This window comes from Cebidichthys violaceus, unplaced genomic scaffold (genome assembly GCF_023349555.1).
Source record: "Cebidichthys violaceus isolate CVI_PGR_0920_01 unplaced genomic scaffold, fCebVio1.0.p SCAF_11, whole genome shotgun sequence".
NCBI classification, from domain to species: Eukaryota; Metazoa; Chordata; class Actinopteri; order Perciformes; family Stichaeidae; genus Cebidichthys; species Cebidichthys violaceus.
The window spans coordinates 9,908,315-10,477,279 of record NW_027176274.1 but is presented as its reverse complement, the minus strand read 5'-3'; the positions used below and the strand labels follow the sequence as shown (position 1 = coordinate 10,477,279).

General features: G+C 40.1%; 37 protein-coding genes across 57 annotated transcripts; 12 read left to right on the top strand and 25 right to left on the bottom strand.

Annotated features, from left to right (window-relative positions):
• Positions 1–22,385: 22,385 nt before the first annotated feature.
• Positions 22,386–34,784, bottom strand: hat1 (histone acetyltransferase 1). The gene is made up of 11 exons (XM_068704451.1): positions 34,705–34,784; positions 34,061–34,132; positions 33,876–33,951; positions 32,477–32,597; positions 28,307–28,483; positions 28,042–28,163; positions 27,316–27,420; positions 26,714–26,820; positions 26,051–26,202; positions 24,977–25,093; positions 22,386–23,090 (listed from the first exon to the last, which is right to left on the bottom strand). The coding sequence occupies exons 1-11, from the start codon at positions 34,709–34,711 to the stop codon at positions 22,920–22,922; spliced, it is 1,227 nt and encodes a 408-aa protein (XP_068560552.1). The 5' UTR covers positions 34,712–34,784; the 3' UTR covers positions 22,386–22,919.
• Positions 34,785–37,828: 3,044 nt separating this feature from the next.
• On the top strand, positions 37,829–56,573 carry LOC137867925 (electrogenic aspartate/glutamate antiporter SLC25A12, mitochondrial-like). 2 transcript variants are annotated; one of them, XM_068704414.1, is made up of 18 exons: positions 37,829–38,044; positions 38,494–38,547; positions 40,563–40,705; positions 42,048–42,163; positions 42,921–43,060; positions 44,568–44,714; positions 45,468–45,606; positions 46,650–46,743; positions 47,471–47,555; positions 48,797–48,878; positions 50,018–50,176; positions 51,152–51,204; positions 51,419–51,499; positions 53,335–53,475; positions 55,077–55,215; positions 55,488–55,646; positions 55,799–55,889; positions 55,977–56,573. In XM_068704414.1, the coding sequence occupies exons 1-18, from the start codon at positions 38,033–38,035 to the stop codon at positions 56,182–56,184; spliced, it is 2,043 nt and encodes a 680-aa protein (XP_068560515.1). In that variant the 5' UTR covers positions 37,829–38,032; the 3' UTR covers positions 56,185–56,573. The 2 variants fall into 2 exon arrangements, with proteins under 2 accessions (XP_068560515.1, XP_068560524.1); XM_068704423.1 differs by lacking the exon at positions 37,829–38,044 and adding an exon at positions 38,171–38,295.
• On the bottom strand, positions 56,523–73,206 carry dync1i2a (dynein, cytoplasmic 1, intermediate chain 2a). Of its 2 annotated transcripts, XM_068704432.1 has the most exons (17): positions 73,137–73,206; positions 72,339–72,456; positions 71,105–71,219; positions 70,407–70,494; positions 69,210–69,269; positions 68,736–68,851; positions 64,223–64,309; positions 63,864–64,026; positions 63,683–63,782; positions 62,699–62,824; positions 61,345–61,491; positions 61,147–61,260; positions 60,500–60,633; positions 59,306–59,450; positions 58,036–58,176; positions 57,744–57,869; positions 56,523–57,475 (listed from the first exon to the last, which is right to left on the bottom strand). In XM_068704432.1, exons 2-17 carry the CDS (start codon positions 72,444–72,446, stop codon positions 57,362–57,364), a joined length of 1,884 nt encoding a protein of 627 aa, XP_068560533.1. In that variant the 5' UTR covers positions 72,447–72,456; positions 73,137–73,206; the 3' UTR covers positions 56,523–57,361. The 2 variants fall into 2 exon arrangements, with proteins under 2 accessions (XP_068560533.1, XP_068560541.1); XM_068704440.1 differs by lacking the exon at positions 69,210–69,269.
• A 328-nt stretch (positions 73,207–73,534) lies between these two features.
• cybrd1 (cytochrome b reductase 1) lies at positions 73,535–75,944 on the bottom strand. Its single transcript, XM_068735129.1, has 4 exons — positions 75,598–75,944; positions 74,849–75,057; positions 74,287–74,441; positions 73,535–74,177 (listed from the first exon to the last, which is right to left on the bottom strand). The coding sequence occupies exons 1-4, from the start codon at positions 75,788–75,790 to the stop codon at positions 73,898–73,900; spliced, it is 837 nt and encodes a 278-aa protein (XP_068591230.1). The 5' UTR covers positions 75,791–75,944; the 3' UTR covers positions 73,535–73,897.
• Positions 75,945–76,400: 456 nt separating this feature from the next.
• On the bottom strand, positions 76,401–82,792 carry dcaf17 (ddb1 and cul4 associated factor 17). The gene is given in 15 exon segments (XM_068704379.1): positions 76,401–77,000; positions 77,086–77,241; positions 77,515–77,598; positions 77,771–77,858; positions 78,034–78,143; positions 79,058–79,200; positions 79,311–79,413; positions 79,564–79,671; positions 79,756–79,845; positions 81,141–81,219; positions 81,329–81,465; positions 81,559–81,649; positions 82,050–82,153; positions 82,242–82,388; positions 82,391–82,792. Coding segments are annotated over 15 exon segments (1,575 nt in total). The 5' UTR covers positions 82,418–82,792; the 3' UTR covers positions 76,401–76,892.
• mettl8 (methyltransferase 8, methylcytidine) lies at positions 82,387–87,569 on the top strand. 2 transcript variants are annotated; one of them, XM_068704393.1, is made up of 10 exons: positions 82,387–82,467; positions 83,333–83,489; positions 83,743–83,834; positions 83,918–84,276; positions 84,452–84,501; positions 85,472–85,532; positions 86,051–86,190; positions 86,424–86,530; positions 86,669–86,734; positions 87,296–87,569. In XM_068704393.1, exons 2-10 carry the CDS (start codon positions 83,338–83,340, stop codon positions 87,448–87,450), a joined length of 1,182 nt encoding a protein of 393 aa, XP_068560494.1. In that variant the 5' UTR covers positions 82,387–82,467; positions 83,333–83,337; the 3' UTR covers positions 87,451–87,569. The 2 variants fall into 2 exon arrangements, with proteins under 2 accessions (XP_068560494.1, XP_068560501.1); XM_068704400.1 differs by lacking the exon at positions 82,387–82,467 and adding an exon at positions 82,495–82,576.
• A 711-nt stretch (positions 87,570–88,280) lies between these two features.
• Positions 88,281–99,859, top strand: tlk1a (tousled-like kinase 1a). Its single transcript, XM_068704355.1, is given in 24 exon segments — positions 88,281–88,504; positions 88,506–88,544; positions 88,546–88,582; positions 92,243–92,364; positions 92,448–92,519; positions 92,942–92,980; positions 93,294–93,369; positions 93,448–93,491; positions 93,666–93,761; positions 93,855–93,941; positions 94,043–94,135; positions 94,316–94,426; positions 94,562–94,698; positions 94,869–95,057; positions 95,191–95,257; positions 95,778–95,875; positions 96,107–96,188; positions 96,293–96,384; positions 96,595–96,684; positions 96,780–96,949; positions 97,082–97,217; positions 97,794–97,905; positions 97,996–98,103; positions 98,220–99,859. Coding segments are annotated over 24 exon segments (2,310 nt in total). The 5' UTR covers positions 88,281–88,462; the 3' UTR covers positions 98,391–99,859.
• LOC137867900 (Golgi reassembly-stacking protein 2-like) lies at positions 99,487–105,439 on the bottom strand. The gene is made up of 9 exons (XM_068704367.1): positions 105,276–105,439; positions 103,997–104,077; positions 103,695–103,898; positions 102,740–102,826; positions 102,524–102,654; positions 101,593–101,725; positions 101,373–101,508; positions 101,084–101,200; positions 99,487–100,488 (listed from the first exon to the last, which is right to left on the bottom strand). Exons 1-9 carry the CDS (start codon positions 105,336–105,338, stop codon positions 100,259–100,261), a joined length of 1,182 nt encoding a protein of 393 aa, XP_068560468.1. The 5' UTR covers positions 105,339–105,439; the 3' UTR covers positions 99,487–100,258.
• Positions 105,440–111,121: 5,682 nt separating this feature from the next.
• Positions 111,122–124,521, bottom strand: LOC137867845 (glutamate decarboxylase 1). Of its 5 annotated transcripts, none has more exons than XM_068704335.1 (18): positions 123,697–124,521; positions 122,966–122,991; positions 122,644–122,850; positions 120,956–121,018; positions 119,780–119,935; positions 119,154–119,396; positions 118,888–118,978; positions 116,257–116,369; positions 115,492–115,607; positions 115,006–115,085; positions 114,870–114,924; positions 114,378–114,494; positions 114,200–114,264; positions 113,955–114,033; positions 113,677–113,826; positions 113,458–113,565; positions 113,029–113,118; positions 111,122–112,847 (listed from the first exon to the last, which is right to left on the bottom strand). In XM_068704335.1, the coding sequence occupies exons 3-18, from the start codon at positions 122,717–122,719 to the stop codon at positions 112,674–112,676; spliced, it is 1,776 nt and encodes a 591-aa protein (XP_068560436.1). In that variant the 5' UTR covers positions 122,720–122,850; positions 122,966–122,991; positions 123,697–124,521; the 3' UTR covers positions 111,122–112,673. The 5 variants fall into 5 exon arrangements, with proteins under 5 accessions (XP_068560436.1, XP_068560435.1, XP_068560438.1 ...); XM_068704334.1 differs by having other exon boundaries at positions 122,966–122,987; XM_068704337.1 differs by lacking the exon at positions 122,966–122,991.
• An 11,049-nt stretch (positions 124,522–135,570) lies between these two features.
• On the bottom strand, positions 135,571–138,142 carry sp5a (Sp5 transcription factor a). The gene is made up of 2 exons (XM_068735117.1): positions 137,800–138,142; positions 135,571–137,471 (listed from the first exon to the last, which is right to left on the bottom strand). Exons 1-2 carry the CDS (start codon positions 137,848–137,850, stop codon positions 136,392–136,394), a joined length of 1,131 nt encoding a protein of 376 aa, XP_068591218.1. The 5' UTR covers positions 137,851–138,142; the 3' UTR covers positions 135,571–136,391.
• Positions 138,143–141,179: 3,037 nt separating this feature from the next.
• On the bottom strand, positions 141,180–202,836 carry myo3b (myosin IIIB). 4 transcript variants are annotated; one of them, XM_068735076.1, is made up of 37 exons: positions 202,770–202,836; positions 202,406–202,442; positions 196,670–196,853; positions 194,477–194,611; positions 193,829–193,933; positions 193,455–193,554; positions 192,771–192,847; positions 191,995–192,140; positions 186,357–186,422; positions 183,584–183,739; positions 180,829–180,913; positions 180,620–180,736; positions 180,115–180,219; positions 179,743–179,826; positions 179,414–179,616; positions 179,239–179,337; positions 179,019–179,133; positions 178,800–178,926; positions 178,151–178,361; positions 177,209–177,356; positions 175,845–175,998; positions 175,552–175,640; positions 175,226–175,355; positions 168,351–168,430; positions 167,520–167,540; positions 166,377–166,454; positions 165,123–165,328; positions 162,702–162,813; positions 162,374–162,536; positions 161,826–161,906; positions 160,316–160,412; positions 158,889–158,934; positions 157,871–157,994; positions 148,383–148,483; positions 147,959–148,005; positions 147,464–147,621; positions 141,180–141,249 (listed from the first exon to the last, which is right to left on the bottom strand). In XM_068735076.1, the coding sequence occupies exons 1-36, from the start codon at positions 202,834–202,836 to the stop codon at positions 147,510–147,512; spliced, it is 4,008 nt and encodes a 1,335-aa protein (XP_068591177.1). In that variant the 3' UTR covers positions 141,180–141,249; positions 147,464–147,509. The 4 variants fall into 4 exon arrangements, with proteins under 4 accessions (XP_068591177.1, XP_068591194.1, XP_068591185.1 ...); XM_068735093.1 differs by lacking the exon at positions 202,770–202,836 and adding an exon at positions 202,601–202,675; XM_068735084.1 differs by lacking the exon at positions 167,520–167,540.
• Positions 202,837–203,667: 831 nt separating this feature from the next.
• On the bottom strand, positions 203,668–237,748 carry ubr3 (ubiquitin protein ligase E3 component n-recognin 3). Of its 3 annotated transcripts, none has more exons than XM_068704326.1 (39): positions 237,100–237,748; positions 235,991–236,130; positions 235,552–235,704; positions 235,189–235,344; positions 234,596–234,636; positions 234,279–234,345; positions 234,069–234,199; positions 233,661–233,889; positions 233,242–233,421; positions 232,713–232,846; positions 232,493–232,579; positions 232,344–232,409; positions 232,168–232,257; positions 231,933–232,061; positions 231,775–231,827; positions 231,566–231,699; positions 231,205–231,290; positions 230,978–231,119; positions 230,232–230,328; positions 229,186–229,327; positions 228,771–228,875; positions 228,516–228,686; positions 226,119–226,564; positions 225,102–225,190; positions 222,270–222,419; positions 221,178–221,311; positions 220,375–220,485; positions 219,691–219,891; positions 218,927–219,063; positions 215,834–215,919; positions 212,571–212,676; positions 210,840–210,940; positions 209,818–209,942; positions 208,004–208,111; positions 207,637–207,762; positions 207,215–207,394; positions 206,175–206,384; positions 205,938–206,077; positions 203,668–205,630 (listed from the first exon to the last, which is right to left on the bottom strand). In XM_068704326.1, exons 1-39 carry the CDS (start codon positions 237,534–237,536, stop codon positions 205,513–205,515), a joined length of 5,538 nt encoding a protein of 1,845 aa, XP_068560427.1. In that variant the 5' UTR covers positions 237,537–237,748; the 3' UTR covers positions 203,668–205,512. The 3 variants fall into 3 exon arrangements, with proteins under 3 accessions (XP_068560427.1, XP_068560428.1, XP_068560429.1); XM_068704327.1 differs by having other exon boundaries at positions 235,189–235,293; XM_068704328.1 differs by lacking the exons at positions 203,668–205,630; positions 205,938–206,077; positions 206,175–206,384; ... (1 more) ...; positions 207,637–207,762; positions 208,004–208,111 and having other exon boundaries at positions 209,850–209,965.
• A 91-nt stretch (positions 237,749–237,839) lies between these two features.
• Positions 237,840–240,633, top strand: mettl5 (methyltransferase 5, N6-adenosine). 3 transcript variants are annotated; one of them, XM_068704332.1, is made up of 7 exons: positions 237,840–237,915; positions 238,715–238,829; positions 238,941–239,125; positions 239,435–239,517; positions 240,011–240,062; positions 240,132–240,181; positions 240,547–240,633. In XM_068704332.1, the coding sequence occupies exons 2-7, from the start codon at positions 238,720–238,722 to the stop codon at positions 240,586–240,588; spliced, it is 522 nt and encodes a 173-aa protein (XP_068560433.1). In that variant the 5' UTR covers positions 237,840–237,915; positions 238,715–238,719; the 3' UTR covers positions 240,589–240,633. The 3 variants fall into 3 exon arrangements, with proteins under 3 accessions (XP_068560433.1, XP_068560434.1, XP_068560432.1); XM_068704333.1 differs by having other exon boundaries at positions 237,860–237,911; XM_068704331.1 differs by lacking the exon at positions 237,840–237,915 and adding an exon at positions 238,294–238,634.
• ssb (small RNA binding exonuclease protection factor La) lies at positions 240,232–246,442 on the bottom strand. Its single transcript, XM_068704330.1, has 12 exons — positions 246,334–246,442; positions 245,132–245,198; positions 244,948–245,051; positions 243,325–243,499; positions 242,686–242,793; positions 242,490–242,593; positions 241,691–241,762; positions 241,560–241,602; positions 241,336–241,476; positions 241,064–241,250; positions 240,849–240,974; positions 240,232–240,760 (listed from the first exon to the last, which is right to left on the bottom strand). The coding sequence occupies exons 2-12, from the start codon at positions 245,189–245,191 to the stop codon at positions 240,678–240,680; spliced, it is 1,203 nt and encodes a 400-aa protein (XP_068560431.1). The 5' UTR covers positions 245,192–245,198; positions 246,334–246,442; the 3' UTR covers positions 240,232–240,677.
• Positions 246,443–247,261: 819 nt separating this feature from the next.
• Positions 247,262–251,205, bottom strand: klhl23 (kelch-like family member 23). Of its 2 annotated transcripts, XM_068735061.1 has the most exons (4): positions 251,025–251,205; positions 249,685–250,914; positions 248,055–248,207; positions 247,262–247,977 (listed from the first exon to the last, which is right to left on the bottom strand). In XM_068735061.1, the coding sequence occupies exons 1-4, from the start codon at positions 251,029–251,031 to the stop codon at positions 247,667–247,669; spliced, it is 1,701 nt and encodes a 566-aa protein (XP_068591162.1). In that variant the 5' UTR covers positions 251,032–251,205; the 3' UTR covers positions 247,262–247,666. The 2 variants fall into 2 exon arrangements, with proteins under 2 accessions (XP_068591162.1, XP_068591157.1); XM_068735056.1 differs by lacking the exon at positions 251,025–251,205 and having other exon boundaries at positions 249,685–250,997.
• Positions 251,206–253,474: 2,269 nt separating this feature from the next.
• Positions 253,475–261,494, bottom strand: phgdh (phosphoglycerate dehydrogenase). Its single transcript, XM_068704325.1, has 12 exons — positions 261,178–261,494; positions 259,460–259,611; positions 259,308–259,373; positions 259,173–259,227; positions 258,907–259,005; positions 258,666–258,798; positions 258,431–258,579; positions 258,171–258,323; positions 255,770–255,908; positions 255,429–255,556; positions 255,114–255,336; positions 253,475–253,864 (listed from the first exon to the last, which is right to left on the bottom strand). Exons 1-12 carry the CDS (start codon positions 261,313–261,315, stop codon positions 253,710–253,712), a joined length of 1,590 nt encoding a protein of 529 aa, XP_068560426.1. The 5' UTR covers positions 261,316–261,494; the 3' UTR covers positions 253,475–253,709.
• Positions 261,495–263,875: 2,381 nt separating this feature from the next.
• cfap210 (cilia and flagella associated protein 210) lies at positions 263,876–267,693 on the top strand. The gene is made up of 9 exons (XM_068704324.1): positions 263,876–264,015; positions 264,795–265,003; positions 265,146–265,319; positions 265,445–265,650; positions 265,903–266,059; positions 266,134–266,273; positions 266,385–266,577; positions 266,692–266,856; positions 266,943–267,693. The coding sequence occupies exons 1-9, from the start codon at positions 263,967–263,969 to the stop codon at positions 267,261–267,263; spliced, it is 1,614 nt and encodes a 537-aa protein (XP_068560425.1). The 5' UTR covers positions 263,876–263,966; the 3' UTR covers positions 267,264–267,693.
• A 339-nt stretch (positions 267,694–268,032) lies between these two features.
• ppig (peptidylprolyl isomerase G (cyclophilin G)) lies at positions 268,033–273,466 on the bottom strand. The gene is made up of 13 exons (XM_068704323.1): positions 273,358–273,466; positions 272,843–272,926; positions 272,474–272,548; positions 272,267–272,374; positions 272,006–272,050; positions 271,830–271,917; positions 271,694–271,723; positions 271,440–271,579; positions 271,168–271,348; positions 270,898–271,083; positions 270,132–270,222; positions 269,774–269,913; positions 268,033–269,637 (listed from the first exon to the last, which is right to left on the bottom strand). Exons 2-13 carry the CDS (start codon positions 272,901–272,903, stop codon positions 268,653–268,655), a joined length of 2,130 nt encoding a protein of 709 aa, XP_068560424.1. The 5' UTR covers positions 272,904–272,926; positions 273,358–273,466; the 3' UTR covers positions 268,033–268,652.
• Positions 273,467–273,801: 335 nt separating this feature from the next.
• fastkd1 (FAST kinase domains 1) lies at positions 273,802–279,341 on the top strand. The gene is made up of 15 exons (XM_068704321.1): positions 273,802–274,114; positions 274,254–274,768; positions 274,864–274,932; positions 275,281–275,406; positions 275,496–275,894; positions 275,997–276,107; positions 276,668–276,799; positions 276,886–277,372; positions 277,532–277,646; positions 277,728–277,856; positions 277,989–278,120; positions 278,210–278,323; positions 278,555–278,699; positions 278,800–278,914; positions 278,999–279,341. The coding sequence occupies exons 2-15, from the start codon at positions 274,422–274,424 to the stop codon at positions 279,092–279,094; spliced, it is 2,517 nt and encodes an 838-aa protein (XP_068560422.1). The 5' UTR covers positions 273,802–274,114; positions 274,254–274,421; the 3' UTR covers positions 279,095–279,341.
• A 364-nt stretch (positions 279,342–279,705) lies between these two features.
• On the bottom strand, positions 279,706–283,098 carry klhl41a (kelch-like family member 41a). The gene is made up of 6 exons (XM_068704322.1): positions 281,960–283,098; positions 281,706–281,863; positions 281,493–281,600; positions 281,209–281,394; positions 280,192–280,338; positions 279,706–280,060 (listed from the first exon to the last, which is right to left on the bottom strand). The coding sequence occupies exons 1-6, from the start codon at positions 283,043–283,045 to the stop codon at positions 279,949–279,951; spliced, it is 1,797 nt and encodes a 598-aa protein (XP_068560423.1). The 5' UTR covers positions 283,046–283,098; the 3' UTR covers positions 279,706–279,948.
• A 659-nt stretch (positions 283,099–283,757) lies between these two features.
• On the bottom strand, positions 283,758–287,455 carry bbs5 (Bardet-Biedl syndrome 5). The gene is made up of 12 exons (XM_068735044.1): positions 287,295–287,455; positions 287,087–287,169; positions 286,932–286,997; positions 286,695–286,744; positions 286,233–286,360; positions 286,007–286,142; positions 285,610–285,705; positions 284,966–285,028; positions 284,714–284,848; positions 284,394–284,477; positions 284,140–284,163; positions 283,758–284,034 (listed from the first exon to the last, which is right to left on the bottom strand). The coding sequence occupies exons 1-12, from the start codon at positions 287,354–287,356 to the stop codon at positions 283,933–283,935; spliced, it is 1,029 nt and encodes a 342-aa protein (XP_068591145.1). The 5' UTR covers positions 287,357–287,455; the 3' UTR covers positions 283,758–283,932.
• A 1,396-nt stretch (positions 287,456–288,851) lies between these two features.
• col28a2a (collagen, type XXVIII, alpha 2a) lies at positions 288,852–304,326 on the bottom strand. The gene is made up of 36 exons (XM_068704276.1): positions 304,301–304,326; positions 303,998–304,144; positions 303,183–303,757; positions 302,780–302,800; positions 302,611–302,670; positions 301,143–301,196; positions 299,537–299,581; positions 299,417–299,443; positions 299,285–299,329; positions 299,105–299,149; positions 298,739–298,792; positions 297,481–297,549; positions 297,294–297,362; positions 297,065–297,133; positions 295,458–295,526; positions 294,828–294,896; positions 294,644–294,712; positions 294,285–294,353; positions 294,110–294,181; positions 293,890–293,958; positions 293,730–293,801; positions 293,413–293,481; positions 293,181–293,249; positions 292,655–292,723; positions 292,493–292,561; positions 292,326–292,394; positions 292,057–292,125; positions 291,746–291,814; positions 291,590–291,670; positions 291,442–291,477; positions 291,320–291,356; positions 290,262–290,819; positions 289,832–290,133; positions 289,461–289,716; positions 288,954–289,145; positions 288,852–288,870 (listed from the first exon to the last, which is right to left on the bottom strand). The coding sequence occupies exons 2-36, from the start codon at positions 304,131–304,133 to the stop codon at positions 288,863–288,865; spliced, it is 3,711 nt and encodes a 1,236-aa protein (XP_068560377.1). The 5' UTR covers positions 304,134–304,144; positions 304,301–304,326; the 3' UTR covers positions 288,852–288,862.
• Positions 304,327–306,811: 2,485 nt separating this feature from the next.
• LOC137867644 (ATP synthase subunit beta, mitochondrial-like) lies at positions 306,812–308,613 on the top strand. The gene is made up of 4 exons (XM_068704319.1): positions 306,812–307,045; positions 307,771–307,937; positions 308,151–308,307; positions 308,438–308,613. Exons 2-4 carry the CDS (start codon positions 307,899–307,901, stop codon positions 308,533–308,535), a joined length of 294 nt encoding a protein of 97 aa, XP_068560420.1. The 5' UTR covers positions 306,812–307,045; positions 307,771–307,898; the 3' UTR covers positions 308,536–308,613.
• Positions 308,614–308,653: 40 nt separating this feature from the next.
• On the bottom strand, positions 308,654–311,549 carry zgc:172182 (coiled-coil domain-containing protein 89). 2 transcript variants are annotated; one of them, XM_068704294.1, is made up of 8 exons: positions 311,476–311,549; positions 310,617–310,898; positions 309,906–310,378; positions 309,557–309,687; positions 309,337–309,473; positions 309,164–309,240; positions 308,966–309,065; positions 308,655–308,872 (listed from the first exon to the last, which is right to left on the bottom strand). In XM_068704294.1, exons 2-8 carry the CDS (start codon positions 310,674–310,676, stop codon positions 308,786–308,788), a joined length of 1,065 nt encoding a protein of 354 aa, XP_068560395.1. In that variant the 5' UTR covers positions 310,677–310,898; positions 311,476–311,549; the 3' UTR covers positions 308,655–308,785. The 2 variants fall into 2 exon arrangements, with proteins under 2 accessions (XP_068560386.1, XP_068560395.1); XM_068704285.1 differs by having other exon boundaries at positions 308,654–308,872; positions 309,164–309,473.
• lrp2a (low density lipoprotein receptor-related protein 2a) lies at positions 311,480–361,493 on the top strand. The gene is given in 83 exon segments (XM_068704320.1): positions 311,480–311,535; positions 311,537–311,616; positions 311,619–311,771; positions 316,675–316,782; positions 317,231–317,353; positions 317,605–317,721; positions 318,132–318,242; positions 318,396–318,509; positions 318,628–318,744; positions 319,276–319,419; positions 319,525–319,644; positions 320,347–320,475; positions 320,969–321,138; positions 322,456–322,679; positions 323,126–323,332; positions 323,495–323,697; positions 323,904–324,044; positions 324,289–324,492; positions 325,115–325,307; positions 325,847–325,972; positions 326,151–326,281; positions 326,508–326,645; positions 326,740–327,021; positions 327,148–327,387; positions 327,721–327,840; positions 328,347–328,463; positions 328,617–328,997; positions 329,334–329,348; positions 329,725–329,973; positions 330,591–330,802; positions 330,938–331,122; positions 331,229–331,457; positions 331,604–331,781; positions 332,030–332,158; positions 333,043–333,209; positions 333,401–333,544; positions 333,740–333,849; positions 334,438–334,615; positions 334,760–334,973; positions 335,060–335,299; positions 335,389–335,577; positions 336,454–337,386; positions 337,518–337,683; positions 337,771–337,929; positions 338,027–338,316; positions 338,431–338,631; positions 338,876–338,902; positions 339,017–339,052; positions 339,134–339,376; positions 339,461–339,586; positions 340,536–340,655; positions 341,223–341,354; positions 342,209–342,410; positions 342,511–342,806; positions 343,229–343,895; positions 344,487–344,657; positions 344,750–344,973; positions 345,157–345,334; positions 345,661–345,857; positions 346,017–346,262; positions 346,691–346,819; positions 347,967–348,086; positions 348,774–348,890; positions 349,325–349,441; positions 349,531–349,668; positions 349,830–349,952; positions 350,064–350,192; positions 350,993–351,124; positions 351,250–351,381; positions 351,460–351,603; positions 351,698–351,863; positions 357,212–357,340; positions 357,435–357,658; positions 357,776–357,955; positions 358,254–358,373; positions 358,567–358,657; positions 358,819–358,886; positions 359,371–359,488; positions 359,616–359,736; positions 359,968–360,078; positions 360,870–360,986; positions 361,090–361,161; positions 361,267–361,493. Coding segments are annotated over 83 exon segments (14,268 nt in total). The 3' UTR covers positions 361,435–361,493.
• Positions 361,472–366,671, bottom strand: rdh1 (retinol dehydrogenase 1). Its single transcript, XM_068704305.1, has 7 exons — positions 366,344–366,671; positions 366,157–366,248; positions 364,853–364,888; positions 364,400–364,730; positions 363,170–363,428; positions 362,826–362,989; positions 361,472–362,737 (listed from the first exon to the last, which is right to left on the bottom strand). The coding sequence occupies exons 2-7, from the start codon at positions 366,157–366,159 to the stop codon at positions 362,511–362,513; spliced, it is 1,020 nt and encodes a 339-aa protein (XP_068560406.1). The 5' UTR covers positions 366,160–366,248; positions 366,344–366,671; the 3' UTR covers positions 361,472–362,510.
• Positions 366,672–366,753: 82 nt separating this feature from the next.
• Positions 366,754–371,323, bottom strand: dhrs9 (dehydrogenase/reductase (SDR family) member 9). Of its 2 annotated transcripts, none has more exons than XM_068704318.1 (5): positions 371,186–371,323; positions 369,486–369,803; positions 368,133–368,391; positions 367,873–368,036; positions 366,754–367,036 (listed from the first exon to the last, which is right to left on the bottom strand). In XM_068704318.1, the coding sequence occupies exons 2-5, from the start codon at positions 369,796–369,798 to the stop codon at positions 366,807–366,809; spliced, it is 966 nt and encodes a 321-aa protein (XP_068560419.1). In that variant the 5' UTR covers positions 369,799–369,803; positions 371,186–371,323; the 3' UTR covers positions 366,754–366,806. The 2 variants fall into 2 exon arrangements, with proteins under 2 accessions (XP_068560419.1, XP_068560417.1); XM_068704316.1 differs by having other exon boundaries at positions 369,486–369,815; positions 371,186–371,322.
• A 3,556-nt stretch (positions 371,324–374,879) lies between these two features.
• Positions 374,880–384,682, top strand: abcb11a (ATP-binding cassette, sub-family B (MDR/TAP), member 11a). The gene is given in 27 exon segments (XM_068735032.1): positions 374,880–374,919; positions 375,064–375,076; positions 375,183–375,231; positions 375,984–376,225; positions 376,303–376,387; positions 376,512–376,645; positions 376,734–376,905; positions 377,307–377,431; positions 377,538–377,712; positions 377,825–377,938; positions 378,059–378,169; positions 378,253–378,378; positions 378,472–378,675; positions 378,782–378,952; positions 379,062–379,251; positions 380,504–380,570; positions 380,673–380,767; positions 380,858–381,027; positions 381,136–381,240; positions 381,342–381,503; positions 381,627–381,830; positions 381,924–382,165; positions 382,289–382,445; positions 382,545–382,742; positions 382,836–383,042; positions 384,221–384,367; positions 384,482–384,682. Coding segments are annotated over 27 exon segments (3,906 nt in total).
• Positions 384,683–388,659: 3,977 nt separating this feature from the next.
• Positions 388,660–392,352, top strand: spc25 (SPC25 component of NDC80 kinetochore complex). 2 transcript variants are annotated; one of them, XM_068704252.1, is made up of 7 exons: positions 388,660–388,748; positions 389,066–389,243; positions 389,406–389,471; positions 389,711–389,857; positions 389,957–390,082; positions 390,254–390,352; positions 391,077–392,351. In XM_068704252.1, exons 2-7 carry the CDS (start codon positions 389,093–389,095, stop codon positions 391,199–391,201), a joined length of 714 nt encoding a protein of 237 aa, XP_068560353.1. In that variant the 5' UTR covers positions 388,660–388,748; positions 389,066–389,092; the 3' UTR covers positions 391,202–392,351. The 2 variants fall into 2 exon arrangements, with proteins under 2 accessions (XP_068560353.1, XP_068560364.1); XM_068704263.1 differs by having other exon boundaries at positions 388,679–388,748; positions 389,048–389,243; positions 391,077–392,352.
• Positions 392,003–397,499, bottom strand: nostrin (nitric oxide synthase trafficking). Its single transcript, XM_068704241.1, has 16 exons — positions 397,437–397,499; positions 397,177–397,262; positions 396,990–397,073; positions 396,717–396,779; positions 396,541–396,622; positions 396,384–396,446; positions 395,500–395,598; positions 395,287–395,412; positions 394,940–395,038; positions 394,734–394,859; positions 394,209–394,317; positions 393,955–394,043; positions 393,704–393,829; positions 392,419–392,671; positions 392,225–392,317; positions 392,003–392,139 (listed from the first exon to the last, which is right to left on the bottom strand). Exons 1-16 carry the CDS (start codon positions 397,461–397,463, stop codon positions 392,003–392,005), a joined length of 1,662 nt encoding a protein of 553 aa, XP_068560342.1. The 5' UTR covers positions 397,464–397,499.
• A 934-nt stretch (positions 397,500–398,433) lies between these two features.
• cers6 (ceramide synthase 6) lies at positions 398,434–413,573 on the bottom strand. The gene is made up of 11 exons (XM_068704227.1): positions 413,404–413,573; positions 412,168–412,273; positions 411,923–412,053; positions 406,765–406,822; positions 405,322–405,372; positions 405,110–405,202; positions 402,212–402,340; positions 401,804–401,910; positions 400,415–400,571; positions 400,260–400,283; positions 398,434–399,438 (listed from the first exon to the last, which is right to left on the bottom strand). Exons 1-11 carry the CDS (start codon positions 413,571–413,573, stop codon positions 399,274–399,276), a joined length of 1,191 nt encoding a protein of 396 aa, XP_068560328.1. The 3' UTR covers positions 398,434–399,273.
• Positions 413,574–413,673: 100 nt separating this feature from the next.
• On the top strand, positions 413,674–438,728 carry stk39 (serine threonine kinase 39). Of its 2 annotated transcripts, XM_068704208.1 has the most exons (19): positions 413,674–413,771; positions 415,514–415,641; positions 417,470–417,582; positions 417,918–418,026; positions 418,646–418,781; positions 419,207–419,262; positions 419,563–419,672; positions 419,916–420,017; positions 420,401–420,534; positions 420,679–420,727; positions 421,621–421,686; positions 424,645–424,767; positions 425,451–425,480; positions 425,896–425,952; positions 427,042–427,103; positions 433,088–433,140; positions 433,326–433,394; positions 435,063–435,127; positions 437,270–438,728. In XM_068704208.1, the coding sequence occupies exons 1-19, from the start codon at positions 413,674–413,676 to the stop codon at positions 437,342–437,344; spliced, it is 1,635 nt and encodes a 544-aa protein (XP_068560309.1). In that variant the 3' UTR covers positions 437,345–438,728. The 2 variants fall into 2 exon arrangements, with proteins under 2 accessions (XP_068560309.1, XP_068560317.1); XM_068704216.1 differs by lacking the exon at positions 413,674–413,771 and having other exon boundaries at positions 415,287–415,641.
• A 939-nt stretch (positions 438,729–439,667) lies between these two features.
• Positions 439,668–485,182, bottom strand: b3galt1b (UDP-Gal:betaGlcNAc beta 1,3-galactosyltransferase, polypeptide 1b). Its single transcript, XM_068735017.1, has 2 exons — positions 485,129–485,182; positions 439,668–442,131 (listed from the first exon to the last, which is right to left on the bottom strand). The coding sequence occupies exon 2, from the start codon at positions 441,908–441,910 to the stop codon at positions 440,924–440,926; it is 987 nt and encodes a 328-aa protein (XP_068591118.1). The 5' UTR covers positions 441,911–442,131; positions 485,129–485,182; the 3' UTR covers positions 439,668–440,923.
• Positions 485,183–486,425: 1,243 nt separating this feature from the next.
• xirp2b (xin actin binding repeat containing 2b) lies at positions 486,426–500,832 on the bottom strand. The gene is made up of 7 exons (XM_068704195.1): positions 500,704–500,832; positions 499,953–500,048; positions 499,623–499,680; positions 499,432–499,520; positions 489,374–498,839; positions 488,044–488,174; positions 486,426–487,885 (listed from the first exon to the last, which is right to left on the bottom strand). Exons 1-6 carry the CDS (start codon positions 500,827–500,829, stop codon positions 488,083–488,085), a joined length of 9,927 nt encoding a protein of 3,308 aa, XP_068560296.1. The 5' UTR covers positions 500,830–500,832; the 3' UTR covers positions 486,426–487,885; positions 488,044–488,082.
• Positions 500,833–523,553: 22,721 nt separating this feature from the next.
• On the top strand, positions 523,554–545,904 carry csrnp3 (cysteine-serine-rich nuclear protein 3). Of its 2 annotated transcripts, XM_068704173.1 has the most exons (6): positions 523,554–523,767; positions 524,598–524,638; positions 539,397–539,565; positions 541,953–542,212; positions 542,394–542,690; positions 542,867–545,904. In XM_068704173.1, the coding sequence occupies exons 3-6, from the start codon at positions 539,403–539,405 to the stop codon at positions 543,998–544,000; spliced, it is 1,854 nt and encodes a 617-aa protein (XP_068560274.1). In that variant the 5' UTR covers positions 523,554–523,767; positions 524,598–524,638; positions 539,397–539,402; the 3' UTR covers positions 544,001–545,904. The 2 variants fall into 2 exon arrangements, with proteins under 2 accessions (XP_068560274.1, XP_068560283.1); XM_068704182.1 differs by lacking the exons at positions 523,554–523,767; positions 524,598–524,638 and adding an exon at positions 535,938–536,284.
• Positions 545,905–546,017: 113 nt separating this feature from the next.
• On the bottom strand, positions 546,018–553,219 carry galnt3 (UDP-N-acetyl-alpha-D-galactosamine:polypeptide N-acetylgalactosaminyltransferase 3 (GalNAc-T3)). Its single transcript, XM_068704161.1, has 11 exons — positions 552,904–553,219; positions 552,103–552,642; positions 551,141–551,313; positions 550,402–550,551; positions 549,954–550,188; positions 549,754–549,871; positions 549,435–549,635; positions 548,167–548,298; positions 547,837–547,938; positions 547,596–547,748; positions 546,018–547,509 (listed from the first exon to the last, which is right to left on the bottom strand). The coding sequence occupies exons 2-11, from the start codon at positions 552,597–552,599 to the stop codon at positions 547,396–547,398; spliced, it is 1,875 nt and encodes a 624-aa protein (XP_068560262.1). The 5' UTR covers positions 552,600–552,642; positions 552,904–553,219; the 3' UTR covers positions 546,018–547,395.
• Positions 553,220–554,606: 1,387 nt separating this feature from the next.
• Positions 554,607–565,611, bottom strand: ttc21b (tetratricopeptide repeat domain 21B). Its single transcript, XM_068704138.1, has 29 exons — positions 565,448–565,611; positions 565,116–565,245; positions 564,902–565,012; positions 564,639–564,805; positions 564,377–564,499; positions 563,933–564,090; positions 563,310–563,394; positions 563,077–563,175; positions 562,773–562,965; positions 562,565–562,662; positions 562,065–562,265; positions 561,678–561,807; positions 561,438–561,595; positions 560,904–561,128; positions 560,508–560,746; positions 559,992–560,064; positions 558,054–558,164; positions 557,827–557,965; positions 557,446–557,552; positions 557,164–557,352; positions 556,852–556,962; positions 556,669–556,750; positions 556,414–556,564; positions 556,172–556,333; positions 555,876–556,071; positions 555,350–555,574; positions 555,062–555,182; positions 554,908–554,975; positions 554,607–554,827 (listed from the first exon to the last, which is right to left on the bottom strand). Exons 1-29 carry the CDS (start codon positions 565,505–565,507, stop codon positions 554,750–554,752), a joined length of 3,990 nt encoding a protein of 1,329 aa, XP_068560239.1. The 5' UTR covers positions 565,508–565,611; the 3' UTR covers positions 554,607–554,749.
• Positions 565,612–568,965: the final 3,354 nt, after the last annotated feature.

Here is a 568,965-nt window from a genome sequence, read left to right as displayed (position 1 = left end):
CGGTACAATCAGGTTTGTCAATCAAATAAAAGTGATCAGCATTTATTAATGTTAAATAATAATTCCCAGTCTCGTTAAAGCTACTCTGGACAGTTTGATTAAATCTTTTTAGATTAAAGCTCTATCTGGAGGAAGGTGTATTAGCATAACACTAGTGTTCAATTTTCATAAGTAGGCTTGTAATTGGTCATGTATTTAACACCTAGGTCTCAGTTACATCTGGCTGCACGGGACGATAAAACAGTTCTGCATTAATGTCAAATGAGGTTTGTTGGCTCACGTTTTATAACGCCTGAAAACATACAACGACATCAAAGCCTACAAAATAGCCCATAACAATTTCTGAATAACAGAGCACTGTCTAAGTCCATTTTAAACAGATTTGAAAAGGCAACTGCTTTAATTATGGATTTCTTTCATAACAATATATATATATATATATATATATATATATATATATATATATATATATATATATATATATATATATATATATATATAGCCTAACCGTGTTTGTTGTATTGTGTTTGTTCTCACCGAGCTATCCCTTGCGTTGTAATGAATGCACGCAGGCCTATTTTGTTATCACATTTAAATGCTTTCCAAACGACTTTACGCACCTTCTATCGCAATCAATTAATGGTCACAGTTTTGTTAAATCCTGACACGTTTGATTAGCATGAATCTAAGCGAGGATGGGGGTGCGGCCAGCCTCCCACAACCTAACAAAGAATAATTATCCATGGTCATTTGATTTAATTGAACTGACGACTGACAGAAGACATTTCTTCTTGAGCTGCAGGTTTAGACCTCCACAACTCAATAGCTCACATGGAACAGGGTCACTACTGCAGCTGTAGAGTTTAACCAGGCTATATTAAAAAAAATAAGATATTCATTTCAATCAGCAGCTGAAAGCAACTTACTTTGAAAATCACGTGATGGAAAAGAAGCAGATAAATCCACGCCATTCTGAGTCAAAGAGCCTCCGCGGGTCGCACTTGGTGAAAGAAGAAGAAGAAGAATAAAGTATCCAGCAGTTCTTCATTTCATTAGGATTCATTTGCAGCATGCAGCTCTTGTTCTGGTGTCTGTGCAGAGCAGAAACACAGCCTGGCTGCTCCATCCGCAGTCCCTCCATCTCCACCTGAATAACAAATTAAAGGCAGTTAAATTCCGTCACAGTGATTATCAGTGTAATTGCATAATTGAACTCAGAACATAACTAGCAAGTTGAAAAACGTGGTATCAAAATGCAGGCACTGGCACCAGGACACGTGCGCCACAGTGTACCAGGCGGCTGCGGATGCCTGAATTTAAAGATATCTGTGCAATATTATAAGCTGGCCTTGTCCCCTAAAATAGGCCAATTTGAAGTGATTTCTCTGGAATTACTTTCGAAAAATGCTTCAAGATTTCCTCCATCAACAACGACAATGATAATGGTAGTACAACCAATAATTATCATCTTCCAGAACAGAGGACTGATTTTTATGGGTACTTGGTGGGTGCGACTGATAACTGTCATTATTTTCCCACGATTATAGTATCTGCAAATTGACACGCGGCTGTGAGCAAACCATTAACAGAATAGAGGTAGAATTTGCAGAACATGGTAAAATAACTCAACAAGTATACTAATAATAGCAATAATAATTACAGGCTTTTTGTTGAAGTCAATGCAATTCAGGGCTGAGCAGGCTCACTGAATGTATGCTGCATAAATCATAGTTTTGCAAAAAAAATTACATTCATTAACCAAGTGTTTATTCGCAGGCAACCTAAATGATCAACTATGTATGTGAGCGACTTTCTCAAGCCATCCTCATTGTCATTAGGATGAGCAGACGGGTGATAATATTACCACTTTAATTTATAATTTGACTCCTCTGCTCGCGGCAGGAGGGCAGCGAAGGCCACAGCGGTCCGTCCTGCAGCGTAGCAGCATGGGCTTGTAACTAGCCGCACTAAAAATAAAGTCCTCCATGCATGGATGGAGCACAGAGGCAGGACTCATTAGGAGTGAGTAGCTCTGTGGCTGAGGGTGTTTTAACACCTGCTGCTCTTCACCTGAGGGTTAGTGCAGAGGTGGAGAGATAGAGAGAGGAGGGGTGCGGAGGGGTAAACGGGCCAAGATGTCACAGACTTCATTTCAGTCCGGTGATCGAAAGCCCTCCTCAACTGCCATGCCAACCCACATTTTCACAGCCACCAAATATTATCCCGACCGCGGTGCATTGGTAAACTGTGTATCCATGCTGTGTGAAAGCACAGCTCCGCGGGCACCCTGCAGACTCTGCATGTGAGCAGTGATTAATTATTGTCAATGGAGGTGCAGGGAGTTTTTTGTTGTTGTTGTTTCCCTTCATATAGAGGAGACGGAATGCAGGTGTATATGTTTTTATTTGAAGAATTTATGTGAGTTATTTTCCAGCTTTAGGTTTCTGGTGACATTTGATAATTTCTGGTGATTTTCCGTCTGCAAATAAAAAAAAGAAAAGACTTACATTTAAATTTAAATAATTTCCCCCAACTTGTAGCCTATATGTTATCTGTAAGATGCATGTACTCAACATGTAACTATCTCAAATATACAAAATCGTAAAAAAATGAACTGCTCTCTCATGCTTTTTTTTTTTTTTTTAATTAATAGCTTCTCATGTCTGAAACTGCCCATTATGGACATTATTACCACATGACCTCAGCTACAAATGCAAATGTAATTCGTTGAGTGACTTCCAGCAAAAACGTCTCATTTTATGAAGGTTTATTTCACATTTTTAAGGCAGTGGATCAAACAAGTGATTTGCCTTTTGTTCTGCTTCCTCTTTGGCTTTTTAATTCGCAGCAGCGTCATTGAAAGCAAACTAGATGCACTACAATTAACTCGATTCAATGTCTATTTTCATGTTCAATGTGGCATCAAAATGTGAATTGATTTTGTTTACTGAGTACCACGTAAACAAAAAATAGAATCATAATATCGGAGAAACAAGATTGTTATAACGGTTAATTGATTCATTATCATAAGGGCCAGGGGGGAAATGACATTTAGATTTTAGTTTTTTTAATTGTTTTCAGAAAAACGAGGAATAAAATTTATTTTTGGACTGTCAAAACCAAATGTACTGCCTCACAATATCTTATAATGATAATAATTTTGTATTATTATGTGCAAGCAAGGTAACAAAGAATTACCTTTTGTTGTTGTTTTTTAAAGGAATGTTTGTCCATTTATTCTGATATTTTGACTTCTAAATTAAAATGAGTGTGTTTCTCATTTGATAATAATTGAGTGTTGGTAAACATCAGGAAATATCCATGATGTATTATCTGAGTCAGGTTCAACTCTGGTTTCAAATGTTGGTGTTTTGATTATCTGGATCACATATTATGTCTTTAATAACCACTAAAAAGTATAATCATTTCCTTTATTGACTGCCCAAATCTCTGATGTTTTCTACAACTAAATATTGAAACAAAGAAAATGTATTGTTTATTTTTAATTGTGTGAAGTATACTAATAGTTTTGTTTGTTTTTAGGCATTGATGACTGCAAAGAATCAGCATCATGGTGGGAATGTATCTTGACCAAAGGCCGCTGGGACTCCAAACTGGACTTGTTGCTGTAGATGACTTAGACTGTCATTGAGTGTTGAAACCTGGTGACAACAGAAATAAGGAGCCATCGAATGTGACAATAAATTAAATACAAATGTGAATGGTTTTTTATCCAGCTTTTTTTTTTTCTCCTTCATCATTTTTTTCCTTATCAGATGCAAATCATAAATGGCTTATTCTGGACCTAAGTGACTCTTTTATTCCTAGCAAATTAAATCTCAAACAGCAAAAACTTCTCCTGCGGATGAAAAGAAATACTCTATAATCAACATGTGTGTAATAGGACTTAAAGGTCATTGCAGAGCCCCCCCCCCCCCCCTCCCCTTTAGTGTTCAGAGCAGCTCTCTCCTCAGAAAGCTGGGGGTCACAGTGTGGAAGAGCCCCCAGTGAACTAGTAGAAATGCTGTCCCCATTACAGCAGCAGCAGGGGTCAGGCCATTGCAGCAAGCATCCAACCTGCCCAAAATTGGCTGCAAAATGACCAATTACCTGAGTGAAGGCTGGGGAGAAAGGACTTGGAAAAATATGGCTTTTACTTAATTCAGCTAAACTGTAAAAGAAACTAGTGTCACATTGACGCTTCATGCTCGCTACTCGTTACAGTATCCCAACCTGTCAAGTGTGGATCAGGGCATAAAATTGTCAACTGATCAGAAAATCCATTTTAAGGATAATCGAAATTGAATAAACTTTGAGTCACGTAGTGATGTGAGAGCTGGATTGCAGGAATATAATCCATATAACATAGCTATAAACTGGGGAATTATTTCACCAACACTACAACAACAATTGATTAAACATCTTTACATGTAGGTCTTATTGAATTAATTTCCCTGCAAATGGAAAACATGCAAATTCGCCAATTAAGTCATTTGCCCATGGAGAGCCGGACTGCTTGACGTTCAGCTGCCACTGCGCCTTTAGTCTGAAACCCCTTTTTAGTTTTTGTTAAGAGTTAAGTCTCCAACAAAGACGGGAAGGAGGTCAGCACTCAGCCAACACCTGAATGCGCCTCTCTTTTTTGTGCTCCCCTTGATCCCCACAGTCTGTGCCTGTCATTAGTCTTAATGATGGAAAATTGTCATGTTGATACAAGTCTTGCTCTCCCCCTCTCTTCTTTGTATAAGTAGAAGGTGGAAGCTCCATTCGTAACAAAACCGTGGACACTGCATTTGTGCCGGGGGAGAAAAAAAAAGGCTGTAGATGCTCTTTCCATAGCTGGGATAATTATTCCTACTGTGACCTTAATGATTCTCTCTGTTCATCCTGCATCTCATCCACGCGCCAGGCCCTCAGCAGAGCCCTGTGTCAGGGAATATGAAAAACCCATATAATGAAACCATTTTGGCTGATGGAAAAAAAGGGTTACTGAAGCTGCACTTGCTACAAAGACGGCTCAATTATATGAGTAATTGTGATAATTTTCTCTCCATTCACTGCTTTCTCTGAAAGGTAAAAAACACAGATGCTGAAAGGGAAATTACTTGGACAATATATAATCTGTGAAATGGTCACAACAGAAAAAAAAGATGACTGTAAGAAAGTGTAGGACTATAAATAGGTATGTTAATGCAGGGCACATAAACACACCCTCAGAAGCTCAAAGCCCTACCTTGCAAGAATAGAAGAAAAAAACATGTAACAAATGACCATTGAAAAAAGCATGATAAAAGTAGATATGCAGCTGCCAGAAAATTAAACCTCCTTCTCCTTCCAATTGACAAATTTCAGCTCCTGAAAATGCAACCCCATAGTTGGCTATCATTTGTTGTTCTCTGACAGGAAAAGGATAATTACCTCTCTCAGAGGCAGGAGGACTGACATGCCCTTTAGACTTTGCCATGAATGCAAAAGCTTGATAGAAAGCTTGAAGAATAATTTTCTTCTTTGCCTTTCCTTTATGTTCAAGAGCATGTTTTGTTCAGGAGAACTTTGAGATGGCAGTATTGTAGAGAGCATTAAACCATGGGTGTTCATACGGTAAATATGACATCTCTCTGTGTGCCGTGTCTATCAGCTTCTCCATTCAGAGAAAAAAAACCTCTGAAATGCATTAAAATTTCAATTTCATCTCGCCGGGAGACAGGCGAAATAGTGAGATATGCATTACTTTTTCCTTTCACAGTGGGTATTGGATTAAACATCTCCTCTTCCTCCTTGAAAAAAAAGCTTCCCTCTGTCAGAGAGGAGCGGGGCCATAAACTCAAGTTTTGTGGAGAAAGAAAGTCATTGTATTCTAGGAAGTGTACAACACATGTACATCTGCATGAAAGCAAATGCTAAATGAACTCATCACCATGTCTTGTAAGATATCTCTATGCTTTGTTTCTGTGTTTTGGGGAAACTGTTCAGCACTAGATATGATAGTTAGATACATAGACAAATCATTTTGTCTTCTCTCTTGCATGTTGTTGCATTATGTCCACAACCTCTTCCCCCACAAGTGCATTTTTTCCCCCCAAGAAACCTCCCACATGTACGGCCACTGACCCCTCAGGCCCTGCAATCTGGAATAAATCTTTCCAGACAAGCCAAGCAACATTACAGCCTTGCAGGTCAAATACTTGTATCACACTCAAATGATGAGTCTCTGTCACACACCATGTCATCTGTTTCACCCCAACCCTCCAATAACTTCCGTCCCATTGAGCAGCCTTGTGTGTTACGGGGGCCAAGACTGCCAGAGACCCCCTGGTCCTACCTGATTGTGCCTCCTGTAACATGGAGAAGCGGCTCGGTCCCAACACCAGCCTATACTAACCATTGCTTTTTGTGTAGCACACAAATACACACACATGCACACAAACCACCAATCTCAATTCAGTGCACCCCACTGTGCACTTCCTGACAGCCTCCAGAAATGTTTTCAAGTTGTCAAGTCTCTACAGTAATAGTAGTGGCGAATACAACAAAACAATAATCATATGATCAGAAATTTGGGTTATGTAAAGACTGCGAGAATAAAACTGTTTGGGTTGCTTCTTAAAGGCTCTTTCATTTTGTTTCACATTGAAATCTGCCATAATGTTTTCTATTTTGGTCACTTGACACTGAACCAAATCAGCTACTGAAATCAAATTATTTGAGTTGCAGCAGCTGTTCTGATATTTAAGCACAAATTAAATTGTACAAACAGGTTTATTTAGCTTGACAGGGACAAGGGACTGTATGAAAATGATTAGGGAGAGGGGGAGTGCTATGTGTTTTGCCTTTTTGAGGGAAGGAAACCTGACTTTTTGGGGGACTGTAGGGGAGTGTCTTTCAACGTTTTTTCATCTCGGATTAATATTTGATTCTATTTATTATCACACATATCAAAATACAACATCGTCTGATGTAACATTCAACAACAGTAATAATAACGGTTCATTTAAAAGCCTTCGGTTTTGCTCTATTAACATACTGTGGTTTGAATAGCAATGCACCATCTTAAATTATGTTTTCTCTTTCAGTTTCTGTCAAACAAACAAATACTTACAACTCAATAAAGTTATATTATTTTAGGATATTGGCTACGGTGTGTTGAAGGTGGTCCAAAGAAATAGGAACATTTCAGAGAGTGTTTTACTTTAATCTGACACAAATGTTTCAGCTCCCCTCACCACCCCAATAATTTGTGTACAGTCCTTATCTTAAGCATGTGTTGCTGTGCATGAAACAGCATTGCACTAGAAAGCCATGTTGCTGTGAACTATAGTCATTTTCACATACTCTACTGTTATTTCATCTTTACATGCTCCTCGGCTGAGGGTCTAAAGATAGCGTGAGTTGTATCTTGCACAAATTTTAAAGCCCTCTCCGGAAAAGATGCATTTTGTGATTTGATACAAATAAAATTGACTCAACTCTGTGGGTTGAGACAATTCTGCCAAGCTCTATTCTGACGAAACCCTGTAGAACCCTTCAGTTAAACCTTACTCAAGCCAAAAGTGAAAGGTGGCAGCTTTGCTTAGGGACTGTACCAAAATGATTAAGTCGGGGCTGGAGGACTGAACCTCGCATTCAGTCACTGATAACAGAGATCCACATCTATTCAGTCTCTGACATATTCATCCTGTTGGCTTCTATTTGAGTTTAATGAGGACAATAAACCTCTAATGCAGGGACATGATTGTTGTCCTCATATGGCAAATTTACCTTTACATGGTGCAAACTAAATCAATCTTGTTTCTGCACTGTACTTTGGCTCTGAGTTATGCTCTGCTTCATGCTCTTAGATGTTTGTTTGGAAAAGGAGATGTACTCATGACTTCTGGTGACTAGTAGTTCTTTTGATTACCAATGTTGATGCACTTATTGTAAGTCGCTTTGGATAAAAGCGTCTGCTAAATGACTGTAATGTAATGTAATGTAATCTTTCTAATGCAAATATTTGATCTTTTAACATTTTTTTCTTTTAACAAAACAAATGTATCTCTTGAATAAAAAACAAAAACAAAGGGTCTCCCCTGCTCCCCCCAAAAGTACCCACTTTTCAACAAAAAGGAAAAAAATGTCTCATTATTTTCAGGCTGTCCCTTACCTGACGGAACAGAGACAGCATGAACACTCCTGATCATACACACGTGATTCACAGATATAGGCATAAATGTAGGGTCTATACTGCTGCTCAGACTCCGACCCTCAGACAGAAAATGCTTGATTTTGTTCTTCATCGCCAGCAGTCTGATATAAACCAGTCTGACCTACAGCTGTACCTCACCGATATTACTAGCCAGGAACAGAGAGCCTCGTCTTCCAATTACATCGCTGCACCGCTGCCTGAAGCTCAGCCATCTATGGAGAAAGCTAAGACAAGGCTGTCAGAGATTTTAATAAATGTAGGGAACCCTGCATGGGAAAAGTGTTGCTGTCTCAATAGAGTGACACAGACAGGCCAAGGCTGTCAATGGAGCCCCTAATGACAGAGTAAGATAATGACAGACCCCAGTTAGAATCAGCAGGAAGAGGAAGATCAATCTGCAGCCAAAGAGGGAGGGATGTGAGGAGGGGGACAAAACTGTGGGCTCTTTCTTTTCTATTTTCTCGGTTTTAGCTCATCTCATACATATATCTTTCTGCTGCAGCTGGCTCGCGTCGTGGCGGGGCAGCTCTGCATTAAGCGCACAGTGGATCAATAGCCATTACAACTCCCTCACAGCCTGACACATCGCAGGGTCGCAGTTGACATTTCACTCAGGGCCGCATTGATCCCCAGTGCACAATATTCCAGCCCCCAGTTAGTGGCCGAGCCTAGGGTCTGGCTGGAATTGAAAAGCGAGGGAGGGGGGTGTAAACGGCAGAGGGGTGGCTAACCAGCTGCCCGCGCTACAAGTAAACAGCACACCCCTTGATGCATTCCTCATTTTCAATCTACTGGTTTTCCTGCCACTACTGGCAATCCCAGAGGCTGTATCAGAGGATCAAAGCGTGATCTTATGTGAATTATTTATACATGCAGATCAGTGTATATATATGTGTGTGTGTGTGTGTGTGTGTGTGTGTGTGTGTGTGTGTGTGTGTGTGTGTGTGTGTGTGTGTGTGTGTGTGTGTGTGTGTGTGTGGATAAGGCAGAAATAGCCACACTGGCATCATTGTTGATAGCATCTAGCATTTTGCAGACCAGTGGAAACTGGATTAAAACAGAAATCTAAAACAAGCATTTGCTGTAACTAAAAAGTGGGTGTTTTCCAAGAAACGTCAAAATAAACAAGGAAAAATCGCAGACAACACAAAATTAGAGTTAATTTATTTTTAATTACCTTCTGAGACCTGAGATGCAATCTCTGTGGTGAGTTTTACTTTGCAACAAAGTGTAGAATTTATTCATAAAGTAGCTGCAAAACATGTAAATCATTTTCCAAAATTATAAATAAAAGTTTAACAATATCTAGTGTACGTCCACAGTCACATTAAAGATGCCAAGACTCCCTTTTAACAGTAGATATAGAAAACATAACAAATTCATACAATACTATTTGTGTATTACACACCCATGTGTAACCTGCCTCTCTGTCATTTGTATTCTCATCACGACGCAATCACCTTTTTGATAAGAAAACAAAAAAGGTTGTGTTTTTGCTGTGTTATTGAAGCGCTTCACTTGGGAGGGGGGAAAGGGATCTTCACATAACTCCTCTGCCAGCGAACACTGCTCCTGGGTTTGATTTCTAAATTGCACTTCATAATTGTAAGAGAGGGGAATTCCCAGATAAAATGGCTACAAGAGATTAAATACCTGCCAGTTGTAGTGTGACTGCATTGTTCACTGTTCAGTCTGACGGAGGGAAATTTCTGCAGAGAAGAAACATAAAAGTGTGATTTTCTTTTTCCTAAACAGTTTATCTGAACTTCGGTCTTAATAAAAAATGCAGGTTGTTTTCTACTTGTTGTCTCTACAGTGTATTTAATGTATGTGTGTGTCATGTGTGTGAGCACCTGTTCAGAAAATATGCATCTATATGCAAACCATGCACCCTGAACACATCTGATGTTGAAAATCACTTACATGTGAAACCACTGCACCTCCTCCTAACATGTCTAAAATGACATAATTAAGTTAAAGTATAGGGATTCATACTATAAATACATCATAACGGCAATTTACACAGTCTACATGTGAAGGCACGAATGCATCAGATTACAGGTCTAATGCCATAATTGAATTCTTCCCCTGGGCAGAAATTTGATTTAATCAATTGTTACCACCTGGCTCGATGTTTGCAACAACACGGGAGACCACACACAGAATCAGAATATAAAAAGTAATTTGATTAAACCAAACAACAGACGCACATACGTATACCCACACACCTTAAATATCGTTGGACACAGTATGTCCAATGGTATATGGCAGAAAAAGACCTGCAGCTGCCTCTGAATCAGATCCTCATCTTTAATTTCTATGCGGTCGGCCCAGTCGGATACAATGCCTGTCGTCACATAGTCTGGGGTCATTATGTACTGGGAGAAGGAGAAAAAAAGAAAGTGTACATGAAGATGAGAGCAGGTCTGCAGTCACAATGCTCCCATTTAACATGGCGAGTTGGTGGGGGGGACTGGAGCAGCGTCTTGCCCACTCAGCCCAATCGTGCGACCCAGGACAGCCCAACAGAGAGACACCGGAGCCCCGGAGGCTGACAGAGGACTCTCCCCATCAACACTCACATAATGCTGCTTTGGCACACACTCACAAGTAAGACAAGGCTTTACTCCAGAGCTGCTGGCAAAGGTCCAAGTGGCTTATGGATATTTGCTAGGGCAGAGGATACACCTGATGTTTATAGTCTGCATATTGTTGGAATTAAATACAAATCTTAACCATAATATTTGGTAAAAATTTAGAGGGTGAACATCTTTGACAAGCCAGTTTCAATATGAGAGAACATTTTCAGCCAGCTACATTTCAAATTCAAATGTCTTGTTCAGAAAGCCCACACTTGATTCTGATTCCAGTCTTCTCTGAGATTTGTCCTGCTCCAAAGTCTTTTGTTTGACTGGTCAATTATTGTGTTTTTCTCCCTCACAGCCCCGCTACAAATAGATGTTTTTGCAGCTCCTTCTTATGACGACATTTGTGTGAATTATTCAGCTTTTGCTTTTTTTCAAATAATAACTTGAAATACCCTAATACAGAAATAACAATTCATGCATCATTCAACTTCTGTTATTGTGATGGAAGCACACAATGCTTTGATAAACAGTAGCTAGAAAGATGTATGTGTGTTTTATATTAAGAGCTTAAGGGTTGAGTTTCAAATTGAAGATGACTGTTGAGAGTCACCTTTTGGACAGTGAAGGCAGCACTCTGCTCTGACTTTGCTCAGAGGAAACACCTGCAGAGAGCAACACATGTTGGTCTACAGGGAACCCTTCATGGTCTACTTTTGCACTGATGAAATATCCCTGAGTAAAGAGGACTGGAACCTTGTTCTGATCATTTGTAGCTCTGGATATTGTTTAAACGCACCACCAGGGAAAGCCTGACGGAGAGGCATGTAGCGTTAGCGGAGCAGCTCTTTTTGTAGTGAGCAGCAGCGGCTTGATGGAGGGCAGCAAGCTAAAGCCTGGGAGGAGCTTTATACTGTGCAGCACATCCGCTTCTTCAGGCTGTGTGAGAAAGTTTTCTCCCTCCATGCAGCCTGGTTAAATTAGCCCCAGAGCCAGAGTGTGGACAGCAGCTGGAGTGCAAGAGTCAGCTCTGGCAGTGGTGATAATCAGCAGGGAGGATGTGGAGAGAGAAACCCTCAGGGAGGAGGGGGTTGGCAGAGAGGTGGGGGGGTAGGGGGGTGGTGGCTGTGATCTTACAGGCCCAATCAGAACCCAAGTGGAGCCGAGGCCTCATGCAGTGTAACAGCACACCATCGCTCTGCAGCACTCAACATCCTGGACACAGAGCAGGTCTCCTCCCTAACCGGCTGCTTAACCCTTTCAGAGTGTGTGTGCGCGCGGCTCCCCTGGCCCTCATTCGCTCATCACTGCACTAATCAGCCTCAGAGACAGCAGCTGCAGGGAGCCCCACTCCTAACCTGGGCTGGAGAGGCTGTTATCCTCAACAAGAGGAGTGCAAATACAGAGCTTAGTGTTCTCAACAGGGACGACAGAGCATCCACATGTCTGACTCTGAAGCTTCCCCTATTGTGTCACATTCAACTCAATCGTCAGATGGACTAAATAATGTCAGCAGATAATGTGCTTCTTTATCAGACAGCAGGGGTGGAAGACATACTCCGATCCTTTACTTAAGTAAAAGTAGAAGTGTAAAAATAGAAATGAAAGTTTTAGATTTTTAATTTTACTAATGTTATATTAGTAAAGTTATTTTCTGTGTAATTACATAACATAACGCATGACACAGTGAAATAAAACTAAACTAATAGTTGGTCCATCCGTGCATGTGATCACAAGACACCGCAGTAGGCCTTTATCAAACATCAGAGGTAAAAGACACTTTTAGATAACACGTATTAAAAAACAAAAAGTTTAACCCTAAATTTAAATATTATATGTGTGCAAAATTTCTAATAAAAATACTGATGTTATTCACCAAAAAGAAGAAGAAAGAAAAGCCACAAGCACAATTTTATTCTGATAAATGGCTTTTGCTAGATCTTTCAGACGTTGGGTAACTTATATATTTTGTGTGTGAATGGGCTTGTCATTCTTTGTGCAACAGATACAGCAGTATACTGCATGAGAAAGCCAAAACGTAGTTAGGCCTACGTGTAAAAAGTCAAGAAGTTAAGAAGCGATATTGCCCTGTGAGAAGTAAAAGGGTGAAAGTAGAAATACTCAAGTAAACTCCAAGTATCTCAAAATTCTAGTGAAGTGTGTTTTTATGAAGTTCTGTCCATTTGCTCAAGGGGCCACGGATCAACAGCAAATCATTGGGAGTTTAAATAAAGCCCTGATTAATGTACTGTAGTATTAGTTCCTATACAGTACTGGCACATCCTTACTAAATGAGACTGCAGGTCAAGTTAGCTCAGAGTTTACATGCGACCAGCAGAACATGACGGAGGAACATGATGGAGGGTGTGGGGGAATGTCCGGGCAGGACGGAGGAACGTCCGGACAGGTAGGGTCAGAGCCAGGTCTGATTACACAGCTGCTGAGCTTCCACAAGAACCCAGAGACAAACCAGCACCCCATTCCTGCTCCAGTCCTTGAATCCATCCATCCACTCACTCCACACTGCCTCGTAGTGTGGGACACAGAGTTTAGTCAGAAAACACTAACTTAGGTTGACTTTCTGAAGAAGAGTTTGTTTTTGTGTCACTGTGTAAAGGCAACAAACGTTTCAGAGTTCACACAAATGAATTACTCACAGTCAATGTCTCTCCACAACGTCTAGTCCAAGAAACACTTGGACCAAAGAATTGATTGATACTAGCAGAGCCGATGCGATATCCAAGGCCCAGCTTGACATGACGTGAAGCAACGATTTCATGTTGCCTGTCAAATATACGGGAACAAAAATCAATGCAACTTGACAGCATTACATAAAGAGCTTTTGTGCCTTGATATTTCTTTTCTGCCTGCGTACTTTTGTCTGGGGTGTACAGAGTCGTTCTCGAGGCCCAGGGGGAGCAGAGCTGGCGAGAACAATATGGGAACCCAAGGAGGAAACTGCACATGTTGTCTTTTCTCGACAATTTCTGCTGTGACTCCAAAAGAGGCTGCATCTTTACAGACCATTTCATACGGCAACATCATCCATCACTGCAGACAGCTTTGACTGCACCTTCTGCACAAGTCCCCAACTTGACCCCTGAATTCTTCTGATGTGAAGACGTTCAAAATCAACAGTGCCGTGGATGTGAAACCCTTCAAAAAATGGGATTAATGTGCAGAATTATAATCAAATCAATTACACACGACATTGCTTTTGGAAATGTTACACTCAACATTTATTTGTCTAATTTGACACTCTTATTTTCGGTGCTGCCAAGTACATTTTGTGGCTTTGTAATGAGCATTTTTGTAAATGAACAGTGATACATTGTATAAATTGCTAAATTGACATTTAAGTGCACAATTGCATCAAACACCCGTCCAACATAACCAACCTAAGTGCATCCATCTGCACGTCATTAACTTCAGGAAAAGTCCAGTTTCATGGGAATATGGGAAAAAGGTTTGTGGGTTAACTGACCAACCACTTACTGCTGCAGTCTCCATATAACCTGATTACGGCTCAAACCCGAGTTTAGTGCTGGTGACGAGGGTACAAGCGTTACTGACTGCCCAGGTTCAACCAGGGAGAGCTGGGTGTGTCTGTGTTGCCCTGTACCACTCAGGCTTCATCCTGCAGAACCTCAGCCACGGCTGAATGCAACAGTCTGCCCACTCTCCCTCTCGTCTGGTAGAGGATCAGCGGCAGCTTTATAGCTGCCCGGGCTGGGAGGTGAACAAGTGGGGCTTTGAGGAGCCCTCTGCCAGTCAGACGTAGAGCTCCAGGCCTCCAGCCCTCAGGGGTTAACCTCTCAGACTGCCAAGCAAAATACTGCAAGAGTCTCGCAATTATAGAGACAGTCAAAGGCCACACGCAATTTCCAGAGCTATTTACACAGTTAGAATGCCCCCCTCCAGAACGGCCAAGAATAGGCAGAATTAAGACGGTAGAGAGGTAAGGTAGGCTTTTAAATAAAATGTGCCCTCCTATAGCTGCAATTCATTCACAAAGAAACAGATGGCTTATAGAACAAAATAATATGAGTGCAACACGTGAGTTATGCAGCAGAATACAGATATACATTGTCAACATTTAGAAATGCAGTGTTCTGACAGGAGCACCTGTTACAATATAACAGAGCTAAAATAAAGGCTTTAATGCACCTCTGGGAAGCTTACAATATTGCATCAGGTTAGTTGTAGGGATTGGATGATATGAATAAAAAACACAATATCAATATATAAAGTGATACAATAAATTATCCTGAAAATCCATGTAGAAATTGACAAAGGATTAAAAAAAAGCCAGAAATGTTTGTTTTTGGCTAATTAAGTAAATCAAATAAAAGCACTTCATCACACTGATACAGAAATCATATTATAAAAAATCCAATATTGCCTTAAAACCATCATGCTAATTGATTTTCAACATTGCTCACAATGGCATAATACAGTAGTTCTCAACGTTGGTGTCAAATAAGTCTCAAAATACATCTGAGTGGTAACTAACCAGATGAAAAAAAGGTCTGAAAGGTCTAAAAAAAAAAGTAATTCAAACAAAACAGAGAGTAACATGTGGCTAGTACACTTTGCTCCATTTGAAGTGGTCACAGGCAAATGTTGTGACCCAATGGTCTAAAACACCCGAAGATCATCAAGCGATGATAACATGGTAAGATAACATATTTAATGATTGACAAAACTGTTTTCCTCACAGTATATTTGTCTATAGCGTCACTTATTGCATGTATTGTGGTATATTGTAAGCTTCCAGTCATCACGCCTGCTGTATATTCGACAGTGTTTCTATTAACCTGACTTGGTCCTGCTGTGCAGCAGTGTGGGATGAGTTGTGCAGTGAGTGAGTCTGTATAAGAAACAGTGTACCTCCTGGAGGGCCGGTGCAGCGGTGCTCTCAGTGGACTGTGGGGCCCCCAGCAGCCTCTAACCCGCGCAGCTGTTCTCCAGGTCTAGAGCCTCTCCAGAGCCCGACAGTTCCTCCTGCTTTGGGGACCGCGCGCCCGGGGGGCACGGAGCACTAATAATAACAACATCCAACATGCAGGCCCGGGGTCAGACGCAAAGCGTGACCCTCCCCATCACAGCACCAGAACCTGGACAGGAGCCAGGATACAGAGCCACGCTGCAGCATGGGAGGGCAGGGTGAGGAGGGGTGAGGTGAGGTGGTGGTGGGGGGGGGGGGGGGTCGTCTGTGGGTGGCTGGAGCTTTCAGGTCTCCTTTCACTTCCTGCTTAATGCCCCACCACCACCACCATTTTGGGGGTGGAGAATGGTTTGCAGAGTGGGTCATTATGCAGGAGGGAGGGACAGGTCTTTGGATATGGGTAGATTATATTGGGAAGCTTGTAGGCGGTTTGGTGGCTTAGATTTGAAAACGTGGAGGCTAGATGATAAATGATGAATGTTATACCTGAAAAGGATAATGTGCCGATGGCAAACTGCTGAAAATAACACCCAGGCGAAAGCATTTCGCTTCTCAGCACCTGCGTGTTGCTGTGGCTAACCCACACAGAGCAGCAGGAACATAAGTATCTTAAATGAGTCGAGAGGCAGAGCAATATCTGCTCATGCATCTAACTGGAGCTTCTGAGAGAAACCGTGTTTTGCTGGATTTAGCAGCAAAACAGTTTAGCAGTTTAAGTTAACAGAGATCTTAGTCGAATATTGTACCTTATGTCAAAGAAGGAACTCAGGTGCTTCTCTGTGTATGGAAACTGAAACAACAAATTCCTGCTCGGAAAAAGTACCCTGAGTTTGTTATGTTCAAGTGTTCAGAGTACAAACACAGAGCTCCACCCCTGTCAGGTCCTACAGGTCGGCCAGCGGTGCACTTGTGGTTTCTCACACACTCCATATGAGGGGCAATGCTTGGCCCTAATTAGCACCGAGCATCTGGCAAATGTCAGTGTGTGTCTGTGTGCAGCATTCCTATTTACTTAGTAAGCTTGCTGGAAAAAAAAACTGTGAGAGCGTCGCAGCATTTCAGTACGGGGTCCTGGGAGTGTTTTGTTATCATATTGTGAGTGACATATGTGTGATTTAATAGCAGTCTTCTCACTATCCCCTGATTCTTGTGTACAGTTAAAGCTTACTGAGCATTTCTCATTCTACTGTAGGTCAGATACGCCACCCACCAGCATGTTGTGTTAGCTTAGTAAAAATACTCTGTGTGGAGTTGTTCAAATCTTCTGAGTGGCCTTCGCTACTGAATTAGATTTAGTCATCAGTGGAATTAAGATCAAAACACCCCTCATTAGTAGATCCATATCTATTACTTCAACCTTCAGTATGATCCCTGTCTGTTTACCCTGCAGCTAAATAACATTTTAAATCACTTGTGATTTCGAGGTAACAGCTGAAACTAAGAACATTTAAAAATGCACATAATCTGACTGGATTTCCCATAAATGCAGCAGAGAAACAACCTGTCTTCTCACACTTCTACTGGTGTTATTTTGACATAAACTAACCACATATCCCTTCAGATACTCATGTAAAAACCCAGGTGAAACCCAGGCTCAAGATAAGAGTTCACATCAGTTCGGTGCACTCGTTCTGAAGCTACAGTACAGCAGCAAAATAAAGTTCAGTCCAGTCGGCTTGATCGCAGCCTCAATCTCCAACCTGACAAGATTACACAGAGGCTTCCTGTCTCCTCGGCCCCGATACCATCTCAGTCTGACTTCTCGCTCCCTTCCCATGTGGCTCCGTCCCAACCTCAGATAGCACCAATTACGGCCTAATGGCACAATTTGAATTAGAAAACTACATCTAGGAAAGCACATGTTCATCCAACTCCGCAGCATGGCTCATTTAAGAGATTAATACGCAGGCAGGTCATGCAGTACAGGAAAAGTCAGCGTTGAGAAATAACAGCTAGTCAAGGCGGCCATTCATGTGATCAAAACAAATAGCCCACTCTAAATATATTCTGTTGATTCTTTACAGAAATAATGTCACAATTAAATCCTCCGTGCTGTGCAGCACATTGACACGTGAATGTTTCCCGTTCTTTCAACTAATAATAACTATCAGCTCATTTTACTTTAAAGCACACACTGAAAATTAGTCCTCAGTGGATTTCTAAAAAATTTCCTGGTAGATGTTGTTATGTCATATTCTAGCACTGCACATGGAGTAAATGAAAACCAAATGCCACAGCAGGTTCAGTCATTGATGATTATATGTAGTACGATGACTCAAACCTCGTAGGGCCATTTGCATTTGTTTAAGCCAATTAAAAAAGCACAACAGAAAGAAAGAGGGGAGCGTAATAATGTTTTCAATGAGCTACATCATCTTCATCTGTAATGAAGGACAGGATTATTTCTACAAACATGCAGCAAAAATAACAAATCTTGTCACTCGGCTGTTTCGCTGACTGTCAATCACCATAACAAAATCCTGTTCTTTATGTGCACAAACTGATCTATTTTCATGTCATCTAAAAAGAAATCTGGCTGAATACACGCTCGATGGCACCATGATCCCAAATCATTTAATCAACAGATGCAATTAAAACCACAAGCTCTGGTCGTACACAGATGGAAATCAATTACCCTGAATATTGAAAAGAAGAAGAAGAAAAAAAAAAGACTCTGGCACGTTCAGGGCTAATTCATTTCATGCACAACTGCTATTTATTCTAAATCATGGTGAACATTTGTGTCTGTTTATTGCAGGAGGTTAAATATCCCCTATGTAAAAATATTCTGTTAAAAAATATTTGCTATTTTTTTATATTTGCTGACACTAAAGGTGATTTACTTAAATAAATACTGTTGAAATACACACTGACAGAGGAATGGTGTCATATATGGACAGGGAAACCAGCAGACAGGACGAGGGACTTCTACTACTAAACTATCAACAGCACCACTTTCATCACATCCTTCACTTGAGCAAATTACCATATCAGCAGCATGATCTGAAAGCAGTCCAAAAAACCACAATCTCTGCTTTCTAACGCACAATTAAAAGATGTCAAACTTGGTTTCTTTTACACTGTTTTGGTTCTGGCTGTCAGCGCATCAAACATTATCTTAAAGAGATAATTTATCAGAGAAAAGGGACTGGCCAGGTTCACTGACGGTGAAGAGGGGGCTCAGTAGCCTTGGGGTATGCGGGTACCCAAGGAGCACAAAAGAAATGTGAACACGATAAGAAAAGCAGCGATGGTGGGAGGGGTGGAGGGAGGGAGGGGTGGGTGGGACTCAAACTTTCCTGCCTGACTCTCTCCTGGGAACCTGGGGGCTAAGAAGCTGGAGCTCCTCCACACAGGTATCATATTCAACAGGTCCCCCAGTACAGCTGGGCTGTGGTCCAAAACTCCCTCCCATGTCTGTCTCAGTGCAGAGTTGTGGAGGCGCCATAAAGGTAACAGTAGCACAAACGCCAACAGGTGAAACCAAATATTCAGGACAAGCTTGATACTGTTGTTGTCGTTTCACGGAAAAATGGCATTAAGCCTTTCTGCCTGCTTTAATGTAAGTTACATGGAATTATTTGCATGACTTAACTCGCTCAAACATGGTAGGAAATGGCGAGGAAATAGAAGCATTAATGGATGTTCCTCCCCTTTTTTCTTGTGAAATTATAAAAAATGAGAGAGGGTAGATTGAAACCCTTGACAGTTTCAGACATAAATCAACCTCCCACATCTCCACTCTGACACAACATAATAGACAGACTGTGTCCCCCTTACAAAAGCACAACGACTGAGGGCCCACTGCTGGATGCACTGTAATAGCCTTGACTGCAGAAGAAAGCACACTGCCTTCTTTGGATTTCAATCCACTGCTCCGTAATGGCTGATCCACTGCAGCGGGGGAATATTCTGAAAAAGACGTGTTGAATATTGCACTTTTTGGCCTGGATGTAGCTTTGTTTTTTTTTTTAGCAAAACCTGCCAAATATACTTATATGACATATCAAACATTAGAAGAGGCCAATCTTAACACAGAAATGTATTTCATGATAATAAATAAGAGAATAAATTGTTGCTGATTGTTTACCAAATTCATATTTCCAACAACAACAAGACAACATGATGTGCATCATATCAGAAGTAGTGCTGCAACAATCCATTTAATCAACAGTTAATCCGCCAAACTGTACGGACCAACACTTAAAAACCCAAAGATATTCAGTAAAGTGTAATGTAATGACAAAAAAAACAGCAAATATTCACATTTGAGAAGGTAAAATCCTAATCTTGCAATTACAGTTTATTCTGAAGGTTGTAAAAATGTACTAAAAATGATGTGCAGTGTGGTTGCACCTGTAAAATTGCTTCTTTAGAAAGGGTCATGTGACTTTTTCTTTGTTGGGAGTCTGCTGCTGGGCCACTTGTCTCTGTGTTAGAAAGTGTGTGGGCCTATTTCCCATCATTTCAAGCTTTTCATTTAAATAAAACAATTTATTTCAGACTTTTGAGTATATGCAGACAGGTGCAATGGGAAATAAGGGCCCAAGATAGACTTAGTGTTTGAATAATTAACTTTTGGAAACTCAACTGTGTGGTCTGACGGAGCAAAAAGGGGTTTCACAACCTTCTGACAACTGCACAGAGTCCTGCAGATCGTCCAAACTATCCACTTCCACACCAGTTTGTTCTCCTACTGCACCTGATATGTGAGGCGCATCAACATCCTGCAACCTGACGATGACTCTGTTAAACGGCCGTGTACTGCTGGTGGAATTAATGTGCCTACTAAACAAAAATGTAATTCCCCACAAGCAGGTCAGTCGGCTGAGCTTGTGCGGTGCAATGTGAAATGTGCACTCACAGCAGAAAAAAACAGAGAAAACTACAGTGAGATGAGGCCCCTTGTGGCCACGAGTGGATTCAATCAATCTGAATTAGAGAAGTGAAGGGTTCCAAGGTTTTGTCTTGTTTCATGTGAAGAGGGGGGATAAATTGAAAATTGACCCGGCAGCCTTCATTTAGTGACAATGTGCTAAAGTATCATAAAGTATGATGGGTGTTCATGACAGTGATCTGCACAAGCGCGGGCAATACAGTGGCACAAAGGTTTTCAATTGAAAACCATAATACTCATTAGTGTAACACTCAACATCAGCAGCAATCAGAAGTTGCATTAGCCATGAGAGGGGTGCCTGGACAAAATTACATCCCTAAAAAGGCTCAAATATATAAAACACATACTGGAAAATGCATTAATCAGGACAGCTTTATAGCAAGGGATTATGCACTAATATTTTGAATCCTATATCTCCTTAATATATTAGGCCTTCGAGTGTGAACTGTTCAGTTTTTACAGCCCTGACTAGAATGACCATTCAAAATTCGATGACATTTTATCTGCAATTTCACGTTATTTATCAGTTGAAGATGAGAGGAAAAATGAATACTCTCAAATGATAAAAAATACAGCCTACTGTTCTGCCCCAATACAGAATATGGGAAATAAGTAAAATAATACAAATATTAATACATCATGGTTTTCAAGCAATAATAGAGCAATATATAAAATATACTGAAGCACTTCAGGAGCTGAGGAACAATATATTTAACTGATAACTAAAAACCAGTTTCAGTCAGAAAGAAGTGAGCTAACCAGACCTTCGCAGCAGGCTCATCTCTGCTCAGGGCTACATTAGCTGCTTCTAGCATAACCATAATGGCCATGTTGGCGGTGAAGTAGCATTGTGGGTAATGTAAGCTTCAGGTTTTGACAAGAAGAATGCATGGAATAAAATAGAAAAAACATCTCTCTGGTTCTGCTGCATTTATTTGCTTATTAGCCATGTTAGCTACCATCCCATTGGTCTAAACTGAAATATCTCAACAACAGTTTGATGGATTGTCCTGAAATCGTGTACAAACATTCATGGTCCCAAGAGGATCAATCCTAATGACTTTTCCTGATCCCTGATTTTTCACAACTTTGGTGTTCCCCAGAGTTTTCCCTAGCGCCGCCACCAGGTTGTCGCTATGGTTGACACTTTTGGGTCAGAGTGAATTGTCCAGACAGATTAATGTGAAATTTGTTAGAAATTCGTTTTCTCCTCAGGATGAATCCTAATGATTTTTGTGATCCACTTACATTTCCTCTCATTAGGTTGTCACTATTGTTTTTTTTATTGAAATATCTGAACTAATGGATAAATGTAATTTGGTAAACATTCTTGGTTCCCAAGATCTAGAGCCATCAGGTCAAACTTTCCAATATTGTCCAATACATGGTTTCATAGCAAAACATCTGAAAAACCAATGACATTTCCACCATCATCTTTGTATTTCAAGCTAATTAGCATGCTAATACTCTATACCATTATACCTGTTAAACATCAAAATGCTAGCATGGTCATTGTGAGCAACCAGCACTTATCTGAGCATTAAGCTGTGCCTGTATGCACAGCCTCAAAAAGACGCTAGCGTGGCGGTAGAAGCTTAAATCTTGTTTTTAACCGTTCATTGTGAACCTGAAAAATTATAGTGGTGGAGTTTTGAATACTTAACTGCGTTTTAGGTTTCCATAGCTGTCTTTTATCTGTTTGTTTTCCTTTTGTTTACATGAAATGTTGAGTGTCAAAATGTTCAAATAAAAATCAAAATGAAAAAAAGATACTGAGTTGCTATTTTTTATTTTCTTATCTGCAATAAGAATCACACCATTTGAGCAATATACAAAACGTTATTTTTTTTATTTTCAGTATGAAGTGCTTCAAAACACACATTTGGAATTGTTTTGACAAAAGATCTTAAAAAATTGTCTAGAATGGAGAAGAAGCAGGAATTCTCTGCAGGGTAGTGGACCTCCAATAACCTGTGAAATATTACGTATCAGTTAATCCCACACAATGTGATTACACTCATGGGACAAACAGTAAGTCAAAACCCTCCAGCTGCACCACTCTCCTCTACTGTATCAACATCAGCTGGGGAAACAGACAGGTCTTCTCCACTGCAATCTATCCACCGACTCAGCCACAATAAATCTGCAACACTCTTTAATTAAAACAGCGATTTTGTTACATCAGGAGAGTTTCTTCTCGGTTGCAGCCAACGTCTGTGGTGATGTGGGCTTTGTACAGACAGGGCAGACCACCTGTACGTTTGAGAGGGGTGAGCTCCAGGCCAGCAGCGTTTCAGAGTCTGATCAGGCCTGCGTCGCAATCCTCTCAATGATTCTCCTGTAGTCTTCCACAACAACCTGATAACTCTTCTCCAGCTCCTCGTGCTGCGTCTGAGTGTCCATCTGATCCATGTGGGACACCAGCTCCTCGGGCCGCAGGCACTTCCTCATCTTCGTCAACTCCCTCTGATTCTTCTGCACAAGCATAACGGCACAGATACACACAGGCGAGGCGTTAAATCAGTCCCATCGCTTACAAAAAAAAGGTGCTTAGTAATTCAGTTATTAATCAGCAGTTAGGAACAACTATGTCATAAAGGATGTATAAGCTACTTGGAGAAACAAATACAATGTCAGAACTGAGATTGATGAATATTGTACAATGTTAATAGAAGTTATGGTGAGAATAATCATCATTAACAGCAGATTTTGTATCCGATCCCAAACTTCAACTTCTAGCTATTTCACTAGTTACAAAAGGACAATATGGATTCTACACTGAAAAACATACTTCATCCCAGGTATGAACACCATCTTCATGTTGTTGTGAGAGATCCTTTTGTCTGGTGTTTATACACTACACAATAGGTTTGGATGCCTTTAACAGCAAGATCTAGGTTCAATTTACTGCCGGCTTTGGTGTTTTCATGGGATTTGTTGACAATAAACGAAGAATAGATTATCACCAGTGTTCTCCTTTAATAAAATTGTTTTTTCCCCCACGCTGTAATATCGCTGTCCAAGTGGTTGAGAGCTAATTAAACAAGACAAAGTATGTTATGCAAGATGTGAATATAACAATATAATATTAGCAACTTATGCATGATCAAATAATGGATCCATCAGTTTCAGTTTATATGCGTTTATACAGTAGGCCTTATTAAGACAGTGGTAAACGTCTGCAGTGAAGTCAGAAAGGCTGAAATGTTTTGGATATTGATGAACAAAGTACATAGTCACTGAGCTGAGTGCAATCTGCTGCTTAAATAAAATCCTGCACGCATATGCATGCAGACGTGGTCACTGGGGAATTGGGGATACGAGCAGAAATATATAATCCTCACATTCACAGAGCAGCGGCTTCTGCCATTCGACTAACTACATGCTAAATCTCCTCAGGGAAGGAAAAAGGCTCTGCATCTGGCCACCAGATCTTTCCGTGCCGTTCTCCCAAGGAATTCCTACTTCCCGCTTCACCACATAGGTCATTTCCACGTCAAACGCTGCCTTTTTTTTGGAGACATGTGGTTACCCTGCTGACAGAAAATTCTCTAATGGCTGGTATGCAAAGTCTCAGTGAGCAGCTCAAACATAAAATGGTCACAAGCAAACAGGATGTAGGTGTTATATGTTGGTGCACACAGATCTACTCACTGTCAAGTCTGGTGAAACAAAATGAGAGAAGCTTATGATATTCTGTTCACTAGGCTGAAGCCTGTTACTCTAAATATCTTGAAACTCAAATAAAACCTGCAAGGAGAACATGAGAAAAATAACAAAGCAATTTTTACGAAATTGCACTGTTTTCCAATGAAGTTTGAAAAGTGCTGCAAAAGTAAAGCTACAGAACTCTGAATAGAGACGGCTTTTTTGACAAAGTGCTTCAAACACACTTTCACGGAAAAAATATTTCTCCCAAAGAAATGCAAATCCTAACTAATGACATGTGCCTGAATAGAAAAAAGCTCCAGCAGCAGCAAAACCACAGACGCCTGGTGCGCCCTATTGTGGCTGTAACAATGCAGCACTAGCAATCTATCAATTCTAACAGGAATGAAGATCAATTTTTCCGCTGTTCTAAAAAGGTAACACAATAAACAGTGACAATGTAGAGCTGTAAGCTCTGTACGCCACACATGGGGCCCTTTGCTTCCTACATTGAACGGCTGTAATGTTATGCTAACAAAAAGCTAGAAGACTGCACACCGGATTCCTGCTCGATAGCGACAGAGCTGACAATCAGAATTATTTAATATAATAAATCAGCAAATCACTGAATCGGAAAAAATGCTTTTGTGTGCACAGTTTGACTCCGCACTGGCATGTAAAGCCAGCTGAAGAGGTGATGAGTAAAACCTCACCCTGTATGGTCCAAATAGCCTCTTCTTCACCTCCAAACGATACGCTCGGGCTTTGTCTTCATCACTCATGTCTGTTGCTCTCAGGCGCAGGATTTCATACACTCGCCTTGCATGTTTCTGTAGAAAGGGGAAAACGCGTTATTAAAATATTAATTTTATTTTGAAATGTACAAAACACAAGTGTGCCTCACTGGGAGTCTAACACACTTCCCAACACAATGGCTACAGGAAGTCGTAAGCTTCTCAGGGCTTATAATAAATCAGACCTCTAGTTATCTGTTCCAACAAGAGCACAGTTTTCTCAAGAAAAGCCACCCAGCAGTCATTTTACCTCAAAGAGTCCACACTATGACAACCAGTGACAATAACAGAACACAATCGAGTAGTATTTAAGGCAAAGCAGCAAACTGGGATGGTCAACATATCAATACTGAAAGTTTTGCATGTCTGGAGTATTAAACATAACAATTGAAACGATGGAGAAAAGGGATCATACAAACTGGAATCTGACTTTGTGTTAAAACTGAATTACACAAAAGGTATTTTGAATGAAAGAAGAACTTTAATACATTTGTATTTCACCAAATGACAAGAAAAGGGGTGAATTCATCTTAGTGTTACAGTACACACGTACACAAAAGGGTTATGACCCTGCTCCTCTAGTCGAAAAAGGCTGCATTTTAGTTCAGAGATTTAATATTTCATTAATATAGGCGAGTGAAAGGATCAGTAAAGGCCTCCATCAGCTACAGACCACATAGCCCTCGTGTCCAGCTAGCTCTACACACAAACACACGGTGAAGCTCAAAGCTAAAGACTTGATGTTGGAGCCATTGCATGTACAGCGCAATTTGGATTAATTGTGCATCAATTAATTACATAAAACAACAATTTTGATAATCATGGTTAATCTAGTTCCAACATCTTAATGTGACAATTTGCTGCTTTTCTTTGTTTTATAAATGACTGTACAATAAATATTTTGAATTATAAAACTGCAAAGGGATTTCCCCACTACTTTATAGACAAAACTGTACATATAAAAAATAAATGAGTTGCAGCCTCATACATCACCTTGTTAATTTTCAACTTGTCTTGTGCCTCTTTGGCCATGTCAGCTGAGAAGCCGAGGTGCAGCTTGTCCACAGCGAAGGACTGCAGGCCTTGACAGAACTTGACCAGTACGTAGTCCCTCAGCTTCACGTAGCTCTCAGACGGGTCTTCAGCTGATCGCAAACACCGTCACACAATTCAAATGAGTCAATGGAGGTTTTCCAACCATTTGCAATAAACTTGAGACATATAACTTGTTAATATAGTTGTCAGTGTATATACACGTTTGTGTTGGAGGAGTGGGGGAAATAATGGGCATTTACAAAAGAAAGGCAACAACTTCAAGAAAGTAATTATATTTAAGAATTAAGAAATTACTCAAGTCCAGAAAAACTGTTAGCCGGAACGTTCTGCCTATTCACTTGCTAAATGTTAAGTTCTTCCGTAAAAAAGGATTCCTATCTCAAAGGATGCCTCTTTAGTATTTATCCTCTGTCTCCATGCAGAGAAACTATTTCGATCCAACTAGTTTCAATAGAGCCTCAGCACATTTTAGTATCCACGCCAGCACCCCAAACTAACTCAACCCCTGGATCCACCAGGGACAAATCATTCAAACTGTTTGTGGGAGACGTGAGCATTTCGGAGTAAATGTTTATCTATGCTAAAAACCACGAGGCTCACCTGTGATGTCTTGCACTTTGGGCAGGCTGCAGTAAAACCTGTGCACTGCCTCCAGAAGCTGAGCTCCGTGACCTTCTCCTTGGAACGGAGGCAGGATCAACATTTGGCTGTTTAGTTAAAAGGGCACACACACGCGTGCGTGTGCGTGTGCGTGTGCGCGCACACACACACACACACACACACACACACACACACACACACACACACACACACACACACACACACACACACACACACACACACACACACACACACACACACACACACACACACACACACGGCCAATGAGCAAAACGGGTTTGTTCAAAAATAAGTCCCAAAACTGGTTTATGTGGCGATTCTGAACAGAAGCTGAAATTCTTTGATTCAAAAGCAGGCATTAATAGATTGTTATCCTGATCCATCACATCATAAGCTTATCTATAAAGTTGTTTTCAGATACAAATCACCCTGGATTGGTAATGAAACAAAATCTGCTTGAATGGTTGGCTATATAAGCCAGTAATTTGGGCTCTTTTTGGGAAGAGGATAAAGAAATGTATAATTTTCCACTCCTTTTTCTCACAAAAGAATGGGAAGGCACGTGCTGCCCCAGCAATTACCTTACACGTGGTCGGGTTTTGTCTGGGTACACGTAGTAATTATAAACTGTCATGTAGCCAACAGTTGCGTAGAGAGTCTCCCCATCTTTATTGTACTTTTCAAATCTGCAGATAAAACACAAAAGGCAAACAGGTCAATTACAGGCACACTCCCATGCAATGTCCATTTTAGCCCCCCCCACCACCGACATCAGCATGTTAGAGCAGCCAGGCCCCGATTGGTACACCTGCTACAACCTGAATACATTATGCACTTAATTGGAGTACTGCAACTTAGAGGAAGAGAAGGGGTTGGAGGAGGGACTGAGCTCCTCAAAATCACTTCAGTCCATTTTGCCCATTGTCAGTATTAATAGTTGCCAGGGTAAAGAAAACACTGGCAGAGGCTCTTTTTACTGTTAAGACATTGTTCAGTGTTTCAAAAGACAACAGTATTCAATTCAGCTCTTGCCCCTGAAAAATTTGAAAAGGGCCTTCGGGCACAAAGGAAGCTCTTGCCTGATCAACAATTCTCCTACAGGGGAAATATAATCAAACTGGCCTGGTAATTGGTCACAAGCGCCACAAAGGGGATCTTTGTTTTTCAATGACACAATAAAGGCTTTAGAGGTAGGGGTGGGCATAGAGCAGGGTGTGTGTGTGTGTGTGTGTGTGTGTGTGTGTGTGTGTGTGTGTGTGTGTGTGTGTGTGTGTGTGTGTGTGTGTGTGTGGGGGGGGGGCACTCACACAAGAAAGAAGTCCCAACGATCGTCATCTGCGTCGATGAAACTGGCCGTCTCTATGAACCACATGAGGAAGGTCTGCAGGCGCTCGTGGTACTCTAGGAATCCGGGGCCGGTGACATCAGCCTGGGGGCAAATACGGCAAAAACTAAATGTCTGCTGTGGTTTAGAGTTAAATCCCGTCCCCGACATTAAACCTTAGAAGCAACGGCAATTATTTAAAAAAAAAGTTACAAACTGATCTTGAAATGCATAAGGGATGTTTGTACCTTGTGGATCTGGTACGTGAGTTCTCCGGCCTCCTCGCTGTGGACGGTGTACGTGTGGAGCAGAGTGCCGAAGGGCTTGAAATTGGCCTCTTTCTCCAGCAGTGAAATGAAGTCGTCGGAGTTGCAGGTGAACCCAGCGGGAACGATTTCCCGGATCTTTCCCTCGATATCATCTGGCTAGATAACACAATGTGCATAAATTTAATCATTCAACCAACAAATCAGGATGTAAAAAAAGAAAAAAAAAAGAATCATAATTTCTTCCTTGTTCACATTTGAAAGACTTGTTTCCATAAATGTGACCAGCGAGGTATTTTCTGACAAATTCAAATATTAAAACATACTTTGTTTTGTACACAGATTATATGTTCATATAAGTTGTTCTTATATTAGGCATGAAGGGAAAAGGACAGTTAATCATATATAATAAAACTGGGAGCATACATGTTTTGTGCCAATGAAAAGAAAACCATTAGGCAATTAAAACTGTCAGCTGAGCAGAGATCACCCTCCCCCACCTCCCCGGTGAAAAGACCACTTAAATAGGTACATTTAGTACTTACGTTAAACCATGAATATGTGATGAAGTTGCCACAATAAACACATTTCTGCTTCTCACTGGGAAATTAAATCTTATGAATTGATCTCAACTTAACAAACCTTTGGGGCATCCATAATAGAGGCCTCTCCTCTAATCCTGCCAAGTGAACCCAATCAAATGAATTGGCCCCTGCGTTTTTTTTCAAAGAGCCTCGGAGACAAAGGGGCCCTACCCTTGGACTTTTTTCTCAGTGCAACCTGTGGTTAGTTCAGCTGTAATGTTTGCATTGTATCCATTTCCACAAGGATTGACATGAGAACACTTTGCTGAGCAGCCCTTTCACACCATTTACATGTGTGATGGGCATTATTGCAGCACAGAGGCCCTCGCTGCTCAGCATTGAAAACGGGGAAATGAAGAAGGTCTGAGCAAAATGCACTACAAAAGGCTAATACAACATACTGCTAATTCCCCCCCCTTTCAGACATCAGCTAATATCTAACTGGAAGTAATGCACCTGCAGCTGAATGCCTCTTAACCATTGTGATTGTTCAGCCACATTTCTAAGGAACAAGGACAATACTTAAAAGGCCATGGACAAACAAGTCCCTTTGTCCCAAGCACTCTCCTGCATACTAGACACTAAATTGCACAGCCTTCCAGAATAGATGCCTTAGTTTGGCATGAATATAACTTAACAAAGTACCTTTAGAACATTTTGTTAATGTCTTTGATTTCTAACAATAACCACAAAGGGAGCACAAACTATCTAATTTGTCGTGTTGGTGTTATGCCATCTCTTTAATCTACTCCAAAGACCACACTACAACCAAAATCTGCAGTCATTTTTTAATGTTTAGAGTAAATCTGTAAAACAGGGGCTTCATTTTTTTTTGTTAAAGGATATTTACACATCCACGTTGATTATGAATGGAAAGGAAATAATGACATTACGAGTACTTGGTAGTTTCCAGCCCATGTGCACAAAAGGTCTGGTGCTATAAATCAGCGTTTTTTTCCGTGAGAGGTCCAGCGCTGCGTGTTTTTGGCGGATTTAAAAGGGGAGAAGGTGATGTGGTGATGAGAGTCTTGTATCAACGCGGCAGCTGCATAAACTCCAATCTCTGCATCCCCTCGTCTCTCGCTCTCTCTCTCTCTCTCTCTCTCTTCTCTCACCAGCTGCACCGCACCCCGACCGTCCACACGCACTCAGAGACAAACACTCTTCAGATGCAGCCTGAACTCTGGTGCTCCCCTCACTCTCTACCTCTACACCAGCTGCACTCAAACCCTTAACAAGGTGAACACTCAGGGGGTCAACACCGAAACACTAAAGTAGTGGCGCACATTGACAGTGAGCCAGCCATTTCAGTTTGAATATCAGCTCTAAACTATGTTCCCCCCCAAAAAAAGTCTAATGGCTCTCTTCAGGTTTAAAAATTGCTTGCCATGGCAGTTTTTTTACCAGAGATGAAAGTAATGTTGAATGTCTATCGGAAGGAACCGTGGACGTCACAGGGTCACGTTGGAATTTGAGTGCGTCCACAAGAAACAAGGAAACCTGGTGAGTTTACAAGTTGCTCCCGCTACCACCAGTGGAAGGCTACATTGTCCAGTGAGGGAGCCCCTGCTGTTTCCAGACAGGACAGATGTCCCCACAGTTGAATCATCTGACCTCAATAGGGCCCCCTGGCCAACTCTTGGATTCGTTTTTGCATGTTTGCTGCATTGACAGCTTCAGGGGAATATTCAAAGCGGCCTTTTGTGAAGTCTCAGAAAAGGAGCTAGCAGTACGTTAAAGCATTTCACTTTACTGATTGTTTTTTTTTGTCCAAATACTGGCTATTGATAATATGTAAATTCTTATGTCTGGCCATTTAAAAAAAAAAAAAGAAAAAGAAAAAAAAAGGCAAAACGTTTTCAAACTAAGCAGTGCAACTAACGTTTAAGTCATTAGCGGAGAAATAAAGTCAACGAATGCATTCATCGTTACATAAAAAGGGTCGTCTCACATTAAAGAATAATAAACCTACTGAAGATTAGTTTGAGGATATTCAGCCTCAACAATTTTGATTGTTGATGACTTGAGCAAACAATTCGCTCCTGGAAATATATGTACAAGATATCCAACCGTGTCACATTACTCCTCCTGCTGATTCAATCACACACACAAAAAAAATCAATTCCTCATGTTAGACCCCACGTACAAAACCATTTTAAAAGCCTTCTCTTCCGTCAGGGAGGAGTAGGATTAGTGTACTGGCACAGGGGGCCGCGGTGGGCTGAGATTTAGTCTAACAAACCAGGAGATCTCTTACAGGAATAATGCCACCACCCAGAGAGGCTTTGAGTTACTTCAGTACATGAAGAAACAGCACACCGGTATATCACAAAAGAGCACCAAAGGTCTATCAGCTCGCCGTAAAGAATGAGTGATTGCGCAATCCTTCTGTCATCCAATTATGGAGGCAGCCACTCAGTAACGCTGCACAGTATTACCAACAGGTCGATTCAGATTATTAAGGATGTCTGTTGCTGTACTTTGATGTGATGTTGAGTTTTTCAAAACATTTTGACAAAAATGAAAATCCTGTTTCATTTTTACTTTTATGGTCGCCTGCTGTTAGTTTTCCAAAATCACTAATTATATGTGACATCGGGTAACAAAACTAACATTTTCACAACTACACTCAAAATACGGCAAATGCCTTTTTTCCCCTTCAGTTTACCAACATGCTGCAATACTTTTGAACAGCCTCCGCTTGGGTTATTTATGTTTTACCATTTCACAATACTGAATCATAGTGGTCATCAGAAAAGTCTCTTTGATGGCAATACATGTAAATATTACAAATCATTAATTATAATGCAATACAATTCAACAGCACCACAAACTGCAGCCTCCAAACTGATCATAAAGTTGAGTCACCACCTCTCTAAGACAACACCAGGCTTCATGGTGGGGTCGATGTGTTCCTGCTGATGTGTTTGGTTTCTATGTTAAAGATATGATTTAGTATACTGGCCAAAAAGTCTCTCATCCATGGATGGAGCTCCTTCAGGGTACGCAGACCTTTAGGTGGCCTCCATCACCAGTGACTTCCTCAAGCAGACAGCATGTTTGAGTCAGACTGCAGCTTTGCCAAAATGTTTTACATTTCTTTAATTATTTATCTCTCTCTTGTTACTTAACCTAATCACAGATGTGTTTACTCTCTGCAATGTCACACAAGAGCGCTTTTAGCATCCAGCAGACACAGAGCTATAAATGATCATCCCATTGAATCCCTGGTATTAGCCACCTCATGATCGGAAGTTCACATTTAACTGCTGGATGCTTGACTTTTTTTTAACTCAATACAATATTTGTTTTAATCAATACTTTGTCTCAAATTAGCCATCTAATAAACAGGATAATGTACAAGGAGTGGCTTATTATTGCAAAATGAACTGCTACAGGGTGATGCAGGAAGCTGACGCGCTGTACATGATTATTGCTCCAATAATCATTATAATAACAGAACAGAATGGCTGACAAGTATAATAAGCAGTGATCCTGCCACAGCTCTCACAGACACATTTAAGGGTGCTTCTAAATTAAAAAAGGAACAATGAAATGCATGTCCTACCTCCACACAATCAAACATCTCAGTGACTTTTGAGGAATATTTCACTTTGAAGAGGGTGCTCAAGTTCCCAGCAGTGTAGAAGAGCTGTATCTGAAGACCTTTGTATCCAAAAGCGACCTCACTGCAGACAAAGTGATTGGAATCATTAAAAATCTGAGCAAGGCTACTGTATTTATTAACGAGGACAGTGACCTGCATTCAGAAAAATAATAAAACAGCAGCCGTGTTATGTAGTGTGCAGTCTAGGATTATTCATACCACAGGGACAATAACAACAATCTGATTATGCCTTTTTAATGACATTCATTAGTGAGTGACAAATGCTTGCTGTAGGTCTGGCCACTTATTTCACATAGTTGCATTGTTTCTCTCACCACTACATCACTGGCAGTTTATGGCAAAATAGATTTCACCATTATGCAACTGTGTGTGATTGAGCTTTACTAGCAATTACGCTGGCTGAAATGATTAATGCCCCAATTACTGAGTTCCCTTTGAGCTGATTGCAGCAAGTGCAAAAATAACCAATCCTAGTTTTGACTAATTTGGAAATGTAATTTAGAGCATAACGACACAGACACAGGTGTCACGGCGATAATGTAGTAAGTAGCAATGACTCTTTGTGCATCACATCAGGCTTATAATGTGACACTTTACAGCTTTTTGTGAGACTAAAACAACACGAAAGACAGACCTTTGTTCCTGTTTTTATCGTTGCATACCTGAGACTAAACTTCCCTGCATTCTCTACAAGACTTAGTATGAAACAGACTTGGTATTGGCAAGTACTCTATTTTATTGTATCATGTTCTGTTGTACCAAGTAGAGAGCATCGATTGCCATTTTATTTTATTCCCCGATTCCGATTTTTGACCTGCTGATTTTGATTCTGATCAGCGTATTTTGGACAGTTGTGATAAATTGGGAGCTTTATGTCTTTGCCACGCAAGCTGAAGAACCTCCACACCAACGGCATGTTGACTGCGCGTGTGTGCGTTTAAGTCTGTGCCACTAGCTTCTTCTGTCTCAGGTCAGATGAAACTGCATTTGTTGCTTTTCGGAGCAACATGATGACAGAGACGTGCCGATAACAGCATTTTTTTTTATTCATAGTGGAGAGTCTCCCCCCACGGATGCAGCAGTGTGTTTGACAGCTCTGGTGAACGTTATGCTGGAGTTGTCGCTTCCATGGTTTATTAGAGGAGCATAGACCCTTTCAGGATAGCTCAGGGCGTAAAGCTTCAGTTTCCCTCCTCTATTGCATATTCACTTTTGAAAATGTAACACAGCGTCCTTCTACATTAACTATCTTGAACAAGCTTTTCATTACATTGCATTAGCCTACACAACAGTTTTATAACAAGCAGGGAAAAGCAATGACGAGGAAATAAATACTCACTCATCCCCATAGATTTGGTGGCTGTACTCAGGGTGGAATGTGGTGCCATCATCCTCAACATCCTCCGGAAAGCGAACTGAGAGGAGAAGACAGGGTTCAACCAGCTAATGTGAGAAAATAGAAGCTATGCATTGTCACTGCACACATATTATCATATTAATTTACAAAACATATCATACACATACCCAGTTTCAAGCATATAGCTTCATTGGTGTCACACTTGTATTCAGCCAGTTTCTTCTCCATGGTATTTACTCCTGAAAACACATAACAACATAAACCACAAACCAACTGGAAATTGTTAAGTTTTGTCAATTTTTAAACATTAGTTGTTTCTAAAGGACTATTTTCTACTTCTCCATTTCAACTTAATGGAGAGTTTAATTAATGAATCTGTTTCTTGCTGCATAATAAGAGTGGTGCAGGTTTAGCTGCTTTACAAAAACTGCCCTAACGCTACCAGTTGTCTCTTAAGGTTAAGGAGGTATGGGTAGGTTACGGTGTGTTGTGAGGGGAAAGGGCATCAAAGCGAAGTTAAGGATGCCAGCATCCATCAACACACTCGACGCACAACGTGACAACCCAGGCGTTACATAAACACACCAACACACGGTATGCTATGACAGCCTGTTAGCATGCTACTAGCAGGCAGGCCCCTACTGCTGCTTTGCAATGCGACGTTAGCTTAGCTCAATTAGCTATGTTTTCAACAGATAACCCGGGGCAGTATACTACTCAACTGGCCTTAAAGGCCGTCGTCCGTATTTCAGTGGATATCCATTACAACGAAGAGAGCAGTAGTATAGCATGATAGCATTTAGCCACTCACCCGCCATTTCTGCACACTGATGTGCGGAGCTGTGTTGTCCCAAAAGACCCGCGGAATCAGGACAACTTCCGGGTCCTTGTGCTTCCGTTAAAAACAGGATGTAGTTTTTTTTGTTGACGGTTCCTGTAGTATTACGCAAAACGACTGTGGAACTTGTGATTTTACCACATATTAACTCCGTAAAGTAAATAAAATGGCAATTTTGAACAAAACTAACTGGTTGGATACAGAGGAAGGTGAAAAAAACACCCTGTTTACAAACACAATTTAGTTATATTAGGGCTGCAAATACAGATTATTTTCGTAATTGATTGGTTTCAATTGAGCCAACACCAGCATAACATTAACGCTCGTGTTTTTTATTGAGTAACATTGGCTTAATCAACTAGCTTAGCTAGCTAGCTGTTTAGTCAATAAATACCAGAAAAGAAGAGACAAATGTCCATCACAATGTCCTAGAGTGATGTATTCTAAGGAACCTATAAAAGAAGGAAAGTTACACATACATGCATCACCTAACACCAACAAGTCCAAAGACCCGAAAACTCATTCATTAAAACAAAATATTGATATTGAATAATTACAAATACTACGGTAGTTGTGTTATACATCCGTACAAATGTTAGCATCGTTTAATTTCATTACTCTACCCAATTATTTTATTGGTAGAACAAGTTAAAGGTAAATACATTACTCTATGCAAGAGACCAAAATACATGGCAAATACAGAATCTGCCAATTATTCACTTGCAACGAATGCATCATTAAAGGATACAGTTGATTTTGATGCCTAAAATACAGAATTATAAATGTAAATGATATTTTATCTGTCATTTTATTGTATTGTGTTTGCTTAATGCATCAAGTGCAATATATATATATATATATATATATATATATATATATATATATATATATATATATATATATATATATATATATATATATATATATATATAAAATCAATTTTTGCAGAGTCAGGGCAATTATTTGTTATGTTTTCTTCCTGATACCATTAAAAACATCAAGTGAAATAAAAAAAAAATTGTTTTGTTTTACAAATGTAGTAAGAAACAATATATTTTGGATAAAATCCCACCTCAATTGGACAAGTTATTTAGAGTAAAGACATTCTTTTTTTCAGAAAGTATAGTGGTTAGGTTAGACTACAGCAATATCTCAATAAAAAACAGAAATTTACTCTCCGGGTGAAAGTGGAATTGTAAACATCCCTCTGAGCCTGGGTAATGCTGTGCTATCATCCCGGCCTCAGCTATTCTGTCCTCCAGGTGCACCAATGAATGACCTACCCAGTCATGTTTAAGCCACTGTAATTTAACCTCTACTACAGCACTAGATTATCCCTTTCCTGAACAATACCATAGCAAGACAACAAATTGTGTCTGCATGGAGGCAATACATGCTGCTTGATCTCTGAACTTCAACCTACAGTTGTTCTGACTTTTTTCTCTGCAAATGCAGGGAATGAAAAAATCCCACAATAGAGAAAGAAATACAATATTGTAGTGTTAAACAGTTTTGGTGCAGTCAATCCTCTAGTAGACATTTTCTTTCTTTCAAATTTTTTTTATTGATTTTGCAAATACTAAAGGGAAAGACAGGACTACCCCCAACAAGTTAGAATATACAGGACAATACATTCAGTTGTGTGTCACTTGGAGGTAGTGTAACTGTGACAAACTACCACTGAATACAAAAATTACAAATACAACAAACAGACACATCGCTCTGAGGAGATATGGTTTACAGATAGGTTCAACCAGAGGTAAACGATCTAGTACACATTTTCTACAAAATTCAAGAGTGCTTGTCTGAATTGGTTCGATTTGTGGCATGGATGTGTTATGCAGGTAAGCAGCAGTAGCTGTCAGGTGGTAGACCACTTGGGCCATTTATCATATGGTTGGTGGTTTTGAATGTTATATTGTGTAATAAGAAGTAACTCAGAAAACCCCAGAAAAAACACAATGTGATGAGATATACAGTGTTAATTGTAACAGCCAAAATTTCTAGGCAGAGGTGGAAAGTAACGAACATTCACTCAACACCTGTTGCACAATTAGTATTTTACATTGTGAGACTGTATATCTAAAACAGAAATAGGGTGCATTGAATTTTTCAAATAGTTGTAATAAACAGATTATGGCTTTACCAACAATAATTAGCTCATTATGATACGGTCCTGGTGGTTTTGCTGCATCTTGTTGGACTATAGCTAGATCACAAATATAAAAGTGGGCACACTTTCATCAATAATTTAGCTAAACTGCTTTACACTTACATTTTTGCTTTACATTTGCTTACTTGAGTTAACTTTATTGTTTAAAACATGTTTTACTTGTAGTTATACTCCTTAAGATTTCAGTCCTGGTTAATTTGGCAACGCCCCAGAAGTCAACACTAACTTCTGTGATGGAGAATGAACTGTGAGGCTGATATCAGTGAGATAAAATTAAAAACTGTAATGCCGGATAGCATGCTGGCAATTTTAATCATGCAACGAACAATGGACCTCAGCACTAATAATAAAACATACGATGCAGAGAGTTAGGCTGTTTTCTAAAAGACAATTTAAACCATGAATAGTATAAAAAACAGGGTTTGAATTCATGAACATCTTAATAACTTTAATTAAGTGCTATTAAAAATTTAGAATTTTAAAATATTGCTGGCCTGACTCAACATAACTGATTTCCAACATAATGACAAGGAACAATGTGATTTAATCAATACTTAAATATTAAATAAAGTGTACCACTTTAAGGGATGACGTACATTTTGGTTATTTTGGATTAAAGGCAATTTCTTTTGCGACATTTTATGGACAACCAATACATTAAAATGCATATGCATATAATTAAGGAAAATATGAGTGGCAGCCCTATTACACAATTTGTTTTCTGAAGCTTAATATTCGTAGTTTCAAAGATAAACCCTTTTATTTATTTTTTTTTACCATTACGTCATTCCTTGCACATTTAGTGAACGCATCCAGTGATTGTTGGGGCTGTCCTGTTGATTGTCTGCGGGCACAGTGAACCGTGTCCTCGTGTGACCCGAACAGACCGGAAATGCTGTAACGCACGTCTCCTGACCAGCCTGTCTCTCTGTCCCGAGCCTGTCTCTCTGTCCCGAGCCTGTCTCTCGGCGGCTCCTCGGAGGACACACACCGCCCTTAAGTCTGAAGGGGACAATACTTGGCTAAATATATAAATAGTGTCTCAGACCTCGGCTGGTCCTGTCATGCCCGCTGCATCCTCCTGCCCGGCGCCTGCGCTAGTCCACTGCAGCTGACGTCACACCCAGCATGGCGGTCAAGGTGACTTCGTCAATATTTCTTATCAGATATTAATTTTAAAAGCAGAGAAACCGAGCGTCGGATACGGAGGACAGCATGTCTGTGCGGACGCGTGGGTTTTAAAGCTCTGTTCTCAAATGCAGCGGACTCCCCCGCCCTTGTATTTCTGCAGCTTTACATAGAGGCGCATCTCTGCCGGCCTGCAGAGACAACTGTCATTTATTTCCTCTGTTGCATGAGAGAGATTTTGGCTCGAAGAGGTTTTATTTACGGTGATTTTCGTATGCATGGTGTTGTAGTGATTTTGCATTCGTCTATGATAAATTGCTAAGAAAATCAAAGCTAAACAGTGACAGCATGAACTTCAGTTAATCGAGTAACAGACTGAACACTGGCTTATATCATTAATTGATTGATGAAATAATCTGACTGAATTTCCTTTATAACAAATCCCAATTTGTGTGTTGTAGGTGCAAGCAACAAAAAGAGCCGAGCCCCATGGCTTGAAGACTATTTTTTTGAAGGTAAGAGTGTTACTTACAGTAACCCAAAACATTTCAAGCTTTAACCAACATGGCAACAACACATACAGAAACTGTGTGTTACAAGTGTACTAACGTGTTGTAGTCGTGTCTGTGTGGTGTCCATCGGGATAAATAGTTCAGTAAAGGTCACACAAATGCTTCGACTAATTTTGGATCTGCTTCAACAGAGAATCTCCCCCTCGCTTTTTACTTCATGTGTTTTCTGATCTTCAGCATGTCGTTGTGTTTCTCACCCAACGCTTTCTGCTACCCTTTAAAGAAACAAGTCCCTGCCATTAGTGTGTCGGCTTGTTTACCCTAAAAAGTCTTGTTGGGAGTGTTAAGTTGTTCTTTAAAGTAGGGACTCTGTTTGAGGTACAAGTTGCCTTATGATCCTTGTGACTCCCCAATAAGAGGGCTGCTTAATTTGTAATGCATATTCAGGTGGAAGAGTTAATTGCTGGAAGCTTATTCTGACTGCCTGTATAATTTGATTAAGAACTACTCAAGGCCTACTGTGAGGGTAAATGGATACACAATCATGTGATGGAGTAATGTGGCAATAAATTGCTTGGAATTAATATTTTCACTTAATTCAGCAGAGTGCATTGAATTGTAGCCCTGAAAACACTTGGCGTGAAGGTCTCCTCCCACACTCTTTCTCTGTTTATCTCTCGCTCCCTCTATCTGAGCTTGCCTCAGACCCATGAGCGTGGCCTTTCTGTTGCCAGTTCATGTGGCACTTCTGTTTCCAGAGCTATCTCTGTTCCAACTTGAAACCCAACCCATGCTCTATAAATGACCCTTCATCTTAAAGCACGAATGAGGTCTCATGTTAGGCACAGCTCTGTGTTGGCCGAGCATGTTGTTGCTTCACTCAAGTGCAACAGAGTCGCAACACAACGCTTGCAAGGCGATCGAGTCATTGTCTCTACGTGTTTTCATTTTATCATTTAGAATTTGGTTTTGGGCGTTATGACGATTTTTACAGTAAGACAACGGAAATTAGTTTACTGTTAAAAATATTTCTGCACCGTTTAAGGTATCCCTTTAAGACAGGAGCTACAGTCTCTGGTTGTTTCAGGTCATTGCAAATCAATGATTTATGTTAATATTAGACTTACAGGAGTTTTACATTCATGTGATGAAGCACCTTATTTGTTCATGCATTTAAATCACTAGATCAGCCAAAAAAAGACTCATTCACATCATGCTTACTGTAACCATCAATGATTAATGAGTTAATTTCCAGAAAATCTAGACTATTACATTATATCTCTCTCTCTGGACCCTGAGTCTGAAATAAAGTCTATCTATCTATATAATATATGGCATGATAGAAGATTTTATCGATAGTTGTTACTCAATTTTTGGTAGTTCTGGCCTAAAGGTCAGAGAAGTGGGCTTGTGATTCGAAGGTCCCAGTTCAACCCCCAGACTGTTAGGATAAAATTTGGGTGGAGAAACCTAAAGAGCAACACTTGCTCATCCCAGACCCCGGGAGACCCTGAACCCCCAAATGCTCCTCTGGAGGCAGCAAATTGCACTAAGCAGCCTCCAGGTTTTATTTACATTACTGTTCCCCTATCACCTAATCATGTCATATATTACAAGACAGTGTACGGCGCAACATACGCTATCTATATTTTATGTTATGTTGTGTATCAGTGATTTTAAAGAGACTAATGCTTTTCAATGCATTTTTCATGATGAGAGGCAGTAGAGCATTGTATAAATTTAAAATACTGTGTAGCGGCTGTAAACTGAGACCCATATGTGGTATAAAAAACTGTCCACAAACACCTTATTGTCACAAAGAAAAGAGAAACCGATCGAGAGACCTGCAGTAAAAACAGACTTGTTGATTTATCACATATTGGATGTTTTTTCTCGCTCTCAGTGCTCCACATCATTTTCTTTCTATGCACACTATGGAAATTCTACCCTATGGATTTCTAATCTCAACCCACATATGAGACATCCACGTTGTTTACAGTTCTGTCTCTTGTCTGCAGTATGCCAGCGTGGTGGAGGATGGAGAGCATTACATGACCCCAAGGGATTTTGTGCAGAGTTACCTGGGTCTACATGCACAGCCTCAGCATAATCCCAAAACTGTGGAGCTGATAGCTGGAGTGGCTGACACTACTAAAGATGGGTGAGTGCCTACAGAGATGTAAGGAACGTTGCTGTGGAAGTCCTCTGTTGATGCAGAGATATGTTCATACATTATGTATGTACTGTATTTCCTCAACACATGTTTTGTAGACCTTGTTTTAAATTTTCAGGGTGCAGGTTTCCTCACACTCAGCTGTAATAAATTGTTTTGGTCTAAAGTAGCCTCTTGGTATTTCTTTGTACAGTGACCGTCATAGTTCTTTTAATCCCCTTTGGTAAACAACATGATTTTTCCATTATCTTGACATTTCTCCAGCAGTCGCAACGGTTTTGTCGTTGGAGGCAGACACTGCTACTGAAATGTATATAAAAGTAAATGGTCATGATTTGTTGTCCTGAGAGCAGTTGCTTAAGGGAGCATTTGCAGATGACATGCTGTCAGCACATAACTACTGTACATGAATGGGCATTATTTCACAAGACCAAAGCACAGCAGTGCCGATTTAGCTGTCATGTGAGGATTATGTTGTGTTTAATGTACTTACATTATGCCATTATAGGTTCTGTTGATTCCTGAACTTGCGTAACAAATTACTTAACATGTATTGCACCAATAAACTGGTGTATTGGTCATGACATCAGTTTTCTTCCCAGTGCCCCGCCTGTTGCACTTTGTTGATTAAATGTTCTTCAGATTCACTGAAGCACTGCGCCACCAACATGTGCCAAAGAGACTGTAAATGATTTAACTCAATGATGTTTACAAAGTAAATAAGTATTAGAATATTTATCAGTCAGTTTTACACCTACAGCTGATCGATTTAAAATACAGTGATAAGATAAGCAAAAATGTATCTGAAGTCCCTGATTCTAGCTGCACGTGTATTCACCTCTAATTAGAGTGCTGATAGACCTCCACTTTGTCTCACGAACAGCTGAAAAAATAAAAAAGGAGAAAAAGTCAAAGGTTAAGTTCCATTGTAGTTTATTGTTAATAATAGTACTTGTAGTTTAGAATGAACGTCGACGCTCAACATGGACAGGAAAGTCCTCTGAATAAAAATGGAAACTTGAACAGCTACAACTTCCTTGACAACTAGGCAAACTCCTTTTGCTGATTAAGATCTTGTGATATGATTGAAAGCTTCAGAACAGCTGATGAATGCTCTTTGTTATTGGTGAAAGTGTTTTCTCAAATGCTATTTCCAAGGTCAAGAATGAATTTTGAAGCTTCGCTGAAAAATAGGTTTTGGATCACATTACTGCATTTGCTTTCTGTCCTTTTTATCTGTGTAAATGTTGTTTTTTTTAGTATGTTTTGGGGGGTAATTATGTCAAAGACACTGTGTTCAAATAGCACTCTTTCTTTCTTATCCAAACAGACTGATCTCTTTCCAGGAGTTTCAGGCCTTTGAATCAGTTCTATGCGCCCCAGATGCCCTGTTCATAGTTGCCTTTCAGTTGTTTGACAAGACTGGCACAGGAAACATCTCATTTGGTATGTACATAGTGGTACACACTGGTGTGGGGGTGTCATGCTTCACTACAGGGGACTAAGCATCTTGTTATGTACATACAGTGTAGTTTGAACTCCATAACATTAGAATGATTTGACTTAAGATGTTATCAGGTTATGAAAAATATTTAAGGTGTTTTTTGTTGTTGTTTAAATGAATAAGTAATAGACAACAATGATGATGGAAAAGTTCTAAAATGTACTGCCAGAGGAGGGTTCAAGGCACGTGTGCCATTGAATGTTCTGCGTTGCAAGTGCTATCCTTAGGTGTATGTGCATGTGTTGACAATGTCTTTTTTTATATATTACGTACATATGCTAGCAGCAAGTCTCATCTCAGTGCACGATAGCAGGCGAGCTTTGTGAACATCACATTATAACCAGCTCCATCTGACAAGCAGAGAAATGAATCCAGCATGTCATAAACCAAGAGATACAGAGTGTTACAAAGAAGCTGCTGCTATACTCCGTCTGTGCAATGGGCCTCCATAAAGGCGACTGAAATTGAGGGCAGTGCTTATACAGACAATTTCCTGGATGGACTCAAAACCCTCAAAATGTAAAAGGAGTGAGACTGTCAAGCAGCCTATTCAGCTTTGCAGTCCAAATGGACTCTTTCCTCTACTTTAACGAGGTTCTCTGCAAATGGAATGAGGATGTGAGATGGATGTTACAATTGCATCTTGCATGTTTTTCCCTCTGTCTCTTGTTATTGCTCACTCATGTCTCACTCTTGCAGAGAATGTACGTGACATCTTCAGCCAGACCACAGTGCATCACCACATTCCCTTCAACTGGGACTGTGAGTTCATCAGGCTACACTTCGGCCATGAAAGAACCAAGAATCTCAGTTACACAGAGTTCACCCAGTTTCTCCAGGTATATATTTGATTTTGGATGCATCCGACCAAGTGAGATAAAGTAGAACTTAGTGGCTTAACCACTTACTGGATGAAAGTGAGGATATGAGGATTCTGTTTTGTTTTCATTGCTTACAAATCGAGCTCTTCGTACGTTGTGAATTCATTGACCTCAGCAGCTCATTAGAGAAGCTACAGATAATACATTTTGTATGTAAATGCAACATGACGAAACATATCGACAGCACACTGAATGTATTTTTCAGTTATTTTTCCAACATCTTGGAAAGTGCGCGTCAATAAATGTGAAACCACTCATAATGACCACCTTCATCCTTTGGTGAGGCATTTTTATCCTGCCGAGGTACAAATGGAAATGATGTAATGTAAACTACATGCCATATAGGATCTCTCAAGATAATGGGGTTGTGGTGTGAAGTTGCATCTTAAGTGTTTCATCTCTTTAGCTGCTTTGGTGGTTTGTGGTAGCCCAGTTGGCCATTAAGACACTTAACATTGTTGTTTTGCATTATTGTTTGTTGCCTGTATCTCCCCGAGAGCCCTGTGCTGTTAACCAGCAGCAGCATCAGTACGGTCAGGGAGGAACCTGATTTGGAGTTGAGGGCTGTGGTCTCAGGCAGAAGCTGGGTGGTCTGAGAGTTAGACAGACTGCGCTGCAGTGTGGGATCCCTCAGAGCACTTTGTGGTTTATCAAACTTGACTAGGGCTTCCCTCCACTACACCAAAGACTCTTGTGTGCGCAGGATTTAAATTACATCAGTAATTATTATTGTCTTGTTTTTCTGTCATGTCTAAGCACATTTAATTTCTTGTAACTGGGCATTACTGAAAATACAAAACAGTACAGATCTATGTGTGGATTTGATTGTTTTTCAAACAGTCTTGGCTTCCACCTTGTGGTTGTTGCAGACTTTGGCAGACAAGGTAGAGCGTTTGTAGGCTTGAAAAGTATACTGTTTGTGAGGCGACAACGTTTTCAACAATATAATCAGCAAACATTGTGAGAAATAATCTTCAGCAACAATCCACTGATGAAGTTATCAGAGCCAGAGTGTATAGATGAAGTTACAGCTGAATATTGCAGTGACGTTGCTCTGTGATCCTCTGGTTATGTGCGATGAGCTCTGACAGCAGACGTTGACTCGGGATCGGCCTCCCCCTGCATCCCCATCTGATTGCATGGTTGTCATATTGAATCATCTTCCTGCGGACACACCTGCCGGCCGCCTCACCAACCACAAGGCTTGACTCCGACATCAGACTTCTCGGGACATGGTTTCCATTAGTCTCCAGAGAGACGGTGGTGATTACAAAAGCCAATGTCTGACAATGTCACATCTGATGACTTTCACATCTGTCCGACACTGACATTATTACACTTTCATCCTCGAAAGGTTTATTTCTCTGTTCCCTTGTAATGTGATGCTCCTCATCACAGGAACACATTCTTCGCCTCTTTTGTCAGCTAACAGCTTGACCTCCTCTCTGTGTGTGTGTTGCTGCAGGAGCTGCAGTTGGAGCATGCCCGCCAGGCATTTGCACAAAAAGACATGAACAAAAGTGGCACCATCACTGCCTTGGACTTCAGCGACATCATGGCCACCATCAGACACCACATGCTGACTCCATTTGTAGAGGAGAACCTAGTTTCCGTAAGTTTAAGACCAACACCAGTTGGTAAACATTTAAAGCGGCTGTAATCTATATTTTTATAGTACAGAACTTTATAGCAAGATTCAGCCCATTGTTTAGCTGTCTTGTGCACAACTTTACTGTTTTGGTCCAATCGCTCTCATGACATCGTTATGCCACAGCAGGCAGTTTTCTGCTAAAAAGGTAAAACCACTGTGCAGTATCTGCTCAGCAGCAGACAGACGCAGTTAGCGACTGGCTGAAGAACATAGTGGAGCATTTCACGGCTAAAGAGCCAGATATTTTCCCCGAGGAGTTGGTGGAGACCAAAAACAGAGCTAAAAGGAGGCTCAATATTAGGCTTGTATTCATCAGGTGTCCAGAAACAATTTCAAATGAATGAAAGATAATGCTGCCTCTGTAAATATATTTGCTAACAGGTTTGCCACATGAATTAAAAAAGTTATAAGTCAGTGTTGTGTTCACAGCTTGTTTTCACTGCCCCCAAGTGGCCACACAGTATGTAAAACATATTTACACGAAAGTAGTAAATTAGTCGTCAATTTGATTGATAAAGCCCAACATCACAAATTTGCCTCCATGGCTTTTATTAGGATCCAGGGAGTCAGCTAGCTTAAACATCCATATTAGTAATGTATATATTCAAGTACTGCAGTCATTTAGCAGGACAAGGAGGTTTAAGATAATATGATAAGATCCCCAACGAAGCCTTCCCATGCTGGAGCAATGGCACACTTTGTATCTTTCTCTAGGCTGCAGGAGGCAGCACCTCCCACATGGTGAGCTTCTCCTACTTCAATGCCTTCAACGCCCTCCTCAACAACATGGAGCTGATCCGCAAGATTTACAGCACCCTCGCTGGCACTCACAAAGACACACTTGTTACCAAAGGTACAGCTGAGACACTTCCTACATCACTGAAATGTGTCATTTGTCATTTGTGATATGAAATGTCGCTGTGCGATGATGTCTTAACTTTCTTGACAGAGTGGTGTGAGAGAACACACAGGGAACATTTACTGTAGCACTAATTTACAAAGGTAAATGAACATTTTTAACCTGGTAATCAGATCACCTCCTACATGTAGACCTGTGTAACTTATAGTGGTACTGTCAGTGACATCTACTCCTAATTCTGTTTCCCATTGAGATGCAAACTGTAGACTGGTGTTCCTCTACCTTCTCCCCATGGTTTTCATCTTCATGAAAAGATTTTTGGCAAATAGTATTTGCAAATAGTTCTTTTTTGTACAACCAAACATATCTGATTGAGTATAAAGCAACATTCACATGTCATCTGTCAGTCACAGAAAAGTATATCATTGCAGTACTTGACATCAGAGAAGCAGGCTTGTAACCAAAGGTTGTAATCCTTGGACCTGACAGGAAGGTCTTTGTGGGGGAAGTGAATAACTAACTTGTTTCCCTCCTTTAACAGCTACCATTAGAAAGACCACCTGATGGTAATGGAGCTTCTCAGCAGGCAACGGCAAAGAACTGAATACAAAGCACATATAAAAGAGTGACGCAAGGTGCTGCTGAGAGAATGCATGCTCAGTTAGTGTACTCCTGGCACAGACAGAACTAAGATAATGGTTTTAAATATGTCTCGGTAATGTCCTTAATTATCCTGTATAGCAGCAAGCATCTACAATAACCAAAGCGTCCTCACCCAAAAAATGTCCGTACAGGTCGTCTGACCGTTTCACGCAACGTGCGCCTGTTGCAGTCCAAAATGACATATGACTGCAAATAACATATTCTGCCGTATAGGTATGAGGACATGTTGACAGTAACACTAAAACAAGGAACAGTATATGCAAATACTATTTGATACCATCCTGCTGTATAAAATACATGACGTGGCTAACCCCCTATCTTTCTAAAGTCCTGTTTGCATCCATTCATTTCTTCTTCTCTTTATTGCGTTGTAGAGGAGTTTGTTCATTCTGCAAATAAGTTTGGTCAAATCACTCCAATGGAGATTGACATCCTGTACCAGCTTGTTGGGCTCCACTCTCACTCTGGGTAAGGGTGCTGTATTTGTGTGTATAAATAGTGAAATCGTATTTTTAACAACTAGAACTGTTGTGTTGAAGTGATTATGACTAAAGATTTGTAAATCATTTCAGACATGTGTTATTTTTTCATCATTTGTGGTTCCAAGTAGGTAGCTTAGTAAACGTGGGGTAAGGACAGTTTTAAAGTCGTTAAACAAAGACAAAAATGTATGCATTGAAAGTTGGTAAAACAATTAAGCAAAATCAACACGGAAATTGTCCATGAAAGCACCCTGATAGGTACTGCTCTTCCTCATATTCAAAACATTTATACAAAACCTTGTTTTGGTTTTTTATTCCCCCACCATTAATGGATTAAATATGTTGCAGGTCTGTTTATTGGCTGTAAAGATAAAGTTATTGCTCATTCAGTTCAACAGCAGTGTCTCCAGTGGCTGATTTACAAGACAAACATAAAACATGCATACAGACTTTATGATGCGTCAGGCCAGTGGGGAATGTTTGCGTCTCGAACATTTAGTTACACCTTCATTTACTTGTTGGGCCACGGGCACTCTTCCAGCTTTGTTTGTCTGTTGTTTAAATAAGCTTAAATTAAACTTGCAGTAACTTCAAGTTATATGCCAGTAAAAGGTCTGTGGAAAATCTTACATCACTGACTGCTCGCAGGAGATGCAGGGCTCTCTGCTTTTTTCCGGCCTAACTCCATCCCTCCCCTGCTGATATGTGTTAAGGCGGCTGAACCATGCAGACATTGAGAGGATAGCCCCGTTGGAGGAAGGAGCCATGCCATACCACCTAGCAGAGGCCCAGAGACAGGTAGCCTGATTGACTCCTCTAATACCCCTCACATCCTCCAGCCTTTTATCAAAGCCTTTTCCCTTTCTCACTCTGCTTCCTTCTCAGAAAGGAGCTAAAAAGGGAGAATGTTCACTCGCTGAATTAGCAGAGTGCCCATGTTTTTCTTCCCTTGTGAAGTGCATTACTTTAACTCCTAGATAAAAGTACACCAATTATAGTTATAGAAGAGGAATGGATTGTTGCATTGCACCTCTCCATGAAAGGCTCTTCCCACCTTTTATTCAGTATAGCTGCACATGAACATGAGCTGCAATCACACATCTGAGAAGCTAATAAGAGGCTTTTATCAGTGTGGGGCTTGAGGAGTTTTAGGGGCCTTTAGAAAAGTCTGCTAATGGCAGGAGGGGAGTGGGAGTCAAGGTGGCTTTGGGGGGACAAAATAGTTCCTGCCTGCGCCGGATAACACGGCTCTATATCAGGCTGTGGTCAGAGCTTTCAGGCCACTCATGCTCTTGGGACTCACTCAGAGGTCTGGAATTTGATTCCTTTGGGGGGGATGCAGCAATTCTCAGGCCTGCCCTTTAGTGGAAGTAGGCTAATTGTTTAAACCCTTTGATCAAGACCTCGATCTTGTTAGCATGCAACCCTTGGTGGAAGCATCTGGGAAGAGGAAAAGCCTGATCTGCTCTACTCCCTTCACATCTGGTCTGGGAAAAGTTACTCACCGCCTCAACCTGCAGTGCTGCGCACACACATACTTTAACAGAGTCTCACTCAAACTGTGTAATATTCATGTAGATACTTATCTGTACATGGAAAAGGCTTGTGAGGCTAATCTGTTCCCCTGCACAACAAAGAAAACAAAGGGGCTCCACTTCCAACATCAAACACCAATCCAGAGATCAAGTAGATAAGAGAGAAATTATACTTTGTTGTAAAAATAAAAGAAGACCTTTAGCTTTCAGCCTCCCACATGTACCATGTGTGGAAACTTAGCTAGAGGTTCAAACAGTCATTTACTGTATCAGAGCTGGTCAGTCTGTGACATTTAATACTGGCCGATGATGAATTAGACGTTATATGACATGTCCGCATTCCATCGCCTTCCTCCGTTGTTGAGTACTCCACAGCAATTTCTTTCCACAATGTATCTGGTTCGCTATAGTTTAATAGCCAGCCGATTCATGGTCAGTGTTCTGATCCCCCCCTTGTCTTTCTCCAGATTCATTTGACCACTGGTGTCTTTTTCTCCTATATAGCACACTCACGAAACGTCTCGGCCCGCCTGGCTCCAGGTTGCAGAGTCAGCCTACAGGTTTGCTCTGGGCTCAATCGCTGGAGGTGAGTGACATGTCTGCGGCGGAGCACCCGGCCCGCCCGAGGGGTAACCTTAGCTGGCCAGACTGGCGCGCTGAGGCCCCGGGCCGGCCATTGTGCTGCATGGGAGAGGTTGTGATGTGAGGCTCCGGCATTGTGCTGCCGTGCCTCCAGTGGCTCCAGGCTGTCGTTGGAGTCGGAGCTTTGGAATGACACAAATCTTCCGTAACTGCACTCTCTGGAATTCTCCATCTAATTACACTGGAAGGAACTGATACAAGGAAGTCTGACATAACTGCACCTCAGATAGGAACACACTCTGATCCTGTGTGTGTGTGTGTGCTGTCCCCAAACACGCAATCCTTATTCACCAGTGGTCAATTCAGGCAGGGTCAAGAAGAGATATATATCATAAGGCTCATGGGGAAGCTGTCGATAATGAGCTGTTTCTCACGATGCCTCTGTGCTGACCGAGCTGTTTGCATGTTTGAGAGAAGAGTCATTACAGCAGCCTTTGATGTCAGACAAGACAAGGCAAGTAAAGCTGAGAGCAGGAGTTTAGTACAACTTGCTGCCAGCCTTTCCCAGTTCCCAGACTTCCTACTCTGAGCTTTATAACAGTTTGTTTATAGTTTATACATAAACACACTTCTGTTTATTTCTCAGTGACCATTAAACGTCCCCTTCCCAAACATATCTGAAGAATTATTATTGTACAACTCTATTGTGTCAGACAATAACAAATGAATTGGGGTGACAGGATGGCTTGTGTGCAACAAGAGAACTGTCCAGGAGCTGAACAGATAATCTATTAATCGATCAACAGAAAATGTATTTATTTATTAATAATACATAAATTATATTGTTAATTTTGTCGGTCGGACAAAGCAAGGAATTTAAAGAAGCTACCTTGGACTCTGTGAAAATATAATGAGCATTTTTAACTCTTTTCTGACATTTAATCAGTAAGGAAAATAATGATTAGATGTAGCCCTAATCTTTACAGTTATAAGTATGTTTCTAAGAAAGCCATACGAGCTGATACATTTGTATTAACATAGTTTGTGACATGTTTTTGAGATACTCAAAAATTCTGCCGAAACATTGTTTTTTGAAAAACAAAACAAAGATTTCAACCAGTGACAAATATGTGTGTTTTATAGCGACCGGTGCCACGGCTGTGTACCCCATCGATCTGGTGAAGACGCGCATGCAGAACCAACGCTCCACAGGCTCCTTTGTAGGGGAACTGATGTACAAGAACAGCTTCGACTGTGCAAAGAAAGTGTTCCGTTATGAGGGCTTCTTCGGATTTTACAGAGGTAATCCTTTACAGATTTTATCGTGCTTAAAAAAGGAAACCTGTGTGCAGGCCAACACATGGCTCTCGTGCAAAACAAACCATCTGATGGGAAAGCATTAGGGTTTGTCAGTGTGCTAATATCAGCAGCATGCTTTGCTAATTGATACCAGAAACCTTTGCCCTCCCTGCTCAGCAGTGAATAAAGCAACACCCAGGGGTCGCGTTTTCATTATCTCAATACCTGGGAGAGCTCCCTGAGGAAAATGACCAGCAGAATTCATGTAGTAGCAGTGTCTGATCTGCCTCTTCCCGGGTGTGTGATAATGGTGCTGATGGCTTGTGATATACAACACTTCTACCCTCGGGCTGCTCATATGAAGGAAGTCAAGACTGCCATCTACTGCTACCTCCACCACTGCAGCCCTTTGTTGCTCTGATCCGCTTCTCTCTGCCTTCCTTCCTCCTCTCTTGCACATGATAAGAGGGTGATTGACTCAGAGACAGACACGCTCGGCTGTTTTTTGGCTGCATACCAGCAGCAGTCACTCAGCAGCTCCTTCAGAAGTTTATCTGGCTTGATGAAGGACAGACGGTGAAACAGTACGGCGGTTATCGCCACCGTAGCACCCAGCCTCCCCCCGATCTTGTCCGTGACCACACAGCTCTCTCTGTTCCCCACCAACAGTGGGATCAGGCCTCAACAATGCTGATCCCATGCGCACCAGCAGTGTCATATTTTTGGACTTTTGTTCACTTTCAATGGGACCTTTGTGTTGTAGCGCATCAGATGTATCAGCCACATCTGTAAATATTTATGGGTTTGTTTTATGCACAAGAGAACCCTGCAGCTTACATTGTTCTAGCTGTCAGTAGATGTATCCATTTGACAAAGAAAAAAAAAGGCCAAAAAACCCCCCGTGCATTCATTTGGAGCCAGGCTTTGTCTGTCTCTCAGTCAGGTATTCTAATGGTATCTATGAATAATATTTTGCAGGTCTGCTCCCGCAGCTCATCGGCGTTGCCCCGGAGAAAGCTATCAAACTCACGGCAAGTCATTCCCCGTGTAGCTCAGAGTGTTCAAAAAGTTGCTTCAAATGACTCACTGAGAATGAAAAACATGCATAGTGCAGAAGAAGCGCACTCGTCGCAATCAAGATGTGACTGCAACCACAAGTTAACATTAATGCCCTGCTATCAAGATTGGGATTGTGTTTCATCTGCCTTTTATTCTTGATGTCTTCTTCTCTCTCTTTTTTTCCAGATGAATGATTTTATCAGGGACAAGTTCACCACAAAAGATAATACCATCCCTCTGCCTGCAGAGATTCTTGCTGGAGGATGTGTAAGCATTACTTTAGTGATCTTTTTTAAATTCAGTCTGTAGATCAACTCAAAAACAAGTAAAGGAACACCTAAAATATATTCAAAGTATACAGGATTTTAAGTAATTAATGTGAGTAAATAGTGAACATTTCATCTGTCTTATATTGTTTAATTGAAATACATTTTTTATAGTGTGTATCCAACTTGCCTGTTCCCTTATAAGATGGATAAATAGTGTAGTTCATCAGTAAGTACAGGATCAATCAAACTACATGGAAGCACTTTAGATACTGCATATCTGCATGTTTAACATTATGACATGTTGAAGTACCTTCAGGGCTACATAGCTCTTTGTTATAAGTCAAAATCTAATGACTATATACAGTGCAGTGGTGGATGAAGTGTTTAGATTACACTCAACCACTGACTATATACACAAAAGACTTGTGTGTTCATGTTGATGATGGACCTTAAAATCATACCCGTCAGGTGAACTCTGATTTTTTTTTTGCTTTATAGCCAAGGACACATTTTACTAGATTAGTTTGGGAAATTGATTAAAAAATGTTGTATTTTGAGTTTATGATTATTCAGCTTCATATGTCAGATAATCTGTTTGGCATCCTACGTGAATACAGAAGTTAACCTGAATTCTCTGAATAGGGACTTTTTTTTAACATCTTGGCCATATTGCAATGTAATAGCATCTTACATAGATTACTAGATTAAAGATGTAATTCCTTCACTGAGTGAAACAGGCCGGCCTTGCAGCAGAGCCCGCAGGTTGCTCACAGAGGAGCGGGGTCTGCGGGGTTGTGACCCCTGTCAGGGTGTAATTGTAGGAAGAGGCCCTGGAGGTTCCTGGATGAAGCTGGCTTTAGCTCAGTGTGATTGAGTTTGACAACGCAGTACATACCTGAAGTATGGTCACAGTGCAGGTCCCCACACAGGACAACGAGAATACACAATGTTAGCTGCTCAGGATACATCCCATCCATGGACTGCATGTCCATTATATTTATATATATTTGTTTATATGAATTGGACAACACCCCCATGTTATTTTATAAAAGTTAAAAGTCTAGTTACTCTGACGGCTTGTTAGATTATCGCTTCCAGCAGAGAAGAGTAGTGGAGAAGATAAAAGAGATGGGACGAATGCATCAATCTTCAGAGCAGCGGATATTCCCCCTCCACTTTGAAAATGACTAAATGTGCCAGAGCTTTTTTTAGACCTTAGCTCGGATGTTTACAGATAAGACCCCTGCCCTGAATGTCACCAGCAGCCATCCTGGGGCCTGATTAGATTTGGGGAGTGTGATAAATGTGCCCGAGTCAGAGGGTGTCATGCCTTTAGGGCATTGCTTGCCCGGACCCAGAGCCGTCCGGGTGATTCAGCGTTCTCTCCCCTGGGAATGGGGCTGAATTGGGGAAGTGTGCGGGGCGAGGCCAGCCTGGGCCGCTCACCCTGCCACAGGAGGTGCCTCAGGGGAGGCGAGGGGGCAGAGGGCTGGTGCCAGGGTCAGAGCCTCCCAACCATGAGCCGGGGCTTCTCCTCACCCTATGCCTGCTCTCCTCTGACCCCAGTTGTTCCTCTATCAATGCCTGCTTTTTCCTCCTCCTGTCAAGGCCACTCTCTTACGATATGAAATCAGATCAGGGGAAAAAGTGCCTTTTGTGCTGAAGTTTACTGAGATAATTAGAAAACTCCTACTAGGGAGAAGTGCTTACACAGCATTACATTTTCACCCAAAGTTCACCCCTCGTATTTGAAAGCTCAGTTAATCTTAGAAACCTACATGTTTGCATATAAACCACTCATCTAGTGTTTCTTTGTCCTGTTGCATCCTGCAGGCTGGAGCTTCCCAAGTGATTTTCACCAATCCTCTGGAGATAGTTAAGATCCGTCTGCAGGTGGCTGGAGAGATCACCACAGGCCCCAGGGTCAAAGCCCTGAGTGTTGTGAGAGAACTGGGCTTCTTTGGCCTCTACAAGGTAGGTCAGCACCTCTGCAGCACCGTGACGTCTGCAGCATCAACCTCTGTTAACTGTCGTACAAGGGCAACGAAAGGTCTTATGTTCCTCAGAGACAAAACAGAAAACGTGGGGAGTTTAGTTATTGTTCACTTCAGTGTATGTAGTAACAATGGAAGACATTTTCAGACATTATTCTACCAATAATTAAAAGTGAAAATGCCCATCAAAGTTTCAGTAAAGCCAAAGGTGACATCTTCAGATGTTTTATTTTGTCCTCAATTATAAAGAAAGAGATTCAATTTTCTTTCATATAAAACAAAGAACAACTGCAAATCCTCACAATAAAGGTGGAATTAAGGCATTTTGTTTTTCTGGTGAAAAAATACACAAACAATTAATGGAATTAAAATAACTTGAGATTAATTTGATTGTGATTAACCAACTAAACATGTCAGCTCTACTTTTAAGCAATAGTTGCAATATTAAAATGTGACGGCACTTAGTCACAATTAAAGTTCCTCCTCGCAAAATACTAACCTAAATAAATACAGGAGTATCAACAGGATAATGTACGTAAGTATCACAAGTAAAAGTACTTGTGTAAGTGATATATGTGTAAAATATTTTTTTATTGGATTATTATAATGATGCTTTAACTTTTAAAAAGCATTTTAATATGGAGGTAGGTTAAAGAGGAGTTACTTTTAGCTGTATTGTTGGATGCTTAAATCTGTAACAATGCGTCTTTTTTTAAGAGAAGAACCACATTTTTTGTGTGAAAATCTTAATCTGCGAAAGAACAAATAACTGAAGCTGTCAAATACAGTACATAAAGTGGAGTAAAAAATATAACATTAACATTACATTAGAATATAGTCATGTAAAATACAGTACTTGAGTAAATGTACTTTACTTTCCACAATTGTGTATTAAGATAATGTTTTTTTCTGTAATGATACACAATACTACTGTATTTGAACAAACATTTGTGTGTATATACAGACATAATGGAGGTCAGGATCACAAATTTGAAGATCAAACAGCCCTTTTGCTGACTGTTTGCAATTTTCTAAAACAGCGATTGAACATGCAAACTGTGACCAACAACCAACAGAAAATTAGTGAGGGATTATGCTTTGCTACTGCTGCTTTTCCAGATCCTTGTGGGTTTACTAGTCATGTGCTCATGCTCCATATTTTAATCAGTAGCAGACAGTGTGTGGCTTGTTAGAAAAAAAGAAAAGCTGACTTCCTTTTGGCAGAAGGACCTAGCACACTGGGTCCATGGCGAGGGTCTGTCTGTCTGTGTGTGTGTGTGTGTGTGTGTGTGTGTGTGTGTGCGTGCGTGCGTGCGTGCGTGCGTGCGTGCGTGCGTGCGTGCGTGCGTGTGTGTGTGTGATGGATCTCTCTCTGGAGGCCCTTTGCTGCAGCTCTGCCTGGGGGCTCTTTGGCGCCATCATCACACTAAAGCCCCCTGTAGGTTGAATAAGACGGCCCCCAGACCACTTAATCCCCAAGACAAACCTCCTCAACCACTGCCTCTGCCCATGACTGACTGTGATGTATATATATTCTGTGTATATATATATATATATATATATTTTCTTTTTTGCTGTTAGGGTGCCAAAGCGTGCTTCCTGCGTGACATCCCCTTCTCCGCCATCTACTTTCCTGTTTATGCCCACACCAAGGCAAAAATGGCAGATGAGGACGGAAGGCTGGGGGCATTACAGCTGCTCACTGCTGGAGCCATTGCAGGTAACAAACATCTGGAAAGCTCAGCGTCTGTGGACATCCGAGATTAATTCAGAGATGTGCCACAAGAAATGCATTTTGGTTTTCTCCCAGCCGTTGAATCTCACAATGCCCTGTCTGCATATATACGGTGCTTATACATGCTTTTGTCATATCACACTATACGCTACCCATTTCAAGCCCTGCATGATGCTGCGCCAGGGATGTCAGGATGTGACACCCATCTGTGCATAGTGAAAGCGCCTCATTATGTCTGTTGTGAAACCTCTCCTAAGGTGTGCCAGCGGCATCGCTGGTGACCCCTGCCGATGTCATCAAGACCAGGCTCCAGGTGGCGGCCCGAGCGGGCCAGACGTCATACAGCGGAGTCATCGACTGCTTCAGGAAGATCCTCCGGGAGGAAGGTTTCCAGGCATTTTGGAAGGGCGCAGGAGGTAAATGCACACATACACACACATACACACACACTCCAATAAGCGGCTCCATGACTTGGAAATGAGGCTTGCTGTGGTGGCTGTAATTGTCTAGAAGGCACAGCAAGAATATTAAATCCCACATTGTAATTTTCAATTCTGTCTTCCATTAGCTCGCGTCCTCAGATCTTCACCGCAGTTTGGTGTAACCCTGGTGACCTATGAACTGTTACAGAGATGGTTATACTTGGACTTCGGAGGAAAGTAAGTACTTTAACCCTGTTTGCATCAGTACATGCCGCACGTCATTGTCAAGAATTGCGTCTTAGGCTAACCTGACTCTCTCCTCAGTCGTCCTGCCGGCTCGGAGCCCACTCTCAAAACTACAATCAAGGACCTTCCCTCTGTGACTGCCGACCATGTGGGTGGCTACCATCTGGCTGCCGCAACCTTTGCTGGCGTGGAGAGAAAGTTTGGTCTGCACCTGCCCAAGTTTAAGCCTTCTGGAGAGTCGACGATCAAACCAGTGGAGTCCAAAACGGAGCCACAGGCTTCATAAAGCGTCACTCGTGACTGCATGCTCCTCCGGTCATTATAGTTCCTCCAAAATGGTTTTATTGAGACACGTTTAACTTAAATGAATTGGAGCAGTTCTCTTACTTTGAATGCTGCATGAGTATGGCTTTGTTGCATTTTGTTTGCATAGCTTGCACCACTTTATTGTACACATTGTACTCCTCTACAGAGGGACATTATGGCATGACGAACGATTGTAACTGCGTTTTCTGGTGTGCAATAGCTTTGGTGTGCATGTGTCAGTTCAACTTAAGAGACACAAGGATGTACAGATGTTTTCAAAAGTGTTTATTTTGAAATCATGACCAGAAACTCGTTAAATAATTTAAATGTATTTATTGTATTTTATTGAAATAAATCAATCAAACTGTTTGTTTCTATTGAGTGAAAAGTACATTCTCAGTTTAGACACCAAGCTTTGAGATTCTTCAGCAAACAATCTCTGTTCAGATCCTGTCAACAAACATCACTGAGCAGTTACAGCATACATGATCATCTTCTTAGGCATTGAGGATATTTCAACTCCAGTTTAACCAGCCGCACTGATAAAGTGAAAACCGGTGCAGTGTGGACCAATATAGAAAGTAGAAAGACATCTGGATTTTGGACTTTTTCAGTATTTTACAAACAAGTGAATATTCAGGTTCTCGAGATTAAAAGGAACAGAGACGACAACATGGTTCTACAGTTATAAGACGTTTTTAAAGATGTGATTGCTTTACTTCAACTTTGGTGGAAGTGGAACTCAGCTATGAGTGTTACCTATTTGGATTGAGGAACTCAAAATTAAGGCTCATGTTAACATGCCCTAAATGAAGACAGGTAAGATTTTACAATCAAAATTAAAGTTTAAGGCATCAGGTTGAAAAAAGGACAACTGGCTTGTGTTTTGTGATATGGCTTCATGTTAGTGTCTGAGGTCGATAGCATGTCGCTTGTGTTAACCCGAGGAAGACTGGTGACCTTCCAGCTAAGTGAGAAGGCAGATCTGTCCAAATAAGAAGGTCTAAGAAATCAAAAGATGTCCATACTCCTTTATGATCAAAACTTCATCTTTTCCCCCCGGTCATGTTCTCACATCTTTTCCTTCCATCAAAAACAGTGCTGATATTAACAAGCGCGCCACTGGTCCCTTGAACGTCGCCTCCGTTGCGAGTAGATCAGGCAGCCAGGCGCTGAGCTGCCAGCTCCTCGGCATCATCTCTGTTCTCGTTGATCTCTGCCAGCGTGCGGACAAAACGGGTCCACTCATCATTTCGTGGAACCGCAGTTTGCTATGGGGGAGGTGCACAACAGAGGCATGACTAAAATCTGAAACACAGGCTTCTGCAGTGGCACAAGATCACAGTTAATGCTCTTTTTTATGGACAATGGCTCAATTAAATTCTCAAACCATAAAGAATCGGTTGAGTTAAGTCCACGAGCAATGTGCAATTAATCAGTAATGCTGAATCATGTCTGCAACAACATGCTTCGATGATTATGACTAAAAAACCCTCAAGAGAAACTTGGTGGTAAAAAGCAAGAGTCACGCCTGCTCACCTCTCCAACGTCATACACAAGAACTCGTCCGTCAGAGTCTCCCACAGCGATTTCTCTGCCAGAATGAGCCCATCGGACCCTGTTGAGAGCCGGGTTACCCTCCACTGTGACGCTGGCGGTAGGAACCTAGAACAGCAACACCATAAAATACCAATTAGAAGGGTTGGAAACAGGCTCTGCAACCTCTATGCTGCTTCCACTCGAGGAATTTTATTCAGTAATAAAAAGTAGATAAATGTCTGAGATTTGAGTGTGGCTTAATATAAGTGTGCTGTTAGTAGGACTGTAATACCTCGGTGTCGTTGTTGAGGTTCCACAGGTCCAGATGACCCACTCCGTCCACACAAGCAAACAGAGCAGGGTGAGTCGGAGACCACATGACATCATACACGTAATCAGAGTTATCTTCAAACGAGTAGAGCGGCTTGTTGTTCTGCAGACACATTTGAGGGGAAAGAAAAGATACAAACAAACAAACATGATTTTAAGAGTTTAGATGTATGGGTGTTTATCTATGTATATGAAGATATCCCCATGTGATATACAGATATGATCAAACACACTAATGAATTCAAAATTTGATGATGTTTTTAGGTTATAACATTTTTATCAGACGGCCTAATTTTTTTAGCTACGCTAGCGCGAAGGATGGCTGCACCACTTTGGTCCAGAGTCAAAGTATTTTGACAAATATTTTACAGATTGGCACCAGGGTTGTAACGTTAACCCGATATACAGTATATATTAGTTGTTAATGATAATAGGATATTATTGTAAAGCTCAAAGCTGGTGTTATTGTTCATTTAGTAGTTATTTAACATGATACATTGCTGCCAACATGCAAACTAACATGCTTCAGTTATATATCATGCTACAGTTACATGGAATTTCTTTATCAGAATTTTGACTCTTTTTATGATTGTAATTCTATTCTCATTCCTTTAAGGGCCATTGAAACCAATATTAATAACAATAACAAAAATATGAATTGTATTATTAAAGCATGATATGTGTATCTGTATATTTGTATAACTGAGACTGTTATTGTACCGTGATCTCACACCCTTACAACTCTAATGGGCATAACATTTGACACAGACATTTATGTTCCGCACTGGATGAATTGTAAACTTTAATCTAGTGCCACCATGAGGTCAAAACATCCGTATCAGCTGTAGTTTGTGTTGAATTCTATTTGCATTGCTAACTAAGACTGTAAACATTATCTGCTGAACATTAGCATGTTAGCATTGGCTGTGCTCCAGAGCACAACTGCAGGCATCAACCTCACAGAGCTTGTAGTCGCTGTTAAGACTTTTATGCTTGTTAAATTAGAGGGAGCAAATTAGTTATGTGTGCTAAACAGTCTAAATGGTCTAAAATCAACAAAACAAGAAACATTATTACCCTGAACTATACTGCCGTTAAAAATCAACAAATGCAGGATTATATGGAACCTTGCAGAGGCACACAACACACTGAGGGAGGAAACTTTTTCCGACACACAGACAGGTCTCTGCAGCCAAATAAATAATCCTGAGGTTTTCTAGATGGGCTCTAACCTTGGTGCTCCACAGCTTGACAGTCCAGTCGAAAGAGGAGGTGACAAACAGGTGGGAGAAGTCCAGAGGCCCTGCAGCTGTGTGGCAGTTGATCCCTGTGATGGGCCCATGGTGGCCCTCAAACATCTCACTGATGCCCGCTTTGCTGTGGAGAACACAGAAGATGAAGTGGAGACTAAGTGCAAACGTACTGACAGATTAAATTGAGCATAACAAATTTAATTTCCAAAAGCAGCAGATGTTGAGTAGCGACCTTCGGCTGTGATAATGTTTGAAGATACATTTCGGTACATTGCAAGAAGGGAACAAACAAAGAAAATCCAAACAGTTAACACTCCCATGCTTAAATCATTTGGTGGGGTGACATTAAGCATGAAAGAACGCGACGGGCACAAATGAACGTCTGATGGACGTATTTACATGAATCATTTACTTATATCATGTGATTACCAGCAGGATGGCAAAAGTGCCTGCAACCCCTCAACCACATGTTGCAGAGCTGTTTCCCAACTGAGGCTCTGATAATTAACGTAGAGAGGTAAATACTCAGCATGAGTGATGCTTATGCATTATTAACTGTGATGAGAGTATCATACCATTGTAAATGAGGTGGAAAATTATTCCCCCAATTACAGAGGTGATGCTGCCGTGCAAAACCTAGCAGCTATCCCCTCTCTGCGGTCTCTGGGCATACTGCAGGACATTTACCGTGGGGCTCACACGCTTCTCAGTGGCAGCTCTGATTTAAGCCACATTTAACCAGGGACCAACCACCATGAGAGAAGCCCCGGTGTCTTAAATGAGAACATTGTGGGATGAACTGCAGCTTTAATTCTCCCCGGGAAGACCGAGAGTAAACAAACTCTCTCACCCAGAGAAACATACAGAGGAGAGAGAAAAAACAAGAAAAAAAAGGACAGAGAAAAAATGATTTGTTTCCCCTGCATGTGTGCCCTGTTTATGTTGAGCGACCTTTACAAACACAACTGACAAGCGGAAAAGAAAAACAGGATAACTGGGCAGGAGTGAAACCTCAAACAGCAGGAGATCAAGTGCTGGATTTGCGTTGCACTGGGAAGTGAGTGGGCTATATTTATTTGACACTCGGTCCGAGATGGGCCGAACAAGCCGCCTCAGTTTCCTGGCGGTGTTCGTGAGGGACGTCGGGGAACCGCGGTTTGCTTGTGAACACACCTTCCATGACGACACGACATGTAGACGGAGCCGTCCTCGCTGCCCACCACGAAATTGTTGACATCTCCGTGAGGGAACGACATGGAGGTGACAGCTACAGCTTTGGACTGCTTGAACACCAGCTCCATGCTGTCCTGTGGAGGAGAGGCGAACATGGAAAAACATCTTTAACAAGCTCCCTGCTCAGGCTTTATGTTAACACGCACTCTGCCAAGCACAACCTATAAAAATCACTTGACAGTTTATTAATGCATAATCTAAATTCAACTAGCACTTTATAAAAAAAATGGAAGTTTGACATTGAGGTCTTGGCAGCACAGATGAAATGACACAGCCAGCAAAGTTAATTTCCTTTGAAAGTGAAAAATGAGCCACGGGCAATACCAAACTGGAATGCTAAAGCGAAGGAGTCCGGCCAAAATGTTTGACATCTAGCTTGAATGGGGTGGAATGTGAGACTGAAGAGACAGAAAGTACACAATATGTAAAAACTGAGCTCAAAGCTTTACAATGTGAATAACACATAATATTAACACGCTAATTACATTTTATGGTTAAATCCTTAACCCCGAGTCATTTATGTTGTTCAGAAATATTTCCCTGACCACCCACAGAAGAAACACACACACGTATACAGTATATGTTACCTGTGGCTGGGAGAGCATGTCCAGACTCCAGGAGCAAATCTTGCCATCAGTGGAGATGCTAATCAGGTTGTGGGCGTTCTGGGTGCCAACCACATTGACACAGTACACAGGGTGCTGCAAAGAGAATGAGGGAGACGTTTTCCTCCTCTGCTGTATTGGTATAAAGTATAAGCCCACTGTGCTGGTTGTTCAGTGTACCGTGTGTGCTGCTGCTGAAAGGGGAGTCCTCTGCACCGGGGTCCTCTTGTTGCTCCTGTTGTCCCACAGTACAATCTGCCCCGAGTATGTGCCCCCCACCACAACGTTGGGGTGGAACTTGGCAAACGCAGCCGACAAAACAGCAGACTGTCAGAGAGAGAGGGACAAACAGAGAAAGTGATAGGCGATGTTTAGCTTCTCTAGTGGTGAATGAGTACACGTTTATAGTGAGACAACCCGGCGACAGGTCTCTAGAGAAACCATCATGTCCACTTTAAAAAAGCAAGAATGCATCCGGGCCCAAGAGAGGTTCCAATTCAACTTTATGATCATTATGGAGGATGTTGTTTGTGGTGCTGTTGAACTGTAATGCGTTATACTGACAGGTGTTTCTATTATTTTGTCCAAGCCATTTATAATAACGAGGGTATCCTCACCTCTCTAAAACATCGTTACATTATAACCTTCATGCAGGTTTTAGCTCGGTGTACCTAATAAACTGCTAGCCGAGTGTAATAATGCAGATGCAAATAATGCAGAACTTAATTAATTTACTCAGTCCAGCACAAATACTAAACAACACAAGCATTTCAAATTATTTTATGACGACGATGAATGGGAACATGAATAAAAAATTAAAAAACTTGAACCTGTTTTTTCTTCTTCATCTCAAAGTTATAAAACTGTTCTGTGTAAAACAAACCTCCAGGCTGCATCATATTACTTGAGTTTGTTGTTAAGGTGGCCTACACACACTCATAGCTTCACCTGACACAATCCAACCTCAACATTTGTTATAATAGGGAATTTTCTTGACAAAAATTGTGACGCATGGTTCAGGAATACGTCCTAATGAGTCGACTTTGAGGCACAGAAAGAAAAAAACTCACTCACACTCCTGTTCAGTTTTATTCATCTGAGCAATACGCCTCCATCTACATCCGCTCTGGCGGCAACAACATGTGGTTCTACTCAACTTGTCTTGGTGAAGGAGCCTGAGGGCAGGCATTATAATAAGGCCGGGCAGAGCGGAGGAGCGGCGCTGCTCACCCTGCTAGCTCGTCTGAACACAGGGCCCTTGTTTGGATGCACATGATAACCAGCCCCGCCCCACACACTTAATCCTGCTGCAGCGCTCGGATTTCATCCAACTCCTGCACCACAGGTCTTCTCCTGCGCCTCACGAACATGTGTTTACGGATAGATGTGGTGGAGGTGGATAAAGGTACGGTGAATTTAGGGAGAAGGAGAGACGAGGGGGAACAGAAAAGGGGGGCTGGTTGGCAGTGTTCCACCATCGGACGCGAGGGGGGGGGGGGGGGAAAGAAACAGAGAGACTTTTTAATTTGGGTACCTGACAGTGGAAGACGTACTCCGGTGTGGCCTTCTTGTACTTCATGTTCCACACTAAGGCCACGCCGTCTGGCTCGTGAGGAGCGTCCTCATTGTTGTTGTATGAGGCAACTAGGAGTTCAGGATACTGGTGACAGAAAGAAAAAAAAAAAGAAAAATCAGCCCAAATGAATGTCGGGGGGAGGCAGACATGCCCCCCAGGCTTGGCTCCATGTGGAAAGGACTCGCCTGCCCTGTGTGGTGCTTCTGAATGCCTTAAAGAATGAGTAATCTTTTTCTCAAGATTCATGGCTCCTTTAATCATCCCTACTCCACCTTAAGAACTGTGGCAAATTGCATTTTTATTTCCTTTTATACTTTTAACCAAAAGCTACAGTTCTGAAGGCGCTCAGAGGAACAGTGGTCAACAAAAACAAAGCAGCTCATTGAGAACCTAAAACCCACTGAGGCACATATTAAAAACACTACCCAGATGTAAACACACCATTAACCTCTGCTGCTTCCAATACCTGATCTGAGATTTACAGTTAATTCAGGATTTCAAATGACATGGGTCTGGGTATCGCTCTGAGCTGGTAAATACTGTGAACAAAGAGTTGGTGTTCAATCACTGTCAAAAGTCATTGCAGAATCATGCATTAAATGACCTTAGACACCAGAGGAAACAAATCATTATGGCCCCCTGACTGAGTGACAATGTGTGGGACATAACTTACTTTTCCTGAGGGACTTGTGGCGAAAAGTAAATGCTGTCAAACTCAAGCTATGCAATCATAAAGCATTATGGCTGCGCAAAGTTAAGTTGTTTCAACAGCCAATTAGCAACACTTATCCACATAATGACTTATATTTTAACACAATGAAGTCAGGTTTAGGATTGACATTTTGATAATTGCAAACAACTTCCAAACGCTGCTCTGAGAAATGTGTTCAACTGTTGGTTCAATTACAGGAAGTTGTTTAAAAAAAAAAAAAAAAAAAAGACCTGTAGGGACCAGTCCAGACAGGTGACAACACGATGCTTGGACCAGCGCTCATCCAAGAACTGCCTGTTGAGAAAGACCTTTGTTCCGGCCTGGATTTCACTGGGGAAAACAAAGCACCACAAATCAATAAAACCACTTCTTCAAAAACCAATTACGATGTTTTCGTTGTTTTATTATTACCCCTCCTTCTCCTCCAGGTCACGGCCGCTGTAGTCAAAGAAGAGGTCCACGTGCTCCGATAGAGCCCGCTCAATAATGCGAGTGCTATGGTCGAAGAAATTCACAAACTCTTCGGAGTGCAGGATCTGGAGTTTTTCCTCCTCGGTCAGCTCGTGGGGGGGTGCTACACAGAGAAACACAAACTGAAATCTAGTACGGATCCCTGCTGCTCGTTGCCTTTATGACAGCGCACGTGATGCACTGCTTTACAGGAATAGAAACCTCTTTGACCGCTGCTACAACTATTATAAAACTGCCTAGAAGAACTGAAGTGGCTCCATTTGTATTGCAAGTATGCATCATCAGTGGTGGAGAAGTACCTTCCTCCTCCACTTTCTGGTCCAGTTTCTCGGTCTGAGTCTCCACTACTGGTTGAGGTGGAGCACTTTCTTCCTCTTCTTCTTCCTCTGTTGATCAAAAAGTAAACATTGTTAAATAAACAGTTAGGTTGCATACGCCACGTCTCTGAGTCAACATAATCCTACGCAGCAAATTCTAACACAATTTTGTTTTATTTTTTATCAATTTTGTCAAAACTTCAAATGTAAACGGGGAATCAAAATTAATTCAAAGCAACCGCTTTCATACAAAGAGCAACAATGCCTCTGTATAAACGTTTCATACCTTTTGGTCACTACGTCTTTCACCTCCATTATTTCCGTTTTTCAATAAAAGCTCCACCCAGTGATTATGGGGACAGCAAGAGACTGATTTTGTATCTCTGCCTTACATTTGTTTGGTTTGTCAGCACAATGTCGCCTTTCAAAAAAGGAACCTGCTCCTCTAAAGCAGGGAAGTTTGTCATTTGTGTTAAAGGGACACAGCGCAGCGGGTGTCTTGTTGTCATAGGGACCCCTGTCTTTTCCAACTGTTAATGAGACTCGAGCCATTCAATGGAAAGTCTTGCTGTCAGTGTAGCCGTTTCCTCTGTGTCCCGGTGGCAGGTTGCCCCCTTCCAGGCCACGGGGCAGCGGGGCAGAGGGTGTGGAGCAGCTGCCCCGGGCCCCGTCCCCATTGGTCTGGCCAGATGACGGCATGGTGCAAAAAGCAGATGGTGATGCAGGGATTGTCTTGTGCTCTTCAGAGGTGGCATGGGGATGGCACAGAGGTTTTCCGCCTGGCTGCCCCAAGACAAGCTTCTCCCTGAACAGCAAGCCTGTGCAATTACCATCCTAGCAGGAGGTCCTGCAACTCCTATTCAACCTCAGAGAATGTACAAGAAAATACAGGGCGGACCAGCTGGCAAACTGCACACCGGCTCTACCTCAAAGAAGATGAACGCGCTTTTTCAAAACACATCTCCTAGAGACGGTATATAACCTATGCTTTCAATGTAAAAAAATAATAATAATAGCAAAAGCAAGACAAAACAGATTCATGAGGAGACGGGAAATACTCGCCTGGTTCCTACAAGCATTTATCTTGGTATGAGCCTTATAGTTAATCCAAGACGACGGCACTGCATGCCAGAATTTCCTTCCTACGGAGATAATCTAAATGATAATGTCATCTGTCACTTTGTCCATAAAGTGATTTCCCCTTTTCTCAGACGGAGGTTTGGGGGAAGAAGGTTATTGGGTACACTGATGAGTTTACAGAACCGGGTTGATGACACAAGCCATTTCAATGTGCGGCCATACTCTGCAACCAACAGGAGAAGGTTAAAATCATTCCTTTCAAGGGCCTCAATCAGGCTTAAAGGAAAACAGTAATCACTGTCTTTCAGCTGGTCCCGGCCGTGCTCGTCAGCCCTTTCCCTGGTGAGGCAGCCAGAGCAATCAACCTGCCCGGCATTAGGAGCGGATAGACAATCTGAAAATAAAGGGTATAATGCACCTGCCAGCCAAAATGGCCATTTGGAGAAAAGCTAGTGATCCTGGTGACCCCGCTGGGGATGTGCAGGGGGGTAGTAGTGCTGATGGGTTGTGGAGGAAAGGGGGGGAGGGGTGGGGGGTTGCATTTAACAGAATTCACCCGGATCACCGATGTCCCATACACTGACACCTTCTCTCAAAGCAGACTCAATTATGGCTTTTGTACCACTTAAGAAATAAAAGCTTTTTTTGGGGGGGAGAGGTTGTGGCTCACAGGTCTTAGTCAATGGACAACATATTAATGCAAACACGGTATGCGCCCAGCAATGTACAAAGTGTATTGCTCCCTCTGCAGGTGTTTTTCACTTTCTATGTGTCCCAGGACAATAGGGGTCAGACTTCAGCACGTGCAGAGTTTCTTCTCTGCCTGCTTGTACAAAGGCCAATAACCACAGCAAACAAAATGACCAATACACACACACACACACACACACACACACACACACACACACACACACACACAAATATGTGCACTATAATTTCTTGTTTCCTAAAATAGAGTAACTCTAGCCACAGTTTACAAAATGTACGTCAAAAATCGGGATCAAACCATCTTCTCAAGGGGCACGCCGTCAACATGTGTGGTTGTGTGTAGCAGTGTAGCACATTTAAAATGGCTGCAAGGCAAAGAAAAACAGACTTCTGTCAATCTGATAACACTCTTCAAGACATCTGTGAAACAGAAGTGTAATGTTTTCAACTTCTACAACGTGGTTACACGTCTCTAATGACGCAGAGGTCTAAAGATCACAACCAGGCCGACAGCAAGCAGAAATCCAAAACCAGCCCTCTCCTCCTGAAGAAAAAAATGTCGATCACAGATAAAATACAAACTCATAATACTGTCAAATGAGATTTACAACAAAAAGCAGGTTGTAAAAGATGCAAATACTCAAACTACACACCGATAAAAAGGAGAATACACTAAAATGACTAGCTACCGACTGACAGAGGGATACAATAGATATCTCACAGTTCTAATCATCAAGAGCATGAAAGCTGACCACGATTACAAGTGACACTTCAAACAAGAAGCCCATCAAGGGCTTTTGTGATAAAAAAAGTTTTGACCTGCCTCTTAATTCAGAGTGATTAAAACAATCACATTCAATTAAATATTAGATTTACTAAACTGCTCTGCATACTTCATATTCCTGAACAGCTTTTTATACACGCTGCACCCCCCCCCCCCCCCACCCCACCCCGCCCCCGCACAATATCTTATTCCATAATTACAGCCTATTGTTGAAGAGTGCATACTGATGCTGCACATTACCTACTAGTGCAGTCTGAGTAGACTCCAGATATTCACCAATCTGATGAATCTAAATCAATAAATTTCCTGAATCCACCTACAGATGGAAGCGACGAATATGCTTCTATTCTTTCCCATGGTCACAAACTATGAACATAAAGATGACTTAATATCAGTCATAGAGATGTGAGAGGAGATTTCAGAGCACACTGGGCTAACAAAGATTCATGACGCAACACTGTCCGCATTAATAGCAAACATCATGTAACCCAGTGATGCGTTCTCCTTGAGGGTTTTCTTTGGGTCAACAGGGCAGGGGACATTAAATCTTTCACTCCTTTCTCCGAGATGTCTTGCGCTCACTGTGGGGGACCCTCGGTCTGCAGCCGCTCCCCGCTAATGCCGCCGCCTGCTGACCTTGAGAGTGCGCCGCCATCGCCTCCTTTTGACAACACGATAAATCGCTCAATCAGAGAACAGGCCCGACGCCACCCCGCACATCAGAAAATGCACCAAGGGGAGCAAGCTGTGAAGGGGATGCCGTCTCACAGAGTGCCAGAAGTGATGGTGTGAAAATGCACAATGTCACTGAGTGTGTTTTGTTATGTGCCTGTTCGGTGAAGGGAGAAGACAGGGAAGCGAGGGAGTTGATGAAATGATTACATAGTGGCGGAGAGGGGAAGGGGGCCTCGTGTTGAACAGCTGGCAGAAACCGCCGTTGTTTAACACAGTTTTACAATGCCCAGTAGAGTCCAGAGCAAAGAGCAACGAGGAACAGGGGGATGCTCTTCATCCTTCACTAGGTCCGCTCATAGTTTTCCACAAAATCACACAATTTCATTCCTGCTCGTGCTGCACATCACCTGAAGGGACAACAATCAACAATCTGCACGCTGTTTAAAGTCCTAACCAGGCTTTCAAAGATGCTTAAAGAGACGTGTTAGCTGAGGCAAACAAATTTAACAAATGGCTAAAAAGACACATTCCAAGTTGGGAGGTTTTGTAGAATAGTTCTGATGTTTCTTAAAAAGAAAAAAAACAAACTAATTAGGATTTCAGTCGGGCACATTATTCGCCATCTGTCATTCCAGAAATCAACCAAGAACAAGCAGCACAGCCACAAGTCGTGCATATTTTATGGAGCATGTGTTCAACATGTGGTGTTAGTAGCAGCCAAAATATTCTCTTTTACCGACCGCATGAAAGCTTCAGCGCAGCAATTACATACATATCGACATGCTTCAGAGGCAGCAAGCAGTCGAATGTGCAGCGCTTCATATCTTTCCCCTGAATCGTGTTTCTCCTTCCTGTCACTGGTCGTCTCATCCTGCTCATTAATTATGCCGAAGCGGAGTTGCTTGTGAGGTTCAGGGCTCGTCTGAATTTAATCTCTCCTTTGACTTCTTATGTTTCCTGGGCATCAGTTTTCCTTTACTTTCATCTCAAATCAAATCTCCTCCACTTGTTATTCACTTGCGGTACCCACTTGTTCCCTCGTACAGCCCACGACACCCGTAATGAATAATTCTCTACAAGCGGTGCACACTTCTTGCAGCAAAACAAAACTTTTGTTTGCAAATAAGCTAGACATCTTAACTGAGCACGACATTCTTAATGCATCCACATATCAGTTAGGTTCATGTGAAGACAGGTTTTGTCCATTTTTTTTCAAGGTTAACCTTTGTAATAAAATCTGAGCATCACCTTCTTTTTGCTGAGTCATGACAGGTGTCTGGGTCTCTTTTGTGTAGGACACAGTCTCACGTGGAGGGAAGTCCACTTGTGTGACTTTGGCCATTCCCAGTTTCGGAGTTCCACGCCTAAAAGCACAGAACAACTCAAACTTTGCAACAAACGTTTCGTAATGATTATAAGAAGAAACAAAACATACAAAACAGTCATTCTGCCGTCACCCTCTTCTGCCTATGTAACAAATTTCACCTCCTTACAAGTCAAAGTAAGTAAATGAGTGTTTCGTGGGATGGCAAAGACTTCAGATTAGTGTAGCAACCAGTGTGAATCAATTAAAAGGTTTTGTCTGACCATTCTTGCATGCACGACTTGAAGGTTTTCCTGGACTTCATTAACCGAATAAGGACTTTGGAAGACAGAGTAGTCATGCCATAGATTGAGAGAAGGGAAAATGACCAGGAAAGGAGAGAAGAGAGTGTCCAGTACCCCAGCTCAGAATCAGAGTGAAGTTGAAGAGTGGACGGGTCAGAGTCCCAGTGCAGAGTCCTGGTTAGTGTCACAGCAACAAGGCAGCATTAGTGTGAGAGAGAGAGAGAGAGAGAGAGAGAGAGAGAGAGAGAGAGAGAGAGAGAGAGAGAGAGAGAGAGAGAGAGAGAGAGAAGCGAGCAGGAAATAAAGTTAGCATTATGGCACACAACATGCTGATTGGATCCTAGCTCACAAATCTATTACATTTCAATGTTATCAAAACAAACTTAAAACTGGATCTGTGTTTTTTTGTGTTTTTTCAGCTCAGAGATGGAAGAACGTATCTGCTTAAAATGCACGGACACACAGCCTCTCAGAGGAAGATGACACAGGGTGTAATGTGCTGCCTGGGGGGCTGATACAGCCTGAACTGTGTCACACCAAAGGCTCAGAGTGCTGTGCAGACAGAGAGGCAGCGAAGGAGAGAGAGAACCCTCAGGGAGAAAACATGACCTCCATGTGTGTAGGAAATGGCAATGCAGGCGAGGGAAATGAGTCAACACGTAGGGGGAACAGCTCCCTGGGCCTGATGGGACACTGGGGGAGCTTGAATTTCAGCCCAGGGAAGGGGGTCTAATTAGGGGTTAAGAAGTCCCTCAGGCATCACAACAGCCTGCTGTTTTATTGTTAATTTAGGATCGTCCTAATTCAATGGCACACAAATTAAATAAACATGCACTCAGTTGGCATAAACTTGACATTATTCACAGCAATGGTACGAGACTTTCCAAAGGATTTTGGTTCAGTTGTGCTTCATGCAATCATGCTTTATATATATAGCCTTTGTCTGGAGTTGAAACTGATGCAAAGCGTAAAACACACCCACATTTTACTAAGCAAATTTCAAAAATACTTTAGAACTAATTTGCTCTACACAGTGGCAGTTTAAGTGGCTCGAGGGGCTGTGACAAGGATGCTGGAAATCTTGCTGGCATAACTGAGCACACAAAACAGCACAAAAGTAACTTTCTGAGAAGACATAAAGCACCAAGCATTTAAACATGTTGCTTCAGGTGGAGAAATAGCCATTAGTTCTTCATTAATAGGAATATTGTTCCACACTTGTAATGTACTAGAAGATGGGAAGTTTTGTTATTCAATCTGTTGCTGAGTGTGTGTGTGTGTGTGTGTGTGTGTGTGTGTGTGTGTGTGTACCTGGGTCCCACGGCACCATCAGAGTCTTGGCTCCCTGCCTCACTTGGCGTGCCCGCTGATTTGGTAGTTGGAGAGATAGGAGGAGGGGCTACATTGCGAGACAGACAGTAATCATCTGTTACAGTGTGAAGTACAAAATGCATCCATGCTGAATGATATCAATCCTAATGTAGATTTCATGACGGCTACGTTTTAGTGAGCATGCTATAATGTGTGCAATGCCTCAACATTAGCAGCAAAACAAGTTAAATCAGGAACAAACTTCAGCTGTGGCAAGATCCGCACATATTGGGAAAGAAGCTTTATTAACACACTCGCACTGACTTTGTCTTTATCGATGTATTTTGTTCATTTCTGTTTCTAGTTTGTCTGCATCCTGTGAGAATTGTAATGATTTTCTTATGGATCTCTTCTGCCACCTGCTGACAGCAACGTGTCAGTACCCCGACAATCCCACTAAACTCTATAAACCAATATTAATACAGTCTATACTGGTATAACAAATATTTATATTTATGAAGATTTGTTTATTTTCAGTGCTTCCCCTTGTACCAGTGTTAATGGACATTTAAAACCGTTTAACCTCAAGAGGAGGATTATGGGGTTAAAATGCTTGTTTTCAGCTGAGGGTGTTTGTAATAAGTAAAGAAAGTAAATAAAATGAGTTAACACAAATTATTTTGTAATGTAAAACATACCAAGAGGGGCATCGGGGGTTATGCCCATGCTCTGTAGAATAGCCTCCGCCTCACGTCTTTTTTTCTCCAGGTCAGAATCATCCTGGTGATGTGCAGCTTCTTTCAATTGGTCCGCCTGAAAACAGTGCAACACATCACTCATTCATTTATTAAATATCTACAATACATTGCTTTGATCTCAGACAACAAACTGTACACAACTTAAAACTTAAGAAAAGAGATTTTTGGAAAAAGAAGATGTCCAAAAGCTGGACTTAATCTAATGCCTTTGAGTGAAGGACAACTTAGTGTTTCCATTTTTCACTAAAGACATTATTTGTCCATGGCCCTGTGTTGGAGTTGTATATTTCCAGACTAGAAGGTGAACAAGTTTAACAAAGCTTTTCCCTTTCAAAGGGATTTTTCCTGCTGGTAGCTGCGCAAACAAAAAGAGAATCAAGACAGGCTATAAGGACTCATTACCTTATCTTGAGTAGAAATACTATTAATCATTGTGGTACGGTACAAAAAACAACTTACAGTCAAATATTACATGACAGTGAACAGGGACTCATTTTGCTTAGATTGTTTTATTATTGGATTACACCCAAAACAATTTATATACATTACTTACTGTTAATCAACAATCATTGATAAAGATTGTCTCATGCTAACACATGTTTGTATTGGCTACATAAATCCCTGACATTTATAAAGGGCGCAAATCTGAAACCCTGGATGATATAATTAAGCATAAATTCAAAAATTTAAATCAATAATTTTAACATTACTTTGCATCTCAACATGCACGTATTTTACATTTCATATGTACATCTCAGCTAATTCTGTAATAAAAAAATCAACTTCATTAACTGATGGGCGTGTCATTCACAAGTTTGTGTAAGAAAACCAAACCATTGTTATAAATGACTTATTATTTATAAACAATGCTACTTATTGAACTATCAACATGCTAACTTTCTCAGAAGGAGCCTGTCTTTGTAAGAGGCCTTGGTACCTGTTTCCTGGTTCTCTTAAGCTCTAAACTGCACTTGATTCAGATGTAAATAGTGGCCATCAATCATTTATTGCACCATCTGGACGAACGGAACTCAAAAACATGTTCCGTTAGGAACAGAATTTTGCATTTGAATTGCTAATTACTTTTTGCAATGCTCACTCTGAGCCATGGTTTTGATGCTGTTTATTCTCCATATTAATTTTTCTTTCAACATCAGAGATCCTTAAAACATACCGCTTGCTTCTTGCGCTCCTCCTCCTTCCTTTTCTTCTCCTCTCTGATTAGTGCCAGTTTTTGTTTCTTCCTTTCAAGCTCTGCTTTCAGCTCACTTTTGTCCGACATGATGCCACAGCTGTATACAAACAACATATTTGTATTTGTCTTCGTGTTCCATTAAGAATACATTGGAAAATATTGCATTTAAAGTTAAGTATATCAGACAAAAAACAAGCATCAAGGGAAGAAAGTCAAGTGTCTCCCGACAGTTGATGCTCTCAGCTTCAGCACCACCTTGCATTACCATCCACCAGTGTTTCCTGTCTTCTCTGCAGCTGAACGAGATAAACATCTCAGCTGTTTGGACACAAATACTCTCAGCTGTAATAAACTTGACTAAAACCACAGCCCGGCTTACCAGTCATTGTCAAACAGAGAGCCCCACCCTACCGTTAGCTTAGCATGGGGCTATCCTGTCAGTTTCAGTCACTTGTTTCTGGTCCTTATTACCTTGATGTATACGCGTTCAAATAACAAACCTGCTCAATCTTTCATATAGTGTTTTATTTTACTAATCGCACCATAGTTTAAAAGGAAGCACACAACGTTAGCATCCAATCGGCCTCTGCCGATGCTAGCCTTCCTTGTCATCACGGGCTACAGAGCTAGCTTAGCGATGCTTGTAGTACAACATGTACTTACTGATTGAACCACGCGCAGTTAAATGTAAATCAATAAATAAAAAATGTATTTCAACACAATGTTACAAGTGTGTGACAATACAGCTAATGCAAAATTGATGTGTAGATTACGAACCTTGAAGCAGGTTTTCGACCCGACACCAAACGCCTATAAAACAGCCAAAACAAACGGGCTGCCGACACAAATACGGGTGCTGGGAAGAGCCAAAATGAAAGAACTTCGCTTTGACGTATAGCTGCGCTGCTGTCATCTCAGGTCAAATATGGAAAGTAAAATGGAAAGTCTTGATGGATAAGACTTATGTTAGTGGTTCATGTGACTGAATGGTAAAATATTAACTTTGACGGGCATTAAGAAGAAGCAAGCGGAACCCAGAGCACTAATGATTAATGTAGTCATTAGAACTACAAACCGGTGCTCATAGTATTTCTTTACTGTGTTCTGTTGTATGGATAGTTTCCCTCTTCTCTCTGCATATATATTTCTAAATATTCAATGACTATAAGATGCTATTTAGAAGTTGCAAATATTTATTGTAAAGGTTAGGTTCTGTAGAAATTTTGAAAACCCAGATAAGACAATACAAAAGAATTAAGAGTATAGAAACACTCTAAATATGTGCACAGCGTATGTCAATAAAGAGTATTCCCACATCACGTGAATTGTATTATAAAGTAACTCAGCATTACTTGCATGCACTTACAATAAATGTTAGAGAAAACTAATACAAACAAAACAAAATACATACTTCAAGGAGCACAAGAGAAAGTTATATATAGAATGGTCAGCATAAATAGATTTCTTAATTTTGACCTCCTCTAACCAATACATTCAACACTGGAGACAGTATCGACTCCAAGTCAGTTGTGTTGTAATCAGTTTTCCTGATCATCTAATTTGTAACTCCTCCTCCTGACATCCCCACAGGGCTCAGTGTCAGCTCCATCAGATAGCTCAGACAAGGCTGGACCGACTTTGCCGCTTTCGTCATGTTCACCATTGGTATGCAGAGTATGCAAGAGCTGCTCACTGGGGCGTTTCCAATGTGTTCGAGTGGCAATCCAAAGGATAAGAGCTCCAAAAACCACTAGGAGGATTCCCAGAACATTCACGAAAATTGCCTCTGGGGGAGAGTCCTTGTACTTCGGGTTGCTCCTTGGTGAGGAGGACACAAAAAATACAAGTTATGCCTGCTCTGAAGTAGCATATTAACATTATTTTAAAACTATTATCAGCCTTTTTAAAAAATAAAAAAAATACTTACAGGCCAAAAATGAGTTTCTCTGTGATGCCCATGAGTGCTACAGCTATTACACTGCCAAAGAGTAAAAGACCAGAGTAGACATGGAGGGGCATAAACGCTGCTCTCCAGGATGCAGGTGTAAATGGTATCAAGTACATGCCAACTCCAAGAACAAGCTGCCCATTGAAGGAGAAAAAAAAAAACCCAGCCACTTATCAGATATTGTCCTAAACCAGACTGTTGTTCACTATGACTTGGCGTTTTAAAGAAGAGTTAGCTGTTTTTCGGGGTTGTAGTGTATGTGAATGACATTAGCAGACAAGAAGTAAACATGGACCCAAACTGTTGCCAAGCTATGCAGGTCTGTTGAAATTGTCAATGTATTGTTTTGAACCAGTCCATAGTTCCATAAATTATGATTAAAGATGGTAGGTTAAAAGTACAGTGCTTTGAAACATGCAACAATAAAAGGTGCAAAAAGGTTCAACTCTGTACTTTTTATTACCACCACTGCAAAACACAATCAGGGGCCTTTGTTTACTATCACATTACTTCAAATATTTTTGAAATAGAGTTTATTTACCTGCAGACAGAACAGTATCAAAGCTGTCAGGCCCAGCCAGCTGTGCAAACTGTACATGTTGGGGATTTTGGCAGCATTGTGGAAGTCAAAAACGGCCACCATAGCTATGACAGCAAAGATGAAGGCGAGTAAGTGCAAGCCTGCATGGATGAACTTCATCATCAGTTTGCTGTACTGCCAGGTCCATGGAAGTCTGTAGACAACGATGGCTGCAAGAGAAGTCCCATTCAGACAACAGTTAATGCAACTATGAAAGATATTTTGTTCATTTAGAGAATATTAAACACATATTCACTTAAGAAGTAGCCATCTGCCATTACATTGCTTAAGTGAGGTTTTCATGTATGACAGGCACACATTAAAGTATTATGAAAGGTGTAGTTGGTGATAAACACTACAAGAAGCCCTATATTGTCATTATATAAATTACTTTTTAGGTGCATGCTTACTGTAGCTTCAAGGTATTCTTGCTTCCTTGAGAGCATTTTTGCTCATGCAGGCTAGATGCTCAGCCGTGTTATTAGACTAAACTTGTACTTCACTCAAACGTCCCTATTTGTGGTTGCTGCACTTTACGACTCAAGGTGGTGGACTTCGCTTTCATAAATACGCAGTTCGTAATCAGTAGTAGCCTCTCTCCTTGTGCAACATGCCCTTGAGCGATTCTTTCTTCCAGTTGTTTACGTCTTAAAAACAACACCCACGTCGTTTTTAACTCAACACTTAATAAAGAGAAAGACTCCTCTCACCTAATCCCTGCAGGAAAATGAATCCGCTGACTATCAAGACCGGATGCCAGTTGAACTCCGCCTGTCCTCCATCCCAGGCTAAACCTTCTCTGTAGTGATCGACCCATATTCCCACAAATACTATGGAGACGATCCCGAAGGCGACGGCGGCGGACAGAGCGACCGCGAACTGTCTGAAGTTCTCCATCGCCATCAGTGTTGAGCTCCAGCAGCAGCAGCAGCACAGCGCGACTTGACAACAACTTCAAGTGGTGATCGTTGAGGAGGGACCTCGGCCACGTGACCCAGGGAGTTGAGCAAATATTTGGAGGAAACACGTTTTGTAGCGTTGACGGTTATAGAAGTTAGAGAGTCTGTGACCTATTAAATGCAAAACAAAACCCTTTTTGCACTGTCATTATCTGATGATTCATCTGAGCTGTACAAGTTATTGCAACAGTGCTCTCGACTTCCACCGTGATGCGTTTGAGTACTCCTTAAGTCATGTTTTTACTAGTGACAGCTCTGTTCTTGACTGATTTCTTTCAAGACTTCTATCTTTGTTACTTTCTGTATGTTGGTTTTAGTTATCTTGCAATAATGTAAACTCAGCACACTTGTAAAAGGGGGTTCTAGTTCCTCAATGTGTGTTTTTTTCAGTGTAAATGAAGGTTGTAAAATATCTAAGTTTGAGTTTTCTTTTTTGGGGGGGGCGATCTATCAGTATTACTTATTAGTAGTTAAGTAAAAAACAAACCTTTGCTAATAACTTCAAACTATAACATATACCATTTGGGCAAACCTGTAGCTTGATACAAAACCGGCAATTTCAAATTGATTTATTTGCATATTTGACAATGAACATCTGTATAAAAACACAAAATGTAAACATGCCTGAGTTTGCAAGAATGCAACAAATGGCCGGGTTTCACCACGTAAACAGTGCTGCGGGTTGTGAAAGCAAGTTGCCAATAATGGACAATTGTGATCACATTGCATCGAAGCCAATTTTGAATGTGTTAATATTTGGATGAACATGGTGGAAAGAAGAATGATGCAGGATGCAGAAATGCAGAGTAACTTGGAAAAAACATAAGAATGTAATTTAAAAGAAAGTTTAAAAATGTTCATAGGTTTGATACAGCACATGTTTATCAGTAATGCCGTGCAGACACCACAATGATTTAAATCATCAATGATGATTATCTAATGTAATTCACACAATAGACATAACATCCAGATGTGAAAAACTGCAATATGAGTTTTACAGAAAAAGTTGGAAACAAATATTTACATCATCTTGAAAAATAAAAGCCTTATTTTCTGGCAACCTTGAGCTTGTACACATGGCAGCGGAAGCTGGTGCTCTTCTGTTCAATATGAACAACTGTGTCTTTGTCAAAAAACAACTCATGGCGATAAGTCTGAAACAAATGAAAAGAGCACACATGAACCCATATACACAGACACTTCAGCTTAAGGTTGGTACAGTCATGTCAGGTCCCTCACCTCGTCCCAAGGTTCAACCAGATCCACAGTCCGCAGTAACTGTCCACTCTGGTTGTCATGCAGTCGGATTTGGGCTCTTCCTTCTCCCTCCTCACCATTAGTAACCACCACTGCCAAAAGGTCCAGCTCGTCCTCATATTCCACTATACGGAAAGTCTGTAAAATTCATTGTTGCTTTTGGTCTTTTCATGACATTTGTTAACAATAAGTAAAATATAGAATATGAAGAAACCTTAAAAAATATGTGAGACTGGATTGTATTCCTGGCGGCCAAAGAGAGTATTTGTATGTTCCACAACTACTATGTTTGACTTTAGAATTTACTTGGACCCCACTGTGTGCTTTTACATCCATCTTTTAAAAAACCCAGTAGAGTAAGTATTTTCTTTACAGAGATACTGGATCAATAATAAAAGCGTAATCACATACCTCTTGATCTGGGTCATCATCCAGCTGGTGAAATCTTTTCTTCACTGTTCGGCCCGATGAGGTGACTGTGACTTGTGAGGTAGGCTGCAGTAGACGAAACGCCGGAACGTTAAATTTTACCCACACAAAAACTGTCTGACCAAAGTCATCATACTGCACATGTGATACACACTTGAGTCTGCGTCACAATCAAGGTAAACCAAGTATGTTGTGAGTACAGCTTACAGTTCGCTAGTAGGTAAATAATGACGCTTACATTGTTGTTTCGATGGGTTTTCATGGAGAAATCCTCAACTACCTTTGATGGTAAATCAATGTTCAGTTCACCAAGGATTTTCAGGACACTTGGAGAGAAAAAAACGTATGTTAAGCATAATAATATACAAAAAACATACTATATGTACATAGAGCACAGAATATAATATTGTTGCTTTTAGTGACGGGGGCTAAAAGAACACACCAAAACACATTTCACCACTGTTTTCCTTTTGATATGTAAATGTTGACTGCAGCACTCACTTTATGGTGGCAGGCCCAACATGAAGGATTCTTCCTGAGTCGTCAGGGTGGAAGAAAATCCCATCACTCTCTAGAGAGCAGCAGTTCATGTTTTGTATTCCATTTGATGCCTAGTGTCATAAAATCAAAAAGATCATGATCATATAACTACAACTAGGTTTCCTCTTACAGTTCTTGAAAAGAAAACAACAGAAAATCTACTGACACGTTTTTTCTGTGATATGTAACTGGATTTGTGCACTTCAGTCTGCTAAGCATCAACAACCTGTGAACGCACCACGGTGTAACAGATAACACTGGACTTATCTCAGTAACACTCCATTTAAACTCTGTTGTTTGAGTACAGCTTAACCACTGTACACTTAAGAAGGTTTAAGGAGTGTTATAGAGCTGTTTGATACTTGGGAGAATTTTAGGTGGATTATTAGTTTGAAAATTAGGTTTCTTGTAATGATGTGTGTGTATTGTATCATTTCAAAATGATACCACAAATGTATTTCTGTTTTACACCAAAAGCTGCAGTATTTTTTACCAATATTTCAGGCGCACCACATTGATCAGAGCAATCAAAACTATGGTGTCTTTTTTTTTTTTTGGAAACTGTGGCTGCTTAAATGTTTTTTTGTGTTTTTCCACACAATATATTATGCAGCCCAAGTTGCTCATAATTGTCTCTGGTAAGAAATAAACACAAACAATGTCATGAAAGACACTGAATCTGGAATAATCTAGAGAAGACAATCTTGTATAAAACATACAAAAAAGATCTTCACAATGGGCTTCTGAATAGTGATTACAGGTTTGGTTCTGTCCTGCGCTGTCCAGCAGCTGAATACAAAGACTGTCACAAACATCTGTGGCCGTTCTTACCCTGGCAGTTTCAATAGCTCCGGCCAATTTGGTGGTCCATCACACAACAAGAATGGGGATATTTGTCCATCATAGCCAAACATATGCTGCATTTTCAAAATGATTTGAAACATCATGTTAAAGTGTATGGTTAAAGAGGATTCTTTAAACTTACCATGGTGTTGTCCTTGAGTGAACAGATGTGGTGAGTGCCCTTGTGATTTTTATGCGGTGGTGTGTAGATGTAATGCCACGGGTAGCCTCCAATCTGGACACTGTTATTAGCACATGATACCTCGAAAAGCACTGGAGGCCAATCTAAAAAAAACAATTGTAATGAAATACATTTCTGTTTACAGCAGCCAAGTAGATCCACTAAAATCTTTAACACAAAGACACCACTGGTCCAGACTTCAAAATGGACTCACCTGTGATTTGTATATTTACTGGGATGCCAAATGGAAGATCGCCCACAGTTTTACCACCAAGAAGTGAACTCTGCTTTCCAAGTGTTAGCTTCTCTGTCAAGTACTGAAAACAAAATACATGTTCACCAGATATAAAGAGATGTAAGCAGCAGAGATGAGCCAGAAGAATAGAAAACATTAAATATTCAAAAATGCATTTATGATGCAAAAATCTGATTAAATTAAATATTTAGAAACTCTTAAAAATGCCCACCCTTTGAACAATGTGCTCAAAGCTGTACAGCTTCACCGACTTGTTGCTGTAAGACACCACAAGGACACCTTGGGACAGAACAACATCGGTAACGCCATTTCCAAATACCTGAAAGAATAAGATTTACATTTTTATAATAACGCATCACTCCCTCAGGCAAAAGAATAATAAACCACAAACAAATCTGCATACCTTTTTGTTGATCTCCAAAATGCCAACAATTTGCAAGGGAAAGACATGAAAGATGGCCAAGTGCATCACCGTATTCTGAGTGATACCCGCCTGCGAATTAAAAACAAATCTTAAAAAGATGCATTTCTGTCATCTCTTTTCCACATCAGAGATCTCTTCCTGGATCTCTGATGTACGTAACAGATCATTTAAGATAAGATAAGTAGTAAAAATGAACAGTTGAGCAATCGATTTGTCGAAAAAAAAAAAAAAAGAGAAACATATTTGTATTTTATTAAGAATGAAATGCAAAACTTTCACTGGTTCCAGCTTCACAAATGTGAGAATGTACTGCTTTTTATGACTTCTTGATTATTGTAATATGAATATTACAATAAAAGACATCACCTTAAGCTCTGAGAAATTCTAATGGGTATCCCTTGATTAGTGATAGCTAAATTACCTCACTGATCATTACAAGATCTTTTACATTACATTACATTACAGTCATTTAGCAGACGCTTTTATCCAAAGCGACTTACAATAAGTGCATTCAACATTGGTAATCAAAAGAACTACTAGTCACCAGAAGTCATGAGTACATCTCCTTTTCCAAACAAGCATCTAAGAGCATGAAGCAGAGCATAACTCAGAGCCAAAGTACAGTGCAGAAACAAGAAAAACAGTTAGTGCTATAAGTAATACGAATACAATAAGTGCAACAAGCTAGTATGAAAACAATAAGCGCTAAGTGGAAGGCTCAGGGTAGCACTTCCTGAAGAGGTGGGTTTTCAGCCTGCGCCGAAAGATGGGCAGCGACTCTGCTGTCCTGACGTCAGTGGGAAGTTCATTCCACCACTGTGGGGCCAGGACAGAAAACAGCCGTGACCGGGTCGATCGGCCGCCAGGACCTCTGAGCGACGGGGCAACCAATCGCCCCGAGGCTGCAGAGCGAAGTGGTCGGGCGGGGGTGTAGGGCTTGACCATGGCCTGGAGATAGGAAGGAGCTGTTCCTTTCACTGCCCTGTAGGCTAGCACCAGAGTCTTAAACTGGATGCGAGCTCTTACAGGTAGCCAGTGTAGAGAACGGAGAAAGGAAGTTGTGTGGGAGAACTTGGGGCGATTGAACACCAGACGAGCTGCGGCTTTCTGGACAAGCTCCAGAGGTCTGATGGCCGACGCCGGGGCTCTGGCGAGTAGAGAGTTGCAGTAGTCCAGGCGGGAGATGACATATATTTTATGAGATTTTATATATTTTCTTAGATGTATGCAATGCGCCTATCAAAATTCATGAACTGTCAAAAATCCATGTAAAGAGAGTTCTATAGGCTTTATTACCCTTAGTGAAGTGCCCTTACACTCTTCAATAAGGCACAAAACTTGACACATAACACACCATAACGTACCTGTCGTGCTAAAGAGGTTTCTTTGTTTTGAACAGATTTAACATAAAACATCTCTTGAGAAACATCCCAGCTGAGATACCTGCCAAAAAAACAACATATAATAAGGTAAAAAGGTATTAAAATGAACTAAAACTGAAAAAGGCTACATATGCACTGTAGGAAGAGAGAACTCAGGGCCTTGACGATACCTGAACTTATGGTTTGAAGACAGGTAAACTCTCTGCAGCTCCTCTCCTGTTTCAGCTGAAAGGCGATACAGCCAGTTATCGGCGGTCAAAGCCAAGAGGCTGGGTTTATGATCAGAGGGGGAGGCTAGTGTGCTGTCCTGTCAACGAGACAAATGAAACAACAATCTGAACCCGGGATGTTTATATAAAAAATAAAAAATAAAATAAATCAGCTTTGGTTTGTCACTTACAAGTGGGCTCTGGCACAGCAAGGCATCTTCAAACTTCTCCAGTTTAGATCTCTTAGGCAGTTTGTATAGAAGTTGAGGCTCTGCATGAACACTGAAACCAGAAATCACTCATTGTGTGTCAGAGTATAAACATTATTCTGTTGTTGGTGTCCCTTATATTTTTACACCTGAATGCCATGTACATAAATATCATGACAATATACACTACATTTCCCATTGCTCTAACAACAGTGCTTTTAATTTGGTAGATGACCTTAATAGACTAGGTAAAATGGTATTTATACAAGCTATGTATAAAGAGTGGACAGCCCTGCCACCATATTAATAAAGGAAGGCAATATTTCATTTCTTCAAAGATACATTACTTAACTTATGTATTATGTGACTTTTTTATGCCAGTTTTAAAGATGCTGAAACTCATCTGTAGCTCTAAGGTCTTATTTTGTGTGCTGAAGACTAAAAATGAACTCACGTTAAACATTCATACTCACCAGCTGTAGCAGTTCTGGTAATTTTCAAAGTAGATTTTACCATTCTCATACATTATTGTAGATTTTGAGCTCTTGTTCCATACGTTAATGAAATCCCTGTTGTCCTACAATGATAAACAATACAGCATATTAAGGCATCCATTGAAACCAGGTAGCTACAGTTAATAGTTTTACGTATTTATTTTCCATTACCTGGAGGAGGATACCTCGAAGGACCTTCATATTGTGTCTGATCAGAGTCCCAGCATCCCTGATACCTCTGCTCCTCCGGCTCAACAGCTCAGCGGCGTTTACGGCTCTCTTACTGCGGTACGGCGCCATCAGCAGGCGGCTCTTATTATTTCTACAAGAGGACTGTGTGGTAGCATGACGGGAGACAACAAACCGAGCTCACCCCCAAGAGCACAGGCAGAGCAAGGTGAGGGCGATACCGTTCAAACCCCTCACTGAGTGTCATCTGTCCGAGAACCTCCACTATGGAACCTCCTCCTTAGCTTTACTGTTAGCTAACTAGCTAACATGAAAAGGTAACAGCTGTTGAGCTCGAGCACCTCGATGTCTTGTTTACTTCCCGGTTCGAAAGTTGTACCTGGTTTGTTATGTATGACCGAGCGTTAGTTGAACAGTTGAGTTGCCCATGAGGTGAAACAAAGAAGTGATATCAGCAGTTAAAAGTTGGTGGAATAATCTCGCATCAGTTAACTGCCCACGCCCGCTATCTCTCCACTCGCTCCATAGTTGTAGTCTTCCTCAAGCGTCTTCTTCTAGTGAAGGAATTAAGGCACACGGCATCCATCTTGGAACATTAGCGCCCTCCTCTCGACCGTTGTTTCGTTGACCATGGAGCATCTATGTATAACCACCATAGACTATATGATTACCACCCATCAACATTTAGTTTTGTTTCCCCTTAGAGGGGAAAAAAAAGTATATTATTTCATACTTTTTGACTGTATTATATTTTGCTGTATTGGCTTGTTATTTACTGAAGCTCTATTATGTTTTCATTGAATGAAATATTCAAACCAAAGACCCCGTTGTTCCACTGTTCCATGAAATATTCCAGATGTATAGTGCATCATTATTCAAACATTTTATCAAATCTTTGCCTGCCATTTGTTGCATGTGTAAACTTTGGGATCCCCACTTGCCGCAAAATATTGCCTGAAGAGTAAAACAATAATTTAGTTTGCATTTAACACCAGCTCCAATGAGTGTGTATTTGCTGTAGGTGCACTGTCAAAGCATTGTAAAAATATGTTACTCATCTTGCATTTTTACAGAATAAATGCATAAACTGCGGAGTTTCTCTGTCGCCAAATTGGCTGAAGTTTTCAGCAGATTGTCGTCAAGACTACATAGGACAGGAGGAAGACCTTCAGCTCCACTTGGTTCACGGATTCTGACCAATACTGATGACATCTTTAAGCACAACATGTGGTCAGTGATGTACTGCAGTAATTATCTGTATATGCCTTTTATGGAGGTAGTATTAAAGAATAGGTGTGCCTACTTTGAACAGCACTGGACTGAGATTTAGGGTTACAGTTAAGAGCTTTCTGATCAACCTGCAAAACGCAACAGTGGATTTATATGTTACATTTGTATATTTTCTGTTCTTTGATGCTGTTCATGAGTTACTATAGTTGAGCAGATGTATCAACAATAGCATTTGTACTGCTTTATTTATTAGGGATCATGTGCAATGGACGGAAGAGGATAAAGAAAACGCACGGCAGAAGGCAAAAGAAAATTCCTGCATACACATTCCTTTAGAGGAACAAGGCAAGAATGTTTCCCTTCAAAAATAGGTTTCCAAGTTACATTTGAATGGGGTTAACTTTTGGGAAAATATCTTCTCCTCACAGGTAAATTTGACACAGAGGCTTGCCAATACTGGGACAAGTTTTACAAGATGCACCAGGAAAAGTTCTTTAAAGATCGGAAGTGGCTGTTTTTAGAGTTCCCAGAACTGCTTCCTTCAGGTGCAAAAAGTCAAACCACAAACGGGTGTCTGGGTGATCAGCAGGCGTCACACCCGCAACCGACTGGATCCAACACAGAGACCCGACACCGGCAACACAACGGACCCACACACCATCACAGAAATGCAGACGCCCCCAATCATCAGACAAAGTCCTGTCAGGGAGCAGCACCGGAAAAAGATGAAGCTGCCATACAAGCTGCTACTTTCCCTGGCCAGCATGCGTCCTTCAGGATCTTGGAGGTTTTCAAAACTGTTCACATGTATTGATTTGAATTCTGATTGTTTTAATATAGATTGTTGCATGTGGACTATTACACAATTGTGGCAATAACAGGCTGTAAGTTGCTATTCCAATAAGTGTTAGATATCAGCACTTAAAAATATATAACAAATCCAATCAAATATTTTTCTACAGGTTGGATGTGGGGTTGGTAACAGCGTATTTCCCATCGTTAATTCCATAAAGTGAGTAAATATTTGATATTTCCATATATTCCATTGAAGTTGACCTTTTCAACACCATCATTGTGGATCATGTCGATTTTTTTAGTGCAACACCTGTTTACAGAAGCAAAACATTGAAATGCACACAATAATGGGCAGTGAAATATAGTTATCTTTACCATTTTATTGTTAGAGTGCATGCACCATAACACTATCCAGCTACACATCCTCAATCAGCACAAAACTGTGGCTCATCATAAATGATATATCATAGTATTACAGAACTATGCACAGGAAATGCAACAAATGTGGGAACTTAAATAAAAAATAAATGGGGCAATAATCTGTATATCATTACAAAATACTTTTTTCTGGCTTTTTCCACAACAGACATTTGACTTAATAACATTCACAATGGCTCTGTTCTAATCAAGTGTCCCAGTAAGCCATGACAGTGTGAAAGTGAGCCAGCATGCACAACAGCAGGACCCTGACCTGTTTGACACACTTTCTTCTCCTACTGTGACATGTCAAAATGTCTTCTAAAAAGAAAGGCCCTCTTGTGCTTCTTTACACAAGGACTCCTGGAGGGTGGCTCTGAAATGGCTTAATCTGCACTAAAATCAGTTTCTGGGTAAAGAAATTGGTGAGAAAGGAAAAGAGAAAGCATTTCGTTGGTATTGGGAAGGACTTCAAGTTTTAGTTGAAGCCAGAGGTGCTGAATCAATCATCATCAGTAGTGGGGAGAGTGAGAGTTTCTATGCCAGTTTATAATTTGATAGTTTTCAATTTGAAATTGGCCATGTGGCCCTTTAACACTTTTCACTTACTGTTTCTGTAATGTTCTGTCCATTTGTTTTTCCAGGAAGGCATTTATACAATTTTTGGCAATAAGTAGAGGTGAAATCTTGGCTTCAGTGAAAGGAAAAGTGCAGTTGCACTTTATTTGTAATCAGTCAAAGGTTGTTAAATTGGCTGTTTTGTTCCACAGAGAAACAGACGCATATTTATACTGTTGTGACTTCTCCCCATGTGCCATTCAGCTGGTCAAGGTAAGCTTTGCTAATATTGCTCGGTATGAACATGCACAGTATGAACTGTATTGAGGTCCATACATTTTTTCAAAGCAGACTCATTTCACACACACACACACACACACACATACACATACACACACATATATATATATATATATATGTGTGTGTGTGTGTCTATATGAAAATATTTAGACAGATTACATGAACTTTTGTAATACATTTAATTCATTCATTGTAAAGCTATTGTTGATGTCAATCTTTAAGCTTTCAAAAATGTCCATTCAGATTAGTTTTATAGTTCAGACCATTGTTCCCTCACACAATGGGACACTTACAAGTACTGCAGAATAACTCAAAGCTCTGCCCGGTAGCTACAGCTGAATTAATCAATTAATATGTTACGGAGAAAATTAAAAGAGAATCAAAGTGGTTTACATATAAAAGATATTTTTATTTTAGGCTTGGCAAATAACTAATCTAATTTTAACTCATTTTCATCTATGAAAAAAGACTACTTTATTTTCCTCATATAGGATCATCCAGACTACCATGACTCTGTGTGTCACGCCTTTGTCCATGACATTTGCGAGGAGATGGCCTCCTTTCCATTCCCTCCTCAGAGCCTGGATGTTATTCTGGCAGTCTTTGTGCTCTCCTCCATTCATCCGGAGCGGTAGGTGAAAATTAAAAGACACAGGAGAGCCTATATAATTTCTTAGCTGTCAAGCCCCTCCACAACCTCTGCTACACCCCCTTATCCACCATCACATTTAGATTTGTCTAAATCATTACAGTCCTTACATAACCTAAATATAAATCTAACTGTATTGTGTCACTGTGTACAACACATTAACTGTACGTTGGTTAGGTTGACAGAGGGTTTGTTAATTGACATTTCACTCACAGAACGCAAGGAATTGTGAACCGACTATCTACATACCTGAAACATGGAGGGATATTTCTCTTCCGTGATTATGGGAGATATGACTTCTCACAGCTCAGGTTTAAGAAAGGTGAGCCTCCAACTCACTTAACTTAATTTGTTTAATGTTCTGTATACACTTCTGTGTATGTGGAGTGTTTTTGACAATTACATTTTTGACAATTTAATTTACATTTACTTGTTTAACCTTTTAATCTCTTACAATCAGGACGGTGCTTATCAGAAAATTTCTACACACGAGGAGATGGAACCTGCGTGTACTTTTTTACTAAAGGTATTTCTGAACCATGAGATCTTCTTCTCCTCACTGATAGTTGCTGACATGACCGAAGCTACTTTTGAGGACACTGGGGTGATGTCCTTGGTATTTTTTCAAGGGATTTTGAGGTTTTAGGAATCTTGGAGGAGTTAACATGCATGGGTGGGTATTTGGGCGTATTGGAATATGTTGACACAGTATATTTAAAGGTTTTCCATATGGGATTCAGGGCATTAGTATAGCAGATATAGAAAGATATAGAAAGATATTGTGGAATAATGTCTACCTGAGCAGAGAATGAAGTCACTCTGCACCTGTGTGTGTTGTAATGCCAGCTTATCTGTGCTTTGTTTACATTTTAGTGCATGTTTGTCCATTTGAGCGGTTTGCTCTGTCAGCACCACTACAGTTATGTTTGCACTGTTAGGGCCATTAGCACCCTTAGCTGCCAGCCTGCCAGCTTGCGGCTAAGCAGAGGCAATAAAAGTATATTTATTTAGGTATTTAGCACCTTTAAGCATGGCCGTTTTAAAATGAAAATGTCAATTTGTTCTCTTTTTTTTTTTTTTTTTACAGAAGAGGTTCATGATTTATTTTCCAGTGCTGGACTGGAAGCAATTCAGAATCTGGAGGACAGACGACTCCAAGTGAACAGAGGAAAGAAAGTTGCAATGCACCGAGTTTGGATGCAGAGCAAGTACAGGAAATTATATCCACCTCCACCATCTTAACATCCCACTATGCACTGGCCTTTTGTTTCATTCTTTGCTCTATTCATTCAATCCTGAAAAACTGTTATAACCAAATGAGTATGTGTACTACAACAAAACTGTATGCAATAAACATGTCGAATGAAGCTATCTGGTTTTGTATACTGTAGATCACTGTATTAATATCTAGAGATGAGTGTATTGACTATATCAAGATCATTTTGTAGGGTCCAAGGGGGGAATACAGTGAACTGGCATTCAAATTTAAAAATGGAAAACTATGATTTACAATTATGAATTAAATAAAATGTATTTTTTATTATCATCCTTAAATTGTGCTAAATATTATGGATGGGAAAAACTAAATTATAGTTTTTGCATGATAAAAAATACTTGTGACATGTTAAAATTCTGACACAAATCAACATTATGAGATATGGCAAACTTTTGACTTAATTGGTCAAACTTGTAAGGTACTTATTTATGACATATAGCATATATTATTACATATATTTTACTTATCTCAGAATTTTGATACAGCACGTCATAATGTTGACTTGGGCTTCCACGAACTGTTGATATCGTCCAACAGTAATTTAATATCTTTAAAGGAAAAACATATTTTTATTTGTTGTTTGCAATGACCATCATAATTTCCTGTGAGTTTTCCACGGACTTGTACCTGAAATGTAGTTATGCATGGCTCAGGTGTGCAGTGTATATCATTTGAAAGTAGTCTTTATGTGCGTGCTTCATGCATCACCCTCGCGATAAGAAATTTGCACACGATTTATGACGTTTCATAGGCAACCACTTGAAGACGGAGAGAGGTGGCCCCAGAGCCAGGACGCTCTGCTGTGGTGTGTGAAGAGGTTTGTGCCCCCAGAAGCAGCTCATAATTAGACACTTTCACTCAGTGGTAGTCACCGTGTCCATGTAGAACGAACCGTGGTATGTCCGGCGGTCAATTTCACAGCCTTTGTGGACGATTAACCGTGTGCGCTGTGGTACCAAACACACGAAAAGTAGCTTGATGAGTGTCCAAAGTAGTGGAAGTTTGGAGGGGACGCCATCTTTGGTCCCAGCTCTCCACGTCCCCAACACGGACTGTGTTTTCAGCAACATACCACGGCGGTGGTGAAGGCCCAGGAAGGTATTGTTGAATGTATTAAGACCTATATGTATTTTCTACTTGCTCCCCTTTAGTCATTTTGTGCAAAGCGAAAGGGAATTGTAATAAAACGACCGAGCAAATCGTGGTGGCGAAACCAGCTCGCTAGCTCCAAAGTCAATGGAGGCTGTTTGGCTATAGCTAGTAACTTAGCACTGAAGACACAGGACCGTCTCTGCGACCAGGCTAGTGCAGTAACCTATTGACAAATACGTGCATAATGGCGATAAACCTCTACGTGAGCAGTGAGGTTAACGGCTGCAATCAGCGCATCCTTTCATTAAACACGCTGCCGCTATAAGAGCAGACACTAGTTAACGCACAGATGGATGTAAAACGGATTAGTAACGTTAAATGCACGTAGAGAAATCCAGCATTTTTTGAGATAAGTTAGGTGTGCATCGCACTGTTAGCTCTCCTTTGTGTCTAACGTTAGACTGTGGTGTCTCTCTACCAACAGTGGCCACAAAATATGTAACGTTAACTCACATGTGTAAGTAACACTAACGTTTAATATCACCCTAACTGGATAGAAGGGTCTTGGATCGGTCGATGATCTATGACAATATGTAACCAACATTAAGTGTATGCTAACGCTACCTTATTGGAGGGTAGGTAGCCTTGTTTGACCTTTTAGTATTGCTAACTTAACTTGATAGAGTAAAGACCATTATGTTACACTAGCTGCCCCATGGGATACAGACAGTATGCTAACCCACACACACACACACACACACACACACACACACACACACACACACACACACACACACACACACACACACACACACACACACACACACACACACAATCAAATAAGCTTATTTGGTCTTTCTGGTGACCCACTGTAGTTGTCACTTATCACACCTACTTGTTCCTTCAGTAGTTTCCACTGGATATTGTAATGATTGAGGACTTTTACTTAGCTTTGGTCATTGAGGTGGCTTCTAATTTTCTCAGTATTAATGTTATATGCATTGATTTACATGAATTAATAAACTGCCTGCCTAAATTAGTGTGACACCTGGTAAATATTGAGAAGTGGTAGACTGTTGTTGTCTGTGCTGTTGCTTAAATTGTCAATGAGTTAACCTAGTAATCCAACCCAATGTATGCCAGAGATTTTTATGACTTTCTGAGTGTCTGCCCTTAAACAGGTGGTCAGTCTGCTCAGCAGCACAGAGTTAAAATGACATCCACAGCAAGAGTTGTAAGGGTTCAACCACATGTTCCTGCAGGGGCTGGAATATAGATAATAGTTATGCATGAGGCCTTGGTTTTTTGAGACAAAGGGAAATCCTTGTGGGAAAACCACACAGCTGATATGTAGTTGTGATGTGAAACTGGCATGAACAATCTGGGTGAAAAGTGAGATGTTTTTATGGAGCCATCTCACACCAGCTAGAGTGAGATTGTTCTGAAAACCAGCAGCTACAACCTCCTCCTAAAGATTATATTTTTCATAGGAACAATCGTATCATTTAACAGAACAGATTGAACACATAAAAGAAATTGCTTCTTACCAATATTGCAGCGCTATCTCCCCACATGGTATCTTATCTAGATATTGAGGAGACAAGTGAAAAATGTGCTATTCGTTTGAATAGTTGCAAATTAAGTGAGAAAAACTTGTCTTTGTATGTCTTGGTGATTACAGGGCTGAATATTTAGCACTGCTGTATACTCATTGCAATGTAGTCTTGCTCGTTCATCTAGTCATGAAAGACTGATGTCTGCACCGGAGGACTTCTTCAGCAAAATAGACTGCAAATTTGATTAGAAGCCACAGACACAACATGGGAAATGTGACGAGCATACTTTGTCTCTGAGATGCTTTAGGAAGAGGAAATGGACTCTTTGCCTGATTGTATCTAAGATTTGTCCCATTCACATTTTTTAAAATCATGCACACGCAAGCATGGGAGGGTTTGTGACTGTTAAAAGTTATCTTTAGGTGTTATCAGGGCAAAGTGTGTTGGCAGAAGCTAGTATACATTTTCAAACTCTTTAGACAATTATATGCATCTGATAATTGTATTTCAACTGCTGGATTTGGCCTACATATTCTTTGCTTTTGTGCTGCTAGACTTGCCACTTCATTGCATTTCAGCGCACTACTTCCTGTGATGTACAGAGTATCATAGTAGTCATAATCGTGTCAATAAATCTGGTTTTAGAACATGAATCACAAGCTCATCACATGTTTTTATTTTGGCAACAATTTTCATCCCATGTAACACAGTTTAAGTTAGCACTGACTACAGACCAGGGACCAGCGGGTTAGTTATGCACCTACGTGATCATCTGCTGATCTGGAAAATGGCTGCAAGTCGGTATTATTTAGTGAGTCAACTGTGTATCTTACTGTTACGACACACTTCTCAGTGACTTCATGTTGCACACTGAAACGGGCCTTTGTGCTGGCTGCTGCATTATAATGTATAACTTAACAGCAGACATCCGTGCATTCTCTGACACTTATCTTATGGTCACATGGGCAGCAGGCTAAGCCGGGTATTCCAGACTTCCTTCTCTCAAGCAACCTTCCCCACCTTCCTTGAAACCTTCTTCATCCTTTAACCCAGATGAGATGTGTATATATACTCTCACCAGCATGTTTTGGGGCTTCCCCGGGACTCATTGTCAGTTTTAGCAGACAGTATTTTGGTTTTAGAGGATAAAATCAATGGCTTTTCTGTTTATCTATTCTTGTTGAGGCTTGTTTTGTTTCATGCACTGTCGGGACACTGCAACTTGTATATGTGTGTGCAGTTTTTATCGTTTGCATATGTCAACAAAGTAGTTGATTGTATACACAAGTAGTATTGATTTTCCACAACGTCTCCTTATTGCGTAGTACATTTGTTAAGTCTGTGGTTTTATAATAAATAGAATCTTCTCTGGATGATGTCATGTCAGTATGGTGCATTTAGTCATATAGTGAAGACTTTACATATTCTGCTGTCATAGTTGATTGTCGTGTGGCTTTAAATGGATGTTAAGAGTTAGTATGTTTTTCTATATTTGGTGCACATTCATTATTTAACTAATCTGTGTTTGCTCTATTCCCAGCTGCTGTGATTTTGTAGTTGTTTAGATGCATTATCCAATGTGTTTGGTTCTCCTCCATTTAAATTGATGCTGTCGTAGATTCAAAATGGTTGTCTCATTAAAGCACAGGTTTAGTGGGCAGACCCCTCTGAGTCAGCAACAACACTGAAGCTCAAGTAACAGTCCCACAGGAGCACAGTGTTCATCAGAGCCTAGCATCCGACACATTGCTCCTGGACTCTCAGGATAATGGCAGAGATGCCTGTTACTTCTTCTCTGCATTTTGAGTTATCATAAACTATTTAAGTGTCTATTCTTTGTAGTATTAAGCTGAAACCGGTCTTTGTTATATCTCTATGGAACAGCCATGAAGTTGGTCTGGCTTATATTCTGGTCTAGACTAGAATATAATCACCTGTGAGGGTTTGAGGCTGTATATGTGACTAAACAAGTCACCTGTATATTTTTTACTCTGCTCCCAATGCCTTTGCGACTGTGTCATCTGCTCTTGATTTGGTGCATTTGGAGGCTTCAATTAAGCCGATCCTGGAATAACTGAGACATGCTGTGAATTGTTGCTAATCCTGCCAGGCACCATGGAGGAGCTGCACAGCCTGGACCCCCGGAGACAGGAGCTGCTGGAGGCCCGCTTTATGGGCGGGGTTGGCGGCAGCACAGGAGGCAGCACTGGCAGCACAAGTGCAGGAACCAAAGTGAGTCTGCATTTGTACATCATAACTGATCAAAATACAATTTTTAAGTGTCCACGTCTCATCTCAATTCTTTTCTTTTCCAGGGATTGACCAATAATGAATGTTCAAATCAAAGTTTTGGAAGCCTTGGATCCTCAAGCGACAAGGAGTCAGAGGTACACTAAACTATTGAAGATCATTATTATAAAGAAGTTAATTGATTATTTAAGTAAATGTTATTCGTGAGACTAGAGGCCCTGTTCAGACCAGCCATTAACACGAGTCTCTGGTGATCCGGTCACAGGTCGACAGCTCTCAGGTACAGGTGTGAATGCACCCAATAAATTGAATAAAAAAACGGCTGATAAATGCATTTTACAGGACAGGTGACAGACATTAATGTCATTAATAATTTAAACGTATACATCAGGAGGTCAGTAGCAGTAGGTTAGTTTGTAGAAATGAGTCAATGAGTCCATTTGAAAAGAAGCACTAATGTAGTCGAAGGTCTTCTACTATCTTGTAAACAATCTTCAGGTTTTTTGCCGCTCTTTTTGGTGATGTTTCTCAAAAAATCTGGTCTTTCTCATCTTGATAGGGGTCAGATGTGAAAAGAGGCAGTTCTCCTGCTTATTCGGTACGTATATTATGACATTTTAAACTAAAGTTATTCTGATGAGGGTTGTTTGTATTTTTTAACCACTGTGCTCAACATAAAGACCGGACAAAACTGACATGAAACTGCAATGAGAGCAGTGACACAAAGCAAAGTGCAACCCGTTATTGTTATAGCTGAAATCTGTCACGGTAATTTTCAATAAATGCTTAATGCAGACTCAGTTCATTGCTAACTTGATACGATTTAAACAAGCGAGTGTAAAGGTCAAAATAGCCTTTTTTTTATACTATTTAAAAAATATAAAACATGAGGAATGCAATTTGTCTTTCAGACCCCGGAGAAGAAACAGTCAGAAACGGTCAGAGGCAGAAAAAGGAAACCTGAGATCCAATCAGAGAGCAGCCAAGGTCAGTGTCTTTGTGTTAAACTGCTTACATTAAAACGTATGTATCTTATATATTCAACATTCTCTTTTCCTTTCATAGGGAAATCAATTGTGCGAGGACCCAAAATAAGTGATTATTTTGATGTAAGTTTCCAGTTTTAATACATTTTAATGAAGTGGTGAGCAAGTAATATGTGCAAACTCAATTTCCTGTCTCTAAAATGACAGTACTGTGCTTTTAAAAAGAGCCACAGTGGGTCTGCTGTTATCAAATGTTTGGCTGTGATGTGACCTTTTTGATCTCTTAACCTTTTTTAGTTCCAGGGAGGAAACGGGTCCAGTCCTGTGCGAGGTCTCCCACCAGTGATCCGATCGCCCCAGAACTCACATTCCCACTCCGCTCAGGGTATCGCTGTACGTAACGCCTAAACTTGCACTCAAAATCTCTTTGCTGCTCCTTTTTGGCGTTGCCCTGTCTTAAAAGAAGGACTCGCTCTTCTGTTGCAGGTTATACAAAATTGCTCATCTCCTACTAGTCTGTCTTTTGGGGACCACATGACACATCCAAAGCAACTAGCAGTCAAATTTGTTCAGGTGAGAATAGTCGGGACACCGCCAGCTCTTTGTAATCGCTCTTCAATGTTTCTTTTCTGGGCAGCTTTTTAAATGACTTCTCTCATCGTGTTCCACTCTAGACTGACCTCACGGTGTTGAAGTTGGCTGCCCTCGAAAGCACTAAGAATCTGGACCTGGAGAAGAAAGAGGGGAGGATAGATGATTTGCTGCGGGTAAGGAGGAAGTCTTACTCTGTTACTACTGGGCTGTGATGTTCCTTAAATGCAAAACAAATTGGACCGTGTTTGCCAAAGTAATGTTTGGTAATAGAACAGACCGTAATGCTTTTTAATTCTCATAAACGGCATGTTTATTTAATATTTTAAATAAAACATTTTTTTCTTGCATCATAGGCAAACTGCGATCTCAGGAGACAGATAGACGAACAACAAAAATTACTTGAAAAGTACAAGGAACGCTTGAATAAATGCATCACTATGAGCAAGAAGTTGCTCATAGAAAAGGTAAATGTCTTGTTTTTCTTAACCCTTTTATGAACACTCAACATACCTTATATATATATATATATATATATATATATATATATATATATATATATATATATATATATATATATATACCGTGTTATTGTTCTTCAGAGCACCCAGGAGAAGCAGGCCTGTCGGGAGAAAAGCATGCAAGATAGACTTCGTTTAGGCCATTTCACTACAGTGAGACATGGAGCGTCATTCACAGAACAGTGGACTGACGGCTATGCCTTCCAAAACCTTGTGAAGTAAGAAGCTTTTCTAGTGACACAGTCTGTCTTATTGATCATGTTATTATCTATCTGCTGTTAGACTTATTTTCTTGTTGGTCATTTTTTTCAAAAATGTATTTATCCTTGGAGAAACCAGCTCTTTTTCATAATATACTCTAATAAAAAGCACTGCTTTCCATCTGCAGACAGCAAGAGTGTACAAACCAACAGAGAGAGGACATCGAGAGGCAGAGAAAACTTTTAGCCAAGAGGAAACCTCCGTCCTCTAGCAACTCCCAAGCACCAACCACAAACTCTGAGCCAAAGCAACGCAAAACCAAGGCGGTGAATGGAGCAGAAAGCGACCCCTTTCTAAAACCCAGCCTACCTCAGCTGTAAGTTCTCGATATCAGACCAGCCAATCCTCCGGCAAATGCAGTGTATAAAATTCAGTGTGATTTTTGGCTTGATTTTCTCTCTCTCTCTCGCTCTCTCTCTTGTTCTCTCTCTCTCATATATTCTGTAAAGGCTGACACTAGCAGAGTACCATGAACAGGAAGAGATCTTCAAACTGCGACTTGGACATCTTAAGAAGGTTTGCCCAATGCCGAAACTGCAACGACATTAAAAACACATTAAAACATTTATTTTTTTATTTTTTTTCCTGTTCCTGTGCTGTACAGTCACATGAACAGATGCATTTACTAATTTCATAAGATTTACAATTTATTCAGGACCAGGAACATAATTAGGATAAAGGGCACTTTTATACACTTTACAAGTTAAAACCTAATTGGATGTAAAAAAATCTGTCTTCAATGTGAAGATAATTGAACATATTCAGCCTGATTGTACCTGAACCACCGTTCCTTTTGTGTGAATCTCTCTAAGGACGGAGCGAGCCTGTAGTTTGTCAATCTATTCGTTGTTTTTCACGATGAATACGCGTCACAGGCAGCTCCTGACAGACTCCGTATTAAGTCAGCCGTTAAATATTTAATACAGAACTAGTCGGCTGTGTACAAGAGGGGTTTTGATGAGCTCCTCTCCTTGTTGTCAGAGTTTTGAAGTTCCTTCTGTGAGTTTGTGTGTTTGTGTGCTTGAATCATTTATAGGAAGAAGCTGAGATCCAGGCGGAGCTGGAGCGTCTGGAGAGAGTGCGCAACCTTCACATTCGGGAGCTGAAGAGAATAAATAATGAAGACAGTTCACAGTGAGTCTGACTCAATTTCTCTCACATTTGCTGCATTGACATTGGAACATGATGTTCACACAAGGCCAGTGTCCTCATCCATAGTGGGGATATTGAGCAACTGCCCAGTGGATGAAGCTTTCTTGTCCTTTTTTCCTCATAAGTCATATATTGGCACAGCAAAGCTTTGTCATTGACACATGCATCTTTAATTTTGATTGTTTTCTGTGTTTTTTGTTTTTCCATCCATAGATTTAAAGATCATCCAACGTTGAATGAACGATATCTGCTCCTCCACCTTCTAGGAAGAGGGGGCTTTAGTGAAGTTTACAAGGTAAGTCATTAAATGTTTATATCACAAGTGTCAAAACAAATAATACTCTTAGCAGGTGTTTCTTTTCAAGTATACGCCAACTTTTGTCTGCATGTGTTGTGCAGGCTTTTGACTTGATTGAGCAACGATATGCTGCTGTGAAAATCCATCAACTTAACAAGAACTGGAGAGAGGAGAAGAAGGAGAACTATCACAAGTATGTTGGCCCTTGTGGAAACCTGCAGTATACAATAATTAGTGTTTTGAATGTTGTGACATACTTAGACAAGCTGTTGGATGTCCTTTGCTTGCGGTGTATTGTTATTTCTTTCTATAAGCCCCAACACCAGGCTGTCAGTGCCGAATACAGCACCAACACTTCATGCTTTGGATGCTAATAGAAGCATAATTATCTTTCTCTCCACAGACATGCATGCCGAGAGTACAGAATACACAAGGAGCTGGACCACCCCAGGATCGTGAAGCTTTATGACTACTTCTCACTGGACACGGACACGTTAGTGCACTTGATCCATTGTTCTCAATGCATCTCCAGCATTTTTTTGTTGGTTTCTGTCTTCACAATTCTTTTTTTCCCTCCCCATTCATTAGGTTTTGCACTGTCATGGAGTACTGCGAAGGCAACGACTTGGATTTCTACTTGAAACAGCATAAGCTAATGTCTGAGAAGGAGGCGCGGTCTATAGTCATGCAGATTGTAAACGCATTAAGATACCTGAATGACATCAAACCCCCCATCATCCACTACGACCTCAAGCCAGGTAAACACAACTCATTACATCAAGAACATATGTTGGTCTACATCTAATCAGATTGTGCCATTTGAGCGACAGTTGAGTGGGTTAAAGCAGTCATCAAATGAATGGTATGCCATTTCTTCTTTTACTTTCAAGGCAATATCTTGTTGGTGGATGGCACAGCCTGCGGTGAAATCAAAATCACTGACTTTGGGCTGTCAAAAATCATGGATGATGACAACTATGGCGTGGATGGGATGGATCTGACATCACAGGGCGCAGGGACCTACTGGTGAGACTAAATGTCCCACATATACACACATCACATGCAGTATAAGAACATTTAATACTCTATTATAAGTAAAGGTTCTGCATTCAATTATTCACTTAAAGTTACTGTGAGCAACTTTTATGAAACAGTCTGAGTTTAATACTGATGCATAAGTCTGATAAACAAGACCATCAACGAAGAAGAAGCCCACCACCACTTTCGTCCACAGGGACCACCAAAATCAACACAAAATACGAGTTACTTATTCTACTACTAACAAGTATCAGAAGTAAAAGTACTGGTTTTGCAAATTGATCCTTTTCAAAGTGAAGCAGTACTTTAGTGGTGTTGTTGGTCATGATTGGGCCAAGTTTGACTGTTGGATGAACTGTGGGGTAGTTTAATCAACATATTTTTATATGTGAAATTTGTATATAAAAAATAACTAATAACATTTGTTCAAAAGATGTTATGGAGTACAAAGTACAATATATGTACAAAGTAAAGGATAAGTATCTCAATATTGTACTTAACAGTTCTTTCAGGGTAAATGTGCTCAGTAACTTTCCTCTAAACTCTTTTTCTTGTTCTGTCCAGGTACTTGCCTCCTGAATGTTTTGTGGTTGGCAAAGAACCTCCAAAGATCTCCAACAAGGTGGACGTGTGGTCTGTGGGTGTTATCTTTTTTCAATGTCTATATGGAAGGAAGGTAAGGAGGGCAATACAGATTCTACCCTTGAATGTTTTTGTAATCTCTTGCGTAATTATTAAGAACTGCTCGTCTTTTTTTTTTTCTCAGCCTTTTGGCCACAATCAGTCCCAACAGGACATCCTGCAGGAGAACACCATACTGAAAGCTACAGATGTTCAGTTCCCTGTCAAGCCCGTTTCCAGTAATGAAGCAAAGGTAGGTGAACTTGCATACAAAAAGGACACTGCCATTTTAAAATAAGTCAATGGAAAAAATATCTTAAAACGCGTGATTGACGTACACATTTTGGACACTGTTCCTCCTTCCTCCAGGCCTTCATAAGGCGGTGCCTGGCATACAGGAAGGAGGACCGCATCGACGTTCACCAGATGGGAAGCGACCTGTACCTGCTCCCTCACATGCGGAGGTCGAGCTCTTCTGGAAACCTGCAGATAAATGCTGCTGGCTCAGGACCCGCCTCCTCCAGCATCATCTCGTACTGACAGCATCGCACTGTGACGAAAAAGGCAAACTGGCTCGAAGTTGCTCCCACAGCCGCAGAGCTTCTCAGAGGCTCTGGCTTGTGGGAGAAGGAAACAGCCGGCAATAGGAGGAGCAGGACACCGGTGGGGAGATCTCACCCGGCCTCCTCGGACCTGCGCCAGGCCTCTACTTGTTTACCAGGGCTTGATCAGGGGAGGGACGGTGAGGGGACGTTTTTAAAAGGACATGGGTAAAGGGATCTTTTGAGGGTCCGATTAAAGCACTGATACTGACGACGTACCTTGAAGAAAATGTGACTGGACGCTCTGTTCAGATGTTGCAGATGGGGAAAAAGCCTTAAAGGGCCGAATGGACACTTTTGCAGCCCACCGTTTAGATTAAATATCGCGGTCCTGCTGGGGTGCAAATGATTCAGCTGCTAGAAGTTAATTTACTGGTGAGGAGGGGACAGTTGTCGTTATGTAGAACTACAAAGGTTTCATGAATGATTTGGCTAAATGTTTTGTTTATCCACAAATCTTAGGCTTTAATTTGAGTTACTTAGCCATGAGAATGTAATGTGTAGCATACAAGTGGCATCTAGGGACACGTAGGTTGGGACAGAGTACTTCCGTTTTAATGCACAAAGTAACCAAATGTAGAAATGTGACGATGTATAAAATCCTATGCAGGAATATTAATTAATAAATTGGAAGCTGTATATGCTGTACAGGTGAATTTCAAATTTTTAACTGTAAAAGCAACATGTACAGTTAAAATGTCCCCATGCAAACTAGTATTTAATTTTGCTGCTTAGTTGCTCTTACTTTTATAAGGGCTGTATGTTCCACTTTGGGTACAAATTGTACAGTTCTGCTAAGAGTGAATAATAAATGCCAGGAAATGTTTTTCCCTCCCAGTGAATGGTACTGTAGGATGAGTCTGGTCATTCCTAAATTAACATACGTACTCGGCTGGTAATCTCTCCATTGTCTGAGATCACACTGCCACTCTGTGGCTTTGTTTGGTACCGCATTGTTACAGGGTGTACCAAGGATGCTCAACAGGAACCATTTAAGAGAGGAGCGAACACAAAGCAGGGACCAGAGGCTGAGATAGAAAAAATAAATCGGTTTAATCAAGGTAACAATATCAATCTACAAATGATTCTTTTGTACGAAACCAAAATTGTTTTACGTTTAATGGATACAGAAGGAAAAAACTGCTTTTTCTAAAGTAAAATCCCCAGGAGAATAACTTGCCACCCCGCCTTCCCCTGAAGACTTTAAGCAGTTCACAGAACCAGTGAAAGGTCACTGAGGGCTTGTCATTCTTTTTGCATATCCTCTGATCCATCAACTACTGTAGTTCTGACTGTAAGAACCGGACTGCACCAACAAACTGTTCTTGTGGATTAGATGGGCTGCAAAAAATATGAGGGAACACATAAGCAGTTCAGGAAATAAAAATTCCCATTGTGACCCTTCAAGTGCTCTGTGGTAATTTGTCCACTAAAAAACGTACACACATTAATAGTAACCCGTTTCCCCACATATTATACATATTGTCTTTGAACCAAGTTCAAAAAGCCCACATAGTTGTATTACATGTATTACTATTAAGTAACAGAAGTTGTTCGGCGACAGTTAATACTTGATTTTTTGTTATTTTTTCCTTCTACTGCCATCAACAAACTGCTGCTGCTGGACACACATTCACGCTTCATGTGGAGAAGACCAGCACATGGTTCCAGTGTCCTCGAGAAACTTGAGCTTGTACAACTGGAACTGTGTAGGAACAATTTGTCAACTGAGTTGTGCAGCTCATGGACGGGCTAGATTGTGTTAAGACTTAAGAGCAAGCTGACGACCTCGATCGGTGCTCTCTGCTAAGATGAGTCTGCAGTCATTGTGATATTTATTGACTCAGAGGGGGCCACTGCTGTCGGGATGGAGATTCTGGTCAGTGAACTGTTCATTTGTATGGTGGAGGAGGGATATGTGGTACTGGTATGCAGTGTAACAGGAGATGCATGAGCAGTGATTGATGGAAGAACAAAGTCAGACGGAGGCAGAGTTACACCAGGGACAACAGCTGGCATGGAGAGAGGTGGAAGACCTGTGGAGCACAACACAAAGTCATTACTTAGTAAAAAAAAAAACATTTAAATGTGCAACATTGAAGTGTATTTTTTTTTTCTTGCATTTTAATTATTATTCTCGTCTGTTTGGATGTAGTGGCCACCTACCTGTAGGTTATTTCAAACATAAATCGCTATATTTCCAAAAAAAATGGCATTAAAAGTCATTTAAAAAGTCATAATATAGTATGTCAAAGAATGTCGTAAAAAGTCATATTACGTCATAAAGAATGTCATAGTAAAGTATGTAATACACAATGTCATAGTGTAATAGGTCATAAAAACGTATTAAAAAGTCACAATATAGTATGTTGAGGCTGTAGCGAGTGCAGGCGCCAACAAATTTAGAATACACCAGAATCCTTTACCAGTTATTCCGTTCTGTGTGTTCCGTGTGTTATCCGTGTTCTCTTTGTGTTCCGTGTGCTGTGTGTGTTTGTTCTGTCTGTGTCCTGTGTTCTATGTGTGTTCCGTGTGTGTGTTCTGTGTCCTGTGTGTGTTCCGTGTTCTGTTTATAACAATCCTTTCAGATTATTTACAACTAACCCAAGCACATCTCAAAGAACATAATACCTGCACGTTGTAATCCACCAACTCCAGGTGGCAATACGTGGCCCACGTCTGGATATGTGATATTTAGATTTGGTAAATGAGGAAAGGGTGGAAGACCTCCAGGTAATGGAATTAAACCTGTGCAATAAATACATATATATTAGACAATGCTAGGTCAGCAGGCAAAAGTCATGGGGAAGTGGCTGAACAGTGGGGCGGTAAGAACTCCTGAAACAATTTTTAATCTGCAATAGTCAACCTTACATCAATTCAAACAGGATATTTTGAGCAGTCAGATATTATAGTATACCTGTCTGTAGTTTGCTAACAAATGTGGTCGGGTTAGAGCTGACTGACACGCCGGAGAGAGACTGCTCTAATCCAGTCGAAGCAGAAGAAGGAGACACAGCAACAGGAACAGTTGGAATGACAGCGGAGAGGTGGACCTGGTAACCAAAAGGACGTTATCTCAGTCAATGTTGACAACATCTGGAAGCAATTATTTGTTTGTGTAAGATGCTGAGCTATACCTCTGTGAAGCCATCTTTAGGTGAAGTAGCTGGTTCACTGGGAGTCTGTGCAGGGAAACTGATATTCTTGCCCTCTAGAAATGGCAGTGTGGGTATCCTGTGCAGGTAGCCATAGCCAATCCCACACCCTAGACTGGAGAGACAGAAATACGATGAGGAGGAATGTCCAAACATGTCACAGTAGCCTTAAAGATGATGAGAAATGACCTTCATCCAGTCAGTGTCTGCTTCCCACAGAAATGCTATTGTCATTGAGTCCAGCTGTCATTAAACAGGGAAGTCTTTCTCTTTACATTTCATTTTAAGATTCCATTCAAAGGGGATCTAAAACTAAAATAAGTCATAATACAATAAGTGAAGTTTGTATAAATATATATTATATAAAATGCAGAAAATAAAACTAAGTAACTGTTTAGTTCCTTTGTTTGTTTTCAGGGTGTTTTTTTTTTTTTACCAAATGTTAATTTATAAATAACTGCTAAATGTAGAATACAACTATTCGCTTTTAAAACTCCAGAATCAACAACTGAAAATAATCTTTACAAAACAATTAAACCAAACTAAAGACCTATTATGGACTGAAGCAGAAAAAAATGTGCGTATTAACATAAAAACACAATCATTGTAATTCTAGTTGTGAGAATTGTCCTGACCAACACCTAAAGATTTCATCAGGTGAAATCGAGACACATTTATAGTTAATATCCTGCATTTTTGCCTTATCGGTTTGATGTCTATGAGATGTTAGTCATGAAGCAAAGGTTGAGGATTTGTAGCTGCAACATTGTTATACATAATCAAGTTGTTCAGTATTTGATAAATAACGCAGTACAAAGGACTGCTTTGTTAAAGGGTCTCGTAGGTACCACCATTTTCCTAAATGGAAGTAGACACTAAACCAAAATGCAACAGAAGTAAAAATCAGACATGCCTGCCGTCTCCACCCCAATCACAGTTTGGAGTGATGACCACCTCGCGGCAGTTATCCGTATCCGTGTTGTAAACGTACAGCTTCAGCTCCTTCCCCTCACTGGTTTCCACCACAGAGAACAGATCTTCACTCTGTTGAAAGGAGCAGAGATTCACGGCAGGTCAACCTGTTGCCAACATTAGGGTCAACGTTACTGCCGATCTGCAAAGCCAGTACCTCGTTCATGACGGTGTCGGCTCCTATGATGTAGTCAGCGTGGGCCCTCAAACCAGCCAGGGCTGCAGGGGAGTTTGGTTCCACTTCCTGGACTCATACAAAACATATACCGTATTTTTCGGACTATAAGGCGCACTTAAAAATCCTTAAATTTTCTCAAAAATTGACAGTGCGCCTTATAATCCAGCGCGCCTTATGTATGGTTACTTGTTGTGCTTATTGATCGATTTTATGTGGTACAATGCGCTCAAAAATCTGTCGAAATGTGTAAGTACGACTTTGGTAAGCAACGAAGCCGCTCCGCTCAATGGATATTCGGAGCATTACGGTACGCTGTGTCACTACCTGATCGGCCCCGTAACAGGAATGTAATGTCTAAACTAAAAGTCAAAATCGATCAATAAGCACAACAAGTAACTATCGGTCGCAACTGTCGTCCGACCTTTCACGAAAGCTGGAATCATCACTGAACAGCCAAGTACCGATAACAGCAACAAGACTGACTCGGAAAATGACGAGAGGGATTCGGGCATTCTTGATGCCGAAATCGCACAGCTGTTTCACTCAGACACTGAAGATGAAGAATTCGATGGATTTGTGGAAGAGGAATGAATCGATAAGTGAGTGTATTTTTCTGTACCGGTATTTGTTGTTACAACTGAGTTGAATAAAGTTTGATTTACCGGACTGTGTTGTTTTGCTTAATGCGCCTTATAATCCGGTGCGGTTTATGTGTGAACATAGACACGTTAATTCACAGTGCGCCTTATAATCCGGTGCGCCTTATAGTCCGAAAAATACGGTAGTATAAAAACATCAGGTGATAGATAGCAATACTTTCTAAAAAAAAAAAAAAAAAAAAAAGCTCATTCATGTTTATCTTTGAATGTTATTTTACACTTCTTTGCGATTACTTTTAATTAAAATGTTGCAGTTATGCATGTTGCACACTCACCAAAACATGCCAAACATTTTCATTTGCTCCTTCAAAGCTGCAGAAGCGAATGCTGACTCCCAGAAGCCCCTGGCCGCCCCACAAGTTGCTGGGTGTGACTGTTGTCTCCCTCACTGCCAGAGTCTTGCTACTGTACAACAGCATCTTGATGGGCCTCTCCACGTTCATCTTCAGCAACTCTTTGAGGGTGTCATTGTCCTTGTTCTATCCAGATCAAAACATGCAATCATCTGTCAGAACACTTGTTGAAGTTGGTCCAATAGCTGCAGTAAGTTTCATCATTGCAATTATAGTACACTTACCAGTCTAGTGTCACAAATGGAAATGATGAAATCAAAGAATGGCTCCAGTCCTGCACAGCGACCGGGGGAATTCTCTTGCACCTGTAAAGAAAGCATCATCGAGATAAGACAACAAAACTGTGTAAATTGTCATTCTGAGACCCTGCAGTAGAGAGTATTCACAGAAAGATGGGGCTTATGGTGTAACTGTATATTACTGCTTTTAAAATATTTAAACTGACAAAAACACGAGTATATGACAAACGCATTGAATAGGAAAATATACTCCCTTTAGAGTAATACATGCCTGATTTCAAAAAATCATAGAGGGATGGAAAATTTCAGGAAATTTACAAGTTTCTCAAAAATCAATTGGTTGAGGGGAGTGGTTCAGTGAACATTGTAAACCCAACTGTTAAATCATTTTTGAAGTTTACTTTGTCAAATATTGCATAAACATTTGATTAAAATAAATATATATATACTTGTTTTAGGTGCATGTGTAGACAGGTTAAATCATTGGTACATTTGTTATTATTGTAGAAAGCTTCATTCTGGTTCCATCATGATTTTTGGCCTATAGATGTTTGTATCATGTGGACAAAATGTTCAAAACAGAGAGAATCTTGTAGTTTTTAGGATCAAGCTAATCTGAAAACAAGAACATTCTGTGGATTTCTCAGTATGTTGACTGTTGGTCACAGTCACAACAAGCAACCAGTATCTGGAATATTTCAACTCTGGTTTTAGGGAGATGTTATGGCCATTTTTCGCTATTTAATATATACATTTTATTTTTAAATGAGTTATATCAAAACGGTAAAGGGGTGAGTTCGTCGCCTTTTAGTTCTAAAAATCACTAGTGTTTTCTTAATGAAGGCACACACCCTCCTTCGCTGGGTATTTACAACGTTAGTCGCCACACCGGTTATTCTGGCGACATGTAACGTTACAAAGAGGAGATCATCTGATGTTGTTTACTGCGCATGTCTGAATACTAACTTACCATGGCAAGACATATGAATTCAAGCAGTCTCAACAACCTGACAAATTAACCGTAGCTCATATAAAATGCTCAGTATATACACCTAAACAACACATTACAGACATTTGAAAAAAATAGTCCGTTATATTGACAGTTGGCGATGAGCTGTTAGCGAAACCCCTCAAAAGACTGCCACTGAATGAATATATAAATGTCAATATTTGGCTGTAGAACGAGCTACAACGCTAGCAGGCAGAGCCCTCATCCTCTGTCCCTCTCTGCCTTTAAAGTAAATAAGCTGCATTTCGCTCTTACTCTGAGGACGTGGTAGCCTTCAGTTCCTCCTCCCGGTATCTCGACGCTCTGAGACCCTCCCATGTTTCCCCTGGACTCGCGTGGATCAGGGTGGGCCAGCTGTGTTCGTTAACAGACGGCTCTCCACCGGACCACGTCCGTGGTAACAGCGCACTGTGCTGCGCTTCCTGGTTCCCAACACTTCCGCTTTGGTGCAACCAACCCTTAGCTGTGTGATGACATCATACATGTCTGCTGCAAAAGCTTGAAATCAAATTAATAATCATCCAGATGTAGCCTATAAATGAGCAAAAAGGGGTGGAAGACAGAGCTATTTTTAACTCTACTGCAAGGCTGGATAACCTACTGCCTCGAGGCCCCTCATCCTCAGGGGCCCAAAGGTTCACTGCATGTTTCCATACAACTGCATTTGCAAATTTGCAATGGAATTCCCATAAACACATATTTAACTATAAGTAATGCTTGTGGGGTTGTGTGAAAATCTATTGTAGGGTGTTAATGATTTTAGGATATATTGTGATCAAATGGCGCATATTCCTAAAAAAAATTTGTTAAATCAACTTACCACAAACTGACTCACAGAAGACTTGATGGCAGTAGTGTTGAATCCAGCATAGGAGATCTGGTTAGTCTCTGGGTGTGCAGCGTAACGAAGCTGCCATGTGTGATCTGCTCAGTACTTAATGAAACCTTGGAGGTGACACACACAGTGCACCGAGGGCAGTTTGTGGAGGGCGAGAGGGTCAATAGAGGGGCACCATAAGACTTTTTGCTACGGGCAAATTGTAGGTCATATGCAAGTCTTTCAGGTCTCTGAATGCTGGAGTGTGGCAAGGCACGGCCTTTCTGAGACTGTTATTTCTGTATGTTTGTTTGCTGTGTTATATTTTGACTTCCTGGTCTGGGATGTCACCTGCTCAAAATTTGCTTTATCATGTCGGGCCAAAACTTGATAAAGCCAATAGTTTTGTTCATTTTTGTGAAGTAAGACTGACTCCAGTTTAGGTCTAACGTTCAAAGCTCTGCTGAAAGGTAAAGTACATTTACTTGTGGACAATTCTACTGTACAATTTTGAGGTACTGGTACTTTAGTTGAGATTCTACACTGACCACTTCTAATATTCCCACAATATTTCAGAGAAAAAACAACAACGTTTAGCTCCTATCTGATCTCTGTTGCTCGGTAACATTACTTTGCAGATAAACTTCAATTAAAAATAGAATAAGCTGATGAAATATGATGATGTACATCACCAGCACCAGCTTAAACATTCAAACGTTAAAGTCGATCAATAATTACTTAAGCAACAATAGAATGACTCTAGTTCTGCCTCCTTCCTGTAGTTTTATTGTCTGATATGTTATAGGTATAGATTAGTTGCTTAAATTAGGTGTGCTGATCAGAGAAGTAATATAGACTACTTACCTTAAATTCTCTGGAAGATGAGTAATGAGCCTCTTGGGTAGTAACTTCCTGTCACCATCTATAACCATTAACACAGCTGAGCGTTATTAGTAAAAACCTCAGCTTTATTTTTAAAAGTAGTTTTATTTTATTCAGATGCCAGCTGCTTTTGATTTGATCGAACAATCGTGTCAGAGCAGAGACGAGAGCCGGGGAACGTGAGAGAATAAAATTGTCTCCTTGATCAAACAGTGATAGTAAAGGATATCATCAATGCTATAAAGAACATGGGCTCAAGGAGTCAATTAATGTATATGTAGTTGAATATCTCTGTAGTGCAGCAGCTCTTATCAAATAATTTGAAATAAACTTGCACAGCATTGTGATTCTCCTCATCAATCATCAGTTATCCTGTCAGTCTACGCATCCTCTGCAGCTCACCTTGATTTGGTCTCTCTGCAGGCTGCTCTGGATGATACTTTAAGCTTAAAATGCATCCTCATTCAAAACAGGAGATCAAGCATCAGTGTGATACAATCTGACAAGAAGATGTTATTCTTGACATTGTGAACTGAACCAATATTGTGATTCATATAATCACTTTAGAATAATGATTATTTTACACTTTTTTTTTTACCCTGCAGGAAGATGTGCAAAAGCATTTGTTATTAATTTGACAGTTAGAAAATCCTCAAATATATTAGACTTTTCGAAACGACACATTAAAAAGAAATAATACCGTACAAATCTCAAACATACAGTACATGTCATCTTTCATTGTTCCCAAAACAGATCTTCACATCTATTATCTGCTACCGGTGAGAAATAAACTTCACATGGTGACACTTGCTCTTTCAAGAAGCAGACAAATAAACTCTGTATTTCAGCAGAAGCTTGCTGACGCATTAAAACCCTGCGATCACTATACTGGATAGCTCTTTCAGATTTATACCTCTTCAGTCCTCCTAGGAATTTACAACTAAAGCTGCAAAGCTAGACTACTTTTGTTCAGGCGTTTATACCACAAGTCTGAGGAGGCAAATAATACATTAACAAAGAAGTGGCCAGAAATTAAAACGTCCATAATTTGATGAATATTTATATGTCCCTCCTGCTTGCTTTGCCCCCACTCACGCACTGCATTTCTACAGAGTCAGCAAAGTCACAGCTACAAACATCATGAGCTGTTGTTGTCAGGGTTAGTTGCTTAATGTCTGCGAGGGGTCCTTTTGTGGAGGATGAAAGGCCATTTATACAAGCTCCGTGCTGACATAATGTACTCTGTTGTGCTGGGAAGCAGAGATAAAATGCTAAGTGAATTAGAAAAGCCTGCGTTAAGATGACAAAGCAGCAGAGCCAAACGCCAGTACAAGCAGTTATCACGTCATTATTGTTGTTGTTTATCATTTTAATTTCAGCAACATCAGACACATGTTTCCTGTCCCGCTCTTCCCCATAGTTCTTTCAGAATAGAAAAAAATGGCAACAGAACACACTTGAAAGCTTTAGAGCTCTAAATTACTGTCATGTGCTTAGAGGTTGTTTTGTTCATTTAGCATGCATGATAGCAATCACCACACAGACACTTGGTTAGGTGCAGTGTAATTGCTCCTGGGCTCATGCTTATTCCTCTAGAAAAATGTCCAACAGAGACATTTAGTAGCAGCCTTTCAACTTTAACAAGCGCCACATTAGGTTTACACTCATCAGCCACAGAGACAGGCAAGTTACAGTCTCTAGACTATTAATCTCCTGCTTAAAATGTACTTTCTGCCAAGATTAATCAAGCTGTGGACACTCAGTCAATAAGAGGAGGCTATTTAGATAAGTGTAAACCATTATAATTACTTTAGAAGTCAGAGGCTTTAAGGTGTTACAATTGATTCAGTTTTTTAATGTCAAGCTGCACTTGCTATTTGAATTTAAGAACAAAATGAGCAGATTGCAGTGGCACACAAACATCTTATACACCAGAACACCATTGACCTTTAAATTGAAGTATTAGAGCAAAAATGCTGCCCATGTTGAGCTGTGGATTGCTAATAAATAATGTTGAAAAGATTTTAAAAAAACATTGTATTCCTGCTTAATTGCGGATTTGTGCATGTGTGTTTTAATGGTGTGTGGAGATGAGGAGGGGGAAGGGCTGGCAAGCAGCCCGCAGTCAATATCATCATCATCATTTCATTAGACTTGCCTTACACAATGGGAACGTCAGTATCTATCAGGAAGCTAATGTGGCAGTGATTCCCATGGGCGGGAGATATATTTGGCACTTCAGGAAACCACTGACAAGATTCATGGATATATAAGAGAGAGGAGTAACACAGCTGAGAAAGGATAGATGGCTATTGAGTGTGTGAGAGGGAACTAAACTAAACTCTTAACAAAAAATATTCCCAAAATGTGTTCGTAATGGAAATACAATTAACACACTAGAAAAAAAGGAAATGCAACAAGCCCAATGAATGTGATGGTCTTTGTTTAATTTGCAGTATTTTTTTTGGAATCCTTTAAATGTGTGTGTGTGTGTGTGTGTGTGTGTGTGTGTGTGTGTGTGTGTGCGTGTGTGCGTGCGTGTGTGTGTGCGTGTGTGTGTGTGTGTGTGTAGGTGTATGTGCCAAGTGTGAAATGGAGGGTGAACAGACTAGTGCAGAGACAGACATTAAGTGTTTCACAGTCTGGTGTTCAGAGCCTTCCCCACCCAGCATTCAGAGACAGAGGCTTCTAGCTGATCCAGCTCTTTATTATTTTACTGGCCTGATCTCCTTTTGATAAAATTTTGATTATGCTTATAATTACAATTGATGGAGATACTGATTGTTGATTAAAGTGATGAACCCCTTAAAACACTACTCTATCAATTTTATAGTCTATTAAACCTCTTCTTTTCAAACTTCATTTACCATTATAATCCAAATATAGCAAATTTTCTGAAACATTTAGCATTTTACCGAATAGACTGACTAATATTTGTGTGTTTACATACTTTGAGTGCCCATTCATTCATGTCTAACATCTAGCGAGTTACTAAATTGTGACAAACTATAGGACCTGAAGTCCAATTTTCATTTGCATTCAATTATTATAAGATTCTCCAACACCTGCTTCCAAATTAGCCGTGATATTACCCTTTGGCACGTATAACCGTCAATGACAAAACAAAAAACACTCTCCCTTTAGATGTGGGAAGAAGTCAGGGGTTATTATTTCTATTACCCCATTATATTATCCCTTTAATCCTCTGTTCCCCGTAACTTTACACAGCAGCCAGTGACACCGGCTCTGTAATGATCGCTGCACTGAAGCATGAAACAAAGAAGCAGCGTCTGCTGTGGTGGAGGATGGGAGGGGAGCCAGTGAAACAGCCAGTCCCTCTACAGCTGTGGCGAAATAAAAGGCAGCCAGGCAGAGCCTTGAAATAGGCGCCTTGGAAAAAAATGTTAGGAGAGCACAGTCTAATGTGTTTTATGATAAATATCTTAAAAGTGTGAGTAATGAGAGTAGTAAGGGAATTGGCAGGGGGTGCTCATGAAATCTCAGCTGTGAGATGATCGGCCAATAAAAAATCCCTCCAGGGTGATTAATCTGACCAATGGCTGGTGACAGCCAGGTGGATTGAGAAGATGTATGAGGAAAAAAAAAGGAAAATATGCACATTTACCCAAACTTGTCTCCCACTTGTATACAAATAATATCAGGCAAAGATTGATTCACTACATTGTGAATTTTTCTCCATATATTTAACTTTATTTGCATATATTTGTTTAGAGATTGGATACCAGTACACTTTTCTTGCACTCAAACTGTCTTTTGCGGCGACTGATGAGCCGGGACTTTTAACTCCAATGTTGTTATTGCTGTCCAGGAGACCCCGGGCCCTCTTTACCAGCTCATGAAGTAAAAAAAAAAAAGCATTGTTTTATTGCCTTTAATCATGATTTTAAACTGATGGCATGAAATTTGATATGCTCTGGGACTGTTTAGTTTTGGCAGCACTTTCTAAGCCAGCAGTATCCCTCCCAAATCCCAGATAATGCATCTGGGACTTCAGTTTGTTCATAAGGGGTCTAACTTATCATCTAATGACCCCAAAATAACAACATGTAGGATATCATACATTTCTTTGTCTGTGAATGACATTTTGCAATGTATATTTGCTCGTGCATAGTCTACATAATATGTAAAACAATACATATTCAACAGTTATAACAATGCTTCATGCTTATTTCTAACAAGCCCAGTTGGTGGCAACGTGGAGGCTAATCAGCTCAATAATTGTCTATATTGTGTTTGTTTTAAAGGTCAGAAGAGTAGAAAAACATGAATTTATCATTATACCTATAGCTGTGTAAGTAAAGCTAATGTCAACTTAACACATGAGTTAAGGTTGTTCACCATACATATATTTGTCCTTATACAAACTGCAAAAAAACAGATGTTCTACAGCTCAGGTCTTTATTAGTGCTGTGGATACAACAATAATACTCTGCAAATGATGGCATAAAGTTAAAGTGCCTACATTGAATTTAACAAGGGATATTTCATCCCACTAATTCAGGAATGTAAAATTGATCAATAAATCATATTACAGCAGCAAACACTGTGCATTTCATTGTTCAAGCTAAATTCTTTATAATAAATAATCCCAGTTTCTCACATTGTTATTTTTAACATAAAAATGTTACTATAGTGAGCATGTTAAGACAAACAAAATGTGGCATATTATAGTTTTACTCCACTTAACACATTATCATACAGACAATCATTATGACTGTAGAATGAAAGCTGCCCAATGATCATGGTTCAGCGTTGTGCTTTCTATCATGAACAAAGCACCGGCAGAAGCAGCCGCAAATCCATTCATGCTTCCTCCCACATATAGCCAAGTGTCTGGACGATATTCAGTCAGTGAATCACAATGACATTGCACAGTTACACAACATAGATTGCACTAAAGTTAAGGGCGGTAAGTTAAGTTTTCTTATACAAACATCTGAACCCATCCATAAGGGAGAATAAGGGCCATGTTCATAAATGTACCTCAACCCTTCTTTGGTTCACAAATACACTAAAATATTTCAATGTTATTCAAAACATTGTGATATTGTACAGCAGGGTTTCCCAATAGGAAGCATACATTACAACTGGAAACGAACAGCAGGTAACCTATTCACAATTAGAACCTCTGAATATAAATAAAGTGATCTATTACATACTATACTGTATGGTCAATTTAGATATAGGACTTTTTTTTTTCACTGTAAAACTAGGACACATTTGGCACAAAGGCAATGTAACAATACTATACACAATCTACACAAAAATCTCTAAAAATACAGCGATCAAGTACAATGACTGTGTTATATATTTCCACCTATGTAATATCAAAAGGAAATAACAGATAGGGTACAATGTGGCGGTGCATCTGGCTTGATAATTACACAGACGACATGGAGCACCAACAGTCAGTACATACATAATGCTATAGGGTTCCCTACATTGTGCTCTGATACTTGTGAAAAAATATTTTGATGTCATTCTGTTTTTACTGACCGTCATATAGTACAACAGTTTTGTTTTTTTATAGCTGCTATAGAAAGAATCATTCAAGTGCTCAGATATTCTTGCTATTCTATATTTACATAAGAAAGTAACCAGTGTAAATCTCATGTAATACACATTATTAGATATGGGTTCATATCCAGTTAACATGGTTTAGCAAGAATACCAGTGTGCTTTTGTGATTCTCTCACAGATATGTCCTTATTATTCAGATAACCTTGTGTGCAGATGTTTTGAATATAAGTCATCGCTGATAAAGACAGAGGAGACAGAGAAGAGACACACACGGCGTATTATTTCTTGTGCATTGCCAGAGAACATCTGTAAGCAAAATTCAACGTCTTTATGAGGCAAAAGGGAGATGAAGCCAAGCTCAAGGCTCTACAGAGTCGGACATGTTTTGGGGGAAAATGGTTTAGGTGTGGCTCTTACAAGTCGTTCCCCAGTCGCTCAATCTCTTCGATCAGGAAGTCGATGTCTGACCTGGTAGCAGCGGGGTTTGAGATGACCATGCGGAAGAAGTTGACCTTGTCTCCTTGCGGCTGGTAACCCACCATCGTAGTCCCAGACTCCATCATCATTGCCTTGATCTTTGGGGCCACCTGTTGTGAGAAAACATACAGTGTTAACATCCCAATTCCACAAACACCAGCATATGCACACACTATTTACCCATTATTTTACTGTATGAATCCCTAAATCTAAGTAGATACTATATGACTCAATCTAAAAGTGCAGGGGAACTAGAAATGTATCCTAAAAAACAGATTGATGAGTCCTCACCTTGTGCAACCTCTCCCGCCTCTCGTCACCATCAGGCAAGCAGCGCAGACTCGGTGGAATATACCAGAAACACACATTAGTGTGCTGCGGCTGATAAGAGAAAATGGGAACATTTGTAAAGAGCGTCGATAAAAAACGCCTTCTGTAATTTCAACTTCTCGTGTCAACTTGTCAGTAATGCAAAATGGTCCAATCAATCCTGGAAGCAAGTTAAGATATGAAATATATTGTTGCAGTTGTTTATCCCAAAAGAAAAGCAGGTGCTCTGTAAAGCAGAAAGTAAGCATAATATAGACCGTTTTTCTTTGTTGCTGCAGCTGATCAGTATCTAATATATTAAGATTTAGATTAATCTGACAAATCAGTACAGTGAATACTTCAGCGTTCAATTAAAAAAAGATTTGCTGTCTGTGTAAATAATGATCTCACCTCTCCGTCGAACACCATCTCGAAGCCCTCTCTGTTTTTTATTTTATTGTAGAGGTGCGCTGACAGATCCAGGCACCTGTCAATATGCTGTTCAAATCCTTCTGTTCCCTTTTAGGTAGATCAAAAAAAGAAAGAATAAAGATTTGTTTCCATCACATTCTAGATATGGCAGCAAGGTTGGTAGAGGCTCAACAAGAAAACAACTGATGAAATGCACACCTTTGCCTTCCACATGAGCCAGAACTTGAAGATATCGACATGCCGTCCACACTGAATGGCCTTGTCACCTGTGTCGTATGTAATATCATACTGTTTATCTGGCTGGAAGAGGTAACCGGCACACATGGAGTTGCAGCCTTGTAATAATCCCTGCAATGGGCACAGATGTGGGGTAAGAAACAGTGAGGTTACCGACCACCGGCAGAAAACTGTTATCTTATCCTGCTGGTGCAGAAGTGTTATCGTGAGCAGCAAGCAAGTAAAAAACACAATCTCACCCACTCTCTGACCAGAACGGCAGAGCACTGCAGCGGCACTCCCATCATTTTATGAGGGTTCCATGTGACTGAGTTGGCCCTGCACAGACATTGAAACAGTAAACATAGTTCTGTGGGTGGGTGTGTATGGGTGTGTATGCGTGTGTATGCGTGTGCATCTAAATAGGTGGAGACTCCACTTAAAAAGCATGTTTTCCCGACTGCATTATTCGTCTTTGAAATGCTCATATTTGCCGCTCTTTTACCTCTCCACTCCATTCAGCTTGTGTCTGTGCTTCCTGGACATCAGCAAGCCTCCTCCCCATGCACCCTGCACAGGACACAACACATTTATAACAGCAAGGACGCTATTATCTATTAAAGTTGTCGATGTGTACAGCTGGTGTCATTTTTCTGTATTGAAGATCATCCACATTGCCTTACGTCCACATGAAGCCACAAGTTGTACTTTTCACAGATGTCTGCGATTTCATTGATGGGATCAAAGGCTCCATAGACGGTGGTGCCAGCGGTGGCATTCACAAACATCGGAACATACCCCTGCAAACCAAAAAGACATTGGTTATAATTCTGGGCTGAATTCAAGTTGTTATGTTCATTCTGTCCTGTGATTGCTGACATCAAAGAGATGGACTAAAACACATTTTTCGATTAATGCACCTGCACCTCCTGCTTTCCCATTTCCACTAGTCTGGACATCACTTTGCCTTTAAAAAATGAGCTCCAGGAGTGTTACTTTAGACCGGGGGCAGCATCACATGTGAGCACCTAACTGAAATAACCTTGCTGCTCTGGCACAAATAACAGGTAAACCCTCCTGCTCTGAGAAGTTTCTCTCATTGTACCAAGTCTCTGATAGAAGCAAATAAATAAGTAAGAGGGGACGCTGTCTGAGTCACTGTTGCTGACATTCACCTTTTGCTTGGCCTCTATTACTTTGGCTTCCAAATCAGCAGGAATGACTCTCCCTCTAGAAAAGAAGAAAAAGACATATAATATCCAGATATTTGACCTTTTTGATCAGCATGCGGGTTCAGTATATGAAACAAACCTCTTATCTGTGCTCAAAAGGATCAGGTTCTCAGTCCCGAAGCCCAGAGCTGCACTGGCTTTCTTGATGGAATAGTGGCTCTGCAAGAACAGAAGTTAGATCAGTCACAATTCAGGCTGGAATTACACTGAAGATACTAAAAAAATCATTCCCTGTGAGAAATAAACATGATGAGAAATCTCTCAAATGTCCTTAAGTATTTTATTGAACAGACACTTTCAATAACACAATAATTTAGCTGAATGGACAGAGCTCCTTCCCCACGGATGGTTCGGAGGTCTAACAACAAGTCAAAGGTTTAACAGAGTATATATGCTTCACACAAACTGAACAGCTCGTAAACTGAACAGCCATGAGCCTCCTGCATGCACACAATGTTCAGCGTTAAGCGATACAAGTTACATCTAAAAAGAACAACATGGTAAATTGCCACAACATCAAACATTGTGATAAAAGTGAAGTAATACAAAGACGGAGTAAACTAACATGCTCTGAGGTGAAGAGGACCAGTCTGGGTGCAGCTGCCATGCCTTTGGTCTTAACTTCAGGGAAGAACTTGTATCTGGCAACCATCACACTGTACATGTTGGAGATTGCTCCTCCTATAGCGACCAACAGTGATACGGTCATTAAATACACATTTGAGATATTTGACCTGCGTATTGTATTTCCACAACATAGATTTTGGAGGCAAAAAATACTTTTTACTCCACTACTACTACTACATCGATTTTTTTACTTGTTACTGCAGATTCAGATTAGTAAAATAAATTATAATCAACAGATCATTGTATGCATCATTATAGTAACTCAGCAATAGCCTACAGTATATAAGGTGGTTAAAAGTATCTCCACTTTTACAGTCTACAACATGTAAGTAATGCTTGCACAATAATGCATCAATAGTTAAAATAATTAGATTTGGAGATTTTCTATACAATTCTGAAATGCACCGTTCTGCATAATGAGTACTTCATTATATTTTGATATCAACACTATCAACATTTTGAATACTTGCAAATGACAAGTTTTACACTGTGGTATTGCCACTTTAAGTAAAACATCTCTTTATTTCTTCCACCACTAGAAAACAGAAGAGTTCTTCTAGAAGTTAAAACTACAAATTAAAAACCAAAGTTAAATAAAACCCCAGAGCATCTGGTGGTATCTGCTAACATACATAAGTAAGTCTAGAGTCTAGCATGTTTGCATGAGGTCTCAGAGTTATTGAGGTACTGGTTTGGCTCTGACCTGGAGAAAATATCCCATCACCCTCTCCCTCAGGCCAGCCGATCATCTCTCTCATCTTTTTCAGTGTCAGCTGCTCCATGAGCACAAAGACAGGGGCGATCTCATAGGTAAACCTTGAACCAACCAAAAAAAACAACAAATATTTTAATATGCGATGAAAGCCTGATTGAACATACAGTATAATATTAGCTTTAAAATGTGTTTTGTTGTGTGCTCATTAAACAGTGGTGAATAAATACAAAAATGTTCTCTCTGCTGTTTTATTCAAGTAACATTCTATAGCACCTCCAGGCTGCAGGAGAGATTGATGGGATCAATATGAAATACATATTTAACAACATGCATTTGTATACTCTAATTGTACAGCATGCTTACTGAGCACGCTGCTCTCTCAATAGAAATGGAACAGATACAGTATGGTGTACACAGTCACACTTCAATGACAACTCCATCTTGTTGTTTTAGTAATGCCTTTTGCAGCAGGAAAATGACACAGCAAACAATCTCAGGTTCATTGATACAGCATCAGAAGCAAGTTTCTTTTCCCCAGACAATTAGCGAGAAATGTGATGTTAGAACAATGCACCTTTAATGAGTTAATATTTTAAAAAACATTGGAAAAATAATAGGAATGGTCTGCTGTTAAAACCACAAAACAAAGCCGTTTCAGGTGCCTTTACATTTGTCATTCCAGAAATGTTTTTCCATGTTTTATCCCCCCATGTGTATCATTTGTTCCCGTTTTATCAAAGTACATTGAAACCCCTCTGCTTCAGTCGATTTGGAATTACCGCACAGGAAGCCTCATCCATCTTCTCCTGACGAATATTCTTATAATTACATAAGTATCTGTCTATTCATGCAAAGAAAGTAAATGAATCAGTGGAACATTGTAGAATGTCACATTGTGCCCCACAGCATCTCCAGTATGCACACACAGTAATATGGAGAGGAAAAAAATAAACAAGTCAGATGCCACTTCGCAGATGTCGCACATTAATTTCACCGCATTCATTCATGCAGACTTCGCTCACTCATTCTGATTATGTAAGACTTGGATGTGATTGTCAGTCTATTAGTGTCAGTCAATATCTGCCAGAGGTAATTAGGGTTGATGTAGTAATTAATAAAGGTAAATTACAAGTATGTAAGCAACCTCCACCCTCTGGTTCGAGTCATCCTCGGTGATGTCGCCAATTACACACGAGCTGCCGACAGACTAGTGGCTGAACAAGCTAAAGGGAACAATAAAGGTTTTTCAGAATCTTCACCATTGTGTGCTGATAAAAATGGCAAACTATAGTACCACTCTCTAATAAGGCTCCCTTTTATAAAAGAGAGCTCTATAGATAAATTATAAGCACGAAAATGAACAAATCCCTCTTTCTGGTGCTTAACATTTCTATCTGGTAATAATTTGGTTATAAATGTTAGTAAACCATTAATACATGCTTAATAAGTTGTTGATAAATGTCTTTTCTAGATGGTAAGTTGTCATAAAGCTCAATCAGTGAAAAGGACTTTTCACAATCAGACAACCCATATTTTTTATGAATGACTTATAACTGATCTATAAACCATTAATAAATGATGTATTAACCATGACTAAAGTAATTTGTTAGAACTTAAGCCTTTATAAAGAGCACATTTTTAAAAAGAGGTACTGAAATAGTTTTACAAAGTCTTCTATCCATTTACACTTATCTATTTGTTTATTTATTTAAGTTATATTTTCAGCTGTGTTGTCAAGGGATTTCAAAAGTGTACAGGAAGTAATAATCAAAACGTTCCCTGAATGGGAAACATGACCCTGACTGGAACCCAACCTGGAACGTATAGTTTGCATCTGGGACCACCAGGACGTCCCAGAGTCTGGATCAAGTCTTCTTCCCTAAGTTAATCATCATATACTGAGCGATCAGTTTATAAGGTACACTAGTACAATTAAATGCAAAACAATACAGAAAATGAGAACAGAGATGCATCAACACCCATCTAACACAGAGTCATGAAAAACTAGACAGTTTCTTGTTGCAATAGCAAAACTCATCGCTGAGTCCCACTGATGGATGTCCGTACTGTACAATGGTCTGAGCAGGAGAGGCTCTTTACCCCTCCTGGCATTGTTAAGTCACAAGAACTAGACGAAACAAAGACGCCATGTAAACTGTGAATGCTAATCAATACGCAATTTAGTTTGCCCGCAGGGCTGAATTATGTGAACGCGGCCTTAGCACAGGCCAACATTCACAAAAAAAGTGTGTGTGTGTGTGTGTGTGTGTGTGTGTGTGTGTGTGTGTGTGTGTGTGGGGGGGGGGGGGGTAGCTGTACAAATGTCTTTTTATTTTCCTGCTTGAAGGACAGCCTATTAGAGCAAGCGTGGCACTCTTCAGCCGGCGACAGTAATTACTGTATGTCACTTCACATATTCCTCGAACTGAAAGATTCTCTTCTACATGGGCTGTTTAAATACAATGAGTACAAAAAAGCTCTAGAATAAAAGGAATCTAATGACTTCCAAACTGGATCTAATTGTTATTGCTTGAATCTCAGACATTATCTGCATGACTGTGTTTATGGAGGGCAAACATTATATTTTAAAATTCAACTGATAAATGACACAGTACTCACATATTAGTGTTGGCTGTAGAGGTAAGCCACTCTCCTGCCAACCCAACAATGTCTAATCCAGTGGACAGCTGGTTAAAGAACCTGGGGTGACCTGTAAATTGAAAAAGAGACAACAAAGCAACATAAATCCCCTGAAAACAAGTAATCATTTGAGAATGAGAGAGAGAAAATGGCTTATCTGTAATCATTACACTGGCATGTAAGCTAATGAGAGTTATTGATTGCTGTAGGCCTCGCTGCACGCCTGCAGGCCTCTTTGTTCTCACCTGTTCTCACTCCATACTTCAAGGTGTCCCTGCAGTCCACCAGGATCTGCTCCAGAGACTCGGGCTGATCGGAGAGCTCCAGGTTGAAGCCCTCCATGCCCTCCAGCAGCTGGTGGGGGTGGTGGAAGTCCAGGACCTTGGTGGATCTGTCAAAGGTCTTCCGCACGTAGTTGGTGAGGATTTCCACAACCTCCAGCAAGAACTGCATGGTGGGCTCCTCTCCATTTTTGGCAGGCAACAGATCTAGAAAATAACCAGTCTCTTCTGGTTAACCTGAATCTAAAGATAGCGGTTCACTGTTCCTGTGATCTCTGGGTTTGTCAGAAAGTTGAACTACTTTCAATTCAATTCAATTTATTTTGTGCAAATCCTTCAACAGCTGGGTTAAAAGCAGCATTGAGGAATAAATGCAACCAATGCAGTTCCATTATGACTTCATCAGCATATTATTTACGTTATTTACATATTATTTACTATTTGGTCATTAGAAATCAAATTAAAAAATCCAACTTTGTGTGGACATTTTAAAGTTGTATGCGTTATATTTCAGGTTAAGTGTTTAACTTTTTAATACCAAAGGATAAATACACTGCGGTTTTTTTTTCTTCTTCTTCTTCTCAACCTACCTCTGGCGAACAGATTGGAGAAGTCGGTCTCTGTGCGTCTGAAATGCGCATCTCCTCCGGCGTTATCGCAGGACAGCAGGTTCTTGGCTGCGCGCTCCTTGAAGGAACTCACAATCCGGCTCCTCTCCTCCAAACTGTTGTTCTTCTGCAAAAACCCTAAAGGATTACAAGAAGGTGAGGAGTCCGCAGGGTGATTACACTCCTCATGCATTTTGAGAACTGAAGCGTTTTGACTCTAACAGGCCCACTAATAATCCTCCACTCCCATTTCTGACTTTTATCTCTCTCGCTCTCTCTTCTCTCTCTCTCTCATGGGCGAATGACTCTGTGGGAGGTTGAGCGCGTGACATCAACATCAAACTCCAGTCAAGCACAAACAAATGAGTGTCATGTAGCGGCTGTAAATTCTTAGAAAAGCTCCTCCGACAGTGAGGAGCAAACAGCACAAGTATAGCCGATAACAACACGGTCCAAAAGCACATTTGATAACGTGTGTGAATGTATCTTTACACGCTGCTGAGGAGAATATAGTCCACACGTATCACGGATAGAAATATGAAAAGTGTGCAACACTTTTCCCTGATGCTAATTCAAGCAGACAACACGTTTGTTTTCCTGCCCATTGTATTTGGAAGCTTTATACGGTCCTGGGTAATTACATGGCCTTAATGAAACCAGCAGAACGTGTCGGTCAAAAATGCCAGAAAATTGTACTGCGCACTGGTGCATGACATTCACCATCATGGAAGATGTCAGTCCGCCCTTGGTTCGTGTGGTATGAGACTAAAATAGACGCTCAAAGTTGATATCGGAAAATCCATTCTGCATAATTTTCTTCTCAGCTTCAACTCAATTAATAGTTTTTTTGCAGTTGATACAATTTGCATTTTTTATTTTAGTTAAATTGCTAAGGTCAGGTGTGGTGGTTATTTATAATTCAAATAATATTGGCTAATCGTATATAATCTAAATGATTAATCATTATTTGGATGCTTTTTCCAATTCCTGTTCGTCCCTGAATCCGTTTCCATTGAGTTGCAAGTAAATCAGGGCCATGAATAGCCTACAGTCATGCTCGTGGACACTAAAAAAGCATGGATTTTATTCTTATTTCTTCCTGACAATTCATATATTTTGCGTAATTGTCTCAACAAAAAAATAAATAGAGCAACTTACCACATATCTTCATTCCCAATTTCCTAGTACATCCATGGGCAACTCCACACCAGGCATCATAGCCTAAAATGATTTTTTTTTTTAAATGAGAGGGCCTCACAGTCATTTTTTTATCTTGAACACGTTCATGTTAAAAATATGTGGAGAGACATATGAGGTCGAGTGATGTCGCATGATGAAACAAAAATAGCCAGCATGGGTGTTTTGGCATTTTTTCAACATTTAAACGGGACTCCCCGGGCCCCTGGATCTGGATCAGTATATTTCCACAGTATGTCACCGTTCACAACCTATGGCGAGGACTTCAAATGAATTAGCCGTTTGGAACCACGCCAGGCTAAAGATCTAATTGATGCTGGTTAAAATGCGAGCATCGGTAGACATGAGCCGGCTGGTCAGTGACAGATAGAGAATTACTGCGTTATCAAGGGCTTCCAGCCAGAGAGGGGATGGGGCACCTTGGATGGGAAGCATAGACCAAATCCTCAAAAGCAGCAATTTAGGGGAGGAGGGGTGGGAGTGGGAGGAGGAGGAGGAGGAGGGGGGCAGTCCCATGCACATCCTAATTTAACCCCTTGCTTTGGATCATTAGATAAATCATTGCCCTGCTCAGATCAGTGGAAGCACTTCAATTCAGTCCCCACAATGATTTTCTCCAAGTCAGAGGGAATGAGATGGACAACAAAAGGGACAACAACAAAAAAAGGAAAAGGGAAGAAAATAAACAAGAATAGATGTGCTGATAAAACCATTCAGACCAGACTATACATTTGCAGAGGTGCAACTTGAAGACTAGCTACAGGCAATTTGTGCATGGGCCTAACATGATGCAATCCCTGTTTTTCATCACACACTCATCAATTGAAGATGCAAAGCCATTCCGATAATAAAAGCAGAAACTGGTAAGAAGACATAGCTCATGTGTGCACTGTACAGACATGTAATTGTTTATTGCATATTCAACAATGTAAAAACCTCTACATCTGTATATTCCCTGTGTCAAGAGCACATCTAGACCTGTAAGATGATTTTAGATCTCTATTCACTGGAAGGATCAGGCTCTTTTTTTCCTTCTTCTTTCAATCAGCTGACAAAGAAAGGACTGTGGTGGATGAAGGTTTCTATAGTGCCCCTTCTAGAAGGCTATGCTTAAGTGTTCCATTAGGGGCAATTTAATATGGCTGAATAAATAGCCACTTCAGGGGCAATTTTAATTTTTCCATGCAAGCACTTTATTCAGCCAGAGCCCATTTAGCCAAACCAATTGGGAAAAAACACGAATGTATTAATACACCACCCCTAATAATAGGCCAATAATAATTATAATAACAACGATAATAATAATTATTACTTTGTAATTTTTTCAAATATTTTTATTTTTTTTTAGCTTTTCTGATAGGATGTTCCGGTGGTGCAGCCTCGGGCGTGTGTCCACGGCTAATTGCCTTCAGTGTACCGTTAGTGGAGGACATCAGGTTTTGACAGCAGCATTCGTCTGTCACGCAGATGCCGGGAGGTCGGTATGGTGAATGAAATGCAGCGATGATTTGTGGCGAAGGAAGCCTTCTCAAATGGCAGCGGATTCTTTTTTTTCTGTCCCCCGCTCTCCCTCGATGAAAATGATTAATGGCATTACCCACAAAGTAAATAGCACACGTGGAATAGCATTTTATCTGTGATGGACCTACTTGAGCCCGGTGGTCGTAAATTTGTCGAGTTGGGATCCGGTTCGCCGCCAGAGGAGGAGGGTGCAGACGCCGCCATCACTCCCGACCCTGTGCCAAAGTCCTCACCTCAAAAAGCCTGGTCACTTTTTTTCTCTTCTTTTTTTTGTTAATGCCCCCAAAATCTCTCTTTATAGCCTATCAACCGAGATGAAAAGTAGCCCGACCTCACTAGCAGGGAAAGAGGAAAAACCGCACAAAATATACAGTATTTTAAATATTTGCCTCTTGCTCTTTTTTTTTTTTTTTTTTACAATTAAGAGATGCTCAAGTTAGAGACACAGACCTGTAGACGACAAGGGCACAGTCTGTCTTACAAGTTGAGATGGTCGGTAAAAGATAGAAAAAGAAAAAATCGTAAATCTAAGAGGAGTTCACTGAGCAAAGACAAATCCTCACTTGAGCCAATAACAGGAGCACGTTATTTCAGCATCATATCTTGATCCTGCTTAGGATGGATGATGGTTAACAGCCGCCTCACAGCTTCACGTTTGTCATCCTCATAATAAATAGCACAGCACTATTTGTTATAAGCTAAGGCTATACGTTGAAATGCACATACTGAATATCTGGAGGTAAGGCTATATGCAAACAAAATGCAAATAGAAGTCTACAAAAGAGCAGAATATTTTCTACATTATTCAACTTGATAATATGGCCTATATGGTCATCAGTAGCTTTAGATCCACAAACTTGCATGACAAATATCAGCTCAAGGTGATTATTTACATTGCTGATCGTGATGCAGATTTAAGTCCCCCACAGGGGAAAAACCCGACGCGCATCCCTCTTTCCAAACCACCAACCGGTTATTAAAGGCTTTAAACGAATTAACAATGAAACCTGTGCATCATAATGCAACTAATTCACAAACTACAGGCCGATTCTGTCACCTAAATAGATTCGTTTTGTGGGGAGTAAACCGTATTAAACACCTGTTAGAGCATCTCCAATGACAATTAAGAAGTTCGTTGAGTTTGGGCTTGTTAGACCAGACAAACGAATAAAGCCACTTACCGTGATTATGTGGGTCCAGGTGAACAGGTGCAGTCCCCCCAAAAAAGTGAATTTCCTCTGTCCTGGAGGCGAGACTACTGCTGTTACTCTTTGAAACACTCCGAGGAGAAGAAGAAGGAGAAGAAGAAAAAACAGACCTGAGCTTCAGTTCCCCGTTGGACCCCACACAAGGTGACCTTGCTTTTGTTTTGCGAGTAGGTTTGATTTGCTGACATTTAAAGCAAGCCGTGTCTGTTTATTGTCGTTGCGCACGACTGAGTCACTGCAAGTATAGCCTAGACTACCTCCACCGGTGCTGCATATTTGTGGAGCGGACTCGTCTGCAGGCAAGTCTGCAGGTTTGACACTGAATGGCGCCGCTTTCGCCCCCTTAAGTGTGACTTTTTGTTTTTTTTGGGAAGTGTTGATTGTCTTCGGATCTAGTTCTGGTTTGAATCCTGGTCACGGACGCGGACTCCAAGTTTGATGATATGAGCAACACATTACGTGAGGAGGGATCGGGATCGAAGAGGGGAGGGGGAGAGGGTCGCTGGTTTTGTTCTTTGTGGAAAAAGACAAGAGGACAATCGTAAAGACACAATCACGTGCCTTAATACGCATTTAACTGCTTCTATATATTTATTCCCCGCACCCCCAATAATATGAACGAGTTCAATCTCGACATAATGAACTGAGATCGAAAAAAAACCCAACCTTTTTGGAGATGACCTTAACGCTAGTTGTCATTACATCTAGAATAATGCACCTGCCATAAACAATCTTCTTTCCCCACTTTTTGTGCAGACAGGATGGTTCTTGAATGGTGAAGATGTAACCTATACGACATGACACACTGAAAGGACGAAAAAAAACCCAAATCCACAAGGTGGCAGTGAGAAACCAAGAATGACTGCTGCAGGAGCAGAGACACAAATGGGCCACTCCAGATATACTTCATGGAGCTAATTATACACCGACCCATTAATCTGGAACACGTCACCATCATACATGGACGCTGGGACACGAGTGGACACACAAGAGACAAGACAATCACAAGCAATCATCCGTCTGTTGTGAGATTGGTTATCTCTTGTGACATGAATCTGATTAAAAGGTAATTTTGTCACTGTGACAGTGTTGATATAAAATGCATATACAGCTGTACGTTGCATATAAGGACAGTATTAAGTGTTTTCAGCACTGGACAGCGTCTCAGGCTGCTCCTGCTTCTACTGGCTGATGTCCAGTCCAGACTTCTCTATGGGGGCAAAATTCAGTTTGGGCCCTGCTTCACTTAATTGCTTTCTCACTCAGAATTGCTGTGTGTCAGTTAGGATTTGGTCATTTGACTAATGAATTTAGGAATATGCACCATATTAAATGCTAAACTAGATTTTGAGCATACTGGAATGAGTAGAAATGCAGGACCTGCCTTAAAGATTAGGTTCACATCTCTTCTATCATCTATCATAAAGCAATACTCACATGCTCCTATGTACTTTGAAACAGTTATCAGCTGCTGCAACTGTTCCTCCCATCTAAAAAGATCCTTCCATCCCTTTTTGCTATAGGCTACTATCTCTACACTGCAGCTTAGTACAGAGATATTGTCTCTGGAAACACAAAATGAGGGAAATTCATAATAAACATACTGTAATTTTAAAAGATACCCACTTGATTTGGCTAAGACAGACTGCTGAGGAGTACTATTAGCGTAAACTGAAATTCTAAATGCATTTCTGCACAGAATAAAGACTCTGGATTTCGACTTTTCACAAGAGACAGGATAAATAACTACAATGCATGTGAGTATCGTATTAAAATAGACTTCAACATAACCTTTAAGGCCCTTATCACTACAGTTTCAGCAACATTTGCATTTCATGAAATTACCACAAACTAACTGACACACAGTGAACCTGGGATTTTGGGGCCTGAAGCTCTGGGATCCTTCACCTGTTTCATAGTCCAGCTTGATGTACAATCAATGCTCTTCACAACAAATTCATTTTTCCTTGTCACAGATCTATTGTGTACCTGTCCCCAGCCAATATCAAATCATGAAGTCTTTGTAAAGAGGCCACCCTGCAGAAGTAAAGACTCACAAGGTTTGTTTCTGTCTTTATGTTTTTTCAGCTGCAAGGGAGTGGTGTAAAAAACAACAACAAAAGATGTAAAAACCAAAGGGGAAATGGGTGGGGCTGTTTTTCACTCGCTGTATGAAACTGTCCACAAGATGGGGCATAATCCAAATGTAGAGAGTGAGAAAGAGAGAGTGGGGAGGAGGGGTGTCAGGGAGAAAGGACTATTCCTGTATTTGTGTTTGTCATTAATTTGACTGCTATCTGTGAGTAGAATCTGACGTACTATAGATGTCTGAATTGTGGCTGAACATAAGCCAGTGAAAATATGTAAATAAGAAATCTCCTTGAAAAGACAAACATTGCCTGGTCCTGTTCTTGTTTCTTTGCTGAGCATGCAGCTGTCTGTGAATTTCCCTCGACTGTCACACGGTGTCTCACTGGTGTCACTGGTCTTTCCCTCATCTTGTAAACTTAACATCTTTTCAGTCATATCGTCTATTCAAGAAGCACCCATGCACACATCTGACTGTATGTGATTGCCTTGAATAAATAGTCAGAATAAATAGATAACTAAAACACTAAAATGAAGTTCCACTGTAAAATAGCCACTTGTTCCATGAGATATCTTTGACGAAGACTTGATGACAGAACGTGTCAGAGTGCCTTGGAGTTTTCTTTGGTCTTTTTTGTCTCCATTTATCCTTATCCAAAGAGCAACTTGGACAAACTCTATAAAACTACAAGTTTGATAAAAGTTATATTTCATAAATCAGTCTAAAGACAACTATTCTAAAACTCAGCCTCAAGCAAACAGACCCCTGTTGAGAGAAGACGCATGCTGGTGACGTCCAGCTCTTAACCCAGAGCTCAGCACTGCGGATCAAGGATCAAATTGGCTAACGCTGCACTGTGTGAAAAGCCATGTTTGATCTTGTTAAAGCAGGTGAAGCTGTGATAACATCAGCAGTCATCATGTGGGACAGTTTCAGGGCTGTAGCCAGAATTTTAGAAGAGCTGGGGCCATGAGGGCGAGCCATTATATTAAAAAGTAAATACATTTACTCAAGTACTTGTACTCACGTGAGCATTGTCATTTTATGTAACTTAATACTTTTACTCCACTACTGTTCAGAGACAAATATTACACTTTTTTACTCTACAAAACTTATTTGACAGCTATAGTTCCTGCCCAGATTTAAATTTAGCATAAAACACATATGATATATGATAATCTTTTTAAAATACAGCCCATTGTTAAAGATTGTTGGTTTCACTAATATGTTTCTGTGTGGAAGTCTGATTTAAACAATGTGCAGTGAGTGGCTTCTATGAAATCATCCCATACATGCTTAAACATTATGACAAATTAATTCAAAGTTAGTACAGTTTGCTAGGATTGTTTACTGCCACCGACTCTTCTCAGTTTATCACACCATACTTTAGCCCCTTTACTGGTAATATGAAGTGGAGTCTTCAGAAGGCCAATCAAACCCACTGTGTGGTACTGCTACAAAGTCAAAAGTCAACTGTTTTTCTGTGTGGTAGCCCTGAACATCTAGTTGAGGCTTCTTATGTTTCAGATGTCTCTGAGTTCTCAGTTCCCCTTGTTGTATTTTGAGGATTACAGAAATAAACTCTCTATTTTACCAAAAGGTTTGAAAAGGTTGAAAACTTAATCAGAATTTATGTACCAGAACTTTGTATTTTCTTTGTTCCAGCATCATTAATTATCTCATGACCTCCCAGATTTATCTTATGATACTTGGAGACAACCCGACCCCTAGGTAGAGAGCCAATGGACTAAACCATCCAACTGTATATACAGTAGTTAAACTAGCTCCACATGGACTAGCTGCAACAATAACATGCTGCTTACACACTGATGCATCTGTATTAATAATATCATTTATCATATAAGTCACAGCAGCCGATTTTCTGCAAAACAAGTACTTTAGTGGTAGGGTTCTTAATGCAACGTTTACTTGTTAGAGTATTATCACAGTGTGGTATTAGTACTTTTACATAGGTTAAGGGGCTGAGTCTCATTCACTCGTTAATTTCTACTGACCGGTACTTAAACATTAGTACTTGCCCCCTCGTGCAAAGTGTTATTGCCCTCAGAATATTCTTTGTTCTAAGAATAAATAACTGTTTTTTTATTTCATTGTTTTTCAGGGTAAGCAGTTTTATTTTCACGTCGAGTCAACTAAGGGACTATATACTCAGTATACTGATTAAAGGGCAACATTATTTCTTGAACAATTAAATGCTTTGACAACGTCACTGTAAATTGATATTTTTCATAACCACTTTATTTGAATGTATTTTAAAAATGCATTGTCTAAGTGTACTTGTAATACAAAAAACAAGTAAACTTAACATTAAATTAACTAATAGTAAACTACATGATTTACTTACTGTACTTAAAACACATTTGAAATATCAATTATATTCTGCAAGTGTATTTGTAACATATTTCAAAGTACAGCAGACTACATTAAAATGCACTACCAATTTCCCTTAGAGTGTACTATTCTGGTACGAGTTTGGTATTAATTGAATATTAACATATTAGTTGTCTATTACTAGTACATTTTGAGTATGCTCAAAGTGCAATAACACATATATATATATAAAATGTATTTTACTGCAAGTACATTTGCATAGTGCAGCAGTGTTAATCTCATTTAATGTAATTTGGAGTCATGTTTTCCCTTGGATAGTAACCCCTCACCTCTTCACATCAATCCCAGTACTGTCCTCTACACAAACATGTGCTTTGACCATCTTTCACTAACTTTACAGACAGGTGGTCTTTTATAAACCCATGTAATAGTGAGGAAAGGGTGAAACTAAAACAGAAACACAAAGTGTTTCCCAATGAGGTAACATTTACAAAAAGAGGTAAGAAAACATCAAACAATCAATACAAACTCAGGAAATTAACACATTATACTAAAATCACTTCAGAAAAATAGGTATGATGAAAATAAACCAATACATACAGACAATGCGACCACAGGACTGAGGATGCAGGCAGGAACAGACAGATTGTTGTGGCTGAAAAGCAGTTTGATTCTGAACACTTACTTCCTGAACAAGTCACATGACATGGTCACATGACAATGGTGAGAGAAAGCTGCAACCTGACTGATCTGAAAGGAAGTTTTGTAGAATGTCTTATTTATTTCTTTAGGGGACACAGAAATCAGAAAGTAATGTGAATGTGATGACAGTAGTGGAATATAACTTAGTAGAATTACTAAAGTGTGGTACTTACGTATAATTTTGCTGTTCTTGCACTTTGCTTATTTACATTTCCGTCACTATATACATCAAATATTATGCTTTTGACCTGACAATATTTACACAGAACTCAAAATATTGAAATAACGTGTTTATTAGAGAGCTTTATACGTGCTCGTGGGTTCTCTTACCTGAGCCAGAGCCAGTGAGGCGATACTGCGTTGTATTGCTGGTCATTTACATAGCTTCCCAATATGCCCATCTGCATCTACACATATTTATGTATTCAATAAAGAGATGGAAACCAGTTATGAAAAAAATCATAAGTTTTAATTACATTTTAATCACTGTGCACTGATGTATAAAACATGCAGCCTCCATTCAAGAGTCACCATTTTAAATCAGAACTGGCATGAAATTTGCTCTTTATCCCAACAATGTCTAGATATAACAAGTCAAAGTTAGAATCTAATTTAACAATTCTTCATGGTTTAAATACCCAATACCCCCTTTCTCCTTAAAAGCCAATTAAAATATGCGAAAGTACAATCCTTTAATTTTCTCATAAAAATGTAAATGACTCAAAATTGCTACTTACAATCAGAGGAATTATTTAACAATGGAAAATAAACCTTCATGTCTCCGTGAAATTATAAAGCAATGACATCTCTAAAGTAAAGTAACACATGTAGAAGAACTAAGGAACAACTGTTTTTTTTTTACTGGTTCTTTCTCCTGCTGCTGTGCTTTGCAGATGGGATTCAATATGAGGTCATCTTGCTACAAAACAAGGTTTATTGTCTTTAACAGAACGAGTCTGTTGTGTTGTCCTAACCACTGGGTGCACTTTAAACTGGTCTCCTGTGAGACATGAAAGCCTCCTATCACCTTCTCACAGCTAGAGACTCTTAAAGCTCCTGTGTGAACTCACAGAAGAGCTGAGCTTGACTCTTTTACACAAAGTCCACTTTAAAGAGAAGGTTGTCTGTGAAAGAAGCTACACTGATAATTCCTTAGTTCACTTTTATCAAAGCCCAAAAATCGTGTAATTATTCAAACACACTTCAGTCCATATAACAAGGAAGACATTTCATATCGCTGATGTGTTGTTGTTTGTCCATGACACTCAAGTGTTTTCTGATCTCGCGCCTCTATGATAGGATGACATCATTTGATGGTAACTATACTAAACATGGTTAAAAGTCATCCATCCTCCCCCCGACCTCCTCCCTAAAGACTTTATAACCTGACTTTGACTTCAAGGTAAACATATGTTGTTTTGGGGCACTTGCTGCTGAAACAATGTTTATTAATGACATCACATCATTACCAGCCGTGACAATGTGTGGCTGCTGTTGTTTTCACCTTGTTAGTCTCTGTGAGTCATCATGGCAAATTGTTGTCCTGGAGACATCTACTGAAGCGATTACTTTACCAGGTGTCTGTCCGTCTGTCTGTCTGTCTGTCTGTCTGTCTGTCTGTCTGTCTATCTGTCTATCTGTCTGTCTGTCTGTCTGTCTGTCTGTCTGTCTGTCTGTCTGTCTGTCTATCTATCTATCTGTCTGTCTGTCTGTCTGTGGAGAGATTTTGTCAACGCGGTGGTGTCACAGCCGTGAAAGATGCAGTAACAAAACTTTACAGGTGTGTAGTTGAGATCAAAATGAAGGCCGAGTTTGAAGTGTGCATTGGTCCGAGCAAGAAGCGCCGGAAGTAAGTGGGGTACGAAGTGAGGAAGGGGCCATTGCCCCGGCTTCCATGTTTATGTGTTGTTGTTTTTTTTGCAGAATTTCACAAAGCTTTCATGGAGGAGGTAACGTACTGTTTGTCACAGCTCTCAGTCACCAGAGAGTGGAGCTCCACTGCTAAAAGCTACCGATTCAGTCACAGCGGTGATTCGTTGTAGTCAATTCAGCTTTAGGATTCTGTGATAAAGATTTGTTCAACATGTACTGAACATCTCTTGTCCCTCACCTGTTAGAGAGCGCTACGATTAAAAAGGTCCCTTTTTGGGTCAAAAGGACAACAAATATGTCTACCAAGCAGGCAGCTTTAAGGAACTGCATCAGGTTTGTAATATAAAGTAATACAAAATCAATCAAGTGGTATGCCGGAAACTGAGCTATGTACTATTGACATAGTTTAGAAGCAAAATTAGCTGAATATTATATTAACTCCATAACTGAACTGTAACCGTCATGAAATTGGTTGTGCTCGATTGTGTTTCTGCTTATGATTTTAGACTCTCATTAGCCAAAACTAACAGATACCCTTTTCTCAACTAATTCCTGTATGAAAAAGCTAAGTTATTCTACATATTTGATTATTTTAATTCACAGTTAAGAGATATTAACTTAATGAAAAGTTTGAACCTGTATATCTATTTTGTATTATATGTGTTTTCGTGCTGTATTTCTGTTTCACTGCCCTTAAGAGTCAGTTGGTTGATCGGTTGACTCACCTTTAAGTCACATATCACACTTCCAGACATGAAGTTGCCATTTTATCACTGCCTGTGTTTATAACATTTTTCCTCCCTTGTGTCCGTCTCCTTCTTAAAGTCATCTATATGACACCTGAAAAGTCCAAATATTGTCTTGTAAGTGAATCTTTAACGTTTCATGACTCAAAACTTTGTGGCTGATCTTAGTACGATGATCCACCAGTAGTGTCACATTTTACTTAAAGGCCCAGGAAACCACTTTTCTTAATCAGCTTATTGTAAACTACAGGATCCTATATAAACACAAACGTTTTCAGATTTGTTTGTTTTTGTGACGGGCGAGGCTCGGTTTGGAGAAAGATGATTATTTTCATCCTATTTCTGTGCTCCAAGAGGAGCTTTTGCACTGTTAACATCTTAACACACATACATAAGGTTTGTTTTTCATGTTCTTTTCTGAACTTTAACATTAATTGTTGCACATTTAGTGATAAATATTCAAATACTTAAGATGTATTACTGAAATACTCCAGTGGCTTTCAGTGGCTTTAAACTGACACAGAGGCATTTACAGGGATACAAAGACGCTTCTCAGATAGTCCAGCTTCACTCACAGATTTGATCATTATTTATCTAAACGTCCAGACAAACCTTTTCCACGTGCCATACTTAAAGTAACATCAGCACAACATAACCCTCTTCCACAGAGAGAAGCACAGCTGTTGACATCAGGGATTCAATTCATGCCACTGCTTGTCAGTCATTTTATTTTGAAAAGCCTCTGCAGTGCCATTGACACAGTGAAGCAGGATCATGTCTGATGAAAGAGTTTGTCCCTCTGCTGACTGAACCTGATCCCCAAAGCTCACCTGACTGCAACGAATCGTTCAAATTTCCCATTTTGAGGTTCTAAGTTAACCATGTGATTCTTGAAAATGTCAGTTAACATTTGAAAATTAAAGTGAAATATTAAACTACAGTCGCCTTTCAGCGATCCTGAAAGTTCAAATACTTTGACAAAAAAATTCTTTACACACAGTTCACTTATTTTATTCCAGCTTTACGTTGCATCCCGTGGCCTTCATCAGCAGATGGTGTTTGTGAAGTGGAGAGAGAAAAAGCATTTATAAATAAATAAATAAATACTTAATCAATATAACGAGTAAACATAATTTAAATGATAAACATGATCAATAATTCATATTATATATATGAAGACATATCTTTCATGACTATGAATGTTAGATAATATTCTCTATAAGGACTATTGAATATCTGTTTACATACTAGAAATAGTTGCTTTAGAGATTGACCCAGTTTGGGTCAATATAGCACAGATTCTATACTTGGCTAATTTTAGTTTACATTACCTAACTGGATATGACCCGGTGTTAGACACAACACGCTCAAGTTTCACCCTAAAACCATCATAAATTAACTGTACAAAATGATATGCATGTGACATTTAAAAATGCAAAGGATACCTATATGATAAAGAGTCACAGATTAAGTTTAAAACGAGCTAGAGTAGACCATAGTTTGACATTTAATTGTTTATATATGCATGTATGTATGTATATGTGTATATTATTTCTTTATTTGCTTCTCCACTTTGAGCAGGGATGGGGGTGGGGGGTACTGCTGTGTATTTGTCTGTCTATGTTGTTTTTATACTTTTGATTGAAAGAAAAAGTTTACAATCCTGCCATGTTTTAATTTTGGTATAAATAACCCAACGTAAATATAGAGAATAATACTATTACTATTACCATTGTCCACCCATGGTACTGGCCATTGTGTTGGCACTATCTATACTTTTAGTGTGTAAACACAAGTTAAATAGATCCCTCACAGCAGTTATAGTTATAGTAAATGTTGAAAATGTCAACATTTAACACTTTGAAATGTATCTGCTTACAACTACAATGCAGTTTTTTTTAAACAATTGATTATGATTAGGAATGATCATTTATTCTACAATAATTATATAATACTAATGATTATTTCTATTTGACAGTAAAAGTGAAATAATTTCAAATCATACATGGACAGACATTTGTAATGTGATTATTTGAAGTTATCAAATCTTTTTCATTTTAAAAAAATAAACCCATAAGCCTCAACATACGATATCCTTTCTATTACTAATTAAGCATTATAGCCTCCGACGGTGTTAAAGCAGAGTGACTGCATCTTGGACAATGAAGACAAATCAGAGACGAACAATGCTTTTGTGTGGAGCCAGTCTGCTGCATTCAACATATCCATCCACAGGCATCATTTTATAATAGGATCATAAAATTTGCAGATGAAGACTTTACAGTTCAAATGGTCACATCTCATCATATTACTGTAGGTCTTTCCTTCATATCCTCCTCTTTTTGCCATGAACGTATGTTAATATTCGTGCAGATTGTCCGTTCTTGAGATTTGGTAAAACTGGATACAACTCTCACTTTTACATCTACTGTAGCAGCACTTGTACAACAAGGCTGCATATACAAAATAGTATAGTATACAGCATCAGTATGATATAAAAAATCTGGTCCATGAACTATAGTTGATAAATAACTGCAGTGCATTCATCATATTTTATATAACTGACTTATAGATGAAAACTCTGTATTGTCTTTCTTATTTAATGATCATTAAAAAGAATAGATCTGATGTTAACAAACATTAAGAACACCTGCAAACCTAACTTGCATTGAATTGTCGTCTAGCGCTACTCCTTGTATTTATTATGTATGAATTAGTTACATATTAGTTGTATTTTTCTGAACAACAAATGGACCTGCGTGGTAGTCGGTTATATTTGTCACAATAATATTTGTCTGCTCTGATGAACCACTGAAGCTACTTACAAAAGGGGGCGCTGTTGAGGCAGATAACTGACAGTTCAAAATGTCAAAGAATGGCAGTGGTTGTTCTCTTCATTCTGACATTTTCACTGATCCCTCATGAGGCAGACAGGAAAACCTGCTGACAGGCAGCTCTCTAAGAATTGACTTACTGAATTGGACGTTTGTATCATCGGTCAGATCTATTAGTTACTGAAAAGTTCCACACTTTCCTGGGTTGATTAGTTACATGGAAGAAGTTGCTTTAAGTTTAGAAAATCAAGTTATTTTGTCCCCCGCGGGTTACGTTAAACCCCTAGTCGCCATGAAAACATCTGGGTGGAGGAAGTCACAGTAAAATAATGATCTTCAAGTTTAGTTAGTGACTTTAGTTTAAGTCAATGTTACATGACACTTCATGTAGGTGTTAGGGTGTAGTCAGTGTGCAACCTGCCCTATAACTGCAATTATTTCTCCACTCTGTTGGACAAAAAAAAAGAAAAAAGACTGCGTTCTTTGCCAATGAGTTTGGTCAGAAAACTGGCCTGTCGTTAACTGTCCTTAAGGCTCTGAGTGACTCAGTCAGACAGGAGAGACATTAAACACGCTGCACGTTCTGTGAGTAACAGTGGTTTTCCAGCTAAAAGTGTTTCTCGGCTAATGGGTCTCATCTCAGCCCACGGTGTCACTGCAAAGTCCTCAGAGGTAAAAGTAGAATGCAAAAACAGAGGCACAGAACAAATAGACCGCATCTATTAGAGTGCATTAACAAATTACAGCTGTCCCACAGTTGAGTTTAATGGTAAAACAATTAACATCAACTGTGAAGAAAACATGTGATATTCTCTAAAGAACTTGATGCAACATTTTATTTATTTTGAAGGATTGTTCGCTTTTTTTTTTTATCTCTGGAAAGTACATTTTTAGTAAAACTTCTCACCTCAGAATTGACAGAAGTTACTGAAAAGGTAGAGTTTGGGGTTTAATTCAATTTAGTTTGAAGATATTAGCATCTGTATGCACCTTTGAAGCGCTCAGGTCTACGGTTGATGGATCTCTTCCACGCTTAATGTCAGTTTTTACTCAGTTGGCGGACAAATTTCAAGGCTTGCATGGCTATATTTAACTGTTTAACATTGTTCTGTACATGTTTAAACAGTGTATGTACATTTCTAATGATTTCTGTGAAGATTTTCAAATACAGTCAAGACCTACTCAACTTCTGTCACGATATCGCGTTTCTTATGTTAAAGGTTGAACAACAACAAAGGCAGTAGTAGCAGAAGGTCAAAAGTTTGAATTTTAAAAAAATGTCTTTTATTTTCAGACTAGACAAAGTATTAATAAGAATTGTTTTATTTTGGTTGAAATACTCCCTTTTTTTTTTTTGCAATTACCAACAGCTGAAAACTAATTATTAGCACACTTTTCCTCAAAGTCCTCAAATCACATATATTTTACATTTTACCAAACAAATTAGTTGGAAATGAACGGCTGGGTTTTACAATTCACAAGGCACACTAATCCAGGTAACACTGAATCAATTTCTTTACATAAAACCTGATTGTCTCATCACCCATGTAAGGGATAATGACTTAATATCAAATGACTTATTCGAGTTTAGAGTTGAGGAAAATGTTATAATCTTTATTCTCACACAGTATTTGGGTCATATCAACATTAGCAGATCTTTTCAAGAGCATGCTTAAAAACACCCCAAATGGAGCAAAAAACGGACACTTTCATTCAACAAAAGCTATTAAATATAATTTACAGCGGAGTGAGATCTTCCACCGAAGACAATGATCAAAACACAAGTTGAACACTTGTCTTCCTTGACATGATATATAGACAGTGAATTCAGACTCATGAGCCAGAACTTCTCCATGGTCCCAAATTAACTCATGAAACTTTATATATATGTATATATACAAAAAAATGTGCTACACAGACCAGCAATGTTAGAGACTATTCTCAGGATGTAAGAAACCAACAAAATAAACAAAAAAATACCCTAAAAATGCAGCTCACTGAGTACTTGAACTAACGCGGGACTGACTGTATTGCACTAGTGACTTCTACTGTTTAACGTGACTACAAGGTGTGTTACAACATATTCCTCGTGTCCTCCCTTTTGACATGGTCAAGTGTCTTGTCGTGGCACTTGGTTTTTTTGTTCTGGTGAGTTTTCACATGTTTCGCCAAGTGGTCACTCCTCATGAACCTCTTGCAGCAGTCCGGGCAAACAAAGCGCTTCTCCCCCGTGTGAGTCCTCAGGTGTCTCTGCAGCTCGTCCGACCTGGTGAAACTCTTGCCACAGAACAGCCAGTTGCACACAAACGGCCGCTCCCCAGAGTGCCACCGCAGGTGCGCTTTGAGGTGAGAAGTTTTCCCGTAAACTTTCCCGCAACCCGGTATGTGACAAATGTGTTGCTTCTTCTTCCCGGGCTCGTCGCTGGACGTGGACGACTGGCAGTTCGGGCACCGGCACCTCCTGCACCGCCGCGCGGTCGCGAGCGGAGACTTGGTGTGCAGCAGAGCCGCGATTTGCGTCTGGTACTGCGCAAAGTCCGTATGTCCCAGAACCAGGCCCCTCTGCAGCTGGAAGCGATGGGGGCCGAGGGAGGAAGAGTGAGTGACGTGGTTCCCCTGCTGGAGGCTCCACCACGGAATATCCTCTCCAGGGTTTGGGGACAACTGTCTCTGCTGCTGGTGCACAAGGCCGGAGGGTCCCGTCACAAAACTTGGCATGGCGGGCGGGATGGGAGTCGGGGCCGCGTAGCTGACGGCGGGGACGTAGGTGGGAGGACAGGATGACTGCAGAGACTGCATGGAGCATGGTAGCATCTTCACGGGGGAGAAGTCATAGGGGTACGAGGGGTCCGCCGGAGGGGTGAGGGGCAGTTCGTGGTGGTGCGAGCTGAAGGAGCTCTGGATGTGCGCAGACAGCTGGGGCTTGGAGGATAGTCCGAAAGTTGAGTTGCTGGCCAGGCTGCTCTGAGGCGTTCCCTCGTTAGTCCACGGGTGAAATAAACGCGATGGGGAGCCCAGAGTTGGGTCGTACGGAACCTGGAGGAAATCTGTGTGGTTCGATCCGTGGTGATGCCCGATCCGGTTACAAGTGGCAGCCAGGAGAGCCAGCGGAGAGTGCTTACAGTTCTCTGGAGAAGAGTTTGGAGTGCGATCCTGGATAACCGAGACACACATTTTCTATATTACAATCATTATTCAACACACTTTACGAAGGGGAAAAACACATCTGGTGTGTCTAAATAACGTTAAGTTTTAAATGTGTACGACATCGATCCATGTCGCCTGAATCGCGATGCTTTGACATTAAAGTTGTCTTTATGTAGCAGCAGAAGTCATTCAGACGCAAACAATAAGCGTCAGGAATAAAATTATATGACACCAGACGATTAAAAGACTCGTTTAACCGGACGTAAATCAACTCGGACGAGTAAGTTTACGAGTTACTAAAGTCGTCAAAGTAAACAGAAACTTGCGCACAAACCTGGAGAAAAGCCTGGAGTGTTTCATTCCGCAGTACAGCCACTGCTGCCATGGTAAACGTCCTCCTCCGTCTCGATGAAAACAAATACAAAATAAAAGCACTAATTTAGATAAATATGTGCATTCGCAGTAAAAATATCGCGTCGAGCAGGTCTCCACTCCTCAGTGCTTCCTCTCTCCGAGATATCCTTGGTCTATCTGAAGAGTGAGGGATCACTTCTTAGAATTTGATAAGGACTTTGGTGGGCCGCCAGCCAGTCAGAAATAAGATTTATTACTTTGAAGTTTGCCGCTGCCCAATCATCAAAGAATAGCGGCTCTTTGAGAGGGGAAAGCAAATCCTTTGAATCCACAAAGCTCCTATGGTGTGTTTGTTGGTCTGGATAAAGGAGCTGATTATTAGGGGGGATGGGAAGGGAGGAGATAAAGGCGGGACAATTAATGAAGTAATCACTATGTGGGAAATGTATATACACAAATAATTGGATTTTCTTGATCAAAGACCCCCATGCCGCCTGGAGACCCCGGTATTGGATGCTGTAGTCATCTGATCCTCTTTTTGTAATTAAGGATTTGTAGCAGAACCCTATGTGACAATGTGACATTGTTATCTCTGGAGATCTCTAAGAGCGTTGCCTGACTGTTTGATGGAGGAAAGAGACCAAATCAAGTGACTCAACACAAAGTTCTCATCTCTCAACAATCTGCGTCTCTTTTACATTTCTAATTTGAATTAAATTTTCTTTGTTGTTCCTTTGAACTACAACACAGCATTAAACACTTAATTATACCCTCTCTGAATTATTTAAAAACTTAATTCTCCTTCACTCATTTAATCATTTGTTCTATCAGAACCGTATTCCTAATTTAGCTTTTTTTCCCCTCTCTCTCTTTGTTGTGCATTAAAATGTAAGCTTAGAGCCTTAGGGCAAATTCCCATCAGCTAATTCAAATTATAACATGTTACTTAACATGATACAAAAGGGAAACCTCTGTTTTAAATCAGGTGACAAAAGCAGCACTTGAAATGGTGATGTCTCAATTATGTTTCCTTATAAACTTGTCATTTCGTTGGGTCTTGGGAGGAAGTTCAACACAGGATCTCGTGCACTGAAGCATCCAACCTAAACAGACGTAACTATAATGTAAGGGAACTTTACCACACCGACTAAACTGGAATACAATACCATCTTTTACCTTATTTTTGTTATGGAACATTTAATGTGGGCAAAAGTATGCAGTTTTCTTAAGATAATATTCAAACTTTTGTGGCAGAGCAGTCGAAATGGAAGTTGTAGTTTTCTATATCAACTCTCTGATCTTTATCTGGCTTCCCTGAAGAAACAATCACTGTCCTCTCAACTAGTTTGGAGCGGCAGATTTTGAATTAGATCTGTTCCTTTGAAGGGATTAATGTTCCCAGTCCTCTCCCACGGCTTTACACACAGTCATGAGGGAAAGGGGGAGTCCTGCTGGGCTGCACTGGAGCCATGTTAAACTACAAAACTGGCTACAGGAGTGGTGTACTCACACTGTTGACTGATTAAAAATAAGAAGTAGGGGAGATTAACCTTGTTTACATCAAGTTATGGCAGTAGTAGGTGATGAAGTTTATTGTGCAGAACATATAAAAATATGCAAAAAAACAGAAAGGTCACTACTTTAAATCCTGAGCCACGTTGTATTAAATCTGCCTTTTACAAGAGCGTGTGAATACGTTTACAAGTTATGCCTGCAAAACCATCTTACAGAGGTCACATTCTAAACGTTGAAAGGAAGTTTTTTCATGATCAAGAAATATTTGTACCACCTGTCAATAAGGTAGTTTATAACTTATTGCTTAACTAATGGTTAATAAATGCTTTATAAATCAGTTCTAAGCAACTAAAAAGAACAGCTTTTGGGTAGCCAAGTTGTGAAAAATCCCTTATGCTGATGTTTATCCTCCACCAGCACAAAAAAGAGATGAAAAACCTATGAGCATTTATTAATGTTATAAGAAAATGATTACAGCCATCGTCAAAACAGGTTAAAATAGAATTATAAATTGGCCGAATGGTTTTTCAGAACATTAACAACAAGTTTTAGGTTGCCAGGTTGTGAAAATTCCTTCGACTGGTGTTTATCTGATAAGTTACTAATAAATACTCCTGGGATTTTGACACAGTGGAGCTCAAAACAGGTGAAAAGAGGATTATAAAATTACCGAATGCTGTATACTCAGTTAACCAGCTGTTACCAATTAAATTACTGGTGTCACTGCTGTAAATATTTTTACAGTCTACGTTAAAAGTTCGTGTTTTTGCAGAAAAGTGCAGTCAGTTAGTTTTTACTTCCAGGTTTAAATGTCAGATAAATGTCAAACGTTGTAATCTGCTCTCTAATGTCAAACCAGACAACTGTTAAAGTAAAGAGGAAATCCACCCTAAAACAGAAGTAAGATTTACTATGATCCTGAACAGCTGCACTGATCTGAGGATATTCAAATAGCAGATATTAATTCTGATTCAGGGTAGATTTTCACTTAAATCAGCTTTACATGTGAGCTGTCATGCTCTGCAAAGGCACATTTCAGACATATGTGACAACTGCATGAATTTTGTAAACCATCAGAATTACCAAATTATTGATATCTTCCTTTGAGATACTCGGTTCAGTCCTAAATGCAAGTTGTTACATTTTAATGCATCTCAATGGGACTTCAGCGGAGGGATGGATTTGGCTGAGCAGGACTTTGATATAATTTGTAAGAAATTCATGACTGTGTGCTTGACACAATGTCCAGTCCCTGAGGTAATTTACTTGCTCCAAACCGTTACCGTCTTATGGCCATGCCTCACGTTTTACAGGGTCACCTCAGCAGTGGTTTGGCTAAAAGAAATTTTTCCTCCAGTATTTGATGGGAAAATTAACTTGGAGGAACCCCCACTGAAATAGTTTTTGCCTCAAAGGTTTGAACATGGAATCAGTCTGTACCATCCGTGTATTTCATACAGTACTCTAAAGCATAAAGCGGAGAGTCGATCAACAGAAATACTGTTTAACGGTGGAGATGTGTCTGAAGCTACATTTAGGGATTAGCAGAATATCTAAAAAATAAGATACTAGCCTCGCAGTGGTTACAGGAAACAAAGCTGTCTTTAGTACAGCAAAGTGAAGCAGGAATGTTTCTACATACATGAAAGTCAGAGAAAGTCATATGTCAGTTTCTGGTGTTCATATTCCTATTTGGATCAGAAATCTCAATTTCCTGCAAAACTAAATTAAACATTTACTAAAAGGTCAACAGGTGAAGAAGAAAAACACACAATGCTCAAAAGTCAGCAGTTTAAACACATTTATTTGACTCATATAAAATGTCAGTTTACTAGAAATAAATACACATTTACAATAGATATCAAATGTGTTGCTGAGTTTTGTTTAGATCCAGTTCAAAGTTGACAAAGGCAATCTGCAGAAGAGAGAGAAAAACTGCATTGACAATCCTGAACATGCAGCACACTCTAAATATTTTTTCACTATCGTTCAGTTTTCAATTAAAATCATTTTATTTCAGTGATACTTGATATAACTGTTTTGAACCCAAACGCATCTGAGAAAATGGAACTGCTTGTGATCTTGACATTTTGACCGAACTGACAGTGAGAACGGTGGATTTGACAGAGTCAGGGGGCAATGGCACAATACGAACCCTTTTTTAACTTTCCATATTCTCTGGACAGCTGGAGAGAAAACAGGTTCCACATCTGTCTCATACGAGAGATATCAGAGAGGATGGGGATGGGGGTGGCGGTGGTTGGTGTGGGGAGGGGGGTTGAGGGTGCATGTGTGAGAGTGAGAGTGAGTTTGAATTTGAGTGTGTGGGAGAGAGAGGGAGAAATGCTCGAGGCTACTGGGTACTTGAGCCGCTATAATGGTGTCTCGTATGAGAAAACATCTGTGAATTTCCTCAGTGATCTACAACAATGTATAACTCAGAGCAGTCACTCAGCAGACCTTTGAAGTTGCTGTCAGACAGAAAGCTGCCATTGTTCGCAGCCCCCAACACACAGAAACTCCAACTTTGGTCTCACTAATTTTCCCTGCAACGCGATACAACTCTCCCCCCCCCCCTTCTCTATCTCTCTTCCGAGCCTATGAAGCTGGGGATCTCTGCATATTCAAGCGCAAAGAGCAAAGCCTTGGCAATGTGCAGGATTGGCCTGGGGTCACGAAAAGGCGGGACAGGTCATTTTACCTTCTCTCAGCCCACCCTGGATGCGTTAATCCAGCCCTAAAGAGGGAAACTCTCCCCCTCTATGATGATGTTCAAGGTTACAGCCTGCAGGGCTCACCCAGGAATCATTACAATAATAAGATCACCGTATATACAGTGATGGCGTGAACCAAACGGTCCTCAGATATGCAGAGGTTGTCAGCATTTAAAACAGGTGGTTTGTAGGTTTTTTATTTATTTTCACTTTAGCAGTAAATAGTATTTAATCAGGTTTGTAACTTTCTTTTAACATTACATGCAGTGGGCTAAATAATCAATATTAATGTGTTAATTTAAGTAATTAAAGATTTTACTTTTGGGAAATAACGTGAATGGAGAAATTTACCTTTATCTTAACACTATAATATGTGAAATGATGAAAGGAATCCAGATATATGTACTGTCTATTCACTCACTCACTCACTCACTCACACACACACACACACACACACACACACACACACACACACATTATAGACAATTGCCTATAAGATCACCCTTTTACATCTGTCAGTGAAGGACCCTGTTCCTCTATGAGTACTGTGTTGCTCATGTCAACCCACTCATTTACTCTAAAAATATCAATAAAAAAAAGTTGAAAAAAACGAAAGAGCATGGAGCAGGTGAACCTAAGAGGCATGAAATGAAATTACTGTTCTATGACAGTATGGTGGTCTCCATGGACAACTACACAAAAAAATAGATTTTTTTTTAATTTTTTGCAGTTGTACTGGACATTACTTTATTCTGACCTCAATGAAAAGGTTGTTTGGTTGAACACCAGGTGACATGTCTTGGCTCCTCCTGGCAGTGGTAAAAAGACAAGCTTTTTGTAATGCATCCCAAACTGAAACAAGGCCGTGGTAATTCTCACACTGTTACCCGTCCAGCGTTTATTCAATGGCAGCTGGTCCCACCATCTGGGAAAGCAGCACCGGGGCAAAACAAAACAGGTTACACCTTTGGCCATGCCAAGTCTGCGAGTGCCCCACTCCGTCTACAAACTGAGAAAGGCTAATCACAATTTCACGCTCTGATTTGTCAAATCCCATTCCAGCACCGGAGGCACAGAGAAAACTTTAATGTCAGTATCTTTCATGGCGTAGAGGATAACAGCTTTTCCGTTTTCTGTTTTATATTGTTCTATGTAAACCTTTTATCTAGTTTTATAGTTAAAGGAAGCAAATGAATGGTTAAATATATTTTATGCAAATGTGAAGGAAGTTCTTTCTGACCAAAACATTTGGTCACCACCAAGATTAGCAGCCGGGAACAAACTCTTATCTCCTCATGCATGCCATTTATACTCATGCAAATGTTAACAACAAAACAGTGCATAAAGTGCCCTCAACAAACTGCAGGTGTGAGGAAGCTGAAACAAAAGCCACTGTAACCCTAATGGCATCCCTTGTCATTAAGAGACCTTTGATGTATGCAGCCTACTCAACAGACTCTTTTATCTCCTTCTTCCTCTATGCCTCTCTCTCTGTCTCTACCCGGCTCAACCAGTTTCTTTATTAATGCCGTCTTTAGGGAATGTTCTTTTGCTCAGAGCCCTCAACACACATCTGACATCTGGTTGACGCTCATGTATGTCGCTTTCTTTTGGCACCAATCATTAACCAGCAAAGAGCTTCACAATGCTAGGTTTGTAGCTATTCTAGGTGTCTGTATGTTCCCTGTGGTTGAAGTTGGTGGGAACAAAAACTATGACAAAACAAGACTTGGCATTCAATCTTTACTTAAAAAACGTTGGTATGCAATCATAATATAGTGTGATGTATTCTACGGTGGTGAAAATCTGACACATCTGGATATCAAAAGCACGTAAACTGCATTAAAACAGTATTTGAAAAGGCTGCACATGAAATACTGGTATTCAAACTCTCCCTTTGAACTGAAAGGATATAGAAACAGGACAATGTTGGCCTAATCGTGCTCTCTCTTTGAAGTGAGACATCACTATTAGGTGAAGAGGTAAGTATGCTTCTTTAGAAAATAAAAGCTTTTCATCATTTGTTAAGGCTGCGGCTCGAGCGATTTTCATAAAGGTGGTTTAAAACTTTGGATAACAGTGTTTGGGGCTACCATGGACGTTGCTTTAATGAAAGTGCGGCGCATGAAGCAAATAGCTAAAATGGCAAGAATAACACCAGCAGTAACGTTAGCCACATTAAAGGAGTCCTCTCTCTCGCACACCAGATGTTGTCAGATTTAATGAGGAAAAACAAGAGGGAGCTGGATTTACGCAGACATATTAAAGAAAACACAGGTGTCAGGCCTCCAACACTGACTTGACACTGTGTCTGTCCCTCAGTGTCCTGCCTGCAGACAAACAAGACGACCAGGAGTCCAAGCAAACATTCATTAGGTCAGGACATCTTTCATGAGAGTGACGACAGTATTTCATAACATTTGCCTTTTGCAACACATAATCAGCTAACCAAGGTAATTACGTACACACCTCCGCTCACCTCCTCTCATATGCTAAAGCAGGCAATCAGCCAGGGAGTTAATTTGGCAGAGAAAAACAGGGGAAGAAACACCCACTCTGGAACCATTTGTCACCACAGTCCAACCTTGTTATTCAAACTAGTGAGCCTATTTGAAATTCCTCTCCGTGGCAAAACAGGGCCAAAATAATCAAGGGAGCATGATCACACTTAATTGATTCAGTGTACTTTTAAGATGCTCTACAGGGTGCTGGGGTGACCTATTTCAGACTGCTCTTCAGAGGAACCAACTATCCCAGCAAGGGAGTAATGCACAACGAGGATTTTAATTATTGCAGGATTCGTGGCTACAACCGGAGGTGAAATGCTTCAGAAAGAACTGTGACACCACATTATATCACTGCCAGTGGTCTGGGCTATTACTCTTACATTCTTTTTTGAGTTAAATATGACAATGATTTGAAAAGACTATGACTTTTTTTTTTGCTGTAGCTTAATTATGTGATAGTGAAAACAGCTGATTTCGTCTTTTTTGAGACACAGTTGTCCACAGATCTCACAAACACAATTTTTAGATGATGCAATGATGGATTGTAACTAAGTATATTTACTCAAGTACTGTATTTAAGTAACATTTTTGGAAACTACTTGATTAGTTACATTTTTTACCACTTAATACTGTCAAAAATACTGTAACTTTTTACTCAACTACATGTATTAAACTGCTGTAGTTAATATTTTGTTTGCAGATGAAGTTGTATGTACAACATCTATATGAGCTTAGAAATTAAAATGCATTGCTACAGATTAAACTACCCAACAGCATAAAGGGTCAAATTAGCTCTACCTCAATTAACTGCGACATAAAGTGCTGCTTACACATGAATTCATCAATAGTAATACCCCAAAAATGACATTTCTGCATAAAAATGTGTATATTTTTCTGCAGGTGTTCTTGTACATGTTATAACATCATTGTAACATGAATGCAAGACTTGTAGTTGTAATGGAATATTTTACATTGTTGAATCGCTACTTTTAAATAAAGTATCCACCACTGTCTAGAGGTTGTGTGACATTTAAAACATTTTGGATTAACCATACTTCCACTACAAGCAGAGTCAGTCCTCAGTGTCTCAATCCGAGTGTGACCCTCACAGTACTGAGCAGTGGGAATTGATGAACAATTTGGGTCTCTTTAAACCCACCAGGATTCGCGTGAACCTGGACCTAAGTGAAGCTGCTGTCTGTGTCTCGCTATCTAGGCAGAGCTCTAATGTTTTCCCCGCTGAGTGTAAGGAGGATGAGATCCTCAGTCATACCACCCTACTCTTCCTATTAAGATCAAAATCTCCTCTCAGGCCCTCGGGTGTCAACAAAGGGAGATGCAGTAAATGATATGCAAATTGAAAAGAAAAAAAAAAAGCTCTACAAATCAACTCGCCAGCCCTGTACTTCCGACACTTCACATCTTTAAAGAAAATTCCTGTATTTAGGGTGAAATTCAAAGTGAGGTCTCTGCCTCTGTGAGGCTATATGTGGTGATTCCAGCACTCAGACAGCACAAAGCCCCTCTGACTACAGGCGGCTCGCTGTGGGAGAACTCGTAGGGAGAGTTCGGGGTTTCAGAAGGATTTGTCTCTGGATCCGTTTTAGACAATAGACATAATGCTCAGAAATAGGTAGATTTTACCAAGACAGGTTAACACCACTGAATTTGAAAAGAAGCACGTTGCCTCCAAGATGAGGTGCTCCTTAGAGTAAATGTGGAGCAATGCTGAAACGATAATAGATGGTGAACTGAAATAATTGATGATTCTTTTAATTCTAAGTTATTGTCGTCATTTATTGAGATAAAACAACATCAAAAAACAATTCATCTTTAGAACTCTCAATCTACTTCAGACTTGGCAGGTTTATTGACGGGGACTTAAGGACATGTAGTGTCGAAGTCGGCGCAATTTGGAAAACGCACCACATTCTGAAATCTTCACTTCCAACGAGCAACTGAAAGCTGCACTTACGAACAGGCACATGCTTCTACAACGCTGCAAGAAGCAATTCCGGAAGCAATATTTTGTTTTCCTAGGATAGCGAAGGCATGACTCGAGCCTCTGATTGGCTTACCCTGATATTCTTCTTCATGCCTAAACCTAACCAACCCAATCAACGAAGTCAACGACTCTTAGCCAATCAGAGGCAGAGTACGGCAGGTCATGACTTCGCCATCCTAGGGAAACATTTTACATAACGGCAGCCGGCCCGTTCCAAACAGCCACGCCCCGAACGGGCACTTTACTAGTATTATAGATTTTTGACTGATGGTCATACACGGTCAAAAGAAACAATTTGAAGACATTTCTTTTGTCTCAGGTATTTGTCATTATTTTCAACATTTAATAGAAAAGAATCAATCAATAAATCAGCAGATACATGGATAATAGGAGTCAGCTAATTGTTTCTTGCAGCCCTGGCATAGAGCTTAAACATTTGACATTAAAACTGCAAGTGGAAGCGCAGCATTTAAGTGTTTCATTGTGACTTTGCAAAATGCTTTTCATTACAAACCTCCCCTCCCCAGTGCACCACATGATGATGTATTCTTTGTGTTACGTGTATTGTCATTCCTTCATTTATTGATGCAACATCTGTACCATTTCACAGCAGTTTGTAAGCTGAATGATCATTTCTTATTAAGGGCATGAAATTCAGGCATAATGGCTATAACAATATCGTGGCTTAAACAGAAAATAGCACAATGCTGTTTTAATAATTCACTTAATGAGTAAGTCGTTCCTGTAAACACTTTCCGACCATTTTGAATTAACAGCTGAGGGCATCGCCTGTACAGGTCGCTTATTCTGCCCTGCTGCTACTTGCTCCACATACCACAGAACATCTAACACTACGGATGTTCTTTGGAGTGTCTGTCTACATGTCTGGTGTGTCTGTCTTACCGGTTGACATGGTTGTAAGCCTCAGCTCTGACTGACGAGAGGCCCACTAGAAAGGGTGGGAGGGGGGGCGGTCGGTCGCGTACTCTTCCTCAGGGATTGACTCCACAGTTGACAGTAATTTGTAGTACTCATCTTCTCCATCCAGCAGTTTGATTTGACTGTGGTAGGAAAGAAGACGAGAAAGTGTGATACGAAACTGTATTTGCAGATAAAGCATTGAGGCGCATGCGTCATCTTAAGTATACTGAGCTGAACCAGGATGTAATTTATTTAGTACAAATACAAGTCAGACCTTCAACAATTAAAATTAGCATGCTGACAAAGCCTTAATATGTAACCCCCCCTCTAATGACGCGGAGCAACTGCTCATAAAAAGCCTGTTATTTTTGGCTCTCCATTTACATTATAAGAAAACAACTCCATTTCTGGATTCTCCTATTCCACAAAGGGCCTGCTCTGTTTAGAGTTGCTGTAAGTAGGAAAGCAGTTATTTACCCAAGTTTTCTCGGCTTCCTCTTGCTCCCCTGGTAATCCAGAGTTCTCTGAGGAAAGGGCCAAGAGCACACAGTCAAAAGATGAGCAGAGAGTCATTAATTTTTAATTCAAAGTGATTTTGTGTTGAATGCGAGCAGATGCTGATAATATCAGAAGTCACAGCATAATTTTTTCTGATCAAAGGGCTCAAGTGAGTCTGATGAAGCATGCATCTTGCTCAGCTTTGATAAACCACATCAATTATTCACCGTGAAGGCAGACATCCTGACATGAAAGCAACAGATAAAGAGCATAAGCACATGTTCAAGACAAGAGGCAGAGAAGCGTGGGGGTGGGGCTCCAGGGTCTGGCACAGGTAGGTTTAATTGTATTATCATGTGGAACCAAAGTCAGACAAAGGCCTTTATCGGCACTTTGAACTCACATTTAGCTGGTTGTAGTACAGGCTGTCTTCAGGGCTGTTGAGCAGCTTGGGCTGCTGGCCCCGCCGGCGAGGAGTTCTCTGCTGCAGCTTCATCACTGGACCTGCAACAGAGGAAAAATGAGGGCAGTGATCCAACCAAGCAAAACAACAACAAGCACCGACATGATACCGATGGTGATGACAGCAGCAGTAAACAGTTTCTGCCCTCCACTTTTTAAATCTGAACCCGCGTGTGACAAAGTAGCATAAACATATTTTTAATTTACGTTGGTTTAGGTTTAAAATTATGTAATTTCATCGATGGGCTGACTCAATAAGAGCTTAACATTACATAAATCCACAACATCTAATTATATGTATCCTCACAGGTGCACAGCAGACTAGAGTTCAATTAGCTAAATAGCTACAATGGAGGAGGCAGAGGGGAGACTGGGGTGTGTGGTATTCAAGAATGTTCTCTTTCCTGTGACTTAAACCCACAAAAAGAGAGAAACGTCATTCTTGAACGTGTTTACACTGAGCTCAGATCAGATATTAGCATTCCGTCACACTAAAAACCAGGAGGCGACCTACAGGTCTGAAAAGTGAAGCCAATGTGGAAGTGCCTTAAACTTGCATTTGTTCTAATGGCCAATGGGCGACTCCTTTGGTTGCAAAAAAAAGTCTGACTGTAGAGAAGTCTGTGAGAAAACTCTTCAATACGGAATGATGTTCATTTCGAAAATCATGGTCCCATTTAGAGTAAAATAGTCCATAATGCAGGGTATGCTTCAGAGCGTGACTACCTTGTGATTGACAGGTCGTTACCACGACTACTAATGTAGTGCTAGTTATAATATAAACACGACAGCCCCTGAAAAATGAACACTGTGACTACAGAGTGATTGACTGAAAAAGTGCGGCAACGTTAAAAAGTGCTGATAATCTTATTTATTTACAGTATTTCCGTCAAGATGTACCAGTTATAATAATATTGCGTAGATGTGTAAAATGCATTGCGTATTTTTGTCAGAGAGAATGAAGTGTTTTAATCACACTTAATAATAGGTGGGACAATTTAAGAGAAGCGAACAATCCATTATTAGTCCCCCAGTGGGGAAATGTATTCTCTGCATTTAACCCATCCCTAGTATACAGGAAGCAGTTAGGGGTTCAGTGTCTTGTTTAGGAACACTTTGCCACAGGATGCGTCATAGCCAAGGATCGAACCATGAACCTTGCGGTTACGGGGCGACCCTCTCTACCCCATGAGCCACGGTCATCTCAACACATTCAGATTAAGTAGAGGAATTATTTTCAGTGCATCGAACATCTGTCTCAGTGAGGAGTTAAACACTGATTTGTCCTGTAATTGAAGAAGGACTTAGTTAGTGTTGTATCAGCCGGGAGGCTTTAATGAGGAAGGTTGTAGGGAGTCGTTTAGAGTGTCTGTTTAGTCTTTTATAAGGCGCAGTTTTTCTGCTGAAGACAGTTTTCTACATGACCAAAGAAGTTATAGAAGTAGAAGTTATTTTGTAACTAATGAGAGAAATAGAACCAGTGAAAACACAGCACGGTCTGGTAAAACACAGACATGTAAAATAACCCAATGTGCTGGTATGTGGCTTTTGTTGTTTTTGGACAGAGCCAGGCTAGCTATTTCCTCCTGTTTCACGTTTTTATGCTAAGCTTACCAATATGTCGAACTACTCCGACTGAGTTCACCTGAATCAAAATGATGTTATTTCACATGGGCCTTGTGGTGTATAGCATCAAAGATAGTTTTGGTTTTAATTTGTGAGGTCAAAGGAGGTCTAAGGAGTTTGCTGCTGCACGTGATTTGGATGAAAGTTAAAGTGCAGAGTCAATCATTAGCAGGTCAAATAATCCTACACTGACTCAGCAGATCTACAAGAATCTAGATGTATGTTCACCTTCCTACTTCCTCCTGAAACCAATGACACAATTGTGAGCTAAGGCTTATCTGTGGACAGTCAGAGAAAGAAGTCATTTATGATTCCCATTCAGTAAATGGCGTCTTCTTTACTCTCTGCTGCTTCCATTCCAGCAGATGACCAAATCTTTGGCAGCGTAGCGTTGTTTTCCCTGATTGTTCAAAACAGTGTAGTGAATAATTAATTATTCATTGCACCACAGAAAGGATATTGACATACTAACGATAACGAGCTACGTGATAACCTGATTATTCAAACATAACACAATTATGAGGGCTTATTACATTCTCCTACTACAGCACTCCCAGGGTTCTCAACATTTATAGGATACAAAAGTGTGTTTTAAAGCCGAGACACCTTTACAAGGAAGCATCTATATTTAATGTCAGATAACGTTTCATCTTCTTTGCCTACGTTTCGGGTGAGACAGGACATTTCTTCATCATCTCTTGCTACCTCGGCTTCTCTACCTTGACTAAAGCTGCATTTGCTTTTTCCATCTTAACACTACTTTGTACTCACTTTGAACAGACCTCATCACATCTCAATCCTATACATCAAAGAGCAAGCTCCCCCTCCACCCCCCATTTTTCCTCAGCTTTCTTGATGTTATTCAAACCGGTGCAGGTTTACTAAAGTCACACTTTGTAAATGCCCAGAAAGTTCCTGTCAGTTGTGAGATATTAGCTAACTTTCACCGTGAATCTTATCTCTTCGTGCCTCAGAGGCGCTAACCGTCCACCGTGTGAATCCTTGTCACCCCTGAGTATTAGAGGATATTTGGATAAATCTCATGTACTGAAGAAAATAGCTGTGAAAAAAACCCAGCTGTGTGTATTTCTTCCAAACAAGAAGTTTCATTTAGCTGGATCCAAAGCACTTAAGTTCAAATATTACATTGAGGTAAATTGTACAATGTTGCTACTTAGCTTTGTGAGACCTAAAAGAGCTACTGTATCCACATGACATGTTGGGATGAAACATAAATAAACTAACACACATAACATGTTTGCACCTTACATTTAATGTAAGCAATGTCTGCATGTAGGACATTGTTCTGCTAATGATGCAGTAATGGATTTGATAAGCAAATGTTTTATTCCCCTGAAATTGCATCAAAGCACTCAATCACAAATAATGAACCTTAATGTCCTTGAACGAAGTTTCAAAATTCAATCGGATTGTAAAATAGTCTGCATATTCCGTGTTGTCAACACAACAAAGATCTGATTCGTTTATCTTAAAAAATAGCAATTCCACAAAATAAAAAAGGGATGTACAGACTCTGCATTCAGTGTAAGCAAGCCAGTATCTAAGTCCCTGTTTGCTGAAGACCCTCCGCTGTAGCTAAAAGACAAAGTCTGGATTCAGTTCTTCATATATCAAAATTGCAATCTTCAATCCACAAATGCCATAATCTAAATCCGAAATAGCATCCAAACTAACTGTGTATAAGATTTCACCAGCTTTAATGACGACTGTCGCCAGTAAAATTACAAAGCTAACGTTAATATTAACATTAATTATGTGAGCTGGCCAAAAATATTTATTTTCCGCAAATCTAGGATTTCAGTAGGGACTTGCGCAGGCGCGCATTTATCGCTCATGTTGCTGAACATCCACAGGAAAACCATACGAAAAATAACTAAATAACTTTCGTAAGATATCATGCAATTATATGAGGATACGTTGTCCCTGCAAGATGAATCATACTGACTTTTCCTCTAGCGCCACCATGAGATTGATAGTTGTGGTTTTGGATGGTCTCAACAACTATTAGATGGATTGTCATGAAATATTCATGGTCCCCTTAGGACAAATAATATTATCTTTGATGATCCCTTGATATTTCATTGAGCGTCAATCATCAGGTAAAACATTTCATTTGGTCAATTTGGTGCTTTGGTTTATGACCCAACACTTGCAAAGCTAATAACATTTCCATCAGCTGTGCTTTGTTTTTAGTGCTTAATTAGTAATGTTAGCATGCTAACGAGATAAACTAAGAAGGTGAACATTGTGCGAAGTTTAGCAATGACATGCTCATTGTCAGTGTGAGCACGCTTAGCATTTAGCTCCACACCATTCATTAGCATTAATTTATTTCTATTATTGTAAACACAAGACTAATTTGTGATTGAGGTTAGTTCAACCATATTTTGTTTAATAATACAAATACTGTATTATTAAAAAAATGGTTGTAATTTTGTTATTTTTAAATAAATGAATTTGAAATTACTACTGTAATATTGGTTGAGAAAATCCCAATAAGATGTTTTCCTAAAATGGCTCAGCTGCTGGACCTGCCCTTGCAGATCTGGAGCATGAAACACGACACACGGGGGTTGAGCATCACCCATTTATCCATTCTGACCTGCAGCGATTAGAGTGCGTAGCAGATCAGAGGATGGGTCACAACTCCCATCTCTGTGCCTCTGTTTGGGAAATCACTGCCATTTGATCCAGGCCAGCCCCAGAGGAATGCTGCTCCTGCAGATATATTACAGGCAAGAAGGCTGCCAAACTAGCCTCCAGCAGCGGAGCGTGGCTTGGACATGGGCAGGCAGAGCTGGGAAGGGGTCAGTCAGTGAGTCACACCAGGGGTTTGCTAAATGATCGTGGGTAATGTCTGCTGTTTGGGGTGGGGAGGAATAATGGTCGGCTGGGAATACAGAGGCAGTTCATACAATATTGATTCCTTCATATCAAAAGAAAGCCGAGCAGAGTTTGCTCTTCTCGATGAGAAACTTACATATTGTACATGTTTGCGTTTTGAGATAAAGGGGCTGGAATTCTTTTTGAGATAGGTATTTCTTTCATATTCAAAGAGCAGCAGATGACTCCTTTTACATCTCTAAATACCACTTTGAAATCCCTTGAAAATCAGAATGCTCCTCAGAAACAACATAAAAGAGCTGCTAAAAGGGATTTTTAGTGGAATAAATTAGAGATGTATCGATTTACTTCCCAAATCACGTGCTGCAATCACCTGACTTCTCCCAGACCACGGAGAACCACTTGGGCTTTGTTTATTCAGATGGAGGGAGCAGAGGCACCAAAAGGCATGGATTATAAGGAAAAATCATCAGCAGGGGCCTTTGATGTCTAAATGAGGCATGTGCAACCCAGACCCAGACCCCCCTTCTCCCACACACACACACACACACACACACACACACACACACACACACACACACACACACACACACTAACACAGACATAATTCCTCAGTTGCATACAAAGACTCCAAACAGATATCTGAAGTTAAAAAGGATTTCTAGAACTTTTCAGGACTCCTGAGATTTATTGCCGCTCTCGTCATTTTGGACATCTAGCAACTCATGTGCTTTAAATTATAAGACAAACTGGTCAAGCACTACAGATAATGTTGGAAAGGAGTAGTTCCTGCATCTGTTTTCACTAATGGAACAGAGGATGTTGTTACTTATAACCAATTTTTCACACTGAAATCAATCATTTCCCCTGACAGCAGATTTGGAACTTTGACTCCGAAAGAAATTTTTGCGTGAAGGAAAAATCTCTGAACTTTGTGGAGGTCAATCATTTGTCACAGACATAATACATGTTCTTTATAACCATGAACTAGCAGGAAGAGTAAAAAGTAAGTAGCAAGGAGGGAGACATGAATGACAAGAAAACCAGGCCAAAAATAGATTAAATATGCAAACCAGTGGCATTAAGTTTATTCTCTCCTGACCCTTGCGATCCCTTGTAATTTTATTTTGATAAAAATGTACGACATAAAACTGTATTTTGTCTAAAAAAATACTTATAAGGTTTTGTGTTTGGAAAAAGTTTGTTTTAAACTACATCAAATGAGTCAATCCTTGTGCGAAATTACAGAGAACTTGGAGTATCATTTTCCACCTCAATTTTACGTCTGAGGAGATTATTCTGTTGGAATTGTGATGATGAGTAGTTTGGAAGTACATCCTGTTAACTACTCCCACTGACATTAAGAGGATTACGTAGGTAGCGTCAGACAGAGGCAACTCCTTCCGTTAAGTTGAGTCTTTCCTATCCCTTCCAAATCTCTGCTGCCGCTATGTCGAGCCTGTAATTTTCCTAAAACTGAAGGCATCCGGTTGAGACGCTGTGATATGTGGAGACAGAGAGATCAATCAAAAGACCGAGAGACAGCGAGAGGGTGGGAGCGTATTTGTCTCGAGAACATGGAGAGGGTGGATCATTTGTCTAGCAGATGCATGTTGATATGGGGAGGCTGATGCTCCTTTGAAAGTGGTGGTGGTGGTGGTGGTGGTGATTTGTGGAGCAGCACCTGGTGGCTGCAAACCTTGTGGGAGGAAATGTGGGAAGACGTTTAAGGGCTGAGGGAGGGAGCGAGAAAAGAGGAAAGTGAGATGTATTGGTGAGTGTGGGTTTGACCTCAGTGTGGGTAAAACAGCGTCCACATTTCCAATGAGCTCTCCCAACTGCAGCTATAAAGCCCAGAGAGAGCTCAGGGCTACAAACAAAATCAATTCTTATTGACTGTACCATGTTATGCACTGAGGGGAGATAACTATAGCCAATAAGTCAACATGAACTTCAACTATTCCCCGCACCCTTTTCATTTTTCTCTTTTCTCATCCCTTCAAACGACCAGGTTAACTATCTTCCAAGGCTCAGAGGTAATTGGTCTCTGTGTTGTGGCTCCACTTTATCACTGCCTCTCTCTTGACATGTATGTTTACCACAACTATAATCTTCAAAAAGCCTGTTAACATAAGTAGCTCAGCTTTCATAAACCATAAAGTCAGCTCTGACTGATCCTCAGCACCATCCTGTTTACCACGCTGACGAGCATAAGCAGCACTCTGATCATATCTGCTGTTTGCTAGCAAAGGCTTTCTTTTTGCACACGCCTCTGTGACTCATTTCCAAACATGTTGTATTAATATTCAGGTTCAGGAGACAGGTGACAGGAGGTGACATCGTCTTGAGTGTGCAGCTTACATGACTTCACTGTGTATGTTTAACTTTTTCTCTGACAAAACATGGGAAATCAAAGGTTGGTGCTGCAGACATCGGAGTGCGCCTGGGGTACAAAGTTCTTTAATGCTCTCTTTCCACCATAAAATGCAACACTGCGGGGATTTTGCTTAAGAGTGAGAATAGTCGCCTTGCCTGATGTCAGCTAGAGAAACAAACACATATCCAAATCATCTCACTCCCTAATCTGCTTTGTTTCACACATGAAAGAACTGGGCTGAGCGCAACACTAGGCTTTGTCAAATCCCTTAGAAAAGACCCAACGTCCGTCAAACACATTGAGAGGTTCCAGGTCATGCCCCATTGTTTTGGCATTAATGGGAGCAGAGTGTGTACGGCTGTGCGTGTGTCTGGAGGGGTGGGGTAATTCGATTTCCATGGTTAATTTTCTGTTTTTCTCCACTGGTGTCCTGAAACACTCCAGGTCGGGCTCCAGCCCGAGAGAAACGATGCGATCACCAGAGGCGACAGCAGGAGGAGACACAGGAAGGAGCCTGGTCTCCAAACATCTGGCAGGGCAAGGCTTCCACGACTCGCTCAACCTCGGGAGGAAAAAAAGCCTCTCAGATCTGCAGGGATCAAAGTGTGCCCTGGGTGCCTGAGCCACCGTGGCCTCCCTCAACATATTCAAATGGGGTTTCCTGAAAGAAGTCGGAGCCACAAGCAACATAAACGAGGCAGGAAAAGGGGCTACTATGAATACCTGAAAATCTCTGTGCTCTCCATATAAAATAAACTCATGGCGGAAGAGGAAGAGGATTTTCTTTTTGTAAGGGCATTTAAATAGAATATAACTCAACTGTCAGATATGAAATGTTATTCATGTGCCCAAGGCTAATTTACTCAGTACAGAGACCCTTCAATTAACCTAATAACAAAAAGAGTCTGTGAGTGTTTGACTTACTGCAAGAAATGATGCCAATGAAACTCAAACGTTTTTGGTTGCAGGTGGTTCCCAACCTGGAGGTCAGGATCCCCCAGTGGGTCCCCAAGATAACTCACTGCAACAACCATCCACTTACCAATTTAAGTCATTAAATTCTTCTAATTCTAACAAGTGAAACTATTTTATGGTGCATGTAAATTCAGTAGTAAATTAAAGTACTTAATTTTTCTTCATTCAAAAGCAGCAACCTGAATTATTCTGTCTTCAATATAAAGAAAAAAAACTGTAAAAACAAGTTGATTTCTCTTAGAAAAGGTTTAAATGATCTTTGATTCTACACTGAAATTACTTCAGGTTGGATAGCTTACTAGTTATAAATCAAAGGAAAAATTACATTTAAAATTCCTGTGTGTCTAAAAATTCTTCAAATTAAACAATCTGAGCGGCTCAAAAGCCATTCCCACACTGAAACCACAGCCCATAAAGAGAGGTTGCAAGTACACATTGCTTCATCTTAAAACGTTGGAGATCAGTGTGCTACATTTCATGGTTCAAAAGCTCCACCTTAAATATTATAAAGCAAAGAAGTCATCTAAACACTGCACATTTGAGCTGCTTTTCAGATGAGAGGGATCTAAGCGCAAAGGAATGTGACTTTTACACATCAAATGAATCCTCCTCCTCTTAGGTAGCAGGGTGTCAAACTACAAAGACATCATAAAAACAAGAAAGTAATTTGTCTGTTAGTTCAAAACTCTGTTTTAGAAAATGACTGGAAGCTCCGGTGACACAGGACAAAACATACTTTTGAGCAAAGTGCCCTCACACTGGCATTTACTGTAACATTTCCCTCCATAATTACTCTGACATTATAAATTCATCAAACACTGCCTCCCTTCAGCAGCAGTGATGCCTGGGAGCGGGGGTCACCTGTATGCAGTATTACCGAATTAGCCGCTATCTAACCCAGACCTGCTGTGGCGTGCTGACACTAATCCCGGGCCTGCTGGAGAGCCCTGTCTGTGTTACATTATCATGTCTAATCCCCGTAATCTCTCAGCCGCGCTGCTAAACGCTATTTCACCTCCGTCTCTTACTTCATACCCCTCTAATAACATTAATGAAGGGCCGGGCTCCTATTACTCAGGCTGCCCCAGTGGTGGGCTGGGTGACGGCCGTAATCGGAGGCCCCCTGCGCAGCCACCCACTCAGCCTTCCAGGCAGCGGGAATTAATGTAATTCATCGCCCGGGGCAAAAAGCAGACCAAACATATGTTCAACAAATCAGGGTTTGTGTATTTTCTTGTCACCGTTACTGTGCAGGTCTATTAGAGTCATTGATGAGATCCTTAGTGAAGGGCTCGCTGTGTGGGAGAATGAAAGCTTTGAAGTGTTCTTGCCACTTCGAAAGCACCCCCCCACTTGCCATGAGGCATTTATGATGAGCTGACCTGCGTTATTAAAATACCGGAGAAATGATCACCCATAATGCTTCTCTCTTTTTGCTGTCAACAAAGAATGGCAGCAGAGGATTGGCTGGGATGAAAGGTTGAAAGGGGCCCCGTATTAAAAATGGCACTTTATCCATTAAGGCGGGATTTCTGCTGTCTCTTTGTGTAATTACCTGCACCCGCCCGCTCTGTGCTCGGGCTTACCTTGTTTACTCTGCATGTCTCGCAGTCTAGCTGTCTCCCTGCAAGGCTTCGTTACACTGTCTTCGGCTCTGCCTTTGTCTCTCTTGATGTCTTTCACTTGTCTGTCTCGGCTGTCGAGGCCAACCTTGAGAGGAGGAGGCGTAAACACACCCAGAAGAGCAATGTCAATGAAAGCAGCAGATAAATAGACACAACTTAAAGCTCCGTAATATGTCTTTTTTTTTTTTTTTCAATTTAGGCATGTAGACACTGCATTCATTTATTTACAATTTGGCACTCATATAACTCAAACCCATTAATGTGCTTTGCAATGTTAATCAAATGCTAATGCAATTGCATATCCCCCTTTACTAGCCCTGCCTCCTAGCAAACAGCACCACACTGACTTAATTGTGAGGGTAAAAAACAGCTCATACAGGCTTCCTCTCATATTTAATTTTATCTTTGAATAAAAGAGCTATAGGAAAGTATTAATCTGCTTAACATTTCTAAGTACATCCTCCAAAGGATTTTGCTTTTTTAATCTTACATATGCTCAGCAGAGTTACTGGCAAAAACTGTACATTTTCCTCATTTCATCCTTTCAACATCAAATGGTGAGCAGCAAAAATTGGATCAGACTTCAAAGACTGTGATGTGCTCCAAGTCACGGAGTGGCTCTTCTATTTCACATATTGAATCCGAGCAGGATATCAAAGTGCTACCAAAGAACCTCAGGTCTTTACTAAAAAAGGGGTCTAACATCTGTAGAAAGAGGAGCGCAAAGACAAATCACCTCAGGGAAGAGCGAGCATTTATTCTCAGCCGTGAATTTCCAGCCTTTTGATTCTCTCGTTCCCGTACCACCCTGTCTTCTCCGCTGAGATGAAGGTTGGAGCAAGAGAACTCTTTTGTCTCAAGGACTCAAAAAATTCCCAAAGAATAATCTGGGTTAAAGCTGCTTTGTAGAGGAGCAGCATTTTACAGACACAGCTAAAGCCAGACATAAGAAAATGCTCATTGATATTCTGTTACTTACATTTCCTCTATGTATGCCATCCGTATGTTCCTTGTTGCACTTAGACCTGTGAAAGTAAGAAGCATTTTTAACTGACATGAACATAGACTGTCGTAGAAAAACACATCTTAGTATCTGTTTTCTACATACATGGAGGAAGAGCTGCGGATGAATTGTATTCGTCTCCTTGTTTAATAGCAAAAACAACTCTGGTTTATGATTATGCAATTTGCAGAGAGCGAAACAGAGACATGTTTCTGTGTGTGATCACTCACTGTTGCATTATTTAAAAAAACAAACACCAAATAAGACAACATCTGCAAACACAATGCTGCATGCCAGCCGCATTCATGCTTCAAGTGTAGAAAAACAAAATCTCATCCAGTTTGGACTTGGTGATGCAACTGGAGGCTCTGTTATTTGGATGCAAACGCAGAATTCATGCGTGGCAGAGAGTATATCAAACGGGAAAAGAACAGCATGTAGGTGAGAACATAGATCTTACAGGAGAAAAATGGGCCAGATCATGTCAAAATAAATCTATATGGAGAGATTCCAACACTGATTAAACAGAATTGTTAAGTGGAGGTTTGAAGTTTTTCTCACCAAGGAATATGATTGTAAACACGGAGAGAAAAATCCCAGATGAGGCTCGGCTTGGTTTGAGTATACAACAAGCATAACATTTTCAGATGTGTAAATCTAGTATTTTGAGTTTGAGTCTGGAGAGAGTTGCATAGCGTTGACCAAAAGTCACCCAAGATTTGAACGAGGTTTGTTACACGCACCACTTGGTTTAAGATGAGTGCTGATAGGCAATGAAATCCATATTTGTCATTATTGTAATTTTCTTGCTTTGTTTTTTGGAGCTCCTGCACATAAAGAAAAATCTCATAATTTTCCTCGTAGATACATTTTTAGCACGTGATCTCAAACCTAACATTAAGGAATTTGTAATAACTGATTTGTGTGAGTTGTGGAGCAGAGAAAAGCTAAGCACAGAGCTAAAAGCCGCTATCAACAGCACGTGTGCTGCTGTTCAGTCGGTTGCGGCCCTCCTGCTTAGCACATATTTTCTTAATGACTGGCCTGCCCATATGCTGAATAAACACAAAGTCAGTACATCTGGAGACCAGTGCAGCGCCCAACCCCATTTGTGGTCAGACAAGTGTGCTATCTTGGTGGAAAGATATTTATTACGTTTATAAAACTGAAAGAGGTGGTGCTTAAGGGAGGAGTTTTCTCTTCTGCTTGAAACAACAGTACACTACAGTGCATGAGGAGCCCGTCGAGCAGACATAAGAGTATGAGTGACAGGTATGTGAGAGCCCTTTCTCAATAAGGCGTCTCTAATGGCCGTCATATTTGAATAAAAGACACAACAAAACATCTAACCACAGGAAGTATATTTTTCAAAGAGAACAGACCCTGAAGGTCAAGAAGCTCACCCCGTATGCTCCTCCTTGGTGGTCTTTCCTCCAGCCTCAGGGGGACTTTGGTGCCCTTGGGGTCCGTGGTAGCGACGCACCCGATGGCCCCTGTAAACTGCACAGCATATGATATTTCAGACATGCTCCTACATGGTCAGAAAAACATTTTCCTCCATCTGTCATTCAGCTAAACAACATGCATATAGTCCACTGAGGCAGTTATCAAATGTATTTGTTGCAATTAACACAATTCCCCACAAATTATCAAAAGACTACTGAGAAATGTTTTCATCATCCATATAAGGAGTGTAGTGTAGCAATGGGAAAAATATTGTGTGATTATTGAGACACACTGGGTTCAGATGGTTGGTAAACGGAGCCTGCTGACTTACTCCGTCGACGGGCTTTGTGTTTTTCTTGTAAAATTATATGCGCAGGAAAATAAAGCTCAAGTACATTGTTGAGCCATGGTTCTATTTTGCATGGTCTAATCTGATCGATGGTGAGCACGTCCCCCAGGCCCCGCTGAGATCTGAGAAGCCACCAGCCTCATACATTTGAAAGGCATCTGTTTATTTTCAGAATGCAAATGCAGCCCACCTCAAAGGCTATAAGCTGCAGAGAACATACAATGTGAATGTGCTGGAGTGCTCCGCCGGGGGGCTGAGGCCCCACTTATGTCAGGTTCAGGTCCCCCCCCCCCTTCCTGAACCCCAGCGGCCACACACAAACACACTTCTCTAAGGAGAAAGACAGCAGCGACGAAGAGGCTTTTCTAACACCAAAACCTTGTTTACCCATTCTGCATCGTTATATACAAGCGCTTTAATGGAAGACATTTACACAAGGTGTGCAGGCGACTGAGATGCTCCATGTGCCAGATGAGGGCAGCCCTTAGGAGAGCCGGGGGAAACAATGCCAAATCTCCTCCCCCTTGCCCTCCTCTCTCCTGCCCCTTTTGGCACCCTTCTTGTCCTTCAGCGAGAGGCTCCAAGGAGGGGGGTTGGGTGGGGGGGGACCCGGGAAGGTTAATGTGCCCACTTTGATCTTCGTCAAGGCACACTGAGTAAGAATTAATTTACATTTCAGATGAAAAGGTTGACAGTATAAAAAGGCATCTTGTTTCTGGTATGCGAGAGCTGTGTAATAGGCCAGGAATTTGAGAGAGGAAGTCGTGAGGAAACAGAAGGGATAAGCCCCTCTCTTGCCTTTACTGGGAAAGAGATGAAAGGAAAAAGGATCTCAGTATGCACTGTTCTTCTGAAACATGGGGACCAAATGCTGCACAAACTTTCAAAAGCTTTTCTGTATGCATTATTAATTAATTATTACTGTTTCGCAGGCCACTCATCAAGATCAAAAAGGTGTTTCACAAAGAAGTAAGGTTTTCAGGCCTTTATCCCTTTTCCTTTTGAAAATGCATTAAAAAAAAATAGGCGTGTATTTCCACTGGACACATGAGGAATTCCAGAGGTCTGCACTTGAATATATGAAGAACTTCAGAAGAAAAATATAAACATTTCTTTACCTGACTGAATGCGGATTGCAGCCTGTTGCCGCTCCTTTTTTATCTGCTTGAGGTTCTGCCGAGCAACATGGCCCCTCCAGGCTAGGGGAAGAGAAAGAGGCAGTGTTTGTGTGTTGTGTGTGTGTGTGTGTGTGTGTGTGTGTGTGTGTGTGTGTGTGCGCACGGGATTGCTGACCTGCTTCTGTGAAACAAAATAGACTGCACATACTACACAAGATCCCACTTCAAAACACTGCTAAACCAGGTGGCAGAGGGATGGATCCCTTTGAACTCTCTGAGGTCTTATTGTCTGCTCTGAAGCATTGCTCTTAACCTTTGTAGGTCAAGCTGTGGTTATCAAACTCATCTTTTTTTTATGGAGACTCACCGGCACATAATAGACCAGAGGTCATTAAGAAACCAGCGGTAAGATTCACATTAAATTTGCACCTGTTTCATCATAACACAATAAAAGAATACATCAGGATTTTCACACACATTTGCATTTTTTTTACTTAAGTTTGAACAATTCTTTTCATCTGTTTACTGATTAATTAATACCAGTGTACCTGACTGGATGATGATGGCCCCGCGGTTTCTCTTCTGCTTCTCTTTTCGGTAACGTCTGGCGCCCAGCCAGCCTTTAGTGTATGCTTGCATCACCACCACCCGAGCTATCACCTCCCTCAGCAGCAGGTTCAGCTGCTCCACATGGTAGTACCTCAGAAAAACCTGAGCAGACGTGTAGGTTAGAAACATCCCTGCATCTCAGTCTAGATCTCTGTACTGACATTTCTATACATGTTTTTTGTTACATGTTCTGATTATAGGTAAAAATGTATAATACGAACACAGATTTCTTTATTGTTTAAATTTTTGGTGTAATAATCACATTACCTTTGTCTTCCCGAGCACCCAGGCTTCCAGTTTGGCCCGCTCTAGTACTGCAACAACGTTCTCTTTGTTGGTCTTAGGCATCTGGTGAGCCCGAAACGCCAGGTAGTAATATCTGCGAGAGCAGGCAGAGGGGAAAACAATTAAATATTTGATCTAATGTATTTATAGCACTTCAAGAGCAGAGTCCAGTTGGAGCCAATATGATGTAAAGAAGATTTTGAGGTCAGAAAATGAAAGCACAGCAAAAAAAAAAAATCACCAAAGATAATAATACTATTCGAGGGTTAATTGGGTTGTTCTCAATCAAAGAAATTCTTGGTCTAACACTAATGCAATTTTATCAACGAATTGATTAAATAAAGTTTCTCCACAAAGAACCACAAAGAATCACAGAAAATCACAGAAAATCTTGTGTTTTACCAGAGATGTGTTCATAAGTTTCTGATAAATAATAATGAATAATAAACCTTCAGCAGGGAGCAGCCTTAGTGGTAATGTTGTTGTTTTTTGTCATTGTCAATTTTTTCAGACACCTTTTTAGTGGAAATTGATCCGTAAAACACAAAGACGCTGTGTTGAGAAAAATGGACCACATTGTGAAAAAGAAGAGCTAGACATCAGTATCAATACTGTTTGTTGTCAATAAAATACCCTTTTTTCTCATCTAACTGTAAGCAAGAAAGTAATTTTAACTTCTACTTTTGTATACCTTAAGATAACTCCAAAAGTTAATCTACAGATATTTTGGTCACACAGTCGATCACATATCTGACTCCAAACATGGAGCTCCTCTCAATAAATGCCAACATTTTAAAGTAATTTAATCCAACATTGTTCAAGAAGAGAGACTAGAAATCTTTTTTTCACACAGCTACTATAAGCATCATCGTAGCAGGAAAACTGTCTGCTCAGTCAGAGCAGAAAAATGAGTCTGACTGAAACACGAGTCTTCAACAGAGGCCCTTTGTTGGAGCTTTTTTGAATGGATCATCGTATCTCATTTCGGTGGCCACAGAAGATGCCCATCAGCCCGGGCCTATCAGTGTTCATCAGCTCAACTGCATGTTTATCGCTCGTATTGTCCGGATCCATCCGCTGATCCTCTTGTTGTAGTTTACAAAATACCAGTATGGGACAAAGTGACGCTAACTGTTTGCTCAGGGACATTGAGGCTCCAAAACGACTGGTTCATCTCGTGTTCTGGCGTTGGTCAAAAAGAAGAAGAACAACAAGAAGAAAAACTTCTTTGAACTCCCCCTCCCCGGCTCAGTCTACAGCCTTTCATTCTAATTCCTGTTGATACCTGTTATTTCTTTGATGGTAAATACAAAGCACTGCTTGGCAACATCAGACGAGCCTTTGATATGAGAGCACAAATTTAAATCAGTTTTCAGTAAAGGTGCAGTTTAGCAGTTCAGGTCTGTCTGTATGATTTCAGCCTGGCTCAGGTAGGATCATATGGATTCAATAGCAAGGTTAAAATGTAGTCTGAAGTGGTAATACAGCCTCTCATTCACACACACTTAGTGCACAGGTGTTGAAGGTTAGGTTTTTGATGATTTTCCAATAGTCAAACACTATTTAATAATGGGACCAAAACTAGGACATGCAAGAAAAAAAACATGCGGTCATTCAAAGTTTTAGGTCACCAAAATGAAGCATAATTTTGAAAGCTTCCCTAAAGCAGTGAGACTAACCAGCCATCTCACACTTGTTTTCCCTACAGGCCACAAGCCCAAGTTAATTAAATTTATATCATCAAGTCTTCACATTAGGAATATTTTTCAAAGGAAAATTGATCAAACATAAGTTCCCTTGCATTTTGTAACAGTGTATTCTTTCCTTAACAGGGCTGAGGTTTAAGTATTCACTTTTTTAAATGTGGGGTTGGACATTTGAACAGGAGTGCGTATCTCTTTTTAACAGTTATTTCATCCTGTCCCACATTTTTAAAAACAAAAACAACACCCTTACGTAAAGTCCCCCTAATGATGAAATCCTGTTTTAATTGTGTTCTAATGTAATACCAATGGGACACTAGACACAGACTACAGCTGAGCTTTTCCAGTACACCGAGTTTAAGAACAAACTCTTTATGAATATTAAAAGGAGATCCATTAAAATGCATCACCCCTTATAAACACAGTTCCTCCCTGTTTGAATTTCATCCATATTTCCCAGACTGGAGTATCCACCCAGTTAAAAGAGCTGTAGGATTTTGTCTTGCACTATCACTAATGACTGCCAATTAGTCAGCCTCTTGCTCTGCTTAACTTGTACCCCTACCTAATTAACGAACCCGTGTTTCTGTGTGATGCGGAGCACGGCTCACTTGTTCTGCACTATCTCTGGGGTTGTGTCGGCGCTCCACGTGTGCATGCTGCAGAGTGTAGGTGCTGCCTGTCTTGACGCCGCTCGTACCTGTTGACAAACTCCTCAAACAGGATGCGGTGGGAGTAGCCTTGTCGACGGATGTTCACCGTCTCCAGGATCCCGGTGTAGCGCAGCTGCACCATCACCCGCTCCTTGCAGAAGCGCAGCGCCTGCCTGTCATCGTTGGGTTTGATGCAGCGCACAAAGTGTGGCTGACCCACCACCATCTTAGACAGCAAGTCCATCAGGGAGTACTGCAGACATACAATGAGAAAGGCTAAACAAGGCAGGAAAAAAAGAACAGTTATCTTAAGAATTACTATTATTCAGTTCAATTCTAAAGATTTGCTCTTCAACTTCAATAATCAACATTTTTCAGATATAGATGTGTTTGATAACAGAATACAAGCTGAATCGTCATTTGCAGTAATAATCAGTCCCCAACAGGATCTGTCAGACATTTTCTGTCGATATTAATAAATAAATATTAGGTTAAAGTAAGTCTAATTTAAATGAACCGCTAACAAGATAGGTTACAACTTGGAAATGTTTTACAAAGTTTGTTGCAGGCTCTGCCAAACTTCAAAAAGTCACAACCTGTTTGTGAATTATTTCTTAAGTTCAGGTTTTGAACCCAGAGTGGTACATATACATGATAAGATATCACCAGGTTCAAATTTAAAACTCATCAAACAGAAATAGAGACAAATGATTTAACCACCCTCAATGGATTTGGGCTAGTATATTCTAACAATGTAATTTTGTCGTCATTAAAAGAGTTCTGTGCTCTTTTCTATTGATGTCATGATAACGAAGAAATTTAGTAGTTGATACCAATACCAGTGAAATTCCACAATTCTCTGTACCAAAATCAATATCACGGTAAAAAATAAATAGCTTCAAATAGCTTTAAGCTAGTGTTAGGAAGTTAAACAAGTCATAACTGTCTCTCTAATATATATTTTTAAATTGCTGTGAACACATCTCCTTCAAACAAATGTATTTATTCAGGTTTCTTGGCCAAAAACACATACAGTACATTATAATTTACTATTGCCTCTCACTGAACCTTTACTCAACAGAGTAAAACGTATCAGAATGAAACTCAAGGCAACCTCAGTTCTTGTGACATCACTACTCTTTTTTCCTTTATTTCAAAAGTTCTAAAGTTATTTCAGAAAAATTGTGAAACTGAATGTTTGTGTCAGCAAAGTTATGATTTTAAAGTTGAACAAAAGAGTTCATAACGTTAACAAACTGTTGGTGGTTGTTAATAAGCAGCATAAAAGAGAAAACACCTACACGGAAATAGGAGGCTACAGTCTGTCTCCTCATGTTGGTGGTTTCTTCTGGGTGACGCATCATCTCCATGGTGTCCACCTGAACACAAACATCCACAATGAGCACACCGCATCTATACACAGGCCAGACTCAGGCCAACAGCGTCACTGCAAAAGCAGCAGATTCAAATGAGATTCCGTTTGTTTGCCCTGTAGAGATAAAGGTATTATTACAGCAGGTCTCCTTCCTCTCAATGGGCCAGTTGGGAATACACAGCTGTACTAACTGTGCCGTCTGTATAAGATAGCCCCATAAACACTTAAAGCTAACAATCTAGAGAATAATTCTGCACTGCTGTGGGGCATGGGAAAATTGCGGAGCATTCTGAGTAATGAGACCAGCCGTCACCAAGCAGACAGTCATCCCGACGACGGATTAACGAGGACACAATATAAGCTTTTTAATGGCCTTCGCAGTTCATGGCTTCATCAAAGTTAATGATGCAGTAGATATTTTATGGTAAGTCTACGTAGCAAAGTGCATATCTTAATTCTTTATTCCACCGTAGTGGCGAGAAAGAAAGGTACGTCAAACGTAAACTGAGTTACATGGAGAGAGGAGTCGGATGGCTGACACTTTGCTTTTTTGAAAGCAGATCACACAGAAGTACAAACGGTTATCGTACTTCCACTAGGCTAACAACCGTCACACTGCTTTAATCTGGTCGCACTGGTAACTTCTTGTAAGTATCAGCTTCTGTCAACTTTCCCCCAACTCTGATTGAGAGCATGACGGCGGCATACATATTACATCAATCCCAGTGATTTGTTAAAAGAAGTCCCTTCTTGTTCAAGAATAACCAAGAAGGTACTTAGGCAAAGTTCAACAAAGTTTCTCCACAGTTATGTTGGCCTGTGTTTGTGTCCCACATTAAGTAGTTCTATAATCTAAAAAGACACATAACAGAGCATTTGTTTACATCGATAATGCAGAATTGTGGCTGCGTGACAAAAAATAAATGATTTACATTTTCCAAAGCTCCACATAATTCAAAGATAGTGAAAACATAGTTAAAAGTGTGAATTTGGATTACAATGATGATCAGTGGATATTTAAAAACACATTTTGATTTGGACTAATTTCCTGTTTCAACATAAGTCTTACCTTCAATAGGTATTTGGGAGACTTTGAGTACGGCACATGTTGGAAATAAAGGAAGAGAGAAGTGCAAAGACAAGAAGCTGAAATTCACCTTTAAAGGGGTTTCCACTAAACAGAGAACAACCACAAATAATTCCACAATGGACAAAGATATTTTCATATCTTTCAGACAATATGATTTACCAAATGCCTCCTCTTAATCAAACAATGAATTAAATTGACACAATGAAACGAAACGGATGATGCGTGAGTCCAAGAGTGAGAAAGGTTGAAAGTCCCTGCTATCAGGAAACCTTTTGACTTTAACTTTCTGGTGCTAAAACTCATTGTAGTGTGTGTGCCGCCATAAAAAGGCCCTCGAAGAAACTCTGCATGTAGAGCATCAATATAAACGCGATTAATAAACAATATTGGGAGCAAACATTTTCAGTGTGCTTCTTAGTAAGCCTTAGTGTTGCTACATGAAGTTACTGTGGAATATTAGACTCATGAAACTGTCCGGGCCTCTTATCGAAGTATGTTGATGCAGTTATTCCGGTTGATTTTAGAAGACCGATAGTTTTCCCCCCCAAAATACTTTTAGTGCCCATTAACACCGAAACAACAATAGTTGATGAGTTTGAAAACTACTTTCATGCCGTAGACACCGAATGCCAGATGGCAATGCAGCATCACCACAAGCAAGACAGCAAACATAACAGGGTATTCAATTAATGTGGCTATGCTTCACGGCGCAAGTTTTACTGGGTTTCTTATGGCGCAGTGCCTGTGAGCAACACATAAAAAAACATTATGTTCTTCTCAGATGGGATGATTTGTGCAACGGGAGCTCACCTTGGTGCGTCCTGAACCGAGCTGCGGTGGCAGAGATCTGGAGGCAGCAGTGACCCTGGCTCTGGACGTCGCCAGATTTCCTGTTCAAAACCAAACCATGAAAACAGTCAGAAGCAGTCGCGTCCGGTCTCATGTAAAGCTGAGAAACAGTTTGGACAGCTGTGTGAAATACAGGGAATCAATGATTATTTAGAGTGAACTTTGGGATGATATTATTTTTTTTTTAAAAAGATTTAAGAAAAACAAAGTGAACAGCTGCACTACTATGTTAACAGTTGTGTTCATACTGCAGCACAATATAAAGGAGAGTTCAGAGGGAGCCTAAATCTCGGCTGAATCCCATGGACTCAGGAGTGCAGCTGCGTGCACAGCAGTCCAACAGCCCCACACACAGCGGAATGGATATGAACATAGCATATGCAAGACAGTCTGAACATTTCAAAGTTTCTGCACAAGATGTCCAAATGTTTTCTCTGGCTATATCTTCAGAGGCTAAACTGTGATTAATAGCAGTGAAAGAAGCCTTTGAAGCAGGATTGGTGACATCAAAGTCCTAATCCATGGGTGGCAGGATTTTTATAATGAGTGGGAAGTATCTTAACACATTTCAAAGGGTTTACTCCATGAATAAACAATAGCTGCACAGATGTGCCACACACACCTTTAGAAAAATACGTCTGCAGACACAGGAGGCAGCATTACCCAAGCAGCCGTGTATGGCAAGGAGGAAAACCTTTGTAAGTTTTTTAAGATAAAGCTGAAGTGACAGGCCAACAATTGTTCTAGATTTTCTACTGCACACAGACGAACTCCTAAAATGCAAATACGTAGTCAGCTTCTGCAATATGATTTCAAGACTCGTCGGTTGCTGAGGACAGGGTCTGACAAGGAGCCAAAAACTTAAACACTGGATCAGCGCCTGCCTTTCTCAGATGACTGCAATATCAAGTGTATTAGAAACATCAATCAAACACTGAGGAGATCAAAATCAATTTATGAAGGATTAATTAACAGCCAGAGCACTTCTAACTTTAGACAAAGAATGTCTTACGTGCGCCAAAGGTTTTAAAGTGATCCAAAGCATTGTGGTGTCTCATGGGCCCAACACACACACGCGCGCACGCACACACATGCACGAGCATGCACGCACACACACACACATGCACGAGCACGCACACACACATACACACACACACATATACATACACGCACGCACACACATATATATACACACACACACACGCACGCACGCACACGCACGCATGCACACACACACACACACACACACACACACACACACACACACACACACATGCACGCACACACACACAACTGTAGTCAAAACAAGCCAAAACATATGATGTGAGAGAACTTCAAAAGGACTCTAACAGTCTTTTAAGCTAGTGATGATACTGCTTTTAGCATTTGACAGTTATCTGCCAATTTTTATTTATTTATCTACTCATTTATTCTGCCATTAATACATTTTGCATTTGGTAAACAAACTAAATACAAGATATTCTGTCACATTAAAATATGCACTTTTATGTTTGTTAATAATGTGCTTGAAAGAGTATCCACAGGTTCTGAATCTCAACCTAAAAATAGAAGAAAGGAAAGTGTAAAATATGATAACATGGAAATATGAGCAGTTAATTGCTCATTATGAACACATGTTTGTGAGAGGGCCTTGTGTTTAGGATCACAGGGACAGATTTTACATCCTCAAACGCCCCTTCGGCACAATCAACAACAAAAAAAAAAACACAAAAAAGTATGATCTTTGAGAACAGGAGCTGTTAAACTGTGTCGGGTATATTACCAGCACACAGGCAGGCAGGGCCCCGCTCCAATTAGCCCAGAGTAAAGCTAGATGGATTAATTGGAGTGGGTCTTGTGCAAATGAAGTGCGCTCTCTCCTCTCCCCATTAGTGCTGCTGGGCCAGATCATCTGAGCACATTTGTCATGATGAATTAGCGGCTGCGAGTGGAACGAGCTCATGGAGTGTCACTGTGCTTTCACGCCTCTCACTTCCATGACACCATCAAGGGGAGATGAAGGGGCTGCGCCGCGATGAGAGAAACTATGACAGTTGTACCTAAGCCTTGCAAATGGACACTCGCTGCTTTCTTCATGTATTCCTTGGCGGGTTGTATTAATTCATTCTTCTGGCGGGATTTCATACCCCCTCCTGACTAGATGATTAGAGCATGGGTTAATAGTCAGCATCCTCAAAGATTTCCGTCTCCTGAGACATGAAACCAAGGGAACACCTGTGATGTCCGGCCTGAAAGAAGACCTTCTAATTTAGATACAGTGGGGAACTTGTCTAATGATGTGAATTATAATTATTCAAACACAGAGACGAGCAAGAAAAGGAAAGACTTGTTCTTTGACAGTGGTTTCAGTTAAAAAAAGAAGGCCACATATGTTTTTAGTTTCAGCTTGAGGCAGTTTTAAATTTTGTCAGCGCTCTTAAATAGATATGATATGATGAAAATAAAATCATAGAGAAGAAGAGTTTTAGATACAAGCTTAATAATTACAAGAGGAGCAGGTGAGGGGAATATTTCCCATCAGGTCATTCAGTCTTGAGAAACAGGCGGTGGAGGAGCGTCCCACTGATCGTTTCTGCTTCACGCATGTTGCTCTTGGCATGGACTTCCAGGACAAACAGAGTGAGGCAGAGCAGTGTGTGGGTGTGTGTGTGAGTGTGTGTGTGTGTGTGTGTGGTGGGGGCAGAAAGAGAAAAAGCCTTCCTTGGCATCTGTGCGTTCACTTTGAAAATTAAGCCCAGCAAGAATCCTGTAGAAAAAAAAAAAAAAGCTCAAGCTGGCAGTTGTATTGGGGTTCTATTGACAAGAATAGTCAATGTGCTTGGGATTAAAAAGCAATCCCGCGTTCAATATGACACCTCCCTACACGCTTTTATGAGTGCCAGTGTGCGTCTTGTACTTCAGAAGCTGTGGATCGAGCTGTCGACACGGGGGACAATCAAAGTTGTAAGAGAGAGCAGCCTTCCTGAGCTGAGTGAGCAGAGGCTTGCTAGATATCTCCGCCGCTCTCCCGCTCTCTTTTTGAAAACATGTGATCTAGAAACTCAACTCAGCAACCAAGCAAATGAGATTAAAGCACCCATAACCCCCGCCGCCCTCCCCACCCTCCATAACCACCACCGTTTATGCCTAGAGATGGCTCCGGGGGCTGTTGATTTAAATGCCATCCACTACTGTCAGAGCAGATCAATCATAAAAAGCATGGTGTAATTGGCTTTTAGTGACACAACACAGTGTTGCATTTATCAAAGGATGTTGTACCATGTGACTTAGGAAAACTGGCTTCTCGCTATTGATGTGCAGGGCTGTCAAAAACCCCACTGCTGACTCAAAACATTCCCCAATTCCACGATTAGGGGAAAAATTGAACAAAAGTACTACTTGGTGAGTGTCTCTTTTGGTAGCGGGAGTGTGTGGAAGTCTAGTGAAAGACTGTGGTGTCTGCCCACTGGGATGAAAAAGGCTTCCACTGGGAGAGAACAAAGAGCCAAATCTGTCATATCGCTGGGAGAGGCCTGTCATTGCTACACAGGAGGATCTCCTAACATGAAGGGAGACAGACGGAGATGCAGAGGACGGCAGAACTGCAACTGTGGCTTCATGTGAAGACGAAAAAGCAATTGTTCAATATAGATGATGGACATGAACTTATAACCCCTGATATCTCACAGGAGAATATTGCGGAGCTTGTTTTGCTAACTCACCCAGTGTTCCCACTGTAAAATATGAACAAAAAATCTTGTCACTCCTGACCTGAGATTGTGGACAATCATTATTGTAAAATTCTGCCTAGGACAAAAGAATTTAAAGGATCCTTTACTTAAGTAAAAGTAGAAATACCACCATATAAAAATACACATTTGCAAGTAAAAGTACTGCATCTAAAATATTTAGTATTAGCAGAAAAATGGCAGTGTTATGTCATCTTAATTTATTATTATTACCGATGCAAATTTATGGTAGCAGATCATTGCAAATCTGATTTCACCACTTACATCATTTAACTAACAAAAATACAAACACCTCAAAAACTACAGTATTTGAGTAAATGTACCCCTGTATGCAAATAGTAAAGCCACATACGTTCACAATATTCAGCTTTCCCCTTAATGAGACAGATTTAAGTCATGGTTGTCCGCACACAGATTAACTATTAAAAAAAACATAAATTCATAACATCTCAAGGAGCATAATTCTGCAAGATAAAAAAAAAAATTCTAAAGCAGCTGGAAATATGTCAAATTAAGTCACCACAGAAATTCATCTTAAATTAGGAGAACTACTATTCTAGGTGTAAAATCTTTGATGCTCCATGCAAATCAGACAGCAAAATACATCAGCAGCTACAGCTAGTAAGTTTAATCACATACATTTTTCAAATGCTCAGCTGGCCTGCATACAATTCAACATGACAACGAATTGCACTAGTGAAGTGCAGGTCTTGCTCAAACAGTGATTTTTCTTTCTACGTATAGCATACATTATAAAGTGTTAAAACCCTGGCAAAGATAAAATATTACTCTCCACTGTCTAAACTTTTCACAGGACACACATCACTCTGCACATCCTCCATTTGCACCGTGCTCTGACAAAGGACTGGCAGTCTTGAGGTGCTGTGTGTGTGTGTGTGTGTGTGTGTGTGTGTGTGTGTGTGTGTGTGTGTGTGTATCCGTGTGTGTGGGTGTGTGTCCATGTGTGTGTGTGTGTGTGTGTCCATGTGTGTGTGTGTGTGTGTCCATGTGTGTGTGTGTGCAGATGTGGCAGGCCGCCCTGTGGCTACACACACACCCACCAAAAGAGACCCATACTGTGACCGCAGGCTGCCCAGGCACCGGTAGGCCCTACTGAGCTCAGCCAATTCAAACACTGTGATCCCCCTGATCTGGGAAAGGCCCTGGCTCTGATGAATTTGTCCATGCAAATACATCCCATTTCCTCTGACAAAACACCACCACATGTCCAAGCCTCAAGGACCCACATTCTGCAGGGCTCAAGTGGCCTGGGAGCTTTTCACTTTCTGGGGCCCTCTTAGTTTCCTACTGTTCTCCAAACATGAATCGATACTCAGACCATCACATTCTCAATCCGCTGTGTGGATTTAATGAGAAGTGTACTGAAATATTGCATAAATGTGGAATGTTTAAACTTGTTTAACATAGAGAAATATTATGTGGTTTAGAGGAATTGTTCCTGTATTACTGCAAGGTTTGATATGCGTGCAAGCAGAAACATTCTCTGCATGTTAGTGTGTAGTTTGACATCCCAGATCTATTATTTTACTTACATCCCAGTGTCAGGCTGCAGGTCTACGAGGGTGTCCCCTAGTGGTGACACTGTGAGGATGTGACCCAGAGTGTGAAACCACCCTGGTGTAAAACAGATTTCCATCAGATCCCCCAGATAATGGTAATTTCACAGATTAACAGTGAATCTATAATGTGAAGTAAAATGCAAATTAAATCCCCCCGCAAATTCTACCCTGAAGAATAGATTTATAATTTTCTCATGCTATACTGTATCTCACTTTAAACAGAGCTCCATCTTTTCCAGAATGATAAGCCGGAGTAGAGCGTTTCATAGCTTTTATCTAATGAGATGATCTGCAGTTTCACAAACTGCAATAAGAAAATTGGACCTCCAACTCCAAAGAAATAACTGCGAGCATATTGCAGTCATACTGCCTTTACACGAACATGCAAAAGAATAGAGTTACTGTGTGCTATGGAGCCTTTTGGGATAAAAAGGCTCAAACTGCCCAACACAGTTTATTTCTGCAACAAATCATCACATTAACTTGATTCAGACTGAATGACAGGACAGAGAAAGTGCAGAGGAACAAAAAGGAAATAAAGAAGCTTTTAGATCTAACTGACACTACGTTAGCAGCAGTAAACATTATGGCACATCTTAGTATCTATTCACTGCCTTTGTGCACTGAAATGAAGTGTGCACTAAATTAGTTTTTATAGGGTGTACTCCTCTGAAGCCGTTAATTGCAGAAAGGAAGTGGCTGAAGGCTCCCTTGTGCACAACCTGCAATTGAAGTTTACAGACACATCACACAGATTTCTACTGAAGTCTCAGCTAAGGTGCCTTTTGTAAATTGAAGCTTCTTTTAATGCCACTGGGACTGAAAGCAGGCATTTACAGGTCCCTAAAAAGGAAGTGAATCACGTAATGTGGCTTAGCTGAAATAAAGTAGGAAGTGGGAATCTGATAATTTAACACATCTATTAGCATTTCAGCTAAGTCAAGTGACCAGGAGGCCTCAGCCACGGCTAATGACGAGCACATTACTCTACCTTCATTTTACCAACAGAAAAGAGGTGGGAAGAGTGGCTTTTGTATTCTCTAAATACTGTTTCTTCATCCCCTGGGTATTTAGAAACCTTATCATAAAAATATCCCACTGCACCCACAATCTGTAGATAGCATTCAGACGTGGGAAACCAAGAGGGACAGCTTAGTGAAAATAAAAACAGAGCGCCGTGCAGAGAGCTGAGCCTCTCAAGAGATAATGGAGACTGCAGATTTATTCGAGCACGGCACACAGAGGCTTGAAATGAAGGGGGACCAGGAGATGCCTGGGAGCCGCATCTTTAAGAAACCCACTTACCTGAACATTTATGGAAGCAGTAGACACCAGCACAATTCACAGAGTAATACAGTCAGAACCCCACATTGTTAACAATAGTTTGTGTCAAAGAAAAGTTTCCATTACCATTTCCATTGTGGTTAGTGGTTGAATAATGCCCCTGTTAGTGGCTGAGATGTTCCACATTGTTAGATTTTTCACTGAGGCCTGTATTATAGCATACCTGTTTTAGTTAAGGGGCTCGAGAACAGCTGCTGCAGAAGTTTGTTCTCCGATGTTCTCAGAACTACAACGATGTCTGCAGGAAGAGTGTCTCTGTTCTTCTCCAAAAAACCATTCACGTTGTACATTACCTGTCGAGCAGGACACAAGACACAAGCTTTAACTCTAAATGTCACTCACATTTTAAGGAGCCAATCTGATTTGTCATTACCTCTTGTTTAAGCCATGGTAATATCCATGAAATAATATTGTTTTTGTTAATACTAATTTCATACTACATTTCTTATTATACCAATGAACTATTTATTGCACAGACTCATTTGATACCTTTCCTGCATAATGCTGAATCCCAAAACAAAGCTCCACACGTTTCGGTATCCAGAAGTACTTGCAGCGCAAATTGTCTTCAAATTTATCTGTTAGCAACAAATGAGAAAGGTGCAAAACGTTAAAGGTAAAACAAGATGCTTTAAGCAGGACAGGTAGGAACTTTTTAAAGAACATAAGCTGTGTGGCGAGAGCTGGAGCTACATTCAAAGAAGCAGTGAGCTCTGTCCTCTTATATTCATGCTCTATGATTTTTGTTTGTTTGTTGTCTGAGCATGTTGAAGGAGTCTTACCCACTAAGGTCTGGTCAGTGGCCTGAGGGAAGCGGCTCTCCTCGTCCATTAAGGACAGCAGACCCATGGGCTTCTGCAGGAACATGTCCAGGATGGGCCTGTTGTCCTCGTACTCCACCAGGCTGGCATCCACCCCCTCGCTCTGGTATTCCATCTAATTAGAACCAGTGAATGTAGAACAATCTAGTTGATGATTTCTCTAAATGACCCAATTAAACAATCTGGGCTAAATATGATTTGTGCCTGTGTGGGGGAAAAAGAGTTTCTAGTCAACAAAACCAAACAGCTGCAGCCGGCTGTGTGTCTATTGCTGAAGTTCACAGCATAATAGAGTGTTTTACTGAATGCATAAAACCGAGCAGCTCTGAACTAACAAATAGAGCCACTTACTTATTCATAATTTATTTCACTTTGCAAATAACCCAGAGTCATATCATATTATTGCATCTATTTAACTTCGGATCAAAAAGTTGTTTTAAATATATATTTTACTAATAAAGTGGAACCAATGGATCTAAACCGTCTTCATGTTTAAGTCATTAACTCAGAATAATCAGTTTCCGCGTACAGCGAGACTGAAGACACCAAATAAAAATCCCTTTTCCACAGAGCACCAGCCCTTCATCAGGGGCAGCTCGCTCTTGTATTTAGAAGAGGAACTTTTCCACAAACTCAAAGACCTTATTTTCAATGATCACTGTCGTAATTAATGTGCAAATGTCAATTGTCGCTTCCAGTTCTGGTCCCGGAGAGTGCTTAAAATCGAAATGAATGAGCAGGGAGTATTATCGGATTTCATGAGCAAAATCCTGCCTCAATAAATTACCTTATTTATATTGTATCTTGTGTTTTCTTCGATACATGTATGAATTTAAATATAAAGCAGTTAGTATGTGCTGTATGAATAAAATTGCCCTTCCATATCTTTCCATTTAGAAGGACTATTGTGAAGTTACCACGGTCTGAAAGGCATTGTAGCAAAATGGTTCTTGATTAATGTCTATTCACTTCCATCAAGGAAAATAAAGACTTATCGCACTTCAGGGTAAACAACTTCATTAAATCAATTAAGAGTGTAATTTGGTGGTGCGTAACGGTATAAACAATCCTTTACACATCACAGCCTGGCTAAAAGCAAAATGTTCATGTTGAGAGCATCTCTGCACTGATGGATGTGATAAACACAAATAATATTAAAATGACTGATTTCCATAAGTCTTTTAAAGGTAAACATTTATATACAGTGTTATTGTTGTGAGTGTTGTGTGGATGCATTCATTTCAATCACATTACATGACATTCATAAGCATGTTGAATTTGCACAGACATACTATATCAATAAACTCCCTGTATGTAAATCTCACCTGTTCGAGGGCAAATATGTGCTGGTTGAAGTAAAACTGAATCTGCTCGTTTGCGATGTTGATGCACAATTGCTCAAACGAATTCTTCTTGAAGTTTTCAAATCCAAAGATGTCCAGGATTCCCACATTCATGCCGCTCTCTGCGGCACTTCAAAGGAGGAAAAGAGGACAAACAAACTTATTCTTCTATGTTACGGAACAAGCAAATCCCCAGCAAGCATATTAATTGATACAACTTTAATGATAATCCGATTTCAACCCAAAAACAGAGTCTGGTCTGAACGGCCTAGTAGTCTGATGAGAAATCATAAACGTCAGCTTTCAAAAAGTCAGAGCTTCTTATATGGTTGTATTTCAGTCTCTATTGATTTAACCTCCTGTCATTTTCAATATTGGCACAAACAATACTTACTTTTACGCCACAGCATGAAGACTAAACACCCTGCATTTCATATTCAGTGCTTCAAGCTGCTACTTTTCATGATCAGTCATTACCCGCCGTATGTAGAGGTCACCTTTAGTCTGTGCTAGAGGGTTGTTAATGGCAATAAGGAAACGGCAAAGATGACTGGAATACTCTGGCATTTGTACATCTCTGAGAGACGACTCCTTGACAGTAGACGCTCATATTTATGAAGGAATTCTTTTGGATCAATGAACAGCCTCTTTGCAGTCTCTCTGAAGTCTTTTTAATCATCTGAACATTATTTTCTCTGCACGCAACTCTGTTTTAAAAATTTATTAAAACTGTTTTTGCTCTCCTTTTGCTTGTCTTGTGCCTGCCTATTGATATTCTCCTCTGCATGTTTGCATCTACCTCTATAGACTTCCATAAAGGTCATCGGAGCTTCGCAGAAACTCTGCGCGATCGCTCAAGATAATCGAAGAGGAGAGAGTTACAGAGAACGTCTACACGGATCTTTATCACCAGCAGACACTCACCAGATATTCATGTCAGGCTGCAGCAGGGTGTTGATGCGGTTGACTATCCAGCTGAAGAGGCGTCCGTACAAGGCCTTGGACATGGCGTCTCGGACGTCGGCGGCCTTGTCTACGGTGTTGGTGCGGATGATGGTCTCGCCCCTGGTGACCACACACTGAGAGGTCAGCGCCTCCTGGAGTTCCTCAGGGCCGATGCAGAGGAGAGAAGCAGCTGAGAGAAAAGACAAGAGAGTAAATCAGTTTGATAATCAAGAGCTCATCAGCCTTTACCATTAGCATACAAATAGGTCCCAGCCACCTCTTACTGTGGATGTCTGAGCTACTGAGTTTTTTTACGTAAATTGAAAGGGGTTCTATGCTTTTGGATATATCACGGTTACAACTGCTTACAGAGAACTGACCGCTGTTTTCTGGGTAACAAGATGATGATGGATTTATTGTTTTTTGTGTGTAATGCACATAAAAATGTCCACAAAGGTTAATATGACATCCAATGTACTGTAAACATATATCACAACACAACATATAAACCATAACATTTCCTTATTCTTTTTTAAAACACAACTGAAGTCTTCTCTGCAGAGAAGGAGGTTTCTTTGGTTAAAAGAGGAGTATCGCTTCACACGTTGCATAATGTATTGTAGCTCACCGTTCTCTAAGGACTCTGAATTAGGCACTTCGCTCTTATCAGTCTGGTGTTGGGATGTGATGGAAGCAAATTCAATATTGCCGGTGTTCAAAATGGCTGAGAGAATTCTGTAAACAGAGTTGACCTCCTAAACAAAAAAGAGAAGAAAAAACACAAATATTATAGCATTTAATTGATTTGCGACCAAGTACTGTATGTTTCGATCCAGTATTAAAGTACCTCTTCAGTAAAGCCAATATTTCGGAAGCACTCCTGAATTGCGTCAAACTGCTCCGTGTACAGTTTGCTGGAGACGATGTCTTGCATCACTTTGCAGTGCTGGCTGTCAATATACCTGCAGATGCACAAGTAACTATCAATATTGATGCTTCGACATGATAGGAAGGGAAAAATGGCAGGATTATAATGAACATGTCAAAGTCAAACCTGCTGTGCTAACCTGGGAGGTGTTCTGTCTGGCAGCCTGTAAGTCTTCAGCTTGTCTTGGTGGTAAAGCCCAGCATATATGTAATAAAATATGTGGAAGTTTTTCTCCCCCCTGAAAGGAAACAAACAGAGCGGTTAGAAGTGTGACAAAGGGATCTCCAGTCAGACCAAGCCTGAGCAGCACATACATAGCCTGTTTGATGACCCTCGACTTCTCCAGCAGGTACTCGGATATCTTGGCCCCGATAACCGCTCCAGTGGGTGTGAACTTCATCTCCAGGTATTTGCCGAAGCGGCTGGAGTTGTCATTTATAGCTGTGCAGGCGTTTCCGAAGGCCTCTACGAGGGGGTTCACCTGCAAGATCTTCTCACGCAGCGTCCGGTTGTTTGCCTGAGAGCAGCAACATCTTTCTTTGAACTATAGTTGTCATATAACTATTATTTTGAGATTCTTGCAGTATGCAGCACAAGTATTCATACATTTAACAAAGAAAGGATGGCCACGCTGCTAGTATACCTTTCCCAAGAAGGTAAGATGTTGGACAATCAAATGAGCGCTCTCTGTTTTCCCGGCACCGCTCTCCCCACTGATTATGATACACTAAAACAAAAGGAAACTAACATTTAGTGACAAAAAAATAAAGAAAGGAATATTTATATTATACTGCATACAATCCCCTTTTATTTAAACAGGCAAACGTCTTGAAGAGAATTAAATCTCTTCTTCAAGAAAGACTTCACCACTTGACAGACAATCCAAAAGTGGCTACATCCCTCCCAAACATTAAAAAACATTGTTTAATATAATTTTCTTTACAGATTTGAATCTTTATTTTATCAATTTTACAATCCGAGTCTTCACTGATCAAATTATTTTTCTGTAGAGTACCTGGTCTTTGCAAAACGACACCATGCCTCGGTAGGCAGCATCTGCAGTAGCAAAGATGTGTGGAGGGTTGTCAGCCCGCTTCACACCATGGTACAGCTTAGAGAACTAAGAGAAGGCACATAAATACACAAGGCACATTATTTTTAAATGTTTCTAAATAGTTTATTAAAAGATCCCAGAATTTTGTATTGTTATAATGATTCAAATAAAATGTTCACCTTATTTTTAATATTTGCATTAAACAGCCATAGTCTACAGCCATGCTCACAGCTCTGTGGCTGTTATGTGGGCACGGCGGTGTTTTTAGCTGAATGCTAACGTCAGCATGCTAGCATGCTCACAGTGACGATGACAAAGATACTGGATATACAAAGATGCCACATTTCAAGCAACACCAATGGTTTGAAATGGTATGCACTTCCTGTCTCATGAGAAATCATTCATTGCTTCCATTGAGATTATAGGAAACCTTTGGGAACATTTGTGCAACTGGTCCATAACCAACCTGAGGAGAGTAGATGCTAAGATTCTGGAAAGGATTGAGAGCAATGAGGATGTCACCAACATAAGTGTACACCTGCAGCTCATCATATCTCTTCTGGAGATGGCTGATTATTGTCTCCTGTAGAAAAGAAAAGAAAAACACACGTATCATCAAAAACATTGTGCCTTGGACCGATCAATACAAGATGAGATAAACATATTCAATCTTACCTCATCTAAGAACTCCAAGTTCACCAGATCATCATCGGGACAGCTCTCTATTATGAGGGTTTTACGAGTATTGATCCGCTCGTGCCTGTATGAAGCCAAGGACATGATAATGCCTCAGAAAGCTGTAAAGTGACCACCAAAGGAGAAACAGTAGGTTGACTGGCTGAATGTAAGACTCAGTCATTTCCACGGTTTGTTTGAAGCCCTTAAAGCTCTCCCGGGGGACACATCTCCCATTATCACAAGCTGTGATTGCACTTCATCTGTGTTTTGACCTATCACTCTCAAATGAGCCCCAGTGGGCAGAGGTCAGCACAGAGCCAGCTGCCTCCAAGAGGCTGTGGAAAACCTCAGGGGACACCAGAGAGTGTGTGAAAGAGAGCAAAAGAGAGCTGCGTCTGTGAGTGCCTCCTGCTTTATGTGTCGATATGTGTGTGTACATGTGCATAATAAACTGCAGTGTGTAGCGGATCAGTCCTCTCTATGAAACTTAAAGGATATGGACGATGATATCCGAGGAAAACATCCAAACCAACACTGATTTGATCCTATTAACATGTGCTGTCTGTGTAGCCGATGCCTGATGTGTCTTATTCCTTCATAGAACTCTATTGTTGTCAAAACCACACCAATGAGCCTCACAGCTGCACTTAGTGTCAATCCCATATACATCTGCTGTCAAAACACAACAGGGTTGAGTTGCACCAGCTATTTGTAAATCCATCGGTAAGTTTGTTTTTAAAGAAAGTAATTGTTAGCTAGTTTCAAACAAGTGATTTACTAAATCTCATTGCACCAATAAAGGTTTTGGTAATTTGTGCAATTGTTGCTAGAAGACATTTGTGTCGCCAATCAAATCTATCAATTAGCTTATGTAAACAGGAAGTCACTGAAGCATCACCAACTGAAGCATACCTGACAAATATAACTGTTTAAGAGGGTCTTGTGACATATGAATTGAAAACCTTTTATAAATGTGAGTCTGACATTTTTTCGATACAAACATGCATAGATGCAGACTTTTGTTTCAAAGTTACTAGTATTTATGCAGTTTAGAATGGAACATCTACTCATGCTAACCAAACTAAAGTTCTTTATTTAGTCTAACATCATTAGCACATTTTGTAGTTTGATTAACATTGTAGTATTTAATAAAACGGATTCTGCGTCAAGTGTCAAGTGTCACATATGCAAGCTAACGTTAGTATTGACTCAATAACTACAGATATGCAGCAGTTACACCTGGCAGTTACTGGGTGTGAATATTTAGTGACAACTAACCTCTACATAGGAAGTAGTTTATGTGGTGCAATTTGGCGACATTCCTCGACTGGAAATCGTCCATATAAAATGCACTATTTACTCATTTTTGAGTAACGTTTGTTAAAACATTACACAGATGTTTTGTTACTTTGTCGAAAGAAATCCAACAATAATTACATACAGTATTTGACCAAAAGAAATGTCTTCACTATCACCAGCCTCGCCCTTGAATATCAGGCTAAAGAAAAAACATTTAAAACACTTCTACTTCTCAATCCTTAAAACTGCAAAACAATAAAATATCTCTTTAAAACAAGATGCATCCATATTCTATTATAATAAATAATCAATCATAGCATGAATAAAAATATTCAGGCTTCAGGTTAGGAATTGTTTCCTCCTCTGCCTTTGAATTCATTTTGTATTCTGAATAAATTCAACAGCGCAGAAATAAAGTCTCATGCTCAATATGTGGTCGCTCTGAAGTGAAGACTCGTCATCGTGTCCCTTTGGAGAGGGACTTGAGACTTCTAGCCTCTACCTCTCTCCTGCTTTGAAGTAAATCACACTATTCCACCTACGGCAGCTACTTTTAAGTTCTCTATGTCTTTATTCTTATCTGGAGTCATTGTGTGCTGATCTGTGGCATGAGAGACTAAACTAGGCGAGCCCAGTTCTCGCCCTACAAGCTCCTAATCCCATTATCCACTTTCACTGTGGACAGGAATTCGGGATCAGGCTCAGGCACCGACTCTGCACACTCTCGGGAGTAAACAGAGCTGGCACAACATCAAGACTCTCAGTCAAGGGTAGGTTCAGCGAACTCCTTTATAATGAAGATTAAGCAGCGCCAAAGTCAGTATTTCTCCAGGACACTTCTGCTCTGTCATTTGCTGGCATGACTGTGTCTGCGTGAACTATTCATCATCGCACATTTTAGGATAAAAGCTCATGAAATCACGCTCTGACTCTTCATATCTATATATCTATTTATCTTGTATAGTAGCTGCCATATGAATTTGTCAAGAAAATATCTCTAGTTGTTTCTTTCAAAACCAAGCAAAAAGAAGGCAGTAGAGTTGAAATGTCACCTATTTTCCAGAGTAAATCAATCTTGAAATGAATATTTACTCCATGATTGGTTTAATCACACGGAAGTGCTTTGTATTAAGGACTTCCCATCAGACTGGCCTAAATGGCGTTTATTAATCTAAGGTTAGTCAGCACAATCACTCCCTTTGAATTAGTCACACTCCCCTAACTTCTCTTTAATCACACACTGTAATGTCCATTACTGGGGCTCATCCTCATTTCTGAGTGTAAGAAGATGAGACCCTGCCCCCTACTGGACAGATAGCATATCTCCACTCAGCCAGTGCCCATCTGCTGCAACAAAATCTCTAAGGACAGCACACAAATGAAGCGACCAGCTTTGTCACAGCAACAACATTATTTATTCTGCAATTTTAGAGTGTAAAATCAAGGGACTTACTTGGTCTTGGTTTTGCAGCCAAGGTCTTGCTGCTCCTGGATGAGAGCAGCTAACTGCTGCCGTAGTGCCACATCCTTGCCGTGGGCCTGCTTGATGAAGGGATGCTCCAGGAGGTGGGTCACAGATGGACGAGCTTCAAAATCCTTTATCAGACACCTTACAATCACAAGAATAGAGGAGGCTTTGAGCATGTTCAGACAGACAAAGCCCATCTTTATATTTTCAATCTTAAAATCAGAGTGAATTAAAGTGCTGAGGATAAACTGTGCGATCACCTGAACATTGTAGAAAGCTGGTTTGTTGAGACAAGTTCAGACAGACACTCACAGCCAGCAGAGAGCTCCTTGTGTTCTTATGTGTGGGGTCACTAATCTGTCATTCTCTGTCTGAGTACCACATGGTCACTATCACCATGGCCCCTGAGTCCAAACAAGCCTTGCTATGGCACGGCAGTAAGTCCTATCTTTGATGTGCAGTGTTTGCCAATAGGTGATGTCACTTTGTGATACTGTCCCATGGCCACAATTCTGCTTCAGTTAGCTGCTGATACAAATGGTTGCAAAATATTGACCACACACACAGGGGAACGCTGGCTTTCATTTTTGACAGTTTGATATATTGTGAGACTAAAACTATGAAATTAAAATACAAAAAAATCCCCACCTGAACGCAACGATGCATCCATCAACAATCCACATTTGTGCTGTTCAATTACTTGTTCAGCTAAAGACTCTGGGTGTATGTGTATGTGTGTGTGTGTGTGTGTGTGTGTGTGTGTGTGTGTGTGTGTGTGTGTGTGTGTGTGTGTGTGTGTGTGTGTAAGCACTACAGCACCAACTATTGCAGGCAGAGGCGAGATAGGAGAAAAACACCAATCTAATTCCTACTACCTAATCTACACTGGAATTCTGTTTCTTTTATCAGTTTGTTCAGCTCTGAAAGTTAATTCCATGAATTCATTAGCGTCAGGACATTAAGCAGAGGTTGCTGCTATTAGCAGGGCTGTGCTGCCGGGATGCTGAACGGCAGGCCACTTTGTCACAGAAGTCAGCTCTCTGGCTGCACAAGCCAGAGACAGACCGCCGGTGATGGATTTATTATCCCCGAATCCCCCCCCCCACCACCACCACCACCTCAGTTTCCCCTACACACACACACATACTCACGTGCACACACACACGCATACACACAGGGGTGACTGGGCTGAAAAGGCTTCACAAACAGCCTGCAATGGTTGATAACATTGTCCAGCCCCCACACATTGAACTCTGCTGGGCTTTGTGCGGGGAGATTATTTCTGATATGACATCACACAATCTATTACCACAGATTACAGAGTTGCAATCCAAAAATTAAAACCATTGCAATTATATTCTTGTAAAAACTACTACGAGACTACAAAGAACTAACATCACTACAATGTGCGCTGACTGGCTTAAGGGGTAATATGTCTCGATTGTGTCCTGACCAGTCAATACTCAAGTGACACATAAAGAAGACAACAGGCCTTCAAGGCAGATGGTCTGTTTGTTTTTTTCAATTACTTCTTTACAGTTAATGCATTTCATTGAAAACCTCTAACATAAATGTTAGCTGGAAACCGTGCCCACACAAATTGAATTTTATTTTCTCATTATGGGTCAGCCTCACACACCTCTGCTCTGCGCGGTGGATATTAAGGTTGTATATTCTGAGCAACCATTTACCAGCCACCCCTGACATTATTAGCTTTGCACTGAGGAGGAAATGATAAGTCATCTGGGCCTCAGATAGAATTGATAACTCAGGTGAATTAGTTTGTTCCTCTGCGGCAGATTTACACAAATGAAAGTCAATGAACAGAAGGACAAGAGGGTTGATATAATCTGGCTATAAAATATAAATTTCAACTCCCTCCATGTTAACATGCACATTCCTACCTGCTGACAATGTACTAAAGCTAATGTCCAGTTGTTCCTGATAAAAAAGTATTTCTCCATATACGTTTTATCATTCCATTTTGGACAATTGCTACATAAACATTTCTTTTTTCTTATGATATTTTCAAGAGTAGCAGCTCAGTAAAATTAATGTGTATCATCTTAGTATTGTATGTAGAAACAACAGCAGGTGTTCAACATTACTTTCAGTCACAGATTTGAATGTCTTGCAAACAGATTTAACAAAAAATTGATGTTGTAAATGATTTACAGGCTGCATTTTCATGTACATTTGAAGTTAACTTTTCTTATTTTTATATTTAATATACTTTTACATGTGATTCACGGTTAATATTTACAATAATTCATTTCCCAGTGACAGTTACAGTTCAAAATGTCACTTTTGTATAAGGTAGACTATCCTTTTAGCTAATTTACATTCACAGGTGTGCAACAATCATCTTAAATGTACTGCTTGAACATAGAGTATGTAGAAAGGTCGTACATATGCTCTAAATACAAATGAAGAACTCTCCTCCTAACCAAGTCCTAAACCATCCCACGCAACTCCGCCTCTGCACCAAACTCATCCATATCATTATTTATTAACCAAACCAAACAAAGTCCTAGTTAACTAAATTTGAGGGAATCTTACCAAAAAAGTATGTTTATGTTGAATGGATAAATAAATAAATAGTATAAGTATCTACCGATATATCATTAAGAATAATGATATCTTATACAGCCTCATATTCTTCAGAATAGAGTTGAGCTCTTTCTGAATATAAGTGCTGCAGTGTGCTTTCACTACTTTCAGTACAAAGGTTGACAGGTTAAAGTAAGAGGACACTTACTGGCCGATGAAATGGCAAAAACTTCTGCACCACTGCTCTGGATTTCGTAACGTAGGGGAGGGATTTCTGAAACAAAATCACACATGCAAAAGTTAACTTAACATTTGAAAAACTGAGCTAAACATTTAAACGTCATCATGATCATCTCTAAAAATTAAAGACTTTGAGCTAGTCTCCTGAGTTAGCTGACAAATGATCGCTGGCAGGCGGAGTGTGACCGCCAGACTCCTGTGAGAGTTTTTGGTCCGAGGACGAGCTGGTCGGGCTCCAGGTCTGTGGCAGCCACAGGAAAAGTGACAAATGATAACAGCTCCTCTACTGTCTGGCAGCAAGCATCTGCCATTGGGAGCCAAAAGTTATGGGAGCTAGTTATACCTCTGTCAGCAGCATTTACGGAGGCCATCTATAATGAGGCTAACACTTTTCAAGTGTGCAAGATGACAGGAGGCAAATCTGTATGAGGAGCCAAGGCTGGACCGGCCTGAGTACAGTCATCTTCACAGGGAGCTGCAAGTCTGACAGCTGGAGGCTGAGCCTTTTGTCACTGTCAGGCAAGCGGTGACAGACCCGGTCGAGACATTTATTAACTGGACTAATTAGTTCACATGTGTTGTTTCACAAAGCTGACAGACAGGTAGAATATGAAAAAAGGAAAAGGAAGCGTGAAAAGTGAAAAAAAAACAAGCATGAATTTTGTTTATCACATACAAACCAGAGGTAGATGCAGCTACACCTTAAATGACAACACACTTAACATCTTTTTTTCTCTTTTTTTTTTGGAAGAGAGGAGAGGATGTTGGGGTACAAAATCTGTCATTTTCCGCAGCACTAAGTTAGTCGAGTCTTTGATAAGGATTCAGACAGGCAATCCTTTCCAAAGTGCAGATCAAAGCCAGTAACTGACTGCTTCAATGCAACCTCTAATATCAGCCTGAAGACACATTCTCGCCTTGATGTTGTACCATACTGCTTATACATTAGAAAGTCAATATAGCAGCGCACTGCTGATAACACTGTCAAGTGTGCTCATTGTGCTTAGCAAATTCAGGCATTTATTTCTTTCTGTATTTGTGAGAGTGCTGGCTCATATTGTAAACACAAATGGCTTATTCAAATCTAGGTCCAGGCAGAGCTTGTACTGTCAGACGTTCCTCAGAGTGGATTGAGGCAAAATCACAGAGGTGTCAACAGCACTTGACGGCTAAGCCATGAAGGAAGACAAAAATCAGGCCAATGTAATATTTGAATATTTCATATGCAGAATTTATAATTCCCCCATTTCCCATATGTACTGTGACGCTTTATTCAATATTGTCAGTGCTCACTTACTTAAAATCTGTCTATGCAGCTCATATTAAAACACACATGAAACAAACCCAGTAAAGGTTTTGAATCATTATGGAGATACAAAAAAAAAAATATCTTTACTTTTTCCAGATCTCCACAGTCTCTTAAGTCCACTATACCAAACAACATGAAGGTGATTCAATTACCAAAACAAGGCAGCAATGTTGATGTCTACACTGCAATCTTGCATAACCTTCTTAGTGGTTGACAGTGATGCACTTCAAATCTTACAAATAATCAAAACAGCACTCAAGATTCATAATAACTGATGAAAGATTTATGTATTTCCTTGGTTGTTGGCCTGTTTTCAGCAAAAAGAGGGAATTTGTGTTACAGCAGAAACACAGTGGCATTCATAAGGACTAAACAGAGAGCCACTACTAGGGTCTAAAATAAAGACTTATTCAGCGAATGGACCACCTGCTTAAAATTTCATCTCATCCATCACTGCAGCCAGAGCACCAGCACTTCTTTGCGCATATATGCATGAACACGCAGGGCTACCGCTACATTTATCAAGTCTTTGGTGGCCACATCGACAAATGCTGCAGTCCTGGACACCACACAGAGCAGTGAAATAACATCATCAAAAACAGAGATGTTAAAGCCTTAAGTCATGGAGGAAAATCATCCAACCAGCCAATGATCTCTCTTAGGGGGTCAAGACTGCATCGGGGTCTGATGATGGGAACACTGTGACATTAAGGTTATGTTCCTCTATTCAAACCGTATACTAACTTTTGAACATAAAAAAGAAATGGAAAGCCATGTGAGTTCTTTAAAAAAAAAAAAAAGGCTGGTTTTCACAATCACAGCGAGCAATGTGTTGAGAGAAACCCTGGCAGGCTTCACTCGGTTTCCACATCAGCATTATTTCTGACATTCTTGTGTGACAGACTGAAAAGCCGACAAGTTATTAATCGTAATCATCTAGAAGTGTTTCACTGTTGTTGGTGGAATGTTCTTCTGCCAAGGGGTCTCAGAGAAAGCACCCAAAAATACATGCAAAGCAAATGCACACTAATCTGCAATTATTAGCTTCGCTAGTGGCATGGCTCTAGGTTTAGCATTGTCAGTTGGTCGGTCCACCACCTATAATATATTCAGTCTATGGTCCTGACTGAAATATCTAAAAAAATATGACATGTTGCATTCATGAGAATGGACAACCCGAAAACATAATAAAATCACATAACAATAATTCAAATTTGTTCAATACTTTAGTTTATGACTAAATACCTGCAAAACTGATGATGACATCAGCCTCAGCTGGAGTTTGAGTTTAGTGCCGATTAGCAAGAGTAAGCACGCCAACACTCTAAACTAAAATGGTGAACAAAGTAAACAATATACATCCCAAACATCAGCCTGTTAGAATTGTCATTGTGAGCATGTTAGCATGCTAACGTATTTACCTTAACCTACAAGCTGCTGGCATGGCTGTTGACTCCTAGTCTTGTCCGATATTGTTGATGAATAATAGTTTTGCCAGGAGAGGATTTAAAAATACAAGTCAAGTAAAATGCAAACAAATCTGCAATGATCACATATCTACTTAGTTCAGTAATGCATGGATTTAACACATCATTCAACACACAGGCAAGACATATCTTTAGTTCACCCCACACTTGATTTTTCACCTCTTTGAAAAGATTTCATTGTGTCAGAAACCCAAGAAACTGCACTGATATTCATCACCCTTGGCTGTTCAGCTGCACAGATTTTAACTCAGGCTTTTTCCACGAAGAGCTGTCTCCCGCCAGCGCGCTGGTGTAGATTTCTCTCCCTGAGCCTCATCATTTGATTACCCTTTGTTGCCTCCGACAGGCCATCATTTACTACTGTCTTCTATCTCGTTCGTTCTGGTCTCCACTCAGACATATATATGTACTGTTAAATATGTGGCTAATATCTACAGAGATCTGGCCGAATAAACACAACCTTGGACGGCGTTGCCAATTGCCTTTAACCTTTACAACGCATTTTACACACACTTTGATTTGACTTTACATGGACACTAGGCATCCACAGCAAAGAGAGAGCCTGCTCAAGCAATTAACCTTCCTGTGTATTAAATATCACAGACCACCTTTGTCTTGAGTAACTGTGTGTAATTAATTTAGCAGTTGATGATTTTACAACTTTACCCTCTGACATGCTCCGTTACCTTCATTCATGGTCACCATGGACATCGCATATCTGTCATATGCACTGTAACACACTCAATTAGTTTTAATCATGACAAAGGGCAAATTCACAAAAGCCTCGGATTCAACTTAAATTAAAACAACTGAAACTACAAAAAATAGAAGTATGATCTACCTGAGATTTAAACATATGCACAGGATGTATGTCACAGCTCATCAGGTATCAGATATTTCTGAAGCACAAACAGACGACGCACCAAGGTGACCCCAATTCATGGAGCTCATCAGCGTCCCATCTGACAGATATCATAGCTCCTCTTATCATTTATAGCCGGCTGGGACATAAGTATTTCCACCTGTGCAGGTTTCCCCAAGCAAAGCCAAAACTGTGACATAATGGCTATCTGCTGCTGGCCCCTGTAGTCAAAGTGGTGATTGTTGTTTTTTTTCAGAAAAAAAAACTAAACGCAAGATTAACAAACAGCATCATAATGAAGTAGCACCATGACTTTAACATATAAGAAAATGTATAACATGAATCACAACTAGGGTGAATTTGTCTTGTACATGGAATATCCTCTTAATATTATATCTTATATATTTCTTTGACTCTCGTTTACTATCTAGATGTGTTTCAGAGAGGAGAAATGATAAGGTGGATGATACAAGATTAACTACATGACAGTGAACCCTTTAAACACATTACTATGTGCAACTGTAAAATATGAGAAAGATGAAAATGCTTATTGCATGTTTAAGTGCTTGTACGGTTTCATAAAACATGTACTATCCAAGGACAATACTTTGGTACGGGTTTATGAAGTATTAAATAGAGAAAAAAAATCGGAACTTTGCAATGATCAAAACCTGTGAAGATGAATCTCTCTGATTTCATCATGAATCACTCTCACCGCCGCTAAAAGCCCAAAGGTGAAACACATTTCCCTATTTAGAAAGTAATTCACACAGGAGTCATAATTTACACCACGTTTCCTTGTGATTTTTGTCTGCCGAGCAGCAATGATGGGAAAATATATTTGAGATAAATGACATGTGAACAGAATCATTTCATGGTTCAACACATTCGCTGTGATTTACACCACAACCACCAAGCCTTTAAGGTCCCAATACCAAAAGGGCAAAATATCTATTTTGATTGGAACAGAGGCGGAGGAATGTCAGTTAAAGATATACGTCCAATTCAATCAACATCCTAGTTATCCCCAGAGCCACACAGTCTAAGAGATCTGCAGTAATGAAATAGGATTGGACATTGAGATGTGAAATGCATATGCCCCCTCTTATTATGGCTGCTATTTGATAAGGAAACGTGTTTGCTACTTGACAGAAACCACTTATCCTGTTCCAGGTAGCTCTTTTAAAATGTTCCTTAACATACAACCCCTAAGCTACATCTACTCCACCGAAAAGGTGACGTGTTATAAGGTGAATATGTGAGAAAAGCCTAACTCTGAATTAGCAGCATTCATTTTTACCGCCCTTACTCTTGCAATTATCTTAAATTCTGGATGAATTTGGTGCTGATGAAATGCTGCGTTAGCTCCATAATTCCTACCATACAAACCATGTTCCTCTTCTGGCTTGGCAGGGAGGAGATAACATTGTGACGGGGAGGAGGTGACAGCCTCATCTCAATGTGAATGGAGCTAATCACCAATGCAAATTGCAATCAGAAGGGCATATCTCTACCTAACTGAGAGATAATTGCGCGATTGTGCTGATAACAAAAGGTCAACCGCGTGTAGCCACTAAGCTCTCAAATGATCATCAGACACACAGCGTCTCCAGCAGTGAATATTTTTACAGATTGAATCACTGCATTCATTTTAAGGCCAAACACTACTACATTGTGTTGATGATGAAGATTTTGAACACTGATTATTCAGCAGATGCTTCCTTTCAGATAAGACAATGGCAACAAGAAACATGGATCAAACCACAAATACGAAGTTCAACTCTTCATTTTAAATAGTCAATAAAGTCGTGTTTTTTTTTCTTTTCATCACCTCTACTGTCAAATTCAGTTTGCCATTGTTCTCCTGTCATAATGGAAAGCCGTCTTTGAGTGTCCTTGTGTGGGCAGCCCCCAGTTGTGTGGTGGGAGCGCCCTCTAGTGGACTCACCGTGGGATCTTGAAGAGGGCTTTAACTGGGTGCATCTCAGACAGCGGGGGATCTCCATCTGCCAGCTCGATGGCTGTAATGCCGAGCGACCACACATCACAGCGGGCATCGTAGGAGTAGTCATACTGCTGTTCACAGGCTATGACCTGGCAAGACAACACGACTGTGACCATCTGAACAACTCATTTAAACTGTTAAGAAGTCCTAAAAAGCTGTTTTCCCTCAAATGCTTGAAATAAAGCACTATCAATATCACCTTAGAGATATTGAGTAATAACTTAAAGAAAATAATGTTCAAATGGACCATAAAGCTGAATATAACTTCTTTATTATGGCACTCTTTTACTGCCTAAAACCTGGCAGAAGTACAAATATCTATATTTATGGACTATTTAAATACTAAAAGGTAGGTCAGCTCAGTTGCCCGTGGTATGAGCCTCTCTTTTCCACAGTCAATAATTATAACTGACACTACATTTTACAGCTGAGTTTATTCTAATTGCCCCTGAGGTCCCTCCCTAGCAGCCCAATCACTGCACCTCATTTCTGCCAAAGAGTAAGCCGAGGGGCCACAGACTCCCAGCTATTAACCTTGAGGCAACCTCAAGCGCTGCACCCGTGGAGGGGAATACACAATGACACAGGGGAGAGTCACACAGAAATAACTGAGCCTCTCTCCCTCGCTCTTTGTGGCACATATAAGAGATGTTGCACATTTAAAAATGTTCAATTAGGCATTAAAACATGTGTGTGTTAACTAAAGCGTGGACTCTGACCTCAGGAGCCATCCAAAACGGAGTCCCGACTGATGTGTTCCTTCGCAATCGTGCACTGGTCAGTTGAGCTGAAACACCTAAAAAAAAATTAAATAACATCACTTCTTATAATAATCAAGATTAGCATGTTTATTTGTGTGAATTTGCTAAGAATAAAATACAATTAATGGCTAAATGTTTGAATTAATCAATAAATCCTGGCATATCATTTAGTGTGGCAGCCTGCCAAGCAGTAATAATAATGGGCTATAATCATTTCAAATTATGTAGGACAGATTTTTATCAGCATGAGTCCACTTCATCTCCATGACACAGAGGACATAAACATGCCTAGGGGTGACTCAAAGTCATTTACCATAACAGCTTCCTTTTAATATGCAAAGGATCAAATAATGCAATTTAAATGAGCAATAATAGCCTTAGGTTAAGGCTACGGTCCATGAAATAAGTGTGGAGCACATAAAAGGATTTATCCTGTGCTTGTGTTTGACTTCACAAACAACGTTGCAGGGATGTGCTGCTGACCATACCCATGGATCAGTCAAACAGAAAAAATACTTAATTTATCTGATAATGCACTTTAGCGCACAGATAAAGCTGAGAGACATTTTTCAGACCATGATGCATTTGTCTCTTTCCAGCAGACCCTGAATTGGCTAAATTGCCTCTTTCAAAGACCATTACCAAAGTCAACCAGTTTGACTCCTCCCTCAGCTGTCAGGAGAATGTTGTTGCCTTTGACGTCACGATGGATAATTCGGTTGTTGTGCAAATGTTGGAGACCCTTTTAAGTTAGAGGACAGAAAACACAAGGTGCTCAGCATGAATCACCATCCCATTATTCGTCATTTGTCATTAGTATAAATTAGAATATGATGCATCTGAAGGTTATGCAGTAGAAAGTATGTAAAAGAAGTTCCACAGCTGTTCAGAGGGAGAGACATTCATTAACCAACTGCCACACTTCCCCTGCTGAAAATAAATCCTCAGCACGCTCTCTGCATGTTTGCATGCCACCTCCTCAGTAACATTAGCAGTTTTGCAGCGAGCCATCTTACCAAGAGGGCACTGTATAAGATGTACGAGATAACAGGCTCCTGCAGACGCTGGTCTCGCATGAGCAGGCCTTTGATGAGTTCTGTGACAGAGCCGCCGTTGCACAGCTGGGAGGGAGACAGAGAAACTCCGGTTACTCGTCCATCACTCAACTCTGTAGATTAGGATTCATGGGGAGAGCTAACCCGCACACACAAGTCAGAGGACGCAATGCAGCATCACACAGCAGCATGATAGCATCAACTTTCATGTAAGTGGGTTGCTGTGACAAACTGTGGCCCTTCTTATAACAACTAAAGTATTAAAGTGTTTCAATTAGGCAGCTGAGTTTTAAATATTTTTGGGATCACAGTCACAAAAATGCAGTAAAGAGTACCCCGTCAAGCCATGTAAACAAATAGTGTCTACATTCGGTGGTGAAGCAGTTTCTTCCTCATTTGCAAAGCTGATTTTTAAAATATTTGTATCATTTACATCCACGTAGATTGGCTAGCAGTCTCCTTCCTGGCCATTTAGCACACTGCTTGATTTCTGGCTTTTGATATAAAAATAAAAATAAATCGATTTTTTTGTAATTATTTTGCAAATATTGTTAAATAGGTAGACAATATGGCCGGGGATATGATCTTAAATGGTTAAGAAGAGCTCACCTCAAGGACCAGCCAAAGTTGTCCACCTGATAAGTTGTCTGACTTGTAGAACATGCCGAAAAACTTCACCACATTAGGATGGTTGGACAGGGACCTCAAGATGTTGTATTCTGCCTCAATTTCCTCGTCCACATCCTTTAAACAGCAAAAGAAAACGGGCAGAGTTGGAACATAGAATTTCCAGAGCTGTAGCAATGCAAATATGAAGCAAAGGTTGAAATGTCATGAAAATAGCATTTATTTTCTACATATTTCAGGTTGGGTAACAGCATAAAAAAAGTAATAGGTGGACTATAATTAGACTACTACAGATGGGGTTAGAAAGTCACTAACAAGGAAAGGAATGGGCCGTGTGTTAAACTATTTCTGGCAGTGCTTTTCTATCAAAGTAAATCTCAGAGGAAGGGAAGAAGTCAGAGAGGCAGAATTTCTCCTCCTGGATGTCTGAGTGATAGTGTCAGCAGTCTAATCAGGGAGAGGGATGAGAGAGGAGGCAGCTTCATCTTCATGGCCATCAGGGGAGCCTCATTGTGGATAGCACTGGCAGGATGGGGATTGTTCCATTGACACAATCACAGGCACGCCTAAGACCAAGTCTCACTACTACAATACGGTTCCAATGCAGAGGCTACAGCGGTCTTATCACACAGACAAATGAGCGGATACACAGAGAGGATACAGACAATGCAGCAGCTACACTTCCTGGTGAGGGTGTGTTAAACTTAACATGACAGGAAATAAATGAAAAGAGGAGACGTTGATATATATCACTGGAGCAAGTACAACTGCATCAAGATGGAGAGGAGGAGAAAGTACTGGCAACTTACTCTGTTTGTATGGCTCGCATGCTGAGACAAGTCACATAGTTATAGAGAAAGACACAATGGTTTTAGTCTTTGCTTTTTTTTCCCTCTGTCACAATATTATGAGTTCTTGCAGTAAAAAAAAACTGTCAAAATGATGGTTTTGGGGTACTCAAACTAACACTTAGGATGGGGAGGCAGAGTCAGATTAGTGTGCGAATGATCTAGTTTAACCAGCAAAACAATACACACTCAGTCTTACAACAGTCCATCACGTTTTCTGTTAACATGAATAGAAGACTTATTTATTCAGGACAGGTCAACTGAGTATAAATGCTGCAGTCATAAAGACAATATAATATTAGGCAATATACAAGGTACATGCTCAATTGTATCAGTTACAGGTAAGTAAATAAGAATAGTCACAGATGTAACAGAGAGTTATTAAGTGTTTTTTGATTTTCTGATTACTTTGCACTAAAAATAGTTTTTCCCAAAATCTTGTGTCCTCATTGCCTTAAAGCTGAGAGATAACCAGTGGCAGATGTTGCTAACTTTACACGTGCAGTGATGTCACATGCAGCTAGAAACTTATTATGCAGCTAAAAGAGGTGGATACAACATGTAGGCACAAGTATGACAATAATGCACCTTAAATGTAATCAGTGGTTCCCAACCCTTGGGTCAGGACCCTATACAAGATATATACAATTGTTCACAAGACAATTAACAAGATAGTAAAGCAGAAAACAAGACTAAGAGTCTGCCGCCATACAAGCCACTCTGTAAAGATGTGGATGATGAGCATGGATGACTATACCAAAATCCATGACAAAAAAAGAAAATCCAATTTGTTGATATAATTTGGTCTGGACCAAAGTAGTGGACGGGCTGATCTAAAGATGTATGGATAAAAAACTATTGCTACGAAAAATTGCATTCATTTTTTTCATTCATTCCAGTTCCAAATCCAGTTTGGTTGGTCTTAAAAAATGTGTCAAATAAAACGAGGGAAAAAAATAATTTTCAATTGTTTTGGTCTTAACCCATAACCCTTGATGATGGGCTGCAACTAGTCAATTCAAAGGGCTACACGTCAAAAAGGTTGGAAACCACTGCATTAAATGATTGAGTAAATGAGTTTCTGGATACTCTGGTGGATTTTACAAGTATTACTTTAAATGAATGCACTATATAATGAAGCCCTAGCTGGTTCTGCAGCATCCAGAGTCCACTTTAGGGTTAACTGAAACAACTTTTGATGTCTGCAAGGTGACGGTTATTATGTTGTCAAAGTGTAACTCAACTGCAGGAAATGGAAAATAGACAACATTCAGTAGCCACAGTGGTTTTGAATTCTGCAAAAGGTTCCACAGTAATAGGGACTTACATTGATCGGGTCCAGGACTTTCACTGCTGCCTGACTCCCATCCTTCTTGTTGGTCACTCTGTAGACTTTCCCATATGTTCCTTTACCAATGGTCTCCACTATATCCCAGTTACTTGATGGATCGCCCAGGTTCTCCATGCCAATCATGCTGTACTTATAAGGATACAGTCCATACAGTGACCTCCTAGAGGATAAACACACCCCCAGACAAAAAACTAAACTTTACAAAACATAGAATATTTAACATGTTCAGCCTAAATGGAAAAAAAATTAAATTCTTTGTTGAAATTACTCTATAGTGACATGGAAACTTATAGCAATAGAAACTAAGATACATGTAAATACATTTCTGCCTAATACTTTGTCCTACGAAAAGAAAGATGAATGTGAATAGCTTTACAGTTGAGCCTCAACAGACCGGACTTTAAAACTGTTTCAGTAGGACAGAAAAACACTTCCAGTTAACATCACAGAGGAGCAGGTAATTCAAATAAATAAATAAAACTGAACTGTGTAGAGCTGTGTATGTATAGAACAGAGCAGTACATTTATTCCCAAGGGCCTACTCATTCAGCTCAGTGAAACGATTATTTGCCAAGGGAGCCACTTAACAGGTTTAAAGCAGGAGAAAACCAAGCAAAAACAAAGCAGACAGCTGTAGGTGGAGAGGACTGTACTCTACTTACATGGCAAGTGTTATTTTCTTCTGACTCATCGGGGCTGAGAAAAATTACAACTAAAGAGTCTCTTGTGATCATACTATAACAGCAACAATAGCAACAGCTTCCTCAAGAGGACGGGCGACAAGTGTCATTGCACAGACACACTGAATTAGCCCTCTCCACGGGACCTCGTCACTGCCCACTAAGAAGTGCAATCTCCTCAAGATCAATTGGATTGGACAGAGATTAACTTGACAAGTGTCGTCCTGAACGAGCGGTGAACAGGCACGGCACTGTTTTGTGAAATGATCATTATGTAAAGCGTTTTATAAAGTGATTTGCATTATATAAAGGTTATAAGGGATAATGATCAACAGCGATGCAAAAGTGCAATGTAAATCATCCTTTAAGTCTACTCGTGATGTTTCTGTGACCAATGCAACACGAAAAGACCAACGCTGAAAAGCATTAAGTGTCAAAACAGCTTAACCGGAATGACATGATGGATTGGGAACTGATGTTGCCATGTTGGAGTACATGCATCCTATTTTTTTCAAAATGACACATATTCCACATTAGCATGATGGAGAGGAACGTTCGTGGACAATCCCACAACGGCGCCACTTGTCGTAAACGTGTTATGCATCACAGTGCGACCCTGAGGGAGGGAAGTCCAGATCAGCAGATTGATGTGAAAAAACAAACAAACTGTGAATGATGTTTAACCCTCAGGAGCTGTAGCAACTCACACGTGAGGACTGATTTATGAATTGTTGTGCATGCAGGTTGAGCAACGGCATCCGGGTAGATATGAGATGGATATGCGGCTATTCTGTGGGGACGTTCAAATACGCAGCACTGATATCCTTCACCGTGTCCTTCAGGGAGACACATGCGATAGCAGCACTGGCCAAAGTATCTTTTGTAATTGTGCGTTTTTATGACACATAGATAAATAATAATTACACACACAGAGCAAATACTGAATCACTTGCAACAAGTTTGATTTCATCTTCAGTCTAATAATCCATCATTGATGTATTGAAGTTAATCGGCCATTTTAAACCGTCTGTGAATAATGCATCACGCCTGTCTTATTAATCAACACGAGCCAAAACTGTTTACTTGCCGTTTATAACTGTCGTCCTGTAGTGTAACATGTGTCCAACCTGTTCTGCATCTACACAATGCCTTGAACACATCACCAGTCACCTGTTGCCAAGAGACCGTCACCAACTTTTGAAACAGACGCTCATATTCCTCTACAGCAGCTTTTTGTCATAAACACTTATAAACGTATAAACTGCAGATCATATGAGAATGATTATCGTTTTAGTCAATTAGAGGCTAATGTCTAATAATACACATGTTGTTCTGCAAGAGCTTTCAAACAAGCAAGAAGTACAAGCTGTTAATACCAAACACAACAACAACAGATAAACTTTAACAACAGATCGTGCATCAGTCAAGCATAACTTTAAGTTACACAGCACAAATAATCTCACCTACTGCTTGAACAACAATCAAAAACACATTCATAGAGACGGCAACCCAAAAAAAAATTCAATTAAATTGTCAAAGATCAATAAAGCTCAGATCACAGAGCCAAGAGTCACACATACCTGCTTCTGTGAAAGTGTTTGTCTCTCCCTCACACCAAAACGCTCCCGTGTAATTCATGCTAATCTATGGGGATTAATAATTCACCAGTAATCTGCAAACTGATCTGCAGCACTGTTAAATATTCAGGTGGCAGATGTATCCACTCATAATGGTGGCTGATATGAAGCCTCTCAGGTTGCACACAGGTTACCAGGAAGTTCATGATAGTTGCTAGGTCACATGACATGTCCGTCTCCCCCTTCTGTACATAATGTTATTTACACATCAAGCTTGTTTCCACTTCATATGAAAGCTTTGTCTTCGTTTCTTGTAAGCCAGTGACAACAATGTAATAAGGAAATGTGCAAAGTGCAAAGGATTCCACTAGACAATCTGTCCATAAAGTCAAATATAAATCCAGAACTCCAATATTAACCCATTGTAGGAGTTTACAATATCATATATATATATATATCTATATCGACAAAACAGAGCCTCACTCACACACAGTGACAACAATCGAGACATTATTCTACACGATAAACCACAACACTGGATGTTGCTGTTGCCATGAGTTTAAAGCCCCAAGGATCTCATTAGGTGGAAGACAGTCACAGCAGCTGGAAACAGCTTTAATATTGTCAAAACTTGATGCATAAAAAGCTCCAATTTTCATACATACATTTTCTATCATAAGGAGGCCAAAATGATCTCAAGCCTTCTCACCGTAAGCCCCTCCTTGTCACATAAATAATCAATAAATAACAATCAACTATAGTCACAAAAGGAGTCAATTTGAATTTCATTGAAATGATTAAGAACATGGACAGGATGATTCTCCCTATGCATTAGCATCGGTAGTGCAAAAAAAGCCATTTATATATATTTTTTTACACACAAAAGGCTCTCCTGCTATATATTGACAATGAAGTAGAGCAGTTGTGTTACAGGACTGATCTAAGGAGGGAAGACGTATTTCTGCTACAGAAAGTTAGGATTATTTCTTCAATCTTTTGATACTCCTCTAGACCTGGTTATCATCTGTATACATTGTGCAGCCTGTGAAGAAGGGTAGCAAGGAGAAAAAAATTGAGAGCAAGAGTGGCTTCTTCATTTTTTCTTGACTTCTGTTTGACTCTTGACAGATTTGCTAGCATCAGAGCACTCTTTTTTATGTATTGTTCCCAAATGAATCAGATTTACTCAACTTTAGTTCTCATCCACAAAGACATTTTCTGTCTTATTGTCAGAAAACAAAGAGAAAACCTAAATGCTGTTCTCTTAAATGGACAGGAGACACATCATTGCTGCTGCAGAACAGGACACCACAGGTCGTCAATGGCAGCGCTCAGGTTACCCTTTGTTTACCGTACTGTCAGCATACCTGAAAAAGGGATATCGTGTCTGCTGTTCAAGAGCTTCTCTGTGACACAGTGAAAGGATGAAAAAAAAAAAAATCATCATCATCAAACTACTACTGGGATATGTGTTTGGTTGAGTGTTGCTTTGTGATGATAGTAAATGCAGATGCTTCTTGTGCAAAATGATATGCCCCCCAACATTTGCATTTATGGCACATCTGCATAATTCCGAGTTTCCGTGATTGTTGGAGGTGGTAATAGCTTTAGATGATGTGAACAGCTGCAGCACAGGGGCCGTCTTTGTCACCAGAAACAGTGCAAAGTAAAAGTGACTAATCTAATTTTCTGCTTCCATCAAACTCGTACAATCCTACCCTCTCTGGTGAAGCCTTGCGGGAACTCCACTTGGTAAACCCTTTGGTAAGTCTGCGGAGAGAAAATATATAATCCCTTTTAAGGGGATATGAGGAGGCTTTGCAGTAAACCTCCTCTAGCCACGAGCCAGCCTGAAAGCACTGTGCCCTTTTTCTCACCCAGGACCACCAAAGCCTCACACGACCACAAACAAAGACTTTTTTTTTTTGTGGTTTAAATCCCCAAAACTCAGCAGTCCACCTGCATAATTAATAATCTCCAAATGACAACTTTGAATACACAAACCATCAATCTAATTAACAATAAGCCAACATCACGGTTAAAGTAAACAATCTAAAAACCTGAACCACTGTCAGAAATGAATCTCTGTCATCTAATCACAAATATCATAGCTGTTGTAGCAGCGACTGTGACATGATGCTCTGCAATATACTATACAGGGAAATACTGTTGTAAATGCAACAAAACGATTCCATTATTTCAAGGAAGTATGTGTATTTCTTTCACCAAACTGTGGCATCATTCCAACAAAACAGAGAGTTATAACTCAATGTGTCAGTATGTTAAGATTGCTTTGGCTCGGTTTTTATAACAGGGTTTCAAAATGCAAAACTCTCAATTCAAAAAACGTCTTATTCTTTCTTCGAAATACAACGTTCTAAAGTAAACACTACATCAGATTCTCAGTCTTTGGAATACAGCCCCCTCATATATTACTAAGTGTACAGATTCAATAGACTGCTATGTTTTAACAACATAGCTTCAACTGATATACATTATACATGCAATTTCTTTCCCTTACTACTAGTCCTGTCAAAAGTTTGCATTGTATTGAGTGTGTGTTACAGTCATGTAAATGTATTGTTTAACATTATATGTTTTCCAGCATTAATCATCTCTGTAGCTTTCTGGATTTTAGATGATTAAACCTACAAGTGATTCAAATATTTAATGCTTGATGTCTTGAAAGAAAAGTAACTCTGTGTTGATATCGAACAGAAAAACAATACAGTGAAATACAATAACAATCATCATTTTGCCTGAACAAATGCAAAGCTTTCTGTAAAGTTTGACTGTAGACTTCATTATCAATATTTAGACCAATGCAGGATACTCGATAATTTGAAATAGCATCTAAAAACGTATTTTCTAACATCATTTGAGATATGGACTTCTGGATGAATGGTAGTCCTTTTCTAATTGATTTTGTCATAACAAATTGACTATTGCTAAATGTTTTGATAAGAATTAGGAATTAAGGAACATTTTACATTAACATGCGACGATTATCAAAATTGACTCAACGTTTTGATGTGTTGTAGACTTAATAGGTAATGTATTATCATATTTGATACAGATGTTTTCATTTTGTGTGCTCCCTGAGATTTTGAGGTCAATAGTACTTTAGAAGAATGACATTTTGTCTTCAGTTTTGCAAATCAAATGATATTCTGTAGGGAAAACTGAGCCAAAGCATTAGTAAAAATACTGTCATAAGTTTGTGACCCTTCAGACCAATTTGTATTTTCTTCCTCATTATTTCTCTTTTCTAGTTTTCTCAACTATTTGAGGTTTTTAAAAGTTGGATTTGCTAAACAAAGCGGTTTATACTGTCCCCTGAACCCCACTGTATGCATAGTACCTAGCAAAGCAAAGCCTATAACGCCATCATTAAAGTAATCCAGTTGACAGTGTAGGCCTGTGCATGTTCTGCATGATGAGAAAACGACTCCTACCTTGAGTACGCAGCCTCCGTATTTCCATCTCTAAAATCTGCAAGACAGGGGAAAGTGTTTCACACATCAGCGGATTACTGCTCAGTCTTGTATCCATCTTTGTGTATCGGGGTCAACACAGCCAACACTGTAGTCAGTGGTACACAAACCTGACTGTTACTGGCTTTAACTAACAAGTCTATACGTGCAGCTTACCGTCCATAGCAACATGTCCGAACTGATTTCCCTGTTTACTCCGCGAGGGGATTTTAATTATTAACAGTATAGACATCTGAGCATGTTGTTCTGCAGACCGGAAGCTCTTAGCTGACCAATATCAACTTCAATAGTCTGTTCATGCTGTGTGGGGCGGCAGTGTACCTACCTGGACCGGAGGTGCATGAGGAAATGTCCAGTGATGCTCGCAGCAGCACTACCTCCAGCACCAGCATCTCTCTGCAGGAACGTTGTCACACATTCTCGGTGGTTCAACCCGGACAAAATTCCTCAGCTGCTCAATACTAGATTTTTTTTTCTTTTAGCCTAATTGGCAGAAAAGAGAGGCTTTGTGTGGCCATTGTTCAGGGCCTCCCATGTTTATGAAACATCGACCCAATTTTCCTCAAAGTGCTCAGTCACATGGCATTGAAAGGTCTTTCTGGTGCTCTGAAACGGGCAGTTGGATAAATAGTTTATTCAGAAATCCGCAGTACAGAAACCTGTGAATAATTTTAAGATTTCTTCCGAGTTTTTTCTGCCGTCTACTCTGAAAAAGACCAACCCACTTACAACGAGCATACACTGAAAATAATTCAGTGATCTCAGTAGTGTGTACCGATGCATATGCTCAGCTGCTAGAAAATATCTAGCAGCTTTTGAAACGCGCTGTATTCTTGTATAAAGTCACATTATACATTCACAAAGGTCACAGGATTCGTCTGTGGCTGTTATAATCTGATGAGCTCCAGTGAACTGAGACCCCTGGTGGACACAGTTTGGAGGTGGATGTCTGTATCCAGAGCAGCCTCACATCAGCTCACATCAGTGGATTGAGACCAGAGAAAGGTCATTACGGAACGTGATATTTCAGCTTTATGCAGCGAAGATGATAGCAGTGGCATGAAATCCTGTTTTACCCTCAGGTCCGTCTAGTACTCATGTCAGTCAGATTTCATGGAAATTACTTAAATTACACCTGTTACAAAATTATTCTTAATGGTCATGTGTAGATAAAGAATGATTAAAAAGAAAAATTGGCAAAAGAAAACAAAAAGAGACATGAATCAGTGTGTTTATATTTTATTCACATATGTTACATTTTGCATTAAATGTCCAATTCATACTTTCTGGTCAAACTCAGAAAGTTTGAGTCAGCACCTACAGTAATGTACTGTATTCTCTCTTCATTCATACAGGAGAACACACAAGAGCTTTCAGTTACAATTTACACCCATTACTCATTGGCTATTTGGTTGCGGTCATTTACAAAGTGGGTACTGCAAAATAAAGAAGAGAGGAGAAACTCAGTAAACACAAAAGCAGAATGCATGAATTCAAGAGGAAGGTTTTTCAAGTGTTAACTTGTTCCTTAAAGATCCCTCGATGCCACACAATGTGGCCCAGCATTTCAAAATCAGACGCCATTGATATCAGCAGAGTGCTGTTTATCACTCGAAAAAAACACTGTTGCAGGCACAGCTGGATAAATTTCCTCTCTTCAAGAAAAAAAAAAGATGATAATAAAAAAAAAATCAAGTAGCTAACTTGACAAATGGTGGTTTTAAAGGATGTCATGCACAGTGTACTCAAATCTGATAATCTTGTTATGTTGGAATGCAACTATAAATCACAGCTAGATGACGCATGAGTAAGGGATAGTCATCACAAAAAACGCTCTGTACTGCAGTTAGGACTCGACAATCAAAAGCATAAAAAGGGAAAAACGTATTTTGTCATCACAGACGGGTGAAGTGTATTGACATTTCTCCTCAAAAAGCAACTTGAATGTCACTGAATTTCATAGTTTCTGGAGAAAACTTTTGACAGAAGCAATAAAACATTTCTGCTGTCATGGTGTTCAGTTTTGCCAGCGCAGCAGGACACCAAATCAGTGCAAGGACTTTTTTTTCTTAAAAATGTATGCTACTTAAATTCTTTTGACTTGTGGCTTTTTGTGGAGCAATGACAACGAATCGATCATTCATTGACAGGCTGTAGCTTCAGCTGTGTTAGAGTTTCTTCTTCAGAACCAACCAGAAACAGAAAGCGCTGTGCGATGGGGCGGGACACCAAGATCTGTAGTGAGTGCAAGGAGGTGGCCGCATACTTCCTTAAACATTAAAGTGAGTTTGAGTCAACATTCCGAGCCATCTTCCATAAACTCAAAGCAAAAAAAGAAAAAAATAAATCTTCACAAAAGTTAAAATTACTTACTTGCACAATGAGCAGCAGCATTTATTTAAATATCTAAAAACGTATTTTAAACAGCAAACAAAAGAAATTCCTGAGGATGGATTGCAACTAGACCCATAAAAAGAGCCTTTGCCTGTTTGCAAAAAAACTCTGGTGTGTTGATGGGTGGACTTGTCCAGCCTACCCTCACATGTCAGCAGATAATGAGTGCACATTGCAATAACATCGCTACACTCGTCAGGAGCCCGAAACTCATGCCAGCACAGCAGAGCACATTTCGATAAATAAAAGGGATATGCATTAATAACATCATCGTAAATGGTGCAAAAAGTAATCAAACTTTGCAGGGACATTCAGCACTTGTTTTTTTTTTTATTTTTAACCCTAATAAATATGTTCCACACCAATTGAATTTCTGGGCAAAGTTGTGCTTTTCACTTTGATCTTACCGAATTCTGTTTTTCCCTGTTGAAAACCACACAAAAAAAAAATATCACTTAAACACACACACACGTGTTAATCTTTAGGTATGATTGTACACCAAACTTCACATAAACCAAGGCTGTGGCAGCAATACCCTCACTGGGATGTTTGTGTTTATCACGTTAAGAGTTCCCAAATATTTTTGATCGAGGCAGACACATAAGCCAGGAAAAAAAACAAAAAAAAAAACTTCTCCGTCACGGGTTGCTGTTTTCAGTGGACTTTGGAAGATCTTAGAGTCCATTATAGTGAGGCCCCCAACGCTTATTGATGTGATCGAAGGTGTGTGAACCCCACTGCTGCTCCAACACTCGATACCTCTCTTCACATAAGAAGAGAGGTTTGCCACGGCTGGAGAAAAGCCAGAGGGGGAAAACAAGTGTGAGAACTGGGTTTTATTTGCAGCAACAAGTATTTAAAAAAGAAATGTGCCCCAATTTCATACTAGATCCTAATTCTAAGAAGATTTTGAAAAAACTGTGTGTTTGTACTTCACTGTACTGTTTGTAATCACGATGTTATAATAACTGCTCTTTATATACACTATTGTCCCACAATGCAATGCACAAAGAACGGTACAGAATTATGTAAACGCTTTACCTGTATCAAGTGAACTGCATAACACTGTGTGGCGTGTGCGTGTGTGATGAGAGCGTACCGTAAATCGCGGTCCTCCTCTCCGTGGGCATCAAGGTAAACAGAACCCCACAGGCAGAAACGATGTCCACGGATGATGATGATGACTGAGGCATTAATCAGTAGAAAGATGCCTGTAGCTGCGCCACAATGTTGGGAGTGCTGTCAAAATATAATAATTTCTTAAACCTGTAAATTAGGTTGTGTTGGCAAAAAAGATATCAACATGGCCCTGATTTCGAAGCGCTGAGGAACTTACCAAAACGCATTCACAGATGCCCTGCTGTTTGCAGCACACGCCTTTGAGACAGACGAAGGCGCCACAAACGAGGCAGAGGGCGGGGTCTTTTGGCACCTTTTTGCAGGCGGTGCAGGCCTTCCTGTGATAGTACTGGAAGATGATATTGTAGTTGTCGGGCAGCTGAAGAAGGCGGGGGGCTGTCCACTGAGGTTCCTGGACAAGCAATGTCTTCAGAGGAGAAGAAATACAGAAGTATGTCAAATATACTGAAATCAGGCCAGAAATATATTGTGCACTGCAGTCAGTAGATTTCATCTTCGAACTCTTCCCCAAACTCTCAATAAAGATACTGGCTGCTCACAAAAGACACATTTTATAAAAAAATAAAATAAAAAAAAAAAAAAATCCAACTTGCTGTCAGCCTGAATAAAAATTAATTTTTTATTAATGACGTCCTTCGGCTCTAAGATGTAATAACACAATAACAAATAACATTCTTTGTAAAGTATTGGCAACCTTAATTGACATGCAAGACACTCTACATTTTCACAAAATGATGAACAACGTTCAAGGATACTGAAATACTGGCGGACGAGGGGAATCAGACACATGGCTAGTTATGCCAGTCCTTCTCCTCAGAGACTCTTAACAGCTATGGACCTTGTCAACCAAGGTTGAAACTAATTTCAAAGTGTCAATAGCACTTGAGGCGCATGAATCGTTCACAGGACATCAAGTTCAAAATACATGGTTTGAATATTGAATTGCATAGAGAGTATTTACACTTTCTTTAAAACTCTCAAAAGCTCAAATTCGACTACATGCTGAGATTTTCTGAATTCAAACCCATACTGCACAATGAAAGTCACTGGGAATTGGCGTTAGTTTGTTAAAAGGGCAAAACTACAGTATTATTGTCGTACTGGATTGGAAGCTATGTTCACATTCAGCTTTGAGTTCTGACTGGCCCTCAGATTTATAATTTTTATTTTTATATATATATATATATATATATATATATATATATATATATTCTCTGGTCTGAAATTCACACATACCAATGACTGCTCTGCCTGCATCTGGGAGAGCCCTGTGACCTCAGCGCACCACTGTGTCACCAAGCCAAAGGCGCTGACCGCCCAACTCAGACATGAGGCACTGTGCACGATGTTGGCAGGCTGAGGGGCCGAGGGTAAGAGCCCCAAACACACGGCCAAGGACGCAAACTCCTCCTCCTCCTGAGGACACAAACACAAAAAGAAAGCAGCTGGCGAGGTCACTCTCTTTGCTTTCACCAACACCTTTGATTCACGAGTCGAGTCTACCAATGAGACGTCAACCATGCTGGTTTCATGTCGAAATCATGAGAAATTTAAAAGCATTGGAGACAAGATGAGTAGAAATATTGACCGTTCTTACTGCAAGGATACAAAGGTATGGTAGCTTCAGCAGGTTGGATGATTTGTATTGTAAAACATACCTGGCAGCCAGTTAGGTTGTCTCCGTAGAGGTGATGCTGCAGGAGGCATGAGAGTCGCAAGAAGGGCAGACAGAACTGCTGAAGGCTGAACTCGATAGACTGTGGAGACCACACACTGGAGCTCAGCTGGGGAGGGAAATAACAGCAGCACTTGATCAATAACCAGCCAACAGCTTGCTGATAACACCGTGATATATATCTCCCCTGGAGATTAGTGGAGACATAAGACCCCTGTTTTTCATGGTAATGGCCATTTCATTGTTTGAAAGAAAATGAAAACGAGCAAAGACAAGAATGAGAGGATAGGGAGCATCATATTGAAGGCAGTTGCGTCTTGAAGCACGTAACAGTCATTTTAGTGCCTCACCATTGACGTCTCTTCAGTTTTCACCTTGTAGACACTCTTGTCCTCCGAGAGCTCACTGATAACGTGACTGAGCAGCGCTTCAAACGACGTCTCGGCATTTGCAACGTTCTGTGGCAGAAAATCAAAACGCTGACAATATGAAATCAAACATTGAAAAAGATTTACACTTTAATATATACATTTCACATTTGATCTTAATCGAGGGGAGAACATTGAACCAAAGCATTTTGTAGCTGTCAATAAAAAAACCCTCTTTCCATGTTGTTGCAGTCCCTCCCAACACTTATGTCAGAAAAAAAGCCTTTCATCTATAGTAGGAGGAGGAGGAGGAGGAGGGGGGAACAACTCTAGTTCACCTGCAGAATTAGGTATTAACATGAGCTCAAACTGATGAAGCCATGATAAATATCAGCAGTCTAAATTAGCCCTTCATAAAGCATACGCCACTCATTTATTGAGTCCGTTCGTCGCCCCTTTGAATGATTTCACAGATGGATACCTGCCGTTTCTTGCAGACAACATTTATCATAGCCTACAGGGATTCCAAAAATAAAAATACAAGCGCATGACCGTTAACCAAGGACAAAAACACAAGAAATAAAATGGTCATGGCCTTATCAATCTACTACTAGTTTTTAAGTAGAAGAATGTCACATATCACAATATATATTGGAAATCAGAACGCGTCACTTGTGCATCTACCTTCCCGGTATAAAATATGCACTGTAAAATATAATGACTTATGCAGAATAAGCAGAAGACAATAATTCTTTCCATACAATATAATATCTGATAAGTGGTGGAGACATTACTGAATGTGTGTTCTGATAAAAATTCAACCGGTTTGGCTAGTATTTTATGTAGAGGAAAAGCTGCATGCATTTATCAGGCTGGAGGTGGTAGAATATAAAACAGCAGTCTTATCTCGTCTGCTGTACTTTGTCATAGATTTATAGGCGAGGAATTTCAAGTCCATGGATTTCCTCCCTCTAGGCTCTGACCTTTGTTCAGACTGCATCTTCTTTAACTACTTCAATTTAATTACAATGGTGCTCCACCAAATATGGATGCCATCCTCATTGTGGATTTGAAATCCATCTTAATGGCAGCTTGTGAATGCCTGGACTACTGTTGATGACAATGTAGTCGGAAGATACTAATCCAAACCTCCATTATGGATGGAAACACCCTAAAGAGGAGGGTTCCAGCTATTTGTCTTTTGACATTCAAGTCGGCTACTCACTAATACAGATTTAATAGACTGAAGACAGATAGCCAATTAATGCAACACTGTCCAGCAATCACACTTTTCAAGATAATGAAGATCGACAGTGGAACTCACATAAATGAAACCGAAAGGGGCTCAATCCATCTCAATAATAAGTCAAATGCAAGGATTTACTGTTATAGACTAGTTCTACAAGCAGGGGATACAAGTAGACTTTTAACACCCTTTGAAAATGTTGCCCAGCAGGGTTGGAACTGCAACTGCACAAAAAATTGTTTTCATTACACAACTATTACAGCGGTTCTGAAAGGTTTTATTCTGTTTTAAGTGCTGTGCCATTATCTTTACAGTATGACCTTCTTTTTAGAACATTTTTAGTTAAGATTAACAAACTGATTAGAGACATACAGAGATGTACCGACTACGGAAGCCCATGTAGGCAATCTACACAAGAAGCAAAGGAAAATCAGCTACAACAAGAAATAATTACAAGCCCAGTAAAAGAGAGTAAATATTAACACAAGTTAAGTAATGGTCAGCATACAGCATCACTATCAGCAAGGTCTTAACCCCAGCTGACTTTTACCTTCTTGAGTGCTCCAGATGTGCTCCAGGCCTGCCGTTCTTCTGGGCTGAACTTGGTTGAGAGTGCAGCTACAGCCTGAGTGAACTGCAGGTTGTACAGCATCTTCACCACACAGGTAAAGTGCTCTACACGGGGAGAGAAGGTGGCACTGATTATACAAACCAAGCCACGTGGAACCATAAACAGAAGAGGAGAAGCACAATTTACACAGATGAATTAATGTATTATGAATTAACGCATACCATTGCTTCAATATGTGATCAATGTGGGAATTTTAAAAGATCTTCCAGCATAATAAAAAAAAAAAAAGCAGGCCGGCAGCTATTCACAGAGCCATTGTATTTCACAGTCTTGCATAGAGAGCCTCACTGAACAGTGGATAAGTGCAGGATAATTAGCAGAGCGTTTCAGGAGGAAAATGTAGGCTGAAGGATATTTAAGTTTGGCTTAAAAGTACACAAAGAGAGCCATTTGTTTTCTTCTACAGCAAAGGGCTACTGACAGCTCCACTGTCCTGCTCACGACAACTGTAAGTACACACAGTTAGAAGGTGGAACTAATAAAGGAGGCCATCCCTTTATAGCAATTAAGTGGACCTCAACCTCTCCATTTCTCACAGGAACTACACTTTTACCAATTATTCCAAATCCAAACTATTTCAGTCATCAATGAAATGATCTTCCTGCTGTGACCCTCGTTTAAAAAGACCGCAGTGCGTTGGAGCAGGTCTTCGGGGTGGCCCCTCCGCCTTTTCTAGTGAAGTACCAACATGGAGGAGATGAGGCGACAAGCCATAGATGAAGGGCACACGAAGGGGGTGCAGCCCTCCCATCACCAGGGTCACGTCTCTCTGATCCTCACGGCCAAATAACAGCAACAGGAGCACAGATAAGAGACGTGAAATGCTTCTTTCCAGCACTCAGCGCTGATTACTACAGATAATGGGGGCTGCCCTTGTGGAGCAGCCACCGAGACACTCCCTGCTCTCTCGTAGCGTCGTGATGCAGACATAGGAACCGTACCTTTCCGCAGAGGCTGTGGCATTGTTAGCACAAAGATAATCAGGAGGGACGGGACGTCTCGAAACAGCATGGGTACCTCAGGCCTCTCGTCATCGAAGCCACTGCAAAACATACAAAGAGCTTTCAATCAGTCAAATAGCTATTGTGATGGGGGAAAAAGAAAGAATACATGCATTTATTCATTAAATAAAACCAATAAGGCCACGCAAATTGTGAAATACAAGTTCTCTCTTTATTACTTTATTGTAAATATGGTTAATATCGGCTGTGCTACTTTTTACATAAGCCCCTTTAAGACATGCACCTCATTCCGTTAATGTGACGATAAATTTAACATGTCGGTCTACTCCGTCTCTCTCTCAAACATCGTGTGAGACTTGTCTCTTTCTGTGAATGAGCTATTGTGTGAATAAAGCCCTAAGAAGCATTCATGTCTGAATCCTAAAAAGCCATCACTTTAAATTCCCGATGAAGGCGGCGATGTATTGCATGTCTGAAAAGGACTTTTAAAAAACAAAAGGTCTTGGTGTGTAGACCGTTTTAAATTTGCTTAAATACATGGCATGAAAAGGCCATTCCTTGCATTCGCCAACCAACTTCCTTAATGCAGCCCTGGTTACATTTTCACATTGTGTGCCCTCTCCATTTAAATGACTTCTTGTTCTGTTGACAATTTAGTGAGGCTCCAATCTCCACTCTACTCTTGAAAGGCCTCGGGGGCTTTGAATGAGAGGAACTGCAGTAAAAGAATAATACCTTCCATTACCAAAGCACTCACCAGTTAATTCCACTGTGCATTGGAGGAAAGCCTTAGAGGACAGCGTGTTCAACCCTGCTAAGACCACTGCACACAAACTATATTTGCACACTGTAAAAACCTTGACACATACCTCGTTGGTTTATCCAACAGAAATAAGGCAAGAGCAAAGTTTGGATCTATATAGAAACATTTTTCTTTGTCCTATTTAACTAGGCTGGATCGGGTCGACTGCCTCAGGGTGTCAATGACAGCGCTCCCTCCTGAAACCCTATCAGAGTATTTTTAAACAGCAAATAGCTCCTCTGAGCATACTGTATGGCTATGAGCACTTCAATAGTAACAGGTGTAGAAGCTGTCTCACAACACTAACAGGGAGGAAAGGTTGTTCAAGCTCATCTTGTATTGTCAAGTGCTGCCTGTAGATTCTTTTTTTTTTTTACTCACACCATCAATCCTGACAACCCAAAACAGGTGTCCATGAAACGCGTACTGACATACAGTAGTGATTCAAGACAGAAAAAGAAAAAGTGTGCGAGGTAGAAACCTTTTGTGTTGCTAAATACAGGTTTCTGTTGACGCTAAGGTGGACAGCTGGGAGCCGCGATGCCGTGCTGGTATGGCGGTGTTGTTGTGGTGCAGTTGTTCTCAGTACAGTGAATTTGACAGGGCCGTTTGGCTCTCTGTGGAGTGCCCGGTAATTTGCCAGATGCAGCAATTATTGGTATCTATGGAAACCACAAATGGTCCCTTTGCTGTTTTTAGCTCCTCTTTGTGTGGAGGAAAAGGCTGTTGGGGGTGGGCAGGACGAAATGGTGGCGTTTAGAGAGTGGACAAAGTGGCTCTTTGATTGCATGTTTATGTGAGGAAGGAAAGTGTGAGGGGGAATTAGAGACTGGGCGGGTATGACAAACGTATGAACAGATTTATAGATTTTCTGTTAGCAGAGGTTCTTTATAGAGTAAGCCACTCACTCTGCCTCTCGGACTTGTAAAACCTGAGTCAGCTTAGTCCAAGGGTTGTAGGCTGAATCGATGCTGTACAGACGCATGTGCATGGCCAGCACATGGAACAGCTGATCTGAAATAAAAACACCAAAACATATCATTGTCATGTTCCTGACAAGGTCTGACAGGAACAAAACCAGCAAGTGTCCGTTTATCTCAGTGTCCATTGTCACGCTCCACCAGCAACCAGTGCTGATCAAATGATGGAAGCAGCTGACTTGAACCGACTGCAGGCTAATGGTTTGGCTCAGATAAAAACCAGGTCAGGCCAGATGGATACATGGTAGCGCTCGATAGCCTTGAGCAACTCTTTGGTCAGGTCACACCTGCTCATTGTGAAACTAATGGAACATGAGGAGAGACCCCCTGCGCTCTCTCTCTCTCTCTCTCTCTCTCTCTCTCTCTCTCTCTCGTGTAAACACTAGCTTTTAATAGCAGGATATTTCACAGCCTCGATTGTCTTCGTCCAGAGCAAACCTGTTACAAGTGCCAAGATTTATGACATTACAGCAAACCGCAACATCGGCAAAAGGCAGGAAGTCGTTTTAGATGTTAAGTAATAAAAACAATCCAAAGTGAAGACATATTCTTGTCTTTCTTATTAAAAAATAAACCAATGCATTCTTATTATGAACTCAATCCAAGCCAGAAATGAACAGAGCAAACGAGCATTAGATATAAATCCCATATGAACCGTGCTTGAAACCAGCACCACTAAACTAACTCCTTTTCAATAAGCAACACTAATCCTATTTGATTTTGTTTTACAGGGAATTATGATGCTGTAATGCAGCGAAGCGCTTCAAATAATGAGCGCTGCAATTTGACTTTAGTGAAATGTCGATACCTGGAGCAACACTGCCCTCCACAGGTAAACAAAGACACGACATAAAGCGTCCTTTGTTGCATCCCATTTGTCCTCACTACGGCTCGTTTCCTCTCTTCCCTCACTACCACTCACCCGGATGAGGGAAGGAAGATATAGGAAATGAGAAATAAAGGAGAGGTCAAATATATAATATAAAATTGTAATATGTATACAGATGTCAACAGGCTTATTTCAAGCTTCAGGTCCAATATGTGATCACAGTTGTTTGCCAAGCCAAGCAACGTTTTCACTGGAAACACCGCAATAGATAGATTCCTATTGCCAGTATAGATGAGTATGCCTTTCTGCTTTGTCCCCCCCCCCCCGGTGTGTCACGTTCAACGTCACAAACCTGTAAATAAGGATTAGTATACCGTTAAAATGTTATATGTTGTTGGAATGGTCTGGTGGCTTTAAGGAGCGCATAGAACAGATGTTTCTTCTCACATCTAACTCTGGTTCGGTTGAAATAACCCCTTTAATTAACAGAGGTGGCTATTGTTGGAACAGTGGAAGATTAACAAAGATGGGTTTTGATCAGTGTTATCTTGTCTGTCCAGTTTGAATGTAGTGTGTTATATGACGACCAGCGAGGTAAAATTACTGCTGTCTGGCCCGAGTCAGGTGGTCTTTGAGGAGAGCATATTGCTGTTAAATGTTGTGTGTGTTAATGAATTATAATCGTTGTCCAGATCCCTGTTGACTTTAGTTAATATAGTCACTGAAACATGCATCACATAGTGTTGTGCGTCCACCAGGGTGTCATGTTTTCATTACTGCTGATCGGAGCTCCACGTGAAAACATTTTAGAAAACGTTACAACAAGTCTGCTTTGACAAAGTTGCTAGTTGACAAAGTTGCAAACAATAAAGAGTGTTTCCTCCTCTAGTGAGGCAACTGTAAGACACTTGGACACAAAGGAAAGATAAGATAGTAAAGCAAAGCAGGGGGCATTTGTAGAGTAGTTAGAGGCGTCCTCTGTGCCAGAGCGAATTAAAAGTCCTTCACTATGAGTTCAACAGTCTGTCATTTCATTATTTAAACCTGTGCTTTCTAACTGATTAATCAAATGGTCCTCCACGAGAAAGGCCTATCCTCTAGATAATGTTTAAGAACTTATGTCACCATCATACACTTTTTCAACGAAAACAATGATAAAATGGCATTCAGGTGTTTGTTCGCTTTCTGTGGCAGGTATTTGACGACTGCATGAGTCCTCTAAGGGCATATGATCATACAGTTGTCTACGTGTAAAATCCTATCAACCACACAAAGAATAAGGGGATTAAATAATACAAATACAGCTGTCAACACTCACCAAGTACTGCAAGTCTGCACAACTGAGACCAACGTGTTCAACATGCCCTTTAACTCCCCACACAGTCGCAGCCACAGAGTCCCCAAGATTAATTCAAATGTTTGCAGTTAAGTAAACCAAGGACGTGCTATTTGGAGGCTGACTCTCCAGAGTGGATTTAGCCCATTTCAAGGGAATTGCAGGCAGCTTGCCCCGTGGTCCATCGTATCCTCATCAGTGGAACTGAAACAGTGCCTTCTGGGAAACAGGCTTAGGAGCCCCATGAGCTCTCAGTTAGCGCACGTCTGCCGTTTTCCCTTCAAACCCATTTGCCTAAGAAGAACGAACACTAATGTACTGCAACTGAGTAAATTTGGCCGTCAGCATGGCTACGTGGTTAATGTAGCTCAAAAATGGCAAACCTCCAATGTGAAATCTCTTTTCAGCCACTCAAGGATGACAGGCCATTTCAGTGCAGCAGCCCCAACTCAGGCAGAATAATTAAAACAGAAAATGGGGCTTAGTTTGTACAACGAACCGATTTCTGACGCCGTCATATCCACAAATATTTAATACGTCATCAATATAATACATTTTGGTAGTGGCTTTGTCATTGAGTAACTAAGATCAGTTTCCATCTTCCCTTAGACACATGCCCTTGTCAACTAAAACAGCACTTGACCCATTTGTCTGCTTCATTTACACCGACTGCTGCCAACAGCTCATCTGGGACAGCATCTATCCTTGCCTGCCGTTGCTAATCGACCATTTGTATGTTTCTTTTTCTTTTAATGGTTCAGCTGTTACACGGAATAAAAGGGTTTGGTCTCCAGTCAGACACGTTATTACACAGAGGCTCATGGGAAATGATGCAGCCACCTGCAAGAACACGTCACTTTAACAGTCAAAAATCTGCATAAATTAAAAAAGGGACCAAAAAAGGTATTCCCCCTTGAACTAACACATCAGACTTAACACATTGCATATTAGCAAACGTATAAGACTCAGAGGAGATAATGGATTGTGAGATACGAAAGATGAAGAAATTTATGAGTAGCTACTCACTGAGACACGAGCGTTTGGCGGATGCACTGGCCCCTCCAGAACACAAATTTCCTCCCCGGTGGACAAGTTCCAACTCCAGGTTGGTCCTGAGGAGACAGAGCCATGACTTGTGTTAGGTAGCAGGTAATACAATACGACAACAGTCCAACAAGTGCGTGCGCATGCATGCATGCATGTATGTATATAGCTTAATACACACACACACACACACACCTAGCATAATTGTCAAGCTACCTCTTTAAGGTATACTATAGCTTAAAGTGATAATTTGTCGATCACTAACCCTCTCTAACAGGTTATGTCAAAAAGATTTCCACGTTTGCAAGAAAATTCTATTTATGTCGTACATTTCCTTATTAGTAAAGGTGGGGTGCAAACACTACCCCACCCAGGGACAGTTCAGAACCACCCGTTCACCCCGGACAGCCATTAAAAGCAGCGTGTGTGCAAGCGTGAGAGTGGATGGAGGTATTGCGATAAATGGCTGAGTGTCATCACATTCAGCATTTGGTTACGTAGCCTGCCATTTTTACCAGTTTGATTAGGAAGATGAAAGATGCTGCCTAGTCGAGCCATTTGCTGCGCCTGTTTTGAAGCAGCAATTCCGTATCAAGTAAATGACAGCTTTCCCAGACTGATTTTACACAAGCTGAACCATTAGCATAAAAGCTGTTCCAACCACAGTTCATGCATAATCCCCAATGTGCATTTCCCATGCATATCCAAACACATTTCACTCCTGAATTTTAATTCCCCAACACCAAAACAGTGAAAAAATAAACTAAAAGCTCTCACAAAGTACATAGATGGAGGAAACTGATAGGTATTATTAAAATAAGACTGATCTGGGCCTGTTTTCATCTCGCCACTGGCCATTTGTTTCTATGGGCCAGGAAGGTGGGGGCAAATCCTCGGGTTTCCTGGGAGAAAAAAGCAATTTCACATAGATAATGCAGCCACGGTGAAGCTCCATCTGGCTTTTGCTGATAAGAGTGCCCCTGTGACAAAGGAATGTTCCACTCCTCAGGCAATTTGCGCTGTTCATTGAACTTCAGAGCGCCAACAGGCACCCAGACACACTTAGGGGATCTTTCTGTTCAGGGTGGAGGGCTGAGGGAACCACAGCGTTGGGTGGGCAAAAGGTCTTGATGGTTGTGCTCCTGGAAGGGCAGAGTTTTTGGAATGGGAGTGGAGAGAAGTAAGAGACCCCGAGGTGAACTGAAGGCCAGTCAATTCTGTGACTAGCTTGTTGAGAAGATACATATAGGAACCTGAGAAAGGACTGTAATTGGTTTTCAAGATCGTGTTTCTGGCCTGGGGGGGAGGGTGACATGACAAAATCAAAGTGGGACATCGTAGTTGCATCATACAGTAGGTGTCTTAGACCAATAGCTCACCCCAAGATGCTCCACAAAAATGCAATATAAAATAGCTGTGTGAAGGACCACTTAAAACATCAGTTGTCCATAATAAATAAATCCATACTCAAGTCAGACCTAATGAGTGAAGATAGAGCAAGAGTCAATACCATTTTACTGCGGCCTATAACGACACAGCTGCTAATGCTACTTTAGACGGGTGCTGTTCTTGCAACACCTCCAGGACCGATGCAGCAGTATAATGACAAGTATGAAGAAAAGACTACACCTTCACAAACCACTGAGCGGGGTTGAAATGCAAAGCGATCAATATATTTAGTGCGAGTGCTATGCAACAACTGCCTATTGAATTTCAGTTCAATGTCAAGACACCTCTCTGGATTAATATGCTAACAAAGCAAGAATGTGACAATGAGAGAGGACCCTACTGTCTTTTTACTCGGCCAATCATTGTTATTCAAGCTGAGGAAGAGGCATTAAGAGAGAAGCGAAAGAGCAGGCAGACATTCAGCCGGCTGGACTCCACAGTCAGATGTGTGTGAAACTGTGTGAGGTGGTGCAGAAAGAGGACTACAGACACAGAGGTCAGTAGACACAAAGACTCGCTAGGAGAACTCCCAATATGACCAAGTCAGTATGTTCTTTGATAAACTTCAGGTGCGTGGAATTAATCAGTCTCTATGGAACTGGATTTTAGGTTTTCTGTCAGATAGGATAAGTCTCTCTGCTTTTAACCCTCACCCTCTGGGTTGTGTTCTCTCACCTCTGCTGTACGTACTACACACCAATGATTGTCTATCTCATTCTGAATCTGACTTATAAATACACAGATGACACAACAGCGGCAGGCATGATTAGGAACAGAGATGAATCAGGCATCAGGGCTGAGGTGGGGGCCCTAGTGGAGTGGTGTAGGGAGAACAACCGGATTTTAATCATTCTTAAGACCAAAGAAATAATCGACTTCCGGAGAGGGGAGGGGGTTCTACCCTAATTTGTCATCAGACCAGATAGTGGAGAGGGTCGAGTTGATCGCTGACTCTCCTCACCCTGCTTGTTCCCTCTTCAAATCCCTCCCCTCTGGAAGGAGATTCCAGAGTTTCAGTTGGAAGACAGCCTGAGGCTGTACGATACTTTAACTTAACTTTATTTACTTGTGCATGTGTTTTTTTAAAGATGCACTGAGGCAAATTCCTATCAACTGGGTTGACATGGCAATACTGAAGTACTGAATTGAATTGAAGTCATTGCTCATACATACAAATGCACAGCAACTTCTGAGGTAGTATTTTGTCAGTATCCTAGAAAAGGAAAGGGATAGAGTAAAGGAGTCTACCGATTATGAAACTACGTTTTAAAAGGGCAATATTCAGCCCATCCACACTGCACTGTGGGGCTGGCTCGTAGAAATACAAATTTGAATTCATAACCCCACTTGAGTGACTACATGCCCATCATCACCTCCAAGAATAAGAAGTTGTGAATTACATTTAGTGTAAAATTTACATAATCCTTGTTAAGAAGGGTACTGAGATATATTATTGCATACTTTCCCTTTCCCTATCATATCTTGACTTTTTCCACTGTGTTTATTGTTATGCACCAAAAAGCAAAGACACATTCTGAGTATGTGCAAACCTACTTGGCAATAAAACCGTTTCTGATTCTTCCATGAGCGGAGTCCCATCTACACTCAGTGAAACTCTGTCCTCACCTTGCCACAGAGTACATGAAGAGGAAATCATTGTCAGGAGAGCCGGGGTTCTTTCCATAGTCCATGTACTTCTTCTGGGTGGTATTCTTGATGTCTTTGATGACAAGCTCCATCTCTTTACTCAAGTTGGATTCTGTCTAAAATACAGAAAAAATTAAATGAAGTCAAAATCATTTCTTGAATACATCGAAACATTTGTACTTACTGGCACAAGAAAACAAACACTGAATTAGAGCTTTGTCCACAACCTTCTTGTCAAACAGAGTGTTATCAAACATATCCACTAGCAGGGAACTAGTCCCCAATTTACCTTTCCTTGTTCTTTATCCCCTCCATAGGCAGTTTAGGATATTCGATAAAATGAGCTTATAGCATCAAAATTGAATAACTATCTGCCTCACAAAGACACTGCACACAGTGTAATACAGTAGCATACAATCATAGGAATTGTCCATTTATAACTTTCACTAAAGCAGTTTTCAGCTCTTCTGGGGAAAAACAATGACATCTAATCACATAGATTATGGGTTCAGTTACAGAATTGTGCCGCTGGTAGTTATTGACACGTCAGCGATGTCAGGTGCTTGATGAAATCCAATAGAAGAAAAGACTCTTAAAAAGAACAGCCCCGTTTCCATCTGCATCAAAAGGTCAACACAGTAGGCTGATTGTTTCTAATAATTACAATCACAGTCTATGTTGCCACCATATAGTAATGAGTTGACAGTACAGTTTAAATACGGGGTGCTTATTGTAAAACTTACCGAGAAAGGGCCAAGTTTCTCCTGAAGATCTTCCACCTCCTTGACGAGCACAAACGTCTTCTTGTTTGTGGGTGTGTGCCAGGCCCCGGCCTCTGTGCCCCGCCCAGGGCGACAGGGAAGAACACTATTGGCAAACTGTCGGCACAGCGGGCACGTAAACTCACCCTTGTCAACAGAGAAACCCTGCAGGACCTGGTCATTCTGTAAAGACACATGAAAGTTAAATGTGACTGTCGCAATCTAAACTAAAATGTTTGAAAGAGGCAACTGGCACTGGACTTTTTATAAATATAACAGGAAACGCAGGACTGAACAATTTCTGAAAATGTGACACCAAATCTTTAGTCCACATATTATCATTCATACATACATACATACATAAAAAACTAAACCATCAATGAATCAATTAGTCTAAGTAATTTTATCTTTGTACTCAAAAGAGCAAAAATGAAGTTTTTGTCTACCCAAAGGTACTAAAAAAAAGCAACGGTATTCAATTGGTTATCCTAGGCAGATGAGTAAGAAACTTCCCATATGCAAGTAGCTCTAATCAGTTTGGTATATTCACTTGACTCATGACTTCAATAATTAATCAATTGTCAACATTTTCATTGATCAATTTTCTGTCAAATAACTACTGCAATGAGATGACTAATCATTTGATAAGGTCAGGTTTTCTCTTACCCTCAGAGACTCCATGTATGACTTGTGGCAATCTATATGCAAAGTGTGTCCACAGGTCTGAACGTAGACGCCCCCGTCCCAACCTATCGACACAGACTGCAGACAAGAGCTCTGCAGAAAAATCACATCAACTAGAGCATGAGAATATGTCTTCAAACATTCAGCCTCATGGACCTTTTGTTTACATTGTGGTGCTGATAAATACATATTTAAAAGTTTGAATTAACTAACTACAATGAACAATTGATGAGGTATATTCAAGCAAGCATCCTTTAACGGCCAATTAGACTTTTTATTACATCATGTCCAATTCAACTCGTGTCATCATTTTTGCTTTGGACTTGTATTGCAAGCTAATCAATACACAACGTTGGCATGAGAAAGAAATGAAAGCAGCTCGGTCAAAGCAATTTCCAATGAAACTTTTTAGTGATGACTTGTGAATTTTTATTGCTGTCTACTGGTATATGCATTTGTATTGTATCTACTGTTTGTCACACACAATAATGTCTTTAAAGGGATGTTACATGTTAGCTGCCCTATAATGTAAGAAATGTATTCTATAAAAAAGGACCATCTGACATCCTTCAGTCTCTTAAAGGGATGTCAGCAAATGCACACATTGCTGACTTGCAGTTTAAACTTATTGTAAAGAAATCCCAACAGACAGGATGCAAGACTGTTATAAGAGCTGCTTAAGCTGTTATTTAACACGCACAAATGTACATCTCCACTCGTGCTCTAAGTGCGTTCAGCCTATTCCTCTCCTGCATAAAGCAGCCAATATTTTCTGAGACACCTACATCTTTGAAGAAGCGTTGCATGAGCGTGAGCCGGACATCGTGAGCCACTCCACACGTGTCTGCAGCGTAGATGTGCTCTTCGTCACTAGTCGGTAGCTTCTTTGCCTCTTTGCTTTGGCAGCGGTGTCCGAGCACTGAAAGCCAATCACAGATGTCAGTTATGAATTATGATGCGATGATGATGAATCTGTCTAATTTATTCAGTATTCATTTTAAAAAAAGGTCAAGGGTTGGGATTGTCATTACACAATGGATTATTTATTTATTGATCATTTAGATTTCAAAATATCAGTTTGGATAGGTTCTGATATGCAGGGTTTTATTTTTTAACTAAAATTGTTTTCATACAGGGTTAGCGATGATACCAGGGAGATCGTCTTCAGTCTCTAGTTGAACGAAGCGTTTAGAGACCGACAGTCTAACCAAAACCCAAAGATATTCAATTAACAATGCTACAAAACAACAAATCCTCACAAAGCAGCAGCTGTGGAAACTGAAGAGCTGGATCCAGTGAATGTCTGGGATTTTTATATGTTGATAAATAACTTCAAACAATGAATTGATCGTCAATAAAGAAGGGCGATTCATTTACCTTCCATCAGTCGACTAATTGTTTCTGCCCTGCAGTATGCTTTACTGTTACCTTTCAGTAGCCTGCCTTTCAGCGTGAACAATGACTGATAAATCAGACACAATCTGGCATTCAACAACCATGAAATCAAAATAAACAATGATGGTGTCTGGTCACCAAAAAGGACAATGTAATTGTATGCTACTATGCACCCACTGTTGGTCACTGGTGGCAGATTTTATGAGTTTTTTGACGTTCAGATCTTCTGAACCGTTCTACATGGTGACTAATTACTAATCAGACATACCATTTATTTGGATGCCAGTGAGTGATCCTCCTCTGTCCACATAAATGGAAAAGAGTGAACCTTCTATAATGATAGGCTCCATGTACAGGTGAGCAGGGATCAACGTGAATGATAAATGAGCCAATCAAAACAACAGTTAACCCACCTATTAAAAAAAAAAATCAGATTTCCTTATATGGGGGATCAAAGGTGCCGTCATTAAGAGTTGCTGTACCTGAGGATGCTTGGAGGAGAACTACCAGGCCGGTGGGTCTATCCTCGGTGGACGGTCCGCTTTGGCCACAGATCACGCAGTCATACAGAACCTCAGACTCCATCACGTCAGACCCTCCTAGGTCCATGGCTGCCTCAGTGTCAGGGGATTCTAGCACAAACACAAGGACAAATCTTAAGTTCGCAAAAGCTTCTCCTCACAAATGTCCAAAGGTTATGACATGAAAATGGGATCTACTGCAACAGCTAAATTAAATTATTACTAAATCATGGGAAAATAATTTTGAGGAAATACTGAGACGTTGTTCAATGATCTGTACGCATTAAAGCATCCAACTGTGTGAAAAACACTCGAGAGGTAATGTGGTCTGAAAGGCCACATACCAGGCCAACACCACATTCAGTTACACAACACTGCTCCTTTCTAATTTACACTGAAAATAACCAACTCTAAGAAAACACTTCTGACTTTGATATTGTGGTGTGTATAATAATTCCTGTGGGTGGTTTCCTTACTACAGGCAGTCATGGGAAGAAGAATTAAGTACGTTACATCTATCAATACTGGGGACAGATGTAAATTCACTCTTGGCCACCCCTATCTGCATGATTGACACAGCATTAGAAATTAAACACTCATGTGAAATTACTTTTAAATGTTAAGAACCGTGTTCAATTTGAGGAGTAAATAGTGGGGACAAATGTCAAGCTGTGTCGGAAATTGATTTATTGCTTTCTGGAAGAATATGTTGTCAAGAGAGGTCACTGTGTTCCTGGGGAAATGAAAGATGCATTAGATGTCAACAACACCACAGCTTTAGCCCCGGGACATCCCAGTAAACAGAGTCACCCCCACCCGCACAAAAGGTAAGGCCACAAGGACACACTAACTGTTGGCGTGCTGCTGTTTTATACTTCCTACAGTATACATTTGTGAACGCTCTTAAAAAGGTTTTGTATGCTAATAGAGTAATTTGTCTTCCGTCGGCCTGTTCTCGAAGAACGTTGCTTAGGTTAAGGATGACACTGACCGTCTCCTTGCAGATCGGTTTGGGATAACTTGTTCAGGTTCAGACATATCCATCGTTGAGATTTCTGCCTCCACCCCAATACAATACAGGTGAATAGAATTTGGTGTGTGGCACTGGCACACTGAAATATGATATTTAAAAATTCAACTTCAACAGCTCTTTCTAGTTGGAGCATCCACGTTACTCTGGAGACTACTTCAGTAGAAAGCAGGCAATTAAAATTAAAACTCTTCTCAGTGAGCTCTGTTGATTATTCTGAGTAACGGACACTAATTTGACAGAGACACATTCATTTATAAGTACAACATAAGAAGATCCATTCATCTCCATAAATATTCAATTTCAGAAATATCTAAAAGAAATGGGTAAATAAAACTAATTAATGACTGGGCAATGTTTTTAGGGAATTTGATTGATTGATTGCCTTTATAGTTTTATAATAAATATAAACTAATAATAATAATAATAATAATAATACATATCCAATATTATATTTTATAATCTTTATTATATTGAATATAATTGATTTAGAATTTGAGTTGGCTGATATCTTTTACAATTGAAAGGTGCTAATGGAATAGTTATGGCAATAGCTGGCTGGAATGTTTCTGATAACATGGATCTATATTAATGTCTGATATTCATTTTAATTAAATGTGTGAGAGACATCATTATGCATTCGGGCTTCAATTCACCAGCTCACTATCTGTGTCAACAATTTGCACAGTCCCCAGACTGCTGTACGCATGGATCAGAGGTTCCACACAGGTGCGCACATTCTCCCATCAGGTTTGTTTTCATAGATCACAACTTTTTGTGTGGGAAGTGGCGTATGCCTCTTTCAAGCCCCGTTTTGTACCTATGCAACGTATAGAAATGAGACCCAGAGAAGTTATGCTAAGATTAACATTAGAACAGAAGTTCCTAATATCCTAAATGTAATTTAAAGTTGTTGTTTTTTTGTTTTGTTTAAAATCGGCAAACATCTTACATTCACTTGATTTAACTCGTTATCTTCCCATTTAAATCTTACTTCGGTACATGACGCAAAGCCAGCAGTGAGTTTGAAGTAAAGCAAGGAAAGTTACTGCTCAGCAGGAAGTGAGCAGAGGAGGTCATAATACAGTCCGGCCGGAATGGTTCGTGTGATCGCAGCGGCCATTATTCATTCACTAACAATGATGTGTCATGGTGGGCCCTCGGAGTCCAGCCCACTATTAGCGCTTTGATCCTATGTGCCCTCAGTCAACGGCCACCCAACACTCCCACAGGAGCGCTCTGCTTTCATTTTCTCCTAACAGGCCTGCAGAGACTCGGCCCACTGTCACCTTGCCCCAATGAAAACGTATAGCAGTGAAAGGTTTATTTCACTGCACTGTTCTTCGAAAGCTACAGTAGCAAGATGTCCTTCAAACTAAAAAGTGTCACCGTGTGTTTTATGCGCTATAAAAGGTCAGAACCAACCCAGTCTGATAAGCACATTCTATCATAGAAGTTGTTGGAGCTGTACTCGGTCCTCGCTGAAGGCACATTCTATACTTACGTCAGTTTCCGTAATTATACAAAAGGAGGAGGCCTGCAGCTATAAAACACCGCGCAGAGAAATGTGTTAATTTCACTACAACTAAACTCATAAAAAGTATGCCATGTAAACATTTGCCCCTTTGTTGCTGCTTTCCTGTTCTGCAGAGCATCCTGCCATGATAGGGTCCTCTTTACAAACTGAACATTTTCAGTGACTGATGTGTTAGTAGTTTAAAGCTCTAAGACCACAAAACTGAGGCAACAAGTCTCTTTCTTACCAACATCCATGGCTGTTTCCATGAAACTCTTCTGTCTGGAGGCAAATTCAGCAAGCAGCTTCTGTTGTCTCTCTCTTGCTCTCTGACGTCTGAAAGAAGAATATGCAGTATTTAACTCAAGTCTAAAACCAACTGAATACTAATTTACATACATACAAGGCGCAAAAACAAGGTCATACAAAAACAATCCCTCTAAATCAACACTTATGACACACTAGAGGTGTCTCTGTATCTGCAGAGAACTTTTACATACTTTAAATTCTCCTAGTGATATTCTTTTAAAAGGAATGTAATAATTTCCCCACAGCATGTGCAACAGACGCTTCCATGTAGCAGGGGATACTGTTGTACACACACAGCAGGTGTCCGATTTTTAACAAGGCCGTGTTGTAAAAAGTTGGAAAGGTTGATTATTGAACTAATACGGCGGGTTGAGCCCCGCTCTGCAGGCTTCCAGGACGAGAGCGGACTGTAAATTAAGTCCCTAATAAGAGGACATAAACAAATGCCGACAGGAACGTCACAGCTCAATAATTTTCACTGATGGCTTCAGGGGCGCCAACAGCCTGAGGAATGGGCGGCGGCGGCGGCGGCTTCTCACTTCTCGCTGCCACTGACCGCACTGCTGCCTGATGGTTGCCTTGGAAACAGCACTTTACCTTGTGTCTGTGGGGTGAAGCCGACCCCAAAAAGCAGACAATTATTAAACGGTTATAGGCCATTCCATCATCATTAGAGGAAAATGGGAGACACGGACTAGTGGGTGAATGTGAAAAAAAAAAAAAGATCTTTTGATATCTTCCCAAATACATTTAAATTCAGTAAATTTGGCTTAAAAATAAGAATAATCTGTGCTGCTGCTTCAGCCACTGGGTGGTAATAAAAATAATATTTGTTTCTCAACCACAGCAAAGAAATAATGAGCGATATTAATATGCAGCATGGAGCTGTGTAAGTGTAAATCCATAGTGGTGAATATGTTATTTAACAAAGAAACACTGTACGTGATTATGTTACCTCTCTTCCTTATCCATGGTTTTCTTGTCAGTGGGACTGTTCTTCTTCGGTGGCACAGGAGGACACACCTTTCCACAAATGTCCTGGATGCTACGCTTGATCTGGCAGCTGCGCGTGGCCGCCTTGGTGAGGATGCGCTCGATGGCTGTGATGCCGTCTCCGTGAGTGTGGCGGCTCATGTCCATGTCCTCCAGCCATGATGCGGACAGGGAGTTTTGCTTGGACGACAACTTCTGGTGGAGCTTGATGAGGAGGGACAGCATGCTCTCCCGGATCTCCAGGATCTCCGTCACCAGCTGCGGGGGTGTGCCTGGTGGGACCCAGCGCGTCGAGGAGCTCTTGGGCCTCACAACCTGGGTGGCTTCGGTGTTGCTGCGGTTGATTATCTCCTGGAACTTCCTCCTCCGCTCCGCTACGAGGCTGAACACCTGAGCTTCACGCAGGTTCTAGGAAAAGCACAGATCAGCAGAGGTTTTTGTGTGAAACACCTGACCACATCATGAGAATGGCAGTGTTAATGCCATGCCCTATGATTAACGCTATATGGACACACTGTAAACACATGTGGCACATAGATAAATTATGTCCCACGCAAACGGCACATAACATTGCAAGTATCAAGCCGATATCGTATCAGCAAAACATGCAAACAGATAAAACTCTTGTGACCAGCATCCCTGTATTCCACCTGCATCTGGGTGCTGTGTCTTTGAGCACAATCTCCTAAAATGACATCATGGACTTTGATGGATTGGAGGGGTGATTCATTACCATAGTCAGAAGAGCACAATACACATGAAATGAAATGCTCATTATAGAATTTTAGCTGACCACAAATAACTTTGCTGATAGCAACCAGAACAACCGTATTCCTGCAGAAAACTCAAAATCATTGTGATGGGCACACACAAGCCTTCTGAAGGACAGCCATGACCTGACCTGACAGAAAGGACCTGAGAGAAAGGACCTGAGCCGCACTGCTAAATAAAAATATATAATACAGCCCAGTCAAGGAAACATCAATCATACTGCCATGCGGTTAAAAAGCGGTTACCCAAACCTGCATCTCACATGTAATTAGTTTCAGCAGTCAAGAGGGAGGGAAACTGCTGAAGTGCAGCATTTTACACACACGCACACTCGCACACACGCACACACACACACACACACACACACACACACACACACACACACACACACACACACACACACACACACACCAAGGCAGACTTCCTTTGGAAAGTACAAAACAAAGTGCAAAGAAATTCTTTCATAATTCCGATAAAAAAAAGTAGACAAACACAGCTGCAGGTGGCATGGAAGCCGTCAGCCCATTTATAGAAATGGATAGCTACCTCTCTCCAATTCCCTGAAAGACGTCTGGAGTTCTGTAGAGCAAGTGCAGCAAAACGAACAACAACAATAGCAATGATATGAAAGAGGAACATGAAGGGACCAAACAACTAAAGATGATACATAAACCATATGCATGTCGGAGCGAGCTCAAAGAAAATGTTTTTGTTGATGTACAGTAATGTGCAAACATTATCATATTAGAATGCTGACTGCTACATTGAGCATGAAAAACTAAGGGGAGCACCAAAGTAACTAGGATGTATCCCAAAGGGACCAAATGTCATGGTTATCCATCTTAAAAGTTGGTGAAAAATGGATGTTGGACCAGAAATTAGTCCTTAAGGGATGCGATCCCAAACTTTCCAGTGAAGACAGGTATGTGAACCTCTCTTAAATCTGAAGGGGAAATAAATAGTTTACCCGTCTACATCTAATTTCTTGGCTGGGAGCAACCCCTTTCTGTACTGTCCAATGGTCGCTTGACAACCTCACACTGATGACATGTCTTTGGCTACACTCCCTTTGGCTGTGCAGGAGGGCTTCTTGTGACGCAGTAGCAATGGCGGTGAAACTCCTTTGAATGTAATGAAAGTGCCAGAGGCAGATGACGCAGCAGGCATGTTTAGTCCCCGTCAGCTGATAATCAAACAGCAACAGCTGGAGCAAATTATATATTTTCACAGCCTCTAAACGTTGTAAGAGACATTACAGCACATTTTCTAATTAGATTCAGCCACTACATGCTATGTGAAATAAGCAATAATGAATCTATATTGTGCTCCAATAATCATTGGCCTTTTAGCTTGGATCTCCTTAGAGAAATGTCTGCATCTTGCACATATAGAAGTTCAGCTTTCTTGCCCACCTGCTGGTTTAATTCACTGCCATCTGTGCTGGGAGGAGCCATAAAGTAAATAACAAACTGGCAGTCAGTATAGTCACCAGAGGTTTAACTGCCATTTGTTTTTAATTACAGTGACATCACACTGTAACCAATGGCAGTGTAATCAAGCTCAGCAGACAGACAGAGCTACCTATTACCTGGCCATAAGAAGACGCTTCAGTGCTGGTGCTAGGAGGGGCCTCTCTCTTCACTTCAGGGGCCGTTTCAGGAACCCGAACCCGAACAAAGTTGATGACATGATGCAGATTGGAGAGCAGGTTTGTGCCAGGGAACCAGCTGTCATGGCAGTGCTCCTCAATGCAAGGCTCCTGGAAGCATAAGATCCCGTAAGACACTGATGGACAGTCTGGATAATGAGAGGCGTGGTTGTAACTCAGACACCCATAACTCACCTCGTCCTCCTTGTTGTCTTGAACCTGGTTGTCCAAGCCCAGCTCGATCAGGTACAGCACCATGCACAGCACATGCTCCGACATGTTCTGATGATCCATCCATATCTAGAAACATGAAGTTTATACTTCGTATAAGAGCAGACAAATATCATCCCCTCACTACTGATACAAACTAAGCCACTGTTGTTACGATCAAACAATTGTTTGCCTGTCAATACTTGTCTCTATACTTGGACTGTCTACTATTGTACCAATATCTTCAAATGTCAACATCAATCATTGCCATGTGATATTACAGGCTCACCGATTAAATATGGCAAACAGAAGCACTTCTAATTTAGCTTGAGGAGTTAATTGAGATGCTAAATCAGCCCTGCATTATACCACATGAATAGTCGTGAAAAAAAAGGTTCACCTTGTAAAGGAGAGTGAATATCACGATGTGCAGCGTCTTGCAGTGCAACAGCTTGATTAGGCCTTTGTAACACGGATGCAGAGCGGTCCTCTCCTTGTAGGGTGGCCATGGGTTGCCGGTGTGAATGCCAGACTGTTTTAAGCTAGGTGACATAATAATCAACAAGAAGAAGAAAGAAATGATCAGAGGAATGACCGAGTAACACACAGAACCTAGTAATTCATTCTCAAGCCCATAAGGGCGTGAGCTAGCTTACATTCAACAGAATGGTTGTAAGACGATGAAAGAAATTGAATGAAGTGACACCTTAAATTATTCAGAGTAATTCACTGTACAAAAGATTTTCGTCTATGCAACACAGTCGCTCACTATATCAGCGATGATGGGATCATTGTTATATAGAACTACGGCCAGCCTGACAGGCAATCCATCATATTCAAACAGTGTGAATGAGCAACATGAGGCTGGTATCAGACTCTGAAGGTGGCAATGGCAGCTTCAATATGCTTCAAGGAGAAATATGCCTTTGTTTCATCTGGTTCAGAAGGCCTAGAAATACCAAATATAGTGCATGTTAAAGAAACACAATTAACTACTTTCAAGCTCTACCAAAAAAAGGCCTAAAATCCCATTATAAAAAGGTTATCTTCCCAACTTCTATTTCAAACACAGGCGCTCTCGGTGAGAGACCCGTCGTTATAATTAGCGTCTTCACACGTTCCGGCAACCATGAAGAAAATTAACCCCAAGGTATCTCCTTCACCTGCGTGAACACGTTTGTCTTGGGAGATGTCTGTACCACAATCAAAACAAGAAAGATTTCCTCAATTCTATTACAATTTAGACTGAAATATTGATTTTTCTTGACAGCCATCTAATTGGAACCAACTTGAAAACCCAGTAGATCTGACCTTTCCTATCATGTCCCCTCATGGACAGAGAGAGAAGAGAGAGAAAGAGAAAGAGAGAGAGAAAGAGACACTACGACACTGAACAGAGCATGATGCAGGTTGCTTTCGTCAGGGATGACAACAGTGGTAACTTACAATGCAGAGTATCTGTCCATTGCTGACTGGACGTCACGCCGATAGACCGTTCTGAGAACGACCATGATGGGGTCAAACTCCTTCTCCCACACCTCCGCTAGTTTTGTAAAAGGGAGAGAAATGTTTTGTAACCTCCGGTACGAAGTGACATTGATTCACTTTCTTCCTATTTTCACTTTCCCCATGTGAGCGGTGTAAGCCTGCCCCCAAGTGGTTTGCTGAGGACTGATGACATAATGCTCAAAGCTTTCAAGCTTTTCAGGACTCATTTTCATCATTTTGACTAATTTCTATTCATAAATTAGAATCCTTAGTGTGTGGTCAGCAATAAAATACATCATATGTATTCCCTCTCGGGTTGGTTTTGTAAGATATGTGCATATCTACCTATAACAGTGTTCCTATGGCAAGTGCAGATTTTCGCCATTATCCCTACCTATCCAAGTTAGGTATCTATTGTGAAAAACGACCACAGTTGTTACTGATGTTCACTGTCTCTGGGGCGTAGCTGCAAAATGTGACTCTCACTGTGACGGGACAGTGATGTACTTGGTATGAGGAAGAACTACAGCATGCTACTTCAGCCTTGGAATCTGTGGGGCACAACGCCGCTCAAAAATGATGTGTCCAGAGGATGTTATGGATAGAGCATAACCACACGAGACACTTCTGGGACATCAAACGGGTTACTTGCTACAATGAACTGTTAATAAATCATGCCTTCCACTTCACCAAAAGCATCCTACCTTTTGGTGTGTACATGCCCTGCTGCATGGAGCCTCCAGGCTCGAACACTGGTGCTTTGAAGTCAGCCACAGCAGAGAGCATCTCCTCAAAACTACAACTCCCTGGAACAATACCACTCTTTGGGTTGGGATTCTCAGGAATCTAAGAAAACACACTTAAGGAAAAAACAAATTGCCGTGGATGACCAAGTATAATTTCTCTTTAACATATTTGTATGAAAGGATACAAGGTCTAACAGCGCGCTGTGTGTACGGTCATTCATACACAACTGCGAGACCATTTCACCCCGAAGGATCTCATCATCCGTCATCCCTGTTAGTGAGAAGCAGAACGTAAAGACAAACCGATAAAGATCATAGCCGTACATTAAATACCAATTAGCAGAACTCCGAGAGTGGAGGAGTTCAAGCAAATAGCTTGTTATGTCTTTTAGTCTGTCGCCGTCATAGTCTGCCTGTGATCACAGTTCCTTCAAAATAATGCAGTTTTATTTCACCAGAGGCTTATTTTATTATATTGTAAGCGGTTTGGTAATTTCCTACTCTTACTCTCTGTAGACTGTGTGCATCCTCTGTCGTACCACTTACCCAAATGAACACGAAGGCTCGTCAATATGACCAAGAAGGTCAGCGCTCCTTCAAGCATCGGCCTCTCCTGCTCAGAGTCCAACACAGCGTTCTGATGCTGGGACGCCATGGTCAACAGGTCAACCACTTTGAACCTGTGCGACAGAAGCCAGCATTGCATTAAAATTGTAAAATACTTTATGAATGCATGTGTAAGAGTGAAAGCTTACCTCTCAAAAACACTTGAGATAAAGTAGTCAGGATCTAGTCTTGATGCACAAACCTGTAAAAGAAAAAGAAATAAAGAAAAAGAAAATAAACATAATGATTATTGTTAAAACGGTATACGAGTGACACTGATAGTTTTCTGTGATACAGCATTACACACCTGGAGCAGATAGATGTCTGGGTCAATCATGGAGTTGCAGAAGTGGGATTGCACGTAGGTCATAGCCTGTCCCTTGATCTGCAGGCCATTCCTGACCCACATGTTGCTGTGGATCTCTGACAGGCATGCCTACAGCCATACATGGCGACATTTTATTTAACATGTGGCTACAGACTTGGAGAGAATATAGATATGAATAAAAACCACATATCTGTTTATAGGCATAGTGTTATACCTGGATTTGGAGTGGATGCACCATAATCTTCATAAGCATCTCTTGGTCAGGCAGGAGGCTATCCAGGTCCAGGCCTTGGCACTTTACAGCCTGCACATTTTTAAACAATTATCTTGAAAAACACAGAAGAAAATACTGTAGAATTATGTCTTAAGAAATAAGAGCTTCTGACATACCTTGCTGAGGAACATGGCATAGTACCGGTGCAGCGGCAGGTGAAATGTCACTTGATTTGGAGCGGGCTGTAAGAGATTTAAGAGCCATGAGAAACAGGTGGGGAGAACGCCTTGCTTGTAAACACAGTGGTTTGGCTTATTAAATATACCTCGTCAATAAAGCCAATGGCATCGAACCAGATCTGCAGGGTCTCCAAGCAGTAGCGTACCACAGTTTTACTATATTCCTGCGTCTCCTGTTAACAGACAATTTATGTTAAACACAGATACAGAGGTCAGACACTAAGTGCATGTGTTCCATTAATCATTCCTCAGGAATGCACACAGGAGATGTGTGTGAGAGGAGTCCGAGTGTAAAGACAGACTTACTTTGACTTTACAGTGTGTCAAGAGGCCCCACATTGGTTGTGCACAGGCCTCAAGCTCTGCTGCAAATGCTGCATAGTACGTCTGAGACTCAAATTCCACATGTTCATTCAACTCCCGCTTATTCAGGTTCATACCTATCACAGCAGGAAACGGTTTAGAATGTTAGACGGTCACCACATGTTACATAGAGCCCTTAATATACTTATTTGATCATGCACATAAAATGTCTGTGTATGACTGAGGCATTAACAGTAGAGGGCGGGTGAGGTCTGTCTGCCTGACTAAGCACACTGCTGATACATAAAGTTTAAATCAGGATGCTTTGGGATCCAAAAGCAACACCTGCTTCATGACCATTAGTCTCAGCTGCTAAACTTCTAATCTGAATGATCAAAAGGTAGATATACACCGCAGGGCAACCAGAGTATCAGTACTAGATGCTTGGTTCTGCATTCAAAGTTTCAATTTATTGTGGAAATGTTTTCCAAAGTTGATGCATGGGCAACAAATTGATGTGACTGTGACTTACCTTGGAAAAATGACACGAAGCTCATCCACAGCATCAACAATGAATGGTCCTCGAGGAACTTTTTTGCTACACTTTGGTGAGAGAGGATGTTAATAAAATCACTAACTAGCGGCCAGTAGGTGTTGTTCTTCAACAGAGCTTCACTGCAGTTTACTACAACATGGCGACTGTTCTCCTCATCTAAAAGAAGAAACAAGAAAACGCAGACAGGAAGTTAATTTGGCTCACTTTGTATTAAGTCATTTAAAATCAAAAAGAAAAAAGGACAACTATGTGGAGAAAGACAAGACACTTGCATGTTACATGACTCAACATCTGGCTCTACTACAGGACAACAATTGTGTCTGCAGTATAAACAGTGTGACGAGGTGTGTTACATCAAAAAACGATAAGACGTCGGACACATTTGGACAACTTACCCTGAAGTTCACTTTTAATAAGGCAACTCTCCATCATGTAGAGGAGGACTGTGACCATGATGTCCAGCAAATGACACTCCTCCGTCACATGTCGAGCCAGCTCCTCGTTGCTGAACAGCTGCACACTAATATGCACAATGCGGTTGGACATGGTATCTGACTCGTGGCTTTTCATCAGTGTTTTCATGATGAACGCATAATGCTGAACAAATGTTTTTGTAAATGTGATCTAGCAGAGAGGAATAGAAAAGCCCATAACACAATTAAGGCTTACTGTAATGATGCTGTCGCTTTTTAAGAAAAAAGATTTAGAGACATTTTTGTTACAACAGAAGGCCAGACGTGCATCTAAAAGTGATACAAGATTTGCATTTCTGCAAATGAAGGTAAGTAAGAGAGAGAAAATACCTTGTAATCTTGATCTGGCAACATGTTTAGTAGGAAAGTGACCATCTTCTGAGGAAACTCGTATTTTATTGTCCAAAACAGCAACTCCTCTAGAAAGCACTTATGCTTCAGAGATTCAATAATACACGGGTCTGAGGGCAGAAAAGGCACATGAGAAGATGGCCGTTTCGTGGAACATGTACTCGTGTATTATATTGTCTTTACATTTACCTTTGGTACTGCTGCTCAGCTTCACCCTCTTCCTCTGTCCAACAGACTGTCCTGCATCTTGGTCCTCCTGAGAGGGAGAAGAAATGTTTCACAGTTACTTTAGATAATGTCAGATCAAAGTGATAATTGATTCATCATTTAGCTATGCAAGTTGAAGTAAAATGCCCAAAGATAAACTGATTTAAGAAATATGTTGTCAATATAAGACAAAATTATTAATCTATTAATAAAAAAATGCAGGAATGCTCTTTAGTAACTAGATTTAAATACAAACTGGTTAAAATGAGTAAGTGATTCTACGCTATGCTGCCACAAACCTCTTTACTCGACTCATCTGGGCTCCCTGGTGCTGTGGTTCCTAAGAAAACCAAAGAAAACCATTTAGCCAATTAGCTATTAGCAGCATCTTGAGCCACTGGACAAACACTTACAGTTGCCCGAGATATCACAACACGCAAAACTGAATTTGTTCAAACAGCAATGTTCAACATGGGTTAAAATAAGCTATGACACACCGTCTGATTCCTTAAAAGTCAAAGTTTGATTTCTCTAGAAATAAGTACTGAGATCTGAGCTGTTTGCCAATAAACTTTATATGTTTCTTTATTTTGTCTTAAAATCATGACACATGAATATTTTCTGGAATAGCTATGATGTCGGCAGTTTAATAATGTGCGTCAGTGTTAGAGAAAGTGGTTACTGCAAGTTCACTGGCCTGTAGTTCTATCGAATAATGCGTGAAAGATAAGTCCTCACATTAACGGAACATTTCTGGCACCTGCAGGGCTTGGATTTATAAAAAAAGAAAGCAAATTATCAAGAATTTCAAAACAGTTTTGAAGCCATTTCCAATGGCTGACAGATGGTTATTGAGAATACGTTTCACATCAAAAGGTAACGGTTATCTTACCCAATAGGACCATTGCTCCTGCACCCCCTTCAGCACCAACTGTGACATCAGCAGCAGCAGCTTGGGCTTTTTCCTCCACAGACACCAGACCTGAATTCTGCAAGGCTGACAGATACTTGTCATAGTTCTTTTTAGCATACAAATTCTCCTCTTGGCCTGCAACAGTGAAGCAAAGCAGACAGTTGCAACAATTGTTTTAAGTGAAAATCTCAAGGGGAAGAAAACTTGATTGCAAGCAAATGTGCAGAATCTAAGCAAAGGACATCTGGATTTGATATTCTGCTACAGAATGCATGGCTTAGATGAAAATGCAGACAAGGCAATGCTAATTGGTCCAACACAAACTCCAGTATGGATATTTACCCATGCTCAACTCCTTGAATGTTTGCTGATTGGTCAAGATCTTTGTCAGTACAGTCCTCATTGCGCCTCCCATCTTGGTGAGCTCCTCCAGGAAGGAGATCTGAGGTTCCAGCTGCTGCAGGACCTTCTGCAGATCTCGCTCAGTCGAGGTGTCTGGTAAAGCAAGATAAGAGATATGATCAGACTCAGTACTCTGTGAACATCATTTTGGACGTAAACAGTTGTATAACACTCATATTCCGCTTGCACAACTATATCTGTTTTGCACTCGATATGCAACAGGAGATCCACATCATATAGAAAAAATATCAAAAGATGAAATACTTTTAATACTAGGATTCTGAAAGTCATTTTTCATGGTTACAGCATTTGTTCAAGATGGTCAGAGGGCCAAAGTACATTATCGCCCCAAAGAGACGATTGTCATGAGTGTCTTCACCTGGTTCAACGTATCCGTCTCTCAGATACTGTATAATACACAGGATAAAGTGAGGAAGAACCATCTCTGACATCAAGAGAAGGTCTCGAGGTATTGAGGGGACATTCTCCCCGGTTCTCAACCGATGCCGTCTGCAAAACCTGGAAGGAAAAAAAACAAGTTGATGAAGATCATAGCAGCCTTTTCCCGTCTCTCTCTCTCTCTCTCTCTCTCTCTCTCTCTCTCTCTCTCTCTGTAATCAAGTTTTGTGTGAATTATTTGATCATTCCAGTAGAGGCTCCATAATGGTCCTGCCAAACAAGAAGGTTGCATTATAATAAAATTTGATTTTTGCCTTTTGTTTGTTTTTATAGATGCAATACTTGTGATTCACAGTACTGCACTGTATTTAGTTGAATGCTGGATTGGGTTGAGGTTTAAAAATGGTTGTGATTGGGTGAGACTGAGACAAATCAGCCAGCAGAGAAGTCAGCTGCTTGTTGCTGACAAAAATCTGATGTCACAATATTTTGTAACTTCTGGATAAAGATATCAAAACTACACAAAGAATATGTTTTGCTCAGTCTTTCAATATTGTATCTAAGCTATGATTACACATTATGGTTTCTAAGAAGGAAAAATATAATTAAGAACAACAATAACATCAATAATAACACAAAGTATAGCCATCACTTTAATGCATCTGTGTCAGCAATAGGATTGGGCAATATGGAGAAAATGAAATATCACAACATGTAATACCAAATACCTCCATATTGATAATGCAACAATACTGGTTGAATATTGGTGCTTTTCACAAAATACTCACACAATGAGATATTTGATAAATAATTATCAGTGATATTGACTAAAATGGATTCAAGCAAATAATAGAACAGCTAATACAGAAAATGGCTGAACATTCAGAATATTACATCACTTTGCTGTAAAGCCGCCTTTAAAACGAGGACAAGACATTCATGCCACACTACAATTTTGTAATGAAGCTAAACAGACTACGCAGATCAGGAAATAGCATTAGCTAAGTGAGCTAAGACCTGTCACAACAAAACTGGCCGCTGAGTTAGCCTAACCAGCTAAGCTAGCAGCTAGCGTTAGCTCGGACTTACCCACTCTCTCGCATGACATTACTGTCTCCACAGTCACAGGCCCCGCCAGCCTGGCTCCTGAACATGTTGAAATCATGGCCCGTGTGGTCCCCGTTGTTGAAACACTCGGCACACAGGGACATGCACGGGGAGATGCCGCAGGTCCGGCATCGATACGCCACGAAGTTCGCAGTCCAGACCAAGCCGCACAGAGTCGCGTTGTCGTAGGACCGGACGGTTTTGCAGAACTCCTCGAAACCTTCGCCTCCTGCAATGAGACATTTGCACCAGTCCAGAGCCTCGGTGTCCGCCGCTGGTGTTTCGGGATTTAGCACGGTGTCTAGCAGCTCCTGGAGCTGTCGGACCCCGGAGCTATTGTCAGCCCGATTCAAGTCTGCCTTCAAGTGGGCGGCTGTGGCTTTCTTGTCCCGTCGCAGCAGCAGCGACGCCGCCATCATGCACTCTGGCTTGTTGTCCACAAATTTATTTTTGTTGTCTTGTTTCCATGTTCTCGGACTTTCTCGCGGTACGATTCGTTAACGTGGTCGCTGGCTGACGAGTTTACCCCTCCGCTCAGTGTGCAACAATGACTCACAGGGATCTAATTTAAGTATTTGATCGAGCAGAATCGAGGCGTCTGTCTTGCTTAACCAGCTCGGTTCATGCACAGTCATGCGTGTTGTTTAGTTTTCCTGTTTCTAGGTAACTAATAGCCTCGTTATTGACGGCCCGCCTCTAACATCAGACTGATAAATATAAAACATCATCTCAGTGCACCCATGCGACACAGGGCTGTGCGGACGGGGCCAAAGCATGACTGTGTATAGCATCTAGTAGGTACATTATCAATTCAATTATCTAATTAAATAATCCCGCTATGTTACACTTTTAGAAGAAACTTCCCCTTTTCATGCTGTATTTCGCTTGTATTATATATAATTGTTACATATCATTTTTGATTGTGTAAATAGTATTGTTTTATTTTATTTTAGATTACGATAATTTTGTTCTTCTTCTGGTAATTTAGTTATCAGTTGTATTGTAATGAACTATCTCATACTCAATAATCCCCCTACGTTATATTTTTATAAGACACTTTATTGATGTTGTACATAAATTGTATTTAATTGTTTTTATCATTATTTATTACTTCTTTCTTTTTTAGCAATCTTGTTTTCAGTTGTATTTTAATTAACTAACTCATATTCTAAAATACCTATTTGAAAAGGTGCATACAATAAATGTAACATCATAGAGGAACTACCATCACGCTTTCAAGGGTCAAAGTCGGATTGTTTTGGTTGATGCACATTGCACACATTCTTCCGGAAGTCGTCTTCAAATAAACATTAAATATACACTTACAGCGGCAACAGCCGAAGAATAACCGTTTGAACTACTTACCAGTGTTATCGCGCCGGCTGCACGTAGCTTTGGGACATTACAGTCGCTAGTAATGAAACTAAAAGAGTTAGAGAGTTGTTTACAGCAAGTGGACACGTTTGAAGAGCCAAAAATCCTTCTTGAGCAGTATCCGACCAGTCCCCATATAGCTGGTGAGGTGACAACGTGTGCTTGTTGTTGGAGTTTGTTGATAGCGCACATTGTTCTCATTAACTTTCTGTTCCCCCCACAGCATGCATGCTTTATACGATCCAGAGCACGTTTGATGACATTGAGGGTAAACTAGTAGCAGATCTGGGATGTGGCTGTGGAGTCCTCAGCATTGGGGCTGCGATGCTTAACGCAGGGTGAGAGTACCCGACCATCCAACATTGTTTTCATCATATCAACAACATTTTAGCTTAATTCCTCATTTGATTCCTTCTCTCTCTCTCTCTCTCTCTCTCTCTCTCTCTCAGTTTGTGCGTCGGCTTCGACATTGACAACGACGCACTGGACATATTCAGGAGGAATGCAGAGGAATTTGAGATTTCTAACGTGGATCTGGTCCAGTGTGACCTGTGTTCTCTGGAGGCAGATGCTTATGCCAAAAAGTTTGACACTGTAATAATGAATCCACCATTTGGGACAAAACACAACCAGGGTGAGTACACAGTTTAATGGGCTACTCGGGTGATTTATTACTGTGCTTCAATACAATAAGGGGACTTCCAAATCGGTGCAGCAGAGGCCAGGGACTGTAATCAGGGTAACTCCATGAACATTGCATTAGACAGCTCTCTTCAAAGCCACAAGAGACATTTAACAAGTTTTCACAGGCTGAGTAGTTCAGTCTAGTAACATGTATACTGATCTTTGTGTAAAAAAAAAAAAAAAATCAGTGGAGTACCCCTTTAAATAAGTGTATCCCTAGCGAATTACATGTATGTTATGTGTTTTTATTTTGCTCAAGGCATAGACATGAAGTTCTTATGGGCCGCTTTAACGATGGCAAAGACAGCAGTGTATTCACTCCATAAGACATCAACACGAGCAGTGAGTATTCAGCATCCATACGGGTCACATATACAGCACTGTCATATTAGATGGAGCCGTCAGGGAGAGTCCAAGCCAGCTTTGATTGCAATGTGCGCTTGTTTTCATTATCTATTAACCTGCAGATTATTTCTGGATTCATTTTTGAGTCTATAAAATGTTTGAAAATGGTGAAATATTCCTCAGTCCAAGGTGATGTCCTTAAATATCTTGTTTGGTCAATCCAAAACAGTTTAATCTGATAACAGGAAATCCCCAATTTGAGAGGCATAAAGTAACTTTCCCACCATTTTTGCATGCAAAAGATACTAAAACAGAATCAAAATAGTTGTTTATTTTTCTGTCAATCGATTAATCAAATTAGACTAATTGTTGCAGCTCTACTTTCAAGCCTGAAGTTAAGCAGTCAAGTCAAATTTGAGGTCCTCATTTTTAAAACTTAATCTGGAGTATGAAGACTGAAATGCTTGAGTAATTCCTCATGTGATTACAGCACATTCAAAAGAAGGCCAATGACTGGGGAATGAAGATGGAAGTAATAGCGGGTAAGAATACTACAGTACACAGTACTCTAGAACTAAAATATTCAAACTGACTACATACTCTGTTCACAGAACTAAGATACGACTTGCCAGCATCTTACAAGTTCCACAAAAAGAAATCGGTAAGCTATCTTTGTCTCAAGGCGTTTAATAACACATTACCACACATTGATTAATTTTTGTGTTTTATTTGCTATTCACATATGCAAACTTAAAAAAAAAATAGCAACGCAGATTCTCATTCGCTGTAGGTAACCTACAAAGAAAAATAACATAATGGCACACAAATCCTAGATGTCACACAGCTCTTACGAAACCCACTACGTGTTCAGGTGTAATTACATTGCTGTCAAAGTGCAGATTTATGTTGAATAATAAAATCAAAAACATCTTAAGAGAAATATAGGTACACAAATAATGTGAGAGGCACAATATAAAGGGACTTAAAAAGCTGAAAACTGACAAAGCTTTGCAAATTGTTCTCTAGGTCGACATCCAGGTGGACTTCATACGATTCTCCAAAGCCTGAAACTCTCACTGGAATGGATTTTTGTTGCCTCTGCATTTTCACTGTTAATAATAAATCTTTTCACAAAAATTCTGAGTGTGACCGTGTGACTAAGATCCGTTTTCAGTTTTGGGAACCTTTGCTGCGGGACCAACAGCTTCTTCTTCTCGTTCTCTCTTTGGGACTACAGGTTCTGGAGGAAAAGCACAAAGTAGAGCCAACATAAGTACCAATGCACGAGTCAAACCCAGTTTTGAAGCTCCGAAAGATGCTCAACTTACTTTCGTCCTCATCATCGCTCTCGAATTTCATCTTCTTGCCCTTGTACTGACTTCTGCCTTGATCTCTGCCACCTCTTCCTCCTCTCCGGCCTCCTCTTCCTCTGCCTCCTGATCGTCCTCTGCTAGCTTTTAACAGACCAGACACATTAATACAAAATCATGGATTCAACTATGGAGGATTTACAAATAGTTTTAGATCAGCTGTTAAGTTTTACCTCTGTTTTTGGACCTGTTGTATGATTCTTGTTGAGCGTCGATGATGTTCTTCATTTCCTCTTTCTCGTCATCTCCCTCGAGCACCTGCCAGTTAACACTGTTGTCCTTGATTTTCAATTCCCCTCCGTTTGCCTCTTTGGCTTTATCGAACGCTGCCGTTGCATTCCCATCGAAAAGGAGAGTGCCCTTGTTGAAAGTAAAAACATTTCATTTAAATGACATTTCATCTTTGTACCCGGAGTGCCAGACTTGAGTTATAGAGTTTCCTTACCTCTTTGGCCCCTCTTGTAAAATTAACCCACTTAATCTTTCCATGGCCCGAGAACAGTTCATGGAAGTCCTCTCTGGAAACGTCTTCAAGCTCTCCTGAAAACTTCAACAAGCATCCCATCTGTTCATCCAACAGCAGACCCTGCAACACAAACGACAGATTAATATTACTGTGACCAGAGCCCATCAGAGTGCAAAGCTGATTAGCACCTAGGAGGAGCTCACCATTTCTTTCTCTTCTGCATTTTTCTGCTGTTGGTCCTTGTCCCTGAATAGTTTTTGGGGGAGGATGGTCAGTGATTTTCAAAGAACGTACTGGATGTTTCAGGACAGTGAGGTAGTGCTTGTGTACTCACTGTTTAGCTTTTGCTTTCGACTCTGCTTTGAACTGTTTTCTCTCTTCTGCTTTCTTTGCATGGTAGTCTTCTCTGCAAGTAGAACAGCAATGACAATATTATAGAAAGTAATATTCAAAAGATATTTTTCTAGATCAAAAGTTAAACTGCAGGAAAAACAAACTTTTTAGTGCAGTTTATTTGCTTAATTTTGGGGAAAAAATACAAAAATAAATGAAGCATGTGTTGAAAAAACATGTAACCCTGTCAGAGCATATTGACGACACCTTTGGCAGACACTAGACTTTAGATGTTTCATGAACACAGCCAATAGTCTATTATATTCTAGTTTTTAGATATCATCTTGTATGCACATATGCGTCATTTTAAAATGATAGTACATCCATTTTTGCTGTATCAAAGAAATAACCCTGTAGTTTTTAAAAAGGGTCAGTTAAACTTCGCTTTGATCATAGTCCATTTGTATGGCCACTCTGTAAGAAAACCCCAAAAGTGACGAAAAACACTACTTCCATTATCTAGATTCAGAGTAGTGGTTGACAGTAAGCACCCCGAGAAGTTATAACAGTCAAAAGAATTTCAATTCTAGAAATGTGCCGATCTGGCTTCAGGTGTGACGGACCTTTGCACAGACTGCATTTACTCTCTCCATGGAGCCGAGTCATTCTGCATTCACATCTTTCAGAGTATGTCACTACCACGTTTCATCATCTATCAGATCTTGTAGCAACTAATTCTCAATCAAAACAGTATTTGTCCACTTAAGATACATTTTAAACCCAGAAACAGCACAACGTACCTTGATAACACAATCATGTCATTGTCTTTGAACGACTTGATGTCTGAACGTTCTAGGAACTGCTTCGATGACTCTTCTGTGTCGAAACAGACAAACACTGACCCCTACAAAAGAATAAATTCAAGTAATTAGAAAAATCTCCAATTCCCTTGGAATAGCATACAATTAGAATTGTTACATAATACTTTTAATTTACCTTGAACTGCCTTTGCAGGGTTCTCCTCATTTGTATGTTCTCTATGTTGCCTTTCCCACTCAGCCACTCCTGAACCTCATCGAGGGAAGTTTCCAGAGGAAAACCTTTCTAGATGAGAAAAGATATTAACATGCAAGTAAAACATTAGTATACCCAAGGTAAAGATAAATGTACAAGTGAATGCAATGTACATTTATATTGACAAATACGGCGCGCCATGATATGCCGATGTTCGCTAAGAAAACACTCCATCTATAGTTTTATATAATGTAAACAGACCCGGTTGTCAGTTTATTAGGTACTCCTAACCAAAGCCAATGCAGCCGAGTACAACAGTCCAGCAATATATTCTCCCTTCATGAAGGCTATAATGTTCAAACTGTTCCCATCATTAGGTCCATCCTATTTATATCATCTCTGTTCAACAGGGCTACAAACTAGAGCCTCCAAAATAATCAGTTGAATCAAATCTCTAAAACAGTTTCAACACAAACTGAACATTATAACCTTCATGAAGGTAGACTATCACAGAACTTTTGTATTATACTGGATTCATTTAGATAAATGTACCTCATGTACTGAGGTTAAGCGACAACCAAACTACAAAGATAAATGTGTGCGTGCAATTTAAAAACGTACCATGTACACAGATTTGTGTTTAAGGGCGTCTTTGTAGTCATCATTCACTTCAGGTAGAGGTTTGTTTGGAGACCTCCTGACTTTGGTCTTGTCTTCGCTCATTTCCAGGATTCCAGTCTTTGATTTCTGGAGAGCTTCAACGATAACGCTGGTTTCTGTAGTTAGAGACTTCAGTCTGCAACGAGAACACAAACACTCTGATCTCAAAGGGGGAATAAAAGGCAACTGAATTACTACTACATTGCTCTTTCAAGTAATTAGGCTTGATTAAAAGTAAAAAAGTGCTGACACACCAACTTCCGTCTACATAAAACTCCAACTATATAGACTTTAGTCAGTTGGATTTTGCTACGTTGTCAGTAAGATGGTCTCTAATTCTAATGGCTCTGCATGAATACCTCGAAAATTCAACAAAATGTCACTTTGTTCATGTGTGTGCTTTTCTTTGTGTGTGCATGATGTGTCTAGGGACAGGGTGAGGTCACACGCTAATCTTGCCCCGCTTGTCATAGGTCATACAATGGCTCCACAAACTGTTAAGTCATCACTGGCTTTCTCTCACGTTTTTAGTTGTTGTTGCCCTATTTTGTTATGGAAGCGCAGATGAGACCCCATTCAGGGATGTCAAACCAAATAATTCCTCTTCCGCTGTTATAAGCAAAATCACACGGGTACATTGCAAACATATTTGCCACAGCCTTTGAGAAGTTTACCATTATTTGGCTCGTGTTTTTAGGGATATATGTCACTTTTTGGTCGGTGACAATTGTTTTCCACAATAATAAATACACTGGCTCTACATTAGTCTTGAGTGGATTACTTTTAGGACTCAGTATCTCCCACACTTCCTTGTGGCTGAAGGTGTGGTCAGAAGAGCAGAGCGTTACCATAACAAGGACATAACAGCAGCGCTATTGCAGGTAAACACTCAAATTACCAACAGTACAGGCACAGACAGAGTTCTGCTATCGGCTCTTTAGAAGTTAAGGAGTGAGCTCTCCGTGTAGAAAGGCAGCGTTACAAACCTCCTCTCTGTGTCTGTCTTTACACAAGGGGCGGATCGTGCTTTACTCTGACACACATCATGGCAGAGATAAATAGATTGAAAGTGTGGCTACATTTTACTCCAGTAGATGCTGATAACTCTCGCCACAAATGCAATAAAACCCTCACAAGTACGGGAGGTAATACTAGCAATTTACAAAACATTTGGCGAACAAGGATAAGATAAATCTGCAGAAAGTAGTTTACGACTGTTTGACCTGCAGCCGTCCTCGTCCACTGCAGGTAATGTATAGAGTTTGCTAATAAGAGTAGTCTAATGAATGAAAGCTAATCACTTAGCTCATTGTCTAGCTATGAATGTTTTTTTTAAGATTATTTGTATTGCTGCTCAAAAAGAATAATAAAGCAATGTTGATTTTTTTCTTAATTGTCTTTCCCCCCACACAATATAATCCAAAGAACCAATAAGAGTATCGATAAGGAACCAAACCGATAAATAGTATCGATAACATCCTAACAATACCCATCCCTACAAAGGATAGCTTTTAGTGAATGAATCAGATAAACACGAGTAGTTGTTTTACAGCAGAGAATGCGATAAAGACGGAGACAACAAACCTGTTGAATTTGAGCATCGTCTCCAAAGTCACCCAGCCATCATCGAGTTGCAGTTGTTCTTTGAGAAACTTGTCTCTTGGAAGATTGTGATCCCCGAAGTAGTACTAGAGGTGGGAATGAGAGACGTTCTTAGAGCTGAATTTAAAAAGGGACTTTTACAAAATATATGATAAAATCAGAATACCTCTATTTGTCGTGCCACTTTTTCCTCAATTGGAGACATCTCTTCTTTCTTTTCTGCCATGATTGTTCTGTGTAGAAAACAGTAATCCAAACAATTAGGAAAATATGAAGATTATATGATGATAAAACAAGTAGTGCGTATATGTATATGTATGTATGTATATATATATATATATATATATATATATATATATAAGGAAAACAAATCTACAATTTCTATCCACATTAGTCTATTCTATCAGTTGTTGATCTTCTGTATTTTTTGTATAGTGTCCAGTTTTTGAGCACTGCCTCAATCCTGGCAGACGTCCACATGCATTCGTTTAAAATTGAAACTAGCCAGTCTGGGGTTTCTGGACAATTCAGTGTAACCTAAACATTTTTAATTTAAGAAGCCTTTAATGCAGATGTGTTCAAGATGTTGAACACCGCCATTTCAATTTAATTCTCCATTGTATTGGAGAACACTCAGCTGTGTAGAAATTTTCAAAATGTTGCACATTGTTTGCAACACCACGAGGTTTTTTCTTCTTCTTTTTGATTTAAATGAATCAAACTTATATTGCTCTCTAAACAGTTCTGAACCATGAACCTTGCATTAACCAGCAACAGCAGCTATTCTCCGGTGTATCATGTAGCGTTAATGAATCCATTTATAATTGGTTACACCTGAATAGCAGGAAAAACAAGCTGGTTTCATATCTTAAACAGCTTGACCCAGTAACTGAAATCAAAGAAGCCAGTTCCAAACTAACTATATATGGAAATTAGCATATACTTGGCATGAACAGAAAGTTTTCGTTTGTCCTGATGCAATGTTGCAGCTAACTTGATAGCTAAAATGCTAGCTTAGCTTAATTCATCTGCTGCAGCTGTACACCGGCCACGCTGTGTTCGCACCGTAGACTGTACGTAGTTAGCACACGGAAAGCTAATTCACCCAGCTCATTAAGTCTAGCAACGGTGAAAGTACATGATTTATTCAGTGGGACATTTAGTTAGCCGCAAAATACTTTAGTACGTAATGGTATATTAGTCACTACATTCGGCGTAACTCCATACTAGCAAAAGCATGTTGCTCAAACATGCAGGACGAGAATGGCTAACGTTCCGGTTATTGTATAAACCTACAGAACATTTAAAAGGATATATAAAAATACACCATAAACGCCCTCTCACTCTTCCTCGAAAAGTTATACTTACGATACGTTGAGTCTCCGCTAGCACTACTTTTAGCCGTTCAAAACCAAAAGTCTTCACTTCTCTTCTCGCACGTTGTGGGACTGCGTGCTACGGAACACACCGAGGACCAAAAAGAGGTCGTCCCCGCGCTACTCTGAGCAGCTGTAGACAGTTACACTTATCATGATATCTGTGTGATGGCGGTCACAGCATTGGTGTGTCGATGTAGTCTACACAGTGATGATGTCAAAACATGTGCTGCCATTTAATATTAAGCTATTGTTTAATTTGTATGTCATTGTACATTTTTGTTCTTAAAATGTAGCTCTATTTTTATTTTTATAGTATATTTTAATGGACTTTTTTCAAATGTTGAATGCATGGCTTTTACTTTTTTAAACAGATATGGTATGGTATTGCTACTTTTACAAAAATATTTAAGTACCTTTTCCACCACTGGTCACAGACGTAAAGGTTTAAATTGTTAATATTGTATGCTCTTATCAAAGCTTCAAGACGAAATGTGTGAGCAGTTTTGTCACTCCATTAGTTGAAAATAAATTAAAGAAAAAAAAGATCAAACTTGAGGAGAATTTTTTTGTGAATTTGTTTTCGGGAAACAAAGACGTTGCAGTTCTCTTTTTGAAGCAAGCAAACAAGCCCACCTGTGTTCTCTTATGATCCCAAATTACAATTTTGTAATATTATATTTGTTTACTATTGTAAAGAACCTTTAATTCCCTTTTTACTGAAAATTGCTCTACAAATACATTTGCCTTGCCTTTACGCTATAACTTATATCACATTTTATATAAAAGCTGACAGTCTATATAGGATGAAGCCAAATATAAATCTCACAGTGACTGTTTAGAAACAATGTGATAAAACGTATAAAGTCCAATGTACCTTATATGTAGATCACCTATAAATTCAGGCAGAAATCACATCATACTGGTAGTGATTTATTTAATCAAGTAATAGTAATTTCTATTAATAAAGGGAAATGATTATTTGGAGTATCCTAGTACAACAGTGAGGTCGATTTTGCATATATATAAAGTGGATTTGAATAATACTCATAGTCATCTTCTTTCTATTTTCAGTCTTTTCTTTCATCTAAAAAAACCCCAGAAATACCCAAAAGTAAAGTGCTAATTATGAAGCCCCTGAGTTAAAGTGAAATGCTTGTTATTATATTCACACTTTGGCAAATGGGTAGCTCTCTATAACAGCCGTTATACTGGGCTAACTCAACATCATATGTGATAGTGTATCTGACATTTGCAGACTTTGACAGAGTACAGTTCACAATCTGATCCATTTTGGCACAAAATGATGTGACAAGGGTTTGACACTAAACACTGTAAACACAAACACTTCCATGTGATCTGGCTGGGCTTGGAAGAGTCCCCACAATCTCCCAGGAGTCCAGCTCAGGGTCGTATTTCTCAATGGTCTGCAGATAAGTCCCTTTAGAGTAGGAGTATCCCCCTGTTACATAAATACAACCATTAATGACCACCGCCCCACACTCCATCCTCCTCTCCTTCATCACTGATATTGGTCTCCATTCGTCTCTCTCTATGTCGTAGCAGTCTGCGACAGTCGTCTGTCCACCCACCAAATACAGCTTGTTGTTGAGAGACACAGAACACAGCCCGTACTCTGAAAACAGAGGATTTCAAATCAGAATACAGTATTCAGCATATTTTCATTCCTATCCCTTTCTCTTTTTCTCTTACCTGGATGAGGACTTATTGTAATGATACTCCACTCATTGACATCTGGCTTGTAGACTTGGATTTTTTCATAAGTGCAGTTTCCTCTGTACCCATAGTGACCTCCGGTCACATAGATTTGATCTCCCATCACGCAGGCAGTGGCATTTCCTACACCTTCAAAGGAAACAGAGGTTATAAGTATTTGATCAATCATTCACGTCTATAAATTTAAATGACTTAAACCTGCATTGATTTATTTTTTGACCATTTGGAGGAAGCGCCCTATCATGTTACATCAATGGAGCTGAACTGGAGCAAGTTAACAGCTTTAAGTTTCTAAGAATCAGCATCACAAACAACCTGACACGGTTCTCATACATCTCCATCCTGGTGAAGAAAGCTAATTTCTGTATTTCTTAAGGAAACTTAAGAAGGCAAAATTCCTGTGCCAAGTTCTTGTCAACTTTTACAGAGGTGTAACAGAAAGCATCCTGACTGCAAACATTACAAACTGGCCCAGGACAGGAGGGCTCTACAGCGGGTGATTAAAACCGCCCAGAACAGCATTGGCACCCGTCTACTGAGCATCAGTGATATTGGTGAGAAGAGGAGCCTGAGAAGAGCTACAGGGATAGTAAAAGACAAGACCCACCCCAGCCACAACCTGTTCACCCTGCTGCAGTCTGGAAAGAGATACAGAAGTATCAGCTGCAGAACCACCAGACTTCAAAACAGCGTTTCTTCTCTAGCTGCGAGACTCCTTAATTCATCCTACACTCTCCAAATAAAATATAGTTTGTATTGTTATTGTTGCTATTGTCTGTTTCCTATGTAGCAAATTGGGACTACAATCTAATTTTTGTTGTGCAACCCTGTCATACAATGACAAATAAAAACCCTTGTAATGTTGTAGCTATCTAACTAAATGTGTTTGTCTGCCTCAGCCAGTAGTGTACAGTGGGTTTATCAGAGCTTTTCCCACTAAAACAAGGTGCCTGTGTGTCTGAAAACAGGGTTGATGACAGCAGTGGGATTGAACTAATGCAATCAAATTGTGGGCCATCAAACCAAAACAATGAGCTAAAAACGATCCGTATAGATCTGAGGTAAACAGCAGAGTTGGGTGACAATGCTTTGTGGGTTTGTCAATATAGGAGCGACCAATTTCATACACAAGTAGTCATCTGATCCAGAGTAAATGTGAAAATATTGATTAGTGAAGCTTTAAGTTGTAAAAAATGTGAAAACATGCATTATTTTTCATTCAATTTCCTCTTCTCAATTTATTTTGTGGCTTTCAGCTATATCTAGGTTCAGGAGATGATTCAGGATGTGGCTGAAAGCTCAGAAAGAAGTGGAACTTGTGTTAAGAATTCATTTATTGAGGTCCAATAGTCATTCTTGACCTAAAACAGCAGGTGAGAAGAAAAAACAATCTTCCAAAAAACTTCATCCAAGCTGTTCAGGAGCTTTCAGTCACATCACATGATTTCTGTCAGCAGATAGAACAATGAACAGGGAAGATCATGTGATGTGATTGAACAGCTCCTAAACTCATCCCGTAGAGAGATTGCCTAACAGTGATGTATTCTTTCTTCTTTACCTGAAGTTCATTGATTCATATAAGATATCACTTAATATTTTTACATACCTTGGATCATTTTGGCCAAAGGGGACCATTTCTTTTTCAAGGGATCATAATATTCTGTCTCCTGCTCTGGAGCTCCTCCTCTGTATCCTCCGATGGCATAAACACAGCCATGCAACGCCACAGAACAATGGTAGTATCTAGCTGTGATCATGGGGCAGCCCTCGGTCCATTCATCATAGTCACAGTTATAAACCGAAACCGTGTCCAGAGCCTCGACAGTGTTTGTCCTGTAACCACCGGTCACATAGATATTTGCTCCAAGTAAACTGACGCTGTAGCTCTCTCTCGAGTGGTCAGGCATGTCTTTTCCTTGCACCCAGGTGTTGCTGATAGGATCCCAGATGTGAACTTCACAAAGAGGGTGCCAGTAATATCCACCGATGACATACATGCTGGAAGACATTTTCCTGCTTGCAGACGCGTCTTTGCCACTGGACCTTAAAGCCTGAACGATCACAGATTTAAAAATGTCCTCACTGTTCGGCAAGCGTTGTCTGTGCACCTCTAAAGTGGCCTTGAAGTACATCTCATCAAGGTCCAGGTGGATGGAGTGCAGCAACTCTGCAGAACAGTGAACGCGATTATCCAAGTCATGGGTCACCCACTTGGCCACGGCATCTATCAACACTTCGTCCCTCTGCACGGTGATGTTCTGAGCCTCCAACACCGATCTCACCTTCCCGTGATCCAGCTCCAGGAACTCCTCCTGCTGGATGAGCTCCGTGAATCTGCTCAGCATCACCCTGCGGGCCTCCCTCTCCAGGCCGGCGCACAGGTGCAGCTCGGCAAACGCGTGCATCCCCAAGCAGTTGTCCACATCCAGGAGGCGCACGAGAAACTCTTCGCATGCTTGCTTCACAGAGACAAACTGCAGCAGGTCGGCGGCCTCCAGCAAGCTCTGTACGTTCCCCTGAGTGATGCTCAGCTGAGCCGTGTACACGTAGTCCACCAGCGCGCCCAGGACCCCGCAGTCCACGCCGGTGAGCTTGACGACGCCGTTTGACCTCTCCCTCATGTCGGCCGTGAACATGACTTTGAAATAGGAGCTGCGGGCTGACAGCAGCGCCTTGTGGCAGTGGAACACCTGTCCGGAGTCGCCACATTGCAGAGCGACGTCGGTGAACAGGCCACCGATGTAGAAATGTCTCAGGGCGTCCAGGAGCTCCGCGGGGTGGTCGCCGTCGCAGAAGTCGTATGCGTAAATTTCAGCTTGCCTGTGTGACATAGTATCTATGGTTGAACACATGCAAACGTGTCAGTGGTCCAGTGACACAACCTACGAACACCGCGGTGTCAATAACTCTGTGTTTACCATTTCATTCATAAATAGAAGGCATTACCTCTCATCCTATTCCCACGATTGTCCCGGTGTTGTTCAACGCTCGACAGTGCGTCCTCTCTTTGAACGGTGCTCTTCAATAAAAAAACAAAAAAAACACACGGACCTCAATTTAGCTCGTGCAGGACTGTCGCGGGCAGCTCTATCCTATTTTGGTATTGATGTGCAAGCGGCCATCCCCCCTCACCCTCCTCCTCCTCACTTCTGCAGCACTTCTCTACCAGCAGGTTCTTGACAAAAACCAAGCAACAATTCAGAGGAATCACCCAACCGAGCCTAAATATTACCTCAAGCCAGTCTCGTGAGGAACAGTATTGGCGAAGACGCGGCAATAACAGAATACAAATCGTATACAAATGAGCGTCGCCTTCAGCAGCGCACTAAAAAGAAGCCGTTGCACTGTTCACAATCCGTGTTTTGCCTCATTCTTGTCGTTGCCATGGTTTTGAACCCACTTTCAGTGTGGTCAAGGCTTTAACTAATCCTAACAAGGATTAACAGCACAGTGCACGAGATGCACTCCTGCAGGAGATCTCACACAACGAAAGTACAACTCGTCTTATTTTCAGGTGATTATACACTAAAGAAAAATAAATACTTAATGGTTTACATTTCTGCCAATAGATCCCCCTAAATGCTTCACACTGTTCCTTTAAGTAAACGTATGTAAGTATAAAGTATTAAAAGTAGGCCTACTTTGCAGAAAATGTCCCCCGTGACTGTTATATTATATATAATAATATATATATTATTATTCATTCATTAATGTACAAGCAGGATTTAGTGTAGTTGGTTGAGGTGGTGCTCAATTGTAACTAATGATTATTTTCATTAATCTGCTGATTATTTTCTCCATTAATTGATCGATTGCTTGTTTGGTAAAAGAAAATCTGAAGAAAGAGAGAAATGCTGTCATTTTTAAAAGCAGCAAATGTATATTGCATTCAAAACAATTATCTAAATAGTTTCAGTTACTTTTATTCTTCTTTTATTAGCTCAAACAATGCAGAGTGGTCTCACATCCAGGAACTGTTGAAGGCAGGTGCTGCACCAATAGTGGACCGCAATGAAAACATTTAAAGCAAATGTTGCACACTGTGGCTACCTCAAGAGCTATTTATTTGACTATATTTATGTTTTCTTTCATAAGCTTTTCATATGTTTGAATATGTTGCTCATTAATGTAGTGGAGTAGAAAGTGGCATGAAAAGAAAAAACTCAAATAAAGTACAAGCACCTCAAATGTGTACTTTAGTACAGCACTTGAGTTAATGTAGGCAACTTATTCCACCCCTGAAAGACTAAGATTTAAATATCAGTTACCTGTATCTAAATGTCTACAACAGTCATATTAAAGAATCTGTCCATTTTAGAGGACATTTGTATACAGTATTTTACAAATTGTTGATGTTGGTGGCCCATGTTGTACTAGGTCTTAGTACTTTATACTGTTTGGCAATGATGGAAGAAGTACTCAGAGCAGCCCAATAGCAATACAGCAGTGTAGGAATACTCTTTTAAAAGGAAAAGTTAACATTTTAAAAGTACTAGCATAGAATATACTTTGCATAATCAGTACATTTTGTATGCAGACTGGCCCATTTCAGAATAACATACATTACATTATTGAATCATAATTATTGATGTATTAATATGTATACATTACACTTAAGTGTTGCAGATGGTAAACGTGGGCTTATTTTTCAATATATATATACATATATATATATATATATATATATATATATACACATACATACATACATACATACATACATACATACATACATATATATATATATATATATATATATATATATATATATATATATATATATATATATACACACACACACATACATACATACATATACACACACACACATACATACATACATATACACACACACACTATATATTGTGAATTCCACCAAGGGATCAATAAAGTTATCTTCATCCATAATAATACATCATGTATTTGTTGATTATATTCTGTATTATTAAGCTGAACCTGGAAAGTAACTAGCAACATATGTTAAAAAATGAAATGTAGTTGTCTGAAAAGTACAATATTTCCCTCTGAACTGTAGAGGAATGAGACTAAATGTACTTAGATACCACCATCCACTGCTGTTGGGTAGTTTTACTGGAGATGCATCATATTTGATGAGCTTTTACAAGATGTCATGTAACCCTGTACAATGCAATGTGATCCAATACTATAAACTTCTGCCATAACCATAGATTACAAGAAAAGATTTGAATAATACAACTTGTATTTCAAACTTTATAAAATACAAGTTTTATTAGAGGTTACATTATAGGCTGTTGTATTGGATTTAATTAAACTGTACATGAGTGCTTACTACACTGGAAACTTGGTGGAATACCTCCCCTTTAAAAAAGAAAAAAGTATAAAGTTCACTAAATAAAAACACTTGGCGCAATACAGTCGTTGTAACAGTGATTTAGTAAGTGTACTTTATTCTACACCTCTGCTTTATAAAGGTCAAACAGCACATGACAGTGAATTTGAAATTCATCTTAACACTGGAATGTTATCAAAATACAAGTTTTGAACCGCAAATGATCAACTTATAAGTTGTTAGTTGTAAACGCTAAGACCAAGAGGGGTCAATTGTGTTAGCCACTCTTGAAGATTTATAGATAGCATTGCTGCTGTCATCTAAATGGTGAGCTGAGCGGCCTCCTTCACCAAAGGCTTTAAGGCACTGAGGTCTCGCAGGAGAGAGGACACCCCCACACAATACCACAGATCCCCAGAGCGGTCTGCGGGAGCACTGAAGGACTGGATCTCCACTCCCTCTGAGGCCAGAAGTCCTAAACAAAGAACAATAGACAAGAGAAAATAGGTGTGATTTGAAAGCAAGAAAAACAGCTATTATGTCCTCAGACATCAATGCATGCGTTGTTTCAACTAAAGGACTCCAAAAGTTACTGCAAAATGTCACCATATACCACTTGAAACCCTAAATCTCCCCTCACATAATATACTGCATCTGCTTCTTCCACTGAGGCTGTATTACATCTTTGAGGAGGGTAACTGGCTGTATATCTACAGGAATGTGTGTTGCGATATTTACTGTGATAAATGTGTTTTATAAAGTATCTTTATCAAATCCCAAAGTTAATATGTGCATATCAAACAAAAGTATGGGTCTATATCGCATAGAACAGATAGAAGCTTAAGAGGTTGGCAGACTCAGACAACTGAATGTTTTAACCCATTTGTACTGTGATGATTTTACAGTATCAATTTTCCATGAAATTATTTGATAAATTCTCAGAAACGGTTGAATTTGATGCATTTAACCTCACTTTAAAAAAACCAAAAACAATATTGCTCTGATGTGCTTAGAGGACAAATATGTCTGTGTTAAAAAACTGCCATTAAATTGTATATGAATATTATTTTCCACCTTCAGCATTAAATCTTACAAATATGAACTAGAATGTTATTCTTTAAATGGCTGCTTGTTTACATAATGCCACTGATACGTCAATGATTAGCAACAACATTGATGTTGTGCAGTCTTAGATATTTAACAAAAAATCCCTCGTTACCTCAGGACAGAAATGCCCCATTATAAAACTGCTACAAAATGAATATATATTAATATTATTTTCCACTTTTATTAAGTTACACTTTTCAACCAATATCAGTGGCAAACATGAGAAAACGTCTCAATCTGGAAGAAAACAGTAAAGACTACAGATTGATTAATATAAGGACATTATTTAAGGGTGCGAGTGTCTGTATTTTGGCTACTTTAACGCAGTTTATTATAGACTTATAGTCTGGGTTAAATTCATTACGCAATCATGAAAGCTCAAAGAATGTTGAAGTGTTTGTTTTGTATTTTATGCTTTATGTAGCTGAAACTTCCTATGATCACTTGACATGTCACAAATATGTTTGCCCAGCTTAAGATCCATCCAGAGTGTTAATACAGAGACCACCTAGTTGTAGCCATCAGTTTTATCCTCATTCTAACAACTTCAGTGTTAAAGGATTGTTTTCCCTGAACATTAACGGGCAATGCGTCATTTTTAAATGTCTGTTTCTTACCAGCCACTGAGGAGAGGAGCTGAGGACTAGCGGAGGCCTTGAAGAACAGCAGATTTCCAGTGAGAGAGACCGGCTGTCTGAACACACTGTCGCTGAGCTCCAGCAGGACCGGCACGCCACCTTGAACTGAACCACTGGCTTTGAAGCTGCAGCCGTTGGCCCCGATCTCCACCTTACACACTCCACTGGCAGCCCCGTCCGACGCACAGTGGGTCTGGTTTACCTGGATAGTCGGAATGAAAAGATTATTTTCTAAGAAGACACGCACTTTGTTTTTGTCACGCGGCATTTGCAGGAGTGAGATCCATGTTTTACCGTGATCCCAGACTCCTTGGCAAGGCTCAGTACGTTGATGAGGTTCGGGCAACAGCCAGATTCATGGTTCAACAGTCCAACCAGTACTGATGAAGTCATGTAACCAGTGGAGGACTTCATGCAACCCCCTGGTTTGAAGAAAACAGCACATGGAGTCAACTGCCACCACTAGCAAGTGAAACATTATAAAAAGGCAAAAATGTTGTACAACAGTGCTTTCCCCAATCGTACCACCAGGGGGAGAAAAAAAAGCCTGTTACAACATTATCTTCCTATTATATGACCCCCTCCTTAGCTCTTAGACAAACCGGTTAGACCGGTAGCTTAGACAGCAGTCTTACCTCGAGTAGTGATTTGGACATTTTTTAAGGGTTTCTTCGAAGTATTGCAGGACTGCAGCACAGCTCCAACAGCTTCTCCGAGTTTGATCAGCTGGTGAGAATCCTGGGAGAACGTGCTGGCCAAAACCGGTGCATTTACCTACAAAAAAACCAAACAAAAAACACATGGAATCAGAGAGCTTTTGTGAACCTAGAGACAGCGTAGGGGTAAAAACTAAAAACTCTACTTAAAACAAGCTGTGCTGTAAGCAGAGCAACAGAGGAAGACAGTAGCTATGCAATGAGATAATAAGCTTATAATGCGCAAGTTTGGTGGAAAACCCAGTTCTTGTAAATATCTTTATGGGTCATCGTTGTTAATCAGGCTCAGTCAACCAAACGTGTATGTACTGTATGTTTTCATCAAAAGTTTATTCTCGCCCTAAGAAACAGCAGCAGGCAAAAACAATCACAAGGACAATTTAGTGTTCAATCTATTTGACCACATCACACAATCTACACAATTTTGGAAGATCCAGTGCTGTGATTGAGAGTGTTTCGCCAACTGCTGCTGTTGTTTCCAAGGTAAAGAGTGAACTTTCAGTCAAACTAAAGTCACCACGGATCTACAAATCCGTGACAACAAATACTATTACTATTACTATGACAACTTGGCAAACTTCATCTGCTGAGGAAGACTGTGTGTTATGACAGAAAGCTCCTGATGGAACTTGTGGCGAGATATATATTCCAACTTCATACCTGAGGTTCTTAACCTACTGACACACCCTGAAAGAGAGGTAGCTGATCAAAATCATGAAAACACCTGTTAAGAGTAATTTTAATGGACTTACATGGTATTAGTACATAGTGCGACACACGGTATGACACACATGGTAATCCCAAAATATGTTGTCGTCAACACATTTCCAAACACAAACTTACGTGAATATAAGATTTGACAGAGGAATGTATATTTACAAGGTAATTCTAACGTTAAGATGCCTGAATTGTGCATTATTTCCCAAAGCATAAACTAGACTAGGGCATGACGGTTTTTGTCTTACTTTTCACATAAATCTCCATCATGAACTTCAGATGTGTGTGTTGAAGTCTGTTAGGTTGAACACCAATAACTACTGGAGTCACTCCATGACCTAATGGCAACATCAGGCCACTTTGGAAAGTATTGTATAAATGTTGATTGTAAAAGATTATATTACTTTGGTAGTTGTCTCAGGTATCTGCAAGTATCACATATTCCAAAATATCAAGTAATAACTTTCAAACAGGAAGGTATAGAAGTCTGGCAGTTTAGGTTTAGGCTACAAGAACAGAAGAAGCAGTGTTTGAATTTGTGAAAAGAATCGTTTCTCCATTTGTCTCGTTTTTACTTAAAATCAACAATTACTCAACAGAGAGAATAAAAATGAGCTCTTTAATGTAAAATAAGACAAACTAAATGCATCTTGCTTTGCATTTTAATAGTGGAATAGTAAGACCACGGTAAGCTTCCTGTATGATGCTGCTGACACAGAACAGAGGTCACCTGACATGTTGCACCAAAAGAAAACAATCAAATCCTTCAAACCTTGTCACGTTGTCATTGAAGTAAAGTTAAGAAAAGCTTGGACTCCGATCGACAACTCAGCAAGTGACAACAGTTGCACAATGTTCTCTGTGGCTTGTGCTTAAAGATATAAACTTTTAGACAGAAAGCATGCATTATAAACAGGTGAATTGATTTATCTTTTTTAATCTGTATCTCGCGAGTCTCCCCAACTTTATGGAAGTGCAGCACAAAATTACTGAAGTTCCCCTGTAATATCTTTTGCAATGACAAATCTCAATGAGTGAGAAGTAATTTGTTTGAAAAAGTATAACAAATACACATTGCCCTACAAAACACTTTTGAAGGTGAAATACCTGTATCTGGGATATTTACCCAAAACACTGTCAAAAAGAGATAAATATTTAAAAAAAATGTACTTCTGTTGGCCGGCAAAAAGACTTAACAGGAAATGGTAAGTCACAAGAGAGTCCCACTCTAAATACATGGATGGACATTACAATGGACATTTACAAAATGGAGAAGATAACAGCATCTGTCAACTACAAACTGGAAACAATGTTGTCATATTGGGAAAAATGGGTTACATACGCAACACCCCATAGACCTGATTCTATTTTCATAAATCACTGAATGTATCATAGATCACTCCCTAGTTATAGTTTTCTTTTTGTGGTTTCTGTTTTGTTTTTTTCTTGTTCTATACGTGTCTAACTAAAATGAGCATCATCTGAAAATATGAACATGCAATGTAGATTGTCTGAAAGACATCTGTAAATGTCTGATGCCTACTATCAAGAAAAAAGAAAAGAAAAGGTATAACAAAAATAAAAAACATAAAGTAGAACTTACGGCTCCAACCAGATTCTTGCCTTTCACCATGTCCACGATCTGCAGAGCGATGTCCTCCCCACAGCGAGCCTGAGCCTCCTTGGTACTGGCTCCCAGGTGAGGACAGCTGATGACATTAGGATGCTCGATCAATGAGCGGTTCTTAGGAGGCTCCTGTGGCCGAACATAAAACACAAAGTAAGACGTAAGCTGCTGCAACTCTTTTATTAATAGTAATGATGAGTGATCAAAGAAATAATTCTATGCTGCAATGATCTTGCCTCAACAAAGACGTCGAGTCCCGCTCCTCCGCACTGTCCGGACTCCACAGCTCTGAGGAGAGCATCCTCATCAATGATCCCCCCTCGTGCACAGTTCACAACCTTCACTCCCTTCTTGCATTTAGCAAACGTTTCATCATTGAGCAGACCTTGGACAGAAAAAATTGACAGTTGGAAAAGAAATCCCACAACTTTTTTTTCGGGACAGTTGATGATGGCTATATGTGAAACTCACCAACAGTAGATGGCATTAGGGGAGTGTGGACAGTTATGTAATCACACTGGGGCCACAGCTGCTCCAGAGACATCTGCTCGACCCCCCAGCTGGCAGACACCTCAGTAGGAGTGATTGGATCATAGCCGATTGTCTACACAGAAAGAAAAACAAACTTATCTTGCCGTGTTTGTTCAATCTAATGATCAGAGTGTGATTAACCACTGAGAAACATCTGGACACGTCTAATCTCTTTACTTACCCTCATGCCAAATGATTGCATTCTTGAGGAGACTTCCTTTCCTATTCTTCCAAGTCCAACTATTCCGAGTACTTTGCCATACAGCTCTGCACCCATGAACTGTAAAATTAGAAACAAAAACGATGACCCCGTCCAAATGTCGCACCCGATTAGTGATGATTGGCTGAACAATGGAGCCGACCATGCAGCAGTAAACGCTTTGTGTGCCAACCGCAAACACGGTCGTTTCAAACAGCAGACGGGGCAAACTAAAAACCTCCGCTTACCTTTTTGCGATCCCAGTTCCCTTGTTTCATCGACATTGCGGCTTGAGGCACATTTCTGGAAACAGAATGAAATTAAATGACACTTGTACTTCAATGCGAGTTTAAAAAACTGTGCATGTTGACAATAGATCTCACCTTGAGAGGCTCATCATCAGAGCACATGTCAGCTCGGCGGCGCTGATCGTGTTACCGCTTGGTGTGCTGGAGAAAAGAGAAAAACAGTCTACAGTCAATGGACAGTACATTATATTGGAACTGCGTGATCAAATTTGTGCACAGACACTTACTTCATGACAATAATACCCTTTTTGGTGGCAGCATCAACATCCACATTGTCAACGCCAGTTCCAGCTCTCCCAATGATTTTGAGATTAATAGCAGCATTGATGACATCAGCAGTTACCTTCGTTGCAGATCTCACCACAAGGCCATCGTAGTCCTAGCAGGGGGAGAAAATCATTGGGTTGATCTCATGGTGTTTTAGATCTGTGGTTAACCTACTCATGGCTAGATTACCAACCGTGCAAAAGTGGCAATTTACCTCCCTGGTTGTCAATTACTAAGTAGTACTTTGATTAATGCAAACTAGCTGGTCATGATAAGGGCCTTAAAACCATGATTTATTTTTTACCTTATCTACCTTCTAGACAAGCATTTCTTCAAAAATGTAATTTGTATACTTTTAAACGCTTCATTTAAAGTATACATAGTTAAATAAATGTGTGTCCATTCATGTCATCACAATCTAAGAGTGCTTTTACACCTAACCCGCCTTGCCTCGTTAGTGCCGTTTGTTTGGGCTAATGTGAAAACTGTCAATTCAAAGCTGGTGCAGATGAAACAACCGGACTGAGACCGCCTGAAAAGGAGGGTCTTGGTCTGCTGCCAGTGCTGGACTCTGGTGTGGTGCGTTTGTGGTGTGAAAGCAAATGGACTAACCCAAAAGGCCTGTGTGATAGCAGATGTGGTTTTTGTGTGTGCATAAATTCAATAGCTCGACTACAGCTGATCGTGAGCTGTTAACAAAGCGATCTTCCGATCTGTGCGAGTGATGTTATGGCCTATATTTATACATGATCTATTTGTAATTATGGTAACACGTCAGCTTGTCGAGTGTGACGATTTTCCCTCACACTTCTTTCCCTTTCTGACTTTTATTATGGTACAAATGCTTCTTTGTGTCATGTTTCCCGTGTTTCTGTACTATTCATGATCAGCTATTTGAGGTCCAGTTACCTCGACTAATAATGCTCATACTGATTGTGCTTTTTTTGTGTGCACTTACTAAACACCAAGATAAATAAATGCATAAGATGCAGTAATAAAAAAACAACAAAAAAAAACTGTCCAATGAATGAGTTAGCTGTGGCTAAGAAGAGAGCTCACTTTTGGACCCAGGGTCTAACAGAGCTTTTTGTCCAGTCATGATTCCACTGCAAACCACTACAATCCTTTAGTTAGTGTGCATACATTTCCACTGCAACCCATTTTTCCTAATCTGACAATTAGAACATGCACAAATGCAAATGTTTGATTATGCTTTGAATGCACAGCCTCTGCATTGAGTTGATAATAGCTGCCAATGTGCTGCATGGTGGCACCCAGAGAAAAGAAGAGATGGGATACCCAGTAAAGTCAGGGATGAGTTGCATCAGCTTCCTAGGGGGCGGTCCTAAATGTACATTCAATTGTCCCATCGGAACCCGGCAAATACGTGTCGGGCTCAGAGGAATGGTGCGAGTACGTAACCTAAAAACGTGCACACGTCTTACATTAAACTTTGCATTAAAAAAAACAAAACAAAAAAAAACAGACGCTATTTCATTCTATCCCCGTTTCCAGCACAGCTGCAAAAAACACACTAGCTTTTAAAATGATGCTTGCTTAACCGACAGAACTTTTTTCTTTTTAATCATGATTTCAAAACGATGGCGTACTAGAAACAAAAACGACACCTCGTGCACTCGTGAAAAGCAGTTACGCAACACCCGAGTGGCAACTTTACCTTAATCTGCGCCATTAATTCATCCTTTTTCATATTCGGTTTTTCCGTAACTCGGATGCCATTTTCCTCCAGAATCGTCTTGCAGCGAGGGTCAACACTCTCACTGATTAAAACGGTCTTGATGGAGATAGGAGCCATCTTTTGTGCTTTTCTCACCGGGCTGCTGGTCGGTGCGTAACTGGTGGTGGACTGCTGATGTGTCCGTGAGTTTGATGCGCACGGGGAGTTGCTTTTCCCTCTGCCGGTTTTAAATGGTTTTGATCGGATTTAAGACGGCCCCCTTTCAAAGTAAACCCGCCTCTCGTGCATCGCCTGGTGTGACGTGACGCAGCTGTAAAAGGAGGCCCTTCGTACTGGAGACCAGTTTGATGTCAGGTCATCAGGTAGCAGAAGTACTCAGATGTAGCAATAAATAGCAATATCACAAGTAACGTTACACACTGCAAGCAATCAAAATGTTTCTTAAGTAAAATTACAGAATATATTAAAAATAAAAGTATTCATTATGCAGGGAATGGACCCTTTCAGTGTTATATTATTATTTAATATAATAGTGGATTATTATTACTTGTGCATTAACATGCAAACTGAATTTAATGATTTCATTTTCCCCTACAGCAAGTTTAGTATGTATATCTACAAAGTAATATAGCTTTGTGGACTTGAGTAGAAAGTACCCTATTTATCTCTGAAGTACGATGGAATAAAAGTATTAAGAGGCATTAAATGGAAATACTTAAGTAAAGTCAAGTACCTCTGACAAAGAAAAAGAACCATGTCCTGTAATTCATTTGGACACTATGCAACTGGTAATGTTATGCTAACATGATACCATACGAGAGATGTAATCACCATAAACTCTGTCGGTTCATATCAAGCTAATGAAATTAAATATAAAGTAGGTGGTTTTGTTGAAATCATTTTAATCTTCCAAAGAATAACTTAAAATTGTTCATTGCTTCCTTTAAAAGCAGATCAGGCAAGTCCATTGTTTCTTGCTGAATTCAACAGATGCTGTTTATCACCTGACTCATTAGGCTGCACATGACAGCCCCCTGATCTTTGTGTCAGACTGTCACAGTCATACCATTATACCTGCTTTCACCACTAGATTTTAAAACACAGGGAATTTGTTTGAGTATCTATACGGTATATCTGTGCCACTCAAATGTTTTGGGCTGCTTCCCTGCCTTCATTATCCTGAACAAGAGTAGAACAGTAAGGATAAATGAGGTCTAGTATATGAACCTAATTTAATTTTACTATTCTTCTATAAACCAGAATCTTAGTTCACATACTGAGGTTATTGGAGTCATATGAATCCAATCTTGTAATTTTGTTACTTTCAAGTACATAAACCATGCCAAACAGCAAGCCGGCATGCACAATACCAGGACCATCAAATTTAAATTTAATAATTTATTTTATTATTTACTCGTGTTCATTATCCTACTGTGAAATTTCAAAATGTCTTGACTTGTAGCCTTGGGCTTGTCCATGCTCTACTACAATCGTGTCTATATATACATATATACACTGCCATTCAAAAGTTTGGGGTCACTTAGAAATTCCCTTGTTTTTGAAAGAAAAACACATGTTGTGTCCATTAAAATAACATAAAATTGATCCGAAATATTGTGTAGACATTGGTAATGTTGTAAATGACTACTGTAGCTGTAAACATGTTGATTATTAATGAAATATCTACATGGGCGTACAGAGGCCCATTCTCAGCAACCATTAGCCCTGTCTTCCAATGGCAAGTTGTGTTTGCTAATGCAAGTTGATCATTTCAACAGACTAACCGATCATAAGAAAACCCTTAAAACTGTTGTGCTGATTAAAGAAGCAATAAATCTGGCCTTCTTTGGACTAGTTGAGTATTTGGAGCATCAGCAGTTGTGGGTTCCATTACAGGCTCAAAATGGCCAGAAACAAAGAACCAATTTCCTCCTACAAAGGGACAATGACCCAAAGCACCGCTCCAAAACTATGTAAGAACTATTTAGCAAAGAAGCAGTCAGCTAGTATTCTGTCTATCATGGAGTGGCACAGTCACCGGATCTCAGCCCTATTGAGTTGTTGTGGGAGCAGCTAGAAGTGCCCATCAAGCCAATCCGACTTGTGGAAGGTGCTCCAGGAAGCATGGGGAGAAATCTCTTCACATCACCTTAACAAATTGACAGCTAGAATGCCACAGGTCTGCAAGGCTGTAATTGCTGCAAATGGAGGATTATTTGATGAAAGCACAGTTTGAAGTATTACTTCTAACTTTGTCAATGACATTTCTTCCTGTTCTTCCTGTCCAGGGAAAACAACGAAACCTCTAACTGACCCCAAACTTTTGAACGGCAGTGTATATATACATAATGTTACAGTGACATTTTGAAATGTCACAGTAACACGAGTAAATAATAAAATCAATAATAAGATTTCAATTTGATGGTCCTGGTATATTTTTATATTATATTATATATTTTCCTGGTATATATATATATATATATATACACGTGTATATATAGGTTTTTTTTATATATAGGGACCTGGTAAGGAGTCACATTATCCAATTCCAATTATGTAAATGATGTAATTGTTGGGACATGCAGCGCCACCTGTCGTCCATCTGCGGAAATGCTTCGGATTGACTCAAGCGTTGCCTGGATACAACGCAACAAATGCGCACTCTGACACAGCTGTATGTAACCTAGAAAGAGTTACAACTTTGTCAGCTGTTTTAGGTAAAACAGTCCTTTTACATGTAATTACTAGGTAATATACACCGCATACAAATGGCATCGGTGGTTCAGTATGGCCGACGAAGAGGCTCCAGTAAGAGAGGTGAGAGCTAACGAGTTTTTAGTAACCTTTACTGACGGTAGCTAAGCTAATGTTAGCATGGCTAATAGACAATATGCAAGTCTTGAGGTGGCTGTAACGTTGACGTACACAAAGTTCAGAACAATGTAAGAATGGCTCTAAAAACACAATAGTTAGTATTATGCATCCATCCATTGTCGCGCTCAACCTTGTTGCCACTTATAAAAGACAACATTTGCTGTAAAGTAATATTTTTTTTCCATAATTCACATGGTCATAGCCAGGATTTATAAAATACGGAGTCAAAATCCCCCAGAGTATCCTCCCCCACGAAGACCAGCAACCAAGATACTGAATCCCTTCATTACTTTGAAATCTATTTAACTTTTTTTCTGCCTATAAACATTAAAATATATTTAGTGGGAAAACATATCTGAATTAGGCTTTTTATTTGCAGTTTAGCGTATATGTATTTAGCCTACAAGTGCATATGTGTTGTATAAAAACATCAACTATGACAACACATAACAGCATGCATGATAGATGAAAATAATCTGATCATCTGCACTGGTTATCATAGGGTGTACCTGATCATAATCATCTCTGGTACAGACAAAAAAGTGATTATGTCGAAAGGCATCTCCTCACTTCAAATAAATATGCATCCTATAACATTATGAAGAAAAGCATTTGCAGTCCTCAAGTACCCAAATTACACAAAGTCCACTTAAAAAAACTTCTGTTCTAAAAGCAGTGTCTTCTCACAGTACTTTCCTCTTCTTCTTTTTGTTCTTAAATAGGGTCTTCAGCTGAGGATGGCAGCAGGATGATCCAGCCACCAGACCTCCGACAAGTCACTGTCTTAACCAAGAGTGAGTGGCTGAGGATTCAAGATGAATTGACTCAGGTTAATAAAGACAAGGAGAGGATTAGAGAGGCAGCAAAACAGAGGGAGGCCTTGCATTTGCAATCACAAGAGGTGGTCAAACTGTGGCCCAACACCATCGCTGTAAGTTCCCTGTACGGGGGTTTCCTCAGATTTTATTAGTTTTATTAAATTTAGATGTAAGGTTCCGCAATGAAAGCACAACGTTCTGCTGTAAAGAATCGTGCAAAAGGTTAACACGCTTTATGTTTTACATTTATCAAAGAGTCAAATGCAAAAGAAAATGGAGGCAAAGAAGATCCGGGAGGAGATTGAGGAAGAGAAAAGGAAACTGGCTGACAAAGAAGAGGCCGAATATCAGGAGCAGCAGCGGAAAGAGGCTGTTGAAAAAGCCCAAAGTCAGCTGTTCTATCAAACAGACCGTGTCAAAGGATTACATGTCAGTATCGCTTTAAAACGATCGTCACGTGTACATGTTTGGCTATATATATATATATATATATATATATATATATATATATGTTGATGTTTCTGGACAATGAATGATTATTGCTGCTTCCACAGGGTGCGCTCTTACTGACAGAGGTGCTGAAGGAAAGGGAGGCACAGATTGAACTGAAGCAAAGAATGAAGAATGCCTCTGAAAACGTCGACAAAGAATTTCTGGATACGACAAAGACCAGAGAGGCTGAAGCCTTGAGGCAGGAGCAGAAGAAAGCCCTTCACAAAAAGCTTGGGAGACAGGCTGTTGCAGAAGAACTGAAGAAACAGTAAGTCTTGCATCTCACCCAACAAGCGGCTTTGAACACGCTGCAGATGCACCGTTTGTCTGGGTTGTTGGAGAAGTACAGGAATTTCAAAGATATGTAGTACTGTTGTTAAAACTGCACAAGAATACGCGTTCAACATCCAATTTTGCAACTCAACTGTCCCTGGTTGTGACGAATTTCAAATGAGAATCAGAGAAGGCTTGAGTAAAGCATTTTTGCTTTACATGTGAGATTATGATTCCTTCTCTGTAGGGTCAAGGAAAGTGAGCTAGTGAGAGAGCGACAGAAGATAGAGAACAAGAAGGACGGAGAGGAAACCCAGCGCCTTCAAGAGCTCCACCAGTGGGAGCAAAAGACGGAGGAAGAAAGACAAGCAAAGCTGAAGAGAGACCTCATGCACGCTCACATGGTAGGGTCTCTACAGGGCAGGCTAACTGCTACAAGTGTACTGCTGTATATACTCATACTGTATATCATTTACAGGAACATGTCACCAATAGGGACCTCATAAAAGCGGCAGATGCACAAAAACAGGAGGCTGAAGAGGAGCAAAGGAAACTTTTTCTCTCTGCAAAACAAAAAATGATGAAGTTGCGGGAAGACAAAGAAAAAGAACTGTTCAGGTAAGGCCCAGCAAAACAATAAACACCGCCAACCTTCGCCAGTCATCGTTCCTGACATCTCGAACATACAGCGCATCCCCGGTGTGTCATCATTGTGTTTTCATTCCTCAGAGAGGCACAAACGCACAGAGAGAAGATCATGAACAAGCTGGCCGTCACACAGCAGGATCAAACCGACAGAGAGGAGCAGAGGATCGCAAAGGCTGTAGCTGAGCAGGAAGCGAATAAGGCCCAACAGCAGCGGGAGAAGAGGGAGAAGAAGGCTAAGATGTTGGAGTCAATAGCTGCGCACAGAGAACTCACGGTAAGACAGGTCCAGATGCTGCAGAACACAATGTTACCGTATAGCCGGTTCTAGAGATTCCATTTGCAGCTCACAAAATGTTCTCACACCTGTTAACACAATCGGTTTCATCAGAGACAAGAAAAGGAGCAGAGCGACAAATCAACAAAACAGAACACCCGAGACACACTTCAGGCCAAGAAAGAGGCCGACCGAATATTTTCTGAGAAACAACAAGTGAAGGCTCAGAGGATGAAAGACGACGGAAGAAAACTACGAGACTTCAACGCCACACAAATGGTAAATGTTGAAACTGTCTCCGCCACCATCATTGGAAAAATGATTTGGTCCTTGTCTGACATTTATCTGTCACACTTCAAATATAGGCTGATAAAAGTGCCCGGGGTCAGCAGCTGAGAAGAGAGGAACACGAGTTTGAAGTGAAGAACGCAGAGCTCATCGCTGAAGAGGAAAACCAGTTCCTGCAGTATTCACAGCACATCATCAGAGCAGCGGCGGAGGCTCAGCGGAACATCTTCCCGCTCTGCAAAGCCGGCGGAGGAGTCGGGCCTAGCTACCTCGTTCAGGACCTCACTGGTGCTCAAATGCCCAAATATGTCTCTGGTTCCACCCAGAACATTAAGAAGTTAAATGAGGCCGAAGATATTCAAGAGGCAAAGAGGAGGCTTGGGTTTACGTGGTCATAGGTCACGCCAGGCTGGCAATTCTGGTTTCAAAGGTTTAATAAAATCCTCAAGATGTTCTGACAGAGGCTGCGTCTGAAATCACTCTCATTCACTACTCGGTTTATAACAGACAAGCAATGGTGTGTGTTGTATGAGTGAATAACAAATTGGGACTATGAGTGGGATTCATGAAGTTATTGTATTGCAGTTGCATGGTTTTCATATTTGGAAAATAAGAAGCATTCTGGGATTCTAATAGCTTCCATGGGGGATCCTGGTGCCCTACACATTAAATACAACACATCCGGTTCATTTACAGCCAGGGAGCCTGTTGTTCTCACGAATAACGACATGAAACTGCCCCAAATGTACTCTAACAAACTACTTCTTTTGTCCCTTTGTTGAGACTTTTGAGAGCAAGATATAGTGCATCATGTTCACACTTGGGGAGTACACTATACAGTAGATATGGAGTGACTTTGGACATCGATACCTTTGCAGGGATGTTGTACATCTACAAGTGTTCATTAGGTACATGATGTAGAGTAATGTGTGCGTGAGACAATGTTCTATTCAGAGTGCTCTACAGTCCATGCATGCCGTCGGTCTGGGCTAAAAATATGGACTCTAACTTAACACTGAAGCAAGCAATTCCTCACTACTGCAGTTAAGTGAACCGCGTGACGTTAGCGGTGCAATGTTAACTTCCTGTAATTTTGGATGCTATTGATATTTGGGCCTCCAGTATCTTGTGTTTATGAAAGCATTTAAAGAATATTAAAACAGTTGATTAAAATCAAAGTTGAGCCTTTTAATTCATCCTACACGGCAGCAGATTTCTACATTTTTTTCCCATAAAAAAACAAAAACAAACCAGAGGTATCTCAAAACCGGTTAACAAATAGGATTACAGTACAAGGTCATGGATGTCCAAAAAAAAAAAAAAAAGCATGCAAGAAATTAAAAGAGTTCTCTTCCAGATTGATTGTTGTAAAAAATAACTTTTAGACAATTAGACATTTGTCCAACTTAGAGAGTCTTTATCCCAAAAACCTGCATTAAATAACATTGAAACAAATGTACTCAGGAAATCCTTCCTCAGACTGGCTGTGTAGCTTCAGCTACTCATAAACAGTGTAATGGATTTGATGGGGGACAAATCCACAATCCATTCAGTGGCAGAATTAAGTCCACAGCTCGTATGATGCTACAGTCTGCCATTGTAAGTTTGAGTGGTATTCACATAGTTCTGAACAGTTTCTAAAAAATGACTTTTGAACAATCATGTTAGCTTTGGATGAAGTGGGATTCTACGCACTGAATGAGGAATGTGAATAAGTCCCACTCTGATGCTGCATACTAGATAGGTAGTTGGGATAAAATCTATTCAATTAGGACATCAGCACAGGCTCAGTCGCTGTCGGAGCTCGAGCTGGAGCTGCTTTTATTCCTCTTGCTGCTGTTCCGGTCTCTGCTCTTTGTACTATCTGGTCTGGGTTTGGCCGGGCTTCTTCGGTCTTTGGATCTGGAGGTACGGTTTGCTTCTCTCCGCTTGGATTCTGGACTCTTCTGACCCTTCCTTTTCTCGTCTCTATCGCTGTCAGAGCTGCTGCTGCTTCGTCTCCTCCTCTGGTTGGCAGACTCCCTGTCCTCCCTTCTGCGAGAGGACCGGTCTTTGCTGTGGTCTCTCTTACTACTCTTGCTTCTGGAGCGCCTGCCTCTGTGGGAGTCTCTCGACTTATTTCTGTCTGGACTTCTTGTTCTACGTTCCTTATCCCTGGACGTCCCTCGCTTCTTATTCTCCCTTTCATCGTTGCGCCGTTTTTCCTGACTCCTACTGCGTTCTCTGCCCCTCTCTCGGTCTTTTTCCCGTTTTTCTTCTTTGTCTTTGGACCCTGCCGCTCCGCTCCTATCCCTGTTCCTGCTACTTGATCTGTTGCCATCTTTTGCAGTTGGTTTTTCCTTACTTTGTGACTTTGTCCTCTCACCATTTCTTCCTTTGGTGTCCTCTTTCTGCTTTTTGTCAGAGTCATGGCCCTTATTTCTATCTTTACTGTGATCAGACTCTGACTCCTTTTCTTTCTTATTATCACTTTTGTCTTTGCTCTTTGAGCGTCCTTTTCTCTCATCACCTTTGTGCTTGTGACTCTTCTCTCTGCTTTTTGACCTCCTACTCTTGTCTCTGCTCTTGCTGCGGCTTTGAGATTTATCTCTTTTCTTAGCCTTGTGTTTGCTCTGCTTCTCAACAGTGTCCTCCTCTTTGCTTTTGGATCTATGTGACCGAGTTTTCTTGTCTTTTTTACCCTCAGCTGTGTGTTCGTGCTTTGTGCCCGAGGTTCGCCTCTCTCTTCTTGGAGCTTTAGCGGCCTCGTCCTTGGCCTCATTCATGTCCCCTCTGTTAAAGTGCAGCGTAAATGTCAACCGCAGATCATCAGGCAACACTATGGAACTACACAACAGCGTTCAATAATGTCCTGCCAATATCTGTACTTTTACATACTCTTTAATATGTCAAAGTGAGGTTATCTTACTTGTCACCCTTAATCCAGCGTTCTCCGGTGACGGCCCTCATCCTCTGACGCTGCAGCTCCTGACGCCAGTGTGGGGGGGTTTCACTGCGCCGAAAACGATCTCTGGACCTTGAACGAGAGCGTGAAGGAGTCCGATAGCGCTGGTTGAAAAAAAAAAAAAAAAACGACAAATCACTTTCTAAACAGACTGGAACTTACACGGGTCAAGACAGGAATCTTACAAAACTGCAATTTTTGTTTATATAAATTGTGTTACTGCCTTATAAAAGCAACGAGACATATTCCAATCTCATTAGTCATAATATAAATTGTGAGAAAGTAGATGTTAGTTGAGCTCTTCTCATTGAAGTGCACCTACCCTTGGACCCCTGCCTTTTATCTTCCTCCCGGATCGCGTCATCACCAGTCTTCTATGATACGATGACTGAGAATTATACGTCGTGCCAGCACTAGAGAGAGGGAGGGACAGGAAATAAAGCAAGGCATGACACTTTGGACCGGTCAGTCCACCAATGAGCATGAGCGGTTAAGTAGCAAGTTAACATTAGCATCCAAATGTTCTCATGACACCTGGTGGGAAATATGAGAAGTGATATGTGTGTAATAAGCACGCTCTCTAGTGTGCTCTGCATGCTCAGGCACACCTGACAGAACAGTGTGTTCAGCATTTTTGCCCACAAAAACTAAAATCGTCCTTGGTGACATACGCAAAATATCAAAGTATTCTACAGAAAGCTACTGATGCTCTGTTCTGCAGTTATCTAATATAGCCATTTGATGTTATCTTGGACTTCTACAAAGGACGATGATCAGCTGCGGTGCGCTCCACAGCTAATCATGAGCGTCAGTGCAGTACCGCCCTCTCCTTGAGGAGGAGATGAGCGTCGGGATGTGGTGGTGAGACAGCGCTGATGAATTATTGAGCAGAATTGGATTTGAGATGGAATATATATTTTACACCAGAAATGGGGTAGCTTCACTGTGGTTGTGTCTAGAAGGCAACTGTAGCAACATGAACAAATATGACGGCAGCGTACTCGGGAACAGAACAACAACTATAATTTGAAAGCTGAGCGATGGGGGGGGGGTCATTTGCATCATACCTAATATGAAAATGCTCTTACCTCTCTCTGGGCCTTTCCTCTTTATTCGGCTGAGCCTTTTCAGCCTCCTCTTTTGGCTTCTGGACCACCTGGGGACTCCTCCTCATGAGGAAGCGATTCTCTGGGATGGGTGGAATTTCTTCAGGACGCACAGTAGATGTAACCAACTCTTCTTGTTCCTTCTCTTCAGCACTTTCAGCCTCTGACCTGGGAAAGCATTGCATCTCAGAATAAAGACACTAGTGTACTGTACACTGCAGAAAGTGAAAATGTGAGAAATAAATCAGGTACCTTTTCTTTTCCTTCTTCTTCTTCTGTTTCTTCTTTAGCTTCTTTGCCTTCTTTTTCCTCTTCTTTGATTCCTTCTCCGACTCCTCAGAATCAGAGGAGGACTGTGATGAGCTCTCAGAGTCGCTGGAGCTACTGCTGGAACTGGAAGAGGCTCGCTCTTTCTTTTTTTCATCTTTCTTTGCTGCAAACATTCAAGAATCTGTTAGAAGCGTTGCTTCATTAAAATCTAAAATGTATTTTGGAAGTGCTGAAAATGCGTCACACAAACAAACCTTTAGATTTAGGAATGAGCTCTCCACAGTTCAAGACTTTCACGTCAGCATACGGTCTGCTATTGGGATCCGTTTTCTGGTTTTCCATGGTTTGAACAACCTCTTGGCCAGAAATCACATGACCAAAAACCACATGGACACTGAGGAAACACAGTGGTGTTGAGCATCAGCTATGTTGATCTAAGTGAAACATACCATGTGTATCGTGCAGGATGCAATCAATCAGAGTTTCAGACCAATTAAGCAGCACTTACCCATCGAGATGTGGTGATGGTTTTGTTGTTCTGAAGTGGTGCAGCAGGCCGATCAAGAAAAAAAGGTCAAATATTTTTAAGGCCTAGGACAGAACGAACTAACAATGCATCAATAATACATAGGAATAGTGCTTACATGAAAAACTGTGATCCATTTGTATCTTTGCCCCTATTGGCCATAGACAGCAGGTAGTCCTTGTTGTGTTTAACAGCGAAGCTTTCATCTGGGGGAAAAGGAGAAGAGTGAACTGCCATCTTGAAGCCAACGTCGGTCTGGATAACAACTGACAGCTCTGATAGTGGCCTCTTTACCTTCAAAAAAGCCTCCATAGATGGATTCTCCTCCTTTTCCATTTCCTATGTGAGAGCAGGAATAAAACATAAAGTTATAAAACTTGTGCCGATTGCTGGTTATTCAAATAGATTCAGTCAGGTTGATGCGTTCTTTAGGCGCTGACGTGATCCCATGGGTGTGTAGCAGGTAAAACACTTAGAGCCCTGTGATGCTACCAACAGAGAGACTTGCAGTCATTGCACCATTCACATCTTTACATTCAAACTGTATTAACTCACCTTCGCTGAAGTCTCCTCCTTGAATCATGAAGTCTTTCACAACTCGATGGAAGAGACACCCTTTGTAGTGCAGGGGCTTCATAGTTCCTTTGCCAACACCTTTTTCACCTAAATGAAACCACAGTCAGTTATCAACATTACAAGAAATGTGCAAGAAAGTAAAACGTTTTCTGGCATTTTTTAGTGTGGATACATTTCATTATTTACCTGTGCAAAGGCATCTGAAGTTTTCACATGTTTTGGGACAGATGTCTGAAAACAATTCAACCACAACTCTGCCGACTGTGAGGAAAGAGCATTGTTAGTTTTCTTTATCATGGTGAGAAATGACCTTTAGTGGTCAGTTTATTTGGTACATCTAGCTAATACTAATGCAGTCTGAAACCCTTTATATCAATGATGGTAGACTAAATATTAGAAAAACATTTGTGTACTGTACAACTCAACAGTAGCACAAACTACATCCCCATCAAATGAGCCATACAGTTAAATAAACACCTCTTTAAAACATGTTTCCTCCCCCAAACTGGATCAACTGAGTGAAGGCATCAGGATGTATAAATGGAGATGTCTTACCGAGCACATTACTGATGCCAATGTCAAGAAAGCACCGAGTGCGCTGAACCTTTATCCCCATGATCACGTCTACTGATCAAACACCTGAAGGTGAGAAACACAGAGAAGTGACACTTTAGCTTAGAGTTACCCACAATCCTGCACACCTATAGGGTCTGAGGAGCTGAACGACCTCTTTACATGCTAATAAAAAACCCTTTACATGCAAACAAATCATTGAGCTGTAAATTATTCTTACAAGATATCAAATATGAACGTCTCCGACACTGCTACCACGGCAGATGGGTTATAAACACAGCTAAGCTAACGTAGGCTAATGTTAGCAGTAGACACACACGCACACACAAACACACGGTCACAATAACGGTAGGCCTGGTATTAGCATTAGCACGTTCAACTAGCCTCAGCCAGGCGACATGCAGAGGGATTCTTGTACTTGACGTATATCGTGCAATTTCGACACATTAACGACACACATATATCACCAAGACGTGGCTAGTGCGACATATCATCACCTGGAAACAAAACGGTATCACTCCATACGGCGAGCTGCTCTCACAAACGACGAAAATTAACTTTCATTCAGTATTGGGTTCACTGTTTTCTAAAGATGGCGCGACACGGACGTCAATGTATTTCAAGAGTCGTGCGCCAGTGAACGCAGCCGGGCACGTAACTGTAAGATGGTGGAATGTTTTGCCCTGATCTGACCCGTCAGGTGCAACTTTCTCACAGGCTGTTGGTCATCAAGTCCGTGTGCGTTTGGATAGTTTGCTTTATCGTTTAATCGAAAATACAGGAATACCACGTGACACTTATTCCTGTATTTTCGTTTGATCAAATAAACTATCAAAACATACACGGACTCCACAGGGCAACTGGTTGACTGCTGCCTGAAAGACAAAATCCAGGGTTTTTTAAACCTTCACCGCGACGTCACTAGCTACGGAAGTGAAACATTGTAGCACCCATGCTGACCTGATGCTGACTTTGAATGAGTGATTTTAATGTCGTATTGCATTTTGTGTTTAATATATACTGTTTGATTCTCTATAATTAAAGACATATATCTTAGAATCCAGCGACTTGGGGTAATCTGGCGTTGTCAGCAGTTTTATGTGATCTTTTCTCCATGCACGTGAATACCGCGTTAGCAAACTGTACGTAGCTATACTGGTAGCTCACCACACCGTTACTCAACGTTACATTAAAGGAAAGTTACACAAGTATCTGGATGCGGCTGTCTGCGAGATGAAACCCTCTGAACCCGAGGTCAGCATGTCACACTGAGCTCACCTAACTGTCATGCAAGTGTTGTGCATACGATGTAACTTGCAACATAATTTAAGACATTGTTGATATTTCTTTAAATGGCGTAATGGGTTTCTTGTGTGTGTGTTTTTGTCTTCAGTTGACACAGGTCCCTGAAGGAGCCCCGAACACATCCTGCCTCCAATCTGTAGTTTCGTGGGTGTGATCTCAGCTGGCTGAGGTTACCTGTTGGTTTTTGATATTGAGCTGCACAGTGCGCACTGTGTTGGTGCAATGAAGACCCCAGTGCATACTTAAATTTGAGCCGATGTCTGCGGTGATGTTTCGGGTCCGCTGCGTGAATTCCTTCCTTCGGAGGCTCCTCCATGGGGGGCCAGTGAACCGAGACCAGGTTCTGGAGCAGCTGCGGGTTTGCTCGGCTGAGGACCAGGTGTTTGACGTGGTGGGCAAGAACAAAGCCAAGCTCACGGTGGACCATGTCAGCAAGGCTGTTGGGATGCTGTGGCACTTTCAGAAAGAGAAGCCGCAAATGCTCAGGACCGTGGAGCTCATCAAGAGCCACCCGCAGTTCTTGACTCTCCGGGTTTTGGCGGAGAACAAAATTGCTCTGATGGACGATTTAATGTTGGTCGACATGCTTTACAGTTTCCTCAGGTGCATTAAGATATAGACACAACCACGTTCAAGTGTTATGTTTTGATGTCATAATATAGTGATTATAACATGCTGTATTATTGTCCATCATTTAGGTTGAATGTGGATCAACATGACTCCCTTGTTCAGCAGTTGGTTTCAGAAGCATGGCTCAGAATAGACAGGTATGATTGCATTACATTGTTTTATAGCTGATGGGATTTGTAAGGATGCAACTATCATTTTAATTATTTAATGACATGCTAAATATTTGTTCTATTAATCAAGTAATAGCAAAGTCTGTAAAATGCCTAAAAATAGTGGAAAATTGAAAAAAAATCTTTCTTGTTCCAACCAACAATCCTTAACCCAGATATAAAATATACAATCATATAAAATAGAGCAGCTGAAACCAGCACGTTTGGCATTTTTTTCTTTATTAGTTACAAAAGAGATGAATTGCTAGCAAAATTGTTGGATTAATTGTCTGATTCAGCACTAATGAGATGTTACACCAATGTGGATTTTTGCAGATTTCCACTGGCATCACTATCCAAGTTCTCCATCTGTTTGAGTGATCAGCACCTTCAACACAGTCCTCTAATGGGCCACATCACCAGTATTGTGGATCAGAGGTTGTCTTCCATTGATGATGCCAGGTTGGTCAGGAGACAAAGGATCAAATAACACATTTAATCAAACTCAAGTAGCTCATATTGTGTATTGACACTCTGTTTGTCTTTCCCAGGATCCTAACTACGCTGATGATTAGCGTGTCGTCCCTGGTGTCTCCCCGGCTTCGGGACGCCCTCATTAGCAGGGCAGACCATCTCCTAGAAACCATGGATCCCTCAAATTATAACAACCCGCGCAGAGTGGTGCAATTCCTGCGCAACATCAAGCACAGTTACCGGCCTCTGCTGGAGAAGTGCAACAGGATCATCTTGAGCAACCTTCCCAGACTGGACGCAGAAAATATCAGCATCATCATGGGGCTGTATCAGTCCCTGCAGTTCAACAACTGTGACTTCAGGCTGGCCGTCAAACAACGACTGACAGAGCTGATTGATTCAAGCACCGATCCGTTCTCCTTTACCAAACTTTTTGTCGCTTTGGCGCCGATGGCCAATCAGGAGATCAAAGATGGGTTCGTATCTTTATCACTGGCGTGATCCATAAGTGGAAATCTTTACCCTTGACAGCAGTTCTTGAGTTTCTCATGTCTCTTATGTGGTTTCATCCCTCTCAGGCTGGAAAACACTGCCCTCTTGTTGGCGGACGAGCTCAGTGCACATCAGGCTCTGGCAGTAGCCGAAGCTCTAGAAGAGACTCAGAGCAGGAATCTTAGCTTATTGAACAAGTGAGTTCATATCTCTGCCATACAACAACTTCATAGCTAAAGAAGCTGAGCCAATATATCTGCCAATATCAACTTATTGCAGATATATCATTATTGCCAAATATTTCAGCTGAAAAGTAATGACACATTTCAGTTCAGGAATGAAAAAAAAACAGATTGATCAATTATTCACATGATCTTCTTCGGCAGACGCCGTTTCATGAAATAGATGTTCAAATTCAATTTTTTTGAGCACTGAAATGACCTCTCGCTCATGCTGTGTTAAAAGTTGGAATTAAAAACTCATTCTTAACCTTGGAAACAGCAGTTTCTCACCACAAGGGGCGTTCATTTCAAAACAATGTTTCCATTACATAGTTTGGCAATCAGAAAGCTCTAAAAAGTTTATTTTTTAATTGTAAAATTTCCCACTCTTCTTGTTTGCAATAAAAAAAAATCGAATTACTGGGATCCTTAGGGATAATAGTGGTGTGTATTTTATGTGTTTATGTGAAAAGACAACTCCCCACCGATGTATAGAAATATAATTTAAATGTATTTATTACTAACTTACTTTACAGAATTGCATCAGTGATCCAAAGGAATCTTCATGTCTACAAGCCGGTGGAGGTGGCCAGAATCACGCAAGCCCTTTTTCTGATGCAATACCAGAACCCCGAACTCTTCACTAAACTACGAAAAATTTTAGTCAAGTAAGTGTTTATTTAAGCTAAGGAGGACATTCTGCTTCACTCTCTGATTGAATCAAATGTAGACCGATTACACTTTTATCTTGCAGCTTTCTGCAGCTCAGCGTCTACCCGTACGAAGTGACCATGCTGACCCGTGTTCTGTCCATGCTGCCCAGCCCGCGGCTTGACGAGGGCGTGATCTCACGTGTGGATGCGGTGGTGACCCAGTGCAACCTCAACGACCTCAACACCATTTCTCATGCCGTTGCCAAGTGGGTGCGCAACGATCCCTCCTACCGCCACAACACCCCCAGCAAGTACGTCCGTCTGCTGCAGACCCTGAACCGCTGCGGGCACGAGAGGCTGCAAACGGCCGACCGGCTGGACTTGGTGCTGGAGGAGCTCAAGTACATCTCGGGAGAGTGGTTTGAGGAGATGCTGCTGGAAGAGACGATGGTCACGCTGAAGAGGATGAGGGAGCAAATAAACTGGACCAATGTGCCTGAGTTGGCCCTCTTCTTAACCCGAATAAATCACCTCTGCCCTCCCCTGATGGACCGCATCTCCAGCGTGGCTATTAAAGACATCAACAAGGTGCCCTAGGAGACATCGTGATATGTTAAGTCTGCAGTAAATACATATATACATATATATATGTATATATATATGTATATATATATATATATATATATATATGTATATATGTATATATATAAAAAACATATGAACTGTACTTTTTCTGTCATTTTCCAGATTCACCACTCTGCAATATATGCCACCCTGCTACCGTTCTCTGTCCTGAATTATGATCCAGTACAAGCAGACGAGTTGTATGATGTTTGCATTCAACGCTTCATTCCTCATATCAGTAAGTCAATCAGTTTTTTGCATTTGTTTACTTTTTTATTTAATTTCAAGCTTACACTAACACCCGTCTTTGTGTTTGTAGGCTCCTTTGACCCACATCTGCTAGTTCTCCTGGCGTACACTTTGTCTGTGGCCGACTGTTTCCCAGAGGAACTCGTCAGAGAGATCTTCAGCATAGACTTTCTGGGAAAGCTGGATGCCCAATTAGAAAGTATGTCTCCACTTTGCTTCTGTTCGAAACATAATTGTTTTGTATGCATCAATGGCAAAAATATTCACCTTGAGATGTAAGCACTTCACACCTCAACACAACCAATGTAACTGTTGTCCTCTGCTCTTACAGCTCTACCCGATGCCCTCAACATGCGGACCAGACTGCGCCTCATGGAGCTCAATCGCGCCGTGTGTCTCGAGTGTCCTGAGTTCCAGGTGCCGTGGTTTCATGAGCGCTACTGCCAGCAGTTGCAAAAGAAAGGTAAAAAGAAGCAACAAGAAACTAGTTATTATTATTTAGGTGTTCAAAATTCTAACAAATCTATACTGTCAAAATTATTTTTTTTACAGGAAATGGAACTGTCAGTCCTGTGCAACAGCAAATCCACAAAATGCTGGGGGAAGTTCTCGGAGGCATTAACTGTGTCCGAGTAGCAGTCGTCACTCCATATTTTTACACTGTTGGTGAGTAATATTGGGAAATCTCTGTATTAAACATTGATTTTATATTTTATCACACCTTTTCTATTCTTTTCTGAAAAAGTCTTTGCGCCTGATGGAAAGAGAAGCTTGTATGAAGGGTAGCCCCTGTACTCGCAATGCATCAAGTCAATTTATAATGCGCAATATATAACTGCTAAATAAAAGCCTTAAGGTACAATAACAGGGACAATTCTTTCCTTTCAAAATGTTCAGACTTTGAATGCACACTGGACAAACAGCTGCAGCCGCTACCGTACAGCGAGCCCAGCACGCTGCAGATCTCAGACAGAGGACGGGTTCACTGGGGGAAAAGCTCAGTGGAGACCATCAGGGATGTGCTGCCACCTGGAGCTCAGCGGTAGGGACACACCAAACCTACATTGTGAATAATAAGGATGAATAAGTAGACCACTCAGAAATGAAATGTGTTTGACGTCCTGTTTTTACTCATCACTCAGAGTTGCTGTGGACTTTCTTGATTCAAAGTCCTTCTGCAAGAACTCTCCACACATGAAAGGTGAAGCCCTGATGAGAAAAAGACACCTTGAGATCCTGGGATACCGCGTCATTCAGGTGAGAAGACGTCATTTAACATTGCATGTGCTGCTGTACATCTCTTACACTGAATCATATTAAATGTCAGTGACACTTTTACAGATCCCTCACTTTGAATGGAACTCTATGGAGCTTTCAACACCAGATGCCTGGAAGGAATATCTAAAGAAGAACATATTTAGGGAGCTCTGTTCTTGAAGGCCTTATTTATTGAACAATGGAAGTAATGTTGCATTCGACACTTTGACACGCTTTTGAGTTATTTTTTTTTTTTCAGACTGACCAGAGTTTTGAAAACAGTATGTTTCTATATCTCAAGTGCTCCTCTTACATGAATCTACCTCATTCATGTTAAGTGACATTGTGTATTATGTGCTTTTGTATTGAAATAAATATTTTAAATAAAATGTGAAATGAATATCCAACATTAAAAGGGTATTTTCAGTGTTGCTCAAACAGAAAATGTACATTTTTGGCTATCATGCATGCTTTGCTTGCAAATATGATGCTACATCTTGGTGAGCATTGTAGAGCAAGTAACACGTCTTTGGTCATTACTTTACTCATACAACAAGTGTTGTCTTAAAATGTTTAAGATTAGATTAGTCATGATTGTGTACATAGGCACAATATTTCTGGGCTTGTCCATATTTTATGAGCTGTTAAAAGTGTTGCTTGAAAAAAAAAAAAAATCTAAAATAGACACAGTGAGCCTGTATGAGATGATATGTTAATACTGAAGAGACACAATGTTATTCACTGGATAAGGAACATTTCCAGATTCACAAAAAAAAATGTCTACGTCATCCTTCAACAGTAATAATACATTTTAATAAGTAAAAGTGATGTTTTTTTAGTAGATCAGAATCCCAAACGACAAGAGCCAATATAACCATGATACATTTCATTACACCACTCACAGAACAGGCAAAGGGAACATGTGTTACATTAAAATGTTAAATTACAACAATGAACCACTAAATAAGAGCATGTACATAATATTTTGCCTACAGCAGTAAAGCTAAAGTGCCTTGTCTGTCTCTGGACTGTTGTCACAGTTTGGGCATTCGGGCTGCATTCAGACGCATGGTCACACAGGAAGCACCAGCTGCATAACGCATCTCTCTGATGATACCAGTCCACTGTTTCTTGTCATCTTCATACCTGGGGAGACAGTGAAGACATGTCATTATAATACACTGTTGGGAGTACGAGGAGAGCTAGCTCAAGAAAGTGAGCAAGATGACATGGTTTCCTAACATGTATAGATATAATGCAACAAAAGTAACACATACTGCCAAATGTCGATCATTTCACTGGGTTCACACTCTTTGTTCTCGTTCTCCACCATGGCAAAGCCTCCCAGAGTGTACAGCTGTCCTCCGCAGCTCACCAGGTTGACCGAGCTCCTTTCCTGGGGCATCTCTGTGAAGGGTGACCACCTACAACAAAGTGCACGCAGCTGTATTACTATACGATGCTTCGGGATCCCGAAAAATTATATTCTTAAAATAAAGCAATCTAGGGATGAAATGTATCTTCTATAATCCTGAATTGATTCACAACTTCCACAATTCAAAATGTTTTAGTTGTACAAAAGAACATACATATTGCTATTGATGGGCAGTAGCCTGCAGTGTCAAGCATTACTGTGTGATTTGTTGAAAAATCACACAAAATACCAATTGTAGAGCTTTATTTTGAGGAATAAATAATTATAAATTGTATTATTGTAACAGGCAGCATATATATATATATATATATATATATATATTTGTACTTGAACTTGTTATTTTTGAAGTCACTGATAATACAAATACTGAGAAGTAGTGTGTTTACATTGTTGCAATAAGTTGAAGTGACATTCAAATATAAAAACTCCATAATCTTGTACAAACTTTACTCTGCTTTCAGGGTATAATTTTCAAGACTGCCTTTATTAGGGCACAGCGAATCAGAGTAGATCCTGAAATTAGCAACCGTATGCTTTGCATTGAGAATCAATTTTAAATCAATTGTGGCCCCAAGAATAAAAAAATATTTGGATTGTGAGATACCAAAAGATTCACATCCATTTTTCTGAATATTTGAATGAAACTTATTTGAAAACGATTAAGTTATATCTATTTTTAAACTTGGATTGGGAACAACCAAATAAAAATTGGTATCAGAAAATAATAATAACCAGCCATGCACAACACTTTGAGGGGCATATATATATATATATATGTATATATATATATATATATATATATATATATATATATATATATATATATATGTATATAAACTGTAATAATAATAGCACCTACTTGTTGGTTCCGAAGTCATACGTTTCACATGCAGCTGTGAGGCCTTCCTCATTGACTCCTCCAGCAACAACAATCTTCCTGTTGTGGATAACTGCTCCGAACATGGATCTGGGCGTTTTCATGGAGGCCACCTCCTTCCACTCTGCTCTCTTGTGGTTGTATGCAAACATCTTATTGGTTGCTTTACTTTAGCGGTGAGACAAACATGATTCCAGACGAGGGTTAATATAATTTGAAAATCATATTTTGACATAGTATGATCTGTTTTGGCATTTAAATCTTACTTGTCATCCGTTTTTCCTCCAATACAGTACACCAGCCCGTTCTCAGACACCACACAGTGGCCGTGGATATTCATGGGCAACTTTTTTGTTTGAGACCACTTCATTTTTCTAAAAAGGGCAGATAGACAGTATTAAACAGTAAATATAGGAGCTTTTAAATGAGACAAACCTAGTGAACGAGCATATCCAAAACGGTTGGTGTACTGAACTTACTCAGTGTCATAGCACATAACAGTGTCCTGAGACTCATTGGATTGTAAATCTTTTCCTGCGACAGCAAAGAGGAGATTTTCACATTCCCCCACAGCAAACAAGCACCTGGGGGAGGGCATGGGTGGCAGAGCGAACCATTCAGCAGTGAGACTGTCCAACTGAAAGACACATTTCAGGTTATTTTGAGAAACCAAAAGAGGGAAATACTTTTGATTGCTTCCAGCACATCTGCAATGTAAATGTGATGTTTATACCTGGTAGAAGTAACACTGCAAAGGGTTTTCCTTGTTCTCTTCATCTACAAACAGTCCTCCCAACACATACAGGATGTTGTTCTTCGATACCACACTGACGTGGTTTCGGGGGATCTGCTCTGCCATTGCAGCAAGAAAACATTCGTTCTCCTGGGTGTCATAAGCCACGCTAGCAGTGTCATTGATCATCAGGACCATGTCTTTGGCATACATGCCATATCTGCGCTTATCATTCAGATAGCCGGGCAACTTTCCCTCCTCTCCTTCCTCAGCATCTTCTCCCTTCTTTCTCTCGGGCAGCTTTCCCGCAAAGGCTTCTTTTATGACTTTGATTTTTTTAAGAAGCTCAGGATCAGTCTTAATGAGGTCATCCTTCTCCACCTTCTCCTTGAAGTACTTCTCTGGGAGTAAACGGAAGCGTATGCACTCAAAGGCCTCCTCTAAGGATTTCACGCGCTTCTCTTTGTCTTTTCTGATCCACCTCATGAGAGTCTCAAACACCACTTCCTCTTTGTCTACATTCAGTGCGTCTGCTCCAATAATGGCAAAGAGTTCAGGCGGAGCAAGCTCTAAGAAATCCTCGTCCTTGGCTATGGTCTCAAACCGTTCTGCAATGTGATCTCGAGCTGCCAATGCCAGTCTGGCGCTGTTCAGCATCAGTCCCAGCCTGTAGACGGCAAGACAGTTTTTCTTTGACAGCCCCTTCTGGAGATAATTCACACAAACCGTGAACACCGAGGGGATCTCAAAGCGGTTGGCAGCGGCCAAAATATCCTGCACGTTGTTGTCATTGATGTCAATCTCTGCTGAGTACATGTAATTTACAACTGCCTCCATCACATTGGGATCCATGTTCTCCAGAACAACCTCCATTGTATCCTTTTCCTTGCCATCTTCTAAGAAGTACAGCTCCCGGAAATAAGGACTGCAAGCGGACAGTATGAGGCGATGGCAGGGGATGCTTCTGTCTCCAACCTTTAGGACACAGTCAATTAACTTGTTCTCATTCAGGAGCTCTTTGAGTCCGTCCTGCAGCAGAGTGCTCTGAAACAGACGGAGATCTTCCCTCATGCTTTCAGGATCCATTCTTTTTAGGACAGGAAGTGGATGGAGGTGTTCCCGACAGACTGTCCCGGCTGGTGAAGACAGAGAACTATAGGCCGCCAGGTCTGAAGCCACTTTAATATAACCGTGCCTCCTCTAAATATAGCCAGCCACCCCATCCATGAAGAATTCAAGTTGGCCCAATAGGAGAGCTCACACAGCTGTCATAGAGTAAAAACAACTGTGGAGCCTTGTCACCCTAGTGATTCATAATAACATTGTTGTATAGCCACTGAAATAACCTATGATCTTTTAAGTTCATTTTCACTTGTCTATCTATTAAGGTAAAATATATAATTTTAGAGAAACACAGCAAAACACATTAACACATTAATGGCGGGACTGTTTAGTTCGAGCTCTCTGTGTTCACAGATATGGCTTCTGTGTATTCTGGAGACATCTACATGTGGAGTGAGTCACGGTTCACTGATAGTAATGACCAGTTCGCTCCAGTGATCAGTATTTGTTCGTGACACATCCACAAGGGAGTTATCTAACAAGAAGACAGGGTCAGTGAACAGCTGCTACCAGAAGGAGGTGACGGTTAGTCCTCTTTTCAGATTTTTAAAATACTTTAGCACCTTGTCCAGTTATGCATTTAGCCCAAGATCATTGAGTTCTTTCCACATACAAGTGAACTGTGTGTGAGATACAGTATACACCTACTGCATATGGTAAAAAAGACTCTTCAATATCTATTTAAATGCATTTATTAACTTTAAGACTGCATTGTTTTTCACATTCTAGCCATTACAAGAAACTGTTATATAAAATATACCCTACATGTAACACATTTTTTTTAATGAAACAAATATCAATGCATAAACTGTACAACTTTTAACCTAACAATAAATATTTTTCACATTATTTCAGCCCATGACTTCCCACAGTCCTTGAAGTGTGAAGCCATCCTTCAGCTTCTCAACGGCGAGGCCCAGCTCCTCAGAGAAAACTGGCTCACGGTCTTGTTGCTTTGGAACATCAGTAAACAAATAAAAAGAGTTAAACACAACATACTATACAACACATTTTACAATTATAGCTGATAAGTGATTAAACTAATTGTGAGACTTTACCTTATTTCCATCAGCAAAGTAAGCCTGTGGGCAAGCAACACACACAATTCACACATTTGATAAAAAGAAACGGGGACATATTGTCTGTGATAAGAGGTAATTGTTGTCTGATGAGCACTGCTCCGCACACACATGAGCACTAGGCAACATAAATTCATGTTTGTTCATGAAGCTGAAGGGCATTAGCTGGCAGCTATTCTGAGGGTCTGAAAACTAAACCTTTGACTCCCAGAGGGGCGATGAGCGTAACTCACAGTGAACGCGTCAGTCTGCTCGTCGGGCTCAATTTCCACGTCATCGAGAGGCTCTTCTACTGTCAGCTCTTCCAATGGCTGGGGCTGAAATCATTGTTAGGACAAACAGCACTATGACAACACCATCAGCTGAACTGGTGACAAAAGAGTATGCAAAACAATTTATGGGACTGTAGATAGAACAAATCTACACAGTAATTCAAACACAGACATTCTTTTACAGTTGGTATATTTCTAGCTTTAACTGCTTACTGAGCTTTAATGTTATACTGTTGAGGTGTTCGGGGACATTGATTCTAATGTTATGCTCGGATGCTTACCTTTTCCTCCATTTCATAGTCCACTCCAAAGATGGGGTTGGCAGAGTACACCTTATGCAATGAGTTGATTTCCTTAAGTGCGTCTTGAAGCTTATCCACAGGGTCAATCTTAAAGCCGAGCACATAGCCACCACTCTAGGAACCAAAGTATACTTGTTTATTACTCACACTTATATTATTACAAGTATTAAATCGTTATATTGTGATCAGTTCAGGTGACTGACTCAAACCGCAGATGAAAAAACATTTTACCTGGCGTGAACTCTCTATCACCAAAGCCAAGCCAAACTTTGAGTCTCTTATCCTGATAGACCACTTGAGGGGAAAAGATACAAGAAATGAAAATAGAAACACAATCCAACTGAAAGAGAAACAACACATGATTTTACAACAGAAACAAGACCATTCGATGCAGATCATGTGCAAGGGTACAGATGTGTCTGCCTATGGCCGAAGTGGAACTACTGTTCTGTTGATACAAAAAGAGGTGATAAAAAAAAAGGTAGCTCATACTATAATTGTGTCTTTATTATTGTACTTTTTGGTGCACTGTATTGAAAGTGCATTCTGCAATTTAACAGCCAAACACGGTTCTGTTACTGAGGTGCTCATGAGCACATACTAGATAGTGTGTATGTTTGTTAGGATATTATGTAAACAGGGCTTTGGGGACAAGCCCAAGTTACCAATACTATTATTTACATTACAGTATCTGAGTTTCAAAACATTTTGATCCCTGAATTAGCAACAAAAAAAGGAAAATCAAGTTTATTAGAACTGATCAAACCCACAAATATACTGTATTTGCAAAGCAGAACTGCTCATTTGGCCATTTACATGACAAGTCAGGTGAAAAGTGAGGACTAGATAGTAATATTATTTAGTTTACTACTTACGATCTGAAGGTAAGGAATGCTGACATTGAAGCTCTCGTTCATATTAGCATGCCACACGATCCGAACATTGGTGATAAAGAAGGTTCCAAGGTTACCCTAAAAGAAAGAAAATGAACTCAGTTACACATATTGTAAACAAATTATCTCCAGTTATCACATCAAATGTAAAGAGTACGCTTCCAGTATTAGTTTGAGAATCTTAACGACGTGTTTAAAATGACAATAGAAAGTATTTCAACTTAATACATTTGGGTTATGAAATAACATTTTAACGTTGTAGAGCTAGTTTAGTGTTAGTCTGAGTAATATGTGTGTACTCAAAAAAACTCTTACGTAAACTAGAAAAAGCAAAATTGATGAAAAACATTTTGACAGACATGATTGAAGCACCCCGTACCTGATCACTGGATAAATTCCAAACTCCATTAATTTTATCATACACTTGCTCCCGGGGCAAGAGTCTCAGCTGCTTATTTTGAATGAGAGCGGCTCGCAATTTCAGGTCCCTGTACATTTTGGATGTCTCATAGGCCCTGTAAGAAAACAAAAACAAAAGTATTTAGTGTGACATACATCTTACGTAGAATGTAATCAGAGAATTTTACCCATCAGCATTGTTTTACCTGTGGACAGCAATAACAGAAGTAAAGAGCCGTGGACTTCCTGGAACCACATTGGTGAAGATGAACTCAAATCTTGTGTTGTTGGACTTTGTCAAGATGTAGAGCGCCTCAGTTTGGCCTCTCAATTTCTAGAAAATAGCATTCAATTAATTACGTAGCATGCTTTTTTGTTAAGTTTTAATATTAACTTTGCATACTTCAATCGCATGTTGAAACAATGTTGCCGTTATTGGCTTTGTCCTCGCGTAGATAGGATTGAAACATTTTTCCACTTTAAAATTGATAAATAAAAATACTCAACACACACACAGACACAGAGTTTGAGGCAATCGAACATTTGTTCGGTGCCTATAATATAAAAAGTATATGTGATGTGTAAAAGGAAATGTAAAACGATTGGACTTGAACTAATAAGATAATATTAAAACAATTAATAGCCATATAAACAAAAGGTTTACTTACTGAGTTAGCTGTCCTTGTTGTGATGTTAATGATGGAGTTGTAACCCACAGCTGGCAAAAAAAGATTTGCATTTAGTAAAGCATTCAATATTACTTGTGGTGCTCATTCATTTTAACACGTATGACCCACATAATTTAATCTAATGCACTTTCAAAAGAGGGCAGACATATTCAACTGGTGGAAACAGAGTCAAACCATAAATAAATACATAAAATTTAATTCTAAAGGTGTACTCACACAGATTGACTCTTGGCAGAGCCAAAGAATGCCAAATGATTCTCAGGTTTGTTACCAACAGTCGTCCTGTAAATATATCGGACGTTATCACAAATTAGGTGAGCAGCACACACAAGGCTGCACAGATAGTTTTAAACTCCAATATTCCTCACTACCTCGATCTCCGTTGTTTCCTTTCGTGTCTTCAATGGAGTCCAGACAGTCAATTAGTGCTTCTCCTGGACGGGTTTTCATCTGCCTATGTACGAGATGCAATGACAGATTACTGTATCTGAAGTTACCAATTAGCGTATTTGAGCTAACTAGCTAGCTAGTTTGCACGATGGTGAAATAATTCCAAACTATTTGAGTGAAGTAACTTACTGTGCTGTTATGTCGAATCTAACGTCTCTGTCCTCCCACAGAGCATCTAAAACAGACGCCATGACTGCAGGTAACGACCCCCTCGGCTTAGTTTATTAACGTTTACTAGCTAACTAGCGTTGGTTCGCTAGCTAACTACACACTATGCTAATCCGAAGCCTCTCTAGCGTCATAATCACCGTGGCAACAGACGGCAAGCAAAGAGGACAATATTGTGGACCAGTTCCCGATCTCACACGTTGTGGCAACATGTTGTTTATAGATTTATTATTACTTCTTTGTATAACATTGACTCGTCATAGTAGGAAAAGCAAGGGTGTTACTAGCATTAACAATGGCCCTGTGCTATTCAAGCCATGACATGTGACAGTTAGCCATCATACACAAAAGCTGCTAAATAAAATTCTGTTCTCATAATTATTTTGTACACCTGTGTTTTCCCGACTGTGACATGTCAGAATGTCAGCTGGGAAAAAAAACACCAGCTGACATTTCTGTTTCATAGTCCCTGGAGGAGCAACAATGTTTAAATAATAGAGACATGTTTGTTACCTTTAATACGTTGAAAATGGCCTTTGCTTTGTGAAAGGGCCATTAGACTGTGGAGTGGAAACTATTAAATCTAATGCTCCAATAAAGTCAGGCATGCTAGAAAGACCTACCAATTAAGGTAGTAACATATGGACAGAGAAAGATAAGGATAAGACATACTTAACTTGTAAAGCACAATTCATGTGCGAGAGGGAATTAAAAAGAAAATGAATTCATTTTAAAGTTATATTTTCCTCATTCAATTCATAGATATCAGATGACGATGATTGTAATGGATTAATAATAAAAATAAAAATGTTTATTTTCCTAAATAAACACAATAAAAACGGGCAAACCAACATAATTTTACATTTTATTATTAAAAAAACATATAAAACATGTATTCAGATATACACACACTGCCCAAATAGACAGAACCTTTAATGGATGGATTGCAGAAAGCCTCAATCTTCATCATAAGATGGCGATTGTAGTAGACCTCTAAAAGCAGAGCCCAGAGAGAATTCGCCCTCTATTACAGCTGCCAGTCATAGCCAAGACAAACACAATTGTAATAACAATAAACACAATGCACACAGAAATTCTCAGCATATTAGTAAATAATTTCAACAAAAGGTATGTAAAGCATGTGATTCATAGAGGTATAAAATGATCTACAGGTTCATTTTAAATTGGAATAAAATTTCTGAATTTGTTATTTGAAACCCAAGACAGGCAAACCCTGAATAAAGGATTTCTTCTGGTTTCACTGAGGTAATAAAGTCTGTTTTCTAGAAGTTAATCTCATTCATTTGGTTGAAACAGCAACATGTCAACAGTTTTTCAGGATTTGATTCAGTTCGTCATAACTTTGTAGCACTGTTTTGCTATTTTATCAAAAATGCATTTGTGTGAGGACAAAGGTTTTCAAAAAGTGCATAAAATTATTTTCTGAAACCAAGAGACATAATGCATCACATTAAAAAAACAGCAATTGTAGAGTATTAAAGTCCACTTTCTGATGGCCTCAACTCCTTTTATCCTGCTGGGACAAGACAGTACAACATTCAGACAATATGAACAAATAGATAATGTGCACATTTGCTGTTAAAAATCTGCAAAAGTTACCTGTTCTAAATAGAACGCAAGACTTCTTGCATTCATCCTCTGTTTCGTAACGGTTGTCATTTCCACCGCAGCCTCCATACCAAAACTGTGCACAGGCATTGGCCTGCTTGTCATAGTACCAGTGGATGCTGTAGTTTCGGCAGGTGCCTTGGTCCAAGTTAAGGTCACAGCGAGGATCAAGAACACGGGGCTCTGAAAAAGAAATGCTGTGTGAGATGCATGTTTTTCAAAGAATGTTAATGCACTCAATGAGAATAAGCCTTTTTCACAGCAGATATTTTGACGTATATGACGTATAGCAGGAAAAGCACAGGTGTTACTAATAACATTAATGATGGCTCTGTTCTATTGAAGTTAGTGAGGCGTGACAATGAGTCAGCATGCACAACACCAGGACCCTGAAACCAAAGCAGCTAAATACAATTCAGCTACCTGTGCTTTTCCGACTGGGAAACGTCAAAAGGTCCTCTGTGAAAAGGGCCTGTTGAGCAGGAGTGCAGTACTTACCTTCAGACCGGACTGGGCTCACCACTGGCTGCAACCGATTAGAGTTTAAAGATGAAACTGAGCCCAGTGTTGACACAGATGTTGCAGATGAGGATAAAGATGTAGAGGTAGATAAGACGGCCTCATTGGAGACAGAACTTTCTCTCACAGGCGATAAAGATTTTGTTTTGTTAACTACAGGTACACTAGCTACAGTATTACCAACCCGCGCTTGGGCTCTTAAGTCTAAATCTTCACCTTCATCATCTTCCACCACCTGGAGTAAGACGACAACATAAAATGTGTCACTGTTGGGATTAATTCTGCACCATCAATAAAGAAAATAACAAAAGTATACTTTAATTAAGACAATGCTAAATTAATTTTCAGACCTGAATAGGAAGAGGATCAGCACTGATGGGCAGTGTGAAAGTGTCTCCACGCCCTCGGGTGTTGGTGCGTCTCTGATTTTGAATTTCCTCTTGGTAATTGGGACCATTTTCGGTGTTCCCATATCCATAACCATTATTGCCATAGCCATTATATCCATTGGTTCTCACTCCATTTCCATTGTTTCCGTTAACACCATGCTCATGGCCATTGTTGCTGTTCCAGTGTCCATTTGTAATGCGATTGTAAATGAGGGCGCCATTTTCATCTTCACAGAATTGGCTTACGAGTTTAGACTCCAGTGCTGAAAAAAGAAATTTAGAAATCAGTTAGGCACTTACAACCTCTCAGCTGAAAGCATTTATAGCTATACATTTTAATGAACACACTACTGAAGGCATGCTATTTACAACATTTGACTGTGAATATCACCTGGTAGAGTATTGAAGTCATCAATAAGGTACATGTGTTCGCTGTCGGGGTCTGAGGCAATGAGGTTGAGTTCTTGCAGGAACTCAGTCTGCGTAGGATCAGAAGAATTGACAATCCCCAGGGCGTACATCTCGATGTTTGCAGCGTGAGCTTCCCTCACAGCTATGTCAAGTTTGACAGGCTCTCGTTTGTCAGTTTGACCATCGGTGATGACGATGGCTACTTTCCTGACTCCAGGCCGAGCGCTGAAGAAAGCCTCTTGAGTCGCCTTTCTGATGGCGGTACCAGTGTAGGTGCCCTCACCCATGTATGCCATTTTTCTGATTGCCTGCTTAACGTCTTGTTTGCTCATGTAGCGAACCAAGTTGAACTCCAAATGGACATCCAGACTGTAGAGGACCAATCCAATTCTGGTGGCGTTGCGTCCAACTGTGGTGCGGTCGACCAACCTGGTGACAAAGTCCTTGATGATTTCAAAGTTCTCTGGGCCGACACTCTCTGAACTGTCAATGACGAACACAAGTTCCATTGGCCGTTCTTTGCACTTGATGCCACATCCTGAGAAATATGAAACACATTAGCAGCTCAAGATATTTTTCTCTGGAGTTGGTGGAGATCAATACGGAGCCAAAAGAGAGTGAATATTAGACTTTTATTCATCAGGTTGTCATAAACATGAATCCAAATGAATGCTAATGTTGCTCCAAGTCTGCTCGATGTGTAAGTGGGCAAATATTTGCTAACATTTTAGCAATATAATTTTTATAAAGTTAGAATATGTGTGGACAGTTTTTACCTAGTGCCCAGCGATTATTACTGCTATTTTTTTTAATTAATTATTCCATCAGAATCTGAACCAAAACAATAACATTTGACAGTTTAACTCATTTGCTACTTTTTCATAATTTGGCTCTACATTCATGTCACTTGTCAGTTCATAGTACCTCTGCTAATAGATATATCAAATCTCTTTGCACATTTTACATTTCCACACGTGTTCATTTTAGATACCACCTACTTATTAACGGTTAAACCAATAAACTGACTTCAAGTCTTACCACAGATTTCTTTGATCAGCCTAATAATGTCCTCTCTCTGAAAAATGTAAGAAAATTTGTATTTGTACAAAATCACTCTAATTTATTGAACGTTCAAACATTAGTTGAATTGATGAACTTACTGTGAGGCCTTGGTCTCCTTTTGCTCCTGACCTTCCCTGGGATTGGAGAAAAGTGTAAAACAATATTACAGTTAGCTTCATTGCGACTTCACATTGTCAGTTTGATTATTTATTTCAGGAAGTGAGGAATAAGATAATGTTTTCTTACTGCTTCACCAGGGACTCCATGATCACCCAAGTCACCTTTTATACCTTTCATTCCTCTTTCACCCTGTGATCCACGATCACCCTGCAACAAGGCAATTGTAATAGATCAGACAGAGACCATCATATATCAATACAATGTTATGAGTAAATCTCTTACCTTAGCTCCAGGAAATCCATCTCCCTGAGGCCCTCTAGGCCCAGTCATACCTTGAGATCCTGGCTCACCCTGAAATTAGATTTTAGATTTATTGAATCATGCGGAAGCTTTCTACACTCTCGGTAGATCGTAAATTATTGTTGTGTTTTGTCCTGCAGCTAGATTGTTAGGCAGATCCGTAACATGTCAGCACCAAATACATCACATTGCTTCACTTACTTGCTGTGGGCAAATATGAATTAATCTTGATAATAAAGAGCTTTATAAGTGCTTGAAAAACAGTGCTTATGTATAACAGTGGTAACAGTTACCTTAGGGCCTTGAATACCTTCTCCTGAAGGTCCAGCTGGACCAACAGATCCTGTCCTTCCAAAAGTACCCTTAAAACAAATGTTTAAATGTAATCAGGCAACTTGTTCATGAAAAAAAACAACAACCTGCAACCTTGCATAGAGTAAATAAGCATAGGGCAACTTCTAACCTCATATAATGTCAAATGTTTAATATGTGTAGTTATTAGCTGGATTCAGATTTGAATATTGATTATAATTTGATTAAGTTTGTGAGCACATTTTCTTACAGGTGGTCCTTGTAAGCCTTCTCCAGGTGGGCCGGGCAAACCTGTCAATCCCCTAAAGCCAACATCCCCCTGAAACAGACGTGACATTATCAAATGCACCATTAGTATACCAACCCATACACACACATGCAAAAACACAACAAACCTAAAAACATGTAGACACAAACCTTGGGACCAGGAATTCCTACTCCTTCTGGACCCTGCTCACCTGGTAATCCTGGCATGCCTGGAGGACCCTAAAATAAGTACAGAAATGAGTTCAGACCGTTTCGGCTTGAACAACATTAACTAGTCGAAGAATTTTTGTGCAGAATGTTGATGATACGAACCACAGGGCCGGGGATGCCTTCGCCTTTTGGACCAACTGAACCTGTCAAACCCGAATGGCCGCGATCACCCTGTTTAAACAAAATGGAGTGATGAAGACCAACATTAGGCTGGTTAGAACAATAAAGGCAACATCGTTATAAATGTATATGAAAAGCAAAATTGTGAAATAGATGGCCAAATGTGTAAGTCTGTTTGCTTCCAACGTGACATAGTATGACTGAGCATACATGTTCCTACATTTTGACCCAAAATGAGGTCTGAAGAGTGTAAATGGTGGGAATGAGAGCAGGTCTAAGATATTGTTTTCAGAGAATATTAAAGCTCCTCTTTCATGATAAAAGTAATAGTAACAATGTAGTAATTGAGCTGAATGTTTTGGTGTTTGAATGCAGTTTCCATGTTGAAAAATGTGGAAGGAGTTGAATGACAAGAAACTCGGGCTAATAATTAAGATTAAGAAGACCATAGGTGCTTCCAGTATTCACACCAAATAAATGCTCTAAAAGATGTCAGTGTTTGCAGTACCTTTGGACCAGGTAATCCATGGCCTGTTTCTCCAACAGGACCTGGGGGACCAGCAGAGCCTACATCACCCTGGAGACAATAAAGTCACAGTGTTGATTTGTGGCAACAATTTTGAAACATTACATCACATTAGAGTCTATCTGGCAGCTCTTCTGGCTGCCTGCTACCTGTCTACCTCGGTGCCAAGATCTGTGTAAAGAGACAGTTTGATGGAGAGTTTTTATTTATTTACCTTTGGACCTGATATGGACCGTCCTGGCTGTCCCGGCATGCCCTGCTGGCCTGATATCCCACGTTCACCCTGAAAGGTGAGATTTGGCAAGAGACTAAAGATCCAATTCATATTTTTATGCAACAATACGTGTGCTGCCAACAACCTGCAGAGAACTTTTGTTTTGGCTCTACTCAAAGGTTGGGTTGATTGTGGCATAAATCCCCTACAGCAAGGTATTCATCATAGAATATATGGAGAGAGGCTGCCTATACTAGTTCATCACAGAAGATATCGCATCACAATAAAATAGGCCTACTTGTTCCATTAACTCTTACCTTTGGTCCAGAGGGTCCTGAGATCCCAGGAGGCCCATGTAACCCACGGATCCCCCTCGAACCCTGGTCACCCTGGGAGGGATTACAGCACACATTACCTGATTAACATTTGTTGTTAAATAAATTCTGACAAACACACAGATATATGTCTAAATCATACCTTCTCCCCTTGAGTGCCAATTCCTTGTGCTCCCTCAAGACCTCTTAAACCAGGTAAACCAGCCTCCCCCTAAGAGAGGGAAGATAGATGGGGCAGAAGCAGCACTCAGCTGTGACAATTTTTTTTGGAAATAATCAGTTTTTATTGAAAACTCACGGACAAAGGAAAGGAAGGTAGGGGAAGTTTTCCACAGAGTTGGCATAATGTACTTTTACTTTACCTTCTGCCCTGGAGCTCCATCCTCTCCTGGAAGACCAGGCAGGCCACCCAAACCAGATGCTCCAAGCTCTCCCTGTAACAGTAGAATGGTATTATTTGATATTCAATGGATTCAGTACATTAGCACTCAACATAGACCACCTATATAGGCCATAAATAAAGTGACCTGTGTTTACCTTTGGACCAGGCTCACCAATGCCTCTCTCTCCTGTGGCTCCCTGCTCTCCCGGTAAACCTTGGTCTCCCTAGAATAGAAAGAGCATGACAATTATAAGAAAAATGGAACACATCCGAGTTTTGCACTTGTTTTGTATGTTGTTTGTCCAGTTCATTGTTTGGCTACACATCTTATCTTTGATAGTGTACGATATATAAACTGTATGTCCTGTAAACAATAACAAACTGGATGTTATACCTTTATTATATTTTACCTGAAAATGACATCAGCAGTATTATAACTTTAGAAACCACTTAAAAACTTAACCTTATATACATTTGATTAGCAGTAGTTCATACAGCAGCTGTTTTAACAAACCTTTGATCCAGGTAAACCTTCTCCTGGATGTCCTCTGACTCCTGGCGGACCTCTTGGACCCTCGACTCCCTGAGCAGTAATACAGATTATAATTATAAATTTTCCTTGCAGAGTGTCCTACTAATCTATGTCCTGATATGTCAGTGTGACATTGTGAAAATATAGATGATGATATTTTGCTGACCTTCTCTCCCTGTATGCCTGCTCCCACCAGTCCAGTTGGCCCTGGAAAACCTGGAAGTCCCAAGTCACCCTGGAAGTAAAACACTATAGTCAGTTTAATACAAAAGTAACATATGTGTGCATGCATTACATATATAATGAATCTCTAGTCCGTCATTAGTAACACCTCCTTTGTCTACCTGCTATGATCGCCACGTGTTTTTTTGGACTTGTTTACCTTCATTGACTAACCTGTTGCTTACCTTGTTTATGAACAAATATAAAGTAAACTGCCTCTGCAGGATGCTTTTGGGTCCTCAATACAATTTTTACCTGCACTGTCACCCGTCATGTTCTTTTGTCAAGAGAAACATATGCTGAGAGTCTATCTATTTTGGGGGAAAATAGTTCAGATGATTCATAAATTACATAAATACGACATAAACGATCCTTTCAAGTACAGCACAAATCACAAAGATTCCATTCCAGTGTTCAACTGGTAGTGCTAACAGGCCAAGAAACACAAGAATCACCAAATACAGTCCAAGTGCTCCAAGATGCTATCTTGACATTTGTGCTCCCTCCCAAAGAGTTGTGTTAACTTGAGTGTTTGCAGTATATTCTCTTTTTAGATGATATATTTATAACCCACCTTTTCTCCTTTGATTCCTGCACCCTGCTGTCCCCTTGGCCCCTTTGGTCCAGTGAGCCCCCGTTCTCCCTGTGGAACAAAACCAGGTTATTTCTGTCAGTTACATTGCTGCCATGCCTTTGGGTCACAGCTAGGTCTGCATTGTTGTCAGCAAAGTGTGCGGAAAAAAAGCATGTTGGCTCCTGTTATCCACTTGAGATTGATACAAAGTTATTGTACGCACAAAGAACAGAAGAGTTTTTTCTTCATGGTACTTCTTGACTGCATGGACTTTTTCCAGAGCCAGTGAATCATGAAGTGAAGTGGTTGCTTATCTTGCAACATACAAGTGTAATGAAATGCCAACTTTATGTGTTTAGGTGTGTGTGGAGAAGAGAGGGTTTGGTCACCTCTCACAGAAGCGCTCTGATCCCCTTTTTACAAGAGGTAAAAGTCAGCAGAAGAGTCAAATCTATAACAACTCGGTAGTCTGGCACAGGTATAACAGATGTGAAGTTGCTTGAGGACATTTCCAGTGTTCATTTTCCAAGAGCTTTCTCCAGAACAAATAAAAGTGTACATAGTGTACATACCCTTATTTGATATTGACGTCAGGTTGACATTATATTCATAAGGTGGCTCTAAGAGCTCAAAGTTAACTGCACATTAAGAAAATACAAACGTACACAACACAAGCAAATGAAGAAACATCACAGATTTGACGGCACATGCACAGCATTTAGAAAACATAAATTTGACAACACATTTAAAAAAAGGACTGCTAATAGAGAAACACGTTGCATGGAGCTCTCAACACAGCGGAAACTGTTTCTATGGGACAGTAACAAGTAATGCACACGGCTGGGACACGCTGGTTGTTGTTGCTGTTGTTGCCATGGTATATGGCTTATGAGTGTTTTTTGGGCTTATTTTATTGTGATTTAATGATTCAGATAATATAATAATAAACACAAGGCTAATGCTAGGTTAACAACAGATATCTCCAATAATATCTGAATTATGACATCACAATTTGAATATAAAACAAAAAACAAAACAAAACACACAGGTCATTTTCCAACCCACTGACAGATGCCAACTCCAACAGCATCACAAACCATAAAACCATGGCAACAAGCATGTTCCAGCTGTGTCCCCTGGAAACATTCTCCATTGCGTTGTGAGCTTTTTGCAGAGTTTTTTTTTAAATGCGTATTTTTGTCAAATTTGGGGAAGATTTTTCTTCATTTGCGTCTGTTGTATCTGTTTGCATGTGTTTTCTTAATTCATCTGCAGTGTGTTGAGCTCTCAGGGCCATGAGCAAAGGCTCATGCACTGTTAATACATTCTTTGCAACAATTTAACATTCAGCAATATTTTTCTAGGCATTTAGGCATTACTTCATCAACAAATGACTCGTTATATAATTACCCTGTAACACATATGATTTTAAGGTGTTCAGACTTTTAATATATTTGTATTATTTTATTATTTCTTTGAAGAATATTCTCTGTCTCTTTATGTTCTACCCTATAGAGAAAGTTAGCAGAGCATTGTGGTATGTTTACGTTTTCACCTCGACAATGTTCTTGTTGATGAGTTCTCTGATGATAGACTCAAAATCATACCTTTGGTCCAGGAAACCCCTCACCATGGGGTCCTTTTTCCCCTTGAACACCTTGTGGTCCTTGAGGTCCCTGTAAACAAAGCCAGAGTGCACAATGTGTCACCCAAACAGTGCTCTGGTCAAAGTACCTTTGTGCTTTGCTTTCTCAACAGATCCCATTTGCGACTGAAATAAATATGATCACAGACACAAAAACATTGAATAGTACAGACTGTTTCTTCTGAACTTACAGGAAGGCCGTGTTCACCCACTCCATGGGGACCGGGAGGACCTACTCGGCCCTGGAATCCCATGTCACCCTGCAGATTTATAAAGTAACATAATTTAATAAAATAAACTTAAACAATAGCAGATATCAAATAAACAACAACAAAGTACAAGAAAAATATTCTGAGGATAATCCATAGCATCATTTACTTTTGGTCCAGGAAGTCCAACACCAGTTTCCCCCTGAATTCCTGAAGAGCCAGGTGGGCCACGTTCACCCTGTGATGACAAAATAACACTTAACATCAGTGTGGATTGGAGCTTACATCATGCAACAATATAGCAAAAGGAAATTAGTCCTAAACCATTAGTTTAGTATATCATTTGACATTGCTTTTGTTTTTTTAGAATCTTTTTTGCCTCTGTATTTAAACCTTTGATGGTGTTCATTTATTGTTTATTTGAACACTATGTTGCACTCCTGAAAAGCACTACCTAACTCAAAACTTTTTTGATTGTATACACACATACATACATGCAGGTAACATGCTGCTGTAAACTTCTGTGTAGTGGGCAAGATATTTGATCTCTTCTTGCAGGTCAGGACAAATAGAAGCTAAATTTAAGCTCCAGTAATGTCTCAAAGTTCAACAAAACCCCAAACGACAGTGTCTCAAATTAACAAAGAACTGCTGGAGGCTCTTTACTACATCAAAGTTTGGATCGATAACAAATCTTGCTTGGTCTTTAGACAACTTTATCTAAATGAAAGTGAAAACAAAAACATAGAGCCTGACATAAAGAGCTGTAATGTAATTATTTGATCTTGTTTTAACAGAATATAATAGTTCCTATGTACCATTTTACTACATTTCAATTTAATCTGAATGATTTGTATGAGTAATCATTCATGTTATTCATGTCATACTAATTTGATTGTGAGGACTGTGGAGTGAGAGGCACACTAAGAACTTCACATATTGTGTGGAGTCTTTTGAGAAACATACACATACACAAAGTATGCAACATAGGGACCACCAAGAGTCCTGGTAATCTTTGCAGATGCTTCCCACATGTCTTCACATGGCGAGCCACCGAGCAAACATTGACTTTCCTTGTATGTTATTAACTGCAGGTCTTGTTGGTAATGTTAACAATGCTGTAGGCACTTCCTAGTCTGTATTTAGAAACAGGATACAAGGAGAACACTGAAGAACCTGGAGTGAAATATTTTGCTGAGAGCTCATCCCTGTTCTGGTAAATAACAGTAATGATGGGGAAGATTTGGCAGATTGCCAAGTATTCACACAGGGGTTTATTACTAGACAAACAGGCCTCTGTGCTGCACAGTAAAGACCAGGGCGGTAAAGCTCCGACCTCTAGTTTGAACTAATCATAAAAGGAAATGTAAAGGTCACAGCAGATGTACACGATGAGGCAAGTAAAAGTTGTTCAAAAAGGGGCTGACCTGCTTTCCATGAAGGCCCTCAGGTCCAATGTCTCCCTGTGGTCCCGGTAACCCCTGGGCAGAAACATCATACAATATAGACATGTATTAAGATATATCCAGAAACATTAGAATATGTGTGTGTGTGTGTGTGTGTGTGTGTGTGTGTGTGTGTGTGTGTGTGTGTGTGTGTGTGTTTCCAATGACTCCAATGAGTACTTCTAATAATACGCAGAATGTCATACTATCACTTGAGTACAGATGTCTAAAGTAAAAACATCTGTTCTCTCTTTTGTCTTTTTGTCCAATCAATGTAATGTGTTAACTATTAAAGACAGTCTTTATAAACACATGAATTGCATATTGTACTACTGAAATATTACTGACCTGCAGACCTCTAAGTCCTCTTGTTCCAATTGGACCCTCAGGACCCTGAAGCACACCACACAGGGAAGAGAAAGGCCATAAGATCATACACAGTATGTACAGCAAGTGTGAATTATCAAACTGGACATACAGTATGATATATAATGTTCAGTATGTGTAGTGTCAACAGTGCGGTTGTACCTTCTCTCCTTTGATTCCTGGAGTGCCGCACTCACCCCTCTCACCCTGTGTAGTAATTACAAGTATTGCATCGGCTTGCATAGTCTCCAACAAAATAAAAGGTTATCATTGTCATCAATCTAAATCACATACCATCTCTCCTTTGTAACCTGGTTTTCCCTTTAAAAAAATGAATGAAATGATTTGTGTTAACAAACTTCTCAGAAAGTAATGAATATTTTCTTAATTTTGGTCATAAATAGTGACATTTACCTCAGCACCCTCACGTCCGGGTAGACCACTTAGTCCTGCTTCACCCTGATGTGACAGAAAGTACACAGACTCATTATATCAGTGAATACGAGTCACAGCCACTGTAAAGTAAAATACCTTAACACGGAATAAACAGTCTGATTTTGTAGGTGTACATAGATTAAGTAGAGAAACAAAAATTAAAGACATGGAAAAATGAAACATCTTTCACCAACTGTAACATCAACATTAATAGACTGAAAACTTAACACATTTTATACAAATGTATATAAGCCCTATAAACCCTAAACATAAATGGATTTCAGATCAATAATGAGCTGATGTTGAATACATTAGCTTTTTATGATCATTCATAATTCAATAATCATATCCTTAAAGACTCAAAAAATGCCAAAAGAAGGGGTGTGATGGTAAACTATTAAATACTCTCGATGCAATTATGGTAAATGCTCGATCACTGTTAGATTGGAGGTATGGAGGTGGAATAGTAGCGAAGGTGCTCAGAAATGGGTTCCACAATATGCAGTATTTAAAAAACAAATGAAAACATCTTAAAAACAATCCTACATTTGATTGGTAGCCGGTGAAAGAAGGCTAACACAGGCTGCCAAGGCTGACTGACAAAAACTTCCACATAAATTGTGTACAACAGCCAAGATGCAAAGAAATAAAAGCATGTAAATATACATATCTGATATTCGTGCAGTATGTACACTTAACAGGGCCCAAAAGTGTTTGTTAAATCACTATCACTAAATCACTAAATCACAAGAAATCAGAACCATAGCAGATTATGTTTATCAATCTCTAAAAGAAGGGTCGACCAACTATGGACATTACCAGTTTTTAAGGGGAGGCACAACGACATATTTTTAGAGTGACAGTGATATGTTTTTTTCTAATAACAGAGCCCAGTGTGAGCACATAGAGAGAATAAAAGAAGCCCTAAGATTTAACCTTGGGGTACTCCACCGGAGATGAGTGACGAGTAAAAAGAAAAGTTACTAGTGTCACCAGAAACTGTGCTGGGTAAGTAAAAGGCAATCGCAGATTATATTATTAGTTAAGTTCTTTCCACATTATCTATATGTATCACCTTATATTTTCTCATGAGCACTCTATAGAGTTAGGTTCTTCGTTCCATCCCAAAACTTACTCACTGAACAGATCATTATCCTTTTGGACTACATTTTTTTATTAATTGGTAATGACACAGATGATGTTTGTTTTTTTTATTCTCATGAACATCTGGAAAAGTTCTATTTGCAGTGAAGCAGATCATGTTTTTGAAAGTAAAATCTAAATATTCAACTATACAAAAAATATACATATATGTTACAAATTATTAATATATAACGCTAAATGATAATAATATATAATAATTTACCAGATTTCAAAATGTGTTTATTACTATTATGAACATTCTTTTTTTTTTTACGAAGAACTGAACAGACATTGGCTGACCCAGTTCAGGAAGAATGACAACTTTTTCCAAAATTTTGACATAGAATTTAAATGTGGAGAACTCAGGAAGTATTATATAACACCTGAAGGGGCCTGCCAGCTAAGACATTAGTCGTCCACATGTCCATCAAAAAGCACACACCTTTAGCCCTTTAAGCCCTGGGGCGCCATCATCTCCAGAGCGACCTTTTTTCCCCTAGAGAATGAAACAAAGTCAGGGTTAAGTTGATTAATTTCTTCCATGGATATTACGCTCACCTCTTGGTGTCCACCTCTTGGGAGTTTGCTCACATGGCATGTACATGTTGAAAACCTTTGTTCTAGTCTACAACAGAGGATGTATCTATTTTAGATGCTTGAACTCTGTGGTGTGTGGTGTAAACTCATGATTTTGTTCTATCAAAGAATTTCAGAGAGTGTAATTCGATATGGCATACAAGTATGGATGGTAACCTGTCAGCACAAAAGTCAAAGCTTGCATGTCTCAAACAGCCATGAAGACCATCGGGGGAAAAGAACATCCCTCTCTTCAGTCTTTATATGAACAGTCTGTGCTCAGGGGGGCACAGAAGATAATGAACGACCCAGCATTCTGAAACCTTAAAGTCGTTGTTGGCAAGTTGACAAGTTTGTTGTGTGATGCAGCAGCTTGGAGGCCAAGATAAATTTCCCTGCGCAACAATAAAATATATATTATGTTATCTTAAATAATCACTAAAGTCCATGTGCTCATGGATGTGAGGGCATGTATGACAGTTGAAGCGATAGGTGGGCATGAGGTGTCTTGTCCACAAGGCCAAGGGTCATTGTCTTGAGCTGCACCTGGACAGCGTGTGTCAATTGCTATCCACCAGAAATCACTAGTTTGTGCCCATTAAACTAATGAGAGCAATTATGAGAGCCTCTTTTTCTGAGTGTAAGAATTTGAAGAATCTCTCTGAGGAGAAAGCACCTGGTTAATGGCCATGCAGCTGTCTGTCAGCATCACGATTATCTCATCGGGTTGCTGGAAAGCTTGACACTACCTTCGCTCATTGTTAGAGTGAGTGAGTGTCTAGAGCGGAGGGGATGATCTTCTTAGCGTCACACAGAAATAATGTGTAATATCTGGTGTTCCGCACTGCAGTCCTTCTATCACTGTTTCTGTCTGTGGCAGTATGGGTAGTATGGGAGATTTATGGTGGCCAAAGGTCCAGTTTTATAGGGAGTGGAGTTTTAAAAGCGGTGCCTCTTGTTTCCATGGGGGACATCTTAATATTTGGCTGAGACAGGGCACAGCAAACATATTTCCGTGGGAATAGCAGACCACAGTCTGTGATCTCCTTTGCCTGTTGCCAGAGATTTGCTTTTAGAATGTGGGGCAGGACCACCTATCTACTTACTCTACTCTACTCTACTGCAAATGCCTACAAGCTATATTGAGGAGAAATAAGCATGCAATTATCCTGATTGTTCAAAACTGCACAATTACCTTTCCTAAACAATCAGGATCATGTTAAATTTCTCTGCACGAGATTTCAGGAATCCTTTCTTCTGACTTGTGACACTTCAAAGGAAACTGCTCTTTGCTTGTGGAATATTTTTTGAAAAGTTTAAAGCTTAGTACTCACCGCAGGCCCGTTTGGTCCCCTCTCTCCTTTCTCACAAGCACATCTTTGAGCCAGAGGGCACTGCAGATAAAGAGACACATTTGCTAATCCGTTATGAATGTAATTATTCACACTATAGCCTAATTACACAAAGATTCCCTATGAGCTGTCTAATTGTAGTAATACTTACTCCTTCATTAGCAATGCCAGTCTGCAAAAACAACAACATTTTAATTAAAGCAATACACTTGAAACCTGACAGAAGAAAGACAATTAATGTTCCAGAAAACTTCAAGTTATAGCCAGTAACAGAGTAATATTGCTAGTCACGTGATACATTCTGGGAATCCTATGGGGATGTGCTCATGCAGATGTCAAACAGTATTTTTCTAAAGCTGGGTAAAAAGCTTAAAATCCAGAGCTGTCAAAGATATTCTTTCCTTTGTTTCTCCAGAGCATTTTCATCATTCCTTCTCTGTACGAATACCTGAACAAGCCTGTCTATGTGTCAACTCTGAATAGATCCCTAGTCAAAGCAAATACATCACTTTTCTTCTCAGTGGTGCCGGCTGAAAGAAAGGTATTATACTCACAATCTCAGTGACAATTTTTTCAACAATGTCTTCGTCCTGTAAATTATGGAGGAAGTGGGAAGCTGGGGAGCTGGCGATTAGACGAAGTTGGGCTAAATTGGCTGGATCGTTGGCTGCTCGAGTGATGCCCAAAGTGAAGAATTTGATGCCCTGGTTCTTGGCATCAGCAACAGCAGAGAAAAGGTCAGGGTTCCTTGGGTGGGAAATACCATCTGTAAGCAGCAGGGCTACTTTGATGCTGCTGGGGCTGGATTCCTCCAGGTAGATCTTGGTCATGTTGGTGATGGCGTAGGTGGTGTAGGTGCCGTGTCCGATGTAGATGATGGGAGCGGTGAGGGCCTTAAAGTTTTCTGTGCCCCTCCAGTCTCTGAAGGTTTGCTCTGTGATAACGTGACTGCTGTACTGCAGCAGAGCCACCTTTAAACTCAAGCTGCGGCCGGTCTGCAGCTGTACCCCTTGGAGTCTGTCCACCATGTTCATAGTGAACTGCTTTTCCTGCTCATGATTGTCCTTGGCGCTCTCAGAGCTGTCCAACAGGAAGGTTAGCTCCAAGCTACAGTCCTCATCTAGGATGGCTGTGTGCACACAGAACAGGATGAAGGACTTGTCATTAGCAATACATGTTTTTTTAGGTGTTATTGCTTTGATTAAGTGATATACATTTTGATTTAACTTCAGGTGAAAACTGCAGATTAGTACAATCCAAGTAAGATATGATCATAATACTGTAGCAACATGATGTTGAATTTCCTGCATCAAAAAGACAATCGATTGGAATGACATATTTTGTAATTATTTTACATTTATTGTCTTACCTTGTCCGTCATGAATATTTGCAGCCAGGTGTTTGGCCCTGGATTTCTTGCTAATTTTCCTCTCTTCGTAAGGGTCTTGGGCCCAGACGCTGGTCAGTGCTGTGACCAGCAGCACCAATGTAGAGGAGAGGAACATCCTTGTCCCAACTATGGAGAAAAGTAGCAACAACAAATCAAAATCAATAAATTTCACTGTCCTTAAAAGTAGTTTCTGCAAAAAAATCAGAGTTGATTAATGTTGAAAGTCAAACTATAAAATACTCAATTGTTGTAAATGTGGGGTATATCAACTCTTAGTCCAACCTCTTTTGGAAATGCTGCAAATTCTAGTATTTCAGCGTCCTATTGCAGACTGGAAGAAGGTATCTGGAACAGCTGGACCGCAGCACACAGTGAGCTCCACTTAGCTCATTGATTGAACAGCAGCAGCAGTGTCAGTCATCCTGGAGAGCAGAGAGTGAGAGACCCTGAGACACTCACTCCTCCTTTATAAGAAGGCACCGACAGCCCAGATCCCACTGAGCTTTGCCAGGATTCCCGCTCTGCCCTCAGGGAAGGGGAGCTGAGATATGTTTGCAGCAGTGAAGCAACATTGTGTGTGTTTGCTGAAATGTTTAGTCTCTGCAAGTACAATCAACTGTAGATGTATTAGTCTATGAATTCTTTTATATCACAGAATTATAGTTATGGTAATGTGTATTTACATTGTTGTTGAAAAGTTACGGACCATTTTTACCTGTTTAACCTTACCTTAAATCTAAACAATACATTTAAATAGATTTAATTCTGTGTATTATCTCACAGTATTCGTTGTGAGAGTATAGAAAAAATTCTGGAAGGATCTATGAGACTGAGTTTTGTGAGGTGAGCCTTGGACAATATTGGTGAAAGCAGTTTATTTAATTTATTTATTTTACCTTTACCTTTACCAGATATGTCAATTGAGAACCAGTTCTCATTTACAATGACGACCTGGCCAAAAAAGGCAGCAACACCTTAAATATCTTGTAAACAAGCTTAGTAATAGTGTTTGTCAATTCAAACCAGATTACCTTTTTAGTTAACAGGTTATGATTACATTTTTTTTCATATTTATATTTATTATAATCTACCCGAGATCTTCCTTGTTGGCAAAAAAATTAATGGTATCTTAACAAAAGAGGTAAAAATTAAACACCAAAATATTGTTTACATATTGTACTACTGTGTCATTTGCAAGTGCTTTGATAATTTCAAGTGTTGGTTGTAAAAACAATTGTTATTTTTCACCATATTGGGATGTGTAGGGTAGTCATCCATATTTTCTAAAATCTCAATTATTTTAAATCTGTTAAAAGTCAGTAAACTTGAAAACATGTGGGATATAAACTACCATAAGGTTACAGCAGAATAAAATAACACTTAGACAAAATTGCAACAATATGTTGCGGTTAAAAGCGTTTTTTAAGAGGTGATATAAAAAAGCAAGCAAGCAAAAATTCCAAAGGTATTGGGGGGGGGTTAAAGTTTAAAGGCCCAAATGGCAAAGGCCACTTTAGTCTGTGCCATGGACTTTAAATTACCAAAACCGCCCTGCCTGAGGAAAAAGGGTTAAAGGGGAGATTTTCTAAATTAATTCTAAAATCACCAAGCAATAACAACCAGAGCAGAACAATGTGTGAATTAAATCCTGTTGTTTTAATTAAGTAACAGTCAATCACAGTATCAATAGAAACCTCAACTAACTTTAACGCACTATTTACCTTTTTTTTGGCTATTGTGATGTGTTTCTTTGAATTATTCTTTTGTGAAAAGGGAGTTGCAACCCGTAGGCGAGTGACATGCAATATATCTTAGCTAGGTGGTATTTCACCTTCCAGACCCTCAAAGATGACCATCTGACCATTTGTTATAGAGCTGACCTTTCAGTGGTGTGGTTTAAATGGGGCCGATCAGATGCAGACTGGCTGAGGATTCATGGCTGCATGCTGCGCTTGAGGTGAAGACGCTTTGTGTTGCAAAGCTCCAGGCAAGAAGTAATTAGAGGAGACTCTCTGACACAAAAGGAATGTTGCACTGAATGATGGCTTGGCAAAATCCAGCCTGTCACTTTGCTCTATATGATGAATGACATCCATTCATAATGTTCCTATATGCTGCAACAACATTTGTAAATTGTGAAGATTATTGTGAATATAGGTTGTCTTTCATGAGCGTCTATCACTGACTGAATGCTTTTGTTTACGTTCCCCATTCTGCTTGTGATACTGGCAATTAGAGAAGCTTAGAGCGGTGTGCAAATTGAACACCTCTTTTTGAATAAAACTGACTTCTTGCTGAATGACCAGATTACCAAGCTCTTATGCTTTGAAAACAACCTGCTATTGGGTATACATTACATTTTTTTTTTTAATGTTCTAGCTATGTACCATTTTTCATAAAACTCCTCATATGAATTATAATCACAAAACGTTGGAGAGTATACCATATGAGAAGTTGTGTGACAATATTGCAGGAGAGAGCGGTTAGAAAACACAAAACTCCACACTATGGTCCTCTGTAACAGGAAGGTAGAATATGCAGGCATAAAATCCACAATATTTTATTTCCATTATAGTAGTGTTTTTTCTTACCAAATTCATGATAATGTATATCTTCCTTAAAGAAATGAACACTAATTCTGAATCATAATGCAGCACAAGGGCAGCAGCAACAACAGAAGGAGAAATTGTGGGGATCCTACAAAGTGGGTTTGGTTTGTGCTGCCCTCTTTCTGTAAATGAGGTGATAAGAAAACGACGGACCGCGCATGCTCAGACAGCCCGCTTGGTTGAGCGGCGCAGGATCGCTCACAGCTGTGTGTGTGTGTGTGTGTGTGTGTGTGTGTGTGTGTGTGTGTGTGTGTGTGTGTGTGTGTGTGTGTGTAAAATCTATAGGTATATTCCACTTCAGCCATCTTAACCATGTTGGATGCTGTGTGACGGTTCTGCAGCGAGCCTCTGCAGGCTTTTAAACCCAGGATCAACTCTCTAAAAACAATCAGTGGGAGACATGCGGCTCTTTCTTCGAGTGAGTAAATTAACAGTATTTTGACTTTAACGCAAATGAATACATGCTCAGGGGGTCAGACCTCAAACTGGCCATAAAGTGTCTTCATTCTGCGATCAGTCGGGATTTGTATTTAATTGCAGTAGTTCTTTGGACACATTGTTACTTTAATCAGACGTTGTAGGATCCAGTCGCCTGGGTGTTTCCAATCAATGACTACAAACAGAATACAAGTCGATGTCTCACACACTGAGAACTTTTCAGCCTCTGGCAACAAAACATAATGCTATCCTGAAGCACCAACATGTGGAACTGTGTTATACGTTTTGTTTATTTGCCTTTATAGATTTAGGATGATTTAAAAATACTTATTCCCTCTGACCTGTAGTGCTATTTATCAGCCTAGATTGTTTTGGTGTGAGTTGTCTATAGTTTTGGAGATATCTGCCGTGGAGATGTCTGCTTTAGTTCCTCCATGAAACTACTCACAAGGTCTATGGATTATTTTGAGTAACAGGGTCATGATTTCTGGAAAGAGACATTGCTGTAGAGTTATTCAAATGTATTTTTTGGGGCGCTTTGAGTACCACAAGCCATGTTATAATCCTATTATACTGGAGAGAAGGGCAGACATCTCTTCAGCCGATATCGCTGGAGGTGGCACAGCATCGGCGAATGGGCACTGGGGTCAGTATTTGGATGTCTGTTATGAAATTTAAAGTGTTTCTCCTCATGGGCTTCTTCAGGTGAAAATACAGCTGGGATGATCTCCATGGATGGCACAGAGGGTCTGGTCCACGGTCCAAAGGTTCTGGACACCGGAGCCCCCCCATCAGGATCCCTGTGGGCCATGAGACCTTGAGCAGGATCATGAATGTCATTAGAGAACCCAGTGATGAGAGGCGTCTCAACAGTAAGTGTTGAGATGATCATGATGCTGAAGTTATTCTATATTTCTCTTGTTGTCAACAGATTTGGTGAAACACTATTTAGCTTGCCTTACTCAGGAGACTTCAGCACAGTGTGTAACATGTAGTTTATCAGTTTTGATGGATTCATGTAGATCTCTTGCTCAGTGTAATCTCATGCTAAACTCCCCGGGTGATTCTTGTCTTCACGTCCTCAGGTAGCCCTGGTGTACGGTCAAATGAATGAGCCCCTCGGTGGCCGTGCCAGAGTCACTCTTAACGGTTTGATTGTTGCCAAATACTTCCGTGATCAGGAGGGACGGGACGTACTTCTTATTGACAACATCTTTAGGTTCACCCAAGCCCGGATCAGAGGTATGCAATGCCAAATAGATTTTTCATTACTTGCAGATGTCTTTTTCCTGATAATTCATGCAAAACCTTTCTGAATGAGATAAACTAAATGGATATTTGATGGTAATGGTTATTCTTTTTACTCTTCAAGGTGAATATGATGCCCTGCCAGAGCAAGCTTTCTACATGGTGGGTCCCATCGAAGAAGGAATCCAAAAGACTGAGAAACAGGCAGAGGAGCATTCTTAAGTGATGTGTCTGTAGGATTTGTGAGATAAACATTTGTACAGTATCAAGTATGTTATGTTGTTCTTCCATTTATTTGGAAAGGTGAAGACAAGATTAAAAATAATTACAATAAACATTGTAATATACATATTTTTTTGTCACAGATTTTCCTTATTTTCATCGTTAGCACTGAACAAACACTGGAGGTGAAAATAGTTTTTTTTTTAATGAAAACATTGGTGAGAAAACAACACTTCCATAATACTAAAGTTTAGCCCATCATGTGGCGAAGCTTCTTATTTAACTCTCTTTCTCGTAGAAGAAGGTTGGTGCTGTGATCTTTGAAGGCTTCAAAATCCTGTAAAAATAATGGCAGATATGTTAAGCATGTTCTGAGCCCTACATGGGCCACCGACAATCACACATTCTAATGTTGCAGTTTTCAGCAAACCTCTTTCAGCATTCCGTATTTTGATTTGGATTCATCCAGAGCAGACTGGATCAGCTTCACTTTAACTTCTGCATTAACAGCTTCTGCTTCCTGTTCAAACCTGAGGTACGGTCAGGGACATAAAGTCAGGGACAAATACTTATTATCCTTCAGGGTTTTTTTTTTAGCGCAGGAGTGAGTTGTTGAGGCACAACTTACCTGTCCTCTGCCTGGGCCCGGGCTTTTTTCTCTTCTTTCCATTTGATCTCCAGTTGCTGAATTTCCTCTTGTTTCTCCTGTATTTGAGAGCAATTTGTACGTGAAGCAGTTGGCTCATCTGTGCAGAGCTTTGATTTCAGCGAGGACAAAAAAAGAATACTCTCTTCAATCACCTGTATTACTTTCCCTCTCTCCATAGACAGATGCAGTAATTTGTCCCTCTCTTTGGCAAGGCTTGTTATGCTTTCGCTCAAGTTAATTTTCCTCAAAGCATGCTCTTCTTCAGCCTTTTGTAGCTTCGTCTTGAGGTCTGATTGCGGAGAGAAGGCCACAAGTTTACAAGTGCTTGTACTTTGTAGCATTTCAGAGAATGATACAACGTTGACTACCCACCATTGCACATCTCTGCAGCCTCTCTTTGTTGTTGCTGAGCATCATGCAGTTCATTAAGTAGCGACGCGTGTTTGGCTTGATGCTGAGTGGTTTGTTCCAGGAGTTTTGACTGGCATCTGGATAATTTCTCTCTTAATGATGGATGTAAAATAAAGCAACGGTATTCAATTTAGAATAAAACAGAAAAAAACATCTCATGCTCACATTTTAAAAAGTTGAAACCAGTGAATGTTGGAAGTTTTACTGGATAAATGAGATTCAAAGATGATCAAAATTGCTGTTGATTAATTTTCTGTGAGTCGACCAATAGATTGACTTTCAGCACTGACTGACTAGTTTTTCTTCTTACCGATATTCATTTTCCTTATTTGAGTATTTCTCTGTCAGCTGTTTGATTTCTCGCTCCAGTTTTTGAACAGACACTTCGTTATCATGTAATTTTTGGGAGAAAAGTGTTTCATTCTCCGACTGCAGCTGCTTGTTTTCCAGCTTTAACTGGGCATTCTGCTTCTTGTAGTCATCCATGAATACAATAATCGCTTGGTTGTTGGCCGCTAAATCCATAAACCTCTTTTCTAACAGCTCTGCTTTCTTTCTTTCCCCGTCCAGTTCCTTCTGGCAGTCTGTTCCTTGGCCCTCCAGGTCTGCATTGAGTTGCTGCAGGGCTTGACATCTCAGAAGCTCCTGATCTGCTCTCTGTTTCAACATGCAAATTAGACTCGACTGTTCATCTATTCTGGATCGCAGCATCCCTGTCTCCGTTGCATCCTCCGTAGAAAGGCTGCAATGTTTCTCCAGTGACTTCCGAATACTGTCCATATGCTGGGAACAAGGGGAAAAAAGCAATGTGTTAAAACATTTAGATGATACATCTCAGAGAATTGAGATCAAGATATGAACTGAAGGAGACATTTTACACTCGAAGAAAAACTATGTAATGACACTGTAATTGCTATGTATTGTTATTTATGTGACACGCATGCCAAAACATCTACAATAAGCTAATGTATCTAATATGTACAGATTGTATGTACAGTTGTCCTCGATAACTTTTACACACCTCCGTCATGTTGCCCTCCATCTTGGTGAAGTTTTCTGCGTTCCTCTGTGGAGTTGCCATAACGAGTAAACTTACAAATGAAGAGAGCGCTTCCTCCCGGTTTTATACGTTGACAACAACTTATTTTTCTGCTCAAGGATGCGGTTCCACATTTCTCCCAAGTTTCCGTTTCTCGGTTGCCAATGGCAGCATCGTGATTCAGTAACGGCGGCAGGCGTAACGCACGTGCCCATGCTCGGCCGCACGATGGAGATGTTGGGCTGCTGATTAGTGTGGGACCATCTGTGGAAATAAAGCATGGTGGAATTGGTGAACTAACGTTAGTTTTCTCGTGTTGCTTGAATCCTGTTTCACGTTGGTACATTTTTTTTTCCATCTGACGTTGCTTAATTTACTGGCAGTTGACTTTTTGACATAATTTTTGAGAATTGGGCGGTGCGATTTAGGTTCTTAACGCTAATTGTTTTATTCACAAAATCTATTGGGAAATATCCCCACGGGGCCAATAATGTGCCCAACGTACCCGTTATCGATGAATTGATGGACATTTATGGCACTTTCATCTATATATTATGTATACATGAACATTTATTACGGCTATATCAAGCTTGGTGTTGGGAAGTGTGTCTAAAACATGCAACAAGCTAACTAGAGACATTGGGATTACGGTGACTCGTCCGGGCCTTTAGGACACCGTAATTCAAAGCGTGTCGTTGTTTAATGTTTGTATTACTACCATCATCATTATCTTCCAATCAAACACCACAATGCAGACTGCTAATTCGGCACTGAGCGAAAACACACAGTGGTAATAGCCCGCTGTGAGTGAAAAATCACTGGCACTCGGGGAAAGTCGGACCTGCATGACATTATGCAGATTCCTGGGCCAGAGGGAATTATCCGGAGGGCCGAGGCTGCAGGGGGAGCGGTCTGTCCCGTATGCAACTCTGTCCCGGCTTTTGTGCACGCCCCTTTTCATCAACTAACGGGCCAAGAAAGACAGACAGAAGAAAGCAACAGCATCCCAGCCCCACAGTCCCTACAGCTCCTCCATCTGCACAGCGGAGCTGGACGGACCAGCCAGAATGTGGAGAGCACTGCTACTTCAACTCTTTCTCGTCTTCATATGCTGTGTTAGATTGTGCCACTCTGAAGGTAAGTAGTGAGATTGTTGTTCCTTCTACCCTTCTTCTCTCTCCCCCCCCCCCCCCCCCCCCCCACCCCAACAGGCTGTCAGCTGAATGATTTATTGAGGACCTGCAGAGTTGTTGTGCTACTAAGTGATTCACTCAGTGCACTTGTTGCTCATCAAAAACAAACCACACACTGTGCAGGGGAATTTAATTGTTGCTGGATTAAAATGCTTCTGTGTTTATTATCAGTGAAGTAACCATTCGATTAGTAACAGTTTGATGGCACTCAAACAGGATGATTTAACCAAAACACATGGGAATAACCTTGATGATGATTATAATGGAACTACACAATCGCCTCCAGTGCTTCTAAAGTGTGGCCACCAGGTAATGTTATTCTGGATGGAGAGCTAAACGTTTTGCCACATAGTATTACTTTAAAGGTTGAGCACAAAGCCTCCCTCAGACAGATTGGAAGTTCTCTTGAGGAACTTTTGCCTGAGCTGTACTGTTGCTAGGTAACAGAAAAGAGCATGTGACTTACAGACAATCTGTGAGGACTGAAAAGCTGCTGGTACAAATCTCATTCAGTGGAGCAGATTTTACGCTGCAAACCACTTGATTTGAATTTGATTCCAGCTTGAGGAAGAGCTTCATTTTCTCATGTTATTGAGGGAGACAGACAAAATGCTCACATACTGTTCTTTATTCGTGACAGCCGTGTGTTTGTCTCTTGTGTTCATAGCCCAGCTAGATCCTACCTCTCAAATTGTAATCTGCTTTCTTTTTGCTCAACCCTTAGTATGTAAGCTCCTTAGTGTGAATCAAGCAACTAATTACACTGCAGCTGCTGCAGAATGGAACCGGTTAAGTAAAAAACTGTACCAAGAGTAAGGTCATGGTTATGGCTTTCTGTCTTTCTTTCTCTTTATTTTAAAATATGCTGGACTTATTTCCTCACTGGCTAAAAGACTCACAAAAGCAACAAAGCTAGACTGTCTATGCCAAAAGACAACATAACAGTGTTGACAGTGAGACTGCAGCATTTAAAAAATTCACTTGGCATTTCCTTAGAATTACAGCAGTCGCAGTAGGCCTACTTGTAGCTAACATTTGCTGATAACAAATCAGGTGTATAAAATGATGACTGGACTAAAACGGCAGACTCTCAGTAGACTTTGTCAGCACGTTCACGGTGATCATTAGCTTGGATTTGTTGTGATTAACAGACAGTGACGTAGACTGTTTTAATACAGTTCAAAAAGTAATTTATCTTTGACCTGAATTTTCAATATCCATTCCATGTTATACAGAGTATCAAGTGCTTCTGCTGGTGTGAGAATCAGACCGAAAGATGTGTCACTATATTTATGTCGTCTTACTATGAGGGGACAGGATACTTTCCCTAATCTCTGCTTGATCCTCCACAAAAATCCTTTAGTTTGATAATTGTTTCTTCCATGACCTTCTGTAACACATTATCCAGCTCTTTGGCTTGATATTCTGCTGCAGAATGCTGACACTGGCATTAATAGTTAATATGTGGATTTCAAAGTGCTGATTTGTTAAACTATCCTCTGCCATGTTTTGCTGTTCCGGACATATTTGTCACTAGATTAAGTTGTTTTCTTTCATTAATCATTTGCTAGTGTAATCTTAATAACATATTAACTGCACAGTAAGAACTTTAATGGTGTTAGAAATTAAGTTTTTATTTCTATCACTATCAAAGACAATAATTAAAACAGACATGTTTGTTCTGCTACTATTTAGGTCAGGCTGGACTGTCTTGTTTGATCACACCTATCTTTAGTTTGAGTCTGTAATTACTGTTGTGTCCAAACTTTTCAAGACACACAAACTTGGCCTGCACATGCAAGTTAAACCTCACGCATGCCAGCTCCTTTCTGGTAAATCCTGGTGCAACAGTTACTCTGCGTTAGAAACAGGAACACATTTGGCACAAATCGAGAGCAAATCCTTTCTTGTCCTGCAGCTTCCTCTTTCTAGGTTACTGACGCATCGATGATGGAGTTTCGCCTCCAGTAAACAACTGTGACTCGCTGTACATAGGAAAAATAAGATGTCCAAGTGACTGTCTCGTTGCATGGTGACAACTTCATTTATGATTCTTTTCACTCATGCTCTTGTTAAGGCACGTACCAAAAATCATGTTGAGTATTCCTCAATTCTAACCAGACCGAGGCTTTATTCCACACTCTATTTATTCCTCCCTTTTGCTCCCACTGCCAAGGCTCCTCCGTTTTTTCACTGTTTTGTGTGTAGCCGTAAGAGCCGAAGTCACTTGTTTGGCAATTGACTGCATTCTGCTGCATTGATTTCCATATGAAATAGGCAGCAGCACTTCGCTCTGACAGCAATGGACGGGTCCAGCATTTCATGCTGCCAGCAGCCGTTTTTTCTCTACTTTTCTCCACACACATTCAGCGAGTGTGGAGCGCTGCGCCAACAAAACAAGACGGCGTGAAAGCTTTCAGGCGCCCCACGTGACAAGAAAGAGATGTTTCAGTGGTTGTGAACAGGTGTTTTCTTAATGGGTGGCCATGAGAGGGGAGCTTATGTTCCACTTTTGTTTTACCTTATCGCAGGAAGTAAGCCTTACTGTACTCTGCTTTCTGCTGAGTGTTTTTTTAGGGTGACACTTCCAGTTATGAGTTTGCATCCCTGCTGGCACCTCTTTTGTGCTGTTGTAATTTCACAGTGGGGTTTAAGGCCTATGACGGGCTTCATTCTAATGAAAATTCCTCTACTACTCTTCTTTGTTGGGCAATAGTAGGGCGTCCTTATCTTCCTGCATGGATAGTGCGGTGCTCTCTCCTGCTGTGGGTTTAAGTTGCTAATTAGGAAAGACAAGTCTAGAAAGAAGTAAAAGGAAAACTTAAACAATAAACTAATAATAAAAAAAAGCCCTATATTCCGTCTCAGATTAAACCTTCTTAATAGCAGATTTGCACTGTTTAGCCTGGCTTTTATCTTCTCTAATAATGATTTGGTACTGTGAAATTGTGACTTTGTCATGATGAAGACAGAAATTTCAGGATTAAGGAAAAGTTACAAAGAAGACGTTCTTTTCAGAATGTAAGAAGAACCCTCGCAAAAAATAGTGCCGTTGAAAGGTTCAGCCTCAGTGTATCTGTCACCTTTCCCAGAAGTAATACTGTCAGGAAACACTGGCTGCATTTGAAAGCCTCCAGCAGATTGGTTTCTCCTTGACATATGTGGTTTTAAGTTATCAACCTAGGTCTGAATGCATGGCAGCTATAACCATCTTGATCTTTTCCAAAGAAGGATTTAGATAGTGCTATTTCATTCATTTGTTTAGGTAATTAATTATTTAATTTTATTGTTACATATTTTTAAGTAATAGTAATAGTATTGTCTGGACATTTAAGACTTTAATGTATTGATTCCGCCTGTCATTGTCGAGGGACATATTGTATTTTTGTTAAATAGAGCAGCATGTCTGAGCAGTTTGTATACTGTATGCAATCCTGCTGCCATGCTATAGATGATGCTGAAACCTCTGGGATCACTGCCTTGCAACAAAGGCTCCCTTTGAGCAAGTTGTGAGCAATTTTATCATTAGTAAACTGAGCAGGAAAAAAAAAAGTTTTGCCTTCTGGAAAGCTGCTGAAGGAGTTAAATATGCAGCTTGTTTTGCTGGGTTGGTGTGCTGCTGGCTAATTAATCTGAGACAAGAATTCTTGATTGGAGCGGATGTGTTTTAGTGCACTAGTACAGGCAACAACTGTTGTGGAAGTGATCCACCTTTAAAAGAGAACATTACATAAAGGAGATATAAACCTCCTTTGCCAACAGGTTTGTAGGCAATTCATTTTTGGTAGTTTACCTTTTAAGACATTATATTTTGTGCCCAGCTGTATAGCCATACATTTTTTTTGTCACTGCTTTTGTCTATAATTCCTTGTAACTGTAGTAACTTCAAGCTGTCGTAGTGGAATAGTAGAGCTATAGCTATGGTGTACTTTAGGATTTAATTTGAGCTAACTAACCCCAATATGTTGTGTAGCTGTAGGCAGCTATTTTATTAAGAAGGAAGAATGTTTCCAAAATGCTGGATAAGACAGACCAGAGATAGACCACCAACCCCAAGCGAGCACCACCAATCACCACCTCACAGCTCTTCTCACGAAGAATTTAGATTGAAATGCTTGCGGTACCACCCAGTACCACTATTTATCCCAATTACGTTTCAGACTGGACAGGAACAGCACGCACCATAAATCAGGCTGTCAGAGAGACAATCAGAATTGCACGGGTCTGATGAAGTGCTCTGCCACTGAACTATGCTGCCTGAATCAATCTCTTCTGGAAAACGTCAGGGAAGGTAGAGTGGTGGTACCTTATCTCTACAGATGCCACTCAGCGGGAACATCAAAAGGAAGCTCGGGATGAGTGTGGTGAAGATAGTGTAACTGTCAGGGGGATGGCTGGCACGCTTGTCTCCACGGCTTGTCAATGTTCTAACAACATGCTTCATCAGGGGAAGGCATCCCTACCCCCTTACACCCTGTTTTAAAAAAATAAATAAACGTAGAGTATTTAATATATATATATATATAGATATATATATATATATATATATATATATATATATATATATATATATATCTATATATATATATCTATATATAGATATATATATATATCTATATATATATATATATATTTTTTTTTTTTTGGGATATTTTATTATGTGCAGAATGACACTTTTTGGACATAATTGAATAAGAATAATAACAGTGATAGTAATAATAATAATATTGCAATCAACAATAAAATGGCAAAACATTGATGGATAACTGTGGATAAAAGTTGTTATTGCATGTAAGAATAAGCTTGAAATCTAGCACTGAATCATGTTGAATTTGAATTGTGTTTAGGATGTGAGTTGGGGCAGTTCCGCTGTGCGACAGGTCGATGTATACCAGGAGACTGGCACTGTGACGGCACATCAGACTGTGTGGATGACTCTGATGAACACGACTGCCGTGAGTTTCTCATTATATTGCACTGTAGGCATTGGGATATTTATTATAATGCTTCTTGGATATGTCATTCCAAACTGAATTACAGCAGTGGTGGAAGACTTACTCAGGTCATTTTCTTAAATTAAATTAAGTAAATGATCTTTAGTGCATCCATCATATTTTACAAGTTGATTTTATGTTTTGTATAAAATCTTAATCTGTGAGGTAACTAGTAACGTTAGTGCCGTAAAATTGTGTCAAATATAAAATAGCCTACGATTTCTTCTGCATACATTTAGTGGAGCAGAAGTATATACGTACTAGCATAGCATGAAAACACTTAAGTAATGCACGAGTAACTTCAAGATTCTACTTGTGTACTGTACTTGAGCAAATGCACCTAGTAGCTTTCCACTGCTGGATTACACTCAACTGTAAATAATGAAATGGTCTGTGTGTATTAACACAGCTCAGGTAACATGTGATGACAGCCATTTCACATGTTTGAGTGACGGCGAGTGTATCCCTGTTATGTGGGTGTGTGATGATGAGGAGGACTGTGAGGATGGTTCAGACGAGAGGCACCACTGCAGTAAGTACATTTTACAATATTAGCAATTCTTCAGGGGCGCTTATAAATGTTTTGCGGAAAATATCCAAGTTTTTATTCTAATTGTATTTTGAACAATAAGATCTTTAAGATATATATATCTGCCAAAGGATATTAAGGAATTAGGTGCCTGTTAAATACCTTTATATACAGTACAAGAAGATACAAGTTTAAGTTCATATAAGAACTATGTGAATAAAACCTTTCTATGTCCCTCTCCAATCCGTTCCCAGCTGGAAGGACGTGCACCAGTGGGCAGTTCAGCTGTAGTAACGGGGCATGCATCCCAGGAGAATACCGATGTGACCGTCTGGCAGACTGCTCAGATGGCTCTGATGAGATAGACTGCCGTAAGTCTTCTTCGGGGTGGTTTTCCTTTTTTTTAGTATGTCAGGCTCCTGTGGCATTTTAATCAATTTGTTAAGATTAAGAGGCTCGCTGACTGACAGAATTGGCCACAATATGCTACTTGTTGTCAGAGGTTGATTGCAGATTCCTTGGTGGATTAGTCAAGCTGAAGTTCAGCTGCTATGCTATTATTGTGCCGACATGGTAAACTCACAGCACTACACACTGCGGTAATCTCACAATGGCATAAAGAATGCTGTGGCGTCTGCTGTTGTTATGGTGGTGGTGTTAAATTTTCGTCTCTTATCCTTCCCATTCACCGAGCTTTTCACGTTTTAAAAGCTGAAGCGAGCACAGTTGTCAGGGGGATTTGAGTGCTTAGCGTGGCCCTGATGATGATTTCATCTTTCAGATTACCCCGAGTGCACACAGCTGAAGTGTGCTAATGGGGCCTGCTATAACCGGACCCAGAGATGTGACCAGACACCTGACTGCCGAGATGGCTCTGATGAGGCAAATTGCAGTAAGAAGTCATTTATTTTTTTTGTGATAAACTGTTCACGTAGAACTCATTGTTGAGCCTCCCATAAAGTGCAACCTAAAAAGCAATGGCATCCATAGCCTGACATCATCACCAAATCGATGTATTTGTCTTCTTCTGTTGTGTTCTTTTTAGCACAGCGCTGCAACACGGGCCTGTTCCCGTGTCACAATGGGGTGTGTGTTCCTCAACGCTACGTCTGTGACCATGATGATGACTGTGGAGACCGAAGTGATGAGCTAAACTGCAGTATGTAGCCTCTGTCTTTCTACCATCGAACCCCCCCAGTGTGTCATAACTCTTATCTTCATCCAGATAAATGTGTCTGATCTTTTCTCTGCATTGATATTCTCCACTTCACCGGCAGCATATCCTACATGTAGAGGGAACTACTTCACCTGCCCTACTGGCCGCTGTATACACCAAGTCTGGGTTTGTGATGGAGAGGATGACTGTGAGGACAATGCGGATGAAAAAGGCTGTGGTAGGTATATAACCACTTGACATAAATCATGTTATTTTTTGCTGTAAGGTCCAGAAATATGAATGTTTAAAGAACACTAGAATGTGTAACAACTCAAGCTCTCTGTGTGAACCTGATTCATCTCCAGTCTCCATGGTTTGTTCGGGCTAGCAAGACGCTATGTCTGTGCTCCTTTAAGTGTGTTATTCAAATGCCTCTTTGTGGCACAAGATCACGCAGCCCCCCAAAGGGCTTTAGAATTCCTCCACACGGCTGGGAAGAGTGTGTGTTTTTAGAGGATGGGCTGCAGAAGCCCTCTGAGCCCCCATGTGACCCCCTCAAAGCTCCATTCCCCTGTGTCGATTTAAAGTGACAGTAATTTCCCTGACAACAAAGTTCTAGTCACAATTTTCTTAAGATCAGCAGCACATTCCTGGTGGAGATAAGGCAACCTATCAATACATACTTTGCCCACTAAAACTATCTGCTGTTGTGTTTTCCCTTTTCTATGTGTAAGCCTGTACAGATAAAGATAAATTGTTTTTTCTGCAGAAAATGTACCGCGGGAGTGCTACCCAGGAGAATGGCCTTGTCCATCCTCTGGCCTGTGTATCCCCATTGATCAGCTGTGTGATGGAACGGCTCACTGCCCCGAAGGAGAAGATGAAACTAACAGCACTGCTGGGCACAACTGCAGTTAGTACCAACACAACTTGTTTCAATTTCACATTAAGACATCTAATATCACAGAAACCTTGCTATTGAAGTGTATTCATTCACTAATGTGGTTTTTGTGTCCAGGTATCTGGAGATGTGCCTCTCTAAGCTGTGAGCATCGCTGTCATGCTTCCCCTGATGGAGGGATCTGCTCTTGTCCTTCTGGATACATTGTCAGCAGCAACAACAGTCGCTTATGTATAGGTATATATCCTTCATTGCCTTTACATTACGTTTGCACAACGATTGATATTCTTGTAATAAGCTGGGATGTTCAATGCTTTTCCATGTAATAGAGAGTCAAATCTATTATTATTATAAATAATAATTGTATTTATATAGCGCCTTTAAAAACAGAGCTTACAAAGTGCTTTGACAAAGAAAGCAAGGCAAAATAACAACAGAAAGCTCAACAGTTAGGCCCAACAAAAGCAAGACAAACTAAGGTAAAGGCTCAGCAGTACCTTTTCAGTGCGATCCCCGGAAACCATTTTTATGTGGTCTGTTTTCTCACTAACACATCATATCACTCCAAGGGAGTGACAACCGTCGTACTTAAACACAGAATACCAGAAAAAAAGCTTTACCAAAATAATGTTTGGTGCATGTAAACACTGGCTCTCGATTCTTATTCTGGACAGAGCCTAATCAACTCAAATTAAGTTTACAAGGTCTAGACGTGCACATAACATCGGCTGTTTTTATTTGGACTCATAAGTACAGCACACACTTTGGACTCATAGCTGAATTTAAAAGAAATGACAGAAAGGATAAAAGTTTTGTTGATTCACACCTCATTACAGCTCTATGTCGTTGTCTTAAAATGTAATAAAAATGCAATTTGACTCAAGCAAAACATATTGGTGTTTAATCGTCATCTGCTGTGTTTTTGACTTAATCCTGAAGACTTTGACGACTGTTCGATGTGGGGCGTATGTGACCAGCTGTGTGAGGACCGCATAGGCTCCCATCGCTGCAGCTGTCGAGAGGGCTACATCCTGGAGCAGCACAGACACTGCAGAGCTGACGCCTCAAGTGAGTGTCATTTCCTCTCTGTTTGAACAGATTCTCTTACACCATGCTCAGATTTTGAATGTGTGAATGATCCATCTAAATGACTCCCATTAGCGTCACCCCCTTTCCTGTTTGCCAACCACTGTGGCTGCTTCACTGAGCGTCTGCACTTCTTTCTGGTGCATTGTTGCGTACCGAATGCTGTTTTAGTCACTCTCTTGCCTTTGTGCAACATAGAAAGAGTGTTGACTGAGAGTCTGACCTCTCTGCCTTTAGCTTTAGTGAAAAGAGTGTGTAAGGATAGTAGCTAGAAAATACTTTAGTCAGGGTTTCGAATTAATGCGCTACATTCTGTAAATTTCCACAGATATTTTAGTTGCGCATGCCTACAACAAAATAGAAATTTGCTTAAATACAAATCAGGCTCTGCTTTCTAACTGGAAATTTTCAAATTACTTCTTTATGTTGTGTTTACTAACTTGTTGTACTTTGTTTGTCCCCTGTTGTACTGCAGCTGGAGTTCCTTCCTTGCTGTTTTCTAATGGTAGAGACCTGCTAATAGGAGACATCCATGGCAACAGTCTGCGCACTTTGATTCATTCACAGAACAGAGGGGTTGCAGTGGGAGTGGACTTCCATTATAATCTCCATAGGATATTCTGGACTGATACCATTCAGAATAAGGTATTTTTTGAATATAATTATTTATGTTATATGTACTTATTTACTTCAGTGTTTTTCTTAGAGCATTACCTGGATGAATAGTGTTATGCCAGGGTAAGAGATCACAGGAATAGACCTCTTTTTTCTTTGAGGAAATACTTGAGATAGACTTGAGCTGCAGAATGAAATTCTTTCAGTTATCCTGTAAAATATCAGCAATGTTGATACTATAATAATGGGATAGCTGTTGGCTCCTTTGCGGCTGGGTCATAATGAAGGGAAGTAGATGTGGAATGGAATCCAAATGGCCTAATCTTGAAACCTGTCCGATAGGCTGGTATGATGTTCACATACCAGGGTGCAATTTTTGTAACTCGATCTTGTTTGAAGTAATCATGCTGTATTTGTTTTCAGTGGCACTATCCATCTATATGCATTCTTTGGCACGCTAAAAAGTCTTTGTCAGCCTGTGCTTTTGGTTCCTTAATGGTTTGAACTGCAGCCACTGGGCTGAAAGGCTAGGACACATCTCTGACTGGGCATCTGTGGATATCACCCGCCTCCATGGCAGCATGTCAGATTAAAAGTAGGGAGAGCACAAACAGGGCATGTGAATGCAACCAGAAAGGTTAAACTATCAGGATATTTCCACATCTTCAGTTTCTCCTTAAACAGGTCAGTTGAAAGTCCTGCTTTTTAGACATATGGATCTTGTTTCAAAAGAGGCATAGCTGCTAAGAGCAATACCCCCCTAACCAGCTGCATGGTGCCAAGGTTTCCACTCCGAGAAACTAGTGCCATCATAGTATCGGTAGAGTGGCAGGTTCAGAAAACCACGTTACAGGCTTTACAGATATGTAACAAGATAGAATAATCTCTCTGCCTTTTTACTGCCTAAAATGTGTTTCTCATTGTTAGCTTTACATTCATGCCTGTGACGGTCTATCTTAACACAATACTGAAGCCTGAATCCTGCTAAAGCTAAATTTTAGAAGTAATATTTACTATAAGGAATGGGGATTTTGTCTCCCATCACTTAAATTGTAAAGATATTGTGAAGTAATGTCTACCTGGGCAGAGAATGAAGTTGCTCTCCCTCTGCGTCTGTTGTTATACGAGCTTCTCCTTTCTTTGTTGACTTTTAGTGTGTTCATGCATGTGAGCGAGCAATAGATTCAGATGAGATAATAACACTTTCAATGTACCTACAGGCAGGAGAGTATTGCATAAAGATACACAAAAATGTGGACTTAGCTTTTAATATCTTACCTTGATTTCTTGAAGCAGTGACCACCTACGAGCTAATTTCTCTACAACAATGCTGTCTTTTGTGTACAGGTGTTTTCCGTGGATATGGACGGTTCCAATATGCAGGTGGTTTTAAATGTATCAGTTGACTACCCTGAGAACTTGGCAGTGGATTGGGTGAACAATAAACTGTATGTGGTGGAGTCCAGCGTCAACAGGATTGACATGGTGGACTTTGATGGAAGTAACCGGGTCACACTCATCACTGAAAACCTTGGAAACCCTAGAGGACTGGCAGTGGACCCCACTGTCGGGTAAGCACATCTCCTAGTTTCCACCCATTCATCTATCAACCCATTCCCAAACCCCACATACAGTATCTGTTGTGCTCCATTGGCATGGAATAATGGGGTGTGTGTATGAGATTAGCAGATTGCCCTGGGTGGATTAGTGAGGAGCAATGTAAGTGATGACCCTCATTGTAATCCAATAGTATAGTTCAAGGGGGGAGGAGAGCCAGGTGGCTACAGATAAATTGCTTATCGTCAATGAATGTACAGCTCTTTGGGGAGATGCACAGCCACCCACCTGGAGACATAATGTGATGCTGTGGATGCTGGACTTAATTAGCAAAAGAAAAGTCTCCTAGCTCTTCCTGAAGGAATACATGGACTGTTATTTCTGTGGTCCCAGCTGTACTCATGTAATGATCCCACCTCAGAGAAAACTGGCAGATTAAACATTTAACCTCCTTTCACAGGTATATGTTCTTCTCAGATTGGGAGGCGTTGAATGGACAACCAGGACTGGAGCGTGCCTTTATGGACGGCTCCAACCGTTATGGGATCATCGGGAGTAAACTGGGCTGGCCAGCTGGTATCACACTAGACATTGAAGCCAAGCGCATCTACTGGGTTGACAGTCGCTACGACTACATTGAAACTGCAACATATGATGGTCTTCATAGGTAAATATGTCATGTGTTATTCCTCAAAGATAACACAGCATTTATAGGTAATTTAGAAACAGAAACAAAAGCAAAACCCCAAGAATTCTTTAGGGTAAACAAGTAGAAAGGTCCATGCATTTATATTGTAATAAATCAATGTTGTCAAAATTTTTTCAATAGAAAAACAGTGGTCCATGGAGGTGCTGTGATCCCACACCCATTTGGCATCAGCATGTTTGAGCACAATGTCTATTTCACGGACTGGACCAAGATGGCCGTGATGAAAGCCAACAAGTTCACTGACCGCAGTCCTCAAGTTGTTTATAGTACATCACAGGCTCCACATGGAGTTGCAGTGATACATCAGTTGAAACAGCCAAATGGTAAGTCCCTCAATGAGACAAATACGTCTTCGTCAGAGTGATCCAGTTCACAGTATAATGTAAATTTACCAAGATTTCCTATTATGTAACTGCTAGTGTTTCTAAAAAAAGAGCCATAAATAGCTATAGTTGAAGAAAATCTAAATCTGTAATCAATTTCATATAACCTTGCCAGCTAAAGGAATTTGTTTTCTGTTTGTCTCCAGTGCCAAACCCTTGTAGTATAGACAGAGGAGGATGTGAGCAGATCTGTATTCTGAGTCACAGGAGTGACAATGGAGGACTGGGTTACCGCTGCAAATGTCGCATGGGCTACGACCTACATGCTGATGGCAAGCGATGTTTTGGTAAGAGAACATTTTTCTTATGACTGCAATGATTTGTTTCTTGAACGGATCTCAGATTGTTTCCTTTTAAGTGTAAAATTATACCTAACGCCCTTAAGATGTAATGGTTCACTCGAAACTCATCTTTAGGGCAACCCAGAGTGGTTTCATCTCATTTAACCCTTTCTTTTGTATTATGATGTTTTTGTGCGGCTGAATATCTTTTGCATGATTGACAAATGATCTTCTGATTTCCTATCTTCAGCTGTGAGGCAGTTTCTTCTGTTCTCCAGCCAGCTGGCCGTGAGAGGGATCCCCTTTAACCTCTCATCTCAGGAGGACATCATCTTGCCCATCACTGGATCGCCTTCCTACTTTGTCGGGGTGGATTTTAGTGCTGAAGACGATGCCATCTTCTTCTCAGACACAGCCAAAGATATTATTTATAAACAAAAAGTGGATGGGACCGGTGAGCATCTTGTTGGTTGATCTAGCTGAATTGTTGAGAATAGCCTGTACATATTCACAGCATAACAAGTTCATAATAACACAAAGAAAGACATGGTCTTGTATGAAAGCTATCAGCAGCTAATATGTTTTCAGTGTTTTCTCTGTGCTTATATCATTGGAGAATTTCTGTCCTTGCAGAGATCCCTACCATGTGATCCAGCCAGGCTTATACAGGGAGTTAAGGGGGTGCCTGATGGGGCCGACTGGTACTATGGGGGAGGGAGTGGACGGGAGTATGGACAGTGGAAAATGGATCATATAGTGAACTTACATCTGAAACTAATGACCTGAAAATGAGAAGGACAGACTAATCAAGAATGTTTTACCAAGCAGTTCTGATATTTAATTTTAAAACTATTCCCTAAGCTGTGGAAAGTAGTCTCTAATGTCCACGAGCAGTCATACCACACAAAAAATAAAAGAAACACCACTGCTCTGATCAGTGATGTTGTTTTAGAGCTGCTCTAGTTTTTTCTGTCCGGCCCACATGGGGAAAATGCAAGCTGACAGCCTATTTATTTAAATTAGTTCCTCTTTCACCTCTGTGTTAAACGGTGGTCTGACTGCTTTGATCTGCACAGGCAGGGAGGTACTGGCAGCCAACAGAGTGGATGGAGTGGAGGACCTGGCTTACGACTGGATTTCAAAAAACCTCTACTGGACTGACCCGCGATACAGGAGCATATCTGTAATGAAGCTTGCTGATAAGTCCAGGAGAGCCATCATACAAAACCTCAACAACCCTCGTGCCATTGTGGTGCATCCTCCCATTGGGTAAATCAATATAAGCCGTAGATTGAATAATATTTTTGTGAATGTTGTCCCTTTCAGCAAATATTTGTATTTTTTATACTCTATATAAAACTATAAACTATAAAAAAAAACATTTGGGGTTTGTAGGAATTCAGTAGTATTCAGACTATACATAGGAACAGGGAACTTTCTGCAAAACCAACCATGTATGTCTGGTCACTCACCTTAAGATGTGCTCACTCGTTAAAAAAAAGTCCTCAAAAAAAGGCCCAACCACCCACCCACCAGATAAAAGAAATACTCATTTAGAACAAGCTATTATTTCCAATTGCTTCAAAGTCATTGGGCCTCTGTTTCCAAGAGCTCAGATTAGTTCAGCTTTAAGGGCAGTATTGTAGCAAACACTAAGAAGTTGGCTTAAACAGAAAAGCTCAATAATGTGGAAGTGGATTTTTGTCACCCAGGTAGGCTTGCAGTGGATGCTTTGAAGTATTAAAAGCAGGTGCATTTTTGAATGACATATATGACATTTATGCTTGATGTTTATTTCATTTGGACAGGTATATTTTTTGGACTGACTGGTACCGGCCAGCGAAGATTATGAGGGCTTGGGGTGACGGGTCACATGCCCTGTCTATTGTAAACACTACTCTTGGCTGGCCAAATGGCCTCGCTATTGACTGGAGGTGAGGCAAACATCTTATAGCCATGTGGCTAAAATGGTTCCACGATACACTATTTCACCTTGACATTGATGTCATTTTGAATTGTTTTAACTATAAATTATGGTTGATGCTGATCATTCCCCTGACAGCATTTTTGACTCATTTTAATCTCTCGCTCTCTACTTTGATCTCCACCCAGCTCAATGCGTCTGTATTGGGTGGATGCCTTCTTTGACAAAATTGAGCACAGCAATTTTGATGGACGGAACAGGATTTCTTTGGACCGCATAACCCAGATCTCCCACCCGTTTGGTCTCACCATTTTTGAAGGTAACAAGTCCTGTCATAAACAACAAGTTGCCTATAAAGTTCCAGTACAAGATCATTGTATATTTATCTAAATAAGGAGGGAGTTAATCTCACTGGCATTGACTTGAACTGTGGTTTACCATTCTTGCTTTAATGAGGGTCATGTCAAAAGAGAAATTATTGTTACCAGGAGGTGATGAAAGATAAACTAACTGAGGTTTTGCTCTGTTGCTCCTATCCCTCGAAGGCTATGCATATTTCACTGACTGGCGCCTGGGTGGCATTGTACGTGTGCGCAAGACCGATGGTGGGGAGATGGTCATTATCAGAAGAGGAATCAGCCACATCATGCATGTCAAGTCTTTCAATTCCAACTCTCAGATTGGTCAGTAGCTTTACTCACTGCTCTTCTCACGCGTAGCTGAGGCTGACACTTGTCAGTCATATTCCTGGTAATTACACTCCACTCTCCTTCTCAGGTTCCAACCTCTGCAACAGGCAGACAAATCCTAATGGAGACTGCAGCCACTTCTGCTTTCCAGTCCCAGACTCACAGAGGGTGTGTGGCTGTCCGTATGGCATGAAGCTGTTGCCCAACCACCAGACGTGTGTGGAAGACCCTTCCAATGAGCCCCCGACACTGCAATGCGGAGCCAATTCCTTCTCCTGCGGCAACAGCAAATGTGTCCCAAACAGCTACAGATGTGACGGTGTTGACGACTGCCATGACAACAGTGACGAAGTCAACTGTGGGATTAACAGTAATGCTTTTTTTTTGTAAATCTAGTCTATAATACTCGCCCGACCTGACCAGAGTAAAAACTTTTTTACTTTTTTTTTCTTTTGTTCAGTTTAATGTTACAACATTTCATCATTTCTTCTTTCAGACACCACTTGCTCCCCCTCTGCATTCACGTGCGCCAACAAGCACTGCGTGCCTGCAAGATGGCGCTGTGATGGGCACAATGACTGTTTTGATAACAGCGATGAGTACAACTGCCCTACACAGACGCCTGGAACGTGCCCTGCCAATCAGTTTACCTGTGCCAACCACCGCTGCATCCCACATACCTGGCGTTGTGACACTGATAATGACTGTGGGGACAGTTCAGATGAAGCGGACTGCCGTGAGTATCCTAGAGGCTGCCAATTGGAAAAGGACAGGCTTTGCTTGGGGAATGGTTTTGTTCTCAACACAGAATAGGCAGAAATAAGAAAAATAGCCCACATTCATTCCAGTGGAAGGACTTTATTTCAGGAAGCAAATATTTTGGAGATCACATTAATGCACAGATTTTAAAGAAGGGGTTGAATTAGTCTACATAGCCTTGATTATAAAAACAAAGAGCTGGTCCTGCTATCCAGGATCATTTTGAATGCCCCACCTCTGCCTCAAATACAAAAATGGGTTATTCAAACAAAAGAATGTTTGTATATTGTTTAACAATTTCTGTTGACAGATCTGAGAGGCACATGCAATCCAGGACAGTTTCAGTGTCCTGACCACCGTTGCATAGATCCCAACTATGTCTGTGATGGGGACAGGGACTGTGTGGATGGGGCGGACGAGCAGGGATGCAGTGAGTATCTTTCTGGATTACGGTTTTCCCTGGACATCCTCATAGTCACTAATCTCATCTGGTCCTTACTTACGCAAGTGTGTGATAAAATCTATTCAATTTCATCCAGCTTCTATTTATATAACTAGTGAAGGCAGTTGCTTATCAGATCTATTTCAGTCAGGTCTCATGATCACTACTTATGACCTAATTGTAAACTTGCTTCAACTCAGACTCTTACTTTGAGATTTTAGGAATTGGAACTTTTTCTGGCATTTCCCAATAAGGAATGAATTAATTTGTTCAGTCATTCATGCATTCATTCAGCAACACCCTGTTTGCATGAGCTAAACATGTTCAAGATGTTGTAGAGGTCAATTGAATGCTCTGTAAAATTCAACCAGTATTTGCTAAGCCTCTTAGTTATTGAACTCATTACTTGAGTTGCACAATTGAGCTCAGCATACAAACAAAACTGCAGAAATATTAAATATCAGGTTTAACATACTCAACTGGACTTTTTTCAGTTTACAACTGCACTGTGAATGAGTTCAAGTGCTCCAGTGGTCACCAGTGTATCAACTCCTACTACCGCTGTGATGGAGTCTTTGATTGCAGTGATCGCTCAGATGAGCAACGCTGTCGTGAGTATAAAAAGTGCCTTCGGTCATTGGTTATATTACTGAAGCATTACTCAGTCATGCATAATGATGTGCAAGGTTGCTGATATATTTCAATTTTCTCTAATTTTGGACTGTCCTGTCATGCTGTTTGTGGTGTTTCCTAATAAATCTCAGCTACAAGGCCCCCAGGGATGTGCCACCATGAAAGTGAGTTCCAGTGTCAGTCAGATGGGAGCTGTGTACCGTCTACCTGGGAGTGTGATGGTCATCCAGACTGCGAGGACGGCAGCGATGAACACCATGCCTGTCCACCTCGCACCTGCCCCTCCTCACTCTTCCGCTGTGACAATGGAAACTGTGTGTTACGTAGCTGGCTATGTGATGGGGACAACGACTGCAGGGACATGAGCGATGAAAGAGACTGTCCCATACCGCCATTTCGATGTCCAAGCTGGCAGTGGCAGTGTCCAGGCCACAGTTTGTGCATCAACCTCACCACAGTTTGTGACAACACTCCCGACTGCCCCAATGGTGCTGACGAGTCTCCTCTCTGCAGTAAGTCTGATCTCTGCTTTCTTAGTCAACCTGGAACATGGTCTTTGTCTTTCAGAAATACTTGATTGTTTTATTAAGTTTGCTGGCATCCTCAAATTCAATTTAATTGTCACATGACATGACAAACAGGATCAAACTCTCCATTGATTTAGTTTAATTTGACATTTTCCACTAGTACTCTGTAAACAAGGGCTTCATTTCACAGAAACAATGTGTTGAATGTTATCTGTTTGTCTCTGGATTCTTGTGTTAAAATCATGCATGTGTGTGATTTGACCTGTATTAACCTGAAAATGATCTGTGATTTTCCTTTCTTGCCTTTTTCACTACTTTCAGACGAGCCTTTGCCAGGTAGGAACAAACTCTCAATCATTGGTAGAAATGCTGCAAGTAGCTTTGATTCATTTTTAACAAACACAGTATCTTTATTACCTTTTTTTAATACTCATAGATTTGTTTCTCAACGTAATCGAGGCCAAAAATGTTGTTAGTACGTAGAGTGTATGTGGTGAATGTATAAATCCTTCTCCACAAATATGCATTCAAAATTGTTATGGCTCTGAGTAGCACTTCTACGGAGGTTTACTAAAGTGGTTAGTGCTTTGCTGTTCATTAATTACCATTGGAACATGTATATTAATTGCATAATTTGGTATTTTGTATTTGTGTTGTATGAGTTATCATTAACTTGGTTTGATTTTTGTTTCTAAATTTTCTTTTAACTCAGATCAAGAGAGCTGTTCTGACAACAATGCTGGCTGCACCCACGGTTGTATCCAAGGGCCGTTTGGGGCCCAGTGCTCATGCCCTGTGGGTTATCAACTGAGCAATGACTCCAAAACCTGTGAGGATGTAGATGAGTGTAATCCCCATGGACTATGCAGCCAGCACTGCTTTAATGAGAGGGGCTCTTTCCGCTGCCACTGCCAGGATGGTTACACTCTCGAAGCAGACCAGCGTACCTGCAAGGCCTCAGGTGAGGAGGGATGTGACTTAAACCTTCTGTGCATGGAACATATTACTCCCCTGGTAGTTATAAATAACAATCTATAATTTCATAATGCAGTAAATAGGAAACAGGCCGATTATCAGTCCTACAGTGACATGGTTGTCCTTCAAGATGGTGGCTATACAGCACATATCTCAGTTGTCTCCGCTGTGCAGGCTGTTGGGCAGGAATGGGCTGTGATAACGGGGGAGCTTGGCCACCGGACTGTGAGACTGACACACCGTCTTTCTTCTCCCATGTCTCTCCTTGCTGATCTGATTTCTTCAGATAAGACAAATAACATATATGTCACTCACTGGCCCACACAGGTGTAATTAGGACATAATCACCAACAATGGGCTGTTCATTGGGAGTGTGCCTGACATGAGCTCCTCTTCCACACAGATAACCCGCTGAAAGACTTTGCAGTACAATAGGTCATTATTTGGACAAAAGTGCATTCCCTTAGGACTGCCATTTGAGTAGGGTCTGTTTAACAGGCCTGTCACATAACTGTGGTTGACATGCAAGACCTGATAAATGCTCTCATTAGCATGATAATGGACATGAAAAATAGGTAACAGAGATTTGATGTCTGTTTACAGATTCTCGTCAGGCGTTCTTGCTGGTGGCCAGTCGAAATCAGATTGTGCAAGATGACATAACCACTCAGCCCAATGTGGTCCGCTCACTGGTTCGAGATGGACGCAATATTGTGGCCCTAGATTTTGACTCGGCCACTGACTGTGTGTACTGGTCCGACACAAGCCAGGACAGAATTTGGAGTGCTAACAAAAATGGCAGTGACAGAACTGTGGTGAGTTGTTTTGTTCCTGTTTGTCACCACCGACTTACTGCTCTGAAACATTTTGTGTTTATTCCCAGGGTTACAAGTGGTTTAACTGTTTGATCAGTAGACATATTTAACTAAGAATGAGTCTGTTGTGGACAGGTATTTGACAGTGGAGTGACTGTAACAGAAAGCCTTGCTGTGGACTGGGTGGGCAGGAACCTCTACTGGACTGACTACGTCTTGGAGACTATTGAAGTGTCGAAACTGGTGGGCACCCACCGCACTGTTTTAGTCAGTGAAAATGTCACCAACCCCCGAGGCCTGGTGCTGGACCCAAGGGACAGGTCAGTTAGAAACAAGTTTGTTTTAAATCTGTATGTCTTGGATGTTATGGTCACTTTTCATTTTTTAAAGCAGATGGTGTTAAAAGACAAGCGTTTGTTTTTGCAGTGCTCACCTGATGTTCTGGACCGACTGGGGGAGGAACCCCCGTATTGAGAGGGCCAGCATGGATGGGAAATTGAGGACTGTTATCATAAACAAAAAGCTGTACTGGCCCAATGGTCTAACCATAGACTACCCAAACAATTTGTTGTACTTTGCTGATGCCTACTTGGATTTCATTGACTTCTGCGATTATAACGGCAACAACAGGAAGCAAGTCCTGGCCAGTGACCTGGTGAGTGTACGAGGACATGTTTTCTGAATTATTTTTAGAAATCTGATTTATGTCGATAATTGCAAACTGAACAGAGCAAATTCAATTTCCTTTTGAATAGCATGTGAAAGACACACTTTTTTTCTTTTGCTACTCTCTGTGAAAAGGTACTGCAACATCCCCACGCAATTACCATTTTTGAGGATTTTGTGTATTGGACCGACAGATACATCAACCGTGTGATGCGAGCCCATAAGTGGCACGGGGAGAACCAGACAGTGATGCTTTTCAACCTCCCTCAGCCCATGGGTCTGGTGGCAGTACACCCAGCCAGGCAGCCTGCAGGTAAGGCAAAGCTATTTTATAGCATCAAATCTTTGTTGCATCAGTATTAGCTGATGTTGTCCATTGTGTTGGTCTTCTGAATTGGTTTGGTAGTTCTTACACATTGATATTGTTGCCAATATGCAGCATATTGTTATTGTAATTACATTTAAGAACAATCCAAGATAACCTGTGAAGATCATTCTGCTGATTCTTTGTGGGTATGCATGTGTGTTTTTTGTGTGCACGTGTGGTTTGACAATTCTCAGGTGAAAATCACTGCTTGGGGAGTCCCTGTACTCATATCTGTCTGCTTTCTGCTGTGGGACCGAGGTACTACTCGTGTGCCTGCCCCTCAGGCTGGACACTGGCAGCAGACCAAATCACCTGCACCAGAGGTATGCACCCTGCCAAATGGAGGAAAACACTCATCACTCAGTTTGATGAAAAAGGAAGTTGGGTCAGATGCAGTTGATAAGTTGATGTACTCATATGGTATTCATCTTAGCTGTGGTTATTGTTGTAAATAGCAAACCTGTTATTGTGGAAATGATGGTTTTGGCATACTTCATTTTCAGGATCTCAATGTAGGTAAGAAGAGAAATCTTGGAAAACACTATTCGTATTATAGATCGATCCAGGTCCTTGTCAACAGTCTTCCATTTAGATTCTCTTGTAAACTGCTGTTCCAGTCAGAAATATTAAGAATCATATAAGCATTTCTTTCAAGGTCTTAAGGAGACAAGGGATCTTTAATTCAAAGTCCAAGGAGTCCCCCTTAGGTCAACAGCTTAACTCATCTCATGTTTCAGCCCATGCAAGCCAAGCAGAACACATTCTCCCCCTGAGGCCAACAATTATCCAAGAATGAAAATGCCCCACAACCATTTGTCGATTATAATCACTGATGACAAAGCAAATCAGATTGTAGAGACAACTTTTACCAGTCAATCCTCTTTATAGATAAAGGCCTGTTAGCTCAGGCTCCCTATTTTGCACCAGGTTTTTAATACACTGGAAACAACTTTTAGTTTTGGATTACCATGGGCTAAATCCATATCCAGGAAACATGGTTTCATAGCTTTGTTTTAGAAGTTGTTATGTAACTTTTAAAGTACTGGGAAATTTACAGCCTTGAGGAAAATATCTAGGGTGTGAGTATTCTGTCACAATGACTGAATGTAGCTTTTGTTTTTCTGTTTTACTGTAGGAACAGCGGTTTGTAAATGTATTTTGTTGTCACTGTTTATTCACTGCTTTTGCATTTTGTTTTTACATCTAGTTGAGGATCCTTTCCTGGTGGTTGTAAGAGACAGCATCATCTATGGCATTTCCTTGAACCCAGATGACAAGAGTAACGATGCTATGGTCCCGATTGCTGGGCTTCAGAATGGCTATGATGTTGACTTTGATGACAACGAACAGAGCATCTACTGGGTGGAGCACCCGGTAAGTTACTGTCCTGTCACTGTTCAGTTCAGAACTTAGTCCTCCAAAGACAACTTTGAGATTGTGGTTAACAGTAAAAATACATAATAAAAACTCAATTAAAACATGCTGGGAAAACATAACACAAGATTCACTCAGCACATCCACATTTGGCAGTGTTTGAGATGTATCTGTCTTCTTTTGTCCACCAGGGTGAGATCCACAGGGTGAAGTCAGATGGTACTAACAGGACAGAGTTTGCCCCGGCTGCCATCCTTGGCTCCCCGGTCGGCCTGGCCTTGGACTGGATAACAGAGAACCTGTACTATACCAATCCAGCTACACAGTCTATTGAGGTAAGACAAATATTACTATGTCCTGTTGTAGTTTTTTCACTGTTACTGACTTTGATTTTCACTCAGATCAATATTATTTTTGTTGTGTGATTGTGCTTGTAATAGGAAAACAGAAAATACGTGTGAATAAGGGCAGTGTCACAACACAGTGATGCCGTACAATAATTGCACCTGTTTGTGTTTGTGTTCGGCCAGGTTTTGAAGTTGAGAGGGGAGGTACAGTACAGGAAAACTCTAATCACAAATAACGGCTCTCCAACTGGTGCTGGCAGTCCCGTTGGCATCGCAGTGGACCCAACACGTGGGTAAGCCCCATTTACCACAGATCTGGCACGGCCACTCATCCCCAAAGCTACTGAGCTCTAACAGCCTCCTCATCGCCATCTGCACTGCCTCCAGAGAGAACTCAAACCAATGTTAATGAATACCACACTGCACACTCAAACCCCGGCAATGTACAATAGAGTACAATTAAACATGAAACAATAAAGACATTTCTAAAACATCATTTTTCACTCTAATGTGAAAACATTGAAACTCTGATTTTGGGTTATATGACCAAAGTCACTCTTGCAAGAATTTCACAACTCAAGTATGATCTGGTCTTCTGTGGGTTGAGGACATTTTCTAAAAACTTTGATAATCCAGTGCATGAACTCAGAAATTGTGCTTTAATTAAACAACTGTATATGCAAGGCTGGTATTCTGAGTTCCTGAAAAGTTCATAATTTTGAGATGAAAGATTTTCACTCAACAGAGAAAATTTGTATCTCAGTGGTTTGACTATAAAATATATGTACTGCTATCAAAAAGTATTAAGCATAGAGATCTATGACCAAATTATAAATGTCTGAGATGCAAAACCTAACCTCCATTCTTGAATGTCTTCTAAGCAAACTGTACTGGACAGACCAGGGAACAGAGACCGGCATCCCTGCCAAGGTGGCATCTGCAGACATGGACGGCTTAAACCCTGTCACCTTGTTCACCAACAATCTCGATCACATTGAGTTCCTCACTGTGGACATCCAAGAGAACAAGCTGTACTGGGCTGTTACAAGCACTGGCATGGTGGGTCTTCACTCTGTTAGCTCTCTATGAGCCCTATTTGTTCATTCTATATGGCTCTCACAAACGTAATATGATATGCACTTGGTATTTGAGCAAAATTAACATTCCACATTTGACTGCCTGTCTGGCATGTGATCTCCACAGATTGAGCGTGGGGATCCAGATGGGAGTAACCGCATCACCATCGTGACAGGCCTGTCTCACCCCTGGGGTGTGGCTGTCTATCAAAACTACCTCTACTTCACTGACCGCAATTTTGAGGTCATAGAGCGTGTGGACAAGTCCACGGGTGCCAACAGGGTTGTGCTGCGAGACAACGTTTCTGGACTCAGAGTTCTGAAAGTGCATTATCGGGAGAGTGAGTAACACAAGGAGACATCACCATTCTCATTCACTGCTGCCTGTGTTTTTGTTTATCACACTGTTTTCTCTCCACAAACTCAGCCTCTGCAGGTACATCTAATGGCTGCACCAACAATATGGGAGTGTGTGAGCAACTCTGCCTGCCTCGGACGCAGGGTCTGTTTACCTGTGCATGTGCCACGGGTTTTAAACTTAATGCTGACAACAGGACCTGCGCTCCCTACCAGTCCTATGTCGTCATCTCCACTCTGTCTGCAATCAAAGGCTTCAGTCTGGAAGGGACAGACCACTCTGAAGCCATGGTGCCTGTGGCTGGGAGAGGTCAGTGATTCTCATAAATTATAGGATCCGTTTATTTGAGTCTTTGAGTTACAATAATGGCCTCTAATGACTGGGTTCTCCTCCTGCAGGCCGTAATGCTTTACACGTTGATGTACACATGGCTTCTGGTTTCATCTACTGGTGTGACTTCAGCAGCACTGTGGCGGCACAAAACGGGGTCAGGCGGATCAAGCCAGATGGCTCAGGATTACATAGTGTAGTAACATCTGGAATAGGACGCAACGGGATACGAGGCATTGCTGTAGACTGGGCTGCAGGTATGCTTTTGTGCCAGCCCCCAAACGTGTTTGTTTTGTTTAATCACATAATGTAACTATAATAAATCATGTATTTTTATCCATGTGAAGTAATTTCACAACACTTTGAATAGAGGTGTCACTTGTTATGGAGGTTTTGGTTCTATTCAAAGTTAACCAACATCTAAGCATCTTACCCTCATATTGTAGAATATACTATAGACAGTTGTTTTTCCTCTCTGTTGAAAGTGCTGGCAAGGGTATATAGTCTGCTGCAGTATATAATATTTACATGATTTATTAATTTCCATGTTAAAAAAAACATTCTAATTCTGTGCTCATATTCTATATAATTTACCTCACTTATATTACTTTTGCATCTGCAACACCCCTCATTTTCCCACTATGAAGAATATATTAATTGTATGTGACTAAATACACTGCTCTTTAAAGTAAAGTAAACCAGAAAACCATAAGACAGCCTGCCTCATTTGAACTTGATGTATGACACAGGCTTCAGGCAGCAGACTGTCCGGTAGAGGTACATTTTAGAAGCTTTATCATAATGCTGGACTCACAGAACAAGGAGGTCAGTCCCAGACAGGTGACAGGAAAGATGATTTAGTTTACTATTTTTGGGAAAAAACAGACACTGCTGCAGGCAGGACAAACGGTTTCCTTGTTACTCATTCATAATTGCATCAGTATTAGTGAAGGTATAACAGAAAGTCTGATGTTATCAATAACACCATCATAATGTCAGCTTGTAACATTTAATATTAAAACTTAAATTGTGATATATCATACTTAGCAGTTTGTGTTTGATGACCTCATGCTCTCAAGACTTATAGATATATGATGCTAATTTAAACTGGGCTTACTGGTATCTTTCCTCAGGGAACCTGTATTTCACCAACGCCTTCCTAACTGAGACATATGTCGAGGTGCTCCGCCTGAACACCACTTTCCGCAGAGTGCTGCTGAAGACCCAGGTGGACATGCCACGCCACATCGTGGTGGACCCCAGAAACAGATACTTATTCTGGGCTGATTATGGTCAGAACCCCAAAATTGAGCGAGCACTCTTGGACGGCACCAATCGCACAACTCTAGTGCCATCTGGGATTATTACTCCACGAGGTCTCGCTCTGGACTGGCAAACTGGTTACGTCTACTGGGTTGATGACTCCCTGGATATGATTGCCCGAGTCAACCCTCAAGGAGGGGAGACAGAGATCATCCGGTATGGCAGTCGCTACCCAACTCCTTATGGAATCGCAGTGTTTGAGAGTAGTATCATTTGGGTGGACAGAAACCTCAAGAAGGTGCTCCAAGCAAGCAAACTGCCTGGCAGCACAGAGCAGCCTGCTGTCATCAGAGACAACGTCAACATGCTGAGAGACGTGACCATCTTTGACCAGCGCACCCAGCCCACCACTACCCAGGAGCTTAACCACAACCCCTGCAAAGAGGCTAATGGAGGCTGTGCCCACTTCTGCTTCGCCTATCCAGGTTCTGGCACAGGCAGCCAGAACAGAAAATGCAGCTGCGCCTTTGGTAATCTTGCAGCAGATAACGAGAGCTGTGTGGTGTCAAGGGATGATTATCTCATCTACACAACTGAGAGCACTGTGCGCAGCCTGCGCCTTGACCCCGATGACCATGCATTGCCCTTCCCAGTGGTCAATGTGCCACGTACATCAGTGGCACTGGATTTTGACCTCACAGACAGGAGGATCTACTTCACGCAGAGCTCAGGCGCAGGAGCGAGCAAGATCAGTTACATCAGCCTGTCCTCTCCCACCTCAGCTCCTATAGTGGTGGCTCCAGGTAGGTTTTGCAATTACACTATGACATACACTTTTATATAATCCTCATTAATTACCTTTTAATCTTTTATGGATGTAGGATTTGACACCAGTGGTATTGCTGATGTTGCTTTCATCCCTGTTTTTGGACAGATCTTGGGGCTCCTGATGGCATTGCTTATGACTGGATAAACAAAAGAATTTACTACAGTGACTACGTCAACCAGAGCATCAGCTCCATGTCTGTGGACGGCTCTCAAAAGACTATTATTGCTCTTGTGTCCAGGCCAAGGGCCATCATGTTGGATCCCTGCAGGGGGTAAGACTAACACAACAAACACTCTCTTTGTTCATTAGTTTAAACTGAACTAAAAAAAATTAAAAAAAATCCTTTCTTGTCACACAGATACATGTATTGGACAGACTGGGGTACCCATGCAAAGATCGAGCGTGCAACTTTGGGTGGAAACTTCAGAACAGAGATTGTGAACAGCAGTCTCGTGTGGCCCAATGGACTGACCCTGGACTATCAAGAAGAGAGACTGTATTGGGCAGACGCCAGCTTGTAAGATCTTAAAAATGTTATTGTTGAAATATATACAAAAAATATATAATCACCTTGTCAAACTACTGCTATTATCATTATTTTGCTCGGCCATCAGACAGAAGATTGAGCGGTCCTCTCTCTCCGGGTCCAATCGGGAGGTCATCGTCAGCACAGCCATCTACCCCTTTGCTATGACTATGTTTGGCCAGTTCATCTATTGGACTGACTGGAACACACGCAGCATCTATCGGGCCAACAAGCATGACGGGTCTGACCAAAGGGTCATGATTCAAAACCTTCCATCTCGACCAATGGACGTCCATGTTCTGGCCAGCAGGAAACAGCAGCAGTGTGATAGTCCATGCCAGCAGTTTAATGGAGGCTGCAGCCACATCTGCACACCAGGTACCAGCAGTTTCATACTGACCCTTTCGTTTTCCAACATAATATTCTTTTAGTGCAGTAATTGAAAACCCCAACTAATTATATAAACTGTTCAATGCAATTTTATCTTGTTAGGACCCAACGGAGCTGAATGTCAGTGTCCCTCAGAGGGCCGCTGGTACCTGGCTGAAAACAAGCACTGTATCCCTGATAATGGGACTCGCTGCCAGTCAGGCCAGTTTACTTGTATGAATGGCCGCTGTATTCGTGCCCAATGGAAATGTGACAATGACAATGACTGTGGGGATGGCAGCGACGAGTTGGAGAGAGTCTGTGGTAGGATGTTCTTAAAAGAGCTTGCATTAATTTCATTCTTTACTTAATTTCTTCCTCATTTATGTTTGATTGAATTATCTTAAATGATCTAGAATGAACTGATTATTAGCCTTAGAGATCCTCATAGAGCCCTTATGCCTCCTGCACGAGTGAATAACACCTCTCTTCTCTATTAAATGCAATTCTTTATCTTTTACAATACTAACAAGTTATGTGTTTCTGCTTTAACAAAATTCTTTCTTAGGACCTAAACCTGACTTCAACTATGTTGGTGTGTATGCATTCACTTCATGATTAAGTGTCCATTAACATGCAGCTAATTCCTAGGTATTAAAACAAATGAACACTAACAAATGAATCAATGTCCTTATATCTTTGCATGCAGTACCACAGCTGCTGTCTTCCTTTATTGCGTTGTCAGGTAAAATAAGCTTCCACTGCATGTGTATTCAGGCCTCCCCATTGGCCAGAGCTCTAACATGTTCTTGACTGTGATTGGCAGCCTTTCACACCTGTGAGCCCACAGTGTTTACTTGTGGCAATGGGCGATGTGTGCCCTACCACTACCGCTGTGACCACTATGACGACTGTGGAGACAACAGTGATGAGGCGGGCTGTCTATTCAGACCGTGTGACCCCAACACAGAGTTCACCTGCAACAATGGGCGCTGCATTGCAAAGGAATATGTATGCAATGGCATCAACAACTGCTATGACAACGGCACCTCTGATGAACAAAACTGCCGTGAGTATCCTAAGTTTGCCACAGAAACAGAGGTAGATGTTCAAATCAATATGGTTATTAAATTCGAACTTCTGATTATTTCAGCGGAGAGAACCTGCCAGCCAGAGCACACAAAATGTCAGTCTACCAACATCTGCATCCCACGATCATACCTGTGTGATGGAGACAACGACTGTGGGGATATGAGCGATGAGAGCCCTACCCACTGTGGTAAGTTCTACAGCAGTTTTAGGATTATAACAATTTTGTGCTTTTTTGTTAGTTGTTAGTTAATATCAGTGTTTATTGTACAAGTTATCTCATCTAGTTATAGTCTGAATAGGCCTTTTTCACTGCAGACATTTTACATTTATGATTAATAACATTAATTATGGCTGCATTCTAATTAGTTGTACCAGTTCCATGGTATTGGTGTTGTGAATTTGCATCACTGGAGTGGCTTACTGGAACACTTACATGGGATGAAGCTATCAAAAAAGTTATTAGTAACACTTGTGCTTTTCCTGCTATGAAGTCGAAATGTTGGTTAGCACTAAATCATTTACTCTAAATTGAGGAAGTAAATTTACTTCACTATAATTTTGTGTCATAGTTGACAGGTGTATTGTTGCATGACTGTAATTTTCACATCTATCGTTGGTGAGGGCATTGCATTGTGAGGCTTTTAAAAGATGCTGCTATGGGTATTTTTCTGTTCCATTGTGTACATTTTTTAGGGCAGTGCACAGTGCATAAATGTCACACTTAGACAAAATAGCTGAAAATAAATATAATGCACTAGGTAGCAAATAGGGAGTGATTTTGGAAATGGCCTTATACAGTAGGTTTAATGAATGGCATTGATCTTACACCCACTCACAATCACCTTTACTAAACTGAAAGAGTTTTACAGAAAAACAATTCTGTTAGAATTGAAACACTTCCACAAACTCCTGAAATAGAAATCTTTTAGTATCATTTTGAGTATGATGTTGCAAATAAGGTATCTGCTCAGTCTGGGTAAAACAGGATTTTAATCTACCTAAAGTTGCGAGAAAGATGATATTAAAGAGTCAGAAACAGATCACTCGGTACCCCACCCCCACTCATCAGCATATTAAGATTCCCACACTGACAAGTCCTCCAAGTGATTTCATGCCTTTCCACGTCCTCTACATAGCGGCATCCACATGTTCCCAGAGCGAGTTCCGTTGCTCCAGCGGTCGCTGCATCCCCGCCCACTGGTACTGTGATGGAGGGGCTGACTGCGCTGACGGCTCTGATGAACCCCTCTCCTGCAGTGAGTGTCGCACATCGCTCTCACCCCCAAAGTGGGCCTGTTGGCTTTGTGTGTCTGCCGCCAGCCCCATTATCAGCTGCTCGGTTATTGTGTGTCTGTGTCTGTCCGCCAATCTGCATCTGTGTGCTGGTGTGAGAGAGTGCTGTGAGTGATGTAGCGGAGAGTGCGAGTCAGTGGTGTATTTCTTTGTTGATGATGTGGTCAGCCAGGCCTCCTATTGTGTGCTGCATTCCTCTGTGGTGACGCCCCTCAGTGTCCTCTGACAAACAGCACCTCCCCCTCCCTTTGTCCACCAGGGGTTACAGAGCCTCACTTTGGCTTTTGTTTAGATAGCTCACCATGCATGGGAATGTAGAGTTGCCATGACTATTTTGAAAGCTTTGCCAGTGTTGTATTGTGCCTTGCGTAAAAGCAGTGGGGGAAGTACCTGAGATAATTGAAAATCACAAAAATGAGAAAAAGGGCTGATCATTTTTTGATGAATATAAATAATCTGGCAGAAGATATTAAAACACAATATTGTGCTGCGTTATCTACAATTTAATGTTATATGATTTGTCTCTGCAGCCACACTGGTCAGAACCTGCAACACAGATCAGTTTCGCTGTGATGATGGCAGGTGCATTGCCTCATCCTGGATCTGTGATGGGGACAATGACTGTGGCGACATGAGTGACGAAGACCAGAGGCATAACTGTGGTATGCATCCTTTCATTGCCACTTATGCTTTCTCTCCTTCCATTTCTTCCTTTCTCTTTGTCCTCATCCTTTTCTGCAGCTTCCTACTTCTTCATCTCCTCCCCTTGTAGCCCGTCCTCTTGTTCCCTGTCTCTTCTCCACTTTGTCCCCATCCTGCCTCCCTCATCCTCTCGTTATCCAGGACGCTGATGGATTAGGATACACACCACTGGGGGAGTGTTGTGTGGGAGACACTGGCAGTCAGTGCCCGGCATCTTAGTCTCCTGTAGAAGGTCTCCAATCCAGGGAGTTGACATTCCTGATTTCTCCTGCCTCACTCGTTACTTTGTGCATGTCTCCTTTCTCTGGCTTCCTGGCTCAGGGTGGATCAAGACTCTTATGTCTCACCAATGTGTGCTCCAACAATAAGATGCCTGAAGCTGAAGACTTCAGCACTGCCTGAGCCTCTGTAGGAGACTCACTTCAAACAATGTGGATCAATCTCATTAGATGGATAAAGAATTTGAAGTCATGGCTGCTTGTTTTGAAATACAGTTTGGAATGTTTGGATTGGCAAAAATGCAGGTTGACATTGGGTCGTCACTAGGGCTGTCCTCAAGCAAAGAAATTCTTCGTTGACTAACACAAATCTGTTAGTTGATTTAATCGACAGATCTGTAGACTTTCTTTTTGCTAATCTGCAAATAATCACACAAAAGCACCACTTAAAGTTTTGCGTATTCCAGGGATGTGCTCATACTTTTCTTGGAACTAAGTCATCGACTAAAGGCCGAGGCGAATCGAGTAAAGAAAGTCGACTTATCATTATTGTGCTTCTTGTAAATCCCCTGTCTGATTTTTTTTTTATATTCCAGGCAATCGCACATGTTCAAGTGCAGAGTTCACCTGTGTGAACAACCAACCACCTCAGCGGAAATGTATCCCACGTGACTGGGTGTGTGATGGAGACGCAGACTGTGCAGATGCATTAGATGAGCATCAAAACTGTTCACGCCGATCCTGTGGCATCAATGAGTTCAGCTGTAGCAATGGCCTCTGCATACGCAACTCCTACAGGTTAGAAAAATGAACTCTTTTAAAAAATCATTAATTACATCCGTCAATACTCTGTCTGGCAATTTGAGTTCATCCTTTGCGACCTGTCATCTAAAATCAGGTGTGATCGCCGTAATGACTGCGGAGACAGCAGTGACGAGCAGAGCTGCACCTACCAGCCGTGTCAGCAGCACCAGTTCACCTGCCAGAACGGCCGCTGCGTGTCTCATGACTTTGTCTGCGACGGCGACAATGACTGTGGGGATGAGTCTGATGAGCTGGAGCACATGTGCCACACACCAGCACCCACCTGCCCTCCTGGAGAGTTCAGATGTGACAACGGACACTGTATCCCCCTGAGGCAGGTGTGCGACAGGAGCGATGACTGCTCTGACAACAGTGATGAGAAGGGATGCGGTGAGTGTAAAGAGGTTTTCAAAATTGCTCAAGAAATTGTGCCATCAATAAAATGTTTTTAACCTTTCAGTTTTTTCAGTGTTTGCCTCCAGGGGAGATATCAAAGAAGTGCTGGAGGTGATGTGAGGAAACACAGAGAAATACAACCACAAATAGTTAACAACCAAATTATGGGACGCTGCATTTAGATAATGTATAGCAAATGACTAAGGAGATTCTATTTCTTCTGTGGATACTGCATATAGCATTGTCACTACACAGATTTGGGATTGGAATCAAATTAAAATACTGTGATTTTGATTTTGATTTATATATTTTATTGATTTTTTTTTTTTCGTTGGTTAGATTAGACTGGACAAAATAGTTTTCTTTGCCGACAAAGTTTTCAATACTTTTGTTGATTATGTTTGTTTTGTATGCAGGTGTCAATGAATGCACGGATCCATCCATCCATCACTGTGATCACAATTGCACCGACACAGCCACCAGCTTCATCTGCACCTGTCGCTCCGGCTACCGCCTCATGTCTGACAGCAAATCGTGTGACGACATCAATGAGTGTGCAGAGACACCGAGCGTGTGCAGCCAGGTCTGTGAGAACACCGTCGGCTCCTACATGTGTAAGTGTGCCCCAGGATTCCTCCGAGAGCCGGACGGCCACAGCTGCCGTCAGAACAGTGACATCTCGCCCTACCTCATCTTCAGCAACCGCTATTACCTTAGGAACCTGTCAACGGACGGACAGGCCTACTCTCTGATTCTGCAGGGCCTGACCAGTGTGGTGGCCATGGACTTTGACCGAGTCGACAAGCGTCTTTATTGGATTGATGTGAGCCGCAGAGTGATTGAGAGGATGTCCTTCACTGGCAGTAACAGAGAGGTGGTGGTCAATGGAGTTCTGCATGGGGAAGGCCTCGCAGTTGACTGGATAGCCAGAAAACTCTACTGGGTGGACAGCTTCTTGGATTGTCTCAAAGTGTCTGAATTGGACGGTCGATTTGTGAAGAAGCTGGCTGAACACTGTGTTGATGCCAACAACACCTATTGCTTTGAAAACCCAAGAGCCATTGTGTTGCATCCCAAATATGGGTGAGTCGGAGGGAAGGAGGAGTTAAGTCTCATGATTAAGCCAGACCACTATATCAGCAGGGCAATATTATTGGCTGGGCTGCTATTATTGCTTATAACAATATGTTGGTACCAGTGCCTGGTGGGTTGTCTAAAAAAAATTGCAGTTCAGTAAATTGCATAACTAAATATTTTAAAGGCAGAATAATTATGCATATTTGATCTTTCTTTGTCTTGATTACATTTTAGTATTGTTATTTTTTTATTGGTAACGCTTTCCTTTAATCTTTTACTTAATTTAGAGAAATACGTAAAGAATAGACAGAATCTTTAAAACAGTTTATTTAAGTAAGGATTAATTAAGACATTATTTATGGAAACTGTTTAAAATGTTCTCCTTTTATTGCCACTGTCATCTTAGCCTGCTTTTATCTGAAATATTTAACAACCAAATTTGATCTATCTGTGTCAGAAAGTAATCAAAAATATTATTCATGATCTATCAGTTTAAAAAAAAAACACTGTATCAATCTGGCTCTTTATAGTATAAATGCGCTCTTCTTCAGATCTATGTAGATGTCATCTGAAGTCCTTCTCTTGCCTACCTGTTAGATTTGTATACTGGACAGACTGGGGAGACAAAGCCTTTATAGGTCGTGTTGGAATGGATGGAACCAACAAAGCAGCTATCATCACCACCAAGATAGAGTGGCCCAACGGGATCACGATCGACTACACTAATGACATGCTCTACTGGTCTGACGCTCACCTCAGTTACATAGAGTAGGTACATTTTGTCAGAAAGTGATCACACTGTTCTTGCCCACAGTAATTGCACTGAGACTTGTAACTCTCTTCTTTCTTTTTTTTGTCAGATACTCAGACTTGGATGGTCAACACAGACACACAGTGTATGATGGAGTTTTGTCTCACCCGTTTGCCCTGACTGTGTTCGAGGACTTTGTGTACTGGACTGACTGGAACACACGCTCAGTGGAGAAAGGCAACAAATACAATGGCTCTGGGCGCCAGGCCCTGGTTAACACCACTCACAGACCATTTGACATCCACGTGTGTCATCCTTACAGGCAGCCTATTGGTGAGTCAACACAATTCAGAGTCTTGTGTTCAAGAGCTTTTAGTTGTTTATTATCTCGACATGTCCTCCTTAAGTTGATTTAAATACAGGGTATTGACCACCAGCAGAACAATACCTGGCCTCTATTTACCAAGCTGTGGTGAATTAAGATTATTTGACCGACTGTGGCTCTTCCTCTGACAGTAAACAATCCTTGTGCTGTGAACAATGGAGGCTGCTCTCACCTGTGCCTGATCCGTCATGCGGGGCGGGAACACACCTGTGAGTGCCCCGACCATTTCCTGACTGTCCAAATTGGAGGTGTGACCCGATGCCTTCCCATGTGCAGCAGCACCCAGTACAGATGTGCTAACAATGAACGGTTTGTCAAATTTTCTTTTTGTGGTATGCCTGTTTGCTTTCTTTGCAATGGAAAACAGCGCTCCCTGCTGTTTGTTTTCATAATATAATCCATCAAAATCCTTCTGTATTTTTACTGTCTTTTATATAATTATACCTGTGTATAAAAATGATGTAATAATACCGAATTAGGGATTTATCGACGTTAATAGTTGTTGTGTTTAATGTGTAATTTTTATGCCCACTGACATTTTTTCAGTCTTTCATAGAGTTGTAAGTAGGCATGCAGTCGATATAATAAGTGTAGGAGTCACAGAAACATTTTTTGCCCTACCTCTGCTTCAACAGATGTATTCCTATCTGGTGGAAATGCGATGGTCAGAGGGACTGTAGAGACGGCTCAGACGAGCCTTCCACTTGCCCGGCTCGTCACTGCAGGCTCGGCCAGTTTCAGTGCAATGATGGAAACTGCACTAGTCCACACTTTCTGTGCAACAGCAACCAGGACTGCCACGATGGCTCAGATGAAGACCCTGTGCTGTGTGGTGGGTTGTGTTCTCTTAACCTCTTAATCTATTTTAATAGCAATTATTAATTTCTCCAAAATCTCATGTTTTCTTTAAGCCTCACCGGTAGTCGCTGTTTGCTAATTCTTATATGTAAAAACTTCTTTGTGTTAATTGATGGACTTGTGTTTCCGCTAGCTACACACCAGTGTGAAACCCACCAGTGGCAGTGTGCAAATAAGCGGTGTATACCCGAGTCATGGCAGTGTGACGGCGAGGACGATTGTGGGGATCAGTCTGACGAGGAGCCTGCCCACTGCTCCACCAGGACTTGCCGCCCTGGACAGTTCAAGTGCCGAAATGGACGCTGCATTCCCCAGAGCTGGAAATGTGATGTTGATGATGATTGTGGTGACAACTCTGATGAACCGTTGGAGGAGTGCAGTAAGTAATACACAGTTTCTTCTACCTTTTTTTCCAACGACTACTAATGGGTCTTTCTTTACAAAGACTCAATCTGAATCTGAGTTGCATCAGAGTAGAACGTTTTTTTAACATTACATTATATTACATTACATTACAGTCATTTAGCAGACGCTTTTATCCAAAGCGACTTACAATAAGTGCATCAACATTGGTAATCAAAAGAACTACTAGTCACCAGAAGTCATAAGTACATTTCCTTTTCCAAACAAGCATCTAAGAGCATGAAGCAGAGCATAACTCAGAGCCAAAGTACAGGGCAGAAACAAGAAAAACAGTTAGTGCAAAAAAGTAATACGAATACAATAAGTGCTCTTTTAACTTGATGTTTAAAAAAGTGCATCAGTCTTTGTCTCCTTTACTTGATAACTGTGGTGTTTTCTCCACAGTGGGACCAGAACATCGATGTGACAACCACACAGAGTTTGTCTGCAAGACCAACTATCGCTGTGTGCCACTGTGGTCTGTTTGCAATGGCAACAACGACTGCAGAGACCACAGTGATGAGCAGGGCTGTGGTGAGTCTGTGACAACCATCCCTAATTTGAAGACTGTTTGTTATTAGTATTGACTATGCCCAAAAACTTTATGTTAAAGCTTCAGTTTATTATTTATTATTTATCACATTTACGATTCCAGGGATCTCAGAAGATTAAACACTATACAGCATGGAAATAAGATTATGTGTTCACAGAGTGAGTGAGGGGCAATTAGCCAACACCTCAGCCTCCTGTGGAACATTACACAGTGAGGTAGTGGGAGGTGCTGATGGAGAGGGTCTCACCACTCACCCTCCCCCACCATTTGCTTCTCCCTAAGAGCACCACAGATTTATGAGCTGTCCGGTGGTATGGGTCTACATATGTGTGTGTGTGTGTGTGTGTGTTGTTGCTCTGTCCTTGCGTGGGGGCAGGGTTCACACGAGTCTCTTTGTACTTTGCTACGATTCAAACACCCTTGCCGCGGCCCTCCTGTCTCTTATCGGAGGCCCTGACTCCATTAGTGCCATGCCAGCGCAGGACGGGAGATCAGTGCTAATCTTCCTGTAAGAATGTAGCAGATGGGCCAGGTGGAGGGCTAGGAGGGCAGGACTAGCTAACGCGGCGCTATCTTTGACCCCCAGCATTGTGTGTTAGAGACGGCTCAGACCAGCTCTCCTCCACTCCTCTCCCGTCTGTGCTTCTCATCTCCTGCATTCTTATCCTCTACAGACACACACTAGCATGGATAGAGTTTACCCATCTGTCTTCGGAACGCTGCTCTTCGCCCTCTATGACTATTACAGTTTAATTAAAAAACAAGATGCCTTTCATTTCAAACTGACATTTTCCCCATGACTCAATAGCCTAAACATTTTCAGTCATAATGCGCTGCTCTTATTCATAAAATGATCTACTGGAGCATCTTCTTTTTGTAGTGATCCTGAACTGCAATATGTCATACTGAGAGGTGTTCCTAATATTTTGTTCATCGTGTTTGTAAGCAATGACAGTAGACATAATATTAGAAACATGTTTCACACAGTATAATTCAAAAGGTGCACCCAATAAACTGGCAACAAAGTACATTTGATTGATCCCCCACCACTGTCATTTTCCAGAACATCAGCGAGGAGAAAAGTTATGCTAAATGTTGATCAGTTTCATGTACCTGCTCCTTTCCCAGATGAAGTGACCTGTAATCCTAACGGAGACTTCCGCTGTGACAACCACCGCTGCATCCCGCTGAGATGGAGTTGTGACGGGGATGACGACTGCGGGGACAACTCCGATGAACGCAGCTGCAGTGAGTGTTGCTCACTGTCACTGATAAAGTTACATCATTAAGTTGCGTTTGAATACTGACGAGAGTGTGAACAGTAAAAAAACTGGGTTCATTGTTTTGATGTCACTGAAGTGTCTTTTAAGTAGGTTTAGTGGGGGATTTTAGCTCAGCTCCTGTGAATTGTCCAAATGAAAAAGGAGTGTTGATGTTAAAGAATAGTCCTGCTATCATTTTTTATCTGACAGCAGGGAGGTTTTGTGAGAGGCTCGACACTTCTACTTGAGTGCGGAGAGAGGTAGTCTTATCAGCTGCAAGAGAAACAGGCTGTCCTCAGCGTGTCAGAGAGAGGGAGTGAAGGAGTCCGTCACCCTTTGCCCTGGAGAATTTAAACATGTCTGAGAACATGCCAGTTAATAGAGATAATGTAGCTTCTCAAAGGAGCAACATTGACTGAGGTTAAATCATGGTGGTACCGCTCCCCTTGTTGCTGTGCTGCTGATGCCAGGAGAGTTTGTCTCCAGTGAACCCATGAGCTCACTGCAGAGTAACGGCTGCACATGCTGCTTGTGTGAGTGTGTCAAGGTGTTTTTTGTCATAATATATAGAAAAATAATAGACTGTGTCTGTGGAGTGGAAATGTAATTAAAAAACTAAATTAAGCCTGCACATGATTGATTCCACACTTTCTGTTTTCCCATTTTCCCTCAGCTCCACGCTCATGCACAGAGAGCGAGTTTCGTTGTGAAAATCTGCGCTGCATTCCCGACCGTTGGGTCTGTGACCATGACAACGACTGTGAGGACAACTCGGATGAAAGGGACTGTGGTAAGTGGAGGCTCTTTGTTGGCTGGCTGTTTGTGAGTAACGGAGGGCTGCACTAAACAAAGAAGCACTAAAACTTCACCTTTTGAAGCATAAACAGACAGGACCACCAATAGTGAAGTATTCAATAATAGTTTATTCATTGCTACAACTGAAGGATTTCTTCCTTCCAGTGCTGGTAGAACACAGAGTAAGACAGATAACTGAGCATCACATAGAAGTTATTCTACATGAGATACATGAAATAAAAGAGTATTTCCCATGTAGCAATAAAGAAAAATATGTGGGGATTTTAGGTGCTGTGAGACTTTTATTCAACATGCTCAGTGTGTATTTACTGCTTTCATGACAAAGAAGAAGTGCTCCCCTTTCCATGAGTGGTGCATATTTCTATGTGAAGTAATGCTTCAATGTGTGCTGCTTTGACTGTGTTGCAGAGTTGCGGACTTGTCATCCCGGATACTTCCAGTGTGGCAGTGGACACTGTATCGCTGAGCGCTTCAAATGCGATGGCAACGCCGACTGTCTGGACTTCACAGATGAGACATCTTGTCGTAAGTGTCCTGCATTGAATGTTTTTGCTGTGAACTCTTTTACGACAATTAGTTAATCATTGTTTTTTTGTTTTTTGTATTCCTGACAGCGACCCGCTATCCCAATGGCACATACTGCCCCCCATTTCTGTTTGAGTGCAAGAACCACATATGCGTCCAGCCTCATTGGAAATGTGACGGAGACAATGACTGTGGAGATGATTCAGACGAGGAGCTTCACCTCTGCTGTAAGAAGTAACAAACAGTCACAAGTGAAGCACACACAAAACCAAAGCTTGTCAGATGTTTGCCAAGAATCTGGCAAACTCAATATTGCCTCTCTATTTTTTAAGTGAATGTGTTGAATTCTTGCTATGAGGTTTTCTTTAGACATTCTGTTTGTCCACAGTGGAAATCCAGTGTGAGGCTCCGTTCCGTTTTCGCTGTGACAACAACCGCTGCATCTACAGCCACGAGCTGTGTAACTCCATCGATGACTGTGGTGATGGCTCTGATGAGAAACAGGAAAACTGTGAGTTTAATAGTTTGTAGCTGATGGTCTCATTTATATTCTCAAACGGATGTCATGTTTTGTTTTTTTATCTACAGCGTCTCTTGAGTCGATATGTTTCTTTATATCTAGGTCAAAGTCCCACTCATGGACCCTGTTCAGATGATGAGTACAAATGCAGTAATGGACAATGCATCCCTCTGCAGTACGCCTGTGATGATTATGATGACTGTGGAGACCAGTCTGATGAGCTGGGCTGCCGTGAGTACATTAACAAAGAGCATATTAGTAATGATGATGAATTGTAATGTGAAAAATATCGTTCTGCAGGTTCACCAAAATTGTGATACATAACATTTCTAAAACTGTTAAAGCTAAATTTAAATTTTTTATTATTTTTATTTTACAAGATACCATTCAAATGCTGGATGAACATTCTTATATGCCTGGAAAGAAGTTTACATTTATTGAGCTTAGTTAGCTCAGTCAGACTATTTGTAGTAACTGTAAGCAACATTTAACTGGTTATTACACATTCTCTCTCAATTTAATACTGATTCCTCTATTTGACCTACATAAGTAAACGAGACCATCAGCGAGAAGATTGGTTATTTCTATATAGTTATTCTTAATGCTTGTCATCGGTGCCAACGTGTCGGATTTCTGCAAAAGCAGGCTAAATCATGCAGGATCACTAGAAACTCCCTCAGCTTAGACTTCACCGGGGCCTCTGGCAGCAACCAGCCCATCGTGGACAGACCCAGATCCGGCTTTTCTGCCGTCTTTGACCTGCTTTCGTAGCTTCAGTACCGCTTTTATGGACAAGCGACGCCAAAATCAACACAAAATGAATGTTCCTTGTAGCAGCTTTAAATGGACATATTTCACGGTGGATTGATTCAGTACCATCACCATGCCTTTAATGCAATGAGCCTCTTCGGTCATTTTATTTGACTTCAACTTGATTGTACCTGATTGGGTGCAAGAATAAATACAGCACATACTGTCGGTACTAAACTGTTTGTGAGTGTCTAGTTTGACAGTGTTTTTGCTCCTGTCAGACCATGGCAGCGGGCACACGTGCAGTGACAACATCTGTGAACACAACTGTACTGACCTGACGCAGGGAGGCATTCTCTGTTCATGCAGGCACGGCTATAAGCCCAGAATGACAGAAAAACACTCTTGTGAAGGTAAACGTCACATCAATTAGTCAGTCATTTACTTAATTCATTTAAACACTGACACAGAAGTAGTTTTCTACATTCAGTTTATTTTAGTTTTTCTCTTTCTTAATGTCTTCTGCTTTTGGATACAGATGTGAATGAGTGTGAGGTGTACGACACGTGTCCTCAAGACTGCAAGAACACAAAGGGCAGCTACGAGTGTTTTTGCGCTGAAGGTTTTCTCTCTTTTGGTGAGCCGCATGGGACAGAGTGTGCTGCCCAGGGTAAGAGCTCGGCATTCACACGTATAAGAAAATTCTTTACAAATGTTCCCTTTTATTAGTGTGTTAATTTCTGTACAGGAAACCCACCGGTGCTGCTGTTGCCAGACAATGTCCGCATCCGTCGTTTCAACCTGTCCTCTGAGCAGTATTCAGACTATGTGGACAACGCTGAGCACATCCAAGCCTTGGACTACCTATGGGATCCAGAGGGCCAAGGACTCAGTAAGACTCCTACTGTAAACCTTTGAATGTTTCTGTTGTTGGCTGCAGTGAATATAAAAGTTTGGGTAACCTTTATCCCCTGGTGTATCTGTAGGTGTTGTGTACTGGACAGTTCTGGGTCGGGGATCTGAGTTTGGCTCCATCAAACGCGCCTACATGACCACATTTAACGATTACGGCAACAACCCAGTGAAAGAGGTGGATCTGAACCTGAGATACATCGCTAATCCTGACGGCATCGCCGTGGACTGGGTTGGCAGGTAATTCACCAACATTATGACCATTGCAGAGGTTGCTCTGAATTTTGTTCAGTTGCTCAGTATGTCAGGTATCACAAAACGACAGACAAGAACCCAATAGCACGACACAGAAAACAGTTCAGGTGTAGAAACCGGGTTTAATAACCAGCAGATGTCAAACCAGGTAGTAACCCGCGTGGCAAACAAATCCAGTGGGAGCAGGCAAAAGAGAAGGTCCAAAGTCCAAAAAGGCAGGTCAATACACGGATAATCAGGATCAGAATCGGAATGACAGGTTGCTGGATAGCAAGGGAAACACACTAGACAATCTGGCAGAGAACTGAGGGAAATGGGCCGGTACATATACACTGAGGGGCTGATTGCTGATGAGGAGCAGGTGAGTATGGAGGTGGGGCAGGCCAGGTGAAATGAAATCAGCAATTAGTGCAGAGCGGGGGGGAGTGGCAGATTCTGAAATGACATGAGAGTTAGTGTGGCAAAACAGGAGACAGACAAATGAAAAACTAAAGCCTGGCTGAAGTTGTGACAGAACCTCCCCTTCTAGGGACGGCTCCTGACGTCCCACCGGGCTGGTCAGGATGGTCCCTATGGAAAGCTGAGATGAGGTCAGGGTCCAAGATGTTACGAGCTGGAACCCATGAGCGCTCCTCAGGGCCATAACCCTCCCAATCGACCAGGTATTGAAAACCCCTTCCCCGCGGTCGTGACTTGATGAGACGATGGACAGAGTAAGCAGGACCCCCGTCAATGAGCCGGGGGGGTGGCGGGGGTCTGGAGGAGGGCTGGAGCTGGCTCTCCTTTACGGGTTTGATCTTTGAGACATGAAAGGTGGGATGAATTCTCATGGAGCGAGGAAGGCGGAGACGGACTGCAGCAGGGTTGATGACCTTAGTGATGGAGAACGGGCCCACAAACCTTGGGGCCAACTTCCTAGACTCTACCCGGAGTGGGAGGTCATGTGTGGACAGCCAAACCTTCTGACCAGGAGTGTAGCAGGGTGCAGGGATCCGACGGCGGTTGGCATTTCTCTGGTACCGGTTGGACGAACGCAGGAGAGCAGAACGGGCCCGCCACCAGGTGCGCCGACAGCGCTGGATGAACGCCTGGACAGATGGGACCCTGGCCTCTCGCTCCTGCTCCGGGAACAGTGGAGGTTGATATCCCCGAGAGCACTGGAAAGGAGAAAGCCCTGTTGCTGAGCTTGGAAGCGTATTGTGAGCATACTCCACCCACAGAAGCTGTTTGGACCAGGAGGTCGGTGTCTGGGATGCAATGCAACGCAAGGCAGTCTCCATTTCCTGGTTCATCCGTTCCGTCTGTCCGTTGGATTGAGGATGGAACCCAGAGGATAGGCTGACCGTGGCCCCCAACAGCTGGCAAAACTGTCCAGAAACGAGAAGTGAACTGTGGCCCCCGGTCTGAGACAATATCACAGGGGAGGCCGTGCAGACGGAAAACATGATGTAACATAAGTTCAGCTGTTTCTTTGGCAGATGGTAATTTTGGCAACGGAACAAACTGAGCAGACTTAGAAAATCTGTCCACAATAGTCAGAATGGTGGTGTTACCCTCTGAGGGAGGCAGTCCGGTGACAAAGTCAAGTGAGACATGGGACCATGGACGATGAGGAATAGGCAGTGGCTGAAGAAGACCAGAAGGGGCATGGCGAGCAGTCTTGTGCTGAGCACAAATCTGGCAAGCGGCGATAAACTCCTTGGTGTCCTCTTCAATGGAAGCCCACCAGAAACGTTGTTTTAGCAGAGCTAGGGTGCGCCTAACCCCTGGGTGACAGGCAAGGCGAGAAGAATGTCCCCACTGGAGGACCTGAGAGCGGAGACTCACAGGCACATACAGACGATCATCAGGGCAGGCACTGGGAGCCGGGTGGTTGGCCTGGGACTGTTTTACCTTGTCCACAATGTCCCAGGTAACTGCGCCGATGACCACCTTAGTGGGGAGGATACTCTCAGGCTGTGTGGGACAGTTGTCTGACTGGAACTGACGGGACAGGGCATCTGGTTTGACGTTCCTTGTACCTGGGCGATAAGACAGGGTAAAATCAAAACGATTAAAGAATAATGCCCATCTGGCCTGACGGGAGTTCAACCGTTTGGCTGACCGGATGTACTCCAGGTTTTTGTGGTCTGTCCACACCACAAACGGATGCTTTGCCCCCTCCAACCAGTGCCTCCACTCCTCGAGAGCCAGTTTGACAGCCAGTAACTCCCGGTTTCCGACGTCGTAATTCCTTTCTGCTGGGGACAACTTGCGGGAGAAAAAAGCACATGGGTGTAACTTTTGGTCCTCAGCTGACCGCTGAGACAGGACTGCCCCCACCCCGGAGTCTGACGCATCCACTTCCACAACAAACTGGTGTTCAGGATCTGGAAAGATGAGAATGGGAGCAGAAGAGAACCGTGATTTTAACTCCTTGAACCTCCTTTCTGCAGCAGGGGACCATTGGAAGGCTATCTTCTGGGAGGTGAGGGCTGTCAGGGGAGCTGCCACAGAACTATAGTTGCGGATAAACCTACGATAGAAATTGGCAAACCCAAGGAACTGTTGAAGCTTCTTCCGAGTGGTGGGAACCGGCCAATCCGCCACCGCTTTAACCTTGGTGGGATCCATATGAATACGTCCAACTGAAATGATGTATCCCAGGAACGACACCTCAGTGGCATGGAACTCAGACTTCTCCACTTTCACAAACAGCTGGTTCTCTAGGAGTCTCTGGAGAACACTGCGGACATGCTGCACATGTTCCCGTTCAGTCTTTGAAAAGATGAGGATATCGTCAAGATATACAAACACAAACACATTGAGAAAATCCCGGAGCACATCGTTCACTAAGGCTTGGAATATTGCAGGAGCATTAGTGAGTCCGAAAGGCATAACCAGGTACTCATAGTGGCCTCTAGGGGTGTTGAACGCCGTCTTCCACTCATCCCCCTCCCGGATGCGAACAAGGTGATAGGCATTCCTGAGATCAAGCTTGGTAAACACAGAAGACCCTTGTAACAGTTCAAATGCAGAAGAGATGAGTGGGAGGGGGTACCGGTTTTTAATGGTGACATCATTCAGACCGCGGTAATCGATGCAGGGTCGGAGGGATTTGTCCTTCTTATCCACAAAGAAAAATCCGGCTCCAGCAGGGGATGAAGAGGGACGGATGATGCCTGCTGCCAGTGAGTTGTTAATGTAGTCGTCCATGGCCTTGGTTTCAGGGGCTGACAGAGAAAAGAGTCTCCCCCTTGGCGGTGATGAGCCAGGGAGGAGGTCAATGGCACAATCGTACGGGCGGTGTGGGGGAAGCGATGTGGCCCGTACTTTGTTGAACACCTCCCTTATGTCATAGTACTCGGATGGGACACCTGAGAGATCTGGGAGCTCATTAGAGGAAGAGGTGTTGAAGGCAGGTAGCAAAGCAGATTTCAGACAGACCGCATGACAATGTTCACTCCATTGTAGAATGGAACCAGTCCCCCAGTCAATATGTGGATTATGTTTTATTAACCAAGGAAACCCCAGGATGATTGGGTGCTGAGGAGTATTTATCAGGTGAAAGGTAAGTGATTCAGTGTGGTTACCAGATATGCCCAGATGAAGAGGAACAGTGCGGTGGGTTACTGTGCAGAGGAGGCGCCCATCCAGAGCAGTCGCCTTGATAGGCTCGACCAAGGGTTCCTGGTTAATACCCAGTTGCATGGCAAGACCACGATCCAGAAGGTTGGCATCGGCCCCGGAGTCAATGAGGACAGAGACAGCGTGTGATTGTCCATTACAGTTGAGCTGGGCGTGAAGTAGTGGACGAGAGGGCATTTCAGAGTTCATGATATGGCTCACCAGCGCCCTCTGGATTCCTGGTGAGCCCTGTCTTTTACTGGACAGGAAGACACATAATGACCTCCCTGCCCACAGTACATGCAGCAGTTCTCCCTTTGGCGCCGCTGTCGTTCAGCCGCTGACAGCCTGGTCCGGCCAAGTTGCATGGGTTCAACCGGGTCTCCAGAGGCACCGGTGGGAGGAGAAAACATTGAAGTGGGAGGCGACGATGGAGGACGTGGAAGGCTCCGGGGAGTACTGATCAGCGCTCTCTCTCGTCTCCTTTCTTGGAGACGCCCGTCAATGCGGATGGCCGTGGCGACGAGCGTGTCCAAATCAGTCGGAGGATCCCGAGCCGCCAGCTCATCCTTGATGCCATCAGAAAGGCCGTTGTAGAAAGCGTCAGTCAGGGAGGAAGCGTTCCAGTCACTCTCCGCAGCAAGTGTCCGGAACTCAATGGAATAATCAGTCACTCTCCGGTTCCCCTGAACCAGGTTTAACAGTCCACGAGCAGCCTCTCGACCAGGGGTAGCGTGATCGAACACCTTCCGAAGACCCTCAGAGAAGGCAGTCACAGAAGAACAGAAAGCCGACTGCTTCTCCCACTCAGCGGTGCCCCAGTCCCGAGCCCGCCCAGTAAGCTGGGTGATCATGAAAGCCACTCTTGACCTCTCAGTGGGATATGTGAGAGGCTGAAGTTCAAAAGTCAATTTGCACAAAGTCAGAAAAGAGCGGCAGGTACCTGGAGCTCCAGAAAAGCGCTCCAGAGCACTTAAGCGGGGTTCTGGACCCAGAACAGTGGGAACAGAAGGACTGGTGGGTGGTGAAACCGCTGGCGTTTGTCTGGGCTGTATGAGCTGCTGAAGCTGATTGCGCAGAGCCTCCAAATGTTGGTTGTGGCGTGCAGAAGTCTCCTGGAGAGCCGTTGCCATAGTGGTGAATTGCTTCTCATGATGGTGTAGGGCAGCAGCTTGTGCTGCCATTTCCTGCCTTATTTTCTCCATGTCGGCTGGGTTCATTTTTGGCCAGATTGTACTGTCAGGTATCACAAAACGACAGACAAGAACCCAATAGCACGACACAGAAAACAGTTCAGGTGTAGAAACCGGGTTTAATAACCAGCAGATGTCAAACCAGGTAGTAACCCGCGTGGCAAACAAATCCAGTGGGAGCAGGCAAAAGAGAAGGTCCAAAGTCCAAAAAGGCAGGTCAATACACGGATAATCAGGATCAGAATCGGAATGACAGGTTGCTGGATAGCAAGGGAAACACACTAGACAATCTGGCAGAGAACTGAGGGAAATGGGCCGGTACATATACACTGAGGGGCTGATTGCTGATGAGGAGCAGGTGAGTATGGAGGTGGGGCAGGCCAGGTGAAATGAAATCAGCAATTAGTGCAGAGCGGGGGGGAGTGGCAGATTCTGAAATGACATGAGAGTTAGTGTGGCAAAACAGGAGACAGACAAATGAAAAACTAAAGCCTGGCTGAAGTTGTGACACAGTATGTATTTATCACCTTACAGGCACATTTACTGGACAGATTCAGGAACCAATCGAATTGAAGTGGCCAAGCTGGATGGGCGGTACAGGAAGTGGTTGATCCACGCAGACCTGGACCAGCCAGCTGCTATTATTGTCAATCCATCACTTGGGTATGAAGCAAGACAATGTATTTGTACAGTCTGAGGAGGATTTGTACCCAGACAAAAAATAATGTTTTGTCTCTGATTATTTCTGTGTTGACAGGATGATGTACTGGACAGACTGGGGCAGGAAACCCAGAATAGAATCAGCGTGGATGGACGGTCAGCACAGAGAGGTGCTGGTGAAGGAGGAGGACCTGGGCTGGCCTACTGGGCTGGCTCAGGACTATCTGAATGGAAATAGGATCTACTGGTGTGACTCCAAAGAAAACATCATTGAGTCCATGAAGCCCGATGGCACAGACCGGAAGATCGTCATATCAGGAGGTCATAACACTGACAGCCAGTCTGCAGAAAAACAAAACAGTTTTATGGTGTTTTATCCAGTATTTTATTTAAATAATAGTGGAGGCGATTTAAAGTGTTGTGTTTTCTCCATTTCAGACATTGGTCATCCCTACAGTCTGGATGTGTTTGAGGGGCATGTGTACTGGACAACAAAAGAGAAAGGTGAAGTGTGGAAGACTAACAAGTTTGGGAAAGGACATAAAGTCAAAGTTCTAACCATCAACCCCTGGCTGACTCAAGTCCGCATTTACCAGGAGCAACGACACAACCAGTCAGGTCAGAACACAGAGGGATTCATATAAAGAAAGAATGTTTACGGTAACAAATAGCCTGTAACATAACAGTTATGTTTTGAAATTATATATATATATATATATATATATATTTTTATCTTTATGTAAGCTTTATTGAGATTAACAACCTTTTATTCCATGTGTGTCCGGGCCAAGAAAAGCAGCAATAACAAAGAGTTACAGATATGTCTTAAAATCTGAATAAAAATGAAATTCAATTATATATTCTCTGCTCTGAGCAATATCTAACAGTATTATTGTTTGTGCTCTTACCTCTTCAGTACCCAACCCTTGTAAGAATGTGTGCAGTCACCTCTGTCTCCTCCGGCCTGGTGGATACACCTGCGCCTGCCCTCAAGGGTCCTCTCTGGTGCAGTTTGACTCCAATGAATGTGATGCAGGTAAGCAAACGCCTGAGTGCATCTGCTGCCTGCACTCTTGTGTTAGCTGTTGTGCTGCATCTCATTTTGCATTCGTAAATCCATTCTTCACGTGTGCCTGCCTGCTCCTGTGTGTTCCTGTGAAACTGTGGTGTGATATTGTTTTGTTGTTGTTGTTGTTGATTTTGTGTATGCCTGGCTTTTGCTCCTGCAGCCATTGAGGCACCCGTTGCAATGCCCGCTGCATGTAGATGCATGAATGGTGGAACCTGCTACACTGATGAAGGCGATCTGCCCAAGTGCAAGTGAGTTTAGCTGTTGGTGCCATTCACACCAGTGATTGATCAATTCTCCATCAGTCATATCCAGAAATGCCTGATATTTGTGCTATTCCACTACTTTGAAATACGCTTCAAGGTGTTGTTTTCCCAATTAGGAATATTCTGTTTATCATGCCTTTCTGCAGATGTCCATACAGTTATGTGGGCAGCTATTGTGAGATGGGGAAGTCAAGAGGTGCCCCAGCAGGAACAGGTACTGTAATTCACCCATTATATAAGCTTTTATTTATTTATTTATTCTCATGGCACTTAATTCTTCTCTCCTTTAACTTAAAGAGTTGTCCAAACAAATTCCTCCAACCACAACCTGTGGGAGTCCTTCACACATGCAGTGGTTGACCTGTGGGAGCTGCTGCACAGTGACTAATTCATAATCTGTTGGCTTTACTGGAGCAGATCAAGGCCAAATGTGATGAATTCACACAAAGCTTGGCCAAAAACGGTCCGCCTCAGCATTTGGTGGAGATGTTGACTGACCAAAAGCATACATTTGCTTAATAAATAGCCAAGTAATACTATAATTGATCACTGTTCAACTTCTCTAATGGTTTAGCAAACAAATGGGTCAGCCAAAGAACATGAACTGTAAAGGACTAGTCGACAAAATGTTATTACAGTAGGAACTTTTGTGATCAACACCTTATTGCAGGGGTCTAACATGCATACTTTTTCTTTAGCCGTGGCTGTTCTTCTGGCGGTTATTATCATCCTCATCACTGGAGCTTTGGCTGTCGGGGTTTTCCTCAACTACAAACGAACAGGATCTTTCATCCCCTCCATGCCCAAACTACCCAGGTAAGGTAGCTGTTTTTTTCTCTCTTTGTGTCGCTCTGTTTTGCACTCATGAATCACAACTGTGCTAAAGTTGATGCATGCAGAATTAAGATCAAAGTTCAAATTGAAGTGTTTTGCTTTTGTCCAGCCTCAGCAGCCTGGTTAAGTCCGGCGACACAGGGAATGGTGTCACGTTTCGCTCTGGCGATAATGTTGACCTTGGACCATCACACATTGGAGTGTCATTCATTGACACAGCCATGCAAATGGTAAGTCCTCAAAGGATGCTTGTTAGCAGTTAATATTTCCCCAAATCACTGAAAGTGTGTAGTACTATCAGCACTTTTTACTAACAACCTAATGCTTTATGTGGTATTTATTAACAACTTTAATTGTAGCACTCCCTCTAGAACTGCTTATGTAAGCAGATGTTTAAAAACAGTTCATGGTGTGTTTTAGTGAATGTAAAAAACAATCTTATCAATATAATATCCTCATAGGATGATAATTTTGCCATGGAAGCTGGGAGGCAGCCAATCACATTTGAGAACCCGTTATACGCAACAGCTCCTGGAGTGTCGGGTGATCCTGCTGTCATTCATGCCACACAGGTACAACAATGATTGACTCAATGATTTTTTGAATTTCCCACATGGAGTTACATGACATTAACACCAAACTAAGTCTTCCATAATGTTGCATAATAACATCTTTCTAAAATCATGATAGTAAGTAATACAACAAAATGCACTTCATTTTGTATTTCATTGTACTGTAATCACACAGAGGTTGTGAGCAGAACATCTCAAAGTGATACATTATGAACAAATCTGATTAAAATATAGTGAATAATGGACTGCTGGCCAAATCACTTTTTATTGATTTTGAGGGCAACTGTGATGGTGGATTTCTGCTGAAGCTAACAAACTGAAGGCTTTGATTTATAATGCTATGGGTATTTTTGTTTTCAGGATAAAAAAAATATATTTTACAGATGTTCATTAAGTGATAGGAATAATATGTATGCATGTGTTTGCTGGCCATTAGATCCTTGTCATTGCCAAATTATGAAGAAAAGAAAGAAAAAAAATACCCACACACTGCTGTGTCGTTCCAATTTTTTCTTTTATTCTACATGGCCACGACAGCTTCTTTAGGTCCTTGGACTGTTTGTGGACAAAAACATTGTCACGTCCATGTACAATAACAGAAAAATGCAGGTCTTTTCGAGTCTTTTTTTGCAGATAATTGTTATCCAGCACCTGCAGAGAATTCATGTGTGTATGTGTGCCTCCTGATTATTTTATTAACCATTCAAAATGAAAGAAAATATCATTAGTTAAACCAATTCGATCAATCATCATGACTGAGGAGACTGACCTGACTACCTAAATCTTAACAGGTGACTGTAAATGTGAGTGGTGAACAGTTGGAGAACAAGTTTGTGAACCCGGCGTATCGCGGAGATCCGAGTGTGGGCATTGTGAACACATCTTCTGTCAGCACCAAACCTGTGCAGGTGACTCTCTTAAATATAGTATGTGCATATAAAACCATGTAATCTAGATTATTATCGCTATTATTAAGTGTGTTATCACCTCACTGTTTGTGTCTGTTTGCAGGAGTCAAAGTGGAGCATATTCAAGCAAAAATTAAAGCCAAGCACCACATTTGAAAACCCTTCATATTCAGAGGTAAATTTTTACACAGTAGTCTCAATGAAAAACTTAAGACACAAATTACAAAACAGAAAGTACAGGTGTTCTTTCAGCTTGTTTACCCTCTGAATTGTTTTACAGATGAAGGATGAAAAGCCTGTAGGACGCACTGGGGACTCTTCTGCCCCAGAGCCCTCCCCGTTTGTCCCCCCCGCCAAACCTCAGAAGAGTCGTCCGAGCACCTTTTCGCCAACTGAGGACAGTTTCAAAGACACAGCCAACCTTGTGAAAGAGGACAGCGACGTATAACCCCTCTCTCACAGGCGGGAATCGAAAAAAAGAAACACACTTTGCACAGAATTTATTTTTTTATGCAGCCTGTGTACAAAAACTCAAATTGTTTTAGGAAAGAGAAATACATTTCTATAGAATGAAGATAAAAGTCTCATGCGACTATGCCTTCTGACATTTCTTATGCCAATTCTTGTGTAAATGTTTTCTTTATTCTGATGTACAATATGTATATCTTTGCACTGAAGCTGCTGATAGAAATGTTGATAAATAAATTGTATATTTGTAAATTTGAACAGTAAAATTTTGTCAGAAAATATCTTTGAAATAGATCCTATAGTTCAACATAAACACAATAACACAGATACAAAGTGAGCTGCATTCTGAATGTACAGTACTGATATGATTGAAGGTTATCAGAGAAATGTGTTGAGAAATGATTTTTTTTTTTGCCACTGAACAAAACTGAAGATGTATTTATGTCATCTTTCATGTTTATATACCTCATTTCAGGGCTGGAAACTAAACAAAAGCAAGACAAAGAGAATTGGCCATTCAATTTTTTGAAGATATGTGCTCCAGTAACAGTAAAAAAAATGGGTGTGAGGCATACTTATTGTACTTAATCAGACTCATTATGTTCCCTGACTGCTTATGAATTTGAATCAAAATGATCATTTTTTTAGTAATGATATTGGAACAATGGCCAAAATGTTTGGAGCAGTACTTGAACGTGTCCATGTTTGTTTTGCATGGAAATAAATTTATGTAGTTGATTATCTTGAAGAGCAACACATGACCTGAGGATGCAGTGGTAGACGGTCGTTTTATAAACACGGTGAATAAATTTACAAAATCTTTACAGAATGATTTATTTGTATCATAATGAGCCCAATAAAAGCTGTGTGTGTGATCATTCACAACTTGCCCATATGGTTTAAATTGCTGCTGCTGAGACATGAAATTAATAAATTTCCTATTTTGTAGCACTTGTCTTGAATCTTTTTTTCTTTTTTTTAAAAATCTTGTCACAATATATTTTATTTCATCACTTTCTGAAAACTATCTGTCATACAGTTAAGTTTAGTTGCCTGTTAGACATTTCTTTGATCCTTAGGTAAAGGAAGAAACATGTTGGTAACAAAGTCTGACACAAATGAAGGGAGGTACGACAGAGGAATCCAAAAGAACTTGGCATCCCAGCCTGCACCATAACGTGTGCGTGGGAAGCGAGCTGTCAGCGCGTGCTCCATACACCTGGTCACCTTGGAGAGATCTGCACTGCACAAGATGCCCATGGAGAAGCCCTGAGCTTTCACATCTGAGAGAAAAACAAAGCAGAGGAGTAATTCATCATTTTCATTTTAAACTATTTGTTGCTGAATGTCATCAACTTCACTTCCACTCACAGTCATCAAAGTATGTCTTTCCATAGGAGTCTTTGACATCTTGAGGGAGGCGGGTCCACAGCCTCCTCAGGTCAGCTTCAATAAGATCCAGTCTGGTAACACCGGTTTTGAAGAAGCCAGGCTCGATAATGCTCACTTTGATGCCAAAGCGATGCATGTCCCTCCTGAGCAGAAGAAGCAAAACAATGTGTTTCCTTTGTGCAGCTGGAAAGCTTTTCAGTGAGATGAGCAGGTGAATGAATGATTTCATGCTGAATACGCAGGTTTGTTTTGTTTCTAAAAACACCCTTAAAGTATTTCCTATTTTAAGAGAATGTGTGATAAATCTGTTGTCTTCCCACTACCTGAGGCTGTCGGAGAAGGCTTCCACTCCCCATTTGGACAGGCAGTATCCTCCACCAGTGAGAGACAGTCTGCCCAGAATACTGGCCACATTTACCACCCTGCCCTGGGCCTTTTTCAGCAGAGGTAGAAACTGGAGCGTCACCTCAATAACTCCAATCAAATTTACATCCAGAACCTTTGTGAAATCCTCCAACTTCATCCATTCGGTTGGCCCGATGGGTACGGCCCTGCCAGCATTGTTTACCAGACCCCACAGACCTGCAGAGAATAGAGGCCTGAACTTTACCAGCAGACGTCCACTGTTGATCTTTATTTCTCTGAAGTTGATACAAGACAAAGTTTTGATTTATTATCCTCACAAATACAAAAAATGTATTTACAGTTACAACTGGCTTAATTCATTCTCATCACTTTGCATCAGGCACTCTAAACTACAGTTCACAGCCTTGATCCCCCTGTACTCTTCACATTACACACATGTGCACATCACTGATATTTACATTCTGTGAATTTTATCCAAACCACTGATTGTGCGGCACTAATTCCTATCTTTGCACATCAGCATCAGCATTTAACACATTTGCATTTGTGTATTTGTATTAATGTTAGGCCTGCAACTAATGATTATTTTCATTATTTATCAATCTAGCAATCATTTTCTTAATAGATTAATTGTTTTATTTATAAATTTGTTTTACTTATTTTACCAGTAATTTAGATATTATGTTTGAATGCATTCATATTTGTTTCTATGGCACATGTTTAATCTTATAAAAACAAATCCTCTCCAGATGTACTTTTTGGTAAAGTCTGATTCTGAAAAGTTATACCATTTTTTATGAAGAGGAAATTATGGTGGAATGGCACTAATCGGTGTTGAAATGGCAGGATATATAACTAGTACTATGGAGAGTAGTATATAACACATACTGTATATACTGTGTTATGTCCACTACTCAACCCAACAGAGACTGACCAGACAGGTTCACTCATTCCAATAAAGTCTAAAAAGCTTCTAAAAAGTTGACACTCTTAGACACACTTTAGAGAAGCTTTAGTGCTCCTGGCTTTAAAAAAAGACTATGAGGTAAGTATTTTCTCCCTATCTAGTAGGAGGAGGAGGATGGGTTGATGATGGGATGATCCAGGTTGCCTTTATCTCTCCCAGTGCCTCACTCTGACTGGCACCCTATCTGTGTGAACCCCCCGCTGCTGTCCGCCCGGCTCACCTCGCTCTCCGACCTCTTTGCTCACAAACTCCACCGCCCTCCCGATGCTCGCGCTGTCTGTAACATTCAGCAGAACGGTCTTCAGTCTGGGGGAGGCCAATGCTGCCAAATCTGCTGCTCCTTTCTCTGTGAGACACGCAGCCACGACGTGGAGGCCTTTTCCATCCAGCTGCCTGGCCAGCAGATTCCCGAAGCCGCTGTCACAGCCGGTGATGAACACGTGCTTCTGGTTGAAGCCATCCACTTTGTAGGAATCTCTGATGTACCAGCGGATGACCGCGAGAAAGAGCAGCAGTAAAGCACAGGTCACAGCCAGGTGGCACTGGATTACCTAAAACACAAAATCCACAGCTTTGACTTAATGCATAATTTTTCCTACCAAATATCCTACATATTCTGCTTAGAAGGTTAATAGAAATGGTGAAAATAAGATAAAGAGATAAATCAATTTACCTCTAATAAAGATGTCGTCAGATTGTCAGTCAACACCTGAGGGGAGAAAGTTGAGATGTATATTTTAAGTAAAAATTGACTTGGCATATGCATCACTAGTAGACATAAAACATTAAACATTAAAGAGCATTTCAACCCCCCATGTCACCTAGAACACCAAATGCTTTCAAACTCATAGTTCAAAATGTTCATTGTGCATTGTCCTAAATAAATGGGTTTTTAACTACAGCTCATGTCTGCTCTAGCGCCATCTAGTGGGATAATCTGACCATGGCAGTAATGGACCTTTCCACTAGACAGGATACTGGTGTCTACATTTTCTGTGCCTATGAGAGAAAAGGGACTATCCACAATGTCAGTGTCCAGCAAATAATGATTCAGTTCTGTCAAATAACAAAAGAATCCAAGGGGCATAGACCTGATTTTGGTTGTTGAAGTAGTTGGAACTAATTTCAGCACATTTAAAAAATATATATATTTTCAATGTAACATTTATTTTACCAGGAATATTTCCATGTGAGATTCAGCATCTCTTTTACATGGGTTTTACTTAAAAGAGAAAAAAAATAGACATTAAACAAAACAACAAATAAGTAAAAACAAACTTTTCACATAAACAAAACAATTTTGAGATACTTGTACTTTACTTGAGTACTCACATTTTATATTTACACTTATATAAAGTATATATATATATATATATATATATATATATATATATATATATATAGTATATACTTAAATATTGCACTTTTTCCTTTGCTACATTGATCTGACACCTTTGGTAACCAGTTACTTTTCAGATTATGATTTTACATTATACAAAACACAAGATCAGCTTTTAAAATATGTTTTACTTTTGATACTTTAAGCACATTTTCGAAGGCATTTTGCATTGCGGTTACATTTTAGACTTCAGTAAAGGATTTGAATACTTCCTCTACCACTATGATATATTATCACATAAGGGATTAGCTTTGTATTTCCACAAACAAAACCCCATTCACCTCTATTGTACTGAGTCTTAGTGGAGATCAGATTAAACCAAACCTATCTGCATAGCTAAACACCTCAAGAGGTACGATTAGTTTATTTTGGTTTTGGTGAACTGATCCTTTAACACAATACATTTGCCACTCAACCACCAGATGGCATCTTGTCTCAATAAGCTGGTTTGTGTAAACTATTTTAAGTTACATAAATAAACAAAAATACAGTTTATATCCAGATTGTTTGTTTGCTCCTAATTAGCATCAAACCCAATTATCAGATTCAAATTGTGTAAAATAATAATGCAAACCTACCATGGCTACAGTTCTTCATCGAAGAATAACTGACCGCGAAAATCCGTTCTCATTCAAGTTGTGTCAGAGTAGGACGATTGTTTTCAGGGCGTCTGCAGAGTGTCAAGGTCCATAGTGGATATAACAGCAGGGATAAACATTTCACACACACTGGGTTGTGTAATAGACAACTTGGTTTTGCTTTTACCTCAAATTCACTCTGAGAACACAACATCTCAGCCCAAAGGTGACAGGTTGTTCCCTGTATTTGATGCTGAAATGAAATCAACATTATGTATTTGAAGAGCGGGTTCAAACAGAGGCAGAGGAGTCAAAGTCCATCAAGAACAAAAGCTTGAAGTTGGTTTGAGTTGTGACATTAATTAAAATAATCATATAACTTAAGAAAAGGCCATTAACTGTGGTCAAAGGCCATTATGTGTAATATATTTAAATGAGATCTTATAATCAATACGACACATGATAATGTCTGGAGTCAGAGACATAATTAAGAGCTAAACAAGCTTATTATGCATAAAATGTTTATATGATGTTGTCAATGGTGTATTCCTTCAAGCACAAACATTTATTACAGTAAAAAAAATTAAGCCACGTAGGTGTGATGCAAATTAGCCCAATTTATTTTTCTCCGACAACTGATTTGACAGAAACTACATAGTAGATGCTATTGGCATTAATTCTGGGATATTTTTACGAAAAAGTCTATCCATGATGAAAGTGGGCATGTAGGACACAGGCAACCAGAAGAACTTTGCGTCCCATCCAGCAGAGTAGCGAGTACGAGGATACACGGCAGAGACGGCGTGCTCCATGCAGCCGACCACCTTCATCAGATTACTGTCTGTCAACATCCTGAACCTTTGATTCAACATGTCAACCGCTGGAAGAGAAACAGTTCAGACATATTATGTTTATATACAGGAAAACGCTTTATTTTACAGGTATGTTATTTCTAATTAGTTCCTAATAATTTCCTTTAAAAGAGAGCTGTGTAATTTGGCACTAAATATAGGTAAAACACAGACAAGTTTCCTTTGGTACGCTACAAAATAATGGAAAATGAAGCCAACCAGTGTGTAGCAGATAAGCGTAAGCAGCAAAAATGCCTACATTTGTGTACAGTAGCATACGGTAGTATACAATTCCAGATATATGGAGAACAATGTGTCTATTTTTAATTATGAGGAAATAAGGGAACCATAGCATAGCTTTACCTATAATCGTGTGATTAAGACTCATCAAAACATAATTTTGTAAATCGGAACCTATTCAAGTTCATCTAAATGGAATCACAATCTATTATAAACTACTACTCAGAAGCTTAAAATTCAATTGTTCATTCATTATATAACTGAATATCCTTAAAGCAGAGAAAAAACAAATACAAGTTGACAATGTTTGTCGACTAACAATTTCTTTGGTCGAAAACAGCCCTACTTGGTATTTTACCTTAAAATGTACAACACAATAATTTATATCTATTAAGGATTTTGCCTCGAATGGCGAAAGTAAATAATTAAAAGGTCTCGAAATACTTAAAAAGTGGAGAGAACACGTTAATAATTTATGTCATGAAGAAGATCACAGATCATTAGTTGGCAGCATTCGACAAACTCATCTCCTCTTATCTATGTGAATTGTTCAGTGATATCTTGACCTATAGAAATAAAAAATAAAAAAGTTACTATTATTCATTACCAAGGTGGAGTAACTCACATGCTTTCAAGTAACCAGGTCCATAGTCATCCTTCACACTCTGAGGTAATCTGTCCCAGAGCTTCCTCAGGCTATTTTGCATCAACTCTACATCAGTCACATTTGTTCTGAAGAAGCCCGGCTCGATGCATGCAACCTTCACTCCAAATGCTGCCATGTTTATACTGAAACAGAAAGGAGGGCAAGTTGCTGTAAGTTGCAAAGACACTCGTGAGAACAACAATGTGGCTACAGAATGAAAAGGTTACATCTTCTCTCACCGCAGACTGTCATTGAAGGACTCCACTCCAAACTTGGACACGCAGTACGGCCCTCCGAATGGGCTGACTCGCCCGAACACACTGGCGACGTTCACCACTCTGCCTCTGGCCTTCTTGATGAGAGGAAGGACGCTCAGCGTCACGTCGATTACGCCGCATAGATTGACAGCGAGCATGTCCTTGTAGTCGTCTATAGTGAGCCAGTCAGTGGGACCGGACGGCAGAGCGACTCCAGCATTGTTCACGACGGCCCACAGGCCTGGAGCAATAAACCAAAGAGTGTTAAAGGGACAGTTCACCCCAAAATCATAAATACATATTTTCCCTCTTACCTATAGTGCTATTTATCAATCTAGATTGATTTGGTGCGAGTATTTTTTTTGAGATATTGGCCGTCGAGATATATTGGGACTATATGGAACTCGGCCTGTGGTGCTCAAAGCTCCAAAAAATACATTTGAAAAACTTAACAGCAATGTCACTTTGCAGAAATCATGACTGTGTTACTCAAAATAATCCACAGACCTTGTTGTGAGCTCTGTGGATTACTCTAAAATATTAAATTTCACCATAATAGACAATACCAGATTACATGACCCCTGGTTTTGATAACTGCATCCCCTTTTACCTCAAATTCATTCTGAAAACTCAAGATCTCAGCCCAAAGGTTACAGCTGTCTGTGTCTGATAAGGAAGGTAAAAATCAACATTACGTTTTAAAGAGTGGGTTTGAACAGGGACAGAGGAGCCAAAGTCTGTCAAGAACAGAAGCTTTTATTGAGTTGTGAAACACCATTGACTGTAGTCAAAAGGCCATTTTCTGTAATATATTTAGATTAAAATGTATAATCAATATGGCAGGCATGAGTCAGAGATGTAATGAAGATCAAATGGTTGTCAATGGTGTAATCCTTCTAGTACAAATATTTGTTATAAACAGGTAAGAGGAAATGTGTATTTCTGATTATGGGGGTGAACTGTCCCTGCCTGGAAGTAAAATCACTACTTCAGGCCGAGTGTTACATTTATGTTAATTCAGAAAACTTGAGTTTGTAGAATACTCTGACACTACAGGAAATATCTCTTTCTTGCTGAGAGTTACATGACAATGTGTACCACTCTCGTGTCTGTATTGTAAATATGAAGCTACACAATGAACAGACAGACATGGGAGCGGTTGGAAAAATGTTGGAAGATGCATTATCAGTACTACCCAATTTCAAATATAAACAACATATGTTATATCCTTGATTCACCTGCAATCCTACAAATGTTGTTAACTCTGAGATTAACATAATACCTGTGACATTAAATGTGACAATAAAAAAATATGAGTACCTCAAAGCCACTCACCCTTCTGTCCAACCAGAGTCTTGATGAAAGCTGCTGTTTTGCTGACACTCTCTGAGTCGGTGACATCCAGGTGAAAGGTCTCTAGTCTGTCGGAGGCGATCTTCTTCAGCTCATCCTCACCCTTCTCAGTGTAACAACCCGCAATTACATTGAAGCCCAGCGCGTCCAGGTGTCTCGCAAGGAGATTACCAAACCCAGTGTCACAGCCAGTGATGTAGACATATTTATCTTCTTTGTTGGGCACTCGTTTCCTTTCCTTGTACCAGCGATAGACCAGCCAGGGAGCTACCAGTCCGACGACATACAGGAACATTATTTCTAAAAACCAGACTGTCAGAGTTATATGATAAATAACTTGCATTAACACCGTGTAGATGTATAAGCTATACTGGTTCCAAATGAAATGAAATGTTTACAAAAAGACTGATATGTGATACTGTGAGATAGTTGTGACAAAACTCTGCCTTGTTGTATTCTTATTTCTGTTAGACCTCCAGTACTGTGGAACATTTTACAATTTAGTTGACAAAACAATCTCCCAACAAGGTCGATAAAGTTGCTTTTTCTGGAGCTTTCGACTGTAATGTCAGATGTAGTTTGTCTAGTCGTTACAGAATCTGACACTGAGATTAGAATCATAATTTTTAAGATGAAATGGATAAGATGTCAACAAAGCAGTCAGATAAAATGGAAATGTAAATTCAACGACAACTGGGCATACTCCATTAGAGATTATGATATCAGCTGCTGTTTGCGGGGTCAAGAATTCATTTTCAATCTCATATTTGATCAAAAGTCTGAGGTTTACATAAGTCCTACAGTTAGCCTACTTTTCAACACATCCCCATGCTGAGCAAACACTACAGTTGCAACCCTGGATGTATGATCTCAAACTGAAAACATCTGAACAATTTCAACCTCACCTTTAAACTGAATTGAGCATGAAACTGAGACGTGGAAAAACCTGTCTTACTGTGGGCGGATTGAAATGCATTGAAGAATAACTCTGTGTTGCTCAACATGGAGGCACATTTTTGTGCGATGACTCCTTTGTCAGCATTGCACCTTATGTGATGCCTCACAAACTGTAAAAGCTATTTTTTAGAATTAGTCCTAAAATGATACAGAATACGAATTATTGGCCATTACATTTTCCCCAAGGCTGACATCTTTAAAATGCTTTTATAATAATAAACACACAATTTAGGCTAAATGTAAATGAAGAGGCAAGACTTGACTACAAATTAGCCAGATCAACTAAGACTGAATATCATATACTGGCTGCAACTAACTGACTGATAAATCTGTCGATTATTTTCTCAATGATTGATACAAGGTCATTAAACAGTGAAAAATGCTCTTTACATTATTTTATTTTTTTTTCGACCGACAGTGCAAAACTCAAAGATATTCAGTTTACTAACAAGAAAAGCAGCAGAAAAAAAAGACACACCCCCCCCCCCCCCCCCCCCCCCCCCCCCCCCCCCCCCTGGAATTGAACAAAATGAACAAAAAATACGATCAATCGATTAAAAAAAAACTGTTTCCAAATAATTTTCTGGAGCAATTATTTCCATTTGAAATGTTACATATTAGACCATTTCACCATGTGGACAGAGATTCAGAGGACTGGCGGTTGTAGTTTCAGGTTTAACTAGTTGAACGTCTCTCTAAAGAGTTAAAAGAAAAAAGAAACTTACGTGTATATTTTCTGAACAGTGTCGCAAAGGCAGAGCAGCAGGACGCGAATCTTCAGGAGGGACGGTGGAGAGGGGGAAAGAGCTTTTGTTTTTCTTTTCCTACTTCATTTATTTAAATTAACTTCCGGGGAACTCAGCTGTCCTCCTTTGCCTTCTTTTTCACGGAAATGATGGGTTGAGATCGCCATCTGCTGGAGACTGCATGATAATGTCCTTCCTTCCTTCCTTCCTTCCTTTCTTTCTTGAGACATACAGACAGACAGACAGACAGACAGACAGACAGACACACACACACATATAGAAAGATAGACAGACAGACAGATATATAGAAAGATAGACAGACAGATACACACACAGACAGACAGACAGACAGACAGACAGACAGACAGATAGATAGATAGATAGATAGATAGATAGATAGACAGATAGATAGACAGACAGACAGACAGACATAGATCTTCTGCTCCACCCCTGTCCAGCCCTCCATTTTTCAGTTCCCTTGGCACTTGACCCTGACTGCCGCTGTTTTTGCCACACCTGTGTTTGATTAGTTAAGCCTTGTGTATTTAGTTCATGTGCCTCCCTCTCCTTGTGTCAGTTTGTCATCTTTTCATAGTCGATCTGGTTCCCCAAATGTTGCAGTGTTCCTTTCTGCTTTTGTTTACTGCTCACATGACAGCAGTATTTTAAGGAGAAGATGATGAAAGTCACTTTGTCGCCCACCTGGATGTCGTCCGTGAGAGGCTCAACCGGTTCACGCAAACCAGCAATTCACCAAGTTAGATGTGAAATCATCCTGACTCTACACAATGCTTGCCACATTGACTCTCTCTGCTGTTGCTGGCCTCTTTGTGCTGCATTACTGGGTTGGCTCACTGAACGACAACAGTCGCAACAAATGAGGCCTTGTAGATCCAATAAGCGTAAGATTCAGCAACTGGATGGCCAATTACTTGCCTTAGATTTGTGAGGCAAAGATACTGCTCTGCTGATATGGTAGTTTGCCCCTCAGGCTGACTTACAGACACAGAAACCCGTTTGGGAACCTGTTCTCTGGATGAGACAAAGATTAAGGAAGCGGCTGTGCGCTGCTTTTCATTGGAGGTTGAAACCCCAAAATACCCGAGAACACTTCTGATCAAGAATACATCTCACCATTGTATCACTTTTTATTCGCACAACTGTTAACTTCACCACCTGCGATTACTCCACCTCACAGCTGCTCGCCTTTCAGTGAGAAGTATCCTTGTTATCAAAGCATCCTGGAGTAGACAGTAGGCAGTCCCGAAAGAAGGGGATGCAGAGACAGTGGCACAGAGATAATGATCAAAGGAAAGACACATTTTGTTGTTGTTGTTGTTTTCTGTCAGGCACTGTCCCTCCTCTCCTCACCTACACAGCCCCCTCCTCCCTTCGTTGCTGCTCTGTAGCAGCCACACACACACTCATAGTTAAAAAGTAAACTGGAACACCAAATGGTAGGACAGGCCAGGACAGGACAGGACAGGACAGGACAGGACAGGACAGGACATTCGCTGACTCAGTGAATGGAAGTGATGCTGTCAGGGTGTGAATGGATGAATAACATGTAGCGTTAAAGCGCTTTGAGTAGTCGGAAGACTAGAAAGGCGCTATACGAGGCTATTTGTTTATTTTTTCTTTAAAGAATGTCCAAAGAATACTGTAGGTCCAATATTAAAACATTGAGAAAGCCTTTAGAGGAAACTTGAAGTTGGCATCCCTGGATTACGTATCAAACAACCAGATAAGGTCATTGATATGTCTCTGCCTGTGAATGGATTGGAATGTGGAAAATAAACTGAAGTAACTGAGAAGCCACTCATGCTTTGGCCTCACAACAAACATTGGAAAGATAATGATGTTTTTTGTTTCCACAGTGTCTTTGACTAGAGCCCCCTCCTTCCTGTGGTATTATCAATCACCTGTGTTGTGAATAATAACCGGCTGTAAAGAAGGAGCAAATTCCGAACCCTTCATGTCCCAGCGGGCATTAACCCCACGAACATCCGTTTAATTACTAGAAGACTTTATGTACTAATACCTTTCAAATAAGGAAATTCCACACAGTTGGGTCGTTTTAATGTTATTAACAGAGACAAATGGATGATAGATCAAATAATGACTCACAACATTTCTAGAAACTTTCTGAAAAAAAAAATTAACAGGTGAAATGATTACAAAGTATAAACCGATTTGCTAATTTGCTAGGGCATTTTCCTTTTCCTAGAACTGTAACTACTGTGGTTATTTTGACTGTACATTTTGTGACATATTTATGGGATTTTGTGTGTTTTGAGACAGCAGCAGCACCTGGCCTTAGAGTCGTTTAACTCGTTTTACTATCACTTATTATAAGTAAACATACTTATACCAAGGGATGTTTAATTAGTAAATAACACATTTTCAAAATTCTACTGTTTGTTTTCGAAGATATAATTTGACTAAGAGCAGTCAATGAACATTTGAGTGGGTTAATTTTGTCTTACAAAGGTAGTCTAGTAACTGTCATAATACTAACACAACTCTTATCAGTCTAATGGAGGAGGAGGAGATAATGGGAAATGAGGAGCATAGGTTGCCTGAAAATAGTTAAGACAGAAATTTACTCTGATGAACCTCAGTGGTGCTGGTGGATTTCTGAAGAGACATTCAGTGACAAGTCCAGGTATGTTTTGCTTTTCATCTACCATAAAGTGTTTCATTGTGTTCATGCTTAAGCAGGATTCTCCGCCTATATTTGCTGTTTTTGTTTGCGTGCAGTAATTGAATAATGTCAAATGAGCAAAACCTTGTGTCATCCAATGCACTCATCCACCCAGCGAGCATTTTTTCGTTGAAAACACATTAAAAAATTCACATATTTGAAGACATTGTTTAAACGTTCATGTTTAGACCATATTTCAATAGGATTTAAGATTGAAATGTTCAAATAGTCTGTGAAAAAACTTCTGAACCACTTTTAAATGTCTTTTAAACATCACTGTATTATAAACTTCATGCTCACAGTAAAATATGTAGCAATTAAATACTTAGTCATAGTAACACAGCATTTTTCCCTTACAGGACAAAGAAAACTATAGGTGACACAGGGAACAATTCATTTGTATTTATTAAGCAACGATATAAATATAACATGAACAATGTTCTTTAAATACAACTATGAAATCGAAAATACACAATTGTTGTACAAAATCTCCCTTTACTTTTTTAAATGTCGATGTCAAAGCCACTTAGGAGACGCTTTCAGGTGGACATCTGTAAATAAAACAAGCATTAGACACAAATATTCACTTTTAAACCATTTTTTTAACGTCCTTTCACAGTTGACCACAGTCGTGACCGTCTGTATCGTTTGTACATCACTTTGTTTTACTCACTTCCTCCCCATTTAAACTGTGTACAGCTCCTCTCGCTTTTTGTCGTGTATTCTACATGTGAAATGGCCTAAAAACACATTTTATAATGTTGGGCTACAGCGACAGCCCATAAAGACAATCTTCAACATTAACGTTAACATTAACGCTACAAGCTAGCAGCATCGCCCGCATCATTGGCATGATAAAATCATACTAATGGTGTTCATTTCGGTTTGCATTATTGTAATAATGTATATATATTAACCATCTGTTAACCATCTGTAGTGAGGACACCTGCCTAAGTCGAGGGAGCAAACATGAAGAAATCAATCAAATGTACAACAACAGATAAAAGAGGTAAGTGATCTATTTTCATTGCAAAAGAACAGACACAATAATAGAGTTTTATATATATATATATATATATATATATATATTAAAAAAAAAAAAAAGCAAGTAGCAATGGGTAACTGAATATAGCTTTACTTCTTTTTCTGGCAGACACTGAGAATGGGTAAGTTTGTATTGATTGACATCTCCCACGATAAACTGCTGTATGTTTCAGAACACGTTGTCTGCAGTGGTTATGTTATCGTTACTTTAATGTACATGTGTTACAGAGATGAGAAGACAAAAGGAAATACTCTGAGTGTTGGATACTTTCAGCTGGTAAATACAATGTTTTTGCGCATTTTGTTCTCAAACAGTGGTGGAAAGTAACTCAGTATATTTTACATTACTTTACATTCATATGACGCTTTTGTCCAAAGGGACAAAATAAGTGCTTTTACACAAAGTAGGACTATCCCCAAAATGGGGAGGGTATCGCTTTCACACGGATAACTAAAAGCCTGTCCAGTGCTACAGTAAGAGTGTTTAGAGATTTCTTTTTTAATTTTGATTTGTTTGAAACATGCTAGCAAGGTTGTTGAGATGTAATCTATAAAGGTGGGGTTTTAGCTTGATGAAGATATTTACCGGTACATAAGTCCTGTGTATCAATGTTGAGCTACTTGAGTATTTCTATTCCACTATCTATTTTTTTCTTTTTGCTTTTGTTACTGGTTAACAGATTAAGATTTAACATAAAAACATAAGCTTTTAAAATGTTATGTTATCCGTTACAGAGACCATTTTTCTACAGAACGAGTACTTTGGAACTTCAACTTGCTTATAATAATCATGTACTTGACAGCTTAATTACTCATGTACCTTTACGTAAGTAGGATTTTGTTTGTCAGACTTTTACTCGTGATGGACTATTTCACATTGTTGCATTGGTACTTTTAATTATGTAAAGGATCTGAGTAATTTATGTACCCCTCTACACCACTGTTATTTACCTCTTCTTGGATTTGATCATCAAGAATAAAAATTAAATCAAAATGGGTTGCAAATTGAATTCAAATTTGTTTTTGCAGTTTCGCTTTGCCACTTGCAAAGACACCTTGATGATGGTAGTAGGGGGTTTGTGTGCCATCATACACGGTGCAGCTTCACCTCTCATGCTTCTGGTGTACAGCAGGATGACAAACACGTTTGTGTTTTATGAGATTGAGGTCCAAGCACTGAAAGATGAAAATACGACATGCAACAACAACACTATCTATTGGAAAAATGGCTCCATATATGAAACAGCTGAAAACAGCTCTGTCTACTGCGGGTAAGTTGTTTGTTAACCGTTCATGTGATTGTTGTTACATTTGAAAAGCGGCTGTTACTCATTTATTCTCTCTGCAGGGTGGATATTGAAGCAGAGATGACCATGTTTGCATATTACTATGTTGGGATTGGATTAGGAGTTATGTTTGTTAGTTATTTTCAGGTATGTATTTATGCTTTCCATATTAATATTATTAAGATATTCCAGCTTAAGAAATTATGACTCATGACAAAGTTGCACATCACTCACAGAAATAACTTTGTACAACTCTGATTGTTCACTGTAGATTTTCTTCTGGATGTCAGCAGCTGCAAGACAAATTGATGAAATGAGAAAGACTTATTTCAGAAAAGTAATGCAAATGGAGATCGGATGGTTTGACTGCAACTCTGTTGGTGAACTGAACACAAGGATGTCAGAGTGAGTTGGGGCTTGTAAAGATCAGGCTCTTATCAATTCATAGCTGGGAGAATGTTTCATACAGAATAGCCTCTCTGTTCCTTTACAGTGATATCAACAAGATCAACAATGCCATCGCTGACCAGGTGTCTATCTTCATTGAGAGGATCTCTACGTTCGTGTTTGGCTTCATGGTTGGATTCATTGGTGGATGGAAGCTGACTTTGGTGGTCATATCAGTGAACCCGCTGATTGTCATAGCTGCTGCACTAATGGCCATGGTAAAGTTGTGAATCAAACAATGATTTCTTAGTACTGGAAGGGAGTAAATTGCTATAATGTGTGGTATATGTCACAAAAAATGTAATAATCTTGAAGATTATCATACAAATAAATGTCTGTTAATTCCCTATCTATCACCGAATGAGGTAACACAATGGTGATTGAGCCTATGGCTCAGTGTTGAAAGCCTTTGCATTTACGGTATTAAGAACTGAGGGTCTGTAGTGACTTTCCCAGGAAAGGGGAGACTGTTGAGATCTCTGGGAAGTGAGATCTAAAAACACACCTACAGTTACCGCTTATCGGCATCGGTGCCGCCATAGAAAATAGTTTTGGAGATCTCCGGGTTGTACCTTTAAATATGCTTTCTAATGTTTTTGTGTAATTCTTGTTGCTGAAGGCTGTGGCCAGGCTGACAGGACGAGAGCTAACGTCCTATGCAAAGGCAGGGGCAGTGGCTGATGAGGTCCTGTCATCCATCAGGACAGTAGCAGCGTTTGGTGGGGAGGAAAAAGAAGCTGAGAGGTATTTCGTAATTTTGAAAGATTACAAGAAGTTGTTCTGCTTTGAAAATGATGATGAGCCATAACCCCATGTTTCTAAATGAAACTGAAATGTGACATTTGTACAGATATGACAGAAACCTTGCAGAAGCTCAGATCTGGGGAGTGAAAAAGGGCACAATCGTGGGTGTTTTTCAAGGATACATGTGGTGCATCGTTTTACTTTGTTTCGCTTTGGCCTTTTGGTATGGATCTAAATTGGTCATAGACACCAAGGAGCTGAGTCCTGGTGCTCTTATTTAGGTATGTGAAAATGAATTAATTCAACTTCTGATACTCTATATAATATAATATAATATGAGTGTTTGAAAGTCAGTGGCCTTTGTTTCACCATGACGCTGCTGTGTTTTTCCAGGTGTTCTTTGGAGTACTCATGGCAGCCATTAACCTGGGCCAGGCCTCACCCTGCCTGGAGACATTCGCTTGTGGTCGTGCTGCAGCAAAAAACATCTTTGACACGCTTGACCGGGTAAAATCTGAATGCTACTTATTAAGACTTTATTTCAGATATAATACAGATTTGAAACAGAACATTTGAAGAAAAAGAATCTTCAATGTAAAATAACATTCTGTGCTGTTACGCTCACAGGAACCAGAAATTGATTGTTTCTCAAAAGCAGGTCACAAATTAGACAAAGTAAAAGGTGACATTGAGTTCCATAATGTCACTTTCTACTACCCATCCCGGCCTGAAGTCAAGGTAAATTTCTTCCACACACATTTCTTTGTGTCCATTTTTCACTTTTCAAAATTTAACTCACAAAGAGCAAACTACTCTTTCAGATTTTAAATGATCTGAGCATGCAGATCAAAGCAGGAGAAACCACTGCTTTTGTGGGACCAAGCGGATCTGGAAAGAGCACCACAATCCAGCTCATCCAAAGGTTTTATGACCCAAAGGAAGGAATGGTAACAATCTGAGCAACTGCACAGACACACAGGACATCACTGGAGAAGTTGAAGGCTTCAGTGTAATGTCACATATTTAATTGTCGTTCTCAGGTGACTTTGGACGGCCATGACATTCGCACTTTAAACATCCAGTGGCTCCGATCTCTCATTGGTATTGTAAAGCAGGAGCCAATGCTGTTTGCTACAACCATTGCAGATAACATCCAGTTTGGTCGACCTGGAGTAACCATGGAAAACATCATCCAGGCAACAAAAGAGGCTAATGCCTATAATTTTATCATGGATCTGCCACAGGTACACTTACGTATTTAAATAAGAATAAGTACAGTGCACACAGTTTCACAGTAAAATATGTGAATTTGGGCAGCCTAAAATTAACATGCTGCTACTTTTCCATCAGAAATGTAATACTCTGGTGGGAGAAGGTGGAGGACAGTTGAGTGGAGGACAGAAGCAGAGGATTGCTATCGCTCGAGCTCTGATCCGAAACCCCAGGATCCTGCTGCTAGATATGGCCACGTCTGCGTTAGACAATGAGAGTGAGGCTGTTGTCCAGAAGGCACTGGACAAGGTGAGCCACTGTCTGTCCATAGACTACATCATTAGAGTGCACTTTGACCAATAAATTCAGAAACACATCCTGTTTTGTGGAATTACCCTAATAACTGGTATTTGTACAGGTGTGCATGGGCAGGACAACAATTTCTATAGCCCATCGTCTTTCCACAATTAGAAATGCAGATGTCATTATTGGATTTGACCATGGACAGGCTGTGGAGAAGGGAACACAAAGTGAGCTAATAGAAAGGCAAGGTGTCTACTTCACTCTGGTCACCCTGCAGAATCAAGGCACATCCAACACAACTAAAGGTAAGATGAAGGGCTGCTAATCATTACAGTAGGGTTGCCTGCAACTACTAGTCATTATAGATTCATCTGTGGATTTTTAATTTTGGATCATTCTATGTATAAAATTCCAGAAAACAGTGACATATGTCTATCACAGTTTCTCAGAGTCCAAGGTAACGTCAAATGTATTGTTATGTCCAAAACTCAAATATCTTTAGTTTGCTGGAGAGACAGAGTGGTTGTTATTGTTGCTTATCTATTGCCTCCACTCGGCTCTCAACATGGTGACGCCTGAGCTGGCGGGTCGACGTTAACAGTGCTATCAATAGCGCTAATAGTGCTCCTGACAGAGCTAACGGTGTTAACCTGAGAGGGAACCGGAGGGTGGGTGTTACGTTTCTGTGTTTACACCGTCGGTTAGGTGGTGTTATCAGCTGTAGCTGCTGTATAAGAGCATTGCAGTGCTGGCCATGAGCTAGCCAGTAGGGCACGCTCACATGCACAAACATGCACTAAAAGGCATGTGTGTAAACAAAGCACAGATAAGCTTACTAATGCTGTGCAGACTAGCGTGGCCTTACTCTGTCAGACATAATTGGGAAGAATGCTGAGGAGAAGGCAAAATATGTATAAAATAAAACTTGTATTATATTTTATGTTCAAGGGACGCAGACAGGACCCTTTAATCCCTGTCTCCCTGTATGGAGCGGGGGAGCTGGCTGTGTGAGGTGTTTGACCAAAACAATGGGTTATCAACCAAGGGGGAGCTTATCAGATTTCAGCCAATCGTGGAGCTGATCGATAGGCTGAGGAATGTAACTTTGGGGGACAAGAGAACTGTAAATCCGAGGAGAGATTCAGACCTCCTCTGGACCATGATGCAGATATGTCTCGTGGCCCGGACGGGGCCTCACTTTTCATGAAATTTATGTTTGTTTTGATGTTAATAGTGTACTTCAGTTTGTAATTGTTTAGCTTCTGTTTGTGATTAAATAACTTTTGATTTGATTGTAACTTGGACCAGCTGATTTTTTGGCCCTGCTCTGCTGACAAAAGACGCAGCAGTAGGAGGCATGCACCTTCCTTTGTCTGCGAGAGAGAGTTGAGACCCTTTAACAGGGCCACCCTGATTGGTTCAAACAGCACATTTCAAAGCCCTTAGCAGTCGGCAGGAGTTAGTGGGCAATCCTATGACGGTTCTTCCTGTCTCTGTTAAAGGGCAACAGAAGCTTCAAAACTTGTTTTAAAGCTGTTTTGCTTTTTTTCTTTCCAGATGAAATCAGGGACCCTCTCGAAGACGACTTTGATCTAAAAGTGAGGAGCCGCACATCCAGTAAAAGGTAAAGTAAAAATCCAGCTCAAAATACCAAATGATACAATACAAATACAATATAAAATAATAATAAAAAAAGAATCTGATGTTCTCAATATTACTCCTGTAGGGGCTCTTGTCGACTGCGATCTCAGAGCAAATTGTCAAATGGCACATTATCAGACAGCTTCACGATCCTTTCGGACAAGCAGTTCTCAACAGAAAATGTACTGAGGTGTTCTTTTATGCTGTGTAATACATTTACTTTTTTTCTAACTATCTTGTGGAAATGAATAGCTCATATGCGTATTGTTTAACAGACATTTGAGGACGATGCAGATGAACATGTAGAGCCTGCCCCAGTACAACGTATCCTCAAATACAACCAACCAGAATGGCCCTACATGCTGCTGGGCTCGGTGGGAGCTGCTTACAATGGCTCTGTCAATCCCATCTATGCTATCCTGTTCAGCCAAATTCTTGGGGTGGGGTTGCGTATTTCATATATTCTTTTTCACAAGCTGATGTAGTTTGCTGAAGTGCAAATAACTTATGATTATATATGATATTATATATGATCTTTGTATTTGCAGACGTTCGCTATTAGTGACTTCAACGAACAGACGAAACAGATCAACGGGATGTGTATTCTGTTTTGCATTGTGGCTGGGATTAGTTTCTTATCCCAGTTTTTACAGGTTTGCGTCACAATTTGCTGAATTATTAAGTCATTCAGAGTACATATCTCATTGTCAATTTGATATAATATATGTTGACTGACTCTGATTTAATGTTTAAGGGATATGCTTTTGCCAAATCTGGAGAACTGCTGACCCGCCGTTTAAGAAAATTAGGCTTCCAGGCCATGTTGAGACAGGAGGTTGGTTGGTTTGATGACCCCAGAAACAGCCCTGGAGCTCTGACCACTAGACTGGCCACTGATGCATCAATGGTGAAGGGGGTAAGTAACATATTTAAAGGCCTTTATGCTTATTTCACATTATTTATAACGTATACAAGATATAGGTTTGGTATTGTACAGTAATTACAGCATTCTTTTTTGGGGCTGGTTTTGCTTTTTCAGGCAACAGGATCTCAGATTGGCATGATCGTGAGCTCATTGACCAGCATTGGAGCGTCTTTCATCATTGCTATATACTTCAGTTGGAAGTTAACTTTGGTAATTTTGTGCTTCCTGCCACTCATCGGGCTGTGTGGTGTGTTCCAAGCTAAAATGCTGACAGGTTTTGCAAATGAAGATAACAAAGCCATGGAAGCAGCAGGTCAGGTAAGCTCCAAAGAACATTTGCCATCTAGGCCCATTGATATACATTTCTCTGAGAAACCAAAAGGCGTATAAAATCTTAAATTTCTCCCGCAGGTATCCAGTGAGGCTCTTGCCAACATCAGGACCATTGCAGGCTTGGCCAAAGAGAGCTCATTTGTGGAATCATATGAGCAGAAACTTGTTCTTCCATTTAGATTTGAGAGGAAGAGAGCCAACATCTATGGGCTTTGTTTCGGTTTTTCCCAGTGTGTCATCTTCATGGCATATGCTGCTTCGTTTAGATATGGAGGCCATCTGGTTATGTCTGAGGGGTTGCAATACATGATTGTTTTCAGGTTGGTAAAATTGTTTCGTTCAATGAGAAAATCTGTCTTTTTCAGATCCTATAATGAAATCTTTTTTATGTGTTTGATGTGATTACCAAACATCAACCCAGTGCTTGTATGGTGTTCCTCCAGAGTGATTACAGCTGTAGTAACCAGTGGGACAGCACTGGGCAAAGCTTCCTCCTTCACTCCAGATTATGCCAAAGCCAAAATTGCTGCTGCTCGGCTTTTCAAACTGTTGGACAGAGTTCCTAAAATCAACCTAAGCCATGCAGATGGAGAGAAATGGGTTGGTGAATTTCATAAATAAGACAGAATAATACCCAATGGGATGTCATTCTGCCATGATGTTACTTTCAAATGACTAAGCCTAGTTATCCATCTTTAGGATGACTTCAGAGGTGAAATAGAGTTCCTCAATTGCAACTTCACCTATCCAACTCGGCCAGATGTCCAGGTGTTGAACGGCCTGGTTGTGTCTGTGAAGCCTGGTCAGACTTTGGCGTTTGTTGGGAACAGCGGCTGTGGGAAGAGCACAAGTGTTCAACCGTTGGAAAGGTTCTATGACCCTGATGAAAGGAAAGTGGTATGTAGACTGATTTAGAAGTTAATTTCACTGATCACAAAATTAGTTTAATCAATGCCATACTCTTAAATATTTCATCTTTTTTATTTTCAGTTGATTGATGGTCGCCCATCTCATACAGTCAATGTGCCCTTCCTACGATCTCAGATTGGCATAGTGTCCCAGGAGCCAGTCTTGTTTGACTGCAGCATAGCAGAGAATATTCAGTACGGAGATAACACATGCAATGTTAGCATGGAAGCGATTGTTGAGGCTGCAAAGAAAGCCTACCTTCATGACTTTGTGATGACGCTACCAGATGTGAGTGGAAACACTTAAGGATAAAACTTTGCATACATTGCCATTACAAATCCTGGTTATTAGTTTGCAGAAACAATCTTACATTTATTAAGTTAAAGTATGTAAAAGTAACAAAGAAACAACAGGTTGGTGAAGACGGACTGACGACACTGGCATCTGGGCAGGCGGGGTTAAAAAGATTAAGAACACTGGCCAGGTGTTCCCAATTAGGTTGATGGCACTTCAGCTCCACCCACCAAAGGAGCTGCAAACAACACACAAGCACAGAAACATATATTGTGGTTTTGTTGGTAGCTAATTTGACTGTGATATTAATTATATGCTGCATTAATACAGAGAGTATTCTCATTTTAAGTTGTTCCAAAAACTGCAGCTATATAAAGGAGAAGAAATACTTAGTTTTAACTTAATTTTATATTGTTGATCTTTGTGTATCTAGATTAAGAACCTGCCTTTCTATATGGCTTGACAAGGAGCACTTCAATGATAGACTCCTGTGGGTGAAAGCCTTTGAACTACCCATGGGAAAGAACTTAAATATAACAATATTGTAAAAAGAGTGTTTCCCCATGGAGAGACACCTTAACTTCTCACCTTTTTGGCACATCTCAAAGAGATGCATATTAGCCTATGTTTGCCCAATTTAGTATAAACTCTCTGCCCTTAGGTGTGGTTATCACTTGATCTTCTCCATCTGATTTAGTTTGTCGAGATGATCAGTTGAGCAACTGGGCAAGCTCCATCTGCTGAGGAAGATCACGTGATATGAAAATTCCAGAATAGATACTCAATAGTAGTGAGGATGTTTTTTCAACTACTTTTTCCATGTTCAAGAATTACCTTTAAATCAGAACTGTACGCTTGATAAAGGACCAGTGTGTAGGATTAAGGGTCAGTTAGGTTGCAGATTGCAACTAACTGAATACCCCTCTGCTCAGCCTTCAGATAATGTAAAAAAGCTAAAGGCCCTCTCTAGAGCCAGTGTTTAGTTTGTCTGTTCTGGGCTGCTGTAGAAACATGGCAGTGCAACATGGTGGACTTCTTGAAGGAGGACCCGCTCCCTATGTAGATATGAAGGGCTCATTCTAAGCTAACAAACACAGCGATTCTTAGTTTCAGGTGATCATACACTAATGAAAGCAATAACTAATATTATATTCCATACCTGGGTCTCATAGAAATATGAGACCCAGGTTGGTGCCCAGGGCTCCCAGCTGTCAAGAGGACAAAAACAACGCATCGCCATTGCTCGGGCCATTGTCAGAAACCCGAAGGTCCTGCTACTTGATGAAGCTACCTCTGCCCTGGACACAGAGAGTGAACAGGTAATGCATTTCAAAACACCACCAAACAACATGAACATAAAGCGAGGTATTTCTTTGTATTAGTGTATTTTTTTATGATATAACAATCCTGACAAAGCTCTGTTTTCCCTTCAGACTGTCCAGGCTGCTCTGGATGAGGCGAGAAAAGGACGAACCTGCATTACCATCGCTCACCGGCTGTCTACAATCCAGAATGCTGACATCATAGCGGTGATGTCTAATGGAGCCGTCATAGAGCAAGACACTCATGATAATCTTATGGCCAAGAGGGGCGCCTATTATAAATTGGTCACAACAGGTGCTCCTATCAGCTAGACGCCTGCAAACACACAGGTTATGATGAGCATATGATGGAATGTATAATAATATATATATAATATATAATTTTCCAGTTGTGCATCATGCAATGCTGTCATACCTCTTCTTTAAAATAGCTTTCAAAGACAAAAGTTTCAGTCTTCAATCAATGCATACCTTCCCTATTAGTCTAAATAAATTGACTTAATCTTCACATTGTGTTTTTACTTGTCCGATAGTCTAGCTTGATTGTCTGAAAGGAAAAATGTGGACCTATTGAAAAATGAATGAAATCAACAGGGATTTGAAAGACTATTCTAACCAGCAAACCTACCTCAAAGCCACCCGACTCCACTGATCATCGTAAAACACACATCATTCAAACTCGACAGAAACTAAATAATTATTAAAACCGTCTATATTAGTCTTTTCACTGTTCCAACAATCACCAATTCATTAAAACTTGGTGGTTTGGTCGAAATAAACCCTTTCATTCGCAGTTAGATGTGTTTTTTTTACCTTGCACGGCATCTGGAATATCTCCATATCACAAGATCACGAGGGAATCGCGGGATGACAGATCACACTAAAATCCATCTTGTCAGGCTTCAAGTAATGCGTTTGTGTTAGCTCAACAACACATCAGACATATACTTTTTGAAAATTCCCTGCCAATTCCAGCACTCACTTAATCATTCATGGTTTCTCTCCTGCAGGACCTGTGTTTGTACTGCGAAAGTATGAATGTGTATCTTGCCTAGTGAGGATTACATAATCTCCTATGGGTCGCTTAGTTTCATCATGCAATCTCAGATTAATCAGACAAAATGTAATGAGGTAGAACAAAGTCTCTGATTTACTTGGTTTAGGCAGAGTAGTTACACTTTTCCCACCATTAGCATCCAATGGTACCTGAGGTCTGGTAAATCATGCAAGTGCTCTAAATGTGAAGGGTACTTGTTAAGCCGAGCTTGAAGAAACATCTGTGTGTCTGAGTACTTTATTTTGCTTTGGTGCTAGGACCAATCAGAAGCCTACCCTTTATTGACTCCAATATTAGTTAGTTAAATAGACTATAGAATTGTGTGTGTGTGTGTGTGTGTGTGTGTGTGTGTGTGTGTGTGTGTGTGTGTATACTTTTATTGATTACCTTGGTTCTGTATTTGATACTCTTTTGATGTAATTGTCTGTGTAAGGGAATTTGTGTGCCCTTTTAATGTCAAAATTCTTTTTTAAGTCTAATTTTTATTACTGCTTTACTATTCAACCTTCATGCCCAGGGACTATATGCTGAAAATAGCAATAGCTAAAGCTAGCTAGCTAAAACCTGGTACTTTATATTTGTCCTTATTTTGTATAAGGTTCATGTGTGCATTATCCCTGTTCAAATGAAGAAAAAACAAAACATAGCATTTTCTGCATCAATTTGGTGGAAATGCCTTCATTTATCTCAAGGAAAACACAAAATTCAGGTGCAAAGTTACAATTACCATAGTAAAGCTCTCAGGCATTCTTTAATACTTTCAAACATTTCAAATCTCATTCACGAGCCAACTTCAAATCACATTCATGAGACAATTTGTCTAATTTCAGATGGGATTTTAGAGGAAAATTTGCATAGTTACAAAATCATTTCACCTCAGGTGTATAGCAGACCAACTCAAGGTATCACTCAGAGAGAACCAGGACAATCTGATGTAGCATTTCAAAATTAAAGCCCTTCAAAATCGTATGAATGAGCTAACTTCAAATCACATTCATGAGACAATTTGTCTAATTTCATACTATATGTATGTCTTTTTCAACATACTATACAATGGGTACACCGGGTAACTGTGGCTAAGTGGAGAGCAGGGCCGCCTTTCAATCAGAGGGTCGGTGGTTCGATCCCTGGCTCCTGCTGTACTAGTCTCATGTCAATTTGTCCTTGAGCAAGACACTTAACCCTGAAATTGCTACCGTAGCTGCATCTACAGTGTGTAGATAGATTCTGAATTGTAAGTTGCTTTGAAGAAAAGAGTCTGCTAAATTACTTTCTAAACTTTTTTTCAAAATACTATATTATAACTTCTTTTTTTTTAATTTTCAACACACTATACTATGACTTTTTTTTAAACTTTTTTTTGACATTCTACTATGACTTTTTTTTTTTTACTTTTTTTTGACATACTATACTATTACTTTTTCGCATCCATGAGCTAACTTCAAATCACAAATGGTGCATAGTTACAAAATCATTTCACCTCAGGTGTATAGCAGACCAACTCAAGGTGTCACTCAGAGAGAACCAGGACAATCATAATACTGCAAAACACAGTCCATCTGGCATCCACAGTGCAGTGGATCTGTCATCATGTTTCCTTCCCATTTAAAAAGCACAGTCATCTATGTCAGAGTACTTGCGTATTCAAAATTGGTATTATGAAAGCTTGTAGGCTTCAGTATTCTGAACTTGATGTTGGGTATTTTGGGCCCACTCAAACTTCCTCAGTTTACCACAAGGTGGTATAAATTCTCAATAAAGATAAAAGTTGTATTGTGGGAACTCCAAGGTGCCCTAGGCTATATTTAAATGTTTTGCAGGAAATTAGTTACAAATAAAAAAAAAAAATTGTAGGCAGAAGAAAAAAAAAATTGACCTGCATTAGCGCACAGTGCTAAACAAATCACCATTATACGAGCCTTATAATGAAAGAAGTCAAAACAAATTTGCCGTCTTTCTAATTTAATTATTATTTTACTTCTTAATTTAAGTTATTTGTTTTTATCTTATTGTTGCAGTCATGTCTGAAAAGCCTAGTGTGCGCTGTGTGCCCTAGTAACCCATCTTTGTTATGCACGACCAAGCGCTGAACAACTGATGGAGCCTTCATACTTTATAATATAATTTATAAGGTAACCTACAAATTGCAAAGCTCTCGCAAGATGGGTGTTGACCGTGAATAGTTAAGGCTAAGTGTTGATCTCAAATGGTTTAGGTTAGGAAAGGTTGTTGGACAGCACTTTTTTTTTTTACGTTTTCGCAAATTTTGGGTTACCGTCTGGACATGACCCTGAAAAGTGAAGCCAACGTGGAAGTGCCTTAAACTTGCATTATTTCTAAGGACCATCAGGGGGCGACTTCTCTGTTTCTTAAGATCTCCGATTGTATAGAAGTCTATGAGAAAATTACTCTTCTTCTCAATTAATGTATTACCTAGGTAAACATTGTAAACACAAGTTTATGGTCACTATAGTTTCAGTCTTCCTCAGTACAGCATGATGTTCCTTTTGTAAATCATGGTCCAATTTAGAGTAAAATAGTCTGCTTCATGAAGTCAGGGTAGATTGATTTGCCCCAAGTTTACAAGTAGGATCTCTGACTTTGAATCATGTTTCAAAGCACTTTTCATTATACATCAGACATTTTAGAGTAGAAGTTATTTGGCAAGCAGCATGAACCTACATTCTAAATCCAATGTCCACATTCAGGGATTTAGAAAGAATTCTCTGAGAGCTTAGGGCTGCCCCACTGTCAAATCATCAAGTGCTTGAGGGCTCTCTCTGACATTTTGCACACTTTCTGTAAGTCTGCATTCCTGCAGACTTTGCCTGAGGGAATTACCCACAATTCATAGCTTTAAAACACAGGGTTACTAGGGCAAGCTTGGAGGTGCTAAAAAAAAGGTAAACAAAGAGGACCTGCACTGTATGGGTGTTCAGCCTGGCCTACATTTACACAGAAGCACTGCATTACTTTTAAGATGGTGCATAAAAACACATGAAATTCGAGTAATGCAAGCATAGACTTTAATACACACCTGGTTTAGTTAGTCATCAACCATTTCTTTTATTTTGTATTAATATGATTTTATTTTGTAAATGTAGATTGTAGTTTAAAACCATTATCGCTAGATGTCGCAAATGCAACATTCTTTATGCCAACCACCATTAAAAACCAAAGAAAAAGAACAAGAATACATTAACGTCATTTCCGGTGTTTAGTCCCCGCCTCCTGAATGTAGACCGCGGATATTTGAAAATAACGACTGGTTCAGTAGTAAGACGTTAACTCACAAAGATCAACGGCCGCCCATTAAAACATGTGAGTACCACAATGTCATCCACATCTACATAATCTAACTGTTAGCTAATCCGATGTTCCGATGCTAAAATCCGTTGGTTTAATTTCATGCGTAGCTAACAAGAAGTAACATGAAGAAGTAACATGAATTCTGGGCAAGCTACGGCTAACGTTAACTCACATTAACCGCTAAAGTTAACGTTTGTATTTATTTCTCAGCTTCAACCTCAACATACAAGTAATATGAAATATATATTTCAAAAAGTGCAATGCAAGATGAGAGTAATATTTTGTTGTTGTTGTTGCATGTACATGATTAGCATTGTGCTTGCTGTCAGTTGTTTTTATTGCAGATTGTGAACATCATGTCGTCCATCACCGATCCAAACATGAGTGACGGGTTCACCAGTGCTATGGAGGAGATCCACAATACACAGCTTAAAACATACGGGGAGATCATCGACATGACTACAGAGCTGTGCCATTCCCACAGACAGTTTGTGAAGTCTGCACTTGGTATGTTTGAGACATTGTTTTTTGGGACCCCAGTTAGTTGTTGCCTTGTTCCTGGGGTCTATATTCAAATCAAATGTAGGCAGTAATGTTTGCACTTATACTTCATACAATATATAGTTACAACATCAGTTTGTCTTCAAGAAGTTTTTTCCTTTTGTGCAGATACGTGTTTAAAGAAATGTAAGGATGATGAGATGCTGTTTGAGACAATACAGACTTTCAAAAGAGGTGAGTTTATGCATTGCATATGGGCCTTACATGCTTGCCATCAGTGTGTTTTTATGTTTACAAGTTATTGATATTGGCCCCCATATTTATTTATTTTTCATGTGCTGAATAATTCCTCATTATCTGATTCACACTAATCTCCCATACTTGTTTGGAACAACACATTGTAGTGCAGCTTCAGAGGCTTCATTGTTTTATGTGAAAGTGTATTTTTGTCTGATGCAATGTTTGTCCCCCAGACTTGGTACAAAAAAAGGCGTCATTGAAAGGGAAACAACATGCTGTTTCTGAAATGATATCTGAGATTCAGCAGAAGGAAATGCAGAAGGACAACATCATCCAGAAGATAGAGAAACTTAAAGAAGAACAAGCTAAGATAAAAGAGTGTATGTTTATATTTCAAAATAAAATGAATGGTGTATGTTAATTTGTTAGTGTTACATAAGTTGTTTTACTAACTGACCCTTGCACTTTTCTCTTTTCAGCAATACAGTCTCAAAACAAGGCAAACAAAAACAAACTGAAGAATCTCCAGAAAGCCAGAGTAGTCTTTCAAGATCATTTAGGGATGGAGATGCGAACAATCCTTGGCAAAACACAGTTGGTTAAAGGTATGCCAAACATGCATATTTGTATTCAGTATCTTTTTGTTTATTTTAAATATGAATTTATTAATTAATAGCAATTAATACACATAACAATAATTGTAATGCCTTGACTCTCTTTCATTGAAGTAACTATGACTTCAGAATTCACAGAATGTGTTTGTTGTCATTGTGAAGGGGAAAAGCTGCAGTTTGTTTTCCGGAATATCAACCCCTCAGATCAGGACAGCGCCTATGTCGTCACAATGGGGATTAAAGAAGACGGATCGTACCAGAGTAAGTTACACAAGTGTTCTGTATATCAGAAAACTATACTGTAATAGCATAATTTAATGCAGTTAAATGAAACTATGACTTTGCCTTTATTGAAAAGATGTTGCTGACAATATTCTATATTTGTCTTATTGTCACAAATGCCATAAGAAAACCAAAACTAACAATTCACTGATCATACTCGCAAATATCTCCTGTGTAGCCAAAGCCCCATATATCTTAAAATGTCTCTGTCATAGCGCTCCACTATTATCCAAAAGCATATAAATGTGTCACACTGTTACACTGGCTGATGTGTTCCTTCCAATGAGCACAACCACTGTAGTTTATTTGGATTCAATCCTGCGTATAAATACACACTGGAGCACCAAATGTGTTTTAATCTAAAACTAAGAAATGTAGCATTTGTAGTCTCTAACAAATGCAGTATGTACTCCTGTTTGAATACGATTTGCTTAAAACTACATTACCCAGCTGTTTTGGGAAATTATTTAGAAATTAAACTATATATTTATGATATATTTTGAATATTCATGTTTTAATTATGAAGTGATCATGGCAGTGTCACTGACAGAGTTTTAAAGTCAAAAGTATTAAGAGACAGAGTCCCTCACAGTTGTTTTTTGTCTTTTCATGGGATTTATGGACAATAATTCAAATATGGAATATCACCAGTCTTATCCTCCATTGTAAATGGCTTCTCTAATTAAGTTTTCATTTTCTACAGTTGTGTCCAGCGACCCCGTGCTTGAGTGTTTGCCGGTCTTGGAAAGCCGGCTTCAGGAGACCAATAACTTGGCAGCATTCCTGGCAAACGTCAGGAAGGAGTTTATGTCTCGGGCTCGCTGCTAAAGTTGAATGAATGGGAGAATAAAATGCCATGCAATGAAGTTCTTGCTGCAATGTGGACTAATGCAGTGATTTTTAAAGTGGGGGTCCTCAGCAAATTTGGAGGGAGGATAACGGAAAATGCTTAAAAGAATGAATAAATAAAATGTAATTAATATATCAACACTGGTATTAATTTTATGCAGCAATGTCTCATTATTGAGCATGGTCGTATTACAGTTTAGTGGATACTGCTAATTGGCATTGTTTGAAACCTTGGAGTTTGGCCTCGAGACAACAGGTGTTCTGAGGTCTCTAAATCCTGAAAGGTTTACTGTAGATGTTCTTCAGAAGTAAACGTTAATGTATTAATTGATCACTCACATATGTGGTAAACAGTTTTCATTTATTTTCTCAAGTCATTACTCAGTTTATAGTGGGTGGGGATAAGTTTACAGTTTTATTTTGCTGGGCTTTGTTTTTACTTGTGTAAATCATAATAATCTATTAAAATGCATATTAACCACTCACTATAGTTGGGTTCATCTGTACACAATGTGGCATAAATAATGAAAAACAGTGGAATTAAAAAAGACAGAGCAGTGAGAAAATCATAGATCCTAACTGACAGCAGAGGGGCATGTTCTATTAAACTCAATGCTTTTGTTTTTATTTTAAATCCATGAATATCATCAGTCCGTACAAACACATTTTGTAGTTTGTATGAGGCTTCAAGTTGTTGCCATTACATGTTTGGCTCTTTAGAACTGAATCTTTTTGATTTAGGGTGAGTTCTATAGATTTGTTGTAGATTAGTTAAGACAGTCAGGCGTCAGATGATTTGACGCTGCTCAACACGGGCAGCTCCTCAACATAGGTTGAAGGGAAATGGCCTTTCTTCCCGTGAAGTTTGCCAAACCACCAACCGTTCTCTTCCTTTCCGTAAATGTCGAGAAGATCTCCTGTGACACAGAAATCCAGTCGTTTTATTAGATCATTGACAAACCTCTACTGTTTTAGATATTCTGCCCTTGAGTTACCACTTACCTTCTATCAAAGTCAGCTCATCATCCTGTTCAGGTGTGTAATTGTACAGGGCCTTGCATTTTCCGATACTGCACAGCTCCGGTGTTTCTTGAGCTGTTCGATGTTGATATTTTTCATTAATTTAATTTCAGGATGAAATCCCAAATGTGCTGTATTGAAATAAATCTTTGTAGTACTAACTAAAAATGTATTACCTTGTTCTTTGTCATCATCATTGTGAGGCAGGTGTCCATTAACAGTACTGCCACACTCTACAGTCTCACGTGTTGTAGCTGGTGAAGGGACTTGGTCGTTGGTACTTGGTGAAGCCTCCACAGACTTGAGCTGTGCCACAAACTGAACAGGCCCTTTGTAAATGATGGAAGCTCTCAGTGATTGTCGGGATCTGAACGGGGTCCTCCTGAGTTTGACTGGACGAGTCAGTTGAACAACGCTGTGCTCGCAGTCCTTAAACAGAAGCATAGTTTGTGTTACATAAAATGCGATAACCGTGGTTCCTAACTAGAGGTACTTCTGCACATACTTTAGCTTATATGAATAAGGGTCTAAATATAGATGTTATTGTACGCTGTACAGATTGTAAAGCCGAGGTAAATTTGTGATGGTGGGCTGTATTGACTAGTGTTCAATATAAAGCTTCAACAACTAGTGGTTGTTGTACAAATGCAAACTTACTAAAAGGAATACAATGTTTGCATACAAAATAGGAACCATATCCATGTTGTGTAAGTAAAAGTGTTAGATGATATTACTTTTAACGATTTAAAACACTTTTAGGTCTCGAGGGGAACTTGAGCTCATTTGACTAAAAGGGTCGGGAATCACAGTCTTATAATACCTGTAACTTTAAATAAAAGTCACCCACACAGCTGTTTTGTATGAAAGTATGAAAGTCTGTTTCACAATTAGCAAAAACCTTTCACACTATTCTTTTTTTAATCCAGGAAAAGTCAAATACTCTTTCCCACATCGTCTGTCCATTATTCCCGTCATGTATGTCACTGTGGTTTCAATTGGTCTGCTTTTAATGCTTTTTTGCTATGCACCTCTAAAATATGTTAAAGGTATAGTGTGTATTATTTGGCGGCATTTAACGATGAGGTTGCAGATGGTAACAAGTAGAAATTTCTCCCATGTGCCAAGCGTGTAGGACACTAAGGTGGTCGACTTGAATGGCCCTATCTAGAGCCAGAGTTTGGTTTGTCCGTTCTGGGCTACTGTAGAAAAATGGCGGCCGGCTCCGTGAAGAGGACCCGCCTCATCCGCTAATTCTAAGTTGACGAAAACACAACAGTTCTTATTTTCAGGTGATTATACACTAAAGGAAGAACAAAATTCCACTAAAGAAAATGTATATAATATTATATTCCATTTTATATTCCATTGCTGCCAATAGATCCTCTTAAATGCTGTTACACTTAAGCTACCACTACTCCAGAACATACCTTCATGTCTTGAAAGTGATGCATGTAGTCTTACCTTATCTTTCCATTTCACAATGCTTTCACTAAATCGGTGAAAGGTCTTGGGTTTCCCCTCTAATTCAGACAGTGATACAGAGAGTTTGTAGTGAGTGGCGTCAAGGAGATCCAGTTTTAGAGTACTCTACAAGTAACAAGATGGCGTTAGTGAAGACTACAGCAAATCTAATTTATGATCAATTTAAAGTAAATATGCATCTGCACACACCTCCATCCATCCATCCACTCTACACGCTGTACACCGCTTACCTCATCAATCTGCAGTTCAGTATCCTCAAGGTTCTTTTGATTTGAAAAAGATGGATTTTCAGAATATGTTCTCATCAGTTTTTCAATTCCTGCAACGATAATGTTGAAGGTGACTTAGAAACAAAATTAATGACCTCACGCGGTGCTCCCCATGAATCACTGAGCTTTACTGAAAGACAATTTTTTTTCCACCTCCATCAGATTATATTGTGCAATTTGAATGCATTACGTAATGGATAATGTGCTCTACTCGCCTTCACGGTCTTTCTTTGTTTTTGTAATACTGTCCTCCAGACGCTGCAGTTTGAGTTTTATGGCCTCTTTTCTTCGGCCTTTGGCCATCAGTGATTTGCTGTCCTCCTCCTGAGGCATCCGGAACACAGATCATGCATCAGTAACTGTGATGGTCTAAATCTTACCATTGAGCCAAAGCTACAAGGTCTTTTGGAATGTGATAATTTCCTGGACAATTTCCAAACATGCTCTTGTCACTACTGCACTGCACATTCATATCCATTGGGATTAGGCTAATATCACGTTTTCAAGTGAGACCTGAGAACAACCTGACAACTACATAATACAATTTGTAACACAACAAAATGTTAAAAGTAGTAATATATATAAGAGCACACTAAAAAAACAACCTTGATGTCAGGGCCTGTCAGAAAATGATAAATACATCTTTATTTCTGTGGCTTGTAAACTGGGCCCCCATCAGAAAGAGTGGGTGAGTCTGTCCTGCAGACAAGCTTTCTCAGAGCAAAACATTTCAGACTTACAAAATAATCAGCCATCAAAAACTCAGCTTTGTGATCTTCAGCTGTGATGCTGTTTTCCTTCACCAGGGTTTGTATGTCTTTATCCATGTCCACCCTTTGCACCGTCTGTTCTATCTGTCTCTGGCCCTGGAAGTGGCAGATATAAGTTATAACATCCATCGATGATTCTGTGAACATTGAGCAGGATGGAGGTCAGGGTGTCTTACATGCTGTAGGGTCTGCCCAAAGCTGGACATGTGGAGGTTGTATCTACTCAAAATGTTGCAAAGAACTTCAACTCGCTGTTTCTCCAGCTCCTGTATGATCTGAAAAAGCAGGAGTGGCACCGTGATGCCTTGTGTACAGCGCATTCAATCCTCGTCATTTGATAAACTGACATACTGCTTATAGAGCATTTTCTGCAACTAAAAGCTGACTGGTTCAGCTCTTATCACAAATGAGGTGTCATTGAGCAAGACACTAAACCTACATGTTCACTCACAAAAAGGCACTCTGGATAAGGAGAACAACTAAATGCCTACAGTGCGAGAATCAGGAGAGCATTTTTCCGCACCTGGTAGCAGTTTTTCAGTGTGTTTTCCCACTTGAGTCTCATCTGATGACCCTCCATGTTGACATTAAAGTACTCCTCATCCACCTGCGCCTGCAGCTCTGCAGACTTAGTCAGCCTGTTCAGCATCTGTAGTCAAGAGCAGGACAACAATTTAGCAAGTTTCTTAGCAGCTTTTAATAAATATAGCTACAAATTGGTAACCATATACGGAACCTTTTGTTTTTCTTTTTCTGTGCACATTTGCCTGTTGTTCTCAACAAAGTTGAACAAAGCCTCATGCTCTCTTGTTAATCCAAGCAACTTCTTCTTTATCTGTTTCAGACAAGGAAACACGAGAATCCACAATAACATATCAGTGATATAACAAATCATATTGGGAAATTCTAAATTTCATTACATTAAGCACTTTTCTATGCCATGTGTGAGTGAGGGTGGGTCTCTTTAAAGCAACTTTAAATTGGGATTTTAATTTGAGCTGGTGTAAACTGGCTATGTACAGTAGCGGCAAAGTATATAGCCCATTAAATGGCTCCCTGCTGGATCATTTATATGATCAATATCTCTTTATTTACAAGTCTTTTATTCCATTCATTCAATTATTGCACATTTTAGATACTTCATGTGAATTCAAAAGGGAAATAGACATATGTTGTTTTCCATAAATAACAGTAGAGCTTTCTACAAATCCCTCATCTGTAACAGTTGCATACTGCAAAACAGCACATTCACACTGTGTTAAAGTTGCTATAAACCTTGGTGTTTCATAGCAACAGTTTTACAGTTTACTTCATAAATTCAAACATCACAGTCACTCGTGATCAACATTTTGCATAACATGTTATAAAGTCCTATGAACATTATGGTGCCGTCATAATACTTTCTTAACAGTACCAAGAGGCCTCTAAGACTTTATAACCTGTCATGCAATAGTGTTGTGATTTTACTTTTAAGAGCTTGTAACTGTTTCAACAAACACATCATGATGCATTATCAACCTAGGAAAAAATTATGTATGCATTGTTACACATTATGTAGGTATCTACAGTATTATACATCAAAGGTTTCACTATATTTTGCATAACATAACATTTCTTTACCTTAAGTTGTTCACTCCAATTAGCCGTCACAAATTTTCCAGTTCTTTCAATGGCATTGTCAAGCTATCAAAGCACAAAAAAGGTCAGAGACACGTTATGACATGAAGCTTTCAACAGACAAATATACTGATACAAAGACAAAAAAATCATTCCATACAGGTCTCTTTCTCTTATTATGCTCGTCGAAGACTTGTCGTATTTCCAGGATTGCTTCTTGCTGAAATGCATTTCCTAATGATCTGAAATGAGAACAACACACCATATTTAACTCCAAGTCTTTGGTTTAATCTGTGGACAGGCACAGTTATGAGGTGAACTCGGGTTGACAACTACCTGTGGGCATCTGCTCTCGAGTACATCTCATCTGACACATGACACCAGGCACTGTAGGTGGTACTGAGTGGGGAGCCAGCATGAAAAGATTAGAGCTGTAGGCTCATTAGCCTGCCAACTACCTGTGTTTTGATCACATTTAACTTGCTAGGTGCATATTATTTCCCATGATGCCATTATTTCTGTACACCACTTGGCAGAAAGAGGTCATGTTGAACACAAAACAGACAAAAGACAGAGACAATTCAAAACTCAGCACTGTGTATCTCTTACTTATTTGACATTCCTTTGGAGGCCCTGATGAGTTTGCCAGCAAGTTTTTGTAGTCCTTTGGCATAAGTAAGTTCCAGCTCAGCCCTAAAACAGGAAGAGGTTGCAGCGAGAGACAATAACTGAGTCAAACAGTAACTCCTGCAGACATTAAAAGTTAGTCTGACGGCCACAACTGTACTGAACCTACCTTTGCTGAAAAACTGTCATAAGTTCTTTGCAGAAGTACTCCCCGGTTTTTGAAAATTGTTTCACATTTTGATAGAGTTGGTTATACTGAAAGACAGGGAAAAAGGCTCTATGAAGCAATAATGGCCTGAATCCACTGAGTTCAAACCCATACAAAGTGAGTTGCAAATCAAATGCACATTCAAGTCTTATATTTTACCCCAGTGCCTTCCAGAAGTATAGTGGAACAAGAAGAAGGGGATTTTTCAAAGAAATACTCACAGAGCAGGTGCTGATAGGATCCTTCATCTTAAGACTGTGGCTGTTTGTTGACTTTGTACCTGGAACTTTGACCACCCTCCTCCCAAAGTCACTCATGCGGAAATCACCTGAGCTTGTCAGTGCCCAATACAAAGAAAAATTCCAGTGAGAGGGAAAAAAACTACTACAAATGTAAACTCAAGCAGGATGGCAAGTCAGTCTGGTGCAGGTATAAATAAAGGAAATATAACACAACACAAAGGCTAATTCATGCTCTTATCTGCCACTCACTGCTAACTAATACAAGTTCTATGACAAAATAAAAGTTGCTTTATTATTTCATGTTGAAAAGAATAGGCCTCACTAACTGGCCCCAAGCAGCTATACCTGTAGGTAAAAGGCTTCAAACCAGCAATAACAATACTGTACCTATTTGGCAACTTGGCAGCAGCAAAACCAAGGTGTAAACACAGCATTGACATTTATCACCCTTGAAGTTGAGATGCAAAACCTGTTAGTAAACATTTGCCAATTCCCACAACCAACTGACATGGAGCAAAACTGCATTCATTTGTAGTTGAGTTACTGTTGACATGTTGAATATATGTCCAAAATTCAGTCTCAGTTTTTGAAGAGAACATTATGATAGCTGCAGACTGAACGAAAACAATAAACATGAAAAACGAAACAACAAGCTGAAATACATTAAAACGTTCAAAGGGGAACAGTAGAGTCGAGGATAATTCTCTCTGGGTTCGTCACTATGAGTGACCCCTTTCACACACAATCAGTCATGTAATTCCTTAATATAATAACAATGGCTCTGTTCCTGTTCTGACTCCTTATGTGACTTGTCATATCTTAATGTTTATTCATTAAAAACCAATGCATGTTATTAAATCTCAAGTCATTATTTATGCCGAAAGGATTTTCTTTATAAAATTAGAATTCACAGCCACGGTTTGATAATTTTTTATTTTTTTGCTGATTAAGCTTCTCTTATTGAACAGACTCACACACATTTGCAATTGTCATGTTTTTTTATTGAAGAACTCAAACATCTCATGTCCGTCTCCTAAGAGGACAAATGGCCTTTAATGAAATGCTTACCGGAAATGTACCAGAATACTTAACAAAATGCTTTAATATGGAATACAGCATCTAGCCATATCTGATGCACACACATAACAGTGTTATTGACATCTCATATACAGTTTGAGTGGAGAATGTGTTTTAAAATGTGAGTAAACTCCACACATTTTGGCATATCTTTGGGGGTGTAGCATTTAACGTAAACCCAGTCTTCAGTATTTTGCTAATACTCGTATTGTGTGGTGTGAAAAAAACAGCTGTGTTGTTGTTCAAAATGATTACCTCTTTAACACTGACATCAATGTAAAAAAAGATGTCTCACCATCTGCAAACATATTAATAAAAAAATAAATAACATAGAAAGACACAAACATAACAAAAACTCACCCCCAGTATGCCAGACTACTGTATGTTAAAGTAGCATGCTTACACCATAAAGTGGAATGCTTTTATTTGTTGGCTAAACAGAGTGGGTTGTACCGATAGGAGTGCTTTGATATTTCACTGAGTGCAGTTCGATGCAAATATATAGATGAAGAGAATAAATTGCGCACGAAAATTAGTAAAGAATCAAATTGATGACAAAACTGCATTCACATGAATCAATCAAGAATTTCCAGTACCAGACAGGCGATGTTCATGTCTCCGCCATACACACGCACGCACGCACGCACACAAACGCACGCACGCACACACACACACACACACACACACACACACACACACATACTGATGGATGGTGTCTGTAGCATGGCTCCTGTGTTAGTCAGTGTTCGTCAGGATACGGGGCCCCTGTCAGGTAGCCGTTGGTCCCGTGATTTTTGTTGGTCCCGTTGGTGCTGCTGCTGCTGCTGTGGTGCTTGTGATTAGACGGGGGGCTGTCATCCTCATCGGAGCCGGATTCGATGTCGCTGCGGTCATCTTTTGACACCTGCATTGAGAGGGATGGTTGGAGATTACATTTTTCTCATTAAAATTCTCATCTGGGTCATTATCTGAGGCAGCCATGCGTGGCGGTGACACAAATGGGCTTTTGTGTGACAAACTGGGAGCTGTTCTGCCAATCAATATCAGAAAATAGGTTGAAAAAAAACGTACAATCTTTTTGCAGAGGCCTCTGAACAAGACATTATTTTGGCTGCAGCTAACGACTATTTTTATTATTGAATAATCTCCCCATTGTTTTTCCGATTAATTGCTTCATTATTTAGTATGTAAAATGTCCGCAAATAATGGGAAATGCCATCACAATTTCACAGAAGCTGACCTTGTTTTGTTCGACCAACAGTCCAAAACCTATAGAGATTCAATTTACACTGATATCAAACAGAGAACAGCATAAAACCCTCCCATTTGACAAACTGGGACCAGTGAATGCTTTTGCCTGATTGATGATTAATCTAATCAATTACCAAAATAGTTAATAGTTGATTTTTTTTATAACGTATATATATTTGCATTGACATTATACAATTAAACATGCCAAGTGCATAGATTCCTCAATAGAATAAGGTTTTCCAAATAAATTGACAAAATAATTACAGGATTACAGGAAGTCGATCATATAGCTGTTGAGATATTTCACTGAAAGCCAAACATGGTGGTGCCAGAGGGGACAACATGCATGGCTTGATTGACAACCAGGATCATCACAATGAATACAAATGATTACATGGCTGCTAGAGACATGAAATTAAACTAAGCACACAGTACACCACTTAGATTGAAATGTTCCCCTTTAAGGCTACTTACATGCAACGGATTCCATTTTCCCACCTTGAAGGATGGAGGTTAGCGCACATAGAAAATAAAAAGGAAAAGTCAAAAGTGGCTATTGGCAACACTCCACAGCATCTATATGTGTACTAGCAGCAAAACACCCTATTATGCTGAGTGTAGCGACTCACCTTTCCTTTGGAGATGGCTCGGCACGCGGTCTTCACTATGAGGTAGGACCAGAAGGAGTGAAGAAGCTGCAGCAGGATCAGAAGAAGGTTGAAGACCCACCAGGACGGGTAGGGCCCTACGATCTCCCAACTCTCAAAGAAGGTGGTATTTAATATCCTTTTATAATAGAGGGAGAGGGAGATAAGTAACATGACATGTTTCATTAGAAAATAAAACAAGGGGTAAAAGCACTCTCTCTTTGTGATTCTTGTATGAACAAGCCAGTGAAAAAACACGAGGCGGGCTCTGCTCCAGCTCTTCGTCTTTCATGAAACGTAGGCCCTTTAATCATGTATTTGTGGCACAAACAGATGTGCGTCTTTGAAAAAGCATTTTGGTTATAGTCCAATATATGTACACTAGATAAACATGAATGTAATTAAAATTGCATAAAATTGAAATAAAATTGAAATAAAATAAAATGGAGGAGAAAAAGCAGTTACCTGGTTTCACATAACATGCAATCAAAACTTCAACGATTCGTGTTAAATATATCCCTGAGAAAAGTCTGTGAATCATCCTCCAGATACTGAATCCATGGCAACAGCTTTACTACTGATGTGGTGGGGGTTGACTAAAATGTGGTGTGGGATCATTATATTACAGTGAAACAAAGGCAGAGAGACAAAATAGCTTAAAAAGCTGTCTTACAATGCTGTACAGACTATGTTGTTCACAAATGCTTTCTTGAGAATAATTATTAAAGACAACAAAGTTGCATCTAGATCACTGAAATAGATTTTTTTTGTACTCAAACTGAAATCCCAGCTCCCTTTGCTCGTGAAAGGTGTGATAATACTGCTGCTGGTGACTACAAGAAGACTGCTGTACATACTGTCAAGGACAAAAATATATTTGTGGTAACTCGGGCAAATATAATCAGGAAGGGTTTTTATAATTGGCTACAACACCTCAAAATGATAAAAGATCCTTATGGGTAATTGATGTTTTAATAATCAGATGAAACGCTAGACGCTGTTTTCAATGACAAAGCAATAACCATAACATACTGCTTTTCATTTGTTGATTTGTTTAGCTTTGAAAGGTTAAAGCTGCTGTATCCATAGTAACTATTACTTAGCAACAAAATTCACAGAGATGTGTCTGAACTACAAACCGTTGTGGAGAAAGTAAAAAAGATCTGAGATCTTCATGGCATTGGCATGCAATGTCAGGGATGGTCTGTCAAAATGTGCAGAGCATCTCAGGCATCTGCTGCTTAAGGTGTTTAAGTCCTTGGCTTCATGTAGTGCATTGTGTATAAATGACTAAAGGCTAACACTGCTTCAGTTAAGTCAGCCTTTAGAAGGATGCTAATTATAGTATATAAGAAAGAAAATAACACTTACCAGACAGGATAAACACCCAGCCTGGAACTTATGAAGAGAATTGCAAACATTGCAAACAGGAGGTTGCACAATATCTGACATTTGGCATAGTTGGCCATCTTGGCAGCCTTGATAGAAAAAAAAAGAAACAATCATTAATCTGATCACGCTAACAACTACTTAAAATATCTCTGTCAAAAGAATAAACACAAAGCTCTAGTTTACAACAAAGAGTAGATTCAACATGCACTGTGCCTGTATGATACCATCTGACATAATATTTTATAATGGAAGACTGTAGTTAAATTTAGATAAAGATGGATAGCTGAGCATGTACACTCTAAACACTCCACCCACACACCCAACCATCTTCGCCTCCCTTTGCCATTCTTTCCATCCACAGCCTTTTATTCTCTCACCCATCCCCACCTCTATCAGCACGTCGGCTGCGTCATGGAGACACATGACCAGAGTTCCCACTCGTGCCATGTTGTTGACGTAGGAAAAGGTGATGAGAGAGATTGTTGCAACATGGTGCAGGAACATGATCAGGAAGTCCTGGGGACACAGTTGCCAAGGAAAAGTCACACAACTAGGGAAAGTACTGCCTCACGGCTGTTTGAGTCACTGCATGAGGTACATACAATAGCTTTGTGTCTTTTTCAGTAATAAATAACATTTTGTAAAAAGGCCCCTACTGACGACTGAATATTTGGAACTATTGTGCAACACAATGGTGCCTATTTTCAAAACTGCCATTATTCATGAAATTGAATTTTGCTTTGCCCAAGTTAGTAGCTGCACATGTGATTAATGTGTGGATCGACATCTTCCCAAATAAAACCTCTGTCTTGGTGAGCTGTGTTCGTCATATGCCACTGTGATTGACAACACTATTGTAAAGATATAAAACGTTATGACAAGGCGATCATTAATCATCACTTACACGAACAAACATAGCAAGTACGCCTTCAGTGTCCGAGCATTCGTGCTCATTGATGCAGTTGTGTGGTTGAAATACGTGTTCATCTACTGAATGTGTTGGTTTTGGTTTATCTTGTGTCAAACTGCATTGTAGCCCACAAAGAATGAATGACTTCATCAATCCCCGGAGGTAAAAGAAATGTTTTCACTCGGAATGTTTTCCCAGAATACGCACAGGACCCATAGACATGCAGTTGGAGAGATGTTAGAGTGATGGGGATGCCCATGGTGATAGGCATCCCCGCCCAGCAGTTAGGGGTTCGGTGCCTTGCTCATAGACACCTCGGCAGTGCCATGGAGGTGAACTAGCACCTCTCCAGCTACCTGTCCACACTCAATACTGTGACTGTGCAGGACTTGAACAGGCCATCCTTCAAAAGAAGGCCTATGTATTATTAACCAAATGTACTTTAAGTATCAAAAGTACCCAATGCAGAACAAATGCCCCTGTGACTATTATTATATATCATGTCTTTAGACCCTTATGACTGATGCATAAATTAAAAAACAGTAGTTCATTTTATAAGCTTATCATATGTTCTGTATCTAAAATCTTAATTTATCGTTAATTTATCTGACATCTATGTTCCTTACTTACTTTAAACTAGTGACCATAGATGTCAAATATATGTATTGGAGTGAAAAGTATATATTTCCCTCTGAACTGCGGTGGAATAGAAGTATATAGTGGCATGAAATACTCAAGTACAGTACTGTACTTGAAGTAAATGTTACATTCCACCACTGTTTGAAGATAATGTTGTCTCTGTGAAATCAAAATCAAGCAGGAAGGAAGATCATCTCAGCTCACCATGACTTCAAACAATTACATTACTGTAGCTGCAATTAAAGTGAAAGTATTTGACAGTTTGGCTTTGGTCCTGTCTTGGTGGAGCCATTAGGTTTGGGATAGCCTTGAATGAACCTCCAGGTGACGAACAATGCAGACGAGTGGCATGGGGAAACATTCCTCAAGCAAATCTGAAGAAATGACTCAGCTCAAAGCAACCAGAACCAGTCCAAAATGGAGACAGCATGACAATGAAGATGAGAAGGAAGAATAACGATGCAAGATACAGAATGAAAGCAAGGCAAGAGTGTGCGGGGAGAACATACTGGAATTGGCAGGGGATGCAGAGGACCTCCTCAGTGCAGTACTGTGCATGAAAAAACTGAAAGGAGAAACAAAAACAGACAACATGCCAACAGTCAACAAAGAGATGACAGAGTGAAGGCATACACAGCATGGAATCATGGGGGCTGCTGTGAGTGCGGTGTGTTTGTGGAGAGGGCAGAGCTGGGGATGGACTGGAGACGGGAGTAAGATCATGGCTGGATAGCATGCAAATGATACTTAATGAACCAATAGTGTAGCCATTTTCATAACAAAAAAGAAGAAGATGAAAGTGGGTTGAATAATGGTTGTACAAGCTGATCACAGTTCTTACAAACCCATTCTCACCAAGTTGGACCGTTTAAACTGTATTTATAGTACAATGTGCATAATGTGAATGTAGTATAAGCTTATTATCTGGTTTGAAATTATGAACGTAAAGTAAATGTCACCTGCAGTAGCTTGCTGGAAGTATCTTTAAATGGTTAATACATGAAAGAAAGCAATGCTATCAATGACATGTAAATACTTGTGATATGGTATGTGTGTTGATTGTGGAGTATGCATGAATGTGTTATAAAACTAGACATTTTTCCTATTGCTATTGCTATCAGGATTGATTCTCGTCTGATGTAATTATTTATATAAATCACGGACGTAACTTGAAATGCGTCATTACTCAAAGAATTAGCATGTAAGTTGATCTATTCTTCATACTTCTGTGTGATATCTGAGTATTGTACGACACCATCACGTAACAGATTATAAAAGTACAATCATTTGCTAACGTGCTGTGATTACACAAAAGCTTCCATAATATCAAACAAAAACAAACTCCACTAATAGGTGGGGAAAGTTTGAGGTTTGACAGAGACAATTTTGTTTGTTTGAAAAAGTGTTAATCCTTTTCGCACTTGCAATATTTTGTTATTTCACACATCAGTGAGAATACACTGAGGCGGAAAGCAAATGATCACAAGCAAATAGACTAAGCATTACAGAGTAATGGCAGTAAGAAAATGGATTGTGAGGTAAATATAATGTCTTTTCTGTGACAGAACTACTTACAATGGCATAAACAGAACAGAAAGTTCATTTTTCAAGACAAAATAGTGACTAAAAGTGTCACTTTTTGCCTTACAGTAGATCTATCAAAAAAACATTCAATGATCCATGTTATTGGAGATATGTGATGTATTGGTCTTGGTGTGACTTGCAGTCACTCTTACCTTCCTCCTGATGTCTGTGAATTGGGAAAAGAGTAAGGACAGGTAGAAAGACAGCTCCAGTATATAGTAATAATGGATGTCCACAGTCAGCGGCTGCATAAACAAAAAAGCAAAACGGTAAAATAAGTATTTGAGAAGTGATTAGTTTTGGTAATGCAAGTCAACTTGTCATATCGTGATTACTGAGGATGGGTGCATTAAAATACTTTTACCTGGTAAGGGTAGTTGTACCAGCACTCTTTAGTGTTCCAAAGCCATGCAGTCTGCAGAAAATGAAATTAGTACCTCAAAAATCAATACTTTTTAACACACACATATATATATATATATATATATATATATATATATATATATATATATATACACATATATATATATATATATATACGTATATATATATATATATATATATATACGTATATATATATATATATATATATATATACATATATATATATATATATATATATATATATATATATATATATATATATATATATGTATATATATATACGTATATATATATATATACACATATATATATATATATATATATATATATATATATATATTACAGTGAATACTCCGGGGACAACATTAAGACTTTGTTGTTCGATCCGTGACAAATCTCATATGTTGTATTTGAATAAAACCTAGAAAGAGCAAGCTCCATTAACTACAATATTAATGCAGTGTTATCCTGCTCCCACACATACTGTTGGAGTTCAATTCAATATGTAATTTCAGATCTAACACATGAATATCAATGTGAACTCTGAAAAATGAATAATTCCCTTGATGGATTGAATAAAATCAAAGGGGTTTCAAACTACCAAATGGCTGTTAAAATAGATTTGGTAAAAGGGACGCTGAATTAAAAGGGACCCAAAGGGTTCATTCCCATGTAAAGTCCAGAGGAATGACATTATGGCATCAGTACGACACGAGAAATGGTAACTGTGATACATAACAATGTTTTATAGGCAAACAGTGACCCATCACTGTGACTGACTCCAGTGACACTGTGAGTTTATGTCTCCTGCACTCTTCTCCAGACCTGCTCTATTAATAAATCCCACAGAGACTTGAGCCTGCTGCAGGAATTGCCGGGGAATGGACTATTTTTTAGTGCCTCGTCATGCAACTTGTGTCTTTGAGAGATTTTGCCACTCTGATATCTCAATTATTGCTCTGTAGAATGAATATACATTTATTCATTTTCATGAATATATGAATGAAATAGATGAATATATCTCAGTCACTTATTTCAGAAATATTTAGCTGGCACATTGGACAAAATTATCACAATTTCTAAACTTCCTCAAGTGTGGATTAAACTTTATAAACAAGGAGAGCTGTTATACTGAGACTGCTTGAATGTAACTACTTCCCCTTTACCTTGTAAGATCCATTATTAATGAAACCTGTTTGCGCTAGGCTTTATTACAAATAGCCTTTTTAAAATTAGTCCCTTACCTCAGAACATCAATTTTACTAGCCAGTCATATGACTAGGCACTAACTATGCCAGAAACCACACGATTTCCATGCTTCCAAATGTGCTGTAGGAAATGGATTCAAACCTCAGTGACTCATACTAACTTTAACAGTCATAACAGCAAGCTGGTGCTCATTTTGTCTCTAAGGAAAACTTACCTTTTTAAGGAAACGTACTCCATAGGTAAATATGTATAGGTAGAATGTAAATCTCCACCTGAAAGACACAAATACAGAAATAAAATGAATATAAAGCTCAAAATGCTCAACATTTGTCTGTACCAAAGACTTTTGCAGTCTTTTTGTTTTTGGTCATAAGGGTAGTGGTTTTTGGTAGGCCATAGGCTAAATGGGAAGGAACCCTACCATGAAATTCCAAGTGTTCAAGACACTAGCTTAACTGAGCAGTATGTTTACAATTCTATTTTTTCCTTTCTCTTTTCCACTTTGATTTCTTAGAGTTAATTAGAAAGAAAAGCACAACGTAATATATCCCAAAATATGAACAATAGCAGGAGATGTGTTCATGAACACAACTTGTTCTGTATACTACCTATGTAGTTTTGTCCCATAGGTGTAACACACTGAAGTTCACTATGTGGCTCTCACGCCTGCAATCACAAATTTGAACGGATGTGAGCCTCTCTGACATCTGCAGTCAGGGGTGAGTCACTCAAAATGGGACATCACTGACTTCACATTGGTGAGGTCCGGGGGCAAAGACAAGACACTCGCACTGTGCCAGTCCATCTTGACATGCTCTGTGTTTTAAATGAGCCTGCACATGATTTACAGGAGCTACAACAACACAATGGTGGGGAAAGTGATCATGAGGTCTGAGCTTAAAGGCAGAGAAGAAATTGCTTCAACTGACACTTCACTGATCAAAGCTTTGCTGAGCAGGGAGACGTGCATATATACCTTACTTAAAACAGTCAGCAACTAGGAGAAAGGATTTAAAACTGGCTAGCTAGCAAGGCCCCTCTCTAGTCCATATACAACCATATATGTGTTTGAACCAGGAACAAAAGCTACTGACAGAACTCTCTTAGTGCGTTATTGAGTTGTCAGAGCATTTCACAAATCTGTAACTGATTAGATTAAATGTCGTCCCCCCCCCAGTGGAGCATATATTCTCGGAAATATACATATAACATATTCAGTGCAATGACTTCATGAAGTAAAACATAGAAAAGAGGCACAAAACAAGCACGATTTCTGTGAAGAAAACATCAGCTGAAGAAAACATCAGCTGAAGACTCTCATGGCTGTGACAGAGGCTGTATAACCTCATGTCAGACAAGGTTTTGCATACTTCAGAGGTTTTGTCGTGTGGTTGTGCTATCTGACCTCATATCAAACACATTTTGACATCCACAGCCTCCAAACACAACACGACACGAAGACTGAAAACGAGAGCAGGATAAACCAGCTTCTCAGTGCAGGAACATCCATCAGAGAGTCGTTTGATGTTCGTTCAAGATATTCAGTGTAACTCTTAAAGTAATGCTGGAGAGAATTTAAGCATGTTAACACAAGGCCCGTGGAAGCCGTCATTAACTGCTTTTTCGTGCTTGATCGACATAATTGTAAAACCAAATTAATTGGACAAGTCTACCTGGCACACAGTTAAGACTGTTGCATGGCAACTGGTTCATCAAGCCTGCAAGAGTCTTTTTCAAGTCCTGTTGAATCGCTGCTATATATGTACAATCACAACGCTCACAAGTGCTTCCAGAGAATAGTTTCTATTTTCTCCAAAGCCAGGCACAGATGTTTTTTATTTAGCAATGTGAGTTATGTTTCTTTTTTTTTTTTTAGATTCAGTGCTGATAAAGATTGGCTGTGGGAAAATCAAAATGTTACGCATTTAATCATCCTAGAGTGAACTGCTGTTTATTTTCTGCACATGATGCAGCGGAAACTTGCCAATTACTCATTTAAATTCATTAGTGCTGGATTGTAACTGTGGTTAACAGAATTATGTTCATGTGTTATGATGAACTTGTCCTGTAAACAACTTACAAATTGTAGTTTATAATACACAATAAGAGAGGAGCTTATGCAATGTTTATGCCATCCTTTCATATTAGCTTGATTATACATTAATAAATCGTTCACGATATCAAATGAGATGGTGCGTTTGAAACTAGGACAGTGATCACTATTAAATTAAACATACCTGTTTGGAAAAAGCATCGCTTTAGGGAAAGGAAAAATTGTATTGGAACCAACTGTGATTTGATCAAAAATTCAATAATGAGGCTGGCTTCATTCTGAGCATATTAACAAAATAAAAAGGAGGTCATGCTGGCTCCTTTAATTCCATGTCACTTCTTCAGGTGGGTAGTCTGAGCACCAGCTGGCTGCAACTGTTTGCATTTGGATGGTTCAACATAACAATTAGTCATGAAGCTCATGCTTTGATCAAACTTCAGTTGCTTAAAAGCCTCAATATATTCCCTCTCTGCTGTTAAATCAACAGTAACATCTCCTTTACGCTTCATGCAGTAATAGTTGTCCCTTCCACCTTTGAGTACTTGTCTAATTTGGTTTGATTACAAGGCTTGTTTTTTTTAATTTTGTAAAAGAAAAAGCGTTTTAATAGACAGCTATTTTAATGTGCTACTAAAAGACTGCAACTAATTTAAGGAAAAACATGGGTGTGGCTTTCCTCTCTCAAGAACATATGGTAACCGCTCATCTCTTAGGTGTCCTATAAGCATCTGCTGAGCACAAACATGCTAATTACTAGTTGGTTAAATATGAATCTACAGCCAGCAGTCGGTTAGCGTAGCTTAGTACAAAGAATATAAAAACAGGAGAGAATGGCTCTACCCAAAAGGTATGAAATACATCTAACAGCATTGCTAAAGCTCACTAACATAATATATTTTGCTTGTTTGAACTATACTAAAAAGCAAGTGTTAAAATAAGTGTTTTTGAGGGGTTATGTGCTGGATTATTTCTTGGCCGTGTGTCGTGACTTTCTGAGTCTCAGCTGATTGTGTGGCAACCTCACAGTGATGACAAGACTGCAGGAAGTGAACCAGTCCATGAAAAGGTTGTTATCAATCTTCTCATCTCACTCTTAGCAAACAGGTAATATAATTATAACTAAAACATTAGTCCAAAAACATTGAAAACCATTCCACTTTATCATACATCAAATATTAACTGAAGCCAAAGATAGGCAGTACAGCTTAAAAATAGAAAATAGATTCAGTAATATAAAATCTGTGTTCATATCCTAAAAAAGCTGAAAGAGTTGCATTATTTTGCTTAAGATCATTTCTTTGTTCTCGGTGAAAGCAGAGCAGAGAAAGGATGAAGATGAGATCAGACAGGAGGGGCTATTGAGGACATCAAAGCGTGCTCTTGTCCTAACCAAGGAGAACTGACCGGAGGAGGGATTCTCTGGGAAAACTACACTGAAAAAAACCTGCTAATTTAAATTGTCATTTAGTCTCATATTCACACTTTGTATATAATTCATAATAACTTCACAACTTCTGCCCCTGTGATGAAATATGACTACTGGTTCTTGTGATTTTCCATCCATTGTTTCTTAAATCGTTTCTTGCTACAAGAGCAAAGCACCTGTTTTAAAAAAAAGTATCGGAAAGATTTCAGTTGCTCTTGTAAAAAAAGAGGTGAGTGTAGGGTTCTTACAGCAAAAAAAAAAAAAAATCAATACATGATCTTGTTGGAATGTTTATTTGCTGTATATCTCGGAAAACGAGAGGCAGCAACAATAGCTGGTAAACAAACTCTATGAAGAGTCTTCATTATTTCCAGACCAAATGTGTCTGCTACATACTCTGTTTGCATAATGAAAAGAAGAGACAACAGATCAGCCGCCCTGACGACTGAGGGACGAAGAATGCTATCAGTCTGCAACAGCTGTGCACGAGGCCCTAATTAGAGCGCAATCCCTGCTGGAAGGACTGACGTCGGCCCTGTTTGGAGAGTTGCACTGTAAGCAACTGAGACGGACAACCTGGCCAAACTATTGCAAAGCCAAATACCGTCTCTGCAGTCAATTATGCTGCGAGCAGATAACAGCTTTGGTACAGTTGCTGCTTAAACAGTTTGAATTCCAGCTAAGTACACTCAAAAAGCTCACATACATGATACAGAGGAGGACAAACTCAGGCTCTTCTGGTGTGTAAGAAAGCAGGTTTGCTTTCCAAGACTCGTCTGTGAGGTTGTAATTGGAGTCCAGTGGTTTTATCAGCTAGCAATGTTCTCCTGAGTGAACAGCAGCCTCAGGCGGAGTGGAGGATGTGAGGCTCCCTGTGTCTCAAACTGACAGATTGGCTCTTCTGGTGTCAGACATGACTCGGCTCTGACAGCCCCACTCGCTTGTTGGCCTTTAACATCACACTGCTAAGTAACTACAATCTCCCTGATGGCCAAATGCTCTACTGCAGATTAACCAGTTCTCCGTTACAGCGTGAGTGGGTTTGTTGGTTCGCACTGGGACACATTTCACTATTATACCACAGCCGCACCAGCATTCAAGTTACGATAAGCCATGAAAGATACAGTTAACCAAACTTTAACGGCTGTTAAAGGACCATACCGGAATTTACGCTTCTGTTTGTCCATAGAGCTGAAACGACTAGTAGATTGATTGGCTAGTCAATCGACAGAAAATGAATCGGCCACTTTGATAATTGATTTATTGTTTTAGTCATTTTTCAAGCAAAAATGCCAAACATTCACCGATTCCAGTTTCTAAAACATGAGGACTTGCTGCTTTTCTCTTTTTGTAACATTGTGTAATGAATATCTTTGGGGTTTGGACTGTTGGTGATACAATAATATAATATATATATAATATAAGCAATATAGAGAGACGTCACTCAGGAATTGTAATGACCATTTTAACACCAATTTTCCACGTTTTGTAGTTTAATCAATTAAGATGATGACCCAAAGCTCACCTTTACATTGCTGTCACCATTAAGTAAAACATGCTGTTTTTGTAAATGATTTTAAGCAGCTGTGGCGGTTATGTTCATTTCCATACAATATGAAAATGAACTTGCAGAAACATGAAACTTCACTGAACATCATGCCTGCTTTTACTGCCGTCACGCTATGGATAAGTGATAAAGCCTTGCCGCCTATTTAAATCTGTTTCACTTGCAACTGTAACCAACAATAAAGTCATTATATAAATGACATCAATAAAGCAGATATGATCTTCACTACCTCAGGCAAGTTAAAAGTCTGTGCAAGTTTATATCCACTAACTTGCTTTCAGCAAAGTAAGGGTATACTGTATGCCGTTAAAAGGGATTTGCCTTACATGCTTTCACAGAATCGGGCGAGAGTGCTGGGCTTCTCCTGGTTCCGACGTTGTCTGAACCAGCGCTGGATGGTCCGCACATCCCAGTCGAGCTGCTTGGACAGGCCCTCCAATCTCTTCTCATCTGGGTGCTGGCGAGACAAGATAAACACTTCATATCTTGGATGTAGTTTTCAACGTGGCACAAATGTCATGAGATGAAACTTTAAAAGTAATGAAATGAATGAAGAGAACACATGCGCCACCTTGGTTATCGCAGTGAAAACCTTCTCCAGGATAGCGTTGGGTTGTGCTTTCTGTGGCCCGTTGGTTTGGATCTTCAGGCCCATGGCACATGGTCTTGCAATAAACCTGCAATTAAAATATCATAATGCACTTCTATATCAACACATAGACATTATCTTTGAGGTTAATTGAATGTGAATTGTTCATATTTAATGATGGGGACACCAGGCACGCAATCAACAGGAAGCACATGCATAACCATTTGCAGGTGCTGGGTAAGAGTTATCTGTATCTGCTTGCTCCAAATTCTTCTTTTAGTCTACTGGGACACAACAATGTTTTAACCACAAGTGATCTTCCACAGGTCGTCTTAAGGAAGACATTTTTTGGTTGAAACTGTGACATTTCCATGCAGAATAAAAGGAAGAATTGGGAACGACACAGCGGTGTGCTTTTGTTGTCATTTTGACACAAAGGCATTATAAGCCACTTAACAAATCATGTGCAGTCTGCAAATTTCTGATGAAACACATTTGTTTTGGTTAATAGCAACTCAAGTTATTAACTATGTAAATTAACAATATACAATAAATATTATAATCTCCTGGATTTAACACTTTTAATTAATATATTATTGCTGTTTCAGATTATCTTCACTTTATTTGAACACACTATATTTGCAGGGGTACAAGAGTGAGGAGTTTATTGGGGAAATGTAAAGGCCTCACTCACTACTCCCTCAAGACATTTATGACCCACATATGCACGCATTGTTGTGACTAGCATGGCTCTGTGCTTTACTGTATACTGATGATTGTACAATAATAGTCACAGATAAGATGATGCAACGTGCACCATATCACAAGTGCAGACAGTTAAAACAACCCCCCCCCCCCCGGATCAGTTAAAAGAGCCTTTGTCCAGCACAAGTCTTTGTAGAGATTGGGTGTGTATGAGTTGAGAGGACAGTAACTGCATTTGGGCAGGTATGGACAACTTGGCTGCACTGTGTGTGTGTGCTCTGACAGATGCATCAAATGCAAGACAGCGCGTGATGCTGCGGGCCTGCAGAAAGTACGATGATCAACCGTGGTGATTTGTGGGCTAACCAGATAAGATGCCATTGTTTAGATGACAGACTGGCAAACATGGACAGCGGCGCGTGCTGCATCGTTCGGCCGGAGCATATTTCATCGACACAGCAAACCCCCCCGATCACAGCCACCTGGATTATTATCGCGTGTGCTTCGACTCACCTTTCGAAAACCAGCCGGATCATAAAGATGCAGAATGCTAAAGGACACGCCAGATAGAGATCCTCCGCTTGCGGGAACGTTGCTTCATCTGTGTTTTTTAAGTCAGCCCAGGTTACATTGTGCGGGAGCCAGAACCTCTCGTTCCAAAACCACGCCAAAATACCGGCCATCTCCCTGCAGCAGACACCGTGACCGGGTGGAAAGAGAAATCGACGGCCCGCTGTATCCCGGAGGTCTCTCACAGGCGATCTGACCGTGCAGACTCGGCTGATGTTGAGATATCTGTTCGAGATCACCGTCCGTCCGCTTCCCCCTCAGCTATTCCAGCGTAGGGAAGTAGACTCAATCAGCTCCTCAGCAAGTGATTGGTGCGTTGAAATGTCATGCAGTACAGTCGGTGTGCGTTATGCCGGTAAATCATGTTTGTTTTGAGTACCATTCACGTCTTCCTTACGAGCTGACTGCAGAAGACTGAATGCTTTTTTTTTCTTCTGTTTTGTGTCTTTCGATAGTTTTACACATCTTGCTGTTAGATTATCGTAGGAAACGCACAATGACCTGTCGACCAGGTGAGAAGTCTCCTTTAATTAATTATTATTACCAACTCAAACTAAACGTTAATTGTTTTTTTAGTAAAACTGAAATTTAAACGCAATTTATATGGTAACACTTTAGAAATGGGCTTCAAACAAGACCAGACTACATCATGTTGGCAAACTACGCCACCTACTGACAGCTTCATAGCCTGTAGTTGACCTCCGGGAAGTACGATTCATAAATAATGTGACCTAGTATTCTGATGTTTTGTAAGTGAAAGAAAACCAAAGGTTTATATATACATATAAATATATAATATGTATTGCGGCGACAGTTTGTGGTGCTCTTGGACTATATTTAATTATACAGAGAGGTGTAATATCTTGTCCAACCGTTTATATCAATTAGAAACGTCTTCCAAAACGAGGCAATTCATCAGAAATACATTTCCCAAAATGACCTTGAAGTTAAGTCAAAATATCATGAACAGTTTTAACAAATGCTGAATATCATAAATTCATGAAGGTAGGATTTATTGCATAGTTACTATATGAAACTGCATTAGATTCAGCTTGGTGCAAACTACACCAAATATATTCCATGAGCACAGTACAAAACATGAGCATTAGAATACACAAACATCATTATTTTTGTTTTATATATGCTGCATGCCTCATATAACACAGAATAATCATATGCCTAAATTATGCCTAAAAGTTAATGAGTAATATAATAGATACTATCATAATATATAATACACTTTCTGCTAAATTGTATATTTAATTCATCTGTCGTATAATTACAGACAAATACCAAATAATATTCCAAAACACATATTCATATTCGAATTTACGTTTTAATCGATGAATCAATCAACAATATTAATCTTATGTTTATTTTCCTCTCGAATGATACATTTCTATGTATGCTCAAATGTCCAGTATGGAGCAGTGGTGACTACTTTGTCCCACAGTCACCATCATACACTACTAGACAATATAAAGAGCTAGTGGCGCCATCTACTGGCCAGTGTCGACAACGTCTCTTGCAGTCTTGACTACATGTGACATTATGAAATCGTCACACATACGTATTACTGTCTCACACAAAGCAGCCGCCAAGTCCTTGTTCCTGATAATAATAAACCAACTCCAAGATGATTGTTTTAATATAATAGCTGCTCAATAAATTAACTGAAAACAACGTAATTAGTTTAAATCAGGATGCCTTTGAATCGCCTGGTAGTCTCCTAAGATTATATTATATATTGTATAACATACAGTCTACGGTATTGGGCCATTGTGAAATCAACTGGCATGTCACTGGTGCGGTAACGTTACACCGTGCGTGTGTGTGCGTGCGCATGTGTACGGTCCGTTATTTTCCGGGTTGTGTCTCATCGCTCTGCTGCAGCCGCCAGATGACATTTGTAGTGAGGAGGTGAGGTCAAGTTTGACTCTCTCTCTCCCTCTCTCTCCCCCTCTCTCTCTCTCGCTCTCTCTCTATCTCTTTCTCTCTTTCTCTCTCTGTCTGTCTGTCTGTCTGTCTGTCTGTCTGTGAGAGAGGCTTCTAGCTGGCGCAGAATCATCATCATCATGGCGGATCAAGGCGAAGCTCCGGCTCCTGTCCCCCACCCGCAACCAGCGCTGACAACCAGCTGGCCAATTACCAGGGAGTCGTACGAGCTGCAGGAAGTCATAGGTTAGTACCCGGAGATGTGATGCGCGCTGTAAATGATCACGGAAAGGCATTACGCGGCGGGTTATGAGCCGTGGATGAAGATGTGGGGCCTACCGGCTTTTTTTTCTTCATATTCAGTAGCCTCCGCCAATGCTTTGCAATGCGGATGTGAACAGAGACCAGCGGTCTACATCAGCTGTGTTTGTGACCCCGATCAAGTCAAATCTGTTGAAATGCAGCTTACTGCACGTGGTCGTAAATGTCACTTTCACTCAGTGCGATTTTAGCCGCTTGGATGCGCGTTTATGGCACGTGTCCAGTTTATTAGCCATTAGTAAAATCACAGATGCTGTGTAAAGCCCACAATGTGTTATTTCACGTGCGTTGTCTGTGATGACACTTAAACAGAATTAAATAGCCTTTCCCATCAAATCAAGAGAAGTGGGTAATGTTTCAAATGTAACATGTCTAATAACGATACAGTTAATAATGTGTATGATCATAATAGTAATTGTTTTACAGTGGAAAAATATTTTAACATCACTAAAACTTTGAGTTAAATCTAAATAACTCGACTAGCAGGGGTGTACTATTATGACATTTTTAATTAAACTATTATTTTTGTTATTACTCCGTGGTTTATTTTTCAAATGAATCATTTAGTCTGCTAAATGTTCAAAAAGAGTGAAAAATGCCCATCATATTTTCTCAGAGCCGAAGAGTGATGTCTTAAAATGTGCCTAAAACAGTCTAAAAATATATATTTAATTCCCAATCATACAGAACAGAGAAAAGCCGTAAGTCTTTACATTGGAGAAGCTGCAACAAACACATTTCATGTTTTTTTTTAAATTGTTGGCGATTCATTTTTTGTAATTGATTAATTTACTTATTGTTTAAGCTCTTACAATCACAAAAGCCACGGGTCAAAGGCAGAGTGAATTTGCACACGCTCACTCACTTGTTAAGACTGGTTGTTATACATAGCTAGAATAGACCCATTTAACAATATATAGTCTGCATGTTGTTATCATGATTGACCTTGTGGTTTATGTGTTTCTGGCGCTATTACTTGGGAGACTGTGGTTGCGCCTGTAGATTATAAAAAAGTTATATATATATATAGCCTACTGTAGTATTTTCTTCCTGTAATTCAATTTTTTTGGAGTTAAAAAAAGTTATTGTGTCCCAGCATAAATCACAGAACGCTCAATTCCAGTCTTATCATGAACTTGTTTATTTTTAGAAATATTCATTTCGAAATAACCCAACGATGAAAATCTCAAATGTACTGAAAAGGCACAAAAGGAAGTTGCCTGAATATTTTTGGCACATGCTTGCACAGTGCAGATGAGCTAACGAGTCATATCATTACTGATAAGAAGCAGCGCCACAGCTGTGTGCTGCTGACTGTGATGAGTTGGCGAGACCCCCCCTCTCTTTTCTCATAATCGACTGTTAAGCAGTCAGATCTCATGCTTTCGCACCTTATCTATCAACAACAGTTGGAAAGGCAATATGCAGTGTGTCACAGCTTCTTGGTGTGAACACCTTCCCTACCCCAGCGTGGCCTGATTTGTAATGAACCAAGTAAACAACCCGTCACATTGGAGAACAAAATAGTGTTCTCAAAGTCAGCTTATGTCATTGTCAGCCAGCACGCATGAAAGATGAATACCATAACATAAACATGAAACCCGAGGAACAGGGGGCCAGACAAATACCAGAAAGCCACAGAGCGATGCTGAATTTAAGAGTTTAGAGATATTACGCTTCCAGCTGTGTGTGCTGTGAGTCCCTCTTTGCTCCTAACCACTTTGTCTGGACTCTGTTGTGCCTGTGATTCCAGGCAGCGGGGCCACAGCTGTGGTGCAGGCGGCCCTCTGTACCCCCAGACAGGAGCGCGTCGCCATAAAGAGAATAAACCTGGAAAAATGCCAGACCAGCATGGATGAGCTATTGGTGAGTACAATAAATACAGGCTTATTTTCTAAGTGGGTGTTTTCGTATTACTATCGAATGCTGTACTGCTACTTTTCGTCTGATACATATAATTATTGTTCCGTGTAACTTTGAATAACGATATTCATTAATGCACCTCAGGGATTGTGATACTGAATAATTTGCTGCAAGGTTGTGTGCTTTGTTGTAAAAGGTCCTTTTGCTAAGGCTTCTTTTAGATTGTTACAAACAAAATACAAGTTGTGATTAAAAGACTCACTTAACTGAAGTTCACTTAATTCTGTCCATTTTAACATCATTTGACATGTCATCCTGTTGTTCCTCTCTCACAATAGAAAGAAATCCAGGCAATGAGCCAGTGCAACCATCCCAATGTTGTCACCTACTACACCTCCTTTGTGGTGAAGGATGAACTTTGGTTAGTCATGAAGCTTCTGAGTGGAGGTAAGCTTCTGCTGCCAAATCCTACCTCTGGCTTGATAATACATGAGAGCTCAGTGAATGTGATGACAATACACGTTGGTGCTTTGATCTGCTGATGACAATATAACAGCTGTCTGGGTTATAACTCCCTTATACTGTATACTTGTCGCAAATGGTGCAGTCATTCACTGTATGCTAATTGTCTCTTGACTACGTTAATTACCATCATGTACTTATGATTCAAAAGATTGTTGAAAAGTTTGCATGAAATAATCAAAAATAGATATCCAATCAGCATTTAACCACTAGTTCCCATTATATATCCTAAAAAAACCATCAGCTCTAAATCTTTAACAAGTGTGCTTTCAGCACAGTGTTTAGACTGGCTTTATTAAAGTTATAAGGAAGCTGTACTTGTAAATAGCTTACAGCGCTCACTTGTGAAGGAAGTACAGCAGTGATGTTACTCACTTTAATCTACTGCCTTCTACGTTTTACTGTCTAAAGGACAACAAACAATGAACAGAAGCTCTGGATATTGATCATGTAATGATGTGTAACATTGCAACTGATTTTGTGTTTGTCATTAATATGTGAAAAACAAACTGAATGTTTTTGTTGTTCTGCGGTGTCTTTTTAGGCTCTATGCTGGATATAATTAAGCACACAAACAAAGAGGACAGAAATCGAGCGCTCGATGAGCCTATAATTGCTTCTATATTAAAAGAAGTCCTCGAAGGCCTGGACTATCTGCACAGAAATGGGCAGATTCACCGGTAACACTTTTAACATTATAGCTTGTTGATTGTCAGTTTTTGAGTAGTTTATTGTAAGAATTAAGAAACTCATTTTAAGACAACTTAGCGAATAACAATCCCAATGTTCAAAGATATAGAACGTATGAACATATAAAATGTTGTCGCTCTCTGGATAAGAGAGCAAACAAATGCCTAAAGTTATAAAAAAAATTAAAATTGGGTAAAAAAAGAATCTGGTAATTATATTTCTTGGCAAGCAGTGCAGTGGTTGTGTTCTCTGTATTTCAAGGTCAGTGAGAGGCAGGCTTAAACCCCCGTCAGCCCCTTGGGCAGAGTTCCAGATGGTGGTGGGCTGTGGTGGGACGGGTTCACACGAACGGAAGAATCAATGCTGCTCCACATGACTTTGTTGTTTGACTGTGTTTGTGTTTTGTTGACCTCAGGGATGTGAAAGCTGGGAACATACTACTAGGAGAAGATGGATCTGTTCAGATTGCAGGTGTGTTGAACGTGGTACTCCTGTTGCTCTCTGGTTGTCTTTAAGTTAATCAAACTAAAAGTACGACTGCCTAAAAGATGGAACTGAATTCACAGATTTTAGGAACTAATAAAGAAAGTGATTCATCTTTAGATTAGTTTACCTGTCACATGAAGGTAGTTTGACACTGAATTTTGAATTTACATACATATATATTGTCTCTTTTATGTTTGATTAAAAAATAGCCTTGACTGCAGCCGTGTTAATTTGGGCATACCTTATGGATTCAGGTATCAGTTGGTTGTTTATCTATATTTTCAGATTTTGGAGTAAGCGCATTCCTAGCCACAGGGGGAGATATGACTAGAAATAAAGTACGAAAGACCTTTGTTGGCACGCCATGTTGGATGGCGCCGGAGGTGATGGAACAGGTGAGTCTATCTCTATCCATACAAAAAGGCAGCTGCTGGTGACGTCACACAGTTCAACATATCTCATTCGAAATGAGTTTGCCTGAGCTTGCTTCTGCCACGCTTTGCGTAAATCCATTTCTTGATGTAATGCTATTAGTTGATGTATTTTGACACATAAACCACTAAAATTACGACAAACATAAAGCCCTAGAGATTTAAGTGTGTTTGATATGACAGATTATTGTAATTCTATACCCACAGGTCCGAGGCTATGATTTCAAAGCAGATATATGGAGCTTTGGAATTACAGCCATAGAGTTAGCAACAGGCTCTGCACCCTATCACCGCTACCCTCCCATGAAGGTGAGTGTTCTGGATGTTATTATGAGGTGTTATTTAATCAGTGTGGTGTCCTAATCACAGCTATTTTTGTAGCTTTCACCAGCACTCTCAAAGGAAAGAAGAAAGCAATGCCCATGAACTCATGGCTTACTAAACTTTCCTCTAAACCAACTTGTTTCTGTGAAGTTTCATCAACAAGATTCTGACTTTCTTCTTTTGCCTCAAATTGGAAAAACTAAGCGACTAATCAAGAGGAAACCTTTTATTTAAAGGAAGCCGTTGCCTTTACTTTCCATAACATTTCTTCTAGTTTCCTGCATTAACTTTATTTTCTCCATCGACAATATTAGTGCTGCTGCTGAAATGTGATGGTGGTTTTGACCATTTCTTATTTTGTCTTTTAGGTTTTAATGCTCACCCTACAGAATGATCCGCCCACTCTAGAGACGGGTGTAGAAGACAAGGAAATGCTAAAAAGATACGGCAAATCGTTTAGAAAGCTAATAACTATGTGCCTTCAGAAGGATCCTGCCAAAAGGTTAGTGCCACTTTCCATATATCAACCAAATATTTCAGTCAAGAGAGCTGATGCAATTTGTGGTCAATGAAAAGCACCTGATTAACATTCAGAGAGAGCTGTGTTGTGATGTATTTTCAACAGTGTACTTTTCTCTATCTTCAGGCCTACAGCCGCAGAGCTTTTGAAGTGTAAATTATTCCAAAAGGCCAAGGTATTTGTTTTATCCATCTTTGTAGGTTTTGTTATTTCACTTATGGCCTCATGCCAACTCCAACAATGATTCAACCCTGTATGTTGAGGTTTTTTGATAAGTTTATAATGGCTATACCTACTTTGATACATCATACAGTATAAAAAGTGTACAATACCACTGTATTTGTCATCATATACTGTTGCAGAAACAATGATGGTAAAAGGAAAACTTAAAGCTTTCCCTCAATTCTATATATTTTACTGTGTTCGCACTACGAGCGACATGACAACAATCTACAGGTCGTTTTCAATGGAAGCCGGTGACATGAAGCTATAAACTGACCCTCAACACTTGTCGCTGTGTGAAGGGCGTGACACACTACCAATCAAAATCATCTCTACTTTCCTTAGTGCTCCAACAAAGTGGTGAAGCGTCAACCAATCATATGTTTTTTGTTTCACCCTATTTAGTTCCGTACGAGCAACACTTGGCCGTTTTGTTGCTATTGTCGCTTGTAATGTGAACTTATTGTCTACGTCTTCGTCAATAATTGATCATAATGATTTACAAGGGTGTCCTGATGTTCTAGTTCAGAGGCATGAAAAGCTTTTCAAAAGCTGAATATCATTAATGCAAAATAGAGTAATTATCTGTATCGTCTAAGATTTAGCAGGATCTAGTTCTGCAACCTCACCGTATTGTTTCCATTCAAACTGGTTTAGTCACTGGTCTAACTTTTAACATTTTAAAGAGACAATTTAACCTTCAAACGTTCATACACCATTCAAACTTTAAAGCAAAATATACTTCAAAACAGAACACTTTTAACCCATTATTAGGTTTTGATTAATTTAATCTGTCAATTTAGTAATTTTAATAATGATATTTTGATTTGTATTTTTCTCTTGCAGAACAAAGAATATTTGGTTGAAAAGCTTTTGTGTCGCGCACCAAAGATTTCCCAGAGAGCGAAGAAGGTATGTTTACACAAACAGTCCCTGTAAAATAACTCAGTTATTGACTAAACATGAACAAATTATGGCAGAGTGCTGGGATCGACTGAAGTCCACCAGAGTGTTGCATTTACAGTCAACACAAGCTACGCATGCTTGACTTTCTTCAGTACCTTAAAACACTTTGTGCCTAAACTGTTTAGTTTAGATTATGTAAAAATATGGGCCACTGCAGCAGGAGAGTCAAACGGCGTATATGTACTTACATCTTGCATCAGTAGCTCTCAGTGCAGCTCTCTGTATGTGGCACACTAAAAGACAAACAGGATTAAATTAATTGATAACATTAGGTAACACAAAGGAGCACTCTATTGTCAAGGTTGCTTGCTCAGTTGCCCACTGGTCACAGTTTAATGGGAGGAAGTGCAGTTTTCAGGCACAGCTGATATTGGCTTCACATAACACTGCGCCTGGATGCCCAGGACAGGAATGGGATCAGAGGGCCATTGCTGGAAGGCAGCATGGCCACGTGGAGGGGTGGAAATTCACTGACTGCTGGGGAGTAAATGGAGGGCATAGTGGATAGCAGGGCTCCTACTGTGTATGACGTTAATGCTACGCACAGACAGGACAGGGTGTCAATAAAGAGGGAGTCAACTGTTGTGGGAGTGGCACAATGTGGTTGAGGTTTGTTGACGGGTAAAGCGGTAACTACAGGCACATTTAGCAGTCACTACAATGAATGGAAAGGCACTTATTGCTAATTTATTAAGTTTTGTCAATGCAGTGTATTACAGCCACCACAATTAGGACTGTATTTACATCTCTGAATCAAATGATGTGAGATTGGATGCAAAACGATGGAGCTTTGCGAATGCACTTTTACGAGTAGAACTTACAGTATATGCTGTGAAATCATTTTATCCCAAAATGGAAATGCACAATTGCTGAACGCTTACTGTTATCAATACAATTTATTTTGATGCGTGCAGAATAGACAGTATGCACAGTAGATACAGCCAGGTAATGTCTGATTCACTTGATAGGTTCGGTGGATGAAATGTACGCGCCACAGAGCCACTGACCTTGTTGTTTTGTGCTGATTTGACCTACGGAGTCATCTACCTTATTCATGAAGCAAGCATTACCCAAAGCTTGCAGAGCCAGACTGCTGATACATAACCCCACACTTTAAATGGTACCCAACTTCTCCTTGATTATTGAATGAAAAGGAGATGACAGATCCTCCGGTCAGCTGTCACCAACAAAGTAATTTGAAATGAATACTTGAAAGGAGGGAGAAATTCAGGAATGGTTTCCCTGAAAATAGGAGGGACGTGAGGAATACAGGAAATATTCTCTATGATTGCCTCCTATTTGAAATATGTAAAAAAAAAGATCATGTTCAGAGTCATTTAATATAAAGTTATGAACTGTAGGTACATGTGAGTTGAGTAACCAGCAGAGGGCACCCTGACACCCACAATACAGTCTTTATTGTTTAAAGATTAGACATTTTGGCTTACAACCAATGTGGGCTTGAATAAGTTATTTGTTACTTCATGAAAAGTTGGACTTTTTAAAAGGATTGATAATGAGTCCAAATGTATGGTCCAGTGTACAAATCATTGTGGAATTCTGATTAAGTTCTGTATGGAAGCCTTTTGAAGCTTGATTTCAAATACAGGGCATTTTACCTGGAGGGGCGTCAGCTATTGTTCTCTGCAAATCCTGATATCAGCATCTAACACTTTCACATTCTGAACAACGTTTCTATTCATACTCAAATACATTTTCTTACATTTTACAGTGGGATGATTTTGTTAGCTGCGTGTTTGGTGTCGGTCTGGTGATCATGTGTGGCTGCTGGGTGCATTGATCTGTGTCTGTTTTGCTCAGGGACCCTGAGCAGGACTGGGGGAACCTTGGCTCTATGTCTGCTTTGGAAAATGAACCGACAGTACCACAGCGTTAGTGCTTCTTTAACTTTAACTCAGTTTAACGCTGGGGCATTTATAGACCCTGGCGCTAGTGTGGCTTACAGTTACATATGTGCTGTCTTTTCTGTAACGCTGGTGCTCTCATATCTTACCTCATACTGCTAGACTAGTCACGTGTTTCTTGCCTTACACACTCCTCCAGACTGTAGAGCTGCAACAAGTTACAGGCTTTACCAATGGCTCTGATTTATGGAGTTTTTCCTTGTACTATGCTGTACTCATTGTGCTGTACCCAAGCTGAGTCTACTAAACGGATTCAATTACTTAAAAAGCAACTGTATGGTTTCTATTGTGGTACTGAGCAGTTTTGTATATCAGCAAAGTGTATATCACCAATGTTGTGATGACATTCATACCAGTAACCTTTGAAAATGAGCCAATAGTATGTACAACCTACAATATTTTTCATGTTGTTAAGAGATATTTTTTTATTATTACTACATAACAAATTATTTTCATTTTAAAAGAAACTCGTTTTGTTAACAGAACACTTTATCTTTACCGATGTAGGCTACAATGTCATTCATCTTTTTCAATAATATTTGTAGAAATAATATTTTGTGAAATAACAAGAATGTTTTCTGATTCTGATACAAAAAGATGAAGTGTTATGTTGCGATAACAAGATTTTTTTTTTGTAAAAACTGCATAATTTGGTACGTAGTAATAACAAGAAACTGGCCAGATTCTCTAGTGGCAGCAATATGTTGCAGTCAGATTTATATAACAGGCTCAGTGAGTTGAATGTGGCGCTGTAAATATACTTTTAATGTTACAAACATGCAGATGGGGTTGCCAGTTGTTTTTCTCAGTGAGGGGATCCTTAAGGTACATCAGCTCATCACAGGGGGTTCCAGTGCTCTAAATTTAAGGGCTTGTAAAACCTATACGAGAATCATGGGTAAGCCAAAATGTACATACGTGTTCAATTCAAAACTATGAATGACGTCATTAAGTGTGCTGGCTGTGTGTCACGCTCCAGGTGAGGAGAGTCCCAGGCTCCAGTGGCCACCTGCACAAGACAGAAGATGGAGATTGGGAGTGGAGCGACGACGAGCTGGACGAGAGCAGTGAGGAGGGCAAGGCAGCGGTGAATCAGGGCAGGGTAAGTGGGACTCCACGAAGGCCAGCCTCAGCAGTGTATATTCTTTCATATTTACTCAGGATTCTTATAGTCATCTTCAAATGAGCAGGTGTTATTAAGTTCTATAACACATCATTCATCATCAAGATTATTTTTGAAGGTGTTGTACGTTAGGTAGCCTCCCCTCTGTCTTTGACCCTGCACATTCCTCCCCTCCCTGATCAGGACGTTTTTTTTTTTTTTGGAGAGCAGATGGCTCATCTCTGAGAGCCTGTCGTAAGGTCGCTGTAATGAGCTGGAGGATAGCTTGCAAGGATTTGAGACAGGAGGAAGTAGGTAGTTATGATCAAAGAGCCCTTTGATAAAGATTCCCAGCTTTAATGTATGATGCAACAAATCATATGTTACCAGAAGTTAAGATGAAGTTTAAGATGTTTTAAGTTGTTGATGATAGCATTTTACAAGGTTGTGTTTTTAGTCTCCTTTCATCGATCACAGGCTTGTTTCTTTTCAGCAGTTATTTTTTCAGAAAAAAAGAAAAGCAAAAAATTGTTTTGGACTGAAAGATGGAGAAACAGACGTATACAAACTAAGGTGTACATTACAGGATTTTTGCCCATTGAGAAACTGAAAAAGGAAATAAATCATTATGATTGCTGTGTGTTATAAAACAATCTAAATGTGTGTTTAATTTTCCCCTCCAGTCACGAAGGGTCAGAGATGAGGCCAAAGATGTAAGTTAGCTCTCTCATATACCAATTTTAAAGTGCAACCAGAAATATAAATACTTGTTTTGTATTTTGGTGAAAAGTCAAGCAGACAAATAAGCCTTATCTTTTCTGATGCTGTATAATTTGATATCTTGGCAGAAGGGTATTTTTGGAAATGCAATTAAATTGCCTAGCTTGTGTAAGAATTAACTTGATTATGAATGTTTATTGCACCACACACATTTCTATGCAGTTTGATCAAAACAGTCAAGCACCTGTTTTAGAGAGTCTGACAAAGACAGCAAATTGCTCCTCGTTGATTGTTTTGAGATGACTTTCCTGTGCCAACATTTTTAAAATATATATATTTTTTTAATTTCTTTTTACCAAGGATGTAATAGCATTTTCACAATAATGCCTCTCATTATGTTCCTCCTAGAATGAGGAGAATGCCAACAATGTCCCTATTGAAGGGTTGTCTATTCAGCATCCCCAGGTGAGGGATTCAGCAGCACTAATTTGTCATGATTCAACGACCTTGATGCCTCAGTGATTGCCTGTGTGTGTGTTTGTGTACGTCCGTGGGTGTGCATACTGCGCTGTTCTTGTGTGTGTGTGACGCGTGTTGGTAGGAGGATATGTGTGTGTGTGTGTGTGTGTGTGTGTGTGTGTGACGCGTGTAGGTAGGAGGATATGTGTGTGTGTGTGTGTGTGTTTGTGTGTGTACATGTTTGAATGTTGGTCTCCTGGAGGGATGCTCTCAGCTGTAGTAACTCAGAGTAAATGGCTGTCTGCCTGACTGTGCCAACTCAGTGCCTGAGTGTATCTCATCTAAAGACTCACTGCCATTGCAACCTATTTTCTAAGGCTGTTGTCTTTTTGAAAAGAAGCTAAAGCAGTTTGAGGTGTCGTCTTGTTCTCTAGTCAGGAATTTACACTGACAGTTACTCAGAGGTCATGTCTGACCCCTAAAGGTAATTCTTTACCATAGAAAGAGACAAGTAATATGGTATTGATAACGGTGATAGATTATTACACATTTTATGTATTGTAAAGATGTACCAATACTGATATTGGATATCAGCCCAATACTGACTCACTTAGCTGGATTGAGTGTTAGTGACCGTAGGCTGATCTGGTATTGGACACCATTATCTTAATACATAACAATTCAGTATATTTGTATCTATTTATTTATTTGTTACATTTTGTTTTACATAGTTAGGAATACAGTGTTAAAGTCAACATCGGTATCAGATCGGTGCTTGTTTTTGGCCATTATCCAAAGCCCAGGTATCGCTGTCATCCCTTGTGTATTGTTCCCTTTCTTTTCCCATACAACTTCTCCTACAGCTGCGACAAACGGGAGATATTTAAAAAAAAAGAAACCAAATGGGCCCAGTGTGCCGTCATTACATTTTTTTTTCTGACTATATTTTCATCTTGCAGAACCTCTTGCTATGCTGTACAAGCTGTGCACAAAGCTTTTTTCTCTTTTCCATGTAAAATGTTTTTGTTTTTCTGATTTCTATGTCCATTAGTGTGCCACGTAAACTGCCTCATCATCAGATGTTTTCTCATGCAGGTCGAACCGTATGGGAATACACCCTACATTGAAGGTGCTGTGAACATGGTGCTACGGCTAAGGTGAGACAGATAGTTATTTTTCAGATCGTTTTCTCAATCATCGGTTGATACACGAGGCGATCTTCGCTGTTTCTGTGGAGTAAAAGCTGAAATGCATAAAATTACTTGTTTTGTTTATGCATGCATCATCACTTCGCTTTGTCCTAAACATGCAGGCCATTAATAGACCTAATGATCTTTGCCTGCTAGGGAGGGGATCTGGCATAGTCATGGATGCTTTCATCTCCCTTTGCCTCACCGGTTGTGTTGTAGGGAGGAGTGGGTTACACTGCATTGGTTTTCTGGCTGTGCTCCACAATCTGCTTTCCTTCTTTCATAGCACCCTTTGCTTCTTGCTTTAGTATCCCAGGCGTTACTGTTCACGAATACATTTTAATGGTAAAGTGGAGGCTTGTGATTTGGCCTCAGAATGATCAATGAAAACAACAACATTTTGCTCCCTTTTACTTTAACATATGTAATAAGGGAATGCAAGGCAAGTGTACACATTACAAATACAATACCTGTATATCATGTACACTATATAGTCCCTCTTACTAAGGCTTTGTAGGTATGCAAACACACCAATAGAGAAAGAGAGAGGACATTTTAGGGGTTCAACACACAGACAATAGTGCCTTTTTGACAGTAGCGTTGCCTGTAGTTCTCCGATGAGCTGGTCGCAGAGCACACTTATGGTTGAACAGACATCTGAAGCACACTCTGCCGGCATGCAACAGGGGAAATACTGTTATCCTGTTAATAACAGAATGAGTTTGTAAAAAGGTGTCAAAGTAGAGTTGGGTGGAAAATGAATTAATTTCTACAGAGAAATGCATTCACTATATTTAATATAATCCCAGCATTAGGCTGTCAGATCATCTCTCTGGTCTGTCAGATGGAATATTCAGTATTAGAGATGCAAACATGTGACGGATGCCTTCTTAGATGTAAAGCCATGAAGCCTGATCACATTTATTCTTCGACATATGAGGTTTTCAAATGCTAATATATGGCCTGGTGAATTATCGTGGCCTTTCACTATACACTCTTCTTTGACATGCTCTCCAGTACGATATAGGATTTTCCTATTATGCTTTATATTCCTCTTGACTAAAAAGAATACACTTGAAAGAACATCACATTATATTTGATGTAGCAGCAAGATACAAAAAACCTTTTGAAAGGATTAATAACTTATCAATATCAAGCCTCTCTTCTTGTACAATTTATCCTGCAAATGTTGTTCTTTATACGACCAACAAAGTTATCTCCATCTGAACAGCAGATGCTGACTTATTTTTAATGGGAATTTTGGGGCAAGGGAACAGGTGCTGAGCTATTTGTTTCTAGTTGAGAAAATGTTTCTTTAAGAGAATATTGACTTTTCTTATTGTTGAGAGAGTTTTGGTAGGTATGTTTTAAAGTGAATCAGCACAGATGGTATTATAAGATGAGAGACTGCATCAAATTTTGGGATTTTCTTTGGCTGTGTTCCTGTGTTTTGGGGGCAGAACAAGAGATATATGGTCACAAATAGTGTGCGGTACTTGAGAAATGTTTTTTGTTGTTGTATTTGATGAGATTCAACAAACTCAATTCCCAACAGCAATCAATAAATGATGTGCTCTGACAAAAAAAAGAAATCTGATATCTTCGGCTGTCACAGTAATGTAACACGTTTAACAATAAGTACTAACAATAGCCATGGTTGTTGTCATTTTGATATGACTTTCATGTTGCCAACTTGGCGACTATATTGCTAGATTTTATAACTTCTGGGTTTAGTGTTGCTAGCTATCATCAGAAAAAGAGTTGGCAACACTGGGCTTAGATTTTCGGTTGGATCATTTTTTTAATGTAGCTTACTCTTGCAGGCTTCTCTCATATGAGAAGTAGACACAGTCACTGGGACAACACCCATTGGTTCGTGGGCCGCCATTCTGACGCCTTAAGTTTGCCATCTTGGCTTTTTGCAAAGTGACATGAGAGGGTAAAATCAAACGCTGAATAAGACATTTTTAAGTGACCAAAACGGTTACAATCAACTTTAATGAACTGAAAACACACTGTGAAAGGGTTAAAGTTTAAGACGAAAATCCGTAAGTACAACTTATCTAATTTGGACCAAAAGTTACTAAATGAACATCATGCTTTATTTAAGACTTGAAACCAGCGATTTAGACCATAAACTCAAGTGAGACGTAGGGTTATTTTTTCAAAGACTTTTTGCAAACAGAGGAGTTGCCCCATGATAGCCATTAGAAAGAGACAAGAGAAATATAATTCTCCATTTCTTTTGGTGTTTTGAGCACCACAAGCCGAGTGCCATATAGTCCCGGTATAGTGGAGAGAAGGTAGACATCTCTGCAGCCAATAGCTCCAAAACTGGGCAACTCATTCAAAAACAACCTAGACTGATGAATAGTGTTACAGGTAAGAGAAGAAAAAATGTATTTTAGATTTTTGGGGGAACTGTCCCCCTTTAAGCACTTCTGCATTGGCTTCACCTTTTTTGCCGCCGGGTTTCTCTAATGTTTTTTAAAATCTGGATCAGGTTGTCAGTTAAGATATAAAACTAACACATGGGTAAGTTGGGGAAAATTCTAGTGTGAAATAGTGAATCCATGAAAATAGTTGCATCTGAGAATCAAAATAACAGCTAGTTTGTCTCCACTCTCGTCTGATAAGGGAGTTTAGCTAATTAGCATTAATTTATGGTAATACGGTCCCCTCTGTTGCAGAAATGGGGGAACAGCAGCATGATTGGATATATGTCAACATTTAGCTTGGAACTCATTCAATCTTTTTCCCTTTTTTTTACAAAGGCACAGAGGTCTCCTGAGAAGAGTATAGTCAGCAGTTTGAAGGAGAAGTTCAGACTTACATAATGCTGTTGGTGCATTGTCATTGCAGCTTAAATCACCAAAATAGCACAGATGCAATTTGATTTCACGAAGCGGTTCAGTCTCGAGGTGACATTTACATGTTTTCTAAAGGTTCCTCTATGTAATAGGGTAACTGAACTCGACATGTCATAGTAGTAGTGCCTAAAATAGCTTCTTGGTTAATTTTAGAGAAACGTTGGTGCCTGCAATATCATACATTAGCCTGAAGTTTACAGCTTGCTGCCATCTCACTGCTAGTACAATAACAAGTACATGATCCCTCATTCGTTATAAACCCTCGGGATCCGCTAGCAATTAGTTAGAATGAATTAACTGGATGTGACCTCTGACAGCCAGCTTCCTCTCCAGTGCCTGGGGGCGGCTGAAGAAGGGAAACCCCTGTCTCATGCAGCATAAGCAAAGATATTATCAAGGTTGAGAAGAAAAGGGGAAATTAAAGAAATAAACGATACAAAGGTGACAAAGAAAATACCATAACATGGCTGGACCTCCGATATCATGTCACCCAATGTATTTAGTTATGTCTTGACTGGTTTCATCTGTCTAGACTAGACTAGACTGACTAGAGGATTTCTTCTGATAATTAATAACAAATACCATGGTTCTTTCCAGGAAGATGCTTGGAAATAATAAGGAAAATATAGAGAAATTATTGATCCTTAAAATATAGCTTTACCAGTAAGGGTTAGTTGCTTCCCTTTTCCCTTTTAATGTTTCAACACACTTAATAGTTTTTTGCAACTACAAAACTTTTGTTTATCTGTGCAAAACCTGGATTTAATCTCTAATTAGTGCATATAATTGCTTGCCTGAACGTATTCCTTTTCATATGCTTTCTGCAATGTGATATGCTATTAAGATATGAGATTTAGGTACTTTTTCATGTCATAACAGTGGATTCTCTATATTAACTGTTTTGTTAGTGTACGTAAGAAATTTGCCTCTCTGTCAGTGTGACATGAAGCGTGGAGTAGAGCTGTGTAGTAACACCACAGCAGGGCATCTGTGTTGCATTTTTCTGTGATATATTTATTTTTCTTGCCTGAAAATACCAATTCACTGCCACCTCTGTGACAGCCAGCAATGCATGTCTGTGATGTATTGACGAACCATACCTGGTGTACATGTGGGACTATTTTAAAAGATTTCTCTCCCAGTCTCATTATGTTTGCCAATTAAATGTTTTTTCAATGTTTAGTAGTGAGAAAGCAGTATGATCACGCTGTACCTTCTTTGTTCAAAATGATTTGTTATAAACCTGTCATTGTCCAGTGGGATTATACAGTCATCTCACATACGCAAGTCACTTCACAATGTGTCAAAATTAAAATGTGGGGTTGAAGGGTGAAATGCAAATTTTACTGCTCTTGAACTAGAGAAACATTCACTCTTCAGAGTGGTATTTAAAAAGGATGCAGATTTTAGTCATGATTTATTTGGGAACGATTTTGATCCTCTTTACATACATGTTGCCTTGACAGCCTTGGCAATGTGCACCCTCTGCTTCCTCTGCTGGGAAAAGAAATGTTGTTTACGTCCATCTGCTCCACTGCTGCTCTAAAAAAAATTCAAGCTGATAGTAAATTCTCACTCCCACCGTGTTGTATAGACTTTCTACTAACAGACTCATTGCAGATATGTCTTTACTTATGAATGTTGAATTATGGCTCTAATCTCAACTGAGTCGTGTGCTGGCCGTGTGATATATTTAACCAGTCTACAAACCAAATTAATCTTCTCCTACCACACTTCTTTTGGGCAGCACTGCACGTCCTGCATTTATCAGCACCCGGCTACTCCCCCGTCACACACAAATTTTAAAGACAGATTTCAAATGCAAGTGATGCAAATGAATGCAAGCTGATGCTGCAAAGAGGCTGCAGGGCACATTTCATTGATGCAATCATGGAAGCTGGATTGATACGTGCCTGTTTTTTTTTACATTTTACTGCAGTTTAGGGTTGAGGATACGTACCACCTCAAAGTTGCAGCTACATTATAGCATTATGTAAAAACTAAAATCACATTGCGTCGCATCTAATCTTCACAGAGCCCATAATCTGAACAGTTAAATGCGCTCAGATAAGCAGATGCCAACATTTCCTGCAGTTCTTCATGTACAGTAGTTTGGAGAAAAGCAACTTTTTTTTATGTCCTCTTTTATCTCAGTGGATGCAGCAGGTGTGAGGTATGCAGGAAAAGCAGTTAGACAGCTGTCACCTTTATACTGCTCAGTATGTGGAAAACCACTGAGACATGTCTTCTGCACGTTCTCTACAGTTTGTTCATCCAGTGCTATAGCACATTTTCCCCACAGGTGCTTTGCTTTTACAGTAACCAATATTGTCATTACAAAGTGAGGAAAAATTCATTTTCAATATAATGTCCATTACGTTTTTGTGGCAACTCATTACCTAATCATTGTAAGAAAAAAAAGGGGGATTTACATCTATTTCAAACAATGAATCAAGCTGACTGTGTGACATGAAAGGAGTAGCCGGTAGTGACATCATCTCTTCGGAGCATTTTAGTGCCTTTCAGCTAATTTATTAGTTTTTCTTGCCAGTGAATTTACTGTTTTAGTTCACTCTCACGGCTCCTATCAGTGCATTTTCCAGCAAAAAAAGCCCAATAAAACCCTGTCCGGCACCCAACGACACACAGACAAAGATTGATTGTGACTGGCATTTGTCAGGTGAACACAAACACAACTCAAAAGAAATGTTAATATTGCTGCTTGTTGAGTAAATACACCACTGTTGGCAGCGTGTCCACCACATCAATTGATGATAGTATGTCAATGTTGTGTTTACAGCTTGTTTCCACTGCCCCCAAGTGACCAAAAATAAATAATTGAATGCAGGTTCAGCTAGTTCACATAAGTCATTTTCATACACTCAGCCCCCGTCTCATGGTTGTTTCCTAATGTTCTGCAGCTTCAGTCATGTCTCTGCGTCCTTTAGATGTTGCTCCTTGTTTTTGCTGCCACAGGAGACCCTTAAAACCTCAACTTTTAATAGACAGAGCGGCAACAAATTTATATCTGACATTTTAGATACTACTTGTGCAATCACACCTTTCTGACTCTTCTTTCAGGAACTCTAGAAAGGAGCTTAATGACATCCGGTTTGAATTCACTCCTGGCCGAGGTAAGAGCTCTATATGGATTTAAATGTGCTATTCCCCTTTTGATAACATCTTCAGGCACTGTGAATTGTGGTGTGGGTAATGGCAGTGTTTGTGCTCTCGACAGTATCTAATTCAATATCTAACACAATTACCTTCTAAGGGGAATGCTGCAGGCCTAATATTTGTCATTTTATTCCCTCACTAGACACAGCTGAAGGCGTTTCCCAGGAACTGTTCTCGGCCGGCCTGGTCAACGGGCATGATGTTGTTGTTGGTAATGGCACACATTTTTATTCTGGTGAATTGTGTTGCCTATTAGTTCACATAACCTGACATAGCTAAAATACATGGAAATTCAAAAACATTTTTTATACATTGCGTCTCAGATATGGTATGGGAAATGATCACATAAAATATATATTTATATATATACATATTTTTTTAGTATATTTATATATGCAGTTAGCTGCTTCTAAATCTTAAATTCATGAAAAGAAAATATGTTTAAAAATTCCAAAATAACTTGTGTCACTAGACAAACAATGTTGTAAGTTATAATTTACTTTAGCTTTGGGTTGATTAATAGGCTTGAGTTAAAGATGGCTGAAACGCCACCTCCTAGGCTGGTGCCTCGAGGAATGGGAGTATTAATACGTCTGGAGGGACTGGATTAATTTATTATAACAATAATAACTTATGCTTTATGACACAGCCAGGTTTCAGTAAGACAAAATTGATCAGAATGATTATCTGATATTAAATAACTAAATTATTATTATAACTTGTTATAACTTAATATATTGGCTTTAGATGAGAGATACATATATATATATATATATACACACACATGCACCTACAACTTACCCATACATACAGGTTCACACACAGACACATACTGTATATATACACATGTGTATGCATGCCAGAGCATACATGCTAATTACAGGACGTGGTTAGATATTTAGTAACATAGTTGTCCGTCCATCTGAAAAGCAGAGGGCAAGCTGATGACTAACCTTCTGATACATTTTGATGATGTAATTATAATTTCCCATCATCTAAAATCTACCTCTATTTCAAACACATCTTCCATATTCCTTACTATGTGAGTCCCTTTTTCCATGAGTTGTACTTCTTGAATCATACTTTTTTATTTTATTAAATCTCCACCCTTTTCGTCATTTGCTTCATTACTGTAATTCTTGAGATTCTTAATAGATCATTTTCATCTTGATCTGAGCAGTTAGAAGTTTTCCTAGTCTGATATGCGCTGGCTTTAAATTTTCTGTTAAAAAAAAACAACCTCCTCTATGAACTTAAAGACATCCAACCAAAATGTGTTTAATAATTTGTATTACTTTCCCCACAGTTCTTTCAGCACTGCAAGCTTAATCTTTTTATATATTTAATATAATATAATAAATCATTTACAGAGTCACGAAGTATCTCATATTTATTTTCCAAGCAAATTCTCTCCAAAATAAGGAATTGGTAAATTTGTGAATTTCATTAGACGTCTATTTCCATTCTTCATCTGTTATTTGTGTTCCCAGCTTTTCCTCCTCTTTTATCTTTGAAGTACCAGCTGTTGTTTCTTCTTTCTCTTGTAAGATTTCATACCAGTGGCCATTGCTTTTTTACATTTTCCAATAAAAAAATGGATGAATATTCTTTTATCTATTTACTTTTTAATAACTTCTTATTTGTATTAAATATATATAAAATGATTATTTTGTATATTATATTGTTAATAATATATATATATATATATATATATATATATATTCATTTGGTTTCAAATATCTTATTTTTCTAGTGTAATTAGTGACACTAAACTTCTGTTCTTCTGTTGTACAACATGTACTGAAATGTACTCTGTATATTGTAAAAGTTGTTTGATGTTATTTGAACATAATGTTATCGTATGCCCTCTACATTACAGTTGCTGCTAACCTTCAGAAGATTGTAGATGACCCAACTACCTACAAAGTATTGACCTTTAAGCTGGTGAGTCTCCAAATGATTGATGGCTGATGACAACCCTCCTGGGTTTGTGCTGGTGGACAAAGTCAAGCCGTAAACAGCTTTCTGATGAAAGGTTCAGTGAGGAATGTGAGGGTTTGAGTTATTAGAAAGGCTGAACATTTTTCAGTTCATGACACAAAGAAATTATTTTAAGAATGTTTTGTTAGTGTTACTTAATGGTGGGGGGGGGCATTGTTAATTGAGTTATGTAGGTGGAACAAAAAAAGCAGAAGTCAACCAAGCAAAGTACAGCATGCAGACAATGTACAGCAAAAAAGGCTTTGGGTGTAGTTTAGATAAAACAACTTAATTAGCTTTGCATGACGGAAGTGATGATTATGGTAAAAACAGCAACTCACAGCTACCGGATTGGTTGAAGAAAATAACTATCCACACTCATTTCAAAAGAAGCTTTTTAGATGACGGTGGCTTTCCCGGGTACTAACATTGCAGAAGAAAAGATGGGGAAAAAGTAAATTCTTTTGGATTTTACAAAAATATGTAAATTCAGTTTTATTGACCTTTCTGTAATTGTGGGTAAACAACATCTGTGCTTTGGGTCACAGTGCTTTACAAAGGACCTTTCTGCCATGTTTGCCTCATCAGCAGCTAGTCAGTGTTGCCAGTGGACCAGTCTCTAGAGAGGCAGAGTGAGGCCGGTACGGGGAACGCCATGTAGATATATGGGCATGCTGCCATTTCCATATGTTAGCCCTGTTCCACTGCAGACATTGTAAAATTCTCACTGCGGCTCAACTGTGCCTTTCTAAACCGAGAGTTACGAGTGCAGTGTCACAAAACCCAGGGAGTGTGAATAATTACCCTCGCCACGGGAACTGTTCATAACACTTTATGCAGGCAATTTATGGTGTGGGTGGCACTAGAGCAACTTAATGACCTAAGTGAACAAGAGGTCACTATAGACTACCTGTTTTCACATCCCTCCATGTTGATCAGACCACTGCAGTGCTCTCAGTCGCACACAGAGATGGAGTGTCTCTCCCCAATCAGGTGTGAATTGCAAAAGGCTGGCAGGTGTTAGGCCACCCATTCACACTGGCTTTTCCGCAGCAGGAGAGCTGAATGAAAAAGAAAAACTTCCTTTGACAGATCTAAATGCACACTGCCTTCAATATTGCCTGTGCGAATAGCATCTAAGCCGCCTAAAATTGGGGTGAGATGCAGGTGCTGGAAGGTTGAACTGTGGGTAAAATAAATTTTGTGCTTTTTCACTGGGAGCTGGTAAGTTTAGGGATGATGCAATACATGGCCAAAAACATGTGGACACCTCAACATAGGTTCAGCCTTTTTGAACTTTATAACCATTACTGAACATTTGATTGCAAAATCATGGATAATACTATGCTGCAATAACGGGATCCATTCCTGGGTTTTTCCCATCCAGACAGGAGTAGAGAAGATGGGGAGAGATGTTGGGAGATAAGACCTGCTTGCAGTTGGTGTTCTTTCAAAGGTGTTGGATGTTACCGAGGTCAGCGTGTTGGGCAGGCTAGTCAGGCTCTTCCACGCCAAACCAGGAAAACAGTTTCTTTATGGACCTCAGTTTTGCACACAGGGGCATTGTCATGTTAAAACAGGAAACAACCTCACCCAAACTGTAGCCAATACAGTTAGAAACACTATTACATTAAATATCATTGTATACTCTTGCATTAAGACTTCTTCATTGGAACTAAGGAGATTAGCTCAAACCATGAAAAGCAACCCCTGACATATTGATTGTTTATGTGATACATACAGTTTGATGATATGTGATAAGCAATATAAATGTACAGATATACAGAAATCCAAGCACTTAAACTTCAAAATGTTTTATTTGCACATTTAATCCAACTGCGTAGTAGTGATGTTGTGACCGGATATACTGCTGCTGACATAGCACTAAAACTGACCTTATCAGATTGGCCAGATGTTACTATCCACATTAAAAAAACACTCACTGACATTATACAATTGTAAGTGTGCAACTTTTTTTGTTGAGTTTTTGAAAATAAGACTCTAAGGTTCTAGAGATTTTGCAGGATTAGTTTTGTTGATGTTGATGAGAGTGTCAGGATGCGAGGTAACAACGTTGACCCTCACCACGTCTTCCTCCTCATGCAGGTTTCTGGCTGCGACGACATGGAGATCCCGGACGAGGTGAAGCTGATCGGCTTTGCACAGCTAAGTCTTAGCTGATGCCCCCTTCATGCCTGAAGCAGGTGAGACAGTGGGGAGACAGTTCAGGGCAGACAGACTGAGGAACATACCATCACTTCCTGCAACATCTTCCCCAGCACCCTACCTGAAAACTCACACCCCCTCCTCCCTCACTCCTTTTCACCTTCCCTGACTCCCTAGCTCAGCCACCACCCCACCTGCACCTCCTTAGCGCCAACCTCCCTGCTTACCGTCCCCTGACCTTTAACCTTAAAAACATTCCACGGCCTAGCGCACAAAGCGGGATCAGGAGACAGCCCAGGAACTTAAAGATGTACTCAGGTGGTGACATAAGGTGATTAAGATGTAGCTTTGAATGTTTTATTTATTTTTTTCTTTTACTTATTTTACATCACATTACCTTTGTGTTCAACAAAGCTCTCATTATTTATTGAAATGAGAAGGTATTTTTATGATGTTTCTCATGCTGTTTTGTTGCCATAGTGAAAACAAATTGACTGGCATCTCACAAACACACTCATTTGTGATGTTTCCCTGGGGTCTTTGACAGAATGTAAGATTTAGTTAATTTATGGGGAAAAGCACATTTTCATAATAACATAATGAATGTCTAAAAAGAGAATGAGTTGTATTTCTGTGTCAAGACCTGTTTTACACTGACGAGAAGGGAACCATGTGCTTGAGAGTGCAGGAAAAAAATAGAAGAGACCTGAATGCTACTGTGTTTAATTTGCTGTTCTTGACAGTGCTAATGCTTCAAAATGTTAGAGGTGCCTTGTTCATTTTTCTGTGCCTAAGAAAGTAGACAATGAGTGAGCATACACAAAGAGCAGAACCTGCTGATTACCATTTCAGTTCAAGTCAAGTATTTTAACTTAATGAGACAAGCTACAATGCACTTTTGGGCTGAGTGTGTGCACCCAACAAGCAGATGCTTAGCCCCTGGAGACAAGTTAACTTCTGTGCTTTTGTCATCAGACAAATGAAACACAACAGAACCTGCAGTCATGTAATCAGCTCTGGTTGACGTGTATTCAGATGACAGGTTAATTGACAAAACCACAACAGTTTAATTTTATTGCACTGTCCTGCTGCACTACAAAACCCTTTTGTTCCCAAAAATGTGGTAGTTACAAAAATGTACTGTATGACAATGCATCTGTGGATGAAACCAAAAGGCAACTATTGAAAGGGTGACAAGCCATTTGTTTGTCCAAACAAGTCCAGCTCTAAATTATTTTTAAGTATTGAGATGGTAAATATTAACTTCTACTTAATTCTTTATTATGAAGTAATTTATTGTGTTTTCTATGTACAGTATGTGTCCCATTTCAGCATATAACCCCTGTTCCCTCTCTATAATCAGCTGATGTCAAATTTCTGACGAAGAGCCACAATAAAGAATTGCTATTATTTAAAAAAAGGTGTGGAGTTTTTACTATTAGCTCACAGTGTCATAACATACACTAAAACCACCTACACTAAAACTCAAATATCTCATGATTTTGGGGTTGATTTTTCAAATGTTATGATTTAGTGGATATTGGTTATAAAACGCCAACTCACAACTCAACATTTTCCTCATGGCAGCATTTGGCAATTTTACGGCATGGACTTTTAAATCAAGTCAATTTTTTTAGACAATATCACAAATTTGTTTTAAGGGGCTTTACAATCTGCAGAGGATACAATACCCTCTACCCTTAGTCCTTTCATTCGATTAAGGAAAATGTCCCCACAAACCTCTCTAACAGGGAAGTAAACAGGGAGGAAACCTCAGGAAAAGCTACAGAGAAGGGATCCCTCTTCCAGGATGGAATGATATAAAATAGATGTTTTCTGTAGAAACAAATCATGAGCAAAAGCAATATTTTTCCTCTTACAAATGAAAAGTTGAATTCATGAGCAACGAAATGCACCATTGCTCAATTGAATACACTCCTTGATATCTAAACTTGGCAAACTTTAGATATATATTACTGTGTAACCAACAATATAGAGTGAGTTTGCTGACTCATCTCTAGTTATGCTTTTGTTAAACCTATAATTTTCGATTTATAGCCAAATCCGTTGTTCAAGAAGCTATGTAAGTTTGCTTCAAATAGCTAAATCATTTAAAATACTCCCTTCAGTGACCACAGAACAACCTGCTCTTTAAATACAAACACAATGATTTCTTCTTCAATAAACTTAAAGTAACCTTCTGTAAATGTTTAACGGGGAACTCAAAACAGGCAACAAGTGAAAGCAGTAATGTAACTTTAATTATTCAAGTATTTGTTTTTTAATATAAAAAACATACAATACATAACAACAACCCCTTGCGGGATGGATGCTTTCACAGTAAATGTCACATTAGCTTATAATACTACAAAACCCTTGAAAAAAAAGAAATGAAAATTTGGCCATGAAAGCCACATTTTCTGAGAAGCACAAAATCTTTCCATGATGTCAGTAGCAGCGCTTCAGCAATCACTGATATGCCAGATACATACAATAATACATCCAGTCTGTAATGGCCTTAGCTACAGTTAAACTCATACTGGCACGACATGATACTGTATTTCTGTTGATATATGGAAGAGGCGATGCGCTGAAATAGCTGCTGACAAACAGCAATCATTAACCAAGAGCAGCAGCTGGAGTAATGAGCTGGTAGCTGAGACACACAATTACCTCAAGTACAAAAAATGTCAAAGAGGAGAAAAAAACTGAATGCATCAAAAAAAAAACAACAACAACAAAACATCTGGCTTTTTCGGAGAGAAGAGGCAGTGAAGTTATAAAAATATGTAAACAAAAACATCAGGCAAAATTCATAAATAAAAGAACATCCTATGTGGGTTCATTTTTAGCAATGCAAAAGAAGAATCATCAGTTGAAAAATATCAAATTAACTTTCAACGTGGTTTGGTCTGTTGGGAGACAATAGACAATATACTGCAGCGTATATTCAACTGTGTTTATTATAAAGATGAAAAAAGGGGAGAGCAGCTCGACTGGAGATGTAGTTTTACCTCGACAGACAACCTGGTTCCTTGTTAGATATGATTACTATTTGCTCTCTCCTTGTTAAGAATGTATAATATAGTTGTGATATAGTAATTTAGTACCTAATTGATTCCTGCATAGAAATTGTCTTTTGGCTTGCTCTCCTACAGGAAGATCAGAGTGCTTAGTCAGCAGCCATGCAGCTAGTAGAGATCCAGTGTCTTGCTCAAGGACACTAAAGCAGGGCATGAACCAAGGTCGTCTGCTTCAAACACAGTCTCTCCCCATCAGGCCACACTACTTAATGCTTCACATTGGTTGACTTAATGCTTATAAGGAATATTTTATTCAAAATTACTTTTCAGCAACAAACACCACGTTTTGATTATGCGTGAGAGTACGCGCTTTACAAGCCTCATGCATTCATTAACAATCGTGATGCATGATCAGCAGAGAAATAGACATAGATGGATGCTAATGAAAACATTTGTCATCAAATAGAGACTTGCAGCAGCCGTCAGTGTTTTTACATTACTCAGTGTGATGAGATTTGAAAAGGAGAAAAAGGCAAAGAAAAAGAAAAAAGTTGTTGTTCCCTTGGGTCTCTTAACATCTCAGGTGCTTCTTGCTGGACATGTCGTTCCAAATGCGGTGCATCTCCTCCGGGGAGATCTGGTGCACGGTGATAACCCGTCTGTACCTGCAGAGACTGTAGGCCATTTTCCAGTGATTAAAACCACTGTTCTGATACGGGTGTATACCCAGCTTACGCAAACACAGTCCCACATACACATCCTCCAGGTGCAAAAGTCTTGTGTGTAATGAAGTCTTGAAGATAAGCTCAGCAACGTCTGCTGAGAACACGTAGCCGGTGCCTGAGCAGAAAGGCGGGTATCTACTGTCAGGATACAAGTCCCTGGACATATACCACTTACTGCGCATATCCCTTATGGGACCACCGTTTATAACATAGCCAGTGAAATATCTCCTCCGTGGCTTGGTGGTGGGCTTCAGGAGCTTGTAGATCAGATTGTCCATGTTGACAAAGATGTCGCTGTCGGTCTTCATGACATACTGCGCTTTGGGGCAGAAGGTAGCCACCCAGCGCATGCCCATCATGGTCTTGAGGGTGAGGTTGTGGTAGGAATCGATAAAGTTCTCCACCACAATGTCATGGAAGATCTGGCTCTCCTGCTCCACCATCTGGTTCAGGACGGGGTCTGTGTTCCTGCCCAGCAGAAAGATGGTGAGGATGTTGATGTCGCCGAAGGTGCTCTCATCCCCCCAGGTCTCCCGGATGGCCTGCCGCGCATCAAACTCCTTGTGTGTGGTGCTAATGAGGATGACCAGGAAGGGAGCGTCACTTTCGCACTTCTTCGGCTCATTGATGACAAATTCAAAGGCATGTGGGTTAAGGGAGCGGGTGTGGATGTTGGTGAAGGTGATGTTTTTTGGGGGTTTCGCAGTCTTGCGTATAGGCACAGACATGTGGCCGACATACGTGGCCGTCGGGCGAGATATACTCAGGTACCACAGAGCGCTCGCCCAGCAGACCACAGTCAACAGGTATAAACATGACACTTTTGAAGGCATTATGCTGCATTTAGGTGTGTTTTGATCAGCAGGATCTTATAAAGCTTTCTTTCCTTTAGCAATGTTTCACCCAGCGAGGCAGCATGAAGCTGCTCCAGCGTGCAGTTTGACATTAATTGTCAGTAATGGATTACTTCAGAGAGAAGTGATGCTGTTTGTGTTTTTTAAAATCGTATGGATATCCAATTTCTCTTGATGACATTCTTCTTCTCCATTTACATCTGAAAGAGAGAGAGAGAGAGAGAGAGAAATACATTACATGTTTATATATATACATAGCAATAACAACAAGTTAACCAAATAAGGAAATGCTGAGTATAATATATTTATATATATATATATATATATATATATATATATATATATATATATATATATATATATATATATATATATATATATATAAGTACTCATGTACTGTAGAAACAATGCAAACGGAAGTATTGATAGTATTTACTCAGGTAAAGTAAAAAGCATATCAAAGCATACCCTGTGAATGCTTTAGTATCAAAACATATTAGATTATTATAGCTGATACATGAATGTGTACATAGTATTTCACTGTTGGTAGAGGTGGAGTTAATTTAAACTATTGTGGAGTTACATCCAATTTATACCAATATATAACAGTGATTTGTACATGAATCATTTGGAAAAGATACTAATAAAAGCTTCTTCCCTAAAGAAGAAAGTCATAAGATTTATTTATCATCAAATGTTTGTCAACAAACTATCAATAGTCAAACATCTTGGGGTAAGATTTCTGGTCCCATCTTGATGATAAGATGAAGGTGAAACATTTTATTGAACGCAAAGAAAATGAAATGTTCTAAGAAATCCTATGAGACACAATACAAGACTATTGTACTACTACTACATGTAAACCAAGCTATTTGATGTAAACATGACCCTATGTCCTCTCCCTTATGTCTGATATGTAAAAATAGCTGTGTACATTTGGTCATCTTATGTGGTCATGCCCTAAAATTGTAATTTCTTTTTTTGTCAGTCCAAAAGAAATTTAGAAAGTATTGGGGATCTAAATCCACATCACTTTGTGCTGGGATTAGATTCTGATTGTCACGATTAACTGTGGCACTGCTGTTTCAGAGCTATGAGACCAGCGATGTGACTGGGAGAGAGTATTTAGGTGCAATATATCAATAGAGAAGAAAAGGGAGAGGAAAGATGAACCCCAAAATTATGAATAGCTATTTACATATTGACTGTATGAGCTAAAACAAACAAGCCTAATTCTCCTTGACAATAATTCACTACACGTTTACTAAAGGCAAACTCATTAAAATATGCAAGAATTATGATCAGCAATGGAATAGTGTCAGTGGAATATGCCAGAGGCCAAATTTCATCGGTGGGGGGGGGGGGGGGGGGCATGCCCCTGGACGCCCCCTGAACCACTCAGCTGGCTACTTTACTCCAGATCTTTGTGGAAGTCCCAACGTACTGTTCACAGCCTATCTGTACCTATTGAGACACAGTTTGAGATAAAAATAAGAAACCCTGTGCTTTATAGCTTACAGTCCTAAAAGGCACTCGTATTAACACTAGACAATGGTGATCAACACCCCCCCCTGCCCCCCGCCCTTCAAAGCAGTCTAGAACCGGGTCTGTGGCTCAAAGGCAGCATTCTGCATAACAGTGTGATATGGTGGCACAAAGGAAACACGATGCCATGATAAACTTCTCCCCTGGGGGGATTTTTTCCCTCCCTGTTAGTTCAAAGCTGCGCTGCTGTATACTGTCTGCCTGTGAGAGGAATTGTCATGTCTATTTTTTTTTAGCAGTAGTTCTCCGGCACAGACACTGAAATGGCATTCATTTGAGCTTTTTGCGCAGTAAGTGAGCAGTATATGTTAGCATGTATATCATGTATCCTGGCTTTTGAAGCTCTCAGTGGCTTTTTTTATTTTTTTTTATTCAGGGAAGCCAGAACAGGAAAAGCACTTCACAGGAGAATGGCCATAATGTAATGAAACCCTACATTTACATTTTCAAAGCTGGAAAGTAGAAAACCCGGGCTGAGCAGAAACATTTAGCTGTAATGACATGATTTGAATTCCATTTAACCGTAGACTGCAATTAGTTGCAGTCTATACCCATATTGTAAAGCAAGGTACTTTGTTAGACTGACAGACATGACATTAACATCAAAGGATACAGTACATGCTTTGAAAACAATGAAAACAATGCCTTCTTCTTTGTAGAAAGGCAATCTCTTACATGGATCTCTTATAAGGACTTTATGACTTTATGCCCGTGAACTGAGAAAAAAACCTTCTCATCTTGCACTGTGACTACATCTATACTATTTATTTGGTGTCAGCTTGAGAATAGAGTCTAACACATGTTGTTGCGCTCAGTTTATGTTCCCTTTTCACCAGAGTCTTTCAGCAAAACTCTTATGTTGAGAGTATTTGCTCCCAATATCAGACTTCTCCTCCCCTTGTGCTGTTACAGTTATATCTCATAGGATTTAGAGAAGCAAACAATCGTTCCCTTTACCAACAGTTTACTCAGACGCCAGAAATACACAGAGACGGCAATACTTTCTAATTCCAGAGGAGGGTAAGGCAGCGGGAAGGCAGAATAACAGGACTGTTTGCTTTGAGGTTAATAACAAGGTGAAAACAGAAACCGACACAAAAACAAGGCATGTACTGTGTGTACATGTACACATGTTCAAATACACAATAACCAGGGCCAGCTGACAGCAAGCAGTCACTATGTCCCACATTGTCACTTTAAAATCTAAAATATTTATGAGACGGAACTCCTGACAGAATCTCCCAGAACAAACACTTCTAAACTGGTCTGGGTTTTCCTGTGCAAACATACACAGACACACCACCAGATTAGATAGACTACTCAGTTTGTCCCAGACTCTGACTGATGCTGAAGACAGCACATTTTGCTACTTCTGAATTTCATTAATTAGTTCAGAATGAGCTGGAGATTCTCTGTGCCTAAGCAAACCTGAAGTGATAGAAATTACATAATGTCTTGTCTCTTCAATGACTGACGAACCATGGCTCGGAGAAAAGGCTAGAGTTACACCTCTGTGCAGTCATTTATTTTTTCAGGGCCGATCAATCGAACCAAATGATGAATCGCTAATCCGTGCAATTATAACGGCCATGATGACTGTGCATCATTCAGTGCATCACTTTATATTCAACATCAGACATTTCTGTGTGTGTGTGGTTTTTATCTCCATGGCTGAGACAGTGATATAAATGGGTCTATTTGCTATTGAGTCCGGTGGCAGCATATATCAGTTGGTGAGATATTAACAAGACATAAGTTTGAGAAGGAATGGGTAAGAGAGAGATGGAAGGGGGAGAGACAGAGAGATGTAAATCCTGATTATGAGAGATTTATTAAGCTGGCTGAATTTTGCTCGACAATCTGCTCTCAACAAAAGAGACCTGACGTAATTATGCTTTTTGCTCTGCAGCCTTGTTTGACCTCCAAAAGATAAAGTGGCAAAGTGAAGATTTTCTAAAGAAAAGCTGCCATTCACAAAGATTGTGGGTTATTTATAGCATCATAATAATAATATGATCAAAGGCTTTTTTTTTTTTAAACAGAAAGAGAAACTTCAGAGGAGTCATAGTTACTGAGACGCAGCTAGTCAGCTACTGCACGTAATGAGCATTGTTGCATCAGTGTTTTAGATCAATACAATGATAATTAACTTTTGAAAAGCATATTTTGATGGCAGGTGAGTTAATAAGGATCCAGTTAACACCAACAAATCAAAACACCAGGGATGATGATTGGCACAACTCTCCACTGCTGTGACTCTGGAAAAATGCAGATGAACTCAAAATATCTCGTCTGTCAGAATTATTCATCAAATCTAAAATGTGCTCTTTAGGCCCCACTTTGTTCAACAGCTCATTAAGTGAATTTCAGTGTAAACTGAAAATAAAGTTATACAGAATTGCATTATATTGTATTGCATTGGATTGTGTCGCATTGCAAGTGACATTAAACAATGACCAACTGCAATAAAACATACATATCTCCAGCTGGAGACACGCTAAAATATCGATCTATCTGTTCTCGTACTTGTGTTTATCAACAAATACATTTTTTGACATTCACTACCACATACTGGTCACCTGTCAACCGATCACTGTGGACACAGTGAGTAACTTCATTTGTTATCTTTTTTTAAATCACAGCTCTGTTCTGCAGTTTATTTCGGAGGTCTTTCATGCTCAGTCTCAGTCAGTTGTCTGTAGATGAGATGTGGCTGCTCTCGCTTGTGGTTCGATGACTGTAGCATGGAGTGGAGCTTGCAGGCAGGCCGCCAGACCTTTGCAGAGCTATTATCCTAATCAGTCTCCATAACACTGGATGTCACACTGAGAGTCAGTCATAAAACCTCCCACTCTGTGGGACCAGATTGGGCAGGTGACTGTCAGAAAGGACAGTAAAACATAAAACATGGACACAACTGTTGAGCACTGGACCCTCAGGACATGAAAGTACTCCAGAATCACAACAGGGAGGGGACTGAAATGAGGAAATAATTAGCCTATACTTCCAGCGGAGACCCAATTTATCATGATTTATTATACAGCAAGAGGTAAACTTGTATGGGGAGCACAGCTCAAAAGACAGCCATTCATCAAGACATGACATTTCTTTTTCCAAGCCTCTGGGTTGACTGTTTGGCGGACTGGTTTCTAAAAAGGGGCTATTACACTCTCCTCTGCACACAACAAAAATGTTTTGATTCATGGCCCCATGACTACCTATAGACGGTTCTCCAAAGTGTTTTTCCAATAACAATGTCTCAGAGCTAATAGATTGCCAGATTGAATTAACTGGTTCATACAAAGCTGGAGTATTGAGGGGAACCTGAGCTCAACATTTAAATTGATTACCTTGGCTTTCATTTGACACAACACTCTTTGAATAATGCTGGTTATACTTTTAATTACACAGCACACTAATGACAGACCTTAAGAGATGACACATTATTTGCATTTGAATATCTTACTCAGTTTATCGACACCATGCTGTTTTAATAATAATAAAAGTGTTCAGTAATATATGGATGACAGTATGAAGGTGGAAATCCTCAGACTTTTAATTCTAAATGTGGATTATAACAGCTGAGATTTTTTTTTTCCAATAACTGAATGACATATGAATACTGATGACAGGACTGCCTAATAGCAGAGATGTGTGAAAAATGATGTGAAAATTGTGGCACAGCAAGTGGTTAAGTCTTAAATCTCCCTTGCAAGCATCATGATAAAAGCTACATTTGTAAGCTGATAGATGAGATTTCATCGACATAGAAGAAAGGAAAGTGACCGTGCACACATTTTCAAATCCATTAAAAGATGCTTCTCACTACATTTACTTGATCCTCTCTACAGTTTATGAGCCATTTTTTCTGGTACTCTCATCATAAAACACAAATGAAAAAGGAACAAGTTGAAAAGAGACATTTTTTAACTATACCAGACTGTGCCTGTAAAGCTTTTTCATCATCCTGTCTATAAAAGGCCGTTGTGTACTGTAAGATCAGTTGTTCTGGAAACAAAGATGGCTTCAGTATATCAACTGAGAAAAGACACACTTCTGCTAAATAATGAGGCATCGCTTTAAGCGACAGCCCCGTTAGAGCATTCATTAATTAGTATAGTGTTGCATTTATATCATTATTTACTTTTCTTTCTGTTCTGTGTCTATTATTCTTTGCTGTAAGTCTATCTCGCCATGTTGCTATGGTTACCCGCAATGTTAAACAACATGAACTTGTAAAAATGAATTATGATGATTTTTTTTTTTCCAATGTCAGTTTTTATTTCCCAATGCTATTCACTAAATGTCCACTCATTCGGGCTGAGGCAACAGCTAACTGGTTTGTCGTGACTAGTAGACCAACGCTTTATGAGGAAAAGTGGAAAGTCATCGGGAAGATGGCAATAAAAAACTCTTGTTATTGTAAAAAAAGAAGCATGAAATAACATTTCAATGACAAAAAGGAACTGGGGGTTATGCACAACACAGGTCAGACCCTCCCGACCTTCCAGCTCGGTGAAGTGCAGTTTAGAAGGAGAGACACTGGGTCTTTGGTAGCCCTGCCTGCAACAGTCTCATTGGCCATGACAGGCATTTTCAGAAAGGTTCTTCAGGTTGATTCAGTTAGACAATCCTCATACTGATGATGTGTTGCACCTCATTGGTTATAAGCATACCCCCATAGTTAAATGGCTTCCTGTGATAAGAAGACATGTTTTTCACGTTTATTCATGAGTGATTCACAAGCTCATTGAGCCCCTGAGAGACTCCCACACATCAAAGCTGCAATAGGTGTCCTGTACATTGCTGAAGTGTTCTTGGTATTTCCGTCTTTATTTGAGCCTCTCTATTGCCGACATTGCTAACTACTTCTAAGGAGAGGCATGATGAGGAAAAACATGCTCAAATAGGTCAGCAGAGAGACCAATCAGCCACAGTACCATCTGTCCCTCTAATGACTACCTGGCTGCTCTGTGATGTGACACGGTTGGCTGGGGAGGCTCCATAGCAAACATCCTCTCATTAAGTCTCTGCATTTCTACCCAACTCTGCACAACTGACTTCCTGCATCTCTAACGCACAAAAATATACCGTGCCCCTTTATCAATAGTCTGTGCTGCTCATCCATCATGTCAGTCTTTTAAAGCCAGAAAACCACATGCCTAAAACCACTTTTTATGCATTTGACCTGCATGTAAACTATACTTTTTTGTTTCCACAGTAGAAAAGTATGAGTGAATAATTTTGCTGTTGATAGAGGATATGTCAGGCCTTCGTTGAGCCTCATGATGTCTGGGAGCCTGTGTGCCAAGACCCGGATAGCCCCGTTCCACTTTATCCCCTGGCTGTGTGCTAATGCCAAAAATCCAGGGCACTCTCTGTAACTTTGAACACATCACTCAAAATTGTGCTCTCTGGACATTTGAGAACTGATACTCAAATGTGCAGTTGGCAATTTGTGTAACATAATCTTCTGCATAATAACGTCTTGCTGGGAGCTCTAAAATCCTCGTCTGTTTCATTATTATTTCATTATTTAGCGCATGGAGTAACTACTCAATCTTAATCAAAGGGTGTCAGTCATTTTTGGGATAACATGATATTATGCTATTTGTTGTAGATTGAAAGGATAAGGCTAAAGTTACGGGTCTGAAAAGTGAAGCTAATGCAGAACTTGCATTCTTTTCAAATAGCCATCAGGGATCGACTCCTCTGGTTGAAAGCAAAGTCTGATTACATAGAAGTCTACGAGAAAATGACCATACTTACGCTTGATTTATTACTACAGTAAACATTGTAAACATGAGTTTATAGTGTCAATTACTAGTTTTAAGTCTTCTTCAATACAGCATGATGTTCATTTAGTAAATTATGGTTCCGCATAGAGTTAAACAGATGCAGGTATATGCTTAAGGGTGTGTCTACCTTATGATTGACAGGTCGCATTGTCCGGTTTGGAAATTGTATGTGTTTTCGTCTCACAACTTTTGCTCTTTCACAGTGAGTTTTCAGTTCATAAAAGTTAACTGTGACCTTTTTGGTCGGCTAAAATGAATGTACAAAGCTCCACCTTCTTGAGTTACTTCTGGTCAGGGGAGATTCTACGGGTCTCTATTCTTCTTAATATAGAATATTGCAACCGTATCAATTAATTGATCAAACACTTACTATGCAGCACTTATGCAGTAGAGAGTAAAGAGGTGGTTGAATATGTTATACTTGTATTTGCTGTCCCCACTGCTATTCAAATAGCCTACCATAATATAATACCAGTAGTTTCAAATTCACTATGGAAACACTGTTCCTTGGTAACAAAGACATTTGTGTTCAAGAAGGAAAAAAGGTCTTAAAGCCGTCATCGCTTTTTTTTCTTTTCTTTTTTTTATATCTTTCATACAACTGTATTTATTTGTTTTGGATTGAGATAGTTTGCTGTTCTGGAAGAGACCAGTTATTCATATACAATGGCCATAATTCATTCTGGTCAGACCTATAAACTCCTGCCAGAGCTTATAGACTCACATATTAATTCCTTTAGCATTAACTTATTGCTCTGGTTAGATGGAGTTCAAAGACAAAAGTCTAATAAATCAGTTGGCCTGCCGTCTGTTTGACACATAATAGCAATTCCTCTAGCTGCACCTAATCATGAACACGTATGACGGCTTCTTCCATGGAGTAACTTTTCAAGAATAATTTCCAAAAAAGAAAAAAAATCAGAGTCAGAAAAACTCTCAACTGAATATACTCTATGTACTATATTTCCTTGTCTATTTTTAATAACACTTTACAATGAAAAAAATGCAGAGTCTTGAAATTATAGGTCAAAAGATGAGATAGCATTGTCATCAGTATTTCTTTCTATTTCTGTTGGATCAAGGATCAGAGGTTTGCAGTTTGCCCCGTCCTGTTTAATGCCTTGGCCTCAGTGATTACGGTCCTTCACATCATATTACTTGGGACAAGATACAGAAACAGACAGGACAGGACTCGATCCAGAGAAAACTGAAACCAGACACAGTACAGACACTAACCCAATGACAGTATTTTCTCTTGTGGGAGAGAGTCTGTGTTTCTCACTCATGATTTTTGTACTAAATACGATAAGGATATAAGAAAAAATGCTCAATTTCTTGTTGGCTTATTGAACTTTTTATTTAATAAACATCCCAAAACACTTTTGTGAGAAAGTTCCAGCTGTTCTTTGTACTCCTATAAATTATCTAAAAATACACTAAATACTGCACACTATAACTCCACTATCTGACACTTACAACATTTAAGATCATGATTTTTTTTTTTAAGGAACATAATAGCTGATGATTTTTGTGCTGGAGAAATTTATTGATTATTTAATCAAGTGTGATTAAATAACAGAATAATAATGATTGGATAAATTATCAAAATTAAATAATAATACTGATAATAGATTAGCAGGTGCCTCATTGATTGACATCTGGTACACAAGTAACTGTCTTCCTTCTACTCCTCACCCAAATAAAGTGAATGTAACATTTTACATTATCTTGAGCAACACAAGTTAGCTAACTAGCAAAGTGAAGAGTAAAAACATCAGCCATGTGTACATACTCTATCAGCAACCTGATATGAATTCAATATCTCTTCTTTACAGACCTAGAATTGTCAAAATAACCATAAAATGGCAATAATAATAATAATGCAGTTTCTTTGCAATATAGTCACAGATTAAAGACCTGCCAGTCATTATTGAGTTATTCAGGTTCTGAACTACATTCTAACACGATGTACTCTTAATCATCTCATGTAAACAAATCAGTAATTATAATACAATCACATCAACACTCAGATTATTTACTATATTATGTTCACTTCATTTATTTATTGCACATTATTTTGTCTTTGTTCTGTGGATGCAAATTAAAGTTATTGACAATCACAATGTCAAATTGGCAGCCTGTGTGTGGACAGAGATCCATAATGCACTTGCTGTTTTCTGATGTTTGCAGAGATGATCATTGAAGCATTAGTTCACAGAGCGGTTGATCTGATTGATGCCGGGTAGTGGACCCCATTGATGTACAACTGAAGCATGTTAATTAGCTGTCCCATTGTAATAGATAGTATCTCTATTGAATCAGCAACATGCAATAAATTTGCAATCTTGTCATACTCTTCAGTTTTTCATAAATTGAGAAATGAATACAAGCTCATTTTGTCACAAGGCAGATGCTTCCTATAATGCTGGTAATGAAGAGAAAGGTTGCATTCCAGCTCTCACATATCTTAATATTTTGTCAGAGCAACTATCCAGTTCTGTGGCATAAAACATCCATCAAGCCAGCTGTGCGTAACAATGACACATCGCTGGGATACTTTCAAACTGAGCCATGCATTTAAACAGATAATTATTTAAGTAGCTCTCTAGGAAGTCATTTTTGCTTACACCAAGTTTTAGAAGTAGCTCATCACAATTTAAGGAAACGGTTGATGGCTTAAACTGACAAGAGGATGTATTTTTCTATCCTTTTCTGCCCAAGTCATGCACTCAAGGAGCATTTTTATTCTGTGTGCATCATGCAAGACAGTATGCCTTTGGAGAAGGGAACAAAGAGTAGTGGGCACTGGGCAGCATCTGTTTAGGGAGAAAGAATGCTGGCATCATCCCAGCAGGATGCCAGCTTCCTGTTTGTCTGCAGCTCTGCTTTGAAAACCTCCTACTCATCCTGGCTCATAGCTAATATTATTCGGCAATACCTGATGGCAGAAAGGTGCAAGCAATCCCCACGGTAACCATTGGCTCAGGATCTTTGACTCGACTCTTCATCTTCTAGTCCCCCCCGTCACCGTTATTACTCCTCTGGCACCAACCGCCTGCCTGTCATCTTCCCGTCAAACATAGAAATTAATCTTATTGTTCCAGAAGCAGCTAATGATGTATTCACAGACTCTGCTGTGCCCGGGCTTCAAATTAGTTTTAACAGTTTTAACAGCAAGTGTCTGAAGATAGGATCCCTCCGAAATCTCCATGCACTGCTATGCTAATATGTACAGTAAAGTCCCATAGGGACACAGTGGATGTTGCCCGAGGACAATATCGTGCTAATGAACAATCAAATATATTGGAATTAGGATAAACTTTTATTCAAACTATAGCCTCAGTGATTACGGTCCTTCACATCATATTACTTGGGACAAGATACAGAAACAGACAGGACAGGACTCAATCCAGAGAAAACTGAAACCAGACACAGTACAGACACTAACCCAATGACAGTATTTTCTCTTGTGGGAGAGAGTCACAGTGTTTCTCAATAATGATTTTTTTTTAGCACAACATACTGTCCACACTTGTGGAGGAATATTAGCTTCCAATCTTCAACACATGTTTAGAGGAAAGTGTAATTGCTACCTGCTTTATGACAAGGACGTGCTTCTTCAATTAGTTTGTTCTAATTTTTTACAACTTTATTGACAAATCAGAACAAGGGAATGTCACACTTCTGCACATTACATCTCCAGAGTTAAATCATAAGTCACAGATATAATTAAAAAAATTAGATAAGATAAGTTTAGCATTTTGATTTTGGTTGAATGTTAATTAAGTCCTGTGTCAAGCTTCAAGCTGCTTTTGACATGTTCAATATCTGACCGACATCTAGGCCAAACCTTCAATTATAGTCTACTTCAGTAGCCACAAGCGGGTATTATATTGGAAGATGGGACACCGGGGGGAAAAGAAAGGAAATATCTTTTCAGATACAGTTAATTGAAAACTTTTTCCTTTTGTTAAAAAAAATATTTGCTATGGCAAATGAGTAGGCCAAATATACAGTATAGATATGAGTTTATGATGATAACCTTGACAGATTGATTGAAATATATACATTTTGTATTTTAGGCATTGGTTGACAAAAGCACTTATTTTCAGTGGGCAACTATTTATTTTGCTGACTGCATTGGATTAAAGCTAAGGTTAGCTCCATAAGTGGTTGCAAACTATTCTCCAGCTGATTTCTGTTTCCAGCTGACTCCTTTTAAAATGTTGTAAATGTAAATAAACAAACAGTATTGCTTCTGTTTTGCAGTGCTAGTTAGTACTAGTGATAAATAAGAAAATGTAATGTAAGCTCAAACTATTATTTTGTTCTAACACCACAAAACTGAAATCTGATTGAGCTGAGCGAAGAAAAAAAAGAGGAAAATAGAGGGAGAACAACATTTTGTGACTATTTTACAATTTGCTGTGAGACTGTCTTGCTCAGTCAGTGAGAAAACCAGCAAATTAAATGCATTGGCCTTTTATAGGCTATATGAATATTAACTGCCATTCCCAAGCGTAATTGTGTTTATGTGATAATTAAACTTGAACAACAATTTAACAACAATCCCTATGTAGAATTGCTGTGTTACATTTCACGTCCCTAATTTACATATGAATGGAAATTGTTCTAGCTGCCCATTATAAAATATATGACAATACTTTCAGCTCTCCCAATAAAGGAACGTAATGGTGCTGCCAGTTTTGTGTTATTCATATCAAAAATGTTCATTCAGCTTGATGTAGCTTCACTCATTTAATTGCCAGTACAGATTTCTCTCCAGAGTTTGGCTTGATATAATAGTTGAGCACAATCAAGCCCTGAGCATAAAATATGTAAATGCAAATATTTCCCTCATGTTTCAGTCAGGGTGCAATAGTCTGTGGGAAACAGAATGTAATTCTTTTGTTCGTCTGGTTCAAATCAAATCTCATCTCCCTCTGCAGAGAGATGGAGACAGTGATTAGACATTTTAAACTAACAGAACATGTTACTTTAGTTATTTAAAGGAACGCTATTCAGTTACAAGGATGAACATGTGAGATAAAACTTTACCTCTCAAAAATGTGTTTTGATTGTTGTCAATTCACTTGGCTGTTTGCCCTTCACTGTACAAACTGATGCATGTGCAGCATTTGGCACCAGGGGGCTGTTTTCACATTAATCTGCTGAAGGAGGAAGTTCAGGGGGAGACATCATAACTAGTTTGGAAGTGGTCGGATATGCATCTCACAGAAGTGTGATGTGGAAACCTGAAACACTGAGAACAGACTTTTCACCTTTTTTAATGAAGGAGAAGATGTAGACGTGCTTTTAAGAAGTCAATTTTACAAATTATTGTTCAAATTATTGTATTTCAATAAATCTAATGGTGGGGATCTTAAACGAATAAGACATTATGAAAGGAGTAATATAATACTGATGAAGTATGTAACACAACCATGAACATACTTTAAGCAAGGTGGAGTGCAAATATATTGAGGAGTGCTACCTGTGTGCAAAAGTCTCATTGGCCTTGACATGTGTTTTTAAGGGAGGTTCTTCAAGGACGCAATCCCCATATCAATGTGTTGTACCAAAACACATTGTACAAAATCTGAAACCGAGACACAAGATGGATTACATGTCAAATGAAATGGAAAATTGTATGAAAAAGCAAAGATGATTTTACGTAGGTCTGTGCTACAAAAAGGGATTTGCTGAATGAACTATGCAATGCAGAGCAAAGGGACAAGCTGTGTCACTAACTGAGAGGCGACAGATCCCTTTTATCTCCTTAACAACCTGATTTTAACAAGTAAAGCCTTAAAACAACCGTAACAATCTGTCTTGATGACCCCTCTGATGTTCAGAATTTACATTTGAAGCCATACATTTTCTGTTGCACTAGAAATAACACAGCAACCAGGAGATGAACAGACAAGTTTCATGTTGCAAAATGGCTGTTGCTTTTTGCAGCATTTCAGTACAGGATGAAACAGGATGCAGCAGCTACTGCAGGAATAATGAAGGCTAGATGGAGAAGAGATGAATTATGGGTCACTTCCATAGTGGCTGTCACTGCATATCTGACATCAAAAGACGGAGCAAAGGATGAGGAGGAACCGTTCTCTCAAAGCCATGATCTGAGAAAACCAGATGGTGAATACACTGAATGAAGGAATCTACAATTTTACTGTCTCCTACAAAAAAACACAAAATAAACAACATCATGTGAGGGGGAAAACAAGGTCTTGCGGAGCTTGACAAACAGCCAAATTAGTCATGGATGGTGTTTTCAATAGGAGGCCCCTTGAAGTATACAGATTTCTTTAGATATATTTAAAATGTTTGTGAATTTATGTTGAATTCAACAAGACTAATCACTTCACAGATGATTTTCAATTTATCCAGCAAGATCTGAGTCTTCCAAGTAACAGTACAACTTTAACAACTAAGTGTAATTGTAACATCTTTAATAAATGTGACTTTCTATTTATAATGTTACTAAAGGCAGTTCAATGTTCACAATAGAAATGATCAAAGCAGTCCTCTGTAGTGGGTGAAACAGAGGTTGATCTTTTAAAGGTATAGTGAGTGAAACAAGCCCTTTAAGGTGGTGATGATTTAAGGGCAGATTATAAGATAAACAACTGCATGAATGGAAAAAAGTGCAACACGGATCATAATGTAAACAGGGTATGCGCTGTATTTTTCATTATGTTGTTGTGCGATGGATTAAAATGAAGAACTAGAGTAGTGTCATTCGGGACGTGCCAGTTGCACTTTCAGAGCGGGCCGATTGCTTGGTCCCGGAAAAGTGCTGCTTGCAGCTATGTCAAGAACCGCTCAGCGCTGGTTGACTCCAGGGAAGTGAAGAAGAGCTTGGTTGTAACGTTAGTATATCCAGCATCCAGCAGTCAATGAGCCACGGCCTGAAAAAGCCCGCTATGACGACACGCTAGACTCAGCCCTAAAGCCCCGCCCCCGCTGCTGCACAGAGCGCTGTTCGCAGTTTATTCAAAGTTTATAAATATTGAATTTGTCATGTGATAGTGATAGATAGATGAATAGTTCACTAGATATGCAAAGGACATACACACACACACACACACACACACACACACACACACACACACACACATGCATAGCACACAGAAAATCTGTGCTTTATAGTTAGATTAACCTTTTCTGTGTAAATGGAGTAAAGCCTTGAGGCTACTTGAGTTAGCTCAAGCTAGCTGCTATACTCACACATGACAAACTCTACTAGCGGCAATAAAGCATCCTTTACAATAAAGCGGTGACTTTAAGCTGTTAATGCTCTGCCCGCAACTTTGCTTTGTTAAAACTGCTTCCTGGGTTCATTTTCCCAGTAGTGTTTGAGTAGAGTAGCTACTTTTCTAATGTTGTAAAGTAGAAAGCAAATGTTCCACTAAGTAGTGGGGTAGATTACATTAATATGCACATTTGTTTATTACTTTAGAGTAAAATGGCTTCAATCCATTAAGCTTCTATCTCTCTGAGTAGCTTGCAGTGTAGACTTCTACTCGCAAAGTGTACTGTAGCCTAACTAATGAAGAGTGTAGCATGTAGCTTCACTACAGCTAAAGTATTAAAGTAGCTTCCAATGGCTGCTGCTTATGTAGCATTTCATAAGGAAGCTCGCCAGCCAACAGCCAAATCATGTGTCTTAACAGGATGGCACTGTAGAGAAAATATCAGTACATGTTTTGAGGTGCGCTCCCTGCTGCTGGTATTTGGTGATGCCATTTGTCACATCGTCTGCCAGCCTCAAACATACAAGCTTACGTTTTGATAGCTAAAGTATTAAGTCTTGGCTCTGCTTTTGTTTGTGTGCTTGGCACAAATCAAATCGGTAATGGAATGTTGTTAATGTTGCTGGCTGTTTTATTACATTGTTCTAAATTCGGGCTATGGCCCTCGGCTGGGTGCTAATTTCTGCATGTGTGTTGCTGTTTATTTATTATATGCATTGCTATTTTGAATTTATTGTAGTGGCTAAGCTTATTTTTCTCTTGTTGATTAGTGATTTGCAATATGATGCTTTCCTGCTGTGTCATGCTAGCGTTTCTCCTAAGGTTGTTGTTGTTGTTGTTATGGAGAGGCCTCCAAGTTGCTCACTTTAGACTGCTCTCTAGTTATATTGTGCATTGTTGCTTAAGGAATGTTTTTCTGCAGAGCTTGGCGTTTGCTTGTGGGGAGTGAGAAGGTCAGAGCCTTGGTACCAAATATCTCTGGACATACTCTGTATTCACACAATTTGTTACACTAAGTTGACTGAGGGTTTCTAACTTTGCAATGTTAAGTGTAGTGTTCTTTCAGAATAGATATTGAAGTGGACACAGGAAAAGAAAATGATTACAGCGTTTATGTTTAACAACTATAACCTCAAAATAAATCTCAGACATGAGACTCTGTGGTAAAAAAAATTGTCCTTACCATAGACAAAATATGATGTTATACAACAAATGGCTACCTGAACTTTATTAAAGTACTACTATATCACCTTCTCTAATGGTGGCCATTCCTTTATTTCAGTCAGGAAGTCAGTGGTGAACTGAAGTATACAGTAAAGATTTGTTTATCTAGACTGCCTTGTGTGTGAGATTGGTAGTGGCCATATATCATTGCATGTTGTATGGAACATGTGACAATAAATAGACATCTGTGCCTCCTTGTGCTACTGCAAGGCTTCAATATGTTACCACACATCGTGAAGACAACAGGATATGTAAAAGCAGATTTTCCTTGAATGTGATAACCCTAGCTCCTTAATTTATCATCTCAGCACCTAACATTTCGAGATGAAATTCTAGTCAGAGACACTTACAGTACGTCAAGGTAGTGCTGGGCGGTATTTTTTAAGATTCTGGCAGTTTCACGGTATATCACGGTATTTTTTTTTCTCCCTTGACTGTGTTTTTATATAGGTTTATAGTGGCTTACTCTACTGTCAGGAGTACATAGAATATAAAAACATTTTAATGTCATCATGTTTAAAGGCTTTGATTACTATAGGGTTTGCTTTGCCCCACAAAATGTTACAATATATGAAGGAATCAGAAAGTATGAAACAGTTGCAGAATGTAAACAATTTGTATTGTGCAAACTGCAACGTAGTAAAAACAGAACTTAAAAGTTTTACAATTTTAAGATAGTTGTATAAACACTATAAACTGACCTACACTGTTGTAGAAAGGTGGGCGACTGTACGTAGCTCCACTTCCAGCTTGCTTCGGTGTTGTTTGTATAATGTTGAGATCGCAGTTTTTGTTTATGAGTCACAAACTGTTGTGTGCCGTGGTGTTGCCCTGTTAAAGAGAGTTAGTTGTGGGTTATTAATCGTTGTGTTATAAAATTATAACCATGACTTAGGGGTCCCTCTCACTACATAAGTATGCGTTTGCTCCGACCGTAGCGCTCTTCGAGTGAACAATATATTTTGCTGCCTGTTGAAGAGTTACAGCAGTTGTTTCAGCTATGCACCGGTATGACGGTGTATCAAAAAATTGTATTATACGGGAAATTAAAACCACCCAGCACTATGTCACGGTACAGTATTGATTATCTATAGCAAAGGTTACGAGGTTAGGGAGCTTTTAAAGACTTCAGTCAGCATGAGCATTCAGCTGGAAGAACTAAACCGTCCTCAATAAACATACATAAACATTAAAACTTATTCAATTAACAAAACAAATGCAAAGCACATAAGCAGGGGGTTGAGGCAGTGGAAGGGAAACTGAGTGTCACGTTACGTTATAATGGCTGCACTGTACACCTGCATGAACACCTGCATGAGTTAAATTGGATGTTACTAATCAGCTGATAGCCAAGCAGCCAATGATTGTAAAGCATGGATGAAGCAGCTGATACCAATCAGCTAATGCAAGCACAGCTTCAGTGTTCTGCCTGATCTAATGATATCCTCCATTGCACTACTCTTTAATGTTTTTAAACTGTTTTGATTGTAAGAAAGATTGCTTCATATATAATACAGAAGAAAGCATTTTCTTCTCCGCAGCAATGCCAGGGTCAAACAATTTAAGTTTTTCTTTACCCAAACAGATTTGTCCTTCTGACCTATGGTATCTATATTTCATTGTAATGCTGAATACATTATATGTACAACAACTCCTCCGTTCAACCGCTCTTGGGGTGGGTAGGTTATCTGTCCAGATGGCCGCTGAAACGCTGTGCTGACTGTATCATCTCAACTCATGTGGCAAAATGACCATGTGCTTTTCCACTGGGTATGAAATGGATGCCCTCCGCCAGCAGTCATATGGGAGAATCAGCTGCAGATCATCAACCCCAGAGCTGGCAGTGATTTCTACAAACACACTTCCACAAGGCAAATGCTTCCTGACGCGAAGCGTAAACCCAAGCTGTCCAGTTGATACTCATCTGGTTCACAAATATATTGAAAGATCCAGTAACTTTAATGGAACAATAAAGTCAAATATTGATAGTGGTGGGAGTTTATAGCACAGCAGTTGCTTCAGTATGAGCACAGTTTTTAGCCTGTGAAGCAGCTGTGTAACATTTCCTCTTAATGTTAAACAAGATAATTAATGCTAAACTCAACCAGTACTGCAGATACTGTACCTTGCTTAGATGATTGTAAGTTGTTTTATATGCTGATTTCTGAGAATAGTAAAAGCAAAAGGTAATTTATCGAGTTGAATGGGAAAATTGGTACCAAACATGTACCTAATAAGGTTGTCATCTACAGGTTAATAGGGATCTGTAAATGAGTGGTTTATGAAGCCATGCATTGATGTATTGATAGGATAAAAGCAGCTGTGGGACCTGCACGTGACAGGAAGTAATTAAGCTTCCACCACACAGAGTTGCTCATCTCGGCACATCATTTAATGCACTTGAAAGATTTTCCTCTTGCTCCAAATGCATAGTCACAGTTAATGTAAATAGCCAAGCGTGACCCTCCTGTCACCGAAGCCTTTCCCTTCTGTGGTAACATCAGCATTAATGATGAATCATTATGCAGTGGAATCTGTCCTTTTTGTCTCATTATCTGACAGGCTGCAGCTCCCCCGTCAACCACAAAGACACCTCTGTCTGAATCCTATTATCCTTCAGCCCCATGGGGAATGTGAAGAGGAACACCAATCCTTCTTATAAAGCACTTCACCATGACACATGTTGTTGACAGCAGTTACACGTGTGATGCGCTGCACTCGTGTCAGACAACTGAATATAAAACATGATGTCACACTTAACACCCACTATTGGACATGCAGGCCACACAAAAGTGTTGTTATTATCATTTGCACCCACACGAACACAATCACACAGCATGCAAAATGCAAGATACATAAGTTTCTTTTGTGATAAAACTGCTGTCTCTGTGTGTACAGCTCAAAAAGCAGGTTCTCTTTGATTCATCAACCTTCCCTCTCCCTCACTCCCAAAGCTCAGTCATGAAATATGTATTCACATATGTTGGGAACCAGAGTCAACGCACAGAACTGAAATAACAGCATGCTTCCTTTACCAATCACTGTAGCAAAACCTCCTACTTTTAGCTTCCAGCCCCTTTTCATCAGGGTGGATCAGGGAGGCACACCCTTAACACAATTACAGTTCACCACCGTGAGTGACTCTATCACAGACTCAGACCTTTTGTCTTCATTGATCATCAAATTAAAAATGGCACACTTTGATGATAAATCAGCACTAAACGCATTCTTTTCATACATATCATAATGCAGTGAATGCTGTACATGTTTTTATCTTGTATCGGTCACATCATGCAACTTATAATCTCATGCATAAAGCAGAGATCCAGCATGGCTGTTTCGGAGACTCAGCAAGACTGAAAGCAGAGCATGGGAAACGTTCAGCTCTAAGGCTCCCATTACAGGTACAGGTTATAGAAAGCTAGCAGCAGTCAGGTGTCTCCAGAGAAACTGCTCGGAAACAGCATGTCAGTGCTACGTGAGATGAAAGAGACTATTGTGAAACCCAAACAATTTAGAAAGTAAATGGATCCAGTTTGAATCAGTGCAGAGGTGGAACTCTTAGAACTATTAGCCACATACTGAACCCATTGTTTATAAATGCACTTAAAATTACCAGGCATTTTCCACATGCACTTGTTAAGGCAAAAATGGTACTCAGAAAAGGTGAGGAAGAGGTACTCAGAAACCTTATTAATAATGCTCTCCAGCTAGGTGTTCTAAATGAATACACCTCTTCTTTACAAACAGATGGCAGTAGCCATCGAGACGAAGATGCAAATTCCAGCCCTGCCCCAGAAATACATGTACTTCAAGCAGTTGGCCATGTGTCCACACAGTATCCCTGCAGAGACTAGATGAATAATGGACATCCAAGATTCAAATTAACTAGAACATTCTGACAAATGACATATTCACAGCTATAAACAGACATGATTCTAGATTTCTAGGCATGACTGAAATGCAGTAAGTCTCCTCCATCATGAAAAGAAACATGGCAAGCGACACAATTTAAAGTAAAATCAATACTATCTTTATTCTCTGTGATGTAGCTACAAAGTGATTCATGTCCACATCATCAGAGAAAAGGCTTGCCCCATCTGAAGTGTTGTTCAAGGCAATGTATTCAGTTCAATGGGCACAGTCGCCTGAGTTGATGAATAAAAAGAAAAGTGGAGGAAGACATGGTAAATGTTGCACCAAATCCACATGTCCAATTATTTTTTCTTCCACCTGAAATATCCAAGCCCAATTGTGCACAAAGCCTTCGTCTCAAATTGAAAGTGACAGAACCCATGAGTTAATCTTGGTGACTTTTGTGCTTTATTTGTATTTTCAGCCTAATCAATATATATAAACCTTCTGCTGCTGCTATTTAGCACTCAAGGCTGTTAGGGATTGTAGTTATTATGCTTAAAGTCAAAAGTGCATACACAGTAAAAATATATGCTTCCACTAAGCCACTCTGGCTGGGAGCCTGCTGAGTGGTGTGTAAATGGAGAAAGTAAATTACCATAATACCACGTTTCTGGGTGTGGCAAAAGGCACCAAGGACATGAGAACACAGAGCATCAAAAAAAAAAAGCTTGTGCTGAGTCAAAAGCTGTTTTCAAATGCTATTCACATTAAATTGTGTGAAAGGCCTCCAAGGATATAACCACTGAATGCCCTTTATGGAAATTGCATGCTTTGACCCACCCAATGAATCTGTAGTTTCAAGGAACTGTGATTGAGATAAAACCTGATTCAACATAAAAAAATACTTAAAGGAACAGTGTGTTACATTTAGGGGGGTTTATTGCCAGATATGAATTATATTATATGCTTTAATCAGTGTATATTCACCTAAAACTAAGAATGTTTTGGTTACCTTGGAAAACCACTTCCACGTAGTCGGCCATCTTGCACCGCCATGTTTCTACAGCAGCCCAGAACGGACACTGGCTCTGGTGAGAGCCATTAAACGGGCTTCGGTGCCAAATAATTAAAGATCATAGTATTGATAAGCCCCGACGTTACTGGTGTTTTTATTAATACTTTTTAATGTTGTGGTGTCATTTATTATCACCCTGTAGCGCACATCTGCTCTTCTCTCTCTGTTGGGCTGAGCTCCTCCAACTACACACAGACACACACAGACACAAACACACACTCACAAAGCACGAGCAGATAGTTCGCTGTGGTGAAGTGAACCAGGTGAAGTGAAGGATACTCAAGTTGACGGCAACTACGATCTTTACTGTACGTGCAGTAAAATATTTGTTCGTAAAAAGCCAATACTTCTGTAAACATGTAAATGAAAGTGGAACTTAATTCAATTGGCCACCACCTCTATGTTCACACAAGCGCAGCGCGCACGGTCAGCCAAAAGCTTTTTTTGTAAACTTTTCTGCTGACTGAAACAAAGCAGCCGGGTCGACAGAAGACAGGAGGAATGACTGATACTGACTGATGTCTGTGTTCTTCATTCTTGATAAACTTCACTCAGATGTTATTTATTTAATTGACATTTTAGATTTGTTTCCAGTGAGATGTAAATTACTTTATATAGTGACTTTGCTTTTGTAAACATAACTCTTGCTGCTCTAGAAACAATATTTTATATGTAAAAATGATGAATAATTTCTAATTCTGTTCTGAAGTTATTTGGTTTTAAAATTGCATATATCTTTTAAAAAACAATTATTTAGTCATGTAGAAGAACCGAGTAATGATAAGAGTAGCCCACATTTAGTTGGTTGCAACTTGCCACAAACCACTATATGACACTAAAACATACACACTGTCCTTTTAAGGTATGAATATCATTATATTATCAAACCTGTCACTTGGGGCCAGCCAAATACAGTCACAGTTTTTTATTTCCACATCTATGAGACACTGAGCAGCTTTATCTTTCATTTAGAGTTGTGTTTCTGTCAACTTGGCAAAAGTCCAATATTCACTCTCCTTTTAGCTCTGTTTTTGGTCTCCACCAACGACTAAATGCCAAACTTTGGTCAGCAGTTAACCTCGCTAACTTTGTCTGTCGGCTGTTTGGTGCTGGACAGGTAGCATACAGATCTTTTTTGCTGAAAACAGCTGCCTCCTGCAACCAAAAGTGACATTAACGAGAAATTTTTAGAAAACACGCTTATTCTTTCTGAGGGTTACATGAGAATATCGATACTACTCTCATATCTGAAGGTAAGCTTAGCCAAGCATAAAGACTGGAAACAAGAAGTGTCTAGCATGGCTCAAACATTAAAGAAAAAGCTGATCTAAAGTTCATGTTATGTCTTTTTTTCCCCCTGCTTCCAGTCTTTATGCTTAGCTTCATCAACCATCTCCTGGCTGAAGCTTAATATTTACCATGAACAATAGAGCTCATCTAACTCTCAACGAGAAAGCAAGCATACATCCCAAAATGTCAGCTCTATACAAACACATCTTTGAGAAATCTGTGAAAGGTTCAAAAACCTGGGTCTGATCTGACTCAACAGAGAAAATCTATATCCATCACAGCGAAGAAAGTCTCATACTTTTCAAAAGGGAGAGGCTACAGAACTCATGCCAAGAGGAAGTATGCACAGCACAACAACAGCCTCCATTCATCAAATGCCAATGCTTCAGGTTCAGAAAAAATGTGGTTTTATGTCAGGAATGAAAGACAATGCTGCTGGTTTGTGTCGCTTTGGTGCTAGAAAGAGCAAATAACAGGCACAACGCCGTGTCCTCGTTTGCTGCAGAAAGTCAAGACCCAGAATCTTAACCATGTGAGAGCCATGTTTCCTAATTGAATTATTCACTGTGACATACTTTCAACTCCTTTCCAATAGCCTGCATGGACACCTTCTGCTTCTCTGCACGGCTTTGTGTTGTTTGTCCAGTGGAATTGAAACGTCCTCAGGACTTGAAAATACACATTGCCATTTGTTTTCATTTGGCAGTTTGGCTGCACATCCTGGCTTACTCACAGGAACGGCTAAAATGCTCTTCTACTCCTGAGCACAGAGAATTAAAGATCCTCTCGAGACACGGTGCCTCTGAGGCCATGAAAATGGTGCATTATTAAGGGTATATTCAACTGATAATAATGAAAAGATGCTGTGTGTACTTGGAATTTAAATCTGGCTACAAAATTGATGACTCTGCATAGACTAAGAACAGACAGAAGCAAGTTCAGAATCTTACGAGAATGAAATGTCACTAATGAATCTTAAACCAAGGTTCTAGACATTAAAACAAACATGTATTAACTAAAGAAAGAGCTTGAAACACAGTGTTAGGTCCCTATGAAGTCTAGGCTTAGGGGAAGAACATATGCCGGTGTAATCAGGCGTAGAAGCGATTTTAAGAAAACAAACGACAAAATAGAACACGAGCACACAATCACAGACAAAACAACAGAACACAAAATACAAACCACGAAAACAAATTAATCTCTGCCAAGTCCCAAAACCACAAAACTGCATCTTAGTTAAAACCTTATACACCCGAGGGTCCCCCATTTGGACGCAGAGTACATACAAACTTAGAGAGTTTTGTGTTAAAAGTAACTGGCGGAGAACCCACGAAGAACGAATATAATGATGTTATAGTTCTGCAGAAACCTCAGCGTCCTGGGAACAACATGAACTCGGTCACTTCTACATGAGACAAACACATCTCCCACCAGCCAAGCAAACAAATAACAAAATATCATAAATCATACTCGATATGACTGGGACAGACCGGAGAAAACAGCTGCTACACTCCGTTAGCAACGTGCTACCTACGAACATGCAGCATGAAAAAGCATGTCCGCCTGACGGAGATTACGGACATATTTTCCATTTCTCTCTCCGGTAAACCATCGCAGAGATATTCAGCTTCGAACACAAAAAGTCACACAGCTTTCATCGAATATTGTACTCACTTTTGGTCGAATCTCAGCGAAAAAATGAAATATCTCCGTACTTCCACCGCATGTATGTCCAGCTGCATGTGCTCCGTGTGAATCCGTTCGATTCGTGTCTCTCCGACACTCCTCGGCTTCTTGGGAGGGTTGGAAGCTCAGCAAATTAGATTTCAGATCTGCCATCAGATGGGACGTTTTTGAGCTTTATTGGCTAATAGTGCTGTCAATCATCTAGCTTTCAATTCCAGGCAATTCTATTGGCTCCTACGGTTCGAAGGATGTCTCAATGGTGAAAATCGGAGAAAGGGGGGCTGAGACACAGCCCTGAACAGAGAGAGTGGGCTGAATCTGAAGCAGTATTTGATCTTAAACTAAACAACTAAAAAGGGCTTAGAAAGAGCTTAAAACACTCAAAAAAGGTCCAATCTTCTGTCTTTTGATTCATTGAACATCAGGAGTGATACATAGAAGTGATATAGAGTGTTTTTGAATTTAAAAAATATTTTTTTATTCAAATATTGGAATATTTAATCAGTTTTTTAATTTTATATGCTCTATATTTTATAAATGTTTCACTGTATCTATGTATAACTGTGTATATAGAGCCTTTATCAGTTGTTATAAGAGCTGGGAATATTTAAAATCTTGGATTTCCATACTTTCCAAAAAACAATATCCTGAAATTGCTGTTTTTCCAGGGCGAGCTTTTGAATTTTCCAAGTTGTGCTGTGTTCCATCCTTATCTTATGTTAACCTGTAACATGTATTCTGATAGTTCCATGATTTTTCTCATCTCAAAAATATATAAAAAAAAAATCTTATTTTTTTTAAATTTTTTTATTTAATTATACACTTAATTAGGTATTTCTCATCTTTATTCTAACTGAGGCCTGCAAATAGGCCTCGTTTATAAAAGGTTTTAACACCCTGTTATATATATATATATATATATATATATATATATATATATATATATATATATATATATATATATATATATATATATATATATATAAAATAAACGAAACACAAGTAACCGAGTTAACATTAACAATCTCTCTAAAGAAGCACAATGGCGAGCGGTTCAATAATGATCACAGCCGCCCCTGTTGTGAATCTTGTCTTTTCAAATCTTCTTTTGGACTGACAGTGCTAGTGAAGGGTGAACCACGGTGGAAAAGTTCCCACAGAAATCCTGGTCATAACCAGCCATGTCGGGGAACCATCTCAATGTGTGTCAGGTGGCTGGAACGGGAAACTCTGTGATATTTTTACTTATATCTGTTGCCAGAGCAATTCATGTATAAACACTAAATCATAGAAATACTAGGAAAACATAATACAATGAATATACTTATGAGAATCTGCCTCCTAACTCCCACTATTACTGTGAGAGGAAAAATATTGTCTCAACCTAGCAGTTGGATGTTGTTATATCATGTCACACTCAAAGAGGGAGCAACTAACAATCCATGAGAACAGAGAAAACAGCAGGTTTCTATACCTGCTGTAGTTACTGTTTATGGATTGTGTGCAGTGTAGAAGGAAGTGCAGCTGCGTTATCAAAACAGTTTTCCTGAGCAGCCGGCTCATTCTGTCCCCACATTCAGGCTTTGCCTTCTCAATTCAGGGTCAGTAACAACTGGACATTCTTGAGATGGGATCACACCAGCAGCAAGGCCAAAATTGGGCCAGGGGCTTAAAGTTGGAGTTGCAATGGCCGCTTCCCCACTTCGTACCACCCTACTTCCAGCGCCCTTGCTCGGACCATAACCATCTTTAAACTCTGCCTTCATTTTTATCGCAACTACACACCTGTAATGTTTTGTGACTGTGTCAGACAGAAAAACACCTGGCAAAGTATTTTCGAAATTGCCTCTGTGGTAGTTTCTGCTGCAATAGACTCACAAGGTGAATTCCAGGCTCGAACAGCCGCGAGAGAGTGTTGCTGGTATTGTTAGTAACTTGTAGATGTTTGTAATGTTTTTGTCTGCCGCTACACAGCATTGTCAACACTAATTGACAATTTTCCATAAACTCAATTTGACTGATGTAACTTGCAATCGATCAATTTATCCACGATTGGCAATACCTTTAGTTGTGTATAGACTCCTAATTTAATCAAAAGGAGGCAAATTGGATGAAAAGTCAATAATTAACTTGAAACATGTCATTCAGCCAAGGCTCCCAGTGCCTTGGTTTGGGTCAGTCACTTGCACATTTAGTAGGCTGTTGCTAGTCATGTTTCACTTCACAAACTTGGTCTGCCTTCACACACACTTGAGTAGGCACAATATCTGTTTTTGTTTTATAATTTAGCACCTCTTGTGTTCAAAGCTCTAGAATCAAACTCTACCTCCCCCACAGCTGGATCAGAGTGTGTCATGTGTCTGTTTGTAGCAATAGCTCTGGGAACAATCCTTGAGTGAAGAACAGCACTACATTGTTATATGGCAGGTTTTTTTAAAGGAAAGGCCAATGGCCTCAAAATTAAGAGGTGTTCCACAATTCCCCCCGGCCACTCTCTCCCTCAGGGCTTGTGTTTGATCATCAGTTCCAAAAGGAAAATCCTTCCTGCTGATCTAGGTGGTCCTCTCATTCCAGGGAGAGATCAGTAACAGACTGCTACATCTACGGTCCATTATCCAGAGCTGCTGTGCATGACTGAAAATATAAAGTCCATCTCCTCCACCTGCTGGGAACACACTTTTGGGGGACACCAATCCAAACATCGCATGCTACCATAACATCTTTTGGGGCATTTGTTTTACCCTTATTTACTGGAATGATGAGAGTTTGACATTTTGGGGGATTACTTTTTGAATTTATTGCAGAGAATTTGATGAGCAAACTATGCACAACACTGCTTTTTTGCCAGGCGCAGTGACTTCCTGGAGTCTCTGCTGCTAACTTGGCAACTTCACAGTAATGCTCCCAGCCAAGAAATTGAAATCCACTTTGGTATTTATATATTTAAAATAAATAAGATATGTGTTAAGTAGTGAGCTTTACAGGGGCTGGTTGGGTGAGTTTGTCATCCTTGGACAGAGCCAGGCTAGATATATTCCCCTGTTTCCAGTATTTATGCTAAGCTATGCTAACTAGCTGCTAGCTCCAGTGTGCAGATATGAGAATGGTCTTCACATCTAACTCTAGGCAAGAAAGCACATAAGCATATTTTCCAAACACCTATTTCTTTCAGCGGCTTGGTCATCAGGATGCTATTGTGGTCCACCAACCCGTATACGCCCTGAAGACTGGGTGACTGCAACATTTACAACAGGGAGCAAAAGGTTATGAAACAGTTCTAAGATAAATGTAGACACACCATAGCACATCGCTGCACATATGTACTTTCACTGAGAGGACTTTTTCTAATGAAGACTACCAAAATTACAAATTGTCAGAATTTGTTAAATTTACTTTTGCATTTTAAAGAATCTATTCCCCACAAAAGGGGGATGTTTATGGTGTTAGAAGCCAAAAGCAATCACTAAATGGCATATGGAGCTTTCAAAATCAATGTTTTTGAAAATTAATCCAGCAAAAATGAGTTTTAGTGGGACCGAAACTTAAAATTATGATTTCTTACTATGCACATTATTTTCACAATTTGACCTGTACTCTCAAGATGTAAGTTATGATCATACGACTAAGCATTCATGATTCCTCTATAATGTTACAGCTTTACATTGTTAAGAAAAAAGTGTCTCATTTTGCAGATACTAACTGGTGCAGACAGTCAATGATGAGTGAAATAGAACTGTGGAGTACTTACAGAAGTATATTCGTCATAGTTACTGTCTGTAATTATGTCCTGGCAGTTTTACTGTAATTCAGTAATGAGGCAGAGTGGAGAGTGCAAGGGGCTTCAGAGAGCATTTGGTGCAGTATTATCATGTAAGTAGATCATATGTGGCATGTTATATAAAGCTATTGGCTCCACTGTGCCTCAATGTGTGAAATTAAGATTTAGAACAACGTTTTCTGGTACTTTCTAACATCAAAACCAGAGGGTTGGCTGACGCATTTGCTAAAAGTCAGTTCCCTCAGTTATAAATGGTATTACTACATCCCCTTTAATCTCACATCATGTTTTGTTGGAGGTTGGTGGAACATCAGAGTAGAAAAGGCAAAGACAGAAGAACAGTCTATGTTTCGGGTGAATGTTTATTCACGTTTCTTCAAGGCCAAACTCCCATTAAGAGAAAAGCAGTCTAAAAACAAATTTGTGAGCAAGAATGTGCCCTCAACAAACGCTGTGCTATCACTGTATAGTTCAGCTTTGTTTACCTCGCTTCTCTTGTTCTCATGTGTTGCAGCAAGTCACATTGAGTCGATTTTATTTATATATCCCCAAATCACAAGCTCATCCCAGACGACATTTACTGTGCATCCAACACTAGATTAGGAAGATAAAGAAGACATTTGCATAAAATAATAAGAAAATAAACGATTACAGCAAAAAACAAAAAAACAATCTGGGGCCAGCTCAAATAGAGCAATCTTACCCAAGTTACAAACCACGATCGAGGCAAACAAAGTTTCCCCAAAGCCAGTGGTGGTCCATCTAAGCTGCAAAGTGAGGCTTCTAGATAAAGGCCAGTGGCAAATGGAGCAGTTGGGCTTTGTTCACTACTAGCTTCTAAAAATTTGTACAGTCAAACCTAAAAGGCACTATCTAAGGGCTGCTGAACTGGTGCTTTAATGTGAACTCTTTGTTCTAAGATATGAGAAAGATGGAGACTTAGTTCTTTTTTATTTTAAACAGAATTGTATTCTAAACTTCACTTTCCTTTAGGGGGTGTTCAGTACATGTACGAACAAATCTTTACCAATGGATACTCAGCGCAAAATATCCGGGGGCAATCCGGCGGCCCCCCCTACCAAGTGCTCCAGTGTTATGCTGAAGTCTTACACAGACTCAATATGAAATATAGCCTACAAGATTCCACGGATGCAAACAAAGGAAATCCACTAGGCTATACACACCTTGCACACACATCACCAAGGCTAATATCGTCAACAATAACGCTTCTCACAACCACGCTATGCCCTGCAACAGAATCCACACAGCACACTCGCCTCTCTCTCTCTAACCCAACACCCACACAAACACTGACACACACTCGAACCCGACAGATGCACAATTGTCTTTCGCTGTGCAACTTTTTACCTTATGTAGGTCTATCACAATTCAGTCATAGTGTTCTGAGTTGATTATTTTCAACTGAGTGTAACCATGATGTTGAAGCAGGAAAAAACCCCACTGCTTTTCAGGTTTACTACACAACACAACATTTGCGTCGCTGATCATTTTCAACAGCGCCATGGAAGAAAGCCTCACAGAAACAACCTGGTATTCAATGGCTATATAAGAGGAAACACTACAACCAGGTTGTTCTCTTTTCATATTGAGGTTTTGCAATTTGAATGGTAAATACTGCTGGGCATAGTGAGCTTTTTAGTGACAATTGCAAGTGATGAATATTTTTTTTAAAGATTTTACCAGACCCACCAAAATTGACAGCTTGGACTAGCTGATTGAACTACTAAACTGAAGACAGTCAGTGTCATTGCTCAACGTTGAGCCTTATGACATTTAGCTTAGTAAAAAAAAAAGTAGACTAAGTAGTCTATTACTACAAATCTTCATGCTCCAAATTAGCAAAGTGATCTGTTATTTCCACATCTACTTCAATATGTGCTTATAATTTCCAGTTCAAATAAAACAAAGGTTCCACCACAGACTTAATATTACGATAATTAATCAAACAGGGATTATTGGTTGGAACACACAGCACATAAAGCAATAGAACAAATATGTGTATGTGAAGGTTTTCTCTGCATGTAACAAACTTAAAACATAGAAATGAATGTTGTGTTTGTGTTCATTTCAACCTACTATATTGGTCTATATCATTTAATATCCTCTTGACTACTTTTCAGTACATTTCAACATTGATAACACTGCAGGGTTACTAAGCTTTTTCAATGTCGGTTAGTACACTTGAGAAAGTATCTTGTAATGTAAAAAACTGTATTTGTGACATTTTACAGCATATTTATTGAAAAGGACAGCATCCAATCCATAATAAGGCAGTAGTGGCAAAAATACTTAATGAGCATGAAAAATAATTTGACACCTTTGTGAGCAAATGCCTTTTATGCCGAGGCCAGTACAAACACAACAAAAAAAGCCTTTATCTATACTTTGTCCTGAAACATTGCCCTTCTACAAAGCAATTACAGAGGGAAACGAGGAGCCGCAGGTACTCTTTCAGAATACAAAGGACGACACTGCAGAAAGGATTCATGTCTTTGAGCACTTGGACACAGAGTGATTAACCTTTATCTTTCAACCTGTCCCCGTCAGACATCATTAGTGGCGCTTACAGGGAACGATGGTATGGAACAACAAGGAACATGATGTGTGTACTTCCAGTTCATATGATAATCAACAGCACGGCACCATGGTGCTGAAAACAAGCACTCATATATTATAGATTAGTAAATCCACCATAAATAAGTTGAGTTCATTGTTACATTTTGTAGCCACCCATTTATGGGCTGCTTATAACACCATTTAAAAGTGTATTTGCCATGTTTTATTAGAGGTGTTTTGTTAGCGCACTTATTGCTTTTCATTGTTTTGTATTATTCTAACTGTCAGTCCGACTGAAGGTAAAGCACGAACCTTTCGTTTCCTCACTGCTTTTCCTTCCCTGGACCTCGATTGTCTGGAAGCTTGTTTCATGGTGGTCTCACAGACATCATGTCATAACTTGCCTTACACAATATGAGTCCATAACCTCTGGAACAGACAAGGCCATGCTAATGAGGAAGCTGTATCAGGTGAAGGCAGTTTTCCACCACATTATCCTCATCTTGGTTATACCTACAACAACTTATCCAGTGCAATTTACTGGCTCAGACACTACAGATTTATACAAAGCCCTGCTGGTTCTGGGTTTCAAAGTAGCCCGGTTGATACAGAGTGCTGTGATTTAAGTGTCCAGCATCTCCTATAGATCTCATTTTTCCGGTCACAGAAATAGACTGCTTGCATGATACATTAAGATCGACTTCCCTGTGCAGAAGCATCTACATCATAACAGAGCACCATAAGAAATTTCCCATTTACTGAAAATCTATTTTCAATCAAACGTTTCACTGCAGTACGGAGCTCGGGAGTGGCCATAGAGAAAAAGATATGTATATTGAGGCCACAATTTACAATTTTATTTGCATGCACCAGACATAATTTTTTTCCTCAGTTTAATTAAATCGTTCCCACATTTTGATTAGCTTGTGCGCATAAGATAGTAATTTGTAGCCTCAATTTAATGAAAACGTTTCCACGTTGTACGCAAGATTTAAGTGTATCAACACAGAGGCAGCAGTGCGGCCCGCTGCAGTCTCTGACTGGAGTGATGTTGTACACCAAACGTGTTGCTTTGTTTGCAAAGGAAAAGCAGGTCAAACAGACAGGAAACACTACAAATCAGGACATTAAGAAATAACACATTTTTTTCTATTTGAGTTAATCAAGATAATGGATGCTAAAAAGGTAGAGAGAATATTTGCAGCATCTTAAAAGGGAGCTCCCACACTAAAGAAAGCATGAATTGTTTCTCCTGCTCATAGTAATATCTACTCGGCATGATACATAAGTGCCTCATCAAAACGTGTTATCTGCAACTAAGACGATGAACTAAACTCACCACATGCACAATTATTACATTGTGTGAGAAAAGAAAGGTCATTTATATTCTATTATGGACTTCATGAGCAATCGAAAGCACTCTCCTTTAGGGGCTGGCTGCACTCAGAGTTCAGATACATTGAACTGGCAACCTCCATTGCTGCAACCAAAGGATAGCTGGTGATTTAGTGTGTGATGCCGAATAAACCAAACACAGGAATGGAGAAAAAACTCACCGTGTCTCTTACACCCATACTTTAAGATCACACTGGGACCCGTTCAGATTAATATGGCTGGCACAGGATTTCAAAAGATTCAGAGCAATAATATTCTTTCAGTATTCTGAAAAGAATATTATTGCTCTGAATCTTTTTTCAATTAAACCAGCTAACTGGAATATTGTTTCTTGAACAGTGGCCTAGCATAACATTTCTAAACAAAATTCCAATTCCAACTCTAACTTTATGGAATCGGTTGAACTAAAGAAGTAAACTACATTAAAAAAAAAGAATCTTTAATGTAAGTTAGTTGAGATGTGTGCTCAGTGCAGATCGGTCCAATCCATGTTAAACTTGAGAAACCGAGAGAAACAGCTAGTCGTAGGTCAAAGTTGTCTTTCAACATCTCAAAAGGTGACATATTGCTGGAGGAACATCTTATCAAACTGGAGCAAAAGAGGTGCCCTAAAACAGGGCTTTATGGTAATGTTAACTTGTTATTGTCACTATCATCTCCACCAGGATGTGCATATCTGGGGGATAGGTAGCCTTATCGATTATGCATGATGTTTTGAGAACTCAACATATTCAAATATCAAAGTTTGATTTGATAAAATCCTATGACCTGCTACAAGCATAAACTTAATTATTGCTGTAAGTCATTGTTATAAGTTGTGAAGCTGTTTCTTCCATGTATGAATGACATACTTTTAACGTTCATAAAATCCTGTGATATATTTAAACATATGCTTTTATCTGTAGTACGTATCTAGACAGTCCTGTCATGTGTGAAGGAATTCTGTAGTAAATGTTCCAAAGCTTCTTTGTGTAAAAAACTCCTGAATAGGAAAACGTAATGTGCAATGTTTAACTGACAGTTCTTCAAAATACTGTTTTGTTTTCCCTGTCAAATAGCTTTTTACATCATTTCCTCCAATTGGCCTTAGACGTATTCATGCATTTTTTACATTTCAATGTGACGAATATATAAATGAATAATTCTTTGATCCATCAAAGTTATTTTCTGCTGCCTGCAATAAATTACTAGCCTGTAGAAATGGCTTTTTACTCAAGCCCCACAATAGCTGCAAAGCTAGATTTGACTTAAAAAAATATCCTGTTTACAAAAGATATTTTAATTTGGCTAGAGATCCTTTAAGCTAAAAAAAAAGCCTCACTTTCCCTCTGCCTCGTCTTCCACCCATTCCACCCTGGAACATATGAACCCAATTCTGCTTTCAATAGCCTTCAAGACAAGGTCTTTAATCTTGCGACGATGCTACAGCACACGGAGTGATGAAACCATGTGCATTTATCTTCCTCTATCAGATGCCACCATCATATTTTTTTCAAAAGCTTGTTCTCTGCTTCAGTGTTTCTTTATCAAATGAAATGGTCTACTTTAGTTGCTTTCACTGCCTAGGCCTAGCTTCAACAAACGGAAGGGATGACAAATAATTTTTCTCAGACACATGATATTACCTTTCTGTACCCCCCCCCAACCAACAAATCAATAGCATCCCTGGTCTCAGTTGATTTCAATCATGTTTTCTCATTAAGCACGTCTAACTGGAGAGCTCTCCCAACATATCACTGAACAGATGTTGCCAATGGCAAGTTGCAGAGGAGTCGACCTTTTCTCTTCTCTAAAGGAAGAGAATACCTCTGGAATAGCAAATTATGCTGTTTAAGAAAATCTGAAGGTGTCGTCACATTGCTAAAAAAAAAAAACATCAAATAGAAATATTAAGGTGATAAGGTGAAAAAGTTTTTAGGAAGCAAAAGCAAAAGAAATGCAATACCAACTTCCCTAGAGCTTTTCACAGGCACGCCAGAATAACAAGTGAAGAAATGCTGGAATGCATTGGGGAATGATCGAATAGTTGGGTCTTCTCGATTCCTTTGGCTAAAATGTTTCTATTTAAATCAAGTTTCAACTAAAAGCTCTTTTTCAAGCAGCCACTGCAGTGACAGCTCCTGTGCTTTAGGATATATAGATTCAGGACACCCATCCACTTGTACAACAAAACACAAGTTTGAATTGATGTTACGCTTAAAGCACATCATACTGTACGTTTCAGGACCGAAGTACTTGTCATCCTACTGAGCTATGCCTCACACGTTTTCTGCAGTCACCGGCGAGGCTCCACTCCAGTAATTGGCTGGGGATTTTGAGGAATATCAATTCCAGGCAGGCTGTGCACTGCTTTGTGCAAGGTGCTGGTACAGTGTCACCTTCACATGCTGTCCTGATGCTCTGTGCCCCAGAGAGAGAGAGGGAGAGAGAGAGAGAGAGAGAGAGAGAGAGAGAGAGAGAGAGAGATATAGAGAGAGAGAGAGAGAGAGAGAGAGAGAGAGAGAGAGAGAGAGAGAGAGAAGAAAGAAAGAAAGAAAGAAAGAAAGAAAGAAAGAAAATAGCATTGATATCACAGGCATCAATCCTCATATTTTCTGTGATAACTGCCCTGGATCAAGTGGGAGGGATTCAGAAGACGCGTTTGACCCACTAGTCATAGTGCAGGGCACAGCATTGAGGCTTGGCTTATGGTGTTGACACTAACGTCATCATAAAGACTGAACCACACAGAACACTGCCACACATAACACACAAAGAAACTGAATCCACTTTTCACTAGGATCAGAAAACTCTTATTCTCTCTCTGACACGCTCTACTCTGTGTTCTTGCGGGCAGATTTGTTTTGTTTTGCCATTTTGGCTGTAGATGACACAGCTTTAAATATGGATATAGAAAAGCACAAGCTTACTCTCTTTTGTAATGCAAATGCATGTTTTTAAGACACATGCCCTCTACTTGAGGCCAAGCCAACAATTTGTCAACTCAAATGAACTATAATATGTAAACTAGCACAACATGTTCAACATTTTGCTGTTGTTGTTGTCTTCTTTATGCATGACATCCTGCTACATTTTGTCTTTTGTCCTGCGTTCATTGTGCACAGTAACTAAAAAAATGTTCTGCACCTGCTTTATAATATGCACATACTGTATACAGCACCTGTGAATTTTCACATTTTAGCACTTTTTGTTTTCACAGATGGTCTCACATTTGTCTTAACTCTGCAGGAATAAAGGAAGGTAAAACATTATATTATCTTCATGCACAGCACCTTGAGGGAGGAGAGACAGTAATATCTTGAGGGGATAACTGTAACATTTAATGACCCAAAGCTCAGCCTTTAAAAATAATCCCTTCTATGCAAGGTGGTTAGATATATAGTAGGGATATTCAAAATTAACCTTTAAACCGTTAACCAACAATACATTTTTTTTTTTACAGATTAATGCTATCAGTTAAACAGTTTAGAAATATCAAAGTTGTTTTAAGAAGCAGAGCCCCTCTTCGGTAACTTGGCTTGCGTCTTGAGGAGTTGAGGCATTTATTCAACGACAAACAAACTGTATGCATATTTCACTGCTACGTTCACAGCTGTAGCGTTACTACTCACTTCATACTCATCATCACACACACACCCTCTCTTTGTCTGTCGCCCAAATACTTGCCGACATTACGCCGGAAAATAAATATAAATTAGCATTCCTAATTTACACTATATTCTCAGTAACAGCAGCAAAAAACATTTCTAGTCAAATAAAAACATTTATACATGTGAAGTTAAGCCCCGCATTCTGTTATTTAAAAGGGTGTTGCACGAGCACAGCTGTGTCTGACACAATAATTGTGTTTAATTAATTAATAACAATTTGTGTGCTTTTTTTGCATTTTGCCTTCTGGCAATAGCACAAACCTGTGGAAAAAGCAATGTATAGTATTTCTGTTAAATTTCTTTAATGAATGAGACCTGAAATTCAGTTCAGTTAATACTCAATAATCAATTACTTGGCAAAAAAAATGTGGCACTAAATAGAAGAACAGACTTATAATTTTTCATGTGGCTACAAATATGCCAATAATCTGCGCTGTAAAATGAAGCAGGATAAACCAAAGCCAGTGAAATCAGGATGGGCAGGGATGATGTAATGAGTGAAAACGTTTGCTAATACTAGTGTACCTTATTGCATATTCAGCTGAGTACTGCCAGACAGTGTGTACAGCATTGGGACTTCAGTGGGAGTTTGAAAAATCACACACTGCATCAGAATAAATTGTGCATTTATCTAACAGAAGTCTACTGTAATTATATGTAAGATCAATATTAAACATTCAGTGTTGAACCAAACCAAGACAACAAACTTGCACCTTTTACACATTCACTTTACTGATCTGCAATTATAAACACATACAAACAATTTTGATGTGCTGGCAAAATGAAGGTTAAATAGTGTAGAAAATGAATCTCTTAATATCACAGGTATAACAACATACATATTTATAGTGCAGCTATGTATAACATAATTCAGTTCTAGATGGCTGCTTATATCTTATTTATCAAATTTTTTCATTTTACCCTTTTGTTTTTTTTTCTTTTTATTTGCAGGTAGAGAAAGATGTTTCTATTTCTGCATAGATTTCTGCGTTGGCCCATTTCTCCCTAAGAGAGCCATTTGTTACCTCAGAATGTACAATTTGGTTTTTGAGACATTCAGAATCGTAGAAGCGTGAGGAAAATAAATCAGATTTGGGTTGAGCTCAAAGTCTGTTACTGACTCACTATGAAGTTGCTCAGCTGACTGAGACAGACTGTCAGTCAGAGAGCATTACGTTAAGGATTACAACACAGCTCTGTTATGGTAGACTACAGAGTATCTTACTGTACCAGCTCTACACAAAACAGCCATAAGCAAAATCTATGAGTCAAATATAGCAGCAGTGACAGAGTGGGCAATAATAAACATTGACTTAAAGTTTTGTCTATTAGCATTACCATTGTCATTTATTATTATATTATTTTCTCTATAAGGCATTAACCAAAAATGTAATTTCATTAATTCATTAATTAAACAGAAATCTAATAGCACTTTTCTTTAACTCTGTTACACACATTTAAATTAAACAAAATAAAAGAGAACCATAGATTTAGATGACTTAGTCTGTCTACACTGTATTTTAGAGGCAAAATAACAGTTTTTCACAAAGGAGTCAAAAATACTACAAAATATCACCTGTTACCTTTAAACAAGAGAGCTATAACTGCTCCTCTGTTTTTCTTGCAGAAAAGACAATGCTTATATGCTTCAATTAAAATCATAGGAGACAAGATCCTAGCTCATGGCAGGAGAAGGGCCGTTGTTAAATGCTGCTTTGTCATTTGAGGGTCATGGCTCCTCCAGAACTTGTCCATTGCCCCTTTTTGTCACAGCAATAAAATGGGTTGGTCTGCTGGTCACTGGGGAAATCAAGTCAAACTACAACAAGCTGCAGTTCACACTCATCCCTCTAATAAGGTAGGGAAAAAGCAGTCACGGGCTGGAATTGTTACTCAATGGCACTGAATACTGAATGCATAAATGTGTGAACAAATATAAAGTCAGTTCAAAACTGTGTCTTATTGTAAGTACTAATTGTATTTATTTAAAATGTAAACCTGTTTGCATGCTGCAAATATGGGTAGTGAATTTTGTTTTAACTTTATTTGTATTATTCCTGAAATGTTGCAATTTTTTATTAATACTAATTAATATAATTATTCTTATTTTTATGACACAGCAATGGCAGAATAAATCAAAGGCCATAAGACCGAATGAAATCAACAGAATATATACAAAATCACATTTCAAATTGTGATGTTTTATATAGTTCTCACTGCATTCTTATGAATGAGAAGAGTCTAATTATTAATAAGAAAAACATAACTAACTACAACTGGAGGCTGCTCCAGAGTCATGTACAAGATTGAATATAAAGTAATTACAGTATGTGTGTGTGTATGTAGGAGGATCAGACTCCAACAGGATATAACATTGTTGCAGGGTGGGAAAGGACCTTGAAAACATTATGTTTTGTATTTGCAGATGTTTTGTTCAGTTTGAGAAACTGAACAAAACATCTGTATTACTGGAAGGCCTGTTTAAGTGGGTCTTATATGAAGTGGGAGGAGGCTGCAATCGCCTGGCGTTCTTCAAGACACAGAAAAGGCTGTATCATAGTTTTAATGCCAACTGATAATTTGGCAAGAGGACTAATCATCACTTCTGAACCATTTTGGGTATTTTCCCAGGAGGAAAAGCTCTTAAGATGTTCTTCAGTATAAGAGCAAGCAGCTTGTAGTAAACAACATTCAAAGATTTCATTCTGCATCACAAACTGGACATATACTGTATATCTGACTTTTATTCTGTTTCAGGAGCAGGCCTCACCTCGACCACTTCTTATCACCTGTCAAGCCTATTTATACCCATCCTCTCTTGCCTAGGCATTTACCCTTGCACCTTCCAACTTCATCCATCCCTATTCATATCCATTCATCCTCTCATTCTACCTATCATCCCTCCCACTTCTCCCCCAACCCTGTGCATGCATACCTCTCCTATTGCTTCCTTCTTCCTCCACCCACATGATGGGGCAGGGTCATTGAAATAAAAATTTGGTTTTGAATTTGTCTGTATGCCACATTTTACAATAAAACAATATAAACTATTTGCACATTGCCTGAAGCTCACTATCTGATAATCAATATGAACAAGCCTATATATGTCTCTGATAACTGATAATGTTGATCTGACTCTGCAAATTACAATCCTATTCAATATGTATGGAACAGTCTTTAATCAATTCATTGTTTAAGTGTTTTTCCATTGTCTTATCTGTCTGGTAGTAATGTGAATATTTTGGGGGTTTGGATTGTTGGTCTGAAGAAAAAATTAAATTAAAAATGTCACCTATGACTTTTCAAATAATATTACACAATTTCCTAGCATTAAATTGACAAAACAATTGTTAAATTAATCAACAATGAAAATGATTGTTAGTTGCATTAGATACCAAGCTACAACATTAAAAACACAGCATGTCATATGAAAATAGTCTACAGCTGCGTATCATCAAACAAAATCATAAAACAAGCACTGTTACCAACGGAGCATTTTCCTAATGTCTATAAGCCAACCATATCGATCTATATTCTGATGGGAAAAGCCCCATATCATATAAACGATGCCTTTTATTGCACATTAGGGTAGGGAATTAAAGGATACTGGACCATTACAACCTGGGAAATGCTGCAATATGAAAATACACAAAGTCATAATGTAGCATATTCACAAATGCATACAATTTCAACATGCACAACCAAATTGTACAACTTCTGAGGAATGCCCAGCAGCTTTAGGAGCTATATACCCACTGGTCTACAATAGCTTCTCTGCTGTTTCACATGACTGATGAACAGCTACAGGTTCTGTACAATCACACATGTATTTTCAGTTATTTTGGCTGATTAAACCTTTTATCAGGACTATGGGCGCGCGTACTGTACACACTTTAATTGACACATCTCCCTCACTCTGTTATGTGACTTTTATTGCACATGTTAGAATTGAACAAATAGCAATTTTATGATTATTTTGAGTATGTTGTTAGCAATTGTGTAGCATTTATCTGTCTTACTTCAACCTGAGAAGCCAAAAAATTATAGTTCATATAATATTAGCTTAGTATGAAGCTGGGACTCACTCTGTACTGTAGCGCTGTTCAAGTTGTTTCTATACGTTCTACAAATAATGTCTTGAAATAATCATTCTTAAATATAAACCAAGCCTAGCAAAAACAGTTTGCTGTGTATTCACCTCCAAAAGCTAAACATTTAACTGAGCAGACTTAAGCTGAAACACGGCAACCCAACCTATCTGGGACTGACCCTCGATAGGCCTCTGTCCTAAGGCACATCTGAAAGGAACGGCGGCGAAGGTGAAGTCCATAAACAACCTACTTTGTAAGCTTGCAGGCTAAAATGGGAGGTAGCAAACACAACACACACACACACACACACACACACACACACACACACACACTCAATGACGAGTCGCACCTACTCAAAGGATGCTCCAAAAGGTCAATCTACTGTTCGTCTCCCATCTAGACGACCAATTGGGACAAAAACTCCACCAGCCGACATTACCAATCGGTTTGTGACAACGAATTGAAGTCCAAGCAAGTCCCAAACTACCATCTGGTGTCAGACTCCACTAAACAAGTCCCTGGCACCATCCTCACAATAAGACGGCGGTCAATCCTCAACAGATTCAGGACCTGCCACAGACCCTGCTTGGCCAGTCTGTTATGGAGCAGCAGCTCAATCCCACTGCACTTGTGGAGAAGAGCAAACAATAGAACACAACATTGAAGCTTGCCTCCTCCAAAGACTAAACAGAGGATAAGTCACCCTCCATACAGCAAGATAAGAGGCAACTGCTCGGCTTTGTATTTTCTAAATAATAAATCATTCTTAAATATTAAATATGGACTTTGGAATTTTAAAGTTCTGATGCGTTTGACAACCTTGTCATAGTTTTGAAAATGTAGCTTGACTGGGTTGTTATTAAAATGATGGAGCAAATGACTTGATTGATATTTCCATCCAAAATGTATACATACTAATACTTTCACGTACTAAATTGCATATCAACAGCACGTTTTGTTGATATGTGTATGAGGAATTTTTTTCAGACACATTTGAGTTTGGTTCAAAGGAAAAGGCATACACTTTTCAGTATTATTCACTGTGATATAGTATGACTTGAGTTTTTAAAAAGGATCTCTGCTCTTATTATATATTGTTAGCTGCCATGTAGGGCCTCCTATGGAAGCCCATTTCTGCCACTGTGATGAAAAAAAGAAAACGTTCTGAATATTTAACTTAGCATCGTAAAATAATGAGAAACTTTCTCAATATTTTGACTTTGGCCTACCAGCACAAAGGACGTGCACTAGCTAGCTTTCTGTCATTGCCATCAGAAAAGGGCAAGCATGGTTTTGGTGTCGGAGAGCTGATGTAGAGCAAGCAGATGTAGTGCTTTCGGCACCAAGCTAGAATTATATGTGAGCTTCATGCTTGAAGGCATCATGCATCTACTTGTTCAAATGATAAATATAATTAAAAAATTGTGTTGTTCTAGGCCTACACGATATTATCCAGATTAACGCCAATCAAATGTGTCAGAAACGTAAAGGCATCTGGCAGAGAATGGTCAGCCGCCCACATGGCGCCTGCTATCCTTAGCGTTACTCTGGATAATATCTTGCATCTACCTAGAACAACGTAGCATCATTTTACTACATTTGATCATTTGTACAATCACTGCTTGCTCTTTTGTGATAGCAGTGACAGAAAATTAGAACAAGTACTTTGTGGTGTTGAGCTTAAGTCAAAATATCAACGTTTGTCATTAGTTTGAGGTACTAAGTCATTATTTTGAGATACTAATTTCAAATATTAAGAAAGTTTCTCATGAATTTTAGATTCTAAGTCATTATTTTGAGATACTAAGTCGTTATTTTGAGATGCTAACTCATTAGTTTGAGAGTTTCTCATTATAATGACTTACAGGCTCTTTTTTTATCACAAGAATGGGCTTCCATATAGGCTGCATTTTGTGCGTGATTGTGAGGGTGGAGAGGAGAAGTTCTATCGAAGTTGTTGCCATACATACTGGCATTTTGCCATTCTCAAATAGGTCTGGAGGTGTTATACATCTGTAAGTAAAGAATGTGTCAGACTGTGCTTTTAGAGAAGAGAAAGAGCTGCCAGAAGAAAAAAAGCTGTGCACATGTGAACCTATTATTAGCAAGCCAATGCCCAGGCGGTTTTGGAAAAGTGAATGTTGCACTAATGTCTTGACTTGATACAATATCCATTATAGACCTATATGGACAGGATGCATTGTGTAACATTATGGCATTATAAGTACAGAATAAGGTTTTACTTGCTGCTGTCATTAATTCAAAACAAAAGCTGCATACAAAATAAATTAACAAACACCTAAATAAATGCTGATTATGAGACCAGTGTAACAAGGGAAGCAACACTGATTAAGCAAAGATCCCGTACACTTAAACCAGGGATTAAGGCTTTAGACTCCCTAGACTAATTACACCTTGCAGAAATGTGATTAGTGAGAGCAGTCAAAGCAAGCAGGACACAGACATGGACATTGGAGTTACAGTATTAGCTAAAGCTCTGCAGCAAACAAAATAAATATAAAGATGTTTCCGGACACACAGGCAGTCTGGCACAGAATGTTACTCACCGTACCAGCAGATGGACACGTAATGAAAACCATCGTGTGGTTGAACGAGAAGGGGATTAGTGTTTGATCCAGATATTGATCTAAAATGTCCAAGTAATGGCAGCAAGAAAAAAAAAAAAAAAGCTCCAATAGATAGCTTGCTCATGACATTTAAAGCTATTCCAATTATTTGCATCAAATTGTTTGCCGTATACAGTAAATGGTTAAATAACCGGAAGAATGGCTGGAGTCAGATAGCAATAATGAGTAAATAAAGTTGGGTATGTGATAAACTAAAATATGCTAAAAGTGATTTTTAAATGTCTTTTAGATCATGCACATTTTAACCCAGGCTTCCATATCTTAAGATATATGTACAGTACATTTTCATGTACCACAATAAATAATAAGGATACAAAACAAGTTCCCACTGTGAAGACCAAACATCATCATCATCATCTAACGTGAGTAGAAAGCGTCACAGCATTTGTAATTTTCCATGTTTTAGTGGGCTAATATTGCAACTGAGCATAAGAGTCTCACTCACTGAGCATTGTTTATTATTGATCTACAATACATAATAATTAATTAATACAAAAATAATATTTTGCAAGCTAACAATTGAGGGAAGGAGCATTTCCTTTAGTGAATGATCTCTCTAACTCATATGTTAATATTCACCAGTCAAGCCAAATACAAGGCTACTTTTTGAATTACTTTATCAATCTCTAGGGGGGCAATACATTTTTTCCACTCGTTTTACACACTTGCACGAACACACACACACACACACACACACACACACACACACACACACACACACACACACACACACACACTCAGGGCCGAAATACACAAATGCAAAAACAGTCAGGATCATACATATGCAGTTGGAGAGATGTTAGAGTGAAACACGAGTGAGTTAATCATATTTTAAGAGGTTCGACTCGAGCACTCTGCAAAAGAGGGATGATAAAAGACATTAAAATTAATAAAATATGTGTTTAAAGTTTGATGTGCTACTGTGTAACTTGGCCACCTGCACCTCCCATCGTCCTGGACAACCTACGCATTTCTAACCGCAAGTGCAGAGGTAACAGCCCGTGTAAATAGGATGGAGATCAGTGTGTGCTCAACGGGGATTGAGCATAAAGTAGCTGCATCACTAAAGACCCAGACTGTTAAAACCGCAAGGCAGAGATCAAAGCCCCACAATAACCGGGACACTCGCAAAACCCGCGACGAGCACAAGGAAATGAGGGAGGACCGATGATTATCTGCGGATAGGCGAATCTACAAACAATGCAGAAATTACGAGAAAAAGTAGAAGCACCACATTGCACTGCATTCCGCGAGATAAGTGAAGCTCGACCTGCATCGCACACGCCATTAGAAGACAGAAAGCATCCTTGATATGCCTACCTCACTCAGTGTCTTCATCCCACTCACACTTCTGGTCCTGATGATACGCTACTGCTCCGCTCCAGCATCCTAAAGCACTGTTATTCGACGATGCGGAGGGGGGGGGAGCGTGATGGTTAGTGCAACCGGGCTGACGTATCGCCTGACGAGCTAGAGCCGACCAATCAGAATGTAATCCGAGGGATCCCTTACCAATCCACTCAAAGGGAGAACGTGAGGGCTGCACGCAGACAGTGGCAGCAAGGTAGATTGACGCTGTGGGAGAATTTACCGTCAACTCCTGCAAACTGTTTCACACATTGAGCTCCCGTCCTGTCCAGCTGAGAAATCATGCGCACACAGAATAGTGGGATGAGCCAAACAAGTCTGTACTCATCATATAAATATATATTATAGTGGGTTCTAAAAAATAGGGCTTCATAAAGTGTGTGTGCATATCTCCATACTGGGTGGTATATTCTTAAGACTGTGCTTAAAGGCTATTAGAAAGATAGAAAAATACAATTCTAAAATTATTAAAATGGGAAAGCATACAGTATATTGGTGAGGTGTGTAGGTGGACTGTGTAATAGTCAGTATGCTAAATTTAATTTGCACTTATGTCATGGCTGTATGCAAACTAAGACCGCACAATAACCTTATCTGTCCCCACTTAAAATATCAGCTTATTCAGACCCTCAATTCCCTTTTAATATACTTCTTCATGTGTTAATACACTAACCGTGAAATATAAATTTATATATATATATATATATATATATATATATATATATATATATATATATATATATATATATATATATATATCAGTCTTGCAGCTATAGGTGGTCCAAGTCAGCAAACTGTATGCTAAGCTCGTTTACATTGAGAAGCAGTAAGAGGATGAGTATAACCACATTTGGTCATAAGCTTATTTTAGAACTGACTGTAAAATTCAATAAGAGCATACACTGTATCCTCTGCCGCTGTATCACACGTGTTCAAGCTGTTCCTCATCTGCCTTTTTTTAATGCTCAATTTCAAAACTTTCCCCACTTGGAAAGGGTTTCCTAGTCTGCTGTAAGAACACCTGTGGTTCGAGCTTGGAAATCCCCTCCAGGGTGGGGACAGCTTCTAAAGAAGATTATACTAACGGTGTGAAAGGGATCTGCTGACCTGCTCCTGTCTTCATGCTTCAACCAGACACGCACCTGACAAGCTCTGTGACACTACTTCATCTTTGATGACAGAGTAACAGACTTTCAAAGAGACAAATGAAACAATTAAATTAAATATTTTATTGCCCTTAGATCAGCAATTAAGTAAGTGAACCAGCCTGACAGCACGACAGAATCAGGAATTTTCTTGTACAAAGTAAGGTATAACTAATCTAAAAAATTCTTCATTGCAAAATATTTGTTGTTCAAAATAGGATACAAATGTCCAAAACAAACATGATTATCACCAATTCACTTGTTTACATTATATACTTTCAATATTATAAATAAAATAATTCCAAGATGCTTTTAGTAATCTGCACACCAGGTGCTAAAAAAAGAGGCAAATGCAAAAATGTTGATATGTTGAAAGATAAAAGACCCGACAGAATAATAGAACAGAGTCCACCGACTGAAACTATTTCCATTAACTGGCATACAGTAGCAAAAGAATGGAGTGAATTATACAATAAACCAATTAATTTTAGAATAAAACAAAGGGGATGAAAATAAACATTGCCGAATTGAATGGGATTTTTTACTGTGCTCATTTTAAGTGCAGTGGGAATACAGTTGAGACATTCAGTTGATTAAAAAGTGACCTCTGACTTATTTTCACCCAGAAATGTAGATTGAAACCAACATCACTTTATTTGACCCAGATCTTAAATTTGTCGTGATGCCGTTTTTTAGCCATAATGTGTTTAACTTGTCTAACTACAAGGCAAATTACATTGTTATAGCGGTTTATTAGATATTGTTGTGTCAAATACTAACTGTTACATTAGTGTGAATGCTGAAAGTCAGAAAAAATAAAGATGAAATACAACAAATGAAAAATTACATGTTAGATAAGCCTGTCGTTTCAAGGCACACTGCTCCATGTCTACATCCACTTTCCACACTTTCTCCACGTCTATCTCTATCATACTTACTATTCCAGTTACAATCTTTTTTTCCGTTCGCACTCAATTAGTATATACGGTTTTCCTTCATGTCCTCACTTTTCATGTTCCTTTTTAAATCCCTTTACTGCACGACCTTCAAACATACACATCCTTAATTGCACCAACTGGACAGTTCTTTCGTAGCGTCTTATTTAACCATTCTTTTGTGCTTCTTCTTTGGGTTTCTTTAACTTAACTGTGACTCTAGTTGATGGGTGGTGATTATATTTCAAACGACACTTTTAGGAACAGCCTTTCTGTGTTGTTGTTTGGGTGACATGGGAGTGTTGTCAGGAGGGGGCCACTGTGTTTTAGTTAACTGAATGTCATCTTCTATTTTAAAGGCTTTCTTCTGGGGACCGACCTGTGGGGGCCAAACTAGTGATATTTTGTTGTACTGTGGTTTGTTTTCACCGCTGTGTGTTTTGTCTACTGAACTTAGGCTGCTCATGGAATATCTCCATTCAAGTTTCTCATCTGAGGGGATAGATCCACCACTTCCTGCGGGAGGATTCTGCCCAAGTCCATTATCATAGATCCCTTTGGATTTGAGGAGTTGTTTGTAATGATGTAGACAGTAGAAGTGTCCATGGAGAGAGACGTAATTTCCTAAGCTACAAGAGGAAAGAACATTTTTTCTTTTAGAATAAATAATTAATAATAATAATAATACATGATACTGCCATTATAACACCAAGGCATTTACAAATTAATATTGCAATGATTAATTGTGCCCATTGTGAGCATTGATTTGAAAGAATGTAATATTTACCTTAATTTATTTCCACAGTGCTCACAGCAGAAACAGGATTTATGGTACTTTTTTTTGTCCACTATCAGAGCATCCATCGGATAAGCTCTCCTCCGACATACTGTGCAGAGCTCTGACTTCGGAACTCGAACCTGTTTGAAAGAGATAGAATACAAATTATTGGATCATCCCATGTGAAGAGCATTTCCTTTTTTGCTGCTTTCTATTATGGTTAATCGTGTTAGTACAAAGCAAAAAATGCATTTAAATGCGTACCTCATACGGTTAATTCAGTTGTTTGAATTAAACATTCATAACGGTCATGAGAGTGAATGGTTCAGTGGATCAGTCAGGATTTATTGTATTTACTCATCTACCTACTTACATGCATGTACAGATTTCCATGCATCTCTCAACTGCACTTTGTGAGCACAAAAAATAAGCTGTCATCTGGTTGAGTACAAGCCTGTGGTCGGCTAATGCACAGTCTCTTGAAAAGGCTGCAGTTCTTATTATAACCTATTAGGCCAATTATATTTTTAATTTACATCATCCTTGTTATATGCACCGCAGAAAAAGTTCAACACATTCATTAGATGAAAGGTGTGCTTGTTTTTTTCCCCAGATCTTTCAACTGAATGTCATGGTCTATTAGTGAATAGAGTTTGTTGAGTTGCCATCACATGATAGGTGGTCATACAGGGAGGAAGATCGTTTCTGTTCAAGGTTCGTTGTTTCTGTCGGATGTCAGAGGCAGTGTAAATACCATCCTTAAACAACTCCACTGATCAGATGTAGTTAAAGGCTCCAGAAAACGGATGTACCTTCTGTCAAGGGTGAACTTTCAAACAAGTGTTATTGAAACTGTGTTCAGAGGACTGCTATTGGAAGGACCAACATGAAATCTGGTACAGACATTCATGGTCCCCAGAGGATGAATTATAATATCTTCAGTGAACCCTTCACTTTTCCTCTAGCACGATTGTCATGACATCCCCATCAGCCTCAGCTGTACTTTGTGGTTAGTTCCAATTAGTACATGTAAGCATGCGAACACCCTAAACTAAGAATAATTACCAGCTAAACATTAGCCTGTAACCATTGCTAGCATGCTAATTTGGCCCAAAACAGTGCTTTCCCTAAATTAAGCCTCATAGAACTGTTAGCATGGCTGTAGCTTCTTAGAGTCGTTGGCTATTACCAACACGTTGTGCCTTCACAATTCATACAATGCCGTGATTAGAAATACCACTTTTGTAACACACCACAAACTGAATTGATTCAAATAAATCCCATCAATCCATAGTCCATGCCATTAGTTTACGTTGCTTCATGCTGTATAGGTCTTTACCAGATGAGACGATCTTTGTCTGATGTGACACAACTTGTGATGTTGTCTCCTCAGAAATAGTGTAGCCAAGACTCTTGAAAACGGATTCACTCTCTGTCCATGTTTTCTGGAAATTACTCAGCAACTTGTCAGTAGCATCGTCATCGATGGTTTCCGTTTGCTTTGCTGATGCAGCTTTTTTTTTAACCGCATCAGCATAGGAGAAAGGAGCCCGTTGAGTGGACACACTCTCAGAGTGCTCAGAGACTGCTGTCCTTATTCCGGAGACCTTGTTACCAAACTCATCAACATCTGAGAAATGTTCTGTGATTGATTTGGTTTCAGAAAAGGCTGATGGTTCTGCTGGCACAATTTCTGCCTCAGTTTTCTGAGGAGGGAGGGGGGTGCTCTGCCGTGAGCCTTTCTTTGTCTCTTGAGGACTTTCCCGCTTTGAAGTGTCTGCTGTTGTTTCACTCAGGCTTGACACAGTCTCCTCCTGATCCCCTTTCTCCACTCTGTATGAGGAACTTTGCTCACCCAGTTCAAAAACATTTTTAATAGCCTGGATGTCAAAAGCTGGCATTTCTTCTTCCAGGATGCTTGCTTTCTCTTTGTCAAAATCTGTGCTTTCAGTGTCAGCGTGAAGCCACTCTGTGAGTGGGATAAGCTCTTTTCTGATAAAGAATTCCTCTTCTGGTGATTCAAATTTGTTTACAAGACCACACAGGTCCGCCCTGGGAAGCTCATCATCTTCTTTGTTCTCATTTTCTGCCTCTAAGTCCTCCATGTCTGGGCCCAGTCGTTCAGGGATAGCAATGGGCTCCTTTCGCACATAGGTCTTATGAATTTCAGCCTTTTGTGCTTCTTCAAAAAACTCTCTCTTTTCTTTGACAGATACAGATAATGGCTCTGGAATATCTGAAGCATCAATAAGATCTGGGTCATTTTGACAAAATGACACGTGGGACTTACTTTGTATTCCACTTGCATTCAAACCGTCTGAAATATTAGCTTGATCTTCTTCTACATGTGCAGAATTTACATCAGCCAACTGAGCCTCCCTAGATAAACTCTCTTTGGGCTTTTCTGTTGCAATACTCTCTGAAGCCTCCACAAGTTGGGAATCAATTTTGATTTGCCGATGGAAAGACGCAGGTGATTCCACAATCTCAGATTTCCTCTCTGAGATTTGTTGGGGGAGTAGCGGTGGTGGGGTGACACCACGCGAGAGTTTGGCTGTTGTGTCTTTGAGTCGAGCCAAATTTTCTGCTCTGTCAAAAGTTGGAGAGGGTGTGATTCTAGTGAGCCGTGATGTTGGGGTGTCACACCTGCGTGGCGGTGGTGTGGGAGGTGTGGGTGGCCTATGCAGCAGGGTAGGTGATGGCGTAACTCTGTGGGGTGAGTCAGTTCTTCGTGTGGATTCAATGGTGATAAACGTTGGCGACGGCGAACGCATCCTCAGCAACGGCGAGGGAGCCCGGAGGTCGACAGACTTGCACTGACTCACTTCTTCTTTCCGCCTTTCATGGGAGGTCTTCTTCTTTGTTTGGTTCTCAATTTTGGCAGAACCAATACTGATCTTGGATATTCTTGGCGTTGCCCCACCAGAAACAGATTTCTCAGATATTAGCTCACATTCATGCTTCTCCATTGTTTCATTATCTTCTAGATGCATTAGTTCAGCCTCTGCTAGTTTCCTCACACGAGAAATTATTTCTTCGCTTTTTTGAGCATCACTTTCCACCACAGATTCCTCCAGTTCGCACTTTCTTTCGGAACTCATCAGCCAATCTGGAACTGTATTGAGTAGAGTCTTCACAGATTTAGAATCAGTCTTCTCTGAAACTTTTTGTATCTCTGTGATGTGAGAGATTAACACTTGGACCTCTCGCCTCTGAGATTCTTCTGTTTTCCCTGCTGTGGACTTTACCCGTTCATTTTGCTCAGACTTGCCTGTCACTGTAATTGGGACATCCCGACTTTCTTTTGGAGGATTCTCTTCGCTCTGCTGAATAGCTGTCACTTCTTTCTTCTTTTGAGATCCCTTCACTTGCTTTTGAACTCCTTTTTGTTGCTGTAAATTTTGATCGTCTTTGCTTTCTGTGGTAATGACTTCTCTGTCGACTTGAATCTGCTCTTCATTTACACTTTTTTTCATTTGGGAAATTGCAACAGTTTGGTGTGATTTTTCAGATGTTGCTGTATTGGTGTATATGATGTCTGTCTTTGATTCTGTGGAAATCTCTTTACCTTGAGCTGGCTGTGCAGCCCCTTTAGACTTTTTGGACTTCTTTTTCTTTTTTGCGGGAGTTGGAGTTTCCGGTTGGCTATCAGTTATGCTATCCGTAACAGCAGGCTTAGGGGCAGCAGCAGGAGAGGAAGTAACATTCTTAATCCCCTGTTTTAACTCTGTCTTTACTTCTTTAAGTTCACTGATCACTTTCACCTCAGCAGCTTCCTTCACATTCACCTTGACATCTTGTGAAACACTCTGTTTCTCACTCTCACTGGACCTTTTTGTCTCTACTTGCTTTTCTTGCTTATGGTTCTTTTTCCCCTTTTGATTAGATTTACCTGCTTTTCCATTTGTATTGGCAGCTGCCTTTTCTGTTTGCATTGGCTGATCCGAAACCTTCTCTTGGCTCTTGGTAGGAGAATGATCAGTTTTCTTCTTGTTATCACGCGGTGGTGATCTGGACTCTTTTACATTTTTGTCTTTTTTCTCAGATTTGCTTTCATTCTTTTCTGTAAGGCTTTTATCAGAATACATTTCGTCTTCGTTTTTATCATAGGGCTTGTTGGAGCGCTTTGTTTTCTGATTTTTAGAATCCTTTCTTTCAGCCAACATGTTTTCAGTTTTTGCGACATCAGTCAGTGAGGTCTGGACCTTGTCAGCCATGACAGACTGAGCAGACTGCTTGGAGGAAACAGAAATAGTGTTCTGTGTAGTCGTATGCATCTGTTGTTTGACAGCTGATACTGATGAGGTCTTTTGAATGGAGATAACCTTTGATGTCTCATTAGAGACAATTTCCTGTTTGGCAGAAGATATAACTGTTGAATCAGTGCAGATTTTCTCATGACTAGCGCTGACATTGCTGTGGGTGGTATTTGAGACTACAACATGCTTGGATAAATCACATGATAGGGAGTCTGAATAAACACTCAATGCCGTCTTTTCAGCTCTCTCCTTTGTGATTTCTGATGCATTGTTATTTGACTGCTCTGTATCGACGGTGGAGAGCATTTCAAGAGCAGCGGTAACTGAGTCATGTACATAAGTGGGTGTTGGAGTGGTGGGGGGGGTGTTGTCCTCCACCAGCTTCCGGTACTTTTCTTCTGCTTTTATTAATGGAGTGGTAAATTTTGTAATTTTACCTCTCATGGAAGGCGGAGGAGAGGGTGGAGGGGTGAATCTCACAGGAGTGATGTAAACTTTCTTTAGAGGTTTTGGTGACTCAGGCAGTGGAGGGATTTCACATGAAACTGTTTTTGATGTATGTGTTGTTGTTTTCGATTGGGTTTGGCTGATTTCTACCACTTTCTCGGATGTAAGCTCCACCTGCTCTGTTTTACTGAATTCCACTCTAGGCTCCAGCTTTGGGACCGGGTGTAAGACCAGAGCTTTCACTTTTTTGACCGTCATCTTTGTTGCTTTTGCTGGTGAGGGATGAATTGCCTGTGCTGGCATGCTCTCCAGTTCCTGTTGAGAGGGAGGAGGTGGGAGAAAGTCCTGCTCACTGGTTAGTGGTGGTGGTGGAGGTGGAAGACGATCAATGTCAGAATCAACACTGGGAGGAGGAGGAGGAGGGAGGTCAGCGTCTGTCACTGGTGGAGGTGGGAGAGGCAGATCAGGCTCTGGCGCATGAGGTTTTAGGATGTAATCATCAGTTTTTACTTTGGTTTTATCTACTTTTTTCATTCCCTTTCCCTTCGACTTTAGATTACGAAACTCTGTCTTTAATGTTTTGATGCCGTGATTTTGGATGATCGTTTTATGCTCCACCACAGTTTGTGATTGCTGAACAGACTGCTCCACGGAACTTGACATTGTTCTAACAATTTCAGTGTCATTAGAGATGGAGTGCTTTTCTTTTGATGTCTCAACTGAATTAGCAGTTTTTATCTTTTGAATGTTCCTCTTTGCATCATCATTTAAGTTTTTTACTGGGGGGCTCTGCTTGACTCGAACTCTTCTGTATGATCCAAGTCTGACTTTGGGAGCTTCACGTTGTGCTGTTTCCAACAGCGATTTAATAGTGCCTTTAACATTACCCTTTATCACTTCTTCTTTCTCCAGCTGGGATTGCTCCTGTGTCTGATACAATGACTTAATTGACATCTTCACATCGCCCTTTACGTCACGCTCGAGGCTTGGGCTCCTTTCCATCCTCGGTGAAGGCGGAGGCTCCATTAAGAGCTGAATTGTTTCTCTGACGTTCCCCTGAACATCTATTTCCTGTTGACACGTCTTCCTCTCACTGGAGGCATCGTGCAGACTTTGCATTGCTGTGCGAATATCGCCCCTCACAATTTCCTCCTTTTCAACTTCCTTTACCGCTTGCTTTGCCAGCTCCAGAGATTTCAGTGTGGCCCTCACATCTCCAGGAACTAAATCCTCGACAGGAGCTTCAACTCGAGAAGTCGATGATTTTTCAAGAGATCTCAGAGCCCCTTTGATATTTCCCCTTATGATATCTGGCTTCTCCACCTCTTTATATCGCTTTTGAGCCTTCTCCAGGCACCGCAGGACTTTCGGTATGTTGCCTTTCACCACCTCCTCTTTCTCTACAACAACCGTTTGATTTGCTGATTCAGACAATAGATTTAAAGCAACTTTTAAATTGCCTTTGACTATCTCCTCCGTTTGGAGTCTTTCCAATGAGAGGGTTGGCTCTGACATGAAAACTTTTACGGTGTTTTGAACATCACCAGGTATAACATCCTCCACTGTACGATCAATTTGCATTTGATTACGGCCGAGGATGAGTTTAGTTCCCTTGATGTCGCCTCCAAGGATCTTCTCTTTTTCTACTCTGTCAGGCAGAGTCTCATCAGATCCTACGTGAAGCTGTTTAAGATAGTCAAGAGCCCCAGATTCGATGCATGTAGAGTAAAAGTTGACATTTCCTTTTTCAGTCTCGTCTATCCTTATCTTCACTGCCTGATCTTTCTTGTCTGAGCTGGACAGTCTCTGAAGAGCACTCTTTACATCCCCTCTTACGATGTCCTCTTTTTCAACATTAACATTCTCTTGTTTATTGAGAAGGGAATATAATGTCATCTGCACGTCTCCTTTTTCATCCTCCTGGATGAGTATTCCATGTTTTGCTGAACCGCTCTCATCGAAAAGGTTGTTTATAGCTTCCTGAATGTCACCTCTTAATATTTCCTCTCTTTCAATACTGCTGTCACTCTCTTGGTTGAATAGTTGATGCACCGTAGAACTGATATTACCCTTCTCTTCTGAATCTATAACTATCTGCTGCTCCTGTCTTTCCTGTCTGTTCAGCAGGTTCATCATAATAGTCTGCAGATCTCCCCTGATGACATCCTCTCGTTGAATTTCCGGAGCCTGCTTATTCATTAGCTGGTATTTTGCCATCCTAACGTCGCCTACTTCATCAGCTTCAATGAGTATTCCCTTCGACCTCACCATTTGCTGACTATAAAGTTCCTCGAGAGTTCCTTTGACACTCTTGCCCAGGATTTTAGTCTTCTCCATTTTTGTCTCATTAAAGTCATCAAATGGTGTTGTTTCAAATAACCACGTTGTTGTCTTTACATCCGCTTTGGAAATCGGATCTAGTGATGTGATGGTTGTGCCTCCGTCCTCATCTACCTCTTTAATGTGATCAAGGGGGTTTTTCTCAAAGAGCCAGACTGAGTTTTTAACATCTCCCTTTTCAACCTCCTCTTTTTTAACCGTTTCAATGAGATTTTCAGAGCTCATGCTTCTTATTTTGTCAATGGACTGGGTTTCAAATCTCCATTTCGCAGACCTGACATCACCTTTTTGTATTTCACTCACATTAACCGTTCTAACAGATTCCTGCAACAGTGCATCAGACTCAAAACGATCTTTGTTTATCCTAACATTGCCTCCCTGAATATCATTCACCGTTTTTATGAGAGTCTTCTTTTCTTCAGCGATCCTGTCGAGTGGTTGTGTCTCAAATTTCCACTTGGCAGAGGTGACATCGCCTTTTTGCACATCCTGCTGTGTGACGGATTTAATTATATAAACCTCATCAGTGTCCTTGATAGCGTCAAGGGGCTTGGTTTCAAACTTCCACCGGGTTCCGACAACATCTCCTCGCGTTACTTCTTCGCTTGTGACAGTGGTGACCTCGTGGTAAAGTCCCTCTTTGTCCTGAATGGCGTAAAGGGGCTGATTTTCAAACATCATGGTGTAGTTTCTCACATTGCCCCTTTCATCTTCATCGCGGACAATTTTTCGCATTTTCATCAGCTCTTTGTCCGTCTCCTGAATTTCATCTAAGGAGTAAGTCTCAAAAATGAAACGGCCCTTATCTACATCTCCTCCTTGTACATCATTCACTGTGCGGCTGCTCATGAATTCCTCTTGGCTATCGTGTATTGTATCTATCGATTGGTTTTCAAAGAGCCATTTGCAGTTCACTACGTTTCCTTTTTGTATGTCCTCAGTCTGAACTGTCTTGAGCTTTTGCATTATTTCCTCAGATGTAGAAGTCATGATATCAGATGTTTGGTTTTCAAAAATATACTTCATCCCAGACACGTCTCCAGACGCAATGTCTATCTCAGTGACGCGCTTGAAAGAGCCCGTCTCCTCCTCAGAAAGGTTCTCCAATTTCTCTGTCTCAAAGAGAAAACAAGCTGTTCTCACATCCTTTCCTTTAATGTCCTCTTGATTGACAGTGCACGTTTTCAGAATAGTCTCTGTCTCATCGTGGATAGTATCGAGTGCTTGTGTCTCAAAAAGCCATGTGCAGGTTTTGACATCCCCCTTTTGCATTTCTTCAGATTCATTCTCACCCTTTAACTCCGATCTTTCATACAGGACGTCCATTGGTTTTGTCTCAAACAGCCACTTGCAGGTTTTCACATCACCCTTCATGTGGTCAACATTTCTTTTTGTCCCCATAACCTCTTCATCTTCAATATTGCTGAAGTACTTAATAGCATCAAGAGGCTGTGTTTCAAACAACCACTTTGCAGTTTTAACATCACCAGACTCTATTTCTTGTTTGGATATGCCCTTGATAATTTGGTATTTATCAATGCTTTCATCAAACTGGTCGATTGGTCGTGTTTCAAACATCCACTTGCACGTTGTTACATCTCCTTTCACAACCTCTTCCCGACGCACTGTTTTCACCTCATGAAAGTGCCCTGAGCTGTCTTGCATGGCATACAGGGAAGAAGACTCAAACAGGTTTGTATTTGCTTTTACAGAACCGGATGTTACACCCTCTATGAGAATCCTTTGAGATTCATCGCTCCAGTTTAAATCTGTGCTCTCAAAGATTTGTTTGTAGTTTAAGACGTCAACTCTATCAATTTCTTCCAGGTCAATCGTTCGGATGACTTCTTTCTTTTCTTGTCTGATCTGCTCCAGGGGTTGGCTTTCAAATCTCCATTTCTGATGTCTGACATCACCCTTCTCCTCATTAAGAGCGACAGTTTTTTTCAGTTTGCCCACCTCTGCAAGGTCCTTCAACTCGTCAGCTGGAGCTGTTTCAAAATAGTCTCTGGCTGATCTCACGTTACCTGCAATAATGTCCTCTTTTGTCAGTAGCTGAGTATTTGAATCATCTTTTAAAGTATCCATTGGCTTGGTCTCAAATGCCCAGCAGTTCTTGCGAACATCTGCCCTGCAGCTTGTGCCATCCTCCTGTGTGAGGTCATCCTCAACATTCACAGTCCGAGTAATCTCTTTCTTCTCCTCTCTTATGTGCTCTAGAGGTTGACTCTCAAAGCGCCATTTTTGGTGTCTCACATCTCCTTTCATTTCTTCATTTACTGTTGCCTTTTGAAGTTTTCCGACCTCAGGGTCAGTTTTCCTCTCTGCTCGAGGGCTGCTTTCAAAAAAGTGCCTCGCAGATCTAACATTGCCCCCGATAATTTCTTCAATAGACTGGGGTCTCGCATTGGAGTCATCCTTCAGAGAGTCCATTGGCTGGGTTTCAAACACTAAGCAGTGCTTGCGCACATCAGCTCCAGTAACCTCTTTCTTCTCCATTTTTGAGCTTTCCCACTCATTGAGAGAATCTAATGTCTTTATCTCAAACAACCACCTGCCCCAGTCTCCCTTATTGCTGTCCTCCATGGAAAGACTACAAACAAGTTTCAAAGATGTAAATTCTTTGTTTGTCATGTCCAGGGGTTGGGTATCGAAAAGCCAACGTGAAGCAATGGAGTTCTCCAATTCACTTTCAATTTTACGCACAGACTTAATCTCCAGCATTTGGCTCAATTGTCCCATGATGATGCATTTAAACTGAGTGTCAAAAGTACTCGTAACAGTTTTCACTTCTCCATGAATTTCCTCTAATACTGACCTCAGTCTCAACAGGTGGCTCTCGTCAATGGTCTCAGTATGGCCAAGGCTTTCCATGTACTTATTGTCAATCATATAAATAGTAGCATTACCATCCTCCTCTGTGAACACAATCTCTTTTGTTAAATCCTCCTCCTTATGCATTTTATTTAGAGTGTCCATTGTCTGGGTTTCAAACAGCCACGCTGCAGCACGGACATCTCCTTTATCAAATTTGTTGAATTTGTTTTTATATTCTGTTGAGTTGATATTGTGTGAACTCAGCTCATCCATTGGCTTGGTCTCAAACATCCAAGCTGTACGTCTCACATCTTTTCCAAGAATCATTTCCTGTTCAGTTATTGTGTTGTTTTCGTCATCCTCGTCAGGAGTTTCATCCTTAATGGTGTCCAGTGGCTTATTTTCAAACATCCATCGCATTGCCTGCACCTCCCCGGGGAGAATCTCCTCCCATTCCATGTATTCTTCATCGTTGATATCATCGGGACTGCCACCATCATCCTCATACATGTACTCCTGCTTCTCTAACTGGTTGTTCTCAGTTTCAGTGTAATCACTGTAGTATTCCTTTTCTATATTCTTACGAACCTCAGGATGAATGTGCTTGTAAAGACGTTTCAGCTCATACATACTCCTCTGCTTGGAGTAAGCTTCTTTGTTGAGTGGGTATTTGGAGAGGTTTGTCGGTTCTGGAGGCTCGGGTGAGTAATAGCATGCCGGAATATTTTCACTGTCTGATGGCATTTCGAGTAAGTCTGGAGGCGGGGGTGGAAGATAGTCAGAATCCTCAGCTGGTGGGGGCGGAAAGTCCTCATAATCCATCACTTCAGCCAATGTGTCTTCTGCTGCCTCATTAGCAGATGCTTCATACACCTCACTAGTCACAGTGTTGTTTTGTGTCACATTTGAGGACCACTTAGCTCGATTGATATCACGTTCAATCTTTTTAAGGAACACAAATAATAATTACGGGTGAATAACTATAAATCCATAACATTACCCCATAACAGTTCTATGTATATTACATTTGCTAATTGCTACATTTGCAACACTTACTGATACATTGTAAAAATTAGATCATAAAACATGAATAATCTCACATAGCAGAACACCTGTCAATTCAAGATCAATTGTCCTGAATAGATTGCTTTCATATAATGCTTTTTTCTAATCTATCTATAAATCTATGAGTTAAAGTTATAATCCTTAAGATTCACATGAAGTCAAACCCCATTAATACTTATGGAGTAATAGTTCATGGATTGCATATTTTAAGCAGTAGCAATTTGGTAAATTTACATTCTGTTATTACCTCTCGTTTAGAAATTTCATTTTGGAGTCCACCATTCCTGAGCTAAATTCAAATTGCCTTCACACACGAGGGATTCACAGGAAATTGTGCATGTATGCTATCCAGTGTTGCTGTTTTTAATGGTATCTAATTTATATAAGGCCCACTCCTGTTCACTTAAACATTATGTCTTTTCATATCTTAGTATATACTGCTTAACTCAAGTGAAATGGAAATACTTACTTTAATTGGTTTGTGTGGAGCAGCCTCTTCTATTGTTTTTTCAAAGTGATCCCTCAGTTCTTTTGTAGTGTACCTGGGAAACTCCTCTTCTAAAAGTCAGCACAGACACAAGTATAAAGGCAGGCGTTAAATTAGTCAGGCATGTGACAGAGTATATGGCAGAGAATAAAAATATCCAAACGACATCCTACCTGTTTCATCTTGATGGTTTTCAAAACTGGATGCAAAGTTACTGTCACTGTAAGACACCTAAATAATACACAATGAAAAATGAAAAAAAGACATTGATGATAAAAAAGGGAAATACAGAAATTCCCCATTCACTTTCCATTAAATGTAATGTTTTTATTGTTTTATCTCAGCCCAAGCTATCAGAGACTTCCCAAAAACATTAATTACACAAATGTGATTGATTGCAATTACTCCAAGTTTTAACTAACAAGGCACTCAAAGTGTTTAGCTCATTAGCAAAGCCGTCTCGTTCTGCCTGCACAAACAGTGACAAAAAAAAAGTGAAATACCATCTCTTCTTGGTTGGAATTTTGCTGCTGACTGCCTGGGATGACCTGCCTGCTGCTGCTGCTGCTTGACACTGTCACTTCAGAGTTGGACATTTCCTGTGAGGATGAAGACAGTCATTGTCAAACATAGTGAAAAATGTGTGCATGCTACACAAACACACAGATAAATCTCTCAGTCTCGCTTCGCCACAGTGCCCCTGCTGCCACAGATGTGAGTTTAGTCCACTCCAATTTACTTCACCAGCCACAGCTTAATATTACACAACTGAATACCATGAAGACAAGATGCTAGACCAGATTGCTCACAGCAGTTTGAAATGAATAATCACAGATGAGACATGATGACAAAGAATACATCAAGCTGTTCACTCACACTGTACCATAGCAAAATAAAAAATACCATTCTTTTCCACTTCTTTGTGAAGTTTCTCTCTACTGAATGGAGCTCCAATATAAGTGTTATTAAAGCACCCTGAAGGTTTTCCTGGAAACTGTTAGAAATGTCAAGTAATGTATGTGACTTAAACCCACACACTTCAGCATTGGTGCAATATTTAATAAGAGCCTCAGTGTTAATATTCAGCCTAAATTTCATATTTTACTTGCAAAGCTCTCCATGCAGTCACACAAATTCAAAGCTAAATGATGGAAACAGGCTCGGGTCAGAAGAAACGTGACCATCATTTAACCACAGTCATCTCTTTCATGCTCTCAGCCTCATGAATGAATATACTTTTCTCTGCATGTGTACCTGCACAGTTCTGTGATGAAAATGGAACTGGGTTACATTGTGGGATGTTGCAGTTTCCTGGGTCTCAAATTGTTTCCTCACACTGGCAAGTCCCCCAGGCAGGGAACAAACCTCCGACTCCTCCATGACCTAATGAAGCAGGAAATATCATTAGCTGCCTCCATTTCTACATGCCCAGAAATCAAACTGGTGCTTAATAAGGCTATTCAGTGCAGGCCGCCGTCAAACATGGTGCAACTAATGCTACGTGTGGATCGCATGCACAAACTCTCATAATATGCTGTAATGGATTCAGATTTACATAAGGAACTGTGAGAGCTCTCTCAAAATACAGGCAACAATATTTCATGTTTTCTGCAGCCCTCCTGTGTATTCTGTAGTAGAAACAATGCACAATGTCCATGCACAAACTAAAGTACCCCGCAGCGCTGGAGGTGGTGTCTGCTCGCTTGGAAACAGCTGACTGGTACACGGCCTCACAGTTGGTCAGTGGGATGACTTCTGAGCCCACAGAGTGAATCCGGTTCCTCTGGTTTATATTTCTTTCAGGAAGTCCTGCCCTGGTTCAACCTGCGCTGCCAGCAGCTATGGCACAAATCAACCAATAAACTTTTCAATAAAATGCTTGCGAGTGTTATTAAAGGAACAGTGTGTAAGTTTTAGTGGCATCTAGTGGTTCGTGGCAGGTTGCAACCAACTAAATACCCCTCAGCTCACCCCTCCCTTCCTAAGCATGTTGGAGAACTATGGCCTACAGGTAAGGATAGGTATCGTAAAGTTTATAAGGAAAGAAGAGCACAGACATCAGTCAGTATCAGTCATTCCTCCTGTTTTCTGTCAACCTGGCTGCTTTGTTTCAGCCAGCAAAGTAGTTTACAAAAAACAATTTTGGCCGACAGTGCGTGCTTTGGTTGTGTGAACATAGCGACAGTGGCTGGTTGAATTAGGTGTCCGTGCTGTTGTTGATGTATTTATAAAGTATTCGCTTTTTACTCGCAAATATTTTATTGCACATACAGTAACAAGCATAGTTGCCATCAAGTATTGCCGTGAGTATCCTTCACTTTACCCAGTTCACTTGACCATCTGCTTGTGCTTTGTGAGTGTGTGTGTGTGTGTGTGTGTGTGTGTGTGTGTGTGTGTGTGTAGTTGGAGAAGCTCAGTCCGACAGAGAGAGAAGAGCAGATGCGAGCTGCAGTGTGATAATAAATTACATCAAAACATTAAAAAGTACTAATAAAAAACACCAGTAAAATCAAGGCATATCAATACTACGGCCTTTAGTAATTTCGGAACGCATCCCTACCTTCAGATAACGTAAAAACACAAAACGCTAACGGCACTCGCCAGAGCCAGTGTACTTTCTGGGCTGCTGTAGGAACATGGCGGTGCAAGATGGCCGACTACGTGGAAGAGGACCTGCTCCCTAGGTAGATATAAATGGCTTTTTCTAGCCTAAGGAAAACATAACGATTCTTAGTTCCGGGTGATTATACACTGATTAAAATATAGTTATGAATATTATATTCAATATTTGTCAATAAATCCCCCTAAATGTTACACAGTGTTCCTTTAAGTATCATCCAGTTATAAAGAGGTAGCATACCATACTTAGCGGTGTAAACAAATGCAACTAAACTGCACTGATAAGGGTGTCAGACCCCTTTATGTTTGTGGCGTTGTTTTCTCTACAACCTGAAACTCCTGCCTCTTGACATTCAGCTACTCACAGGATGTACAGTATGTATAATTCTATTTATAAATGCAGTTATTTTATCATGATGTGAGGTGAGTTTGGTCCATGCCTACTTTAAGTGGAAGCATTTAGAGACAAAGGATGGTTTAGTCCAAAATTATTTTTCTCTAACAGTTTACCCCATGGTTTGATGTCCCCTTAAAAGGGTCACTTAAGATGATTTACATAAAGTCCCTGTTACCACTCATATTTTGTCAATAAAGGGATTGATTGTAATCAGCATATACATGTATTATGGGGTTTTGAGGATAATCCAGGAAGTTGTATTAGCAGTCATTACAATCTTTCCTTTTTATTTTACGCATTAAGTAGCCATTACAAGTTATGTCTGGAATTGCATCGCCAACAGTCTAGAACCAAAGGACCATTATTGTTAACCTGCAGGGTATTGCAATCTGCTGAATAGATAGTCAGCGTGATTGTTAACTATTCCAACTGTTAGACTGTGTTATCTCCATCAGGCCAGTTGCTGACACTGTTGTCTATGTTTGCCAATTCAAAGTATTCACACCTCAATTCATTTGTGGATTCAATTATGCTGATGCAAATAAGAGGAAGAAATGTGAATACAGACTGTTTTGATGTTTGAAAAAAGTACAGCATCAAAATAAGACTATGTATTACTCTGAAGGCTAATGGCATAACAAATCATCTGCTCTGTGGTGTATTAGCACTTGAAGCCATGCGTATATATTAAACTCACTGTAATATCAAGAATAATGTCAGCAGGGCTGCCAGACAGGGGACATATTTAATATAATTTCTGGCAGCAAAGGACAGATTTAATCACTGAATACCATTTTTCAAAGTAGTGAAAACTGAATAAAGTACAGACTCAAAAAAACACCAAATCAATTTTTTAATCAGTTCTTTGAGCTACAGACAGCTGGAAGTGATAAGCTATTTTATTATTAAGTAAGCTGAATAATGAAACCTGAAATTGATACCCATTAATGCTACTCTCTAAATTGCATGGCAAAAAGTAATCTACAAATATTAGTATATTGCACTGTTGTTAGCTGCTTTCCCTTGGCATATTTGGATGTGTAGCTTACCAGTCCCCTACAGTCTATTTTAGCCAGGAATGGTAAGTATGTTTGGATTACACAGCTCTTAAAATGAGAGAATTCTAGTTACATATTCTACTTCAAATCTTGACTTGGAGTGGAAAATTCTGCACTGCAGCATATTAAACTTAAGGTCTTGAGGAGATGGACTTATAGACCGTAAATTATTGTGATAGGAACTGAAATTTGGTGCCAAAAAAAATCTGTCAAAAGTCTGAGGCTATCTCATGACAAGTTAGGTTGGGCTGAGAGCTCAAATAACAAGAAAGTGAAGTAATCTAGGCGCCATGTACTTGCAAAAATAAATCAAGCCTATTTTAAACTTAACCATGAAGGCTCGTGTTTCTCAGTGAAATATAGAGGAAAGCTGGTAGGTCAAAGCTTTCCTTTCTAAAAGCTTTTAGATTTTCTGATTTGATAATTTTGTGTTTGTGCTTTTTTTGTAAATACTCTGCATTATTCCTCATTTCGTGGCTTGACTGGTGGCAGTGAAGTAGAGCGACATAACAACTAGAAGTACTGGTCTTGGTACAAACAGCTCAGAACTCCATCTATTTGGGAATTACTTAGTAAAAATCTAACCTCTTCTAAAGCTAAAACACAAAAGTTAATTTAGTATTTTATGCCTGATTTAAGTTCATATTTTGCCTCTGTATCCTGTATTTTGAATGGAAGCGCACTCAACACGAGGACAATGTTAATTGATTTTGGAGTACAATCAAGAATTCAGTGCCAGCCTTTCACGTTTTTCTCTGCAGATACTAAAGGGTGATTTTAAAATGCATTACTGTTTTTGAATGGAAAATTATTAACATAAGAACATCATTTGAAAAGCCAAAATCATTCACACACTTTTTTAAACATTCCACTCAACTCAAACACAGCTCTCAGAGATCTCATCACCTACCAGGTAAGGATATTGAAATATAAAAATATGAGCTCAGCATATAAAAATCCCACTTGAAGGCCACTGCACCCCCAACCTGCAGGGTCGTTCCAAGCCAAAAGCAAATCCCAGTCAGTGTTGGAGACCAGCTCCAGTACTATGTGTTCACCTCTGTCCAACTAGCAGACAGTGGCAGCTGATTTTATTTTAGACCCTCCGCCCACTTGCAAAAGATGGACCTAGGGTGTGTTTTTTTTAGAGAGCGAGACCCCCATGCCTCTGATGTCAAGTCCCCAGAAAATCCATATGGAAATACTTCCTGTGACTCTTCTGCAGGCGCTTGTGTACTAATAAATCAGGTCACCCTGGTTTCATCATCACAGCTTTCACCAGAGTGCACTGCATACTCCAGCAGCTGTTACCGCCTGTCATTATTTACCAAATTATGCACATACAGATCCACAACAAATACTGTGAAAATCTCTCATTTTCACTGTTTCTGTTAATCCCTAAACAATGTAACGTAGATGTGTCGGGCAGGTGCGGATTCAAGTGACAGTAAACGGTGGTGAAATGTGTTGGCCGTGCACTGTGCTTTGCTGAAATGAGGTGAGTGATGTAATGCTATTTGTTGAGGAGAGGTGAGTTAAGGGGGCCGTAAATACAGCAAGAGGCACCTCTGAGTGTGGAAGAGCGAGCCAGCTCATCTTGTTTGGCCCAGCTGGGGACAGTGGCGCCAGCCGGACTCTGGTAGTCAGTGTTTGAAGACCAGACATGTCTGCCAGGCATCTGCGCAACCCTGTTCTTCCTCAGCATGTGTAACTCATACCTGCATTTTCCACTGACCACCTGTTTTAAAGAGACACTCTGCTGCTCCCACCAAACCTCACTAGACTGAAATGCAAAAGATCCTGTTCACCTGTTCTCCTGATCATTCAAAACGTAGGAGGCATTACTGTGCCAGGATCAGAGTAATGAAAGCCTCAATCATTTTAATCTTAATCAAAGTCAAGAGCAAGAAAAGAATATAAAAAACAGTCTGAAGATTTGTGTCAGTGTTTCGAGGTCTCATGTTCTTTTCATGATGACCCTGCTTTATTCAGCTTGAAGCCAGCCCTCTGTGATCCATAGCAGAGTTAAGTCATGCAGTGAGGGTGAAAGCACAGGAAAAATCTGAATTCTTCTTCTTCTTCTTCTTTCTCTCTCTCTCTCTCTCTCTCTCTCTCTCTCTCTCTCTCTCTCTCTCTCTCTCTCTCTCTCTCGTAATTCCTATCAGATACTAATGTCTTTTACATACAAGAAAAAAAATCCAGTCAGAAACATATTTATTTTGCCATCTTAGAGGTAATATAATGTAGCTTATAAAGGAAAGAGAAAGTTCAAGGTAAATTATAAAGCTTGTATGTGGAATGGAACGTCACAGGATGTTCTTGTTCTATTTTCAAATTTTCAACAAATCCCATGAATAACAAAACCAACAATGAATTAATACACTAGGGTCCAGTTTTTCCAGTCTAGTCCATTATACAGTATTTTTGGACATTCACACATTTTGTATTATTTTGAAATAAAGCAGTTTTTTTTAATTCAGCAGGAAAATTACAATGTTACACTATTACACCCAACATAACACACTCAAATCTGAAAGTCGGCACTGTAACATAGTCATTATTACATTTTCAGCTCAACAGAAAAACTGAATATGTTTGTAATTTATAACAGCAATGCACAGAGAGAGTCATTTGTAGTGAATAACAAAGAGAAGACAGGCTAGGTGAGAAAATTGTCTTTGCTTTCTCAATAACTTCCCTCAACATGCCCTTAAGCAAGGCACTAAATCCTTGGCTGCTCCCGCCCGAGAAATGGCGCATTGCCAACCAACACAAGTGTTTGGTGGAGAGCCTTATAGTGTCAATTTGTAAACCTCACTCCTCTAACAACTACAGGATGTAAATATCTCTGAGCTCTTTGTCACAGTGCCTGATTAAATAAGAGAGAAGCCCGGATGAGAAATGAATTAGATTCCCGAGCAAATAAAAGAAAATGTCACATTCACAAAGGCTGACAGACATTTTTGCCTGACATAGTTTGAGATGGCGATACATTAAACAAGTATGGTTTTGATGTCAGATGCAATCAGCAGATTATAATGAAATAATGTCATGGCCTAATGATAGCTCAATTCATCCGCTAACACAGTATAGCAATGCAAAGTAAACACAAGTATCCGAAATATCAGTGTCTTGATATGATGGTTGCTAAATTATGAATGAATAAAAACATCAGCATCAAGCTGCACTCTCATGTGTAACAGTTAATTACGACTGCAGTATTTCCAAACGATTCTTTGCTTGATGAATGTAAACAAATAAATATTGTTTCAGATTGAATGCAAATATTCACATGACATTATGCAAATTATTGTCTCTGCAGTTCCTCAAAGTACATCAGTCATCTTAGAAATGTGAAAAGAGCAGACACAGCTAATTAACAGCTGTGTCATCACAAATTTAGATCAACAATTCTTATTAAAGCTGACATAAAGGTGAATTATGCTGGTCGCTGGACGTCTATTCCCTTTTTTTCCACTTCTCTACAACATTACTGCTGATACATTTTCATATGTACTTCATCTGTATGGTTTCATCCATAACTGGGATAACTTGGATAGCACATATTTCTTGGAAAGCACATATTTTTGTTCTGTTGAAATATTGCCAACAGTGTTTTCATTTTGATCCTCTCCCCAGTAGAGGCTTGGTGTAGCTCACATCAGTGAGCACTGCATGCGGACCACAGGCAGATAGCACCATGGGTTGCATGACAATGAGCCACATCTCAGCCAGATGCCATTAGAAGTGAGGCAATGAATCACAGGGGTTCTTTAATTTCTTTTATATTTTTTAACAGATTTTTGTTGTTGTTTATTCTTTAATTCACATTTAAAGTGATGGATAAGAATACCTCAAAACCCCCAAAATCAGGAATTATAACCTGCTTCTAATGCAGCTGTCTAGCTAAAGGTACACAAGTTACAGTGCCCCACTTTACTTGTGATTTCTTTCACTCATGTGTCTCTAAATTAATTTCTTATTGCTTGAGCTTTTGATCATCCTAAGTGGAGGAGTGTAATGCGTTATCTGTGAAGTGACATGAAGAGTGTAAATCTACCATAAAGCCTAACAGATGATGTCAGGTGTGAGAGGCCAGCTATATGCTGTATTTTAAGAAGTGGTATGAGGCAGCTCCAAAGTGTATATACACTGTGGCGTCATGTAGAGTAGCAGCAGCTTCTTTAAGCTCCACACAGTCACTGCTCTGTGTGTGACGGTCCCTGCTACACACAGAAAGTATCACTCTGTGCTTTTGACCACAGGCCACCTGGCAGTAGCTACTGAAAGGAGCTCCACACATCCATCAGAAACACACATGTCTACTATTTAACAAGAATGAAATGGTGAGTTTGTATAAAGAAGTTTATGAAGTGAAATGAAGAGGGGAACATCTTTGTGCTTTTAAACTGATTATTCCAGCGTTGAACAAATTGAATTAGAAGAGTGCAATTTTAGAGCACAGCCAGGGTAAAATAATGTAACGGTGTATGACGCTGATTGGTACTAACTCCGTTACGGTAGTGAGAAAAAGCCGAACATCAGAGGAAGCTATTTGTTCATTATCAGGAGGGCCATTATCTTTGACGAGCTAGGTCTCCTGCGCTCCACAGAAAACATCACAAGACCTAATTTATTTCAGGCCACACAGTACACCCACAAATCTCCCACTCTGATAATGACAATCCCATTCTATTTGCCCTTAGACATACAATGAAATACTTAAATGGAGAAATGAAAACAACTGGCATAGAATGACATTTACAGTAAGTTTATAAAACCTGTTACCTTCTTTGTCATCTTTCACTAAATCAAACTAAGAGTCTGAAGCCATAATAGAAGCTCTCTGAGGCTGCACCTTGTAAACACAGTGTATCGTTGAGCTTAATGTTAATGTCAGCATTGCTAACATGCTCACAATGACATTGCTAATATGCATGTCTATACAAGATTTTGTGCCGATCCGTCCAGAAGATGTTTAGACATTTCAAAGGATAAGTGAAAACTCTGACCTGCCGGTGGCTCTACAGAAAGAGTCATCCTCTGGGAACCATGGAGATGTGTGCCTAATCACATGGCAAATCGAATACTTGTCAGGACATTTAATTAAACAGAGGTTAAGCTTTTTACGATTAAAAAAACCCTTTTCAATTAACAAAGTGCTCTGAAAGTAATGGCACTCATCTGAGAGATTTGTAAGTTTCATAAGTGCAGTTTTGTCTTTAACAATCACAGAGAGAGTCGCTTACAGTATGTTAAAAAAATGTGATGTGCTTTATCGTCTGCATTTTCATAATAAAGTTATTCTAAAACAGAAAAAAAAGATCTCTGGTAAGAAGAGCCTAGTAACCGCCATGGTCACAGCAAAGATACGGTATCATAAATAATAATATGCATACTTCTTTTTCTTTATAAATGTAAATGCTCTCAGGGGGCAGCAGAGAGCGTGATGAGGATATACTGCTTAGCTGCTAAGCGGCACCACAGGGCTCTGAGATACCTCTCCTTTGGTTTGCAAATTGTTTGCAAATTAAATAAGCCCCTGGAGGTGCTTCTCCTAGGTAGAACAAGTCTGAGATCGAGGCAGTGCCACCCTTCTGTTTGGCTCCTGCAGCGAGGAGCCTTCTCATTCAAAGCCTGGCCCCCACATCAAAACACTTTATGGGCTGAAATCAAAGTCTTATAAGAGTGGGAAATGCTAAACAGGAACCTGAAAGACAAGAAACAAAACTGAAAGTAGAACTCCTCGGGAGGTTTATTCCAGCAGTCTTTCATAACTGTCTTCAAAATATCTGTGCTACTTTTCAAATTGACACTGTGATCTCATATCTCTCCCACTACCACTCACACAAAATAATGCAAGTGTTGCTGCTCAGGGCGTAAATACAGAAAATTGTTGCAAACTGTCATGCCAACATGCCTATTTTGACATTTTAGAGTTGCTGTGCACAGATTAGATGTTCATTTCAGACCAGAAGTAGTTTACAGTATTTAGAGGGCAATTCAAGTTTCCCAGACTCTATGTTTGTCTCTGATATATTTAGTCATGGCATGTTTTAGTGGAGAACTAGCAAGAGCTAAAGGAATGTTTCAGGTAAAACTAGCAACCATGTATGTGCTGCCAAATGCTATTTTGACTTGTTTATTGCATGACTTTGTAGATGTTAATCCAATAAATGTGTCTTGTGTCAGTTAAAAAAAATAAATAAATAAAGAGAACAAGGAGTAGGAGAATGATTATGTGAGTCAGAGAAGTTATTTCACATGACGTTCTCCAAAGAGAGAAAAGTGTTCAGAGAGACCAGAGTTTTTAACCAAGAATGAACAGACAGAGTTAATTCTTCCCACGGACAGTTTAAAATCAGTGTGTCTCATATGTTCAGAGACCGTGACGATTATTAAAAGCAGTAATGTGAAGCACCATTACGAGAAAAAGCACAACTCTTTTGATCAAACGTACCCACTCACATCTGAAATGAAGACACAGAAAATAAACCTAACAGCCCAATATGATCAGAATCCTAACACATGAATTCATTGACCAACTATGATTTTAACAGAGATAATAGAGCTGAAACAAGTGGTTTAAAAACCACAGATAAAGTCCATGTACACCGATTTATCTTGTTAGAAGATGAGAAAAATATAATATCGTGGCTTTTTTGATTGACATCACTTCACACCTGAATGAACTGAATTTAAAGCTGCAGGGCAATTCAGTGAAATAAAATTTTCTAAAATGAATTACTTAATTTTAACCTGAGGTGAAATGATTTTGTAACTATGCACCATCTCCTCTAAAATCCCATCTGAAATGTCAATCATGAATGTGATATGAAGTTAGCTCATGCATGCGATTTTGAAGGGCTTTAATTTTGAAAGGCTACATCAGAATGTTCTGGTTCTCTCTGAATGAAACCTTGAGGTGCTCTGCTATCAACCTGAGGTGAAATGATTTTGTAACTATGCACCATTTCCTCTAAAATCCCATCTGAAATTAGACAAATTGTCTCATGAATGTTATTTGAAGTTAGCTCATGCATGTAATTTTAAAGAGCTTTAATTTTGAAATTCTACATCAGAATGCCCTGGTTCTCTTTGAGAGAAACCTTGAGATGGTCTGCTATCAACCTGAGGTGTTCTGCTATTAAGATGCACATTTTTCAAAAGCTTTCTGTCAGTTATTCTTTAATCCAGCCCTTATTTTACTTGAAATGAGAAGAACATTTATTTATGTATTTCTATGTATTATTTATAATCCATCCACTTAAATTTGAAAACTGAGAATAATAATTGTTAAAATATAATTGATGTGTACTTTCTTTATTTGATTTGACAGTTGTTGGCTACACAGAGACGTTGTTACTACTACTAGGCTTCTATATATATATATATATATATATATATATATATATATATATATATACATATATATATACATACGTATATATATATATATATATATATATATACATATATATATATATATATACGTATATATATATATATATATATATATATATATATATACGTATATATATATATATATATATATATATATATATATATATATACGTATATATATATATATATATATATATGGCACTAAATAGCACAAGTTAGATATTATTGTAATGTTCCGGACCTTTGCCCGAGGAGATTTTCTCAATTTGGATATTTTGGAATGTTAATTGAATACCCCTGCTTTAAATTAAAAGGATCTGCATCTATACAACAAAAGCACAGTATTTTTTATCAAGTTATCCCAACCAAAAGGAAGCAGCACAGTAATATCAATAATATGATTATGGTCTGCCTTTGCTTAATACTAAGCACTGCCAACCGGCAATGGAGGCCATAAGGGTTAAAGCCATTATAACATTTCAAAAAAGAAAAAGTAGAAAAACAGACAAGATAATTAATTTGCATAGAATTATTTATTTATATATTTTCTAATTGCACAAATCACTTTGTGATCCCCAGAATGACCTAAGGACCTTAGGGTGAGAATGAGATGAGCGTATGCGCTCTCTGTACGGTAACTATGTCATTCGAGCAAAGGGGCGATTAGCTTAGTTTAACTAACACTTAACATTGGGAACTGGGGGAAACAGCTAACCCGGCTCCGTCTAAAGGTAACAAAAACCGCCCACCAGCACCTCTGATGCTCACTTTATACAAATATGTAGAGGAATGTATAAACAACAACTTGTAGTTTTAGAGTGATGGACAACAGTTTGTTCATCAGTCCAGCACTTACATGACATGTGTCTGTTGGTTTCCCTGCAATGATGACACGGCTCTAACAGGTCATTGCACAAACTAACTAAAACATTTGTGTTTGTGTACACATTAAAAAGGGCTATTGAAGTTTGAAGAGAGCCAGGCTACCTGATTCCCCTGCTTCAAGTCTCTATGCTAACTTATAACTAATTAACTAACTAACTACTATTCCAAGAAAATATTATCAAACAAAACATATCAATAGCTGCTATCACACTGCAGACTCGCACACAAACAACATATCGCTCCAAGAGTTCACAGATCTGTCTGCACAGATTTGCAGTTGTCAGTGTTTAATGTGCATTACAGAGTCAGACTGTGTTGTGAGTGTTTGCGTCTCATAAGAGCCTGAAGACAAAGGGATTTCTGTGAAAGCTCCAATCTATCACTCCCAGCTGTCCAAAGCTGGCCTTTAGGAAAAAGCCTCATTGGGGGAAACTGATAGACAGAATGGAAGCAGCTCATGTGTGACTCTCCTCGAAAGGCCTTTCTGATATATACTGCAGCTCTCTCTCCTCTTTCCTCGCTGCATGTGTAAGTGTCTGTGTGGGTTCTTTCTTTCAGTTTTCTGGTGTTATTTCACTGCCTAAAATATACAAAATTGCTTTTTATTTATTTATTATGTACTCATTGTCAGGTTATGGGCTGTCACAATATCAGATTTTCACTTTACGATCATCGTTGCCAAAAGAATAAATGTGAACCATTCTTATCGCATCGTTCTAAAAAAATGATATCAGTAAAATTCATATTTAACTCTAAATATACTAACTGTGTATTGTGCGTAGTGTCTCTTTTTGGAAAATGAATCGCACTCAAAAAAGGTGTTTAAGGAAGTGGAGAAATATTCAGTAACTATATATAAAATTATTAAAGAGGCACTGGATTATTTAAAAAAAATAAATAAAAAAAAATATATAAAATAAATAAATATAATGGTTATCATCAATATATATATATATATATATATATATATATATATATATATATATATATATATATATATATATAAAAACTGCAATGTACCATGAGGTATACAGTTCAACACTGCAGTTAAACTACTCTCGCTAGGACCATAATCAAAATTGCCAATTCAGGAAAAAATGCATAGTTGTACTGTAACTTAGGTGGCTGCTAAGGAAAAAAACAGACATATTAGTTAACTAACACATCAAACTGCGTAAGGCAGATTTCACACTCTCCAAATGTTGCTGTGTTAGTCAGTCTGTCCAAAACATTGTGTTTTTCACATGATGACACCAGAGAGATTCACAAATTCATTAAAAAAACAGAGTGGAAACAGTGGAATGTCTGACACTTTATATTAGACTGAGGTCTTTGATGCACAGAGACAAGTGTCCTCTGGAGCATATAATCAATGCGTTCTAGCACTGCCTACTCACACATACACACAAACAGGTGCTTTGTGCTTTCAAGCCTCCAGCCAGCTTTCTGAGCTCCCACCACTGAGAACAAAAAGCAGGCAGCACTTTGTTTCAGGTGATCAGTGGGGTGGAGCCTGCGTCTGCCCACCACACACTGTGTGTGTGTGTGTGTGTGTGTGTGTGTGTGTGTGTGTGTTATTTATGTATTTACTAGGGACAGTGCACATTAATCAACATTTCAGTTTTCATCTCAATGTAAATGTGCCAGAGTTAGCGAAAGTGAATTTTTGCCTGTAGTCTTTGGGCAGGTTATCACAAATAAGTGGCCTAATATTATCGATACAATTCTACAGTAAGCACTATTGTACAACAATGTGCAGCAGAATTCAGCACAATACAATGAATAAATTCATTACAAATGTAATGTTTGATGGTAGGTGGATGTATGCTCATAAAGCTTTGTGGTTGATGGAACAGGCAGCACAGAAGAAATCTTTGAGTTGGTTAACTACACTGCGACAAACACACACACGCAACACCGCACTCGCCGAGGCTTTGCAACTGTTCAAGATTTACTTTGGGGACTCCCAGAGTCGCTCAGCAGGTTCATTACTGGGCCTGTTGGGTGACTGCCAGTCAATATGGCCCTAAATTATGAGAATATACATTAAAAGCAGGGTTGGTAATCTTCTTCAAAAACATTTTGGATGTTTTTGTTGAAATACTCCTTACATCCTGACACTAATCAATAAATCAAATGCTTTGACAATAATAGTGGTGAATCCAGTATCTGTGGCTGTTGCAGGACTGTAATAAGGCAGTCAAAGAATTTCCTTCGGCCCGGTTGCAATGATTGGACGGGCTACTTGCCCGTCTGCACATATTCTGCCCGTCCACTTATTGCTCGTCAAAGGAGTCTTCCACAAGCTGCTAGCCTGACAACTGTAGGTACTAAAAATAGCCAAGTTGTTTACGTTCATTATAATGCGTTTACGTTGATAATTATAATTTTGGGGGAGTGGCTTTGGACGGAGGCCTGAAGGGACTGGCTCATTTCACCCCAATCTTAGCCTATATTTATATCTCAGAGAACTATTCTAATTACATCACATTTATGTTTCACTTACTAACATGGATGTAATTCACAGTTCAGATGAAGGAAAAAGGAATAACTTAAATCAATTATTAACATTCATTGAATTTACATTACAATTAACACATATTATGAACATTATAACTAGACATGATATTTGCTTTGGTGTCAGGTTCCTTCACATTGATTTATTTCTCACAGAAAAGATCTTTGTACTACTGCTTTGCCCATGGCAACCAAAAATTACTGAAAATGACACTTTGAAGTTTATAAAACCTTGATCATGTGTCAACTTCAAATAAACATACAAGAATAAAAAAGAGAGAAAATATGCAATACAATACATCAGCCTTGAAGTGAAAGGCTGGTGTGTTTGGAAGGAGGGCTCTCCCTCACTGCTGAAGGTTAACATGTGACCGGAATGCATCAAGGCATTTTAAATATTTCAACATGTTTGCTGAATAGGGGCAGTGGGATTGCAATGCAATGACTCTATCCATAAACCAAAGAAAACCTTCAACACTTCAAAAACCACTGGTAGTGTTAACTTTTCCTGGAAAATACAGTTATTTGCAATAATGTTTAAATCAGTAATACAAAGTAACAGACTTTACAGACAACTCTTAACCTTTCATTTAGAGATACAGAAAATATGTAACACCACATCACAGCAAGTCTAAACCAATCCTCATGTTAATTAGATCTGTGCAATCCAAAGGAGGATTATAATGCATTAACAATTCAGTGACCTTATTTCCTCATTACTCTTTAAAATGATTCAAATGACACAATATTACAGGGACTGTAAAGAAGGATTTATCTCCGGTGCTGTTCTGCTCCAGACATCCCAAAATAATGGGATCAACTTAACTTTTATGTAGCAAAACATCTGCAGAAACAAACATTACAACTTCCTTGAAATCTGGGTCATTTTTGAAGAGGAGGAACGTCATTAAAATGGAATAGCAAGTTTTTGTTTCCTATGATCGTCAAGCAAGTCTTTGGTATCTGCTGTCCATCAATTAGGGTGTCGGGTTTCTGTAAAATAATCACCCAACACTTTTACTGTGATATCACAGGACTTTGTTGCTCAACCTGTAAGGCTCAGTTTAACCAACAAGCTGAAGACAAGAAGGGAAAGATAACAGCACCGTACAGCATAAATACTGTCGGAAGGAAACAACAATGAAGGCGTATAAATGTTGACACAGGGTGGCCAAGGATAAACCTAATATCTCATTCCAGTAAATTCTACTGTAAACTTTAAGATGCCTTTAACAAACGACGTGTGAAATAAGTTGCTGTGACAATGACACAATCAATTTGCAAAAAACACACATCAGCAACATTCATAGCAACAGGGCGTATATATTTAGCCCTGCTTGTCCTATGACATAGTCATGCCTGACACCCAATCTCGGCACCAAAAGCCATGACGGAAATTCAAAAAGAGCCTAAAAATAACTGTCTCAAGTGACAAAAGACTAAGCACCATGACTCAAAGACGGGCGAGCTACATTACTGTCAATAAAATCTTCAGCATCGTCAAATGCACCCAAATGCCAAATTTGACCATATGTGACATATTTATGAGACTGACTAAGGATACAGTAAATCTATTGATAGAAATATAGACTATCAATTGGAGAAGAGTGACTTTTACCATTTACATCAAAAATGAAAGCCATGCTTTTTTAATTGCATTAATTACCCCATGACAAAAAATCTATCATTAAATCTACAACAACACTTAAAAAGCATTATTGTTTCCTCAAGTAATCAAGATGGGAGATGACAAAGTTGGCTCTGAGCTTTTTGCAATTGTCAACTCCTTCACACTTATCAGTCAAAAATCTATTTACACACCATTGTTCCATTACATTTTGGTCATGTTTATGCTAGGTGCTGCTGCAAGGCCAAGCTGTGCAACCCCTTGTTTACTTAGTGTGTGTATATATATATATATATATATATATATATATATATTCAGCTGCACTTTAGCCTACTGTGTTATATAACTTAGTATGCTGACCCATACTTACACTGAAGGTAAACCTAAATGAGGCTTGGTTTTGTGAACAGTGTGTCTCCAAAAGTTGTTGACCAAAGCAAGAGGTGGCTTTATGTTATGCAATACATGGCTACAGAGGGCAGTAATGTACTACACATAGAGAGAAGTGCATCTTTTCTTTTCCATTTAATGTCTTCCAATCAACTCTTACCAATATTTAGCCAATGTTGATTAGTATGAACACCTACATAAACACAAATACAACGATTTTCCTTTCAGGAAATTATAAAACATAGCAGAAGTTGAAAACATGTTTTGAATGTATTAGAATTAATAGAGTCTTTGGCAAAAAACTATCTACTAGAGCTGTAACAATTCACAAAACAAATACTTTTCTGTCACAATTTAATTCACTGTCAATAGAGAAGAAAACATGGGCCTGTCATTAATGGTTATAAACTAATATCATCTTAAAGTTTCTGTGAATCAGTGAACATTAATAGGGTAATCTGTAATTCAGGGCATTCCCTGATTGAGCCTTTAAGAATTGTGAATGAAACAATCAAGTCCAGATTGTCCTCTTAAGTTACGCAGCAGTGCTGTTTCGTGGCGACACAAACTGCCAATGTTATCTTGCGACTTGTTAGATATACACCAAATACTGAGTCAAGCGCTTTGTATTGAACAATATGATACAATATGATGCAGCATGAATGGGGACAATGTATTGTTACATCCATGCTGTTTATATATGTGAGGTAGACATTGTCATGTGGTCTGTAGTCTAGGAGGTCGCCAGAGCAATTCCATCTAGTTGGTAACCCAGGCCATGACCGATCCAGTATGGAAATCTGATTTTATGATCCGCATGTTTGATTTGGTATAGGTTTTACGCCAGGGAAAATGCAAACTCCTCATAGAAAGGGTATCAAACCCAGAACGAGGCGACGGTGCTAACCGCTGCATCACCGCGCCACAGACGTGGACATGTAGTCATACTAGTAAACTTAAATCACATGTGAATAAAAGACCAAAAGCCATTCAAGAAGAACCAAACGTCAAACTCCGACCAGTTCCAAGTACTAAATAAAGCACAGTATTAAATTCAACAGGCCATCATGTGAGACGATGCACACTTCATTAAACACTGGTAAATTGGAGGTCCATATAATGTTGAGTTTCATAAGTGAGTTATAGCTGATATACAACACTTGGACTCGCATTAATCAACAGGACAGTCATGAGACACTCTAGTTTAATGTAGCAATAAACTGTATAAAACAGGTGAGCAACAGAGACATAATGGTGTAAAGGCAGAGGGTAGTTGTACCCAGTAGACTGTGGGAAGCTTTGGTTCTGCTCTGCAGTCGTTAAGGCAAACTCAAAGACACCCACAAAACAGATTTGTATCCCGACATCAATCACCAGACTGCCCATAGTGATTTATGTTAACTGAAGTTGTTTACTAAACACAAGCGCCCATTATGCAGAATGCATCATGCTTAATTAATCTTTGCTACGGTGAGAGTGTCTTGTGGTGTACACATATTAAATCATAAGTCACGACAGCTTGAACTAAACTAGAAACGTATCATCACTGCAATGGTTTTGACTCATGAAAAATGTATAGTAAATTCTGAAGATTTGCAATAGATACATAATGTGTTATTCATGATGTTTCATAAGCACAGCATGTTTATTTGGATTTAATACATTTCAATCATTCATTCATTTTTTTTCCCATTGATCTACTTGTGTTATGAAGTAGTAACTATATGAGTAGAACACAGTATTGTACAGTAGTAGTTGTATTTTACTTTGCCTGGAGAAAGTATCCACCCTCAACTTCAGAAAGCCAGTCAACTAAAACTCTTCATGCTGTTTGCACGTAACGGCCACCTTGTGGTCAAATAGAGTTACTACAACATTAGTTTGGTGTAAATGATGGTAGGCAATGAAATACAAGGGATTCATTAATTAATGACAGCTTAATTCTTTTCAGGGTGATGGGGTGTTGGATCATTTCCAAGCATTCTTTGTACTAAAGGCAAAGCGACAACTGCTTTGCAAGTGTATAACAAGAATAACAAAAAGAGACATGAAGTGTCGTTCTTCTTCCTGTGAAGTGAGCCAGTTATTCTAGGACCCTTCGGTTAATGTTTAATCACACATTACAACATTAACCACACATTAAGTTGCACGTTTTAAGCGAACTGGAAAAATGTCTTGCGGGGAAGTTCCACACATATATCAGCTGTAATATCTCAAGCCTCTCAAGCTCCTACAATACAAAGCAAATGAGCCACATGCATCAAGCAAGCCAGCCTGCTGAAACAGAGATCCACTGTTCTTTAAGCCCCACAGAGTTTAATACTCCTGGTTTCATTATTCATGTAAAAGAAATGCTGGCAGCAAACGCTGAACTGAGACGTCTAAAAAAAATTGTAAATCTAGGAAGCTAGTGTACTTCATGGCCCATTTGACATACAAGTTGGTTTCTTTCAATCTAACTGGGGATGTAATACTCATTTGTTACAGTTGTCATGGAGACCCTGTCATTCAAATTCATCAGCGGTCCACAGTGCTTGAAGTAACATGACGGGCTCACACACATTGCTAATCATGCCTTCTGCAAGATTGTCTCACTCTATTAAAATCAGTCACGATTGAATGATTATGGTAATTGTTGTTCTCACAGGGTAATATTACTAAGAACAATAGAATCCAATGACAGTTTACTAATGGTCATACTTTACAAAATCATGCAGTAGCACATTCATCAGACTTTTTGGTCACACATAAGCTGTTTGAAATCATTTTCTTACATTATTAATTAAAGGTGGTGTGGATTTAGAATAGTCAAAGCAGTATTCATTTATTTATTAACTTTGCCTGTCTGCAGTTTAAACCTTGCCAGGTAACGAGAGTTTAGCTGGAAACTGGGTTTATGAAAATGGTGAGAGTGAAGCATTACAGTAAAACTGTGGGCCTGAAAGACACCAAACCATTCTGCAGAGCTGAAGGGGGGCTGCAAAGTTTCTTGCATGCTTGTTTGTTTGAGCTGAATAAGCACATTGTTACCTTTTTGCTTCCCACATCAGCCCGTTCCTCACTAAATACCATTCGGACAGCATGTTCTTTCAACAGCCACAGGTGGATTTCTCTGACACTGTTACAGCGGAGGACTGCATACTGCAACAAAGCATGGTCTGTCATGGTTAACCATTTCTGTGGCGTCAGTGATGCCAACATGTCATTCTTCACTTGACACAATCATCCCTGATGATGTGCATGGTGGTTATGTGTTACTATATAAAACTGTAACTGCAGGTGACAACTTTTATACACTTCCCATAAAATGAGCTGACACCATTATCAGCTTCACTGCATTCACAAACACACGCACACACAGAGCGATAATTGTACTTACGGTTGGTGAAAGTGAAGTTGATGATATTCTCCCACAAACCACAGTCCAATTCTGAAGTGTCTCTCAGCCAGATGTGTTCAAAGTTGCCCTTTAGATTAATTGATCGATTAGCAGGCCAGCGGGAGTGGGACAGGAGATTGGTTGCTGCTCACTCCGGTCCATCTCTTGATTGAATTTCCATTGTGGTGCAAATGTATCACCCGGTACTCTGACTACAGAAGGGAGAGGACACAGGTCACTACACTCGACAGGGTTCCACTTTCTTTGCAGCCTGAGGGGGGCCTCTTTCAGCAGCAGAGAATTGACAGGCTGTGAACAAAAGCTCTCTGAGCTCCCTAAAGAGAGATACGCTGAGTGATTCTGGTACTATGTATGGCAGAGGCCTCTCACACACAGGTGAACACCCTAACATTACATAGACAGTATGGAAATAAGTCAGTATAGAAATAATTTACCTGATCTAACACATAGAAGCTCAGCTTTTTTTTCCCCCAGTGGTTAAAATTTTTTCTTGAGAAAAAAGTACACAAGAAAAAATACTCATGATAGATCTGTCCAGTGAGATGTGTTGAATGAAGGTCACCGGATAGCTGCTGTTAACTTGAGAGGAATGCATAATTCAGAAAGGCCAGAAAAGAGTGTCCTGTGTAGCCTGTAAGCATTCACATCAGGTTACACTGATAGGAGACGACTGACAGCAGACCACTTTGCTTCACAGGGAACCTGTACTTTTCAATAACAGTAGAAGAGGGAAACACTGACACAATTTTCCTAAAATTGACCTCATGTGAATTGTATATATACATTTTTTTTCTTTTTTTTTTCATGTGCTAGGTGCTAATGTAACAGTCAAGCTGAAATGAAATACCACTTGGGAGTATAAAAGCATTAAAATTCATCTGGATCTGGAAATGAAGATGGGACAACAGTTGGTTAGTGTCAAATCTCAGAATCAAATTTACTGACAGTGTTTACTTAGTTTGCTGTGTAATGCAATAAAGGTTTCATAAACAAATACTTGAGAAATAGTTTTGCAGTTTGGGTGAATAGTAATAGCTTTAGTAACAGCTTTTTAAGTGTGAGGTCCCTCTGAGCTTGGTTTATTTTCTAGGCCCTCTTCAGTTATTTGTGATAATTAGAACAATTATTTCATTTCTTATGAGAAGCGACCAGACATTAGACAAGACAGAAAAAAAGTAAAAGAAGAGACAGACAATCACATACACTGATTCAAAATTAAATTGCAGCAATGCTCCCAAACTAATTGAATAGTGTGTGTATTCACTAGACTTTTAGCTGACGTCATTACACAATATTTGATTGGTTTAAACCAGGAGTTTCTGCTAATCCAATGTGTGTAACTAGCTCACTGATCTATTTGTTGTACTCTTTATAGTTGTTTTATATGTAAATACTGTAAGCTTTGTGTGAGTGTTTTTGAATAATTACTGCTTACGGTTGAATAATAATAATATATTTTGTATTTTACAACAAGACATGCTGCCATTTTCCCTTTATGAATGCCTCTGGTTTTCATTGTCCTTACATGAAGGACCACCTTGTTTGTTAGTGTTTATTAATGTACTCCTTGAAATTAGCAATGTAGACATCATATCTCTGTTTAAACATAATGTAATTAGCATGCTGTAGGGTGGATTAAGGGTGATTGAATTTCAGCCTTGTTTAAAATGTGCTTGTTACTTATCCATTTGATGAGTAAGAAGGTTATATCAAGAAGGTGTGGCATACACTTTTCTGTAAATCCCCCAAAATGTTTTTACTTTTGTAACATTTGGGTGATTAGGGCAGCACATCTTTTCATTGACTTAGGCTAGTGTAAGCATATTTATTGGACAATTTAATCATTATTAAAAATTAAGACTCCATGTTCATGTCTGCTAAACTTTACTACTGATGGTTTAAAAATCCATCCACAACTCATACATTATAAAAGTGTCTTTCCTAACTTTCACAACAAACCCCTCCCTCCCTTAATCATCTCCCTCCAAATTTCATTGAACACCTTTAATTCAGGTACAAAAAAAAAAGCATTAAAAAAATGCTTAAAGTCCAAAATTCTCTCACTGGTGCCATTCTATTCCGCACTGGATTAATCAGGATTAGTTGGAGTTGGGTCAAGAGTCAAGGCTAAACTTTTGTTGTTAGTGTTTAGCTTGGTTGGTGTATTAGGTTAAACTTTTTTTTTTCAAATAATAACATTGCTACTGATTTTGTTGTAGTAGTACACCATGTGCATGCTCTTATAAAAAGGTTGTTCAACATATTAGCTGTGACAACTTTATGACCTTATGATGAAAACATTTTCCTCACCTCATGCATTGAGGTTCCTGTTTGATGCGTTGCTCCTCCCACCTACGTGATGTCACACTTACGAGGGCATGCAATATTGAATTTGTGTCAATAAGGCTCAACAAAAGTGTTTAATTTGAACTCATCCGGTCCATTGGACTTTATGTTCACCCACGGCTGACACCGTGCGCCGTCTGTCTCGGTTTACCGTGTCTTTGTTTACTCCCACAGAAGGGACTGTGGTAGGACTGAAAGTGTTGGAGGTGTAACTGCATAGTTGTTTTTCCCCCGGCATGAGCTCCTCAGTGAGACGCACAGTCGGCCTTCCTGCTGCCTGTTCAACCACATAAATATCATGTTATGCAAATATCTGTGGACATGTGATACCTAAGTGACTGAGTATGGAAGGTAAAAAAAGATTAACAAGGCTATAGTTCATCCTGGCTCACTGTAACGCTGTCATTTCTTACTGGGGCGCTCTACTAGAGCAGAGCCATCGTTAATGCTATTAGTAACACCTGCGTTTTCTGGGGAAGAATATATGTGCTACACTTTCTCTGGCTGAAGGAAGAAACTATTCTGAAATTTTACAAATGCAAAGTTCACTTCTCCCTTCATGTCCAGTAATTACCAAACAAACTAATATGCATCATAATGATTCAGGCGTCATATATCACCCACACGTTTGTAGACGAACATGACGAGACAATTTCTAAATCGGTTTGTTTGGGTCTGCACAACATCTGTAGTTTAACATTGTGGCCACAAGATGGCGGTGTGCTTCCACGATTTATTCTAACCCTCTACTCCAAGAAGTCGTGTTATATTTTATTTCCTCTAAAACGAACTAAGCGTTCCTGTTGCATTACGCTTTAATCCAGCAGACGCCCTTTAGATGTGGTTGATCTAACTTACAGGACCCAGTAGAGCCTAATTCAATTTTATATAGTAGGACTCTGGGTGTTTGCCAAGGCATCTGTTTCATTGTATAAGCCTCTCAATCAGTTGCATTACCACGTGTGGCTTGTTCAAAAACTACATCTACTATACATTGAAGGCGGGTGATGTAAAAGTGATGCAACTGTGGTGCAAAGTTCAGTTTCTATATAAATAACTTCAAAGCTACTGGAAGAAAAAAAATCAACATGCAGACCAAGAAGTCGAAGTCAACTAGATGATCTGTTTATTATTGTTAAAGCCTAGAATTAAACCGCAAAACCGTGACATCCTTGTAGATTCCCTTTCAAACGAATCTTCATGGACAACCATACGATTCGATTGTTTTAAAGTAATTGCAGCCTTTAAGACCCCACAAATTCCTGTTTAATATGTTTTAAAGTCACAATCAAGCCCACAGTCTTTGGCAATAGTCGGCGCACATGATGATACAGTGCGATGTGCATTGGAGCCTACAGTGGGCAGGCAGCAGCGCTCTGCGGCTGATTCCGGTTTGTAAATCCATGATTGGACAGACTAAGTCACGTTGTCCGTGAAGCTGTCAGTCCGATTCTGCACCATTGTTCCCTGAGCAGCCGGGAGGAGTGCTTGTTGAAACACCGTTATATGCGGCGATTGTGCCGGTTAGTCCAACGCTACTCGGGAGACCCGGTACCGGTTTTTAATGATCTCACAGCGGAGGAAAGGGAAACTGGCTTAGCGAAAAACTGTGAAGTCCATTGAGAGAGGGGCGTCATTGACTGGCTGGATACAGATGATAGTAACGAAATGAATGGTGAGTATGGGCAAATCGTAAGTGATAGGCCTTTATTTGAACACATACAGTGTGTATGTCCCCCCATTAGATATTGGGGAAAGTCCATAATATTTGTGTCTCACGTGTTTTCTCGGCTGCATAGAGGAATTGGACATTTTCTATGTTTGCCGGCTGTTTTGTGACCTCAATATGTTGGGACCCATCCCTGAATGGTCCATTTGTCAAACTCTTCTGAGCATCACATCTCAGTCTGCCTATTACAACTGAACAGTCATTAAGATTAAGGAATTACACTAATAATTAAAGACCATGTTTTCTTTGTTCCAGCCAAACTATTGGCCGTTTCAGTTCACTGCACATACAATAGACACAGAGCTCAGAGGGATCCTACATGTTAGAGCTCCGGTGCCTTTGTGTGTCATTTTTGAGGTCGCACATGTTTGTCGTATAGGCTACTATACCAGGAGCCAGCTGACTGGTGTATGGCCAAAGAGAGTCTGGTTCCCTGCAGAGCTTCCTGCAGAACAGGCAGAGAGCCTGTTCCTCTCCTGCCTCCCTGGGGATACCCCCCCACCCCCAGCTATAATAGTGGCTCACAAAGAGATTTGGATAGAGCTCTGTCAATCATCTATACATCAATGCTGAAATTTCCCTGATAAAACCTGTGCACTGCAACGCTTACATTACAAAATACTGGCTTTGTGCTCATCTTGTTATGGCACCTTGTGTTAGCTGGTACAACAAACATGATTTAAAGTCACGTTTTACATAACCTCTTAGAACTCTAGAAATGAGACAGTTACTATTGCAAACTAAATATTTCTATTTCTCTTCTCTATTCTCCACAGAACAGAGGCGGGTCACTGCAGTGTAATATTATTTGCTAAAGGTAAGACCACATCTATTTCTTGCAGTCTGAAATATCATACTGCCAGCCTTCACAACACATTAACATATTGAATTCATGCCTGCAAGAGAGACGGCGTTCAAAGCTTGCGCAACTGTTGCTACGCTGCCACAAAAAACCCTCTTGATAACAAGATATGATGTGATGTTGATGCAGACAACAGTGTTTAGTCAATACAGACAGCTGTGCTATTCTCACTGGATTATACCAGAGAGATGCCTGTGATATCAAAATGATGAAAAGACGGCTTGTCCTTTCTAGAGTATATGTTGTATTATATGCTTGATATTTATTTTTGATTACAGGCTTTGACACGTTTCCAAGGCAGACTGATAGATGAGGTTTTCTTTTTACTGTTGCCTATCAAGCCATGCAGTTGTAATATGTTTATGTTAATGTAATCAAAAGATGCAGATATGTAAACTGTCTGATTTTTTTGTTAATTTTTTTTTAGATATATAATGTTTGAATATGGCAGCATCATTATTCTTCCATGGCTCGCTTATTGTTCCTTCGCCAACCTCAACAGACCATTCTTGTGCGAAAACATGCACTCATACATGCAGTCACACAACCATTCCATCTTTGTGATTGAGATTTGAAAGGGGGGGATGTGTGTGAGTGACACAGTCTTATGACTGTATTTCCCTCCTCAATCCATCTGTCTCCTTAATCTATCTTCACCCAGTCCTCAGAGGAGCAGAATATAATTAGTACATGTGGCACTGAGTTTAAGGACATTGCAACATTAAGTAGATGTATTTACTTGTTAAAGGCTGCATCATTAAGATGGCTTATTTGAATATGTGATTCAGTCATGCTGCTGTTACATACTGTAACACAGATGGCTAAAGCTTGATACAGTGAATTAAGGATCCATTAAAGATTCACAGGAAAGGTGTTATGGCTGAACAGCACTAAGGAGAGTCTCTCTGCAGGAGGCTGGTGTGGGTGACTTGTCTGCACACAAAGGTTCACATGCACAGCTAAATCATTTTGTTTCCTTCTATGTGGGAACAACAAGAATCCGTGGATTCAAGCTGCACCTGGAGGTTCAGGCAGATGTACTGAGTGAGGTTAAAGGTCACATTGTAAATTGACGTGGGGAAGGCTCGGTGGATTGTGTTTTAGATTAAGCAAGAAATTAAAACAATCTCCTGGATTTGTTGGTCCAAAACAATAGAATGTTTTGCACCTTGCTTAACATCTTACCACCTCAATGAGTGAGAAGAATCTAACAAACATTATGAACTTTAAAAAATATATTTACCATTCTATATTCTAAAAAGTGCACCATCATACCCAGAAAAAGAACTCCAATGCTCAGAATATTTCTGCCATTCTCCTTCTGTCCCCAAAAGGCTACAACAAAATATTTGATGTATGAAATAATAAGCATAGGAATTAACTATATAAAAAGAAGATCTATAAAGATTTGATATGGTTATTTGTCTTTTTGATCAGTTGAGATGTTCTGTGTGATACAAACAACCCATGATCTTCTAACTGGAGCCCCCAGTAATTCCATTCAGTCCTTTTCTCATTAATTGTTTTTTTTCACCAAATTAAAATAGCAGCATCAACGAAGTATAGGATTGTCGTGTGAACTAATATCAACCTTTTAGATTACTGAGCAGCTTTGTGCATCTCAGCAGGGTTCATGGTTCCAATTTAGATGCTTTTGATGTGACTCTTGTTTTGTCTCTGGCTCCTTCCTGGCTGAGCTCTGGGCTTTCACGGTTCAGGGCTGTGCTCTCTTGAGATGTTGCCATGACACCTATTTGGAATCTTTTGTCTGCTGCCAGCTAATTAAGTGTTAAGGAAAGAAAACATATTTCTCTGCCTTGATGTGTTTTATTTGTCAGTGCACCTCCTCATCAACTTCTTATAGCTAGTACAGACATCAACATCTGAGGTATTTCTGTATTTATTTGTTTTATTTGCAAATATTCTACAGTCAGTAGGTTACAGATTGTACATTTCAGTTTTCATTTCAAATGAATACAATAACAACACAATTAATATCCTTATTCAGTGATACTTGTAATGCTACTGCATTGATACACATGCAGTTTTGGTAAAGATTCAGACTAAGGAAACTAGGAATATTGGATCAAATCATGTAAGATAAGATAGGTTATGTCAATTTGATTCCATTGCACAACAAATCAGAGTTATGCCTTCTGAGCTTGTTATAATTTACAAGATAAACCATATTTTGAAACACCTTCATATAAGGCATTCAAACACCACATTCACAAAATGTTGAACCACTCCTCCAGTGCTTTTCATGTTGGGTTTTTGTTGTGCTACATGTAAATGTAAAAGAATTGTATGTGGTGAACGAGAGCAGTGCTGAGTGGCGGCCTTGAGCTAACCAGTGGGGCAGGCTCACATGCACTAACACGCACTAAAAGCATGTCCACAAAACAAGCAGAAGCTCGGATAACATACACAAAAGGAGAGCGACTTAATTCTCTTCCCAGGTAGACATAGACCACAGTATATATCTTTATATAGCAAATGGTTGTTTGCTGCTTTAGCAATGCTCTGAATCCCGTATGTAGTACCTTTTAAAGGCATTGAATGCACATTTTGTCAATCAGCTTCTTTGAAGTAGTTTTCTGCCAAGGTTAGAATGAATATTTGGTTATCACACTTGGAAGATTTCTGTATTTCTAATTTTCTCTGTTCTTTTCGTTGGTGTGTGGCTTGTGTTTGGCGGGACTGAGTTGGAAAATCATGATGCCCTTCATGCACCCATAAGGATTTGAATCAGAATCTGATAACAGTTAGTGGGTTAGTTTGATCACTGTCCGTCAAAATCTCATCAAATCACCCACACTGTCCTGATAAATATTAATAAATAATATCGAACCATGGCTGTTTTGTAGCTTTACATTTAATTGATGCTTGGCATTGAGTCATGATTGTGTATGTGCATGTGTTGGCACACTTTGGTATCATAGTCTGACGACGGTCATTGGGACCAAAAGCTTCGATAGTACATTTTGCACAATGGAGATATGTGTGCAGATGTTTTCTGTTTTTTTTTTGTTTTGTCTGATTATTTAATCTGTCATAAGCTACTTTATCAACAAAAATGCTATGTGAAGGAAAGCAGTGTTCTCAAAATGTAATTAAAAAGAAAAAAAGCACCATTGCTGTAATTATAGGATCCTAACATTTTTCAACATCATGACAGAATTCTAAATTAGAAGTAAAAACTTATTTATTTTTTTACTGGTACTGTTAGTGTCTTATAATGTATATTTGAATTATTGCTATAAAGGGTAATATATCTAAGTGAAAATGAACTAAATGTAACGTATTTCACACACTTACAATCACAATTAAAATCCTAACCAGCAACACATTGAATAATAAATAATAAATTAGGTGTGTATCCTGGATAACAATTCTTATTGATATTTCTCAGGAAGTATTTTGCGTAAATTCATTTTTTTATAACACTCTAATTCACCATACTGTAATCACATGCAGAGCTGGCCTACTTCATGAATTTTCTCAGATAACAGTGTGAATGTTTTGCATATAAAAAATGATTCAAGATCTCAACATGATACTGGCTATATATAAATGATAAGGCTTGTCTGCAGAATATGAACTCCTCATCCCACAGCTTTCCCAGTCTGAGTGAGAGATGAAAGCAGCCCCGTCTCTATGAAATGCTTTGGCAGCTCTGTTTCTGCCAGCAAAACCGGCTTTTGCGAACTTTCAGGTGGCATGGGAAAATATAGTCATAAATAAAATATAGAGCCGTGAATAATTTAGGCGAGCATTGTGATTGACATGAGGGTGAGAGTACCTGACTATGCCCCCGCTCTGAGTGACTTGAATTGCAGCAAATCAAAACATTAGTCTGAATGTGGAGTTTGTTCGTTCATGCTTGTTTGCTTTGGCGTATTTTTGATCACTGCTTGTAACGACAAACACGGTTGAGATGCTGGATGAAATGTCTTCTCAAAGATTACTCTTGAATTTATGCATGTATCTCATTTTCATTAAAACACTGCTTATGCTGTGAAATAAGAAAGGGCTATGAAGAAATACACATCACGCCAGAAGTCAAACGAGTTCACAAGCCCTCAATAAGTTCTCATTCAAATCATTTACAGGTGTACAGTGGCCATTCATAGTATACTGGCAGTTTATTTATTCCAACTCTTTATGCTTTGATGCAATGTTTAAATAAACCTGGGGCAACTAGATATTTAGTAATATATATAGAGCTACCCTTTGTTTTGGACCCATGTGGTTAATAAGGTGCTGTGCTTTCTCTATTGTTCCATAAGGAGGAAGAACAGATCAATGATTCCCAGCACTCGGCTGTACTGTAGCTGCGGGAGGGAGGCTGTAGCTGGCATCACCAGGCTGCAGCTCCTCCGTGTGCTGAGTGCTGAGCAGTGGGCTGCACTCTCCTCCCTTTCCCTCTCTCTCTCTCTCTCTCTCTCGCTCCTGACCCCCCTCTTCCCTCCTTTCATGTGTGTGGAGCAGATCTGTCTGCAGCCTCAGGCTAGTGCAAGTTAACAAATGTACAGAGAGCATGTGAAGTCTCATTTGCATAAATCTGTAGATGTCGCTGCATTTCTTTAAATGGATTCCTTTGTGTTTAATTGCTCAATGTTTTTTTTATCCTTGTGCATGATGAATTCTTTAAAGGCTGACTGAGAATGAAGATGACTGCATTTTACAATGATTGTTATTTATTAGCATAATTTGTCCATCTGACCTTTATTGCAGTGCAATGGAAAAACAGCCCGAGCAAATATTTATTGTCACTGTCACTGAACAACTGGCAGGTGTTTTTCAGTGCTCTGTACCTAACATGGCCAATGAGTTGAGCCAGTTGCAAATATGCTAAGGGATTCTGCATAGATATAAGGTTTGTAGATGTTATAGGTTAATTGCAACATTTGCACAAGGATGTTTTGAACATGACTGACTGGTTTTCTGCTGCTGCACTCTTTCAGGTTTTTATATACAAGCTATAACCCTTTGATTTCATCCATCCTTTGCATAAATTTAGATTTGGTGCGTGGTTGCAGGGACAGGCTGCAAATTACTGTGTTTATTGTGTCCTGAACATGATGCTAGCACATGCAGATTAAGGCAGATGTCCTCTGACCTTTCACAAAACACTTTCTACTTGTCATGTATGATTTAGGAATCTATTGCACCCTACAAAACAGTGTCAATGAATATATGAGCAGTGTGTTTGTGTTCTCTCTGAGGCAGGGAGCCTCCACTGACATCATCTGTAGCTGTATAATCATCCAGGCCACAGCCTCTCCTCAGGGGAGTCCAGCTGAGACCTAGCCTCTCTCTCTCTTTATATCTATCTAGTTATCTCTCTCACACCCTGTGCATAGCTTTCTCTCTCTCTCTCTTTCAAGGTTGCCTTGTATGGCTGTGTGTGACATCAGTGATGGATGAGTTCGAACACAACCTCAGACTGGCTGCATGGCCCAGGATCTTTTGTGGTTTCAGGCTTTGTCTTTGCACCGTGATCCCATCCGTTGGTTATACTGGAGTGCACCCTCATTCACTCAGACAGGGTCTACTCCTGCGAAGAAAAATGTTTTTCCTCACATTATAAAAAAAATAAGAAAGAATTAATAAAAAAGATATGCCAAGCCATCTGGGCTGAATAAGTGTGTGCTTCATCACTGTGGAAACACTAGTAGTCTGCGATGCGATCAGCCATATTGAATGAAATAGCCATTTGGCAAACGCAGATACACAGCAAGGAAGCAGATTTGCAATTTTTATCAGTCTATATCCACACAAAACCCCACTGCTGTCCCCCCCCCACACATACACAGTTGGCAGTCGTACAAAGAGTCTGATGGTCCTCTTGGAGGAATTGCGTCCCCTAAAAATGATATGGTATATGCAAATAATTAGTGTATACGTATGTAACTGACTAATTAATGCTTTACGGATATTATTCTGCAATATTTAACACCAATGCAGATGAGATGTGTAGCACAGGGAAGGTGAGAGTGTGGAGGGCTGTTCACTTTGACACAGATTTCGACCAACCAGTGTTGCTACTAGTTACATTTAAAGCTGCAACAAGCAATTTTTGACCATCAGGGGATAGGAATTCTCAAAGCAAACTCTGTTAATACAGCTGTTAATACTATTGGCTAGTTGATTTAGTGCAGCTAATGTGTAAGCAAACACTTTGGCATCTTAATTGGCATATAAAGTCATGTTTCTGGTTGCCTCACCAAGTCTCATTCACTGGTCTTTTTGGTCTCCATCAAGTCCTTTAGCTTGCTAAATGCTTGAGTTTCTCCACAAGCAGCTTGTTGGAAGTCAGCTGGCTCAGCCAGAGAAATGTCTCTACTGTGTAAAATCTCATTCGGCTCGACTGGAGCAGTGCTCTTGTGCTTATGTTTTGTGAGCCTAAAAACACAGAAGTCCATTGAAGTCTGAAAACTTTTTGAAGCATGCACCCATTGATCAACTTTCATGGAAATCTGGAGTGTCATCTTGGAATGCACTATTCAGTTTTATTAAATAATATGATCTGAGCATGTTAGCCGGAGATAGCTGTGTACAATGTTATAGGTGTTTGATCATGAGAATGGTGAGACTCAACCATACACTCTGATTCACACTCATGTGAACTATAAGGAGCTTAAGGAGGCTCAAAGCTGCATTCAGTGTCAATAAATATTCAAATTATCTCCTAATGCATGTCTAACCATGGCCATGACGATCCTTCCCAAACATGAATCAAGTTGTGGTAGAAATACACTCTACCAAATGTAGCTCACTGAATACAAAATACTGTAGTAGCACATGACTTTACCACTGTGGTCCCCTCTAGTCCCGGAACCACAGGTTTTACTGCAATAAGGGTAAAGTGGCGCTAATCACACCCGGATATGCCGTCTGTGGTGTAAGCCTCTCTTTTGTCTTGTGCGATCTATTGGAAATTTGTATGACGGAGAGTTGCTGCTCCATGAACATTTCTACCCCACAAAGGTCTGCCTGTGCAATGTCCTTCCATTTAATGATGTTGATGTGGAAGGATCTGTAGTTGGTCCTGATCCTGATGCTCCTTGTACGACTCTCTTTAATATCTAGGTGCCTGCTTGCCAGTATGTAGATGAGCGTTGAGTGTCTGCTTCAACATGAGTCAAACATTGTAACTGCATCGACAATCTGTCAGAGCTGCGTTTGATGATTGTGATAGAAATCCAGCAAATATTTGTGTCCTTTTACATACTAACATCTGTGGATCTATTTCCTATAGGATGTCCATTATTTTTCAGGAGGCAGCTCTGGTAGAAATGTTGTAGTAGTTTTAGTTTGGCAAAAGCCTGCTTGTGTAGCTTATGTGTTTTTCAAAGTGATCTGTGGTACATGTGGGGATGTGGCACGGTCCACAAGAACTTTTCATCCACTTAATGTTTATGGCCAGTGCAGGTATCTTTTATGCCTTTGGAAATGCACCATGGGTGCAATACAGCTCTTTTTATGAATGATGGCAGATGGCATTGATCTGTATGGTGCAGCTTCATAGTGGAGCTGCAATACGCAGCTGATGGCGACCTGATGGAGACCCTTGACCTCGGACTTGAATCTATACAGGGTGAAAAAATTTGCCATCTGTTCTGTATGGTATTTTAATACTGTGAGATAGCTGTGTTAAGTGTTGAGATGGATAATGGCTGTGATGAAGATGATAAGCAGAGTGGGTGCAATGATTCATCATTGGTTCATTCCAGTTTCTTCCATTAAAGGTTCTGATTCATGGCCACTGGTGCTTAACAGTTGCTGAATGTGTTGTCATGAAGCCAGACAGTTACGAGTCAAATGTTTTGGCGAGATCACTGAAGAGTTTATGTAATGATTGCTTTTACAATTTGAATTTCAACTCTACACATGCACACCTTCCAAAGGCCCTGTCTCACTAATGTTGTGCAAAGGATCCTGGAAAAAGCTATTATAGGAATGTTTTTTAAAGAGGCAGGCAGGTCATGTGTCAGAGTATAGTCAAAAGGCAAGCACTTGCTTCTTCTCCCGCTTCCACTTTGTTCATGCTCTGTAAAACAGAAACAAACAAACAGGGTAAATTAACCTATATTGTTCTTTTCAAAAAATGTCTACAGCATTTGCAATGAAAACAACAAGCACTCCTCTATTTGCTTATCTGTGTTAAACAATATGTCTCTGTTCGGCGATATCATTAAAAAACATATTTAAAAATTTGCCTTTCATCTGTTACAGTGGGGAGTTGGGCAGGACTTTTGCATATGACCTCAATAACAGTATGCATACACAAATGATTTATTCTAAACCTTTTCTTTGTTTGATTTTGCTTGCTGTTTTCAATCTTCTTCATTGAAATAAGAAAGCCTCTTGAAAGTCAGAGCAGATATAGGTCACCATTACTGGCGCAATGGTGTAACAAATGCCATCTCTCCAGCTTATGTTTTGCATTTTTAGGTAATAGGGCAGTTTATATGTGTGATGCTCATGGATGAATAATTAAAGAAATGCAGATGGGGTCGTCTAATAACACCTTACATCAAAGTGATTAGAAGAACAAATAGGCTAAAAAAAACTTGGATGAATATATTGTATTATATGTATTATTATAGTACATTCTCCTCATTGTTCATTCACAGTGAAATGTTAATCTGTGTTGTAACATAATTTTGACTTTTGAAGAGAAAATGACAGTTGAGTTGTTTATGCTCCTAAAATGTAGCAAAACACAGAAGATATGAAAAGCACTTAAATCAGACATCCAGATTGGAGTTCTGTAATGTGTCCTTCACTGTGTGGATGTTTTTAGACAATTGTAAGCAGAAGACCCCTGACATAGAATTATTCTATGATTCTTGTAAAGTGTATATTCATGGGTCTATTCATATTCAAAAACAGTCTATTCATGGGTTATTGTTGTTGTGTCACAATTATTAAACCTGCCTGGTTGGAAGTGTTAATGAGCTTTAGTATGGCAGCCAGAGTTAAGCCTAGACATTCTATTTAGAAGCTTAAAAACCTCAAGAAAATCAGGACATATTAATTTGGGTTGTATTTATTTTAATTCATATTCATAATATAATTACGTTCATATCAAACAGTTTAAAAAAACAACGGAAAATCAGGCATTGGCTTATGTATTCACATTTCTATTAAACACATTTAATACTGATGTCCTTCAAGTTAAGATTGAGATAGTAGCTTTGCTTTACACTATTGCCAGGGAGCCTGGACCTAGACCCCACAGGTCCAGCAGGCACAAATCACTGTAAGTCATCATGTTCCTACCTATTAGTATAACTGAGTCATTGCCAATCATTGTGATTGCAGGGTCTTTTAGTGGAGAGAGAGAGAGAGAGAGAGAGAGGGAGAGAGGGAGAGAGAGAGAGAGAGAGAGACCCACACACACACACACATATCAACTGTAACATCACCAAACATGTTTCTGCAATATATACCGTGTTTGTTGTTTTGTAGTTTCTTGTTTGTGTCGGCATACAGAGAAGGAACAAAATAAAGAATTGCCTTTTTTAATTGGAGAGCTAACTTACAGTAATAGACTGAACAGGTGTTCCTTTATCACGTCTATCCCCCTGAAGGTAAATACAGTAGTGTGTTTATCTTGTTGCTGCTGCTGTTGTGTTGTGATGCTTCCTTGGTCTTTGGACCATCTAATTCAGCCATAATAACTGACTGTAATCTTTGAGCGCTCAGCAGAGTCTGTCAGAGTACTATCAGTACACTTCCACTGGCTTCCTGTGTGCTGTCTGCATGTTTAAAAGGAACCATTTCAATGGCCAAAGTCACTCTTAGAAGGGATATAAATCCTTAAATAATGTATTATTCTCAATACTACTCTTTCTACTACTACTGCTAAATACATCTTAGATTACTTGTCAAATTACTTCATGAAATAATGACACTGAAAAAAATAATAATTTGGCTTCTTAATTACTACACAGTATATATTAACTTCATACCAATGTTCTCTTAATATATATATATATATATATATATATATATATATATATATATATATATATATATCATGATATATATCTTTGAAGGCCAAATTAACTTATAGCTGCTTGCTAATGTGTCTTAGACTGTGGCTGGACAATATCATATACAAGAAAGAGACAACAGGGGTGGAAGAGGAGCGCAGTGCTGTAGAGGGGAGGGTCAGTGAGTGCACTGTGAGGATGCAGAGTCAAATGACAGTTGTTTTCTCCAAGTTGCACCAAGGAAACAACACAAGTCCTTTCACATAACATTGTCAATGACCTGTAACAGATATTGTATTAAACCACATACCAAACTCACAATTGATATCATGCTTTTGAGTAGCAATGTCGCTACTATTCTTACTGCATTGTATACTGTGTTTGTCCTCAGAAAAGATCATTCGTTTGTAAGGACTGTAATGCTACGTTGGCTGTGCCTTTAAGCATAAAGCTATTGTAAGAAGAAGTGCAGGACCTTTTATGTTGAAATATGGCCCAATTGAATCCAAGACTGAAATAATGGCTCTTTGACAGCACATGCTGAGGCCCCTCTAACTCCTCTGCAGAACTTTCTGGCATTGGAAGTTTTAGGATCACATTCACTACAGTGCTGACAATTCATTCTTATGTAAACTGCAATATTCTGTCATTCATTTAGATTTTATCCTGGATTTTTTTGTTAAAGCTTTTATTTTGTAGTTTTATGCTCACTTGATGGTCCTATTGTGTTGTTCTTTTGCATCAGATGTTTTTTACTTTTCTTTTCCTCATTCTCTATCCTTTCTCACTCCACGTCTTTCTCATTCTCCCCCTCCCATTTGCCATTTTCCCCTGAATCCCCTCCTCTCTCTATCTCAGTTATACTCCCCCCCAGCTCTTTTGCCACTGCCCTGCATCTCTCATACATCCCCTCGCACCTCTCCTGTTATCCATTTCTCTGACATTCTGTCTATTTCCCTCTTTCTGACCCCCCGTACCTCTGCCTCCTCCTACCCCCTACTCCCTCCCCTCCCCTCCCCACAGCTCATGTTGGTAAAAATATCTGCAGACAGCAGGAGCAGAGGCACGCCTGACTCTCTCTCTCTCTCTCTCTCTCTCTCTCTCTCTCTCTCTCTCTCTCTCTCTCTCTCTCTCTCTCAGACATCCCACCCATGTGATCTCACAGGCTGCCTCTGCTTTGCTCCAGTCTGGCTTCTGCCTTTCAGCCGGCTGCAGCTAATGAGCCTTTGTGTGGCCAGAGAGAGAGAGAGAGAGAGAGAGAGAGAGAGAGAGAGAGAGAGAGAGAGAGATAGGGTGGTGGGGGGGAACCCAGTGACAGGGAGTTAAAGTAAGAAAGACTGTCGTCTTGCAAAAATAAAGCATATGGTACCGACAGTGCAGTCAGAGCTGGAAATTCAAGTCTCTCTCACACTCCTGCACCCTTTTTTCTTATTCCCGTGGAGCTCAGGGGTCGCTGCAAATCAGTGGACTGAAACAAAATGGGAACTTCTTCACTCATCATGTTTCACCTTTTTTGAATAGCCACATTTATGATTGTGTGGCTGAGCTGCTGTGAGAAGAGGTGAAAGGAGTCTCAGTCTGCCAGTGGATACAGGTCAGTTGTTCCTGTTAGGGCCAGCACACACAGAAGAAGTGTAATCTGGTCATCGAAGGACTGATGTGTCATGACTTGCACCAGATGCCATAGGCTTGTTAGCATCACTTGTGATGAGTGTTTTGAGCCTTGAGTTGTCACATTGGTTTTATTGTGACTGTGGGAAAATTGTGAATGACGAGGGGGAAAATAATTGTATTCAGAGTGCAAGTGTGCTACAGTGCCGAGAGCGCTGTTGATTAAGGACAGGAGTTGGTTTCCACAGTTGATGTGTGTGCACAGACAGGCAAACACAGGGAGGGGCTTTCCAAGCTGGCTTTTGCTGCATTATTTTCTCTGTGATTTTCTCCCTTGTATCTTAGTGTATGTGGCCCAGCCATGATTGGTGGTAAGGCAACAGAGAAGACAAAGAAAGAGCTGTTAGATAGGAGAAACAGTCTCTGGTTTTTATTTAGCCTTCATAAAAAAAGGGGTTCAACCAGATTACCCACAGCTCTCTGTTTTATGATGTCATGCCATCCATTCATGTAGTCATAACAGCATGCAAATTAATTAGTAATGTGTTAATCTGAGAAAGTAACTTTATAAATATGAAGACATAATTTGTTTGTTAACTAGCATTGGTGTTTTAGTATGAAGAACCCTTATACACACTATGCAACACTGGAAACACTGTCATATGGGAACGCAGTAGTTGTGAGGGTACATAAGAATCTCCATGGAAACCACTTTTGGTATCAAAGCCTAGTGCAGCATCATCTGAGGGCTAAGCATAGAAATAGGTTTCCAACAATGGCATTTAATTGGAACCCTCGCTAGGAAATGGACTAAAATTATTAGTGGAAATTTCCACTCCTGTTTGCCAACAAATGACGTGGATTGTGAAATACATGAATTTATATACTGTTTCGATGTGAGATGTTGAATCTTTCAAGACCAATTTAATATATTTCAGTATTAGTTAATTAGTTAATGTCATTATGTCTTGTCATAATTGCTCAGAAGAGAAAGTAGATTGGTTGTTTCCTGTCAGTCACTTCAGTTATTGGCTTTAGAGAATCAAAAAGACGGTTAACTCCAGCTCAGGATGCAGCCTCTTATAGATTTTGCTTCCAAATTAATATTGGAACGATTTCCTTTCAGAAAGAACTGATTTTTTTCTGAAAAGGAAATCTTTTCAGTGAGGGTACTCTGACTGGCTCCTCTCTCCTCCACTTTCTCCCAGATGGAGGATGCCTCACATTCCTTAGTTGAAGGTAGAATTGTTTACTCTGGAGGTCCTCCAAATGCTGGCGGTGCCATGTCACTGCGCTGAACAAGCACAGCCTCCTGGGAACAATGACCCTCTTGCTGGCAGCGCTAGTCCTCTCTGGGTTGCACCTCTTTCTCTCAGGCAGCATTTGCATCTGTAATGACTCGATAGCAGAGCCCAGATGAAACACGGTGGCTGTCTGTGAATGGAACTCCCCCACAAGCTGCTCTGGCAGATAGACAGAGTGGGACAGGGTGAAGATGCATGCTGCCTTTACTGATTCCAGTTTCCAAGAGAGAAAGCAGTGAGGGGAAAGCTGCCAGTCATAGCAATCCTTGCTGTGCTACAGCAGCACTGTTGTGTTAGTGGGTTTATTAAAATGTGAGATAACGTTCCAGCTGCTGCTAATAAAAAAATAAACATAGGGCTCTTCAACTAAATACATTAAAGGACTGCAATTTCAGCAATGTCTCATATTATGAGGGATTAAATGCCTCCTGGAATATTACAGTCATTACGCATTGACAAATAAATATATTTGTTGGGAAAAAGCAGTTATCAAAATAATATATTTTTTGACAGTTACAATGCAGTAGTTCCATTTGAGATTAGTTTTAGTGTAGTTGACTGATGAGCTTGGTCTAATTGCATCATCAGTCAGAGGGAGTTAATGGCCCCTCTCAATTGACATTGAAGTAGTTTGTAACACTTCTGTTTCAACAGCCTCTGTATGAAGTGCTGCCACAAACATTTAGCTGCACCTACACAGCTATAAAAAATAGATCGTTTTATTCATTTATTTTTCAGAGACTGTGCATAACAGAGCTGTCCCTGATTTAACAGTAGAGATACTGTTACAGATAGTATTATCATGACACTATTTAATGATAGCACTGAGAGCTCTGTAGCCGGGATAATATCTTTTGGTCCATTTCTGCTATTATTATTTTGTAATTCTTGACTTTGTTGATGATTATAAAGAAAATGAGAGCCAATCACAGTATGTTTTTTTTTTTTTGTTTTCCTGCTCTGCGGTGATTATAGATGCATTCGCCTGAGGCCTTTTTTTTTTCCAGTAGGAAGCATCTGACCTAACAGAAGCTCATTACAGATGTACAGGATGTCACTCATTATCCTGTCAACAACAGCTTCACCAATTCCTCCTCTAGCACTGCATGATGTAAGATAAAAGTACACATCACTGTGTGTTGTGCAGATTGTTGCCACAGTTTAATAGCTACACAATGCATATCAGCAAGTGTATGCACCTGTATAAATGCACATAAACGTCACACTAATACTACGGATGCATGATGGAATTTGTTGCATTGGCTTTTAGAAAAAGCTGCAGATGTTTATTTTCCCCTGTACAATGCAGTGTAATACGTTATAAGTCTGTGGACATTTATTTTATTTTATAGTATCAGCAATTAAATATACATAGTCACTTAATTTTCCATTTAATACTATACATCAAACATATATATTGTACATAGTTTTACCGTGACCGGTAGCAGTGCAAGACAAGCCGGTCCAATATCTTTTTTTCTCCAGCCTCTCAGTCAAAGACAGTGGAGTGAACTTCCTGTAAGGCAGATGTAGTATGTAATTAGCAGCTTTCTCCTTGCATCTCAGCTCCTTTGTGCCAATGGTGATCATTCGCCTAGGGAACGCCTGGGAGCTGGGATAGTGGCAGGAGAGCTTTTGTGTGTGTGTGTGTGTGTGTGTGTGTGTGTGTGTGTGTAGGGAGGAGGAAGGGGGAGTCAGGGTCTCATTGCTAATTGAGTGTGTTGAGGATTATGAAGGCCCTTAACTGGATATTAAATAATGTGTGGCCCCTCTGCTGTCTTTCGGTTTCAGGTGCAGATGCGGCGGGCCATGAGTGGAATACTGAAGAGGAAATTTGAGGAGGTGGAAGCCTCCTCCTCCCCGTGCTCTTCCTTGCGGGAGTCTGATGATGAGGTCTCCTGCAGTGAGAGCGGGGATAGCAGTGACAGTGTCAACCCCTCTGCCTCAGGCCCTTTTACCCGTGAGTGACTGTGTTTTTTAAATTCATACATTGAGCTCAGTGTGGCTATTGAGAGTAAGGTTAATGTTGTCATTTCATCTCAAGGGGAAAACATGCTAAAGCACTGAAAGGGTTTTTTAATCAAGAAAGGAATAACACTCAGAAACAACCTGATTTTGTAGCTCACAATTAATCCAGGATGCAGGTCAGACAAAACAAATCTGCATGTCTGCAGATAAGGGAGTGTAATATGAATTTACTGTCATAGCTGAGTAGAGCAGAGGATAGGAGGCAGAGTGATGCTAAGAGTCCAGTGCTGTAATAAAGGGGAAGGATGCACAGACAGCCTCCCTCATTAGCGAACAGCATCAGCTGCTGATGCAGTCTCAAGCTGTGTGTGTGCAACACTGATGGTAATGTACATATAAATGCACCGCTCTCTAAGAACACTATTATTTTCATTATGGATAGATCTGCTGATTATTTTCTTTTAATTAGTTAATTGTTCGGCCTATAAAATGTTGTGGAGAAAAATGCCTCTCACTATTTCCTGAGGCCTAAAGTGACAACTTCAAATGTTAAACAATTAAAACAGAGAAGAGCAGCAATTATTACTTCACATCAAATAGGTTGAGACCACCAATTGCACTTTGAAAAATTACTCAGAAAAAATGTATCTTCAACTATTTTGGTAATTAATAAATCGTCCGTTGATTGACTAACTGTTTTAGCTGCAGCAACAATTATATTACAATACAATATTAACAACAGCTAAACATCTGCAGATCGGCAATGCTTGTTTTGGTTTACTAAGATAAATTCACAGCTAAGATTATGGGAGGCTCGCCAGTTCCAAAAGAGGTTTGCTACTGAGAGAGTATACAGTTATTTCTGGCTTGAATTGACTTTGTATTAAAAAATACAGTACTACTGTAATCGAAGATAAATCAACCACAAATAGACATCCTCTCCTCTGCAGGTTCAAAAGGATACTGAAGACATCACTAATAAGTAACGCAGTCTACATGTAAATCTTAATGTCTAAGAGGCATGTGAGTGTAATAGATAATACAGTTGTAGTTTATTCATTCTTTTGGGGGGATTTTGAAAGCATCCAGCTTAATAATGCAATTATTAAAGAACAAAAGAAAAGAGTCCTGTTTGGACAGCATGCGTGTGTATGTGCACAAATACTTACATTTCACCAAATAAAAATGTTTTTTCCAAGCAAACAAAAAGTGTTTCTTTTTTTTGACTTTTTTTTTAAAGCTTTAATTAAAAGCAAAGTAGACACAACATTCTCAATTTTTATGATGCCCTATTTATTTTTAATTTTTGTATTCTGTGTAAATGACATGGGTGACAGGGGCCCTGTAGTGAGCCATAAGTAGGGTGCTGCAACCCTAGAGGCTGAGCTTGGCCTCTGTGTCAGCTGCAGCTGCTGGTAGCTGGGGAGAAGGTCAGCTGGCAGCAAAAAGGGAGCTGTGCACTGGGAAGACTTCACTCCTGTGAAGTGACATGTGCAAGTACAGTGATTGACTGTCATTGCAGAAAGATGAAAGGATTGACTCCTAAGTGGTTTTACATCCCCATGCTGTTGTGTTAGAGAGAGGAGGAAAAACATCTGTGTTGTTGTGTTTTTAAAGAGAGTAAAAAAACATTATAATACCTTTATAATACCTGTGAGTTCTTGATTTTTTTCCCCCATCGGTTAATGTAGACGTCGGGGAAAAAAGCTAATTATAAAGACCTTAACATTTGCTAAGTGTTTTTACACCTAAAACATGCTAATAGCTGTTTACATTTTTCTTTGTAGATAGTAAAACTCGGCTCTGCTCAGTCTGACAGCTCTACATCTGTAATGAAATGCATTGTCCCCCTTCAGTGTGTGTGTGTGTGTGTGTGTGTGTGTGTGTGGGGGGGGGGGTGTTGGAACCAGATGGTTTCTATTTGTCCTGTCTGTCTGATATGGGGCGAACGCTGGGAACACTGCCTCTGTGAACCAGCACTCCTCATCTCTGGGCCAGGCAGGGGATTATTTATGCTCCATCATTGCCCCCCCCTCCCTCTCTGCCTCTCCCTCTTGTAGAGCTCTCCTTAAAAAGACACACTGAGGACTCGCATGCCAAGCGGAAGCTTGTGGATCTGATAAAATCCTTCCCTACAAAGCTGCGCTAAGATACATAGAGGCTCGCTGTAATGGCAAGAAAGAATACCTAATTTTTAAGGACAACACTCTGTCTGTTCTGCTGCAGCATGAAAGGATAATAAAAAGATGCATTGGTTTGCAGCGTAGAGCTTTAATTCTTTCCAAATTGGATTAATGAATTGTCAGAAACAGTTCACAACCAAGATGAAAAGTACTGGCATTGTGCCACTTTTTTAACATTAACCGACTTCCTTTGCAGCTGACTCCATATTGAAGAGAGAGAAGCGCCTGCGGACGAGGAGGGTGCATTTTGAGAATGTGACCGTGTACTACTTCAGCCGGCGGCAGGGCTTCACCAGTGTGCCCAGCCAGGGCGGCAGCACACTGGGCATGTCCAACAGGCATAGCTGGATCAGGCAGTACTCCCTAGGGGAATTTGCTGTGGAGCAGGAGAGGATCCACAGAGACATGCTCAGAGATCACCTGAAGGAGGAGAAACTCAATTCAATCAAACTCAAGGTAAATGCTTGGTAATCTTTATAAGAGCAATATTGACAAAGATTTCTGTATAAAGGATTTTATAAGCACAGGAGATATCATTATCAAATATGTGAGTGAATTTGAAAGGAATCTGGGTCACTTTGTTTTTGTTCTCTCACTTTTATAAAATTGACTTGGATCTGATTCCTCTTGATTTCAGCTGACTAAGAATGGCACGGTGGAGTCTGAAGAGGCCAACACGCTCACGGCAGAGGACATCTCTGACGACGACATTGATCTGGACAACACAGAGGTAGACGAGTACTTCTTCCTGCAGCCACTTACCACTAAAAAGCGCAGAGCACTGCTGCGCTCTTCTGGGGTAAAGAAGATTGATGTGGAAGAGAAACATGAACTGCGGGCTATCCGGATGTCCAGAGAGGACTGCGGCTGTGATTGCAGAGTCTTCTGTGACCCAGAGACATGTGCCTGCAGCATCGCAGGGATCAAGTGCCAGGTAAATCCCATGACATGCACGTCTTCAGCTTTATCCTTGCCCTTCTATACATTGACTGATATAGTATATTAAATAAAGCACATTAATTATTTGATACAACCATGTCATTATCAAATTACACAGGTTGCCTGTTTAAAATAAAATGAATAGCACAGTAAATGTTGTGTTTACCTTAGGTGGACCGCATGTCATTTCCATGTGGCTGCACAAAAGAGGGCTGCACCAATTCAGCTGGGAGAGTGGAGTTCAATCCCATCCGTGTTCGGACCCATTTCTTGCACACCATAATGAAGCTGGAACTGGAGAAGAGCCGCGAGCAGCAGCAGGCGTCTCCCACCAACGGTTACCACAGCGAAACTAACGACCTGGGTGGCGGAAACTCTCTCGTTCAGTCCCAGCACAGGTTGGAGTACTCTCTGTCAGATGCCGTTCCACAGACGGCCAGCATGCACCTGCAGGCCGCGGAGGAGATGGAGGAGACACTGGACGACGAAGACGAGGAGGAGGATGAAGAAGACGAGGAGGAGGAGGAGGAAGAAGAGGAGAACGAAGACGACGATGAGGACGAGGAGGATAGTAGCAGTGTTTGCAGTGTCATGTCTGACTCCAGCACCCAAAGCTTAGCCAACAGCGACTCTGAGGATGATGATGATGAAGATGAGGAGAAGTCAAAGAACTTTCAGGGTGACATGACGACCCCGTCAGTGACTCATACTGACGTTGTCCCCTTGTCCTCTGTGCTGTGTTACAGCAATGGCTCTGTGGCTCATGATAACCACATGAACGGAAACACTTATTTAATGAACTCCTCTTCAGCTGAGTACTATCAGCTGGGGAGCTCCAGTGCCGTCTCAAACGGTCAAACCAGCCGACCCACTGAACCCTTCGGGGAAGCCTTAGCATTCCAAGATCCAGTCACCACGACCAACGCAGCCCAAGGAACATTCAACATGCCTGCCGAACAGTACACAGACTACTCTAATCAGACTGAGGAACAATACACAGCTAATCACCATTTCACGCTGACCAACGGCGCTCCTGCCGCCCCCTTGACCTGCTACACATCTGATCAGGAGAAGAAGGTGCTGTCCAAAGCAGCTTTTGCAGAGCAGCCGGACACCCAGAACCAGACACAGTTTAAAAACTACTTGAACAATAGCACACAGGGTTCCTACAGCACCTCATGTATGACAGCTGAACAGCCACAGCAAGAGTCCGGTGTCAATGGCCATTCTGACCTGAGCTTACTAGGAAACAACACTAACAACCTCCCTTTACCAGACCATTGCCCTGAGGTCACAGCCATTTAGTGGGCCTCCCCTTTTGAAGTGTTCTTTCATTCATTACGTCTTCACTTGAGCCTGACCAAGTGATGTTTTAAGGGAGCATAATCATGGCCTTTTTTTTTTTTTGCATTATCCGACCATAGCAATTTACAGCACCGGAGTACATTTTCATCTGTATCTATAAAGCCATAGGGTAATGATGGAAATGTTTTATTTATTTGTTCTTGAGGGTTCCTCCACTACAGAGTGTGCTGAACTGCAAGATGGAACAGATAAAACAAATCTTTTTTTCAACATCAGTTATGTCATGCTGTGCAATGTATCTTGCAATTTCAGATGTAAAGTTCTAGTTTTAAGCAGATATTGTACTGTAGATGGAGATTTTCTATGTCTACTGTATGTGTCAAATGTGCAAAAAGGTTTATTGTCAGTTTATTTATTGTTTCTGAATTATGTGTATACTTACATATTGTAAATGTTTTGATAACAATATGCATGCTGTTTCGGGAATCTCAGTGACATTTAGGAAAAAAAGAATTGCCATTGTTTTATATAAAATGTGTTGTGTACATAATGTACATTTCTCTTCTTGTTTTTGTCACTATTATATGCTTTTCTATGGTTTTGAAAAGCATGAAAAAGCCTGAATTCTTATTTGTATGTATGGAATACAATATCAAAAGCATAAAATGTCAAGAAATCAATTCACATCATTTTGGACTTATGTGTGGGGTCCAGTGGCATGCAGTCAGTTTTAACTGATGAATACTTGAACTGTGGAAAAATATTGCCCCTCACTTGTTTTATGTCTCCACTGTTCACTCTTAGAATACTATAATTTGCAGGTGCCACTACAAATAACGATGAATTCTTTGAAGCATTGAATTGATACAGGGATATTAATAAAGTAGCACTTTGACATATCTCCAAAAGTATGAGAAGCTTTTAGAGAAGATCCTCAATAAAGTGGAATGAGATTTCTTTTAATTGACTGTCATGGCCCTTGTTATTGGCCCTACTTAAAGCACCATTAGTTTAATAGAAAATACGCCACAGCTTTGGTAGTTGTATACGGGGGAAGCAAATTTTCAAGGTTGACAATCAAAGCTCATTATCAAACATGATTCATATCAGTAATTAACAGCTACACAAAATGACTCCTGATTTCCATGAGCCATTGATTAGGACTTAACAGCCAGATATGAGAAAAGTGTTTACCAAAAATTTGTGAAAAACCTTTTAAGAGATCTTTATATAGTCACTGACAAAAAGGAAATTGGGCTGGCCGCTCAACTATTGGGGGTCTGCAATAAATTAGCAAATAGAACTACTGTACTATGTTGCTGAAGTTCTTTACCTTGAGCTCTCTGTTCCTGCATGAATACAGATATTTGTCCCTCTTCCAAGCTTGCAAATATCTGCCCATGTTTTATAATCAGAAGGGTCAGTACCAGAGTTGTTCTGGTTCTGTGTGGCTGTCGAGTAGCTGGGACCTCTCATGCTACTCGTGGTACAAAAGTGTACAGACTGCTTTCAGGCAATCAGTGGCATCAACATAGCCTATGGAACAGATCAATTGTGCCAAAGCATACAGTGTGAGAAGGCTAGCTACAATGACCCTGCATCCAGTTAAGAATCCTGTGTTGGCTTTTTGTTTTCCAGTATTTATTATGAATGATATATTGAAATGTGTATTTATTGTGGTTTACTATAAAGTCTGTATTGAGTAAAATGCTTCACTATCTTAAAATTGTCTTTTGTTTCATGCTGGTTGTGAGTTGTAAAGCTTCATGTGCCTGATTTATTTATTTCTATTTCTTATTCTGTAAAATGCAAATGTTTGCACAAAATGGTACCATTTTTTTTCAATGTGTTTGGTTTTCCAACTGTCGATGGAGCAAAACTAATTTTCTGTTGTTTCATTTTTAACATGGTTTTGAAATAAATTTGATTAAAATTGCTAGCCAACATTGTACAGTTCAGTCATTTCTTAGTACAAGGCGCCCTCTGCAGATCACAGGGAGAAATGAGACAAAGTGGCTTCGAGTACTACCCAACTTAATTTATTGACCTAAAAATAAGACCTCTTAATACCAAGACAAAAATAGACACTTTCCATTTTAAGCATACACACACACACATCTTATCCGTTTCTGACCCAGTCTCAAACTTAAAAAGGTATTTACACTGATCCCCAGCCATGTAAACACTAGTGCCTGCACCAGAGATTCATTAGTGGACTACAGTTTAGATGTAGAGGGAGAGTTTCAGACCTTTGATCAACAAATGGAATTCCTTCGGTGCATTCATTTCACATTAAAAGTTCCCCTTTGATAAACACCAGAGAATACAATTTGAAATAATACAGATTAACAATGCTGATTCATATAAAAAAATCAGTCATGAAGTTTGACATGTATGTAGTTAGTAACGCACTGACTGTAGGTCAAATAAAAATGCATTTCAATCATCAACAATAACCTACATTTCACTTTTGTAATGAGCGCTTGAAAAAAACACCTGAAGTACAAACTATTTGTATGTAATATGTGTTTAAGGGCCAGCTCACTCTCTTTCATAATGAAAGTCCAAACTGGTATTCAAATTATCATTTTTCATGTCCATGTATTAGACTGCATTAGTTATAGCTAAGTGGACCTAATAAACTGGCAACAAGTGTACAGACATTATAAAATCTTCTTCCTGCAAAAGTTTCCTAATCTCAGCAAATTTAATCATAGTGTATTGACTCCAATCCTGATTTGAAGACTCTTTCGATCACAATGCTGTAGAAACTTCTATTCTGCATCAACAGAAAACTGCAGCAATCCTCCCACACCACCGCCCCTCCCTCCACCACTCCACCCACCCAGTATAAAATTACATTTAAGGCACTGGATGGTAGCAAATAAGAGGTTTTGCATTATTTAAAAGTCATTTTAAAAAGGGGACAATGCACCCCGTATTTCATTTCCAGTCTCTTTGGTGCATAACATTTTGGATTTTTGTCTGTCCAACCCCTTGTTTTATATATATTTCATCTACTGTATTTTGTTTGTATAATTTTGTTTTAAATTCAATGCAAAGTTTATAGACCTAATACTGCATGTGTTGTTTGCGAAGACTTGGCGTAGTGAATACATCTCAAACACAAAAGAGGCACTTGTTCCAAAAATCTCAGTTCACAGTCTGATTGGGAGCATTAGTTCAATGCTTCCTTCCAGCAGTGCCACACTGTGGTTTCTCCCAAAGTCCAAATTTCCCAGCAGCAGCAGTTCAGTTCTTCTATGTATAAAAATAAATTAAAACTAACTGTCATTAATCTAACACTGTATGTTAACTGCATACAGTGTAGTATACTCATGTCCTACTAGGTCTATGCATAGAGTGGCTATTTTGCAATATGGTAGTTTGCGCACTCAGACGAAGGACCAGAGCTGGTATCTGTCTGAGGAGTTGCAGCGGGCCAGAGAGGGGTGCACATGACGGGCACTCAGACACATGTTCCATCCTGGCATGTAGAACAACTGGTTCTATGTGAGGAGAAGACAAAACTATTACTTTCCTAAAAAGATAACCCAAGTATGTAAAATCACACATCAGTGCAGAGAAAACTCACCTCCTTCAGTTCCCATTTTTGCTCTGCTCCTACAGATGTGCTCCTGCCTCTATACTGGCAGTCCTCCAGCTTCACAGTCCCCTCTGCCCCGTGCAAACACAGCTCCTTCTGAATGTTGTGTCTAATCTCGTGACGTGTGGAGAACTCAAAATACTACAGCAAAGGAAACAGAAAATGCCATCAACCCCTGCAATTAAAGGGACTTACATGTCGGAGATAGAGGGTACATTCTCTGACTGACCTGATTTCCTCCGAGTCCGTGACATGGATAAAGGATCAGCTGTTTCCCACCCTCATTGTTCTCTCCAACATCCAGACATGAGTCTTTGCCGACATTTTTCACCTACAGAGGGAGAGAAGGGAAGGGGAGAGCAGTGGGAGGAAACAAAATGAAAAACCAACATCCAATGCAAGCTGTTCAAACAACTTTAGTCTCTGGAGTGCTTTCAGTGGTGTCAAATTGGAACTGCTCAGTACCCTCTGGAGATCCCAAGTGGAAACCCACAGTGGCTATACGGGGCTCTGAGGTTTGGAAAGAGGAGAGCTGGTGGTGAGGTGTGTGTGATCTTACTGAGCCAAAGCGGAGTGGGTTGAGATCAGGCATGAAGACTTCTGGATAAACGTTCTTCAAATACCACGAGAAGCTTTTGCACTGCAGCCGCGCACGGAGGTCCACGCGTTTGGAGATCCCTCCAAAGGCCCTCTGTTAAAACAATGGAGAGCAAAGCAGTTCCATCACATTGATCGTCAACACAACAACACACTGCAGGCATGTAGGATACTAGCAGGGCTAACTACAAAGCAACAATGCTCAATCTAGACTTCAGATATGCTCTTTTTGTCGGTTATCACTATTTTGAGATCTGATAAAAAAATGTCAGGTATAGAATAAGATCACTTAGCAAAGGCTGTGTAGCTGTTTTCCAGATGAATCTGGAAGTGCTGTTTATGCACAGAAAAGGTCAATGTTTCTTCAAATATTTCTCTAAAGGTTGCTATCCACACAGAAATGAAGATGTATGGAGAGCTCAAAAACAACACAAGCACACAAAAACAAGATTTCCAGCAATAAAATGCTTCGTAAATTACTATCAGTCAGATCTGTTATCTTGTTGAGAAATTTTGGTCTGTGGTTGATCGACTGACATTACCATCCCTAGAGCCACACTGAGCAATCATCCAATTACAGAAATAAAACATGACGCAAAAAAACAAATAGACGTAACCTTAAAAGAAAAAAAGAATCTACACTTTTATTTTTTTTTTCTTTACTCTCCTTACTTTCATCATCGCCCTACTTTCCAACAGTCAATGACTGTGTTCCAGTGCTCTAATGACTCCTTTGTTGAACAAAGTAACAACAGACAAGTATTAAATCAGCGTACCTTTAAAAAGGAAGCGTAGTGGCACATTTAAAAGGGTTTGCAGGCACCTAATGCTCTTGAATAATGAGAGCACTTACTATAATGATCAGGATGCTGCTCACACTAGTGCACACAGATAACTAATACAGTGCATTCCTTGAAGCTGTTGACGACGGTGTGTCTGTTTAAAGCCAGCGGGTGGGGGCTGGCCTGCTCCGTGAGGTACAGCCCTGAGGGAACCATTTATGGCACCTCCGGGACCACATGTCGGGAAACATTGAGAGCCTGAGTCGTTTACCAGAGCTGATGTCCTTCAGGCCCATTTTTCTCTGTCTGTTAACAGCTTTCAGCCCCTAATTGGTTATCTAATTCTCTCCTTCTCAGTGAATGTGTTTAATTTACAGAAATCATGCATTGAGGATTAGTGTGTGTGTGTGTGTGTGTGTGTGTGTGTGTGTGTGTTTGTACTACGTACATCCTTTGCTATCTGAGCAGCTTGCTGGTTACGACGGTAAAAGATCTCCTTGTAGTCGTCCATCCAGACCTCAGCCAGTCGAACCTGGTTACGAGCAATTACTTGTGTGCCCTTGGGAAAGGTGTGGGGGCTCTTTGTGCGGAAAACATGACCAACAATAGAGCAAGGGATGATCTCCAGCTGTCCGCCACACTGCCACACCTGCAAGTTAAAGGGGAGACAGCACAAACAGATGTATAAAGCAGTTAAGACACGCCTTTAAGGCAGCCGTTTGGATAGTGGCGATATTGATTCGACAGGTTAAACGAGATAGACTTACCCTAAATGACATTTCAATATTCTCACCACCCCAGATTTCCATTTCTTCATCATAGCTTCCAATATGGTAGAAATATTCTTTTGAGATGGAGAAGAGGCCACCAGCAAATGTGGGAGTCCTATGGAAATGATTTCGTAAAGGTTTTCAATGATTTACAACAACCAACAAGAGTTAAAATACATGTAATGTCTTTTGCTTACTTGATGGGGTATGTTTCATCCTTCCTCCTTTGTTTCTCGTGATCTGGTAGGCTCTCCCAGCCGAAGGACAAACCCCAGTCAAAGTTTCCCCGGTTGTGGTTCTGGCCATATGGGGACGGTTTTATGAACTCAAAAGTATTGAGATCAATAGTGGTTATATCAGGACTCACAACTGCAGTGTAGTTCTCTGCTATCCTGGCCAGAAGGGGCTCCAGCCATCCATTAAAGCATTCACCTGTTAACACACGCAATTACACCATTGTATTTTACACCACAGTATTTTTTTACCAAATGAATGACACATTTTGGAACGTAAAGGCATCACGCCCATGCCAAGGACTTTAAAAAGAGCAAACATGAGGCTGCTGAGCTGTGGGTGTGTAAGTCAGGGTGTGGCTGGCATGCAACTGGTTTTAATCTGCGATTTACGTCAGGGGTATTGACTAACAGTGGGCGTCCAGAAAGGTGAGTGTGTCACCGGTGGCCACGGAGGCACCCAGCAACCGAGCGGTGATGAGTCCTTTTCTCTCTCGCTGGCGGACAACTCGAACAATGCTCAGCCGCTTCAAATACTCATCCAGCCCATCCTTCAACGCATCTGAAAGTACAGCATTTCAATTAGACATAGAGTAAAGCTAGAGATTGAGAAGAACATTATGAAAAGTATAACAAAATAGTATATGAGTGATTATTGTACACGGTCTTCACTAAACAGTCTGATATAGTGAAAAGTATTGCTGAATAGACAATATTCACAGCTCTCAGCCTGGAAGGCAAGACTCGAGCTCATTAAAAAGGAGTCTTGATTTCATCTTCAACATGCCTGGCTGTCAGGAGAGCTGCAGTACAGCAGGCCTCTCTTTCTGTGGTCTGCTCCTTACAAATAACTGAGCTTAGTGAGTCAGATGGACTGCCTTCCCTGATCAGCATTTTGTTTCCTTCCTACATCAGATCTGTTTAAAATGGTTAACGCACACTCATTTCTAAGCACAACCGCTGCTAATTCCTCTTAGGAAAGTATTCACAAGCAGCCCCTCGCTTCCTGTCGTAACCCGGTTCATGGGCCACAGAAGGAGCAGGAGGCTCCTCTCTGAACGTTATGTGGCACACCAAAGAGCTGCCCACCCAACATGCTGCATGAAATCAAAGAGAGCCGAGAGGTCCTGAAGGGCCCTATTGAATTTTACCATCAACACTGGCGTCGTCCACCAGGATGATCTCCTTGAGGAGAATGGTAGGGGAGGTGTGGAGGACACTGTATACCGTCCTTAGCAGGGTGCTCCAACCCTCATTGTGAAACACAATTATAACACTGGTGGTCGGCAGGGCGGGGCATCGCTTGAAGGTTTGCTCAATACATCTGCAGAAAGAAGGAGAAAGAGCACAAAGATCTAACTGTCCTGTACAGTTCCTGAGCTGCACAATAGTGTAGTTATTACATCTGCAGACTCTCCCCTGTGGGGTGTCCATTTCTGCTGTGACACTGCATGTGTGGCAGCCTTTGAACTACCTGCCATATCAGAGCGAGAGAGACTTTGTAATTCGCCATAAAAAGAGATAGCCAATACATGGACAGGCTTTATGTCTGTGTCATGTACTGACTATCTCCTGACATGTTCTTGGACTTACATGCACTTGGATGTACTGCAATTTGCCAAACACAACTGTGCTGCTTTCTGAACTGGCCACAGTAACTGGGCAGGGTTGCTGAAACAAAGCCCCAGTCAGTACAATCATCTCGGTGGTTTCTGCCGGAGTTTTCCCCCCAATTGCAAAAAGCAAATCAGATCAATGTGTTTGGGTTGGACCCCATCTATTTTACACTAATCTGTTCGGGTGTTTTTCATTCTGTGTGTTAAAATTATATTCCGGGCCAGTACATAAATTCATGGAGAAGTAAACAGGGAAATAGGAGTACTTCTTGTACAGCACCAAAGCTGCATTCACACCCACTAGATGGTGCAATTACATGTTGTTACGAAAGAATAATCATTTGGAAAACGAATGAACATTATTTGGTCTACTATGTTCAACAACAAAATGATCACCTTGAGCTTTCTTGCGCATTTGGAGTATAAAAAAAGGTAAACATAAGGGATTTTGAACAGTTTTACCAAAAGTGTAAAGATTGTAAAAAAAATTGGCATACTCTGGTGGTCTCGTGTCTGCGCCGAGGTCTCTGCTCAAAGAGATGCGGTCACTGACATACAGGTTAAAGCAGTGTTTCTCTTCACCCCTCTCCTTCTCCTTCTGCTCCTCAGGGTTCAGTGAGTCGGTGCGGTAAGGTTTCCCAGCTGCTCCAGGAGCACTAGGGTTCTGAGGTGGCCGCTCCAGAGCTGGCCTGAGCTCAGCGGCAGTGTAGTGACCTGGCAGACAAGACCCACCGTCTGCACTGTCCGGCTGACGTACTGGAGCTCTGATCTGCATCTTTGGAATCACATCCCTGAAGTTATTGACAGCTCCAATCACCATGCCCAGCATGGCATTCCGCTTCACTGCCATCTCCTTCAACCACGGGTCCTCCTGTTGGCTTGGGCTCCCAACTTCCCATTGCATGAGGAACACGAATGTGACAAAGACAAGGGCCACTATCACCAGTTTAACTGGGTGCAATCGCCTTCGGAGCACTCTACGGAGAGCTTTCATTTTTCTTCAATGGAGAGCAGGCTGCGATCAGGCTGACATTCAGCTGCAATCAATACATATATTCAGATGTTGGATGATGATTAATTAGCATTAATGTAACTGTCAAATCTAAGACACTGGGGGTTCAGAAAAATACAACATAATGGTATGTTCCTTGCCATGTCAATACATTAACATCTTTGTCTTTGAAATAAAACAAAATAAGTGAGTAGCAGATCCTGGTAAAGCTAAAAGTAGTCTGCTACCAAATACAAATCACGCAATTAAAATCGTCTTCTGTAACCTTTAGAAAACGACCACTTACCATTCAGTCGCTGAGCTACAGACTTCGGTTCGAAAAGACCTTTTCATTGTTCTTGAAAACTTCAACCAATGACATCCTGATTCGACTGTAGATCTCCTATCGGTTGCTTGAACTCCACAGAAACTTTTCGCGCAGACAAAAAGAGTTGCTCTGTGTTCTGCTTTCACAGAACTTCCGTCTCGTTGGATCCAGGTGCGCTCCTCTCAGGTAGAGGGAGGAGACGTGCTGGCGCGCTTGCGCAAAGAGAACTTCTGCGTGTCACAATCCATACCTGGAATACATTTGAGGAAAACCACGACACGATATCCCGTTAAAGAAGTTTAGCGATTGCACTGTTATTCTTGCAGCTTGACAGCCATGTGATAACTGTTTAAAAATCACATGGCAAAATCTCTGCTGATTTAAATACTATCGCAATAAACCTCTAAATAAGTTAAAGTGGTCTGCATTCACTTTGACTTCAGGGGTATTGCAGACTGTGGTCTCCACCGAGTTCCTCAGATTCAATAATGGTGCCATTAATAGGATTTGTTCAACTGGTCATTCACTGGGACAGTTGCTGGGTTACAAATAACGTAGGAACGCGCTGTACCCCCCCCCCCCCCCCCCCCCCATACACACACACACACACACACACACGGCCCACCGCATCCAATCAGGTCCTCAGAGAGAACACCACATCTTGCACACAGATTCAATTATGAAAGCGAACACAAACTGTATAAACGCACATGGTTCAGCGCGCACTGGTGAAAGTTACGCGTTGTTTCACATGGAAGCGAAACTGCCCGACGTTAGATTCTTAAGCACATCTGAGCGTCCGGACTGAAAAGTTGTAAAAGATGACACTCACCAGCGGACTCTGGTTTATCTAATCCGTTAATTTCCCCGGTCCCCCACAGCGGATGGTCTTCATAAAGAGTTGGATGCTTGAGGGAGTAGAGACGCGGATTCCAGCAGCAGGGAGCCTGCTCAGTGCCCAGTTTGACTTCTTTCTGCCTTTGACTTGCACAGTGACTCCATCTGTAGTGACTGTGTTTCCCGGCACTTCCTATCCACGGCAGGCTTCCAGTTTATTATGTCCATTAAAATGTCCACTGTGTGTTCTACTTTTTCTTAAGTCACGCTTGTAAATGTTTGACTATGTGACATTTGTTTGATGATGCAAATTGTCGATTCAGAACCGTCTTAATCGGGAGAGTCTATGTGGTTTTTAACGCATCAATTAAATAATTAAAAAAACAGGTCAATCATATAGCAGAATATTTTTTATTTGATATTTATCCAATATAAGCTTAACACTAACATATATACATATTTAGCTACATCCTAATATTCATCAAAACGATGTCAATATCGATTTTTATTAAAATAAACTGTAGGTAATATTTTCAAAGACAAAGTAAATATGGAATGTATCAAATTAAAAATAGGTTATCCATTTCAGATAAATAAAGCTTAAACATAAATGTCAAAGACCACGTTTTTACGCTCCAAAATCAGTTGACATGTTTAGGTTTAGGTTCTTCAGTGCCTGAACTCCACTGCACTGTTTCCCCCCAGGATTGCCAGCACCAAACTATTCATTTACTCAAATTTACATAGCAATGTTTTTAAGGAAGATTACCCCAAAGAAATACTACAAATAACTGTACATTCTTTTTAACTTGACACATAAAGCCAAACATTAAAAGTGGATTCAATCAAAGTAACACATTTTATTACAGAAACATTGGCTTCATCATCTCTCTTTCTCTCTGTGTCTCTCTCACACACACACACACACACACGCACACACGCACACACGCACACACGCACACACGCACACACGCACACAGTTCCAACACTAAGATCTCAGGGCAACACGAGCTTTGTCCAGGATGTCTTTTCTCATTCTGGGATAATTTGGATGAGCAGCCAAAACCTGTGGATGGAAGCAAAGATTATTCACGGGATAAAACCAGATCAAATCTCTAAAACTGTGAACATCCACAGGTGTCTCACCTTATGACACACATCTATGGCATCAACATGCCTCTTTGCTTTTAAGTAGTTGAAAGCCAGCTTGTATCCTGAAACGAAAAGAGACATTGCATGTTGGAAATATAATCTTTATACTCCATTTTGTCCGTATAAATAGAAATTTTGGCTGACATACCAATAGTTGGGTTAGTTCGATTTCCATATTTCCAAGCCAGTTCATAGTTGAGAGCTGCATCACGGAATGCCTGCTCTTTTTCCATTATGTAACCCAGATATTCATAAGCCTTACAGCATGACTGTGGAAAAAAAGTGCAATTATTATCACAAAGAAATTTACATAAAAGACCGCCTCTACATTACATAGTAACGCAAATTTTCAAAGTAAGGGGAAAATGTTTAATGTGAATTGGGCCGCCTTGTAAACCACATAACATTCAAACATTGACAATATTTTCCGGCTGACCTTGTTATGATTGAGGCACCTCTTCAAGAGGTCTCCGGCCATGTCGTACTTCCCCAAATGGATGTAGATGTCTGCCAAGAGCAGCCAGCTCTTCTCAAACTCATCGGCGTCAACAAGGCTCCAGTTCATCTTAGCTATGCGTTTGAGCTGGTTCCTGGCTCGGGGAGTCTGTTTCAGCATCATATAAGCTGTCGCCATGGCCAACAGTGCCGGTACGTGTTCTTTCTGAATTCGACCAAAGACTCTTGGTTAGATGGGATCAGCACCTCCCCCACTATCCCACTTCCATTTGTTTACACATAAACCATACCGACTTCCCTCTCAGCAGTCTTTTCACAGAACGGTCATACACCTGTACAAGCAATGACTATACTATACTGCATTAACATTCAGCCTGATACAGTGTAGTGTGCAGTTTATAGAATGACTGACGTTAAGAGGGAGCCTGAATTAATGCACAGCTCCCGGTGTGGGTATATTTACACAAGAGAGTACTCTAACTGCACACTAAATGGTGTTTACTTACTTCATTGTTTGCAATCTCTGTGAAAACACTAAGGGCTTTCTCTACATTGGCCTTCTGTTTCGTGGCCAGAAAGCAGTAGTTCTCCAGGATGCGGAGCTGTGTGTGTCCTCCTGCAGTCTGAGGCTTTAACTCCTTCAGCAGCTTATCCGCTGTTCTCACAGCAAGCTGCTCTGACTCCTGCTTCTCCGTGGAGGTCCTGGTGAAAGAAAGAGGTGAGCATTAGATGGAAGTCTGTGGATTTTAAACAAAAGAAGATATGCTGTATAGATTCTTAGTATGCTTCTACTGCCACTCACCCTACTTCACCATCTAAATTCTCAAATACTTCTCCTCCCATGGTGTCATTGTCAGGGTTTAGGTAGATTTCAATCATGTTATACACAGCATTTTGTCCCCAATCATTGTCTTTCCGTGCTTTGTTGAAGTGCCGCAGAGCATCATTCGGTTCTCCTGTGAACCTGAGCAGCAAGCACAAGTTGAGCCACAAATTTTAAAACAGATTTCACAATTGTTCGAGCAAACGCTCCTCCAAACTTACCAAAGATAAAGTCCTTTGCAGTAGTTGAACCCAGGGTCAAATTTAGTCCTGGAAGAATGTTTTTCTGCCATATCAAGAAATCTGGGAACTTCTTCCAATTTGCCGGCCCTCCTCAACAAGTCAATGAGACGTGACAGTGTTGGGTAGTTGTCTGAAAGCAACAGGTGTAAGTTATTATGCTTAACATTTAGAAAAAGGTCAAATCATAAATTCACATTTACATTCACCGCAAATGTTTTGAAACGTGGCCCTAACCTGGTTTGCGCTCCAGAAGTTGTTGAAAGTGGAAAACTGCCTGCTCATAGTCCTGCTTCCTAAACATAATGTCAGCCATCATCTAAGGACAAACATATGTAAGAAATGACTTCTATGAATACGTTCCAAAAAAACCCCCAAAAAAACCGGTCAAAACTGTGGTGAAAGACAGACAAAACAAACCAGAGTTGCATCTTCGTTAAACTGGTCCCTCTTCAAAATGATGCTGCACTGCTCCTGGCAAGCGTCGACCTCATCTAGAGTAAGGTACAACCGCGCCAACTCCAGCATCACCTAGGAAGAGCGAGTGCATTCACTTGAATTTATGTGACAACACTCTTGGTGGGATAATGTAGGGTGGATAAATCAGACCTTTAAATCTAACTATCAACAACTAAGATCACAAACACAAGCACCAGACTCTAAAAGATGCCAGTGCTTGTTAACCACAGCTGCAGTGAGTACACAGGACGTTTTTGATTCAGCTGCACTGACCTTGCGATCAGTCTCACAATACACAAGAGCTTCTTTGTAGAATTTGACTGCTCTCTCATAGCCCCTCTGACTTGTGTAGTGTTTAGCGATCTCAGCGCAAATCTCGGCAGCAAGCTGTTTCTGCGTGGGGACGGCGTCAGGCTGCTCCAACTGCACCCGCTTCAGCACCTTGGCCTGCACATCCCGGGCCTATACGGAGCAAAAATGCAACTAATCAGCAAAAAGATTTCATACAAAATGTGACGAGATGACAAAGAGAGCTACATGACTGCAACCACTTACTCGTTGTAGGGAAATTAAAGCTTCCTCATTTTTGTCAACCTTATTTTGGATCTTTGCCAACAGGATCAGATAGCGGCAATCATCTGAGAGTGCAAGCAGTTCATTCGCTTGGTACGTTCGAGGAAAAAAAGAAAGAAAAAGAAGTTAAAAAGGCAACAAAACAATGGTTAATACTACAAAAGTAGGAATATGCTTTGATTAGCTTTACAGATTCAAAGCAGTTTACAATATTTGCTTATATTTCTTTCCGTTTTTGCACCAAATTGTTTATACTTAAGCAGTATTTGCCAGCGCACAAACTATCATCATGACTAGATTCTCTTGTAGTGTGTTTGACGTCAGTGTGTTTGAGTGTGTGTAATACTGTGACATCTTAAGTACCTGGCTCATGGGCCAGAGCTCCTTGCAGGACTCCCTCACAGCGCTGATATTGCTTCATCTTCATCAGCAGCTCAGCCAGGTCGTAGCGCAGGAAGTTCTGCTGCTCCGTCTTCAGGGCTGCTTCATAGTAATTTATTGCCTGTGTAACAGCAGCCTTGTGTCAACACCGTTCTTTTTCTGTGAGTGAATCATGTTTATCATTCTTTAAATGAGTGAACAACACAAACCTTCATGTAGTTATGAGTCTTGACCAGGGCTTTCCCAATCTTGCTGGCTAAAGCACCATCTTTGGGGTTTTTCTTCAGAGCTTGCTCATAAACATCAATGGCTTTCTCAGGCTGAGGATAAAAAAAGAATCGCATGGTAAGTGGTGTCACAATTTGTTGTTGGTTTTGTAAATATTATTCAGGACATCTATAACATTCCATTATTTACAAATGTTGTGAACATGCCGTACACAGGCTAGGATTAAGAGCTGTTGAGAATGTTGGATAAGGATACGATTTCTGACGGTTGAGTTGGGAAGATCTATTTTAGCCATGAATGACGCCATCTTACCTGTCATCACAACCAGAGTATGTGTCAACATGCCTGACCTTAGGAGGCTCGCCCCTCCTCCCATAAAATCATGCATACCTCCTCCTCTTGACTTAATCTCAGACAATCTCTACCACTTCAATGCAGGCACAATGTGTCCCACTTGTTGAAGAACTTTGTGATGAGATTTTTTTGTACGAGTGTTTTGTTGTTTGTTACGAGTATAGGGATGAGAGGACAAATAATCATTAACTATTATTATTTATATATATATATATATATATATATATATATGTATATATATATATATGTATGTATGTATGTATGTATGTATGTATGTATGTATGTATGTATGTATGTATGTATGTATATATATATATATATATATATATATATATATATATGTATGTATGTATGTATGTATGTATGTATATATATATATATATATATATATATAAATAATAATAGTTTCCTCGTTTTTATATATATTTTATAAAATATTGTGTTACAATCTCTTACTGTAGTTCCCTCTGACCTAGTAATACCTTGTTTTAGTTGTTTTGTTAAGCTTCTGTTCAAAGGTGGTGTGCTGCTCATGATCCCCTGTGAACAGCCATGCAGTGGGTGATTTTTAAATATTTGATTTGTATCTAGTCCAAGACATAGCTGTAAACATAAGAGTGAAGGGAGAGAGCAAACCGTTACAAATCCTGCAACAGCAAGCAGTTAAAGATCCTGCTTGCTGTTGCAGGACATTTAACTTTTCTCTCATATTTCAGATGTCAACTTGAAAACTAGAGCGCAATCTTCCAGGTTTTCCTGAAAACATGGAAAACTGAGAACAGGCCAAATTATTGAGATAAATATATTTAAACTCAGATAGGATATACCTTAAGATGTGATATAAGATGTTTATTTAATGTCCGGTGAGTGTGCCGACGAATTACGTTGCTCATTCAGTCTCTGAGATGCTCATACTGTCTGATGATAAAAGATGGGGACACCCTGACTCTAAACAATGTTTAGCGAGTTCTAGATTGATCTAGTTTCATGACGGGACCTCTCAGTTTGATAACTCACTCCACCAGAAATGTGGTCAATTTCCAGGCCTGTCGTAAATAGGCTGCTCCTTCAAAAATATGTGCAGTAGCATTGTGGAGTGTTGCTTGTTAGTTTTTTAATATTTTATGGAAAAGCATCCCCAAAACTATTCGGTTCCATCATTCTAAGAGGGACATCCTGTGTCCCATTTAGACAGTAATCATCTAAGGTAAGACTTTGGCGATGGTCTTCATGACAGCTCCAACACAGCACAGCAGTTAAGAGCAGGAATGTAGAAGTAGAATAAACTCACAACTGTTACATTACATTACACCGATGCTACACATTTGTGTAACACAACAATTTATAATATCTCCATGAAGGACAATTTTTCATTACACCTTTGACTTTTTGAAAAAGGTATAACAGACTTGACCTAAATAAAACTGGGATTAGACATCACAATAATGTGGTCATTTGAAGCACGTAGCACCTTTAAAGCCATTTTAAGTTCTAGGCCAATATCCATACAAACATCGTTGTAAAAACATTTCATAAGACACAGATGAAACCCGTCTCACACTTACTTCTTGAATGTGCATGAAGGCATCACCTAGTAAGAGATATGTGTGAGGGCTGGGCAGCTTCTCCACCATTTCTCTGGAGAAAAGACAAAGATATCACATCACATATCGTGTACTTCATTATGTAGACATGCAGTATGTCTCTGCTGGTCTGAGGTGCCGTCACGCTCTCCTACATCTCAGCTGTTGATACAAGTAGCAGCAGAGACCAGCAGAAGACTGAAGCACGTTTCATCTTTACTGGTTGAATGGCTTCAGTTAAGTTTTTATTCAATTTACTTCATGCTTGTGGTCTTCTAAAGCTTACTACAGACACAGCTGGATGAAATGCTGGTGCACTATGGCTGAATATCCTAGAGTCATCTATTTAATTAAGTTTCAGCCATTACCATTCAGACTAACATTTACAATGCATTAGGTTTCAGACGGAGTAAAGTCGCTCATATGTTCAACTACTATCTTACATCAAGATGTCAGTTAGCGTTTTTTTGTACATTTGAATCCAGATGTATTGCTCACCTGTAACAGCTTGCATACAGACGTTTCTCCTTCCTGTGGTTCAGATATATGTATGCCATTTTCTCCTTGGCTTGGATGTAGTAGGGCTGCTCGGGGGTAATGTTTCTGAGCATACTCAGTGCCAGCTCGGTGTCACCCCGCAGCAGGGCCAGGTCCGCATTGGCAATAGTGACACGTAGCTCCTCAGGCGTTCCCGAGAACTCATTGATTGCATCCTGCATCACCTTTGCCGCTTCATGCTGAAGTATTAAACCCATTCATAAGTGTATAACAAGTTTTTTTCCCCCTTCAAGGCCAGTACATTGCTTCACATCAACCATAAAGATCAAAAGAGTGTTTGAAATCAAGCAGGATTGCGTCATGTAAGCCTTCTTATATCAAAACTCAAAATGTTACCTGTTCTCCGTTGAGCCACAGGGCCTCAGCTAACTCCAAGAAGACAGAGAGGCAGTCAGCAGGACTCAGCTCAATCTTCTTGTTCTTGGATTTGGACGAGGATCCAGCTCTGCGGACACCTGGAAGACTCATGGCCATCTGCAGTGTCTGAATAGCCTCTGTCAGCTCACCCATTTTCTTCTTAGCCTGAGCATTGATCAGGTGGTACAAGGGATGTTCTCGGATCTGAAATGAGGAAAGACGTCACGGACATGCAATCCCTCATAGTTAACCAATATCAGGTTGTTTAATTCTGCGGATGAGTTCCTGATTGTAGCAAGAAATGCAACTTTCATCTTCCTTTCACCTGCATCCTTTCCTGCATTACTATGCCCAACTGAGGACAAGCTGACATGCTCTTAAATATTACAGAAAAAGGTGACAGAGCTGCAATGTATTTGTGCATTTGCCGTGGGTGAAATAAGAGCCTGAGTGCATATTGTCTAGTAAACGTTTAGCAGCCAATAACACCGTCCATGTTGATGGTTATCTTACCTCAAAGTTATGGCTGAGGCAGAGCTCAAGAGACTGGGAAGACAGTGTGAAGTTGCCCTGCACCAGATGAATCTGTGCCATTAGCAGATGAGCATCTGCGTAGGAAGGACACTGGTCCAGACAATGTTGTAGACTGCTCTGAGCAGCTTCAATGTCACCTGAACGAACACAGAAGCAAAGTAGATTAATAAAAGCCTTTGCAGAAGACAAACCAAAACATATTTTAAATGCAGTGCTCACCAGACTGATATCTGACTTTAGCTAGCAGGAACACCCCTTGGGGGAGACCTGGCACAATCTTGACCACGGTATCCAACAATGTGGCACAGTGCTGAAGCTGAGGAGCAGGAGGCTGGCCCTGTGCTGGAGGCTAAAACAAGAACATTCAAAGTTGTATTTACTGCAGAGACTCTCAAACGTTTTTGTGGTGAGTTTCACCCCAACAGGATGCATATCCTTATCATACTATCCCCAAATGTGTGAAATTAAAAAAAAAACAATTATTAGCAGCGAAATAAATACATAAACTGACTGAGGTTCTCTACTACCCACATTTAAGGCTCAGAAATGTCATAGACATTTAAGGACCAACAAACAGCCCATCATTGATGAATCTCCCAGTTGTACCTTAGCAGGACACAGTGCAAGATACTCTTTGACAATCTCCAACAAGAAGTCCGGGTTCAGCTTCTCAAAGTACTCCACTCCCAGAGGCAGACCCTGCAGAGTGGAGAAGTGTGTGTCCACTGCATCGTTCAGCAGATGGGTCACCTCTTCCTGGGAGCGGCGCTTCTTCACTGCCAGTACAGCACGGAGGTATAGTAGCTCCTGAGGGTGAAATCACTTTTAATGTACTTATAGAAGGAGAGACGCAAGATGGTTGGATACAAAAAAAAAAAGAGGTAGAGTAAGGTAGCGGAGAGGAAAACCTGACAAGGCATTCTGTTCAGGATGGATGAATACACAAGAATAAAAACAGAAAGTCTCCCGGGAAGAATAAGTGAAGAGAAAACACTGAAGACCAGCTGCTGACTATCCTGCCAGATGCAACTGCTTAGTGCTTTTCAAACAGTTTTAAAAAGCATAATAAATTATTCTAAACCATGATAAGACATAAAAGACGTTACCCCTGATTTTCCAATAGACTGTTGAATCTCTGTGAGAAATTCTAACTGTTGTTCTGCATCTTCAAGGTGGCCCTCTATCAGCTGGCAACGAATTATACCTGAGAAACGAAAATAAATGATGTTATAGCTTCAGAAATATATTTTTAAAAATGGATGTATGGACCCAGAGTGTCACAGAGACAACAGATTAATAACTGTAAGACGTTACCAGTCAAAGCCGAAACACTTGTCTCATCCAAAGTCATGGCTGTCTTGTACCACTTCATGGCCTCCTTGATTCTGCCCTGAAGCACCATCTGGTAGCCCAACTCTGTGGCTAAGTCTGAGTCCCCTGATGCCACAGAGAAGGCTCTTTCCATCATCCTAAACGTCTGCTCGATCACTTTCTCATTCCGTCCACACTATGACAAAAACACGACTGTAAATGCTGAAATTCCACAACTCTTCAGAAGTAATAAGGACCAAAAATGTGGCCTTTAAGAATTGAGAAAAAATTCTGAAAAAGATCTTACAACACGGGTGAAGGCTAGAGACATCCTGTAGAAAAGCTCTGGGTTGTGTGGTTCCAGAATCTCCAAGCTGCTGATGAGGTTTGAAAGCTGCTTCACCGACTGCCAAGGGGGATTTCAAAAACAGCTTCTGTAAATTGATCAGCAGTTTGCCAACGCTCCATCATAAATTACAGTATTTACCATGTTATTTTAATTCCTGCTGATTTGCATCCATGTAAAAATGTTAACTTTACCTCAGTAATATCTCCATCTCTACATAAAGAATGTAGAGCAAGCATCCGCAGTGCCTCCAGGTTATTTTTATCCTTCTGTAAAAGCCTGAAATATGAAACAAGGTGTTGTGAATAAGGTCCATCTGCTACACTTGATAGTAATAGAATATATGACACTGCTGCAGTACTATGTTGAGCTCCCACACAAATAACATTAAAACTTAAAGGAACTGTGAAGACTGCCAAAGGATGTAAAGCATACTTTATGCTCCCTGCACCTCTCCCTCTTGACACATCCCAGTGAGGGCACCATGGCTCTGAGCTTGGTGCGACTTCAATAATCACTCTTTTTCCTGTTCAGCAAACCTGCAGCAGCGAATCCTTCGAATTGTGTTAGACTTCTGCACTTTGGCTCAAAGGCCTTTTTATGCTGTCTGACCCTGGCCAAAGCCCAGAAGCGCGAGCACAAACAATGTTTTAATCAGTATGCACTGGTTTGAGGCATCGTGCTAGTGTTTCATTAGCACTTGAATGCTGTGCCATTTGTAAAGGCAGGCTGTGTGGTTTTTTTCTTCTTACATCCATGGCGGTGATTACGAATGTTTTTGCGCTTTATGACACTTCCTATCCACCTCATCAATTACCTGTGTGATGCATTTATGGTCTGCTCCCAGTCTTGAAGGCTGAGCAACAGCTTCATCTTCTTGGTGAGGGCAGGCAAGAACCCAGGGAAGCTAACAATGACTTTGTTAACCATCTCCAATGCTCCGGAGTAGTTCTGACGATATTCATAGTATTGTGCCTAGGACAGAGGAAACATCACTTAAGGTGTATCGTACATCCCAGGCTAGCACAAAATATGACTATTCCTGAACTGAAAGATATTTCATATAGTGAATAAAAATAGTAAAAACAGTAAATATACACAGATCACAGTGTTGGCAAGGGATACGTAAAAAAACGGAGTCAATCAGAAACATATTAAATACTATAAAAGGCATAGGAAATATGAGAAATGATAGCATTGTAACCTATTCAGCTGTGACTGAGGAAGAACATTCAATATGGATTTGTGATTCCTATTTCACCTTTCCCATCAGGGCAAAAACATCTGCTCTCTCTTTCAGTCCCTCATCGAAGTACTTTCCAGCCTTTCTGGCGTAGGCGTCTTTACCAGATGTCACATCTATCCAGGCTTTTAGGATCATCCCCTGAACAACAGAAATCATTACTAGTTTTACAAAAGTGCAAATAGGCGAGAAGCCGCAATGCCCCTCTTATCCTTACATACAAATGGAAAAGTAATGCTGATGCATTTCTCAAACTTATGATAAAAATGCAAAATTTCACCTCTCTAGAGCCACTGGAGAGTTTGATCATTCTCTCTGTGTACTCCCTTGCCTTATCATTCCGTCCTAATAGCCAGAGAAACGTCCCAGCATAGTACAGACTCTTGGGAGATGCACTTTTTCGATCCTCTTTGACTTTAGCATCAAGTTCTTGAATGACTTCTCTGTCTGGGAATGCAAGGACACTTGAATTTTACCAACATGTGTGTCCAGTCCTTTGAGCAAAACATGTGGCATGACTAAAAAAGGACTATGTTGGCTTACCTGGGTTTATCTTTTTTTTCTCAGCATAGACAAGAGCCATTAACGTGCAGAGAGACACATCTCGACTATCTCTTAATGTGTCCAACTCTATTGAGGCTTCTGGAATTTGATCTGTAGTAAAATGATGGCAGAAGTGCATGAATGACAAATGGCAAAGAGACAGTTGTGTAAATAGCTCATGCTATGCTATTTTATTTGATTCTTTCCAGCTTACCTTGCATCAGTGTACCATATGCATGGAAAAAAGCATAGATGGGATCATTGCTGAATTTCCTCTGAGCTGCTGCTGCAGTGTTCACAGCGTGATTGAAATACTTTTCATAGCAATAGCATCGTATCAAAGCCTGAAGAAAGACAGAGTGAAGATGTACATGCGGATGTACGTTAGAGGTTTATGGGTGGTGATAGCGAGGAACAAAAAGCCGCCCTCAGTTACTGCTACAGCCAGTGTTCTCTCCGTAACAGTAAACTAAAGTTAAACGGCTTATTGTTAGCATTATATCGTTATCTGGAGCCTTGGGTTTTTCTGTAATTGTGCTCGCTTACCAACGTTGTCTCTTCGTCCTCCATCTTGGCTGGTTCGCTTGTGTTCAAACGGCTACTCATGTAAAAAATATAACTGTCACTTTACCTTGTCTGCATTGTACTTTAGCATAAGAACGACATTATTGCTGTTTACGCTGTGTTTACGCCATCTTGCAACAACTCCTTTAGCGTTACCCCGGTAACTTAGTAACATCCATGTCGTATTTCCCTTAGAATTACCTCTCAGGCTCCACTTCTTCGCTGGATTCTTGTTTTTTTCTGTCTCTTTTGGTATAATTGGCAGATCCACACCCCAATCATAGTTTATATTACGTTCAAAGCCTTTAACGTTTACTTGTTAGAGTTTATTTGTGCAATGATTTATAAACAGTGACAGTCTCTCAGCCTGGTCGTAAGCCTGACAGACTAAACTCGGGATATAAATACCTCAAACATTGATTGTCCCCCCCTACACAGTCGAGCTAGTGACGCCTTTGTATCTCCAGGTGGCGCAGTCATCCTTTTATAAAATGTGAGACTACTACTACGACTGATAATATTATTAGTATTCATAATGTGAATACCAATAATAACAATATATTATATTATATTATTAATAATAACAATAATAATATTATATTATATTATTATTATTCAGATAGTGCTCTCAGGTAGGGAAAGAGTGTAAGGTATGGGGAGTGGTTATAGCCAACAAATGAATGAATTGGTGGATTTTATCATGCGCCATGATTTTATAAGACAGCAATTCAAATTAACTTCCAGGGCATTTGAAGCAACAAGCAGAACAAATATTGCACATTGAGTTAGGTTACATCTACTTTGAATATATGGAAATTATTTCATGGAGCTCACTGGCTTGGGTTACACCATAACACTCACTAAGTTTGGATTACATTCGTGATAGGCTATTGTTATGTTGGCCCACTGCTTGCCTACACAGTTAACCATCCTTAGTATAGGAAAGACATTAATGCGAATACTTTATCTCATTTTTGTTATTGTGCAATGTAAATTATATTATATATGAACAACAAAACAAGGACATTTGCTTAACTTAACTTATAGTTTACCATCTGCAGTGGAAGCATATTTCCATCCAGCCAGTAATTGGTGGCCCAGTCTTATGCAATGCCATACATTGACTGTTAAGTATGAACTCTTGATGTCTACAGTGTTGAGTCCATGACAGGATCAGTCAGTGTCCAGTATGGGTGCAACTGTTCCAAGAGAGACCTTTCCATCCCTTGTCAGATACTATTTAGCACTAACTGTGGCACATAATCATTACTCTCTGCAGCAGACGTCAATGAAAGAGTAAATCGGGTTGGTATCGAGCCCTGAGCATGTGCAGCAATGGGAAAAGTCTGTGTACTGTACCATACAATTTAGCGCACAGTTTTGAACCCATAATGTTAGAGGTAATTATACCACAATTAATATACATGATGAATAATACTATTTAGTATGAACTACTACGTGTTTATTAATTCATTAATCCAAAATAAATTAATAATATTTTCCATAATACTCCTACAGAGTAATTACATGACAGATAATCAAGGTGTCATACTTAGCAAAGAGCAATAAATACTGCATGTGTTTTTGCACTTACAAAGAATGCATTTGAAAACCTATTAGAGGAAAGACTGTGGAATATGTACCCCCTGGGATATGGCGCTATTGCATTCTAATGGCTATACCCATTGTGGTTTGTACAGACCATTATTGATCATAGAGCCATGCCCAATAATACAAGCCGCTCACTTGCAAATTAACTCCTTTATTTCTTTTTACATATGTGTTACTTGTAACTTGTTTGCTCTTCACTTTAGTACACATATATGCATGTACTATAATTTACCCTACAAACAGATATTGATAGTCAAGGATTTCTATTTGCAGTAACTATATTGTTGTCATACATCATGTAATAGAGAAAGACGAAGGATTTGTGCAGTCCTTCATTGTATTTTCACTTTGTGTTGGCTGTAAACTGCATTTGTTGTGTATTTTGTGTGTGTTGTGAGCAGGTTGTGAGTTACTGAGGGAGTGGTTCACTTGAAACAGTGAGTGTGTGTGTGTGTGTGTGTGTGTGTGTGTGTGTGTGTGTGTGTGTGTGTGTGTGTGTGTGTGTGTGTGTGTGCATATGAGTGTATGTGATTTAGCGATTGAGAGAAAAATTGAGTGTGCGTGTCTATTAGCATAGGGAAGGTAGGGGGGTACTCACCACTACCTAATCTAATAGGATTTTCTTCCCATCCATGTACAGCAAATTAGATTACAAAGACGTTATGGGCTGTATTCTCAGATTTCTCTTTGAATTGTTTTTCCCCCCATGCCTCTCCATGCATCCCAAGCCAAATATACATCATTTCACATATAACATGTTCATACCATCTTGCGAGACACACGGGTGAGGACGGCAGACCAACATCCGACCTTCCACCCTAATGCAGTCTAACAAAGGAGCTTGATGTCATGTTGCTGGGCAACTGGCAAGGAGAATCTGCAGAATCACTCTTGATTTACTGGTCATTAAAGTAGACGATATGTAACCCCACCTTTTGGAGCTGTGTGCTGGTTTCAGTCATAGCCTACATTTCAAGTATATTGGCTCTCTTACATCAGTTGGCTTTAGAGGCTAAGATTATTGTTTACAGAATAAGAATCTTTTCTATTTTTCAAATAGCAAATAGTTGTTTTTTGCTGTATTGGTGTTCAGAATGTTCCATACAGCTCCTTTAAAGTCAACAATGGCGACTTAGAGTAACTTATAATCATATTATATTACATCATAACAGTGATTATAATGCATTATAAAAATATTATAATAATGTATAACAACTATGGGAGTTAGATCTTTGGAAAAAAAAGTGACCAGCAATTATGAAGTACTTTGCTTGACCGTATACGTCATTATAAACTGCTAGATCATTTTACATTTTTACATAGCACTATACATATTTATGAGTTATTTTTAACTATAATTATACAGTGCTATAAGCAGATTATAATGCATTATAAGTATATAATGCATTATAGACACAAAAGTGTTACACAAACATTTATTCAGAGGCAACTCAATTGTTCTGCTGACTGGCTTCTCAGGAAGACAACTTGTGAGCTATAAAGTATAGTGGGTGAGGCGCAAACTGATAATCACATCATTGTGAGACAGTATGGCAGGAATTATCAGCACTTTGCCATCAGTCTCTTGTTTACTGCCCTCAGGATTCAGCAGCCACAATAGGTAAAAGCGATGTTGGACTGTAATGACTTTTTGGACTGTTATTAATAATTAATAAAATGTTCCACCCACTAATGATGCTAATAGTTTCCGGCAGGAGCCATAAAGCGCACTCAGAAACCAGATTCTTTCTTCTTGTACAAATGTTTGCGAAAACTGAAATAAAAATATCACAAGCCTGTACACATTTTCAGTTCAGAAGCTTCCTTCTTGGTAAAGATTTTGAAGAAAATTTTACACATAATGTTTTTTCTTATCACTCAAGATGAAT

Coding starts and splice junctions, on each gene's coding strand:
- hat1 (XM_068704451.1), bottom strand. Junction 28,484..32,476: donor AGATGTTTGATTGTGTGGAG/GTAGGACATGCA, acceptor TGTGTTATCTAG/CCAGATGATATCGAGGGAAA. Junction 28,164..28,306: donor TCACGTACCAGATCCACAAG/GTACAAACATCC, acceptor ATTTGCCCCCAG/GCTGATGTCACCGGCCCCGG.
- mettl8 (XM_068704393.1), top strand. CDS start 83,338: ATGCATAAACTGCGGAGTTTCTCTGTCGCCAAATTGGCTGAAGTTTTC. Junction 86,531..86,668: donor ACAGCTCAGGTTTAAGAAAG/GTGAGCCTCCAA, acceptor TCTTACAATCAG/GACGGTGCTTATCAGAAAAT. Junction 86,735..87,295: donor CGTGTACTTTTTTACTAAAG/GTATTTCTGAAC, acceptor TTTTTTTTACAG/AAGAGGTTCATGATTTATTT.
- sp5a (XM_068735117.1), bottom strand. CDS start 137,850: ATGGCAGCAGTGGCTGTACTGCGGAATGAAACACTCCAGGCTTTTCTC. Junction 137,472..137,799: donor CACTCCAGGCTTTTCTCCAG/GTTTGTGCGCAA, acceptor TCGGTTATCCAG/GATCGCACTCCAAACTCTTC.
- stk39 (XM_068704208.1), top strand. CDS start 413,674: ATGTTGAGATATCTGTTCGAGATCACCGTCCGTCCGCTTCCCCCTCAG. Junction 425,953..427,041: donor TGTCTATTCAGCATCCCCAG/GTGAGGGATTCA, acceptor TTTCTCATGCAG/GTCGAACCGTATGGGAATAC. Junction 435,128..437,269: donor AAGTATTGACCTTTAAGCTG/GTGAGTCTCCAA, acceptor CTCCTCATGCAG/GTTTCTGGCTGCGACGACAT.
- nostrin (XM_068704241.1), bottom strand. CDS start 397,463: ATGAAGGATCCTATCAGCACCTGCTCT. Junction 397,263..397,436: donor ATCCTATCAGCACCTGCTCT/GTGAGTATTTCT, acceptor CCTGTCTTTCAG/TATAACCAACTCTATCAAAA. Junction 392,672..393,703: donor TTGTGAAATGGAAAGATAAG/GTAAGACTACAT, acceptor CTTCTGTTTAAG/GACTGCGAGCACAGCGTTGT.
- klhl23 (XM_068735056.1), bottom strand. CDS start 250,930: ATGTGTTCAACCATAGATACTATGTCACACAGGCAAGCTGAAATTTAC. Junction 248,208..249,684: donor TTTGGCCAAAATGATCCAAG/GTATGTAAAAAT, acceptor TTTCCTTTGAAG/GTGTAGGAAATGCCACTGCC. Junction 247,978..248,054: donor TACAATAAGTCCTCATCCAG/GTAAGAGAAAAA, acceptor CTCTGTTTTCAG/AGTACGGGCTGTGTTCTGTG.
- mettl5 (XM_068704331.1), top strand. CDS start 238,535: ATGAAACTAAAAGAGTTAGAGAGTTGTTTACAGCAAGTGGACACGTTT. Junction 239,126..239,434: donor TGGGACAAAACACAACCAGG/GTGAGTACACAG, acceptor ATTTTGCTCAAG/GCATAGACATGAAGTTCTTA. Junction 240,063..240,131: donor GAAGATGGAAGTAATAGCGG/GTAAGAATACTA, acceptor CTCTGTTCACAG/AACTAAGATACGACTTGCCA.
- LOC137867644 (XM_068704319.1), top strand. CDS start 307,899: ATGTCATTAGAGAACCCAGTGATGAGAGGCGTCTCAACA. Junction 307,938..308,150: donor TGATGAGAGGCGTCTCAACA/GTAAGTGTTGAG, acceptor TCACGTCCTCAG/GTAGCCCTGGTGTACGGTCA. Junction 308,308..308,437: donor CACCCAAGCCCGGATCAGAG/GTATGCAATGCC, acceptor TTACTCTTCAAG/GTGAATATGATGCCCTGCCA.
- phgdh (XM_068704325.1), bottom strand. CDS start 261,315: ATGGCTCCTATCTCCATCAAGACCGTTTTAATCAGTGAGAGTGTTGAC. Junction 258,324..258,430: donor GACTCGACGTCTTTGTTGAG/GCAAGATCATTG, acceptor GTTCGGCCACAG/GAGCCTCCTAAGAACCGCTC. Junction 255,909..258,170: donor GCAAGAATCTGGTTGGAGCC/GTAAGTTCTACT, acceptor GTTTTTTTGTAG/GTAAATGCACCGGTTTTGGC.
- dhrs9 (XM_068704318.1), bottom strand. CDS start 369,798: ATGTTCCTGTATGTCGTCGGACTGGTAGCTCCCTGGCTGGTCTATCGC. Junction 368,392..369,485: donor GACTCTGGTTGGACAGAAGG/GTGAGTGGCTTT, acceptor TTATTGCTCCAG/GCCTGTGGGCCGTCGTGAAC. Junction 368,037..368,132: donor TCCTTCAATGACAGTCTGCG/GTGAGAGAAGAT, acceptor TTTCTGTTTCAG/TATAAACATGGCAGCATTTG.
- bbs5 (XM_068735044.1), bottom strand. CDS start 287,356: ATGGCGTCTGTTTTAGATGCTCTGTGGGAGGACAGAGACGTTAGATTC. Junction 286,361..286,694: donor CAACAAGGACAGCTAACTCA/GTAAGTAAACCT, acceptor GCTATTTTCTAG/AAATTGAGAGGCCAAACTGA. Junction 284,035..284,139: donor ACTTTGCTGATGGAAATAAG/GTAAAGTCTCAC, acceptor GATGTTCCAAAG/CAACAAGACCGTGAGCCAGT.
- col28a2a (XM_068704276.1), bottom strand. CDS start 304,133: ATGTTCCTCTCCTCTACATTGGTGCTGCTGGTCACAGCACTGACCAGC. Junction 297,550..298,738: donor AGGGCCTTCATGGAAAGCAG/GTCAGCCCCTTT, acceptor TTGTCATCACAG/GGTGAACGTGGCCCACCTGG. Junction 291,671..291,745: donor ATGGATTTCCTGGAGCTAAG/GTAAGAGATTTA, acceptor GCCTTGTTGCAG/GGTGATCGTGGATCACAGGG.
- cybrd1 (XM_068735129.1), bottom strand. CDS start 75,790: ATGGCGATGGAGAACTTCAGACAGTTCGCGGTCGCTCTGTCCGCCGCC. Junction 75,058..75,597: donor CATTTTCCTGCAGGGATTAG/GTGAGAGGAGTC, acceptor CTTCTCTTGCAG/CCATCGTTGTCTACAGACTT. Junction 74,178..74,286: donor GAGAAACTCATTTTTGGCCT/GTAAGTATTTTT, acceptor CTCCTCACCAAG/GAGCAACCCGAAGTACAAGG.
- ttc21b (XM_068704138.1), bottom strand. CDS start 565,507: ATGAGTAGCCGTTTGAACACAAGCGAACCAGCCAAGATGGAGGACGAA. Junction 561,129..561,437: donor GCCTCAGCCATAACTTTGAG/GTAAGATAACCA, acceptor TCCTCATTTCAG/ATCCGAGAACATCCCTTGTA. Junction 555,183..555,349: donor GGTGCCTCAATCATAACAAG/GTCAGCCGGAAA, acceptor TTTTTTCCACAG/TCATGCTGTAAGGCTTATGA.
- spc25 (XM_068704263.1), top strand. CDS start 389,093: ATGTCGTCCATCACCGATCCAAACATGAGTGACGGGTTCACCAGTGCT. Junction 389,472..389,710: donor AATACAGACTTTCAAAAGAG/GTGAGTTTATGC, acceptor TTTGTCCCCCAG/ACTTGGTACAAAAAAAGGCG. Junction 390,083..390,253: donor CAAAACACAGTTGGTTAAAG/GTATGCCAAACA, acceptor GTCATTGTGAAG/GGGAAAAGCTGCAGTTTGTT.
- ubr3 (XM_068704326.1), bottom strand. CDS start 237,536: ATGATGGCGGCGTCGCTGCTGCTGCGACGGGACAAGAAAGCCACAGCC. Junction 234,637..235,188: donor AGGAGCAATGGTCCTATTGG/GTAAGATAACCG, acceptor TGGTTTTCTTAG/GAACCACAGCACCAGGGAGC. Junction 232,410..232,492: donor CCATTGGCTTTATTGACGAG/GTATATTTAATA, acceptor AATCTCTTACAG/CCCGCTCCAAATCAAGTGAC.
- rdh1 (XM_068704305.1), bottom strand. Junction 364,731..364,852: donor TGACGACATCTTTATTAGAG/GTAAATTGATTT, acceptor TTTGTGTTTTAG/GTAATCCAGTGCCACCTGGC. Junction 362,990..363,169: donor GCCTTCTCCGACAGCCTCAG/GTAGTGGGAAGA, acceptor TCTTCTGCTCAG/GAGGGACATGCATCGCTTTG.
- LOC137867845 (XM_068704335.1), bottom strand. CDS start 122,719: ATGGCGGCGTCTGCACCCTCCTCCTCTGGCGGCGAACCGGATCCCAAC. Junction 114,925..115,005: donor CTTTTGAGCACAGATAAGAG/GTTTGTTTCATA, acceptor CTTCTTTTCTAG/AGGGAGAGTCATTCCTGCTG. Junction 114,265..114,377: donor ACTTGTGGCTTCATGTGGAC/GTAAGGCAATGT, acceptor TGTCCTGTGCAG/GGTGCATGGGGAGGAGGCTT.
- xirp2b (XM_068704195.1), bottom strand. CDS start 500,829: ATGGAGGAGTCGGAGGTTTGTTCCCTGCCTGGGGGACTTGCCAGTGTG. Junction 498,840..499,431: donor CTCCACACAAACCAATTAAA/GTAAGTATTTCC, acceptor TTCCTTAAAAAG/ATTGAACGTGATATCAATCG. Junction 488,175..489,373: donor GACAAAGATCGTCTCATCTG/GTAAAGACCTAT, acceptor TCTTTCAAACAG/GTTCGAGTTCCGAAGTCAGA.
- ppig (XM_068704323.1), bottom strand. CDS start 272,903: ATGGGGATAAAGGTTCAGCGCACTCGGTGCTTTCTTGACATTGGCATC. Junction 271,084..271,167: donor AAGAAGAAGGAAAAGAAAAG/GTACCTGATTTA, acceptor ATGCTTTCCCAG/GTCAGAGGCTGAAAGTGCTG. Junction 270,223..270,897: donor GAGGAAAGGCCCAGAGAGAG/GTAAGAGCATTT, acceptor CCCTCTCTCTAG/TGCTGGCACGACGTATAATT.
- b3galt1b (XM_068735017.1), bottom strand. CDS start 441,910: ATGCCTTCAAAAGTGTCATGTTTATACCTGTTGACTGTGGTCTGCTGG.
- klhl41a (XM_068704322.1), bottom strand. CDS start 283,045: ATGGATCCTGAAAGCATGAGGGAAGATCTCCGTCTGTTTCAGAGCACT. Junction 281,395..281,492: donor GGAGGAAAAACGGATGACAA/GTAAGATTTAAA, acceptor TCACCGCTAAAG/TAAAGCAACCAATAAGATGT. Junction 280,339..281,208: donor TATGACTTCGGAACCAACAA/GTAGGTGCTATT, acceptor ACTTTGTTGTAG/GTGGTCACCCTTCACAGAGA.
- LOC137867925 (XM_068704414.1), top strand. Junction 51,500..53,334: donor AGATTCTTGCTGGAGGATGT/GTAAGCATTACT, acceptor TGCATCCTGCAG/GCTGGAGCTTCCCAAGTGAT. Junction 55,647..55,798: donor ATTTTGGAAGGGCGCAGGAG/GTAAATGCACAC, acceptor GTCTTCCATTAG/CTCGCGTCCTCAGATCTTCA.
- csrnp3 (XM_068704173.1), top strand. CDS start 539,403: ATGCGGCGGGCCATGAGTGGAATACTGAAGAGGAAATTTGAGGAGGTG. Junction 539,566..541,952: donor TGCCTCAGGCCCTTTTACCC/GTGAGTGACTGT, acceptor CTTCCTTTGCAG/CTGACTCCATATTGAAGAGA. Junction 542,691..542,866: donor TCGCAGGGATCAAGTGCCAG/GTAAATCCCATG, acceptor TGTTTACCTTAG/GTGGACCGCATGTCATTTCC.
- zgc:172182 (XM_068704285.1), bottom strand. CDS start 310,676: ATGGCAACTCCACAGAGGAACGCAGAAAACTTCACCAAGATGGAGGGC. Junction 310,379..310,616: donor TGGAGGGCAACATGACGGAG/GTGTGTAAAAGT, acceptor CCTTGTTCCCAG/CATATGGACAGTATTCGGAA. Junction 309,688..309,905: donor AATAAGGAAAATGAATATCG/GTAAGAAGAAAA, acceptor TCCATCATTAAG/AGAGAAATTATCCAGATGCC.
- cfap210 (XM_068704324.1), top strand. CDS start 263,967: ATGGCATCGGTGGTTCAGTATGGCCGACGAAGAGGCTCCAGTAAGAGA. Junction 265,320..265,444: donor ACCGTGTCAAAGGATTACAT/GTCAGTATCGCT, acceptor CTGCTTCCACAG/GGTGCGCTCTTACTGACAGA. Junction 266,060..266,133: donor ACCTCATGCACGCTCACATG/GTAGGGTCTCTA, acceptor TATCATTTACAG/GAACATGTCACCAATAGGGA.
- LOC137867900 (XM_068704367.1), bottom strand. CDS start 105,338: ATGGGAGGGTCTCAGAGCGTCGAGATACCGGGAGGAGGAACTGAAGGC. Junction 103,899..103,996: donor CCATTTGTGACACTAGACTG/GTAAGTGTACTA, acceptor TGATCTGGATAG/AACAAGGACAATGACACCCT. Junction 102,655..102,739: donor CCGACACCGTCATGAACGAG/GTACTGGCTTTG, acceptor TCCTTTCAACAG/AGTGAAGATCTGTTCTCTGT.
- cers6 (XM_068704227.1), bottom strand. CDS start 413,573: ATGGCCGGTATTTTGGCGTGGTTTTGGAACGAGAGGTTCTGGCTCCCG. Junction 406,823..411,922: donor GCCCGATTCTGTGAAAGCAT/GTAAGGCAAATC, acceptor TGTGTCTTTCAG/GTGGAGATTTACATTCTACC. Junction 400,284..400,414: donor GAGCCATCTCCAAAGGAAAG/GTGAGTCGCTAC, acceptor CCATCCTTCAAG/GTGGGAAAATGGAATCCGTT.
- myo3b (XM_068735076.1), bottom strand. CDS start 202,836: ATGCTGGTGCTGGAGGTAGTGCTGCTGCGAGCATCACTGGACATTTCC. Junction 202,443..202,769: donor CTCATGCACCTCCGGTCCAG/GTAGGTACACTG, acceptor CCTGTCTTGCAG/ATTTTAGAGATGGAAATACG. Junction 196,854..202,405: donor ACGGAGGCTGCGTACTCAAG/GTAGGAGTCGTT, acceptor TTTATCCTCTAG/GAGGTCACTGTATGGACTGT.
- fastkd1 (XM_068704321.1), top strand. CDS start 274,422: ATGTCTGCGGTGATGTTTCGGGTCCGCTGCGTGAATTCCTTCCTTCGG. Junction 278,121..278,209: donor CCAGCAGTTGCAAAAGAAAG/GTAAAAAGAAGC, acceptor TTTTTTTTACAG/GAAATGGAACTGTCAGTCCT. Junction 278,324..278,554: donor TCCATATTTTTACACTGTTG/GTGAGTAATATT, acceptor CAAAATGTTCAG/ACTTTGAATGCACACTGGAC.
- dync1i2a (XM_068704432.1), bottom strand. CDS start 72,446: ATGTCGGACAAAAGTGAGCTGAAAGCAGAGCTTGAAAGGAAGAAACAA. Junction 71,220..72,338: donor AGGAGCGCAAGAAGCAAGCG/GTATGTTTTAAG, acceptor CACTGTTTTCAG/GCGGACCAATTGAAAGAAGC. Junction 68,852..69,209: donor CACTCTGATTCTGAGCTGGG/GTACTGGACACT, acceptor CTGTGCTTTTAG/GCGTGGAACTCCGAAACTGG.
- galnt3 (XM_068704161.1), bottom strand. CDS start 552,599: ATGAAAGCTCTCCGTAGAGTGCTCCGAAGGCGATTGCACCCAGTTAAA. Junction 550,189..550,401: donor CACCTTTCTGGACGCCCACT/GTTAGTCAATAC, acceptor GTGTGTTAACAG/GTGAATGCTTTAATGGATGG. Junction 549,872..549,953: donor GATGAAACATACCCCATCAA/GTAAGCAAAAGA, acceptor TCATTTCCATAG/GACTCCCACATTTGCTGGTG.
- ssb (XM_068704330.1), bottom strand. CDS start 245,191: ATGGCAGAAAAGAAAGAAGAGATGTCTCCAATTGAGGAAAAAGTGGCA. Junction 245,052..245,131: donor AAGTGGCACGACAAATAGAG/GTATTCTGATTT, acceptor TCCCACCTCTAG/TACTACTTCGGGGATCACAA. Junction 242,594..242,685: donor CCCTGCAAAGGCAGTTCAAG/GTAAATTAAAAG, acceptor ATTCTTTTGTAG/GGGTCAGTGTTTGTCTGTTT.